Source organism: Pholcus phalangioides, unplaced genomic scaffold (assembly GCF_987345545.1).
Source record: "Pholcus phalangioides strain wild (caught in Gottingen) unplaced genomic scaffold, Ppha-v1.0 ptg000042l_1, whole genome shotgun sequence".
In the NCBI taxonomy this organism is placed as follows: Eukaryota; Metazoa; Arthropoda; class Arachnida; order Araneae; family Pholcidae; genus Pholcus; species Pholcus phalangioides.
Genome location: NW_028301628.1, coordinates 20,910,938 through 21,347,001, shown reverse-complemented (window position 1 = coordinate 21,347,001; position 436,064 = coordinate 20,910,938). Strand labels below are relative to the sequence as shown.

General features: G+C 37.2%; 7 protein-coding genes and 1 non-coding gene across 14 annotated transcripts; 5 read left to right on the top strand and 3 right to left on the bottom strand.

Annotated features, from left to right (window-relative positions):
- The first annotated feature begins 30,648 nt into the window (after positions 1-30,648).
- On the top strand, positions 30,649-119,914 carry LOC149064644 (protein Wnt-16-like). Of its 2 annotated transcripts, none has more exons than XM_089255007.1 (5): positions 30,649-31,065; positions 70,906-71,156; positions 99,096-99,373; positions 114,012-114,368; positions 116,717-119,914. In XM_089255007.1, exons 1-5 carry the CDS (start codon positions 30,995-30,997, stop codon positions 116,816-116,818), a joined length of 1,059 nt encoding a protein of 352 aa, XP_089111133.1. In that variant the 5' UTR covers positions 30,649-30,994; the 3' UTR covers positions 116,819-119,914. The 2 variants fall into 2 exon arrangements, with proteins under 2 accessions (XP_089111133.1, XP_089111134.1); XM_089255008.1 differs by lacking the exon at positions 30,649-31,065 and adding an exon at positions 34,181-34,199.
- Positions 119,915-134,128: 14,214 nt separating this feature from the next.
- Positions 134,129-134,202, bottom strand: TRNAT-AGU (transfer RNA threonine (anticodon AGU)). Its single transcript has one exon. It is a non-coding gene; the product is annotated as a tRNA-Thr (tRNA).
- A 17,191-nt stretch (positions 134,203-151,393) lies between these two features.
- LOC149064642 (uncharacterized) lies at positions 151,394-152,827 on the top strand. Its single transcript, XM_089254936.1, has one exon. It carries the CDS (start codon positions 152,082-152,084, stop codon positions 152,484-152,486), a length of 405 nt encoding a protein of 134 aa, XP_089111062.1. The 5' UTR covers positions 151,394-152,081; the 3' UTR covers positions 152,487-152,827.
- A 2,219-nt stretch (positions 152,828-155,046) lies between these two features.
- Positions 155,047-219,835, bottom strand: LOC149064641 (hepatocyte growth factor receptor-like). Its single transcript, XM_089254724.1, has 21 exons — positions 219,688-219,835; positions 195,855-196,638; positions 194,703-195,158; positions 193,082-193,264; positions 181,321-181,458; positions 180,377-180,547; positions 178,547-178,698; positions 177,106-177,241; positions 176,484-176,620; positions 174,142-174,354; positions 172,103-172,214; positions 171,741-172,004; positions 170,266-170,415; positions 168,407-168,665; positions 166,490-166,681; positions 165,397-165,483; positions 164,903-165,087; positions 163,315-163,424; positions 162,093-162,252; positions 160,231-160,367; positions 155,047-158,549 (listed from the first exon to the last, which is right to left on the bottom strand). Exons 2-21 carry the CDS (start codon positions 196,557-196,559, stop codon positions 158,372-158,374), a joined length of 4,125 nt encoding a protein of 1,374 aa, XP_089110850.1. The 5' UTR covers positions 196,560-196,638; positions 219,688-219,835; the 3' UTR covers positions 155,047-158,371.
- A 25,878-nt stretch (positions 219,836-245,713) lies between these two features.
- On the bottom strand, positions 245,714-266,227 carry Ifrd1 (Interferon-related developmental regulator 1). Of its 2 annotated transcripts, none has more exons than XM_089255381.1 (12): positions 266,000-266,227; positions 263,775-263,897; positions 260,599-260,683; positions 257,834-257,914; positions 254,811-255,012; positions 254,622-254,672; positions 254,285-254,463; positions 252,182-252,290; positions 251,929-252,063; positions 251,365-251,493; positions 250,757-250,846; positions 245,714-248,603 (listed from the first exon to the last, which is right to left on the bottom strand). In XM_089255381.1, exons 1-12 carry the CDS (start codon positions 266,028-266,030, stop codon positions 248,517-248,519), a joined length of 1,302 nt encoding a protein of 433 aa, XP_089111507.1. In that variant the 5' UTR covers positions 266,031-266,227; the 3' UTR covers positions 245,714-248,516. The 2 variants fall into 2 exon arrangements, with proteins under 2 accessions (XP_089111507.1, XP_089111506.1); XM_089255380.1 differs by having other exon boundaries at positions 260,599-260,686; positions 266,000-266,215.
- A 228-nt stretch (positions 266,228-266,455) lies between these two features.
- On the top strand, positions 266,456-268,419 carry LOC149064639 (uncharacterized). The gene has a single exon (XM_089255110.1). The coding sequence runs from the start codon at positions 266,579-266,581 to the stop codon at positions 268,112-268,114; it is 1,536 nt and encodes a 511-aa protein (XP_089111236.1). The 5' UTR covers positions 266,456-266,578; the 3' UTR covers positions 268,115-268,419.
- A 12,592-nt stretch (positions 268,420-281,011) lies between these two features.
- cher (filamin A protein cher) lies at positions 281,012-385,838 on the top strand. Of its 4 annotated transcripts, none has more exons than XM_089255502.1 (38): positions 281,012-281,165; positions 297,247-297,726; positions 315,881-316,141; positions 317,486-317,583; positions 318,477-318,743; positions 318,842-318,919; positions 319,019-319,181; positions 319,410-319,610; positions 319,742-319,879; positions 320,092-320,349; positions 321,103-321,293; positions 327,012-327,272; positions 328,820-328,940; positions 329,552-329,670; positions 329,890-329,995; positions 339,305-339,478; positions 339,926-340,062; positions 340,257-340,443; positions 341,910-342,080; positions 343,221-343,350; positions 344,143-344,299; positions 344,402-344,591; positions 345,025-345,278; positions 378,793-378,919; positions 379,339-379,479; positions 379,799-379,927; positions 380,047-380,220; positions 380,392-380,550; positions 380,692-380,895; positions 381,007-381,159; positions 381,253-381,381; positions 381,489-381,755; positions 382,932-383,069; positions 383,220-383,465; positions 383,583-383,753; positions 383,865-384,080; positions 384,316-384,513; positions 384,885-385,838. In XM_089255502.1, exons 2-38 carry the CDS (start codon positions 297,381-297,383, stop codon positions 385,070-385,072), a joined length of 6,648 nt encoding a protein of 2,215 aa, XP_089111628.1. In that variant the 5' UTR covers positions 281,012-281,165; positions 297,247-297,380; the 3' UTR covers positions 385,073-385,838. The 4 variants fall into 4 exon arrangements, with proteins under 4 accessions (XP_089111628.1, XP_089111627.1, XP_089111630.1 ...); XM_089255501.1 differs by lacking the exon at positions 281,012-281,165 and adding an exon at positions 336,706-337,278 and having other exon boundaries at positions 297,251-297,726; XM_089255504.1 differs by lacking the exons at positions 281,012-281,165; positions 297,247-297,726; positions 315,881-316,141; ... (18 more) ...; positions 344,402-344,591; positions 345,025-345,278 and adding an exon at positions 365,681-365,821.
- Positions 385,839-392,977: 7,139 nt separating this feature from the next.
- LOC149064637 (uncharacterized) lies at positions 392,978-424,592 on the top strand. 2 transcript variants are annotated; one of them, XM_089254648.1, is made up of 17 exons: positions 392,978-393,186; positions 401,487-401,537; positions 402,098-402,148; positions 402,987-403,066; positions 404,164-404,321; positions 404,995-405,033; positions 406,665-406,825; positions 408,375-408,433; positions 409,809-409,895; positions 411,480-411,661; positions 413,913-414,018; positions 414,421-414,486; positions 416,688-416,795; positions 417,475-417,590; positions 419,411-419,534; positions 420,328-420,453; positions 421,975-424,592. In XM_089254648.1, the coding sequence occupies exons 2-17, from the start codon at positions 401,495-401,497 to the stop codon at positions 424,447-424,449; spliced, it is 3,981 nt and encodes a 1,326-aa protein (XP_089110774.1). In that variant the 5' UTR covers positions 392,978-393,186; positions 401,487-401,494; the 3' UTR covers positions 424,450-424,592. The 2 variants fall into 2 exon arrangements, with proteins under 2 accessions (XP_089110774.1, XP_089110775.1); XM_089254649.1 differs by lacking the exon at positions 392,978-393,186 and adding an exon at positions 394,928-395,085.
- The last annotated feature ends 11,472 nt before the right edge of the window (positions 424,593-436,064 follow it).

Sequence of the window (436,064 nt, the reverse complement as noted above, 5' to 3'; positions counted from 1 at the left end):
CATGACTATTCTAGGTTAAAATTATGTCAGGCTTATTTGTCAAAGGGGGGGAAAGTGTCCTACTTTTCCCACCGTGACAGAACCTCTTATTTGTATGTGTGGAGGAGTTGGCCAGTTCACAAAGGAAGGTTGTAACCAGTGTGAAATTGATGTATTATTTAATATCAGAGTGAAAAGTCATGGGGCAAGATTAGGGGGGACAATGGGATTCGAGACCCCCCTATTAATTTTTGAGAGCTAGCTCAATTCCCCCCCCCCCCCCAAAAAAAAATCGCATGGATATGTTTTCCACACCTAGACTGAATAGTCACGTCAGTACAGTGTGTTTCGGCCTTTAAGCCGGGTTTTCCTAGAATTAAAATTTCTGTGCAGCGTGTAAACGCTGATTGGTTAAAAACCTGAAATTCAGGGTTTTTGACCAATCAGTTTTCACGCTGGACGCGCAGCAGAAAGCCTGCACTTTTTTTCCCGGCCATTTTTCAGGACGCGACTCATTTATCGGAAATTACTGTAATTTTTTTTTTGTTCCATTGTAAATTAAATTGGGGAATTTTTCTAAAGGATGTATTTCTTATGTTATTCAAAATTGTGTTTATTTCAAAATGAAGAATTATTCTCAAGGTTTTAATAGATTCAACTCCTTTCCCGGTCAATTCTCTTTTACGGACGAATTTCTTTTTTGTCCCGCCGGTGACCGCAAAGAGGCTGTTAAATTTCAAACAGCACTGTTAGAAATTTTAAATATCTTGCGGCATCTCAGTCGATCTCGAGGAGGCATTTCGATGCTTTCCCCCCCCGTCCCCACCGACAATAGAATTGTCTTCATTCCTAGTTACAGCCCGTCCGTGGCATCTAGTGGCGTGTTTACCGTGGGGGGGGGGGGCACTCAGCGGGTTATAAGCAAGGCCATGGACTCCCACATACTGGGGAACGGCTTCTAGCCTGGGATGTTTGGCGGGCCCCCGAAGCCAGACTTTTCAGTTAATGGGTTCACTATAATGGATTCATAGCACGAAAAACTAAAAATTATGGTAACTGTCCTAAGCTCGAAACTAGCCTGGGGCAACCGGGATAATGCTCCAGGAACGTGAGCCAAATGGGTGGCCCCCAACAAAAAAATATTTACTTATTTTGCACATTTCTTAAAATCTTTGACAGTTTCTTATTCTGCAAAATGAGAAGAGAAGATGAACCTACCTTTTGCGTATAACCCTTTCAAGGGAGGCCCCCATGAAAAACTATGCACCGGGGCCCCGAGAAGGCTCGCTACGGGCTGGAGCCCTGCCAATTCCGGCGTATGAGGGAATTTTTGAGAGAAAGTGGGAAGAGAAACCAGTTTCTGAAATGCTTCCAAACATTTGAATTTTTTTTTTTTTATTTCATGTATTTTTTTTCTTTTCATGATAAAGGGGGCACTCGCAGCTGACAAAGAGCATTTCAATTGGGTTCAGTTTCAGCTGCTTCAACGCAGGTTTTCTGAATACAAGCACCATTTCCTATTTAGAAGGACGGGGAGTGTATAGTGTGTCGCTTATGTGGGAAATATGTCACATGGAGGCATCCGTCCATATGGGGACCCCTGCTGATTCCGAAAACTACATTCTTCTTGACGCTGCCGGTCAAGTCTTTAAAAGCTTTTGTGCTTTTAAGAATAGCTTTGTTTAGAGCCACTTGAAGTAAACTCCTTGTTTTTCCCTGAAAAACCCCACAAATGTTGAGATAGGCAGTTCCACAGACCACAGTATTTTATGGTTTGTGTGGACCACATTCGGTTGTGCATGTACAGTATAACCTTCTGTTAGTAGAACATATTGCATTACAAGAAAAAACGGAAAAGTTCAATTTCCTCGTGATTCCGCAGTTTCCTGACAGAAAAAGTAAGCGATATATTAAATATAGTTACACATTTTTGATAAATTCATCTATTTTAAGCATTTTCTTCAATGATAATTTATTGAGAATCTTCAAAAACAATCAAGATATAGTATTTTGCATCCCTCTAATACTTATACTCAATAAAGCGTGGTAAAATAATTTTTTTTTTCGGTTAGACATATCAATAAATTAATAAAACTTACCATATGTTTCCAGTCCTCAACAGTCCAATGTCGGTGTTGTCGGGCCCAGGCGAGGCGTAAAGCTTTGTGTCGTGCAGTCATCAAGGGTACACGAGTGGGCCTTCGGCTGCGAAAGCCCATATCGATGATGTTTCGTTGAATGGTTCGCCCGCTGACACTTGTTGATGGCCCAGCATTGAAATCTGCAGCAATTTGCGGAAGGGTTGCACGTCTGTCACATTTAATGATTCTCGTCAGTCGTCCCGTTCTTGCATGATCTTTTTCGGGCCGCAGCGATGTCGTAGATTTAATTTTTTACCGGATTCCCGATATTCACGGTACACTCGTGAAAATCCAAATTTCATCGCTACCTCGAATATGCTATGTCCCATCTCTCGTGCGCCGACTATAACACCACGTTCAAACTCACTTAAATCTCGATAACCTGCCATTGTAGCAGCAGTAACCGATCTAACAACTATGCCACACTTGTTCTTATATAGGCGTTACCGACCGCAGTGCCGTACTCTGATTGGTTCCATATCTCTTTATTTGCATACGCATGCCTGTACCAGTTTTTTTGGCTCTTCAGTTTATGAGAGTAAAATAAATCTTAAACAAGTGAAATGTAATTTGATTTTGAGGGAAATATACACTGTATCATAAAATATAAATAAATACAGGGCTTGACTAAAAAAAAAAATCAGAAAAAAATTTAATCACCAGCCAAATTCCGTAGGAGTCAAGCATGGTTTTTCACGAGAAAAGTGTCTTAAATAATCTTTTTTCAACCTTTCTGGCAATTGATGACCCCCTTCCCAGTGCCGCAACTAGATACTTTGTCACCAGGGGCAAGCCGGAATTTCGGCGCTCCCTGCATGTAGAAGAAGCAGTTAAAGGGTGAATTCGACTCCCATTCTGGTCCAGCGTCCGGAGCACCAGACCCACTGCTCTCTCTCTAGTCGCTGCTCTGCTCCTTTCCATGTTGGAAGACAATTATGAAATCGGAAAATTTTTAGCCATCACTAGATTCTGATTTAGCAATCACATATATAAAATTTTAGTCGCCAATACAGATTTCCCAGTCGCCATGAGATTTGTCGCCTGGGATTTGTCCAACCCTTGAATAAATAAAGATGTATATGCTGTTCTGTATATATTTTTTGTATATAATCATATTCATGATCCCGCCCAGGGATTTCGGGATTCATGAGATCTGGGAGGATATACTCAGATTTACATGACTAGATCTGAATAAATTGACTATGGCGATAGACCGGAGTTGTGCTCGTTTCAGTGAGAGAGAGAGAATAAAAGTATATTTTTACTTGGACCTTGATCAAACTAGACTGGGGCTCAAGGGTAAAGGCCCCCAACAATCAAATAAATTTTTGTTAATTAAATGCTTTTGGAAAGTTGGCACCAACTCAAGAATTCTCTGGAAGAAATTCCGTGTCCCCTCCCACATAGATCAGTTTTCTTGGGTACGCTCCTGCTCAGGGGCAGTCCCATTCCAAGGGTGTAGCGAGGGGGAAGACTTGGGGGTCTGCCCCCCCCCCCCGAAATGTGAGAAAATAACTGCGAAAAAAGATGACCAAATCTATTGTTCTATCACTTTGGCCCTCCCCCGAACGAAATTTCTAGCTACGCCCCCTGTCCCATTCACTTTGGTAACAATACATGAAATGTGAGATAGATGGCTTTTTTTTCTCAGCCCGAGATATCAAGGAAACAGTTATTTTCCGGATATTTTTGCTGAGGTGAACTCGGAAAGAAAAGTCACCACGTCTCCGCCGGGACTCGAACCCAGGCCCTCTTGCATACCGGGCAAGCATGCTACCATCTACACCACTGGAGACATGACCCTGCCTTCCTTATTTCACGCACTGTGGCTTGCCCGGTATGCAAGGGGGCCTGGGTTCGAGTCCCGGCGGAGACGTGGTGATTTTTCTTTCCGAGTTCACCTCAGCAAAAATATCCGAAAAATAACTGTTTCCTTAATACATGAAATGATTGTTATAATTAGAGTCCGAATTTTCCACTTAAAAAATGGCAAAATATGAACTAAAACTGAGAAAATATGTGCTAAAGAACAAATAACCACGCAATGCATCTTTTCTATTTGTCTCATTGCATATTCATTTGCAAAAACATATTCTCATGCAAATGACTTGTACATGTATTTTATTTAGGAATCTCTAGTTACTAGTACTGTAGCTGCTCACTAATAGAAAGTCAATCAACCACTATCCCTTTCCTATTGATGAGTGCATGAACGTGGGAAACAAACTGACTGTTAAACGAGTTAAACCATGGAAATTTATAGATTTAAGTAAATTGAGCATTTTGCCCTGTGTTTGTATTTGTTTATTAATTTTACATTATTCATCTTAATTGTATTCCATTCACTCCAAGACCGTTAAATTTCGCGAAAGCCCTAGATCGGGTCATTTTGACATGCGAGGTGTAGTTCACTCTATAATTTTTATTCTTCACCGAAATCAAGGATGAGAATTACTTTTCATAATTTGCATTATGTACTGACATCATATGTAGAATATTCATCTCATTCGTATGTTTAACTTTGAAATACATAAACAATTTTTTGGCGACGTACCATACTTTTCTCGATGAAACATGGCCAGAGCCAAAGCAGTGCCGTCTTACCATGGGCCCGGGAGCCTCAAGCGAAGAAAGGGCCTCTCAAAATGAGATCTGGTTGAAATTTTCGAGAATTTAATAGGTAGGGCCTCGCAAAAATCACTTGGTCCGGGGGGATGGTCTTGAGACGGCCAAGGGGTCAACTCCCATCTCATTCAAGAAATAAGTGGAAACGATTAAAATAATAATTCCACTGGCAAATAAAATGGCACCGTCCTAGCGTTAACACGTACTCATCCCGTTAATTAGTTTTTTTTTATTTCTGCACTTGTAAGAGTCGAGTCAGCTTTGCTTGGATGTTCCGGCTTGAACATGAAATTTATCGTCTATCATCAGACGCTATTTTTCACTTTGCCATCTGCACATAGACGGACAGCACACTTATGTTATTACAGTAATAACACACTATTGGCTCACCTGAAGCCGTCAGGAGAGCACAGCACACGGCATCGCGAAGTAACGTACGCCAGGACGACACCGTTCGCAATGTTGCACTATTTGCTCATATAGTAGTCAAAAATTAACTTTAAGCAACTAGTGACTGTTATTTACTTTCATTAAGTAGAATTAATATTTTGATTTAATATAATATTTAGTCGAAAAAATCGTAATAACAGTGAAAAAGTTTATTAAAAATAGGGATATAAAGATATTTCTTTTTCAAAATTCTGAACTATTTAGTACAAATTAATTACCATAGGTGGCAGCACGTACAATGTCTTTTCAGTGCATTTACCTATTGATTCTTGAATACTATAAAAAAATAATATTATTAAAAAATAATAAATTTTTATAAATATAATTGGAGCCAGGATTATATGCACTAAAAAGGGGAAACGAGTTTAAAAAAATTGCAAAAAAAAAAAAAAAAGTTTTCAAGATGCATATTTTTTCCATCTCTTAATGCATTATTCATTTTCAAAAAAATAATTTCCCACACGTGTGCATAACACATTATTATTATTGTGCAAATAACTTCTGCATATTTTTTATTTAGACATTTCTAATTTCTAGTCACTCGTAGGTGCTCAGAGTAACGAAATACCAGTAACAAAAAGAGGATTTATGTTACTGGTATTTCTAAAAATAGCGTCAAGAAGTGGTCGATTTTTGTTTACCTCATTTAACATTTGACTCAAAAAATATGACTAACAAAGAAATCACCCCGCTTCCAGTATCGTAGCCAGAAATTTCGTTCGGGGGGGGGGATAACCACTTTTATTTCGGGGGGGGGGGACCAAAGTGACAGAACAATGGATTTGGCCATCTTTTTCCCTTTTTTCGGTCATTTTCTCACATTTCGGGGGGTGGGGGACCAGACCTCCAAGTCCCCCCCCCCCCCCCGCTACGCCCTTGATCGTAGCTAAGTGGTCCAGCCGGGCAATCCTTCAGACGGCTCATAAGAACATTCATTAAAATGTTAAAAACTGCCGAATTTCTTGTGCTTATAATATAAAAAATTCAACCTCGTAATGATAATAATATTTTAATTATGATTGCGCTGTGCTATGACAGAGAAGCGAATCGCTAAATCCCCCTGTGTCAGGGCCGTCATTGGGGACGGGGGTCCCTGGCTTTTGAAAATACACTAAAAATTATGTATATATATACAAACAAATATATATATACAAACAAATATATATATATATATACAAACAAATATATATATATATATACATACAAATATATATATATACATACAAATATATATATATACAAACAAATATATATATATACATACAAATATATATATATACATACAAATATATATATATACAAACAAATATATATATATACAAACAAATATATATATATATATATATATACATACAAATATATATACATACAAATATATATATATACATACAAATATATATATATACAAACAAATATATATATATATATATGTACATACAAATACAAATATATATATATATACATACATTGAGTATATGTTCTTTGTCCCCCCCCCCCCCCCACCCCGGAAAAAGTTGAAATGACGTTCCTGCCCCGTGTGAAAAAAAAAAAATGTTACGAAAATGTTTTTTTTGAAAAATTGTAAAAAAGAACGTGACAGATTTGGTATAAAATTCCAAAATATGCCCTTAATCCTGGAAATTATTTGATTTTATGCATTTATATGCATTAATGTTAAAATAGGCCAAAATACGCATATGCATATAATCCGGACTTATAAAGCTGGGTTTTTCCAGTAGCAGGTGTTTTTTTTTTTGCACCGCGTGAACCGAATAGGTCCCTCTCGCGTCGGCAGAAACGTGTAACTGTATCACGCTGTAAGCGTTTGCATTTTCCTCGCGTGGCGCATCATCAGTTCTTTTGTCTGCATATACATGCATTTTTGCCATTTTGCACAATAAAATAAGGGGGGGGGGGAGGACCGAAAGGAAGGGAAAGGAAACACAACAAAAGTGAAGAGAAGATCGGCAAAACGCGCGACGCAGTCCAGTCAATCACGCCCAACGTAAAGGGCAGGCGTGTTGCGCTCTGTGGGAAAACAGTCGTACCGCTTTTCCTATTGATGAGTGGACGGCGTGTCGCCCTGGGCGATGCCCGTTGCACGCGGCATAGAAAACGTGCTCCTAGGAAAACTCGGCTTTAATTTAACCAGAGGTTCTTCACTTTTTTTTCCCAGCCCCGACCCAAAATTAACAACACGATCAACTTCGACCCACCCGGGCACGGCCCGTGAGCCCTCAAGAAAAGGGTGGGGGTTCTTCACAAAAAGGGATCTGGTTGAAATATTGCGCGAAAGTGCCAGCAGGTAGGGCCTCAGAAAAAATCACTTAGTCCGGGTACCCATGATGCTATTTTAAGATGGCCTTGCCCATTGGCCTACTTTGAGTCATACAAAAACACGGGCACCAAATTATTGGAAGCTTTCACTAATTAGCTGAAATTTTTTCATTCATAAATTTTGTATTTTCATTTTATAGTTCTAGAATTATTTCTCTCCTTAATTTTCAATTATGTCTTTCATTTATTCTCAACGATTCTGGAAATGGTTTTCATTTATTCTGAAAAACTACGTGCTTCTGCCGTTTTAATTTCAAATTTTCATCAATTTTCAGAAACTTCATTAATTTTTGTTTTATTCATATTTCTGTACAGATATTTCTGAGCATTCCAGTGCATTCTGTAAAACTTTTATGTCTTTTTGGAGATGCCGACTTCTTGCTAAAAATGTATGAAATCATGGCTGAAGAGAGCCACGGGAAATGTCTGGGTCTCAGCCCCAGGTTACCGAAATTCATAACATGCTCCTGAAACCAGTAACTGACGAGTTCGGGGGGGGGGGGAAGGGCTGCACTAATAATGGGAATCATGGGCGCTGGAACTTGGGAGTTCAGCTCTTCGAGGCCCCCCCAATAAATTTTTGTGAGAAGGCTAGCCATGCCCCCCCCCCATGGAGTAGGGGCCCCTACTCTGGAATCCTTTGCGGGGTCCCACACCAGACTTTCACGGGCCCCTTTACAGTGAATTTATAGCTTAAAAAAAAATCAAAAAAAGATAAGAATCGTCTCGGGGTCCCCCCCCCCCCAGCTGCGGCCCTGGCAACAGGGCTCCAGCCTAAGGGCCCACCCCACAGTAGTGGTCGGCTGAAGTTGATTTTCTGTGGTTCCCACCTTCGAGTCGCGAATGCGAGCCGATCTCCCTGTTAAAAGGTCTCGCCACAGACAGCAGCAGGCCTATATGCATATATATCGGTATATTTTCAAAAAAAATCACATGATTCTTCATTCATAGTTCGAAAAATTGGTAACAGATGGCAGCACTATAACAAACATTACACAAATATACGAGCTTTACGTTTAGGTTCACACCAAGGACACACACATTCCAACATGTACCAATTTGTTAGAAGTTCCACAGAGGAACATGGGCCGATGACCCCGGCCAATTCTTCTCATTTTGTTTGTTTTTTCGCACTATAAACTCACTTTGGGGGGGGGGCATGCAAAAATTGGACCTGGGGCAGGCCCGTAGCCAGAAATTTTGTTCGGGGAGGACCATTTTCATTTCGGGGGGGGGCAAAGGGATAGACCAATAGATTTGACCCCCTTTTTTCGGTCAGACCCCCCCTCGCTACAGCCTTATGTAGCGAGAGGGGGAGAACAGAGGGAATGTTTGTCCCACCACCCTCACTTTGCCCCCCTCCTAAACACTAGTTGTTCCACTACTAAGATATTTCTGTCTACTCCCTAATTGCCAATGATGGAGCGGCCACACACTAATCGCCCTCGAAAAGCGTTGGAACGCATTGGGCCACGCTGGAGAAGAGTATGGCCTTGGCATAATTCAAAAGGTATCGTTGTTGCGAGCAGGAACTCTGCCTTTTCCAGGAAACACCAGCTATTGCAGATGAAGCTCTGCCTATAGCCGGTGTCGCCTTTTCACAATTGCCACACCGTCAACACCCCCGGTCCAGGGGGGTTGGACACAGTCCGGCAGTAGCGATTCGCTTAACCCATTCGTGAACCCGCTACTGCCAGCGCTTGGAACTTACCTCAGGGTACGTCCATAGTGCACCGCTTCCCGCTTCTCGCTTTATTGCTTAAACCGCGGCAGTTGTAGAAGGCGAGATGAACTCGCGCGATTCTAGCCGGTGGTGGTTATAGTGCACCGCTCGCGGGAGCGTCTGCTTGCATGAGCAGTTGGCATCATGGAGCTATCACGTGGGGATATATTGTGTTTTTGTTGACAACAAAAAATATGTACATGAAATGAATAGGACTCACCTTAAAGTTGCAATAGGTTTAGTGTAATCGCTAATTATAGTTAATTAATTAATTGATGATAAATCAGCGATTTCGCTTTTAGTGCCACAACAAATTTTCGATTAGAAAAACGAGAATTAATCGTTACAAAATTTCGTTTGATTTAGTTTTATCGTCAATTAGTTTATATTAATGATAAAACTAAATCATGATCGATAATTAACTAATCAACTAATAACGATAAAACTAAACTGGCCGATAACTAGTTAATTAACGGCAAAATCCGTTGGATTTCGTTTTATCGTTAATTAGTTAATCAACTTAATTAGTTAATTAACGAATTAACGCTAAAATGAAATCCAACGGTATTTTGATTAATTAACGATATCGTTTTTATTACGTCAACTAATTAACGATTAGTATTAACAATAATTAGGCGTCATAAAAACTCCGTTGGATTTAGTATGATCATTAATGATTCTTAATTAATTAACGATTTCGCTTATTATGTCATAACTAATTAATGATTAGTATTAGCAACAATTATCCGTCACAAAAACTCCGTTGGATTCAGTATAATCGTTAATTAACCTTAATTAATGATTAATCACCGATATCACTTTTAGTGTCATATCTAGTTAACGATTAGTATTAACAATAATTATTCGTCATAAAAACTCCGTTAGATTCAGTATTACCATTGATGATCCTTAATTAATAACCGATTTCGCTTATATTATGCCATAACTAGTTAACGATTAGTATTGACAATAATTAATTCTCACAATAGGATTCACTATAATTGTTAATTTTCCTTAATTACTTGATGATTAACGATTTTGCTTTTATTATGTCATAATTAATCAACGATTAGTCAATCAACTCCGTCGATTTACTATTCCACTATAAAACGAACACTTACAGGAAAGTATCCGTTTTAAAGTGCAAGCGGTGAGCCGGTCAAGCGAGAAAAAGAAATAACAATTCATTCCGGTTAAAGCGGGTAAAAGCAGTTTCAGCCGGTAAAAGCAGGTAGGCGGGCGCACTATGGCCGCCCCAATGAGTGTTCACGATCTTTTTTCAGCCGCGATGAAGCGAGTAGCGAGAAGCGGTTCACTATGGACGTACCCTAATCCACTAAATCGTTACGTAATTATTGCCGCCCGCCACACAGCTGGCGGCTCAAGGACATTGGCTCAAACTTATGAGCGCTACACACACTAGGCTTTAATGAACCACGCTCACCCCAACGACACCAACAACATGATGGCTATATTGTTTATATAGTATTGATAAAATCCCTTATTAATCTATTGACTGTTACTGCAATTATACAAATGTGAAATAAAAATCCAAATTTAATAAAAAATTTGAAAATTTATGTTGAAAAACTTCATTTTAAAGTACCGCCAGGTATTGGTATAATGCTCGTAAATACCGTGCAAAAATGTTTTGTTTGAGTTTTATTTGACAGATGGCAGCACAGATAGGTCAGTCATGGACATCATTTTATATAAATTGGTTGACTAAATTTCTTCTTTAAAAAACAAAACAAATAGAAGTTTCTCCTATTTTTTTAATTTATTTCAAGGCTTTATGTAACTAACAGACCATTCCTTGTATATTTGACTAATACTTCTAAACAATATTGATAAATTCTTATAGAGGAATTCATAAAATAGAACAATAACAGTGATAGTGAAAAAAATAACTAAGACTGGGTTAGAACAAAGACAAGGGGGAGGCCACGAGGAACCTACTACCAACCTACAACCCAAAAAACAGAAGTTTAGGATTCCAAATACGGAAAATTGCCAGTTACCTTAATGTGCGGGGCTAACAAGAAAGAAAGCTCTTTCTCGTTTGCCCCGCGTAATGTGTAAAAAATTCCAAAGGTCGATGAATTGCTTATCTACATGGGGTGACCATGCGTCCCGTATTTACCTGATATTCCCGTTTTTTTCTGTTTTGCTGCCCGACTTTGGGATTATTCAAGTATTACGTCAGCATCGATGGAGGGAGGGGGTTTCCGATTTGTTGACTTCTTATGACAAGGAAGGAGGGGCGTTGGATAATACTTACGTCATCAGCCACTCTTTATGAAAATATGAAATATTCTTAATGGCTTCTTACTCGGTGCGTCAAACACGACAAAAATCTTTCGCTAGCTTGTGGGCACCTGAATGAATGAACGCCAGGGGCTCTGCCACCGGACTTATCCCGTTGCCTAGATCTCTTCCAGCCCAGCTTCGTGGCAGAGTCTGGGAAAAGGTGAGTGCACCTAAAAGTTGAGTGTGTAGCTAGTGTTGTGCTTGATATTTCAGTGATGCCATCTATACTTCAAATTGCGAGTGAAGCGTAATGGTTGAATATTTGTAACGTTGTAGGTCTGTTGCTCTCTGTGGCGAGACTTTTTTTAACGGGGTAATCGGCTCGCATTCGAGCCTTGAAGTTGGATTCCAACTTCAGCCGACCACCACTGCGGCACCGGTGGGATTCGAACCCGGATCCTCACGATGGGAGTCCGTCACTATGACCACTCGACCACCACTGTGGGGACCTGAACTAACATTCTCCCTAATGATAAATCACTTATAGAGCCACTTTATCGATCTCTAAGTGTTTCACGGATCCTTCAAGTGCTCTGGAAATGTTTCCGGACCGCTTAAGTGTTCTGGAGTGATCCGTTCTTAAGTGATCCGTAATTATGCCAGGAGTCACTTAAGTAATCTGGGAATGTTCCGCAGGTAACATGAGTGATGTAACATGAGTGAGGTAACCACACTGGGGGGGGGGGCACTGAAGTGCTCTAAAATTGTGCCACATGTCACTAAAGGGATCTCTAAATGTGCCACGTTTAAGTGTTCTGGAACTGTGTCGCGGGTTATTTAAGTGATCTTTGAATGTGCCACGGGCCTACTTCAATGATCTGAAAATGTGCCACGGGCCACTTGAATGCTCTGGAGTTGTGCCACGGGTCATTTAAGCGATCTGTAAATGTGCCGCTTAGTTCAGTTTTACAAAATTGGGTTGGAGGGGGGCAAGCCACATCACATAACCCTCAGGGCCATATTTGGTCTGCGGGTCAAGGGTTAAGGGTGGCTTAAGCTGGCTTAAAGGGTGGGTCGTAATGAATTTCTTAAAGAGAAATTTTGAGTTCTTCAAATAGTATTGAAATTAACAGAAATCGACTATAATTACATATAAAGGTATTTTCTTTCGAAATTTTAATTTTTTTAAAATGTTTTTAACATTAAAAAAATATTTTTTTCGTCTGGGGGGAGGCACTCGAGCCCCCTCCCTATGCCCCCCTCCCGCGTACGTTTCTGATCCCACCAATATGTGTTAGGAGGTAGGGGGCAGTGCTGACGAAATTTTGCTGATAAGGGGGGGGGAGAGGGTCAGAGTTTATTTAAAAATTTGCTTACGTAATACTTGGACGGCCCCTTTTTGCAAAAATGTCCCGATTTCCCCTTTTTTAAACGAAGCCGCGAAAGCTAGTGAAGCTATTGGGGGAGGGGGGGGGGGTGCCGCGAAAGCTAGTGAAGCTAATGGGGGGTAATCGGGAATCAAAGCGATAGGGAGTTGCTCCAGACCAACTTAAATAGGATTGCAGCTTGGGCAAATGAATGGAGCATGACGTTTAGCGTTGATAAGTGCATGGTCGCTCATTTTGGTTCGAACACCCCACGGTTCTCTTACGAGTTGAATGGTGTCACTATCCCGGATGCAACTAGGGTCACCGATTTGGGAATTCTCATTGATAAGCGGCTTAGGTTTTCTAAACATTGTTTAGCGGTGGTCAAAAAAGCGAATAGAATGCTTGGTCTCATTTTCAAAAAGGTCTCTTCGCGTTCTCCTAAAGTCATTCTTCCGCTTTTTCGAAGTTTAGTTCGTGCTGGACTGGAGTATGCTGTAAGGTTTTGGAGACCATACCTACAGAGGGACATAGACTTGGTTGAAGGGGTGCAGAGAAGAGCTACGCGTGTCCTTATTGGCACACGGGGCTTGAGTTATGAAGAGAGACTTCATCTTTTGAATATGTTTACATTGGATGAACGCAGGTGTCGAGGAGATATGATCGAAGTGTTAAAAATTTTCAATGGGATGGATAGGATGGACCATGAATTGTACACCGCCAATCGACTGCTTTTACAAGGGGACACCAGTATCGATTGGTGAGGGACAATGCGAGGTTATGGTGTCGCAGGGAATTTTTCTCCAATAGGGTTGTTAATAAATGGAATAGCTTACCCCCGGAGGTAGTAAATTGTAACACAATTGACACGTTTAAAAAGAAATACGATAAACATGTTGGGGTAAATCGAGAAGCTACCCATTCTTAGAATAAGACAACCATAAGTATTTTTTATGGGCGTTGTATAATATTTTATCATGTGTATATATTGTTAACAATTTTTGTTAATTGCATTTTTATTGGGTTGCTGTATTTTTGAAATATATGACATCCATATTTTTATGAGCATCTTTTTCTCAGCCACCTCGTTGGGCATTTTGCCTGTTGTGGCGTTGTATTTGTATTAGTTTCGGGGGATATATTCACTTATTTATAGTTCTATACTATTAAAAAAACACTTCAAAGCATAAATAGGTACACAAATGAATATATCCAGCTCGCCGCGACTCCTTTGGCAAAGATTGACGCGCCCCCTACTAGCCGCGACGCACACTTTGAGGAACACTGTCGTAGGGAAAAGCCTTTTTGTTACTAATAGCCCGATTAATTTTTTAAGATTGAGATAGTGTTCCAGAGAAATTTTTCAACAGTCCGAAAATGTAAAAAACAAACCCCGTATATGCAGTTTCAAGGATGTGCTCCATCACTGATTTCATTAAACTGGACAGCACAAAAAAAATAAAGTGGGAATCGATTTTTAATTAACAAAATATACGGAATTCTCGAATCACCATAAACGAACTTATTTTGGAAGTCTTTTCAAACTTCGGGGGGGGGGGGGGGGAGGGTGTCCGAAACATCTATTTGGGATGTTTGGAAATTTTATTTATTTATTTAGTATACAAACCTGTTAAAGGCCAATGGGCTCTGACTTCACTAGCTGCATAATAACAAACAATCAAAGAAAATGGAAAGGAAAAGCAGGGGTATATCAGTAAAAACAATGAATGAATCAGAGACACAGGAACATACGTAGAGGAGAAAATGCATAAAAGATGATACTAATAAATACATATGCTTAAAAAAAAAAAATCCCCGAATACATAACAAACAATCAAATACACATGTGTATGCAAATAAAATTCAACATGTGGTAATATAAAAACTTAAAAAAATTAAACAAAAAAAAAAAACATTTTTCATGTGAGGGGGAGTCCAAGTATTACGTCATCATCGATGGGGGGGGGGGGAGAGGGGGTTTCCAATTTGCTGACTTTTGATGACAAGGGGGGAGGGGGGTTTGGATAATGCTTACGTCATCAACCACCCTTTATGAAAATATGAGTTAGGATTCAGAGGGGCAGAGCTGATGACGAAATTTTGCTGACAAGGGGGGGGGGGTCAAAAATGGCTAAAAATTTGCTTACGTAATACTTGAACGACCCTAATTTCAAATCAAAAAAATATCACTCGTGAGAAAAAGCGACAATATCAGTAAAAACAATAAAACGGTTACAATCAAGAAACGCAAACGAGAGGGAATAAGTACATAAGAAGATGACACCTATATGAATAGGTTAAAAATATAAATAAATGAAAAAACGAACACCCCACACACATACAATAAAATAAGCATAAACACATCAATAAAACTCAATATGATGAACTAAAATGCACAGCACGTTAAAAATGATGAGAGATCAGAAGCGCTGAGAGAGTGACAAAATCTGCGATACGTGGATGAACATACGAGATCTGGTGTGGCAATCTGTTCCATATTTTTCCAATTCTACATCTCGGAAGCTATAAAAATTTTAGCTTTATCCCTGGCAGTTGTTGCCATAAATTGCCAGACTGTTTGGCAGTAATTGGTGACGTCCTGTATTTTCTCGTGTTTGCGAACCGAATTTCCCGTATTTTTCTCGAGGAAAATATGGTCAGCCTGAATCTACATATATATATGGATCGCCGCCAGACTTACTGTATGTACCAAACAGGAACCGACTGGAACGATAGGTTATTCTAAAAACTCACCAGAGCTGGGCAAATGCCCGAAATTGGCCAAAAACTGTCAGGCAACATTGGTTAGTGAGCCTCGACAACCTATTATAGCTAGTTATATATAAAATCACTAAAAATAGCCAAATGGCGAGAAATGAAGCGCCACAGCAGTGGTGCAAATCGCAGTGGATTACATTGTAATTCATGACAACAATGATAAAATGAATATTTTTAGTCATAATTATCATAAAAATTTATAAGTTGAGAGAATAATTTTAATTCTGGAATTGAGGAAATAATTAAAATTCGAGTTGGTTTCAAAGAAAACCTGTCGGGATTATGAACGGAATCGGCCTACAACGCTATAAATATTCAATCATTACAATCGCTCATAATTTGAAATATATATGTCAGCACCGAAAGTACTCGACTTGGACGCTCGAGAATTGTTGAACAATCACATTCGTAAAGGATGGGGCGCGGTAGCCCGGTCGATAAGATGCTCGCCTAAAGTACCAAAGGATGTTTAGAGGTATCGCGAGTTCGATACCCGGTTCGTCCTTGTCAGAAAACTTTCCTGACACAGGGGTACAACAAAAAACGGCGACTTGACCGCAGCAAAAAATTGCTACCGCAGGGAGTCCCCCATCGAGGGGTTAGCGCACCAGCCTCTCGATGAGTATAAAAAACAAGCCTGCCGTTCGGAATCGGCAATAAATTGTAGGTCCCGGTCTAATTAGCCCTCGTGTGCAGAAAAATGACCGTGGTGTGACTCAAATGATCAATGATCGTAAAGGATGGATCGGCCGTACTGGACCTGACGATTCAGTTAAACATCACTAGCCTCCAAGATCGCCGAACCTCACAGTGTGCGATTTCTTCTTGTGGGAGTTTATAAAAGACTACGTTTATATGTGCCTTCCGTTCCAGCTACATTAACCGAACTGAAGATACGCATAACAGCAGCTGTAAAATCAGACACAACACTAGGTACGCACTCAGACTGTATACATACACTTTGTTCCACAGACTCTGCCACGTAGGCTGGCAGATCTCAACAACGGGTTAAGTGCAGTGTCAGAGTCTTGGCGTTCATTCATTCAGCACTAAAGGTTGGAACCACCTGCTAGAACCGCATCACAAGAAAACGGCCTCACACACAAAAAAAATAATATGTGCAGGATGATAAATGACAATCAAATGGGATAGAAACGGATGAAATAAATTGCGCGCATTTGGACAGGAAATGGGACATAATAAAACATTTTAAAGAAGTGCGAAAGACGGAAGCGATGATACGTATCATCATCGTCATTATTATCATCATCACCATCATGAGCCTCAGTATGTGTGTGTTCACTTTTCAACAGGAAGCTGCAATTTATGTGATACGGGAAAAAAAGAAACTGTAATATAATAAAAAAAAAAAAAAAAACATGGCCGCACGCGCTTGCTTCTGAGTTCACAGAAGGGTCAATTTTGTCGAATTGCGTCTAATGGCTACCTAATACGCAGCTCGTGCCCACAAATATCATCCATCTTTTCCCATGTATCTCACCCGCGCGTATGTGCTCTTCCTTCTTCCTCATTCACTAAGAAATGACTAAAACATGAATTAAGACAACCTTGAAGACAAAAGTAACTACTTGATGAAAGTATTCATACTTGCGCTAATTGTTTTTTCTTAATTGCAGGGTGTTTCAAAAAGAATCATCCGATTAAAAAAAAAATCATAACTATTCAGCTTTTAATCCGTTTTGATCGAATAATGTATAGGTAGAAAGAGGAAAATCTAGTTTAACGCAGTTGCCGATAGGTAGCGCTAACGTTCGGCTGCCACTTCAGTCTTTGTCAAGATTGGCTTTTCTCACAGTTGGAAACCGATTCGGATGACTTCATTTTCTAGCAGGACGGAGCACCACCACACTGGAGCTTGAACGTTCGAGAATTTTTGAACAATCTCATTCCTAAACGATGGATCGGCCGTACGAGACCTGACGATTCAGTTAAACATCACTGGCCTCCAAAATCACTGGACCTCACAGTGTGCGATTTCTTCTTGTGTGGGGATTATAAAAGACTACGTTTATGTGCCTCCCCTTCCAGCTACATTAGCCAAACTGAAGATACGAAGTTTGGAATGAATTGTTTGACTACCGTGATAGACATATGCTGTGCCTGTGCATCCCAAGGTGGACATATTGAGCGTCTTTAATTTGGTTTGTAAAAAAACTTTATGATTAACCATGTAATATAAAATTAATCTTAAGTGTCTATGTTCAATATTTTTCGCAATATACGCATTATTTCAAATCAGGTGATTCTTTTTGAAACACCCTGTACTTTAGTGCGTTTATATAGCTACGCATGTCTTCTACGCATTTCTAGGGGCTACTCACATATCAGCATTTCAAGTATTACGTCAGCAGATTTTAAGCCATTTTTAACCCCCCCCCTATCCCGTCAGCAAAAGTAAGCACGCTCTTTCCCCCCCCCCCCACCATCTACCGCATATTGGAATCATCCTACGCTGGGAGGGGAGCGCAGTGGGCTCGTGTCTTTCCCCAAAATAAAAAGTTTATTTTTGATACAAAAAAAATACAGGGTGTTTCAAAAAAGAATCACCCGATTTGAAATGCGTGTATTCAAACGAAAAATATTGAACAAAGACACTTAAGATTAATTTTATATATTACATGGCCAATCATAAAGTTTTTCACACACCAAATTAAAGGTGCTCAATATGTTCACCTTGGGGTGCATGGCATATGTCTGTACGGTAGTCAAAATCGTCCCAAACTTTTGCGAGCATGTTTGCATCCACTGCAAACATGCGTGTGCGTATCTTCAGTTCGGCTAATGTAGCTGGAAGGAGAGGCACATAAGAGTAGTCTTTTATAAACCCCCAAAAGAAGAAGTCGCACACTGTGAGGTCCGGTGGTCTTTGAGGCCAGTGATGTTTAACTGAATCGTCAGGTCCCGTACTGCCGATCCATCGTTTAGGAATGTGATTGTTCAAAAATTCTCGACCGTCCAAGCTGCAGTGCTGTGGTGCCCCGTCCTACTGAAAAATGAAGTCCTCCGAATCGGTTTCTAACTGTGGGAAAAGCCAATCTTGACAAACACTGAAGTGGTGGCCGAGGGAAGAGCGTTAACGCTACCTGTCGGCACCTGCGTGAAACTCGAGATTTCCCTCTTTCTACCTATACATTATTCGATCAAAACGGATTAAAAGCTGAATAGTTATGATTTTTATTTAATCTGATGATTCTTTTTTGAAACACCCTGTAGTTCGTACTGTCTGAAACAGACGCAAAGCTTTCGTAAGCCCAGAAATAATTGAAAGATCTAAGTGCTACTGCATACGATTAGGAGCCTTGTGCTTGTGTTAAGACAGAAACATTTTTGACGTCATCCTGCTTATAACGTCAGTCTCTACGTCCCACTAAAATAATTAGCTGTTGGGCTTACTCATTGTTACATTCCCCCGGTTATGAAAGTGTTTTTCCACCATTGCTACAGACCAATGTGAGTGAGCACCATTGCCAAATGCACGTCGAATTTGATCGTCTCTTACGGCCCAGAGAGAACAGCTAATAGACCATCGACAATTAAAAGTATGTAACAAGAAGCGATGTGTCCCGTTTCCAACTATATCCCACTCATGGGAGTCTGATAATGCCAGCAGCTGAAAATATCCAGCAGGCCATAGAGGAACAACTATACAACTTCAAGGTTCCTCAATACCAATTTAGAATCTTTGGCACTTGTACCAATCACTCTCAATTCATATCGGTGCGCAAAGCTGCTGGCCAATCATCCGCATTTATCTATGTCTGCCATCCATTCTCTATGTACTTGGAATCTACCAGCAAAACAACTCCAACAGCCACATTTTTTTTTTCTAACTTACATGACTCGTTGAATCCATACCTCGATGTGTGGTAGCCGTTATCAAGGCTAGAGGTTGTGCACATCGTAAAAGGTATCCCTTATTTTAGGGTTCCTAACCTTTTTCAGCCGCAACCCAAAATCAACAACAAGATCAGTTTCGCGACCCAAAGGACTGTTTTTTTTTCTTTTCTTCAAATTAGTGAAACCAGTGACGTGATAAAAGTGCATTTATAACAGGACTGTAAGTGGATTTGTACAACTCATCTCACCAGAAGCCCCAGTGACCCAAGTTTGGATAGCGACGACTTATAGGATAAGAACCTTATTCAGTGACACTTGAAAGTACATTCTATCAAAATCCACAATAAAAAAAAACACAAAAAATTCATCAAAATCCATTTAAAAGTCCCATTTCACGTCAGTGTGTATTGTATTAAACACGAAAAGAAAAAAAAAAAATCCGTATTTGGAAATCCCTTGATATAAGTATTTCCACGTCATCGATTTTAATCCCGCAAAAAAAAAGAAAATATCGATATCCAAAGAAAAAAAAAGTAAAATATTCATTTTTATCATTCAAAATATTCATGAAAGCGTGAAAACGAAGATAAAAACTATTTCATCACGCTCAAATTCCAATTCCACATCTCTCGCTCCCCCCCCCCCCCTATGGGAAAATGATTAAAATTTAAATATTTTTTTTTCTTGGATATAAGAAATTCATTTTATTCAAAATTATTCAATCAAATAAAATCCAAAAAAGATAAATTTCCCGTTTAAATAACATCATTTTTCTTCCAAAAAAGAAGCCGTTAAGACCCGATTGAGAATTTTACGAAAATTCTCGTAATTTCATAGGAGAGAAATCTTTTTCCATAGCAAAAGCGAGAATGTTTTCCACAGAAAGAGACACAAGAATATATTATACATATACATACATATATGGAGGCTGCATTTTGACAAATACTCCGTTGGAAAAATAATTTATCGCTAGCGTTATAGCTCGCCGCAGACCTAATAACCGATGAGCGAGGCGCTAGCGAGAGAATTAGCGAGAGCCTCATTTCTCAAACTGTTACAGAAATTTAAAACCGCGCGCATATTTTGCATTTTGTATCTCCTTCTCTCCGTGTAGCTCCCGATTCCCTGCGCTCCCTAAATATATGTATTTTCTTCGGGACAAATACCGAAATATATGTATCCAAACGCGACTGTCAACCGGGATATTATACACACGAGCGCAAATAAACAATTTATAGAAAACATATTTCGCAGCTGGTGCGTGCATCTATTATACTCTATCTTTCTCTGTGTTCGTTGATAATTCAGGAGAAGATAGAATCGAATGCACAGTTCGAGTTACGGTTGTTTCATTCCGCGAAATCCGGTATATTCTCTCTCTGCCTTATGACTGGGAAATTTTACTGATGAACGGGATTGGGGGAATATCTAACAAACTAATAAAAGGAGCGCAATGAATAATTATGGGATTTAAATATACTGTAATAGGATTTTTTTTCCCCCACATAAATGTTAATTTTGTTTTTAGCTAAAAGTCAATGATGTCATTTCGTCTGTAAATGGGCGCGAATGAATTTTATTGATGACCGTGACACGATGGCACTTAGTTTTAAAGATCTTATTTTTAGTTTTTTTATCTCTCTTATTCTATCTTATCTTAGTTTTAAAGAAAGGGAATATTTCCAATTTTTTTCCGAAATGCACTTTTCAATAATTTCTGAATCTTTGGGATGAGATCTGTCGGATCTGTCGGATTATGCAAGTTTGTCGTTTCTACCAAAAGGGGGCCGTTCAAGTATTACGTTAGCAAATTTTTAACCATTTTAATCCCCTTCCTCCCTCGTCAGTACTGCCCCCACCTCCTAACACATATTGGTGGAATCAGAAACGCACGCGGGAGGGGGGGGGGGTGTACGAACCCCCTATGGAAAGGGGGCTCGCGTGCCTCCCCCAGAAGAAAAATAACCATTTTTTTTAAATTTAAATTTCGAAAGAAAATTTATATGTTATTATAATTGATTTCTGTTAATTTCAATGCTATTTGAAGGGTAAGAACTCAAAAAATTTTTTTAAGAAATTTATTGCGACCCACCCTTTAAACCATGTATGGTAAACCCGCTTGACCCGCGGACCACATGTGGCCCTGAAGGTTATGTGATGTGGCTTGCCCTCCTCAAACCCAATTTTGTAAAAATGAACTAATCGGCACATTAACAGATCGTTTAAATGACCCGTGGCACAACTCCAGAGCATTCAAGTGGCCCCGTGGCACATTTTCAGATCACTTAAGTTACCCACGACACAGTTCCAGAACACTTAAACGATCCGTGGAACATTTAGAGATCCCTTGAGTGACATGTGGCACAATTTTAGAGCACATAAGCGGCGCCCAGTGGGTTCTACATCACTCAAGTGTTACCCGCGAACATTCCCAGATTACTTAAGTGATCCGTGGCATAATTAAGGATCACTTGAGTGATGAGTAGCACAGTTCCAGAGCTCTTAAGCGGCCCGGACACATCTCCTGAGCACTTGAAGGAAAGGATCCGTGAAGCATTTAGAGATCGCTGAAGTGGCTCTGTAAGGGAGAATCAGGGAGAATGTTAGTTCAGCTGAGTAAAAACTAGCGAAAGATTTTTGTCGTGTTTGGCGCACTGAGTAAGATGCCATTAAGAATATTTCATATTTTCATAAAGGGTGGTTGATAACGTAAGCATTATCCAACCCTCCCCCTCCCCCTTGTCATCCAAAGTCAGCAAATCGGAACCCCCTCCCCCTCCATCAATGCTGACGTAATATTTGAATGACCCCACAAGGTTTAAGCCAATTTGCTCACCATCGATTGATAATTTTTAGATATAAGTCGAGTGGGAAATTGCGCAGGGAGATTTGCAGCTGCATTTATATTTTTAGTTATAACTCAAATTTGATTACAGTACTGACAGGATAAGCATTCTGTGTAAGTTAACTTGCTTGGTGCAGCAATTTTCCTCTCGAAATAAATCTATAGATGTCTTGAATCCTCTTATTAAAAGAAGCCAGAACTACCAGCAGGGCCGTATTAAAAAAGCCACGGTCCTCCGGTCACAATGTTGTCCAGGGGCTACTACCTAGCTGGAAGTTCCTACCTACCACAACACTTCACATCATAGTACCAAATTTCATCATCAAGAGTCCACTATGTCTTTGAGTCCTTACCTCGGGCCCTACCCGGCTGACTCACGCCTACCCTATGGCTACACCTACCTATGGCAATGCCTACCCGTAGCCCAAAACAGAGAGACATGAATGCCATCCTAGTCCGCTTATAGAATCGATTCAAATTTCAATTCTACAAATGTCAGCAGCATATCTTTACTGTCACAACATGAAAACATTTTTTACATACAAGACAAGACATATTCTGAGAGACCAATCGGAGTAGCTGGAGCCACGATTCCCGTCTTGGCCACTCAACATCCGGGAAATCTTCCCGAATGAACCAAAGGCATGAATAATTCAGAAGAATAAATGCATTCTCTCCCTTTATTCGATGAATTTAATTGAGACACTCTGTATATAGATCGAGTCTTAACTTGAAGACAAGCCGAGTCTCGAGACGCCATCTTTATTATCTTATCTCTTGCTTTCAGTCTGAATAATAGTGATCCTATCTTTAGTATTATTATTATTATTATGGATATATCAGATGCTGTTTTTATATGAATATTTCGTATTTGAATTTCCAAGGAAGGACTAAAGCCTGATATCGGCGGCTCTTAAAAAGCCTTCCGGAAATGGTTTTGCATATATGTTTTACGACAGGGTTGCCGTAAATTTCTTTGAATGTTGTTATTCTTCTACCTCAAGGGGGTTCAACCTTTAGGACAGTGCGGGCCACTTCACTTCTTCGGAAACGTGTCGCGGGCCATGTGGAAATGTGGTGCGGGCTGCTTGAGCGATGTGGAAATGTGCTGTGGGTCACTTAAGTGATGCGGAATGGTGTCTTGAGTAACTTAAGTGATTTGGGAATGTGCTGGGGGCTATTTAAGTCATGTGAAAATATGGCGTGTTCCGTTTGGGTGATGTGGAACTCGGGGCCGTCATTTCGACTTTTTTCAGGGGTGTATGTTCTAGCTGGTCTGTTTGGTAATGACTGTCGGTATTGTTGGATGCAGCACTGTTGCTGAAAGACAGACGCACGCACATGATTTATGAGGATTGTCATCGAAACGATTGTTATGTTTTCGAGGTGTCTAATAAAGTCATCCCAAACAGACCAGCTAGAACATACATGCTCACCCATGGCCCGCGGGTCAAATGTGGCCTGTGACCTCAAACCTAAATTTAAAAAAAAAACCACGAAGCACAGTTGAAGATCCCTTAAGTTGTCCGTGACACATTTACGGATCACTCAAGTGGCCCGCGGCACAGTTGCACATCACTCAAGTGACCCCACACCACATTTCTGCATTTCCACTTGAGTGGCCCACGGCACATTCCCAGAGCACTTAAGTGACTCGTGGTACAGTTCCACATCACTTAAGTTAAAATGAACGGTTATTCTACATGATGTCACCTGGTTTGCGTTATTCGGTATAGGAGCTGGATACTTTTTTTTTAGCCGAGGAAAGCTGAATTATGTCTCTGAAGGCAGTATAACAGCTGAATTTTTTCGAGCAATAGAAACGGTAGAAAAAACCGGTATAGAAATCTTTCAAGAATCGTATAAAAAAAGCTGCATAACTTCCTGTAGAATCACATAAAAAGCTGTAAAAGGAAGTGTAAATCTAATTAACACTTCTTCCAAGGTGGTTTGAAAACTGAAGGACTTGTTTTTGAGGGTCGTGTAAAACTGTATAACCTCCTCCTGTAGCAAAATATAAAAACTGAGTAACTCTATGTCTGTACGATTGTATATAAAAGCTGAATAACTTCCACTTCTGGTCTATATAAAAACTGAATTCGAGGGTCTTTTTAACACGGTACAACTTCCTGTAGAACCAAAAAAAAAAAGCTGAATAACTTCTTGGAGGGTCGTATTAAAACAATATAACTTCTCCGAGAGTCGTCCTAACCAGGGATGCGGGAGAGCAATTTTTTTGGTGGGTGCGAGATGAAAATGAAAATTACTACATATTGAAACTGATAATTCAGGAAAATTAAAATTCTGATAAAAATTGAATTTTTCAATTCCTAAAAAAAAATATATATATGAATCATACCAATATTTTGACGCTTCAACTTCTGCTCGTAGAAATGTGTCATCGGAATTTTGCATTGTAAAAGGTTCTTTTTCGATTATCGATCTTACTTATTTTCCATTTCGGTTGAGAAAAGATACCATTACTTGCCTAAACTATTTCGTGGTTTGTTTACATCGGTACCTTGTGTTATTAGCATGTACTTAGATTTGATAGTCGCCAACACACGACTCGGGAAAAACGTCAAGAAATTCAGTTAAGTGTCAAAGAAATATTAATTTGTAGTTGCGGCTGAAATCAATAAGTGAAGAACTATTCAATGAATCTGTTTTTCTCTCTCTCTCTTAAGGGGCCGTTCAAGTACTACGTAAGCAAATTTTTAGCTATTTTTGACCCCCTCCCCCCCTTGTCAGCAAAAGTCAGTAAAACGCTGACCCCCCCCCCCCGCCCCTTGTCAGCAAAATTTCGTCATCAGCTCTGCCCCTCTGAATCCAACTCATATGTTCATAAAGGGTGGTTGATGACGTAAGCATAATCCAAACCACCCTCCCCCCCTTGTCATCAAAAGTCAGCAAATCGGAAACCCCTTCCCCCCCCCCCATCGATGATGACGTAATACTTAAACGACCCCTAATCAACAAAATTTGCATTAAAAATTATTATTTTTTGGTTTCGTTTTTTAATTAATTTAAAAAAATGAATTGGAAATTAAATATTAGTTACAGTCGAAAAGACATTAAACAATAAGTAAAAGAATACATAGAAATTAATTGACGGATAACTAATGTTAGTAGAAAAAGAAAACCTCAATTTTCTAACGTATAATGCAAAGAAAGGGGAAAAGGTCTGGAACCGCTGGTATAAACGCTCAATAACTTCTTCGATGATGGTATTAGAAGCTAAATTATTTCCTCTACGAGTTCAAAATAGAAATATGAAACACTGATTATAAGAATCATTTGGAAACTGGGCTTGATTTGACGTTACTCTGATTCCAGTTCTGTTTAATATGGCTTCGAGGAGGAGGGACTGGATGTGAAAAATCTCGAATGGGAAAAAAGATTTTCCCCACCCCTCTACTCCGGGGCAAATCCCAAACTTATTCGTTCCCTACCCCTCCTGTTGTCACAAAACAGTTTCTCAGTGCCTCTTAAGCAAACTCATGATTACATTGATCTGTTTCAAACTCCCCTATTCCCAAGGGGCGATATCACCCACTTCGTGGAGAACAGTCTTGTAGCAAAAAAACTATCTTGATATTTCTACTATCTCATTTGCGAATGGTCCCCTTTGTAGCTGTGAAAAAAAAAAAAAATTAAAGAAAAAATTCCTATTGAGTTCTAAAGAGAGAGAGCAATAGAGGAGACTATTAGTGACCGAGGGTCATGATTCCGTCGGTGGGTGGGGGGGGGGGGGACAACTTAAGACGTAGGAAAGAAGACTAGTAAGAATTTCTTCTACTCCCCCCCCCCCACCTTTCTCTTCATCATTTTTTACCTTTGCAAGACCCTTCCCCCCCATATATTTAAGTTTTTTTTTGTTTGGTAAGGGGTCCCCGCCCGTTTCCAGCTGTTGTTATTGAAAATGATGGTTTTGGAATATTTTTCGAGGGTCGACGTAATTGCCTCTCTCTCTCTCATCAGCATCATCATCACTTTTATTCTTTGGTTTACCGTGATTGCCCCTTTCGAGGCGCGAAACCTGTAGCCTCTGAACCCCCTAATCAACACCCAAAGGAATGAAAAAGAAAACCTTTATATTGAAGTAGTTTTTTTTTTCTTTTCTTTTTGCAACGATGGAGGGAGCCATGGGCGGTTCCTTATTTCCATGAACGGCGCCATGTTCATGTGCGAGAGAAAGAGGGAGAGGAAAAAAATCAACACCTTTTTTTTTTTCCGCCATGATAATAATATCCCAGAGACTATACAGTAAATACTGGACGGATTGAAAAAAAAAAGAAATGGTTGAATATTATTATCTCTCAATGTCTGTTCCAATACGTGATATAGACATTTTTGTTTGGGTTGGAGACATGATGCGATATATATATTTTTTTAATCGTGGCATTCAAGTTTACTATCGCATATTTTTGGCTTTTTTTTCCATGTTGAGTATGTGATCAAAATAAGGACTTGAATGAATATTTTTGCTTTTCAGTTTACTTGTTCCCCAATAATCGTCGAGATAATGGCTGTGCATCCGCTTGGGTAACCGCGTGGTTAGCCGAACCGCTCGACGGGTTTGCTTCTTGTGGCCGTTCTACATAACATTCTGGTCTGGTCTGGACATAACAAGGCCGTTGCCAGTGAGGAGGTAGACCGGGGGAGGGGCATTAGGTAACCCCCTCCGAAAGAAATTTCTGGTATAGAAAGTCAATTTGAAATAACACTCTCCATCCATGCTACCGGCACTATTGAGACGTTAAATTGCTGATCTGACATTAAATTGCTGATACAGTCGATCCCGATTGTAACGTTCCCACTTTAACGTTTTCCCGTTCGTTTCAGGGTCTCACTTCCAAGTAATTCTCATTAAGATTTCCCGTTTAAAACGTTTTTCAAAAACATTATAAGAAGGATTATAAGGAATTATTAGGCCGTCTTGGCAGCATCATGAGGGGTCACGGCACGGATCCAGAACGGCCTCCAAGAGCCAAATAATATGTTAAAAATTGATCTGTCCTGACTATCTCGCGAACCAGCACAATAAGTCAGGGCCGTAACTATAATTTTTGCTACCCGGGGCAAACATGATTCATCCGTCCGGGAAAAACATTTTGCCTTCCCTCTACAACTTGAAAATTCGATAATTTTGTAATGGTGTTCTTTGTTTCCACCATTTTGGTTTCACTGCCACCCCCTAAATTTTTCCGCCCGGGGCAGTTGCTCACTTCACCCCTCTAGTTACGGCCCTGCAATGAGTCACCCCCTTCCTATCAGGGAGCAACTAGATGCTTGGTTAGCCTGAGCAAGCACGCATTTTGGCATCCCCTTGCAATGTTGAAGGCTGAAATCTACGCCCCCCCCCCTGGTCCGGCACCTGTTCCACCAGACCCCGCCTCCTCATCCCTCGCTCCCAGTTTACGGCTCTGCTCGCGATACATCGCTCTCGATCCGCGCCTACATGGATCCTCGGGCAAAGTGATGCTCTCTCTGATCTCCTACCTGGCTAGAAAGACCAATTCACAAACTTACTCTCGAAAGAAGGTAAATAATCAACAAGCCATGAAAGCCCCTGGTCAATGATCGCTAAGCAATTGGAGCAGCCGAGCGCGTGAACGCGCACGCATGCTCAAACTCGGAGATAAATTCTTATTTGTCCAAGAGGCCGTATAGATGAGTTCTGATTGAACCAAGAGCACCGCAGAAAAATTCTCATTAGTCCAAAAGAAACAATAATTAGGTCAAGGAAGCCGCAGTGAAATGACGAATAAGTCAGAAGAACTGTGAGTAAATGATCTCTAGGCTAAGGGGAGCATCCCCCTGTGAGGCAGTTGAGAGACCATCGACCGCTGATACGAAGGCTTTAAGGGAAGAGCAGCAGTTAAATAACAGCGTTACAAAATGTCTGGAATTAATTTGCTGATTTTGGCTATATTCGGTGGTGTTGGTTCCAAATATGAAAACAGTTTTTCTCTATCAGCTCTAGTTTTTGAGATTCGGCTAAATTATTAAATATTTCAACATTGAGTAGGAAAGTTTTTCTCCTCCGCTTTTTTTGCTCCTTCTTCTCTATAGTGTTATCAGCTGATTGAAGCCGTATTTATTGACATAACCTTGTATTTACATCTAACATAACTACTGTTTATACTAGTTGGAAGGGTGCTCATACATGACAGTTTGTTCGCGTTTTCTGTTTTATATTTTATTTCACTTTCTGTTCGGATCTTGTTGCTCGGTGTGTCGTCCGGTTTTCATAGAGCATGGTCGTGGACCGTGGGGGGGGGGGGCAGCTGCCCCGGGTAGCGAAATTTAGGTCGGGTGGCAAATTGTAGGTAGGAACAAAGAACACCGTTACAAAATTATTGAATTTTTAAGTGGTTAGAGGGCGACAAAATCATGTTTTTTCCCGAGCCACAAACGAACACAATAATCCTAGTTACGGCCCTGGGTCGTGGGACAATCCGGATCTAAATACAGTTTTAAGTGATTTTTTTAAATCTGTTCCAAGATTCTCATTTCGCAAATCGCCAACAACTCCATAACTTATAAAAGTTCTTTGTTTTGCGGACTGATGAAAAGAATGACATCCAGTCGAAGAAGTTGTAATAATTATCCTGATATATTTTGCTTACATACGTGGTGAGTACACCCTAAAAGAGAACAGAGAAGCCATTTCTGATTTTTTTTTTAAAAAGATCTTACCTTGGCTACTTTGGTGTTAAGCTTGGTGACTAAGACAAAGTTTGCAATCTTTAGGAGAGTGCGGGCCACTTCATTGATTTTGGAAACATGTCTCGAACCACTTAATTAAATGATCTGAAAATGTGCCGTGACAGCTTAATGATCTGGGCTGTATCGCGGGTCATTTGAGCAAGCTGAAAATGTACCACGGGTTACTTAAGTGATCTGAAACTGTGCCGCGATGATCTGTTAATGTGCCGCGGGCAAAAAAATCCTCTGAGAATTGTGCCGCGGGGTCACTCAACTGCTCTAGATGTGCTGCGGTGACATGTAAATGAACCGCTAGTCACTTAAGTGGCCTTTAAATGTCCCGCGGGTCTCGGAAGTGCTCTGGAACTGTGCCCGGTGATTTGTTAATATGCCGCGGGTCACATAAATGATCTAGGAATGTGCCGCAGGTCCCTTAAGTGATCTGGAAGTGCACTGCGGGTCATTTAAATGATCTGGAAATGTGTCGCTTTTTATTTTTACAAAATTAGGTCCAAGATCGCCGGCACATCGATTGACTCCGAGGGCCACATTCGGACCGCGACCCATGGGTGGAGTATGTATGCTCTATGGCTGACATCCACGTATATTGTGGAATTGTAGAGGGCAGGGTGGACAAATCCCAGGTGCCAGGTCGCCATGCCGACTAGAAAAATCGTAATTGGTGCCTAATATTTTTATGATAACTTAATTGAAGTTCGAAGGACAGCACAAAATCATAGGAAATTATGCAAGCATGCCTGCTAGCATGTGAAAGGGCAGGGCCGTCTTAAGAGTATCATATTCCCCCGGGCCAAGTGGTTTTTCGGAGGCCCTACATGGTTAATCCTAGAAAATTTCAACCGGATCTCAGTTTTGTAAGGATCCCTCTTCTCTTGAGGGCCCCGGGCCGTGCCCGGGTGGGCCCATGCGTTAAGACGGCACTGTAAAAGTGTCGCCCTAAGTTCTGGACAAGTAGAAAAATACACTATTTTCGACCTATTTTTTCGGGGAAAAAAATTGCTTGACACCTAAATTTTTTTTTCGATTTGTCAAGTCCTGGTAGAGGGCCACAAAATGTTTACCCGCGCACCACACAGGCAGTCAAATGCTTAAAAAACTGTCCTCTCGATCTTTTCTTCATCAACCATCTGATTTTCAGGAAAAATATCGCCGGAAATTGAACGGAAAAAAAAAAAAATTTAGTCAATTACCCACGCCAATCACAAAATACACACCATCGAAATTGTCGGAAGTCCTTATACTCATCGGAATACAGTAGCCGAAGTAAGTATCACTAATCAAATTAGAAGAGGGATAATTAGTAATTATGGGAATTTGGAATGGATTGGGTTTTCTGGGAATTATACAAGTAGTAGGAAATCTTCAATTGAATCATTTCTAAGAACTCTGAGGAAAAATTCTCAGAGAGAAGAGTCAGGAGGTGAAATTTTCCCGCTAAAAATACCGGATTAAATAGAGAAGAAATTCTCAAAGATATATTTTTTCTTTCAGTTTGGCGACGTAAGCGAGATTCATTTGGCGATTTATTCGCCAAAAAGCGATTCAAAGTATCCGAGAATATTCAGTAGCATTCGAGACAAACTACGAGAAGGAGCTTAAATCTTATAAATAATTATTTCGTTATTTTCGGTCGCGCGGCGAGATGTCCGCTCATTCTTTTCTTTGATGTTGTGCGTGCGTGTGTTTTTTGTGTATTATTCGGCGTGTATTTTAAATGTGTGTTGTTTGTGAAATTTATTTAATTTTTTAAATTTTTCGCGGGGAAAAATTTTACTGAAGAAATCGGGACTTTTATTTATAAAAAGGGAAATATTTTTTTTCCTTCCCTTTCTTGGGGGGATAAGAGAGGGGAAAAAAAGTTTTTTTCCTGTTTGACAGTGTTGAGAAGTGATATTATTGTGCATATATAATGATTATGAGGACTACAGTTTGTGTAGTTCTTTGGAGTTCTTTGTTACCTATAGCTTGGACAAACTGGTTGTAAGTATTAATTATAATTTATTAATTTTCTTTTTTTTTTGTATACCTGTTCTTGAGCTTGTTTTGACGTTTTTACAGACTCTGAAGGGTCTGCAGAACATGTTCGATCATGCCTATTTATTTTTCCTTTTTACTTCAAAAACAAAGTTCTGTAGCGAATACCTTTTAAGCGGGGAATTATGAAAATTAGGGATTATAATCGAGCGTGATTATAATACTTCTCCCCCACCTCCTTGAATTTTCGGTGGACTCCCACCCCCGTGCCCCCTCATAAAATTCTGAATTTGAAATCGCAATTGAGAGTGGTTATTACAATGGTTTTCTAACTTCTCAGGAGATTTTTGGTGGACCCTCTACAAAAATGTTCTGGTCAATTTACAGCAGAACCTGAGAAATCACAAAAATAAATCTAGGCACTAGAAATTTTTTTTGGCTGCCAGACATTTTTTTTCCCGAGGAAAATAGATTGAAAATAACTTTTCTTTCGAATTTCCCTGGACACGGTGACCCTAATTCTATGTTGGTGGATTTGCATTCCAAAACTTTTATGGAATCGTCAGACTGGAATTTAGCAAGTACACATGAAAAAAATTTAGGCACCCAAACCAATTTTTAGTCGACCCGGTGCCTGGGTTCTGTCATGCTCTGATTAATAAGTGTAAAAATTAAGAAAAATAATAATTGAAATAATAATATCCATGGGCTAGAGCCATGGATAGCCTCCTTGTCGGGAAGGGTGGGAGGCATGGAGACTATACTCTACGTAATATAGACATACAGGACTTATTCCTCACTTATGTAATGTTTATTGTCCAGGAAAAACTTTCTGGCCGGTTCTCATAAGTTAAAGCCAAATACCTGATTCCTCTTGAATTTTCCCATCAAAACTCCAGACCTGTTGAATCATGAACGGCCTTGAGCCCAATTTATACATTGTAGATGTTTTATATGCATTAATAAAAAATTTTAAATAATTTTGGCCGGGACCTCTTTAGGCTAACCGTCAAGGTACCTCTGCTGATCTAATAGAAACTTCAAATAATTATATGGACAAAATTTACGTGTTTGGAACCACACAAAACGTCCTCAAGTGCACGGAGGGCTGGACAAGGAGACGGGAAACGGGTTGAAAATACAGTCCATCGAATACGAGAATATGCGAAAAGGGCTTGAAATTTTAATAATTTATGGATATGTCATTATCAACAAGTCTCGGTAAATACACATATATGTACAAATATTTTAAAGGGGCCGCAATTTTTTTTCCCGCAAAAAACGCCAATCTTTATTGCATAAATATTAGAGGAAATAAGTATCATATCTGTAATCCAGTGTTTTCCAAAGTGTGCGTCGCAGCTTCTATGATCGTTGCCAACCTTTGTCGGGGTGATGAGCTTAAAATATTGATGTGCATTGGCGTACACAAAGGGGGGGGGGGTTCTAACCCCCCCCCCCTTTGTGTACGCAGGGATGTACACAGAATTTTTTCGAGGGGGTTTTCAGATTTTTTCCTTCTGAAGGATGGGGGGTTACTTTTTTCCCTGCAAAATAACACTATAATCTTGGCTCGGGGGGGGGGGGGTTGAACCCCCCCCCTTCCATCCTTCAGAAGGAAAAAATCTGAAAACCCCCTCGAAAAAATTCTGTGTACGCCTATGTTGATGTGTGTACTTATTTTATGAATGCGCGCGGGCGCACGCACAATATTCACTAAACTAGTCTGGAGAGTCGCAGAAGAATCATGAAGAAGCAAGAGAGCCGCGAGCGACAAGTTTGAGAACCACTGTCGTAATCTTAACGACTCAAGTTGCCGTAAGGTAGGTATACTTTTGATACACTGGGGTACAGCCTCCGACTTTGTGGTTCTCACACTTTTGCGACACGCGACCCCCCTACCTGTCATCATTTATTCGTGATTTCGTGGCTCTCCAGAATAGTCCAGATAGGAACCACCTCAAAGCACTGAATATGTTCACTTCAATATATTAACAAGTCATTGTGATGCCCCTGACAGTGGTTGGTAACGCCCCTAGGTCGTGCCTAGGAGTCGTGATGCACACTCAGAAACATTGTATTAAAGAGATATCGATACTTATTTGTGGTCCGTGGAACATTCTAACCATCAAGGCTTTAAACTAGAACTTTGGAAGCCTCAACAAAACGGTACTTTTTTTAATTAGCATTTATGGTCAAACACCGAGCGAGTCTAAGGCTCTTCTTGGCTCTTTTTCCTTTCATTCTAATTTCTGCTCCGAAAACATTCCGTTGGTCAAACAACCGACTCAACACGTCCTGCGCCACGGGGCTGACATGGCTCCAGCCCGGACTATTCTTATCTTTTTTTTTTGTCTTTCACACTATAAATTGCCTGTAGTCGGAGGGCAGCCAAAGTTCCTATCTTAGAGAGCCTTCCTGCAGTATGTGGGGGTCCATGCCCCGAGCGTAGTGGCATTTTTGGTCACACTCTTACTTTTCTGGAAAAGCCGGCCTATAATTTCAAATACTTAAAAATAAAACCATCGCACCAACTTTCAGTATCCTGGAGGTCCTCGGACCGTACCTGGACTCTGCTGTAGAGTAATTAAGAGCCGGTAAAAAATATTCTCCCTCTGTGCATTTTCCTATTCTCGTAAAAGAATAAACATCGTATTGAAGCGAATTCACCAAAAAATCTAATAAAAACGTCCATATTATGAACGAACTTTTTACGCTATCTATGAACATATACTATCGATATAACACTCGAAGCTTCTTTTTTCTCCTTCGTTTTGCTCAACACTTGAATGAAACAATCGGAGATGGTGTTCTGTCACCTTTCCCTGCTGAAACACTAAGAAAATCACTGAACCCACGAAGTCCCAATTGTCTTTGAGTAAGATAAGTGCTTACAGAGAGGAAAGAAAGTAGATTACGGGACGGGACGTAGAGATATCGTGTCTCTGAGATTGGGCACTTACGACAATAACAACCAAAAGAAAAAAAAAATGAATATTCAGTGATTATTTTTAAAAAAATAATTTCTTTTAGCATGGGAAAAAAACACTTATTCTTTTTCGTGTTTATACGCAAACGCACGCTTCTTTCAACCTATGGCAATGGAAATTTACCTTTTCGTAGCCATTCGACACATTAAGGTGAGTTTTAAACTTGGCAGTATATTGACGAATATGCACTGTGCTCGTACAAAATATTTGTAGTCGTATCCAAGCCCATATTTAGAGATGCTGCTGCGCAGGGCTTGACGAATCCCAGGTGCCAGGTCACCACGGTGACAAAACAATTGGTAGTGCCCTTTAAAATTTTCTTTGTGTAGTTACTAAATTGGAGTGATAATAGCACAAAATGTTAGGAATTATTTCAGCATATCTGGCAACACAAAAGAGAGTCACTATGTCCTGGAAAAGTCAAAGGAAACATAATTTTAGACCTGTTTTTCTCTGGTAAAACGTTTTTTGAACTCATAAAAATTGGTCTGACTCTTAGATTTTTCAGCGGTATATCAAGCCTCGTATTAGAGGCCGTAAAATAATTCATTGGCTACGTATGTATAACTTCAACTGTTTAACAAATCCCCAGCTTTACCTTTAAAAATGCTTGTCATATAAACATATGCGACTTTTTCGTATTATACTGGATATTTCAGATCGGCCGGCGACAACAATTTTTTTTTTTCCCTTGGGCCGTGATATGTATAAGCCGGGGCACTGGATGGAGATTCCTGTAAACAAGGTTGAAGTTCTTTTTATGATTGCACGTGATTCATCACCAATGAATTACAGCCAAAAAAGCCGCATTGGGTCGACTGTGAAGCGGGATTGAAAAAATACGTATTGATAATGTATGTATTTCATTTTATCATTATAGCTATTCGACATATCGTCTCCCTCATGCCAGAAACATGAATGTGCTAATTTTAAAAACTTGGGAAATTACTTCACTGGTGAAAACAAAACTTAGATAGCAACATAAGTGATCCAACCAGCTGATAATTCAAAAAAGTCGAAACGGCACCTTAATTTTATCTTGACCATATGTTGATGGTTGGTGGCAGGTGCGAAGGATGCGGCTGTGAGATGGGTTTGAGCCGTGCCTTGAACAAAGCTTCCTCAAAACAGCAGTAGAGATTTTTTGCTTTTTATTGCACGTGTGATATCCTTACCTATAGGAATAAACCAGATTCGGGCAGATAGGGGCTACAAAATATTAAGGTTTCCGCGTAAGACGCGATTAAATATCATTGACTACGTTATTTCATTTCGATTTTGACTGGTTAATAAAATTTCTATCTTAAAACACTATCCATTTAAAAGAAATGCAACTTCAAAAATATGAGTCCGCATCGAGGGCCGCAAAATTCTCACCGGTTCATGAAATGCCCAAGCCCGGGTCTAGCCATGCTCTTTTTCAGAAGTATCGAGTTCAAACTTTTTACGTGTGCGTGTGTATATTCCTTCAGCAGGTGTTGTCATTTAGACACAACACGTCAAAAATAAAAAGGAAGAAAAGAACCATCATTCTGTTTGGGGCTCCGCCTCGGAACCCCCCGCTGGTCACGTGTTGGAACGAAAGGGTTTTTCTGCAAGGAAACAGACAAACAAAACAAAATGTGGCTGGAATGACAGTTTGCTGAAGAAGTGATAACAAACTACACCGTACAAATAGGAGTGTGTGTCTTTTTTTTTTTCGTTTCGGACAATGGTAAAGCCACGTGGGTGTTTATGCGCGTGTGTCTATCTGTCTGTCTGTCCGGAACCGTGCACTAATCTCATTTGTGACCGTCTCCACACTGAATTCAAGCTAAACATAATAATATCAGTCCACTGATAACATCGTGTCGACGAATTATTTTGACGTCAAAAGTTTTGGGTATTTTAATGTTGATATTTTTATATTATATGATATTAGATGCATTCCAATTTTTTGTGCCAGAGGTTGTCGGTTCGCAAAAATGCTAAGGAGATTCGCAGGCACGTATTTGGAAAGAAAGCAGGTATTAGTAAATTGTATAAATCTGATGTATTTGCACAAGTACACTCCTGTCCCTTCTCAGAAGCGATTATGGCAGCATTTCTCAATGTTTTTACCCTCGCGGATCCCTTGAAATATTCCTGGGGGCAGCGGAACTCTTTATAGTTATGTGACTTTTCCACGGAGCTCTTGATGATCATGATAAGAGCCATGAAGTTCTCGAAATGCAGTAATTGACTATTTTCGAACTTTTTTTTTTTTTGAAAAAACGCCTTTTTTGACTATTCCTGTCATAATTGCCTATTTTAACATTGTTTTAAGTTTGTTCGTGAGTTTTAGAGTCCATATATTCTGTAGAACCATATATATTTGAGCATGTCCACATTCGAGCATGAAGAACTTAAAAAAAAACTTGATCTTTTGAAATCTTTAGCTCTTATTATTAATTATTATCAGAAAGCCCCCCCCCCCGCCACTCACTTCCAGCCCTATTTAAATGCGAATAGGTGCAAGTGTGAGGGAGATGAAAAACTTGTTGTTGCTTCCTGCATTAACTTCGCTTTCGACAGGTGCAGCCACACTGGGCCCTGCCCTTCAAGTATAAATGAAAAAAAGTATTTTTTTTAAATAGTAAAACGGGTCACTCTGTTTCAATTATGAAAATGATATTGAGTTTTCCAAATAATGCAACCAATTCCAAAGAAAGGAGAATTATTCGTAACTCGAAGGAGTCCGTCCCACAATCATTTTCCTCTAGGGATTCCGCGTCTGGTAATTAGGCCTTGAATCGGCCTAATTCCGTGGGAGAACTAAAAAAGTAAGAGCAAATACGAATAATTTAGGTCCAAAGAAAAATAAGAATATTTTCATTTGATAAGAATACGTACGAACTAGCCCGGTAGCCTGAGGATAAACCTTGTGCTTTTTTAATTTTCTACCACACGCTATATACGATATATTTACCATAAAATACAGAGTAGGCTTATACTGTAAATGAAGAGATGTTCCCCTTCCCCCGAAAGTTTTTTTTTTTTTTTTTTGGTGTTTTTCGGATAATTCGAGTTTTCAGTAGTCCGACGTTTTGGTCCCGTTCACCTCAGAATTATCGAGCCCCCCACCGCAGGGATCATCAACTTTTCAGACGTTGGGGCCCAATTAATATTTTTTTATGAAGTAGTGGTATTAAACAGGGTTCCCCTAATTATATTGAACACTTTTATTCACTATGAAATTATTTATCATTAAATTTGAATTTTTATATATTTTTAAATACAGTGAAACCTCACTAAACGATACTCGATACAACGGTGAATCCCTCTACAACGATATTTTTCTTGGTCCGCCGAGTATCGTTATATCGAGGTTCCACTAATTTCTTTCACCGATTCTGATTTTTTTTTTCATCAATTATTTCTTTTGTTAATTCTGAAATTTGTCCATATAATTCTGTAATTATTTTTTCATTAATTCCGAAATTTGTGACAATAATTCTGAAATAATTCTTTCATTAATTTTTAATTTACATTAATTCTTATGGAATTAATTCTTTCCCATATTCTTTAATTTTTTCATGAATTATTTTATTTGCAACAATTCTGAAAAAAAATTACTATCTGAAATTATTTCAATTAGTAGTTTTGCAACTATTTCTTTCAGTAATTCTGTAGGTATTTTTTCCATGAATTATCTATTTCCATCGATTTGGAAATTATTATTCTTTCAATAATGCTAAAATTATTTCTTTGATTAAGATGTTTCAGCGTTTCTGTAAATTCTGTTACTGATCATAACTGGTGACTTTCGAATACCGAATTTTGCCTTTCGAAATGTATGAAATCATAGGTCTCAAGAAGTTTTTGGCTCTATTCGTTACGCGACGGCCCATAAGATATCTCAAGGTTATAAATACAGTTGTGCAGATTTCAATTCGAGAGAGAGAGAGAGAGATTTAACTTATTTTTTTTTGTAATGTAATCGTTTATCTATCTTAAATAGCTGTTTTCTCAAAATGGTCAGCGGACTACGGCCAAAAACTGAGAGGACCATTTGACCCTCCCCCCCCCCCATCTGCTCTACTGTATTTAGGACCATTTTTCTTTAGGGGGGGGGGACGTGTGTTTCATTCATTACTATAACCAAAGTATTTGCATTGGCATTCATTAATATTTCTCGCGAGCTTCTCCTTGCGATTTCTCAGAAAACCACGCCAGTTGCGAGAAAAGCCGGACCTTGGTACCACCCTTGATATACCAAGCAGGTCCTCGAGTATTATGCTTATCGAAAAACACACTTTATATCCAATGATAAATGGCTTTCTTGGTTTTTAACGGCCTCAAAATGACATCTCAGAGATTCCCATTTTTATATATTTGTGGCATTTTATTTTTTCATGTGTTTTGACACTAGGATTAGAGTTTCGAATACCCAGAGGCAAAACAGTCGGGAAACATTTGCCAGAATTAGCGATGTTTTTCCGGGTAGGCCGAAGGGCTCTTAATCTAACATAGCCCCCCCCCCCACCACAAAACCAGTAAAGGGATCTTAATTTATTCACGTCACAAGACTTTTAAAATATGAAGTTACAGTCAACGGGCCTCAAGAAAAAACGTGGCTTCAAAGAAAATTCATAACGTACAGAAAAATGCATAAATATGTTGATCCTGAGCTAGAGCTCTATCAGCTCTTTAATGGAGGCGGGAGGGGGGGGGGGAAGCTTTGTTATGCACATTAATGAGAGAATGGGCATAAGAAAATAATGCTGCCATCAATATTTCGATTAATTAGTTAATTAAAAATATCCGTCCCAACCCCGTAGCTGACGAAATTGGATTAATAGATTAATCGATAACCAGCGATAATTTTTACCGATAAAATCCCATTTTTGTGTGATGTAAAAAGAAAATAATAAAACGTAAGAAAATCCAATTAATTTGATCATGAATAAAAATTTATCGATATTTTAACTAATTAGCCTATACGCACCTGTTATCGATATGTGAATATCGTTAGCAAGTATCAATTTACTGTAACTACTTTTTTTGGAATAAACATTTATGTAGCTGAATTATTATTATTGGGTTTTTTTTCCCTTCCAATTTTCTTGTTACGGGTTTTACACAACTTATGGGCCCCACATCCTGCAGTAGGACCCTTGGACTGAAATTTTCGGTGTGGTCCCAAGCCACTTCTCACGGGCCCCCTATTTACAATACAAATACAACGCCACAACAGGCGAAATGCCCAACGAGGTGGCTGATAAAAATGTAATTTTCTGGAGGTGGTTGGGTTTGAACCCATGTACCCTGAACTCTTCACATCTCTAGCTCCGTATCTTACCAACCCATCACTACAGCACTTTTAATCAAGTAGGCTTTCTTCCAATTTTCAGAAGGTACAGACTAAGGGGGTATAGGTGTACTCCATTGAGAAACTTAACCAATTCACTTTACAAAATACAGTCGAGTCCCGTTTTAACGAATACCGTTATAGCGAAAATCTCGTTTTAACGAACACGTTTTTAATTCCCCCCCAAATAAGTTTACATAGGAACAATGCTAGGTAACCTGGAATTCCTTTATAACGAAATTTCGTTTTAACAAAGTGATTTCTCCGGTTTCTTGGAGTTCGTTATAACGGGATTCGACTGTATCTGTGTACAGTAAGAGCAGAGAGATCGACGAGATATCAATGTCGCTTTAAGGGGTTAAATATACTACAGTCGAATCCCGTTATAACGAACGCCAAGAGACCGGAGGAATCACTTCGTTATATAGAAATTCCAGGTTACCTAGCATTGTTCCTATGTAAACTTATTTGGGGGATAAGAAAAGTGTTCGTTAAAACAAGATTTTCGCTATAATGGTATTCGTTAAAACGGGATTCGACTGCACTACTATTTACTTAACCGAACATGCACCTCTCCTCTACGGCAGCGGTTCTCAACCTTTTTTGACCCACGGAGCCCTTTCTATGGTGGAGCCCCCCGTAGGTCTATTTTTTCGATTTATCACGTCCTGCGTTAATACCTTGGTACCCAGTATTTATATAAAGACTCAAGCCTCCTACGCATTTCAAGGAAAAGCCACGCGTGATTTTCTACAAGGTACGCAAGCTTTCTACCATCTATAGGGGGGGGGGTGGTACGCGAGTTTCCTATGCATTTCCATGCAATGTTTTACAAAAATTATAAAACGGCATCGCTGGCCGATGTCATAGCCCTATAGATAGCTTCGTAATCCCTCTCTTAGCTCCCAGAAACTTCATTTGGAATTCCTTATGTTCATATTATTACCCCTTCTCTTAGCTGGTTAACCTTGGACATTGATTAGGTGCTGAAATCGTATATACTGTGTTTGAAAATTTAGAAAAGTTTAATTTTAATAAAATCTAATATGCAAGAAATAAATTGCGGGGCCTCCTACATCCCGCGTACCTCTTTTTGTATTGAAAAAACATTGATTTCTTTTTTCTATAGTATCACTGGAATTTTGAATGTTTTTTTGGTTTCTTTTAAGAGCTCGATTTAAGGCGGTTGTGACAAAGACATGCCAGCCTTTCGTCAGAGCAGGGCAAAAAGCCCCGAATGGGCAAAAAACTTTCGGGCAACAATGGTTTTCGGGCCTCAACAATCACTTTCGGAACGTTTACTTTGGTTACCGTGGTTCCCTAGCAATGCGTTACAGACGTGTATATGACTTTACAATGGTTTGTCACTTCTTTAACGTTGTACGTATATGTATAATAGTTTATGCCTTTATAATGGTTTGCAACTTTTTTCAATCCTCCCAGTAATGAGAGCTTTTTGAATCACATCATCAGCATCACTTTGAGGGCAAAGCAAAGGATGATCCCCATAGAAATCAGTGTTAGAATGGGCGATTTTACTGTCCCTCAAAGAAAGAGGGAGATATCACGTGATCCAAAAAGCCTCATTGAAGAAAACCCAGGAAACGCCGGGTATTATAGCTAGTGTTTAATAAAACAAAAAAGATTTTAAATTGATATGTAATATTTCAGGTTTGGTGGAGGCCGAGGCTCATAATGATGTTAAGATGGGCCTATGTGTCCACCTACTTCATAGTGGAAAGGGAATGAATGGGAGCCGACCTCCCCGTTAAAGTCTCACCATAGAGTGGAACAGAACAGACCCACAACGGCACACATATTCATTTGCACTTCACTCATAGTTTGAAAACAGATGGCAGAACTAAAATTCAAGCACAACACTAGTTGCATTCTCTACTCAGATTATTAGGTATACATGCACACTTTCGGTACTACTCATTCTGTAGTAACATTACTGATGCCGATAGACCAGAGCCGTGAATGGAAAATTTCCGGATTTGAAGGCTAGAAAATAGAAGGGGAAAATGTTATGTGCAGGGCTGGAACTAAAGGGTGGTAGGAGAGGGCAACTGCTACGGGCGGCAATTTTAGGAGGGAAAAAAAGAACACCGTTATAAAATTATCGAATTTTTAAGTTGTGGGGGCGGCAAAAATTCTAGTTCCGGCCCCGGCTGTGTGTGTGACATTACTAGATTTGAAGGTAATTTCCATAGTTTCATGATAACAAAATCGTTGCCATTTTCCGGAAGAAAATTTCAATGAAATTTTGAAAAATTGCCAAATCTGACTGACGTTTACTAGAAAATAACACAACAGGTTTTTTTTTATGTCAAGTGCTTGCTATTATGAAATATGTATTCCAAAATAAAAAGATAACTCATCGACTTTTCTGATCTTTTTTTTTATTATTAATAGTGTTATTATTATTATTATTATCTGTCTTTCGTAAGAAAACGTGGGTTTTGTTCCTGTAAGGATAGAAAATAAAAGAACATAAAAAAAGAAAGAAAGGAAAAGACATTTTCTTTTTCGTCAGCACGTCTTGAAAATGCAGGACCTTTATTCATTCATGTGTCTCCGTGTTCTGAGATTAGATTATAGCATTTAACCTGATAAAGCACGTGGGTCAAGAAGTTGCATGTTTTGACATCATCATCACCATCTTCTTCTACTTTTTTTTTGTCTCCATTCATTTCACAGTGTGTGATGATTTCCTTCTATTATTCCAGGAAGGAGCACGAAATCATTTTTTACGCCTGTAATGGATCTTGATTTATGTCTTAGTGTAATATTGAGTCTACAACAGGGTTTCTCAACCTATGGTCCGCGGACCAGAGGTGTTCCACATGCAGACTTGATAAAAATTATTCACAACTGATATTAGTAATATCCATATGAGTTCAAGTAAAATCATACTTTCATACTTAGGTAAGAACACCATAAGAATCGAAAATTAAGCATATAAATAATAAGCATTCGAAAAGAATGCAGGAAATTGCGATACTAAATACGGGATGTCGCTATACTTTGCAACAACAAAAACATGCAATTCATTGCTTTAAATGCAATTTGCTAATTAGTGCTAAAATTGCTGAAGGTATGGAAGTAAAGGATTGTTACATCGCAGAAAACAAAAATGTATTGCACGAAAAAATATTCAAATACTTTGATGATCATATTTCATTGCGAAAAATGAAATTCGGTCAAATGGGATCTTGAATAGTAATCAGTAAAACACGGGACATCGCCAATTGTCATCAAAAACATTATCATAAGTAGGCACAAGCACCAATCGTAATTAAAATAAAACGGATAAAACGTTAACCTCTGACAAATATGTGAGACGAGTATCTATAATGTTTGCCATAATTATCACAAAAATAATTTATATTATGAAAACACTGTGTATTCACGACTTTAGTAAATATTACAATTGCAAATACTGTAAATATCATTGAAAAAACAGGAAATATATATATATATATATATATACAAATTCGGAACAACGAAAATTACAGGAATGTCCCATAATACGGGACACAAGTGGTCCGTCAATTTGTTTCAAACATTTTACTGGTCCTTCAATAACTTATAGTCTTAATACTACTAGTAGAGATACTGCAATTTCGCAAAAAAGAATTTCCAATTCGGAAATTTCATATTTACAGTCGATCCCGCTTATAGCGTTCTCATTTAGAACGTTTTTCTGCTTAGTACGACTTAGAGTAAAACTTGGTTATAACAAACTTGGTTGTAACGACATCTCGGCTATAACGTTAATAATTGCCTGTCCAGACTAATTCCATAGAGAATAATGGTAATGAGCATTGCTTATAACGTCGATAAAACGCAACGACCTTGAATATAACGACATTTTTCGAATCGTTTAATGGCATTACATTAAAATGAAAAAAAAAAAAGCAGCTGTTTTTTCTTAACTTTTCTCCGGTTTTTGAATCCAGATATCTCAGCGAATTGCACTTAGAAAAGTGGATTTTTTTTGGCCTCAGGAGACACAGGGCAACAACTTTCTAATTGGGTTTTTACCACAAGGAGACTTCATAAAAAGTCGATGTTCTTATTTTTTTATGTGTACGATCCTCAAAAAAAAAAAAAAAAGAGTCATTCAAAGAAACCGCATATCATTTGGCATAGGCATTCACGGGATTTTCTCGGGGAGAGGGTGGGGAGGTTGAATTATAATTTTTGTTTCTGTTTTGTTTATTCTGAAAGGGAAGTTACGTTTTTTCCTGCCAAATAACGCCATAATCTTGGCTCAAGAGGGGGGTTTCAAATGAAAACTTTTATGTAACTGGAACTGCACTTCTAAAGTCAACGGTTATACTCCTACGGATACACAATTTGATTCACCCTGTATGTAAATGCATATGGTTTTTCCCTCCCCGAATTTTCTGGAGCTTATTGAAACCCCTTCCAACGTTGGAATAAAATTTATGAGAGAAATCGGAAATATATATATATATATATATATATATATATATTTTGTGTCATCGTTAAACTTATTCAACAATTATAAAATACGTACCGTAATTTCCCGGTGTAAAGCCGTGACCTACATCCAGCAACTTTGAGGGATTCTAATGAATTTTATGATCAACTACAGTATTCCAGGATATTTTTAATGTTCAGTCAGTTATTTCAAATTGTCGAAGAAAATACAGTATAGCTGTATTTCTCAAAAGTGTGCGTCGCAGTTCCTAGGGCCGTCACCAACCTTTCTCAGGGAAGCCGCAAATGAAACATGAATTGGGCGAGGAAGTTGCGAGCGACAAAATTTGAGAGAAACTGCAGCACGTAGGATAAGTTAAACGTGTAAAACTGAGTTCACAACCAAAATTTTCGTTTTTTACTTTTTTTGAATGAAAATTGCGTGCGGCTTATACGAAGACGTGGGGCGGAAAAAGCTGCTGCGTTTCTACGAAAACAAATTTCTTTTTCTCCGGTCATTTTTCTGAATGCTGCTTATCTAACGGAAATTACTGTGAAGTAAGTCACTCGGCTTAAGTGATTTTCTGTAAAAAAATGCCTAGGTGACTTTAAGTATTCATGAGTGAGGCGGGTTGTTGTTGAGCTGAACAAACGATTGTATAATACAAGATATACAGTTGACTGGATGTTGTGAAGATATTTATTATTTTAGATGTTAATTTTTTAAGGAAGGAAAAAACTCATCTCTGCCTCTACCGGGAGTCGAACCCGGGTCCCTCGATTGCCGGACGAGTGCTCTGACCACTAAGCTACAGAGGAGATAGAGATTTTCCTTCGCTAGAGCGTACATATGCCGAACGGAACCGTGCAATGGACGGTGAAACCGATCAGCTAATAGCTCATGGACGACGAGCCACCAGATGGCTATATATATGACATGAATGTCGCTCTCCACTTGATAAGAGAGAGAAGAATTTCCTTCCAGTGTTTCCCGAATTGTGTGTGACATGGATTCTACAAAGGGGCAGTAGAAATTACACATACTCAACATGAGATCCTATGGGCAGGAGTACCAAGGCTGACAATTGGGAAATGTTTTTTTCCGATGGGACGATGAGGAGGATAATTTTGAAAAGCTCTACCAATATAAGCTGATTTCTGAGAATACAAAAGTACATACAGTACAATTTTCGTATCAAAAGGGAAAAGGCCCCTGAAAATTTCGAAAATTCTCGAAATTACAACATGAAAGGAAGAATTTTCATAATAATAATAATAATAATAATTTGATAGTTTTAATAATAAATTTTAAATAACAGGTAAGAATAACTGCAGTTCGATTAAAAGTTTTTCCCCAAAAGACTGGATTTTTTCCTTTTTTTCTGAATTAATTAATATTTAACTTATTCGTATCCAAAATTGTACCCCCTGACTTTGGGTTCATTCTTCTGAAACTTCGAGGTACTTCCATTTAGAGCAGTGGTTCTTAGCCAGGGGTTCACAGACCCTTTGGGGGAGGGGGTCCTTGGTGTGATTTTAGGGGGACCGTGGGACCGTGAGCTTGGATGAGAAAACAAACAATTGTTTTTATCTTTGTATGCGTAGAATGTTATTCTGTAAAGGGGATATGTGGCGTTTATCTTATAGGCAAAGGGGTACCTGGCCTCTTGGCGCAAAAGGGTCCACCCGTGGCCCCTTTGTAATATCCCAGGACCGCAGGTGGGAGTGGGGGGAGTGCATATGACCTCGGGTTAACCCACAGAATAATAATATATCTTTTGTCTATGGGTTAACCACTGCTTTAAATAATGTAGATTTTACCATGCAAAAATTCCTCAAACAACAATAAACATTCTCCCGTATAGGTTAGATTCAGGAGAAAAGTTCTAGTCAAATGTATTGTCAAAAAATGGTGAATAATAGATACTTACTTATCTGTTTCTTTTTGAGGAATTTTGAAACTTTCTCCTCTTCTAAATTCATCTTTTAAATGTTCTGAATTAGATGAGTGGCTGTTACATTGTATGCGGAAGAAAAAAAAAATGCAAAGAGGGGCATCGTGCTATATCATTGCAATCGAACCAGGGAGCAGCCCTCCCCCCCTTATCTAAAGCTCTTTTGAATTCAAAAAGAAGACCGAGAGGGAGTCGGCACTCTCTTATTACACTGCATGCTAAGCACAGCGGAAGTGGATACCCACCGTATCCGGTTTCACTTCAATTCAGAAAAGATGACGTCATCGCAAATTCAGGAATATCCCCCTTCACTTTTCTATAAAAAAAAACCGCTTAAGATGATAAGATCATTCCATTTTTTCAAAATTAAAAAGTTAGGATTTTTGTGCTTCCACGTGAAAAGAAAGAAAAACATTAAAAATATTATATATAGTAAATCATTTTTAAAATAATTCAAGTATTTTACACCAAACTGACAATAGTCTGAATTTTCATGATGAAATTTATTTTTCAAATTTCTGTTAGTATGATTTAACCTATTTTTAACTGACGTTGCTTTTGCTATTTTTTTTTTAAATTTGCAATTAATTTCAATACAGGTTGTTTTGTGAAAATAACATTTTTGGAAGTTAAAAAGGTCTAAGTATTTTTTTAAATTTATTAACAAGGAAATTTAAATTTTTTTACTTTTAAAAAATGAAATTTTTGGAAATTTTATGTTTTCGACCCGGAAATTTTTTCCATGACCTTGAACAGAATTTTAAAAATAATTTTTCTTAATCTTTTTTTTTTTCACATGACACATGCTGTTCCCAAAATTATAATTACCAGTTATTTTAATTAAACCAAGTTAATTGGTTTAATTAAAATAACTTGTTGGTTTTTTAGAAAATTCAGTCATTTTGGGTTAGTCACTGATTTCGAAACTATTATCGATCTTCATAACGTTACTATTATTATAATTGCTCCCAAATGGTACTGGAGGAGAAGGGGGGGTGGGGTCTGATGTTTTCCGAACACGAAAACAGTTTTGATCTTGAGTTCCGAAACTTCTATCGAACCCGATTCAAAACTAAAATCATTAATTAAATTAATGAACTTTTAATAAAAATTTTAATCAGATTGATCGAGTTGATTAACTCAACTAAAATCTTTAACTGTGATTAACATTTGATCGATTAACCGGCCCGATTAATCGGACCAGCTTTACTTAATTTCCAGCGTATAATCCGCTGATACGAATTTCACTACTTGGAGAGAAGAGATCAAGTCTGCACACAGTGATGCATAATTCACGTGAAAATTTTATTCATCGGTAATGACATCCTAAAGAACGAAATGAGTCTTTGGTCAAGTTTTGTGAAAAAAATGTCGGTTTTTTTTCTAATTACATAATTTTTTCTGCGCCATCTATGAATATTAAAAAATTGTTTTTTACAAATTAATATTTTTTTAAATGACGGTATTCATTTTGATTCCTATGTCTAAGAAAACGTGGAAGATCACAGACATTATAATTATTCATAATTATTTCATAATCCGTGGGTTTTATACTAAAGAAAACACGGTAGTCAGAAATAATAAAATGTGAACATCAGCTCTGCCCCCTCTGAATCCTAAATCATATTTTCATAAAGGGTGGTTGATGACGTAAGCATTATACAAACCCCCCCCTCTCTCCCCTTGTCATCAAATGTCAGCAAATCGGAACACCCCCCCCCCCCATCGATGATGACGTAATACTTGAACGGCCCCTATAAAACGTGATGCAATATTTATTATAATTTTGTTTCACGTTTTTCTTAAATTTTCAGAAGAAAAAAAACGAACTGCGATCGCCATAGTTTTTGATTCTAAATAAAAATAGAGTTTTAATGAAATTTATAAAAAAATCATTTTTTTTGTATTTTTTGAAGATTGCAAAAAGAACAAATGCAGTTAACCGGTCAGTCCCCCCCCCCCCCCCACCCCCTGAAATTAAAAGAAATATATAGAAGTGCAAATATATGCAAGAAATAAACTTTCAACGCAATTTTCTGAGATTAGCGTTTTTGAATCTTGACCGTAAGATTTAAAAACTAACTACAGAAAAGAAAATTAGCAATTTGGTACGAATGTTTAAACAAAATCTGCTGGTCAAATAAACGACCGCTGTTCACGTCCAACCACGTGAACAGCGGAAATCTGGAGTAATTTTATGAAATTTAAAATTAAAAAAAAAATGCAAAAAAAAATCAAAGTAAAAAAAAAGTTTGAAGTAAATTTTTTTTTTAAATTTTCGATTGATCAATTGCTCAAGTGACTATAAAATCGTCATCGAGCAGTACTTATCTATATCTATTTCATGCCATAAAATCAATTTTACCTGCTCCATTTCTCTAGTAATCTTACGTATAGCAGGGAAGAGAGACACACACACGTGAAATTTCAGAAATATTATAATAGGTTTTGGTTTTTTTAAATCATCACTGATAAACGGCATTGGATATCAAATTATTGTCAACAAAATTTCGCTAGAACAAGAAAGCAAGTTAAAAGCAAGGCCGTTAAAAAGACAACGAAAATGAGTTAACAAAAAAGAATCCTCCCTCGATAAAAGTGAAACTTTCAAGTGAAATTTAGAACGCAAGTAGGGAATACGATAGTCACGAATTATAATTAAACATGTAATGTAGTTACAAAATATGTGTATAATATATTCTCATTATGTATTTGCAATGATTTACAACACTTACGAGGTGAATGATATTACTCTCACGGATGTGACTACGGTTACCGATTTGGGAATTCTTATTGACCAACAGCTTAGGTTTTCTGAACATTGTTCAGCGGTGGTCAAAAAAAGCAAATAGAATGCACGGTTTTCATTTTCAAAAGTTGTCTTCGCGTTCTCCTAAAGTCATTCTTTTTCTTTTCCGGGACCTATTCATCATGGATTGGAGTACGCCGTAGGTTTTGGAGGCCATACCTACAGAGAGACATAGACTTGGGAAGGTGCAGAGAAGAGCTACACGTGCTCTTGTTGGCACACGAGGCTTGAGCAATCAAGAAAGACTGGGATTCGTGAATATGTTCACATTGGGAAAACGCATGTGTCGGGGGATATGATCGAAGTGTTTAAAATTTTTAACGGTATAGATGGGATGGACCACGAGTTATTATACCAGCTGTTTCGAGAAGGCGACACCAGTATCTTTTAGTAGTCGAACCCCACTGTCGCCACAGTGGTGGTCGGCTGAAGTTGGTCAAATGCGAGCCGATCTCCCCGTTAAAAAGTCTCGCCGCAGAGAGCAACAGGCCTACACAACGGTATATTATTCAATCATTACACTTCACACATAGTTAGGAAAATGGATGGCAGATGGCAGCACTACACATAACAAGCATTACACAGAAACAAGCGTCATGCTAGGTTCACAACACGTACATTCCAACATGTACTAATTCGTTAGAAGTTCCGCAGTGAAATATGGTCGAGGTGCATGTCTGGTTTAGTAGTATCTTTCAGTAAGGGGCTATTGCAGGCTGTGGTGTCGCAGGGAGTATTTTTTTAATAGGGTTGTGAATAAATATAATGGCTTATCTCCGGGGGTCGTGAATTCTAAACACAATTGACACGTCTAAAAAAGAAATACGATAAACATGTTAGGTTTATCGTTTACATATTAGATGGAAACGAAAAGCTATTCTTAGAAATAAGATAACCATAATCTTTTTGTATGGGCAGTGTATTACCTAGTTATACTAAAAGTGTAGTTGAACTTATCATAGTTAATTGGCTTTATTGCTCTTATCGGGTTGCTGTATGTTTGATCTAGTTTAGATATATCTACCATCCAATTTTTTTTATGGGCAGTGTATTACACGGTATAGGTAACAGGACGTATGGGGGCGCGGTAATCCAGGTCGATGAGATACTCGCCTAAAGTAGCAAGGGATGTTTAGAGGTGTTGCGAGTTCGATACCCCGTTCATTTTTGTCAGACACTTTCCTGACACTAGGGCAGTGGTAAGATGCTCGTCTTCCATTGTCAAGGTTACTATCGATGTTCGTGGGTTCGAATCCTTACATCGAACGTCAGGAGCAAGTTCTTTACCTACCGAGACTGGGGCGACCACCGATGGATGGAACCTTTATTTCCTATCCAACTCCAGTGGTTGGAAATTGCCGTATGGCGATATTATATGACCGGAGTTGGTTGCGCGGTAAAGTTGACATCGGGGTACAACAGAAACGGCGACATGTGCCCACAGGAAAAGATTGTTACCCCATGGAGTCCCACATTGAGGGGTTAGCGAACCAACCTTTCGGTGAGTGTATAAAAAAAAGAGGCAAAATTTTCGAACGCTGCAGTTCAAAATCAGCAATAAATTGTAGGTCCCGCTCTAATTAGCTCTCGTGTGCCAAAAATGACCGGGGTGCGACAAAAACGATCAAATGAGCAGAGCGTATAGTACTTTACTGGTGAACTGCTGATCCTATAAGCATACTTCCAATGAGAAAAGTATCCAAGTTACGCGAAGTACTCAAATATTTCGTTCGTGTTGCAAGTGGTTGTATCGTTATTGACATGAAAAAATTAAATTTTTTTATTTTATGGCACACGGTCGTAATATAAAAGGTCCCCTTGCCCTCTAGCTTCCAATCACACAGTTGTTGCCCCGTCCCTCTTGAGGCCAACAAAAAAAATTATTTTCTAAATGCAATGTTCTTTCCCCCTCACTTATGCTGTTCCTTCCCAACTTTTTCTCGATTTTGAATTCAAATATCTCGGCGAATATTTCACTAGAAGCGTGGATTTTTTATTTGCCCTCAGGGGACACAGGGCAGCAACATCATTCTAATTGTAGCATGGGCGGAGATAGACTTGGAAGTCTGGGGGGGGGGAGCACGGTCATTATTGCTGTATACATATATGCATTAGATCAGCAGACTTCACCTTTGATGCCCCCCCCCCCCCCCGTATCTTCGCCCATGAATTGCAGACGAACGAAAAAAATTTGAGATATATTTTCACTCTCGAAACTGGTACAGATCGATTTCTGAATATATTTTGAGCATTTTTCAAACTAGAACAATACCTCTACGACGAACGGTTGATGAGATAAAGGCCGAATTACGACGTGCAAGACATCCTGTATCACCCTGTACAGATTTGATCTGTTTATAGATAACATTAAAATCAAGGCAAACTCTATATTATATCCTTGATTAACATGTTATCTGATTAAAATAAAATCCACTTTAATCAACTAAATTGCTATGTTGATGTTAGTATTTTTCAACTATAAATACGCTAATAGCATCGTTTTACGTCCGTTTTTGTAAAAAAAAAGAAAAGAAAAATTCAATACGTTTTTATGGGGGTAACCCATAGAGGGTTAAAATGATTCGCGCGCGCCATCAGAAACGTGTGTTGTAGATGGAGTGATGGAAGCGTTTCATTTTTTCGTGACGCTGATTTCCCATATAACGAATTCACTCCACAGTGACTAAAGAAGTTTCACTTCAGAAATAGATGATACTGATTTTGGGGTGGAAAAAAATACATAGTCCGGCAAACGTGTCTGGATTATGGAGTTTCTGCTATACGTAAAAAACAATATTTACTTTACTCAGTTTCTCCTAGGAGTAGAAGCCACGAGACCCCCCTTAAAATCAATTCCTAACTAAAAAAAAAAGTTGCTTATTTATATCGAGATCAGAGAATGTGGAGAGACGTCATCGCACAATCTCGATATCCAATCAAGTATTTTGCCCTTCTTAAATCAGCCATGATCATCATATGGCATGGTTCTCATATCACTCATATGACAATAGGAAAGGATTTACTACAACCCCGGGGAGAGAGAGAGAGAGAGATAGGGATTTATATACTTTAGGGATCATCGAAAAAAGGGCGAAAACTGGGAAAACAAGCGAAATAAGTATCGGACCTTATGACAAAGACCAATACATGTCCGAACTCCAAAATTGAAAGGAAAAAAAAAAAAAAAATTCAGCCAGCTGTTGTTTTCGTTCCCGTAACTGGAAAAGGCGGACATTTTATTAAAAAATAAATCCAAACTCCTTCCCATCATCCCCTATTCTCCTCGTGTCTCCATATTTATGACAAAGCCCCGAAGCCAAGAGAACATAAACGTTTTCAAAGATACCTTCTTCAAGAAAATGCCCTCTCCCCACCTTCTTTTTTTATTTTTCTATGCCATAGAATGGGTCGTTAGCCCAAAGGCATTTTTATGAGGGCCCTTTTTTTTTGGAAATATCGAGGGGGGAAGGCACAGTACTTTACTCTCTTGGTATGGGATACAGTTTCTCTTATTATATATATATCCATATACACACACTCATATAAAGAACAGTACAATACAGTGATTTGTTTCTTGAAGGAGGCTCGAGGAAGGGCCTCAAAAATGTCTTGGAAGGTGGTGGCTTTTTATGAGTTGGACACTAAATCTTGTGGGTCCCTCCTTTTTTTTATATTATTATACTCTTTTTATTTTAGTATTATTTTTTCTTCTTCTTTTTCTTCTCAGTTTGGATATTAGGAGAAATGCCACATTTATTTATTTATTATTATTATTATTATATTTTTTTTTTGGTGGCGCAGTTGGAATTTATACATTACGGGAAAATATAATATACCACCGGCTTTAAAAACGAATGGGAGGGACGCGAAAAATGTAATTTAAGAAAAAATTTGGGATGTGTTGGTGAGAATTTTGTGCCGCGATCTGTGTGAGAAGATTTCATCCATTTTTAAGAAGTTGGATTTTTTTTTTTCTTAATAACTTAATTTGTTTGAAAACATTGGGGAGAAGAAATCGAGGTGAAGTTATTCTGAGATTTCTTATGGGATAAAAATAAGTGAAGAAGGGGTTAAAATGAAGCCATCCCTTACCTCAACTTTATGGAAAGTGCGGGCCACTTCATAAGTATGACAACTTGTTTCGGGTTACTTAAGTTATCTGGGAACATGCGGCGGGCCACTTATATAAATTATTTGGGAACGTGCGGCGGGTCAATTAAATGACGAAACTGCACCGTGAGTCACTTCATTCAACTGAAAATGTGTCGCGAGCGGCTTCATTGATCTGAAAATGTGTCGCGAGCCACTTAAGTGATCTGGAAATATGCCGCGGGGCTACTTAAGTGTTCTGGAATTGTGTGCTGCGGGCCACCTGAGCAGGGACGTCGGAAGTGTTTCAGACCTGTGGGTGCTTGACTTTAGATTGTTGCGGTAAATTTTGTTTTCTAAATCAACTCTGGGGGTGCTCGGGCTCGTGCTACAAAATACTGTGCAATCACCCGCAGCACCCTCGACGTCACTGCACCACGTATCACCTAAGTGATTTGGTAACGTGCCACAGAGTTAATTTTCTGAAAAATTAGGTTTGAGGTCACAGGCCATATCGGATGACTCCGAGGGCCACATTTGACCCGCGGGCCCAGTATGTATACCATACCTCTAAAAAGCTGTTTCGGTTTTTATTTTTGATGGGGGGGCCAACTATAATCAACAAAAAGAGTTTCTGGGTGATTTCATCGTCGAAAACGTCCTTTTTTCTCCTCATCCAGCGGCTGAATCCTTTCTTCATATTAAAAATTTTTGAGAAATTTATAGTGAACAAAGAGTTTATATAAATGAGGTTGATCTTTGGACCCCTGGGATTTAGGAGTTTAGAATCTAGAAGGATTTCGATCCAAGGCCGTCTCAACATTATTAGTCCCCGGATTAAGTGATGTTCTGGGCAGGATCGTAACTAGATAGAAAACTTTATTCTGTCGCCGGAGCCAATGTCTCTTGCAATTCCACCCCCCCCCCCGAATATTTTGAACAGAAAAACCGTAAACTCAGAGCACTTCCTGATCTATCACTCGGGGCACCAGACCCGTCTGCCCTTCCTTGGGTTGCAGTCCTGGTTCTGGGGTTAAACTGGGCTGAAAGTAACAGCCAACAAATTCGGGTAATAATATTTATTCGTAAATATACCATGTTTCTTTTGTATCTCTCGATGGCATCCTTAACCACCAGTCACAAAAATCCCCCATATGCTTCATTTTCACTGTCCCTCCCCCTTAGAATATCCCAGGACCTCAAGGGCACCCTACTATCCCCAGATTGAGAATCATTAGCGCAAATGATCACATCGTGTGATAATTATTATCATACCGATTACATTGCCACTATGGATATTTCAAATATGTCTTCAAACATTGTTTTAAATCAAATCTCGTTGTATGGCTACCGATAGCTTTACGGACCAGCCCGGTGGCATCTTCCACAACTGTCTAGGTCTGGTCCTCGCCCTGAGGCCAGGGTCATTGACAGAGGTTCTCTACATTGGAACTTCTACATAGATTTTTTTTTGTTGGAGTAAATATATAGAAGAAAAAATTAAGATAAAATATACAGGGTGCACAGAGCTCTCTCTCTAACAGCTGGCACCGCAATTTACTAGCAAATCGTTGGGCTAGAGAATCAGAAAAATAAACCATATAACTGGGGGGGGGGGGGGGGGAGAACCTCAGATACGCCATTCTTATTGCAAGGGGTTGTACAGTTATTAAAATAAAAAATTGACTTTTTATATGGACTCCCTATGCTTAACAACCAAATTAGAAAGTTGTTGCCCAATTTTTCCTATGGCCAACAAAGATAATTCCACGTTTCTAAGCGCAATATTCACTGAGATATTTGAATTAAAAAAAATGAAGAAAACTGTGGGGGGGGGGGGACTAACGGAAAACGCTTTTTACTTTAATTTTATGCTTCCCCCCCCCCTTTTCTCAGTTTTTTTTTTAAATTGAAAAATATCTCCTTGAATATTACACATAGAAACGTGGAATCTTTGTATTTTGTTGGCCTCAGGAGAGACAGGACAACAACTTTCTAATTGGGTTTTTGGGCACAGGACTTGCAATATGAATGACATAAATGAGGTCCACACGTTATTTGGGCACTTTTCAACTCGAAAATCGCATCTTTCTCATTCCCGCTTGAAGATTTTACGCAATGTTTACGAGCATCCAAAGGGAAAATAAATTGAAAATTACAAATTTGCAAAGGGGTCATTCAAGTATTACGTCAGCATCGAGGGGGGGAGGGGGTTTCGGATTTGCTGAGTTTTGGTGACAAGGGGGGAAGGGGGTTTGAAGGTTGCTTACGTCATCAACCACTCTTTTTAAAGATATGAAATATTCTAAGGTGCTGACGAAATTTTGCTGACAAGGGGGGTGGGGAGAGGGGTCAGTGTTTTGCTGACTTTTGCTGACAAGGGGGGGGGGGAGAGGGTCAAAAATGGCTAAAAATCTGCTTACGTAATACTTGATTGGCCCAAATGAAACACTTGGAGTCGTGATCGTTTTACGTTTTTTACAAACACTAATCACAACAATGAGGAAAGAGGCACAGTAAGTGACACTACAACTCCTATTTGATTTTTTGTGAAAGTATAGTTAGGCCGGTATTACACTATAAAAGTTTTGTAAAAATTCCTTTATAAAATTTGAAAAAATTCAACCAATAAGATTATGGGTTGCATTTGCTCGAATAAAACCTATGAGCTTTATTCGTTAGAATTTTCAAGTTTTATAAAAGGGATTTTATCAAACTTTTATAGTGTAATCCCGACCTAATTCTGTGTTGATGAATTGGATAATTCGAACTTCTTTGATGTCTCTTTGGGATTTGACTGAACCCCCCCCCCTCCCCCACCCAAACATTTTCTTCTGGATATTACAATGCTTCCCAATTAAAGGGTTATCGGCCAATGTTTTGAATTGGGAACATCGGTTTTATTAATTAAAAGACATTTTTTTTTCTTACATGAAAGCTCTTGATTTTTTTCCCTTGAACGTGTGAAATCGCCTATTTTGATGGAAGAATAAGATTTAATTTGTTTTTGTTTTTAATTTTAATGTTTTTATGGACATGGGCAAGTCCAAAAATTTTTTTTCCCATTAATTTTATGGTTAATATCTCTTAATTATAGGATCATATGAAAGTAAAATATGTAAAATATGAAAGTAAAAACTATAAAAATCAGTTTGAAACATAATTCGGCCGGTAATAGGTTAATAAAAACGATGTTTCCAATCGGGAACATTCACCGTTTAAAGGTTAAGGCTGGGATTTTCTTTTACACTATAGAATTTTTATGGCAGTTCTTTTATAAAATTTGAAAAATGTGACCAATAAACTTATCGATTTCATTAAAGCGAATGTAACCAATGTTGGTTGCATTTTTCAAGTTTTGTAAAAGATCTTTCATCAAAGCTTTATTGTGTAATATCCCGACCTAAGGCAGAGGCGCACGTAACTATTCGCTTTTGTTGCTGTATAGGTAGAGCGTAGAACTTTCATTCCGAAGATCGCTTTATTTGAATATCGCTCATGAAGATAAGAATCTGTAGGCGACAGACAGGTGTGCTTGGTTTGGAGATATAAAGTTTCATGTAACTACTTTTTATGTATTAATGGGGGGAAAAATCGATGAAGTTTGAGTTATAAACTGGTCGAAACTGATATTGGCCAGGGCAGTCAAAACCAGCTCTAATCAAAACTTGGTTGAAGTAGCGCTAAGTATAAATGAAATATTTCAACTTTAAAAATTTATAGAAATGAATTCCTACCTAACTTGAAAGCCGTATAATTGGGAAGCATTCACTGCGCATCAACAATTACTACGTAGTACCATACAGATGGTGAAATACCAAAAACAACGATTTCAATCTTGGGAAAAAATGAATAACTTTTTTCTTTTTGGTACATCTGACATGACTTAAAAATAAAATGGAATATGTATTTGGAGAATAGAAGCGGCTTCCACTTCCGTAAAAAAAAAAATAGATTTATGGCCGAGAAAATATCAAATACTGACGTCCGCAATCTTTTCTATTATTATTTTTTTTTTCTTTCAAGAGCTGATTGATCTGATATCGAATTTTTATCTTTGATAAGCCATAAGCCCCTCCATTCCTTTCTTGAGAAAATCGAGGCTAAAAAAATTGAATTTTCTCTCTCTTTCCTATACTTTTGTATCCTTCCGTTTCACGGGGGGGAGAAAAAATCGTACGATTTTTATTTTCCTTGTATCAGAAATTGTGTTTTCGGTCGGAAAACTAAATAAATTCTTTTGTATTATAATTTTTTTTTTTTTTTTAGCTTGGGACGAGAGAGAGGCCATTTTTTTTTCTTCCTTTTTTTGAGAGAGAGAGCAAAAATTTTCTATTATTGGTAATAGAAAATGTCGAAAGATCATTATTCTCTGAAGACGGTATTGTAATGTTTCGACGTTTGTGTGAGAAATGTTCTCTAGGAAAAATTGTGGAATTTTTTTGTCGAAGGAAGAATCGAAGACGCATCCCGTTGTTGGGTGTTGAGCGTAAAATAATTTAAATTTCCTTATTTTTTTTCAAAGGAGTTGTGAAAAAATATCCGTCATATACGTCTGGCATATATGGTTTCATACAGTTCTTTTTTAGAAAGTTAAGTTCACAAACCACTACTTATCCTCAACACGGTAATTTCCAAATAGCTAGCGTTTAGGCCTTTCTGGTTTGACTAGCATTTTAGGGGTGCCGTGAGATCGGTTGAATGTATTGCGTTATATATGTATAGGCATTTTTTGGGAATTTAATTATCGTAATTTCCTGCGTCTTACGCAGATGAAAATTTCTCTACTCTGAAAATAAAATGCAATGGTTCGCTGCAGTGTATAATCCGCACAAGCTGACCATATTTTAGAGGAAGAAAACGGTATATCGGGAACGTAAATATTGGACGTCACTAATTTTCGCTAAAAACGTTGCCGATCATCGGTGAAATTGACTATTATCGCTAATTGAAATGTATTACACAAACAAAAAAATTAGCATTTCTTCAAGATGAATATTTATACTCATAAAAACATAATTTATTAATTATGCATATAATCCTAAATGTCCCGTATTTGGGCATATGATCACCCTAATTACGACGAATAAGTGACGCAAAATAAATTAAGCATTTCCCCATGAATAAAACATCTTCAGAATGACTTCATTAATATCCTGTCTTACAGGCATATGATTTTTTTCTAAGTTTGATCCATTCTTATGAAACGCATTGATAATTTTCTCTATAGTTTTTCAAATTCCGCGATGCGTGAAATTTGAAATACGGACTCGGGAATTGACCAGGCTGAATATTTCCGCATACGTCCACTTTTTGTCTTCCTTCATTTAACTCCATTCATGAAATTAAATTTAATCTTCTTAGCAGGACTTGTTACAGACAAAGCAATATCAGGTGATTTGAGTTGCACTTGATTTCCGCAAACACCATGAAAATGTCTCGAGGTCCACAAGAATAAACAAAGACGAATCCTCGTTGAGGACGAGCAGGTGGTACAGCCCCAGACAAACCAATATGTATCTAGTGATTGAGTTGCACTTGATTTCTACAAATACCCGAAAATGTCTAGAGAACCACATGTCTAAACAAAGACGGGAATTTTTATTAAGGACGTATGAAGCTATATCTAGTGTGTCATGTGTAACACTTGATTTGGACAAATACCATGAAAATGTCCAGAGGTCCGCAAGACTAAACAAAAAGAGGATTCTCGTTGAGGACGAACAGGTGATAGAGTCCCAGACAAAGCAAATATGTATCTGATGATTTGAATTGCACTTGTACTCCACAAATACCACGAAAATGTCTGGAAGTGTTTTCATTGCTCTTCCCCTCCCTTTTTTTTAATATTAGCAATGTCTGTGGAAACCCTTCAAGAGAAAAAGGTTCTCACAATCCTTTTTACACCCTGAATAAGATTCGACGGCTGATTTGATGCTGTGAAGATAAGAATGATTTGGGAGTGCGGATGCGAATCATGCTCGAACTTGTATTATGAGACACAGAGAGAGAGGGTTTTCTTTTTTTCTTCTACTTATTTAAAGCTATTATTATTTATGTGCCTCCCTTTCATGATCGTGGCGTGTTAAACGTGATGACCCTCAGTGATTGCCCCTCACCTCGGTGATTAATCGAGGAATCGTGTCCGTCCCATCTTATGCATATACTGTATGTGAGAAACTGACTCCACCACTGATCACGTGGATACATTTTAAGCGTATTATACTGCTTCTCTCTTTTTTTTTTCCATGTCTCGGATCTGTTATTACACCTTGTGGTTACTTGATTTATATTGTACTAAAAAAGAACCCGTACGTTTATTTTTTATATATCACTAGTACAGGATGCGCCATTTTGTTTCGCGTTGGAAACTTTGTGTTGTTAGTTTTAGTGTGGATTATCAAGTTGAGAGAAAAATTTGCGACGAATATTCGTTTTGGAGCCGCTATTGCAAAAAAAAAAGTTTGAAGACCCCTGGCCTACAGTTTCCTGAAGTCCTAAAGCAATAGTCTTCAACCTATTGCTCACGAGCACAGTGATGTTCATTCACTTATGTACCCAAGAGTGTTCGGTGCTTGTACCTTACGTCTCCATTGAGACGATTCTAAAATTTTGTAATTTTCTGAATAGTATTTGATAGGGGTAAAAATTAGGAAATTTCCCTACTGGCCAGTGACGACTGGACCCGCTAAATCCAGTGGCCACTCACGCACGCGAGCAAATAATAATAATAATAATTTCAACGTTAAAACTGAACCCCACACAGGTATTACTTTCATATTAAACACATCCAACAAAGTGTAAATGAAAATAGTTTCACTCATCTATTTTTTTATCTTTTATCATCTTGGTATCATCATCTTTTATCATCTTGGTATCAAGTACTGTATATATGTTACGGTAAATGTGATAAATCCGCGGTGTTAAGCATTTTGGTAAGTTTGATTAACTTCACTAAATTTATTACTTTTACCGGTGATAATGAATAGTACTCAAGGGTTGTTGGTAAATTTGATAAATTTTTCTCCAAATTAATCACTTTCACAGGAGATTATGCATCATACCCAAACGTCGTGATGTTGGTAAACATGGTAAATCGTACCATGTAACTATACATGATAATACATTCATGCATCATTATACCGGGGTACGACCGTAATATTTGTTATCATTATACCGAGGTCCGACTATATTCATCCCACATACTAGACTCATTTGAACATTTTTTTCATATTTATTAAATTCACCAACGACGCTTGGTTATCGTAAATAATTCCCTGCAAAAGTTATATATATTTTTTTTCGTATTTATGAAATTTGCCGACAAGGCTTGAGTATTCTGCATATTTTCATGTAAAAATGATAAATTCATCACTTACCAAAACGATTGGTTAGTATGCATAATAACCGGTTGTTGTGTATAATATTTTATTACATTTACCGTAACTACCGCGATTTATCACATTTACCGTAACATATGAATTCAATTACATTAACTGAAATGCACTGCACAATGATATCTTTAAGGTTCACATACGCCTGCTTCGAATGGAATCCTGCTACAACCCCACCGCTGCCACAGTGATGGTCGGCTGAAGTTGGTTTTCTGTGGTTCCCAACTTCGATACGCAATAGTCAGAAAGTCTCGCCACAGACAGCAACAGGCCTACACACAACGTTACAGTTATTCAATCATTACACTTCACTCATACTTAGAAAAAAATTATAGCAGTTGGCAGCACACACTACACGTAACGAGCATTACAACATTACGTTAGGTTCACAACACGTACAGACACATTCCGACATGTACCAATTCTATTAGAAATTTCGCAGAGGAATGTGTATATGAGGTGCATTTACGGTTAAGTAGTAGTAGTACTACAAGCGAACGCTTTCTTCAGGATTCAAGTCCTCTAATGATAATTTAGTATTTGTTATGAAAACCCTGTTTTCTACTGTATCTTTTTCCATTGAGCTTGAACTATCGCTGATCTTTTACTTTGTTCTGAGTTTCCCAAACTTTTTGTTCCATCGCCCCCTTCTTCAGAAATGTTTTTCTCTCATCGCCCCCCAACTCAAGCGAACCCATAGGATCCTATGTTATACCCGTAGCTTCTATCGCCCCCTGGACCTTTCCATCGCCCACCAGGGGGCGATATTGCCCACTTTGGGAAACACTGCTCTAACACGTCATTACTTGGAGGAATCGTCAGTACAATTTTTGCAATATCATTCTCATCGTCTCAGTCTTAGTTTATTTTGGAGAAGTCATCTTCTCTAACAGCGATTTCAAATATATTTCTGGTTTAAAAATTTTTACATACATTTTTGTAAATTTTTTGCTATGTTTCTGAGCATTTCCTACTCGGAATGTGCTCTTTCTTTAGGGAGACGAAATAATTTGTGCATTTCTTTCAGCTTACTGTCTCCATATTGTAGTAACAATTCGTCTGACACAGAGCGAACATGACAATATATAATTTCTGAGCCATACGAACGCATGTTGATTTTCCAGGGCCACCTCCACAAAATAAAATTTCTCTATTTTTTCCCCACTAATCAAGTGGAAATGATTCCGTCTCATGTGATGACACTGTGGAAAATTTGGAGGGACTGGAGCAAAAAATCTCGGTCTTCACTCTCACAAATGTTTAGTCATCTTTTAATTTTCATCTTTAGTATTTCAAGCTGTAGACCAGTGATGTGGGCGTTAACGCCCCCTGGGGGTGATGGAATGTTACAGGGGGGGGGGCGGTAGAAGCTACGGGCATAACACAAGATCCTATGGGTTGGATTGCGAGGGGGGGGGGGAAACATTTCTGAAGAAGGGAGCGATTGGGAAAAAAGGTTGGGAAACTATGCTGTAGACAGCTAACTTTAATTATAGACGCCATGTATTTTATTCAAATAAGGAGACCTAACGGAAGTAGAGCTACACACGTGGGAATGTCACACATCAAACATCTTCGACCTACTGCTCGCGAGCACCGCAGTGCTGAGTGAAGCAAGCGAAATTGCTTGATTTTGTGCTCGCGAGGTCTTGACCAATACCCTAATTAGACCATACAATTGCAATCAAGAATTTACATTACTCTCGTCTTTTGCATCAAACACGTGACAGACCAGTGTTTCTTAACGTTTTCTTGCCCATTGTCCCCTTCAGACCCTATTTTCTTCCCGTGTCTGCTTCCCCCCCCCCGGATCCACATCCATAAACTTTTTTTTAGTGATTTTTTAAAAATTAAATTTATAGTCAACAAAAATTTTATGAATTAAGTCGATCTGTAGACCCCTGAGGTGAGCCAGTGAGTTTCCGTCTTGTAGGGGATCCATGCTGGGCCATCTCACCCATCATGAGCCCACGGGCAAAGTAATGTTGGCTGGACAAATCTACTGCCTGAGCATGTGAAAATTTCGACCGGGCATGTAGATTTTAAAACAGTCATACTTTTTTTCCTCTTAACCCATATTCTACCTAAAATCTTTTTTTCTTCTCATCCGAATTTTTTTCACAACTCACTGTTGCCCCTTTAACCACCTGTGATTGTTCTACTTCTATTTGATTTTCACTTGTGGCCCTCTTAGAATATCACAGCACCGCAAAGCGGCATATGGTCTCAGGTTGACAGTTACTGCAGCCTATTCCCAACTTCCAGGCGCGAATGTGTTATCCGATCTTCCTTATAAAGAAGCCTATCGCTCCACAGACTGCAACACAGGCTCGTACATACAACGGTCCATATCTCCAACCATTACACTTCACTCATAGTTCGAAAAATAGATGGCAGATGGTAGCACTGTGGCAAGCATTACACAGAAACAACCTTAACGTTAGGTTCACAACACGTACATGCACATTCCAACATATACCAGGTGGTTAGAAGTTCCACAGAGGAATATGGACGAGGTGTATGTGTGGTTTAGTAAAGACTACTGAAGGCTGTGGGTGCTGATCTGATGCTGGGCTGATCAGAAATAGTGCTCGTGATTCGAAACACGTGGAAGCCCCAAAGCAGAATGTTTATCATTGTTCTGCGACGAGCCCTCAGCTGACTGGAGATGTTCTGAGGTAAAAATCCCCATACATATAATAGTGGTTTTTTTTTTCACTTTTTCTTAAAATTCTTCCAAATTGTTCTGCAGCAGCGCTAGCTAATTGTTCTATGCTTTGGGGCGTGGAAGATTCTTGCTGTAAAGTTTCGACATAGCTTGTTATTGGTCGAGATACGCAAGGTCGCAACTAAAAAAGAGCCAGGAGGTCTGGTGGACAAAAAAAAGTTCCGTTAAAAATTACGGGGAGCGGGGGTGCCAAAATGGGTACTGCCCCCGGACGTCAGAGTAAATTTTTTTTTTCCGGCCGTGCAGATACATATACCATGGCAGTAACTCCAATACCGAGACACCACAGCAGAGAGTGACATGATTCCGAAGATAATATTGAAAATTTTTCATGCGTCCTTGAATGTGTGGTGGCCTTAATGAAATTCAACAAGATAGATAAAAAAATAAAATAACACTAATTACATAGAAGAAAATTCATGGATAACATCTTGTCACAGATAATGAGGGTTTCGAGTGACACTCTCGCAATATATCTGTCACTCCAAAGATGTCAAAAGACATTTATTTATTTATTTATTAATCCAGAATTGAGTTACGCACACCACGCAAAAATTTTAAGACACAGTTTCAATCGCGATTTCTAGAACATGACAACGTGACAGAGCGTCGCACCGCAAAGCATTATTAAATAACACCGCTCTCATCCGTAGCTTAGTCATTCATTATATGCCTTTAAAGCATCATTAAAAAAAAAAAAATCTATAAATGCCTGAGATTTTAAAAGGCGTTTTAGCGTCACACAGGAGACATCTTCAAGATATTAACGCTAGGCGTGTGACACTTTGAAGCGTGTCTTGACGACTAGGCGTGTAGAAAATAGAGAAAGGTGTGCGTGTCTGTGATCTGGTAATTTAGTTAGGTTAATGGACGTTCTCGTGCTGATGAGAGCGAAAATGCATTTACTTTTAAAGGAATTATTTTTTTTCTTTTCTTCTCCTGTTTTATCGGCTGGACGTGTAACGTCAGATTAATAGCATTTTTGTGACAAGATCGTGCTATTCTCGAACAACGTGTTCTTAAAAAAAAAGAGCGCTTTTCTTTCTTTTTCCTATTTATTCTGCTATCACTTTTATTTTATTATTACGACATAGTAAAGGGAGAAAATCTTCTAGCGAGGAGCCATTAATTTTTTTTTTTTTTTGAAGCTTTCTTTAGCTAGCTAGATACATGGATGTAGAACGGGTTATACGTGCTCGTGCATCTTTTCAGAGACGGATATCGGTTTGTTTTCGGTTGAAAACCGCAAACACACATATCATTGATGTTTACTGACAACACGCTGTTGTTTAAACGTTAATAAAGCCCCCTTTTTTTCAGATTTTATTCCTTAAATTAATAATTTTTCTAATGATGTATGGCAAGGCTGGACTAATCCTAGGTACCAGGTCGCCATCGCGACTAAAAAAAATTAGTACTGGTGCCTAAAATTTTCTTTGTGTAGTTACTAAATTCCAGGCTGAAAGCAGCACAAAATGTTTGGAATTGTCTGCCAACATGAAAGAGGGTCACCATGCCTTGAAAAAAGTCGAAAGAAGCATTATTTTTGATCATTTTCTTCTTGTCTAGATTTTTTTTGTGATTTGTCCAGCCCTGATGTATGGTAGGGATTGTGAGGCTGGATACGGACCTTAGTATAAAGCGGTGTTTTCCAAAGTGGGCAATATCGCTCCCTGGTGGGCGATGGAATGGTCCAGGGGAGGGGGGGGAGGTGATAGAAGCTACAGATTTGCATAGGATTCTATGGGTTGACTTGAGTTGGGGGGGGGGATGATAGAAAAGAATTTCTGAAGAAGGAGGCGATGGAATACAGAGGTTCGGAAACTATAGTATAAAGCTTCGCACTGAGAAAACGGTTTTGTGGTGTAGTTGACCAAAAAAAAAAACCTTCATGCAGTTGAATTCGGTTTTAAAAACCTTGATTATAACGACACCTCGATTGAACGTCAATAATTTTTGGTTAAAAAGTAAAAGATCTAGATAAAGATAAGTTCCGACGTTTAACAGGAGTAAAACGTAGCACATTTGACCAAATGATATTGATTTTATTATAATATGTCTGATCTTTTTCCACATTATTAGATAAGTTAAATAAAAAAGATTCCAAGGAAAAACCCTTTTTGAAAGGTTTCCTTGGAATCTTTGCTAATTCCCGTGCAGAATAATGTTAATGGACCTTGCTTATAACGTCAATGAAAACGCAACGACCTCGAATATTAACGGCACATTTTTTCGTTGTCATTCTGTTTTTTTAGTGAAACCTCTCTTTTGCGGACACCGGTGGGACAAAAAAAAACAGGGATGACCGTTAATCTTTTATTATACATGGGGAAACTATTATTTGGCCGTAGAAGAAGGGTGTCCGTTAAGAGGGGGGCCGATCTCCTCATTTAAAAAGTTTCGCCACAGAGAGTAACAGGCCTACAACGATAAATTATTCAATCATTACACTTCACTCATAGTTAGAAAAACTGGTGGCAAATGGCCGCACTACACATAGCAAGCATTACACAGAAACGCTTCACGCCAGGTTTCACTACACGTACACGCACAGTCCAACATGTACCAATTCGGTTTTTTTTTCCCATCTTCAAATTATTTCTCACATTTCCGTTGGTTTGCGAAATTTCTCAACTGATTTCACTGGTCCGCGACTGTAAAAGAAGGTTAAAGAACACTGATCCAACTTTTCTTTATGTTCACCCTGTATTTGCTTTCAACTCGTGCATTAAAGTAATGAAGGGCCATTGTCCGATGAATTTCACTCTTTTGGGTGTAATATCAATGCAACAAAGTGTTTTTTTGCCAACTCGAAGATGGGAGAAACGTCACAGGTTTTTATTATTCTCGTGATTTGCTTGGTATTTTTCCCCCCCCCACCTGTTAATATACAAATGGAGCACCTGCGTGGATTCATCACAGGTGTTTCATCACGGAAAATAAAAACACTCTCATGAAAACCATAACGTTTATTTGTTGTTTCTAATTCGGTGAATAACTCTCATTAGTGAATACCCCTCTCTCCGTTTGCCTACACGGTGCTTTTTAGAATTTATTGTCAAACTGAACTTGTTCAGCTCAATTCAGTAACATACTATAATGTCCTCAATATTCCTACCCACTAAGGTAGCGGAACGTCCCGTATTCGAAAAAATATCCCAATGACTCGAGAAATTTTTCCGGGATGCTTGTTTGTCCCGTATTTTAATTTTCAGTGATAGAAGAAATATTTCATTAAAAATTGCCAATTGTTTTCTAGGATATTTTCAAAAATGGCATCGTGATGGATGAGGTAAAAATTTTGGTGGGAAATGCGAGTTAACCTTTTGTTGTCCAACGTCGAGGTGAGTTAAAATCGACATCAGGAAAAACCGCCATTTCATTGTTATAACAACCCCAACGATCACGGGAAGGTCCCTGTGAATTTTGCTTCCTAGCAGAGCTAATAAGCTATACAAAAAAGCGTGATAGCTATCATTTCCTTATTGCGGAAGAAGAGATTTGCTAACTATACCAACAAAGTACCGAAAAACCTCTGGACCGCAAAGGGTTGAACCGGGGTAACTTTGAAACTAGCTGATAGCTGATAAAACGCATGAAATTGGCTGGAAATTCGAAAGCCGAAAATAATTCACTGTCCCAAAATTAACCCGGTTCATGGTATTTAATGTAGTGCAACTTTTTTACACCTACGTCCAGTGAAAATACGATGGTTTAGAAATTTCGCAGGCTGGCGGGAATGACAAAAATAATTTGCGGTCCGGCAAAGAAATGAGGGGGTAGGGAATTATAATACATTCCTAGACCTTCTTACTGGCTGAGACATTTCATTTCATACCATACCACCGCCCAGGCTCTATCGAAAATTGTAAATTTTAGCCATTGCCCGGATAACGGACCGGACAGTGTCGGGTACTTTTTTTTTTATGCTTGTGTAATTATGAATGTGTTACGCACGACAGTAAAACATATTCAAAAAAATAGTTACAAATAAAAAATTCCCAATAACAATAAATTTAACAGCTCTCGGATACCGCCGCCACGTGACCAGATGCCTCATTCAGCGCGGTTGTGTTGTTGCGGACTCCCAACTCCTTCATACTGGCTAAGACAGAAATAAAAACCAATATAGGGGACGATATAATATTCAATAAAATCCAAAATCATATAGCTGCTATGTGATTCGGCGGAAGGTTTCGCGAACCGACACGAAATCCTTACGGAATGGCAGCGGTTGAAAAATACTGATTTAATGCAAGATTTCTCAACCAGAGTAAAATTTCCAAAGCCATTAAAAATTGAATTAAAAAAAAAAAAAATCCCTGCCACCCAAAAAAATAGAGACCCCGAAGTTTCCAAAAGCCTTGATTCGATTAAGATCCGGGAATTTCTATCACCCGATCTATTGATAAAGATGACGTAAGATTTTTGCTTCTTCCTATTGAATCTTCTTGAAGGAAAGAAATTTCCTATAAAATCAGCGTTCATTGGATTTCAAAGAAATTGGCGGCCGCAAAGAAAGACAAGAAATAATAAGGAATATTCTTTTTCCTTCGAAATCACATGGGGAAAAAAAGGGCTGTAGGGATATTCCATCTACTATTCTACACGAAGGATCATTTTCTTGGAAGAAGGCGAATGATTTCATTATTATTATCACGAACGTAAAAAGAACGTCCTCTTTTTTCTTTTCTGAAGATGATGCTACTGGTAGTACTACACAGGACCTTTTATTTTCTTATAAGGATAAGGAGCGGTATTTTTGAAAGGCGGTGACGTCGCTTCCGGGGTGGGGGGGGGGGATCCCTCGTCCCCCCCCCCAGGTCTTAAGACACAATATGTTATAAATAATCGACGTATACGTATTAATAGACATACGATAGAAATTGAGTCATTATCCTTGAAGAATAAAAAAACTATCCTTATAAGAAACCCTCGAGATGCCGACAGAGGGTGATGAAGATGGTGGCCTCCGTTGATTTCAATCTAAATATTCATTAAGTGAAGAGAAAGAAAAGATGTGCAATAATGAGAGCGGTATTTCGGATACGCCTACGGACTGATATATATCGTATATATTTTTTTCGATGGTTCTATAATTATTCGGATTCTAGGGGGTGCGCTATTTCCTCGTACCCGAAAATTAAAAAAAAAAAGATGTACGCCGCTTCCGTACTTAACGAAAATTACGGGGATGTAACCAGATACCGTGCTTAACGAAAAAAATTCCAGATACAGTCGAATCCCGTTATAACGAACTCCAAGAGACCATTAAAAAAATAAAACCTATCTGTGTACAGTAAGAGGAGAGAGATCGACGAGATATCAATGTCGCTTTAAGGGGTTAAATATACTACAGTCGAATCCCGTTATAACGAACGCCAAGAGACCGGAGGAATGAAAAATTTCGTTATAAAGTAATTCCAGCTGTTTGCATTTTTCCTACCGAAACTTATTTGGAGGATTAGATAAAGTGTTCGTTAAAACGAGATTTTCGCTATAACGGTATTCGTTAAAACGGGATTCTACTTTATATAACCTTCTCCTCCTAACCAGATCATGGCCCGCAGCTCTCTCTCAAAGAAGAGATTGTAGCAGGTGGTCGAAGAAGACCAGGGGCCCTGCTGGAAAATGTGCGTGCATGTGCTGTGTGAACCTAACGTGAAGTGGGTTTCTGTGTACTGCTTGTTGCAGTGCTGCTATCTCCTATCAATTTTTCAAACTATGAGTGAAGTGTAATGATTAAATAATTGTATTGTTGTCCCGCCTTTGAGGCGCCGCCTTAAAGTTGGGAACCACAGAAAATCAACTTCAGCCGACCAATTGTGGCGATCGGGGTAGGGGACTCGCGATGCGAGTCCGTCCCAGATATACATTTATAACCCCCATCATCCTGATCCGTCATCGTGATCCCCCGTCATCGTCCTTATCAAAAATTAAAAGAATGTGCTCCATCCTTAACGAAAATTCTGGGAATATCATCGTTCTTAACAAAAACTGCAGGGATTTACCACCTCTTCGTCCTTAACGAGAAACAGTCCTTAGCTACGGAATAAAGTCAATTTCACACACGCACGAGGAATTTCAATTACCTCATGCATCTGTTTTTACTTCGGACCAAGTCAACGCCATCTATAGCTAGATGTGCTTTAGAAGGTGTTGACCAAGTGCTCTGAAGCAGTGGATACATATGGTCCTCTTGTGGGTCCTAGGATATTACAAGGGGGCCACGGGTGGAAATCAGGTGGGAAAGGGAACCATGGGCAGGTGGTTAACGGGGTACATACAGCTGCGAAAATAACTAATAAATAAATACAGATTTGAAGATATCAATCTTTTTAAAAGAAATATAAAAAGTGTGGCTACTTTTTTTAGAATCCTTTAGAATTGCCCATAGAGCTATGGCCAACTTCACGAATAGGCCTCACCCAGGCATTACCCCGCGGTCTCGTATCCATAAGGAGCCAACATGATAAGATTTGGCGCTACGATTTTATGAGTAAGTATGTAAACATGCAAGTTGTTACTTTCAGCCTAGTATTGTTCCCCTCCCCCCATAACATCATTTTGACCGGAGCCCTGCACAGAGCCTCCGCAAGAGAAAAGATGGATATCAACTTTATAAAGTTCTTATTCAATACACATTTATTCAGAAAATCAATTCGGTTAATGGAAGTTGTTTCATTTCTTAATTAAAAGGGGGTGACAAAAAAATGTTCTCTCTATTTTTTTTATACTATTGCAGATCTGATTCTTCTGTGCGCATCAAGGCTTTGTGCCATGTTCACCAAGGTAGATTTTTGGATTTTTATAGGGAATATTGGAGGGGAGGCCCTGATACAACAGGTGACCACAAAGATGTGGTCTGAGTGGGACCATAAATGAAACACTTTCCTGATCAGTGGTTCTCCTTAAGGGAATACTTTTTCGAAATGATTCGGATAGTCGCGGAAGCTGTAGATCAGGGATGCACATGCTTGCTGGCGAAATGAAGCCCGCCAAGGGTTTCCCTCCGGGTTCGCGAAAGTCGTTCTTATAAAAAAGTATCAATGCACACAACACGATAAATACCTATGCTGACCATATTCCGTTGATAAAAATACGGTGTATTGCCAAAAACGTTATGAAATGCAAGTAAAGTTGTCAATAACAACAGTGATAATTGTCAAAGGTGAGTGAAGTTGTCGATTACCATTAAAAAAAATTGTCAGAGGCAAGTGCCACCTATCACTGAAGTAGCTCAAAAATCGTCTACCACGCAAAATGATGGGTACACTGACAGTCAAAATAAAAACGTCACGAAAAAAAATATGTTTCACCAATATATGAGATGAATGCATTTATTTGACTATAGTTAATTATAATATAGTCATAATCATCATTTTATAATTTATAATTCATGAAAATAATCTTAATTCTTGATTTCAAAAATTCAACTAAGCCTAGTTGAAAATAAGGGAAAAACAGGAACGTTTTTTTTCATAAAAACAGTTAAGACGGCCGAAATTACGTGAATATCCCGTAAAATACGGCTCATTTGACTACAGTTTATATATAAATTTCTTGCCCGCAAGTGTGGGGCAGAAATACCGGGCTGAATAGGTTGTACATCCCCTGCAGTAGCTGGAAGTTTAAATTTCGGAAGTGGGGGGTGGAGGGGATATGTACTATCTCCTCGTTCTTGTTGGTACTTGGTGCATGTGTTTCATTCTTAGCTGAAGACTAAAACAGGATTCAAGGATATTGTAGGCGCAACATAATTAAAAGCTGAAAGTTGTGAGTCGCCTCTTATACACGGGGCTCACGCCCATGTGCAGGAGGAGAGGTGCATTGCATTTTATATTCATTAATTATTGGCGCGGGGGATGGGGGGGGGGGTGGCTCCCTTACAAAATTTACTGGGATGGGGGGCTCAAATAGCTTCATTTCTCAGCGTAAATCTTGAAAGCATTGCTAAATTTTCGTCTTATGTCCTTAATAATGAACATTTTCAATGGTAGCCCACAGATGAACTGATCATTTTTTTATGTAATTTGAGAGTATTGACATTTGCAAAAACTTACTTTTTTTAATGTATAATGTTATGTTTTCCTTTACTTTTAGGTACCTGGGTATGGTGGGCGTATCAGTGCCGTCGACTGAAATGGCCAACGAGCAAGTGTCCCTCTGCTCAGCAGTTCCCGGGCTAGTCGTCCAACAGCAGCGCGTCTGTCAGGCCCATCCAGCCGTCATAAGGGCCGTAAGCAGCGGAGCCCGTAGGGGTATACAAGAATGCCAGGCTCAGTTTCGGCACGACAGGTGGAATTGCACAGTCGAGGGCGGTGACAGTGTCTTCGATCACACCTTGAGAAGAGGCAAGTCCCTTTACCACTATTTCATTCGTGGCAAAATATTCTTACTACTGAAGTATTCTTACCTGCAACTGCTTTATGAAATATCAATTCGATGGCTCAATCCATAGCACTCCTCGGTCATCTTCTTCGATGACCAAAGACTGCTACTGCTTAAACCTTTAAGTGACGTAGCATAAATCACTGAACCCCATCCCTTGTAAAATGACATCTTTTTCAATTAAGTAGTGTTTCTTTCGATTTTCAGCAGGTGTAATGCAAGAACCATTGGAAAGAGTGTTGCATTGAGAAATCCACTCTCCAAAACATCAGGACTTCTCAATGCTAAAGTAAGAGACCTGTAGGGAGGCGAGATATTTCGTCAATGCCCCCCCCCCCCCATTTAAAGGATTAGTTACCATATATGTACCTCGTACACGTTTCTGTGCGGAATTTATGACGAATCAGCACATGCAGGAACGTGGTGTGTGCGTGCGTGCGTGCGGCCCTAATGTATTTATGTTGTCAGTTATCCTTGTGTGTGTTTAGTGTTATACTGGTGCTGTCATCTGCCTTCCACGTTTTAAAGTGAAGATGGTAAATGCTTGAATTTTTTCATGTTATGTAAGTATCGTGTTGTGGGTCTGCCTGTTCTCTGCGGAGAGACTTTTTCAAATGGGGGAGACTTTATTGATAGGACCAAGCTGAAGCTGTGATAGTGAACATGAAAAAAAAAATGCTTTATTTCAGCTGCACACAGAACACCCTCCGTAAATTATCTAGATTCAGTGGAAAGAGAGTATGTTAAGGACTTTCGACAAGCAGGGCCGTCTTAACAGCATCATGGGGGGCCCCCGGCCAAAGTGATTTTTCTGAGGTCGTACTTGGCAAATTCTCGAAAAATTCACCTACTTCTCGTTTTTCTGAGGCCCTTGTGCCCGGGTGGGTCTAAGCGTTAAGACGGCATTATCGACAAGGGTCTTGCAGGTCTGCTTCCGGGTACATTAAATTTATTGAGTGATACAATCATATTAGGTGTGATCAAATGAGAAGGTGACGAGTGCTGCTAAAACAAAATGCACCGCACCTTTTCAAAAGCTAGATGCGGTGTTTTGCATAGTGCGATGTACAAATTACAGCTGAATCCCGTTTTTAACGAATACCGTTATAGCGAAAATTTAGTTTTAACGAACACTTTTCTAATCTCCCAGATAAGTTTACATAGGAATAATGCTAAAACCTGGAATTCCCTTATAACGAAATTTCGTTGTAACGAAGTGATATTTCTCCGGTCTCCTGGAGTTCGTTAAAACGGGATTCGACTGTATATCAGCCTCACATTTATGTCCGGATTTACGGACGAATTTTTTTGTCCCACCGGTGTCCGTAAAAGAGAGGTTTCACAGAATAATCAATTTACTATTACATATTTGGCTATTATTATATTTTTAATTATTCATAAACATGTATCATATTAGTATAAAACTATGTTGATTTTAAATTTTGGAAACATTACCAAGTAAAAATAAGGTGAAGTTATTTATTGTAACTTCAAGAATATATGAATTACTACTGAGAATTTTGCATCTCTATTGTAAATATTCTCCAAGTTAGAATATTCTCAAGCTAACAAAGATATTTTTATTATTATAATATCATATCATTGGCGTACGCAGGAGGGGGGGGGGCGAGATTGTAGTGTTAGTTTGCAGGAAAAAATGTAAACCGAGAAAAAAAATTGAAACCCCCATTCCCCTGAGAAAATTCTGCGCGTATGCCTATGTATTGTATTATTATAACATTCTTGAAGAAGTCTCTAGATTCAATGTTTTCTTCATGTCCCTGTATAACCGGGAAGTCCCTTTCTCTCGTCTATAATGAATTTTTCTTTATTTTAAACTGAGCACAACTCAGGTCTATCACCATCTATGGGCGATTTACTACCTAGTGAGCTGTGCCGGAAGTGTAACTGTGTGTGTGTGTATGTACTCAACAGTCTGAGTGCTTATGTATGTTGTGTTTGATTTTTCAGTGCTGCCATCTATATTTCAGAAGTGAAGTGAGTGGTGTGCGGTATTTAGTGGCATTTATGCACAGGGTTGGTAAGTTTTTGCCGCAGTGGAAAAAAAACCATGGTAAAAACCGCTCCGGCAAAAATAGTTTTTGCCACATTTTTGCCAGTAGCGAAAATTCATAGAATTAAAAAATTAGATTTATCTGTTTAAAATTTTACGAATAGATAATTGTAAGGAATTTGTTATAGATAATTGTAAGTCCTTACAATTATCTATAACAAATCTGAATGATGCATATTTTATTTGGATATGTTTTCATATTTTTTTTGGTTCCCGAATATTCATTTTTATACCATGCAATTTGATGTTTCACACGTTTTTTTAACTTTCTATGTTGAAAAGAGTATTTCGTAGCTGAAAAACTAAGCTTGGTATGTCTTGAGTAAAAAGAATAATTTTTACCAATTTTTGCCTGATTTTTCCACTTTTTTTTGCCACCGTCCCGGCAAAAACCCAACCCTGTTTATGTGCAACATATGGTACCACAAACACGCATATGGAAACATACAGGAGAACGTATTTGTTGTTTCGCGAATAAGTGCCGTATGTGTCGAAATTATAACCCTGTGCTTATAATCTCTGGGAATTCCCATCACTTTCCAACAACTTGACACACCATTACAACATTATGGTGGAACGTTGAAGGCGGAGGTTGCATCGCCGAACCGACGATAGAGAGAACCGACATCCTGTTTCCGTGGTACCACCCGTTCCTGGAATATAAATTCCTATAAACCTGCCCTCGCGATGGATATAAACATGCGTCAATCAACTCTTTAACATGCTCCCCCCTCCCTCCTCAATCCGAGTACAGTATCGATATTCATCCAGAGGCCGAACTCGTGAGTATGCTGCGCATCACGCGTGTGTGTGTGAGCAATAAAATAGATAAGCGAAGAGAGGGCAATAAAATTCCTAAAAATATATTCCACGGACGAGAAAAAGCGTCTATAAAACAAAAACAAAAAAAATTCCCGTGAACACGTGTGTGAAACACACACACACACACACACGGCGAACTTGTGTTTAACGCGATGGGGGGGGGGGGTGGTATACCGATATATCATACAACGCTCATGTGGTCCCATTTGAGAGGTTAAGTGAGACCCTATTGGGAGAAGATTGTGCAGTGTATTTCAAAAAACCCTTATTTTAAGTTTATCAGGAAAAAAAACACACACAGTATAGTTAACTAGGCTGATAATAGCTTGATGAAGCCTTCCCAAACTCTACTGTGTATTCGATAAAGCTTTTACGGTTTTTATTGTCTACTTGTCTTTTCCGGCAATAGAAGTGATAAAAGAGCCCGTTAAATTCTGAAGTAGCCCACAAGCCATATCGAAGGATAGATTTTCAAGGGGAAAGTGCCTCTAGTAAGTGAGCATTTTCTGAATTGAGTGGTGGGTGATATCGCCCATCGATTTATGACTCTGGCATCAAGAACAAAAGCTATTCGCCACATGATGATGATGATGTGGGACACTTTTCTTTTTTTATTGTCCTGGTACTTAAGTGCGCCTTCCAGTATTCCTAAGGAAAACCTATCACATGCAGTATTCGTTCTTAATGATATGAATCTCTCTACACAACAAGGGTGCTTCAGCCTTTAGAAGAGTGCTGGTCCACTTCAGTAGTTTGGGAACGTGTCGCGGGCCACTTTATTAAATGGTCTGGAACATCACATCTCAGGTCACTTATGTAATCTGTAAACGTGCGTCGGGTCGCTTGAGTGATTTGGAACTGTACCACGAGTCACTTGAGCGATCTGCAAATGCAACGAGGTACGCATGAATAATCTGTAAATGTGCCACAGGTCATTTAAGTGATCTGTAAATGTGCCACGGACAACTTGAATGATATGGGATTGTGCCGCAAGTCACTTAAATGATCTGTTGATGAGTCACGTTTCCGCTTGGGTTACGTGCCGCATATTACTTAATGGATCTATAAATGCACCGCGGGCCACTTATGTGCCCCGAGACTGTGCCGCATGTTACTCAAGTAATATGTAAATGTGCCACGGGTCACTTGAATGATGTTGAATCACTTAAGTGATCTATGAATGCACTGCGTGTCACTCTTGTGCTCTAGAACTGTGCGTTCACTGGCCACTTAAGACGAGTGTAACTGTACAGCGGGTCACTTAAGTGATCTGTTAATGTGCCGCTTTAGTTCATTTTTACAGAATTAGATTTGAGGTCACGGGGCCACATCAGGTGATGCCGAGGGCCACGTTTGGCCCGCGAGCCATGTGGTGAGCATATATGCTGTACAATCTCAGGAAAAAAAATACTGATGTCAGCAAAAATGAGAAATCTTGAGAATAACGTTCCATATTGAAGTAAATACGACAGTAACACTTTCAAGTGGTACTTTATCGTGTTTTACTTTAGGATGTGCCGCGAGAGATATCGGGATATTTCGCAACGGAGAGTCGTCAGTTACATCTTGATATTCAAAATTAAATTAAGTGCCCTGCAATAAAGTTCTGCTTTTGATACGGGAGAAGGGGAGGTTAATGTAAAAGAGAGAAAGTCCCGAGTGTTGCCACTCACACAAATCTCTCACGAAAAGATTTCTCTATTTACGAAGACGCTTCTCAAGAACATTTTTCTATAAGTGAAGAAAATGGAGAAGGATTTGTTGTGGTGGTACAGAGTACGACTAGATTTATCTTGAAGGCTGTGTGTGCACGACGCCGCTTTTCACGGCTCCGATAGGGGAACCATTCCGTCGGACGGTTTTACACCATGCATGCTGCTGAACACATGACCCGAGGGCTGGCTAAATGACGCCCGCGACCTGAAACAAACTTTTATTAAAATGAACTATATGACATACTTTTCCAGATCACTCAAGGGATGCATTCACAGATCACTTGAGTGACATGCGGCACGCTTTCCTATCACTCAAGAGACCGGCGACGCGACACATTTCCATATCACTCAAGTGGCTTTGCGGTACATTTATAGATCAACTGAGTGACCCGCAGCATATTTAAAGATCACTTGAGTGCACAGCGGCACATTTACAGGTCAGAGGCACCGCCATGAAGAAAACATTTGGGGGCTGAAAGTAGCTGGTTGTCCCGTATATATATATATATATGGGACTCAAGCACCTGCGCAGGAGAGTGAGGGTGTACGTGACGTTGTTTTTCCAGAAATTATTGGGGGGGGGGGAGGGTCAGCATCTCTTTTTAAAAAATTTATTGGAGGAGGGGCTCAAATGGTCTCCGCCCTGAGGTTACGGGGTGGTATACCGATATATCATACAACGCTCATGTGGTCCCATTTGAGAGGTTAAGTGAGACCCTATTGGTTACAGATCACTTACGTGACCTGTGACGCTGTTGTTCCAGATCACTGGAGTGGCGCGCGACACGTTTTCAAACCAAAGAAGTGGCCCGCACCCTTGGGTTATAGGTCTATATCTTCAAAAAAGATTCGAACCAGGGATTTCTTGTCTGTCACATCGGCACAGCTGGTTATCTTGATCAGATCTTCTTTTACGTGTTTGTTAGCTTAAAATACTCTGCAAAGTTGTTTACCTCTCAAGACGTTATACGTAATAATAATAATAATAATAAAAAGACTGATTTTTCTTAACAAGCTTCTCTCTTTGACTCTTCATCTGTCTGTTGAAGTGTGTTATCCAATATGGTGGCAATAGTTCCAGGGAGGTGTGATGTGTGAGGAGGAATCGTGCACTTAACAGTGTGTGTGTGTGTGTGTGCATGTGACGGCTCTCTTCAAAAAGCCCCGTTTGATGACGTTCGAGTGGAAATCGAGATCGTGTTTAAAGGACAAATACACACGCATAAAAAACGAAAGTTCCTCTCACTATAACAGCTGTTCAAACATCAACTTAACCCTTTTTTTTCTTTTTAAAACAAAAGGGCTTCATGTCACTCAAACACCCGGGCAGTCTCCTCTGAGGAGAAAAAGGCCCATTCTCTCAACCAGAGGCGGATTCATGGTTTTGCCGCCGCCCTTTATCCATTCTGTTCTACTTTTCTTTACCCGATTCCTCAAATTTGCCCGACTTATAGATCGTTTAATATATGCCCCCCCCCCCAAATATTCCCGTGTCTCTAAGTCACTCGTTTGGTAACTCACATACTTTTACACCCATTTCGTCCCTCGCTCATTAGGTCACTTTTTGTCACTCCCATGCTTACACATTCTCTGGGTCTCTCGCTGACCCGACCCGTCGTTCTCTAGTTCACAGTTTTGATCACTCACAGACTTGACTCCTTGCTCCATAGCTTCCAGTTTCGGTGACTTACGTGCTTTCCGATACTTTAGGTCACTCTTATGTTCGCTCCTAAGCTTACGAACTCTCTAGGTCATTCTTTTTGGTCATTCCCACCATGGCCTCCACAAGGGGGGGGGGGGGCCGACAGGTCTCTAGCCCTGGGGTCCAGGACATTTCTCATAATTTTTTGCTTTTTCACACAATAAATTAATTACAGAAAGGGCCCGTGAAAAGTCTGACCTGGGGCCCCGCAAAAGATCCCAGCGTAGAAGCCCCACTCTAGGATGTGGGGGCCATGATTCCCACACTCTATAAGTCAATCTGTTGGTCATTCACATACTTGTACACGCTATAGGTCAATCTTTTGGTCAATCTATTATTTACATGCTGCATACTCTCTAGATTATTCTTCCGGTCATTCACATGCTTATACACTTTTGTACCTTCAGACCAACCGTGGCTCCTCGCTCTGTCAACTACACTTTTGTACCAATAGATTTCACCTTGTACCGACAAGTTTTGACCATCGGCACCCAGGTTCATAGTGGAAGCTGCAAAAATAATTCACATGCTTTCACACTTTTTGGTCATTCACATGCTTTCACACTTTTTGGTCATTCACATACTTTCACACTTTTGGTCATTCACATGCTTTCCACTCTCTAGGTCCCTCTTCTGGTGGCTCATTCACATGCTTTCCGCTCTCTAGGTCCCTCTTCTGGTGGCTCATTCACATCCTTTCCACTCTCTAGGTCCCTCTTCTGGTATCTCATTCACATGCTTTCCACTCTCTAGGTCCCTCTTCTGGTACCTCATTCACTCGAATCCTCACTGTCTAGACGAAGGCGTATTTATGGTTGTGCGCAAAGGGGGGGGGGGTTAAGGGTTCTAACCCCCCCCCCCTCAAGCCGAGATTATAGTGTTATTTTGCAGGAAAAAACGTAACCCTCCCCCCATGAGAAAAAAAAAAATTGAAACCCCCTGAAAATTCTGCGTACGCCTACGGTTGAGCGCATCCTGCCCTATTTTTTTCTTGACCACTCATTCCTCAAATCCCCCCCCCCCCTTCCCTATGAAACTGCTCAATCTGTTCTCAATCCGTCTAATGGTTTCTGACGCAACCTCTGCCCTCTAGCGGTTATTTTCAATTAATTTTTTTTTCCCACGCCGTTTCCAGCTGCTAATTACCGTATTTTCACACCTAGATAAAGTGCGCTTCATTTAAATCGACTCGGTTGTATTGTATCTCTTCAGGTAATGGCGGTGGTGATGGATATGCTAAGCGAGTATCATTACACAGATCGGTATTCCGCTCAATATCCACCCATTTTTTCTCTCTCTCTCCCGTGAGTGCGTGAAAAGGTCAAGTTGGAGAAGTCTCCTTTTAATTATGCCCAGAATGCGACCTTGAAAGATATAATATCCTAACAGGATCTCTCGTTGATTTGTCTATGAGGAGGGGAGTGATGGCTATTACGGCTATGTATCCATGTGCGGAGGTAGGGAACGTAGATGAAGAAATGGTGACGAAGTCTTCGCTCGCTGTCAGCGTGATGATGGTGGATGATAAAGAGAAAGGTAGAAAAAAACATAAATATATGTATAAGAAAATCTGTTGCTGCTGACCTCCTTGGCCCTTCGATGAGATACCTGGCCTTCTGCCACCGGGCTTTTATGGAAGCCCCGCCCCGCGAGCGACTGTCAAAATCCATCAAGTTCTTATAGGGATTTTGCGGGAAAGAGAGAACATGCTGGCCATGTGAAACACGATTATTTTTATTCTCTCGCTTATGGTAGACAGGTACGAATCGGTTCGTGGCTCATAACCGACATGATAAAGGTTCAGATAGATGATAGGCTGATTCAACCGCATCTTTATTTCTCGGTGACGTTGGCAGTTGCTTCGTTTCCCCTCAAGATCCATCTTCATATTTCTTCGACTTATAATATTGTAAATCCCTTCACTTTCTTATATTTATTCTGAAATTGATGGCCGTTGTCGAGGGTCGAGAATGAATGGTGCAGAGATTCTATGAAATAATTGGACCTGAACCCAATCTCGACCAGGAAATATTAATCTTTCACAGTTTTCCGCCGTTAGAGAGAGAAATAGAAAAGGGACTTTTTCTTTGTTCTTAATGTCTAGGGTCTTTTTCATTCATCGGAACAAGGTCTTGGCTTTTCGTGATTTGGTTTGAAAGAAATTGAAGCAGAAATTTTGTTCTGATTTCTCGAAGAAAATTTCAAAATTGTGACGAACAACTTTGGTTTTCATTTCTCGATGAAATTCGAGTTTTTCACCATTTTTCACTTTCATTTCAGCAAAAGTGAATATATATATATATATAGTCAAACACCTCGTTAATGAGTCACTCTTGGGAGAGCAAAAATATGACTTAGTAAGCGCAGAGACTCGTTAAACGGAGTAAGCCCTAGCTGTGCCAATTCCTGCCTGAGGACAATTGGGACTTCCAAAAAGTGACCCGGTAAGCGGAGTGACGTATTAACCGGGTGACGCACTAACGAGGTTTGACTGTATATATATATATATATATATATATATATATATATATATATATATATATATATTTATTTATTTATTTTTTTTTTTTTTTTTTTTTTTTGTGAATATAAAGAGATTTTTAACATCTAACTGTTGTGAAGATGAATTTTTGGAAAGAGAGAAAATTCACCTGCCTTTGAGGGGGAATCGAACCCACATCCTTTCACTCTCCGGGTGAACGCACTAGACTACAAAGGCAAGGAAGCCCCATCTTTCTTTGGATCTTGTGTGCACTGAAAGGGACCATACATGGACGGCCGGACCTGACTCAGGTCAACCTCATAACTGCTGACGCTGCTACCAGATGGCGACTTATGGAAGGATGACGTCACTCTCCGCTTATCCATAGGAAGGTTTTTAACAAGTGGCTGTTATTGATTCCCCGCAAAAAGGCAGTTCAATTTTCTCTCTTTCCAAAAATTCATCTTCGCAACAACCAGTTGTTAAAAACCTTTGTATGGATAAGTGGAAAGTGACGTCATCCTTTCATAAGTCGCCATCTGGTGACAGCGTCAGCAGTTGTGAGCCCTTCAAGTGCAGGGCCTTCTTAAGAGTATCATGGGGCCCCGGGCCAAGCGATTTTTCTGAGGCCCTACTTAGTAAGTTCTAGAAAATTTCAACCAGATCTCTCTTTTTTTGTTGGGAGGTTTTTTGTTGCCCTACCAGGCCGTGCCTGGGTGGGTCCATGCGTTAAGGCGGCACTGTTTCAGTGCAAACGAGCTCCAAGGAAAGATTGAGAGATTCGTTGCCTTTGTAGTCTAGTTGTCTACTCTAGAGCGTTGGTTCAATTTACCGCAAAGGCAGTTGAATTTTCTCTGTTTCCATAAGTTCATCTTCGCAACAGCCAGTTGTTAAAAACCTTCGTATGGATAAGCGGAGAGTGACGTCATCCTTTCATTTAATAAAAAGAGAGCCTTTGCAAACAATTATCAGAAATACTTTCTGTTGCCCGTTGTTTTTGTTTACAATGTTCATTTATCGGAAACACCATTTCGTTGACAGTTTTTTTTTTGTTTACAATGTTTCGTTATTAGAAACTCGTTTGTGGCGGAGCGTTGTTTTCTTCACGTGTGCATTATCGTAAACATCTTTGTGTTGATTGTTTCTCGTTTACATGGTCGTTATTGGAAACGCCCTTTTTTGTGACAGTTTTTTTTGTTTACAATGTTCGTTATTGGAAACATGCTTGGGGTGAGCGTTTTTTGTTTGTATTGTTCGGTATCGGACCCTTGTTGAGTGGTTTATTTTTACAATGTTAGTTATCGGAAAAACGTTTGGGGTGAGTGTTATTTTTGTTTGTAATGTTTGGTATCAGAAACATGCTTGGGGTGAGCGTTGGTTTTTTTAATGTTCGTTATCGGAAACACGTTTGTAGTGAGTGTTGTTTTTTGTTTGCAATATATTTTGTTGCAATGTTTTCGTTATGAAAACATCCTTTTGTATGTTGAGCGTTGTTTTTGTTTACAACGTTCGTTTTCAGAATCACCCTTGTGTTTAGCTTTGGTTTTTTTTGTTTACATTGCTCGTTATCGGAAATAGCTTTCTGTTGAATGTTATTTTTGTTTAAAATATTGTTAGCAAAAAAGAAATGCTGAACTTATTGTTTGCACTGTTGGTTAACGGAAGTATCATTCGGCTGGATGAGCGTTCGCACTCGCAAATAGGTAAGAATAATGTAGTTCGGACACATTCAATAAGACGCCCACGTACTCAAGCGACTCCAAATATGGTGCTAGATATGCCCATGTAGGCTCAATATGAGGCCAATGCGGAGTTGTTTTTTTTTGTCCGTTAGCCGCCAGTGTGGATTTATTCAGTTCCGTCAGTTCCTAAATTCAGATTGACGATTGCTGACGACGTTTCATGATGATTTTATCAGTTTATCTTTTTTTTGAATTCGTAAGATGCAACTATGTTTTCCTTTGGTATGAAATAAATTTCCTGATACACCCATCCTTCGTGAACTCTTCGATATCTCTCTGAGATGTGAAGCGGGGTGTGTCTGATCTCTCAATAGTCCCATTCACATGGGGAATAGAAAAAGCGGGTTTTAAACCCGCTTCAAGAATTTTCACCAATGATTGCTCTCCATTCCTTTTCTTACGAAGGAAAAAAGTCACCAAGCGGGTGCTAGAACTCCCAATGCTACCGCAATATTTGCACATGTGAATGGGGCTTATATGTGAGCTTTGCTTACAATGCTGTTGACGAAAGTATCGCTGGACTATGTGAGCATTGTTTACAATGTTGTAGTCGAAAACGGTGTGCTGAACGTTATTTGCACTGTCAAGTTACCGAAAGCATCGTTACGGAGAGGGAACGGTGTTTCGATGTTACCGAAAGAATCTTTTACGAGGAGAAAATTAATTTTTTGGTGCTGTTACTGAAATTATCGCTGTGTGTAGAGTGTTGTTTATAACGGCGTGTGAAGCATTGTACGTTATCGCATGTATTGTTGCAGGAAAGTTTGAAGCATTGTCATCTTAAACGCTGTTCGCAAATTTGTTATTATCGAAAGCCCCAAAGCAGAATGTGCCAAAATGTGCGACGTACGTTGCAGAACAATCTGGAAGAATTTTAAGAATAGTGTAGAAAACGCTATTATGTATATGCAAATTTTTACCGCAGAACATTTTCAGTCAGCTGAGAGCTCGTTGCAGAACATCGCAAAACATTCTGCTTTGGGGATCGAAAGTATCGTTGTGTTAACAGAGTTTTCAGAACGCTCTCTAATAACTTGGACAGTGTTGTTCATGATGTTGCATTCTTGAAAGCATCGTATTAGGAAGCGTTATATATTATTCGAAACATCGGTGCGTTGAGTGTTGTTTATAAAGTTGTAGTGCCGTTACGGAAGTATTTGTTTATAATGTTATTATCGAAAATATTCTGACAGAAAGCGCAGTTCCTAACACTCTTATCAAAGCCATTGTTTTGTTTCGACTTTTTTTTTTTCAACACCACTTTCTGTTCCTTATCTTTCACTATTATTATCGAGATGGTGTTTATAATAAGAGTGATTAAAAGGCTCAAATATATGACCTGAGACTTTTGCTGATCCAAAGATAGATCACAGCCTTAACCAGCATTCCATTCAGAAAAGAATTTCTTCTAAAAAAATGACAAAGTAAGCATGACAAAGCCTTTCGGAATTTAAGGTCAATCCCCGATGTATCATCCTTGCCATAGGAGGGGTCACGTAAAAAGTCTTTTCGCCCACTATCTCGTATCAGTATAAAGTCCGGATTATGCTCGTATTCTTCATTGTGTGAACGCAGCTCGTGACATTTCTCTCTCTCTCTCTCTCTTCGAAGCTGTCCTGACAATTTATTCAAGTTGAATAATGAGACATGATCATTCTTTCTGATTCGCTACGGCCGGGGGAAAAAGCCAAGCCTGAAACGGACGAGGATTAAATCACTATGGGCGTAGAGATTGGGAAAACCCAGTTTACAGTAGAGAAATTCCATAATTATCCAACACTGAATACAAATTTTTTTTTTACTTGTCAAACTGTGACAAGACATAGTGGGTGTAAACCGAAACATGGTACTGTACGCGCGCATGTACCGGGAAATATCCGACCATTCTTTCCTTCCTTCTCCCTTGTGGATGACGTATGCCACCCAGTTTGAGCTCTTCCATTTTGGGCCAATTGGTCACACTTCACTTCTTTTTTTGATCTCCTAGTTATTTTTCTTTTGGTTCCTCTGTGGGTGGTATTTGGACCATGGCACCATAAAAAAAACTCCTCCCCCCCCATTTTCTCATGTTCTGCAATGTTTCTTTTGTGTTGTTCCCCCCCCCCCTTTTTTTTATTCTTCCGTAGCTTTAGAAATTTGGTGTAGGTACATGTTCAGATTAGTTAAATTTTAGGGGAGTGGGGGAATAAGATCATTTCCATGATACGAATGTCTTTTAATGTCATTGCTGTATGAGAAATAGTCCTTTATACGTACGTGTTTCAAGAATATTACAGTACAGTAAGTGATTTTATGGCTGTTTAGTGATATATTGAGTAAGCTCTATTCTGTGGAGATTTTCTCATGTTTGTCATGTTGGCGAAAAAAAAAATACTGATCGTAAACGTTAATATCATTCGTAATGCAAAAAAGGATAAATGTTTCAGGCAACATTGGTTTTGAAATATCGATAAAACTTGATGTCTGTTGGACCCAAGATCCTCACATCTTGAAGAGGGCTTCTAGGCTGGAATCTTTTGTTGGTCACCATGCCAAGATTTTTCACGGACCCCTTTCGAATAAATAAATCTATCGCGTGAAAAATAATGAGGGCAATCCCTCCCTGTGTGGAAATGAATCATGTTTTGTGTGTGCGTGTGCTCTGGGGGGAGTATTTCCGGACCATTCTCCAATGATTTCACACAAACTTTTAGCAGCTGTTGTTTCACATTTTTGGTGACAATGACTTTCGATAAAGCCTCTTACTGACAATGATTTTCCGGCAATGTTCATTTCATCATTTTTGTCGCACCACGGTCATTTCCTGCATACGAGGGCTAATTAGACAGAGACCTACAATTCATTGACGATTCCGAACGGCAGCGTTCGGCATTTTGCCCTATTAAATGGTCGCCTGGCAGTCGAGTGGTTAGGGAACTAGCTTCTCACTGTGCAGGTCTGGGTTCGAATCCCGGTTCGGGCATGGATGTTTACTAACACTAACAAATTCCCTGGACGGATCATGCTGATCCCTTGGGAATACGTGTGGATCACGTTGTTATTTTTTATTAATTAAAAAAAAAAATTCACGTGAGGTTAATGCGTGACTCTTGGTGTGGGACTCCGTGCGGCAGCAATCGTTTTCTGTGGTCATGTTGTTGCCGTTGCTGTTGGAACCCCGTGTCAGGAAAGTTTTTGTCAAGGGTGGATCGGGTATCGAACTCGCGGCACCTCTAAAAATGTTCTCAACACCAACAACTCTCGATAACTCTCAAATATCCTTTGGTACTTTAGGCGAGTATCTTATCGACCTGGGCTACCGCGCCCTCCGGCAGTGTTTCGGGTAACAATGATTTTCGATTGAAGTGTTGGCAGCAGTGACTGTCCAACAGTGATTTTTGTTTAATCTTAGCACACACACAGGACTGATTTTCATACATTTTTAGAGTAATTTTAACAGCTATAACTTTCGATTGCTCATAGTCATGGCCAAAAAACTTGGCGGATGGGGGGGAGGGGGGAGTGCAGAAATAGAAAGTTGCCCCAATCTTTAGGGAGCGACACATTTTAGAGGGAAAACAAAACAATCCCGTCGTGAAGTCATCCACTTTTACATTGAGGGGTGGTGTCAAAATTATGTTTGCTCCTCCCTGAATCCTAGTTAAGACCCTTCTCTGTTTATTTGCAATGATTTTCTACAATATTTCTGATTATCTTATATGAAAGTGATTTTCCAAGAGTAATTTTCAATCAATGGAAATCCAAAAATTTTCATGACAAGATTAATTTTTAAACAATGCTTTTCACAACAGCAGTTTTCCAACAATGTTCTTCACAACAACAGTTTTCCAACAATGTTCTTAACAACAGCAGTTTTCCTTCAATGATCTTCACAACAGCAGTTTTCCAACAATGTTCTTCACAACAGCAGTCATTAGACGTGTTTCTAATGTCCTTCCCAGCCCCTATTTTCAAATAATAATAATAATAATCGTAGCATTTATATTTTGAACCCGTCATATTCGCTCGTACATTGATGTCTTAAATTGAGAGCCTCCATTTTCTTAACCAGGCCAAAAGACGGGATTTTTTGTGAGTCCTCCCCCCCCCCCCTGCTTGTTAAACTCTTATTTTCAAGCGGGGGGGGGGGGGGTTCTGGTAGATGCACTGTTTAAACAGTAAAAAAAAAAATGAGGGAACCATATCAGCCTATCCATTAGTGAGGCCGTGATTAAATCAAGCTCGCTAATTAGTATCTTTGGCACGCCTCATGCCAAAATAACAGAGAAGACAGGAAGACAGCATCTGTGAATTTCAATCTTCATCCGCCGGCACACCAATTAGAAATCATTAGCACGTACCATTTGTTTCAAATTTCACATCGATGACATAAAGTCAAGGTTTCTTTTAAGAATAGTGAAGGAGTACAGCTGGACAATAAGCTATGAAGATAATCCCTCAGCCGGCGGCGGGAAAACAATTAAAAATTTTGATAGACCAATCCAAGAGAAATCTTGTATTGTTTGTTAGACTCACGAAAGCAAAATAAACGGCAAAGTTGGATTGGCCTTTGCTTTCTATCAACAAGGGATTGTAATTTACCATAATCAATTTCGAATTTGTGATGACTGCTCGGTTTTACAAGCGGAACTCCTTCGCCTTAATCTTTGCTCTGAAAAGAAATTATTGATTTTCTTGGCTCTAATTATGTTATTTGCAGTGATTCTCTCTTTTTTTTCTTGCCCTTTAAGACATAACCAGCAGTGAAAAATTAATTGTCGACGTACAGTGCCTTTTTAAAAAGCTGTTTGAATAACAATATAGTAATAGATTTTTCATTTGTGAGAAGTCACTGCGGCACCATCGGAAACGGGACAGTTGATGAACTGGCTAAATCCTCCACTACTCTCCGGAATATCACTAAAGTGTGTAAACCACCATATTCGTTCCGGAAACGCCTCTACTGAGGGTAAATCGAGAAAAGTTGGAACACCGAATATTTAAAATCCAATACTGCGAAATGGACTAAATGTTTTATTCCAACCGTCCAATATCGATTGAAACGACCTTACTTTTCTTCTGATTTCTATCTCACGCAACTTTTAACTGGACACGGCCACTTCAAATCCTACCTTAAGATATTCAACCTGGCAGAGAGCGACTTATGCAGTTGTGGAAAGGGAAAAGAGAATCCCGAACATCTGATCTTTGAGTGTTCAAATGTGAGAATTCAGAGAACTGAATCGCACGCGATCTGCGAGAGCTGTCAATCCAATGGCCACCAACCATCAAAATTGGTGTACTCAAAACAAGACTGTGCCTTTCGTAGATTTGTACACACTATGAAGGACTAAGGCTTCTGTTCTCGTTCTTTCGCACTGTTTCTATCATATATATTATTGCGTTTTCTTCTTTTTAAGTATTTATATTCCATTTTTTCCTAAGTAGTCATATGTACCTACAACTTTTTTTTTACACCTTCCACTATTTTTCTTTCCTTTCTCTTTTTATTATTTTTTCAGTCGTTTTGTTAAAAAAATAATTATTGTTTTTTCCTTATTATTATTTCCATTACTTTATATTATTATTATTTTATATTATTATTATTTTACATTATTATTATTTTAGTATTATTATATTTTTTCTTTAAAACTATCATATTTTTCTTGTATAAAGTATGTATTATAATTTCTCTTTTGTATATTTTCCACGGCAAATGTTTATATGCGAATGCTGATTGTTCCATTACATATGGCCCTATATTATACTGTGTGATGCATAGGGAGATGTTTTTGTGACGGAAATTAAAAAAAAATGTTTTTCAAGGAGAATAAATGCATGATAACATCCCAAATGAAAAAAATTATTAAATGTTTCTCAAGGAATAAAAAAATGATACCATGGGAAAAATTATCGATGTTTTTCAAGAAAAATAGACGCATGATAACACCTTAACTGAAATTTTTTTTTATCAAATTATAACTCAAGGAATAGACGCATAATAACATCTCGAATGAAAAAAGTTATCGGATTTTCCTCACTGAATAGACGCATGATAACATTTCAAACAGAAAAAATTTGCCAAACGTAAAAATCTAAAATCTAAAACGCAAAAACATATCAAATGAGCATCCCGTGAAACGAACCGGATGATAGCTGTAAAAACTTCTCAGATCTTAGAAGATGAGGCACCATCTCCACAGGTGGCACATTATTAAGCTCCTAGTCATTCCTCTCCTCATGTTATATAGGGCGGAGAAGAGCATCAAGTTCTTTGGGATCTCACTCAGAAAACATCTAGTTCAACAAGTTGTTTCTATTGTGCGTGTGGGTTGATCCGGGGCATTTACTTCGCTTGAAGTACCTCGGATCAATGGGAACAATAAAATCCCCTGAGGATCAGGGGGAGGGAATAATCCTTCTGAACAACAACCACTTTTCTTCCATACTCTTCCCCCACCAACTTTTTTTTTACTTCTCCATGCTTCTTTTCAGGGATTCCTACAACAGCCAAATGAACATTGGATCGTGTCGGACATGTTCATTAGTTCCCTTGGACACATGGACAAGTCCTCGATGTCTCGCAGAGCTTCAAGAGTTTTCAGCCGTTGCCTCGTGTCCACAACTTCTGTATTGAAGATGAAATACAGTAAAATGTTTCCAAGAAAACCACCCAAGTTCTTCAATATATCCTTTTGTTCGGATAGGTTCGCCCTACTATTCAGGTGTGGGGGAAAAAATTGTGGACTACAAAAAATTCGGCCATATAGAGAGAGGGGGGTCCGACGGAGTTTTCGCTGTATATGTCTCAAAGAAGAATACCAGTTATTATCAATCAAAAAAAAAAAAAATTAGGCTATTAGAGTTCACAATTGGTAAGATGTTTTGTTACCAAAGACCGCACAGGGCTGGTCAGCTGAAGTTGCTTTGCTGATTTTTCCTCAAAATCAAAGCGTAAAAGCTAGCTTTCTTCGCCGTAAAAAAAAACCTCATAACAGCGAATGATTTTCCTCCATGGGTCTATGGCCTGTGATGAATCAAAAACTTCATTTTTTTTGCACTTAGAATTTACTGTAGAAATAAGTGCTAAAGGTATATAATTGTTTCATTGCTCTAAGCTCTAACCTAGTGACTCTCAAACTGTGCAGCCGTTGCTCGTCAAAAAGTCCTGCCTGGCTTAGTGATTGGACTACATCATGCCCCTCTCCGCAAGGGTGAGGCTGACAAGAATCCAGCCTCGGATATTGCCGCTATGGTGGTCGAGTGGTCAGAATGTGCGAGACCATTGGCTACATGGTGTGGGTCCCACAACCATGTCCCGCAACTCATATATTTTGACGCACCGGCTATTCAATGCTGATTCAAAAAGTAGCTGGGAGCACCTTCTAGCACATGCCTCTTAAGTGCTAGCGCAGGCCTGTCATTTGGTGGGGGGGGGGGGGGAAAGAAGGGAATTTCCCCTCCCTAGCTTTTACAAAAATTTTAAAAGTAAACAAGGCGAAATAATATACAGGGTGGTAACTATCGACCGCCCAATAATTACACACGTGATTCCTTGTGAAAAGCTAATACATAAAAGTTGCCACTTCATCAAAATGAACTAAAATATTCAATATCCCGATAAAAGCCAAGTTCGGTCTTTTTTTTTCACGATTGGCGCTTTTTCTCTCAATATAATGTGGTATTATAACCTCGTTATTACGTGTACTGACGTGATAGCTTTGTCCACTATATTAGTAGATTTATTACCAGATTTTTAAAGTGCTAGCCAAATGAGATCTATTTGAAATTTTTTTATCAAATCAACACTTATGGCCAAAATGTGGCAATTTGCTCTCCGTCAATGTTTAGTGAAAATTTTGGAGGGGAGGTGCATACAATGCATAGTGTTTACTGCGCGATCGTTTTCCCTATCCTGTCTTTCGAATTAGATCACATGTTGGCCAATGAAACACAGCAAGGTTCTTTTTGAGTTATTTTAAAATTTCTTCGAAACTGTTACACGTAAAAAGTTTCAACGTAGTAACTTGGCGAAGGTGACTGGTGGGAACAGTAAAATAATAACAATGATTCAGTCAGCAATTCGTTTAATCAAAGTAGTTATTTTATTAATTGGCGCATTCAATATAATTAGGGGTTTCGAATTTTTTCTATTGGTTATTCATCTTAGTCACGCGTTTTCATGCCAAGTTCTACAAGTTGCAACGAAGATTTTTCATTTCTTTGTGAATGCAGTTGATTTTTATCGCGCTGAAATGTTAATAAATTTACTTTTGATAGCACTTCAAAATTTATTGCAGCCTGTATGATTCGCATGGATGTTGGTAATTTTTTCAGATGAAGCTTTAATTTTGGGGCATATTTATAAGGAGGTGGTTACCCCGGTCCCCTCTTAACATGACGTCACCGCCCTAGGCATTACTAATTTTGCCGCCCCTTTGAGATGCTCTTATATATTTCGTGTCTTAATTTTTTTCCGAAATATCATGCCCCCCCCCCCCTCAATTTTCGAAATGAAAGCCATCTTTTTACTGTTTTGTTGTCTAAATGTGGTTTTGAGTATTGTTTCATACACACTCATAACATAAAATGAGAGGTCGTGAAAATTTTTAACTGTAATTGTTGGAATTCGTCGTGACAATTTGTAACCGCGATCGATTTCGTTCAACATGCTTATTGTGTTAATCTGGCTGATTGTGTTGCAGAATTATAATCAAAAGTTGTGATGTCTCATGTAAATGTTTCCAAACTTCTGAATTGGAACTGGGAAAAAAATCTCGTCTCGAAATTGTTCGTGATACTTTATTCATATGAGGGGGTGTCACGACTGCTGAAGACAATTTTTCAAAAAAACATGATTCTAAAAAATATTTCATTTAGTTGTGAAAATCAAATGCAAAAAATTTCGTATCAATCAATTAATTTGTTTTTTCAAAATAAAATTAAAAATTAATAAATTGTAGTGTAAAGGTGAAAAAGAAAAAACGCTTTGAACGCGCGATTTTCCCAAATTGCAGTTTTTGAGCTCATCAGAAAGATTAAAAGAAAACTAACTACACCGAAAATTCTAAAGTTTTACAGAAATAATTATACATGTGTTAGTAAAATCAGTGTCGTCTTAACGTATGGGTCCAACCGGGCACGGCCCGGGGCCTCAAGAGAAGAGGGACCTCACAAAAATGGGAACTGGTTGAAATTTTCTAGAATTTTCCAGGTAGGGCTTCAGAAAAATCACTTGGCCCGGGGGCCCACGATTCTCTTAGGACAGCCCTGAGTAAAATGAATATCGAACTTCGATTTTTCTGGTCATTCGTTGGAATTTTATTAATTTTAAAGTTAAAAAAATATATATAAATTTCAAAAATCTGAATTCATTTTTAGAAAAAATACCTAATTCCCATGGGTTAATTTCTAAATCTGAGGTTCATTTTACTAACACATGGTGAGAATTTCTGAAAAATTTCAGAATTTTTGGGGTGGCAGTAGTTTTTTTTTAATCTCTAAATATTTGGCACACACACACACACACACACACACACACACACAAAACACTTGTTTTCTTTTTCGATTTTTTATTTTTAGGATTATATTACTTTTCAGTTTAAAAAAAACGCCAAGTTATAAGTTTGGTCTACTTTCAGTGAATTTGGCAGGATTTTGAAGTGACGTATCAATTTTTAAAGCGTTGTAACTCATTAATTATGGGTCAAATCAAAAACAAACTAAAAACACTTTTCCATATTAGTTTTTCACAAAGAATCACGTGTGTAATTATTGGGCGGTCGATAGTTACCATCCTATATATACATGTATTGAGTATATGTTCTTTGCCCCTCCCCCCTGAAAAAAAGTTGGAATGTCGGGCCTGTGCTAGCGGTATTAAATTATCCCCATTACTCTAACCCAGTGATTCTCAAACTGTGCATCGTGATTCCTAGGGGCGTCGCGGTAAGCTGCCGACATTGATGTGTGCATATTAGCTGTTCTGAAGCGGTTCCTTTTACCTAGGAACCACGCGGATAGATGGGAGGCCTGGGAGCCGCGTGTGACAAAAGTTTGAGACCCACTGCTTTAACCCCCCTATAGCTCATCAGCGTAATTTTAGGCTATGGCTTTGCTACTATGCGCTTGAAATTGACTTGAAATACGAAATCAATGCATTTCATTCCCGTTTTGCGGCATACAACTTTCGCACCTGCTCAAGTCCAGCCTTGTCCGTTGGGTAAATACCCAACTAATAGCGTTCCAACGAACAATGATTTTAATGTTATTTAAAAAAATTCGAGAACAACAACATTTTTTCAACGTGCTGTTGCCATTGTTGGACAACGTCCAAAACACATTTTTCTATTGGTCAAATGATCATTTCTCTTTCCAAAAAATTTTTAAAAAACGTGGATGGTCTTTACACCTGTGATCACGTCCTACTTAGTGCTTTTTTCTAGCAGGCAACAGAAACATGCAGGAACATCAATTGAGTCCTCACTCAACGTGTATTTCTTCCCCCCCAACCTTACAACGTATATGTTAAGCTATTCATTACCTTGCGCGCAAGGACCCGATTGTTCGCAGGGGGTCCCGGGTCAGCTCTCGGGGGGTCCTCTTTTTTTCACGAACAGGGCGGTCCTTTTTTTCTCGCCGTGTTTATTACCTTTTCTTTCCTACGGAGAAGAGCCAACAAGGTATATTTCCGAGCATTTCTCTCTTTTTCTTTGCTTGTGTATTTATTTCTCCCCGTCTATAGAGTTTCTTTGGAGGCATTCATTCAAATATGGATGGTGGAGAGGGCAACTGTTGCTTGTAATACGATGAGAAGGGCTACCTTTTTACAAGAAATGGCTACCAGTTCTATCTCACTCTGTAGTCGAGAGAAGTATAGCTATATAGTTAGAGCTTGTCGCAGTAGGGGAGGATGATCGCATGTTAAAAACATGGGAAAGAGAGAGAGAGAGAGAGAGGAACATTCTTGTTGAATGCTCTTTTAAATGAGGATAAAAGAAGGGACCGCGTGGCTTCCGTCTTTGGCTGATGGTCCTCCAAGAAAGTGAAGTAGGCAGAGAAAACTTCAAAGCGGAACCGAGATCCGATCAAGTTGATGATTCACTATCATCCTTCATCCGATAAAACCCGACTAAGAAACAAATGGCTGCTGAATTCGTGCGCCAAGTATTGGTTGCGACGTTTCGTCGAGATTGTTTTTGCACGGAATTTTTTTTTTCTTGCCTTTCCCTTTGTTTTTATTCTTAAATAGCATATATATATGACTCGAGTCATGACTAATTGAAGTTTCAGAGATAAACTGGGCCTAACTGACTCAATGATGACGGTAGCCGAAAAGGAAGGGGGGCAGAAAAAGACAAAGGGAGGGAAAATTTCACAAATTATGCATGAACAGAATAGAAATTCAGAAACGACGATGGAGGCAGATACTCAAAAGATGGTTAGAAAAGAGACAGAAATTCGGAAAAAGTGAAAGATGGACAGAAATTCAGAAAAAAAAAAGCAAACGGAGCAGAATTTCGAAAAAAGGACCAGGAAGGACACAGAAATTCAGAATAGGGCTAGGTGAGCAGACATTATTGGTAATAGAAGGGTGCAAAGACAGACAGAAATTCTGGAAAAGGAATGAAGAGTCGAAAGTCGGAAAAGAAAAGGATGGCAGAAGTTAAAACAATCGGTAGGAAGGCAACAGAGCTTCCGACAAAGGCAGAAGTACCAGAAATTAAAAAAAAAAAAAAAAAAGACAATGAAGGCAGAAATTCTGAAAAAATGAGACTGAAATTTGGGAAAAGAAAGTAGACAAATTCAGAAAAAAGGTGGAAAGAGCAGAATTTCAGAAAAAGGAAGCAGAAATTCGGGAAAAAAACACAAAGAGTATAGAATTTAACGGGGAAACATTTTGGAGCAGTCAAAATTTGTTGAATGAGTTCTAATGAATGACTTCAACATATTGTCATGTTTCTGTTGACCAAATCCCAAAACACGAACTCGAGGTATAGAATGTATTTCAAGATGGCACGTACAAATTCGGTAGTTGGCAAATGTGTAATCGAAACCACAAGAGCAATTTTGCGGCCCGCTTCTAACTTGATAACGAAGCTGTTTGACAAACTCATGAAACATTAATGGAACAGAAAAGTTATCCCTTTTCTGTGCTAATGTATTTTCAATAAAAGCGAATTTTTTAAACCTGTATTGTAACCATTAGATTTGTTTCTTTTTCATTGGGATAGAAAATCATCAGTGTTAGTTCCAATCGACTAGGCTAGTAGTGAAAATAGAATGTCGACTTTTGCCGCAGTAATCATGCCAGTTTGAAGCAACAATTGCTATCAAAAATACTTGAGCGTAGCAGTGAAAAGATTACCAGTTGTGAAAAAAATTGTTTAGGGACCTACACATTATGAGTTTTTGTTTTTATGTACGTACTAGGTGAGATGGTTGCATTGAAGGAAGCTTTCAACAATATTATTTTTGAGTAATGCTGTCAGTAACAATGATTATTTCCAACAAAACTGTTGTTGATTAAAGCAACGTCATTGTTTGCATCAATGATTTTGAACAGCGTGAACAACAACCAATTTTTAACCGTAAACAATTTTGTGGTAAGGGTATGTGATTCGTTGTGTGTTTTTTATTAACGCCCCTGACAACAATCAATTTAAACAATGCTGGAGATAACAATGCCTTTTATTTAACAATTCCAGCACCAAAAAGAACTTTCACAGCGGCAGTGACAACAATGACTTTTAACAATGCCGTCGGGCAACAATGATTATTTCCAACTAAACTGCTGTTGATTCAAACAAAGCTTGCATCAATGATTTTGAACAGTGTTCAACAACCAATTTTTTTCCCCTAAAATATTGATGATAACGACGGTTCGTGGTAGTTTTTTTTTTCAAAGAATGCCCATGACAACAATGACTTTTAACAATGCTGTCTACAACAATGACTTGGAACAGACAAATACGTCATCGAGTTGGCAATGTGTATGACAGCGCTCACAATCGCAACCACTAGTTTTTCATCATTCTTATGTTTCACGTTTTTTTAACAACAATGACTTCGAGCACAGTTGTTGTCAATTTATACAAATCATTGTTAGATGATGACTTCGAATGTTGGATGATGACAACAATTACTTTAAACAGAGCTCTTAACACCTAATTTTTTCTCCAAAGATTTTGATAACCTTTTCTGTGAAGAATACTATTTAATAATGACTTCGAGTGCAAAGCTGTAAACAAAATGATTTTTGGCAACAATGGATTTTAACAACCAATTTTTTTCTCTGAAGAATTCTGTTGATAACAGTGACATTGAGCAAGGCAGTGACAACTATAATTTTAAAAAAAAAGAAAGAAAAAGTAGTGTAGATTCGAACAAGGCCATGATTAAAAACGATATTTTCATTGAGTGTTTTTCTCAACCAATTTCTAGATAACGATATTTTTCGAACTTAATGATGTGTGTGCTTGCACTTTTTTTTTTTTTTTTTTTTTTTTTTAAGAATTCTATTGACAACGATGACTTTGAACAACAATGCATACGGCATCAAGGGTTTGTTTATTCAAAGAAATTCATTATTGACAAGAATAACTTTGGTCATTGCTATCAACAAATTTTCTCTGTAAAAAAAGTTGTTGACCCCGATATGCTTCACGATGTTTTCTTCGAAGAATGCTCTTGACAACAATGATTTTGAATGATGATTCCGAGAACAATTACTTCAAACAATATCCATTGATTCAAACAAGGTTATTGTTATCACCTTTAAAAAATTCTGAATGAAAAAAAGGGTCATCAATCGCATCAATACATGTCCATCAAAATCATCCCAATATCCACAAAATCTAATCGCCCCACGATGACAGGAAATTGTCGACGGTAACACCATCTAGTTTCGTGCCAAACAATTTAAAAAGTGATAAAAGTAATTGTTTTCTATACTTATATATTTGGCGCAAATTTTGGCGATGGATAGAAAAAAAAACAAAAACAAATAAAACAACCCTAAAATTCTTATACGATTGGCCGATATAGCTCCTTAAAAGACATAATAGTCAAGAGGATGGTAGCAAGCATTATATATAAAGGTAAGAAAAAGAGATGAAAAGAAGGCGCCCTGAAACTCAATAGGCTTTCGGAAGCTGCCATCTCTTCTTCACAAAGTATTTTGCAAAGTACTATTTATTTATTTTTCTTTTTGCAACTTCTACTTTAACATTTTGGCAGAGTCAAGATGGCGAAGAGGAGGCTTCCTTTTTTCTTGTGCAGCAGCATCATCGTCTTTTGTTCTACGTTTCCCAAAAGAGAGAGATAAAAATTCTTAACGTCATATCTTCTTACTTACCACGGTGAATCGTTTGTGCCATTGTCTAAGCTAAGGTTTTTGGGGGATTTTTTTTTGTAAATTTTTAAGGGGAAGGGCGGAGGGGGGGGGGGGAGGCTTTTGCTTGTTCACAAAATTCCACTCCCGGGGTTCCCTTTGTTCCCAACCTTAAAAGAAAGGCATTCCATCATAGAGGAACTACGCGATAAAGAAGAGGAATTTAGACATATTTATATGGATGTCTTGTGCTTTTATCTCTATGATATGATTCATCTGTCTTCTTTAACCATGAATATTTAGTTCAGTAGCGATAATGCGGATCAGTGCTCCCCTCTCGGTATCTGGAGTGGGGGGGGGGGGATTCATTGAGAGTTATACAGTCAACGCCGCTTAATGTGATCACATCGGGATTCGGTGTTTCCAATAACAATGACCAAATGATAACTATATCCGATGAAAGTTTCGTTTGCAAATGGCCGTACGTCCCGTTTGGTCGAGTGGGACGTATGGTGAACTGATGTTGGTAAAACGTCACCAACGACCAACGTTGCTTCTCTTCCCTACGCAATGGGTTGCAAAATGCTCAATCATATTTCGTTTTTGTTTTTAAATTACAAAAAAGGACGTCTTTTTCCATTTTTTTTTTAAATTCAGCCATTGTGAGGGGCTAGAATGAAACTGTCAAATGTATATTATGAATTACTTTTTTTAATGTACAATAAGTTTTGTTGGTCCCTTGAGAAAAAGCCTCACGGAAAAAGAAATTTGAATCTGGTCAACTGAAAGAAACTGATGAAGAACTGAAGGAAAGGGTTTGTTTTTGTCATACATTTGCCTTCACTACAGGAAGGCCATTGCAAAAAGCAGCTTCACAAGTATATGGATCACAGTAAATACTATTGACTGGTTACGACAGTCGATAACTATAAACGAATTTTTTGCCATGTTATGATATTGGTCCGTTCCGCTCTTTGGAAAAAGTGAAAACAACACCCGGATGGCTACATTATCCGTGATTTTAATAGGCGTCGTCGACTGTATTGGCGAGACCACGATGTAACCGCAAGATGAAAAAACAATCGAGTGGCGGGTACTTCTCGGGTGTGCTTTCGTGTAATCTGTCTCTTAATTTTCCCGAATATATTAGCATTTAGAAGAGTAATATACCATCGGGTTCTGCAAAAAGCCATAAAAATTGTATCATCAGAGGGGAAGGGGCGAAGTTTTCCGCTATTGGTCCCGCGGACCACCACAATATTTTTCTTGTTGGTCCGATTGTTTAATCAGTGGTCTCGGACCAGCGGACCACTAATGAATTCGAACGCTGCCATTTATATCTAAATTAGACATTTATATCAGAAGCGGGTCATATCAGCACTTCCTAGAGATAGAAGGCCTTCGTACGGGTTGCCAAGTTCATCTGTAACGTCATTAAGACTACCTAATAAGTTTGCCACATTTTGAACCACAGCATCCTATTTCGTTTCTCCTTATTTTGGCTAAGAATCTTCCTGGTTTGGCTCACAAATACCGCATGGTGATTGGATGTGGGGCATAGAAATCACCCATTCTTAGCCCGATCATTTCTTTTCCGCACAACGATGATATTGGTACGAGCAGTGGAATTTTTTTTTTTTGCTGAATATTCTGAGGGAAAACGGACTACTTGCGGACGTCACGAGCAGCGTGTGGAGGCCATCTATCTCTAGGAGGTGCTGGTTGTATTCGAAACTGTTTGAACTAGTACGGAGAACAGCATTGATGGTAACTCGAGGGAAATTTCCCATATTCCCGGGAAACATTGGCCAACGTGGAGAATTTCCGAGTATTTGTGGGAATTTTTGAGAGTTTATCAAACAAAAAAATCATAAATGTGTGTGTGCAGTGCATTACTTTTTCTGAAATCTTACTCGTTAAACTGAATTTGCATAATTGGTTTGATCACGCATTGTTTGTGCCTCCAGTTTCATAGGCGGTGACACCAAGAACAAAATCTGAAAAACAAATTTCAATTAAAATATTAAATTAGAGTGGGTGGTGTACTTCTTGCCTGTTAAGACGGGTCTGAAAGTGTCTGTGCCCAGAGCGGACGACTATGATTCTCTTGAGACGAGACAATCGTGGTAGGAAATCTTCTAGTTATTATCATCCGTATGTGGGCATCGTTTTTCAGCCACCTCGTTGGACAATTTGTCTATCGTGGCCTTTGTATTTGTATTTGCATTCATTCATCCTTATCAGCGCGGTGGCAACGGGAAACGAAAATATACTCTGTCGACTGGAGCCAGTGTTCATTTTGGCACCTTCCCCGTAATTTTAAACACTACTACTACTTAACCGTACAATGCAACACATTCCTCTACGGAATTTCTAAAGAATAGGTACATGCCGGAATTTGTGTTCTCAGTGTATGGGTGGGCCTAACGTATTTATGTTGTCAGAATTGCGATTGTTTCGTGGTCTCGCTGGTGATACCATCATTTTCTTCTTATTTTGAAGTAAAGCTGGTAAATGAAAGGATGATGTCACTCTCCGCTACCATACGAAGGTTTTTAACAACTGGCTGTCGAGATAGTTTTGGAAAGAGAAAATTATCTGCACACGAGCTCCAAGGAAAGAGGGCGAGAGTCGTTGCCTTTGTAGTCCAGTGGTCACCCGGAAAGTGAAACGAAGTTGGTTCGATTTCCCGCCGAGGCAGTTGAATTTTCTCTCTTTCCATAAATTCATTTTCGCAACAGCTAGTTGTTAAAAACCTTCGTAAGCTGGTAAATGCTTGCTTGAATTTTCCACGTTATGTTAGTATCGTGTTGTAGGTCTGACTGCTCTCTGCGGAGAGTCTTTTTTAAAATAAGGCTATATTTTTTTAAATGGGAGACCGGCCGAGTGTCCGGGATATTATCCCCCCCCCCTTCCCCGTCCTCTCTTGGCGGTGGCCCTGCTTATCAGATATTGAATGGCGTGATTCTATGGAATGGAATTGCTATGCTGATATCTACTGATTGCTTGTTCTGCTATGATGACGTTTTTTTTGTTTTTGATTTGTTTCCGCAGGTAGCCGAGAAACGGCTTTCATTTATGCGATAACGAGCGCCGGGGCTATGCACGCGGTGACGCAGGCGTGCAGCGCCGGGAATCTGACCGACTGCTCGTGCGACACGTCCAGGCAAGGGCAGAGCACGCCGGACGGATGGAAGTGGGGCGGATGCTCGGACAACGTCCGCTACGGCATGGTGTTCGCCCGACAGTTCGTCGATGCACCCGAGAAGGCTGTTCGTAAGAGAGACGTTAGGGCCCTCATGAACCTGCACAACAACAACGCCGGCAGGCTGGTACGAAAAATGTTTTTGTTATTGTAGTAATGTATTTCATTATCCCACGGCTCTTCCGTGGTGTCAGTCAAATAATTTTTAATACTCATATGGAGCGATTTTTCCGTTCATCCCGAAAAATTATTTCCTTCATCAATTTCGAATTTCGATTTCATTAAGGGCTCCTCAAATTATTGAGAATGAAAGGTAAGAAAAAAAGTTTAATACCAAGTATAACAAATTTTAAATTGTGGAAGGTGGTATATTTCCTGTCTATCAAGAGTGGCCCTGGAGCTTCTCTTCTTCCAAGTTTCCATGATTCTGGTAAGACTTCCTTGCTGGAAAGACATCTAGCTTTGCATGGGAGTGAACCCCATACAGTTCCCCGTCCCCATCCAGCCAATGAAAGATCCCTTTTCTCCCAATGAAGATCAAAAATTGTTTTCTCAAACACTATGCCCCATTATTTTTGGCCGTCGTTACAGAGTCAAATACGGAATTCTAGCAATAAGGAAAGGAGGGGGGGGGGGAAGCCTCTTGAAAAATGGTTCTTAATATCATCTATCACTTTTAATTTCACTCCCTCGAATGAATAACCAATTCGGCTGCCTAAGACCATTGACTTTCAAAAATCATCAGAAAACACAAACCCTAACATTGACAGATTTCATTACTTATTCACCTTTATAACAACAGGCGGCGTGAGGAGCGGGTGGGGGAGCCCTCTTCGTGATTTCTTCCGTAGAAAATAACAGTAATTATTTCATCAACCCCTTTAACATTTTTTTTTTTTTTTTTTTGGTCCGTCATGTGAATGTATCGATCATGTTCCTGTCGGAAAGAAGTTCGCACATTGATTATTGCGATCGCCATAAATTTCCCAGAGACAATTGTAGCGGCAAAAGATTTACGGGTTCGAACCACTTAATGGATGGTTTCCTGGGGTGGCGAAGGGACCCCCCCCCCTCTCCCTCCCATCCCTACCTTATCCTTCTTGGAGGCCTAAAACACAGGGTTTTGTTCGTCGAAATGTTTGCGACCCTTCAATTTTCGTGTGTGTTTGTGTTGAAATACGGCGAAGAAAAGTTCAGCGTAATTACACATTCCGCGGCGAAAATTAATTTGTGATGTGAAGACAGGCTAATTGGACGGTGATTTTGAGGCTTTTGTTGAGGCCCGTTGGTCGAAATACAATGTACCCGCGAGTGTGTATTTGACGTGTATTAATGTTCTTTCAGCCTTATGAAACTTTGTATTTGTACACTATATTTATTCGCATTTTAAGCTTCCTTGTTTTTTTTTTCAATTCTCCTACATTTTAAAATTTATTTTGCCATGGATTTTATGAATGTGAAAGGTCATTTTATAAGTTGTGAAATTATGAATGAGGATGGTCAGACGACTCGATCATTTAGCTACAAGATATATGTAGCATAGCTACCTTGCCCAACCACCCCCCCCCCGCTCCTCAAAGGACGCGACCCATTATTCAACAGCTAATTAGTGGACCGGGGGAGGTCCACAAAGCATTTCGATCAATTGATATACTGTAGCTGCAAATTTTAGAGATTTAATAAATATTATACCGTCTTATCTTTTTACCGGTTTTTGTTTTTATATTGACCGTCAGCAGGTCTGTGAATTGTTTCTCCCATTTATTTAGTTTTTTAGAGTTTTTGCTGGTTCTCAAATTATTTCCCCTCTTCATTTATTTTCTGCCAATCCTCTGCCAAATTATTTCTCCTATTCTCAATCGTTTTTTGTTGGTCCGCAAATTGTTTCTCCGATTAAACTTTTTATCTTTGGTTCGCAAATTAAATCTCCCATCTATTTATTACTTGTCCCACTTTTTTTTTTTTACTTACCCTCTGATAACACCCCTCTTTCAATTATTTGCTGGTCCGCAAATTATTCCTCTCCCATTCATTTTTTTTTTACCGGTCCTCAAATTATTTGTCGTGTTGTTGTTGTTTTTTTTCCGCACCACAAATTGTTTCTACAATTTATTCACCTTTTGCCGGTCCGCACATTGTTTTTTCCTATTTCCGCCGGTCCGTGAAATTGTTTCGCTGATTTCACCTGTGACTCACTTACACAACCTTCTCCGCATGTTATGAGCAAAAACATGCGATGAAAATTGGAATTTTTATAAGAAACATTTTTTTTTGAGTCTTCGTGAATACGCGTGCTGTTTTCACGAAAATGCACACAAGTATTGCGCACAAAACTAGTAAAATACTCTGTGATAGTTAATCATTTGCAGCTTTTTTTATGATACGGTGTTGGTCAAAAACCTTTTATTCTTTTTTGGTTTTTATCGATCCCAAATCTGAGCTGGAAAGCGTAAAGTATCGTGTTTACATGCCCAAAATTGCGGAACGGCATCATATATTTACATGCCCAAAATTACAGAACGGCGTGACCTCCGAAACTTATCTGCTTAAAACTGTCAGGTGGTCATAATTAGAGCCTGGAAGTTCGGTAAAAATATTATAAATGCCTATTTTCGACCTCTTTTTGCAAAAATTCCCTTTTCGAATTTTTCCTGCCGTAAAAATGCCTATTTCGACATTGTTTTATGTTTATTCGTGTTTTAGAGGCCATGTTCTGCAGCGCTTGGATATTTTTAGTATTGAGAACTTTCAGAAGGATTTTCAACCCTTAATATTTATTCTTATCAGCACCCCTGCCCTATTTAAACGCATATACAGGATGATCCAGAAAAGATGGGAAAAACTTTAAGAGGTGGTAGTACACACAAAAACAAACAAATTTCATCAAAGAATGCATGATCTAAAATGAAATTCGAACGTGCTACAGGGCGCTATTATTCCGTACGTTACAACTGTTAGAACGGTTGCACGCTGGAATAACTCCACAGGGCTACTTCACCAAACACCAACTCTGGCCATATCGCTATATTGCAATTTACTGCCATTAGTGAGATGGGTTGGAAGTGAAGGCGCTGTCTATCGGTGGTCGCCTCGAGTTCTTTAGGGAAAATATCTTATCTATATCCTCCCTTGGGTTCGAACCCGGGACCCTGACAACAACCTTCTCGGTGGTAGACGAGCATCTTACCACCCTGCCACTCGGGCGCACTCCACAGGGCTGGCGTCCGCGCATATTATTCACTGTAACGCAGATTTGCATACGGTTTCTTCTTCTTCCCCAGGTTACATTTGAATGCATGTGGTGTTCTTTTTCTTCCGATGAACTTCAACAGGAATGCCGTTTTAACTTCAGCGGAGCGGCCGTTTCGGAACGCGCTAGCGAGTTTGCGTTTCATGTTAGACCATGCATTCTTCAATGATAATTGTTTGTATTGGCATGCACTATCATCTCTTTAAGTTTTCCCCATCTTTTCCGAATCACCCTGTCGGCCTAAGTGCCTGAAAGACAGGAAAATTGATGTTTAGCAAAAAAGTGACAAAGCCTTTTCATCTATGGTATGCATAGTTTTCAGATCATAACATGCCCTCGAATTCGAACCAAGGTATACTACTTCACACAAACACCAACTCTGGTCATATTGTTATAATTTACTGCCATTAATGAGATGGGTAGGAAATGAAAGTGCTGTCTGTTGGCTGTCGCCTCAAGTCGGTTAGGGAAAATATTTTATTTTTTATTTCCTCCCTCGAAACCAAGACATTCGGATCCAGGACCGTGACAGCAACCTTCACGGTGGTAGACGGTCATCTTACCACCACGCCACTCGGGCGCGATCAAGATGTACTGGTTCTTATAAGATTTTTAGATGATAAAGCATGTGACCGTTCAAGTATCCCGTCATCATCGATGGGAGGGGGTTTCCCGATTTGCTAACTTTTGATGACAAGGGGAAGGGGGGTTTTGGGGTTTTGGATAATGCTTACGTCATCAACCACCCTTTATGAAAATATGAGTTGGATTCAGAGGGGCAGAACTGATGACGGAATTTTGCTGACGGTGGGGGGAGGTTAAAAATGGCTAAAAATTTGCTTACATAATACTTGAACGGCCGCCAACCATTTTGTATAAGAAAAGATGAGAATAAATTAGAAGTTTGTTTCTCCACATGCTTCACATAGTATAGCATAGACCGTGACTTGCTACAGAAAAGAAACCAGACACCCCCTCCTCCCCCCCCCCCCCCCCACGTTCGTGACTGCTACAACGGGACGATTGGAAGCTGTCAGATCCCTGGAGCTCATTTTATTCTGATTTTATTTTCTTACACCATGCATTGCAAAAAAAAAAAAAAAATGGCAAGTTGTCATAGGGTATACATAAATCATCTCCACAGAATTTTAGAGATTTTTTTTTTTCTAATCGATGCAAACAATAGAATGCAAAGCTGAATATTTGAAAATTTTGGGGGAAAAAATATCGTTTTTATGCACATGTTTTAAATAATTCCACGTGAATAATAGTGTATAATGTAGTTTTTGTATAATTATTTCTTTTATTTCAGCTAGTACTATTGCATGTCAGCTAATTGCATGTCATATCAAGTATTCGATTGAATCGAACTTGGACCTAACCATGAAGGACCATTAACACTGTTTTTAGGCTTAATAACATCAACTTGGCTTATAATGTATTTATTTATAATCTATTATTGAAACAGTAAATTCAGTGAGTGCAGCCAATTTCTTACACAGTTTGTGGTTCCCTTAATATCGTAGTTTTCAATCATTCTTTCCTTCTTCCATTAATTATAAATGCTTTTTTTAGTGACTGTTTTAGACATTCTTAGAGCCTTTTGCCTGTCTATTTTGACCATTTTTAGTGCCTAAACTTCCGGGCTCTAGTCATAATAAAGTGGCCACTCAGAGTATATATACGAGGCATATTCCTTCGATATCATCGAAGACCTTATATGTACGGTCAATTATATAAAGATAGACATAGAGGGCTTCTTTCAAGCCCACTTCTGTCTAGCCCTGCTCTCTATCTAGTTTTACAAGTTTTTCTTCTTCTTGGTAAAGGCGAAGAAAATATAATAATAACACTAATGTAATAATAATAATAAAAAGATAAACGAACGAGTTATGTACGTAGAAATTGAATGGAGTTCTTTTTGGGAGAAAATTAACCACATACACATACACTTGAGAGGTGGTCAGACGTTCAGACGTTAAAAGACGTCTCTCTTTCTCCCCCGCCCCCGGGCCACCATTACGCGAACGGCGATAAATTTCGATGGCTACCAACACCTGTGGTAATGACCGTAATTGATTAATTAACGTTAATTGACTCTGATGCGTTGCAGACAGTTTTTTGATACGGTCGGGGGCCCATTTTTTTTAACGATGGCCTTTTCTTTTTTTCGGTTCAGCCTGGCTTGTTTGGATTTTTCTTACTTCTGACAAGAAGTGATGAAAGATATTTTTCGTCAGGCTTGCGGTAAAGCGAGGGGTCTTTGACGCGAGGCCCACGGGCCACATCTGGCCCACAATTTTTTTTTTTTTTTTGCTGTGGCTTACATACTTAGTTACAGCATTTATGGAAACATTGTGAAAATTCTGATTCCAGAATTGGTGAAAAAAAGAATTTTAAGAATTTACTTTTAGAAAAAATTTCGGAACTAATGAGAGAAATAATTTCAAAGCTATTGAAGAAATTAATTTTAAAATTAATCAGGAAAATGATTTCTTAATTATTGAAAGAAATCATTTCAGAATTATTAAAGGACACATTTTCATAATTAATGAAAAATATTTTCAGAATTAATGAAAAATATTTTTGAACTCTGCTAACAAATATTTCCATTCATAAAATAAACATTTCAGAATAAATGAAAAATACTTTCGGAATTAATGAGAAACATTTTCAGAATTAATGAGAAATATTTTCAGAATAAATGAAAAATACTTTCGGAATTAATGAGAAATATTTTCAGAATAAATGAGAAACATTTTCAGAATTAATGAGAAACATTTGCAGAATTAATGAGAAGCATTTACAGAATTAATGAGAAACATTTGCAGAATTAATGAGAAACATTTGCAGAATTGATGAAGATTCACATTTAGTGAAGAAATACTTCAGAATTGACGAAGATTCACATTTAGTGAAGAAATATTTCAGAATTGATGAAGATTCACATTTAGTGAAGAAATATTTCAGAATTGATGAAGATTCACATTTAGTGAAGAAATATTTCAGAATTGACGAAGATTCACATTTAGTGAAGAAATATTTCAGAATTGACGAAGATTCACATTTAGTGAAGAAATATTTCAGAATTGACGAAGATTCACATTTAGTGAAGAAATATTTCAGAATTGATGAAGATTCACATTTAGTGAAGAAATATTTCAGAATTGACGAAGATTCACATTTAGTGAAGAAATATTTCAGAATTGACGAAGATTCACATTTAGTGAAGAAATATTTCAGAATTGATGAAGATTCACATTTAGTGAAGAAATATTTCAGAATTGACGAAGATTCACATTTAGTGAAGAAATATTTCAGAATTGACGAAGATTCACATTTAGTGAAGAAATATTTCAGAATTGACGAAGATTCACATTTAGTGAAGAAATATTTCAGAATTGACGAAGATTCACATTTAGTGAAAAAATATTTCAGGATTAATTCATATTTAATGGGAAAATAATTTCAGAATTAATGAAAATTAATATTCACACAAAGAAAAATGCATATATTTAGTGGGAAAATAATCTCGGAATATGCAGAGTGTCCTGTAAGTCCTAATTCGGCCTTTATCTCTCATCAACCGTTCGTCGTAGAGGTATGGTTCCAAGTTCAAAAACGCTCAAAATGAGTTCAGAAATCACTCTGAACTAGTTTCAACAGTGAAACAGTGCGTCATAAAATAAAAAAAGTGACTTTTTAACGGACACCCTGTGTTCTTACTTTTAATTAGAAACTTGTCGCGTTGTCTCTCCTGAAGAATATAGATAAACAAAAGAAAGAAACAAAAAATAATTCAGATATTCTCGGATTTAAAAAACGGAGAAAAGTTGGGAAAGAAGCGATGTTCATTAGTTCAATGTTGTTGGTTCTCAACTTTTCTCTGATTTTTTAATTTAAATATATTAGCAAATATTTCATTTAGAAACATGGAATTTTCTTTGTTGGCCTCGGGAGAGACCAGACCCGTAGCCAGAAATTTTGTTCGGGTGGGGAGACCAGTCTCTCAAACTGCTCCCTCGCTACGGCCTTGGGAGAGACAGGGCAACACTTTTTTTTACTGGAAGTTGGACGGGGGACCATATAAAAGTTTAAATTTCTTTTTATATTTTTATGACACACTGTATTTTTTACTCTTGAAACTAGTTCAGAGTGATTTCTGAACACATTTTGAGCATTTCTGAAATTGGAACCATACCTCTACGACGAACGGTTGATAAGATAAAAGCCGCAATAGGACTTACAGGATACCCTGTACATAAAATTCCTCAAATAATATAAGGGCCCCCTGTATAACTCGGAGTCCTGTTCCCCCCCCCCCCGTGCCAGATAGAGACACAGATGTCTGTATCTGTCGGTTGTTTAAAATCAGCGCATTTCTTAGGACCGGGCCTTCCACTTAGGGCTTGTAAAAAGAAAAACATACCGGGTCGCGGAATGAAGAAGGTTAAGAACTAATACTACTACCACCATTACCTAACCGTACATGGACCTCGCACACATTCCTGGGAAATTTTTAACGAATCAGTACATGCCGGAATATGTTCTGACTGTATTTGCCTCCTAACTGCCGTTTCATGTTCTCTTGCATCTGCCATCTGACTTCCACATTTCGAAGTAAAGGTGGTAAATGTCAAAATTTTCGTGTGATGATCATTCTATTAAATGTCTGTCTGATCTCTGCCGAGAGACTTTTTTCAAATGGAAGACCGGCTCGCATTCGTGCCTCGAAGTTGGAAAACCGCAGAAAACCAACTTCAGCCGAGCGCTAGTATGCCACCAACGGCCGCTGTGGTGGTCGAGTGGTCATAGTGACGGTCTCGTCCGTCATATGTTCCCGTGTACTCTTAGTAGTTTTTCTAAAAAAAGTACTCGTCCAAATAACAACAAAAATTTTCAGGATATCTTAATGAGACCACGGGAGAGAGATTTCTGAAATAGAAAAAAAATAGTTTGATTCTCGACCACCAGGTGAAAAAGTGGTGCTTTTTTTCCCATGGTTCCATTATCGTATATATACCAAGTTTCAATGGAATACGTCCACCAGAACGGGCGCTACTAGAGTATACAAATGAATTCGAGATTAAACTGTATAGTGGTCGTAGGAAGGGAAATAAGGGAATTCGGTCACAACGCACCAAAGCTGGACAAATCTATTGCCCGACGTGCTTGGGTCATGTAAAAATATCTACCGGGCATCCATTTTTTCCGACCACTCTTGACGCAGTCGTATAAATAAATACAGTAAATAAAAAACTTAAATTTTTTTTCGTCGACGATGATGCAAGTTTTCCTTTTTTTACATGCATAAAATTCCCCAGAAATGGGAATTTAATGCAAGCAATTTGGCATTTTGGCCAGCATTTCATGGCAAGCAATTTGTCAGCCATGATACAAATGTGTACTCAACGTATTTTGATCTATTTTCACAGTCCTAATATTTAGCAGCAAGGTGCATACTGCAGCAAGGTCGTATACTGCAGCCGGGCTGTTCTGGGAAAACGGAAAATCTTACTTCTAACGAAATCATACATCCTAATGGTATTCATGGAAGAAAAAAAAAGACTTCTTAGTTTTTGCATGAAAATGTAAAAATATATTCATGTTAATGAATTGTTGGAGTCAGTCGCGCAGATTTACAGGAGTAGTGTTGCTGAGGGTATCGTCCCAAGGGATTGGAAACTTGCTAATGTTGTTCCGATATTTAAAAAGGGCAGTAGAGAGGCTGTGTCCAATTATCGTCCAGTGAGTTTGACGAGCTCCCTCTCGAAAATTTTGGAAATTATTAACAAAAATCAATTGGTGAAGAGGCTAGACGATAATAGTGTATTGTCGGATAATCAGCATGGGTTCAGGAAGGGGCAGTCATGTGTGATTAACCTCCTTTGCTTCTATGATCACGTGACGAAGGCTTAGGGTAAGGGCAAAAATGTAGATGTTGTTTACCTTGATTTCCAGAAGGCATTCGATCGGGTCCAACATGGTAAACTCTTGAATCGTTTACATGAGATTGGGATTGGAGGCAACTTGCTGAATTGGGCAGAATCGTGGTTGAGAGATAGATCACAACGGGTTATGGTGAACGGGGAATTCTTTGTTTGGACAGGCGTCACGCTTGGAGTTCCCCAAGTAAGTGTCCTGCGCCCCATACTTTTTCACTTTTTATCGATAAACTCGATCAGGGGGTATCGATGGGATTGTTAGCAAATTTGCAGGTAACGTGAAGCTGATGGAGGTAGTTGGGAATCAAAGTGATAGGGAGTTACTCCAGAACCACTTGAACAGGATAGAAACATGGGCAAATGAATGGAGCATGAAGTTTAGCGTTGACAAGTACATGATCGCTCATTTTGGTTTGAACAACTTACGTTTCTTTTACGAGTTGAATGATGTCACTATCCCGGATGCAACTAAGGTGACCGATTTGGGAATTCTCATTGACGAGCGGCTTAGGTTTTCTGAACATTGTTCAGCGGTAATAAAAAAGCGAATAGAATGTTCGGTTTTATTTTCAAAAGGTGTCTTCGCGTTCTCCTAAAGTCATTCTTCCACTTTTCCGAGGCTTCTGGACTGGAATATGCTGTAAGGGTTTGGAGAACATACCTACGGAGGGGGATACACTTGGTTGAAGGGGTGCAGAGAAGAGCTACGCGTGTCCTCGTTGACACATGCGGCTTGAGTTATGAAGAAAGACTTCATTTTTTTGAATATGTTTACATTGGATGAACGCAGATGTCGGGGAGATATGATAGAAGTTTTAAAATTTTTCAACGGTATGGATAAGATGGACCATGATTTATTAATTCGCCGTCAATCAGCTGCTTTTACGAGGGGACACCAGTATCCTTTGTTAAGGGACAATTCTAGGTTATGGTGTCGCAGGGAATTTTTCTTTAATGGGGTTGAGTTGATAAATGGAATAGCTTACCTCCGGAGGTAGTAAATTCTAATACAATTGATACGTTTAAAAAGAAATAAGATAAACATGTTGGGGTAAATCGAGAAGCTATTCATACTTAGAATAAGACAACCATAAATACATTTTATGGGCATTGTGTAATATTTCATCATGTATATATACTGTTTATAATTTTTGTGATTGCATTTTTATTGGGTTGCTGTACTTTAGTAATATATGACATCCATACTTGTTATGGGAATCTTTTTCTCAGCCATCTCGTTGGGCATTTTGCTTGTTGTGGCCTTGCATCTGTATTTTGTCATATGATCTTTTATAGCGCATGAGGTGTCCAAAAGGGATAAAATTCTGCGATTAATTCTAAAACTGTAAAAAATACAGTATTTATATACTGTATACTCTGCACAAAAACATCGGGAAAAATATCCATCACTAAAATATAGAATATCTGCTGCCACCTATCCAATAAAAACTAAACTATCGGTTGTACATTTTTAACTAAAGTTAGTTGTTAGTTTTAAACCGGTATGCAGCATGAAAACGACAAAATGTGCCATATTACCAGATATTTATGCAACATAGTATGCGACATGAAAACGATTCTATGCAGCATAGAATGCAGCATGAAAACAATTACATAATTGTGTAAATTTTATGTGCCAAAATACCGGTTAGCATGCTTTTTATTTTTGCTGCTAAATCGCTGTTGTGAATATAGTTACCGGTATTTTGGCGCAACATAAAAATAAAAAAAATTATATGTTTTACAGCACATGTTGCTCCCTTTCATTCGGCACATCCGTACAATACCAACAATCATTTTTAATTTCAAGAATTATAGCGAATAGTTTTTGTTCAATAGATAGCAGTAGCGCTCTTATCTTATATAATTAGTCATATTTGTAATAGCAAGGTATAAATATGCAGTATAAAAGGTCAGAGGGTTAGGAAGTTTTCGCACATATAAAATATCGATTCAGCATCTATTACTCGAAGTCACATGCCCGACCGAGCATGTGAATTTTTGTAGATGCGTCCAGCCTTGCAACACGCACGATCGGTGCCCGGGATGCCAGACGCACTCAATCTCTACCCCCGTACGGCTTTGCTTTTTGAGTGATGATGCTTTCATGATGGTTCCTATTTTAAATCACGCCCCTTCTGCAACATTCCACCATACAATCATACTTTGTGTTAATGTTTCTCGGGAGCACCCTATGTTTACAGGGGCTCGCACCGTGGTGAGAGTTCGCTGGGGGGGGGGGGGGAAAGGGAGACTTGTCCCGCATTTTTCTCGACACCACCCTGTCTTTCGGGATGCTATGCTGGAACCACTTCGGTGACAGAGCCCGGTTGTGTTAGGCTGACCCCGCTTTCATGATGGAATTTCTAGAAAAACTTACGAAAAAAATCTACGCGTGTTGCAGACGAAATAAAAGCTCTTTTCTTAAATTGTAAATACCGACGACACGATCGGCCACCACCACTATGTCATTCATGGCATCGAATGTACATGTATACCCGGCACGTTTCGATTCAAGTAAACCCGGAAATAGATTCTTATAATAAAACAAGGACGTCTCTATTTAATAGAAATGTCTTCATCCATAGAATCAGCATTATGAAAGAAACGTCTTAAGCAGGTTTTTTCAAACCAATATATACGTACGTATAAGAGATTCCTTGATGTTAAGAAATGTCAATAAGACACATACGCCGTGTTGGAGAGAAAAAAAGATAAAATGCCGTATTATTATTATTATTATTTTCGTGATTCTTGGTGAAAGCTGTCAGGTGCAGAACTCCTTAAGAAGAAGAAAAGACGTCTTAAGTGGTGCTCTTATCACCTCTTCTTCTTCTTGTCTTGGTTGTCCCTTTGTATTATTATTAGTTGCTGCTGTCATCTTTTCGAGACATTTTTTTTTTCATTATTATATATATATTCGCCATCGTCTAACATCTTAATGCATTTATCAAAGAAAATATTTTTGAGAATTTTTTCTTTTTTCCTTAGTATTTACATTGTTCTTACAATAATGGATAGTTCTTATACAAGATGACGTCGGTGAGGTCAGTGTAGGTCCTTGTTAGGTAATCCATATTCCTTAAGAAACTTGACATACGCTGCATGTAAGGATTCTCTTGCATAGCTGCCATATACTCTGTGATAGCTGCCAAGTCTCCGGAAAAATCTCTCTCGAAATTTCAACGTAATTTTTAAAAGAATCGTCTCTCGTATATAGAGACATATTATTGTTACACTAGAACTCCTGCAACCATCTAAAAGAAAAAAAAATATATATTGCACACTGTTGTGGATTATTCGCCTTCTAATTCTATTACCGGAATTCTGCGGCAAGTATGACAACGTAACTGGTATAATGGCGCATAAAATTTATATCAGAGTATTATACCATTTACTGTTCATTTTCATGCTGTGTATACCGGTTTTAAACAAACCACCAATTTTACTTCGAGAATTCCGATAGATAGTTTTGTTTTTTAAACCATGATATCAATAGGCTTTCTTTTTATATTATGCCGAGGTAAAAAAAGTGCCGTTCTCTCCATCGGGAATCGAACCCAAGACTTCTTGCATACCGGGCCAGCTCACTGACAAGTATACCACCACCGAAAGACGATTCTTTTTTTCCTCAAAACACGCACAGCAGCGCGAGTAGAGACAGCAGCCTCTCTTAAAAGTCAGCTCTACTGAGCAAATCACGCTGCTGTGCGTGTTTTAAGGAGAAAAGGGTAATGCTCTATGATAAAATGAACAGTGTACTTTTTTCCCGGTAAGCAGGAGGTTCTGGGTTTGATTCCCGGTGGAGAGAACGACCCTTTTTTTGTAAGTTCACCTCTGCATACTATCCAGGAAAAAACCTATTGATTTCATATATCTTAACCGAGTAAGAAAACCATCATTCAGTTTTGTTTTCATTTGATAAGTGATAGCAGGGATCCCAGCTCAACGCTATTTCTCGCATATGTTAAAAGAGTACAAATGTAAAATATAATAAGTAGGACTGGTCCGAATAACCGATCAGTTGTTAATCGCAGTTGAAAAATTTAGTTCAGTTAATCGCCTCGACCAATCCGATCAAATTTCCACTAAAATTTTTATTAAAAGTTTATAATTTAACATGACTTATTCGAAAACCGATTAGATGTCTCAAATTATGTTCCTACGCAAATAAGTGATGATATTCATTTGAGATATAAGTGGCCGTATTTAAAAATATTTGCACCAATATTTTGATCACATTTTTCAACATGGCAAATTTCTGGGAGCAGTCTTAAGCGTTAATTTTTTTCCCCTTTTTTGTAATGTAGAAAATCTCTACCGGCTGCAGGGAGAGGGCCTTGCTGTAGCCAAATACCCTGCTAAAACAAAGACATTGATTGATTGAAAATAAAACGACAAGATCTTTAACTAACAAGGATTCCAGTGTTTCTTAACTACAACTTGAGAAACTCCAGGATATGACAAGCATATTGAATGTGCAAATTTTGGCTTTATCAGCTGGTTGGAGCACTATTTTGCTATCTAAGTTTTGTCAGAAACATGAATGTGTATCCCTATTGAAACACATTTTACAAAACATTTTAGAACAACTGCCGTAGGGTAACACGGGTAGAGTAAGCATTCACACAAACGCCGTTTTCCATGCTCTTGAAATTCGCATATTCATGTTTCTGGCATAAAGGGAGCCATGTTAAATCGCTTCAAATGCGCGGCCTTCATTCCTTAAGCTATTTTTATATTTGTTTACATCCATTCCGTGGATGATGTATGGAAATGAATGAAAGATATTTTAGCATTTGAAAATATTCGATTAATCATTTAAATTTTTTTGATTGACGAGTTGAAAATTTTAATCGATTCCCAGCCCTAATAATAAGTCTTAAGATTATAGGGAATTTTGCTACAATTGTTCACTCATTCTCACCAGTCCGCAAGTAAAAAAGGGTGAAGGACATTGGTCTAGACCTGAGGTTTGTTACGTTTCAGTCCAGTGTTCTTTAACCGCTAGTCCACGGACCGATGCCGGTCCATGGGGATTTCTAGCCGGTCTGAAACATTTCACTCAATTCCTGTAGCCCTTACATAATTTCAGATTTAAAAAAAAAGTCATATACCGTTTATTTATTTTTCGCTGGTCCGCAAATCATTCTCTTATTTATTTATTCTTTGGTGGCTCGCAAATTATTTTTGTTATTCCTACATTATTTTGCCATTTCTCAAATTATTTCTCCTGTGCAAGTTTTTTTTTTTTGCTGGTTTTCGCATTAACGTAGTTGTCCTTTTTGTGTATTTTTTGCCGGTCCGCAAACTATTTTTCTCATTTCCGAATGTCCGCAGTTGTAAAATGGTTGAAGAACAATGTTTTAGTCCACGTTAAACCCTTGGTTGGTACAAGACAGTTTCATAAAACCAAAACAAATATATAAATGAATACGGTATAGGTTTTAACGACAACATTTATCGTTCCCTTGATTGTCGGTATAACTGAATTTTATTGTACTTTTGCGTAGATATGTATTTACTCTGTTCTTGAAAACTATATTTCTTTTTAATTCTAATCGGCGTAGGCGATAGCCAGGCAGATGGAATTGAAGTGCCGCTGCCACGGTGTTTCGGGTTCGTGCGAGCTGAAAACCTGCTGGAACAAGTTGCCGACTTTCGAGCAGGTCGGAACCTACCTGAAGAAGAAATACGAACGCAGCGTCCAGGTCTCCCTGAAAGCGAAGAGGCGGTTGAGACGAAGGGGTAAGCGAAAAGTCCCGGTACAGAAGGAGGACCTCGTCCACATCAACAGGTCCCCGAACTTCTGTGTCGAGGATCCCAAGCGAGGGATCCTCGGCACTAGTGGACGCCAGTGTAACAGGACGGCACCGGGACCCGAGTCCTGCAGCTTACTGTGCTGCGACAGAGGATACAACACGCAGGTGAGTTCGTAGCCACACCCCCCTCCTTTTCTTTGTTGGTTAGGTTCATGAACTGATTAGAATTAAGTACATAATATATAATATACAAGATATACAATCGCAAAAAAATTACATTAAGCAGCTGCATCAAGGCCACCAGATGGCGACATCTTGAGAAAGATTTTCTCTCAACTTATTAATACAACAGAAAATTTGTTATATATGCTATACATATACAGAAAACATGTAGTACATTCGGGTATTATGGAATAGTAGGGTAAATATGAAATACCGGGTTTTCTCCGTTTTTTCAGGTATGACCGCCAATTGGAATAGTGATAAAATACTTGAAAAAAAAAATGACCCCATATATATAATGCTATAGAGTCAATGTCGCTCAGTTGCCACCATCACTACTGCTGCAATAAGAGAACATTTGTTTTTCTACTTTCTGAAATTTTCTCAGACAAGTTTCCAATTAGTTAATGGAAATGCGTCCATTAATTTGAAACTAAGTACATCACAAGTGTTTTATTGTATTGTGCTGTGCTAATTTTTAGCTTGCCATTCTCTCCGATTTAGATGGAACGCTATTTTTTCCCAGATGGTGTCGGATAATATGGAAAACTATAAGTATTATCTGAGTTGGGCTAGACTATTCCTTAAAAAGGAAAGTTTAGTAAGATAAAAGCGGGAAGGGGTCTAGAAATACTGTATGTCATATTCTCTAATGGGCCCACCCTGACGATTTTGGGGCAGATTATGAATATTGCATTTGCGAATATTGCACTCTTGTAAATAGACTGACACCACACCGTATCATCAACTACACGAAACATACAATGAAATTTTTATTTTTCATTGTCATAGACTCGTTAAATCTTGTTTTTGTTCAATTCGAATTAGTGTTTTTTCCCTTTTGAACTTCCCTCTTCTTTATTAAAGGACTCTATTCCATATTAGCCCACGAAAATGACTATTTTGATGGTTATAAAATTCGATATAATAAATGAATAATATAATTATGAAAAATCCTTTTTTCATGGTTATGATATTCCTTTTTAAATACGACATACTTGCCAATGCAAAAACAAGAAACCAATTTTTATAGAAATACAGGTTTCAGGTTTGTATATGTTTCGAATTGGAATAATCGAAAAAACAAGAGTGGTATTCCATATTACCAGAATGTACTCTATAAATCGCCATCTGGTGGGCTTGATGATATTTGCGAACCTTTCTGATTGCTGTCGCTGTCTATCGCATTGTTGTTCAGCATATGTACACTCCAAAGAAGAAATATTTTACCTGTTTCGTTAGCGTAAGTGTAGCGCACTCGTCTGGCGTAGAATTCCCGTACAGGCAGAGATAAATTTTTCTGTTCAAAAAAAAAATCAACATATCTACATATTGTAAATTTTCTGTGTATCTTGCATGAATCTGGTCCGATTTATCGATTAATCGGGTCGGTTAATCGATCAATTGTTGTTAATCGCTGTTCGAAATATTAGTTGAGTTAATCGATGAATCCGATAAGAACTCGATTGAAATTTGCGCAAAAGTTTGTAGTTTAACTTGATATGTTTAGCGAAATCGATGAGAAGTCTTAAATCAATGTACCTATGTATAGCATTTTTGAAAAGTGATCATGCTTTAAAAACATGTGAATCATTCTGATCAAATTTTCCTTCGCAAGGAAATACAAGTCGATTCAACGAAAACTGATGATTTCAGTTTCAAATCGAATTCGATGAGAGTTTAAAAAGGCAAGACCAAAATTTATGGACTCCACCATGTAGAAGCATCAGTTCCTCTCCTCATCAGTATCATTTGGGAGGAGTTTCTAAGAAAACAACCTATAGTATATGATCGAAAGTAGTTTTGGAATCAGTGACTAACCTGAAAATTAACCGATTTTTTTTTTACAAGAAAAAAGGAAAGGTCCAAGTGAAGAAATTCCAGGTTTTGACAAAATAAATTCAGCACATTAAATTATTTCCCAAGGACATAGTTACGAAAAATATTCGATTAAAATTCGATTAATCAGCCGATTGATCGATTAAAAATTTTTGAACAAGTTAAAAATTTTAATCGATTCTCTGCCGTAATCTTTCACAGTAAAACCTTTCTAAGTTAGACATCCACGGTTCCATTAAAATCTGTCCAAGTTAAGGAAGTGTCCAGGTTATAGAGGTACAATATTGTGGACATCCTGTGTTATAGGATTATGATTGGTTCTGTTTAATAATGCCCAATGTAGAGAGGTGTCCAAAAATTGACAGGTTTTACTGTATTAACAAGTGTGGGGAGGTCATCTTTATCTACATAAGCGCATAATTTTTTTTTTTTTTTGTTCTAATTTGATGTAGGTGATTCAGAGGTTCGAGCGCTGCAACTGCAAGTTCCACTGGTGTTGCTACGTGACCTGTAAGACTTGCGAAAGAATAGAAGAGCTCTACACGTGTAAGTGACAGCAGGTCCCATGATTGGATTCAATCGACATCCCTCCCCAATTACCTTGAGATTTCCTTTATATCAAAATAAGAACTTCCAACCTTATTACAATGACGTTCCAAACCAAGAAGGAAAAATACCGGAGAATACCAAGTGATATCCCCATCAATATCACCGGTACTAATCATCTAAAGATTGGAGGTATCCAAAAACTATAAAATTTCCAAAATAAATACATCAAGGAATGTGCATTTTAAACCTCGAGTTTGGGTGGAATCCAACGCTACCAAAAAAATAAAAATATAAACGATGGTAATCTAGGTAAATATAGATTATACGGACACCTCTATATTGTATTCGGTACACAAATTGTAGGTTTCATGTACATCCGTGTACTTTTTTCTTTCCCCTCTTCCCTTTATGAGTGTATGTGTGTGTGTGTGTATCACGAGCACTATCAGTAGTATTATTGCACGAGAAGTGATTTCAGTTATGTTTGTACAGTCATTATTTGGAGTACTGGTTCGATACTTATACTATAAAAAAAAAAGAGGGATGGACAGAAACGACGAGCTTTTTTTTTTTAATTATTTATAGTGTGTACATAGATTAGTTCATACCCGGTAAAGAGACATGATGATGATTATGATGTGCAGTATTACATTCTCTTTTGCGAGAATGGACTTGAAAAGTATCGCGATGGTGTTATACAGTATTTGGACTTTTGTGATGACGATGTAATACTCTGTAATACCTCTCTCTTCTTTTCTAAATTTTCTAGCATTTTTTCCCCAATTTTTAAGTGTACTTTTCCGTATTGATTGTCGTGACTGTGTGATTTGTCTTTTTAACTCGTAAGTATTTCTTACTTGAAATACTGACTGCACTTGTTATTCGTGTGAAATCGAGCGAGTTTACACTTAGCTTTATTGGGCTCAGTTTCGTTACGACTGATAAATATTGTTACCATTTATCGTAATTGTATCTGGTTTTGAAATTTTGTCAAAATTTTCCAAACTAGTGGAAAAAAATTAGAAAACCATACAAAAATAGATCACATAGATAAGTAAATTAACGTGGTAATTTTATAATAACGGAAATCGCGTTCTTATATACAGGATGTTGCTAAATGTTGCCAAAACATAGTTTACAATGAAATTGCTAATTACTAGTGAAATTTACGGCTATTGTAAATCGCTGTAAAAAAATTTATTTCACGAAAAAAATACGTTAAAACCACTGGTGATCACATTCCATTGAGAACAAATACGGAAAATTGAAATCGGGAATGCGACAAAATGAAGGTCATCGCCAATTATAGCCAAAAACTCTGTCGTAACACGGTGAAATCACCAATTACTGCTAAAATAGCTGAAAAATCACCAACGGGAGGTAAATGGGGGTGGGGGGGGGGGGGTTCTGCAAATTGCAGTGATATGTCGTTGAAATGTAATTCTTGGAGAAAAAAAGATGTTGAATATAACAAATATGAGATGAGTATTTATGGAAAATTAATCATTAATTATCACTAACACTATTCAGTGGTCCTTCGAAATTTTGAGAAACGCGGTATTAGCTTTAATTGGAAAGAAAATAAATTTTATTGCAGAAAATCGCGATAGATTTGGAAAAGAAATGTTGATCTTTTTTGTTCACGAAATGTAATAAAATTTACAAATTTCAACGAATAAGTTGTATGATTTCGGTGATAAAATTGGGAAAAAAAATGAAAAATTTTGAAAAAAAAAAATCACAAAAAAAAGACATTTGAAAAAGGAGATATTTTGGAAACAAAATTTTAAATTTCAAGTTAAAACAAAAAGTTTAAACTATTAAACAAAGATATCGATCCTATAAAATTTCTTTAAAGTATTAGTTGTAATAAATTTTGGATAAAAAAAAAGCAAAATTCGGCAAGAAAAAAAAGGAAATCAAACTCTTTTGGAAGCAAAATTAAAAGTTATTCGGAAAAAATAGTCAAAAACTTCTAGAGGGAATAAATAACCATACAAATAAGTTCTTAAGAACAAAATATTTTTCCTTGAACACAAAATTTTCATCTTTGAAACAATACTTTTCCTGACGGGAAAGGCAATGATGGAGAAGATAAGGGCCTTGTACTCGATACTTCGAATCAACGAGCAACGGCAACAAAATTTTTCCTAAAAAAAAGAGAAAATGTGTATAGAGAAAAATACTGCAATTAATTTCGTTTCGAAAACTGAGCTCGTAGTTTCTCTAGTTGCATTTCATTTTTCTGTATTCAATGTCTTGTACATAGCGTCTAAGATTTATTTATTTTATATTTTGTATAATTTTTTTTTTTTTATCTGTTGGAAAATTGATTTTTTTCAGTTTTCATTTTTTGCATTTTTTTTTCTTCTTCTACTTCAAAAACGATTGTGTTGTCATGCGTTTCCCTCATGCAAATATAACTATAATTCTTTTCTCAAACGCACCATTATCGGCACAAAATTACCGAAAAATCAACAGAAATGGCCGATTAAATTTCAAATTATTGCAGACAATCCACCTCGGGAAGAATCTCGACCACGTATTTTCTCATTTCTATCCTATTCTCCAACAGAGAAATGCAAGAAATTTCTCAAGAGTTGCTGTACTCTTTTTTTTGGATTTTATCGCCGATTCTTCCCCTCGCTAACGTTTCCGAAGATGTCAAAAGGGCGCTAAATATCACCAAACGGGAGTGCGTGTAATCGTTTTTCCTTTTCATTAACACCCACTAGGCGCGGCCAAGTTTCTTCTCGTGGTAGACAGACTATGATTGCATTGAATAAAAAGTTTATGTAATAGAGGCATTATATTGATGTTTGTCCGACATTTTTTAGTGTGTATGTGTGTTTTTAGATGTGTATTTACGTGTGTGTGTTTGTGTGTGCATTGTAAATTTCCATTGGAGAGATTTGTTCACCTCTCCCCTCATTTCTTACTCTTTTTTTTTTTTTTTTGTTTCGTTTTTTTCGTAGTCAGATGTGTTTAGGCCTACGTAGCAGTCTCTTACAAAACCTAGAATTTAAAAGAAAAAAAAAATAAGAGAGAGAGAGAGACTCATTGTGAAAAGTTTTTAAAAAAATAATAAAATATTGTTTATGTGTGGAAATTCTTTTTATTCTTTGAGCTATATATTTCTTCAAGAGTGAAAATAGAAACAAATTGCAAGAAAGTATGGGTAAGTTTAGAATAGTATTTGTCAATTATAAGGAATTTACGAGACTGCATATTGCAATAAAATAAATACATTAAAAAACTATAATCATAACTGTCAGCTACTTATTAATGAAACTATTCGGAATATTTTGTTTTAAAGTTTTAACATTAACTTCGAATCTGATTAAACAGTATAATATATATATATAATTTATTCTTTTTAAATTTCATTTAATTATTAACTTTATAAGTAATCTATGAAGAAATAGAATTATTTTTGAAAAGTTGCGGTATTTATACTCTGTGTGAAATTATCTTATGAAAAATTTATTCTTTTTCTTAACTTATAAGTCTTATATTTTCCAAAAAATCCTTTTTTATTAAATTAAGTTCAAATTATTTATTTTTATTCTAGTAAAAATGGAGGAATTTTTTTTCTAAGATGTAAAATGTTTCTCAAAGCTTTCAATTTAGGGAAAATGTAAAATTTGATAATTTTATTTCTTATTTTATTTTTTTAGAAAACATTTAAAAAACAAATTCAAAGATTATCTCCACTACACTATTATACAAATTACTCTATTATTGCAATAAATATATTCAAAAAAAAATTCCGATATCTTTCCAACAACTCTAAGACCTTAAATTTTCGATTTTCTGTTAACTAATCGAAATTTAATGAATGTTCAAGCCTGAAGTATTTACCGCATTGTATGCACTGAATTTGTAAATGTTTCTCTAATTTTATGAAATTGGGGACTACTTTATGATTTTTTTTTTTTTATTAGAGTGAACACAACACATAAAACATACATTCAGAACTGCTAAAAAAACGCAAAATGAGACATATATAACGATAACACAGACACTCTGTTTAAAAGGTGTTTTAGAAATTTATGAAACCAATTTCTTAAATTTACAAATCTGCAGTTATATATTCATACATAATTTATGAATTTTTAATTTTTGTATGTGATATCTTAAATCTAAATTTTTTTATAACGAGTATAACAATATCAAATTCCAAGATTTATTTTAATTTTTTTCTTAAATTGAAATTAAAAAAATAACTTTCTATTGAACAAATTTTTTTTTTCGAAAAAATTAATTCAATTACAATTTTTTCAACTTTTTACTTCATTAACATTTATTTTAAAAATAAATTGCGTTATTTCTATTTTTTGTTCTATTTTATTATTTCAATTTTTATTCTTTTGAATTTAAAAAAATACCAACTTTTTTTTTTTAATTTTATACGACAAAAACTAATTTTTAGTTATTTAAATAATTTCTCCAATAATAATTAGCTACAGTAATAAATTCGTAATTTATTGTCTTAAATTGAATAAATTTAAGAAATATAATTGAAAATGAAATTTGTGAAGCAAATATTGGTTTCTTTTTGAACTTTTTAATGCGAAAGCTTTTGAAAACACAAAAGTTTTGACATCTGGCTGGGCCGATACGAAAAGATAAATCCCGAAAATAAAACTTAACTGGCCTTGTGGGGGAATCGAACCCACGTCCTGTCATTTGCCGTGGGAATGCTCTTATCAGAAGACAATGTCACTCTCTCCGCATCTTATCTATTCTCATCTTCGCATCAGCTAGCTGTCGAAACATTCGTAGTAATAGCAGAGAGTGACATCAACTTCGGACAAAAACTTTTGGTTTGCACTAAATGTCGTTAGTAAAAAATATACGAAAATTTTGGATATTACATTTGTTTCAAAAAAATTTTAAAAGTGACAGAAAATTTTTCTTTTATGATAACTCTCATATATATATATATATATTATAGTAAATGTGAGAAATGCGATTATTATACATAGTAACCGGTTATTATGCATACTTACTAAGCATTTTGGTGATTCCTAGAGTTACCATTTTTACAGGCGATTATGCATAATACCCAAGCATCGTGTCGTTGGTGAAACATACTAAAACTACTATATGATATACTGTGTAGCCTACATGATAATTCATACATGTATTTTATCAATATATCGAGTACGATCATAAAATTTGTTATCATTGTATCGGGGTCCGACTAGATTCATCCCACATAGGCCTACTACATTTGGAATGTTTTTCATATTTATAAAATTCATCAATTACACTAGGGTATTATGCATAAGCGCAGATAAAGGCAGTAAATTTCGAGTATTTATCACCGATACTAGGTTTAGTCGCCGGTAAAAGAGATTTCAGTTTCTATCAAATTTACCAACGACGCTTGGGTATTATGCATAATCTCCGGTGAAAGTGAAAATTTATCAAACTTACCAAGACGATTTGCATATCAGAACTGCTGCGGTCCTCCACCAGCGTTTCCTCTAGCCTCGACCTGCCGATACCACGACGATTGGTACATATGCATAATAACCGGTTATGTATACACTCTAGCCAATTTATCACACCGTAACATATATAGTTTCAATTAAAATAATTTAATCATTCATTGTTTAATTATATTTATTTATAATTTTTATTCATACTTCTAATATAAATTCTTAGAAAAAGGTCTAATTATAAAGACTTCAGATCTAAATTTGTAGACATCTAAGAAATACATTTTTGATAACCATCTGGCACAATATTATTCCCAATATTTGCAGTTTTTACCGATAATCTACGTGAATACCGTGAACTCACCCTTTCATAGTCAGTACATGATGCATATGCATAAATACGAACACCAAGTTTCTGGAAAACATGTTGCATTCCAGCTCCAATTTTAAGAGAGAGACTTGTTTGCTAGATAATGAAATCAATACGGAACCGGAACCGACCAATGAGAAAGCAGCACTGAGGGACTTGATTAATTTTAATTACGACAAGAACTTGTCCCAAAAATATCTGACATTACAATAATAAAAAAAATTCATGTGTTGTTTTTTTTTTCAGTTTTCGTCCCCTTTAATCATAAGTCCTTGTTACGGGATATGGACAAGGAGTCAATTTTGGCTCGAAGCGTTTTCCCGTTTATAATAAATACTGTCGTCGATGATATCGAGTGGAGGAGCGAGGCTGCAACAGCTGTCGGGGATTAATTCCAGTCTTTTGGCCACTTTATTGGGAACTTTTAGACCAGCTGTTACTGGCGCTGTCTTTCGTCAGCGGACATGAGAGTGCAATATGCTGTGATACCATTTGGATGAATTGGCACAAGAGAGGGTCTTGTGTTGTCTCTCTCTTCTCTCGCTTACTTTTTTAATTATTATTATTTCATTTTATGAAATTCTCTGACAGCTCGATGATGTCACATTTGTCCGTTGTGTTTCTTGGTATGAAAATCCAAAAAAATACATATATACCGTGATACCGATTTCGAACAGGATGAAATACAATTCGAAGCATCACTTGACGGCATATATAAGGGGAGTCTTCAACGCATGGCGGCTCGCTGGCTATATTTGGGCATCGGCTTTTTTCCTCTCGTGGCCAACCGACAATTTTCAGAAAATTGTTGTAAACATTGAAAGACAATTAATTCTAAAAGATTAATTAATAAACAATGTAATTACGAAATCAAAGAAAAAAATAATTGTAGAATTAATGAAGGGAGAATAATTTCAGAATAACTCAAAGAAATAATTTTAGATACTTTTGAAACAAATGATTCTTGGATTTTTGCAACAAGTAATTTCGAAATTAATGAAAAAAATAACTTATAAATCAATCAGAGAAATAATTTCGTAATTTGTGGTGGAAATTATTTCACAATTACTAAAAGCATAATGCATAATTATTTTTAAGAAATGATTTCAAGATATATTGAAAAAGGAAATAGCTTCATAATTACCGAAATAAATAGTTACAGAATCATTCAAATAGATTTCAGATTAAAATTAATCAGAAACTTTTTCAGAATGGGTGAAATATTATTTAAAGAATTATTTCAGAATTAATAAAAATTAATAATTAATGAAATAAATAATTTCAGCGAACAAATAAAACTCTTCAATTATTTTTGCCCCCGATTGACTCGGGCTTTTCAATGGCCCTTCTAAGAGAAGCCACTATAAATTTTTGAATAAGCCCTTGTAAATTCTTCTTATATAATTTTTTTACCTCAGTGTGAGTTGATGGACCGCAGGATTCATGACCAATTTCAATTTTGCCCGCAGTGTCTAAAACGTTTAAGACCAGTGCCGTCTTAAATCATGGGCCCACCCACGACCACCTAGATAACCGGTTATAATAGGTTATATAGGAGGTCGTGGCCCACCCCAGGGACCTCAAGAGAAAAGGGGCCTCACAAAAATAATATCTGGTTGAAATTTCCGAGAATTTACCTAGTAGGGCCTCAGAAAAATCACTTGGCCCGGGGACCCATGATGCTCTAAGACGGCCCTGTTTAAGACCCCTGGCATATACAGTCAGTATTGTATTTTTCAAGGACGTGTTTTGTAGTGCCGTATGTTAAACGTAGATGGCATCAAATGCAAAGTGGCGATAATTGAACCTGGCCAATGCAGAACACCCTGTTGATAAAACCACTCATCGGATTGACATTAAAATTGTTTTATAGACAAAGGGCTGCGTGAAAAAGGAGTGTATCAAAAAAAAAAGCGTGGGAATCACTCGATAAAAAAATTAAACTTGCAAGTGAAATTTGCAACAGGCGTAAATGACACGATATTCGGCGATTTTAAATATGCATTGTTCAGTGGCGTATTTACAGGAGGGCTTAGCGGACCATAGCCCAGGGCTGCAAATTAGAGGATTGAGTTGCCAAGAAAATTATTATAATGGGAGAAGGGCCGCAAAATTTTCATAGACTACCATAAATCCACCTCTGCCCAGCCAACGAGTGACCTAAAGAGTTTGTAACTATTGTAAGTGAACACGTGCTAGCACGTGAATGATCAAATGGGTGACCTATGGGGAGTGTCAGTCTGTGAATGAACAAAAAAGTAACCCAGAGAGAGAAGGAAAGTCAGTGAGGGATCTAAAGCGTTTGCAGGCATGTGAATGGCCGAAAGTAATCTAGAGCGTGTGTGAGCACAAGATAGGCGCCAAGCATGAGGTGACGAGGCGGAATTTTTTATGAGATTTATTATGACGGTGCTTTCACTCTCGGAAATTTTTACACATCAAAATTATTTTGACGGGAAAGTGCGAGTGGATTAATAAGCGCAGGTAAGTGCAATACTTTTCAGTGTTGAAATGCTCTATTCAACTCTGCTATTCAGAGCTTAATTCATCTCAACACACCTCCTTCCTTGCACTTCCAAAAAGTGTCACTTATCTCTAGAGAAGCTGGTTTCTGGAAAAAATTCTCTTCTCTTTTTTTCCTCCAAAGTCTTCCTCTAAACTCTTATATCAACATTTTTCCGAATGACTTTCCTTTCTTTAGTCGATTATAGAATAGAAGAATCTCTAGTTTGGCTCCGGAATGTTCTGACTGCTCATTTCTGTATACCTATATCTGTTCTTTATACCAGGGATTTCCAACGTAAAGATTCTTGCGGAACACTTGGTGATAATGAATCTGTTCTACAGAACTCAAACAAATTTTTGAATATTTAATCCAGAAAAAAAGTGTTTCCCTACTGCTGCCCCAACAACGTCATAGCCCCGGGGCAAAATGAGAGTTTAGGCAGCACCACTTGATTTAATTGTCATAAATCATTGTGCCAGACTTATTGTGGAAGCTTCTATTCAACATAGATCCCTTCATCACCCCCACAAAAGGAGTGGATCTCTCCGTTCTCCTGCCCGGGGGCCCGTGAAGAGTCTGAAATCGGGGGTTTCACCAAAGATCTCAGCCTAGGGCCCTACAAACATCTGATTGAAATATATATTTTGATTTTATCAGAAATTTGGATATTTGAAAATGAGATTAATGTATATTACATTGAAAACTTTGATAAATCTTATTGTTGTAGAGGTCATTCTAGATCAGCAGGTGTATCAGTTTTTCATAGGAAATGGATACATTTTAACAAGATTGAAATGCGTTTATTGCAAACTGCCGAATACGTATTGTTACGTAGTAATCATTTCAATCTCTCTATTTTGGCTGTTTATCGTTCGCATGCTTATACAATCGACTATTTCAATAATGAATTTATGAGTTTGATCCAACACATTACTGCTGATAATCTAATACTAATAGGTGACCTGAATATTGATGTTTTATCGGATTAACCCAACATCATTGATTATCTAACCAATTTTAAAATGGATTGGGAACATTTATTCCTAATAAAATAAAATTTCCTAATGTTGGGATTTAATTCTACTCTCAAATAATTAATATGTGTTTTCCAGGATAGTTTTGAATCTAAAAAAATCCGTAAATACTTAAAAGGTGTCTACTCTATTTACAACTGTGCACATACAATCTGAGATACAACCATCTCTCATACTATGATATTTTAGGATACCGAAATCATTGAAAGTACCAGAACCAAATAACATATATTTAGTTTTACCTATATTTAATTTTAAATTATTGTTCCCAAACCAGATATTTATTGAATTAAGATCATTTTGCATGTTATTGCTCAAGTTAATTGAAGAGCTTTCAGAGTAACAAAGAGCTAAATCATCAGCAAAAGCAGTGATTTTTCCTTTCAAATTAAAGTTACACAGGTTATTTATGTCTATTAGGAATAAAATTGGCCCAAGTACAGATCCTTGAGGTACACCAAATTTAATTTGTTTTTTAGAACTCAAAACGGAATTTACTTTCACACTTTGAACTCTGTTGGTAAGATATGTTTTGAAAAATTTAAGTGGCAAACCCCGAATTCCTGTATATTCTAGTTTAGTTAGAAGAATACTATGATTCACGGTATCAAAAGCTTTGCTGATGTCGAAAAATAATGATATAACTTTACAATTATTGTTATCTGCTATTTGAAAGGAAATTAACAAGAGCATCCTCAGTACATTTTGCTTTTTTGAACCCAAATTGATTCTCACTAAAAAAAATTAATGCTGTCAAGAAATTTAATTATTCTGGATTTAATTATTTTTTCTATGACCTTTGAGAAGACAGATAGTAAAGTAATCGGTCTGTAATTACTAACACGCTTTTTGTCCCCCTTTTTGTGTATTGAAGAAACGATTGCAAGTTTCAGGCACTCTGGAAATTTACCAGCGATAAAACTTAAATTAAAAATAAACGATAAAACATCACTTACATATGGTGCAATGCATCATATTAATTAATTTTGTCAAATCCTGACGACTTTTTGGAATGTAAAGACTTTATTATGCTCAATACTTCATGACCATCCGTAAGGTATATAAAAATATTTCTCAAAAATTTTTTAATTTGAACAATTTAATGAATTACAATTACTAGGAAGATAATCATTTTTACAAAAATTAAAAAAAGTCATTAAAACATTCAGCAATATCAATTGAATTCGTTATTTCACCAGTTGTAAAAACTATGTCATTGCTGCTACATTTATTCTCACCAATTAATTTGTTAATTAAATTCCATTGAAATTTGAGTCAAAGTTAGCTTGAATAAATGCTGCAGTATAATAATCATTCTTATTTTTGTTTTATCTCATTGTTTAACGTATTTCTAAAAGTCTTGAAATTATATTGCAGCTCAATATCAAACGGTTTCTTTTTAATTTCTTTCAATAATCTGTGCTTAATTTTAGTTTTTTCATAAATTTTTTTTGCAATCCAGGGTTTTCTTATTCTTTTATTATACGTTACTCTAGTAGAAGCATCAACACAATTCTTAATTAAATCCGAGAAAGTATTCATTCCCGAGTTTGCAGATTCACAACTGTAAACAGTATCCCACGAAACGATTTCTACAAGATCAGTCAATTTATTTTCATCAAGATAGGTAGAGCACCTTGTTTCACAATTTGAATCATTGCTGTCATGATCTGTTTCTAAATATAATAAAGCCATTTTGTGATCAGTTATGCACAAATCGAGAAGTACCGCTTTTTTTAAAATTTAAATTCCTTTATCTACAAAAAATATGATTTATGCAAGTTGATGTTTCATCGGTTTCCCTAGTTGGAGAATTGATTAACGATTGAAATCCAGATCTTGACATCAAATTCACATAAAGAAAAATATTCAAGTCTTCACATCTTAAAATATCAATGTTTAAGTCACCGATTATATATACATATATATATATATAAATATCTTTATCTCGTTTGGCAGCAAGCAAATAATTAATTTCGCTTATCAATGTATCACTAGAATACATCATTATTATCGTGTAATAGATTATCTCGGTAATCTATGTAACAGATTATCGAGACTGTACTGTAGTCACCGTCAAGATTCGACTGTTTAAGGTCATACAGAATATTGTAACCACACATCTGCAAACAAATGCGAACAGAGTCGGGTCACATGTCGAAATTTACATGGTAAATGCGTGTACGTATATGCACGGCAAAAGAGAGGCTGGATAAAAGAGGACCATGTACTGAGGTGAATTATACAATTGTAGTCCATTGACTATACCGCGTGACGAACTTTTTGCGTAATGATATCCAATTCACTCTAACGAAGTATGTCTCACAGAACAATGGAAAGGTATTGTTACAAGGGAAAAAGAACTTGAAATTGAGGGTATTTTTCTTACTCGTGGCTCTCGGTTTACTGTGGAGAAGTCGCGTAAAATAACACCACTGTTCTCTACCCCCTCCTCCCCACTTTTTCAAGATGAGTAACCGTATCCGAAGAAATGGACCATAAATCCGAATTAAGACCTATGAAATCTTTCTCTTTCCCCATTTTACAATCAAAACTTTGTTAAATCTCAAAAAAAGTTTTGTCCTCACGCCATTTGGAAAAACCTGGCCACTTCACGTGATATTTAATGATTCCATTCGATAGAATTATGTAAAGCCACCTGAGAGAGGAGAAACAGTATAACCGTGACACTGCAAACTTTTTGATTCATAAACATCATTTATGCCCAGCTTTGGAAGAAGAGCACCCATATAACAATACCAGCTTTTGCTCAGAGAAGTGTTCAGTCAAACTTGGTTATAACGACACCTCGGTCGCTATAACCAAGGTAATAATGACTCGATGGTCATAACATCAATATTTAACCGTCTGGGATGATTCCCATAGAGAATTATGTTAAGGAACCTTGCTCATAACGTTGATGAAAATGTAACGCACTCGGATGTAACGTCACATTTTGCATTGTTTTGGCGTTTTTGCTACCTAACGATGAAAAAATGGATTTTTAAGAAGTTTGGCTCTCCGAAGTGCTTAGTATTAACATGGGAGATGACTGTGCTCAAGGCCGCAACTACGGGGGGGGGGGGGGGTGTAGGCGGGTCTGGTGCCCCGGGCGCCGAACTAGAAGGGGCGTAAATTTCACTCTAACCTCTCCTTCGACATTATGAGGGGGCGCCAAAATGTGTGCTTGTCCCGGCTGACCAAGCATCTAGTTGCGGCCCTGACTGTGCTTTCCCGTAATTTCGCTCTTTCTGACTTTTTCGAGCAGAAATGTCATTTTCTCCGGTTTTTTGGACAAAACTTATTAAAATTATTTACCTTAACTAGAATTATAGATATGAAGGTATTTTGCATAATTTACAAATTGTGTAAAAATTAATATGTGCGTAAACATTCATCTCACTTATTTGTCAAGTTTTTTTCTCCCGTGAAATACATCTTAAATCACTGCATATTTCTAATACTATATTTCTCGGCAAGGGTTATCCGTTTAGCATATTTGGCGCTTTCTCTGAGAGTGGGTAATATTTTTGGTTAGAATTGGTCATATCTCGCATTCATGACCTCAATTTACTGTTTTCTCTCGATCAAATATGTTTACCCTTATCATAATAAAATAGAACCTTCTTGCACAGCATCTGATTACTTTTTTTTTTGTCAAAAATGGTCTCGGAAAATGGCACCCTTGGTTGTAACGACACCTCGGTTATAATGGCAAAAATTCACGGAATCTTCGACGTCATTATAACCAAGTTTGACTATGTATGATAGCTACAGAAATGAGTGGTTCAGTTGACACACCAATCAAGTCCATAAGAGTATGAGAATTGGGACAAGCACCGAGCACTCTTTGGTGCAGTAATGGGTGTGCTGCATATCAAAGATAAAATTATATTTGAATTAATATAATGGTGCTACAGAGGTTTTTTTTAAATGCATGGAGTACCGCGGTGCTCTTAAGAAACAGGTTGAAGATGTCTGGTGCAACCCATGCACCATAGATTTAAATGCTGTTTGGCGTGCTGAACATTTTCATGACTATTTCAAAATCGCTTCGGAAATTCGAGGTTAGCATAGAGAATTATCACCAAATTAACGATAAACTTCCAAACTTGTCGGTAGCTTTCCCCTGATGTTAGCAGCAGACCACCAAACAAAACAGGCGTGGCCTAGTGGTCTTCTCCAAGTGAATTAGTGTAACAGCCGGTATATGAGTGTCTCAGTGCCAAGGTCTCAAATCAAACAGGGGTGCCCCAAATTACTGAGATTTATTTATTTATTTATTTTTATTGAGATTATTTTATAAACGAATTTATTAATTTTTTTTTTTACATTCTCAAGGTGCTCTAAAAATCATCGAGTCCCCACCACTAACTTGTTATCATTGTCTTGTTCACGACGCAATTTCATTGCGCAACTCGAATCCGAGTATAAAATGAATACGGGAAAATTTGAATTGTCAAAACGGGAAAATATGGAACAACGCCAATTGTCGCTAAAAAAAACGTTGCCAATTTATTGCTGAAATCGCTAAAAAATATTACGGGAAATAAAGGTCTGTAAATTTGCAGTGGTCTAAAATGTATTTCACGAAGGAAAAAACCTTGATTATGCCAGTTACGCGAGAAGAGTGAAGTGTATTTACAATTATGACTGTAAATATATTGCGATAATTATGACTGCCATAATTGGTTTGACTGATTACATGATACGGGATATTAGGATTCCAAATGCGGTGAAATACGAAAAATAAATACGAATAAACATTGCCAATTATCGTCATAAATGATGCCAAAAATATTGGTACTGTATGAAATTAATTATTAAATATTAATATTTAATACATTAAATTATTAAATTATATATTTAATACATTAAATTATTAAATTATATATTTATATATATATTATTATATATATTATATATTTATTATAAAATAATTTAATAAATTAATATTTAATAATTATTGAATATTGGTACTGCTGTGAAAATGAAAATGGGGGTGGGAGGAAAATCTGTTTTTAACAAAGGTCAGGACAGTCAAAAATACTACGTGAAAAAATGTGAAAATGTGAATTATTCTGTAGTGTTCTTATCCGTACACATGGTGCACGCTCCTGGTGATTGTAAAAAAGAAAAAAGTCAGTTGGAAAATTGTACCACCGATTTGTATAAATACACGCGTGTCTTCCTTCTCGTTACATTTCTTTCTTATATACTATTAATCGTTAAGTTTTGGTTGTGTTTTAGCTTGTCACTACAAGCATTGGATCAATCCCGTAAAATAAGTGTATGATCACAATACACATAACCACGTAGCTGGAAGTCTCAACAAGCCAGAAATCTAAAACAGTTTTTTTTCCTTCCCGTATATTTTGAACTGATAATTTTGTTTCATTCCCTCCCTCCCCAAGACAAATTATTCGAAAGGGTAATCCGAATTTACAGAGAGAAGCATGTATTTTCAGGGAATTTCGGCAGTCCCAATTTTCGCTACATAAAAATCTCTTTTTTTTTCCCCGCATTTTCGATGAAAACTGTTTTAATTTTCAATCTTCAATGAAATAGAAGATTAAAACTATTTTCCCAACTTTTAAATTATATTTTGATAAGTTGAATTGCATATTCATCCCACATATATTTCTTGTCATTTTTTTTGTGTTATTTTTTCGAAAAATTCATTCAAATCCATTGCGACTTTACAAATGTGCTTCATCTCCTGACATTAGTGAATTTTAGCTATAATTGGCTTTTGTGTTTTAGCTTGTCACTACAAGCATTGAGTGAATCCCGTAAAATATGTGTATGATCACAATACACATAACCACGTAGCTGGAAGTCTCATCAAGCCAGAAATCTAAACCATGGTTTTTCTCCGTCCTGTATATTTTGAACTGATAATAAACAACTATATATAATTGGCAACTTTGTTTACCTTCAGCGTCATTTTTATCAACAGCTGGTGATTTTTGTATTTAGCATCTCAATTTCCCTCATTTGTTTAGAGAAATATGGTCAGAGTAGTATCCAACAAGTACGTAATACCTTTTTTGATATCTCGAGCATACTCTGCCATCTATTGATGTAAAAACAAAACAATACTTTGTACATACTATTGTATATGGAAATGTTTTGTTTCGTTTTTACATCAATAGATGGCAGAGTTATTTCAATGATCAAAAATGAAGGATCGAGTTTTGTGTTGCCATCTATGGTTTAACTTGCATTAAATTACCGATCATAGTTTTAATTAACACAAATTACTGTAAAACTCAAAAAAATATTAAAATTATATTTAATGAGATTAAAAATTTATAAATTTTTTAATAATAATCAAATTTGATGATTATTATTAACAGTCACTTGAAATTTAAAGTGCATTCCTGAGATGTATATGATGAGTTGAAGGAACGAAGCTGTTGGTGTCATCCACGTGTAGGTGTCTCAATATGGCCCGTGTGTGGTGCTCATTCGACGGCTTCGATGAGCCAATTGTGGCTAGGTATAGGTACACTGTGCTGTCCGTGATATTTATCAACGGCAAAAGGGAGTCATTCTCCGATTATAAGTAAAACATTTATGTTCAAGCCGGAACATCCAGCGTCTGCTAACATGATTCATAGTAGTTGCAGTGTTAACACTTGAGAATAAAAAAAATTTTAACTGACTGGCCGAGTTCATCGACACGAGGATGATACCATTTTGCTGTAATTAATGTTATGATTACTTTTCGATTGATGGGTCAGAGCAGAGTTTAGACGTGAATCGCACGATTTGAGCGTCACGAAAATAATTAAGGTTCTGAATTAGTCGTCTTAACGCATGGGCCGACGCGAACAGGGGCCTCGAGAGAAGAAGGGCGTCACAATGGAGCATGACATCTGGTTGAAAATTTCGGGAGTAAGCAAGTAAATTTGCTAGATAGGCCCTCAGAAAAATAACTTGGCCCGGAGGCCCTTGATACTCATAAGACTTTGAATCTTAATGACGTTCATACAGCACATGCGAAGTTGCATAACACCTCGTTGGAAAGCTGAAGATTCAATGTTTCTCTCTCTCTCTAGTGATAAGAGTTCGATCTCATTATGACCTCATCAGAGATAACACGTGCTACAAACTCATGTTTGTGACACGTAAATATAGTTTTTGTACTCATGAACAGGTGCGGATCCGGGGAGGGGGGGCGATGGAGGTTGACAGACCCAAGACTCGAATAGTACGGCAAAAAAATGGTGCATCCCGTAAAATACGGGACGATCCAACGAACCTACAGATCTGATGTAGCCCGAGACCTCAAACTTCATTTTGTAGAAATGAACTGAGCAGCACATAAACAGGCTCCTTAAATGTCTTGGTAACATTTCCAGCCCGCTCAAGTGACCCGCGGCGCATTTACCATTTAATATTTTACCATGAATAATGTTTTGCTTCCCTTTGAATACGTCTGTCTGAAAAGAGTTTTCTTTCCTCACGTCCATTATTCTAATGTAGTGGTTCACAAAGTGGGAGTCATGACACATTAAGGAGGAGCGGGTCACACTACTACTACAAAACCACACATGCGCCTCGTCCATATTCCTCTGTGGAACTTTTAACGAATCGGTATATGTTGGAATGTGTGTGTATGTATAGTGAACCTTGAAGTTTGTTTGTTTCTGTGTTTGTTTTTATGTGTAGTGCTGTGCTAGCATCTGCCATCAATTTTTCTAACTATGAGTGAAGAGTAATGATTGAATAATTGTACCGTTGTACGCCTGTTGCTCTCTATGGCGAGACTTAACGGATATCGGTTCGCATTTGTACTTCGAAGTTGGGAACCACAGAAAACCAACTTCGGCCGACCACCACTACGGCGACGGTGGGGTGCGAACCCGGATCTTCGCGATGTGAGTACGTCATTATGACCACTCGACCACCACAGCGGCAAATAAATAACCAGGAAAAAAGTTTTCCCCACGAGGCACCGGTGGGATTCGAACCCACGATCTCCTGTTTACTAGACAGGCGCTTTAACCAACTAAGCCACGGCGCCACGCAGCAGGTTAATCAATATCAAGGGCTCGCCGCGACGCCCCTAAGACCCGTGGCGCAAACTTGGAGAAACGCTGGTCCAATCCCATAGCAGACATAGAAAATAAATAAGTCAAAAATTTAAGGCGTTTTTGTCGGAGACAAACTTGGCACTAATATAATGTCGACGTTTCTGGTGATATTTTGCAACTTGAGGGGGAGGTGGGTCTGATGCCCCCAGGCGCTGTCTCAGAGGGGCCGCAAATTTCCCCTTCAACATTACAAGGGAGCACCGAAATGCGTGTTTGCCCCGGCTGACCAAACATTCAGTAACGGCCCTGAATCGGGTCTCAAAACATAATATTATTTCTGAAGAATCGGGAAAACCGCTGCAGAAAAATGACGTAGAGCTAGCGGCTTTCTATATGGCACCTTGCTTGCGTGTGTGTGTATCACAGACAATTCCGATAACAGACTGGTGGTGTACAGCAGTGATTCTCAAACTTTCCTAACCCGCGGCTTCCTAGTCAACGTGTACCAGTGTTTCCCTTGACGCATCCAAATTCGATTTTACTGCAAATTTCATTGAAGAGTAAAGAGAATACTCCTCCAGATTTTAGGTTTTTCTTTGAATAGAGAGTTATTTCTCTGTTTTTCTTTAAAAAAAATAACCCTATTTTTACAAAACTACATGGAATTATTGCTACATGGCAGCGACCTATCGCTGTTTCATTAAAAGAATTGTAACTTATTCTATGTATTGAGGGGAAAATAACATGTTTAAATTACAAATATGCTTATTTTATTGTTTTTAAGTAACACATCAAAGTGAATTCAAGTTAATTTAAAATCAGCTCAAGAATGGTGTTTGATTATTTCTTTAACGAGTTTTGCTGATTTGGCGACTTATCGCTTGTAGATTAGGAGTAATTGCATCCTCATTAAAAATCAAATTTAGTGGGATCAAAAATCAGTACAATAAACGTATAATTAAATTTTTTTTATTTCTGTCCTTTCCCTTAATTTATTTTACAACAGGTAACAAAATTGTGTTCGTTAATGATCATTAATTTGTGTTGCTAGCCAAATTTAATACTAACCTTTTTATTTCCAATGTTCCTAATTGGGAACATCAGTTTGAATAGAAGAAAAAAATTTTTTTTTGTTCATGAAAGTACTTGATTTTTTCCCCCGAGGGTGTGAAATTGCAAACTCAATTTAGAAAACAAAAATTTCATACATTTCAGCACTTAATGCCATAAATTTGACTTTTCAAAATTGCCAATTTTCGAGAAAGAATGTAAAATTTTTTTTTCTTTGTTTTCTAATGCTTAGGGATTTGATTCCTTCATTATTCCGTAAATTTCGTATTTACGAAATAACCTGAAAATAAATGCAAAATTTATTTGAATTTTTACTACCTTTCTGCGAAATCTCGATAATTTAAATTTTATCGTTAGTTCTTCCGTGTGTTTGTTTCCAAGCTAAAATTGACACTTTAAAAGAATACGAAAATAAAGTATCAGACTCCGCACGTTAGATGACTGTATGCTTCAAATTATTTAAAACACTTCTTGGTCACAACATTTTGCGCTACCAATGAAGGGTGCATAAAGTGAATCTTGAGGGTGACGAATTCATTAAAGAATTCAAAGAATTTAATTCTGTTGTGGCCAAGACGAAAATAACTTTTTTTGCGTATTTAAGTTACCAAATAGAAAAAAAAAAGTATCACTGTATAAGTCATGGTTCAAAGGTGTCATTCATCTGAGCGAATATCATATATTGCTACTTTTCTCAATCAATATGAAGACGATTGCTCCAGCATAAGTTTCTTAAAAATACGTTTTGACAGTGAAATTCTAGCTCCTAAAATACGGGTTCAGTTGACTTTCGTTTCCGAGTTATGTAGGAAAATTATGCTAATCGACAATTTGAAAGGATCAAACTTTCCATTCGCACATGTTTTGTGGAGTAAATTAGTAGATTTGAAATTTTTTTGGGCTCAAAATTTCAAGGGCATTTTTACGAGAAAAAAAACAATTGACAAATGACTAGAGTCTCGCTTATCCGACATAAACGGGCCGGCAGAAAGGTTGGATAATACGGAGGTGTGTTAAGGAAAAGCCTATTAAACATCAAACTATGTTATAATTTTGCGCAACCTAATAATCATGTTTACAGCAAAACAACAGAAAAAATTAAGTGAAGTGTATTTAATTGCAGTTTCTAGAGCTTTAACTCCGTCGTTATGTGAAATTCTGAAAGCTCAACAGTTGGTACTTGATCATTTTATTTTTATGTATGTATATACACTGAAGAGCCAAAAAAACTGGTCCACCTCCCTAATATCGTGTAGAGCCCCCGCGAGCCCGCAGAAGTGCCGCAACACGACGTGGCATGGACTCGACTAATGTCTGAAGTAGTGCTGGAGGTAATTGACACCATGAATCCTGCAGGGCTGTCCATAAATCCGTAGGAGTAAGAGGGGGTGGAGATCTCTTCTGAACAGCACGTTGCAAGGCATCCCAGATATGTTCAATAATGTTCATGTCTGGGGATTTTGGTGGCCAGCGGAAGTGTCTAAAGTGTGTTCCTGGAGCCACTTTGTAGCAATTCTGGACGTGTGGGGTGACGCATTGTCCTGCTGAAATTGTCCAAGTCCGTCGGAATGCACAATGGACATGAATGGGTGCAGGTGATCAGACAGGATGCTTACGTACCTGTCACCTGTCAGAGTCGTATCTAGATGTATCAGGGGTCCCATATCACGCCAACTGCACACGCCCCATACCATCACAGAGCCTCCACCAGCTTGAACAGTCCCCTGTTGACATGTAGGGTTCATGGATTCATGAGGTTGTCTCCGTACCCGTCCATCAGCTCGAAGCAATTGGAATCGAGACTCGTCAGACCAGGCAACGTGTTTCCAGTCCTCAACAGTCAAAGAGCGGTGTTGTCGGGCCCAGGCGAGGCGTAAAGCTTTGTGTCGTGCAGTCATCAAGGGCACACGAGTGGGCCTTCGGCTCCGAAAGCCCATATCGATGATGTTTCGTTGAATGGTTCGCACGCTGACACTTGTTGATGGCCCAGCATTGAAATCTGCAGCAATTTCCGGAAGGGTTGCACGTCTGTCACGTTTAATGATTCTCGTCAGTCGTCGTTGGTCCCGTTCTTGCATGATATTTTTCCGGCCGCAGCGATGTCGTAGATTTAATTTTTTTACCGGATTCCCGATATTCACGGTACACTCGTGAAATGGTCGTACGTGAAAATCCAGATTTCATCGCTACCGCGGAGATGCTATGTCCCATCTCTCGTGCGCCGACTATAAAACCACGTTCAAACTCACTTAAATCTCGATAACCTGCCATTGTAGCAGCAGTAACCGATCTAACAACTCTGCCAGACACTTGTTGTGTTATATAGGCGTTGCCGACCGCATAATGTCGGATAAACAAGACTCTACAGTATTTTGGATTGCTGCTGTCTTAAGACACAGCAGCAGAAAAGAGTTAAAATAAATTGATTTTACATGACATCCAACCAGTGCCGTCTTAATGCATGGGTCCGACCGAGCACAGCCAGAGCTGGCACAGCCCAGAAACCTCAAGTGCAGAGGGGCCTCATGAAAATCTGGTTCAAATTATCGAGAGTAAACATTTCTAGCAAGGTGGGGGAGGGGGGCCTCAGAAAAATCATTTTAGCCGAGGGCCTACGATATGCTATTTTTTTTTAAAATATATTTTATTTATGTTTTTACATTTTTTTTTGTGAAAAAATAAGTTTTTTAGTGAACAAATATACGAAATTTCTCACCTGATTTTTTTTTTTTTTTTGCAAATAAATGCGAAATTTATAATTTTTTTTTCTTTGGGAAATTTACGTATACCTACTAATGCTCTATCTATGGACATGGATGGGTCCAGAAAACATGCAGGATTTTTTTTTCATGCATTTTTTATTGGTATTTTTAAACTGAAGGATCAGGAAAGGAAATAGAACGAAAAAATAATAATAATCAATCTAAATCTCTGAATTCAGCCGCTAAAAGGTTAATTGAATCTCGGGTGGAATCTTTTCGAAAGACGAGGTTTCTCTCAAAAAGAAAAATGGCAGTGATTTACAGATCAGTATCTTATGAATGTATTACTTAAAAATATGTACCATCATATACTGTATATTCATTCGTAAATTTCAAGCAATATGAACTTGCCTGACATTATTTTTGAATTAAGATAAACAAAAAAAGGTTATGTGCTTTATTTTTATTATATCTTCAAATTGGGTGTATGTAATATTCACACCATTCCTTTCTCCCTAAAGAAAACAGTCAGTTAACCAACCTCTTCGGAGGATGTCTGATCCTTGAAGATTTCTTCGAACAGGTGCTGACGTTTTCACCTTTGCACATCGGTTGTCTTCGTTCTTCTTCAATCCACTCTCAGCATCTGCATGCTCTGTAGCTGAAGGAACACCGATAGAAGTCGTCCCACTGTCTTCTTTATTGCCTCCTTATTTTGTGACATCTGATGATGGCATGGCTTCACCACGGTGTAGCTGATCCACGTGCCTGAAGAGAGAACCCGAAGGTGTTTCAAGACGCACCATGGATCTACTCATAGTACCCACAACAGTTCCTTTAATCCAACGCGGTCCTCTGCCGAAGTTCCTGGCCCACAACTCATCTCCAGGATGAAAACATTTTGCAGGACTAGGATCATCTGGAACTGGAATATAGCTTTCCTCTGGTCTAATCAAGTCCAAACGAGATCTCAACTGCCTTCCATACATGATCATCGCTAGAGCAACACCTGAAGAAGCAAGAGGCGTTCTGCGTAAGTCGAAAAGTACTCTTTCCAACCTCTCTTTGAAAGAACCAAACTTATTCATTGCTAATCCAGCCTTCACAGTTCTCACTGCTCGTTCAGCCAATCCATTTGAGTTTGGATGGTAGGGGGCTGTTCAAATATGTACAATACCACGACTATGTAAAAACGAAGAAAACTCTTCACTAGTGAATGACGGTCCATTGTCAGACACTATGCTTTTTGGAAGCCCAAAACGAGAAAACAAGTTATGCAATACAGAAACAGTAGCAGCTGAAGAAGTTGAGGGCACAGTAATCGCTTCTACCCACTTCGAAGCTGCATCTATGACAATGAGAAGTGTATAGCCTTCCACTGGACCAGCATGATCGATATGTATTCTGTCCCATGGAAATGAAACTGTGGTCACTGGCCAAAGAATATGCTTGGCAGGAGGCATGGATGCATTTTCTTGCCATGACACGCACGAGCGAACAAGAGACTCTATGTCATTATCAACATTATCAATTCTCGGCCACCACACACTTGAACGTGACATAGTTTTCACCGCTGACATTCCTTGGTGGCTACCATGAAGTTCATCTATAAGATGAATCGCAGAGGTATAAACACTCTAGTTCCTCGTAATATCACACCTCGGCCTACGGAGAGTTCAAATGAATGTAACTCTTCTCTGACAGCCTTTGGCCAGCCATGCTGGATGTATTTCTTGACTTCCACCAGAATAGGATTTTCATCTACAGCAGCAGCAATTCGGTGAGAAGTTAACGGACTGTCATTAAACTGTCTCAATAGCAATACCACATCCGTTGGCACAGGTTCTTCATTACCCTTTATATGACCCAGTCCAAGAGAGAACATGTCACTATGTTTCCGCTGCAACATTTCCAATGTGCTAGGTACTGACTTAACTTGGTTTACACTTCCAGCTGACTGTGCAAGAAAAGACGATAAACCTAAAGGCCCGATCCAATTTCGACCTACAAGGCTTACTGCCCCGGCCTGTACCACTAGTAGAGGTAGCTATCACCCACAATATTTTGATTGGATGTTTTGTAAATGACTGCAGTCAGATTTCAGTTTTTTTTAGATTCGGAAAAACGTTCTTGTACTTACGGTACACTGCCGCAGGAACTAATGAAAACAGTGCTCCCGACTCGACATTCATGGTACTTGCAACTTGTTAACTTCCGGGGTATTATTTTTCGATTTCGATCGACATATCCGTATGAAATGCCCGATTTTCTTGCAACCGAAGCAAGTTGAACCTTTTGACGTTAGACAAATGTCGCGGATCCCCACAACGATAACAGCTTTTGCTCTCCGGTGAAATACGTTTCGATGCCGAAACTCTGGGTGCTTTGCTCATTGGTTTCTTTACACGAGTCGATGACGAAACCTCGGATCCATTGTCCGGTTTCTTCTTGGGATGCCTTCGCGCCTGAATTTCATAGGCCTATCTGGGCCCGTTGGATTTCCCACTATCAGCCCATATGGCGCTGGGAATGGGGGTAAAATTCTAACGCTGCTCTGGTCTGGTTCGCGCCTGAATTTTGTGAACATTTTCCATCGCTGGTTTATTCAAGTCTACCGCATCTCTCTCCACAGCTTCCATCGAAACTATTTCCGTTGAGCGAGCGAACGTTAAATTAATCTCGCACAGCAACCTCCGCTATATAGACTCATCTTGTATGCCGCAAACGATACGGTCGCGGAGCATGACGTCCAACATTGTGCCAAAATTGCAAAATTCTGCTAGACGTCGTAATTCGGCAATGTAAATGGAAACCGTCTCACCCGCCTGTTGAACTTGTACCTTTCGACGATCTCGGACGGTACTGGATCGAAGTGCTGATTCAATGCTTGAATCAGTTCATTCAACGTCTTCGATGTCGGCGAATCCGGAGAAATTAAGTTCCGCAACAGTCCGTACGTCGACGCACCGATGACTGTCAGGAATATAGCGCGTTTCCGACCATCGTTTTTGACATTGTTCGCAATGAAAAATTTCTGCAAACGTTCTGTATAGTGTTCCAATTGCTGTAAATGTTCCATGACTCCAGCGCAGGATCGAAACTAGTCACGTTGCCGAAACTCATCATCACATCATCAGGAGAGAAACCTAGGCAGTTCGGCAAGTCACTGGACGAGAGAGAGCAAAAAAGCAACACGGAGAAACACATCCCATCCTCGTCACCAATGCAAAATAATCACTTTGAACTGGTAATTACACCATTTAATAAACACAAAAATATGGACAGTTATACAACACAACGGACACCATTGCTATCCCGACATCGACTGCGATCCTTGTAATACACACAAATATTCTCCTTGGACATGAAGCCCGTGCTGCTATCTGTCAGTCACTTTTTCAGTTAGTAATATTTACAACATATCCAAAAAAAAAACTTTGCATTAAATTGGCATTTTCACAATTATGCAGTTGAAGCTCAAGGGAGACCAAGGGGTTTACTTCTCCCAAGGGGAGAAGCTTATAGCGATGCCACGAGACGTAAGATATATAGAGTGCATGTATAATAATCCGATGTAAACATCGTACAGTATATAACATATGCGTAATATACATGAAATGAGATAAAATATAATTATGCGTACAGACAACATCCACAAACTATGCATGATTCAATAAACAATTGCGCTCAGCCCATCAAAGCAGAGTAGCAAAATTCAAACAAGATATTATTAAACATTGAATCTGAAGTATATGCTTTGGATAAATAATATATCATATATGAACATGGAAAGAATACAATATTGACATCACTGACAATCGCAAATAATCGGGGAATTTCACCAAAATATCACTATATATTTTATTGCACATGGGGTTCGGAAAGACATGGCCATTAAGGTACATAGTCTGAGTCCGAATCAGAGTCCAAAGGGATCTTCTCTGTCTTGATATGCCATTGGTCTCGGGAAGATGTGCAATTCTTGATTGTTTTCTTATTATAGCTCCGTGGAGACAACATGCGTTGTTTTGTCGTTCCTAGTGTGTGAACATGTGTGGAATAAACAACATACACAAAAACACTCATGTCAATGAAGAGAGATATGTGTTTGAGAGAGTGAAAAAAAATTTCCCCCTGCGCGCAAAAAAGAAAAGTAAAAAAAAACATGCGCTTCTGAAAAGGATGACAAAAGGGCAAATTTTCTAAACCGTGAGAACCAGGGCCGCAACTAGGGAGGAGCAGGCGGGTCTCGTGCCCCGAGCGCTAGACCCGAGGGGGCGCAAAATTCATCTGAAACCTCCCCTTCAACATTACAGGGGGGGGGGCGTCAAAATGCACGCTTGCCCAGGGTGACCAAGCATCTAGTTCCAGCCCTGGTGATGACGCTTGAAATGATAACATAGAAGAGGATATGTCCACCTAAAGAACGACGTCTGGTAACCCTATAGTTAACCCGAAAGAAAGAGAGACCTCTCTGCTGCCCCCTTATTTTTCCGCAATAGTAATGTAGTTATGAACTTTTGAAAAAAGTAAAAGTGCTGCCATCTATGTATTCATACGTATACTAACTTATTAACGATTCATCTGCAATTCATTTCTATCACTTTCAAAAAATAGTAAAAAGTACTATCTAAATCGAACGCGTGTACTATTATTCAAATAAAATATAGTTAAATTTAATATTTGGTTGATAATAATAACAGTCACTAAAACTTTAAAGAAATCTTTTGAATAGTACATAAAGGTATAATACCATCAATAAGATCGGTATCACCTTCTCTATGGCATCTCTACGTTGCCAGTGTGCTGTGCTCATTCAACGGCTTCGTTTGAGCCAATCGTGTAGTATTGGAAAAATCAATTTGTGATGTCCTCCGACAAGTCGTGGTAATAGAGGAGGTATCTATATACAGTATATCTCCGTCTTAACTAAATCACTCATGTTCGAGCCGGAACATCAAGTCAAGCTTGTGTTGACACCATGGAAAATTTGACCGGCATAAAAAAAAAATTCAATTAACTGGGCAGAGTTGACCGATGAGAAGGTGATGCCATTTTTGTCATTAGAAAAAAAAAAAGTTTTAAAATCAGAAATTTTGCATTTATTCGCAGTAAATGATTTCCAAATGACAAATTTCGCTTTAAAAAAAAAATTGGCCGTATTACTGGAAAGTGTTTACTTTTTTTTTTTATTAGGCTGTAATTGGCAACCTTACTTGCCTTTGACAATTTTGTTTCGCTATAATTGACAACTTTACTTCGATAATTTCTTTGGCTATTGCTACGATCAAAAAGGGTGACCTAGAGATAGTGGGCCAAGCGGGTTAAAATTCGAGGAATGAGTATTCAAAAAATAGCCCACATACGCGCGGCGAAACCCTAAATACACTTCTGATTAAATGAACTGCTGCAGAGAGATACATACTCTGTTTCAAGTACACGGCAGGCGTCAAAATGCGCGCTTGCCCCGGGTGACCAAGCATCTAGTTCCAGCCCTGGTGAGGACGCTTCAAATGATGACATAGAAGAGGATATGTCCGCCTAAAGAACGACGTCTGGTAACCCGAAAGAGAGAGAGACCTCTCTGCTGCCCCCTTATTTTTCTCGCCACAGAGAGCAACAGGCCTACAACGATAAATTATTCAATCATTACACTTCACTCATAGTTAGAGAAAATGGTGACAGATGGCAGCACTACACATAACAAGCATTACACAGAAACAGACTTCACGTCAGGTTTCACTACACGCACATTCCCGCATGTACCAATTCGTTAGAGGTTCCGCAGAGGAATATGGACGAGGTGCATGTGTGGTTTAGTAGTAGTAGTTCGTACACGGCAGGGGCCTCAGAAGTGTTTAAGACTTGTGGGTGTTCGATTCGAGTTTTACGTAGGAAATTTTGATTTCTAAAGTAATGATGTTGGTGCTCGGGCCCATGCTGCGAAATACTGTGGGTGCTCGCTACTTTTCCGGTCATTCCCATGATCACACTCTAGATCAGCGTTTTTCAACCTTTGTGAACCCAAGGACCAGTAAAAAGTCTGAAACAGTTCGACGGACCACTTGTGCCCCGTATTACGGGACATTCTTGTGGCTATTATTTTATACATTTGTCCCGTTTTTTTCAACGATAATTATTTTAATTCGTAATTTTTACTAAAATCGTAAATAAACAGCATTTTAATATAAATTATTATTACTACAGCTGTAACTACAAATATTCAGCTCACACATATTTGTCAGGTTCAACGACTTTTGCTCAATTTTTCAATGATTTTAACAAATGGGAATTTCGCCGACTTATGGGAACGTTCTCTTTGACCATTCGGCTACGTCCCGTATTTAAAAGATCCCAGTTCCCCTTATTTTTCTCAATGAAATATGGCCATTCAGTCATTTGAATGTTTTTTCGTCGAATTACATTTTTATTCACTGCGATTTGTAGTAGTCCTTCATTTCACCCCCCCCCCCCGATCTATTTTAGCAGAAATTATCAGATTTGTAATAAATGGCATTTCTTAGCTACAATTAGGGATATCCCGTGTTTAGGATCGCAATGTCTCGCATTTTGCTTGATGAGGAATGGTAAAGCAGATTATGGATATGTACAATTTTTATCTGAACCCAAAAGATTATCAAGTTTTGCAGTTCCATAATTTTTCATTTATGCCTGCGAACCACCTATTCAAACGTCACGAACCACCCCTGGTCCATAGGTTGGAAAACGCTGCTCTAGGTCACTGTTTTCGTCGCTCACTAACCTGTTCCCTTGCTATCTAAAAAATATACAGTGCACAACAAATTAATTTACCTGACACTAGGGAGTTTCGTCTCGCTCAACATTTATGCTTACAATAAATAAAAATCCAAGTATGTTGAATCTGTACACAGGGTGTCCCGAAGTCTTTATTTGGGCTTAAACATCATTCAACCATTCTTCGTAGAGTTATGATCCTGATGTTAAAAAAATGTTCGAAATGAGTTCAGAAATCTTTCTGTAAAACGTCGAAGAGTGAAAATACAGGGTGTCTATAATTAAAAGATGCTATTTTAAAGTAGCCTACAGGCGAAACCAGTCATCAGAAAATTGTGAAATTTTGTAGAGGACTTCGTGAAGTGGGGATGGAAATTTGTTTCGGGGGAAAACAATTAGTTGAACATGTCGCCACCAGAGGGTGTTCCCCTTTGAATACCTGTAGCAAACATGTGATGTCACGCAGCAACTCTTATAACGTTTAAAACCTGAAAACATTCGCGGAAATTTTGTTTCTCAATGTTTTTGCTGCTCTCAATAACGATGAGTTTACGCGATCGCGCTTTCTTGGTCAAATTGTTTTACCAAACAGAAATTCCGCAGTAACTGCTCTACGGAAATATTGGACTTTTAAGAGGATTCAAAAAGGTCCAATGAGTGTTAAAACCTTCGGAGTATGATAACGAAATTTTAAACCACAGGATCGTTGACTGTTCGCGTCCTGGAACAGGAGAAAAACCCGTTTGTGTATAGCCGCAGTGTAGGAAAGCACTAGTGTCAAGCATGTAGCACAAGTTACACAAATTTTTTAAGGCTTTAATTAGACTTAAAACCGAGTTATTAAAAATTTACAGGAAGTTACTTCATTTTTTTCATAATGTGGGGATGAAAGGACTAAATACAGGATGTCAAAGTGTTGACGTAAGGAATAGGGTCAAGATTACACAAGGTAGGTCCGGTCTTCATTACCTCGAATAATCGGGTATCCTATTGTAATTAAAGGTCACTAACACGCGGTCATCTGGAACATAGGAGCGTGTGCGTGCACTACTTTATTTCAGTTAAATAAGGAAAGTTCTCGCCGGGCAGACAGAATACAGTATCTCTAAGAGATACGCAGAACACTATTGCTCAACAATAAATCTTGACGACAATAAATACAGACAATATAGATATTTTTGGCACAGTGCAAGCAGACCGACAAAACGGTGCATAGAAAAAACAAAAAAAAATTCTGCAATCTGTCACTTTCATTTCGAATATGGAAGCCAAATGATAGCACCTCTCCTACATGAAACGCGCATAACGCTGAAGTCGTAAATACGTCAGGACCACGCACAATACACGCTAAACACTTCCCCACCTGCCCCGAACAGGTGCATGTCGGGAAGAGTTCCGTTAAAAGTTCGCCGAAGGATTATTTAAGAGGTTCATGCATGAGGTTTCTTTTCATGTAAGAGGTTTCAGAACAAGCTATTGCTGGGAGAGACAACAGTGTATCAAAAAATTTCTGATTGGTCCAAATTTCCATTCTTGTCTGTCAACAATCGATCGAAAACAGTACATATACACATATATATGCGGTATAGTACATGAGCTAGGTTTGTAAATTTTAAATTGAACAGGGAGGATTTAGAAGGGCGGGAATCTTTAGGTAGATTGACGAGATTCTTCCTTTGGTTTCTGGTTAATCAGTTTGATTTCAAATAAATCGAACACTAGAGCTGGTGCAGAATTACCGCGTGCGGCGGGTGTTGGAGAGGTTGAGCGAGATCCGTGGGAAAATGCACCGACACTATAGTGGGTAGAGGATAACAGAGAAGGGATTTCAAGCGCCACTTTTTACATGTTAAATGCGGCAGCAGAGGTGTAGGGGGCTGTGGTTGGGAATAATGTAGACAAAGACCTTCAAGGTCTTGTCTCATTCTGCGTTTGACTGCCAGTTCTCAAAGACTCAGTACGAACAGCATTACACGGGAATCTGCGAGTGTGGAAGATGGCGAGGGCGATGTGGCCGAGGATTTACTCCTCGGAGGTTACCGTGCGATTAATCGACGCTTGAAAGGATTTAATAGTGTCATGATGCAGATGAGGTGGACGAGAGGTTTGTCCTGGGAAAACAATATTTCGATTCAGTGGAATTCCGTTCCTCGAGTGGAGACTTTTATCCCAGGTCATCGCATCGAAATCACACTCGTGTGATCTCGATCACGCGATGAGTGTGATCTGTATTCAGAGATCTATGGTGTTAATTTTTTTTTTTTCAACTTATATTTTAGAACACGTTTGGTTGTTATTAATTCCAACTGACTGACTGACTGAGGTATATGTCAAATTAATTGAGATCATTTTAGAAAATATGAATTCGATAAGTTGTGGCTTACCATAAAAATTTGGAATTCATAGAGCTATGTCCGAAGGAGGTGAAGTATCAAAATTCAAGAACGCATTTCATAATTACAGTATCTAACTGCCAATTATCTGTGCAAATAATTGACAAATAAGTGTGGAATCCTCCAACTTATGGTTACAACAGAGTTTATATATTTTCGTTCTAATGAATTGCGTGATCCCCTCCTTGTTGCTAGAAAGAAAAGAGAGAAGCTGACCTGCCCTATCGAGAACCCAATGATTACGGAAGAACTTTTCGAGGTGGACTAAAGATTACCGCCGGCATTATCACTAAAAGGTTTTGGCCCAAATTTACGCGTAATTGTCGCATAAACCGCAAAATAGGTGTTCTAGTGATACAGCAGCCGGTGCCATTTCATTGCATACTTCTCCTATTTTGGGGGTAAACGAACATAGCGTCTAAGGAATTAAAATAGGACGGCTAAAATAACCAAAGTAACTAGGCTCCTTTGGCAAAACGCCCAAAATATAGATGATTTCTTAAACGAAGGATCAACTAGCGGTAAAAGTCGATTTTGGGATAGCTTAGAAGCAGCATTAATTGATGCAGATAAATACTTAGCAGAAAGAACGCTAAACGAAAACCCAAAATGCCTAACTTTCATGGGCTTATATCAAGCATACCAAAATTATTGTGAAATGCATCCGGTTGGGGCTGAAATTGTTCAAAAACTTTTGCACGCATACGCCAACTGCTCAAAAGAAAAGCAAAACAAAATCCACTTCAACAAGAGCTTAGAAGTGCAATAAAGCAAACAAATAATTTGGTGAGTGCTAGCTAAACAAGCGCTGTCGAGGCAGGTTACGATACTGCTTACACCGCTGACGTGCCAGTCGAGGATAATTTTAATGATACGCAACCTTCTACAAGTTATGCTAATATTAATGCACGTCAAAAAAATAATAGAGAAACTAAAACAGGAAAAATAAAATTGTTGAAACAAAAAAATGTCAAACTGACCAACAACCAATCAGAAACCTTGGAACAAGATGTTAATCCTTCAAGTGAATCTGATATAAATAATGGATGTAAACACAGGGAAATTTTTTCAATATTGTCATCAACAAAAAGACGAAATCAAAATATTAAACAAATTTCAAAAATCCCCCCCCCCTTCCCACTCATTTAACTAACATAGAAAACTGGACACAATTGAACCACCAATTCGAGGCACTTTGCTCGAATGAATTTTTGCTCGTAAGGGCAAAATATGAATGAAAATTTTAAATTACAACTCAATAGTAAAAAACTATGTAATTGTCACTTGATATGTGAAAGAAAATAAAATTGAATATCACACATTCGAAATAAACCCCAGAGACTCAATTAAAGTAGTAATTACAAACTTACATGCCTCCTGTAAACCCGAAAACATAAAACGACTAGAAGAAGTTGGTTTAGAGAGAATATCAGTTAGAGTCCCCTGACTAGCTTCAAGATAAAAAAAAACCACTTCCTATGGTTTATTGTTAAAACACCCAAGACTGAAGGGATAAATCAAATCCAGATAATTTAACGCACATAAGAACCACAGTTGTAACATAGAAACGTAGGCGCAAAATCATTCAATGTTTTAAATGCCAGAGATATTTTCCTGGTCAAAAATTATGCTTTAATACAGAACGCTGTATGAAATGTGCGCAAAAACGCTGGGCGAAAGCAGATGGACCTCCAGTGTGCGTTCTATGCCATGGAAGTCACATTGCTAGCTGGGCAGAATGTCCACAAAATCCCAGAAATAAAAATAAAACCTTTTTCAAAAAAAAAAATCAACCACAAAAATAATAGAGGAAATAACATTAACAGACAACAAATAACACAGAAATGATAAACAATCCACACCATATCTAGGAGAACAGAAAAACACAAACTTTAATGAACAGGCACGATTGGTCAGAAATGATGCAATAATATAGAAACATACGATCTATCTAGGATTAACAAACTTAAATAACATTAAAGAAAAACGAAACTAGGCATAGAGTTAATCAATGCGTGTGTATTACAATTATATTGAATGGTTATTTGTTTTGTATTGTATCAATGTATGTACACATCAAATTTCATTAAAATCGGTTATAGTAGTTCTAGAGATAATCGACCAAGTCTGCAAATTCTCTTAATTTCTTACACCAGTGTAGAACTAAGGATTGCAGTTGCTTACAAGCCACCAAACATAATTTTAACACAATACAAGAAATTTTTAACTGCACAATGCTCGAAACACATAATTCTAGAATAATACTTATTTCTATAACACCTACACATTATCCCAGACCAGATGTATTAGATCGCTGATAAAATATACACTCCAATTGTACCAACGTAACTGAATATATAAAACTCTGAGACCTCTAGAAATAGAGCATGTATAGGGAAAATATCATAGAACCCATTAAAATTATCGACTGGGAACCAAAGAAACCTAATATAGTTAGAGGCGGGAACCGAAAAAGCAGGCTATATAGCTAGGAAAAAAATTTTATTTTTTTATCAAAAATTATGAAACACGCAAAATATGCCTTAAAATCTTGAAAATATGCGCGTAAAAATAGCGAAATATGCAGACATAGAAATCCGAGATCTCTAGTGATAACAATATCCGAATCATTACATTGCCCGGGCGGGATTCTAATAAGCAGCGTCTACTGCATTTAACGGCAAAAGGTACCATCCTCGCATTAGTGAACTCAGCCAGTTAATTGAACTTTTTATTTTATTTCTTGCGGTTGAAAATTTACCATCGTGTCAGCTTACGCCTCATTGGATGTTCCGGCTTGAACATAGGGTTTTTTTGTTGTTGAGAGAATGGAGGAATATCTCCCATCTTTGCCGTAATTGAACGGACAACACAATATCACTTTGTTGGATAATATCACAATTGGCTCATTCGAAGCCGTCGAGCGAGCTCAGCACACTGGCTACGGCGAGCTACTGAAGCTAAGATGATACCGAATAGTTCATCGTAACCAACTCTTCATATACCTGTTCACAAGAATCTTTCAATTTCTAGTGACTGTTATCAATAATGATTGAAAATTAAGTAAAGTAATGTTTTATTAAATATAATTGCATCGATTTCAAATTTAATAAGGTTTTTTGTCCCTTTTTGAGAAATCACGTGACATTTTTTTATTTACTTGGGAAAAAAGAAAATCTTTAATGAGTTAGGATATGTTCTAGTCGATAGATGGCAGCATATTCCAATACGTATTCTCAATATTTTTTTTTTTCTAACAGTTGTGGGGGCTCGGTCACGACCACCTAAATTACTTATTATTATCTAGGTTATCTAGGTGGTCGTGTCTGTGTGCGGGTGTGTGATTTCCTTTCGGCTATGAATATAAAAATATACTGCATATATATGTTACGTTGAATGTGATAAATTAGGCATGATGGCAGAGCATTTTTGTAAGTTTGATGAATTTGCCGGCGATTATGCATAGTACCCAAGCGTCGTTGGTAAATTTAATAAATACTAAAGAAAATTAACATTTTTACCTACTATTATGCTTAATACCCAAGCGGTTAAATCGTACTATCATAGGCGGAGATTGACTTGGAAGTCTGGGGGGCGGGGGCACGATGATGATGATGTCAATTCATATATACATATACACATTAGATCAGTCGACTCCAACTTTGACTTTGGAGGGGCAATGCCCCCCCCCCCCCCCGTATCTCTGCCCATGCGTACTATATGATACACTACACATGATAATTCATACATGTATTGTATTATTATATCGGAGTACATAATAAAATTTTTTATCATTATCCAACTGCATTCATCACACATATGTGAGAGCAGGGCCGCAACTAGATGCTTGGTCAGCCGGGGCAAGCACGCATTTTGGCGCCCCTTCATAATGTTAAAGGAGACGTTAAAAAGTGAAATTTGTGCCCCTTCAGTCCGGCGCCCGGGAGACCAGATTCGCCTGTACCCCCCCCCCTTAGTTGCGACCCTGTGTGTGTGTGTGTGCGCGAGAGAGAGAGTTTTTTTTATAGATATCCGATAAGAGAAGCACGAGCGAGCGATGAATAGCCATCTGTTGTCATTTTTAATAATTTTTTGTGGCTTTAATAATTGCACTGCTCCGCTAATTTATTTTTTGTTTTTATATGTTTCTGGGCGAGATGAAGATACTTGAATTTTTTCATAATCTTTTGAGGACGACACCTCGGGATTCTTTCACTGTTAGGCAGCTCCGATGATGCCAACCATTAGAGATGGGGAAACTGAGAAAAAAATCTACTCACACCGAAGACGATAAGCTCGGTGTCTACCGAGCACAACGCCGGTCTATCGCCATGGGCGATTTACTACCGAGTGAGTTGTACCGGAAATGTGAGTGTGTGTGTACTTAACAGTCTGAGTGCATATATATATATATATATAGTGTTGTATCTGACTTTTCTGTGCTGCCATCTACGTTTCAGAAGTGAAATGTAATGATTGAATATTTGTACCATTGTAGGCCTGTTGCTGTGTGGTGAGACTTTTCAATGGAGAAATCGGCTTGCATTCGCGCCTCGAAGTTAGGAACTACAGAAAATCATCTTCAGCTCACCAGCTAGGTTACTAGCATATTGCATGCCATAAGAATGAATTAACGTTACAATCACGCACGTCATCTTCGCTGAAGTGAGCCCTAAATCAGTTAGCATTTCGTACGTTTCTGTTGTTTTCAACAATATTTTCAAATCACTGATCATGCGATTTTGTGGGGGGCGGGGAAGGAAAAAGGCAGCTTTTAAAATAACATGATAAAGATTAAAATCGATTGGACAATCGGAAACATGGCACACGACGAATCCCCTTCGAGCTCCCCACACCATTACGTGGAGCGAAGAATCCATTCGGGAAATCGTGAACGATGCTGGAAGCACTGACGAAACAGCAATAAAACTCGAACTGATTCGTAAAATGGGTGATTTGTCGGAGGAAGAATCGCTGATGCAGCTCTTAATCGATTGTGGTGCGCTGCCGGTACTCGTCGACTGTTTGCGATACGATGCAGAACCGGACCTACAGTACGAATCGTTGAGGATACTGATCGACGTATCCTCAGAAAATAGCGAGTGGGTTGAGGCCGTCATAAGCGCTGGTGCATTACCGCTACTGTCAAGATTCCTGCTGGACTCTCGGAGCGAAGATTTGTGCAATGAAGCCCTTTCGGTGATGGGCAACATCGTAACAGACAGCGTTCAGTTTAGGGACCAAGTCATCGATCTCGGTGTTTTACATTGCCTCGAGAATTTGATTGAACCGGATAAGTCACTGCAATTCTACCGTACACTGTCCTGGTTCATTTCTAACGTCTGCAACTAAAAGGAATCTCAAATCTCTGTGAGAACCATCAACCAGTTGCTACCGATGATACGGCGACTCGTACCCTTTTCGGATCCAGATATTTTGATCAACATATTGCCAGCAGTGTCGGATCTGTCTCCAGTTGAATCAGGATCCCAGTTCTTCGTGGATTCTGGCATCATTACCAGTATGATACAGTTTCTCGAACACGAAGATGAGAACGTTCTTGCAGCCGTTCTATTCACGTTCATAAATCTCACTGCCGGTGCATACGACCAAACCCAGGTCATTCTGAAGTACCGCTTGCTGGAAATTTTTTTTCACCTAAAGAAGATATGCAGCAGTGGCACGAAGAAGAAAATGACGTTTGTATTGGTTAACATCTGCTGTAGACCCGCTGGAATACAAGCCATCATTAGCGCTGATTTGATGCGCCACATAATAAATTACTCATGGAAACAAAGAGGCAGTTTATGCCATTTCTAATATCATGCATGCTGGGACACAGAAACAAATCGCATTATTGACATCTCAAGGAGCTATCCCGCCTCTATTCAGGTTTCTAGGAAGCGATGGTTTACCGACCATGGACATAAGGCTGACAACATCAGCACTGAACAGAGTTCTTGAATCGGACGGACAGTTCTTTGTGCATCTCGATGTTTAACGAATATTGAACGGGAGAGAAATCATACCTCACAAAATTATTCTTATAACGAGCAATAAAGAATATATATTCTTTATATGTTTATGTTTACATTTGATGAACGCAGGTGTCGAGGAGATATGATCGAAGTGTTCAAAATTTTCAATAGGATGGATAGGATGGACCATGAACTTTTAGTACACCGCCAATCGACTGCTTTTACAAGGGGACACCAGTATCGATTGGTGAGGGACAATGCAAGGTTACGGTGTCGCAGGGAATTTTTCTCTAATAGGGTTGTTAATAAATGGAATAGCTTACCCCCGAAGGTAGTAAATTGTAGCAGAATTGACACGTTTAAAAAGAAATACGATAAACATGTTGGGGTAAATCGAGAAGCTATCCATACTTAGAATAAGACAACCGTAAGTATTCTTTATGGGCATTGTATAATATTTTATCACGTGTATATATTGTTTATAATTTGTGTTAATTGCATTTTTAATGGGGTTGCTGTATTTTTGAAATATATGACATCCATATTTGTTATGGGCATCTTTTTATCAGCCACCTTGTTGGGCAGTTTGCCTGTTGTGGCGTTGTATTTGTATATTCAATTTTGTAGGACTTTCAGCCAGAAAACTAAATGCGACAACAAACACTCCACGGCCAAGGGTATAAAGTAGTGTCTCTCAAAGTGCGCGTCGCTAACCTTTGTAAGTGGCGTTGTGACGAGTTGGATATATTGTTTGTGTGCCTATTTACGTATGTTTTGAGGTGGCTCTTTCATATGCTAAAATATCTACCAAACTATTGTAGAGCCGCAGTGAATCATGAATTTGGTGATGGAGCCGCTGGTGACTAAAGTTTGAGAACCACCGGTATAAATGCCCCTATTTCCATGCCTTTTTTGCATCTCCTCATGTGGTTTCGATTATCTGTCACCTACCTGAAAAATACGTATCGCTTTTAGATATACAGGGTGTCCCATAAATTCGTAAATAATTTTAAAAAATCATAGAAGTTGAAGGAATTGGGATATTGAAATGCAGTTTGGGGAAAAGGTTATTCTCACGAAGGGGGGATTTTTTTTGTAAAATTGTTCAAATTTTTGTCGATAAAGGGCGCTGCACGGAAGCAAATTACTGGAAATATGCAAATTATAGTCTTGTAGAACGCGGGGTGTACGATAAACAGCTCATTTCTGAATTTTCCCGGTTGCTGGTGCTTACATAAGATTTTCATTGATGTTGACATGGGGGGGGGGGGGGGTTTAATGGAGCTCTATTGGTAAAGTTGTTTTACCTCAGCGAGAAGAATCGCCGGCTGAAGTTTTACCAACGTGTCGGACATAGAAGAAATTGAAGAAAGGTTCGGGACCTAGACACTACCTGACTCATGAATTGCTCTCTATCGACAAAAAATTTTAACCAATTTTTTCGCTGTACCAAAAAAAAAATAGGATAGAATGTGTAGCTTTAAAAATCCCCCATATTGCCTCCCCATTCTGTAGCAGGCCTCCAACCAGTGAATGTAAAAAAAAAACCAAGAAGCGGCAAGAATTGCCTCGGGGCTCCCGGGTTGGAGCTGTCAGCTCCCCCAATGGGATCGGAGTGGGGGGAAAGCTCGAGCACCTTCATTATTTTGTGGCACCGGTCTGATATCATCCCAGAATTAATTTAGAAATCAAAATCTCTCTCCTCTATAAAGATCAAATTAACACCCACAGATCTAAAAAACGGCTCTGGTCCCATCTCGATGTGAGGGGTGGGCAGGAAATACCCAACAGGCTTTGCGTATCTATTTGAAACCGTAGGAGGTTTACGTATGTCTTTTCGAAGGTTTACCGATTATCGATTAAATTGTATGACCATTGTAATTTTTTTTTTTTTTTTTGCTTATTTCAAGAATTAATATCAAATAATTGCAATTTACAAATTTATTATACAAATTTCGATGACCAGAGACAGATACATGTTAACCGATATTCACAGAAAAGTTTGTTCGTAAAATAGCTCTTGAATCGATCAAATAATATTTTGATAACGTGGCATTTCTCATGGAATTGCCATTTTTTTAAAAGACGTGTGCATGGAAGCTTGATGTCATTGTAAATTAAAACTGGAGAATTTCATTCAATATGCTGACATTTTATTCTAGAATAATGATACGCCTATACCAAGGAGGACGAACCTTTAGGAGAGAGCGGACTTCTTCATTGCCTCGCAAACGTGTCGTATGCCACTTCATCAGCTCGAAAATGTATGGCGGGTCACTTAAGTCATGAGTCATGTTTAAATGCGCCGTAGGTAACTCAAGTGATCTGTTGACCATATGTCGTGGGTCACTCGAATGGTCTGGAAATGTGCCACGGATCACTTGAATGATCTGGGAACGTGCCACGGGTCGCTTAGTTCAGTCAGTTGGTTAGTCAGTTACAGTTCAGCAAAAGGATGTTTAAATGTATCACTTGAGTGATTTGTAAATGTGCCGCTTAGTTCATTTTTACAAAATTAGGTTGAGGTCGCATGTCATGGGTTGAGCATATATGGCTTATACCGAAAGCCACTTCTTATGGTGAACGAACATTTACACGCAACTGCAGATCAAAGAGGGAATAGCAGTACCATTGTGCAACGTTCTTCATGAAAATATTTACAAAATTTTTCAGATCCTCATGATCAAACTTTCACAAAATACATCTACTTTTTTTAAGGACACACAAGCTTCCCCTAGTATATATAATTAATTAGAGACAATGAACATGGATATTACAAAAAATTTTCAATCAACAGATTGAAATGTGAATCATGGCAAGATTTTGGCACAAAATAACACTCGTAGTAGTTTTATTACTCAAAATGCAGACAAACTCAGTTATAACGACATAGGAGATTCTACGAAATTTCATCGTTATAACCGAGGTTGACGTTAGCAAGACTTTTTTTTTTTGACGAGAAATATTATCAGAGGCAATCAAGAACTTTGTATGAAGTTTTTATTTATTTATTTATGATTGGGGTGACCAATTTGATCGAGAAAAATACGCTAAGGTAATTAATACGGGACAATAGCTGATTCTCGCAAAAAAAATGTCATCAAATGCCGATAAAATTACAAAAAAAATTGTAATTAATTGTAAAAATTACAAATAATCTTTGGTGGGGAAAAAAAGAACAGGAAGTCTGCTGAGAAATGTACTTCATGGGAAAAAAATGAACTTGGCAAATATGTGAGATGAAAATTCATAGTCATATTCCTGATACCCACTTTGTAAATCATGCAAATTACATTCATTCCTGATTTTAGTGAAGATGGTTTTTCAACGAAGCTTGCTGTAATTCCAAACGGGATATTTTATGAAAAATAGTCGGAAAGGTTAAAATACGAAAATGTTTCATAAAGTGCGCATGTCAATGAGCAAGTCAGGACGTCTAACATGTAATAAACCTGCTATTCAACTTATTACAACATTATTAGGTGTTAATAGAACAATAGACGAACGTTCCCTGGAAGTGATCAGATCTATTCATAGGAATTTCTTGGGAAAACGTCATTGAAACGGAAATAAGAGTGACGGAAAATTTGGCGTCATATCCGAGGTGGTTGCTTCATATCGAGGTTATAAGCAAGATTAATCAACATTATTCTTATGGGAATCAGTCCGTACCGCCAATTATTGACGTTATAGTCGAGGTGTCGTTATAACCGAGTTTGACTGCACTTGTAAATTTTCTTTTTACAAATTTGCATTGTGGAAACATTTCATAACACATTCTTGAATGCGAACTTGAATCATAAAAACAGTAGCTCAAATTTAAACATTCAAACATAAAAAAAAAAGACTAAAAGCCATCAAATATCACGCAAGCTGTAACATTGACTTACGAAAAGCTTCTTGGGCAAAATATGGAAAAACAGAATTAAAGTTTCATTCACAATAAAAAAAATACTGCTACAAAAAGGAGGATTCAAAATGGTGTCATGGTTGACATATTGAAGTTTTGACATTCAATGAATTAATAGCAACGTAGTTATTTCGCATCAGTATCCCTCAATACAACGTTCACTGATACGGCAAACTGTTCTTCAATAAGTGACTAGGTCCAATCAATGGAATCCGAATGATCACACCACTTGAAACAAATACTTAAAACACTATAGCGCATGGCTTCAACGTTAAAAAGTCTCACACGTGAAAGGCACAAAATGGTATCACACTGATAATGACATGTGGTTTTTTGACTTTATAACTGGGGTGCACAACCTCCAGTCCACGAGCCAGATTCGGCCCGCAAAGGGGGTTTCCATCTGACCAACTAAAGTTGTTCCGGTAGAAAAGTATCAATATATGTACAACACTATGAATACCCAGACTGCCCATATTTCTTTCATAAAAAGAAAGGTATCACCAAAAAAATTCTCAAAGGCAAGTAAAGTTGCCATTCAAAGCGAAAAAGTTTGGCAAAGGCAAGTAAAGTTGCCAACTATAGAAAATTGCTGCAAAAGTTGCCAACTATAGAAAATTGCTGCAAAAGTTGCCAACTATAGAAAATTGCTGCAAAAGTTGCCAACTATAGAAAATTGCTGCAAAAGTTTCCAACTATAGCGAATTTCTGCAAAAGTTGCCAACTATAGCGAATTTCTGCAAAAGTTGCTAACTTGTATGTTTGACAAATACGAGAGATAAATGTATTCATATCACTATAATTAATCGTGATAATTAGAGCCATAATTATCATGACATAATCTATAAGTCATGAAAATAATCTTAACTCTTGTTTTCAAAAATTCAACTTGCCTCGTTGAAAATAAGGGGGGAAAACGGGACGTTTTTTTTATGAAAAAAAGTTGGGACGGTCAAAATTATACGGGAATGGCCCGAGTCCTATGGTCACACCTATATATATACAAATTTCTGGCCCGCGGACTAAAAGGCAGGGCCGTCTTAAGAGCATCATGGGCCCCCAGAGCCAAGTGATTTTTTACCTGGAAAATTCTTGAAATATCAACCAGTTCTTACTTTTGTGAGGCCCCTCTTTTCCTGACCCCCCTCCCCCCCAGGCCGTGCTCGGGTGAGCCAATGCGTTAAGACGGCACTGCTAAAAGGTTGTGTGCATGCACCTTTGCTTTATAATGTTCAGATCATAGTTCACTAGCGTTACCTCACAGAGGTTGACAGCACATTCCTCCATCATAACGTTCGAAAATTGATGGAAAAATAAATAAGTTGCAATATGTTCTTGTTTTTTTTTTTTCAAACATCTTGGGTTGAAATTTGAGGGCAATTGACGTACGTGACGTCTAATCCAACTTTCCTCTGTTTATGCCTGATCTCTAGTTTCGTTATTATTCCCTGGACTTCAGCTTCCAGTTCAGCAAAAGTTGGTCTTTTTGTCGGGTTTACGTTCCAACACTTCAACATAATCATGAACCTAGAAATAAATACCAGGAAAAATTTGAAATGAAAGAAAATTAGATTTTTTTTTTGTGAATACATTATGTTGTTATATTTCAATTTAAAATTGAACCGCGCTTTTCCATTTTGGGGTAATTGAAATATAATCTTTCAACCTAAAAACAAGTAACTAATGCAAGACGTGAATTCCATTAATTTAACCCACCATTTTAAGCTATAGGTAATTTGCTTATCACAAAAATGCCGGGTTTTTTGCAAATCGAAAAAATATTTAAGCGCCAGCCCAATTTCTTAGAAGCCAAGCATGACGTTTTGCCCGAGGAAAACGGTCTTAACCCCTCCTCTTACAAGCGAATTGATAAGAAATTCGGATGATCTCTATTTGATGAATCGGCAATAAATATAATAACGTTGTCTCAACTTAACTGCCACGTTAGAAAAGGGAGGGGGGGGGGAACAAATGAAAGAGTAAGACAGTATAAAAGATAACGTGATACGAATGTGTAGGTACAAAAAGTTAGATTTCTTTTCACCCTCACCCTACCCCTGTGCTCTTTTACTCTTTTACAAGAAAGATGCATCATATGTGAGGAAAAAAATCCCCTCCAGGGTATAAAAAATAACCAAAGGAATAAAACTGTAAGGGGCTGCAAAACAAACCTTCGGGATGATCAGGAGAGAGGAAAGAAAACAGCGAACTCTCTCTCTTTCTTTCTCTTGTTCGAATTCCTTCCACTGGCGTTTGGACGCAATATTACGTCTTTTGATCGTAAATTGGTTAAATAACGTTTCCTTTTACTTTCTCACATATTAAAAGACATAGAATAATGGTATCAGAAAATTTTGTGCCACTCCCAGACTCTAATTTAGAAAATTTTAGGAGCCGATTTCTGTTTGCCATGGTGACCTGGTGCCTAGGATTTGTTCAGCCCTGCAAAAATATTTTCAGGAAAATCAACATCGATCATCACAATTATTTTTTTTTCCGTAACACCGTCTCTTACGTCATCTTATATGTAGCTTCACGTCAGTCCGCTATACTCTTTGTGATTCTTTTCCCGTGGGTACAAATTTAAATGGAATGCTTAGGGTGTTAATACAGGGTGTTCCATAAATTCCTAAATAGTTTAAAAATTTACAAAACCTGATGGAATTTAAAAATTTGAATGTGGTAAGTGAGAAAAGTTGTTCTCACGATTAGGTTTTTTTTTTTTTTTGGGTACAGAAAAAGTTACGTGTAATTTTGTCGATAGATGGCGCTGCACAAAACAATTCACTATAAATACGTGAATCAGAATCCTTAATAAAATGCGTGGTTTACCACCAACAAACAGCTCATCTCTGAATTTGCCGGTTACTGGCGCTTTCTTAAAATTTTCAACATGATGATATTAGTGGATGAAGCACTATTGGTAAAGTTGTTTAACCTCGGCCACAAATCACCGCATAAAGCTTCACGAACGTTTCGGACAATGAAGAGATCGCAGAAAGACTCTGTGAAGGAATTACGTGGTTTGCTTACGTGAAGCAGCCTCTATCGACAAAAATTGGAACTATTTTTTTTTTCCTGTAAAAAAAATCGTACTTTGTGAGAACAATTTTTTTTGCAAACTGCATTCAATTTTTATAAATTTTGAAACTATTTACGAATTTATGGGACGCCCAGTATATATATATACTTAATTCCATACACTTACAATATATCAGGACAATAAGATGGCTGAGGAAGTCTCCTTCCACTTTTCATGTATGGCAAAATATCCCAGTTGTCGACATCTGGGTATGGGGTTACCCCTCTGGTAAGTAGTTCCCACATGACAATACCGTATGACCACTGCAAAAAAACAAAAACAAAAAACATATACTTTGCTTAGACTGAAACCATAAAACAATTGAATGAATATATCTTGAGAAATCCCCAAAGTCACTAGAACAAACATCACATAAATCCTCATGTGACTGGCTAAAGCCGTTTCTTAAATGAAGTGTCAAGGAACATCGCTGAATTCCCATACGAAATACTGTAGTTATGAATAACACAATGACAAATAGGAAGCGTTACAAGAGATTAAAGATTACTAGAAGTTTTGATTATTATTTCAAGTGTTTCCATAAACATAAAGGTTTAGGGACCTTGGATAGAAGAATTCTAGATTTTGAGAATTCTCTTACTCTGTCTTCAGTATTCCATACAATGCACATCGACCAGGTCCGTTTAAACGCGGAACAACAGCACATCAGAAGGTCCTCATAATGAATGCCTTGCAATTAATACAACCGCTGACAATAAAGTTCAGTGAATGAAGTCAGAACGGCCGATCTGGCAACACTGGCGAAGCAAAACGCTGCACATGCGTAGCGGCAGGTGTTGATCAGCTGCCACCACCGTTGTTCAGTTGAGCGTCGTTTGTGTTCCGTGAAAGACTTGTTTTACAAAGTGCTTGTTTAGTGCGTTGGTTCTTAACTGAGGAAAAATGAACGAACAAAAGATCAATTTAAACTTTTGTTTTAAGCTTGGCAAGAGACCGAAAGAAACTCACGCGATGCTGGTACGTGTTTATGAAGATCAAGCGCTGCCCATGAAGGTCAGAGCAGAAAAATCACGCATCAAAACGATGCTAATCACTTTTTTTGATAGTCAAAGAATTATCCACAAGGAATTTCTACCTGAGGGAACGACGATGAATGCTGCAAGGTACATTGAAATTTTGACCCGTTTCTTGAAACGTCTACGCAGGGTACGACCTCAGTACGCACAACAAGGTTCATGGTTTCTTGTTGACGACAATGCTCGCCCTCACACAGCCAATATCGTCAAACAGTCCCTGGCAAAAAAGGGGGTGGTGCAAATTGAACATCCACCATACTCGCCAGATCTCAATCCTCCAGACTTCTTCCTATTCCCACGACTCAAACTCGCTTTGAAAGGAAAGAGATTTGACGATATTCCTGACATCCAACGAAACGTGACGAGGCTTTTGAACTCCATCCCAAAAGAAGACTTCTTGCAAAGTTTCCAGGACATGTATAGGAGATCTCAGCGGTGCATAGTAATGGGAGGTGACTATTTCGAAGGACAGTAAGGTAACTTTCGTTAACATTAACGTAGTTAATGTTACAGGACCATTCACCGAACTTTATTGTCAGAGGTTGTATAAATCGTAGTAGGTAATGTAGGTACCTGTATATTTGGAAAGCATTTATAATTCTGTTAATGGACACCCAACCACATTTTCCGGCACCATGGAGAGATGAACACTTTTAATATGCAGCAGCACTTCTTCAATACAGATACAAAAGCCACAACAGGCAAATTGCCCAAAGAGGTGGCTGAAACAATTATGCCCATAAAAACTATGGATGTCAAATATAACCGAAAAAAAATACAGCAACCCAATATAAAAGCATATATCACCAAAAAAAATCAACAATGTATAATATATACTACCCTTTAAAGCGATTATGGCTATCTTATTATGGATGTATGGATAGCTTCTAGATTTACCCCACTATGTCTATCAAACTCACTTCAATCAATAAAATCATTGTTGAAACTTACAACATCGGATTTGGTAGTATAGGTACCCTTCTCAATACTTTCTATGGCCATCCATTTGACAGGAAGTTTCTTCTTATTATCACTACTATAATATTCTCTCTCGTAAATGTCCCTCGATAAACCAAAATCGGCTACTTTTACGGTGAGATCAGAGTCTAACCTGTAGTTGATGAAAGTATTATAATTTTAATAAAATATTAATAGTGATTGATTTAACATGTGAATAAGATAGAAGTGATGGAAAACAAAAATCTGAATAAAAAGTAAACCTGTAAAAAAGAATTAATCTTAAAAAATTCATTTTAAAAAAAATATATTTGGTTTTAAAATAGGGATGAAAGAGCTATTGGATTTTCAAAAAACGGTAAGAAGTATTTGTTTAAACAAAGACAAAATATATTAAAATAAATATTCAGATGCAGAGAATATGTATGAAGAAACAAATTGCTAATGCAAAATATCATATGTTGAGTATTAAAAACAAATAGCATATTCAAAAAACCATGAATCTGGGGTTTAAATAAAACGATAAGATGAACACATAAATATATATGAAATTAATTTCAACTACAGTCGAATCCCATTATAACGAACTCCAAGAGACCGGAGAAATGCCTTCGTGATAAACAAATTTCGTTATAGAGGAATTCTAGGTTTTTTCATATTAGATAGGCATTGTTCCTATGTAAACCTATGTGGAGGATTCAGAAAAGTTTTCGTGAAAACGAGATTTTCGCTATAACGATATTCGTTAAAACGGGATTCAACTGTACTATATAAAAAAATAAAAAGATAAATTACTAAATTGAGCTAAAGTGGAATTTTTCCCATGAAATAAATATGTTATTTACAATTCTTTGACAATAATTTTTGATAATAACTAATAAATTTTTAATAATAAAATATATTTTCCAAAATTTTATAAATATACTTTAAAAAATAAATAAATATACAAAAAAAATAAATAAATATACAAAAAAAATTTATATAAATATACAAAAAAAATTTATATAAATATGGAAATAATATAAAATTCAGTAAGTCTAGTCGAAAATTTTGATGTAGAACAAACGTCAATCAACTCGACATCAATAGAGTTTTATGCATTAATTAATGTAATAAATGTATTATGTTGGGTAGCTTAAAAAATGAATTTCCATCACATTTTCAAACTTTCTTATGAAATAAAGTAAAAAAAAAAGTTTCAAATAAGAGCTCTTACATGCAATTTCTCGCTGCAAGGTCTCGATGAACAAATTTAAGCTCTGCTAAATAATTCATCCCAGATGCAATTTGAACGCCGAATGTTAAAAGGTCTTTCAATGTAGGCATCTAAAATAAGTATTGAAAAGAAATAATGAAACGTATTTCCAGATGTTTCAGAAACCAGTGTTTTATTCATAACTGTAACTATAATCTTTTTCTAAATCTTCATTTCTTCTGCTAACTATTGTACTTATGATTTTGTTCATAACTATAGAATTGTCTACAGAGCAGTGTCTCTAAACCATTTTCAGCCTATGGTCTCCTTAGCACAGGCATCTTCAACCCGTTACTCGCGAGCATCATGGTGCTCCCTGACGCACCCAGAGTGCTCGATGCTTGCGTCCGATTTAGTGCTCACGAGCACTTTCTAATTAAGCACCTTGTACAAATAGCATTAAAGGATTGAAATAATCCTGATTTCATGCATTCATAAGTCAAAAGGTGCCGTAAGGGTGCTCTTCTTTTGATGATAGGTACAGGCAGTGCTCGCGACTAGGAAAAGGGTTGAAGACCTCTGCCTTAGCATCATATTTTCTTCTCGTTGTCCCCCCGTCTTATCCAGGGCCCTCTACCCCATTCCAAGAACAAGATCCTTTCTACTTATCGAATTCAGTTTAAATGAAAACTAAATTTATGATGAACAAGAATTTCCTACATAAAATCTATATTTGGAACCCTGGACCAGGTGAGGTTCGAGAAGATAGGTGGATCATTCCTCCCAAGAATCGGAGGGTAAAATAGGTCTGTGTAAAATACTGGAAGAACCACGCCACAAACAAGCAACTTACACAATAAATCGACCCTCCCGACCAATCCTCCTGTATTCGCGTCTACCTTGGGGGGTAGAGTTCAGTGAGCTTCCTTCTTGTGTGGGTCTTAGGGGCCATTCAAGTATTACGTAAGCAGATTTTCAGCCATTTTTGACCCCCCCCCCCCCCCCCGTCAGCAAAATTTCGTCAGCAGCTTAGAATATTTGATATCTTCAAAAAGGGATGGTTACTGACGTAAGCAACCTTCAAACCCCCCCCCCCTTTGTCATCAAAAGTCAGCGAATCCGAAACCCCCCCTCTCCCTCGATGCTGCCGTAATACTTGAATGACCCCTTATGCATGACCGTCTCAACGCCATTGATCCTCGGGTAAAGTGAGATTCTGGGGTCACCCACGTAGCTGAAAGCAGCAGCTTACATATTTACATACTAACATTCGAAAATCCCAATACCAGATCACATCGCGAAGACCCCCCTCCCTCACATATGAGGTCATGGCCCAAGGTTAAAGATGGCCCTGGTTCTATGGACAGCTCTGCCGGATTCTGGAAGTAGTGATATCCCCCCGCCCTCAACACATTTCACTTAAAAGCTTCATTTTCTCACATTTCTCTGTGACCCCCACCCCTTGAATATCCCAGGACCACGGGACCTGGGATAAGGGGAAGGGACATACGGCCCAGGGTAAAAACCACCGGTCTACAGTGTACTACTCACTCTAAACCAAAGCGAAAACATATTCATACGCAATAAAGGTAAATCAATGCACACAAACCTGATCTTCACTACGGATGTAAGATAAGAGATCCCCATGTTTCATGTGAGGAATAATCACCATCGGTTTTCCTCCTGTTTCAAAACAGACTCCGATGAGAGTTAAAACATTATGGTGGTGGAAATCTTTCATCATGAGCCCTTCTTGCAAGAAATCTTCAACGCTCTCTTGGATGGCTGCAAAACCTATAGATAAATATATAATTGATTTTTCTTCTCGGTTTCTTATTCGAAATACTAAGATCATTTTTATTAGCATTATAAGATCTATTTTTCATGTAATACAACACCTTTACAACTCCATCTATCTAAGTTTGTTAGAAACATCATCCAATAAATACGAATAAAAAATGTATAATTTCGCAATTAATTAAATTATCGATGGAATTAATATGTTTTATGAACTAATTTTTCTAATCTAAAAAAAAATTAATAAATCGATTCGAAAATACATGGCAAAATTGATATCACGAAAGAATCATATGATGCACTTACTGTTGTGCAGGGTTTTTACGGCTACTTCAATCGTTTCTTCTTTTTCAGGGAGGGTCAACTGCCCCACGTAGACGCATCCGAAGTGACCTGCAAAAAATGTAGTCAACTGATAAATTGAAATAGCAGGAATAAACTGCACCTTTTTAGTAATTTTTGTTGCGTAATTTGTAAAAGTTCAGTCATTCGCCGATCAATCAATGTTTCTGGGATTCATCATCGAGTTTTTTGTCATTAATGATTTATGATTGACTGTATTAGTGATTATGATTGACTGTATTAGTGATTATGATTGGCAATAGTGATTATGATTGGCATTAGTGATTATGATTGGCATTAGTGATTATGATTGACTGTATTAGTGATTATGATTGGCATTAGTGATTATGATTGGCATTAGTGTTTATGATTGGCATTAGTGATTATGATTGGCATTAGTGATTATGATTGGCATTAGTGATTATGATCTTTCCGTGATTTATCTTTGACTTATATTTTTTTGTGATTTTAACTCATATTTCTACGATTTTTAACTCATCTTTTGATGATCATTCCACTTATCTGAGATTTTTTTAACTTATGTTTCTGTGATTTTTTTAACTTATCTTTCTGTGATTTTGACCAACCATTCTGTGATTTTGACTCATTATACCGTGATTAATCTTATTATATTTTTGAGATTTATCTCTGACTTATTTTTCTGTGATATATCTTTGACTCATCTTTCGGTGATTTCGACCTATCTTCCTGTGTTGAATCACCGTTCTACGATTTATATTTGACTCATCTTCTGTGATTTATCTTTGACTTATCTTTCTGTGAGTAAAAGATTAAATGACCTTAAAACACTAAGTAAAATGAAATAAATCCCGAAGAGACAATAACCACTGTTGTAGACTCTTGTTATAAGTTATATTCTTGTAATATTGTTCACCTACGTACTGGTCATGAACATTAAAAGCTCAAGCAGTAATGTTTAATATATATTTATGTTTCAAAAACTCAATTTATGAGTTTGAAATTTGAATATTTTGCTGGGGCTTCGTTGACATAAGTCCCATCGAACGGAATATTATATCAAACACGTATTATTTACCTTCACCGATGACCTCACCAAGAGTGAGGAAATCTCTCTGGACTAGGATATTCTCAGATTGTAACAAACTCGCAGTCTCATCATCAACACCAAGAACAGACTCCTCTGGCAATGCCGTAGCAGCTCTGCAATAAGGTTGGGGCGTTACACTGGGGCGTCTCGGTCTTCCATTCGAAGCTACGTCTCCATAATCTGCAAAAGAAAAAAAAATTATACTGTATATATCGAGGGTATTTTAACGGAGCTGATTATACAGGGTGTCCCATAAATAGAGGTACATACTTTAAGGGGGAGGCAGAGAACATCAGAAGAATTGATAATTGCATTGGAACCCATGACCAGAACCCTCATTGTACGTCGCTAGGCGGTACTGTTCGTGACAGCGCTGGAGGAGAAATATGTGATTTTCGTCATTTTTGTTCTGCCAGCTCCCTGTTCGTATACGTTGCATGCTCCTCCTCCTCCAGGCCGAACACATACTGCAGCGAAGAGGTAGGAGATAGAGGTGAGCGTCGAAAACAATTGAACTATTTTGTTCTACGCCTCGCATACTTGAGCAGCGAGACAAGAAACCACTCAAAGAGGTACGGAAGTCGAACAAAAACGCTTGTTTTCTCCGCGAGGTAAGGACTTCCACTATCTACTGATTGGTTCGTTTCTCCCTTTTTTTTCTCTTTCTCTTCTGCGGTGGCAACATCATTATCACACCCTTTATTACATTTCAGAACCCCTCCGGCCATTTTCACTCTTCTCCGCCTCGTTTACTATGTGCGGGCACCTTTTCCTCCAACCCGATGCATTTTCTCCTTCCGAGTCGCCCTCTTATCTCTTCGCTCTATTCTGTAATCACAGCCTAACCAGATCGTGCCCCGCCGCTCTGTCTCTGTGAACGAACAGATTTTAGCAGGTAGTCGAGGACGACCCGGGCTACGCTGGAATCTGTGCGTGTGTGAACTCTATGTGTTGTGAACCTAACGTGAAGTTTGTTTCTGTGTAACGCTTGTTGTGTGTAGTGCTGCCACCTGTCAATTTTTCTAACTACTATTGAATTGCAATGTGAAGGAAAATTAACCTAAAAAAATTTCCCTTTTGAGTAAAATTTTCACACATTTCGAAAAATGTGCTGCCAGTTATCTGTGAAAATATGTATTCAAGTACGCTCGGTAAAATATTGAATTGCATGTATAATTCTTCTAAAAATTGTTTTATGAACTTACATTCCAACAAATATGAAGATAATTCCTACGTGGATCAATTTTTAAGTCGATTTTTCCCACGGATATGGGAAATTTATCACTAGTTATCATCAGTGGGGTGCGGTCTCTAACGCACCGGGGGGGGGGGGGGACATAACGAACTGCGTGGGACTTTTCTTTTCCTCTCTACTGCTACATCCTTACTTACTTACAGAATACTCAGGACCAAGCCGCTACTCCGCCAGCACCGAACATATGAACTGAACGTGTCGTTTAGTTAAATATCTTGCTACAACTTCTAAATAATTCTCCTGCGAATGGGGAAACACATTTCCCTACAGAATATTTTTTTTCCATCAAACAATTATAATATCCACGGGATATATATCAGTTTTGAAACATTAAATCTCAACATTCAGACAACTTAGGGCATCAGACTAATGTTTAGAAACTCTCTTGGGGGAAGGGGCGCCTTCGCACCTTTATTTAGAGACGCCCCTACTACCTCCCCCCCCTCAAAGTTAGTACCTCTATTTATGAGACACCTAGTATAAACATTGAAGGACCGGACATACCCAGCTTCCCATCTCAGAGAGATATCGAAGCTTTCCCGGGGGTTGGGGGATGGGTGTATCTGGAAATCACCCTGTATAAACAAGTTCGTCAAGCTGAAAAGCATGACATCTAGTGTCAAAAATTAAAAAAAAAAATGATATCTTACCATTAGTATCGGATCTCACTGACAATTGGGTGGTGCCGTTTTCAGCTCTCCGACTGTATGCAGCGAGAAATCGCAGTCGTTTTCGATGACTCTTATATCTCTTAATAACATATCTCGAGATGCCATATATGATGAAAGTAAGTGGAACTATGACACCAAATATGTAGCCCAAAATAGCGATTACAGATTGCTGCGCATCAGTGGCTTTCGGTTGGAATATCGCACTTCCAAGTTTATAATGCAAAGATCCGACAAAAACCTTAAAAATAAAAAGATAAATAAATAAAAATTCATGAATTCTCGAACTGGTAACGTACCGATTCATACAGCTGTAAAGTAATCAAAAATATGTCAATAATGTTGTTAAAATATTCTATGAAAGTACGTATTATACGTAATTCCACTACGTTTTCGAAAACCTCCGCGATGCTGTCTACAGTCTCTTTCTGAAGGACGAAGAGTCCATCCTCTTGAAAACTTGTCTAGAAGTGTCATGAGAATGACAAATTTAAAAATGCGTAAAGAATTTTTTTCGTGCAATAAACTCGAGGTTCAAAGAAACACTTATACTAGTGGCGAAACAGCAGATATGACTTGGTGACGAAAACCGATTTACGCCAAGACAGCGTACTAGCAAAAAACCCGGGAGAAACTTTTCTTTTTCCACCTCCGCACGAAACTTGTGACGTCACTGAGGTAGGCCAGCTCACCACACTCTCCAGAGAGGTATTAGCCAATGGGGATATGCTACAAAAAGGCTCAAGATGGCTCATGCGTTGGCCTGCTTTATCGAATGGCTGTACGTGAGATGGTCTACTTCAGCGACGTCACAAGATTCTTGCGGAATCCTTGTTTTCTATAGGTGGTGTTGAATGAACACTCTCCAGAGAGGGGTGTTCCGAAACCACTTCACGTGGTAGTACCATTATATAGGTTGAGATAGACTTGAAAATCTGAGGGGGAGGGCACGGTGATGATTGCTGTGTGGGGGGGGGGGGGTTACAGGCCCGTCATTTAGGGGGGCAGGGGGTCGTTGCCCCCCCCCCCCCCCCCCGATTTTTGAAAATACGCTAAAAATGGTATATATATACAAATATATATATATATATATATATATATATATATATACATACATACATTGAGTACATGTGCTTTGCCCCCCCCCGGAAAAAGTTGAAATGACGGCCCTGGGGGGGGGGGGTATGATAATGATGTCAATTCATTCATACACATCATATTCAGAAAAATCACAAACGAAAAAGGTAAATATAAGGAAAGTACAAAATTCCTAATGCATTTTGACACGTTAATGGATGACGTCTTCAGAGGATATCCCACCCGATACTAATTTCGTTGGTGATTTTTCTGAGGCAAAGTTTACCTACTCTTCTATAAACAAATATATGCATTAGATCAGTCGGCTAAGCCTTTGACGCTGGGAAGGGGGGCATCTCCACCCATGGCGCCAAGTTGTTAAGTTGATAAGTCGTCAAGTACTAAAATCCGTTTCAAAGTTAGTAACCAAGTAGTAAATGCTCATTTGATAATACGAAACTATGCCCACAGGCGCATGAGCATAGAGCCTACTTAACTGAAGAGTAAACCAGATTCCATCTTTCTCGAAAGTTACTTTTAATGCAGCTTTGATCCTACTCGACAACTTAACCCGCCTTAGGAATGTCGGGGCCCCTTAACGTCTGAATACATTTTAGAGTGCTTGACGACTTTAGTTAAATACTACCTATATATATACGTGACACGTATAAACGGGCCTTTAGTTGCGGCCCTGAGTCAAGGTTAAATACTATCATTAACAGCAATGATGATGTATAAATAAACGGATATTATTTTCTGCTCACCTCTATAGAATGTTCCTTGTCATTCACCACTTCAGGAGGTAATGTGCACCATAAGGATTTCGTCTCTATCCGATTAACGTCACAGAATATTTTCCCATCGATCAACACTTTGACATCAGGTGGAATATGAGCAAGATTCAAATACCTTCCCTTGATTTAAAAAAAATAATCTCTATATGAAATATCTTCTCAAACTCTCTCCTGAAAATTACTACATTTTCTACATTTATTTCCTATGCCAATTTCCATTTCATTTAAATGTGTATTTCATTACAAGGCAGTTCAATATTTCTTCCCCAATATAACCACGGCGCTTCTCGATATTTTTGCTATTCTGTTGAAGGACTCGTATAGTTTGTGTACCAGGACCGTTTCAACGCATTTGGGGGCCTCAAGTGTATAGTGGCCCTTCTGATAGAGATTTAGTGCTATCATTTTCAAGAGAAAGTATGTAAATTAGTGGGCAAGAAATACGACTTCCATGAAGATAAACAGTCCCCAGAACATCACTTTGACCGAACGGCCCCCCCATGATGCTATTCATTCGGACCTGTAGGGTAGCCTCTCTAAAAAACTCAAGATGGAAAACCGGTACTCGCGCATAGGATGTTTCAACTTGGGTAATAAGTTGGCGATCATATGACCCGTTATTTTGCCTTTGCTCACTTTTTTCATAAAAATGCCCCAGTTTTACCCCCTTTTTATAGACAAACTGACCGAGATTCCTGCTCTGTCTCCACGGGGACTTTTGCCATGGCGGAGGAGACAAGCTATTACAGTGATTTGCTTGATCTTCAAACACGCGTATCACCTAAAATGTATAGAAAACTTGTGTATACCACCAGAAGCACGAAGAAGACTTTTACCGGTCCCTAGAAATACATAACAGGAGTGCGCACTTCTCAAAATATCTAGAGATTCACTGATCCTCCGACACATGCACGGGCCTTCAAATGTGTAGGAAGCCTAAGTATCACTAGAAATGCGTGAAAGGTTTGCGTATGAATAGAAATTCGTAGTACGATTGAATATATTGAGAAATTGAATGAATTGAGAAATTTGTAGGTTTGCTCACCCCATCTTAAACATGTGTACCATTTGAAACACACAGAAGGCTTGTCTGCCTTCCACCTGTAATGCGAGGGATACTAGCTTACGTAACCTTAGAAATGGATCAGAGGTTTGCTGACCCCTAGAAACACGTCCGAGGCTTTCGATCCCTAGAAACACGTATGAGACTTTTGTGCTTACAGTATATTGTGCCAAGCATTTTCGCCAATTGAGAATTTGCATCTTTTTTTTTTATTACTTTACTTATTTTCAGAGCCATTGCTGATAATTTTTCACCTACCCCTGAATGGCTCATCACGTATGCCCCCCCAGGTTAAGCATGCAAGTTGGGAACCACCGCCTCATAATGGCATGAATATTTATAATGTTATAATGTCTTTTGATTGATGAAAATAGACATTTACCTCTATTTCAAGCTGATACGGATCGGCTTCAACCATCACAGTGTCTTCCGTGAAAGGTAGGTACACTGGATCCGGATAGTATAACAGTACAGATAGGTTCCTGTTTCGGATAGGAAGTTCTCGAAGTTCAGCGTTACCGTCCATGATGAATGCTAGATGTGAAATCAAAGGTGCTTTATCCGAAGGCTCGTGCAACCCGGAATGTTTTATAGATGGAGTTGGGCAAACCATTTGCGTACCAGTGTTATCAATGATGTCGCAATTCTAGAGAAATTAAAAGGTTTTCGAATGGCTGTAGCATTATAAAGATTTAAAGATAAATATATATGAGAATTTATACTGAACTTATTGGACATAATCACCTTTTGTATCTCCATTTTCTGCCCAGTGAGCGGTGACGTCACAATGACCATTATCTTGGGCTGAACGACGCTGTTCAGGTGACTTCCTTTCACTGTGATGTTCACGGTACCACTACACAGAATATAATCGCAATAATTATAGAAAATAATAGCACAGTGTGTGTGAAAAAATCAAGGTCACGTATTAACCCATGAAAAAGCCTGTCTCAATTCTTTGTTCGTGAGGATTTATAGGATCTCCCTATATTTATTTATTTATGTATTTCTAAAATTCATGGAGCTCTTAAACAAATCTCACAAGTTTTAGATCCGGATTCAGACTGACTGCGCAGAGCCATGGCATACCAACCGAAAACCAATATGGTTGTAGTTCAGCGTATGGTATTCAGCTATGCGCACAAATGAGCCAAATTCTTTTAAGTACTGACACGGAGTGAATCTTGTTCGTCGCGGCGAGATGCACAATGTCGTGCGATTTGCCGTCGGTATCACAAACAGTGCCATTTTAACGCATGCCCGATGGGACGGTGGGCAGAGGTCCTATGGGGGGGGGGGCACGGGTGAAAGTCAGATGAACGGGAAGCAACGACAAATGGTGAATTGGCCTTCAAAGAACTGTAAAGAAATAAAGCTTTCAAGCGAAATGTGGGGGGGGGGGGGGGATTACTTTTAGAATCCAGCAGAGCTGTCCGTAGAATCAGGGCCATCTTAACCAGCTCGAATGGGAATGCCATGAACCCCCACCCCAAGGATGAGGCTGACAGGGCTCTAATCCGGGGGCTCAGGATGATGAGATGATTATCACTTCTTGTTCTTTTACACTATAAATTCACTGGGGGGGGGGGGGTTGCTGCAGGATGTGAGAAGGGGGCATGGGTCGGAGCCTCATATCCATAGGGGACCTAACATACATGGTGAGATCTGGTACTATGATTTTGGAATGTCAGTATGCAAATGTATAAGCCCTTTCAGCTAAGTATTGGGATTCAGAATATCACTTTGCCAGGAGGCCAATGATGTTGAGACGACCATGAATATCCCCATCCGACCAAGAAGGAAGATTGATATTGAACTCTTGTCTAGGGTACTTGTGTACCTAGGGTGATGTGCCGAGAAGAGTCCATTTATTCTGTAGATTCGTTGGATCGTCCCTTATTTTGCGGAGACCTATTTCTTCCGTATAAATCGATTCTTGGGAAGGATGATTATCCACTTTCTCTGGATTCATGCGTAGCCGAGGGTTCCAGAGATTAATCTTATTTATAAAATAGTTGTTTCATAAATTAAATTTCGATTAAATTCGGTAACTAACGTAGTCCCGCTCTTGGTAGGAGGCTCTACACAAGACTGGAAGCCGCGAGAAGAAAATTTGGTTCGAAGGGAACCATGGGCTGAAAAAGATTGAGAAGCTCTGCTCAATATATATACAGTCAAACCTCGTTAGTGCGTCACCCGGTTAACACGTCACTCCGCTTACCGGGTCGTTTTTTAGAAGTCCCAATTGTCCTCAGGCAGGAAATAGCACAGCTATGGCTTACTCCGTTTAACGAGTCACTCCGCTTAATAAGTCATATTTTTGCTCTCCCGAAAGTGACTCATTAACGAGGTTTGACTGTATATATTGAAGCCCGAAGACTTAGAACCTAGGTTTTACCAGTCTTCGGGCTTTTACCGTAACATATACAACATTATCTTTATTTTTCACTCTGCTGTTTATTACTACAGTCGAATCCCGTTATAACTAACTCCAGTAGGCCGAAGAAATCGCTTCGTTATAAAGGAATTTCAGGTTGTTTTGCATTGTTCTTATGTAAACCTATTTGAGGGATTAGAATAGTGTTCGTTAAAACGAAATTTTCGCTACTACGGTATTCGTTAAAACGGGACTCGACTGTATATTTATTGGCATTGCTATTTTACACCGTTTTCTAGCGGAACCCCCACTCCAGTGATGCATCAGATGTTAAGGTACCGCTGGTTAAGGGTACGCTGTATGAGAGAGAGAGATATCTTATAAGATAGTATATATCAATACAAACCTAACAGTGGTCGCATGCGGTGAAATCGCTACAACGTCAGGATCATGCCGATACTCGAAAGTTTTCTTCGCCAGATCCATGATGGCTCGGTCTTCCACCGAAGCCTCTGGTTCGACAACAGTTCCATCGATGATGACTTCGATTGGACCGCTCGGCAGATCAGTTTTCCTCGGCAAACCTGAGGTCAGGCACCAGGATTCATTAGCGGACAATCTAGATGGAATCACATTTGTTTATAAAAACATGATAGTTAATTCATTATTTATAATGAATTGTTCAAGCACTAGTACCGCATGCGCTAGTGATTACGTGCATTAATACGTTGAATTTATCTCAGTTCCAAATGTGTCAAGAATATATAAAATTTGAGAAACCTTGTTCTAACCCAGCGGTTTCCAAATTCTATGGTGCATGTACTTCTGGAATTTCGTGGGGGGAGGCTCGCGTATTCACTAGCAACGCTGTCTTAAGAGAATCATGAGATCCCGGGCGGAATTATTTTCCTGGGCCCCCTATTATGGTTAGAAATGGTTACCTACCAATTCGCATTAATTATTCTTATTCGCATTAGTTTCGAAATTTTAAGTTCCGGGGGTTGTGGGTGGGGTGCATGTGTGGTGTAGCATTCATTCATTCAAACCGAGCACAACTCCGGTCTATCGCCATAGGCAATTTACTACCGATTGAGTTGTGCCGGAAGTATGAGTGTGTGTGTCCCCCCCAAATAACCCGGGCCACGAAAGCGACTGTATGCATTCATCTGCCTGACACCCTTATTTAATTAAATACTAATTCGTGACTTCCTACTTCTTCGCCTCGTCCTCATTGGAAGTCGGAGTCGGAGCCTGGATCGTCTGCCTCTTGATCTTCGTTTTCCTCCTCAGTCCATTCTTCTTCTCCCTGTCGTCCCGTCTCCTGTTGCCTTCTGATTCTCTCACTCCTTCTCCTGGGTGCAGGTGGGCTCGTCGCTCGATCTGCTGCTCCCGTCCGCTTATTATGGAGCCACTCCATACTCTCTTCCAGAAAGCCGACCAGTTCCTTGATTTTCCCGAGTGCCTCATCATCCTTGGCCATTCTTTTAAACCACTCGTTCTCCAATTGCGGCCGTGGCTTAACTAAGTGGAAACGACTGGTGTGGACACATTCCGTAGCAAAGTGAATTGGACTTCCCACTCCTCCGCATATACATTGCTCGTTGTCGGAAATTTTGAAACGCTTGAAGTTGGTCGGAAACGGTCCATGGCCCGAGAAGAAGATTGTCTTTTCCCTACTCCAGTAACGTTCTTTCCACTGGACTTTTGGGATGACTCTATGAATAAGCCGTCCGTTTGTTTTTGGATCATTCCATTGCTTCTGCCATTCCACTATTGTCTGCCCCTTAATTATTCTTTTGACCGTTGCCGCAGTGATCTTCTTCTCCTGGGACGTTGTCTCCAGTTTCGTCGCTTCCCGCGCCAACTGATCTGCCTCCTCGTTTCCACGTTCGCCCACATGGCCTGTGTGGTGTAGCAGTAGTAGGTAGGGCCTCCAAAAAATGGCTCGGGGATCCATGATGTTCTTAAGTCAGCCACCTCGTTGGGCAATTTGCCTGTTGTGGCGTTGTATTTGTATTTAAATCAGGTCTCATTTTCATAAGCGTTCCACTTAAAGCCCGCGAGCCGTACTCGGGTGAACTCCATGCATTAAGACGGCACTGTCCCCCTAAGAATGCTTAAGAGAAGTGCGTGTTACGAAACCCTAGATATACGTAGAAGGAGTGCATATTCCTAGAAATACAGTGATACCTCGGCTAACGAATGACTTACCAATTTTTCGGCAACGAAGACTTCTCTGCCTCGGATAACGAACATTTTCGTTGATATAGATGCACATGCTAAACTAAAACAGCCATGTTGTGAACTGTAATGCCTTAATATTGCAATGGCCATGCTGAGTATATGTTAAGAGCTTACCAAACTTCCCTAAAAAAAGTCTTATTTTCCAGATTTTGACAATTATTTTTTCTATCCTCCCCGCCCCAGATATTCAGGTATAACTATGTCTAAACCAGCGGTTCTCAGGTGGTGCACCTTTCAGGGGCTTCGCGGGCGACTCGAGGAAAATAAAAGGAATCAGTAAATTTGATAGATAAGTAAATAAGAGAGGCCTACAAAATTCTGCCATAAAAATTATGTACAAAAAAGAGCTCCTCGAGTCAAACAGGGCTCCGCCATCGAAATTATATACTGGAAAGGGCTCCGCGAGTCAAAAAAGGTTGAGAACCGCCGCTGGTCTAAACTATGGGGGTCAAACTATGTTTCACATTATTATCATATATTGAGGATATAGGCATTGATTCTCACCCGAAACTTTGACACGAAACGCCAGCGATCAAAATCGTCCGATTCGATCCTATGTCCATGTTTTCGCCAAACAATGTGATATTAGTTCCTCCTGAAGATGGGCCATATGATGGATGGATGCCGTAGAGTTTCGGTACCTGTGGAAGTAAGAAAAAAAATCATGTAAATCATTCATGAAAAAGAGTCACGAATCTCTTTTCCTTCATTATGTCAATATCACGTGACTTGTTTCATATAAATCTAGTGTCTGACATATGGCTCTCTCTATGTCCCTATATTTTCTAATTTATCCTTATTTAATCACCAAACTCAGCATAGTCACATTACTCTCAGGGGCTTTACGTAGAATCAAAGACTCCAAAATACTATTTAAAGTTCTGTATAAAACATATAAAGACGGGAAAGAAATGATTCGCAATTAATTACCTCTTCAATCGCGTGATCCTTCCAGAAGAAATCAAGATAACTTACACTTGAAGTTTAGCTTTAACTACAATATTTTTTAATACTGAAGATATTTTTATTGTAAGCTATTTCATTCATTATTTTTTGCACTATTTCATTGCATGTGGACTTGGCGCTACCATTATTGTCACCGATCTATAATCATGAGGAAACTCACCACGTAACTGTAACGTTCAGCGCTTGCCGTCGTTCCGTTCATATCGTACTGTACGCCAGACCAAGAAAAGTCCTGAACTTTCACCAAGACTGGGCCTGATACCGGTTTCTTGACGGGAGGGACCAGGCACTGCAAACTTATAATATAAGAAATTCATATACACATGTATTATCTAGTTGGAATAAACACACACAATATACATGCAGATCTATTATGTACATAGTTCTTTAATTCCCTCTTTTCTTAATTAAGTCTGTTCCACGGATCTTCACATCCCGCAGCAAGGACCCTAAAACTGTCTCTCCGCAGAGAGCAGCAGACCTACAACCCGATACTGACATAACATGAAAATTCAAGCAATTCCATCTTTACTTCAGAAAATGGAAAACAGATGACAGCACGAACATGAAACAAGCTCAACTCGACAATATAAATACGTCGACCCCACACATATACTCAGAACATATATTCCGGAATGTGCCGATTCGTTAGAAATTCCGTAGAGGAATGTGTACGACGTGCATGTACGGTTACGTAGTAATAGTAGTAGCAGAGCCCCCTAGACTGGACTCACAAAAAATTGATGAAATGAAAAAAACGGGTTGCAAAAAAAAACAAAACCAGACGGAAAAGATAAGAGAGTATACAGTAGATTTCTCCTTCGCTCTTACTTACAGTAAAAAGATACATTATACATTGGGGGAAATCACCAAGGAGTATAAAAAAAAAACGGGAAGAAAAACGGGATGAACGCAGGTGTCGAGGAGATATGATCGAAGTGTTCAAAATTTTCAATGGGATGGATAGGATGGACCATGAACTTTTAGTACACCGCCAATCAACTGCTTTTACAAGGGGACACCAGTATCGATTGGTGAGGGACAATGCAAGGTTATGGTGTCGCAGGGAATTTTTCTCTAATAGGGTTGTTAATAAATGGAATAGCTTACCCCCGGAGGTAGTAAATTGTAACACAATTGACACGTTTAAAAAGAAATACGATAAACATGTTGGGGTAAATCGAGAAGCTATCCATTCTTAGAATAAGACAACCATAAGTATTCTTTATGAGCATTGTATAATATTTTATCATGTGTATATATTGTTTATAATTTGTGTTAATTGCATTTTTAATGGGGTTGCTGTATTTTTGAAACATATGACATCCATATTTTTATGGGCATCTTTTTATCAGCCACCTCGTTGGGCATTTTGCCTGTTGTGGCGTTGTATTTGTATTTGTATAAAAAAAATCGTTTCATATGGTTACAATAAAGCTTCGATGGTTAGGAGAGAGGAAACAAAACACAGAGAACTGGATTGAATTTATTCCATTGGAGTTTAGATGGAATATTTCGTCCATGATCGTAAAGGGAGCTGAAGTATAATTATGTGCGATTCGAATCAGAAATCCTAATAATATCAACTGAAGGACACTTACTGGAGCTTCTCCCATCTTAAAACTTCGCATGGCTGGCCTGCAACTGATATCTCTATCTTAGAATCCGTTTCACCACTCTGTGAAGATCCAAAATTATCGCCCTTGATATTCATAATGGTCCCTCCATCTATGGGTCCTTTCAAAGGACTTATCTAAATCAGCACACAGGGGAAAAAAGAAGAATTTTTAGGTACAAAGATATAAAAAATCACATAGTCTGCTTATCCTATTGTCTGATCCCGTCTTTTTTTTAAGCTCACAACCCCACGTGACGAGTTGAGTTGAATAACAGGAGCTTGGTCTTCATAATTTGGCGCGCTATCTCGGTACTTGGCGACACCTTTCTTGTAATGCACGAAAGGTGGTGGAAAATTTAGATTCGTTATTCGTTATTTAAAATTAGATATAAAGCGCATTAACATGTATAGTCAGGTGGCAGAACGGGAAATGCAAATGCTATTATTTTACGGTGTCTAACTTCTGATAAGATTTAAGATTTCTACTCAAAATTTGTGAAGTAAGTATTTTTGCTTGATAAACTTCTTATTTACCCTTTTATTCCGAGGTTGAATAGTCAAGAGATCAAAATACAGGATTTCATAATATGATTTCCTCTTTCTAAAACGTCTCCTTCACAGCTCACACACACACAACAGAACTTTTCATACAAAAAATACTCCTATCATAACCTGTTTTTGAGAATCGAAGCTTAGTTTATAGATTCCAAAAAATAAAACAAATAAATAAAACTACTACTACAGTCGAATACCGTTATAGCGAAAATCTCGTTTTAACGAACACGTTTTTAATCCACCGAATAAGTTTACATAAGAACAATGCTAGGTAACTTGAAATTCCTTTATAACGAAATTTCGTTTTAACGAAGTGATTCCTCCGGTCTCTTGGCGTTCGTTATAACGGGATTCGACTGAAATAAGTTTAAAGTGTTCTATGCTCAGAATTTGATGCTCATTTAATTTAATAAGCATAATTTTTGTGGGAAGAGGTCGTCTGTTTTTGCGCAAGAGTATTCGTTCCTATGAACACTTTTCACAAAATTTTTAAATAATTTAAAATTATTTGAAATAAATTGGTTTGAAAAATCAAAAATTCACAGCACACGCATATATAAATTGTACAAATTGGATAGTTGCAAAACTAATTTCTCATCGAAGTAATTTTTGAAAGTTCATGAGTGTATTTTTCATTCTGAAAACAAAAGACGTAAAAAAAAAAGAAAAATCACCAAATGATGCCAAAATCATATTTAGTCGAAGAATTCCAAATTATCAATTTTAATCGTAATTATATTCATTGGAAATGAAGCACGATGATGGTGAACATTCTAATTTACATGAATGATGAATTTCTGGCAATTAAAAGGCAAGGAACATACTCTTTTTTTCACTCAAAATATCGAGAGAAGAGCGTAATAAAGAAGCATTTAATTGACTAGAAATGAATATATATTCGTTGAAAAAACACAAAATGGGGCTTTCACATGACATGAAGGTATTGTTGCCACCTTTGATAAATCATTAATTGCTTTCAACAACATATTTCTATTTTGGGTGATTTTTTTTCTTCGCATTCAAGCGATCCACCCAATGAGTGGCCATTGGAATAACAACGAATTTCTTCTTTCCACTCGTTAAAGTACCCACTCGTCACGTGGTTGGGTGCAGGAAACAAAAAGCAACCCTGCATACGCAATCTAGTAGTATTATATCTATGATTTTGTTCTAATTAAATTTTTATTTCGATCATAGACGTCCTTGTTTAAAAAACAAAAATTAATGATGGATGAGACTTCTTCACTGAAATACTCACAGTGTCGATAACAGGAGCACATGATGCCGTTTCGAAAAGAGCCGGTGTCTCACATTCATTGCGATGAGCACAGTAAGACCCGCACCAACCGCAAACGAGAGGATCGTTGGACTCGAGGCAAGTTCCGCAACGGGTATAAACTGAACATGATCCTACCGGAAACTTCACCAGCTGGAAAAAGAAAACTAATTAAGCAATCAGTTATACAGCAGAATATTCTGTATCGATCAGTAAATGTGGTCTGTATTGATTTCGGGAATTGAGCGTTAAGCTAAGGCAACACTTGAGTCCAGCCTGGCCCAATATCTTCCAAGATTGGTCATGGGCGAGTAGCGTGGTCGCTCCATCATTGGCCACGATCGTTAAATGTTCAAGGCTGGAAGGCTGGTCAAAGAGAACGACCAGGACCTTCCAGCTCCCACCCGAATCAAAGGAGCCGCTTCCCTTCTCGATCTTCTAGTCCAGTGGTTCCCAACCTTGTCAAGCCCACGGCCCGGTTTTATTCATTTTTGTGAGTCGAAGGCCCGGTCAAACACACAACCAACGGAAAATGAATGAGGAAAAATGAAACGGCTAATCAATCGCGGCCCGGTATGACTGATATCAGGGCCCGGCGGTTGAGAAATACTGTTCCAGTCTGTCTGGCCACACATTGGTCGAAGAACGCCAACAACCACAACACAGAAAGTGGACTGGAAGCAAATATTCGTCAGGGAACATTGATCTAGGCTGAACCAGTGCGTAGCCACTCTATGCCGCTGGCATAGACTAAACTATTATTACTCTATGGCCGCTGGTGTCTCATTGCGGCAGGGGAAGGCAAGACATTGGAAGTAAACATTTTGCGAATGACTATTGGGCCAGGCTGGGCACGAATAGCTTAAATGTGGCTTATTTTTATTTAAGGAACTAATTAATGCTTCATTATACAGGTTTCGACGCACCTTCCTACCAGTGAGCAAGTATATGTTGTCTTTCGGCAAATCGAAAGATGTCGAACTCTCTATCTTGAAGGATTCTTTCTTCTCGTCGTCCCAACCGACTGGAATCGAATAAAGCGATTTCTTTGCGACCAGATCCACCTAATTTATTGAAAACAAAAGAAATGTCAATTATTCATCAGCAATTCAGAATTTGTATGTTAAATAAAGATATAGAGGGTAGATTTTTAAGTCACGGACACACCTGGGCTGACCAAAATGGGACATTCAGCCAATCATCTCTAATTGACGCTCACAACGCAGGACCAACCTTTGGAGGATGGGAGAGCCTCCAAAAAGCATTTGAGCTGAAGACAGCGATTAAAAGAACATGCACAAAAAGTATTTCATTTTTATTATTATTTTTTTTTTGGTCCACTTTTGGGAAGGGGGCACGGGATCACCGTATGCCCCTTTTCCGTCACGTACTCCTCTGCTCACAAATAGGTTGGTTGAATCACCCGTGAGTCCAAAAAAAGAACTGACGTTGCTAACAAGCAGGACGGATGCTATCATAGACCAAAGCTTTGCCAGACCTTACCCTAAATGCTCCATAGACTAGTGTGAGAAATACAGAGTCCAAACTACATTGTTCACTGAACTGTGCAGTGTACTGCTTATGAGTAGCATGGAATATTGTAGTTCTCTGACAATTTGAATGGTTCGTCCTCATTTTTATCACTAATAATACTGTATCTGCAACATCCCGACAATGTCCAGATATCGAGGAAGATGGCGAACACAGCTGATGGAAGATGTTTCTCTGAATAACGATGATGTTACATTGAATACCTCATCCTCCTAACCAGATCATGACCCGTCGCTGTCTCTCAACGAAGAGATATGAGCAGGTGATCGATCGCATGGGCCAGGAATTACATTGAATACCGAGCATGAAGTAATCGACGATGAATGATAACTCACCATGACCGATTAATGATGGGTGAAGACGTGAAGTGATGAATTCAATCGATAGAAACGATTAACTTATATATAGACACTTTTATAATGGTGATTCGACCATAATTTATGATTCACGATTTATAATTTATACTTACATAAAGACACGCTGTGTATATACAGGGTGCATAGGCAACAGCACGCACGGCGTTTTACTGGTGAATCATTGATTCTAGAGGCATATTTCTAATTAGAGGACGTATCCAAATAACGTGAGAACTCAGATGCATCATTCATATTGTAAGGGGTTGTATAATTATTAAAATTAAAAAAAAAAAAATTTTTATACGGTCACTCTGTGCCCAAAAACCCAATTATAAAGTGGTTGTCTCACCTGATGCAAACGAGAGAAAAAAATTCCGCGTTTATAAGTTTTAACATTTATAACATTTCAACCGATCTAATTTTTGTGAGGCTCCCTCTTCTCTTGAGGCCCCCGGACCGTGAGATATTCGAATTCGATAAACAGATGAAAGTTGGGAAAAATGCTGATAAACCGTTGAACCCGCAAAAATATTTTGTTGGCATCAGGAGAGACAGAGCAACAACTTTCTTATTAGGTTTTTGAACACAGGGTGTCCGCATAAAAAATTAAACTTTTTTAGTTTAATAACTGTACTGACGTAAACTATACTATAAACGTATTATAAAATTATACTTCAATAACTATACTGGCCTTAACAATGGCGTATCTGAGGTCTACACGCTATTTGGATGATGTTACCTATGCACCCTGTATAACCTTGGGTTGCGGCTAATTTTTTTAAAGTGTTTTTTATTGTTTAACATACTTCCGGATACACCCATTTTTATCGGGAACTCTTCAATGCATCTACATCCACTTGAACACAAGATTGATCGGTTTGGATGATAAAGGTTCATAATTGTCAGAAATAAGAGATGAACATCGTTAATGCAATTAGGATGTTTGTTCCTGTGTGTTATGAGGGCATAATATATAATATCATACACTTCAGCTCTGGTCTGATCAATACCATACTAGAAATATCTCTAGTGTGGCATTGGTCTGAAAATAGACAAGGCAGTTCTGTTTCCGTCGAAAAACCAGAGTTGAATTTTTTTTTCCAGTAATGTACCGCCATCCATCGCACACAGATATAAGTAGTATTGTTGACAGAGTGCACTAGTGCGCCCTCATTGAAAAGACTCGTAATTTGTAAACTCAAAAATTTATGAAAAGCCATTTTTTGTTTCAAATTTTTCGTCGTTTGGAGTCGATCACACAATAACTATTACACTCTAAAAAATACAGATGGTTTTGACTATCATTTCACATTAGAATAGGATTCGAATTCACTTGTAAAACATTCCTCTCCTCTAATAGGAGAGACAATGTTGGAGATGATGGCAATACTGTGCTCGGTGATTTGAACAAGTAAAGGTAAAACTAAAAGTGCTTCACTGACAGTGGGGCAAAATCTTCATAATACAAACGTCTGGTACAGGGCCGTCTTAAGAGTATCATTGGCTCCCGGGCCGAGTGGTTTTTCGGAGGCCTTACCTGGTAAATCCTAGAACATTTCAACCGATCTCATTTTTGTGAGGCCCCTCTTCTCTTGAGGCCCCCGGGCCGTGCCCAGCTAGGCCCATGCGTTAAGACGGCACTGGTCTGGTACACATAGAAAGGATACAGCGACCGTGAAAAAAAGCGACAATCATCTTTAAGATCCACAGACAAATTAATAACAAAAGTTGATTTAAATGTCTTACGATAAGGGACTGGAAACTGTCTCGTTTTCAAGACAAGACAAGACGACATCCCGTGGGATTATTATTAATAATTTTCTCTTTTTTCTTTTTAATAATCATACTTAGAAAAGGCTAGAGAAATGAGATTCCATTCTTCAAGAGCGACCTTAAATTGCTTCTGACAGTTTCACGTCCCACAAACAACTTAAATGCACAATACGAGTTAAATGAAACGTGAAACCACGAGCATACGGAAACATATCAATTTCACGCCTTGTTTCTTTGTTACTTTATTCTGAGGTTTCCGAATGGCTTTTGATTTACGTGGTCGCGTTTCTTGAGGATTGCGGAATCATACGTTATAAATATATACCGAACCCAACACTTGCCATGAACCCGAACGCTCGAATTAATTGAGAAACATCACCACCCCGCAGCTCTGATGTAACTTCTTTCCGCTGCGTGAGAAATCATATAGGATAGTGATGAAGCCCGTTATAAATGTTACAGACCCGTATGGGTGTCACACTCTGGTCATTATAAGTTCGCAATGGGTTATTGGATCAAGACGTTTGAGTTTCAACCCTTTAGATGGCGCAAATAGATAGACATGCTTCTGTGTCGAAAAGTGGAAAAAAATTCCCCTTTATTTCAGTTTTCTTTTTTGAAAGATAGATGGCAATCAAACTCGCACGTTGCACAGATTGAATAAAATCGAATAAAAAAAGGGGGAAGAATACAATACAAACAAGTCGGTTTTATTCTAGAATTTGTAGCTCTATCTAGGACAGTTTCCCTTACTTCTTGTTCCATCGTCTCCTTTTTCAGAAGTTTTTTTCTCTCATCGCCCCCTGACTTAACCGAACACATAGGATCGTAGCTCCTATCGGTCTCCCTCCCTGGACCAATCCATCACCCACCAGGGGGCAATATTGCTCACTTTTGGAAACACTGCTCTAGAACTATATGTTTAATATAAAAATTGTACACATTCATTTCTGCATTATACTGACTCCTGATTTGAGAAACAGGTGGCAGCACAGAGTAGACAACATTCCGCACTTTTTCTAGACACGTGACGTTTCCAGGAGGTTTCGGGTATGGTAAAATAGATTTTAATAAAATTCTTCACATCAGAGAAATATCGAGTAGGGTTAAAATTTTGCAAAATTTAAATTACTTCGTTTCGTTTATCAAATTACTACAGAATGACTAATATTCAAAGACGAGGTCATCGCGTCGCACGGTCTGAAGCGATCTGTCTGCCTTCGATCTCTCGCTGATATCAGTTCTGTTCCTTCAAGAACAAGGGTTTACGCATGGCCCGTCGAGCTCTTTAACAAGTGTGTAGTATGGTGTAGTGGCCGGTGGGTCTCATTAAAATGTCAAATAAGACCCACGCTGTGTCAAAAGCATGGTCTAAGAACTTGTTCGCTTCTACGTCATTTTAGTTGTTGCACTATCGCGAGAAGTGAGCCATGGACCTGAGCAAACAATAATCCGAGGGAGCGAGATCTGCATTACATATGAGATGTGGCATCATCTGTGGATTGTCTCTGATGTGGCAATCAGTTGGATTCCTTTATTTTTCTGAAGTTTATTCAGAATCATCATAGGAGAACGAGGCGTCGCATTATATTTCCATTTATCAATGCCTGACATTTTTGCAATACGGCAGAGTGCGTCGACTCTGGTTGCCAGGACTGTTCTCGAAGGTGAGGTAGACTGGCCTTTTTGTGCCGAGATTGTATAGGTGACGAACTTCACTCGACTCTTAAATGAAAAGCAGCTTGCTTGACAACCTCCGACAACTAATTGTAGAATTTGCCACCATGGCTTGGCTCAAGAGCTCAGAACCCACAGTTTCCCACCTGTTTGTTCTTAGCTGATGACCGAGGTTCTTGCAGCCTAACCGAAATTTCAGGTTGCTGTATTATGATTAACTGCATCTTTATCCTTTGTAAGACAAACATTTCGGGCTACTCTCGATACGCTATAGTCCAATTTCTTCTCGAATTTAGCGGCGTTACGCTACTGAAATCTCATATAGAATTAAGCAGTGCATAATCTACAGTATACTATAATCTACATATCCAACTTAACCCCGAAAGAAGCAGGGACGAGACATCTCGTCCTGACGCAAGCGGAAGAAATCTATTTTAGACCTCCCTGGTTTTATTTAACCTCTTTTCTCAACATCGCGAAGCTTCATTGTAATCCTATGAAAGGAAGGTGTTTTTTCCCTCTCCGTGCTTTCTAAGCTCCTGTTTAGTGGTTCCCCTCATACATAATATATATTTCTACTACGTACTATATGCTATATAAGAGAGAGAGAGAGAAAAAAAAAGATACTGAGAGGGTGCGGGAGAAAAAGAAATCTACTGCACACTTTGTCCCCCATTTTTAACATGAGATCAAGAAAACCGACACGACCACAGAAAAAGATTGCTACCTCAGGGAGTCCCACACCGAGGGGTTAAGCGCACTTAACCTCTCGGTGAGTATAAAAAAGGCTGCCGTGCGGAATCGGCAATAAACTGTAGGTCTCGGTTTAATTCGCCCTCGTGTGCAGAAAATGGCCGTGGTGCGACAAAAATTATCTAAATATGTTGCAAAAAAGTCTGTACGGAAGGAGATAATACTCTTTCTGGTGATTAATTTTTCGGAGGTTGCAAGATCACGTACCTTAAACCGTGCTCCTATACGCAAATATTGCAAAACATATAATTTTCTTCAATAGGCTCTTCAGAATTTAACGGATTCTCTAGACGTTAGTGACTAACACTAGGATGGCGATGAATAGGAAAAATTTGCTGACACCAAAGGCGCGCTCAGTGATGCCCAAAAAAAAAGCAAATCATTGAAAATCATTCCGCAAAAATTAATTAAAAAGAAAAGAGCGTTAAATGGGTATCGGGAGCAGAAAGAGCTTTACAGAAACACGATATCCGCGCGATGCTGTAAAATACATACATAAAGTCTTTCATCACAAGAGCTTCTTATTATGTTCGTACTCTTTGCATGAGGCTTATATCTCCGTTGATTTTGAAGAAGATAAACTCGGTGAGATTTATGAGACAACCAAAGGAGAGTTGGAGAAAAAATAATCAAAATAAATAGTTCTTTCTATGATTTATGATCGACTATCGGTAGAAAGAAATGAAAATATTTGTAGGAACGCGGTCAAGTGTTTGCTCGCGCCAAATCCTTCGACAGTATTCCGCAGTTCCCCCCCCCCCCCCCATCTGTTATACGTCGATTCCACCAGCCACTGAACTTCCGATTTCATTGAAAAAAACTAACAACTTGAGGTTTAAGTCGGTTTCGAATGGTTGTGAAATATTGGCTATCAGAAAATGTTTTGAATGGTGTCAGAAATTAGGAGCTTTCTTGTTGTATCAGGCGCGAATCCGAAAGGGGGGGGGGAGCTCGTTCCTTCTGAGGGCCTGAAAATGTGTGAAAAATTTACGTATCCCGTAAAATAACGGGATCAACTAACGATTCTACACGATCCGTGGCCCCTCCCGACACATTTCCCTGGATCAGCACGTGCTGTATACCCACATAGAGTCATGGAAATTTCAAAGTTGTCTAACATTGGTGGGGGGGGGGGGTGTCCCTTAACATTTTGTATGTGTATAAATATATGTATAAAAATAAATGAACTCCACGCAGAGGCGTATTCACGAAATCGGGGGGAGAGGGGGCAGGTCCTGTTCCTCATAAGTTTGGGCCCTGGGCAAAAATGAATTTTTGGGGTCTCGGTATTTTTTGAGGCAGAAACGTACGTAGGGGGAAGCGGACATGTGAGCCATCCCTAAAATACAAAATGCAGTTAATTTTGGGGGTCCTGAAAAATTTTAAGGGGGGCGGGTACGATGCCGGCTGTAGCCAGGGTATGAAAGAATCCATGACTATTTTTTTATTAAATCGGATTTTTTTAAATTAAAATTAACTGACTGCTTACTAATTGAAACAAATCTTGTTAATCATTTAAGAATGTATATTTTCATATTACCTAACTGCTTTTTTCTCCTAATCGCTCAGATTTAATTAAACATTCATGAATAATCTACAAACGAACTACAAGCAAAAAATGAGAACACCAAAAATCTGTATTTATGTGACATGAAAGGTCATTGAGCCTGAATTAACTTCATGGATTAAAATTTTTTGTAGAGGGAAAAGGCTTTCATTCTTGAGCCTACCCCCCAACCCCCCCATCAAAGTGAATGGGTGGTGGCAACTCAGTATCACACACACATATATGGTGCGGACATCTTAATTCACACGATGTACAACGAAAGAGTCATTCAGCATCAACCAAAGAAAACAAATTATATTGACAAGATTGTTTCTTGCTCAATTTGTGAATGTGTTTCCGACTTGCATGATGTTGCTGAATACTTAGTGTTGCCAAAAAAAAAGGAGCGAACTCAAAATTTCAATATGAAAAGTAAAGCCGAAAGCCCAACGATATTGATGTTGGTACAACCATAGGCGTACGCTGAATTTTCGCTAGGAGAGATTTTCAATTTTTTTTTTTTTCTTCTGAAGGCGGGAAGCGGGAGTTTACGGTTTTTTCTGCAAAATAACATTATAATCTCGGCTTGGGGGGGGGGCCCTTCCTGCGTACTACAATGGGCACAACATCTAGCAATTAGGGCATAGAAATCAAGGCTTTATACAAAAAATAATTCCTCTGTTTTTTAATCAGGGAAATTTTAGTGCCACATTGCAATGCATTGGAAATACTTAGTTCAGTTTAGATAAATTCAACTCCCTATATTTTTCTACAACTTTTTCCATGTATACGAAATCTAGAAATAGAGAGAGAGAGCACAGCTTTCTTCATTATATCTAAGGATCAAGTTTATATTTCCCTCAAAGATCTTCTACATTTTTTTAATCACGAATTTTGCCACATATCAGTAACATGCCTACCATACCAGGTTACTTTTACTTCATTGAATATCAATGAAGTAATCGTTGAAGATATCTAAAGATAAAACAAAATTTAAATTTTGTGATTTTAATCATGATTTAAATCAAGCTGATTTAAACTCGGCGTCACCTGGCTGTAACAGGTTCGTTGGGGTGGAAATGCTTTTTAACTGGTGGTCAAGAACATCGAATTAGAACTGGAAATCTTATTTTATGCCCATCTCGGATATGTATTGTTTTTTCTATCGATAATACAAGTGATAATATTTTTGTAAATGCTACATCCCGTCTCGGTCTACCGAAAGTAGCTCGTTAAAGAAAGCATGAGCATAATATCTTGGTCAAACAGAAAATCAAATTCGCTTCCTGTCCACTTGAAACAATGACGATGGACACACGCGCGCGGAGGATGTTCGTCCTTGATATAAAAATCGTGCGTGTGCTGTGAGTCGTCGTCCTCCAAGTCAAGGACAAGGATGACTCATTACATTCTTTGGCCATTTTTTTCTTCGTTAAAATATTTTATTTTGGCCGTATGCGTTCAATTAGGACCATGATTCCCTACCCCCATTTGTGCTAAAACTACTACCTAGAAGCGCATAGGATGTTCGCGTACACCCCTTAGAAATGCGTTCAAGGCAAGCGTATTTCTTGACATGACCGCATGGGGGAGGGTCCGTAACTCCGCATGCTCCGGAATATAGAAGTCAGGGGTTCTTCAACACCCACCTTAATAATTCATGGATATACATTGAATGTAAAATGCAACGCATGCCCATCCCTCAAATCGTACGCCAGTGGTTCTCAAACTTTACCCCCCGCCATCATTTATCCGCGGCTTTCTAGAATTATATCGAAAACAACCACGTCACACTACTAAATAGGCCCATATCAATATCGACAGCTCACTGCGATGCCCCTGACAATGGTTGGCCCCCTCGGAGCCACGACAAGCAATTTGAGAAACACTGGCTTAACGCTTTTGAATCTTGTATGTACTTGTATGTCTGGTAAACTGGTTCTCTCGTGTTGGCACCATTGAGCAGGGCCGTCTTAAGAGCATCATGGGCCCCGGGCCAAGTCATCTTTCTGAGGCCCTACCAGGCAAATTCCCGTAAATTTCAACCGGATCTCATTTTTGTGAGGCCTCTTTTCTCTTGAGGCCCCCGGGCCGTGCCCGGGTGGGCCCATGCCTTAAGACGGCATAGCCATTGAGGCGTGGGTAGCTTGCTTACTCCTAGAAATGCATAAGTGTGCTTCCCTTTGAAATTTGTAAGAATCTTGCATAACTTAAGAATGGGGGGGGGGGGACCCTAGAAATGCACGAGTCCTGCTAACTCATAGACAATAAATCTCTTTAAATACTCTTACTCATTCATTTTTTCCCATCTTTGTTGCGTACCACAGTTAGAGAACCACTGAATTGGGGGCATCACTTGGACCAGTGTTTCTTAACCTTTTCTAGCCCATTGTTACTTCTCTTCCCCCCCCCCCCACGTTTTATGCAGTCCCCCCCCCTCAATCATCCATGAAGGAAATCCCTCTCAATAAATTGAATTAAGTTAAAAATAAGTTTATAATTGAACAGAAATTTTATAAATTTGGTTGACCCTAGGCAAGGATCCAGAGGGACAGAACACTAAACACTAACAACAAAACACTAAAAAGAGCCGAATTATATTCAGGAAAAATTGGTCTTTGCCGACGATTCACCGAACCTGTACAATAAATCGCCCCTTTCTGCAGATCACCTTGGATTCGCGACTACAATGAGGTAAAGGTCAGTGTGAGCTTCTTCTCTTCACCATTGATGCCCGAGAAAAGTGATGTTCTGCCCCCCCCCCCCATACATTGCTGGGAGTACTAGCAACTCATTTGTATGCTTACTCTCATGTAGGTCTCCAATGGGCACGAGCAAGCCCCTTTCCCTCCCGAATAGGCCCATGCGTTAAGATGGCCCAGGTTCTTAAGCAAGGGTGTTGAACCTTTAGGAGATTGCGGGCACTTAATTGAGGAATCTGTAACATCGACGCTAGTTACAATCTGTAAATGTTCATGGGTCACTAAAGTGATCTGGGAATGTGCCCCAAGCCAATTAAGTGAAACTGCACCCTACGTCACTTAAGTGTTTTGAAAATGTGCCGCGGGCCGATTGAGTGATGTAATCTAGAACTGCGTCACGGACCTTTTGGATGAGCAGGAATTATGCCACGGTTCTTTAAGTGATCTGTAGGTTTGCCGTGGGACGTCCAAGTACTCTAGAACTGTCCCACGGATCACTCAAGTGATCTGTATATGCACCGTGGGTCACTTGAGTAATCTGTAAAAATGTGCCGTTTCGTTCATTTTTATAACATTAGGTTTTTAGGCCAAATCAGGTGACTTCGACGGCCACATTTGGTCAGCGGGACATGGGTTTAGCATGTATTTGGTCTAAGAGCTCTGAAAGTAGTCAAATCCCCCCCCCTCCCCCACTGTATTTCACTAGGAAGCTTCATATTTTTTGACATATACATTTTTTCGGAAGTGTCTGTGGGCCACCTGTCACATGACTCTCCTCAGGCCCGTCATTTAGGGGCTGGCTTTTGAAAATACACTACAAATGGTATATATATACAGGGTGATTATAAAAAAACTATCCCGACATATGGGCCCCTAACTATCATACCATTCACAGAAACTGAATGAAATTTTGGCATAAGGTATTTTGATGTATGCGCTCAGGAATGATATGGAAAACAACAGTGTCACTCTAACAGTTACGGTTACAGTGAGAAAATTTCGAAAATATCAAACGGCAACACCAAGTTTTTTGTATTGGAATGTGATCTCCATTGTGAAAAACCCTAAATAGCGTTCGAACGGAAACTGTAGCATGAAAATCACCGGCGGTAGATAGGCTAAAAGTGAGGACAACCAATAAGGACAGAGAAGCAGCATAAAATAAAGCATTTTATTGTGTTTCACAAATTTTCCACATGACCTTGTGGAGGACTAATCAGGCTGGGATCTCAGCCGAAGAAACGGTGTGACGAATGAAACGAACATTAATGCTCTAATTACTTTTTCCTTGCCTAGCTTCGGGGATTTTCGTGCTACAGGTGCCATTCCAACGCTATTTAGTGTTTTTCAGTATGGAGATCGCATTCCAATACAAAAAACTTGGTGTTGCCATTTGATATTTTCGAAATTTTCTCACTGTAACCGTAACTGTTAGAGTGACACTGTTGTTTTCCATATCATTCTTGAGCACATACCTCAAAATACCTTATGCCAAAATTTCATTCAGTTTCTGTGAATGGTATGATAGTTAGGGGCCCATACGTCGGGACAGTTTTTTTTATAATCACCCCGTATATATATACACACAAATATATACATTTATAGATATGCGTACCTTTAGTACATGCTCTTTGCCCCCCCCCCCCTCCTGGAAAAAGTTGAAATGACGGCCCTGGGGCTCTCCTCCTAGTTAATTTTCTTTCGTGGCCCTTTAAAATATCTCGGTACCACAAAGAGGGGAAAGGGAAAACATACAGCCCCCAGGTTGTGAGCCATTCACTGACTGAGACGATCTGCATCGTCGCGACAGTGAATTAAAGGTGAACTAATATCGGCAGTAATGATCATCCGAATCTAATTTTCAGCAAAGCTATCAAGAACCCACTATCGCCCATTCACCTCTGGAAAACGAACGAGCTGGCCGTGTGTGACAGGCCATGTGGACCTCGTCGAAAATCGTGTCTCCGTTATCTTCTGCTCGCGACAGCTCGGCTAATGTCAGCCATGATAGAAGAAAAAGTTCTTACAGCTTCTGCATAAGAGAAGGCAAAATATTCCACGGAGCTCGTGAGAATCATTAGCTCAGTGATTTATTTGCCGAGCTTGGTTCATAGCTCGCACATCAACCCAATGGGGAACTCGATTATTCTCTCGCATATTAATGAGGGCTTCTTCAAAGATGGAAGATCCCCGTCGATGTAGATTATACATCTGGATCGCGGACATTCCCCATAAAAAAAACTGGTTTTTCCCCCAGTTCGAGCGCCATTGCTCGTAGAATCAAAAATAAGGAGCGAGAATTTTACCGTATTATTACTATTTGACTCACCTTTACAACGTTGCCGCTCTCGGTACCAACGACGGCGACGGTCGTGTTCCTCTGCAGCAGCACTGCGAGTGACGTCACCTGGTCCTGAACTTGAAACCTGACGCCACCGAGGATGACTGACCTTCCCTCGATGTATGCGTTGAATCCGTCACCGCAAAAGTTATGATCGATGACCACATCCGTCTAGTTAGGGAAAGGGCCCCAGAAAAAGAAACACAAATATTGTTAGTATTGTTTATACATAACACTAGTGGTTAGCTAGTTTTGTAATGACAGGAAATAGCTTCAGAAAACGAGTTGAATAACAATCAAGCAACCAGGCGAGTTGACACAAACGATTATCTACCTCATTGATTATTCCCTGCCTAATGATTATAGCGATCACGGTGAACATGAGTTAACCCCCTGGATGATCAGCGACGAGATATCTCATCCAATGGCAAATGGAGGAAATTCATTCCTGCTCTCCCTGGTTTTTTTACCCCCTTTCCCATCATCGCGAAGCTCCGTTGTGACCCCCTGAACGGAAACTGCTTTTTTTTCTCCCCGCTCTTTCTATACTCCATGCATCTTTCTATTTCTACTATACATACATATCTCGATTGTATATTGTGTATATATACAACATATATATATACACACGTAAGAGAGAGAGAGAGAGAGAAAGAGACAAGTAGGGGGAGGGGGAGGACGAAAAAAAAAATCTACCCTATGTTTTTCCCTTCTATTTCTCTCTTTCCAACATGCTAACAAGGACACCAGTTTTTTAGAATTATCGCCGATACTCCAACTATAGATCGCTCAAATTTGGCAGAGGTTAACATAACACCCGATTACAAAAAAGCAATTGTTATTGAGAGAAGATTTGGATGGATAGTAATTTCCGCAATGATTCAAAAATGGACAATTTATTATCAAAACCGGCCGAAAAAGTGGTAATTGCCCGATGAAGGTTTAAAAATAGCATAGTATACATATATACATATAGTTTATTTTTAAAATAAGTAGGGGTTTTTCTTTTCAATTTTAAGTTTTCAGCAGTCCTGCATCAAATGGCAGCATCAACACAATAATGGTCATTATGCATGCAAAACATTCATGGCATTTCAAGCAGGACTCGCCTATGGAACTTTGCAATTAAAGCATTTGATGACACTACATTTTTCAAGCAAACCGGTATCACGGATACAAACACGGATGCAATCACACAAGTGACAGAGTCTGGAAGTCACGTCCTGCCCGAGATCATCATCATAGTACCCGAAAGTATGAAAAGTGTGTGTTTATCAACGAAAATCCAAATGAAATCCCCCAAGAGATTTCAGTGTGTCAGGTGAGGGGGATTGCGAAGAAACATTGGGGAAGGACTAGGATGTCTTCACTCACTTCTCCTCTGAAATATAGATGACAGCACTGAAAACATCGGACACAACACTATACATGCATTCAAACTGTTATATACACACACTCGGTTATAAATTATACATGACGATGAAACGCAGTTGTGATCGGCTTGAAAGTGATCGGCTTTTGATGCTAGGAGGGGGGAATTTGAGGGGGGAAAATGACGTTTCTCGGCCTTGTAACTTGTATTTCTAATTATACGATTTGTCACACTCACCCGTTTAATGCAGTCCGCTTTGGTGCCAGCAATGTGTTGAAGAATGCGAGTCTGTGGCTCCCCGTTGTAGCAATCCTTGGTTTCGTTCGTGAACGAGCTCATCACTTGGGACATCGGGAACGAACAGATAACCGAACCTTTGGTCCTGTCCGGAGTGTAACCTTGGTCCCGTATCGTCATGGAAAACGTCACGTACAGCACGTCCAAGTATTCGTCTAGGTTGAGCCTCCTCTTAAGGATCGGACCTACTTCTGAGAGGTAAGCGGCCGTGGCTACGTTGTAGCTGTCGACGCCCCTGTGGCACCTCACGGGAACCTCCATGTAGGAGAAGAAGCTGTCGTCGTCTTTGCAGAACCTGGCTATCCGGGTTTCAACTGCATCCGATTGGACGCTGAGTCTCTGGGTGGTGACGAAGTAGACGAAATTCCCGTGCTCGAAGCCGTAGATATATTTCACCTGCGAACAAGAGAATTAATTAGATGATGAGTTTTTCATGCTTCATAAGACGCGGATATAGAGTGGAGACAATCGCCCCTCCCATTCGTGCAGCATTCTCTATCGACAAAAATTCTAACTATTTTTTTAATCTAAACCAAAAAAAATCCTCTTTGTGAGAATAAGTTTTTGGCAAACTGCATTTTGCATTCAAAATTGACAATTTCTTTAACTTTTATAAATTTTCTAACTATTTAGGAATTTATGAAACACCATTCACTATCTGATGGACTTTCTTTCTGTATAAATTTTTTTTGTAATAAAATATAACTGAGTAGTATTAAATGAAAAATAATGTAGTGTTCAAATGGGGTCGCGAATTTTATGCCTTCACCTTTACGCCTATGTCAAAAACCTAATATTATGGGGGAAGCGCCGGTTTCCCCTACCGTTCCACTCGAAAATGCTTAACATCTTTATCACTTCCCATCGTTTTACAAGCAGAAATCCCCCCAGTGAAAATTTCATATGATTTCTCTTTAAAAAAAAATCCATTGCACCTAAAATACAATTCACACAAAATTCAAAATATTTTGACCGGTGATGCTTATGTTCAGACCATATAGAAGAATCGGAACATGGATTATAATCACCCTGCGTACATGAGAAACACAGATTTTATGTCAGAGAGAGTTGTTATAAATTGAAATCATATACCTTATACGACTTCTTGAAATGATTATAGAAGTGGAGTTGACTATTTTCTCTGGAAATCTTGGCGGTTTTGTCGGAATCGAGAATAGTTCTAGTGACTGCTCCAGCAAAATAGGGCACTGGCCTGTCGTCGTAGGTTCTAGCAGAAAACAACGCCAAGTTCCTTCTATCGAGTCTTGTTATAAAAGCGACGACGGATCCACGACTGGCAATGTAGTTCGAAGTGCTATTGAACTGCCCGATCCACATGTTCATCATGTTGATGTTATTCGCTGGGTGACGGCGACACATACCCTGGTACAAAGTCCCGCAAGTTAGGACGTAAGGTATAAGTCTAAGATTCGGTCCCTCCACTTGAAACGTGAGCAGAACCTTCATGTCGTTATCGGCCATCTCTAATGGCTGGTTGCAGTTCAACGAACGGGGTTCGCACTCCTTGTTGTCGAGGAACGGTCCAGTAGAAGCCTTGTTTATCAGAGTCAAATTGAAATGGAATCGATAGAGCTTGTTGCGGCCACCTACGTATAGTTCCCTCGACGTGAAGTCGTCGACGGCAACCAGTTGCATCGCGGCATTTTCTTCCGTTTCCGTGTAAATTTTCAAGTTCCTTATCGACGATAGATCCTTGTCAGTGGCGTAGGCCGTCGCCGAGATCACGATAAGCATCAACAACGGGATAACAAATATAAGTGACGGTGATGATTTCATGATTGTCCGAGAGCACTGGCATCCAATGGTATATATTTCAACTTTTTTCTATGAAATGAAGTTTGTTTGGTCACGTGCTCTGCAAAAAATAAGAAGAAATCAATATAATTCATTAATCGAGACCGAATTAATCCGCAACTTCTCGAAGTCACTATTTCGGATACGAACATAACTGCGGTCAGAAACCAACAGGCATTTTGACATACAGTATAAGAGAACATAAATATATATAAATAAAATAAATGACGTACGTTGTCACCGTCACTGAAAGTGGGCGTGGCTAATACCATTCTGAAAAAGTGACAGTTTTTTTTTTCAATTTTTTTGCTAATCGCGTGGGAAAAACTGTCTCTCGTTGGTTTTCTTTTCTTTCTTCTTTATTTTACAGCAGCATCAAGAACAAAATGAACATCTACTAGAAGAGAAGACGATGAAGAAAAGCTTTCTTCAATGGTTCTCAAGTGGCTTTTGTCACAAACATGAACGTTCATGCAAAAAAAAATCTCAACACAAAACAACTGCAGAAGTTTAGAACTGGGAGCTTTTTTTTCAACCCTTTCCTTATTTCTCGTAATAATAATAATAAAAAGAAGAAAAAATTAATTAAATACAAATACAACGCCACAACAGGCAAAATGCCCAACGAGGTGGCTGATAAAAAGATGCCCATACGTTATTTAGACTGTTAACATGCCAAAATTTAAAGGAAATATTAACAGATCGGAAACTGAAAAATGTTACACAAAGTGCTCTCCATGAGAACTTAAGAGTAAAATCAAGGAATACAGGTACGTCAAATGATAAATAACTTGGCCTTTTTCAAAGTATCTTCTCTCAGATGATATGCACCGCTCAATTCACTTTTCAAAGCAAGTAGAGCGGGATTTTTCTGGAAGCTTCCCCGGTGACCACTACACAGCTGAAATATCTATCAGCTCACAATGCTTTCTCGATATGTGTTGTCACAAACTTTTCGAAACCGAAACACGAGTAAATGCGATATTAAAATCGTCCACAACCCCCTAACTGTCCCGATCACTCGATTTCTGGCTGTTTCCAATATTGAAGAAGCTTTCCATTAGAGAATTACTTGTTATTTCAGCTGTATAAGGTTCCATGAGGCAGATCAAGAAAAAAGCCTTCTCTACTTGATTTGAAAAGTGGAATTGAATGATTGGACCATTGCATATCATCCGAGGGAAGACATTTTGAAAAATAATAAATTACTTTTTGTGTTTTCTTGATTTTTTATGATTTTATCAAAAGTTCTTATGGAACGCAGGTTATTATATAAGCTACATTACTTTTTTGCATAAACTATTATGTGAGCAAATTAACAGACATTAACGGTCACATATTATTCAGGTAGAAATAATTTACACGGTCTGATTTATTTTTCATCGGATCAAGGTACTTCTGAATACCAGGTCTCCTCAACTAAAACAAATTCTGTCAGTCGAACCTCACTATAGTGAGCCCGGGATATAGTGAACTCTCGGTTATAGTGAACGTTTTCAGTGGTCCCAACTGAACACCTATTTATATAACTAATGTTATTTTAAACGCTTTTAGTGAACTGAAATTTCCCTCCGGCAATTTTTTTTTTCAGTTTTTCAAAGATATGCTTAAACATTTAGGATCCCAAAAGATAGTATTTCTTGACTTCCGTGTCAAATCCCATTATTTCACACTCCCCGCCGTTTCTAGGAATCCACGGGTCCACTACAAGACCCCACTCTTTTCCAACCGCTCCTTGAAAAATCGTAACAATAGTGGAACAGACCTAAAGTCCAAGGTTTCTAGAATAGCTTAGAGCAGCGTTTCTCAACCTATGGTCCGGGGACCACGTCTAGTCAGCGACGATGGCGTAGATGGTCGGCAGGCAGACTTGATAATTTAATTCTAACTGAAGGAGAAATTATTCAACCATTGTGGTTGCTAGGCCTATTAGTAATAACGATATGGAGTTTTACAAAAATTATACCTTCCATACGTTACATATATGTAGGTTCTACATGAATGCTATTTATAATGTATGTAGGTTCACCATTATCATCTAGGAAAATGCAATCTTAATTTTAATATCTCTAAAATTGGCCAAAAAAATGTATTTCATCACTTCAAATGCAAATTGCTGAAGTGTGGGGGAAATAAACGGCTGCTACAAATCACGGTGAAACAATCTGCACAAAAAAATTATTCAAATGGACAGATCACGTTATTTCATGGAGTAAAATACGGGACATCGAAAACTGTCACCAAAAACCGTGCCACAAATGGACAAAATCACCAATTGTTATTAAAATTGCTGAAAACTTTTTATCGAGTCCGCAGATGGTTCACTATAACGGGGTTCGACTGTATATATTACTTCTCAAATGTATTGAAAAAATAATAATCGAGAACTGGATTTTTAAGAAATTAAAATTTGCCCTCATTAAGTAATCCCCATTAAAATACTCTCAAGTGTTAGCTGAGAAAATTGTTATTAATTTCGATGACCACAAGGAAAAATAAACGGGGGAAAAAGATTTAATAGAACAATAAATTATTTCATGTAAACAAAGAAACAACTTTGAAATAAGGTGATTCTAATTATAAGTTTGTTTCAGGTTAACTTTGCAGTGAAGAGAAAGGTAGAGAGTGCATTCCTTCGCCGCAAAATATAGTTTCCATACATCGGAGGTTTCTGACGATCATTTATATAGAACATTTCAATTTTTTTTATGATTTCGAAAAGGATACTGAAAAAATACCGTTTTGAACCAATGTATATTCGTTTAAAATTTTTAAATTAGAAAAAATATTGGTTACCATTATCAAAAATCCATGGCGAGCTCAAGAACATTTTGGCGCGATTTCCTAGAAATTTTCCCCGCCAATATCACTGTCGTGCTGCTTTTTTTTTGGTTGCACAATTATATATATATATTATATCGTCATTTTGTTGAATTTTCCAATAGATACAACTTTTCATTCAGTTTTGCATGTAGTTATAGGCCTACACACCCAGACGAATATTCAATCAGTTTTTTTTCTCCCGAAAATAGCCTCCAACGAATTCAGATATTCACTCATAGATTACAGGAAGTGTCCCTCTTTCACGATACCGTTGTGAGAGGTTCTCTTTATGGGTGTAGGTTACGGTTCCAGCCCCTCCCCCCCCCCCTTTTTTTTAAATTATCTATTTCTTGCCGTGTTCGTGGGATAGGGGTGGTTTCTGAATTCCAATAGCCGATAGCGAGGGTGTTGACATAAGTAATGCCTCTTTTGCACCCACACCAACACGCCATCTTCACCCCCACAGCAGAAGCTGTTCCTCCAGATGCCCCTTCGGTGTCTCTCCAGATAAATATAAATAAGCAAGAGAGAGAGAGAGAGACCCACAATGGTTTAGGCTTGCAGTGTATTTTTTCCTTCTGTGACAGTTGTATCTTTCTTTTCACCAGAGATAGAAACACATTAAAACGTTCTCCATTCTTTTTGGCAATAATGCATAAAGCACGTTATTGAAAAGGAAAGAATTTTGGATTGCAGATGGCCTGATAGAACACATGTTGGAGCAACAATTAATGAGTAATAGAGAATCCGATAGTTCTACAACTTCAAGTGAGGATTCCATAGAATGGGAATCCGTAAAAAATGACTAAAACTGTAGTGATAACAAGTGGCATCGACGTATATGCGTTCGGGTGGGTGAGCGACGGAAATTTCGGCAAGAAAAGTGAGTAAAAGAATTCTAAATTTTACCTTATCATTTTTATTATTATTATTTGGGGCTATTCCCAAATTCAAACGTGAAAACCGGGTTAATAGAAGTTACTGAGATACTTTTCAATAAAAAAACCGCACTTTAATTTTTGAAAGTATCGACAGTGATTTTTTTTTTTCATTAGCTAATTTTTTGTTACTAACTGACTGCAATTTTTTCTACAAGCATTACGTTATACGTAAAAAATATTTTTTTCTGCGAGATTGGCGAGAATCATCCATACCTTACCGAGGCCGCGCATCGATACATAGGTTAAGAGGCTTTCGTTGTCATAGCAACGAGTGATGCGGTTCCCTCGTAGCTTCCTCTTCACTGCAAAGTTAACCTGAAACGAACTATAGGTGAAATATCCCTATTCATGAACCTCTGGTTAGGGAACCGAGGAGCGAAACTACACCAGATCATAGGTAAATAATTTCTGCCAAAAAAAAAAAAAAACTTATCGGTAAAATGACCGATAAGATAAATAGATACGCTCTCTGCTCTCTCTGACAACACAAATTATTACCATGAACATTGTAAGGAGTGGGACGTGTAATGATACAATTTGAGTAACATATTTGGGGTTAGGATAACAAGCCATTAGGGAACGATTGAGTATAGTATTATTCGATGATCATTATGGTGCTACTTTTCGCATGCTGCATCTCTCCCAGTAATTGTTTTAATTAATTATTTTCTCAGAAATTATTTTTTTCGATGGTGTGAAGTGCACATCAATCAAGTTTGAAGCTGTTTCCTTCAGTTGGTTTCCTACCCAGATGACTCTGAATGGGTATATGTTTTGATTAGAATCACCCTGTATATTTAAAAATTGCGAGGAAAAAATAGCCGAGAACAACTTCAACTGAACGCATAGCTTTTTTTTATTGTTCAGCACAAGAAGATTGATGCTGAAAATGATGAGGGTGTATACGAAAATGAAGATAAGATCACAAGTGCAAACATTCTCTGATATCTTCATCAAGTTCACGTCAAATAACGATCAATCTGAGAAGAAGGCGCCAATATATTTTTTTACATTGGTGAAATGGTGATAACTAGGTTTTCCCAAATACACACCGACATGCTTCAATCACAGTAGTTCCAATAGAAAACATTTATGATTATGTTTGAGTATCAAACACTTAATAAATTTAAGACGTTTCGTATTTTGAAGATATTGGCGAGAATCTCTTTGGTATAGAGCTGTCCAAAAAAAACCAACTGTACTCTATCAAAAGAGGAGATTCTTATACATTTATTTCCGTGCTTCTAAATGTCCCAATATTTTTTGTAATGTACTGAAAATGGGAAAGCCAAACCTTTCAGAACTCACCTTTATCTCGTTAGAAGGATATCGATGCAAAATAGAAGTTTCGTACACTTATCCCATATACGGTATGATGGTATATAGAGATCCCCATCTTGTTTGCACAGTCGCATGCCAAAGAGTATACAGGAAAGAGTTTTAGAATAAACAGATTTGTGCGTTCAGGAAATGATACGCTTGAAAATGCATGTTGGAGAGCTTACTGAAAAAAAAAAGATTGACTGTATGCTGGCATAGTGGCTTTGCGTGGTTCAGCGTACGCCGACCGGTTGCGAGAAAAAGATCGTTCACAAATTACATACGATCGTAGATTCAGATCCAATATGTCAGTGGCGTATTTAGGAAAGGGGCCGTTCAAGTATTACGTAAGCAAATTTTAGCCATTTTTGACCCCCCCCCCCTTGTCAGCAAAAATCAGCAAAACGCTGCCCCCCCCCCCCCCCACCGTCAGCAAAATTTCGTCGTCAGCTCTGTGAATCCTAACTCATATTTTCATAAAGGGTGGTTGATGACGTAAGCATCATCCAAACCCCCCTCCCCCTTGTCATCAAAAGTCAGCAAATCGGAACCCCCCCCCCCCATCGATAATGACGTAATACTTGAACGGCCCCAAAGGTGAAAAGAAAAGAACGCAAGGTTTGGGACATAAAATTCAGCGCAACTGCTTTTCTGTTCCAAACAATTTTAGTCAGCTGTAGTCCAAGTTATGTTGGATATGGGGGGGGGGGGGGGGGGAGAGAATCATCGGACATCCAAAATGATGTGTGTGACGTGGCCAGAAAGACAAAAACAATATTCCCCGAAATAAGCGTAGACCTATAGCTAATTTCAAAAGTTTTTGTCTTGTGCGTGTTTTTTAATGATAAGATTCAAAAAATCCATTTTTTGAATCTAATGATTTGTAGTCATTTTGACCAAAGATTTTATAGTTTTTTTTTTACTAAAAAATTCCACTACTGATAAAAGAGAAGCAAGTATAAGAAAATCCACATTCATTAGAATTATAAAAATTGATCTCATGAATTTTTGTACTAATATTTATGAACAATTAAAATTACAATCAAAACAACTAACCTAGTTTGATGACACCAAAAAATGAAAATAAAGTGTTGAAAGTGATTTGCGCTCATTTTTCAAAGATTTTATATTAATAAATGAATTTTGAATGAAAAATTAATTTTTGAATTAAAATTTTGAATTAATTAAATCTCTGTTTTTATACTGACAGATACAATAATATACCGTAATCCGGGCAACTTTGCACCAAGAGGGGTGATAATTTTGTACCAATCCCGTGAAAAAAGATTCAACGTTGCCTAGCGCGTAGAACTTAACGAAACTTGTGAACATTCCCCTAAATAAATTCACCACACAATCGTAACCTGTTGAGTTCCAAAAAGGTTTCGGATTTCAGAAAGGAAAAAAAACCATGCAACGCGTCATAATGTTTTTGGTTTGACTCACACGCGACGAGAGTATCCGTAACACAATGCGTCCGTCGCGAAACTCATTGAAAAGAGAACCTTCTCTAAAACGTAACACAAATGGCCTCACAAACCTCAAATTACTCCCGGCGAAGGTCAAAATTTCACTTCATTTTAACCTTAACCTAAAATATCTTCATTTTCAGATTCTTTCTTGTACTTAATTAGTTCGTTACCTCTCATTGCACCATAATTATTCTCTCAACAGGGCTGGCAAATTTTCTTTAACAAAATTTACATGCAAGGTTGTGCATGCGGCTTGAAATAATGCCCGAATCAATTTTACATGCAAGAAAAATATATTGCTAAATATTACTACTGGACTTGTATCATTGCAAAAAAATTTTCTAACTTAAAAAGAAAGCGCAAAATAGCTTCTTGTATTCATAAAAAAGAAATTCCATATAGAATGTACTCAAATCTTTAGTATGAGTCATCATATGAATCTGCCTTGTTGCTACTGTGACTGTTGATATGATCAAAACCAGCACAGAGATTCCCAATTTTATTCCCCCCCGTCCGAGTTTTTTTTTTATACTCCCTCCCCATCATGGCATCTAATTAATCATTATTAATTTAATCAGAGTCAAATTTATCAATTTTCGACGTATCGATGCTGATCCCCATAAAATTAATTCTTTCACTAATTGAAAATCGAGATCATTCAGTTATAATAATTCTCTGAGCTGTTGTTGTCTGAAAAGAAATCGGAAAGTTACTGTTCACTTCGCTCACGGAATCATAGCCTATTTACGTCACAGGACCGGACTTGAGCATGTGAGCGACGCAGCAGCACCAGGCTGCAAAATATTGAGGGACCGTAAGAATAAAAATAGGTATAAAATGCATTGATTACGTAATTCCATTGCAAGTGCCTGACAAAGTCCGAGTTGGAAATTAAATAATAATAACTAAAGCCCGGAAGGAGAGTTTAAGCAGAATGCCATAAATGCCTCTTTTTGCCTATTTTCAAACTTCTTTGGTAAAACTGGCTTTTTTGAAATTTTCGTGCCATAAATGATTATTTTAGTAGTTTTAAGTTTATTAGTGAACTCCAGAGGCCATAATCTGTAAAGGGGCCCCGCGCTTGAAGGAGTCCCGCGTACGTGGTAATATAAAGAAAGAGTTAATTTTTTTTTTACGAAAATAGATCAAGAGAGAGAGAGAGATAGTCCTGTTTCAACTACAGAAATTATTTTATAATGATTATTCCAAATAATACAACAAATAAACGAGAATTATTCGCAACTCGAAGGAACCCGACAGACCATTTTCTCTACCGGCTCCGCGTCTGGTAATGGTGGTCTTGGCATTGGCCTAATCCTGAGTATCTATTAACATTTCATTTTGGACTTGAAATAAATTTAACTTGGATAATAATGCAGTAATTATATAAACTATAACTAAAATAATAGACGATATTAAGAGCAGCCAATTTTTCAGCTAGTTTTTGAACCCTTAATACCTTTGCTTTTAGTTATTTTTTCTTCCTTCCAAAATTTATAAATGTTTTTTTAGTGCCTATTTTAGGCATTTTAATGCTTTTTTTGCCTGCCTATTTCAGTTATTTTTAGTGCCCAAACTTCCGGACTCTAATAATAACTAATAACTTGTAAATAACGATTAGGAACCCCCTGGTAAGTGGTACAAGTAGTAGGGGCCCTTTAGTAATATTTTGAATACGCTGTATTTATAGAAACCGATATTTGACTTATTACGTATCCATGCAGTTATTGTAGTGAGCCGCAAAATGATTGATCCCAGCCTTAAGGTAATTTCAGGTAATTTACATCCAACAATACAAAAATAAGTACAGGGTGTCTCATGAATTCGTAAATAGTTAAAAATTCATAAACACATTGAAGGCATTGTTTGAATTCGGTTTGCGGAAGAATTATTCTCACGAAGGAGGATTTTTTTTTTATAGAAAAAGAATTAGTTCAAACTTTTGTCAACAGGGGACACTGCACAAAAGCAAATCACTGAAAATATGCAAATAAGAGGTATTCCTAGAAAATGCAGGGTGTACCATTAAAACATCTCATTTCTGAATTTTCCTGTTACTGGCACACTGTGTGGGATCATTATGGTGATGACATTGGTGGATAAAGCACTATTGGTGAGATTGTTTTACCTCAGCCACGACTCACTGGCTGAAACTATACGAACGTTTCGGACACAAAGAGGTTCAGGTCAGAAATTCTGTCATTTGCTTTCGCGCAGCGCCTTCTATCGAGAAAAATTTGAATTTTTCGAATCGCATTCAAATATACCAATTCCTCAAAATTTTATAAATTTTTATGACATCCTGTATGTTTTGTCCGGCCGAGTTTGACAAGTCAAAGAGAGACTGATCTCTTTACTACACTTTTTTTTTCAGTTGATATTCTAATGAGCGACAAGCAGTCTGATGTGGTCAGTCCTTTTTTGTTGTCAAAACATTCGTTTGACAAGGAAGCATTCGCTTGCCGGACGGAGGTCAAATTCGTGAAACATGGGAAGTACATGCCTCCACTTTGTATGATAGTGTACTTCCTTTCTACAGCCAAACACTGTTTTTGCTGAGAAAGGAAAAGGAAGAATATGAGGTACGAAAAAAAAATCGAATTTCCGGTTCCGCATCACATCCGACCAGTTTCTTATTAGTCATAACGAGAGCATTTTTCGTTTCATTAATTAACAGTTACACAATGACATTTCATCTAAGAACAAGGGTGCAGAACCTCCGGCCTGCGAACCAAATGCACAACCGTCAAGGTGTTCCGGTAGAAAAGTATCAATACACACATCATGATAAATATACCTATAGGCTGGTCATATTTCTTTCATAAAAATACAGAATATCGCCAAATTTCTATCAAGGCAAGAAAAGTCGCCAGTTACACCCAAAAAAAATTATCAAAAGCACGAAAGTAACGTTCAATATTTTACAGCCGAAATTTTTTTCTAAAGCAAGGCAAGTGAAGTTGCCATTTACAGCCGAAAAAATTATCAAAGGCATGGCAAGTGAAGTTACAGTTTACAACAGAGGAAATTGTCAAAAGCACGAATGTAACGTTGCAATTTACAGCCGAAAACAACACAGGGACGTAAGAAAAATCAACCTTTGTAGGGGGCACAAAAGGCTTGGGGGGGAGGGGGGGGGGAAGGCACGAAAATTTTCTTCTCAAGAAATTTTGAGCTACTACACTTCAAAAATCATTTAAATTAACTGAAATTGTTTGATATAGCATATAAAGGGTTTTTTCTTTTGATATTTCAATTTTTTCACACAAATATTATTTTTCTCCAAGTTTTGGTCTACTTGGGGAGGCGCGGTCTCCCTGAGCACCCCCCGCGTACTCCTCTGCTGCTGCTGCAATGGGTAAATATGTAATTCATAAAAAAAAACATAGATGTTTGACAAATATGTGAGATGAATGTATATTATTTATATGACTATAACTGATTATGATAGCCATAATTATCATAATATGATTTATAAATCGTGAAAATAATCTTAATTCTTGATTTCAAAAACTCAACTAAGACTCGTTGAAAATAAATTAAAAAATGAGAAATTATAAGGAAGAGAGTTGGGAACGCCAAATTCACGGAATATTTCGTAAAAGACAAGTTACAGTCAATCCCGCTAATAACGTTCCCCCTTAGAACGTTTTCCCGCTTAGTACGACTTATTTTCATGGTCTCGACTATCACTCTAACACTTCCCGTTTAAAGCATTTTCCCGCATACAACGTTTTTTCAGGACGCTTTTTTGTAAAACGTTATAAGCGGGATTCACTGTATATGGTCCATAGATTAAAGATATATACTATTATCAGGACCTACTAAAGATAATACTATTATTACTCTATGATATGGTCAGAGCCTATACCCAAGTCTGTGGCCCGCGAGTGGCTTATAAATACATTATCTAGTCCGCGGATTGAAAAAGTTGTGCATCCTTGTCCAATAATATTTCAGAATTTTGGCTTTCTTTTCTCAGAATCATCACTGCGTTGACCAGAGAAATGCAAATCTTTGGTTGTATTTCGAGTGACAAGGCCTAACACGCAAGGCAAGAAACAAATTTTTCAAGGTCTAATAGAGGTGATATTAATGTACATAATAAGGCACCATTGAGGACATTTCACTTAAACTTGGGCGTGTGTCTTTCTTCTTATTTTTGATGAATGCGAACAAGGAGACGAAAGACATCAACATAGAAAAGAACTCATTAAATGTCTCTTGCAGTCAAGCTGCTTATCACGAGACTGACTAACAAGAGCAGAGATAGATCGTATGCATAAAATACATTTATATCGCCTTATACCGGCGGTTCTTAACCAAGGTCCTTGAAGAGATTTCAGGGGTTCCGCGAGCTTGAATGAGAAAACAATTAACGTTTTTTTGGCATTATTATGTGCGGAAAATTATTTTCAAAGGGGTTTTTTAGGATTTCATCTCATTGGCAGGGAGTCCCTGGCCCTTACTTATTGGCACAATAGGTCCGTGAAATACATAAAAGTTGAAAAAATCCGTGTCATTCTACCAAAAATATTCCTCATTATTTGTCCTACTATATATACTACAGTATAATGCGGCGAATTTTTATACTTAAAATTTTGAAACAAATTTGTCAAAATTATTTATCTACGTCACAATTATTATTCTACGTGTATTACTGTATATGTGAATTGAACGTCGTCGATATGAATATAAATTTTGGCTTTTGATTTTTTTCATGGCATATTTTGACGCTGCTTCGTGCGTCTATTATACGGAAATATAATGTATAAAAAAAACGAGATTCCACAATATATTTTTAGAAATTCTACTTTTTAATTTTTTAAATCCATCAAAAATTTCTAGTTTTTTTTTTCAGTTTTAAATATTAAAATTTAAAATGTTTTTTTTATTTTTCATCTGTTGGATCTTGTTTTCTCCATCTTTTATATGAACGAATTCTGTTCTTTTTTCTTTTATAATTTCTATATTTTCTGTGCTTTTTCCATTTATTAAAACAATTTTTTTCCCCTGCAGATTTTTCGATATTTTTTAGCACTTATTGTCAGATTCTTTTTTCCACGAAATCATTTTTTCTCCGCATTTTCATACCCTTTTTTTTAAATTCTATATCTAATGTTTTTGTTCTCCAAGGATTATTGTTTTTTAAACATGAATGTACTTTTCCCTTTCTTGTGTTAAACAACAGTGCGTTTCGCGATTCTTTGGGGCCGTTCAAGTATTACACGTCATCATCGATGGGGGGGGGGGGGGGTTCGATTTGCTGACTTTTGATGACAGGGGGGGGGTTTGGATAATGCTTACGTCATCAACCACCCTTTATGAAAATATGAAATATTCTTAATGGCATCTTACTCGGTGATCCAAAAACGAGAAAGAAAACCTTTCGATAGTTTGTGGGCACTTGAAGTAACATTCCCCCCCCCCCCACTATTGATAAGTGCCCTACAGAGCTACTTTAGTGATCTCTAAATTTTTCGCGCTCTAGAACTGTGCCACGCATCACTCAAGTGATCCGTAGTTATATGCCGCGGATCACTTAAATAATCTGAGAATGTGCCGCGGGTAACATGAGTGATGTAGAACCGCACTGGGGGTGGTCACTTAAGTGCTCTAAAACTACGTCACATGCCACTCAAGGGATCTCTAAATATGTCCCGGATCGCTTAAGTGTTCTGGAACTGTGTCGCGGGTCATTTAAGTGATCTGAAAATGTGCCACGGGCCACTTAAAAGTTCTTGAATTGTAAAACGGGACACAAGCGATCCGTAAATGTGCCACTTAGTTCATTTTTACAAAATTTGGTTTCAGGAGGGCAGGCTGCATCAGATAACCCCCAGGGCCATATTTGCTTCGCGGGCCAAGGGCCTTTATGAGATTTGTCATTATATGGCTTAGAGGGTGAGTCGCAAGGAATTTATTAAAGATAAATTTTGAGTTCATAGCCTTTTTAAATAACATTGAAATTAACAGAAATTCATTATAATAACAATAAAGGCATTTTCTTCCGAAAGTATTTTCTTCAATTAAAAAAATAAATTTTTGATCGTGGGAGGGGACACGAGCCCCCTATATCCCCTTCCCCCTATGTACGTCTCTGATTCCCACCAATATGCGTTAAAATTCAGACTGGCAGAGCTGATGACGAAATTTTGCTGACAAGGGTGGGGGGTCCAGAATGGCTAAAAATTTGCTTACGTAATACTTGAACGGCCCCTTTTTTTAATATTCATTCATCTCCAATTCCGACGTTTCTTTATCCTCCTCAGTCCTGAAGGAAACTTCAAATTTTGCGTTTCTTACGTTTATTTTTAACTGCTAAACAGCTGAAAATTAGTTTAAGTTGACAGATGAATATGAATAAGTTTCTATCAAATGTTTGCAAGATCTGGAAATATATTTGTGGTTTGCATGAGAATTCCATTTAGAGAGAGAGCCAGGTGGAATTTTTTTAAATGTGTCCCAGGCAACACCAGGACTGAGGAGGTTAAAACATCATTACTTATACGCATAAATAGCTAATCAGTTAATAATTAAACGGAAAAATTGCAATCTCATTTGTCACTTTTAACAGACTTTTTTGTGGGCTATTTTTCATTCAAGTATAGCCAAGTCAGCAATTGAATCTGCAATCTTGCATGTTTGTAATGAACATTTATTATTTGAGTGATTATTATGCTCGAATTTTTACGGCTAACAAAAATTATAAAACTATGCTTCTTAAGAGTAAATTTTACGAGATCGGTGGTAGAGTGACCATACGTCTTGTATTTCCTGGGACATTCCCGTCATTTTAGCCATTCCGACTTCTTTGCAAAAATGTCCCTTTTTTCCCGTATTTTCAACGAAGAATACTTGAACTTTTATTTGTTATTGAAATGAAGGAATGAAATTATTTCTCAACTCGTGAATTATATTATGAAAATTACAACTGTAAATTAGAATATTCATCTAGGGCCATTCAAGTATTACGTAAGCAGATTTTCAGCCATTTTTGACCCCCTCCCTCCTTGTCAGCAAAACACTGACCCCCCCCCCCCCCCCCCCGTCAGCAGCTTAGAATATTTCATATCTTCAAAAAGGGGTGGTTGATGACGTAAGCAACCTTCAAGCACAAAACTGTCATCAAAAGTCAGTAAATCTGAAAACCCCTCCCCGCTCGATGATGACGTCGTAATAATTGAATGACCCCTCTCACATATTAATCATATTTAAACGTTTTATTTCGTGGAATTTAGTCCACTGCAATTTGCAGTAGGTAGTGCTTCGTTTCCCCATAGTGGTACTTCTTTGGTGATCAGCAATTTTACTAATAGTTGGTAACTTTGATAACCTTTAGCATCATTTTTGGCGAAAATTAGGGATATCCAGACCTTTTCCGTATTTCGAATCCCAATTTCCGGCATTTTTCTCGAGGAACTATGGTCAGCCCATTAATGGGCGACTTCAGGAAGATTTAGAAATAGATGCCACTTCTAATTAAAAGAAAAACTTCCATCCGGACAATATAACTTAGGCGTGGACAAAGTGTCGGGTCGAGAGAAGTTCACATACAATTAAAGGATTGTTACATCGTATCGCACGATGCAATGCCACAACGGGAGTCAATCCAGTCGAGCGGCCGCCATCTTGGTCCCGAGGAACACGAGTCTCGCCAATATGACACCAACACCGTATTGAAGCAATAAATAAGAGTGATATGAACACCAACGGGCGTTGGTTCTCCTTGATTAGAAACACCAGGCGATTATAAAACTTTAAGACTAGACAATAATTGAGGTCGAGACCGGCGTGTCAAAACGTTCATTTCGAACCATGCGTTATGTAGAGCCCAGCAGTGAGAAGTAACATAGGCTATTATTTAATTTTTTTTTACTGTGTTTCCGGTGTATTAATAATGTGTGTTGTTTTCCAGCACTCTTGCGTGGCCATCGCATTTGTGAACGGATCTGTACATGGATAACTCGTTTCCGGATACCGGCTTATTATCATAGAAACTCGATTTCAACTTCTTTTTTTTGTCATGCGCTTCCATTTGGACCAGACCTCCTCATAATTACCGTAAATTTTCTACGCATAATCCGCACATGCGAATTTCATTCATCAATAATAATGAAATCTCAAGGAATGGAAGGTATTTTCTGTCGTGTTTTTGAAGGAAAAAAATTTAGATTTTTCTACTCTCATCTATTCGTCATTTATAAACCTCTGAGAAATTTACTGTTTGTAAATTTATTTTCAAAATACAGTGAAACGTCGATATAACTGGATATTCTGGGGACCAAGGAAGAAAAATATCGCGTGCACCGTGGTGCTCTTTGAAGCACTCTGAGTGCTCGATGCTGCTCATGTCCGACTTCGCGCTCGCAAGCACTCGATAAACCCCAATTAAACACCTTGTTAATTGTATTCCAATAGGGCTGGCCCGATTAATCGGGTCGGTTAGTTGATCAATTGTTAATTGCTGTTAAAAGTTAGCTGAGTTAATCGACAAGATCTCTGACATAGAGATACGTTGGAAGTGTGTATCTTTTAGATGCACAAAGGGTACCCATATTGAAATGTGGTAGTTTTTATTTAGCGAAATGAAATTTATGCACTATATTTGTGCCACTTTAGATGTGTAAGGTCGAACTGATATAAAGTTACTTTGGTCACGTGTTCTGCAAAAAATAAGAAGACATCAATGTAATACATTAATTGAGACCGAATTAATCCGCAACTCCTCGAAGTCACTATTTCAGATACGTACATAACTGCGGTCAGAAACCAACAGGCATTTTGGCATACAGTATAAGAGAAAAAATATATATAAATAAAATACACTCATGTCCATAAATTAAGGATAATTCAGAAGCACACGGAAATCGAAATCTAGGGTAAAAATTTCACCTGTAGAATTATCACACACATCTGCAAGAATGATATGCAAATTTCAGGAAGCCACCAGATGATGCCGATAGTACGTCACAATGACGAGAGTGTAAGAGGGGGGTATATAAGGAATGGTGGCAAAGAAGTAAAATTGTTCACAAGAGTTCTGTAAGGCGCTCAGTGCCATAAGCGAATAGTTATGACACAGAGGACGCATGTGGATGATTTTTTACGTGGTAGAATTATCGGCCGCCTGGAATGTGGGCGTACTCAGATGGAAGTATCCGAGGAACTTGGAATTGCCCAAAGTGTCATCTTTAATCTTCGGCAACAATTCCAAGGTAACGGAAATGTCAGTAGACGTTTCAGTACAGGTCGCCCCCGAGTTACAACGCCGAAAGAAGACCGGTATTTGGCAGTAACTGCCACAAGAAGCAGACGGAGCACAGCATCCGACCTGTCTCGTCAGCTATCTGCAGCCACGGGTACCACAGTTTCAAGGCAAGGCAAACCGTTTACAGACGTTTGGGAGATATTGGTCTATATGCTCGCAGGCCTGTCAGATGTGTTCCGCTCACGGCAACTCACTGTCGGCAGCGATTAGCCTGGAGTAGAGAACATGCAATGTGGACATCGTCACAGTGGGCTTGTGTGATGTTTTTCGATGAGTCCAGGTTTAGCTTGCAGTCTGATTCACGTCGGACTTTCATATGGAGAATGCCAGGTACCCGTTACCACCAAGATAACATCATTGAACGACACCGTTACGGTGGTGCAGCATTGCTCGTTTGGGGTGGAATTATACTGGGTTCCAGAACAGATCTGCATGTTCAAACCGGAACCACGAAAGCCCAAATTTATCGGGACATCATTCTGGAACAACATGTACGTTTGTTTAGGGGTGCCATAGGCGCAGAATTTGTGTTTATGAATGACAACGCCCGACCTCACCGAGCAAACATCGTAAACTTGATGATCGTAAATATCGGTGCCTTGAATCTGAGGATATAACCCGTATGGAATGGCCAGCATTCTCACCTGACTTGAATCCGATAGAGCATGTGTGGGACATGCTTGGCCGACGAGTTGCAGCCCGTCAACCACCTCCTACATGTGTACCGGAACTTCGGAGAGCATTGCTTGCTGAGTGGAGTGATCTTCCCCAAGATTAGATCGATAATTTGATACTCAGCATGCCTAGGCGTTGTACGGACTGTATTTCATCGCATGGGAGACATACAATGCATGTTGGTTCTTCATACCACCCATGTAATAGTAAGTTTTTGTAAAGGAGATATTTTTTACAATTGCTCCAGGGAGCGAAAATCGTAGTTTTTATGAATGGTATCATACATACACCATCGTTTTTGTTCTTTATCTTTTGTTTAATAAATGGGCTTTATAAATAAGTAACGTTTGTTTTGTTTCTGAACCTTTATTTGCCGGAGCTGGCATTATCCTTAATTTATGGACATGAGTGTAAATGACGTACGTTGTCACCGTCACTGAAAGTGGGCGTGGTCTGAAAAAGTGACGGTTTTTTTTTCAATTTTTTTGCTAGTCGCGTGGGAAAAACTGTCTCTCGTTGGTTTTCTTTTTCTTTCTTTATTTTACAGCAGCATCAAGAACAAAATTAACATCTAGGCCTTGTCATCAATACTATGAGGGCAACGTCTGACTCGCGGACCATGGGTTGAACATGCATGCCATAAGGCAGTGTGTCTCAATATTTGAATGTCGTGGACCCTCCTGTAGCAAAAGTGAATTCTCTCTTTTTTTTTTGGCCTCAGGAGAGGCAACCACTTTCTAATTGAATTCTGTGGCACATGGTGGAATGTATAAAAAGTTATTTTTTAATAACTATACAACCCCTTGAAACATGAGTGACATATCTGAGTACTGCACGTTATTTGGAAACTTTTTCTAATTGGAAAAGTACTGAATACCTCTAGGATCAACAGTTGGCCAGTAAAATGCCATGTCCCCCCCCCCCCCTGTTTGATACGCACCCTATATATTCTTCTCCCCTTCTAGTATATAAAGTGATCGAAGACTTAACATAAATTCAAAATTTCAAGAAGTTTAAACGTCACCAGGGGAAACCAAAACTTAAATCACTCACAATTCTGTCTTTTGTGCATTTTTCAAACATAAACTTTCACAGAAAAACTTACAGCCATTTAACGGTATAATCGGAACGATCCTTTTGCTTACTCAGTAAATTATTCATCGCATAATAACAAATATGTATATAATTATATACATCTCAAATCACGTGAATGTCATAAGAAAGCCTATCAGGTCAACAACAAAAAATTGCATTTGTCTTCTTTGAGAATTTCCCCAGATATCCAAGAAAAACTTTTCTTATTCATACGACAATCAAATAGAATAGACGTCGGCATGCTTTTTCCTGTCCCCAAAAGAAAAAAAAAGTTAATAAGTCGTAATCTTCTTTATTATACACAATGACGTGCTTCCTTCCCTTATAGAACTTGACGTCGACTTGGAAAAGATGTAATATAAATTGAATGATTCGTCATCGAATACAAAAAAAAACAGCTATTCTTCGAAGCGTCATCTCTGCTTTTTTTCACAGAGAAACAAAAACATCAGATTTTTTCGAAAACAAACGACGACTTTCCGGTGACTCTGCATCAATGATCTTTTCCATATTGACGACACGTGTGAAAGTTCTGAGCGATCAGAAAAGTTTTCAGACCCCCATCTTTATTGTTTGAAGTAAATTTCATATTTTTATTTTAACTTCAAGCTATCTTCTGGATATTTTCGAAATTCCGTTTTGTTAGAGCTCGGATAGTTTGAATGCAAAAAGTTTATTTTTGCAAGCAACTATTAGAAATTGAGAATTTTGGAGGGGGCAAAACAAAAGAAAGCGGGATGGTTGGAACAGGATCAGGAAAATTCGCCTCCGGCATTTTGTTCCCAGGACGTTTTACGCCTAGCACATATAGTCGTGCTAGAGGAGAGACAGAACAACAATTTCCTAATTGGGTTTGGAGCACAGGGTGTTCATATAAAAAGTTAGTTTTTCTTTTATTTTGATAACTATATAATCCCTTGCCAATATGAATGACGGCAGGTCCACGTGTTATTTTGACGCTTTTTCTAATTGGAAGTAAGGCGACAGAAATAAAGATATATCTAGTCGCTATAATTGGAAGCATTTCCCCAGGTAATTGCAAAATATGTCAGGATCAACGGTTGGGCAGTAATTTGTGTTGTGCACTGTTAACTATGCACCCTGTATAATGTAACGCACTGCCCCCTTCATGGCAAAAGCCTTCAATCTTGTATATCCGGGACGTCTGACAACCGTAGCCCCATCCCTATATTTTACTCGTTTTGGCACCTCTGTAGAAAAGGTGTGATATTTTCATATTACATTGTAAGTTTGCAATTTTACACTGTAAGGCAGGCATCTTCAACCAGTTGCTCGCGAGCGCCACAGTGCTCCCTGAAGCCCCCACCCACCAGAGTGCTCGATACTCGCGTACAATTTCGTGCTCGCGAGCACTTGAACAACGTTCCAATCAAATAAGGATTGAAATCATCCTGATTTCATGCATTCGCATGCCAAAATTGCCGTGAGGGTGCTCTTCTTTTGATGATGGGCACGGGCAGTGCTCGCAACTAGAAAAAGGGCGAAGACCTCTGCCTGTAAGGCCAATCAAATCAGGGTTTTGAAAATTTCCCGGTTTTTATTAATGGATTTCGTATGTCCTGGCTTTGCAACGAATTCCGGGATTTGACCCGGTTTCTCGGGTACCTGATCTAGTCACCTTATCTATGATATAACTCGTAGAAAGACCTAGAAAAGATATTGAATTTTCGTTAAAAAGTCATAGAAGCTACAGGGAAAAGAACCAACCGCATTGTCAAAGAAATTTTTTTCCAACGATGTAGACTATAGTAATACTTTCGTATAATATTGCGCAACAGGGAGAGGGAATATCAAAGGCATAGCCAAGTCTGGCTGTCCTTGACCTCATCCTATTACTCATAGTGGACTTAACAGCTTTAAAGATAGAGGAAACTGGTTGTTTGAAGAGAGAGAATATCATTATCATAAATAGACGAAATGAAAAAGAAAAACATTCAATGGCAGTCGAAGATTTATGCTCCGATTTTAAAATTTGTTGATATTCTAACGATACCAAAAACTGAGCCAAATCAAAATCTTTTTTTGGACACACGTACATTCAGATTAAATGAATACTCTCATGGGTAAAGACTCTTCCGAAATAAAATAAATAAATAAAGAGTAAAAACGAGAAGCTCGGCGAGAGAAAAGAAGCAAAACACTTGACAGAAACACACATAACACGGCGAATGCAAGGAATAATGTTATAAATAATAATAATAATAAGACGTGGTAGCAAGCAGCTATTTTCAAGTCGGAAAGGCAATGGCCAACGTCTAAACTTGAAGTGGACGGCAGCTTTTAGTAAGTGTAAAACGGCTTCTTTAGCAGGAGAAAAATAAAGGACATACAAAGGAATATCCACCTACGCCTATAATGGAGGAAACAAGCATATAATAAACTTCAAGTCTTTTGAGAAAACTCGCCCCAGATAACTATAATGTAAACTTCTCGAATTGTTTTTTTTTTTAATGACGTGTTTACCCACCACAAAATTTTTCAATTTTCAAGTTCATATTGACCTTACAAAAGTCCTATTCAGCTTCCAACACTCGCATGTTCTCTCTAGTTTAAATTCTAGAAACGAGGTGAATCGACCTCAAAGCATCATGACACATATCAGCGCTGAATACATTCGAGACTAATATTTAATGACGGTCAACCTCATAAATTAAACCGTGTCATCTGAGCGGGGTCGACATCATGGTATTTTAATATTCTTGTTCGTCCCAGAAGCCTTCAACTGCGGGAAGTTATTTCACTATTGTTTTTTTTTTAGAACAATTGATAGGAAATCATAACCGTAACATGAGAATACGAGGTACGCAAGGCTAGGCTTACACATTTTGCGTCCCAAAACCGCAACTTCAAAATACGGAAGACAGGTCGCAGCGCAAGCAGGACACGAAACCACCATAACTCTGAGAACTAGGCTTGGCTTTAGAGGCCGAGGCGTGGATTCATGGGGGAGGGGGGGGTGTAAATTACCCAAGAGTCGGATAATATGGGAAAAATCAGTCTGTCCTGTAAAGTACGGGAAGTTCCTACAAACCTCACCAATCACGACACATCGCTTTCGAACCGTCTGTGGGGCCTACTCTCCTGTCCATGTGTGTTCGTTAATAAGGCATAATACAGTCAAACCTCGTTAATGAGTCACTCTTGGGAGAGAAAAAATATGACTTAGTAAGCGGAGTGACTCGTTAAACGGAGTAAGCCATAGCTGTGCCAATTCCTGCATGAGGACAATTGGGACTTCCAAAAAATGACCCAGTAAGCGGAGTGACGTGTTACCGGGTGACGCACTAACGAGGTTTGGCTGTATACATATTTTGCACATGACATATTCATAAATTGCTAGAAGACCTTAAGTTCAGTCCTGGAAGTGCGTTATAGTTTTTATAGAAAATTAATGCGAAATGAGAGAAAATGACATTATTTCATCACTACGCCAATACTGAATGCCACCATAAAAAAAAAAATATGAGTAATAAAATACTTTTTATAAGAACGATGACCATTCACACGAAACTACTTCTTTTATGTGTTGAAAAACAAAGCATGTTTTTATGTATTTATTATGTAAGTAAAATCGAATTCACTCATAACATACCCTCCTTAATGATTCGAGAAGTGTGTAATAACCGACGTGAATGTTATAACCGAGGTTTCGAAATTAGCTTATATAGCAATTGCACACATGCATAAAGTGCATTATTGAAATTGCCGCGGACAAAATAAGCTCATGCAATACGTAATTGAATTTTGCATGGAAATAGTTTTTGGAATCTTTTAAGGAATTTTTATATGATGTACGATCATGCAAAATTTTTTGCTTAATTTAATCTATTTCACTGACATTATTTGAGTTTATGCTAATAGTTTTCCCCCAAAGTTGTCAGCATCTGTACAATTAATTCAAAAAAAAGGCAACTAATGCTCATAAAATTTCACTTGTCATCAATCAACATACTTTTGCATAGTCTTTGACCAGGTAGAGAGTCGGTGCTTTTAAAATAGTTCAGAGCACAACAGGTATTTGTTTATCACTGCCATCTACCAGGTGATCCAAAAGTATCAGAAAAAGTAAATATTCTCGATGATTTGAAAAGCATCAACGATGTGCAGTTTTCACAGAAATAGAGGGAAGAGAAGTTTTTTTAAATAACAAGAAACTTTATCGTCCTAATAATTATATTTGACACCAACAGGGAGCACTTTCTAAGTATTCACCTCAGGCGTGGATATAGAGCAATGTTAGAGAGGGCAAATTAGTGGGAGTAAAGTGAATTACACCTCATATTTTACTGAACAAAACCATTATTTTCTCAATTCGATATCTGGATCTTGAGAGGGAGGGTTATCAATCCCCTCCCCGGAGTCTCTCTATCAGTAGTGGATGTAACTATTTCGACTAAATTTTCCTTTATTAAGGAAATTTCCACTTCTTTCTATGAAAGAATACATCCACATGTAAACCGAATACAATGAAATACTGCACAAATAAGTAATTTTTTGTCTTCATTTTTCAAGATTTTTGTTTGCAGTATGTTATATCCGAATTATTTTCTAAGTTACGAGAGTGTTTTTCGTATGTTATATCTATAGTGTGTTTTAGCGGGGTATGTAATAACAGGTAAAAATATATAGAAGTGAATGAGCCAAAAATCGGGGGATTACAAGACCGTTATGTTATATCCACGGTGTATGTGTTATCCAGGGTATGTTATAACTGCATTCGGCCGTATGTAACTTTGTACATCCAAAAACATTTTTTTTGTATGGAGGCCATAATTACAAAGTCTGAATTAATTGAATTTTATTGTTAAATGAACTTTTTCCTTAAATGTGGGGGGAAAAAATGCTTCTTTTTTTTAAATCTCTACTTCAGTTTTTATCAAAATATAAATTCTCAAAGCGTGCCACATACTAGGATGCTACGAAATCGGTCATCGGTGAAACAAAATATTTTTGGGAATTAGTATATTGAACTTATTAGGACCATGCTTCCCAATCAGCACGTCGCAGCACTTCAGTCTTACTAAATATCATTTATGTTTCTGCGAAAAAAAAAGTCTCGAGATATTTAAGCTCTTCTCACGGGTGCCGGGAAAGTAAAAAGTTCTGGGAAAATCCCAACATTATTACGCAATAATATTTGTGTAAACTAATCAAATAAAATAACAAGGATTATATGCGTCATGATTAAACATATACAAATGTTTCACCGGAAAAAATATTTTAAGAAAATTCATTTTCAGCACTTTTAAAAAGAAAAAATTCCAAAAAAATACACTATTCTCATTAAGAAAAATGTAATTTCTATCATTTTAACAACTTAAAATTAATAATTATACCGGCATGTGATTTAGATTTCTTTAAATACCTCATGGTCATTAAATTTCGTAATTTTCAAGAATATTTCTCGGAGAAATTTAATTTCTTTCCTCCGCCCATACCTTACTAGCATGCAATATCTACCTGTAATTAATTACAAAAATCATTCAACTTACATTTTAAAACATCCTCAACACTGGCGATGGCCATGTCCTACGTGTATGTCCACTAACAAAAATAAAATAATTGAAAAATAAATTGAATTTATATAAATAATAATAAAATATACGTCTACGTTATAATCCGCACAACCATCGCGGTTAAGATTTTTCTCTCGTATGACCTGTAGATTCGATTGCATAAATTTGAGTCATTCGGAGGAGAGCGACGCCTGGCGGATGTGTATTTACGCTACAAAAACAGGTCTCGTCTCAGCGCGATGCGTAGAAACTTCCGTGAGTGACGAATCACGATGTTTTTTTACCATCTTTATTCTTGATCTGAGAAATATGAAGAGAGTTTTGGCAGTTTGCAAAAAAAACTCTCTCTCTCTCTCTCTCCCTTTCCTAACATATTTTCGCAAAACCTATGTGTATGTAAAAGTATGACCTATCAAACACTATAAGGACCCTTTCTCACGGAGCGGACGCGGACGTGGGTCCGCATGCCCTTTCAAACGAGCACTGAAGCTGCGGACGAATCGGCCGCATCTTTAGTTCGAAATTCGTGCATAAAAACTGTTTTTTCGCAATTTTTGTAATTATTTTTCTCCTTCATCCCTGATTCAGTGCCCATAGGCAGCCTAGAGGCATTCTTTGGTGGTTTAATCTAGAGCCACATAGAATATGGGAATAAAGATGTCTTCATTCCGATCCTCACAAGTAGTCGATGGGAGAAAATGTCTTCAAATATTTTCAAAATATTTTGAAAAAAAAAAAATCCGTCTTTTCGGAAAAATATGGAAGAAAAATTCCAAAAACATCCAATGTTCGAAAAATCAAATCCAAAAACATTCGATGTTCCAAAAAAAAAAAAAAAATTCAGGAGATATCAAAGAATTTGCAACTAGTAAAAAAGGGGAGGGGTGGAGACTTTCAAAATGCCTGTGCTTAGAAATATTCACATCACGATTCTGTCTTAGGCCGGGATTACACGCGGGTCCGGAAGAAGTTTTAACAATTGGAATATACTGCGCCTTTCAGACGAGCCGAAAAATCTCTGCACCTAGGAAATGTTCATGCGTGTCCGGACGTCGTCCGCATGTGTCAAAACCTAAGTGCGGGCTCCGCATCCGCACATAGAAGTTTTGACAATAGGTTTATTCGGAGCTATTCAGACGATGCGGATGCGGAGCGAATTCGTCCGCATCTTTGGCTACTTTTTGAAGGTGATTTTTCACGGAATTTTTTTAATTATTTGCCATAAATACCCTTAAAAACACCATATGATGGTCCCTGCTCATTAATATTATGTACCTACATACGTGTATCCCTTCGTTTCCTTCTGAGATTGAGATATAGCAACTTCAACTGCCTTTTGTCCATATTTCACAATTTTATACAATGAAACCTGTCAACAACGGCCACTGACGGGACCAAAATTATAAGCCGTTCTGTTCATTATGAATATTTAATTGACTACATACTTTAATAACTTTCAAATTTAATTTAAAAATAATAATTTTTTTCTTTTTAAATTTTTAAAATTATTTAAAAATATCTGAAATATTATTTTAAATATTTGTTATTTTTTTAAATTTTTAATCTGTTAATTTTTTTAAACTTTAAAAAAAATACTTTTATTAAACAACGTTATCCACGTACGGTGTTCACTCAGGGCCGGATTAAGACGTTTGAAGACCCTAGCGCTTGAATAGTTTTGGTGGTTCCCCTCGAATACCTACAAGTATATTTTACTCAATATTTAGCCCGTAAACTTAAAAAAATGAAATTTTATATTTCAGAAGTGACTAATCTAAGGATGGGATTTCACTCCAAAAGGTTTATGAAAGTTATTTTATAAAACTTGAAAAAAAGCAACTAATAAATTGCAAGTGCAACCGATAAATATATTAGTTGCTTTTTTAAAAGAATTAGTATAAAATTTTTATAGTGTAATCCATACTTGAGGCCGGGATTATACTATAAGGTTTTGTAAAAGATCTTTTATAAAAGTTGAAAAATTCAACCAATAGGCGCATCGGTTGCATTCAAGCAAATGCAACCGGTGATCTTAATGGTTGAATTTTTCACGTTTTATCAAAGAGCTTTTACAAAACTTTTATAGTGTAATCCCGGCCTAAGACAGAATTGTGATGTGAATATTTCTAAGCACAGACATTTTGAAAGTCTCAACCCCTCCCTTTTTTTATACTTGCAAATTCTTTGATATTTGCTGAATTTTTTTTTTTTTTTTTTGGAACATCGAATGTTTTGGATGTTTTTGGATTGGATTTTTCGAACATTGGATGTGTTTTTGGAATTTTCTTTCATATTTTTCCGAAAAGACAGATTTTTTTTCAAAATTTTTTGAAAATATTTTAAGATATTTTCTCCCATCGACTACTTGTGAGGATCGGAATGGAGGCATCTTTAGGCTCAATGATAAAAACCACCAAAGAATGCCTCTAGGCTGCCTATGGGCACTGAATCAGGGGTGAAGGAGAAAAATAATTACAAAAATTGCGAAAAAACAGTTTTTATGCACGAATTTCGAACTAAAGATGCGGGCGATTCGTCCGCATCTTCAGTGCTCGTTTGAAAGGGTATGCGGACCCGCGTCCGCATCCGCTCCGTGTGAAAGGGGCCTAAGTGCGGAGATTTTTCGGCTCGTCTGAAAGGTGCAGTATATTCCAATTGTTAAAACTTCTTCCGGACCCGCATCCGCTCCATGTGAAAGGGGCCTAACCCAGAGGTGTTCAACTCAATTGAACCTTGGGCCATTTGCTTCAAAATAATCTCTCAAGTAAGCCACCAACTATTAAAAATCTGTTAATTTATAACAAAAATTTGTTAACTAGCAATTAAAATTGATATAAACATTTACAAAAATGCTCAATTGAAAGAAGTTTTTTAACAATAAAATTAATTCAACCTCTACCGAATAGCTCTACCAAAATACTAGGTAGATTAAGTAAGTTGAACGAATATACACTGCTCAAAACAATTAGGGGAGCCAGCAAAAAAGTGAAGAAAACCGTGCGAGACAGCCACGTATTGGCATACAATGGATAGTACACGCGTATCAATGCCCAATACAGAAAAAAGACGTAAAAAAATTTGGAATTAAGCTTTAATTCTTTGAAAATATGGAAAAAACATGAAAAAATGATTTAGGGCAACAATTTGGTTACATGTAAACGATAAAAAAAAGTACTGTTTAGACATGATGCATGAGTTTTAATAGGGCGTGTGGTCTCCTCGAACAGCTAAGACTGCTGCACACCTGTTTGCCATGGATGCGATGAGGTTATCGATCAGACTTTGGGGAATACTGTTCCACTCCTCAAGAAGTGCAATCTGCAAGTCTCGGACAGTAACAGGCGGCCTTGGTCGCGCAGCAATGCGTCGTCCAGGTCAGGAGAGCACGCTGGCCATTCCATACGCTGTATTGTTTCAGCTTCAAGCATGTTCTCCACCAGACGAGTTCTATGCGGTCGGGCATTATCATCCTGGAAAACAAAGGAATCTCCAATGGCTCCAGCGTAAGGGATGACATGAGGTCGCAGTATCTCGTCTGCATACCTTCGGGCCGTCAAAGTGCCATTCCGAATGATATGCAGGTCCGTACGTCCGCCTATGCTGATTCCACCCCATACCATCCAACCAGCTCGTCTGTATTGTGACCTTTCACGAACGAATGCGGGGTTATTTCGAGTGTTCCTGTCCCTCCATACCAGAACACGTCGGGTGTCACACTCCAGACTGAATCGGGACTCGTCTGTAAACAGCACTTGGCTCCAATCATGTTGCTCCCAATCTCGATGTTCAGCAGCCCATCTTCTTCGGGCCACACGGTGGCGTGGGATCAACGGAATGCAGACCATTGGCCTACGTGCATAGAGCCCTCCCTCATGAAGCCGATTACGTACTGTTTGGCTGAACACCCTTCGTCCTGTTGCCAAGAGCAACCGTCTTTGCAGCTGCGTAGCATTCTCTGTTCTGTTTCGACGGGCTGTTAACCGTATATACCGGTCATCAGTTGCTGTAGTGGCGCGTGGCCGACCTTGCCCTGGTCGACGTCTAACATCTCCTGTTTCTTGGAATCGATTCCACAGCCTTGCAACAACACTTCTGGCGACTCCAACAGCGTCCGCGACAATACGTTGTGTTTGCCCGGATTCCAGTCTGCCTATAACACGCCATGCCATGGATTCCGCTAAATCACGTTGTTGAGACATCCTCAAGTCAGCTTGTCTCAAAAAAAAAATACTGCGCAATCGAATTTCACAGTTACGGCAGTAAAACAGACGTTTCTGCAACATCCCGATTTCTGCTGCCCTTATCTCCTTTTTCTGGTTTTTGACGTCATTTGCATATGAAGTTTTCTTCTTCCGTTTCCTGCTAGGCTTTAAATTATGGATGATTCATTTTATGTTACTTATCGGTATACATCTTTGCGTAATTTTGTTAAAACCATGTGCTCCCCTAATTGTTTTGAGCAGTGTAGTTATTTAGACCCGTGTTTCTCAACCTTTTTCAACCCGTAGCCCCTTTGGTTCATATTTTCTTCTCGTGGGCCCCCCTTAGTCTTATCTACTATCCCCCCATACTTTTATCTGAGACTTTTTCAACTAATTGGATTGAATTCCGTCAGAACTAAATTTATAATGAAAATTTTTTTTTGTAAAAAGAGTCTATCTCTGGAACCCTAGGCCAAGCACGGATCCCCTTTTCATCCCATCCAATAAGCTAATTGTATGGGAAAAATAGGCATCTGTAAAATACGGATCGATCCAACGAACCTACGCAATAAATCAATCCTCCCGACCCGTTGGCGTCCTTAGCCTGGATCCGTGCCTACCCTGGTCTAGATTTCAGCGAGCATCCTACATGTGGGGTTCTATGCATGGCAGTCTCAATATCATGGGTGCCCAGGTAGAGTGTTGTTCTTGTGGCCCATACTTAGCTGGGTAAAAGCTTACATATTTGCATACTTCACTCGAAAATCATAACAACAGATTTTATCATGTAGACTATAGTTCCCAAACTTTTCATTCCATCGGGGCGATGGGGGGGGGGGGGTTTACTCTCATCACCCCTCCCCTATCTCGAGTTAACCCATAGGATTCTATATTATTCTATATAACTTCTATCTCCCCCCCTTCCCCGATCCATTCCATCACCCACTAGAGGGGCGATGTTGCCCACTTTGGGAAACAGTGATGTAGAAACAAACTGATGTAGGCCCGATGTACACAAAGCTCCGAACTATGGTCACATGGATTAAGGTTGCTCTGGTACCGAAGACAACGCTGCTAGATTCTGAAAGAAGTCACATTTCTATCCACTATATTTCACATGGAAGCTTTATTTTTTCACACTGCTTTGTGGCCACTTCAGGACTTGTCGTGGCTCCCTTCTCATCTGATTTTCACCCGTGGCCCTCTTAGAACATCCCGGGATCACAACGGAGGCCATATGGCCCCAGGTTGAGAAATACCGATTTAGACGACAATATTCTTGTCTAAATGGCTTTTGAGCTAAATTCAATTTACACATAATATTTCCTTCAATTTTACTGTAAATCTAGAAACAAAACTTACATTTTTGTTAGCCATTGCTGACGTACTCACTGCTACGAGTTTGCTCATAGAGATTGGTGTTTTTTCTAAGAGCATAATTGGATAATTTGCCATGACATCGGAAATATCTTCCCCCTTTTGGGATTTCGTGAACAGTAAAAAATTTCTAAAATTTCTTCAGTAATATTCACACACATATTAGCTGGAATAAACAGTCAATTGGGTACGTCCATGAACACCCGAAGTTTCGTCGAGCACTAATGTAAAAGCAATGTGCATTTGAAGGTATTACAGTAAAACCTCCCATAACGGTCACCTTTGAAAAAAAACCACGTTTTCTTGGAACATAACGCATCGCATTGAATAAACATTAAGGTTAACCTCCGAACACCGATTTCCGAATAAGGTCCACTTTTGGAAATTAAAATGGAAGAAAAATTATGCACTTTTTATCACAACAACCTTAAAGATTTGCTTTGAACAAGCTTTTCCTTTCTTTGAGCCCTTCGAACATAAAATAACTATGGTTTTTTCTTACTTCAGTGGTTTCCAAAACGTTGTCCGTGGACCCCAGGCCCCAGGGGTTCCTCAAATAGATGCTTACGGGTGCGCTAGACGCGTTTCAGAAGGAACAAAGCAAAAATTAGGGTTAGAATCTGTCTAGTGGCTATGTCATAGACCAAAGAGCCAGGTAAGCACTAATTGAAAATACTACCCTAAATAACAACAAATAGCTCATTGCATCGGAGGGTGAATCTGATCTGATGAATCGGTCCTAGGAAACAAGAATTAAGCGCAGTTGTGAGCATTTTTCTCCATGAAATTTTTCAATGAAATTAACTGTAGAAAACCTCAGATAAAGTCTTTCATGAAAGTTCACGCATCTTAATGGGCGGAAATAGACTTGAAAGTCTGAAAGGGCATCATGAAGGTGACAATTCATATACAGTAAAACCTCCTCTAACAGCCACCTCCGATCAACAGCCACATTTTGTTGGAGGCGAACGCATCCCGTAGACTTAACATTACAGGTAACCTCCGAAAACAACGGCCACTTTGGACATGGAGTCGGGGGAAAAAATACGCATATCGCCAAGAGAAAAATAATTTTCAAAAGCTGATTTTCAAAGAAGTTTTTTTTTCTCCGAACTCTGTGTGGGGGAGGGGAAATATGTATGCTTTCAAGGAAACAGATATTTTGTCGATATTATGCTGAGGTGAACTCGGAAAGAAAAGTCATCTTTTCTTCGCCGGGACTCTCGGACCCAAGCCCTCTTTCATACCAAACAAGCAGGGTACCATGTACACCACTAGAGACACTAGGGCCTGCAAGAGTGGCCCGAGTTCGAGTCCCGGCGGAGAAAAGATGACTTTTCTTTCCAAGTTCACCTCAGCATAATATCCAGAAAATATCTGTTTCTTTGATACTTTTTGTTGAGAAAAAGCCATCTATATCTCTCTCTACTGTCTCACCTGGGGGCCATTTCCTGAAGTTAAGAGAGGCTATTAATGCTTCTAATTCAGCTCCTCACGTGTCAAGAGCGTGAAGTAAGGAAGGCAGAGGACCGTGTCTCCAGTGGTGTAGATGGTACTATCATGCTTGCCTGGTATGCAAGAGGGAGTGGGTTAGAGTTCCGGTGGAGACGAGATGACATTGCTTTCCGAGTCCATTTCAGAATAATATCCAGAAAATATGTTTCCTTTCGAGCTGCCCCTGTGACCCAGACTTTCCAGACCTCCACCCAACGTCGAAGAGCTGCTGCCTTCCTTCCCGATTTTCAATCCGTCTGGCCACACATTGGCCGAAGAACGCCAACAGTCACAACACGGAGAGCGTTCTGGAAGCAAATATTCGCCAAGAAACATTGGGCCAGTGTGTAGCGCCAGCCTATGCCGCAATAGTGCCCGAGTGGCATGGTGGTAAGATGCTCGTGTCTACCACCTCACGCTTCTTAATGGGCGGAGATAGACCTGACTACCACCGTGAAAGTTGCTGTGACGGTCCCGGGTTCGAACCCGAGGGAGAATATAGATATTTCCCTAACGAACTTGAGGCGACAACATGGACAGCAACATTTCCAACCCATCTCATTTAATGGCACCCCTCTCATTAATGGCAGTAAATTGCGATATGACCAGAGTTGGTGTTTGGTAAAGTAGCCTATGCCGCAAGGTGCTCGCTTCCTTGCAGCAGGGGTAGGCAAACATTGGAAGCAAATGTGTGACTATTGGACCCGGCTGAATAAGAGTGTAACCCCAGCTTCAATCCATTGCCATGCAGCCTACTACAGGAGTGTTTGAATTTTTGTCGTAGAGGCTATCACGAAAATCTGGCTGGCGCTTCCTCATACCCTATTTTTATCACGATAACGCAGCACAAAGACAAATTTGTTATTGAGTAGTTTCGAAAGTCTTCGCACCCTCCTCCTCCAAAGAAAAATTCATCTCCTCTCAATGTTTTAAAACCCCTTGCCTAATAGGCAGTCAGGCTGGTAGCTCCCATTGAAAGCTACCACGAGTGAAAACAAGTCGCGTGTTATGCGCAAGACCGCTGTAGCAGTTTTGCGCACACGTGCGACTTGTTTTCACTCGTCCTAATAGCTTCCAGTGGACGACCGGCTTTATAGCTAGAGCCGAGCACCACCAGGCTCTGTCTCGAACGCAATTTAAGCTCATTGCCCCCAAGGGGTGTGGTCGTGCCGCAGATAACTCAAACGTCACATATGATATAGGACATTTGCGGTGCTTCACAAGGACAGAAAAAAAGAGAAAAGTATTTGTACTTTTTTCACTTTGGGGCATTTAGTATATGTATTTAGTATAAAAGTATTTTTTTCACTTGGGGGGGGGGCCCTGTCGCGACGGGTACAATTGGGGGAACCTAATGACAAGTATGTGCATTACCAAAATATGATGCAGTGCATTTACAGTGCTTCATAATGAAGGGAAAGACAGAAAGAAAAATCCGTACATGTCACGAGGAGCATCTTAGAGAGGGGTACATGGGAACCTGGTAACGCGGAGTAAGCCGGATACATAAAAATATGCGTGAAGCAAGTGCCCTAGCTAAAGTAACCGGACAGTGATTGGTAAAGGTAAATATCACACCATACGTCATATAGTATATCATGTGGTAAAATATAATTTCGTGTTTTTTTTGGTTTTTTTTTAGATAAGTGTTCTATGTTGCAGCTCTCAGCAAGTTTCTTTACGAAACTTCCCAGGACTCACCACGAGGAGGCGGCTGCGCGAGTCCCAACATATAGCACGCGGACAAACGAATAAAGACGTACATATATACAAACGATCACATGAAAAAAATAGAAAAAAAAAAGAAAATCAATCCCCCCGACAGCATGATAACCGACGAAGACAACGACGTACAGTAAGGCAACCCCTACGTACCCGACGACGGCACCGAGCCCTTTGGAGCTTGAGCCACTCGCCGAGGCGGTAGCTCAAAGGCTCCGGAATGATCTCGATATCCGTGCCATAGCGGAGACCTGAGAAGAGTGGACCCCCAGCCAGCTCTGGCTGTTGCTGAGTTGGTTCGCCTGCAAATAGATGTAACAAATACATAGGATGATTGAATGAATATTGAAATGGGTTGAAGCTGTTTTTTTTTTCTCTAAGAGATGGGATGTCTACATTGTACATAAAAGTTATTGACCGTTAATTATATTTATAATTACTATTATTGAACGAGCAAAAAGAACATAAAAACTGAATGTAATGTTTACTTACTCGACATGAAGATAGCTTCGATGTCGAGAGTCGCGAGGCTGCTCGGAGGTTGAGACACTTCCTGGGAAATGAAAAAAATCACATATACATACATATTCATATAATAAAAACATTTTTGACTTGTGTGTGAATGACTGTCGATGAACTAAACAGTACCGAAGAAATACTAAAGTAGTTAAATTGAGATGACGAAAATACGCATCGCCAGTCGTGACCCTTGATTCATTTAACCATGGTTCTTTGGGTCGAGTCAGTGTTAAGGTATCTTTGGGAGAACGCATGGCCTCGCCAAGGGTAAGACCGACAGCCCTTTGGCCGAAGATAATTTCTATCTTCTTTTTTTTCACGCCATAAATTCACTATAGAAGGGGAAAGATCCATGAAAAGTCTGGCTTGGGGCCCCGCCAAAGATCCCAGCTTATGCGCCCTGCTCCAGGATGTGAGGATCATGGAAGTACGTGATGAGCCATCCAGGAAGTTCGAGAAAGATGAGCAGCAATGGTAGGAAAAACCAAGTGAATTGTTAAAAAAATGCAAAATATTGCGGTATGACATACATGGGGGCATACGTGAGCCTCCTATTTATTTTTGTAGCAGTGCTTCTCAAACTCTTTCGGCCCATGATTCCCTCGGCCTTTCATCGTTAATCCGCGGCTCTCCAGACTAGTCTAAATAAGAATCACTTCAAAATAAACCCGTTTCACACATCTCACTTGAACGGGTACACATAAATAAATACAACTGTTCGCGACGCCTTAAATCGAAAATCTACGGTGAAATCCCTAGCAGTGGCGACATATACTTTGAGAACCACTGATTTTTAGGGATGCTTCCGAGTCTCCAGCTGTTTCTAGAAGTGCTCATCCACCACACATTTCTAGTGGGTGATCCTTCTAGATATTTCTAGGAATACGCGTTTAAACGCACTTTAGAAAGAAGGTGTGCGTTAAAGAGGTGTGTGTGTGTGCGTGCGTGCGCATATTATCATGGTGGCTAGTTTGAGTGCATATCATAATTGTAGTATGACTGCTATTCCTCTAGTAATGGGAAATAAAGGATGCTCGCGCGACTCAAGAATGTCGTTTTTTCTTTAAGATTCAATGATATAGTAAAGATGTGTGACTCCCCGTAAATCTTCATGCAACCTGAATGTCATCGTTAAAATGTCGGGATGTTTAAGTACCTTATTAAACACTATAAAATGCTTTGTGAGCATGCCTTCCCTATTCAACTATGGCTACTCAAAATGTAGAATCTGTATGTGCATAACGAGTAGGGACCACTAAATATTGCCTATTTGCATATGTCCTTCAGGCAGGCGCGGATCCAGACGGGAGCGAGGGGGAGGGGTGATCATCCCTCCCAAGAGCCGCAAATAATAAGGGAAAAATTTGTCTGTCCCATAAAATACGGGACTATCCAACGAACCAACACAATAAATCGCCCCTCCCGACACATTACCCCGGAGTAACCTTAGTTACCTTAGTATGAGTAACCTGAGTTTACCTTAGTATAATTAACCGTCCCGCAACTTGTCTGAGAATGTGTGGTTGTGTTGGATAGTTTGTAACACCTTGTTCTTAATTGTTTGGAGAGACATTCTAATACATGATAATAGAACATTGCCAACCAGGTTAGATTCCAATTGTTGATCATAAATAGTAACGATTTTATGGGTTACATGAGTCTGACCTAGAATTAACAGGGAATTTTATCAACTTGGAACCAATCATAATTTTTGATAGTGAAAATGATTGTATCACTGTTTTAACATAGTCCCACTGATGAGTTGGTTCTCTGGGACGATGTTTATTTATTGCCTACTGAGATATGTTGTTTATAGGCGATTAAGGACCAGTATTGGCTGATTTGTGGCTTGGCGCCTGGGGAATATCACCCCGCACTAACACGTTTTACCAATTTGAGCCAAAAAAAAGAAAAAGAAAAAAAAAAAGGAATTTTATTGATTCCATTCGCTCAGTTAATCCGCTAAGGATTGCTCTCTCGACGTCTGATCTACAGTGACCGTATATCCTAATGGATGGGTCGGGCGTATGATGTTTGTATGTATTGGCAATTAAACATTACCCCGGACCCATGTCTGCCTCCAAGGAACTGGTCTTTCAAACCGGGATGTCTGGTCATACCCACTCCCCACCAGTCATGGTTATTGCTTAATGAATCTCTAGAGCGAGCGACAGAGATTGCTCATAAATGTATAAATGCTTATTTAGTTACGAAGTAGCAGATGCTAAGACTATCGCTGAACCTGACACTTCCGACCGACTGCAATGTAAAGCATAAAACGTACCATTTTAATCACATGTAATTTACTTAAATTTCTTTAATGGTGTCATTTTACCCTTTAAGTGGCATTGACGAAATATCTCGTCCCCTTAAAAGGCCCAGATATTTTGTAAAGTTGATTTCTCAATGTGAAATACTTTTCCTTACACTTTTTTTTCACACCTCACCAATCTTTAATTTGCACCTGCTTAAAATCAGAAGAAAGTCTACTCAAATAAAGACGATATTACATTTTTGAAGAAAGGTTAAAGAATTCTTCCTAAAGGTTTAAAACAGCGGTTTCCAACCTGTGGCATGTGAAGGGCAGTTTAATGGTACCCGAGGAAATAATCAGCAATGGCCGAAAAATGAGCAATTTAATAATTAATTCGAATGCATAAGTTATGACACAGCATACCAGGGGGTATGCAAGTAATACATTATATGCATTTCTAGGGAGGGGGGTGATACAGAAAGGTTAGGAATCGCTGATTTGGAAGATAAATTTTGATTTCTCTTACACCGATTACAACATTATTATTCTAGGCGTCATTGAAGATAATATTGTCTGTTAGAAATCGACACACAGATTCATACCCTAGCATCTGAGGACTCTGTGCTTGCATCCTCCAAGCGCCCCGCGGCTTCCGTCTCCTCTACTGACTCAGAGGAATCCACGTCCTCCTCGTTCTCGACGCTATCGATGATGATGTCGTCGGGTACACTCTGCTGGTTCACCAGCCTATCGAGCTCCTTGAGCACCCCCTGCAACGGCAAGAAGATATGACTATTGCATGTTTTGATCTCGGGTTTATATGGATGTTGCGACTTGGTGGCATGGTGGTAAGATGCACGTCTATCGGTCACAGGTTCAAACCCGAGGGAGGATATAGAAAGATATTTTCCCTAAGGAGCTTCGGGCGACCACCGATAGACAGCGCCTTCATTTCCAACCCATCTCATTAATGGCAGTAAATTGTAATATTTGGTGAAGTATTCGAGATTATATGAAAACGATGGACATAGCTAAAGTAATCAGTATTAGTAGTAGTACAGTAAACGAGGTTATTCACGTTTATACGACGTTTGTCTTTAGTCGCAATTGGTTCCTATACATTTTAATGTTAAAATAATTCACTTATTCGACGCAAAATCTCATTATTCGACGTTTCGACTTTGACTCTAGCTCCGAATCTTGGCGCTGATCACACTGATCTCTCCGGCACTGATCATTCTCTCCGACCAGCCATCCACTACCTTCCAACTTCAAATATTTGACGATCATTGCCAATGGTGAAGCGACCACACTACTTGCCTATAACCAACCTTGGAATGTATTGGGCCAGGCTTTGCACGAGAATGTGGCCGTAGCTTAACCGATGTGGAAATACAGTCGGATACGAGTAAAGACTAATGAGGACGTGGTATAGCTCAGGTAGATTAGATACTCGCCTAAAGTATCAAAGGATGTTTAGAGGTATCTCGAGTTCAATACCCGATTCGACCTGGTCAGAAACTTTCCTGATGCGGAGGTGCAACAGAAACGGTGTGACAAAATAACCTCAGATTGCTACGGCAGGGATTCCCACACCGAGACGTTAGTGCACCAACCTCTCGGTGAGTATAAAAGGCAAAAATGTCGAACGCTGCCATTCGGAATCGGCAATAAATTGTAGGTGCCGGGCGTCCAGAAAATGACCCCGTGGTGGAAAAAAAAAATTGATCAAATGATCGAAGTACTAATCACTATATACGTGCACATCATTGGGTTCGTGTAGGGATGTCAGTTGTTCCGGGGAAACTGGGATTTTTTGCTAATAAATGCAGTCTCGTAAAGTCATAGGAGGAGATAGACTTGAAAGTCTGTGGGGGAGGGGGGGGGGTACATGACAATGATGTAGTTAATTCATATAAAGTATATGCATATGCATTAGATCAGTCATCTCTACCATTGACATTGAGGGAGGGGCAATGACCGCCATGCTTACCCCCCGTATATCCGCCCATGCGAAAAGTACTTTCGGACTTCCTGTTTGCCTCGGTTTTAAGTTTACGTAATCAAAGGTTAATGAAATCAAAATATTTTCAATATTTAAATGGCTGAACTGTTTTATTAGGAAATTTCGAAGTGCTCACATGTGACTACCTTCAGAATCCAGCAGAGCTGCCCATATAACCTGGACCATCTCAACGCATGTAGCCCGTCAAGGAGCTCATACCCATAGAAGGCTTAGATGATGAGACCTGATATTATGATCTTCGCAAGTAGGCAATATACACACAAGTGTATTGACTGTTACTTCCTGCTAAAAGTATGTGATTCCCAGAACACCATTTTACCTGGAGATTTCAAATGTTCAGACGGTCCTGCATAGAGCCTCCACAAGAAGGAAGCTCACTGAACTTGGGGTAGTTAACGGATACAAGTCGGGAACGGCGATTTATTGTGTAAGCTCGTTGGGTCGCTCTGTATTTCGTAATAAAAAGGATTTCACTCCTGTGGGTGAGGGGCTGAATAAGACGGGGGGGGGCACGAGAACAAAATATAGTTCAAAGTGGGCTGATACAGGGTTCTATGGGCAGAATCAGGTTAAGAATACCTGGATAGATTACGACCAGATTGAAAAATCATAAGAAACGAGTATTTAAAAAAAGTTGAGAGAAGCATGTAACACCAAAAAGAAAACTTACGGCTCGCTCGATCAAATCCAACACCGCCGTCACGGTATTTACCAGTGACTCGAGCACCTGCTCAACCTCCTAATCAGAAAAATTCACAAACATAAGTTTAGTATTTTTAATACTACTATTTAGAGTAAATTTACAAGGTAATATCATTCCAGAAATTACTATTGTCCTAATATAAAAAACTGTTACTATCGGAGAAAGCGCACACACTTACCTCTAACATCTCAACTCCCATGAACATCTTACCACAAAAAATCGCAACAAAATGTCGCAAGAGAATCACTTAGATAGCGCCGCAATTCTCTCAAATATGAGTAACAATGGCTGGCGTAAGCCTTTTATACCCTGTCAACAATGGGTGGAAGTAAATCATTTGTTAGAGTTCAATCTCGACCAATAAGTCAAAATCACAACAAAGGTATATGGCTATCTGTTGAGATATCTTTGATTGATCCTGTTCACTGGAGAATTTTAATGATATTTTTTTAATATCCAAATTTTTAACACATATATAATTCTCTATCAATAAATATTTTTAAACCTGAACGTTCTAGAGAAGGCCCACCTTTGACGTGAGGGTGTCCAGGGCAAAGCAGGAGAAGGGTTACACCCCCCCCCAACCAATTACTAAAATTTTCCGCCTCTCCGAACTTGACGCCCTGGGCATATAGGCGGAGACAGACTTGAAAGTCTGGGGGGGGGGCATGATGATGATGATGTCAGTTCATAATATGAACTACACGCATATATATTAGATCAGTCGGTGTCACTTTTGACGCTAGTAGAGGGGGACGCCCCTTACTCCCCGTACCTTTGCCCATGTGCATCTTCAATGCAAAATAAAAGTCTTGTGCTAACAAAACAGCTTTTCTAATTAGTTATAGCGTGGGTAGTTATAAATTTTAGAAACAACCAAAAAATTTCATCCATGTTTCAGAAATACTTAACTTCTTAACATCGGTAACCTCCCAATAACATTTGCTCGGTCCCGTTAGTGTCCGTTGTTGGGAGGTTTCACTGTACTTCTAACTGGTCACACGAATTATCAGATATTGCTGTTATTCTTTCGACCTCAATAAGTTTTGATACAAAAATATCATGAAATGCTTGCACATATTTTAAAACACATTTTCTGCAGCATTCATCATCAATCCCTCCAGCGCAGAGAGATTTCCATTCTCATTTCTTTACTAAATTTAGCAATCTCAAGCGCATGACACTTAGTTTACAAGAACGCAGTTTTCTGGTGAAAAATTATTCCGCACCGAATGCTATATAGAGAATTTAGGCACTAATTCTCCTCGTGCTTTCATAGTTCGTAGAGAATCATAATTTTCTGATATCATGGTCCCCAAAAGGGCGGGGCTAACAGAGCTCCATCCCAGGAGAACCCGAGATGATTTTTAGGATTTTTTTTGTTTTCTCAAACTATACAGGATATGGGGTCATAGTCCTGAGTTAAGGCCGTACGCAGTGCCGTCTTAACGCATGGGCCCACCCGGGCACCGCCCGGGGGCCTCAAGAGGAGAGGGGCCTCACAAAAATGAGAAGTGGGTGAAATTTTCGAAAATTTTCCAGGTAAGGTCTCAAAAATATCACTTGGCCCGGGGGGTCCATGACACTCTTAAGACGGCCCTGGCCGTACGCAGCTCAGAACAAGCCAACTTTAATTATAGACACTCTATACGCGTACATTGAAAGTCATTTTGTATTACATATTTGTCTAATAGTGAAAGTTTTTGAAAACTCGTTTAGAAAAATGATTCTTTCGTGGAAGAAAGTCTCGGCAGTCTAGTGTGCAAACTAGTGTGTCACCAGATATTGTATACCCATGCTGAGTTGGCCTCTGGTGAACGTCACGATGGGTGATTCTATTTATCTTCTTTCGGTAAAAAGGTCGCAGTGAAAAGGAGCAGGTTGGTATTTTCCGCTCCGAGTGCCATAGCCCTCTCTTTCTCGTTAGCCCCGTGAATGATCCCAAAACATGTCGTATAAATATTCCAACAAAATTTCAAAATTTTCGGTAGAAAATAGTTTTTTGCTTTTTTTTTTTTCATCCTCACGGATGAGCTTACATTAAGCTCAATTTGTGAAAATCGCGCTTAAATCGCGCTGTTTTTCGTTCCCGTTTACACTATAATTCAGCAACTTTTATAATTTTATTTTCAAAGAAACAAATTAACCCGATCGACACGAAATTTTTTGCATTTCATTTTCAATTGAATGAAATATTTTTTAATGTTTGAAAATCGACTTCAGCAGTCATGACACCCCTTAAATGAATAAAGTAACGTCAACAATTTTGAGATGAGATTTTGTTTTCGAGTTCCGATTCAAAGTTTTGGAAGATTTACATGTTCCATAACAGTTTTGATTGTAATTCTGCAACACAATTCAATTAACTTGATTAACACAATAAACTTGTTGAATGAAATCGATCGCAGTTACAAATTATCATGAAGTCTAATGATTACAGTTTGAAATTTTTGCGGCATCTCAAAATTTTATGAATATGTGTGTATGAAACAGTAGGCCACTACCCGAAACCACATTTCGAAGAACAAACATTAAAGGCATGGCTTTCATTTTGAAAATTGACAGCTGGGAGGGGGGGGGGGGAAAGCCGGGTTTTCCTAGGAGCAGGTTTCTACAGCGTGCGCAGCTTAAAAACGCTGATTGGTCGAAAAAACCTGACTTTCAGGTTTTTAACCAATCAGCGTTTTCACGCTGCACACCGTGCAAAAGTTCTACACCTAAGAAAACCCGGCTTTAGCATGATTTTTCGGAAAAACAAAAATCAAGAAACCAAATACATATAAGAGCATCTCAAAAGGGTGACAAAATGAGTATTGCCTAAGGTGGTGACACCCTGAAGTCGGTCTCTTCTAAGAGGGGCCAGCCCATAGACTAAAGATATACTATTATAACTCCGTGGCCCAGCCCAACTGTTTCCTAATAAATAAGCCCCATTATAAAACTTCATCTGAAAAATGACCAAGTTCTGTCCGAATCATGCAGCTGCAGAAAATCTTTCTCGTAAAAAAATGAAGTAAAAATTTATTAAAATATTTCAGCGCGGTAAAAATCAATTGCAGTCCAAAGGAAATAAAAAAATATTCATTGCAACATGCAGAAATCGGTATAAAAATGTGACTCGATGGTCAATAGAAAAAATAAAAAACCACTAATAATTTCGAATACGTCAGTTCATAAAATAATTTGGTTAAATGCTTCTGATTGAATCGTTGCTATTATTTTACTGTTTCCACAAGTCACATTCGTCAAGCTACCATTTTCACCAGGGGCGTAGCCAGAAATTTCGTTCGGGGGGGGGGGACCACTTTCATTTTGGGGGGGGACCAAAGTGACAGAACAATGGATTTGGCCATCTTTTTCCCTTTTTTCGGTCATTTTCTCACATTTCGGGGGGGGGGGGGGGGACCAGACCCCCCAAGTCCCCCCCCCCCCCTCGCTACGCCCTTGATTTTCACAATCTTCGTTGAAGCTTTTCACACGTAACTGTTTCGATGATATTTTGAAATTACTCAAAAAATATTGCCGTTTTATTGATCAATATGTAATCTGATGATCCAGCCTCAAAAAATTTGACTTGATAGTGAAGGAGAACAAATTACAACATTTTGGGCAAAAAAAGTGTTGATTTGGTTAAAAAAAAATTTCAAATAGATCTCACATTTGGCTGACACTCTACAAATGTGGTGATATATTTGCCAATATAGTGGATGAAGCTAATACGTATTTCCTCGTAAAGGGTCATTCAAGTATTACGTCATCATCGATGGGGGCGGGGGTTTCCCGATTTGCTGACTTTTGATGATAAGGGGGGGGAGGGGGGTTTGGATAATGCTTACGTCATCAACCACCCTTTATGAAAATATGAGTTAGGAATCAGAGGGGCAGAGCTGATGACGAAATTTTGCTGACAAGGGGGGGGGGGAGGAGGTAGGGGGTCAAAAATGGCTAAAAATTTGCTTACGTAATACTTGAACGGCCCCTAAGCACAAGACGTAATACCAAGGTTATAATATCACACTACATTGAGATAAAAAGTGCCAATCATGAAAGAAGAAGGCCGAACTTGGCTTCTAATGGGACTAAATATTGTAGCTCATAAATGAATTTTCAATTTTCAAGAAGTGGCAAGCCGCTGCTGGCAGACAAATTTACCGCACCGTCGCCATAGTGGTGGTCGGCTGAAGTTGGCTTTCTGTGGTTCCCAACTTCAAGGCTCGAATGCGAGCCGATCTCCCCGTTAAAAAGTCTCGCCACAGAGAGCAACAGACCTACAAAGAGCACAAATGTAATTCAATCATAACACATCAGTCATCACTCACTTCCCTTCTGAAATATAGATGGCAGCACTGAAAAATTAAACACAATACTATATATGCACTCAGACTGTTAGGTTACGCACACAGTTACACCTCCGGCACAACTCACTAGGTTGTAAATCGCCCATAAATGGTGATAGACCTGAGTTGTGCTCAGTTTGAAAGAGAGAAAGGCGGACAAATTTACTTTCGGTTGTGTTTTTGGCACATAACTGACCGTTAGAAAAATGACACGTCACAAAAATTAAAAGCGTTATAACTCATTAAATACTTTTCGGATCCAAAAACGGAGAAAACTCTTTTCTATATTAGTTTCTCACAAGGAATCACGTGTATAATTATTGGGCGGTCGGTAGTTACCACCCTGTATATTTGTGTTATAGGTCTGCTAATTGCCATGGCAACATTTATTTTTTCCTAAAGGAATAGTGAACGTGAAATTTAAAAACTACAGGAAGTCGTATCTAGCCAACCAACTGCTGGGAAATGTGCAGTGTCAAGTCGCATCTTAAAAAGTCCTGGAAATGCTACCGATATTTTCACCCACTCTGAACATATTTTATATATCCTATATTTTATTCTGTTAGATTTATATTATAGAATCATTACATTTTAAATTAGAACTGTAAAGATAGTTTTTTTCTCATAATTTTTGGCAATTATTTTCTATACTCACCCGAGACTCTCGGGGTCACTTATAGAGTGGTGCTGCCCCAAGCAGAGGATGGTTCTTGAACAACCCCTGTCGACAAGGAGTTAATGAGTATGATTTTGAAATAATAAAAAACTCCCCCTTAAATGTTCTTCGGTAAATTAGGCAGTGTTTTATGTGCTCAGGAGGTGCTACCTTTTATGTTCCAAAGCGAAAGTGAGAAACTGATGATTGGATGAATATAAACAATTGATTTCTTTTTTTTTCAATTTTATGGGCATGATTCCTGCTAGCTTCTGGTTAGTTATTTTCAGAAAGAAATTTTTGCAAAATAGAAAAAAATTTCGGGAGAATAAGCACGACGTTTAGCGATTTAGCACTCGTTGTTTGGCAACATTGGCGATTTAACACTTTTTTATTTTGCGAAGTTGACAAATTAGCATTCGTAATTTGGCGGACTAGCTCTCTTTTACTCGCGGAATGAAAACTTTTTTTTAAGAAATTGGGGATTTCACCGGGGGAAATATGGCACAATGACGATTGACCATGATAATTTCTGCTGCTTATACAGTGTGGAGAATTATTTTCTTTCTTATTTTGAGAATGGAAACTGACACATTTGTGCTTCAAAGTTGTAAACCATCTTTATAGCTACACGATTGTTAGGGGCCGTTCAAGTATTACGTCATCATCGATGGGGTTGGGGGGGGGGGGGTTTGCTGACTTTTTATGACAAGGGGGGGGGGGGTTTGGATAATGCTTACGTCATCAACCACCCTTTATGAAAATGAGTTAGGACTCAGAGGGACAGAGCTGATGGCGAAATTTTGCTGACAAGGGGGTGGGGGAGAGGGAGTCAAAAATGGCTAAAAAATTGCTTACGTAATACTTGAACGACCCCTTACACAAACTTTTTGTTCCATCGCTTCCTACATCAGAAATGTTGTTTCCCTCATTTCCGCCCCAACTCAAGTGAGCCCATAGGATCCTGTGTTAAATCTGTGGCTTCTATCCCCCCCCCCCCCCCCCCGATCGTTTTTGGGAACACTGAGATACACGATCGTGGATATTATCGGGGTTTCACGAATGGAAAGCCCAATGAGCCGTTGTTATCCCAATCCGATTTTCGGGGACAAAATCAAGCACGTAAACTTATCCGAAAAATTCGAAAATCGGTTCGAAAATAAAAATTAATCCGTTACTACCTAAATTTTTAGTAACTCTTTCAAGGAAAGACCAGATCAGAGCCACAACCGGGGCACTGTCCCAGGGCCCGAACCAAATAGGGACCCCAAAAAAAATTTAAACCCATTTTGCATAACAGCCCTTTCAAGAAGCACTTCTTAAAAAAAAGCCCGTCTGGGGTTAAAATTGCAAAGGATACGTTAAAATTAAATATTTTTAGATTAAAAATTTTCATTCGAATGAAAAAAATATCTTTGTAGTGCTTATTAAGCAAGAAAAGCCCACACTGTTAGCCCGCAAGCATGGGTGGAGATACGGGGGAGACAAAGGTGGAGTCGACAGATCTAATGTATGCGTGTATATATGAATTGACATCGTGCCCCACCCGGACTTTCAAGTCTATCTCCGCCTATGCCCGAAAATGTCCTCCATAGTTTTGCCACGAATGCGCACTGCCAACACCATTAGTTGCTATTTTGTGCGCATGCGCACTACTTGGTGCATTACTTCAACTTGCGTTTTTCTGGCTACTATTGGTTGGCGCCAACATATTTCCCGGCGACGTGCAACAATAGATATACTTAATACTACGGGAAAACGTTAATAATCGTTCTGCCATCTACCGGAGAAAATACCTAGTCAAGTATTTTTACATTAGAAAAGTATTGCGCTGCATTTATATTTTTCAAAAAGGTTATTTTGTTTAATGAACTCTCAAAATTTCCCCCAGGAACAAATTTCGGTCAAATTTCCCCCCGAGTTACCATCACTTCGACTGGCTGATGGGAAGTTGTGCTGAAGTACGGAGGAATACGCACTCAGAAAGAATCGTTTTCCAGGACGCGGGAATGAAATGTTTTGGTGTCCTTTTTTGAAATTCCAGAATTTGACGTGCTGAGCGTCATTAGCGACACATACGTACAAAAGTATTTCGAGGAGCTCCAAGTACACAAAAAAAAAAAAAAAAATTACAAACGTGCACTATTTGGCGCAAAATAATAAAAAAATACACTATTGGAGCAGGATGTTAATTTAACCATTCCATTACACCAACCAGTAGGATTATAGTCCCAAATGTTTTCATATAACGATCTATCTATATGATTTCCTCTAACGCAACGTCGATTTCGACAGAGGGGAGGTCGTTACAACGAGCGTCCACTGCATTACTCATTAAGGTTTCTCTAAAGCCACGGAGAACATTGCTGAGTGAGTTCAACCAACAAGTGTATCAAAGAACTAAATAATTTGCCTCACAAGAGTATGTATCAGATTTCTGAGCTCGCCACATACGGACACGAGAAGACCAAATCAATGAGATACACAGGTCAATAGCTCCATACAAACTTGAGAAATCCCTTAAAACAAAGAAATCCCTTAGCCGCCTGGCAGTCGAGTGGTTAGGGAACTAGCTTCTCACTGTGGAGGTCTGGGTTCGAATCCCGGTTCGGGCATGGATGTTTACTAACACTAACGAATTCCCTGGACGGATCATGCTGATTCCTTGGGAATACGTGTGGATCACGTTATTTTAAAAAAAAAAAAAAAAACACACGAATCTGCGTTTTTTTTTATATTACCATATTTATATTTACTGTTATAAAAATACATATTTTAACTTCTATCAATCGATAGCCTGCCAAAGTTTCAAAGGGAATCAAATTGTGATGCCTTGAAAAACTGTATCGTCAGATCTCAAGTAGACCGGCTGGTAAAAAAACTTAGCTTTATTTGTTAATTAAAATAATATGCCTGCCCTGTATCGTGGAAGGTTTTAAAGCCATGGCAAAACTTAAGTAGATATCCGACTCATTAAAAATAAGTACAGGCTGTGTTCCATAAGAACTTAAGAGTAAAATCATTAAAAAAAAATCAAGAAATATAGGTATAGCAAAAATAATTCATTTCATTATTTTTTAAAGTATCATTACTCAGATGATATGCAATGGTCCACTTTTCAAAGCAAGTAGAGAAAGGCTTTTCTAGAAGCTGTTTCAGTGACCCCCCCCCCCCCCCCCCCACCACACACACACACAGTTGAAATAACTAATATAAGTACTTTTTCCACGGTGCTTCTTCAGTGTAGGAAACAGCCCGAAATCACATGGTACGAGATCCCGACTGCAAGGAAGTTGTTACATGATTTTAATATTGCATACATTTTACATATTATGTTTCAGTTTTGAAAAATCTGTGGCAACACATCAAGAAATTTCCGTTGTGCTCGGTTCGCTGTAGCAGCTTTCAGAAAAAGATTTCTCTATTTGCTTTGAAAAGTGGATTGAATAATGGGACCATCGCATATTTGAGGGAAGATAAATTGACAAAATAATGAATTTTTTCCCCAGTACATTACATTGTAAGTTTCTTGATTTTTTATGATTTTACCTGTATATCAATGTTTCACCGATAATCTAAAATAGGACAGCCTAAAGATAAAGAACTAGTTAATCCAGCATAAAATCATCTAACACATAAAAACCTAGGATAAAACAAAAGAATTCTAAAAAAAAAATTGAGCACAAATGAGAATATATAATCATGAATATAGAATATTTATTGCTTCACAATAAAAAGCTATATATATATATATTACACAATTTTCAATAATGCAAAACTTAACTAAAGCAATTAATTAATATAAGTCTCTACTAACATTTTTTTACCCTCCTACTATACACAATAAATATTATATATATGTTTTTAGTTTAAAAATGATCTCATGCATCTCCTTTTCAAATAAAAAGAAAAAAAAAATTCAACAAAAAAATTTCATTAAAAATTTAAAAAATGAAACTAATTTTTGAAAGAAAACAGAAAAATTGGGAACTATAAATACAATGATGATTCAGACAAAAAAATGCCCATACCACTAAAAAGTTACATGAAATAGCATACAGCATACAACTCTGGTCTCGGTTAATGAATTAGTCAGTAAAAAAAAAAAAAAAAATCAAAGACGAAACTTAAATAATGCGACATAATTTCCAATACCAATGAAGTATGGATGTGGAAAAAATTTAACATTTTTTCATCATTGTAGTTTTTATAATGTACTATTGGCATAGTATATCGTGCATACGCGTTTTTCAATGTTTTGATAAAGTGCTCAAATTTTATAACAGAACTTGAAAACTGAAATATACTTATATTTGAAAAAAATTTATAGAAAATAATGTTTCCCACTAATGACAAGAATGTAAATTCATAAGAAAACTGAATTTGTAAAAATTTTATTATAAAATTTTGTTAATATCTCCCTAAATGTATGATAGCAATCATCATTAACGAAAGAAAAAAATATTTAAATGATATTTAATCCTCATGTATGAAATATATAATCAAAATTCATGAAGTTCAACTTGGGAGTAATTGGAAAAAGTTACAAGCAAAAAATATTATAGTTACTATTATTTCTATTATTATAGTTAATATTATTATTACTAGCTATGTTTCGAGTTGCTAGCATAAAATGTTGGAGGAACAAACTGTTTCGGTACATGAAAGATCTCATGCTTTGAACAGGTAATAGCCAACTGTATTGAACTGTATTGTATTTATTTTGTGTACACAGAATGCATTTTACTGCACAATTGCTTTCAATAAGAGCATTACAATATCCTGGGAGATGTAGGAGGAATCTCAGATCATATTTTATATGGAAAAAATTACTTCCAAGGTTTCCGCACAAGACCAGTTACTTTCAAGATTGAGTTAAAACTGAAATTTTTAATTAAACTTTTAATTAAATTAAAAGTAGCGGTACCATTGTACTTGAATTGACAACTCTAAGAAATGATCAGCTGGAAAAAACTGCAAAATGACAATGAATTAGAAGTATAACAGATGTGAAAAATAATGGTGTTTACTTCATCAATAGGAATATAGAGTAATTGGTTATGTTCTAACATTTGGAAAGTAAGTTTTGCATGAAGATAGCTGAAAAATGATCACGAGTCTAAAATGAAAGATGATCATTTCTGAACTGTCATCTCTATAAAATGTGGAAATTAACACTTTAAAACCTACACAGGAAAATTTTGTCTTGTTACACCTGCAGACACACTATGAAATTTTCCCTACTTATCTCATGATTTTAGACAAAATATCCATTAAATCACAAAGAAAAAAATGCCACAAAACCCTTTTCTTTAAAAAGAAAAAAAAACATCATTTGAGAATATTCCATGAGTGCATGTATCACAACCTAAAACGTTCATATATGAGCGATGAGGATGCATTTAGTTTTGTTAGATTCATAGGAAATAAAACCATCTTGTAACTACACTGAGGAGCTTGTAAACAGCAATATACAGCCATACCTTGATACTTGACTGTTTCAGAACACCAAATTCTGTTACTCATCACACTATCATGAGCAGAGAAGTTCGAACATTTGGAACCTGTCTTTTAGAGCTTTCTTAGCTTAATTACTGTCTACGCATTTCATTAAAAAAAATTCTAATTGGTTTCCGGACTAATTATTAGTTTTCAAACAAAATTACAGAAAAAAAATTACCGAAGTATGACTACTGTGTGTGTGTGTGGGGGGAGTTTATTGATACTTCTGCTTCACTGTATATAAGTTCCATAAATTTTTATTTGACACTTGGAAATACTGTTTCTTGACTAGGAGCGAAATAAAAACATTTTGCTTTAAATTGGGCTAATTGAATCAAATCAAAGGGCAGCCATTACAATACTGACACAAGAAGTAATGGAAGCTTCAGAACTTTTTTTTCTTTTTGTGAATACTATTAAACTGTTATGAACATCAAGAACAGCAACTGATGTAAATCCCATGTAATTTTTTAATTTGGGAAACAAATCTAAACAAATTTTTAATTGGGAAGAAAACGCCTGCAATACACTGCCCATCACTGTTATGGAATGCAATTTCAAACACCTAATGATTGCATCAATTGGCAATGGGATTTCATGATTTTCAGATCACATAATTTAACCAACTACATTAAAATTTATTGTATGGAAACTTCCCTAATGGATTTCTACAGAATTTGTTCGCCTTAGAAAAAGTTTCATCCGATTTTGTTGATAACAAAAATTACAAATGTATGTGCACACGGAAGCTTACAATTCCAAAACCATGAGTACGAAAAATATTAATACTTTTTTGTTATAAAAACACCTTTCCAATTTAAATTTGAGCATTATTTACATTTTTTTCCACTGTTTTTTTCTTTTTACAATTAAATCTACACATACCTCCCCCTTCTAAATAATTTTTCTTAATAAATTTTAGAAATGACTAGCACAGCTACATACGGGACTAAAAAATTCAATGAATTTCTAGTTTCAACACTTATAATGTAAATAAAATACCCAAAGAGAAAATGTTCCAAAAACCTCATATTGAAAATAGCACTCACATTCCGTAATATGTACAGTGAAGCATGTTAAAGTAATTTTTTTTTAATGACGAACATACTATTTTCTTTTTTTGTCTAAAATTTGTGTTTGGAAATTTTTGCACAGCATTGGAAAATGAATAATCTCCATAAGCACAAAAAATGACAAAACCAAGGAAGGTGTATGGAGGAAAATATTGTTCACTTTAATACGAGAAGATCCAGTTTCACACATCTCGAACGAATGTAAAATATAGGGGCAAAATAACAACATTACATTAAAAGAAAAAAACTAAAATTTGTTATATCAAATCAAACTTAAAGGAATCCAAAGGCATGAAACCAAGTGGATGCCTCATATCACTTTTGAATGATATTTCAAATACGGCAATTTCCTGCACATAACCCACACATAAAAATTTCATTTATGATGAAATATTAAGAAATGAGAGGAGGGATAGATTGATTACTTGTCTTGTTTTTGTAAAGAAAACATCAATTTTCCTATAGATCTTTAAAAAACATTTTACAAAATTTTTGAATATTTCTATTCCAACAGCTCAGGGGAAAAAAAAAACCAATTATAAATAAGATGCAGCAGTATATAATCTACACAAAGACTAAGTTTTTTAAACGTATAAAACACAGATTATATGCAGGAAAATATGGTATGTACATGGTGCTCATGTGTCTATTTCAACTTACCAAAATGTTTCTAAGCTAAATACAGTTGACGCTAAATTTTTTACCAACCTCTAATTTACGAACTATAATCTTATGGTTTCAAACAATATACCATTAAATACCTTTCCTATTCACAAACTTTTGATTTTATGAACTAATTGTTCAAGTTCGTATGGATTCATAAAAACAAGCGTCAACTGTATATATATTTTTAAAAACTTTGAGCAGACCATGATGATGGACCATGCAATCAAATAATAAAAAAGGAACTGAAAAAATATTTTTACAAAAAAAAGACTAATGTATAATAACAGCTTTTTCCATGAGGTACATCCCCATTACCTAAGCACTCATTACTAGAGCCCAGAAGTTCAGGCATAATGCCATAGATATTTTTTTTGCCTATTTCAAACTTTTTTTTGTAAAAAATGCCTTTTTATTCCCTACCGTAAATGCCCATTTCGACATGGGTTTGATGTTTATTTGTGAATTTTAGAGACCCTATTCTGTAGAACTTGGATATTGTTAGCATTGAGAACGTCAAATAAACAATTTTCAATAAAATGTTCAACCCTTAGCATTAGGTCTTATATCAAAGACCCTTGCTCCTCCCGGACCCATTTTCACGCAAACAGGCACAAGTGCCTAAGAGATAGGGAAATTAGTATTAGGCATAGAAGTGACACAAAAACTTTTAATCTTTGCTATATGTAACTTTATATTGTAAAATTTGCATCAAGGATGTAAGAGTTCCAGACAAAAGCAACTCATGCATAAGAAAAGCTACGAATAAGTGAGAAGTTTGTTTCTCCACGTCTTGCTCATGCACTGCATAGCATTGTAATTTAATAGCTGACCGGTGACATAATAGTCCATTGGTTGATATTACGTTACAACCGGGCAAGATGGGAGTTGACAGAGCTCCAGCCCTAGAGCCCATGTTATTTTGATTTAATTTTACACCATAGATAAATAGCACTGCAAACAATCAGCAAGTTATTTTAGGTATGTAAAAATCATCTACAGAATTGGAGAAATCTTATCTTTTTTCAAATCCATACAGACCGACCGAATACAAAGCTTAATATTTGAAAATTTAAAGAAAAATATACTGTTATGTTTTTTTAAATAGTTCCATATGTTGTGTTATAGTTTTGACATAATTATTCTTTAATTTCAGAGTGCACTATTTCCCGTGTTGGCTGATTGCACACTATGTATTCGATTGAATTGAACTCCCACCTAATCTTGAGGAACCACAAACACCTACTATGGCATGATATCAAATTAACTGAGATAATGCAGTTATTACAGTAGATGAATGAGTGCAGCCAAGATTTTAGCCAGTTTTTCAAACCCTCAATATCATAGCTTTTAGTTACTTTCACTTTTTTTCATTAATTATAAATACCTTTTCTAGTTCCTATTTAAGGTATTTTTAGTGCCCTTTTGCCTGCCTAATTTGACCATTTCTAGTGCCTAAACTTCTGGGCTCTAATCAGAATACGCAGTAGCATGAAATATTTTTGGGCATTTACCAGCCAACATTTTACAATTCAATCCCTGTATAAACTGTAGGGAAACAATGATTTTTCCATGATTACCAGAAACGTTCATATAGCAGTTAAACACCAACAATCTCACAAAACTTAAAATATATGTAAATATATTTATCTAAACATCATTCCAATTAAACACCTAATAGCTAAACATATTTACACATAAATACACACACACACATATATATATAATGCCAAATGTAACTTTTTTGGCGCATAAACATTTGGTATTACTTATCACATATCCAATTAAAAATAACAATTAATAGCGAAATTAAAAATATATAACAAGAAACATTTTATTTTAGGTCGATTTGTTAATTTATTCAGAAGGAGAATTCATTTCTGTTTGCAATTTATATACACCAATGATTATGATAAAGGGGGGAAAAAATGGAATTTTAGGTTTTAAATTATCTTAATTCGGAAATCTTTTAAAAATTAATATGATATCATGAATCTGATTTCATTGGTGGGTGTGTATTCACGTTTTGTGACGAAAAATAATAAATACTCAAAACACTTGGAAGGAAAAAACAGACATAATATCAATTTTGATACTTCATTCGGAACTTTTTCTTTTACAATGAATAGAATACTTATATTTCTAGTTGAAAGGAGATCCAGAATACAGGAAAGTGATGGAAACAGTTCTTAGCCGGCGAAAACAATTTCTCAGGTGATTTTAGTAAGATATGGCCATTTCCGTACAACCTATATGACACAAAGTATTGGTATTTTCATCAATAGATGTCGACATCTGCTCTCTTGTCTCTGCACCTGTTCCGGGTTTTAGTCCTAGCTTTTCTAGCAGCTGAATTTGCCATATGCTGCAAAAATAAACATATATTAATTTAAAAAATTTCTAATAAGACCACATTAATATTAATATAAAACATGTGATAGATAAATGTGTTAATTTTATCATATCAGGTTTAAGAGAAAAAAGGGATAAAAGGAAATTAGCAGGAAAACACAAAATTCTGATGCATTTTGGACACAACATGGAGGGGAAATGGGTAACCAATCCCTCTAATCAATGTGGTAGTGTTTTTGATAAAGTTTTGCAAGTTATTTTCCCGTGATTTCAACACTTCATTTTTTAATCTCTTTTTCTTCTTTTCATTTGCTCATTGGACTTTGATTTCTTTCAAATTTCTCTGAGAGAAAACTTGCATTACAGTTGTATGCCTACTCTTAGCTGCCTATGTATTGCTTTTCTAATCCTAAATCACTTATAAGCCTGATTTACATGAGAAATGGAAAAAGCGGGTTTAAAACCTGCTTCAATAATTTTTACAAATTCCTGATTCCCATTTTGTTCCTTACAAGGGGGAAATAGTCGTTAAGCTGGTGCTATAACTTCCAATGCCACCACAATATTTGCACGTATAAACAGGGCTATAGATAACAACACCCTATGATAAGGTTAAATTTTAACGTCACCATGTTGTTCAGTAAGTTCCTGCAGAAATCCATATATTTCATCGCTATGCCATTTTAAACAGATGCAATCGCGATTTCTATAATTGGAACGACAGTCTGTGTTACCATTGCATCTCAATTACCTTCCCAGGTGGGAAAAAAGTCTATGTTACTCTCAGGTAAAAAAAAAATCTCTTTTCAGTGATAACTTTCATCACATCTACTGTAAAGTTTGACAAAAAAAACACAGTTATTTGTCCGAATCCTTCAATTTGAAAATTTTGTCAATTTCAGCACACTATGAATCCTGTTTTTTCTATCTTGTTAGATCTTCTATTTAGAACTGAATGCTAACATTGTCTGCTGAGCAACATGAAAAGAAAACAACCCTCAAACCCAACATTTTCCCCCTCTGATTGTGTGATTAAGGTCAACACCCCCTACAGATAAGATTATCTATAGGGGGGTGTTGTGAAGGTCTGAAAAAGCAGATGCATTGCAGTGTTGGTGGGGGATTCCAATAAAGGTTTGGTGATGTAAGAAAATATACTTGGATGGAGGGGGTGTATGTGGTGTGGTTTGGACAGTTTGTTCCCCCCCCCCCCCGGTCACACAAGAGTATATTGCGCTAACACAAGTTTTGTGACCTCACAGTGCCAGCTCCTAATTGGTTGCACTGTCACAACGCAATTTCTTTTATTTTGAATACATTTTTATTGAATTACATCGATGTCTGGTTACTTTATCGTGTGCAAGCCGTTTTTGATGCATTCTTAAACTTTATTTCACATCATTTATATTATATTGACATATTTATAGTAATTACAAATATGCAAAAATTCATGAATCTAGTCATATCAAATCTAGAAGCTCCACTTCTATCGTGTGAGATTTTCATGCAGATTTTTTTCAGAGTAAGGAAAATATCAGTAAGGAAAGTACAAATTACAGTTATCAATTAATAAAATTTGGGAAACAATTTTGTAACTGATGATCAAATTTTAATTGATAATTATTTTATGTGAACATTGATGCTTAAGTTGGCACAGACACACAATTTGTATCATTTAACAAATAGATCCAGGATAGATTAATTGGATTTTTCGATAATTTGACCTTTTTTTCAGTGACTTCAGACTTTGAATCAACCAAGTTTCACTGTACAGGACTGCCAATACACGCTAAAAATGTTGGCAATTGTCGGCAAAATGGGCAATTATTCTTTATAATAACTTATTGCGAGAAATGCAGTGGTACCAGCAAGACTGAGTGATTTGAAATGTATTTCCACAGAAAAAAACAACAGCATCACAGGCCTTTCCAAGCAGTGATTTTTCTGGGACCCCCACATGGCTATAGAAATACTTTATTAAATTCATATGGGTATAATTAGCTTGTAACGAATATAGGGATCTCCCTTTTCATTAAAGAATTGTGTTATTGGCATAGGTGGACAATATCCTCAAATATTACATTAGAATAATTCCAGTCTATAAATATATGTAAACTTATATTTCTTCAGTTATATAATAAAAAAATTTTGATTCTAAATACTCACCCGTTCCAATTTGGATGATTTTCCTGATAACTGATCTTCATAGGTCAGAGGTAGACCAAGTTCAAAAACATCTCTAAGTAATTCGTTTTCCTAGAGTAGAAAGATTTATAATTGATGAATGAATTGTCATGCATTATTTTGCTCAAAACACCACAGCACTCCACTAGAAAGTAATAGAGTAAAATCCCTCTATCTCAAAATTGACCAGAGAAAAAAAATTGAGATACTCTATTGAGAGAACTGAAATGAATTTTAAAACTTCATCATTTCTGATTTTGAAACAATGTTTCAATTCCAATTTAATCTATTAATATGGATATTAGCCATGAATGACAGATTAATAGAAATATGGAAAAACCTGTTTAAAACAACTGACTTTAAGGATGGCTCTCCTTTACATAGCTGTCCATTCAAGAATCGCCAAGGTCCAAATTATCAAGTTTCTACTATATTTGGCAAGCCATTGCAGAAATTTTAGGCAGATGCTTTCATTGCATAAGTAGCCACTTTACCGAGTTTCACAATACACAGCTATTATTCTTTCATGTAGTTTGAATTATTCATACAAAATGTGATAAGTCAATATCACATTTTGCACTAATACTCACTGTAAGATGCAAATTCGTTCCAGAACCTAGAATCTGACAGAAAGCGTCATACTGCCTTTTGTGACACCAGCTTTCAATATACAGGACCTCTTTCCCAAATTTGATGCGCAGATCTGGAGGCTCACCATCCTGAGAGAAAGGGGTGAAAAGTATAACTGTACAATACTCTTCGAAACTTCCATATTCAACAATTTTAATTAAACATCTTATGGTTTTAAGGAAAATTATTTTAAAAAATTCAAGTATAAATGTAAACTTTTATTAATAATACAGTAGAAGTCCATTATAATGACAGCTCACAATCATGGGAAAAATTGTTGCTATAACAGACTTCTCGTTATATATAAGCAGATATTTTCTATAACATTAGCTCTTTGACAATCGCCTACAAATCACTCATTATACCAAAGTTGTTATAAGATACGCTCATTATAATGAACTTTTACAGTATTATCACTATCAGTTAAAACAAATAGTGATAATGAAGAGAAGATAAAGCAGTGAAAGAAATTTCATTAACATTTGATTTTAACTCAGAAGGGGGAAAAAAACAAAAATGCACACCTCAACCGCTTTCAAAATATCCCGAAAACTTGAACGCTGCTGCCGTCTGTCTTTCTTGGCGCGGAACTTCTGACAGTCAGTAGCCAACTCTCGAAGTTTGTCACATACAAGTGTTCGTTTGTCAAATAGAAAATTCTAATTTATAAAATAAAAAAGTTTCATACAATAAATGAGAGACAAATTATAGATCAGAGCGAAAATCCTCTTACATGTAATGAAGATGCCACAATGAAATGTTTCAAGTTTCACTTACTTTCATACATTGCCTAGCTAACTCGCTAAAAACGGCTATAGATTCTCCAGCTGCTATCCTGATATCTAAATCAACACTTTCCAATAACTCAGGGAACTTTTTGAAATGACTATTGATGAAATATTAAAAGTAAAAAATAAAAAAAATTCCATTAAAAAAAATGTATAAAAATAATACAAAGTATATATTTTATTAATTTTATCTAACCAAGAAAGTGAATAATGATAAACTGGTGTATGATCAGCAACAGTCTCTGAAAATTGAAGAAATTTTGCCATTTATTAGTTTTACCTGTGATTATGCATAATTAAATTAGGAAGTTGGCAAGTTTTATAAATATAGAAAAAATTTATCAGTTCTCAACCTTCGAAAAATCACAGCCCAGTTTTTTTTTTTTTGCGAGTGGAAGGAGCAGTCATACATACGACTAATGGGAAATCAATAAGTAAAAATGAAACAGTGAACCCCTCACAGCCGGTTTGAATGTCAGGGGCCACTGCTCTAAACTAACCAGACAAAAAATTTTGCCCACGTCATACATACTAGAAATGGGATGAATATTCAGCTGTTATGCCGAATATTCAGTTTGGCAGAATATCTATGTAAATATAAATTTATATCAGGAATTTTTACAATAAATTAAAAATTCATTACATTTTATATGGTGCATATCCCATTGTGAAAAAGGTTATGTCCAGGGTTGACAAAAACCTGGGTTTTTTCAGGTTTATGATACTGGAGCATGAGAAAAGCAAGTTATGTATGCTGTAACCTACGAAAAATAATAGACCTCGTAATACGTGTCATTTATGTAATTATATATATATCATGGTTTCTTTTCATCAAAGAACCTTGTACAAGTGCTTCACATCACTCCCAACTAAATATTTTGTTGACTGCATGGGAGGAGATACGGGGGAAGGGGGCCCCCCCCCCGAGACTTCCAAGTCAATCTCCGCCTATGGTTGACAGTAATCAGAGAGGAAGCTTCGCTCACTTACGGACCGAAAGGCTGAAAAGCGTGCTTTAAATCCAATTATCCAGGGTTATTGGCTGCTAAGGCTTTTCCCCCTGTGCTTTGCACTTTTTTAAGGACCTCACTCATGGAGTAAAAAAAAAAGGCAAAAACTATTTCGGAAAACACAAATTTTTCAAGGACTCACAGAATTCTTAAAAAAAATTTCTTTTTCCAAGGACTCATGGATTTTCAAGGCATTGAAAATGAACTTTTTTTTTCTCAAGGACTTTTCAAGGACCGTATGAACCATGATATTCTATATTAACATCTTAAGATAGCTAAATTATAACACTAAACATTCAGTTCTTATCAAATTCCTGGGCAAAGCATTCAAAAAGGTCAAAGCAGTAATTCATCTATTCTCTACTTATAAATATTAACTCATACTAGTCTTCTGAATGTAGTCAGTAACCTTGGATAGGCATTACTTTTCCTGACCAGGGCCGAAAATGACCAGGCTTTACTTTTTGAAAATCTGGTGTACATTTTACTGTTAATGAGAGCTACAGTTAGTGGATTTGTTTATGATATGGTTATCTCTTTCTCTTAACCTTTTTACCAAACTCCAGCATCCCCAAATTTCCAATCTTAGCACATGAATGTAACACTTCAATTTATATTTTTGCACTCAATGTTTTCTCCAAGCTGCATGTACATGTGAGGCCAACCACGATGAGTGCTTCAGTATGTGCAAAATCTTGAAATTTTCACCATTGCAGCACACACAAAAAAAAAAAAAAAAAGTTCACATAGGTGAATTTTTTTTGTGAATAATTGATGCATGTGGAGTCAATAACTGGCATGATGGAACATTTTCAAACTTGAACCTACATGCTTTTTCCACAACTGGTTTATGAAATAAATATATTTTGATGATATATGAACAAAATTCTGAAGTCTTGACTTGAACCAACTTGAAGTCTTGAATCAAGTATTCTGGATTTAATTGAACAGTTTCTGTATTAATATTGAATCATGTCTATCCCCCTCAAAAAAAATATTTAAACAACATAGCACGATTTGTATACTAATTAATAACTAGAAAATGTTCGAGTGTAACAATAAAAGCCCCGAAAAATGCTTACGATTTTGCCAGATCCATGATATATGGAGGCGTTAAGAGAGTCAAAAGAAGACTCCAAGCTAAAATAGCACTGCTGTGTAATGCACATATATCAGGCTTATGAACAGGAGGGACACCATTTCCCTTGAAAAAGGAAGCACTGAATACAGACAGTAAGGAATCCATAGTTGACTGAACAACCTTAAAAGAGGGAAAATATCAATAATCAGGCATCATAGAAACTTTGATACACTCTTGTCTATATATATACATTTGAACTAAATGAATGTAAGCATTTAAAATTTGTTACAAACAGGCATTTACATAGACCAACTGAAACAAATGAAAAAATAACTTACCTCAGGTCCAGAGCATGCAATGAAGCAGCAAAGGCCCAAAGACGATGCACACTGGAAAAAAAAAATTACTCTCAGTAACATCAATTTGTTATAGTGGAGCTATTTTATAACAAGTAATAGTTTGTTTGGTTCAGTATAATAGTCATTCATTCAAATAAAATATCAAGATATAAAAAAAAATCAAAGAACCTGTGCACGGACTGAAGGCACAGCAGTAGGATCAGTGAGAATGACTACAAGAAGAGGATGGATCCCCCTGAAAATCATTTCGCTGCTTTCAGCGGAACCTAGCTGGATACAGACCAATGCAGCAACAACTGCAGCAATGGCCTGCTCTTCACCTTTGCCTCGCTTCAAGCTACGTTCTATCACGTCACCCATCGTTACCTGCCTGATAAGAAAAGGCGATCAAATATGAAAATAAACAAGCAAAAAAATATAAAAAACTGTAATCCACACCAAAATAACATTGAGATCTCAAAAGGTTAAAAAAAGTATTTCATAAATATGTAAAAAAAATAGGGATTTCATATAAATAAAAATGAAATAACTTTTTCTATTTTGGAAAAACATGAGACAACACTAGCCATCAAAAATTAGTGCAAAGTCATCAACTATTGTCCAACAGTACTGAACCAGTCATTACTGAACATTTCTTTGAGGAATTTACCCGTCATTACTTTACTAAAAATTGAAATCACCGTAACAAAAAAATTTGTATAGGGCCCAACAATGATATGACATATATTCAGTCATTCCATCAATTGGACAAACTGATGCTGGCTGTTTGGTAAATTGTCTTTTCCTCGCCAAAATGATTTATTCCTTTGTGATTCGACACAATGGTGACAATTTATGCATGTCACAACTTTTTTGAGGAAAAAACAGACAATGTGTGTGCATGTGTGCCAGGGATGTTTGGTGTAAACCACATTGGTTTTAACTAAGGGGGTTTTTTAAAAAAAAACCAGTTTGATTTTTTTTCAAAAAATCATTTATTTGACTTTAATTGGCCTAAATATTTTTTCCTTGAAAAATATCATATTGGTTTATTATTAGCCAAAATTTTTCCTTTTTACCACATTTTATATTCTTGGGGTACATGCTGATGGTATATCTTTAAATGGCATAAGATGGTATAAGTGGTTTTTTTCAAAAAGTCTCATAAAAAAATGGGTCCTGAATATATATATTTTTTTTTTCATATGAAGTATCGTAGTTATTTAAAGTTATTTACAAAAGTCAAAATTTGTCATTCTTACCACATTTCTTAACCTTTGGATACATTCTGATGATCTATATCTTAAGCAAATTCGTGAATAAGGATTGCATCACACATCTAAATGTAGTGGTGTATTATCTCACAGGGTTTCTTTTTCCCTTCACAAAGAAGCAGCAACAGTAGTGACACCATCATGCTAGGGGCAGGTGGTCCTATAATCCAATAAAGACACCAACTGTGCCTGGTGTCCCAGGACAAAGACTAGTGTACTAGTAGTTACATTACCTTCACAGACATTTTCATTTTCTTTCCTATAAGTAACACATCTTCTGTATATCTCCCAGTCTTAATATTTTCTCTCTCTCTCTCAATAGTTGTTTTTTTCATACCTTCACCGTTAAGCCCAGTTAATCAAGGTTCAAGTAGTAACAGATTTATGAAAACTAATCAACTATATACAGGGTGATTATAATTAAAGTTTTGATTCCAAAACTATACAATAAGTACTGGTCAGAATGACGAAAATTTGCATGGATATTTCTGAAGCAATGGAAATTTCTTTGGCAAAAGAAAAAGTGAAAGTAGATGATGCTGTACTTGGCCAGCAGTATAATCTATTTTGTGCTACCACATGATTTCAGCACTTCCACAACATCGGTGTGTAGATAGAACAATGTCTATCAAGATGCACATTGAAATACCAGCAAAGCAGCTGCCCATTTGATAATAAAGACCCATTTTGATAATAACAGGATGCAACTTAACTCTTGCAACTTCTGGCTGTGTGGGGGTACCTCAAAATGTTATGAACAGTGGTTGGATTGCAAACTTTGGTGAATTGCAAGCTTCAGCACATCCCCTATATGTTAGAAGTTCCTCAACAACATTGCATAAACGTGTGGGCGCGTTTAGTTTAATAAAGGTGAATTGCAAGCACATCCCCATCATGACATTGGCATACTCTGATCTGTTGTTGAACAAGAATTTTTGTGCTTTCACCTCATAGCCAGAACATGATGGACAACATATTTAACATTTCTTGAGTAAGTTGCAGTTATTTGTTCATTTACTTTGTTTTTTGTGATGTTTCCATGAATTATGAAATCATGCAATGCTATAATTAAGTGCATGTTGGATGATGTCATTAATTTTAAATTTCTATAAGTATTTTTTCCCCTTTACCAAATAAAATTCCATTTCTTCAGGAATAATCATGTGAATTTTCAAGTCATTCTGACAGTCGTTTTTTTACAGTGTTTTGAAATCAGAACCTTACTTATAATCACCCAGCATATCGTAAATCATCGCTAATTAATCTACATTATTTATGCTTAATTAAATACATTATATTCACCTAATTTTTATTATATAGTTTTTGCAAAATAGCTTTCTAATTAAGCATACTGAAAGAAACTGGAAAAAACATCTTTATATTAACTATATAATTAATAATAACATTAAAAGAATTTTGAAACATGCGCGAAGTAATCCATTGAGTTGAGCAAAAAATAATTAAATAGCAAAAGTTGGTTTTTGTTAAAATGTAAGAAATATTTATTGATTAATTAACATGGGAGTAGTGTTAATTACATTAATAAACATTTTATTTTAATTAATTGTTAGAAGTTTGAATGATTTTTCAGAAATTTTATTGTTTTTAATTAATGTTAATACTATTTAAAACAAAAAACTGGTTTGAACCAAAAAACCCAGTATTTGGTTTTTAAAAAAAAAAAGGTTTTTTTACCAACCCTGGTGTGTGCATTTTTTTGGGGTAAATTGTTTGCAAATAATCCCTCAAAAAATTAAGGAATTTTTTTCAATCATTGCCAAAATTCAAGAACTTTTCAGGAGTCTGAGAATCTTCCGGAAAATCTGGGACTCTGCAGCTATATGCATTACACAATACAACTTGTAACGAGTTGGATGGTCACTTCAAATGTGAAAGTAAATGGCAGTGTAAACAGAAATAAATACTATTTATAATTACCTTTCAGCCATGAAATCAAAGATATACTTAGAGCATAACACCTTGCGTATGGTTTCCAAGGAAGTCTGCCGACCTTTTGCACTGAAATGCACAAAATCAATAAATATCTTCATATATTTTTTCTTAATTGGTTACAAATTACACATAAAAAATAAATATGTATCTTTTTAATTTTTTTTTTGTCTCAATTTAGGGAAGTTTTAGCAGAAACTGCTGCAATCCTATAACAGTGAAGCCTTGGACTACAAGCTTTAGCACAGAATGTTTTGCATTATTCCGCGACGAGCCCTCAGCTGACTGGAAATGTTCTGTGGTGAAAGTTCTCATAATAGTATTTTCTGAAAATTTCTTTAAATTCTTCCTGAACTTGAAGCATCACTTTTACAAAGGGAATAAAGATCAAAAATGGCAAAATTACTTTTTGTATTCAGAAGTATCCCCAAGCTTTGCTCTACATGTGAGTGGTAAGAAAAAAATTAAAACCGGTCCCTAGAGGTAGATATAGGAGGAGCATGAAAAAGCATGTTTAAGAACTCAATGTAGCATTCAGTTTTCTTTTAAATTTGTCAAAAAACTTGATTTTTGGACTTATTCCCTTCTTAGGCAATGCACATAGTGGAGCAACTAAAAGGTACAGGTGTATAATAGAGATTAGCGACAAAAACAATTGTATTGTTTTGTTCTACACTGCACATACTTGAGAAACGAGACAAAAGAGAGATATAGTCCACTCAACGTTGTGCATGACATGCACTTGAACAAATGTTTGCTTTCACCTCGATCTTCTAATTTTTGCTATCTGCTGATTGGCTCATTTTTCACCCTTTTTTTCTTTCCCTTGTTAAAAAAGAGCTTCTATGGAGGGATCATCATCACACTTTTACATTTCAGATCCCCTCCCCGGTCACATTTTCTCTATCCTCCTCCTTTATTATATATGGGCATCTTCTCCTATGTGATTGTTTCTTCCTAGTAGCAATTCTTGTATCACGTACCTCTTTGTGCTGCCTTAGAACGGACAATTCAGTTGTTATGCAGCAGCACTGATTGTATGTGTATGTATTTCTGACAATGTATGTCACTTTTCAAAATATTCTGCTTTAGGAACTGTGACCAACTTAGTTACTGTAAAAAGCAACATCTGCAGCACCAGCACATGGCTGCTTCAGCCTCTGGTGTGTTAATTCAAGTGGGTATTTCAAAGTTAAGCCCTAGTTCTCTTCAATAGTTAAAATAAGTAAAAGTACAATTTATAAAACAGCTTAATCTGAACTTAGTGAACTTTTAGCTAGAGACTGTTGTGAAACATATGATTTTAAATTCCCTTACATATTATGGAGAAGTTATTACAAACACATTTACAGAATGAATTATGATCACAAACTAAAGAGCAGCTTCATTCCTACTATATTTCTGCCACGAGCTGTGAAAAGTTTTGATTAAAATAACACTAATTTCCCACCTAAAAATATAGGACACTGGCAAAAAATGTACATTCCACATTTTTTAATTGAAAATTTCAAAGTTGAATTTTCAAAATAAAACTGATCTAAAATTATAGCCAATGACTTGAAGTTTAATATTTCATAAATATTTTTTACTTTTATTTTGTAAAAATATATATATATTTTTGGTTTTATGACAAAGTCATGCATTGACCACTGTTACAAAAACAAATATCATTGTAAGAAAATAAATATTTTTGCTGTTTTTACCCCTTAAAATAATGAAGTCAACTTATGCTGAAAAAAAAAGGCTGTTTAAAAAGAAAATTCTGTTGCTTTCATGGTTTTCATTTTTTCAAGATAAGTATATGTAAAAAATAAACTTTTCTATATTCTAACTACTCAAAATCAAAACTTTTTATTTCTGACAGATAATGGGTTGGTATTTATAATTTAATATCTTAGTTTGAAGTGTGCTTTAATTTTTTACCTGTGTGAACTGCAAAAATGCTTCCCATACAATTATATAAAAAATGTGACAGGTTTTAGAGGAGTCTCTGTTATACCTTTGAAAAACGCTGACGCCACAAGGAAATTCAAAAAACATGTGCCCCTCTTCCTTCTAACCAGAACATGGCCCGCCACTGTCTCAACGAGATATGAGCAGGTGTCCAAAGACCTGGACCATGCTGGAAAAGCCCCCCGTCGTAGTTTCAATGTTGGTTCTGGTAAAAAAATTAAAATCTGATTAAAGCGGACACTGAACTTGCTCAACTTTATATTATATCATGAGAATGATTTTTTTACTTCAAATTTTTTTTGTCCAAATTGAACAGTAATTTCATGTTAGTATAAATCGTGTATTTATGCATCTTACATTAGGGGTCATTCAAGTATTACGTCAGCATTGAGGGGCAGAGGGGGTTTCGGATTTGCTGACTTTTCATGACGGGGGGGGGGGGGGGGGTTTGAAGGTTGCTTACGTCATCAACCACTCCTTTTTGAAGATATGAAATATTCTAAGCTACTGACAAGATTTTGCTGACAAGGGGGGGGGGGGGTCAAAAATGGCTGAAAATCTGCTCACGTAATACTTGAATAACCCCTTATTAATCCAGAGTGGAGTAGAGCTTGGAAACAAAAATAATAAAGTAAAATAATGGCTCTGTTCCATAAAATACAGAATGTAATGTCATATAACGACCTTTACTCATAACATTCTAATAAATTAGTAAATAATAAACAACGAATAACAATGCATGATGGTAGAGAGATAGATGTCAAAAACAAAGCATTATTATTTTTTAAAGTGATGATCACCTTTTCTGGAAAGTTCCATCGATAGCTTCCTTCAGCTTATCTTCGAAACCATACAGGGTTAATGCATCTTCGTCATGTTCCACAACTACTTTGATATAAATTTAAAAAAACACGTGACACTCAGACTACATGAATTAAATATTATGTAAGTGAAATGAAAGAAAAAATTACACTGATAGAATCAATTGAAATAATGGAATCTTTTGAAACCAAAATTTCAGAAAGCGAAGCAAGTAATCTAGATAATACAGGGCTCCCACTCAAAAAATGAGAAAAGTAGGAAAACGCAGGACTAAAAAATAGGATGGGGGAGGGTAATCCCCTTAGAAAACATAATCATAGCACAATGGAGAAGAAATCCCTAAAAAAATTTTTTTTTTAAATTTTGAATTAACTTTTTTTTTCATAGTACTATTTCAGTTTTCTCTAAGATTGGCTCAAGCCAAAGCAAAATGACAAATGAGTTAAAAAACAAATTTTTGGCCAAAACAGTGCACTAGCAACCACAGATAATTTTTTGCTGTCTCTCCTCATGTATATTACATTCTTTTTTGGAGTCTTCCAAAGTGCAGAGCTTGTCAACAATGCACAGTAAATTTTGAAGACACGTTTTTTAAGAATGACATTAATTGTTCAATTCCTTCGAGACCACTTTCAAAAGCACAGTGAAAATGTGTAGATTACAAGATCCGATGTAAATAAGGCAAGGTGAACCAGATTGTTTTACTGCGTTGTCCATTATTTTTAAAGGGATTTGTTCACATTTTACTCTTCAACGCCAGTGTAATCATTTTTGACAAATGAAGCACTTCCATTTGTTCATCCATTACTTCCATTACTTCCATTGTTTTTTTCTTTGCTCAGCAATGTAAATATTGTTTATGCCACTTTTCATGCCTTAAAAATACAGAAGACAACTAACTGAATGCTATTGGGTAGCATCAGAATCACCCACCAAACCTATAATAAGCCTATGTATCCAACTGCTTTGAAATGCACTGTTATTTCACCTATTTGCACCATAATTTTAAATGATGAATGTTAGTTACTGTCCAAGACCATGAAGTAATAAATACAAAATTATTTTTCCATCCAGGCAGAAGTTTTTAATGACTGCTATACTTGCTGAACCCTCAAACTACGCAAATCAAAAATTAATCAACCAAATGGTCCACCCCCCCCCCCAAATAACCTTAAAAATGATACAATTTCTGCTTTGGCAGAATCATTAATTACATTCTTCAACATTTGTAATATTTGATAATATATCAATGATTTCCTGCTCAATTAAAATCAAGTACACAAATTTTGTCGATAAGATTTGATGAAAAAAAAGTAGGAAAACTAGGACAAAAGTAGGATATTTTACCGAAAAGTAGGACGAGTAGCAGCCCTGATATCAAAATTCTGGCACAAAATATGCTTGGAAGTGCTACAAAAAATATCAGGAATTTTACTACTTTAAATTTTCATTGTTCTTTTATCAAATATCCTCTTTACATCGATAATATATATTATAATTTAGCTGAAAAATATGTTTTAAGGACTCTCTACAAGATCCCTTCATGATTCTTGCATTTAGTTTTGAGTCTGATGACACATCGTGTGCGAACTTTCCATATAAATTCCACCATCTCCGTAATTTTCTTTACTTACCAGATGACTGTTAAGAAAATTAAAATTTATTGAGGGTTTGTTCTGTTGTAACAGTTTCTACATTAGTTGCATTAGAATTCGCGCAAGGGTCACATGAAATCAAAATGTGTATTTATCCCTGATATTCTGGGCGTCAAATTACAATGAAATCATGTTTGTGAATGCAGTGATAATAAAATCCTGTTTGTGAATGCAGTGATAATGAAATCATATTTGTGAATGCAGTGATAATGAAATCATGTTCGTGAATGCAGTGATGATGACACAACCATCACATACTTTAATACTACAGTGAGATTGCCTTATCGGGGGAAATTCGTTCCAGTCAATCCCTATTGCAAAGGGCCAAGTAATCTATGGGACCACACCCCTTCTCTTATCTTGGCCATACAAAGACACGGGTCACACAGAATGGCAGCATTGCAGGTACCAGGAACTGCTGGTAGTAAAGAATTTTGGCCAAAATCCAATTTTCAGAAATGATTCTGGCCTTGACCACAAAATTCGTGAAGTGGCCGGAGAACCCTGGACAAAGTTCAATCTGCTGATGTAAGACAGTCCGGTAGGTGCCAAATCTATTTTTTTATCGCCATGTGATACATGGCTATACAGTCAAACTTCGTTAGTACGTCACGCGGTTAACACGTCACTCCGCTTACCGGATCACTTTTGGGAAGTCCCAATTGTCCTTAGGCAGGAATTGGCATAGCTATGGCTTACTCCGTTTAACAAGTCATTCCGCTTACTGAGTCATATTTTTGTTCTCACAATAGTGACTCATTAACGAGGTTTGGCTATATATCATCCGGCAGTTGAGTGGTATGGATATTTATTAACACTAACAAATTCCCTGGACAGATCATACTGATGTCTTGGGAATACATGAGGATCAAGTTTTATATAGAAGCTGAATTGGATTAGCTCTATGTGACAAGAGGGGGGGGGGGGGGGAAAGAGAAATTTAAGATAAACATTCATATAACGATACAGATAGTTTTTGTCAAATTTTGAAGGAAAAAAGAGTACAGCATCATGACTGTGGGCATAATTATCACAAAAAATATAGCAACTTAGCAATGACCCTGAATCAAGTCTTTTGTTTTCTGACTTTTGCCAGAGATCTCTGGCCACTTTACAAACTGAATGGCCAAAGCCCAAAATTCCAACATTGGCCTGGTCAATACATATTCAACGAAATTGACCACATTTCATGAACTGGAATGGTAAGCAAAAAATTAACGATCACAGTAGTGCTTAAAATTTTCTACAATTACTAAATTTCAGCCTAAGACACAGCTAAATTTTCTGAATTTATGTGAGCATGCATGCCAACCAACATAGAAAAAAATTCACCAAGTCCTGGAGAAGGCTTGAAGAAATATTTCGCTCTTAGAAAATTTGGCACATACCCAATTTCCTTGATTTGTTAAGCCCCAACAGAGAGCATGGATATTTATAGAGTATCTTTATATCCAGATTTTACTATAGTTTGTTTACGAAAAGAGAGCATGTGTGCTTACCCGTGTCGTCATCGCTATCGATATGCAATTCAGAAAGTTCACTGATGACACTGCGGTTGTCTACTACAGATTCCTCTTCACTGGTTGGCACTCTGTGGTCAAGTTTGGAATGCAAGTTAGCTCCTTTAAGAAAACAAAAATGATGGAATAAGAGTTTGAATGAAATGTTTTAACCTGTAAAATGTAGTAACACAAATCGAAAAAATATTCAAGCACCAGACAAATTTTCTAGATGCCAAGCATGGTTTTTGTTCTTAGTCTCAGGTAACTTACTGTTTGAATTGTCATGTCACTGTACATTTATTCAATATACAGCAGATTTGATTCACTGGCTTGCTGTATCTTTAGAAAATAATAAAACAAATAATTATCTCATCTGTATTGTAATTATCACAATGTGATTCTGCTTTTATTTTGTCCTCATCAGTTCCTTCATCAGTAGCAGAAACAAAGAAGAAAGAAAATATTGAAAAACTCCTTATAGCAGGAGTTACCCGCTGTTGTAGACAAGAGTCAAATTCAAAATGAACCGGCAACAAAAGAGTAGATCAAGAGGACGGAGACCTAGAGGACCTGCCGAGCTTTGCTTGCTGATCCACCAACTCACACAGTATGTGCATGATGACCCTTCATCCCCGAATATGAATAAAAAATAATCAATTGTCATGACAACCCCTGCCGAGGCAACCCTCTGGAGATGACGGATGTTTAATATCAGCTTTGAATACAAGTTTAAAACAAAAAATAATAAATCGGTAATCATCCAAAAAATCAAAGATGAAAGTAAGAGGAAGAAAAAATATTGAAGTTATGTATTCGAACCATCAACCTTCATACTGCCAGTTTTAAACTTCAAACTGGGCTAACAGTGGATGAGGTCCTAATTTAATTTATCATTCTTCAACATCCACCTGCCACTAATGCGCATGCTGTCTCAGAATGGACAGAGGAGTGACATGTTGTTCTGCTATACACCGAATAAGCATCCAGCTCTGTGCACATATCCACAGCGGGGAAAAAAACTACCATTACAAGCACGATTCGGACTGCCAGTTCAGAACAGCTTTGATATAAGGGGCAACTTAGTCGCCAAGGCCGTCAGGCAGTAGGGATGTCAAAAAAAATTGCCGGAGTAGAAAACATAACTACTGCGGACAATCCGTAGCAGTTGGCAACTCTGTTGTTGGAACCTAAAATTTTCTATATGTGATTACTAACAGACTCTAAGAATGACAAAATTTTCTGATTTCAAAATCACTTGTGTAATTCTTTAAATCATGGTTGTACCTTCTAAGGGGTCATTCAAGTATTATGTCAGCATCGATGGGTTTTCAAATTTGCTGACTTTTGATGACAAGGGAGGAAAGTTTGAAGGTTGCTTACGTCATCAACCACCTCTTTTTGAGGATATTAAATATTCTAAGCTGCTGACAAAATTTTGTTGACAAGGGGGGGAGGGGGGGGGGGTAAAAAAATGGCTGAAAATATGCTTATGTAATACTTGAATGGCCCCTAACATGTAAAAAGAGCCGATCTGAAAAAGTTTAAAATACAATATTTAGTTAGTTTTTTCTAGAAAAAAAACTATACTTGGCTCCTAGGGAATTTGCTTGATGCCTAAATGTTTTTCGACTTGTCTAGCACCACAATGAAACTATATACGTAATTAACCCATTAAGCGGCAGAGACAATATATCTTGCTTCCATAAAAGCCTTTTATTTCTGTACTGACAAGCCCAGACATTTTGTAAAGTTGATTTTTCAATGATAAACTTTTCTCTATAGCTATTAGTTTACACCTGTTGAAAATCGGAAGAAAACCTACTTCACTAAAAAAAAAAAGGCATTTTGAAGGGGGAGGGGGTTATAATTTTACATTGCCGCTTAAAGGGTTAAATTTTAATACATGGGGGAGAAGTGGTAGATATTTCCCAAACTACATAATAGGTGAATTAGGGGGTTTTTTTGAGATAAATTAAAAAAAAATCAACTTGGCGCGTCATGAAAACATATTGTACAGTTACGTCATAATATACAACGGTTACTCGATTTTAAAATTTACTCATGAATAATCGGTAATTACTCATAACAACGGTAACCACAGAGCGGTGAATAACAAATGTATAATTAACGCTAAATCGCGATGACGGAAGTGTATTTGATGACACATCAGCCACATAAACAATGGGAAAAAAAGGGTCTAAGCCTATTTTTAGTTCACCTACCAGACTTGTACTTCCTTTTTCCTTTAGGCATTCGTGTACTATTTTCCCCTACTTTACTAAAATTTATTTCGAAAACAATCAAGAAGGACAACACGATGAAATAAACTTCCTAAAACTCTGTATTCTAAAAGTATGAATTTTATAAACAATATTGCATATCGCCATCCACATGTTGCTCTGATCCTGGTACCACTTGGTTAGTGTATGTGTGTGTGTTTTTTTTTACCTCTTCTTTATCGTTGCCACAAAACAAACGAAAACTCTTGAAAAATTTAAAAGTAATTGGGATGGTCTTTCGTTTCTGTCTTTTAATCAAATTCTGCGAATAAATTTATTTTTGTTTTTTTATATAAAACATATTAATTATCTCATTTGATGGATTTATAAGCACATATAAAAAAATATCCTTGTTGATTAGTAAGAAAGATGATTTGTAAGTCAAAGTCGTTCCCATATTCACATCACGTATTCTCTTTCACGCAGGGAGCAAGCTGGAAGTGCTCGTGCGTTTTTCTGGGAGATATTGTTGAGCTCTGGAATTTCACTTCGTTTCAAGTGATATCATCGTGAAAGTGAAGGATGAGCGAGTTGCCGGATGATCAGCAGCCACCTTTGAAGCGACCAAACGAGTCGAAGGATGAGCCAGCGTGCGCCAAACCGAAGAAGTGCAGACGGGGCAAAAAGAAAAAGTTCCGGAAACGAGTCGGTGATCAACAGAATCCGGATGAGAGCGTCGATTCTGATGGTTTCAAGATACCGTTGCTACCCGTGAACGCCGAGAGCAAGCCGTCGGTGAGTCATCCGAACCGAAAACGTAATAAGAAAGTTCTGATTCGGCCTGTTGATGTCCCGAAAGCTCCGGAAAACTCGACTCAGTTCATCATCGATGATCACGACGAATGCCATCTGTATTTCAATTTCGAGAAACCGAATCCTTTCAACTCCAGCACCGACAGTGCCAAGTCAGATAACTATGAGGATGATGCGGCTTTCCAGGACATTGATTATCAGTACGAGTCGTTACAAGATTTGGACAATAGTGCTTACTACATACAAGACTTTGAGACAAACTATTTCAATATGAGGTACGAAGAGATGCTGGGAATGCCTCGCCAGGAAATCATGGACACCATCGAGAGCATGGAGACTAGAATCTTAGAACTAGAAGAGAAGTTGTACGAGCAAGACCCAAATTTAGCCCTTGAAAGGTTACAGCATAAGCTGTTGCAGCTTCAAGAAGAACATTCTCTTTTAAGTGAGCATAATGCTGTTTTGAGGAAAGCCTTAGAGAATAAGGAGACTTGCGTGGAAACGAGTGGTGATGTCTCGTTGGATGAAGGTGACGATGGCGATGTGAATAATCATTCTTGCGAAGAATGTGATTCTTCTCCTGGCTCTAGTCAGCACTCGGATGAAGATGAAGAAGAATATGCATCTGGAGAAATGTGCTCGCAGGAAGATGCTAATGACTTGCCCGAGTACAATGCTCAGTTACATATTACTCACGAACATACTCCTGACTTGAGCGATGATGAAGACTTAGGCGCAGAGGATGGTGTTGAATATGTTGATGATATTCATATGCTTCAAAATAATTATCGTGCTCATCATATATCTGATCAGTTGGTTTCTAATTCTGAAGACGATAACCATAGAGGTCATAGAGAAGATAATAATGGTCATAATGTGCAAGAAGATGAATCACTTTGCACTTCTACTGTAGAAGGTTATGATAATGTTGAGGTGGGTGAAGATTCTGATGATGATGAGGGGAGTAGAAGGGATGTTGAAATGCAGGATTCGCAAGAAACTGGATCAGCTGGACAGTTTAATGCTGACTCGAATGAATGTGGCGACATTGGTCAAAGCAGCCACTGTGACGATCAAAAGAGTGAACCGTTTCCTGTCGCTGGAGACCTGATTAACTCTGATGGTGAGGACGAAGCTATCGTTAGTTCATCTGGTATCACATTTCAAGAAATGCCCGATAATCCATCAGAAGTCACTGATGTATCGAAATCTGCCGCCGATGAACTGGAAGATGACTCTGACGAAGACTGTCGCTTTGTGGGAAATGCACAAACAGTTTGTGATGATTATATACCTTCATCCTGATCGGTTAACGTCCCTTGAAAAGCATTCTTTGTTATGTATATCGGCAAATTTACAAAAGTCTAAATAACTGTGTGCAAGCATTGTACAATATGTGACTGAGTATTTATTGTTAAAATGGCATTGTAATTATTATGTAAAAGTAAAGGGACTTTCCCATATATCTGAAATTATTGGCATCAAATCAGTGTTTAATTTTAATTGTCTTATCTCACACTGGTGATATTAGGTATGCACTCAAATGAAATATTTCAAGGCATTTAATCAATGTTGAACAAATAAATTTTAAAACTCAAACAAATGGAAGTCTGTTGAAAATAACCACATATTGTTTAATAAAAAGAAATCCTCTCGTGACATATTGATGCAAGAATCTTAGTTTTTGGGGAGATGAGTTCTGTCAGAGGAAACAGAAATCTCCTGCTACAGTCTTTTAGACAAAATGTTAAGCGTTCACTGTATATCAACAAACTTTTCTTCTAGCTCTATCTCAAATGAGAAATGCAGTGTTTGGTCTCTTGTCCTCAGCGTTCATTGCTAAAAGTGCATTAAATAATGCAAATTATGAACCATTCAATTTCTGATGTTTGATCAGCATCCATGGACTATAGTTATAGCTGCTATTTTAGATCATTGAGGACAAAGTTTTGTGAAGTTCGAAGAAAATGTAAAACTTGCTAAAGGATGGTGGTTCAGTTAACTGAATTGTCAGTTTTTGTAATTCAAATATTTATCTAATTTATACTTGATGTAGTTAGGGTTACCAGATGTCCTCTTGCGTTTTAGAAAAAAAAAATTCTATCTCTGAAACATGTACTTCCTCATTGATAAAAGTTTTTTTTTTTTCCCCACACATTTTTACATGCTTTGACCAATCGCTGTTGAAATTCCCAAAATAAAAACCCAAGCAGGGCACAGATACTTCTTTAACCATGGGCCAGCTTACTCCAGGATAGTATGAAAAAGACAGTCCGAAAAACAGGTTTGGAAGTAGAAAACTGCAACATTCATTTTAAGAATACCATTTTGTTTGCTCTCTAATAGTTAATGCTGTATTCTGAATTCTGAAGGGGGGGGGGGAAGGAATACCTCTTCCATTCATAAATGAATAAAATAGAATGCAAACAACACTCAATGCTGATTCCTACAGCAAAATGGCCTTTGATACAAAGACAATGATCCCGAAAGAGAAAAAACCTGAGGGTAGAGAAGGAAACTCTCGCCTTACTCCAGGGGGGGGGGGCTACATGTAAAAAAGTGATTGTTTTTTTGGGGGAAAAGTATTTTAGTGGTAATTTCTCTCTCCTACAATAGAAATGATTTTTTTTGTGTGAGTATAGTGGCATCATCTATTGTGGAAATTGGTAAAAGTTGCATCAATGAAAGGGTGTGTGCTTGCAGGCGTCCTCCTTTCTCAGTTTTTGAATTTGGTCACACTCTATAGTTCGTTTCAGGTTAACTTTGCAGTGAAAGGGAAGCTACGAGGGAACCGCATCACACGTTTCTATGACAACGAAAGCCTTTCAACCAATGTATCGATGCGCAGTCGCGGTAAGGTATAGCTGATTCTCGCCAATCTCACTGAGAAAAATCTTTTTTTTACGCATAATGGTGATCATTTTTTTTTTTTTTTTAAATTCTTAAACGAATAAAGATCGATTCAGAACACTATTTTTTCAGTATTCATTTTCAATCATTCAAAAAATTGAAATATTCTGCATAAATGATCATCGTAAGCCTCCGATATATGGGAACTATATTTTGCGGCGAAGGAATACACTCTCTACCTTTCTCTGCACTGCAAAGTTAACCTGAAACGGACTATAGATGTGAATATCAAACTTGATATCAGTGATTGAAAGTATCTATGAATTCTGCAAACAGACTCCGTGTTTGTTGACATCTGAAATCAAGACGGCCTTGACCATCAAAATAGTTTTTTTTCCCCTCACCACTATCATCGGGTATATTTTGGCACTTATACATTGATCCATGTAGCAAGCGCACAGGGTGAGGGAGGGTTGTATCCAAACTAGAATGCGGCGAGATGGGAAGTACAGGGAGCCGACCCATTTCTTGGTTATTGGTTCATAATGAAAATAGATTCATTTGGAAACAAAATGTATAATTTGCATTGCAGTAAGCCGCTTCATTTACATGACAATACCATTATTTACAAGAAGGTGGTGATATTGCACATATTACCAAGCAATAAATAAATCAGCTTACTGCAACTCAAATTTTATATTTCATTTCCAAGTGAATCTATTTTCATTATGAACCATTAACCAAAAAATGTATTGACTCTGTACCCGTCTTGCCACATTCATGGTTTGGCAACAAATCCCCATATCCTTGTGGACCTCGTATGTAACGGTGAAATATTGGTATATATTCAAGTTTAAAATTAAAAACAACTTATAATTCTTTTGAGTGATGTCACATAGAGCTATTCTGATACAGTACTTGGCATGTACCCCAATAATGGAAATCTGCCGTCAAATAGGCAATGCTTGGCAAAAAAGGCTAAATATCCCTATTTCGTCATTTAGATATTTGGCTGTCGTAAGCTTGGGCATCCAGACAGGTATATCCATGATAATCTATATCCTCCTTGAGGGCATTTTAAATCTTTTTTTCTAATGGTTATTTTCAACTGTGAAATTACCTAAAAATAGATAGTCTCTGCGGAAAGATTAGTATGAATATTTTAATTCCAAGTATTTAAAACATCTAAAACTAATTTTGAGGTATGTGTAAACATTTCATTTGTTTATGCAGTCTTTTTTAAAGTGCTATTTAGTGTGTCTCAGGGACTGAAGGTTATGGGGGGGGGGGGGGTCCAATATACTCAGGGTTTGACAAATCCCAGGCACCAGGTCGCCTTGGCAACTAGAAAATCTGTATTGGTGCCTTAAATTTTCTTTATGTTATTGTTAAATTGGAGTCTATTAATGACGCAAAATTTTCTGATTTCATGACAGTGTGTCTTTTAACGCAAGAAAGATGTATGTATGAATTCCCGTAGAAGTCAAGAAAACATTTTTAGGACAGTTTCTCTTGATATTAAAATCATTCTTGCCTTCTACGAAATTTGGTTGGTGCCTAAAATTTTTTTTGATTTGTCCAACCCTGCCAATACCATTGATGAATATCGATTTTGATTGGTCCAGTGCATCGTACAAGCTGCACAGAGCCATCATGATTAAGCCAATTAGAATGTTTTCTGGCAAAGTGATTTAGTTGTACGCAAGATGCTTTAGCATGAAAATAGGGAGTTTTGTACGACCCTACCCTTCTTATAATCTTGGATTTGTCTATGCCTAATCTACATGGCAGTACCTGCTTTTTAAAGTGGTGGTTGTGGTGAGTAAGAGGGACTTGGCACTTTTCTGTCAGAACCATTATTATTAAGATGACCACATAGCCTGTTACTACTGCAGGAAATTCAGTTAGCACACTATGAGAGACATGGAAAAAAATGGAATTCAATTCAAAGTCATGATTTAATTAGCCTTCCTGTACATAAAATAACCAGGTATAATGAAAATGGTTAAAATGATTTTTAACTGATTATATTTTCCCAAGCTATCCTTGGCTACTTAAGGTTGCCATTTGAGAAATCACAGTGTCACTGCTTTGAAAGCACATACTGATAGATAATTTCATTGTGATCAAATTTCAGTCTCTATAGAGCAGGTTATTTTTCACAGCCACGTCCCTTATATACTTTTACAAAAAATTTGTACATGTAATAACACAGTCATGACAGATCATCAAGTTGCCGTGTGATCTACGTTTGAAAAATGGTGAGAATGAAAGATGTGTTGTCATAAGTGTCCGTCCCTCCATAGAGTTTTCTTATGTAGTAGGCTGAGTTTTGAGTCCAATTTTTCTATTCCTTTGTTTAAAAATATTAATTTTGTAAATGAAATATGTGTAAAATGAATCAGCTACTATGTATATTTGATAATTTGAATGAATTTCCCAAATTCATTTTAATTACTTTCTTGTTCTTAAGTTACAGTGGATTGCAATCGTGAAACAGAGCCATTGTTAGGATCACACAAGAATTATTTTCCTACAAAAACTCCAATTTCAGCAATGCGAGAAATTGGTACTCTACCGAAAGTAGGCCTATGTTTTTTAGAAAAGCTATTGGATACAACATGCAAGTTTTATATTCATGTATAACCAGAATTTATTGTCTATTTCATTATAGAAAAGACTTTAAATTACATATAATTAATACAAATTTCTTCTTTCATTGTATCTTTTACCTTTTGAATTGATTTTTGCTTCGTACCTGTATAGACTATTGGAATTTTTTGTCAATATTGAGCTGAGGATAATATCTATTTAGTGTCATGGCAAAATCCCAATCAACAAATAAAGAGCATCACTTCTGGGATAGATGCTTTTATAAGTTATAAACAAAGCCATTCCATTGTAGGCTTCAAAATGTTTGTACTTTTACAGGCTTATGGTGGTGCACATTCAAATCTGATAGGGAGTACTGCGATGTTGAAAAATTGTTTGAATCACGATTCATTATTTGGTAATTAGACTAAAAATGGCAATAGCAAACAAAAATATTTTTATAATACTTCATGATAATATCCAAATGTTCTGATTTTTCAGAAAGGGAAGAAAAACAGAAGAGCGCACAAACTGGAATCAGTCAAGTGGATCGGACACAAGGCTTCTTCAAGAGAGGGCGAGGTGAAAAGAATGTTTTTATCCAAGTACAAGCAAAACCATACTCAAGAACATGATCCAGTATGTAGTCTCCATTAATAAAACACTATATACGTTTAAATATCGTACATATTCTGATTGTGACATCAACATCATCAAAATATTTACATTTTATTCAAATGTAAAAATGTAACTAAATTCTGTCATATATATCTACTAAAAACCTCCTCATAAATGCAGTTACTAAACATGTATTTTAAAGGTTCTGTTCGCAATTTATGATATAAGAGAAATGTCCATATTTTTTGGAACATTACACAGGCCTACCTACATCAATTAAAACTTTAGTTTCATTGTAAATTGTAATAGATGTGAAGGGTTTAGTTGCTGAAAGATTTTTTACTGAAATTAAAATGTCCCTAACATTTTTAGGCCTCAGGTCCTCGAACTCATTAAATCAGCTCTGGTTAAATGGAATTATGTTTATAACTCTTGTCTTGCATGTAGGAATACATCCTCTATCATGAAATGCCAAACAAAATTATGTTTAAAAAATGAATCCTGTTCATCTTAATTTTTCACTAATCTGAACAGGTGTCCCATCCCAATTAGTCTGGAATGATGGGGTTCTACCACATTCATGAATTTACCCAGCAATCTGACATCAATAAGATGATCTGCTATATTTTTTCATGCAAAAAATATTACTTTTCATCTTTTGATGATTTTAATTTTTTTTCATCCTTAGCAAACTATTTTCCAACGAAATTTCCAAAGCAACAAAACATGATAAAAACAGTAGATTGTTCTGAGAATGCTTCAGATAAAAATGCTCATTTAGGTGAGTTGCATTTTTTGATATTTTTCATAAATTAAATTTATAGCTCTTATATTTTTGCATTATTATTTGATACATTACTGACAGTCCTATGCATATGCAGGGTGATTCAGAAAAGATGGGAAAAACTTTAAGAGGTGGTAATATAGAGGTACACACCAATACAAACAATTGCCATCAAAGAATGCATAGTCTAACATGAAATGCGCTGACACATTTTGAAATGGCTGCTCCGCAAACGTTAAAACAGCATTCCTGTTGAAATTTATTGGGAGAAAAAGAACACCATTCATGCAAATGTAATCTGGGGAAGAAGAAGAAACCGTATGCTGTGGTACAGAGATATCTGAACCTACGAGTGTCTCAGCTTTTAAATAATCTAAGTTATGCGCATAAAAATATTCACTGAAAATGCTCCAATTTTCAACACTGGATCCTGCTCAAAAGTGTCAGAATTATTTCGGACCCATGGATGCTCACCTTGAGCGAATGAGCAAACCATTATTTTCCATTGTCTTTCAGGTTCTTGGAAGGGGCACTCGTTCTTTTTGCGCCCCCACGGGTCCGAAATAATTCTGACAGGTTGTTGTTGGTGATTACAATATAAGATGTATCAAGTGGAAAATTTTCTTGTACTAGAAATAGAAATACAGAAGTAGTGTTGCTGAGGGTATCGTCCCAGAAGATTGGAAGTTTGGTAATGTTGGAAAAACGGTATTTAAAAACGGTGGTAGAGAAACTGTGTCGAATTGCCATCCAGTGAGTTTGGCAAGCTCTCTCTCGAAAATTTTGGAAATTATCATCAAAAGGCGAAAACAATGCCATGTCAGAAAACCAGCATGGTTTAAGGACGGGGAAGTCATGTGTAACCAAGCTCCTTTGTCTCTATGATCACATGACTGAAGTTTTGGGAAAAGGTAAAAACATCTGCATTGTTTATCTCTATTTCCAGAAAGCATTCAATCGGGTACAACACAGTTAACTCTTGAAACATTTACATGAGATTGGGATTGTGGGCAACTTGTTGAATTGGGGAGAATCGAGGTTGCTAGATAGGTCACAACGAGTTATGTTGAATGGGGAATTCTCTAATTGGACAGGCGGAGTTCCTCAGTGTCCACATAAAGTCCAACAACAGGTCCGGTGGCAACATCATGTTTGGTCCAGAGAAAAGATAATAGTGGTTACAGAGCACGGCCCATTTCCAGTATACTTAGAACGGGTTAAGCGTTCAACTCACTCTGCTTTTAATTATGGAGCTTCTGGATCCCTATGGCATTATGCAACTCAGTGTCCAAAGACGGCCCAGTTCCACTTTAGTAAGATGCCAGTCTCATACCTTAGCCTGGAAGATGCGAGGCCTTCCGCATCCTCTTGTATAGGCCTCGGCCAATCAATATTGTATAAATAAATAAAGATAAGGACCCTCCATAGTCCTATGAACTTCCGCCACCTGATAGGTCTTGTCAGGTTTCCCTGAAGCAGAACTTGCATAAAATGCACGACAAAACCAGAGGGGCACGCGAACCGAGAGGGGGCACCGACCTGATGTATGTACCATCGAGGGAGTGCTGCAGTCAGGTGAGGGAATAAGACTTACGGCCAAGACTGAGAGGAGTTACTGACACTGACGTCACACACCCGCCCCCGCAAGAGTGCAGCAATCAGGCGTGGCCATACAACTTGCAGCCTAGACGACGGCGGACCTATGACTACTGAAGGCCGATGCCAACAATTGAACTGATGTCGAAGCCGGACAATGTAAAAACATGGATGACTGTGATTAGCTGATCCACTGCGATTCAAAATTTTATATTCATTATTGACAATCATTAGATTTAGATTATTGACAATCATTAGATTTAGATTATTGACAATCATTAGATTTAGATTATTGACAATCATTAGATTTAGATTATTGACAATCATTAGATTTAGATTATTGACAATCATTAGATTTAGATTATTGACAATCATTAGATTTAGATTATTGACAATCATTAGATTTAGATTATTGACAATCATTAGATTTAGATTATTGACAATCATTAGATTTAGATTATTGACAATCATTAGATTTAGATTATTGACAATCATTCAATTGACTGATGATTACTAGATTCTTTATGAGAATGCCATTATATGATGCCATCATCGTATAATACTGTTTATGATTTTGATTGCCTATTGTCATTTGTTGTTTCGATTTTAATTATCTGTTATAATGATCTCAGATTGACGATCGTTTTTATATATGTTTTATTTTTTGTTGCCATCGTCTGAGACGACAATGTTTTGTTGTTTATAATCCTTTCCGGATACACCCATCCTTTATAAACGCTTTGATATCTCTCTGAGATGGGAAGCGGGGTGTGCCTGGTCTTCAAAGGTCAAGTACTTGGGTTTTCTGAGCATTGTTCAGCAGTGGTCAAAAAATCAAATAGAATGCTCAGTTCGATTCTCAAAAAGGTCTCCTAAAGTGATCCTTCCACTTTTCTGGAGCTCATTTCATTTAAATTAGGGACTAGAGGGAGATTGTTTTGGTCAAGGGGAAGCCGAGCATGCTCTTGATGGCACACAGGGCTTGCACTACGAAGAAAGACTTTTTTGAAAATGTTTAAATTGGAAGAGCGCAGGTGACGGAGGATATGATAAAGTGTTTAGATTAAAATTTTCAATGGAATAGATAAAATCGACCATGAGTTATTAACCCTTTCCCCATCTTTCATTATCGTGCCCCCCCCCCTCCATCCCTTCATATCTATCTTTGCCTATGGGCCCCCCGTTGCTGTTTTGAGAGCAAACACATCTAGGCTGAATGAATGAATGAACGCTAGAACTCTTTCATCAGACTAATCCAGTTGCAGAGATTGCTTCCAACCTAAATTTGGGACAGAGTCTAGAATCTAGGCTGTATTGAGTAAGGTTTTTGATCACATTTTCTGTCAGCCGAAACATTTCATTTTATATATATATATATATATATATATATATATATATATATATATATATATATATATATATTTTTTTTTTATTTTATTTTTTTTTTTTTGAGAGAGAGAGAGATAAAAAATCACTAAGAATAGGTGCTAATGTAGGCAAAATGTTGATTGGGGAGCCATCGCTCCCTCAGCTATGCCACTGTTTGTATGTGCTATTAAATCTCTTTTTATCTTTTATGTAGTTGAAGGATGGGGCTTCATTGTCCATACTGTCCAAAAGCATATGTAAGTCAAAAATGATTCCAGAAACACGTGACCATGCACAGGATTGAAATTGCTCAAAGTCAACAGATGCCTCACTTCAGTTTATGTTCAACAAATCTAACGAGAAATCTGATTAACCATATACAAATATATAGCTATGAGATTCCACAGGTTTCAAGTATTTTCTCTGTGACATAAAGATTGACAATAAATAAAACCAAGATAATCACTCTAGGATGAAATAGTATGATGGATCGGAAACTTTCTATGAGAGCCCTACTATTTCAAGTTTTATGAAACATCTTGCCTTCTATATTCTTGCAAAAAATTTTCCTCATTGGTGCTCAGTGTGTGTGAGAAAAGATTCTTATACTTGATAAAAGTGAAGAAACGTTATATGAAGAATCATTTTGTTATAAAAGAGAAGGTTTTATTTTTCCTCAGTCAAGAAAAGCACCTTTGGGGAAAAGAACGGGTAATTTTGATTCATGTTTACTTTTGACACTATTCAGTTTAGAAAGGCTGTAGTGCATGTGTATGTAGAATGTGTATATAGTGCATGTGTACTTGAATTTAAAAGTAAAACATTTTTAAAAAACTGTCAGAAAAAAGTGTGAAGATTTTTTTTCACAACAGCCTTGTGATTAAATAGTTGACCCTATTTTGAAAATAAATTTGAATGTTCTATCAGGCATTTTACATGTTCTAGGTTGATATCAAACCAACTTCGTTTGATTTGACCCATCAGTTCTGACATCCTTGAAAACTGTAGCCTAATTTAGTAGGCATCTGATGCTAAGATTTTGTTCATGCTTTCCATTGATAACAGTTAGAACCAATTACTAGTCATCCCATACTAGCTTCATAATTTTTCTTGAATCACTTTCTTTTTAGAGGTATGTAAAGTCTTTGTAGAGCACCTGTACCTGTTTAACTGTGCAAGGCAATGCAAGGTGGTTTTAAAAACATCCTGATAGCTTTTTAAAGGGATATAGCATCCCCTTGAATGCAAAGCCTTTCCATTCCATAGCAGATGTTCTCTCATTCTGTAGGTACTGCTAGGTTAACAGCATTATCAAAGGTTAGTAACAAATCATACATGCGAGTTCTATCCATCTGGGCTATCCAAGTTAAACCTCATCATCATAAACTCTCATCAGAGAAAACACTTGACACCCGCATAATTTTTTCTTCCAAAGCTTGAGAGAGATATAGCTTGCATTAAAGCTTATTTGGGGCTTTCATGTAGTCTTTGCATCAAACACATTTTAGAACACATAGTGAAGCACTTTACATGCTAATTTAATTAACTATTGCTTAGGTAGTATAATTCATATGAGTTTAGGAACTTCACATAGTGAAAACTGGTTATGAATACAAACCAAAAATAGCACCATAATCTTTATCTAATATATATATATATATATATATATATATATATATATATATATATATATATTTTATTTATTTATTTTTTTTTTTTGCTATTCTTTGCTTTGCAGTAAGCTTGCAGTTTTTATATTGTAATTTTGTAGATCACAGAAACCAAGATTTATGGTAGCGAAAGCAGACACATAAAATTGAACCAATCTCCAACATCGATTGTAATACACAAAGAATCCTAAAACCCAGAGAACAGACAAGGTTTAAATAAGCCAGTTCAATCAATTCTTTTGAGTCCAGAAATTAAAGAATTTTTCTTAATCTGTGACTCACAAATTTCTTGGTATGCTACTCTTCCTTGCTATTTTCCAGCATATTGGCTAATGTGGGTGGGGGGGGGGGGGTATGCGGTATATTTTAAATATTTGTTCGACCCCCCTTGAGATATGGGAGGGGAGACCACATTGTATTGTACTTATAAATACTCAAAATATTCCTTTATATTTTCTTTAAATTAATATAAATCTGTTCATTTATTTGTATTTCAACAACATTGAAACCTAAATATGCCATATCCCCTGTTGGTGGTATTTTTAAAAAAAATCAATCTGTAATACAAGCTGGTACTTCCAGTATTTTAATGTTATTAACTTGGTAAAACAAAATATTTGTCTTTGCAACTGTAATCTAATTCAAATATGTAATTAAATTCAACTGTAATTAAATTCTAAAACAGGGTGGTTTTTTTTTGTTTGATTAGCATGATATAGCATATTTTGTCTAATTGAATCATTATTATTCATTTGCAGGGTTTCACTTTTCTGTTATTCTAATGAAAAACCTTTTGCTCTTTGCATAATCATTATAATTAGTGATTTATAATTTTTTTGAGATAGATTTTTCTAAAAAGAGCTCAGCAGAAAATTGGTCATTGAGAAAAAGTAATAGCGGTGTGGTGCCTTCAGCGGGAAATCATAATAACTACCATATATAGGGTGTGTAAGTAACAGGGTGTATGGCATTTTACTGGCGAACTGTTGATCCTAAAGGCGTACTTAAAATTAGAAAAAGTATCTAAATAAGGTATAGTACTCAGATATGTCATTCATGTTGCAAGAGGTTGTATAATTATTAAAATTAAGAAAATTAACTTTCTGTATAGTCCTGCTTTTCAAAAACGCATTTAGAATGTTGTTGCCCTGTATCTCCTGATGCCAACTAAAAAAAATTCACATTTCTAATTGTAAGTGCAATATTCACTGAGATGTTCTTTTTTGAATTCAAATATCTCTGAGAATATTTTGCACTTGGAAACGTGGAATTTTTTTAGTTGGCATCAGAAGAGACAGGGTAACAACTTTCTAATTGAATTTTTTGGCATACGGGGAATGTAAAAAATTACTTTTTTATTTTAATAGCTTTACAATCCCTTGCAACATGATTTACATATCTGAGTACTATACGCCATTTGGATATTTTTTCTAATTGGAAGTATCCCTCTAGGATCCATCGTTCACCAGTAAAATGTCATATGCCCTGCTACCTATGCATCCTGTTTATATAGTACATCTGACATATTCAAAATCAATTAGGAATTATTTCGAAATTAATAAAAATTCAAAATTAATGAAAGAAGTAATTTCAGAATTATTGAAAATTACATTATTTCTAACGATCAATTCGAAAACGATCGAATTCTTCTGTAATAAAGTTCTACTCTGTGATGAGAGGAGGTCCACTCTGAGGGTGCATTTCAATGCAACTCATCTCTCCTGGAGTGAAACAATATTGAAAAATTGCCTGAGAAAATTAGTGATTGACCATCTCTGCTGGTTCGAAACCAGACAAAATGGGGAAGAAATTTTAGAATTAGAAATAACCGGTTTCTTAAACAAAATGAATAGGAAAAAATTTGTGGGTGGGAATTTCTTTTTTTTGTAATACCCTGTCCTTAAAAATAGTGGAGGAAACATCATTGTTCAAGGCATCACTTTTGCTGATTTTATGCCTTCAAAACAGATGCGTTTTCTCACTAGTATTTTCTTTTTCTTTGAATGGGTATTACAAACATTGCGAATAGCAAATTACGACCCATGCATTAGTATCAATTTACCGAGATGAACGGGACCAAGACCAATTTGGATTAACTGAAAAACAATAAAAAACACGCATTAAATGTTTTACTTATTTTCCATTTATTTTAGACCTGGTTGTGAAACTATACTTCTATATAGTATATAGATCGCACTTGCATCTCAGAAACATTTCTCTGTGGAATTTCCAGTAAATGGGTGCGTGCCGGAAAGTGTTGTGAGTTTTGTATTCTTCCACATAATTTACTAGTTTGTTTATTTTTCCTGATTGCATAGGGGTGAATCAGGCAAAGTCGTCTCAAGAGCATCATAGACCCACCCGGGCCGAGTGATTTTTCTGAGCTCTCCTACCTGCGTAGAGACACGTGCCTTCCAATTTACATAAATTTTTCTCGAAAATTGATACAGATCTGAATATTTTGAGGTCCCTCTTTATTTTAGGTGCCCGGATGGTACCATGCGTTTAGACGGTCTGGGGAAGATGGTGTGTTAGAGATCATCCCAGCCTAACAAGAATTCCAGAGTAGGGGAGGGGTAAAATTGACTCTGTGCAACTAACTTGACAGTCTTTTTTTTTTCGTCAATTTTAGGAGTCGTCATCCTCCCACACCTGCGCGTGACCAAAATATCTCTTCCCCGCTCACGCGCTTGCACTTTTTACAATTCTCAGGAAGACATCCACAGCAGAGTAGCGGCATCGTTCACTGAAGTTCGACTGGTGACAAGACCGATAGGTGACTGGTTAGAAGAATACACCGCACACACGCGACGTAACTCGTTGCGTGTACCAACAGGCTGCCTGGATAATTCGTCTATAGAAATCTTATTGATTCGAGGTAAGTTTATTGGCCTGTCTATAAGTAGGTTTCGGTCTCTGTGTGTTGCGAGTGTATGCAGCAACCGCAGGCAGGAGTGCGGGAGAAGCGAGAGGAGAAAAAAAAAAGAAATAAATAAATAAGAAAAGAAGCTAAGCTCAGCTTCCATCATCCATATTTGGGAACCCCCCGTTAGTTAGAAATTCGCCCCAGAGACTTATTGCACGGAAACCTCGTTTGCTTCAGTCCTGCTGACTGGGTCGCTGGATCTTTTCCTCTGTGTACATTTAATAACAAGAAGAAGAAAAAAAGAGCGTGATCGTTTTTTTTTTGGTCGCGTTTCTAAACCCTTTCAAGTATCAAACCACGCGTGTATGTGTGCGGGCGGACGTTTTTTTAATTCCTTGGGTCCCAAAAGAGCCCTGATTTGAATAGTGCTAGTGTTCGAGTCTGGATTTAAAAGGAACTCTTTGTTCTTTGTCTAATTAAATTGGTGTTGGCTCTAGAAAAGTGTGTAAGTAGAATTTTTCAGTGATGTACGCGTGATATGATCATTTTTTGCCTTATTATATAACAATTATGGCATTTTTTGTTAAATTTCTAAAAATAGTTAGCATGTTTAGGTAAAGTCTTATCCATTTTTCAATCGGTATTTGCGGTCGATGCGTTTTTGTCATTGATATTGCCGTAGTATTTACCAAGTTTTTTTTTGTTTTTCTTTGGAGGAAATTATCCATAATTTAAAATATTAATTAAAATTATCAATATGTCACTTACGGATATCGCAAGATTAGTATTCTAATCTCACTATAAGGACATGTAGAATGTTCGGAAAAACCCTGGTCTGAACGAACCGTTTACGGAATTATAATCAGTCGTAAGGAAAAAGAAGGAAAATCGAAAAAAGAAGAAAAATTGTAACGGAAAAAGGTTGGGGGGAATCAGTGAATTTATAAAAAAAAATTTAAATGAAATTTTTCCCATCAAACTGAGACTGGGTAGAAATTTATTACTGCACATTAGTAGATATCTTGAAATTTCATAGAAATACATTTTTCAGTGATCTTACATGTACTGTATATTATAATCCTAAAAATATGATTATTGCTGTTCAGATTCAGTACTGTTTTCAGAGATATAGAGAGATATAGAATGTTAACTTTCGCAATTAAACACATTTTTTTGTTCTAAGTTTCTGATTCATGCCACGCCCTTTATAAGCGAGGTTGTTCCTACATATTTACTGTATAGTAGTCCTACGGCACATGCTTCCCTAAATATGCACGTATATACCGTTGATCGGATTATTATATTTTTGTCATAAATCATATGAATAAGTTCGCATTCTAAAACATTCCAAGTGAATTTAAATTTTTTTTTTTATTTGTGAGATGGTTAGAGATCTAGGAAAAAGATTCTGTTCAAAATTAACCCGTCAAAACGATCATAAAGTGTCATTCAACATTTAACATTGGCATAAATCCTCTCTTAAGCAATACATTGAATGGTACCTTCACATAACATACTTCTTGAGATCCATTCTTTATAGCAATTTGTTTGAAAGTTATTCCCATATTAGGACCGGAAGTATGGGGGCAGAGACGGATTTAACGGCGGATGCACCGGGCCTTCTAACTTCTAAAGGACCCCGAAAAACGTAAACTTCACACTTTTTTTAATTTAGGAGGCCCAATATTTTCTTTTGCGCCCGGGGCCCCCGACAGACTTTAAAATTCCCTCGGGTGTCAAATTTTAGGGGGGGGGGGTTTATAAAATAATAGAATTTACAGTGATGGGGAGGGGCAACGAAATCATGTTCGCTCCTCTCACAGAAATCCTAGTTACGGCCCTGCCTTTATTTATTTATTTGATTTATTCATTTTTTAAAAGCAATCAGTGTTTAAAAAATTTGTTGTCAAAGAATGTATTTTTTTAACTTTTTTGTTCATTTAGAATTATTATACATACAAACGCATCCCCAAAAACTTTAAATTCAATTTTTGGACAAATGCACATGCTATGAAATAAATATTTCTCTCCCTGAACTAGCCTTCTGGACATTTTTATTCAGTTTGGAAATTCACTTATAGTGCCTGAATTTATTGATAGCTGAAATTTCGGGACAACTAAATGCATATGAGAGCCGTATATTCAAGTGAAATTTTCATACTAACGACTATTGTTACGATGTGCAATATCGACAAGTCCCCATTTTAGATCTATATTTTCTTATTCTCATTGACTCTACCCAATGCTGCGTGGCTCAAGATTTATTTATAGATGACGTAATCCGCTGGTGTATGTGTATGCGTGTGTCATTTGGATTTTAAGCCGTGTGTCGGTGTCAATATTCTCAGCGTCTGATGCTTTATGTTCATAAAATACATCCGGAAACATTATTTTAGTCTAGAAACGAGAGTTTCTTGTCAAGCGTGTTAACCTGTTCAAAATCTCAATACGGCAGCTGAGCACACAATATAGAGGACGCTTCTAAGAAAATAGCGTCATTCTATCGCATTTCTTGCGGTTTATATGTGGAAGCTTCATATTTCATAATTATTATTATTATTTGGGCTCGAATACTGAGTCAGCATATCAGCGAATCTTGAATGTGTGAGAATCTCACGTTAGTTTTAATTTTGTAAGAGATTTGCATGTTATATATACATATATATAGTGAAAACTTTAACAACTTTACAAGCAGAACCTGTCTAAGCGCTGATTTTAGAGTGTGCAAAACTTCGACTCGAATCCCCTCCTTGGTCTGTACCGTACGTTACGGAGGGCTAAGGGGCGGATGAAGTTTCCCCCGAATACTAGTGTTTGTGTACCTTATTGACTCTGGTAAGGTTCCTCGGACTCTAGAAACTTTTATTCGCTGAATTTCATTAAGTGAAGATATTGTGATCTAATTAATAATTTTGTATCTGCTCAGCTAGGGTGAGCAGATGTCCCAGTTTGAAAGAACTGCCCTGGTGTCAGCCGATTTTTGCGAGTTTTCCCCCCCCCCCCCCGCTCTTTGGGTAATATCAATCAATGGAAGAAGGAAAAAAATTCTATTCATTCATTGTTTAGAATCGACTTCAAATTATAGGTGTCGGTTCGGTAGGGACCAAAGCTGCATTAAGAGTTAAACCCTTCAAGCTGCTTTGGTAGCGTCTGATAGCGGAAGATACAGTGCTGCAACTAGGTATTTTATCAGCCAAGACAAGCATGCATGCATTAAACTCGTAATGTTAAATGAGTGATCAAAGACGGGGGAAATTGTAAAATTCGTCTCCCACCTGTCTGGTGCCTGGGCCATGAAACTCACCTGCTCTGCCCTAGTTACAACCCCGGGAAGATGACCGTGGAGTGATAGTCATAGGAAATAACATAAGCTAGTGACACGTCTTTTCATTATCGCTTTTCTGGAGAAATGGGAACTCCATTGTCAATTTCATTCTCAAACTACTGTACTACTATTTCCGTCGGACTCCAGGGGTGTTGTGAACTGACTCTCTACTCTCAACTCTTCCGCCAATTCTCTTACTTTTAGTGTCACCCGTAGGTGTAAACTTGTATCTTGATCATGCGGCCAATCCCTTCCCCCAATATTTGCCAATAATCTCCATAATACCTTTAGAAATATTGGGTTTAACCTCCCAATATTATTTCCAATAACATTTTACACGTATGGTGTTACCTCCGTGTAATCTGTGTCATCTACCACTGTTCGGAACCGTGGTATTAAGTCAAAGAGAAGAAAAAAATTTTGTGCAGTTTTCATATTATTTGTCTGAATTTTTTTTAATTCGTGATCACTTTTTCTTTCCTTGAATAATTTTATTGCGTTGCAACTTGTCGTGTACGTCCTGAATCCATGCAGCTAAAAAACGTCTTAAGGACATCCAATAAAATAACTATAAGTGATAAGAATTAACTTGTTCGTAGAATTCATTCAGATTCGTCCATTGCTATAAATTGGTGCAGTGATATACAACGAAGTAGATTATCTGAGTGCTCTCCTCCCCTCCCTTTCATCATTCACAGAATTTAAATCTGAATATGGATTGATTTCTGGATGGTCAAAATTAGAATAATCCGAATCGTAGGTGTCGTTCTCACATTTAAAGCAGCCGATGCGTTCAAAATTAAAGAAATTTATTCATCGGTCTTTATTAGACCATGATTGCAAGACTGCTTTCTTACTCTTAATTGCACGAGCATTCAAATGACTGGCATTCCTTGAGTGAATGAGGCCAGAAATGCAATACAAGTCGGAACTCCTACGCGTTGATTCGAAACTGATACTTTTAATGGAATATACATTACACTGCTTAGACCTTAAACTCGTTATACGGTTATAATCGTAAATGGACACGAAATCATCGTATACATGACAGAATCGCGTTCTTCGGCAATAACTCCCCTACTTCTTGAGCTTTACCTTATGGTAGCTGCTGATGCCGCCGCCGTTGTCTGTTGTCTCCCACACACACATATACACGCACACGAGAAAAGAATTAAGTTCTAAATTTAGTTGAAGCCCTCCTCTCTGTAAACCAGACAAAAATAATATCTCTGATTCACGTGAGGCCCTTTTCCTATCATCCACTCTTCCTAGTCGACGCTTCTTCCCCAAGACTTAGTGAGGAAGATAAATAAGAATTGCCAAGATAACTTGAAATCTGTTGCTAGAATGCCTTCGAAAAAAAAAAAAAAGAGTAAAATATACGACTTTTCAATTTACATCTTTAAAGTGTAGTTTTGTTGTCCAATGAAAATATTATCTCTGTCCGTTATGGGAGAGTAGTTCACGTCGTAACCATGTTTTTTTTTCGTATGACAGTATTGATAAAGTTGAGGGTTCGAAGCAGTTTTTGAGAATGCTTATCTAAGCATTGGTACAGGAAAATATAGTAATTTATTTTACTAGAATGAGACATCTCGCATTATTTGCGTTACGGGTAAAAATAGTGATAGATTTAAAATGATGAAGAGGATGGAAAACACATTAAAGTTTGAAAATGAGAGTTGTATATGTCGAAACAAATGATGAAAGAGATGGGGAATAATTCGTTATTAAAAATATAATTAATTTTATAGATTAAAATGTCGAAGTATCAATATTAAAAAAAAAAATTAGAAAAGTTAAATAAATATATATAAACTAAAAGAAAATAAAAAGGGGGAAAAGATCAAATTAAAAAGTAATTAAGTTGGAAAAAGAGAAAAAACTAAATAGCATTGCAACGTTGCCATGTATTTATTGTGTCGAGCTGCAACAAATGTTTCGAAGGGTATAAAAATGAGTTCTACGCTCAAAGGTTCTCCTCTCAATGACTACAACATCCATCACCTGCTTCTTTTGAAAGTTACATTCGAAACCGTGTTCCCATTTTTTACCGCTTAAGTTTTCTAATTTTCTCAGAGGAAACCGTAGCCAACAGCTTAAACAGTGCGCCATTTAATGCTTGCCAAGATTTTTCCTCATGGTTGAGTGCATGAAAAAGAATTTCTTAGTCAGTTATAAACATTGACTTTTTGTATACAGTATTTTCAAAAAATAGCGTTTCTTTCCCTCAATTAAGTTCGGAACCGCGATAAATAGCGAAATTCATTTTTTTTTTTTTTTTTGGTTTTTCACTGTCGGTTTTGATTAGATGATGCTTGTCTATTCCTGCTATTGTATCTCTTTATTAGGGAGAGATCCTGAAATGCAATCTTCTCAAACCGGTTAATTGAGTTTATAATTTCCGATTTATGTCATTTCTACAATTCTTAGAATTTTAGATCTAAAATAGTTATAAAATTTTGATGCTGTCTATAGCTATTCAAGAAAACGGGAAAGACTCAGCAACAAAGAGACCATTGATTTTCCTTTTTCAGTTTATGTTTCGGTTAAAAGGAATGTTTTGGCCCACAACTGATTTGCCATTAATAAATAGTTTGTTCATTGATCTGCTGTTCTCTTGACTTTATCATCGTTTATCCACGGTGCTCTGGAATAGTCTTAAAGAACTGGCTATAAAAAAATGCACCCAACAGGCACATGTATGAGCAACGTTGTCAATCTTTTTTTTTTCACCTGCATAGAGTTGTTTCGTCTGTTAGCGGCAGGGTCGTACGTAGGATCGGTTTTGGCGGGGTGATCCACAAAGAGTTTCTTCCGGAGAAATTTTGAGTCACTGTCCTTTAAAAAGCATTTAAATTAACAGAAATAGACTAAAATAGCAAAGAACGTATTTTTTTCCGCTGTTTTTTTAAATTTTTTTTACGAAAATATTATTTTTTAATTTTTTCGGTCACCGTGCCCCCTTCCCTAGTGTAGGCAATTTTTTTTTTTTGTCCTGTACAGAAATGGTGAATTTCGGGATATTTTGCGTGCGCGGACGCAATTTCATCGTGCGGACGTAGGCAGAGATATCGTTCCTCGTAAATGACGAAGCCGAGTGATCTAATGTATATGCATATACACGAATTGACATCATCATTCACCCCCCCCCCCCCTTCCAGACTTTTAAATCTATCTCTGCCTATGCGTGCGTTGGCGATGCACACAGACTTTGAGAACCTCTCCCGTGACGTATAAAACGTTATATACCGGTTTTTGTTCCGATATGAGCTGCGTTAGATCTTGGACTTGGTCTCAAAGTTGTTCCTTCTTTTAAGTTTCTTGTGTCAGATTTTATTCAGCTTGATTTTTTTTAATGAATTCAAAAGGCTTGCCTACAGTCAAAGCGGTTTAATTATGGTGTAAAAAACGTATTTGGAAGCCCATTCATTACCGTATTTTTCTGAATTATGTCAGAAAATTGTTCTAAAAACAAGAAAAATCAATGACAGAGGCATGGTATTGGTTAATATTTCACAAGCAATTGCATTAGTTGAATTATCGAGTTTGCGTCGAAATTTTAACAGTTGTTAATGGTGTAGGGCAAAACAACGTTAGTAAAACTTGCAAATACGTCTAAGGTATATTCTTTTTGATTACAATTACAAAAAGCCAAGGACGGCTTCACTTAGCGAGTTGTACTAATGTTATTTTACCGCACACAATTAACAACTGTTAAAATTTCGGGACAAACTTGACAATTCAATTGATATTATCACTTTTAAAATATTAACCAATACCATATCATATTATTTTTTTCATGGGGTACGTCAGTCAGGAACCGGTCGCTAATTTCAATCGAAGAATAATAATAGTTTTATTTAATAGATGGCGGAATGGGTTTCAGTGCATTAATGTGTTTCTAACATATAATATAATACTGTACTGTATAATTGTTCGCAATATTTTCTAGAAGGCATATTTTTTGCTGATAAAACTTTTACCCGTTTATTGGTTATGGACAAATTAAGTAAGGAAGGTATTGGTAACTAAGAAAGATACCATTTTTTTTCACGGTGAATAAGTTTACAAAACATTGACGCTTAGAGTCTGAGAATGCTTTCGTGCACCCAGTGTTTTCTGCTTCGCGGAAAAAAAAGAATTTCCCATAAAGCAGTATCTTATTTTGTCATTTCGCACATATCGAAATTCAGTTCAGAGAGAGAAACAGGTCTGTGCAGGTGAAATAAAGGACAATATGCCCCCTATCTGGAGAAAAATGTTAAAGGGTACATTCTGTGTAGGAATGAAATTTTTCCTCTCCTTCGCGAACATCTCGGTGCTCATCATGCCTCCCTCTTTCCTGAAGCTAGGCGCCCCCAAGACCAAGATTGAGTCTCCTCACTATAGAGGAGCCTTCTATATAGTGAATTTATAGAGTTAAAAAAACAAAAGCCATGAGATTTGTCCCGGATCTAGTGCGAGAGCCCTGCCAGCCTTACGCTTGCGGCGGGGGGGGGGGGGGTCATGGTGCTCACGCAAACCATTGAAAATAGATGCTTGATTTCGTACTCAGGAGATATTCGCCGCACTGACAACTCAATGAAACGAAACCCTACGATTCAATGATTAACATCATGATTATTTCAGTTAAAGCCATATGTCAGAGTTCTTGCTTGGTACTTTTCTTCTGGTGATGGTTATAATCAAAGCTCTTGATTTGTGAATATTCCTCCCAATAGGATGACAGGGCTCCAAGCTCGTGAGTCCCAACCATGAGTTCAACCGGACATGCCACGGGAACCCATCGCCCACCATCCCTCAGTAGGGCCCCAAGGCTGAGATCTTTTGTGGGCCCTCAGGTCAGACTCTTCACGGGCCCCTTTAATATGAATTTGTAGTGTGTAAATCAAAAATAGAATTCCATCTGATGAGAACCACCTTGATCCCTCAGGCAGGAGCCCTGCCAGACCCACTCCCTTTGTGTGGGCCATGCAAGTTGAATAGGAGCTTCCACGATAATAAGTATGTAAAAATTAAGAGGTGCTGCCTAGACTCTTTCATTTTGCCATGGGGCTGTGATGTTTTCGGGACGGGTGTAGAGACACACTTTTTTTTTAGATTAAATATTCAAAAAATGTTCGAGTTCTGTAGAATAGCCACATTATTATCAAGGGTACCACGGAGCAGAATTATAACTATCAAGGGTTCCTCGAGAAACTTTACGTTGGAAAATCCTGATATAAAAAGAACAGGTATACAGAAATGAGTAGTCAGAACATTCCCGTAGTATGGTGTTGGCTGTAAAAGAGGCATTCGTCGGAAGATGAACAAGGAATCCAAACTTGTGAAACTACTTCTACTTAATCGTACACGCACCTCGTACACATTCCTCAACGGGATTTCTCTAACGAATTGGTACATGCCGGAATGCGTGTTCTAAGTGTACGTGCGGCTTTAAAGTATTTATGTACCAGAATTGTTCTTGTTGGCGTTGCCATCCAGCTTCCATATTTTGAAGTAAAGACGGTAAATGCGTTAATTTTTCGTGTCACGTCAGTATCGTGTTGTATGTCTGTCTGCTCTTTTTTTTAATGAGAGACCGGCTCGTATTCATGTCTCGAAGTTGGAAAACCGGTCGCTCTGGTGGGATTCGACTAAAGAAAGGAAAGCAAGTCGGAAAAAATGTTGATAGAGAGTGAAAAGAGCCGCTTATTTATCCGCTAGTGCTTTACCCTTTAAAATTATTTCGATGGGGGAAAAATATGCGAGAGTGAAAACACGCGGTCATAATAAATCTGTCGTAAAAAATGCTGCCCCTGCAATCATGCCGAGCTAGGCAGTTGCCTCATGCCTGGCGCCGACCCTGCCCCTGACGGAATGCGAGAATTTTATGCCGACCCCCCTGACCCTGAGATATATGAAAATCGAAACCCTTGGTATGGATCGGTTTGAAGTGAACCGAAACTCTATGGATTCCACTTGTGCTGCCATCTGTTTTCGCAGTTAAAAACTAAGACGAATGATTAAGCATTTACGACAGATGTAAAAAAACGCAGCGCTGTGCGTTTTTGTATGACCCGATCGATACACGTATATTTTAGAAACTTAAAAAAAATATCTCCAAAAACCTATTTTTTTTTTATTTGGGTCCTACAGAAACAACTCCTCGTGTTCCACAGAGTATGCCACGAGGCTCGCAAACGTAAGTAATCATCAACAACAAACATACACGATTCAAGAAACTCAAAAATTGCAATACAGCCTAATACAAAAGAAAGGATAAATCAGATCAGTATGTTCAATAACAACATACGGATGCAATTCGAAAGCGCAATATAGCACCAGTGGATGCCGTATGGTTAAAAAAAAAATTTACAATATACATACATGAATAGAAAAATATACGACCACACATAAATATATATATATATATATATATATATATGAAAATTGTGAGAAAAGATAAAATTCAAAAAGAAATTAGAGTAATTAAAATGAAAATTTGATTAATTATTCAAAAACCGCACTTGCAAAGAAAATAAGAATGTACACTTGTACACACTGTATATACAAATAATAAAATATAAACCAATTATTTTTTCGCAAAGATATTTTGTACATATATTTTTAAAATGCGAAGGATCAGACAATGCAGGGGGCCAAGAAATGCAGTTTCTTAAGTTCTTTTCTGAAATGAACCTTCTCCTTCGTCAGATTTTTGCATGACAGAAGAAGATGCGTAGGATCTGTAGGATCTTCTTCATCGGTTCCACATGAACACAGCGAACTACCGGCACAGCCTATTTTAAAAATTAAATTTATATTTCTATTCTATTCCTCACTAATATAATAAGACTCCATTTTCTAGTATTTTGTCTATTTACTCATCCTTTTTCAAGAACTTGCCGATTGTACAGACGCTTTCTTCACGTCTTTAAAAGCTAACAAGACTAACCAAGTTGGCTGTGGCATTTCTGATCCAAAACACTCCAATTTTTTCGACATTCGCTCAATTTAGACAGCCCCCCCCCCCCTTTAGCCCTTTATAGAATCTTAGACTCGTTAGATTTTTTCTCCATTCTTGCGTGGTTGTATAGACATCATTTAAATTTTATAACCATTTTCAGATTTAAAATTCAGAAATGTAGTAGATCAAAAATTATAAATTCGATTGTAACATACGCTTCCGTTTGTTTTTCGAAGCTTTGGGGGGGATTTGTCTGGACTGCTACTTCGCGACTTCTGATCATGGTCCCTTTCTCCAACAGGGCAGCAACTAGATGCTTGTCGAACCAAGGCAAGCACGCCACTTGAGTGATCTGTAAATGTGCCGTGGGTCATTCAAGCGATGCGAAAACTGCACCGCGGGCCACTTAAGTGATCTGTAAATGTGCTACTTAGTTTAGCGGCCATATTTGGCCCGCGGATCATGAGTTGAGCATGCATGCTGTAAATGGTGTCGCGGCAGTTCAGAATCCCAACTATAAACCCCCTTCATAAGCTTTTTATTTCTGCTACCAACCGTCAAATAGCTTGATCATTTCGAACTTGGGCCGGGTATGGATCGCAGTCGGAAATTTTTACGTCACACTCTTTTCGTTCCAATGGCCCATTTTCGCCTCTAGGTCGAGATCTCTCGTGATTCTATCTATGTATGGCGGCTTCTTGACCAACACTTTCGTAACTTGGAGCCAGTTTTGTCATGTCTGGTGTATTATAATAATTAATGTTACGCTTTTCGATCATCTTGTTTATTTTTCAAGAGCGGAGGGGGGAAAACTCTTATCTTTAGCCTGTAGTAAGAAAACCCATGCGTGCCAGTGACCTCAAAACGGAGAAGAAAAATTCCAAAAGTGGTGTTTTTCAAGTCGAGCGATTCAAGTGTCCGTTTCACGAACTGGCCAAAAGTGGCGATAAAATCCTCGCCATGAAAGAATTGAGGGAGGGAGAAATTTTAAAATAAAATAAAAAGGGGGGGGGAAGGGGGAACCTCATCGTCATCATTAGCGTCGTCCACTTTTACAAAAAAAAAAGTGGCGTCATTCTCTATTACTGTATTCCGTTGAGATCATCAGTGAGTGTTTACGCCCTTGACAATGACGTTGTCAAACCACAATTGCCTCCTTCACACAAAAACAATTCTTTTAAGGCAGCGTTTCCTAAAGGGGGCAGTCGAAGCTACAGATGCTACATGGGATCCTATGGCAAAATGGGGTGTGGGGCGATAGGGATTTTTTTTAGAAGTGGGAGGGGGGTGAGTTAAATGATTTTTCGGAAGACCGTTTTTAGGCGAATGATTAAGGATTTAAAAAAAGCAATTATGCAATTGATCTATTCTGTTCAATGACAAGTTTAATTTGCTTTGAAAATCTACCTTGAGTCTGTGGCGCACAGTCTAAGAAAGCGTTTCGTATATTTTCTGGATCCATTTCGCAAAAAAAATTCAGTTTTTTAAATAATTTAGTTTCCAGTTCAGTTTTTCAATAATTCAATTTTTTGTCAAAATTATTAACGGACGCGCATGAAGAGCAGTCGCGAACTTGATAGTGTGCAAGGGTACGAACATAGTGCACGCTGATTTCTGATTATGCTTGTCGGCGCCGTTACGAATTGGTTAAAAAACTTGAAATTCAGGTTTTTTTTTAACCAATCAGAGCGGATTACGGCACCAACTCGCAGAATCAGAAACAGGAGTACACTGTGTTCGTACCCTAAAGCCGGTCTACTAGAAGCGACAACACGCGGCAAGCAACCGCGAGCGATACTAAGTGACATCGAGTCAGACGATTAGGAGCGTCCGACGTCGTCCACTGAAAGCGTGGAAAAAAAGTAAACAGCAACCTTACTGCTCCTGCGTAGATAAGGCAAGACGCGTATGATCCAATTCGATTCGAATTTTGTCGTCTGCTGCTGTCTCCGGAAAAGAGAGTTTTTTGTGGACGACGATCTCCACCTTTCTGTACAATGGGATCAGTCGCGAATACAGGCAACAGCGCGCGACTTTGTTTATCTCTTTAAGCCTTGTTTTCCTAGAAGCAGGTTTTTACAGGGCGTGCAGCGTGAAAACTCTGATTGGTCAAAAAACCTGAATTTCAAGTTTTCAACCAATCAGCGTTTTCACGCTGCACCCGGCGCAGAAATTCTACTCCTAGGAAAACCCGGCTTTAAGTCGCTTTCAGGGAACAACCGACATAAGCCATTCCAGTTTTTCTATAGGATTGGAGCTGCAAGTAGGGTATTAACAGACTATTCAGAAATATCTATTATCGAACCATCATCATCATCCCCCAATTGATCCTATGGATCAAGTATGTGTTTTGCAAACCCCACCTGCATAAAATGAAATGCAAGATGCTGACTGCTCAAAGACAATAGTTAGTTTTTTTGTAACGCGTATAATGCTTGTGAGGTAATAAAAAATCGGTACACACACACATTTCCTCACTATATTTGGTCATGCCCTAGCAACGTCAAGTAATACGAACTAAAAACTGGGCTGACATCATCATCAGCCTTATCAACTTTCTGGAGGAAAATCTGTCGTTACTGCACTGAAAAAATTAAGATCTCTTTGAATCTGATGAAAGTTGTGAAGACCTCGCTGCCTTCCACATGGTGACTAGATCGATGACCAGATCAGATCAGCATCATTAGTTCAAATTTAATGACCGCTGAAATTGTAAAAAAATGTGCGCATTTTTTTTTTCCTTCTTCATATTTTTTTCTTTCTCTCTCTTGGACTGTGACGTGCACTGGGATTACCCAGCACCCCACAGACGTTTAATTTTTATATTGTTTTGTGTTTACTTTGTATTTTCGTTTTTCTTTCCCCCCGTATGCTTTGAAAAAGTGTTTTCTGTTTTGGTCAGGTGGAGTGAATAGATTGATGATGATGGAGGGTGTTGCTGCTTTTCCAAGATACCCTTTACGTTAGAGGTTCCGTAAGGAATATTAACGTGGGTATCCGTCTGGTATTTCAAGTTCAAGTGGACGACCGGCACAATACTCGCTTTCAGTGGACGCTATCAGACTCAATGTTAGCTGTTGCGTTGCTTGCAAGCCGGTCGTCCATTGGAAGCTACTAGGAGCGACATAGGTGGATACGAGGGAGGTGTAAGTCAGTAAAAAATTGTTCGACGTATTATTGACATTTTCGCTTCCAGTGGACGACTGGCCTATTATATGACGAGCTTGAGCGGTAACATGTGACGTGCATTCACAAGACTGGTACTCTTGCTACCTGTTATCGCTCGTAGTAGTTTCTAGTGGAAGACCAGCCTTAAGGTGCCTACATACATAACTCCAAGCTTGACACGCATGCACGTGCTACCTTTTTGTACAAGCAATGCTTGAGCGTCTGTATGGAAATTTTTCGCAAAAATCGTGATTGCATGCGCGGCTTGAGCGAATTTGATACTGCGTGCTTGTTCAAACCCGGCGTTTGCACAAGCATAACCATACGGATACCTGTATCGGTCTTCGCACTTCAGTGAGCTCTGCTTGTGAGTGAATGAGCAATCAGCACGTCAATGAGTAAATGAGTGAAAGAATGAGGACGTCAGTGACCAAGTGAGCGAATGAGTGAAAGAATGAGGACATCAGTGACCAAGTGAGCGAATGAGTGAGAAAATGAGAAAGTGAATGAGCAAGTAGGTGAGCAAGTGGGTCACTCAGTGTCTATAGAGGTCACTATAGGTCAGTGAGTGACCTATAGACAAGAGCGCAAACCATCCCAAGATGGTCTCTCTGGGTGGTCAGCGGTCATGTCTGTCTGTCTATAGGTCACCCACTCAGTCGCTCATTATTACCCCACTTTGCCATATGGTCTCTCGCGTGCTCACTGACTCACCCACTCATTCATTTTCTCAATTGCTCACCGATTTGTTCATTCACTCACTTACTCTCGCTCATTAGCTCCCTCATTTTCTCATACATTCACGTGGTCACTTGCTCATTTACTTACTCATTGGGTCACTGACTTGCTCATTCACTTACTTGCCCACTCAATTGCTCATTCATTCACTCATTTGCTCACTTAGTGGAGTATGGTCCCTCATTTGATCGTTCACTCATTTTCTCACTTGTTCACTGCCTCGGTCAAGCGCTCAATCACTTGTGCCAAACAGGTGAAAAGGAAATTGTGCATGCTTTTGCAGTGGCGTATTCACAGGGCGGCAAATTTGAGAAATGCGTATGTCAAGAAAATTGGAGGGATGGAAGAAGGGTGACATTCTACCTAGAGAGCGAGTAACTAGGTCAATGAGTGACAAAACGGGTGAACTAGTCCACCCCCCCCCCCAGATAGTTTAAAAGCATGTGAGTGACTAAAAGAGTGACCTATAGCTTGTGCAAGGATTGAATAACCAAAAGAGTGACCTATAGCTTGTGCAAGGATTGAATAACCAAAAGAGTGACCTATAGCTTGTGCAAGGATTGAATAACCAAAAGAGTGACCTAGAGTGTGTGAGAGCATGTGAATGACCAAAAGAGTGACCTAGAGTGTGTGAGAGCATGTGAATGACCAACAGAGTGACCTAGAGTGTGTGAGAGCATGTGAATGACCAAAAGAGTGACCTAGAGTGTGTGAGAGCATGTGAATGACCAAAAGAGTGACTAGGTCGGTGAAGGACCAAAAAAAGTGACCTAATGTGCAAGCATGTGATTGCCAATGGCCCCCACATCCTGGAGCAGTGTCCCTAGGTTGAAATCTTTGACGGACCCCTGAAGCTATACTTTCTCGAGTGAATATAGCATGGGAAAAAACAAAAAAAGTATGGTAATTCTCCCGGGGCCCCAGGACAGCCTCACCCTTGCGGAGGCCATGTGAGATCCCAAAACAGGAAGCAAGAACACATGTTCACCCCCACGAGGGTAGGGTTGACAGGACTCCAGCCATGGGGCCCGGGACTATTACCGTAGCCACAATTAGGTTTGTGGTCAAGCTTGGGTGAAAGGTCAGGTTGGGGAGGAATCACCTAAAATTCCAACCGAGGGGGTCTGCTGTAGGATTGGGAGGGGGGGGGGGGTCATGCAAGTATGTGATTGACAAAAGAGTGATTTAGAGATACAGGCGTCGTAACAAGTGTTTAAGACCTGTGGAAAGTCAGAGTGAGATTTAAACAAGAAATTGTCATTTGTGATTCAACACTCCCGGTTCTGACGCCACTGGTTATTCCACAGGGAGGCGCATTCGAGGAATAAGTGGGTCAAGAAAATCAGACTGGAATGAGAGAAGGGCGGCTAAACCATAAATGCGGTTCTTGTGCAAAATGATTGAACATGCATGCTTCTTTTCAAGCTTGCAGTTTACGTCTTTAGGCACCTTAACGAGACTCGCACTACGTTAGTAAATAAAAAAAAAATCACGACTCGTGTGGATAGCCCGTAACCCTCGCAATATATATTGAAGCAGTTTGTGAATAAATCAAGAGACGACAATCAGCTCAAATAGCTTAACGGCTGTCCGTTTTATCATGACAAACATTATTTCTGGGCACATGTTAATGTCAACGCCGTCTTTCTTCATAATTGGAGTTATACGCGTTCGCCATCACGCTTCCTATGATAAGGCAAACATAAATTTTCAGTGAGTAATTAAATTAATGCCTCTCGTATCGGATTCTTGGTAGGCATTCGAGTCTGATTTACAGTTCCTCGCACGAGTCACAAGTAGTTTTGTCTACACCATTGATATTTAAAAGAAAAACCAAACTTTTGTGGTATTTCTCTTCTGATATTTGTTTTTGTCTATTAAAATATATTTTTTTTTCTATCATTTCGCAGACTAAACACCCACAAGGAATCGGAGGAAAAATAGTTTAAAAAAAAAAGGGAAAAAATTATCCATTCACAGCCGTCGTATCTTGAGTGACGTCATTATCTTGGGGAAAAAGATTTTTTCCCTTTCCGCCGTCAACATGCAAGACCCGCAACAGGATGGTGGTCAACAGCAGACGACCGAAGGAGATCAGGACGACCAGATGGAGCGAGACCTGGCCGAAGACGCCGTTTGGAAGAGGATCCAACAGAACACTTTCACGAGATGGGCCAACGAGCACCTGAAGACCGTGAACAAGACCGTAACCAACCTCGAAACGGATTTATCCGATGGACTGAGGCTGATTGCACTCGTGGAAGTTCTATCTGGACGCCGGGTGCCCAAGCACAACAAGAGGCCGAGCTTCCGTACCCAGAAATTGGAAAACGTGACGGTGGCACTGAAGTTCTTGGAGGAGGACGAAGGTATCAAGATTGTAAATATCGGTAAGTGGCAGCGTTTTACCTATAAAGCAGGCATCTTTCTTTGACCCGTTGCACCACGGTGCTCCCTGAATCATATCGCCCCGAGATACTGTGCTCGCGAGCGGTTGATCAACGTTCCAATTAAACGCTTTAAGCGAAATTTCATTCCAGGATTAAAATCACCCTGATTTCATGCATTCATATGTTAAACGTGCTGTAAGGGATGATGGGTCCTGGCAGGGCCGTCTTAAGGGCATCGTGGGCCCCCGGGCTAAGTGATTTTTTGTGATGCCCTAGCTATCAAATTCTCAAAAAATTCACCTCATTTTACTGAGGCCCCCGGGTTATGCGTTAAGACGGCACTGGAAAAAGGGTGCCTTGAAGGCGAGCATCGTTTATGGGTGGCATTCCAGAGAACACTCGTACGGCAACTCTTGACGTATATGCTAAAACGAAGATTAGCATATAAATATTGTGGCCAGAGTTCTCAACCTGTGGGTCGCGGCGCATAAACTCCCGAGAAGGCTGTTCAAATCCACGAACATCCGGGGGCTGTTGAGCTATGAATCCTCAGCCGAATTTGATTCTCCGATCTTTCGAGAAGGGTCGTACCAATCCTTTTAAAGCCAGGGATTCTGTAGGTATGGGTCACGACCCAAAATTGATTCGCAGGGGCTTCCGAGAAGGGTCATACAAATCCAAATGCAGCCGGGGATTCTTGAGCCCAAACTTGATTCGCACGGGTTCCTAGATGAATCGTAAGAATCCACTCACACAGTCCTTTCATAAATGTTCTTATTGCGTTCGACTAATTTCGAAAATAAAGTCCCATGGGTCAAGGGGGTGGGCTGGCAGGGTTCAAGTCCGGAGACCCCAAGCCCCCACCCCTCAAGAATGAATTTTTGACGTGAAAAAACAAAAGATAAGAATCGTCTCCGGGCTTGAACCCGGCGTGGAGACCCGCCAAATTGCCCCGTATGGAGACAGGCGGAATTTGACCGTCCATTAGCCTGGACTTGTATATTTGTATGAATGAATGGAATTTTTTAAATTATCAAGCGGTTAAATGAAATTGTTTTATTTTGGTTACGATTTTTGCGGCGCGGTGCCAACGAACCTTACGTATTAAAATGTACCCGCAAGAAACGATAAATTAAGTATGCTTTTTTTGTTTAAAACTTGCCCGAGTATGTACCAGTCATTTGTGACTCGAGCATCACTTGCCCACTCGATACCGAAAGTTGATTATACGTCATGGAAGCATATAAATTCCATTTATGTGCTATTTCGATCGAAATAGATTTTTATGAGGAATTCCATTAGTATAATGTACGGATCATGTCAAAGCCGTGCCCTATTCTGTAGGGGCACTGCAGATAAACACCAGCAGCTACGATGTTAGCCTTTCTCATCTATAATCATATTTGGGCCCCAGGGTCTGTTTCTCACATGGGCAAACGAGGACCCAGAACCCAAAATTGGCTGCCTTTTGTATTTTAGGCATAGCCCATATGCTCCCTTCCCCTGCGTATGCCTTTGCCTCAAAGCTACATATAAGGGTCAACTTATGAGGAACAGGTTACGGAACTACGTTTCAAAGCTTCCGGCTAAGGCAGTTTTCCAACCTTTTTGATTTCGCGGACCCCCTTTAGTGAAATTCAATGCAGTGCAAACCCCCTGCTATAGTAAAGACTAATTCTCCGCGGACCCCTTCCCCTACAGCGAAGGACAATTCGGAGCAACGCAAACACCCCCCCCCCCCCATACAATCCTAAATGAATTATTTTGTGTAATATGCATATCATGAAAAAAAAATGATGTAATAAATTATAAATTCACAGCACTAAATGTGTCATTCAAAAGTAGTGAATGAAAACGATGCTGCGGACCCCTTATAAAGTACTCGCTAACCTCCGGTGAAACACTGCGCTAGGATGTACATGCTCAACCCATGGAATCATTGGGGGCCTGCGACTTCATCCCTAGTTTTTTAAAAACGTTAGAGGCACATTACCAGATCACCTAACCGGCCCACGGCATATTACCAGATCTTTTGAGCTTCCTGCGGCACAGTTCCAGATCAAGTAAGTCGCATCACATTTGAGATCACTTAAGTGAACTGGGGCGTTGTCCGCGACACATTCCCAGATCACGCATCACATTTGCAGATCATTCAAGTGGCCCGGGGCGCGTTTGAAGACCCACGGTTTTTAACGAATGAGTGGCCTACTCTTCAAAAGCACCATTGCGCTAAGGCAGAGCTTCTCAACTGTTCTTCTGTCGGGGCCGCCCAAATCTGTATTAAGAAATAATACAGCTTTGGCGACGCCCCCGACAAAGGTTTTTCGAAATTTCGTTGTTAAACTGCTCTGGGGGAGCCGCAGGTGGAAAAAGTTTGAAAACTGCGCTAAAGTGAAGGGGTTGAGAAACGTTGTCTCTTATGGGGGGGGGGGGGAAGAGAGGAGTTTAAGGGGTGGTGATGACCCCTGAAGTCAAATTTTCAAAAATGACTTAAAAGAAATATTTCATTCAATTGCAAATAAAATACTAAAAATTTCGTGTCAATCGGTCAATTTGTATTTTCGTAACAAAAGAAAGAATGAATTATAGTGTAACTGTAAACGTATACAAGAAAAAAAACTTTGAACGCGATTTTCTCAGACTAGTTTTTGAGCTCATCTATAAGATTTGAAAAAAAAAAAAGCTAATGCCCCAAAAATTCTGAAGTTTTTCAAAAGTGTTTATTCGATATGTGTTAGTAAAATGGACCTCGAACTTGGATATCGGATCATTCGTTAGAATTTTATGAATTTTTAAAGTTTGAAAAAATATATAAATTTCAAAAATCTGAAATTCAACATTTTTTTAAAAAATACTTCACACATTAGGCAATTGCTAAATCCGAGGTTCATTTTATACAAATACAACGCCACAACAGGCAAAATGCCCAACGAGGTGGCTGAGAAAAAGATGCCCATAAAAATATGGATGTCATATATTTCAAAAATATAGCAACCCAATTAAAAATGCAATTAACAAAAATTGTAAACAATATATACACATGATAAAATATTATAAAATGCCCCATAAATAATACTTATGGTTGTCTTATTCTAAGTATGGATAGCTTCTCGATTTACCCCAACATGTTTATCGTATTTCTTTTTAAACGTGTCAATTCTGCTACAATTTACTACCTCCGGGTGTAAGCTATTCCATTTATTGACAACCCTATTAGAGAAAAATTCCCTGCGACACCATAGCCTTGCATTTTCCCTCACCAATCGATACTGGTGTCCCCTTGTAAAAGCAGTCGATTGGCGGTGTACTAAAAGTTCATTGTCCATCCTGTCCACCCCATTGAAAATTTTGAACACTTCGATCATATCTCCTCGACACCTGCGTTCATCCAATGTAAGCATATTCAAAAAATGAAGTATCTTCATAACTCAAGCCCCGTGTGCCAATAAGGACATGCGTAGCTCTTCTCTGCACCCCTTCAACCGAGTCTGTCCCTCTGTAGGTATACTAACACATGTGGAATAAATATTTCTGCAAAATTTAAGAATATTAGGTTTTTTTTTAAATCTTACGGATGAGCTCAAAAACTTCAATCTGAGAAAATCGCGTTGAAAGTGTTTTTTTTTCCAGCATACATGTACATTCATTACACTATAATTCATTATTTCTTTTTATTATGAAAAAACAAATTAACCGATGGATCAAGTCATTTTTGAAAGTTCGACCTCGGGGGTAATGACACCCCTTAATTTGATCTTAGTATATGCTGAAGTTTTTAATTTCGCATTTCAGTCTACTAGCCGATAAAAGGGTATCGTACAGGATATGTATTTCTTTTTTATGATTAAATGTGGCGTATTCTTTGGTGGATTGTATAGAAACTCGATTGTATGCCAATCAAATTCAAGTTTAGCGCTTTGGTGACGTAGGGAAAAAAAGCCATTTGTTAGAGTGGATCAAAGTGACAAGTGATAATCCCACGCACGTTTCACAGATGGAATAATTCTTTGGACGTCTCAAGCGTAGGCGTGCGAATCGAGATCCGATTATAACACACAATAACGAGCCGTCAACCCGGGTGTTTTGACGTTTCCATTCCATGTTCAGTGGCGTCAGTGAAGTATCTAATGCAGAGCCGTAACTGGGATTCTTGCCGCCCGGGGCTAACATTTTCCCGCTCCCACAACTTTTAAATCCGATCAGTTAAAAACGGTGTTCTTTGTTATTCACATAAAACTGCCGCGCAGGGAAGTTGCCCCCCAGTTCCGGCCGTGCTTGCCTACGCTTGATTTTTAATACGGATCGTACACGTTTCTTGCGTTGTGTATTAAAGGTAACTTTCATTTAAAAGTTGACAAATTGAAAGTATTCTCAAGTCTAGGGTTAGGGGCCATTCAAGTGTTACGTAAGCAGATCTTCAGCCATTCCCCCCCCCCCCTTTCAGCAAAATTTCGTCAGCAGCTTAAAATATTTAATATCTTCAAAAAGGGGTGGTTGATGACGTAAGCAACCTTCAAACCCCCGCCCCTGTCATCAAAAGCCAGCAAATCCGAAACCCTCACCCCTCGACGCTGACGTAATATTTGAATAACCCCCGATTGGTGAATCTTCACTAAAATGATCAAGTTCATAGATGACTGTATAGAAAGGTTCATCCATCAACACTAATAGATTGAAGGTGAGCAATGACTATTTCCTGATACGTACTATGACATAATCTTCCGTTTTTGGAGAAGGTAATGTAGGGAATTTTTATTACACAAATGATTTTTCAAGTACAGGGTGATTATGAAAAAACTATCCCGACATATGGGCCCCTAACTATCATACCATTCACGGAAACTGAATGAAATTTTGGCATAAGGTATTTTGATGTATGCGCTCAAGAATGATATGGAAAACAAGTGTCACTCTAACAGTTACGGTTACAGTGAGAAAATTTCGAAAATATCAAATGGCAACACCAAGTTTTTTGTATTGGAATGCGATCTCCATACTGAAAAACACTAAATAGCGTTCGAACGGCAACTGTAGCATGAAAATCACCGGCGGTAGATAGGCTAAAAGTGAGGACAACCAATAAGGACAGAGAAGCAGCATGAAATAAAGCATTCTATTGTGTTTCACAAATTTTCCACATGACCTTGTGGAGGACTAATCAGGCTGGGATCTCAGCCGAAGAAACGGTGTGACGAATGAAAAGAACATTAATGCTGTGGTGCACGGCAAAGTCCTTTTTACTTTTTCCTTGCCTAGCTCCGGGGATTTTCGTGCTACAGGTGCCATTCCAACGCTATTTAGTGTTTTTCAGTATGGAGATCGCATTCCAATACAAAAAACTTGGTGTTACCATTTGATATTTTCGAAATTTTCTCACTGTAACCGTAACTGTTAGAGTGACACTGTTGTTTTCCATATCATTCTTGAGCTCATACATCAAAATACCTTGTGCCAAAATTTCATTCAGTTTCTGTGAATGGTATGATAGTTAGGGGCCCATATGTCGGGACAGTTTTTTTATAATCACCCCGTATTTTTGCCGTATTAGTGGTACGTATGCCATAAGCTGATAGTCTTTTCGGGTGGGATCACCACACCGAGGGTGGGGAAAATAGGCTGGGACGAATGTCTTCCTTCCGCCAATACTAATACTTTTTTTTTCTGAACGGCGGAGGGGGGGGGGGGTGATTGCCCCTTCGCCCTCTACCTGTATCTATCTCTGACGCATACACTTTATCATTTTTGTTATTGACCCCTTCATCGTATTCGAATATTCGCTGGAACTTACGGCTCATGTCAATTAAGCCCCCTCAAAAATTCCCCCCTCAACGTTTTGGGAAGGGGGTCTCAAAAGCCAATCAGTGTAAGTCATGGTTTCCCAAAATTTTTGTTCCATTGCCCTGTTCAGAAATTTTCCCTCATTGCCCCCGAACTCAAGCGTACCCATAGGATCCTATGCTATACCTGTAGCTTCTATCGCCCCTCGGACAATTCCATCGCCCACTTTGGGAAATACTGGTGTAAGTCAATAAACAATAAAACGATCCTTTTCTTTTTTTTTTTTTTAAAGAAAAGGATTTTTTTTATTCCGTAGTTGTAGAAAAATAGTGGCTTGAATACTTTTTCGCAACAAAGTTTTAACAATGAAGAGGCACCTGCAATACGGAAATCATTTTCAGGTTATACTGATTGGCTTTTGAGCTCTTCATTTCATGAATCCACCAAAAGTACCTCTTCCTCCATGTGTACTATATGAAACTTGTTTTTACGGGACGTTTGGTAACCCCCCCCCCCCCGATGTTTACTTCGTATCGGAAACTCAGATTGCAAAAGTACGAAATTTTCCAACTGGGGCCATTCAAGTATTACGTAAGCAGATTTTCAGCCGTTTTTGACACACACCCCCCCCCCCTCACTTGTCAGCAAAATTTCGTCAGCAGCTTAGAATATTTCATATCTTCAAACGGGTGGTTGATGACGTTAGCAACGTTCACCCCCCCCCCCCCGTCATCAAGTCAGCAAATCCGAAACCCCTCTCCCCTATCGATGCTGACGTAATACTTGAATGGCCCCCTACGTTAAATAGCATTAGAGAACGAACTCATTTTTTAACAATTTCAAATTCCACTTCCCATCTGTGTGTGCCCCCTTTATCCACTAAAGATAGGTCCTATGCGAACAACATATCACTTATAACGTGCGAAATATGACGTTTAAATACATACACGATTTGAAATTTTTCAATCATTGCTCTGTTATCGATCATTCGTTATCATTCACGTCGTTACACTTAAAAGTATTTTTATTCAGCATAAATATGTAGCGAGCTATAACTAGTCGCCCCAAAAAAGGATGAAATATATTTACTTCAGATACATGAAGCTATCAATAGAAAAGAGGCGGGGCAAAACACGATGCATGAGTGATTCGTCAGTTGCGAAATAATGAGATTTTATTCAATACATATGATATGAGGGTCACAGAATCGAGTGAGAAAAGATAACTCGATGGTTATCTTTATAAGTTTGTGATCTTCCACGGTCTCGTGATCTCTATTGGTTTTGTGACTGTATGATGAGGCCTTCCGAGAAAAATGTATCTTACGGGATGATCAGTTGACGCCTGAATTGAACAATAAAGTAAAACGTGCACACTATCCGCTGGTGCGTGAAGTCACCAGTGTGCTGCGATAATCGAAATGCGGATCTGCAAACGTAATTATGCTTGTAATAAAAGAATTGGGCTCCTGATAACCATTACTTTTTGTTTATTCGAATAACTTTAGCGATGGAGGTTCCAAGTCCTTATCAGGACTTTTCCTTAAAGTTCAACCACGATTTTTTTATCTTGGCCTTTTCCCTTTGAACTGTAAAACACATTTTGAAATTTTATTAACTCGTCAGAATTTTTCGCTTGCTGATAGAATTTGTACGTCATTTTTGCGACGACTTCGGGCATACAGTGGTGATCACGGTCCTAGCATTTAGAAGGGTTTCAGCACGTACCCAAGATCATCAGATTTTGCATTGGAGTAAAAATAATTTTCCTAATTTTAACTTCCAAGTATGGAAAAGATACACTTTGCTGACACTAAAGCAGAACCATGAATCCCCCCACCCTTTCAGTAAAAAAAACCTAATTTTTCCATGGGCGAGAAGGCAGAAGTCGACACTCCCCCCCCCCCTCCACTATACACACTTAGGGATTCGATTTTTCCCGTATCCTCTTATGAGCAGAACAAATCACTCCGCGGAGAGCAAGCAGACCTTCAACACGATATACTCAACACTTCATGTAAATTCAGGCATTTACAATATTCACTTCAAAATATGGAATACAGATAACACCACCTGTATAACACGAAACAATCACAATTCTGACAATATAAATACGTTAGGGCCACGCAGACATACACGTTCCGGCTTGTACTAGTTCGTTAGAAATTCAGCAGAGGAATGTTTACGAAATTCATGTAGGCCTACTGTTGATTCGTCAACTTAGCGTCTATTATTACAAAAAATTAACAAATATTGTCAAGAAAAAATTCGTTAAATGAAACCTGAAATGGAACTATAGACCATCTTGTTTGTTTTTTTCCTCTTGAACTTTTGCATAGATTCATAAAATGAAATTGCACGTGTTGTATTTGTGATCAGCAATATAGATAAAATTACCAGTCTATCACAATCCAAGGGGGAAAAAATGCATCTAACAAAAATCGATTCGGTATCACAAACGGGCTGACTGAGGCAATACATGTTTCTCTTGTTTTAATTAGTCATACAACAAAACTTGCATCATGCAACAAAATTGAAGGTTTTCCCTGTTTGAAATCTATTGAATGTCCTTCGTGTTTAAAAAATAAAAAGACATCACTTGAAAAAAAAAAAGTAAAGTACGGTATGTGGACGCACACGGACATCTCTGGTAACCCTGTGTATACTTATTAAACTTGGTTCAAGAACTGGCAGACAGTCTTCCCAAACATTGAACAAAATCACCGAAACCATGAGTGGCTTTGTGAGAGAGTGATTCTGCATCGAAAAATGACAGTGTGAACAAGATCAACGAAAAAATCCTAAAAATTATTCCAGGAGACTCCACATCTTACAAATCGGTTGACACTGTCAGACAGTTCTGTATCCTGCAGAATTTCTGAACTCTTTGGATGTTCAGGGTGTGCCACCACACAACTTGACCCTCAAAGTCGGAGCACCTATAATACTTTTAAAAACTTTGGAGGCACCAGACTCTGAGTGAAGAAATTTCACAATTACATCATTGAAGCACCAATTCTAACTGGATGTGCCAAAGAAGACATCTTCATTCCAGGTATCCCAATCACAAGAAATGGCATTCACTTTCAAGCGATTGCAGTTCCCGATTCGTTTAGCTTTTGCCATGACAATCAACAAAGCGCAAGGCCAGTCGTTAGCAGTGGCAGGTATCAACCTATTTGAGCTCTGTTTTTCACACGGACAGATTTTCGTCGCCTGTTCGCGTGTTGGAAATCCCAAAAATTTTTACATCTACACACCAGATGGAAAAAAAAATATTGTGTATCCACAAGCGATTGCTTGAAGTTTTTAATTAAAATATTTAAAAAAAATAAAAGTAATTTTTTCTTTACTTGATGCAGACATTTTTTTGATTAAGAAATTAATAAGCCATACATATATAAATTTTTTTACGAGGCGAGCAACATCACCGGGTATCAGCTAGTTTTAATATATTTGTGAATTTCGAAAAAAAATGGTATGCATGAATTTTTTCACAAATGCAGTGTTTCAATTTCCATGTATGTAGTTGCATAAAAAATTGAACATAAAAAGCAAAAAAAAATTTTTATAAGCTAATTTTTTTAAACAAGCATTCACTGTGAAATTTAAGCCTCGCAATCTGAAGAGAACTTTGTCTTGAGCGTTTTCTTAGAATTATTTTTTAAAAACATTGTTAAATTTGTTTTTTTCTGTGTATGTACTGTATTCAGTTATCGCATACTTGCTGTACCAATGATGCGACGAAATTGCATAGCGCAATTGTTCCTCTTAGCATTATTGGAAAATAAGTGTTCCTTTGAACAACCATGTTTTTCTAAAACCTACAGGGTGGTCCACAAAAGTCCTGATCTGTTTTGAAAAAATATTTAAAAAAAGATGTTAACGATAGAAACAAACTGCGTTTTTAAAGAATTTTAAGAATTCCAAGTTTTTCCTTACTACAAAAATTCCGCATGAGCACACCTTTAGTGACGCGGAGGATGTTGAGCCTATGTAGCATTTCTTGCCATGCCATTTGTAGCATGGGTGTTACAAAGAATGGAAGTAAAATGGTTGGGGAAGTAAACAAATGGTTTTTTTAATAATTTATTTTTTATTTCTGGTGGGCTGTTTCCATTAAACTTGAAATTGAAAATTTGTGGATTTTTTTAAACTGTACTTCATTAAGTTCTGAATTCTGATTTTAAAATATATATAAAAAGCTCCTAAAGATAGACAAATGGCTTTAAGCATTTTGAAAGAAAAGGTTTCAAAGTTTTTATTTTCATCCATTTTACTTCCATTCTTTGTATCCCCCATGCAAAAAATAACACGGCAAGAAATGCTATATAGACTCGACATCCTCCGCGTCACTAAAGGTGCGCAAGCAGACATTTGTTTTAGTAAGTGAAAAACACTTTCATCCTTTTTTATAAATAATTTTTAGAAACGGGTCTGGACTACCATGTAATTTAATAAGGTTCAAACTAAAATTCTGGTGGTTCACGGGCAACATGCAACCATATATGTATTTAACACTTTCCGCGAAAACGCCCATTATAAGTGCTACATTATAAATATCGTGACTATTAAAATTTATTTTCGGGCGATAACGTCACTGACTGAATAATTCGATTAGATCTGATCCCTCGCCCTTGACCCTTCGAAAACACAAGAACCGATATGCTCTGGTTTATGAAACAAGTCCGAGACTCCGACCTATTTCGTGTTAAAATTCATTTTTGATAAATACGATGTGTGCCCCGTCAGGAATGATATCCATTTCTGTTTTTTTTTTAGTTTTTTTCAAGGGTTTCTGAAAACCGGAAGTGTTGAAACAGTAAAAGGTTGGATTCCAGTCACTTCGATTTTTTTTTTTCCATCGACACTAATAAAACACGCCTGACGTGAATATTTTTCCCTTTTTCTAAAACACGATACTCAGCTAAATGTTATCATTCATTCCACAAAAATGTGAAACAAAACTTTCTTTCCCTCTTCTCATTCCACTTTTTTTTTCAGACAAACGATATCTGGTACCACTCGAACACGTGGGGTGAAGAGAAACATGGCGTCTGTCTGGACGAAACCTATTGCGAGTTTTTCGATATTCATTCGTTTTTCCGCATCTAATTTTCATAGTAATCCACTGTCTGTGGAGACTAAATATTGCCGCGATGGCTCCATCTTTTCTTAGTATCCGCCATCTTCCGGCTATTACAGCTAAGCATTTTTTTTACCAAGTGTAGGTGGTTTTTTATTTCCCGAAGTGAGCTAAAGATTTTTTTTTTTGACGTATTTTGTTAAGAAATTCCAAGCGTCGATTGTCTGCGGCATCACTCAGCATTAGGCTGTGATTCGGCCCCAGTGTCAAGGCCATGTTTCATAGTGTGTGTGTGTGGGATGGTTGATGGTGTGATGCAAGAGCTGCGGGAGGATAAAAGATATTCGTAAAGCATGTTTTTCTTTTTCCCCTTGTCTTACCTGTTCGGGGCGAGACTTGCGCACGTGGTTTGAATTCACAGGTGCGGCTCTTGAGGCAAGACATGATGCTCGTTCGAAAGCATATAGTAGCCTAACTGGTTATACGTTCGTGTGTGTTTTACGTATCGGGCTAGATTATTTCCCGCTTTAGTGGGTGGGTGGTGAAAGAATAGCTATCTTTTCGATGTTTGATGTCGTCTGGCAAGAAACTAAATTCTTCCTTTAGGAAAGATTTTTTTTGGTTATTATGCCGATACAAACCTCGCATGGGCATAACATCCAGAAAATCTTCCTAATGGATTGTGAGCCGAGAAAATAACATCTGATTTTGGTTTTCTTTCGATACATTGACTGTTATTGCTTTTCCCCCGCCTCCGTCAAAGGTGTGTGTGTGTGCAATTAACTTCATATATTAAGTCGACGCTCGTTATAACGATCCCCATTGTTCCATTGGAAACAGACGTTATATTGGGTGGTTATAAAAGAAAACACATGGGATAATCGAAAACATTAGGGACTTATCTTACTGGTCGCGCGTTGTAATTGAATGGGTGTTACAACGAGCGTCGACTGTATTTATGTATATATGTATTGATATCATATACCCCCAGACCAGTATTCCTCCACTTTTGGCTGTGGCTCATAACGGTTTCTCTCAATTCGAGACGCTCGTAACTCGAGGTTCTAATGATATGCTAATCTTTGTATAGTTTATCTTGAGGAAAGTTATGCTGTTATTTAACGGCCAGCAGACCGTTAAAAAGCCATAAATCATATTTTCTTAATTTTCTGTACACGTCCTAATGAATGAGAAGAGTGAATCAGTTTGTATTTATCCATCAATGATATGGATTGCAGTATTTAGCTGTAGAAAAATTTGTCACGAAATGGAAATAACTCTTGAGACAATAACTTAAGATCAACTCTAATATTAATATGAAGGTCTGTTTCTTGATTTGTCTTGACGTTGTAATCGTGGCATCTCTTCGAATAGGGGATCATGTTGCCAACTACGAACTGGCCGAGCTGAAAATAGATGCACTCGAGAGACCAGTGTCCGAGTATTTGAGTTTTGGTGACGCTCCGACTCCAGAGTCCGAGAGGCAGAACGAGGTTGTAAGGATTCGATTCTATTCCCATGGCCGGAATTTCGATTTCCTTGCACACAGATGTATGGATCCTGTTAATTCTTCGATCAAATTGGAAATCCGGGGACCGAACAAAGTGCAAAATCGCGATTTTCACCCGAATTTCTACGAGGTGAATGACGAGCATGTATTGGCTTACGGATACTTAGCAGCATCCAGTATGTTCATTGGGATAGTCATTTCCGGAAACTCTACTTACTACTTGGAACCAGCCGGATCTGTACTTCGAGGTGATTCCACGAAACTCGCTGCTCTCGTTTATAAGGAAGTGGACGTTGACTACTCCCCCATATTTAGGCTCAGCGAGAACAGCAAAAACTATACTTGGGCTTCAAAGCTTAAGGCTGGGAATTTTAGAGTTATGCATTCAGAATACACTGATAACGAAAAAATCTTAAGTTTTAATGTTGATCGCGCAAATCAGACAGGGTTGTCAACGGAAGAATTGGGTTGTCAAATGGAGGTCATCAGTGACAGCACCTTTTACGAATTGCAGAATAATGATTATAACGCCACTGCGTCTTGGTTATATCTTCACGTGAAGATAGCTGATTGGATATTTAGAAGTACGGAGGGTTTGCTTCCGGGTACCGGCAAGATTAGAATCTTGGTTGAAAAAATCGTGATCTTTACAGCATTGAACGACTCGGGTAATCCTTTCTCGGCAACTCGTAATATGAGTCAAATGCTAGATGAATTTTCCACAAGAGTTACTAATCACTGCTTGTCCGCATGCATCTGTGCGAGGATTATCAGTGGTGAAACCAGAGTCGTGGGGCTATCTTACACAGCGATACTTAATAGGCCTTCAGATGGCGGCATTTGTGCGCTTCCATTTACGCGTATGAATAAGGATGTGTTGAGAAATAAGTTTATAGTGACAATCAAAGACTGGACGGGCGGTCGCCTTCCACTCGCCATCACTCTGCTGAGTTTCGCTCACGAGCTCGGACACAGCTTCGGTAGCGACCACGATCCTTTGGGAGACTCCTCATGTTCACCAGGTGGTCGCTTGGGCTATCACTTGATGTCCAACATGACCCGGTTCAGAGGACATTTAATAGCAAAATTCTCGTCCTGCAGTCGGTTCTCGATGAAGAAGTTGATCGCTGAGAGACGTTCGTATTGCCTGCATCCGGTCGTTCAAGTCTGCGGGAACGCTATACGGGAAGGCCAAGAGGAGTGCGACTGCGGCTCATCTTCTGTCTGCGAACTCGTGGATAAATGCTGTACTCCGCCGGGTGGTTTGGCTGGAAATCTTGGTTGCACTTTCCGCCGGGATCTCAACTATTCGTGCAGTTTTAGAGACGACCCATGTTGCACCAAAGAATGTCAGGTGCTTGATGCGTTGCCTCGCAAGCAGTGTTACTGTCATCACGATTGTTGCGTCGTAGGTTTCTGTGATGGGAAGTCCAGACATTGTTCCGCACCGAAGCAAGTTGCTGATGGTACGCCCTGCATAGGTGGTGGTCTGACTTGCAAGAATGGGCGTTGTTCCAGTTCTCATTGCCAAGACAACGGCTACCTTGATTGCACATGCAATGAACAGCACCTCCGATGCCGACCATGCTGTGTGAGGGACGGCCTTTGCATCTCTGCTTACGATCTATTGAACGTCAAAACTGAGGCACATCTTCCTCCTGGTACATGGTGTGCTAAAAACATGCAATGCGACAACAACGGACATTGCCTTAATCCTCTGGAACCTGTAGTGACAAGACATTTTCACTACTGGGGAGCTTTCGCCATCGCAGCCATCATCCTATCGATTGGGATCGTATTTTACGGTTTCACCAGAAGACGCAAGATGCAAAATTCTAATGTGGGAGTCGCAACTTCCACTGTATGAAACAGGCTGCCTTTGTATGTAATGTAGTTATAACGACTCCCATCGTTCAACAGAAAACGACATTATATTGCGGTAATTATATAACGAAAGGTAGAACACAAATTAGCTTCTTAATAACACTCATATTTGAATGAAAAAATATTTTGTGATAATGTAAGCAGTTGCAGTGAGAATTCACCATGTTAGAATATAGTAATTTATTGTATTCGCTCACCGTAACTAAGATTATGGGAAGGGGGAGAGGCAAACGTGATTTTGCCGCCCCCCGCCACTTAGAAATTCGATGACTCATTATTGTATAGGTCGTTATAATGGAAGCTCTCAATAAAGCAGTCAACTGTTTTATGAATGGTAGTTATTCGAGGGTTCATTCACTAATAAAATTGCTTACTATGGGCAGAACCATTTATGTACTCATTCGTTGAATTTCTGGTGTATTACGAAACGCTTGTGACTGCTTTGCCTACAATCTGTATTGGTCATTAATTTTCGACGTGAATTTGTTGATGTACTAACATTTCTCCAGAAATAGGTTTTCATTCAAAATAAATGTCACTGTCTGTATTGCAAGCTTTATGAAGTATTTTCTGTAAAATAATTGAAATATAATTGAAAAATAATTGAATTGAATGTCCGTTTGACCTTTTTAACACTAGGTTTACCGACATTTCTTATACCCCCTTCTACCGACACGGGTCAATTTGAGCCATGAACAAAATCAACTTTTTTAAAAAAAACTTAAAAAAAAGACGTACATATAATCTCAGTTCCATTTATAATAAATAGTATGTGTACATAAAATTTATATTTAACATATCATCTATTCCGCTCATGTTTGACAGACGTACTTAATTTCGCTTATACTTTTCCCGCAAACAGTCCTTTTTGCATTCTGTACAGGTATTGTTGGTTTTGTTTCCATTGCAATATCCGATTTGGCAAGCTTTTCGTCCTTGTGGAGTATTTGGCGACGGACGATCAATGTTTTGTTTGATCAATCTTTTTCTTTGCCGGCAAGTTCTTCGGCCGGCTGAATAAGGAAATTATTTCTGGATAAATTTGATCCAGTACGTTCTTTGTACGGGATCCACCCAGGAAAAAAATCTAAATGGTTTATAATTTCACTCATAAAAGTTCGAAATGGGCCAAAATTACCCACCCGCTAAACCTTGTGTTAAGCATGTTAACCCGTTTTTATTCCATTCATTCGTAAAAAAATTGATTGCTGCTGAACATTTTTTTTTAATTTCCGATTCAGACGTGGGTTTACCCGTCAAAATTTGGTGGTTGAGATTTTTTATCCCTCAGTAGGTTTTTGATTTCACCCGATGGAAGATTCAGTTCAGAAATTACTCCTGATGAGATGAATCCAATAATTTTAATGTTTTGATAGGTTAAAACTTGAAACGAGCCCGTTAAAAAATTGAATAAGATTTTATATTTTTTTTCTTCAACACCTGGACGCACGTGTCCATTTGCATTTTCTTGTCTTGGGAAATAATTCCTTAGCCGTTTTGCCTCTTGGTAGTCTCGCCTGATCCAAGGGTACACTAGGTTCTTATTTTAAAGATAATATCTTCTAATCATTTTCTTTTATTGTCTAGGATCCTTGACCAACTTTTGAACGTTAAATGTTTGAACCGACGCATAAATTTCAATATCTGTTGGTCGTGCGTAATTGAATGCTGCTGGGAAATTTCTTCGACCACAACTTCCGATTGACGTGTTATTTATATTTACTTCATAAATTCTGGCGTGTTAACTATTTACTTCATAGCCCATATTTGGCTACTAAGCTTTTTTATTTTTGCCGGTTTTCCGGAAAGTGAAGCTTAAACATTTTGCTGATTATTCTTCTGGCTGATGTGCCCTGCCTTGAACAGCGCATTTCTTTTTCTTTTCACCGTGTTGAAGTTGAGCGTTTGGAGTCACGGTAACCCTTCTCTCGGGGTCACTGGGTCACCATCATCGCCGCCACCGTTGCTGCAATGTCTCGTTTCCAACCAGAACTGTCAATGAGAAAAAGGAAATGCTTAGGCCTTAAAAGGAAGTACATCAAATGCATTGTAATTTATTGCGTCATTTCACGCGGAGTTTTTCGGCTTCTTATGTCAGTGATGCAAGAGTTCACGCCCTCTACTATTCACAATCAGAAAGACCATTTTTTTAAAAATATTGGTTTTTTTCAGCGCATTCAGTTTTTTTTTGTGTGTATAGTGTTTTTTAGAGTGGCTCTGTTCTCGCAAGCGGCACGGTTCTGACAGGAAGCTGGATTGATTTAACTGAAAAATGCGCAATTTTTCGAATTTTTTCCTCTAAAGGTGCGAGGAGTGTACAATTAGAAAAGAGCAGGTGCCGGGGCGCTGAGTTTACTGTTTTACAGTAAACGGAGAGGTGCGCTAAGGTGCGCTAGAGAGGGCAGAGGGATCTGCTGCTTTGGATGCCTGCCCAGGAAGGATGCAGAGTTCACTATTTTTCCTTTCAAAATAATAAGGGGGGGGGGGGAGAATGTCGAAATGAATATTGCTCTGAGCGACAGATTAAAATTTTTGTTTCTGGTTGCGGTTCTTCATAGTACTAATGGGTCAAAATTTCGATATTCACCACTTGCTGATTCTGTTGAGTTGCTATAAAGGTATACTTCCAATTGCTGTAATTACCATGAAATTTTGGTTCTGGGTGGTCATTTTGAAACATGACTAAAAGTATCTAACTATACCTTTTCATTCTAATCAAACAAAAAACACTTTTAATTTTAATGAGCGTGCGTGTCTTGGAGAAAAAAAAACGTTTCTGGAATCATCTTTGTTATGGCTTGAAAGATTTTCTTATAAATGGCCTTTGATAAGCGCTTCATGCAGGTATTAACTGAACCAGGTACAAAGCTGTAGTTTGTGGGATTGACAAAGAGAATAAAACCAACACGGATTAGGATGTTATATTAGTCTAATATTCAATTTCCTAACTTTCAACCCTTAATATTGGTTTTTAAATCAATTTCTGATAACAGCCTAAATATTTCTCTTAAAAATGTACTTCAAGAAAAATTATAGATTTTTTTTTAAACCTTTCTATATAATTATAGCAAATTAATATAATCAGTACTTCCTGACTGGCTGGCATTTAATTGCCTATGAAATTTCATATTTTTCATAGGAAAACATTTGGAGCAATTTTTTTCATTCAAGCATAAAAGTAAATTTCGAATGGGACAAACTTTAATTTTTTGTTTCTGCTCATTTGCCATGCCTTTTTCATACGGAAGACTCGTGGGTGACATGACGCTTCAAGTTCAAGACACATCTTTTCCCAAATTTTAAGGAATGCATGATAATTAGGGTTGGGAATCAATTAAAATTTTTAACTGGTTAATTAGTTTTGGTTGATTAATCGACTGTAATCAAATTTTAATCGAATATTTTTGAACGCTAACCGTACATAATAAACGTAGGTAAAAATGCATTTCATTCATTTCAAGCACCTATTTTCTGCATGTGAACAAATATAAGAATAGATTAAGAAATTGTGGCCATCTGCATGAAACAATTTATATGTTGAACATATTTTGTCATATCCTGGAATTTCTTAACTTGGATCTGTTTATATATGGCATGTAGTAAAATAAATTTTAAAAAATGTGCCCGATCAAAATTTTTGAACCCCATGAGCAATATGTCCAGCCCTGGTTCATAAGCCTATGTATTTAACTTAATCAAATTTTGAGAAACCTGATTGAATTGCCGATAAGACAGTTTGACCCCAGTTTTAAAAAAAAAATTTTATAATAAATTCTATAATGTGAAAAATATTTTGGTAAACTATTTTCTGTTCGATTTTGTTTTTATTCCATTGAAGTTAATGTTTTTCTCCATAATTCAGAGTATTGAACTCTCGTCAATTTTCAATTTCTGCAGATAGCTCTGATATTGTTGACAGCAAGTTGAAGTTGATTCTTGGTTTGATATGGACTCTCATCTTGCATTACTCCATCTCTTTACCCATGTGGGAGGGCGAGGAAGGCGATGCTGCTTTCGACAAGAAAGGTGGTCCAACACCAAAGCAGAGGTTACTCGGATGGATCCAGAGCAAGTTACCTGATGTGCCAATTTCTAATTTCAATAAAGACTGGAATGATGGCAGAGCTCTTGCTGCCCTCATTGACGCTCTTGCTCCAGGTACGATGCAAAATAGCTTAGTATTCATTTTACCATTAAAATGATCAATGATAAGCAATTGACACTAAATTTTTTGTCTTGATAGAAAATTTTCAAATTATTAGTGCAAATTTATTATGTACCGCAACTTGCCTAGATATGATTCCTTAGTTACAATGTTTCAAACGGTTTTAATCTCTTTTTTCTAAATTTAAATAATCTTAATTAAATCTAAGTTTTTTTTTTTTGTTTTTTTTTTAAACATGAAATGACATTTCATACTAGATAATGTTTTCTTAGACATGAGGAAAAAGCTACCTGTTGCATTTTTTATTTTTTTTCGTAAACATATTTAACTAATTTTCTTTACATGGAATATTTATCTTCAAATCATTTATAAAATCAAAAATATACATATATTCAATTCTGAATACAAGTTTCTTATTTGCTTACTTTCGGAAAATATCATAGGGAAATAATAAATAACTATGAAGAACTTGAATTTTATCCAGTACTTTTTTTTTTTGTTCATTCATTAACACTTTCGGGTCTGAGCTATTTCGACTGTCCCTGTGGACTGAGGGTTTTTGGCACCTCTCATGATTTTTTTAAAAATTACTTAGAATATATACATACAGAATATATACATTAGAATATAATACATACTCAACAGTTTTTTAACTAGAAATTTCAAACTTTTTTTCTTTTATAATATAGCAGTTATTTATAGGTACTAATAATTAATTAATATTTAATGAGAAATAATTAAAAAAGTAAGTTTTAATTTTTTTAAAAAAATTTCCACATAAGAAAACATTTTTTAACATAAAATTTCAAACAATTCTGAATAAAAACTTATCCGAATGTTGTAAAAATATCTAAAAATGGTTTTTATTTAAAAAAATCATCTTATATATCAACAAACATGGCTACCTTACATAGGAAGACGAATGTGTTTCAACTGTACTTCTACATCATTTCATAAAGTTACATCCGTTGGCTGCTGCCATCTATAAGTATATATATCTATATATGTTTTTTTTGGAACTAGAAGATTTATAGATTAGGTTTAAAAACACTGGGAACATATATTCAGCCATTTTATAGCTACTAGAGTTAAAAGTTTAGCCAGAGTTAGACTCTGGCTTAGTTCCCTTGAACAAAAACGGCATCCCGAGTCGGGCTCAGGCTTAGACCCGAAAGTGTTAATGAAGTCACGAACCTTACTAATGAGTCCGGGTTTTGCTCCTAGAAAGAGTATAGTGAATGCTAAGCAACTTTTAAATGCTGTATTTAAAAATGATACAATACGAAAAATGCAAACTGTCTTTTTTTTTTTTTTTCAATAAAAATTTATTTCCAAAGGTTTGTGTCCTGACTGGCCTGATATGAAGCCTGATAATGCCCTGCAGAATGCTAAGGAAGCCATGCATCTTGCTGATAATTGGCTTGGTGTACCTCAGGTGATCAAAGCTTACTGATCTCTCATATCTTTTATAATTTTGTCTTGAAAGTGCTATTCAATAAATTGTTAACATAAAAAAAATTAATATTGAAACAATGTTTTGGAGTAGGCTGTTTCTCAAGGATGAGATGACCAAACATTTGGTCTCAAATGCACCAGGCACATTCAATGGACAGCAGTAATCATGGATTTAAAGAAGAACACAAGGTTCTGTTGTGAATTGTCGTCCTTGTTAGAATTACTCAAACAAAATTTCTTTGGCCTTCTGGTTCAAGTGATTTGAACAGCAGCAACTTGTGCTGCGTCAGCTAATAGACATAGTTGAGACATTCATCATAAATCTATGAAAAGTAATTCTTGATACAAGTTTTTTTTTAACTAAAGATATCCATGATAGGTCATCTAACCATTTAACTCTAGCTGAAACAGCCTAGCTTTTGTGTTATTATGATTTCCACAGTGACAGCTGTTAACATATTCTTGCTGCTGTTCTAATGCAAAAATATGCTTTAGTCAATCAAACCTTCATTTACAGCCTGAATTTCCATGTTTATTTAGCAATATTCTATTTTTTTAAATTAGAACAAAAGTGATGTATATTTATTTTCTATGTATCATACTTGACTTGTTTAAAATTATAAAAATCCCTAATCTCAATCTTATTTTCTGAGCTCTACTCTTAATTTTTTTTTCTTGCTGATCGAACCAAATCCCAGCCTCTCACTGATATCTTTTCTTATGGACCAATATATTTCTCCGTATCATTGTAAATAAGTATTATTTGTTGAACGCTGAACTAGCTTTAAGAATTTTCTTTAATGGCTGCATCAGCTTGTAATTGAATAAGTTATTAGCCTTTTTTTGAAGTTATTAATATATTTTCTTAATCAGCTCGTCAAACCAGAAGAGATGGTCAATCCAAATGTGGATGAGCTTTCCATGATGACTTACTTGTCACAATATCCGAAAGCGGAGCTGAAGCCTGGTGCTCCACTGAGGCCAAGAACAAATCCAAATAGAGTACGTTGTTATGGACCTGGTATTGAACCTACGGGTGTCAATGTTGGAGCGCCTACAATGTTCACAATTGAAACATTCAGTGCTGGTAAAGGTGACGTTCAAGTCTTCATAGAAAACCCTAAAGGAAAACTGGAACCAGTAAGTTTCCATATTTTAATTTCCACAATTTTAATGTTCAGCAAAACTGAATATGTACAAAGCTTATTAAAACTAACTACATACCACTTTTTTTCAAGGTGGAAATCAAGTTCAATGATGACCGTAGCAAGACCTACACTGTGAAATATACTGCCAAAATGGAAGGTCTGCACAAGGTACCCACATTTTTTGTTCATTTTGTTTGCACTTTTTTCAGAATTTTATTGGAATTCAAATATTTTTTCATTCTATTCAAAAAAAAATTTCCATCATAGGTTAAGGTTACCTTTGCTGGTAAAGAAGTTCCTAAGAGCCCATTTTCGGTAATGGTAGAAGGTCATGCTGGAGATTCATCGAAAGTAACTGCCTCAGGACCAGGTCTGGAGCCAGTGGGTGTTATGGCTGGAAAGCCCACTTACTTTGATATCTTCACCAAAGGTAATTTTGCTCAACAATATGAATTGCATTTTTTAAATCGAAATTAATGACCTCTTTTTATGTTAATGAATGATGTACACTGTGCATTCGAGCGAAATTAAGAAATACCTTTTAATCAATAATATTCATAGTAAACTGATCAAATAATAGTTGATCCATTGTACAAGGACTTCAAACTGTACTAATTTACTTTCTTCATTTAATTGTTTTGTTATATTTTACTTCCAGATGCTGGTAAAGGTCAAGTAGAAGTCATTATTCTTGATCCAAAAGGAAACAGGAATACTGTCCCGTGCAGGTTAAGGAAAACAGCTGATGATGTTTACCGTTGCGAGTATGTAGCGCAAACAACAGGAATGCATTCTGTCAATGTTTTCTTTGCTGGACAACAGATTCCTAAGAGCCCATTTGGTGTAAAAGTTACTCCAGGTACTAATATTTGAAATGTTATGAATTTCTCATCTATTTTGTTTCATTATGTAGAAAGTATTGTATGGAATGAAAACAAAACACTGCATGGAAGTTATGTTAATTAATTATTTTTAACAAAATTTTCTTAGTTTGTGATGCAAGAAAAGTCAAAGCAAGTGGAAGAGGCCTCCAGGCAAATGGGGTGCGTGTAAAAGATGTGGCGGATTTCAAAGTTTTCACAGAAAATGCTGGTGATGGGCAATTAGAGATCAAAGTCATTGGTCCAGGTATCAGACTCTATTATAACTGATCCCTTAATTAAATAATTACAAATTTTAATTTCTATATTGAACTTCTGTCTTAAAAATAATTTGAGATTCAAAATATTTTTAACAACAATATGAAATGTTTTATGGTATGACCGAAATGTACATTACTGTGTAATTTGTAAGAAATAAGATCTTAATTTTTTTTTACTGACAATACTATTGTATTTTAGGTGGAACACCAGAGAAAGTTGAGGTGCGTAAAATTGATGACAACTCCTATGATTGTGCTTACCATCCAAATAAAGAGGGTCGCTATGTTGTCATGATATCTTATGGTGGCAAAGAAATTCCTCATAGTCCATATGAAGTGAATGTTGGTCCATATAAAGAAACTAAAATTAGAGCCTATGGTCCTGGACTTGCTGGAGGCGTTGTTGGATTTCCAGCTTGCTTTACTGTAGATACAAATGGGGAAACAGGAGCCATTGGTAAATAACGTTTTGTTCAGTTAGCTTTGTTTTAGCATCATTAATTCATAAGTATTTTAAATAACTGGAAGTATTTCATCAAGAATACTGGCATATTGACTCTTTGCTGTCCTATATGAAGGCAGAATCTACATCATTAAAAAATGGTTCTTCATTGTTGTATCAGCCTTCTATGTGATTGCAGTAAACCACTTAGATGTTAGATTTTATGTTTTATAAGGTATTGTACCTAGGGGTCTTCTTGCAAGCGTGATTTGGGGGGGGGGGGCGCCTGCTAGAAAGTATGAGCTATAAAATGCCGAAAATACCTTTAGACTGCAAAGGATTAAAGTAATTTTTTTTTATACTTTGCTTCAGAAGTTTAGTATAAATCAAATTTTTACCAATGATTAAGCTGTCTTATTTTGCAAATTAATCTGTTTAATTAAGAATTACTGTACTCATTACTGTGCTCAGGAGTCCATGATTCTCTTAGGATAGTCCTGTATATTGGTTGGTTGCGTACAGTACTATAGGTTTTGTGATAACTGTATAGAGAGAGAACATATTTTTTAAAGAATTACAAGTGGCATTTTTCGCACTCTTATAAAAAGACCAAGATCAATGTTTTTCTTCCTGAAAACCTCTTTTAAGCTGAAAGAATTGATAATTCCTCATGTAGACCGAATATACTTGAAAATAATCATTCTGCTTATAAATGTTTTATGTATGACTTAATAACAATATTTTAAATTTCATTTTTTTTTACCTCAGGATTCTCCATAGAAGGTCCTTCACAGGCACGTATTGAATGTGTTGATCAGGGAGGTGGATCAGCTGATGTCAAGTATTACCCTACTGCTCCAGGAGAATATGCTGTACATATCTTGTGTGGCGATGAAGATATCCCAAAATCTCCATATGTTGCTCACATATTACCACAGACAGATTATTATCCAGATAAGGTACAATGCTTTCATATATAATCCATGTATTTTCCCTGTGGATTTCGAATTTAATTTTTCTTGTCATAAAGTTGACTTATTTGAATGTAAATGCAAAAAAACTTACTTATACTTGTGTATAAATTAACTCCTTTGCTTTTTCAAAAGCACCAAAACGACAAAAAATTTGAAATTTATTTTTTATACCCCAACCCCCAAACATTTTAGAGAGAAAAAAATTTTCATTGCAACTTCATTTCAGAAACAGAAAGGTCACAACAGACAAAATGCCCAATGAGGTGGTTGAAAAAAGTTCCCATCAAAATATGGGGGGGTGGGGGGTGTGTGTTCAGATATGCATCTAAACTATATCAAAAATACAGCAACCCAATAAGAGCAATAAAAAAAACAATTATGATATATACTGCCCATAAAAAAAATGATTTTAGGCAAGATTCAATCAATCTTGATTTCAAACAATCAAGTCTCTCTTCATAGCATAAGTCCCATGTGCCATCAAGAGCACGCATGGCTCTTTTCTGCACCCCCTGAACCAACTTGGGTTTTGGAGACCATACTTATAGGGACACTAACTGCATACTCAATCCCGGACAAACTAAGCCCCAGAAAAGTAGGATGACTTCTGGAGAATTCGAAGAGACCTTTTTAAGAACGAAACAGAGCGTTCCTTGTTTTTTTTTTACCACCCAGGTGGTCTGCTGCACCTCCGAGGGGGCGGGGGCTCTGCTACAGGCTGTGGAGGGCATGGTCATGATAGCTGGTCAATAAAAGCTGGTCAATAAAAGCTATAATGTGGATCACGTTATCGAGCATAATTGAAAACGACAGACATAATAATCTAGAACCAAAATAGTTTCTTTATAGTTATGGACATTTTATTCGGTAAATAAAAGTGGCTTTGTATAAAAAAAACTGGCTTGTTTTAGAGTCGTCACCTAAGCTAAAGCCCTGTCAGTCACCTGCCAGGGTCTTCAGGGGCGCACAGGGCTTTGCAGCAGGTAAGCGTGAGGACTCAATATTTCTAGACAAGTCTTATTACCTCTAAAATACATTGAAATCTCAGTAAGTCACAATCCGAACAGTATAGAAATTCCACACAGGTTTGAACCAAACTGTCGCCACAGTGGTGGTCAGCTGAAGTTGGATTTCTGTGGTTCCTAACCTCAAGTCACAAATGCGAGCCGATCTCCCCCTTTAAAAAGTCTCGCCCGTGAGAGCAATCGGCCTTTAAACGGTGCAAATATTCAATCATTACACTTCACTTCTGAAACATAGATGGTAGCACTGAAAAATTAGACACAACACTAGATACGCACTCAGACTGTTAGGTACATAAACTCGCACTCCCATCACAACTCAATAGGTTGTAAATTCCTTGAACCAATGCCCATGGCGATAGACCTAAGTTGTGCTCGGTTTGAAAGAAAAAAAAGGTAAGCTTGTGCTGCTCCTGGGACCAAGGACACTTCCTTGAGGGACTCCATTTTTTACACCTGCCCAATCAGGAAATTCCCTGTTCATCATAACCTACTGAGACTTATCTCACAACCATGACTATCTAATTCAACAAGTTCCCCCAATCTCATGTAAATGTTTCAAGAGTTTACCATGTTGGACCCAATCGAATGCCTTCTGGAAATATAGGTAATATCGACGTTTATTTTTTTCCAAAAGAATTGGTCACGTGATCATAGAAGCAGAGGAGTTTGGTTACAAATTACTTTTCCTTCCTAAACCCATGATGGTTTTCTGACATCACATTATTTTGTCCATATTCTTAACCAATTACCTTATGATGATTTCCATAATTTTTGAAAAAAGCTTGTCCAACTCACTGGGTGATAATTTGACACGGTTTATCTGTTACCGTTTTTAAGAATTGGTATGACATTAGTAAGCTTCCAATCCCCTGGGGACTATACCCTCAGTAACACTACTCTTCTAAATAGATCTCGGCAACTGGCTGACAGTTCATTAGCACATTCCGTAAGGACCAATAGCCATCTGGTTCTGGTGCCTTGCTTGCACATATATTTTGTAGAAGTTTTAATGTTTCCACATTTTCTACTTCAATACCGTTGAGGACTTCGTCACCCTATGACATATCTGTATTTTGAATACCACCTTCATTATTTAACATCTATCATATTAGAGGGTTCCTACTTTTCTTACTTTTTGGTAAAATGCTCTACTTTCTAGATTTTTTCCTACCAAAACCTATCAACAAAATTTGTATAATTAGTTTTAATTCAAGGAATCATCGATATAATGCCAAATAATGCAAATGCAGTAGATAGCAATGATTTTGCCAAAGCAGGAATTGCATGGTTTTGAATTTGGGGGGGGGGAGGGGATATGTGGCTCATTTGTAGTTTATTAATTTTTCTTTTGCTTAATTTGAGGGTTTAACAAGTATAGTAGTGATTTAAAAACTTCTGCCTGGTTGGGAAAAAAAAAAAAAAAGAGTAATTTTGTATTTACTGCTTTACTGTCTTGGACAGTAACATTCATCATTCAAAATTATGGTGCACATTTTATGTATAGGTGACAACAGTTTGCATAACAAAGCAGTTGGGTACATAGACCTATTCTAGGTTTTGTGACTCTGATACCCAATAACATTCAATTGTGTTCTGTATTTTTAGGGCATGCAGAGACATAAACAATATTTACAATGCTTAGCAAAGAGCTATAAATGAAAGTGCTTCATTTGTCGAAAATAATTACACTGGCATTGAACACTGAAATTTAAACAAATCCTTTTAAAAAAGGGATGGACATCGGAGTAAAACCATCTGGTTCACCTTGACTTATTTACATTGAATTCATTTCATTCCGTGCACTGCCTAGGCTCTATCGATCATTGTCAATTTTAGCCATTGCCACGGATGAGGGGGCTGGGCGATGTTGGGTGCTTTATTATGCATATAAAAATATAAAATACAACTTAATAAACTCTTTTAGCTTTATTGAGCTTGAGCGCTTTGTTTTTCTCTGTGGCCAAGCGCCAGGTCCTGAACCACGTTTTCCCTCATTGGCTCGGGTGAGCCCTCCTCCATGGCCAGGTCCTGGACCACATATCTTTTCTTGTTGGCTCGGGCGAGCCCTCCGCCGTGGCCAGGCCAGGTCCTGGACCACACTTCTTCCCTCGTTGGCTTGAGTGAGCCCTCCGCTGTGGCCAGACCAGGTCCTGGACCACGTTTATTTACATTGAACTGTAATTTGCACATTTTGCACTGTGCTCTTAGAAGTGGTCTCGAAAGAGCGTCATTTTTGAACTTGCTGATATATATTGAAGCTTTGCAATTTACTGTTTGGTCCACTAACTATCGCGATGGATATAGATTATTACAATCAGTTAGCATGGCATCCAGAGCATGACTGCCCTTCTTTATTACCATCACCATCTTACAAGGCAGGACGGTGCTGCCATCTATAAATTGTATTAAGTAGTAGATACATTACACTTGCATGTCTTCATAATTTGCTGTGTGGATTATCCAAGAGAGTTGACAGACTGGACTGTGGAAGACTCCAAAAAAAAATGTAATATATATATTGTGAAGGCAGACTGAAAAAATTAGCTGTGGTTTCTATTGCACTGTTTTGGCCAAAAATTATGTTTGTAACCAAGTCATTTCTGTTATTTTGTTTTGGCTCGAGTCAGGGGAAAAGTGAAGGGGAAAAAAGTTTTACAACTTTTCAAAAATTTTTTAGGGATTTTTTTATTATGCTATGATTTATGCTATGGATTTTTTGTTGTCTAAGAGGGACACCCTCCCCCGTCCTACTCTTTTTAATTTTAAGTGGGAGCCCTGTTAAAAGCACTACAGATGTAGAACACTGTTGTGTACCCTAGACCCTCCTATCAGGGGGGGGGGGACTGTCCCTTTACATCCATTGCCATACCTGTGTTATGAAAATGATTGTACCAGTGTTATCTGAAAACCTTGATTCACAACATCTTGTTTGCTATCCCTTATTGCTTTTTTCGATAAATGGTGAGTGGTCATCTCTTTCACTTTAGTATTCTGTGGATGCCCTTCTGTTTTTTAAGATGATTATGCACGTATTTACGTGAACCAGAGGGGGAGCGATGAACAAACCCGCTTTTTACGAGCAAAGGGTATTGCATCATGCAAAACAGTTTTGTTTTGAAATCAAGTCTTTATTACCCAAGCTCCTGGCATTTTAATTTGCCCTGTAATTTTGTCAATGGAGAAGCTATCCAAGTCAGAATTTTATAATTTCTCGTCTACACTGTTATTAGTATCATTAACTAATCCACATTCTCGTCTACCTGGTCTGGGAGTAAATAACCCGAACTAAGCCTAATTTTAAACCTCCCAGACACCCTTCCTATTCAGGTGAATCCTATTCCAATGAAGCCCCTAATTAATGAAACCAGAAAGCTCCAAAAACATGACCCTAAGAGAGGGACAAATGTCTTTCAGGCTGAATTGAAATACTGGATTGTACTCCCCCTAAATGTTCTGCTACTTCTTGGCAGTACTAGAATCATTGTGACATCTGAAGGCCCCTTCTTAGCAGATAATAGTAAGTCTTGGTACTCTGACAAACACACTTATATTCGTTCCTACCGGATTTGTTCCCATCCACATGACTACCTGCCTAGGGAGCTTTCCCCTATGAAAACGTCTTGAGCAGTGCTAATCTTCCCCAAATGAAGACAACTCAAAACCCCACAAATCCCTGCATACCCAGTTTTCCTGTTTCACAATTATAGAATCCTCGATAATGAAACTCCTACCACTATCGCCCTCTACATCATTCTCAACCACCCATTCCCCCTTTACACTGTCATTGCTCATAGAGATTGCTTCTTTAACGACAAGTGGCTCTGTCATACCCGGGCCCTCCAAGACCCTAACACTTTTGTAACGTTTCAACCATGAACTTCAACCTTTCTCTCCAAACAACCCTTACACTTGAATCTATCGGCTACTATATCCCTAGTTCAGGGAAACCTCCCCTTCGCAACCCCTACTTAACACTCATTGAGGTCGAGGCAAACCAATGTTAAAGCTAGATAAGAAGTGAAATAATAACGCTTATAAAAATAAGAGAATCGTTTACAAATTGAAATAATATAAAATATGTTACAATACAAATCTGAGAACATCAAAAGAAAAAATTAAAATATAATGCCCAACACTATTACGAGAGAAAGAAAACAACTTTGAACTATGTCCCAAAAAGTATCAAGATTACATCGCGATCATTACAAACTATCTTATCTGCTAAAGCAATAGTATTAGGCTTAAAGAAATAAATACCAATTACCATACCAAAAAAACTATTCCAATTTTCGTATTACACCGAAAAAACCCAAAATAAAAATATACAGAAGGTTCCCCCCACCCCAACTCCTCAAATATAAGAACGATTTTTTTTAAACAAAAACAAACTATATACAAAATATATATAAGTGAGTACATATGGTATGAAACAGAATATAGAGGAAATGAAAATTGTGCATGAATTACAATTTTTTGAAATTAAATTTATCCACATGAAATTTTAAGTTAAACTTATACAAATACAACACAACAGGCAAAATGCCCAACGAGGTGGCTGAGAAAAAGATTCCCATGACGAATATGGATGCCATATTTCAAAAACTTGTACACAATTGAATGGATATACAGTGAATTTTTTATTAATGCACGATTAAAATTATTCAATTGAAATTCTTAGGTTGAAGCTTATGGTCCAGGTTTGCAAAAGAGTGGTGTCGTCCAAGGTAAGCCTACAGAATTCACAGTTGACAGCAGAAAAGCTGGTGGACGTGCTCCATTGGATGTCAAAATTATGGATGAACAATATAAACCAGTTGAGGTCAAAGCTGAAGGAAACATGGATGGTACAGTCAAATGCACTTACATTCCCATGACCAGCAACAAGCACAATGTTCAAGTTAATTATGGTGGAGTTGCCATTCCTAAAAGTCCTTTCAGGGTGAGCTTTTATGAAAAACATGTATTTAATAAAGTTCATGAATTTGTATCACTAACACAAAATGATTCACTCATTCTTTATTTTGTTGTGAAAAAAATCAGTTTTTTGACGGTTCAATTACATAAAATATGCTCAATATTTTTAGCATATCGTGTATAGATGGGGACAGACATGAAAGGCTGGTGGGAGGGGTACATTGGCGTACGTCAATGTATGTGGATCGGAGGGGGGGGGGGGTTAGGGGTTCCAAACCCCCCCTTCAAGCCAAGATTATAGTGTTATTTTGCAGGAAAAAATTTAACCCCCCCATTGTGTGAGAAAATTCTGCGTTCCTATGGAGGGGCATGATACCAATTGATATATGAACTCTCATGCAACTGCACTTGGTAACAAAATAAAATACATGAATGTTCGTTTATATTGCTTAAAAAATATTATATCTCCTCAATTTATTCATACACTTTATTTTGCTTGGTTCTACTCACTTATTCAGTATGCTATATGTGTTTGGGGAGGTGATTACGAGTCCAATTTAAATGTTTTAATAAGTGCTCTGAAAAAAACTATAAATATTATTTCCTCTCGTAACCCTACACCATCTGCCTATAATTATAAATCGGACTATAGATTTAATATTGAAAAATTGTATATATACCGAAGTCTAATGTTTATTTATAAAAATCCTACTTGGTTTGAAATCAAGCAATGCCCAACAAACACACGTCTCCGTCGAGGTTTTCAATATAATATTATACAACCTAAAAAAACATTAACCCAAAAGCAATTTATATATTTGGCTCCATTATATTTTAATAACTTGCCAAATGAAATAAAATATGAAAATAAATTAAGAGCTTTCAAACAATTAATTATCAATTATATTAATATTTTACTACAATAGGAAGGTACTTCTCGGCCCCCAGTATACAGTGTTGTCACCTAGGCCTTTGAAATATTTGTCTATTTCTATACTTGTATTTTGCTTAGTACTTGTTAGTAGCCTATATGAAAGTGTTTGCCACCACAGAAAAATTTATGTTTGTATACTCTGGACGGATCAAGCGATCCCTTGAGTAGAATACTGTATTTATATATTTATATATATTGTTTTTTTTTTCTTAATAAACTATTTCATATATATGCATACACTAGCTCCATCATTGATGGAGGGGTAAGGGGGCAGTATCTCCTTCCATGATATTGCCTTAGAATGAAAACTTCGTTCACAAATTTTTTACGAAAATCGCTGACAGTTTTAGATCAAGAATATCATCTCATCAATTGCAGCTATTAAAAAAACCCGGCACAATTGCCATATGTGTCCTATGGTAGTGGCATATGGTATGTTGTTCTTAAAGTAAGAAATACAAAATGTTTCAAACTTTATGCAATAACGTATTTTCAAGTTTTACACATTTGACTCATAATTTGTATTGCACTTATACAGGTTGTACTAATAAAAATTTAATTCAGTTATACAGTAAGAGTTTGAGTAAATATCATTAGTGAAAATATTTGAGATATTTCATTCTGGTTACATTTTTAAGGTTGATGTTGGAAAGCCTGCAGACTCCAATAAAGTATCAGTCTTTGGTCCTGGTGTGGAGAAAGGTGTCAAAGCTCAAATTCCAACACATTTTAATATTGATAGCACAGCAGCTGGTACTGGTGAGCAAAGTTTTCAAGTTTAACTCTTTGTAATCCATTTAGTGTGAAGAAAAACTAATGTTTACATGTGTACTGTGTATGTATAGAGCTCTTGAGTTATGAATGGCCCATAAAATGATAAAATCAGAAAATTACTGAGCACAAGTAATACATTTGTAGCCTATGACTTTTATATAACATTTTACAAACTGCGAATCTTTTCTACTTTCAAGCTTTATTCTTGATTTTGTGAATGTGGGGGGGGAATTTATAAAACTATTAACATTATTTTAATGCTCGTGTCAGTTTCAAATGAATTTACTTTATCCCAGTTTGATAACTGCCTGATCGTGTGAACCAGACAAGTTAGTAATCATTGAAAATGATAAATTAGAATGGTCAACTTGACTTCATTTAAAAAGAGATCTTGTTTTGAAATTTTTCATAAAAGTTTGTATGGTGATATGTAAAATGATCCCACTCTTAAAGGGATATTGGCCTCCTGAAATTTCCTCAAATTCAACCCCAAATAGTGTGCTATTGGTTTTATGTGCATGGAATTTTCAAATATAAATGTCAATAGTCATGTAGATTGATTTTTAACATCTACATTTTCCTATCCATTCTTGAAGGAAAAGCTCAAGTGAAGATCACAGATGGCAAAGGAAAACCAATTCCTATCCAAGTGCTGGATAATGATGATGGAACTTACACCGTAGATTATGTTGCTCCAACTCCTGGCAATTACAAGGTAATCACATATTTCCATCGCAACGATGACAAAACTAAAAATATTTCATTTAAATACATTTATATTAGAGTTCTTTTGTTTATTTAAAAAAAAGACAGATGTTGGATTTTAATTTTCTCCCATGAAATATATTATGTTAACCAAGTTTCTGAATAATTTATAATTACAACTAGAGAAATAGTTGCATAACAAACTAGTGTTAATCTCAAATTTTTATAGGTTTCTGTGCAGTTTGCTGGTAAAGAAATACCCAACAGTCCAATAAATGTTGAGGTGGAGCCACAAGTAGATGTCAGCAAAGTGAAAGTTGAAGGATTAGAGCCAAGTATGTCAAATTATATTATTTTATATATATAATTGTCATAATACATTTATGTCACAATTGCATATACCATCATGTTAGGTTCTAAGCAGAAATTGTCAGTTTTTCAAGTAAAAAACTTAGTTTTTTTTTCTCATAAGTGTCTTGCATTCAAATGTAAGAAAACAATGATTACATTGAAGTTATTTGAGCATAACTCTTGAGCCAAATCACAGTTGGGACTCTCAAATATAATTCTAGCACAATATCAAACTTGGTTAGAATTGTTTAAGGAATATATATAAATATGTAACGAACACTTCTTATGCACGCAAATTTTAACCTCAATGGTAAAAGTATTTTATCCTTTCTTTTTGGCACAACACTGGTGTGTATATATTGCAATAGAGGATAAGATTTCTAAAAGCACACACACCCTCATCCCGTTCTTGCGTTTTTCTCGCATAAGCACAAAGTGTATATGTCGCTATATGCAACATTTTATGAGACACTTTATACCTCTGTGCTTGTAAGATACAATATATTTCTGTTTGGATATGTATATTAGATTAAAAATTTAGTACACAAAATAAAATGCGTAATAACATGCCAATATTAGTGCCTAAGGCAACTGGAATACATAGTATGCTATATATAAATCCAGAGGAGAAATACTTATACAACCAGATCAAAATTTTTTCACTGTCTCAAATTAGACAAAGGGAGGGAGAAAAAACTATTTGAAACATAATCTATTTTTTTTCCTGTTTTCAAAATTTGTAAACCAAGTGTAGGTGTTTTCCGTATTTGTATTTGGTAACTTTCTGCATCTGTTAAGTTAACATTCTAGTCAGACAAGATCAGATCCACATCTCGGTCTTGTGTTAGCAATGTGTTGATAATTCAGACGTTAAGCGTACAGCTTTGTGTTCGAATGAATGAATATTTTTTGCGTAGTTTCTGAAGCAAAAATGTCATAACTATTAGTAAAGACTAGAAACAGCTTGAACGTAGTCACATCTTTTCATTTTTATGTATTTAATACTGAAGTTAGTTTTTATTTTACGAGGAGCAATGTTGCTAAACTTTTCCTTTCATTATGGTTTACCTTAACTTGCAAGCAAGTACTGAACTTATGCAAACAAAGTTGCCATTTAATGTACAAAAGCTTGTTCAAGTTGAACAAGTCAAAGCAGGCATATTTGGATTAGTTCAAACTGGGTCTTTCATTTAAGCAATATTAATTTTTGAAACAAAGTACATATTGTGGCACAGCATAAATTATTGTAATTGATTTTATGCAACTATTAGTATTTTCAGGGTAGGGAAATCTTTTATTTTGCATGACAATTTTGCTTCAGAATGTTTTTCAAGATGCAAGATTTATTTATCTCTTAGTTACTTGCAGTCAAGGCATCCTTATACAGTAAAACCAGTCTATAACGATACTGCAGGGACCTAGAAAAATTATTTTTATGGACAGATTATCGTTGTAGGTTTTAATATTTCCGCTATTCACGGAGGAATATAGGAATTCCATCAAGAGCAGAGAAAATATCATTATAGGCAGTATTGTTATACACAAGTTTCACTGTGTATTTTTGAAACGTTAAAACCTTTTAATTCATATTCATTAAATATTTTAATTTATAAAAAAATGAATTTCTAGTTTTTACTTTCATGCAATTATTTGAAGTGAATTTCTCATATGGCTAATGAGTGTTTTCTGCTTTAGTAGGTTAGTAGGGTTTCTCTTTCTACATAGTCTTTTTTATTTTCTTTTTGATAAACCTGAATGCTGATTGCATGTGAAGCTTTATATTTAAGGCATGCAATAAGTTTAACGTGGGAATAATTTCCATATTCCATAATAGTATGTTATCATGATCTTGTGAGAATGCTTTCTAATTACTTTGAGGATCCAAGTAATATGCATTATATAAAACAACAAACACTGTGACCAAGGCATTGCAAATTTGATACCAAACTGCTATTTATTACAAAAATAACTTGATTTAAATATGGGATTTTAAGATAGCATGTCAATTACGTCTTGTCATGTCATTTTTTGAGTGGGATAAATATTTTTAAACGCAGGACTTTCTGAGTCATTCTTCCACTAGTAGCTTTTGTTACATGACATTTACCCAATTTCTCTGAATAAGCGCTTCATGAATCTATGAACAAAGATGAAAAATCTATCTAATATTCATAATCTCAGCAACATCAATGGCACATTGATATATATATATATATGTACTATACTTAGAGTGGCCATCTCGTTTGGTCTCATTCTTTTCCACCACCTCATTTCGCAAATTGCTTATGTTACCAAAATAATTGCAGAAAATTTTTGAAATGTTTCATCTGTAAAATTTAAACGATGAATGTATTAGGAGTAGTAATTTCAGGGGCGTAGCCATAAACTTTGTTCGGGGGGGGGGGAGAGGAGGACCAAAGTGACAGAACAATGGATTTGGCCATCTTTTTCCCCTTTTTTCTGTCATTTTCTCACATTTCGGGGGGGGGGGGCAGACCCCCAAGTCCCCCCCCCCTCGCTACGCCCTTGAGTAATTTGCTGGGAAAAACTCTAATTTGTGATGCATCACATCTGGCTGGTAACACAACCAGATGAACAGCAAATATGTGCTAGTTTATAAAGAAGTAGAGGAATACAATACCTAGTGTAAATGTTCAACGGCGGCCAAATTCGCCCATGCTTATAAGTTTAGAAATCTGAGGTGTCTGGGTCATTTTACTGATGCTGCTTATACACCGGAATAGCATCTCTAATGTGGCTCATGACACAGTAGCTGAAAGTTTAAGGATGGGTCCTTGTTGAGCCCTATTGATGGACCCTATGTGTTAGCGCTTGAAGAGAAAGAAGTTGGCCACCTTTGCATTATACTTTCCCACAATTTAAATTACATGTTTCTTTTTTATTTCAATGTTTGTAGAAAGTATTTGCAAATAACCAGTACCAATTCTAAGTATGAAAATTTATCAGTTAATTAAAAAAATATATCAAATGGATACAGAAATCCCTGAAATTTTGTTTTCTGTCATTTTTAAAAATTATTTTCCAGGATTAAAATGCATCATGTGTGTACACCAGGGGCTCCAAACCTATGGGTTGCAACCCAAAGTTGGGTCGCCAAGGGTTCCAAGATGGGTCGCTGAGGCTTCTCAGAAAACCTCCAAATTTTTTTTCTTGTTTAGTGTTTTCTGTGTTTAACATGTGACAAAACATGGAAATGTAAACATATTGAAGAGCATGAATGTAGGTAGCAATTTCTGAGATGAACAAAAAGACAAAAAGGCACATCTGTCAATCCTTTCCCCGGCCTGGTCGTCCCACTTCCTCTCTTTGTGGAGACAATCTGTACAATACTCCCATATTATTATACTCCCATAACATCTAGGCTCTGGGTCTCGAACAAAAGACTGGAGAATTTCTGGGAATGATGTTGCGCAGTGACAACCTGTGTTAGTTACAGTCATTATGATTTTCAACTTTTTTTTAAATGTGTTTTGCACAAGTCTCCAGATATGTCCAAGCATCAATATAAAGATGATTTCCTAGACTTTGAATTCACATCCATGTTCAAGGTATTGTTAAGCCTCAATGCATCATATGTAATGAAGTACTGAGCAACGAATCACCGTAACAAAATAAGTTAGGCACCTTGAAAGTAAACACAGTGCTTTAGTGACTGAATAACGAAGTTTCTTCAAAAGAAAAGAACAGCAACTGAAGGGGCAACACCTTGGTAATCGAAAAAATAGTTTTTCTGTTTAGCAAGCCACTCTCGCTTCTTATTACATTACTTGGCGAATTACGAAGGAAAATAAGCTACACACTATTGGAGAGGATTTGGTTAAACCAGCAGAGAGACGGTCTCAGTGTCTGTATTGATGGTGCGCCATGTATTCTTGGGGCACACCAGGGATTCTGTGCAAAAGTGAAAGAAATAAATTCACAAGTTATGGCGCTTCATTGTCTTCTGCACAGAGAAAATCTTGCATCCGGGAGGCCATCAGAATATTTTAGTGCTGTTATGCAAGACATCATTCAAATTATCAATTTCATAAAAGCAAGGTCACTTAATAATAGAATATTTAGCCAAATCTTCTTGGAAATTAGCTCTGAATATACCTACTTATTGTATTATTTTGTGAGATGACTATCTCAAGGAAATGTTCTTCAGAGAGCTGTTGCCCTGCGCAAGGAAATTGAGATCTTTTTGTCAGAGAAAAATCATTCTTTGACATCTCTATTTTGGATGGATAAAAAATGGATGTTGAAACTATCCTACCTTGCTGATATATTTTGGAACTTAATGAGTTAAGTACCTCTATGCAAGGCCATGATCACACCGTAATTGATTTTGTGGAGAAATTGACAGCTTTCAAAGGAAAGTTGAAATTGTGGGAAAATAAAATAGAAGAAAATAGCTTCCTTCCTAAATATGAGGCTATTTTTACAAGATGAAAACACTGAGATCGAGGTGAAAGCAAAAATGTGATAATTGAATACATGTATAATTTATATAGTGAGCTTGATCACTACATTCCAAAAGATGTGGTAAAATAGTTGTGTGCGCAATCCATTTGACATTGATTGACTTACTTGAATGCTTTTCAGTTATTATAGGTGTCCAAGAAAAACTCATCAAGGTTTAAAGTGATGAAGCTTTATATCTCAGTTTTCGGAAACAAATACTATGTTTGTTTTGGATAAATTTGAAAGAAGAGGAAACACATTCTCTTCAATGAAGTTATGAAAGTTTTGCTCCCATTTCATAGTACATACCTATGTGAAGCTGGCTTCTCTACACTTGCTGTTATGAAAACTAAAAATAGAAGCAGGTTACAAAACCAGACATGATATGAGATGCGGTCTTTCAGAAATACATCCACGTTTTGAAGTGCTCTCAACAGTTATGCAAGGTCAATGATCACACTGATGTAAAGCAACCATTTTTTAAAGATTACGAAATATTTTACGAAATATTTTGATTTTATCTTTATTATTCTATTAATTTTTATTTATTCGTATTATTTGTTTCTAGAACTTTATTTTGCATACCTTCCTATTGCATAAATCATGGAGACAGAGGCCCAATATATTAAATTTTTGAGTCAAGCCCTCGGTCTTGAAGTCGTACATAAGACATAATGGAAGATTCTTTATTTTACAGACGACGTGACCAGTGCTGTCTTTATGCATGGGTCTGTCCAGGCACAGCCCGAGACCTCAGAAAAATGAGAAGTAGTTGAATTTTCCATGTAGGGCCTCAGAAAAAATCACTTGGCCTGGGGGCCATGATGTTCTTAAGACAGCCCTGGGTGTGACTGATGGCCTGTCTCGACCGTTGAGAAACACTGGTGTAAATAACTTCCGTGTATATCCACTTGTGCCACAGGCAATATTAGTTTCTAAAATTAAACGTTTCGTTAATAAGTAGGGTGATGACCCGTATTTTAATGTGTTTATGGCAGTGTGGAATAATTTTTGGAATAAATCTGGCCCATTTCGCAACCAAAGCTTACTGAATTTTTTCTTTCCTAAAATCACGGGTGGGGAATATTTTCATAACTTAGCACATTATATATAGCATAATTTATACCTCCCATGGCCCTCTCCAAGCCGGCCAAAAATTTGAAAAAAGTATTTCGGTAAATTAATATATTGAAGAAAATATCTTTTATATGCTGTTTTTAACCGATTCTGTTGATTTAAAGGGTTTTTGAAATGTAGCAACTGAAAATTTCTCGAAGAACATTTTTGTGCCCTCTTTGAAGGTCGATTCTGCGTACGCCCCTGTGAGGATTATCACTATATATGATCAATATTTTTACTTGTCATTTTTTTTTTATCAATTTGAATTCCATTTTATTCCAGTGATTTGAGGCAGCTCTTTAATTTTTATCCATTTGTAATGTTTTTCAATATTTGGCTATGTCTCGTATTTTCCCTGTGAAATATGGTCAGCCGATTAATAAGAAAAATTAGAGCATTGTAATTTCAAAATTGGTCCATGGGTCACGAACTTGATTGTACTGTTGATTTTTGTCATAAAGCTGAGAAAGGTTAAGAACCCTTGATGTACACTATTCAAGTGCTTTAAAATTTTCTTAAAAACATGAATGACTTGAAAGTACAGTCAAGCTTGTTATAACGACCGCACGTTACAGCAACCATTCCATTACAACAACCATTAGGGTAAGTCCCAAATGTTTTCATAGAACGAGTATCATGTGTCTTACTTTTGATTTTACAATTCTCCCAATATAATGTAAGATTTTGATGGGACGGGTGGGCTCGTTATATCGGGTGTCGACTGTAAAATGATCATGCAGAATTCATTGAACTTTCCTTTTCAATGATAAGTTTTATAAGTAGGTATTTTTAAAGATCACAAGTTTTTTTTTTCTTTTTGCAATGAAACTGGGAATGCTGATTATTTTTAACATTCATACATTTTCTTTTCTACTTGAGAACTTTACCTTGCTTGAATTTCTACTACGTTGCGCAAAACTTGTTTCCTTTGTTGATCATTTTATTGCATGACTCATCCTGATTTGACCTTGCATACTTCATACTGTGTTTTGCAATGCATGAAAGGCTTTGAAATTTTATCTAAAACAGTGTCCCAGCGTGTTGCTTTTTTTTTACATGCTGCAGTATGATGGGCTTAGGGCTGAAATGGATATCCTTTCCATCTACTCAGCTGTTCCCATTAACTCTCTGCAACAGTTCAGAGTGATAACCAAAGATGCTGGGTTCAGGCAAGCAGAATTTTCTGTGTCCATTACAAGCCCATCTGGTCGACGTATCAAAGCCCATATCATCTCTACAGCTGAAGGGTTTCTAGTTAACTTCACTCCATCTGAGCTCGGACAGTACCTCTTAAGCATATCTATTGGTGGTACTCCTTTAACTCCTGCACCCTTCTGTCTCACATGCATGCCTAGCTCTGATTCCAGTAAGGTTGTGGCCTATGGACCTGGACTGGAGGATGGTCTGGTGGGCTGGCCAGCAGAGTTTCTTATCGACACTAGAGGTGCTGGTCATGGGAAACTTGGCATCACTATAGAAGGTCCTTGCGAAGCTGCCATCACTTGCAAGGATAATGGAGATGGCACCTGCAATGTTGCATATTTACCCACAGAAGTTGGACAATATACTATTAATGTCACATATGATGGATGCCACATCCAGAGCTCGCCCTTTGCAGTTCCTATCACTTCTGATGCCGACGTGTGGAACATCAGAGTTACTGGAAGCGGCATACAGCCTCAGGGTATGATTAAAACCCCTAGGTTCTATTTTACATTTTCTAGTTCTAGTAGCTTTTATTCTATCTTTGCTAACATTAGTTTTTTGGGCTCATAGATTCTCAGCATAAACTTTTTAACATGGTGTGCGCTTATAACAAAATAAAACGGCTTATACTAATTCAGGCTTCATATTTTTTCTTGAGGCATTGAAGACAGAAGAATTTGTCTGGGGAATGGAATATCACTAATCATTTATCACACAAACTCTAACAAAGTGCAGAGTATTATTTTGAGCAATAGTTTTGCCAAACTTACTATCTTGGTCCATGAGAATTTTCTGAAATTGTTTATGAAACCATGGAAAATTTCTTAAAATCATATTTGAGACCGCTTATTAAACTAGTTACTGTGTTGTCCTCCTGAAAGTGATTGTAATAAATAACACATCTCTGAACAAAAATATTTTGAAGAATTTCTGCTTGATAATATTTCAAGAAAACACAAATTATTGGGAGTGTTTTAAATGTATAAAGAGTATTGGATTTTTTGTAAGGTTGGTTTTTTTCTAGCTGTATTTGAACTAATCAAAACTGTAATGAAAAAACAAAACAAATTAAGAGTTTTGAAAATGAACATTCGAAGATCACAGTGTCTTTTTTGTAACATTTAAAAATGTTTAACCATATACTATTTGTGAGTAACATATGTAAATATTACTAAAACAAATACATGAAATTCAACTTCAGTGAAATTTCATGTTGCTTATTTTCATTCTAATTAATATATTTCCCCCAAATAAGTGCCCCCCATTCTGCAATTGTTTCCCACACTACAATTGTATAATATTTTTCCACACAGTGTTTTGTCTAAATCATTTTGTATGCATATTTTGTCTCTTGTGTGAAACTTGTGAATCTGTAAAACAGCAATACCCTAAAGTTACATAATAGATGGGATAGATGATATTTGATAATCATAAGTCTACATTTATTCATGTTAGTCAGGATAAAATTTTGCAGCTCAGTATGAATACATATGAATGAATTGGTAACAAAATTTGGGATAGGTAAAATTTTTGTCATGGTAAGATGAGTATTGGTAAGTCACATGCTTATATGACACCTATTAAGAAAAATTGTGCGAATTGTTACATTATAGAAATTACAAGAGTATAATTCATAACCATCTAGCATTTTGAAATGAATCTGCTAACGAATCTGTCTTTTTGTAAAAATTACAATCGAAACTCCAATTAATCCTTTTTAAATGAAAAATATTTCAATACAAATTGTGCTTTTCATAAATTGAATTTTCCATCTGATTGTAACCCGGTCATTTATAAAAGGCTTCTTTGAAAAAAGCATTCTTTGAAATCTGAATGATCATGTGTAGTATGCTCTGAATGGTTAGAAAACTTTGTCTATGAAAAAAATTAGATGCTTGTGTTTGGACGCAGAAAACCTTTTGGCTATGAGCTGTTGACTATGTGAATGAGCATCACATGAAACAATTTTTCAAGACATTAGACCTCTGGTATGAAACAGTGACAGGTCTGCAAGAAGGTGGATGCGTCATACCAGCCTTTTCTATTTCTCGTGGCAAAGTTTTAATTTTTAACAGTTCCACTCTCAGTTTATGCTGTGGGTATATGGTTATTTACAGGGCCAGCTAGTTTTTAAAATATACCGGGATCCAGGTCGGTCAGTTTATATGCTAGCCTCTCAAAAATAAGCCTGGTTTTTTGTTACAGCATTCTTGTCAACAAAGTGATTCTTACACAACTAACAATTAATAATCAGTACTAAATTAGCAACAACCCTGTGATTACACTTGAATTTTAGGATGTATATTTTTCCCAGATAATAGTGCAGATTTTATTCCTATAAGTCTGGGTATTGCTGCAAATGTGGCTAAGTGATAAGACTTTTTTTTTACATTTATATATATCTGTTGAATCATTATAAAAACAGATATTCAATTTATGTTTGAGTTACTTTTTCTACTGCAAGTATTTTCCAATATATTTTTGTTATATTTTCCCTTTTGCAGGTGTATTCCTTGGGACCCCGACAGATTTCACTATTGATGCCAGAGCAGTGACGAAACGAACAGATGCTAAAGTTCAGTGTATAGTGACCAATCCAAGAGGTGTAAAAAGTCAAGCTTTCGTGCAAAATCTAAATGATGGTACATACAAGGTGTGTTACAGTCCTCTTGAAGAAGGTATGGTATTAAGGAATGTCATAATTTTCTTAAGAACTGTTTTTACTTCTTATCTTATCAGGAACAAAATGAAAATTTATGTGCATTTCTGTTAAGACAATGATAGGCAAACTTTTTTAGGAGCTGGCCAAAAAAAAGAAAAGTTTTGGTGGGTCAATATAAGTTATTATAAAGTTTCAAAGATTCAAGTTTTTAGCTTATAAGTTTTTATCAATTTTTATTAAAATTCTCACAATTGCATTTTTCATATGCAAAAACTGAAACTCTTTTTAAATGAATTTTTCTAAAACACAAATTCAAAATTTCTATACTTTTATTTTAAAATCTGCAGCAGTTGGGATAGAAGCTCTAATCGGGCCAAACTTTGCCCATCACTAACTTAAGAGATGAATATAGAAGAAAATCTTGATGCAGTCATCTCTTTTATTAAATGCTTCATTTTTTCAGGCCCTCATACAATTGATATTTCTTATGATGGTTTGCCAGTGCCCGGAAGTCCATATAAAGTAAATGTAATAAAGGGATGCGATCCAAAAAAATGCAAAGCTTATGGTCCTGGTCTAGAACATGGTATTGTTCATCACGTAAGTGAAACTGGCTGAAGTTATTAAAAATTTAACTATGCTCTTGTTTATACCATAATAATGGCCATGTGTAACTATTGGTCAAGGAAAATTTTTGTAGATGTTTTTTAAACTTATGTGATCAAAATGTTGCAAAAATTTTTTTGATATAGTTCATATTTGATTTTAATGTTCATGTAAATCAATTTCCTCAGGTGAATCCTTTTACTGTTGAAATGAGAGGAGCTGGCACTGGACGCCTTGGTCTATCTATCGAAGGTCCTACAGAGGCTAAAATGACTTGTCGTGATAATGGCAATGGCACATGCACTGTTGAATATACACCTTTCGAGCCTGGCCAGTATGACATTGGTGTTAAATATGCAGATCAGCATATTCCAGGTAACATTAATCAGCATTAAATTGGTGCAACTAATATTTGTGCTCTTTGTAGTTAAAAAATGTCATCTTCGGTTTTTAATAATTCAGTCAACCCAGTTGGATGAAATGAATTAGAAAATATATAAAACCCTTTTCTAGTGGCAATTATACATAAATCACTAAGTAACTGAAAATAGAGAGACTTTTCTTTCCAACTTTTCCTTTGACTTTTTCTAGCATGCTACCATCCGTGTAGATGGTAACAGGCTTGCCCGGTATGCAAGAGGGCCTGGGTTCGTGTCCCAGCAGAGACATGATGACTTTTCTTTCCGAGTTCACCTCAGCATGATATCCGGAAAAATAACTGTTTCCTTGATAACTGAAAATAGTTTGTATTTTGAGGTGGTTTCAGTATTTGAATAGAATGCATTAAATTATATTAAAATTTTTTTTTCAAAAGAAATATTTTTGCTTGTCTCCTTTTATATAAAATTTTGGTTAGTATTTTGATGCTATATTTTTATCCTAGCCATTTAACACTACTGAGTGGTAATTTTGGCCCCCACTTGCAAATTTCGTTTATCTAGATTTTAAATATACTATGAATACATTTTTTAGGAAATAAAATTATTTTTCTCTTCTAAAAATGGAGTATAGAATCACCTATGCTTTGTTACATTTCAGGCTTAAGTAAACATACATGGTGTTTCAAAAAAGATGGGCTAATTTCTAAATGGCAGAATTCATTCAAATAATCTGTCCTTACATGTATATAACACAACTATTTTGACATTATGCAATTATATGAGAAATAATAAACTATTCTGATGGGGATGGGACATAGGTGGCGGAATCCTAAAGATTTAGGTCATTTTATCCCCCAAGAAGTTTTTGTGAAGTGTGCCCTCAATAATTATTATTGAGGGCACGTGTGTGTGTGCTTGATAAAAAAATTCTTGTGGGATCAAGTGACCTTAATCATGAATTATTCATGAACATACAAAGCAATGCCCGTTCCCCCTCCCCCATGTTTCATCGAATTCCTTATATACAAAAAGTCTGTCAGACCTAGATTGTTTTGCCTTATTGGATGGAGGGGTGTCACTTGATTTTTTCGTGGAGCAACTTGCATTGATTTCAAAGTTTCGAAGTGCCAATTCCAAAATATATGAACATAAATTTTTTAATGGAGTCTGGTCCCCATTTCCTTAAGTACCTTTGTATGGCAATATTTCAAACCAGGCAACCCTAGTTCTTATGGCACTTTTTTTAATCTAAAAATATATCAACATTTACAGCAGAATCATGAATTTGTGCAATAGCGGTAAAAAAGATTGCTCTGGTAATTCGTTCTAGTGTTGACATTTAAAATGTATATGCCGCTCATACAGAGCCGCATCTATCAGGGAAACATAAGGCATGTCCAGCTTATTTGCTACCTGAGATAACATCATTTAAAATGAGCGTTTTTCATTTCTTTTCTGCAGGAAGTCCTTTTAAAGTAATGACTTCAGTTGCTGTGGATGCAAACAAAGTTAAAGCTCATGGACCAGGAGTTGAACCTAACCAGTGTCGTGCTGGTGCACCTTTGCCATTTACAGTTGATGCCACCAAATCGGGCAAAGCACCTCTAAATGTGGAAGTATCATCTGACAAAGGTACCATTAACAAACAACTGCATTGCATATTTTTCATGCTTGTGGAAATTGGTGCTAGTGAATTAAAAAAAAATACTATTTTGTACAGCAAAACTATTTTTCATCAAGATACATTAAGAGTTTACTTTTAAGAGTTAAATGAATATATTTTGAGAGCTTTTATATAATCAATATGCAGATCTTGCACTAAGAATGCAATAACTGTTACCCACGGTTTCGCTCGTGGGGATTTGGTAATCTGAAAATTTTCCTTTTAAGGCTTTAATTTTGAAAAATCCCTTCTTAATCTCTACAGAATAAAATAAAATAACTGACCAAATTTCATATAGCTTTACCCTTTTATGACCTTTTTAGAGGGTTGAATTTTTGAAAAATCCCTTTTTAGTGAGTCTCATTATGAAATGAAACTGACCAAATTTCATGTTTATAAACTTCAGTGGTTTCTGCTCAGCGGTGATGAGTCTGTCGGTACACGTTATTTTATACAGTGAAACCTGTCTAAGATGGAAATTTAATGAGGAAACGTGTCTTAAACGGAATCAAAATAGATTCTGTTCAATTATTAGAGCTTCTATTTGCACCTTTATAAAACAGAATTCTGTCTAAAGTGGAGGAATGTAGAACATACAAAAAAGCTACGATAAAGTTTATTAAATTTTGCATGAAAGTTTAATTTTAATCCTGGAAATTGCATTGCTTCAATTAGAAAAAAAAATTCTGCGTACAATATCTTACTCCCATAAGGCATTATTTCCAAGAAATATGTGTGTGTGTGGTGAAACGAAAGTTTTTTTCTTTAGACTTGTGAACATTACAAAATATGTAAACCATTTATCTCTTTTGTAATAAAATTTGACCAACCCTATTATATAACTAAATGTGTAAAATGTAATAAATCCGCTCAAAATGTGAATTTTCATAAGAAAGTGTCTTTTAGGGTTTTTTTTTTTTGCAAGGCTGCTTGACCACTATTATTTATTGATTTTGACTTGAAGAATTTGGTTGTTTATTGAGTGAAAAAAATATTTGTAAACAGTATACAGAGAAATTAGGTACAAATTAAAATAATGTACAAATGAGAAGTGATAAAAAATGGTTTACTACCTTTAATAATAATTTAGAATATTTTTTTATTGCCAGGACCCATACCCACAAAACCAGAAATTCAGGACAACCAGGATGGGACTTACAAAGTATCATATGTGCCTCCTGCGGAAGGTAGTCCATGTAATGTGAAGGTTGCTTATGGAGGAAAAGATATTCCTGGAAGGTAAATGTTATAGCTGTCTTAACTTCTACCATAATTTTCTAAAGAATACCTGGAATGTTTGATTACACTTCAATGAAATTTACAAAAAAAGAAAATTATTAAATCGTAGAGAACATATCTTGTTAAGAATTGGCCTTGCCATGGGTAAAGAGACATCTAGTTGATGTAAATTTCATTCTAGTACTTTATATCTCTACTACAGTAGAGTATTGAAAATTCTGGGGAGAAGTCGCTGAGAAAAAAGAACAAGTTTGACTGTTTTCTTTGTTATGGGGGCTGATATTGTTCTCTAATTGATTAATAATCTAAGCTATCAGTGTCCCGAAAATCGCCATCAATCTCATCCTCAACTCTTCTCAATCACTCCCTCATCTTTGCTCTTTTTTCACTTTTTTTGTTTTAAATGCATCCTATGACATCTAGCTTATTCAAGCCAACATTTAAAGCCTTTTGTTTTTCGGAAAATTTTTCGATAATCCGAGGTGACCTTAGTTCCATCTTAGTTTTGGATTATTTGAGACTCTACTATATTACATGCAGTTTTTTTTTCTATGCAAATATTAAGTCATCCAATCACCTGTGAGACTATTTTAAAAAAGAGTCTGAAAATGAGAGATTGAAACACAACTTAGAATAACAATTTATCAAAGAAATACTTTAAGGATATTTTAGTATTTGCTTTAATGCTGGAAGAAAAATTTTTAATTATAAAACAGTGTCACACATTTCATAATTTAACTGTATACTCCTGGGACCGGGAAGAGATTCTAATACTTGTTCCCTTCTGTTCAGTCCCTTCCAGATGAAAGTGAAGCCAGCTGTTGAGCCTAAAAATGTGAAGCTCTCTGGGCCAGGTATTAGCAACAAAGGAGTTCCAGCAAGTGTCCCTGTTGATTTCACCATCGATGCCAAACAAGCTGGAAATATTGAACCTGAAGTAGCCATCAAGGTATAGTTTTCATGTCTTAATATACTTTAAATGATTTCCAACCACTTAATTCTGAGTCTGACGTAATTCATTTGTGACACTATGTAAAATTTCATTTCCCAGAAACCTGATGGCAAGCCATGCAAAGCTAAAATGGTTAACAATAACGATGGAACTTTCAAAGTCACATATGTCCCTGAAGATGTCGGTCCATACAAAGTGTCAGTCAAATATGGAGGTGAAGAAGTCCCTAATTCTCCCATCACAGTTAATAGTTATGCAGTGGGACAAGCTGACAAATGCAAAATCACTCGTAAGCATTTTTATGGAATACTTTACTATTTGTTTGCAATCATTTTTGTAAACTTGATTGATAGATAATTTTTATAGATCAGCAGAATAAATTTAAGCAGTGAATTTTACTGTGAGCAGAATTTTGCTAGACAATTTTCTATCTTCATTCATGTGCATTTGCTGTTGCTGAAATGTCATCAATCGGGTGCTATTGGTGTTTCTTGCATTAAGGCTTTTTGCTATTTTACATATCTTTTCTTTTGATCGCCTTAGAAAAAGGCACTATATTTGAAATTGTTTTGAGCACAAGATGTTAAGTTAAATAAGGTTTACAAAATACTTGTATTAGACAATTGTACTAAGATTTTGTTTTTGATAGTATTTGTTTTTTGAGAATACTTTTGTCTTTATTTTTAATAATAGAAGTAAAAATTTGAATTTGTGCATTTCAGAAGGCAAAGAAGACAAATTAGCTGTTGGTGAGGAATATTGTATCACTGTCAATGCTGAACAGGCTGGTAATGGAGCAGTAACTTGTCAAGTAACAAGCAAAAAGACAGAATCTGAACAAAATGTTGACATCCGTGTTGTAGACAACAGAAATGGTACTTTCAACATTTACTACAGTGTCAAAGAGGTTGGCGATTATACTATAAACGTAAAGTTTGGTGGCAACCCCATTCCTGGTGGATCGTTCACAGTAAATGTAAGTACATATTTTACATTCAGAAGAGAAAATAAAGAAATATATCCCCTTAATTTCTAACAAATTTTTTCATGTAATTTGTGAAATTTACGAATGTGTAGGTAAAACATCTTTATAAAATAGGTTGTTTCAAAGTGTTTATTTTTTCACTTAAGGTTTCACAATGGAGAATAAGCATTAACCAAATCCAAATGTAAATGATATAAAATTCTTACTATTAATATTAGTGTACTTGCTGCTAATGCTAGTTTTACAGAATCGTTTAGATGCACATAATGTTTTTGAATTTCAGAATTTTTTTTGGAAAATTACTTTTTAAAAAAAACTTTTTTGTTTTAACATTCAAGAGGTTCATAACCTGTGAATATAGAAAATCTGAAAAATATATTTTAAAAAACAATAGATGTATGGCTTTGCTGAGGATATGCAGAACTAATTTCAAAATCTGTTCTTTGATATCTGAAATTTTGGTTGATGTGAAATTTGAAACTAAACTTTTTTAGAATATATATGTATTGCTGTGTACCCAGGAGCTTGAGTTTTATTCTTAAGTACAAAGTTGTTTTTATGTTTCAATGTAAACCAATTCTAAATTTAAATTGCTTCGAAAGAATCTAAATACTTATGGTAATGCAATTTGGGAAGTTCTGAAATTTTGATTTTACTTTCAAGTGAAAGATTGTTTTCAAATACTTTCCTTTAATAGCTGAGCATTTGAATCTGTCCTTTTGAGGAGTATTTTGAAATTCTGTTCATGAGTATGAAAGTCTTATTTTCATAGTCCAAGAAACATTAAGAGATTTGTAGTTTTTATAGGAAATATACTTTATATAAATCTGAATGCTGGAGTGCTGGTGGAGGGCTAAATAACAGATGTTCCTTTTTATAAAACAACCAAGTTCCAAAGAAAGACGTACTAAAAATCTTCGAACAGTTTTCTTGTAAAATTTCCCATTTGTGACATAGTGCCCTTTATCTCCGACATACAGAAATATGCTGTTGTAACACAAGGTTTTTTTTTTTTTTTTTTCCGACTTCTCCCATCTTATGACAAACAATAAGAGAAGTTTACCAAGAATTCGTAAGAGTGCAAGCAGATTCGTTTGAAAGCTTTTTATTTTTATTTCAAAACTTATATATTTCATAAGTTAAAAGCAGAAAGGGTTATAAATTTGGAAATTCCCGTTATATCCCTTCAAATTTATCATCTGTCCCGCAAAACTACACATCCAAGAGGAAATGAAGTTGAATGTGCTGTACGAATCAGTTATTCCATACGTGGTAATAAGGTACTCCCACCATTCTCAGATTAACCTGCTTACAGATGCAAATGATTTGTGATTTTGTCAAAAATCAGAATTTTTTGAAGAGAATAGAATTTGGGGGGTGGGGGGGGGGGAAAGGGTTGCCTCGTGTTTTTCAGGAACATTACAGGGAATGAACATTAAATTTTTAATTTAAATGAACATTCACATTTTTATTAAAATCTAAAAATGCATTTGAATTTTTGAAATCTTAGCACAATGTTGTCTATTGTGTTTGTTTGAAAAATTGTTTGCTTGAATTAAAATATAATTTGACACATGAACATATTTTAACGTTATAATTAACAATGTACAGTTGGACCTGCTTATGACAAAGTCAGAAAAAATAAATTTGTTCGTTATATGTGAACTCCCTTATATCCATACTGGTTTGGAAAATGGTACAATTAAGCAGAATAAAACATGATTTACAAGCACATACCCATTTTTTAATAAGTGTTTTAAAAATATTGTTATAAAAATTCTCTATGCTTAAAAAAAATTAATTTGATTGAAATTTTCCATAATTAAATACATGAACAAAAATATGTTCGTCGTTACTAGTTTATTTTTCCTTGATATGATTTTGGACGTTGAATGTTGTGTGTTAAAAACACATTTGCCTGATAAGCATGCCAAATGTGAAGCTTTTTCTTTTAGTAGGGTCCTGGTCAGTGGAACGAACATACAGTAGTTCCTTCTCACTTTTATTCAAGCAATGCAAGAGCTTTCTCTGTATCAGTGTGAGCCCGTTTTTTGAATCTTATCTTACAGATGTTCATATCACCATTGGATTCTTCTCTCTCAATTAGAATTTCTCTTCAATTTTTGTTTGCTCTTCAAAATCATGAATAACGAACTTCGTGTAATCCTGAATTTCTTTGATACCTAATTTCTTGTCCATGTTTTGGCTTTAAATCAAATGTATAGCTTTAATTTTGAAAGCGCTTTGCACTTGGACATTCTCAGAATTTACTCGCATGATAACACCACCACAACCAACGTTCGAATCTAGCTAAAAAAAAATGTGGTAAACGAGGACATTGGAAGTGTTTTAGACGTGTAGGTGCTCAAATTAAGTTTTATGTAGGAAACTTTGATTTCTAAATCAATTCTGGGTCTGCTCTGACACGAGGTAAAAAAATACTGTGGGGAGCCCCCACAGCACCCCGGCTCTCACGTGTGGTACATTTTCCACTATTGGCGTAAGCCACTAGTGGAAAATGTTGACCTTTTGGAAAAATAAGTGGAAAAAATAAAGACCTTTTAAAATGCCTGTTAATTTTCCACTAGTGGCTTACTCCAATAGTGGAAAATGTAACAGGCATTTCAAAGGTCTTTATTTGATCTTAAGAATAAAATAACCTTTCGCTTTTTTCAAGCAAAATAGTACTCATTGAAAAACTGGGAAAAAAAATTGAAGATTTTATAATAAATACCAAAAAATGCACCAATCGAATGTCTTCCAGGAAAAACATTTTCAGCTGTAGCTAAGCATTGTAGAAAGGTAAATTTTCACATAAGATTTAGATAAGAATACAAAGAAATTCTAGAAATTTTAGAAAATTGTTTGAAAACCAGTTGTTTATAGGCGTACTTTGCTGAAATTGGTGTTTGTTACAAGTAATCAAACTAACAGACAAGCAGTACAAAATTCACGGGATATCAAAAAACTTTGTTATTTGGTTTGTGCTGGTGAAATTATTTTTATAATGCCACACAATTTTGTTTAATGCGACCCAAAAGATATTTCTTGAATTGTGCTCTCGAATATTGAAGCCAAGCATAGAGTTAGCCCTAGTCAGACTTATTGAATCATTGTTCTCAAAATAATTTAATCTAATGTTTGAGGGTTGCTGTAGTGTTCTTACTATTTACTTACAAAAACACTTGGTTTTCTCAAGAGTTTTTGTCTAGAAACATTTGAAAAATTACAATATACTAAAATCAAAACTTTCTAAAAGTAATTTCCTGAAGCAAGAAAAGATACCAGAACTGCATTTTTTAAAAAATATTTACATCTGCCAACATTATAGACTGTTGTTTAAGCTTGTCCTGTATATACGTGCCTTTTCAACTGTTTGCCTGTTCATCATATGATTTGACAGATGAGCAGGATTTTTTATTGAATTTTTTTTATGAACAATCTTATGAATCATTGCACACTTTCTCCTCCTCAAACAGGGTCATAACTATTCAGGGGGAGGCAATGTATCTAAAGCTTCCAATGTTCTCAGAGAAGGGGACAATTTGAGCATTTTTGTTGCACCACAGTCATTTTCTGCACCCAAGAGCTAATTAGACCAGGACCTACAGTTTATTGCCGATTCCGAACGGCAGTTTTTTAGATACTCACTGAGGGGCTGATGCGCTAACCCCTCGATGTGGGACTCCCTGCAATGTTTTTCTGTGGTTACGTCGCAGTTTCTGTTGTACCCTTGCGAAAGAGGGGGGGGTGCAGGAAAAGGAAATTAGATGAAAGAATTTTCTCATCTGAGATTATAATTATAACCCTTTATCTGCTAATGGTGCTTTGAAGGTTGGATCATTTGTTATGAACCAATTGTTTGAAAGCAGTTTTATTTTAAACTAAACTGACCACACACACACACACACAAGTAATTTACATATCATATTTTTGTTATTGTTTTATTATACTTTTCCTAATGTGGTAGATAAAGTAGGGCTCCTGCTTATCCTACTTTTTGGTAGAATGTCCTATTTTCTAGGTTTTGTTCTACTTTTTCCAAATCTTAACAAAATTTGTGTAACTTTGTTTTAAAATGAAAAGGGAATCATACATATCAACACATTGCTAAATAATACGAATGATTCTTTTATAATTTTTCAGGTTATTTGAGGGGTATATGTGAACCAGTTTTTTTATTTCTCTTTTGCGTAGTTTGAGGGTCAAAAACTCATTTTGTGTCAATGTTTTGGGTAGTCAATAAAAACTTCTATCTGGATAGAAAAAATGATTTTGTATTTACTACTTCATGGTCTTGGACTATTCATTATACAGGGTGTCCTGTAAGTGTTTTCATCTCGTTAACTGTCTGGGGTATAGGTCTATACGACACAGTTAACGACGCCTGTTGAGCATTTTTTAAATTGAAATCATACCTGTATGATTGCAATTTAAAAAAATGCTCAACAGGCGTTCAAAAATTACCTAGGACCATACCAGTTTTGGGAGTAAAAATACAGTAACAAATTAAAATCTAAACTTTTATACGGTCCTACTGTTCTCTAACTTCCAATTAAAAGTCGTTGTCCGGTCTCTCCTGATGCCAACAAAAAAAGAATATTTCTAAGTGCAATATTCGAAAAACTGAAGAAATTTCGGAAAGAACAGTGTTAAATGTGAGTGAAATGATTTTTCCGTATATTTTTAACTCTGTTCTTCAAAATTTTCTTCCGTTTTTCGAATTCGAATATCTGTGAATATTGCTCTCAGAAATATTGAATTTTTTTCTTGGCATCAGGAGATGGCAACAACTTGCTAATTGGAAATTTGAGTGGGACTATATAAAAATTTAGGGTTTTCTATTGTGTTAAACACTTTTCACTCTCAAAACTGGTAGTGTAATTTTTGAATGCTTGTTAAGCATTTTTCAAATAAAAAAAACATACCTCTATGATGGACAGTTGAAGAGATAAAGGCTGTGCTTGCACTTCCAGGAAACCCTGTATAGTAACTAGCATTCATCATTCAATATTATGGTGCACATTTTGTGTATAGGTGAAACAACAGTTTAACAAAGCAGTTGGGTACATAGACCTATTCTAGGTTTTGTGACTCTGATACCCAATAGCATTCAATTGTCTTCTGTATATTTTTAAGACATGCAGAGGCGTAAACAATGTTTACAAAGCTCTGCAAAGAGCTAGAAATGAAAATGCTTCTATTGTCAAAAATGATGAACTGAGCATTGAACTGTAAAATGTAAACAAATCCCTTTTTAAAAAAGGATGGATAGCTGAATAAAACCATCTGGTTCACCTTGACTTATTTACATTGGATCTTTTAATTTACAAATTTTGCACTGTGCTTTTTGGAAGCCATCTCAAAGGAGTGTTATTTTTGAAAAACTTGTCTACATAATTGCTGTGCAATTAGGGACTTACATGGACTACATATTGGACTTGGGAAGACTCCTCGGCAAAAAAAAATTTAACACACAGGCAGAGACGGGCTTATATATTTTACGAACTTCTAAAATGGGGTTTCTCCGATGTCCATGAACACGGCCGCAACTAGATACTTGGTCAACAGGGACAAGCACACATTTAAACGCTCCTATTTAATGTTTGGGGAGGTTGAAGGGTGAAATTTTCATGCCCTGGACATTAGACCCACCTGCTTCTACCTGGTTTCGGCCCTATATATTCCTTTTTTTTTTTTTCAAACCGAGCACAACTCTTGTCTACCGTCATGGGCAATTTACTATCGAGTTGTGGCGGAAGTGTGTGTACCTGTCTGATTGCCTATCTAATATCTGAATTTTCAGTGTTGCCGTCTATATTTTAGAAGTGAATATTGTAACGTATCGGAACAATAGTGATTGATATTTGTAACGTTTGTAGGCCCGTTGCTCTCTTTGAGACTCTTTAACTAAGAGATTGGCTCTCGTATTCACGCCCGGAAGATGGGAACTACAGAAAACCAACTTCAGCTGACCACAACTGTGGCATGCACAACCTGGTGCACGTCAGGTTTACATTGCCACCTGAGAATGACTAACAAACTACTGTTTCATGGTCATAAAAAAAACATGTGACGATAAATTTCGCCGACAGTTTCCGCTGCCGAGCGAAAAAATTACAAGTTTGCTTCTAGGCACTTGAAGATTGGGGGGTGTCAAGGCTAGAGAACCGATTCTAGGACCAACCCAGGGCCGCAAAAAGCGGCTCAGCGCAGGGGCAAGCATGCATTATACCTCCTCGTGTAATTTTGGAGAGAATAATTTTAAATGAATAATTTAGCAGCCCCCTCTGGTCCAGCTTCCGGGGAACAGATCCACCTGCACCGTTCTTTTATCTTGGGTGGGGAGGGGGGCCTTTTTAAGCTGTGTGTCCGTGTACTTTGGTTACATTTTGACTTTCAAAACAAAGTATTTTTATTGTTTTTAGTCTCTTAAAATTTAGCGGCCCGGTGCAGCCGAACCCTTTGCTCCTGTCAAAGTTCGGCCCAGGGTGATTCGAAAATAATCATAGGATTTCAAAGTGATATAAATATTTCAAAAGGAATTACAGATAGCAAGATGGACAGTAGCTCGTAAGCAGCAGAGACATTTCAATTTTTTTTCCTACTACTTACAAGTGTTCTATTTGTTGTCCTTTCATTATACGGCACACACTACTTGGTAGTCTAATTCATCCCTGATACAGCATGTCAGTAGCCTATTGATATTCGTAAAAGCGGTAGTAATTCGATTAAATGAGCTCAAAAACTCAAGAAAGTGGCTGACTGTGGAGTTACTGGCAGCGTCTTTAATGAAACCCTTAAGGAAAAAGTCACAAGCAGTAAAAGATCAGGTGACCTTAAAGGCTCGTCCGATGAGACGGTGCCTGTGCTTCATATTTTCTTCAGTGCGCTCGTTGCACTGAAACAAGCAGTGAAGCTGTCGCATATTTCAAAACACTTCTGCAATATTGAATGTATGGGAATAAAAATTTAACCGTTTCTTCATACCGTTTACTATTAAACAGCACAATTTATGTTTCAAGTTATATTTTTTTAAAACCTGATTATTTTTGAATCCAATTCTACATTGTGAGAGGAAAGGGAAAGGAATTATCTGTGGTTGCATGTACTGTTTTGGATCAAAATTGTTTACCAAGTCAATTTCTGTCATTTTGCGTTGGCTCGAGTGAATCTTATAGGACTGTTTCTCAACCTTTTTGAAAACAAGGATAGATAAAATGTCTAAAACAATTTGACGGACCATGTGTGTCCCGTAATACGGGACATACCTGTAATTTTCATTGTTCCAATTTTTTTCATTTGTCCCGTTTTTTCTGCGATACTTATTTGAATTTGTAACTCGTACTAAAGTCGTGATACACACAGCGTTTTCATAATCTGATGACGATTGCCTGCCTTGGTTTGTTGAGGTACCACAGCACGGCTGTCGCGCTGCATACCCTCCCTATCCTCAATTGCACCATTTACAAGTGCTTTATGCAATTTAGCCATGGCTGGTGTGTAGATTAATAATTTTTCATAATCTATATTATATGATAATTATTTCAAAAATTATAAGCATTCGTATCGCATATTTGTCAGGTTTTAAAGTTTTTTCCCGCAATTTTTAATTATGATCAGTGATTGTGTCTATTTTTTGGCAATGTTTTTTGATGACAATTGGCGGTGCCCATATTTTAAGGGTTATTTAAGATCCCGATTTACCTTATTTTTCTCAATGAAATGAAGGGTCCAGGAATAAAATGACTGCAGCAAAAATTAGATTGTGTGGAATATAATGGTTTTCCCCAGTATGCCGAAACTTTATCGCTATTCTTTACGGCTTTAAAGTCGTTCTTCCCCAAAAATGAATACTATCTAATTTTCGAAAAATTTGCTGTAAAGTCGTTTTTTCCCAGGACCCTTCAAATATGGGCATCAGATCATTTGAATATTTTTTTTCGTGAAATACTGTTCAATTTGTTAACTGCCCTTTATTTTTATACCCTTCAGCAATTTTAGCAGTAATTAGCAAAGGACATTTGAAGCAATAAATTACAAGTTTTAGGCAAAATTTAGTGATATCCCGTATTTAAGATCACCATTTCCTGCATTCTTCTCAATGTACGGTGAACCTAAGTATGAAGATATAATTTTATTTGTACCCACATATGGATATTACTAGACTAATATCAATTGCGGAATTAAATTTCATAAATTCTGCAGGCGGACTACCTATGCCATCATCGTAGACCATAGGTTGAGAAACATACTGAAATAGTGCTGTGTGAAAAAAAAAATTATTTTTTTAAAAATGTAATTTTTCCCCCCTATAAGGATGTATGTTGTCTTTGGGGATACCCCCCCCCCCCCTCATCGTTTGTCCTTTTTCTAATTTATAGAGTAAGAGCCGTGGTAAAGGGCCCCTTCGAAGGTGGTAGGAAAGTATCAATACACACAAAACAATGAATACCTAGGCTGACCATAATATCCTCTATAAAAATATGTGAAACAGAAAATCGGGACCCATGTGATATATCACAAATTATCGCCAAAAAAATTGTCAAATGCAAGTAAAGTTGCCAACTATCGCTAAAAATGCTGAAAAATTGTCAATGGCGGGAAGTGAGAGCTTCCACAAGACGTAATGGGTGAAAATTTATAACTCGCCAAACAAAACATATGTTCGACGAATGTTTATATGACTAGGCCATGAAAAAAATCTTGATTTTGGATTTTAAAAGTTCAATTAAGCCTCTTTGGAAATAAAGGAACAAGAAATTTTATTGAAAAGTTGGTACGTCAAAAATTAGGAAATGTCCTGTAAAATACGGGCCATGGTGTCACAAATACATGTTTCTGGCCCGCGAGTGACTGAAATACCTCATATCCGGCCCTCGGACTGAAAAGTTTGCGCACCCCTTGCACTAAGCTAAGTACAAGTTCTAGAATCACTGAAAATGTTGAAAGCAGCTGAAAAATTTTCAGTGGAAAATTCATTTTCACAACTGAGAAAGAAAGCGCGCATTAAATTTGAATAAATACGGTATTCGAATTTTTGTACGAATATATTTGGTTTAAAAATGTACGTCTCTTACGTTCCTAGTAATTAGGTGTGTTGAAAATCTGACATTATTCCTTTTTAATAAGTAGTAGCAGCGTACACATGCAGTGAACACTATTGGAAATGCAGAAGAAACGATATCACTCTCCGTCCCTCCAAGCAGAATATACCAAAAATTACGATGCACGTCGCATAGCAATCTTGGGAAGAAATTCAAGAAATTATGTGGAAAACTCTTCTGTGCAGAAAATACGGAAACATTTTCAGTCAGCTGAGGACTCGTTGCAGAACAATGCAAAACATTCTGCTTTAGGGCTCTCCACCGTTCAAACAAAGTACAATTGACCGGATGCCAAGCGGAAATGAATTTCGGAAAGAGAATTCAGTTCTCCGTAGAATCATGTGAATTTTCTTTCCGAAATTCATTGTCTCGGTATCCAGTTGTTTGTACTTTGCACCACTGGAAATTCTCTTTGAAGAAACGGTAATGCATAGAGTTATTTTAAATGACGCCCCTGAACAGTTGCTATAAATATTTTTACAACCCAATCAATTAATTCGTGTTTTTACTTTTATTTGGTGGAACTATTAGAAATAGTGTTCTGGCACTCCCTTCATCGAATTCCAGATTAAGATATCGCTTCCGCCATTCGGATGCTAGTGTCTGAACTAAATCGGGAGCAGACGTGATTGCTCTGTTTGCCGTGAAATGTTAGCACTCCTAAGTGAGACCTAAATCTATTAAATGCTCAATCTAGTGGTGATAAAAAGTAAATAGTGCTTTCTCCGACTGCCGTGTTGTTTATGTGAGCAGTTTGCGCCAAGATTCCTCTATCCATTATCTACTATTTGTTACACCTTACACATCTGTTTTTAATGAGCTTTGGAGAACAATGAACCAAATTTATGAATGACTGCCTTTGTTTTGTACGGGTTTTGTGTTGGAATTGTAGCAATCGTAATCGCAACTGTTTTTATTGTTTTTCTAAGTCAATTCGAGTGGCTCAATTCGAAAAAAACTTGGTCATGAAAGTCTGCAGTTGGAATGACCATTAAGCATGACCTTTTTGCAGCATATTTTCGGTTAAACAAATTCAAGTACTATCTATAATTTTAACCTCCTTAAATTTGTGTTGGGGATGGGGGGGGGGGGGGGGGGCGAAAGATCCTAAAAATTGTCATGTCTTTGGATAGCAGTGGGATTGGCGTTGTTTCCCCCCTTTTTTTATAACCTTTATATTTTGTGCTGCCCTTCGAATTGTCAAAGCTAAGGTAGGTAACCGTTATCCATTGGAATGAGATTTCAAGGATCAAACGAGACACCCACCCATCCATCCAAACAGGGCCGTCTTAAGAGCATCATGGCCCCCGGGCGTGCTCATTCGTTAAGACTGCACTGCATCCAAACAACCATCATCGATTATTTCCCAGTAGTGTGTATGCAAGGCCGGGCTTAGGAATTTCACGGCCTGGTGCAAAAAAATTTTATTTAGTCGCTCCTCGACTTACAAACTTTTTGAGTTAAGAACATAAATCTTGAAGGGGAAAATTTTTTTCAGAAAAAACGCATTTTATTACTCATTTTTTCATTTCAGGAACGCGTTGATAGTTGGGATCGTAATCAAACGCGATCCATTGAGAGGGAATGGCATTTTGATTAATTTGGCAAAATTCATAAACGACTAATAATAATTAGCGGGTTCCACCTGCTGGCATTTCATCGTGGCTCGAATCGTATTGAACATACATTTTTGTCATACTTTTAAAGATTTTCATCTCTTTATCAAATATACATTTCAATTTTATAACTTCGATCATTTTTCGAATTTTTTATTGCTGTTTTTACTTAATTAATTTAAATTAATAGAAGTAAAGGAATCAAGTACTGGAATTCCGTAACCCCCACAAGGGGGAGGTGACAGGACTCTAGCCCGCCTGGGACCCGGAACAATTACCATCTTGTTTTTTTCATGCAATAAATTCATTATAGAAGGTGAACCCGTGAACAGTCTGGCTTAGGGCCCGCTAAAGATCTCTGCCTAGGGGCACTGCTCCAAGATGTGGGGGGCCATGTGGATTTCACAGAAATAAACATTCTGAAACACGTTAGAACTGTATTTGAAAATGTAGGTTTGTTTAAAATTACTACAGCATATATTCCGTTCAACGTTCCCACTTGGAAAGTTTTCTCGCTTAGTACGACTTTTTTTCGTGATCCTAACTTTTACTTATCGAAATTTCCCGTTTAAACGTTTTCCATGACGAGTTTTTGGAAAAAACTAAGTGAGGTTCATTGTATATGAGCTGAAGTTTCCTTAAACTGAAAGCCTCCTTTCACGATCAATAAGTTAATTGGGGGGGGGGGGAGAATTTAAATTTTGATAAAATTTCCAAAACATCTTCCCAGAAAGGAAAGGGTTTCTTTTGGAAAATTGCTGCCCGTTGCTACCGGGACTTTCGCACCCCCCCCCCCCCCAGAAGTCCGGCCCTGTGTGTATGGGTTAAGCTCTACTTTAACTGACACTTGCTGACGGAAAAACTATGAAAGATTTTAATGCACTTTCTATATCTACTTTCATTTTTATTATTTCAGCACTCTTCGACTTTATGCAGAGAATTGAATGTTTTTTAAAAAATAATTCCGTTTTCTTCAGCAGAGCGTATTTCTAAATAGATATTCAGTCAACTATCTGTCAATCATTTGTATCTTCACGTTTATTCAACATATTGTTAACGTCGTTTCAACAGAACCTTGCTATAGTAAAAATATGTAGAACAGAATTTTTCATTGGATAACTCATGTTAAATTTAAATACTGTAATACGGAATCCAACAATATCCACGATACTGTTACGAAATTGCAGTAAAGAAACGTGATAACGAATTCCGTATCATTAACTTGCCGCTCAAAAGTAAACGCCAGGGACATAACCACCGGGACAATAACCTGGGTTCGGGGGGGGGGGCGGTTGAGCTATACTAACACTACCTTTAGAAAGTTTGTTGGCTATGTAGATGTAAAGTCCGGAGCTCATAGAAGTCGGTAATAGGTTCTGTATCATTGTTTTGGTGTTCCTGCCAATGATAGGGGTTTGACTATCAGGAGTGACCTGTCATTACCCAACCTTTAAACTGTTTCTGATGACATTTTTTACTACCTTGCATCACTTAACCGAGTGGAATTAGTGAGTTGAAGACCATTTCCAGATGACCGTTTGTAAATTTTAAATCATTGATCCAATTTTACAATCCCACCATAGTTTTTTCGCATTACATGCATCGAAGCCGCATTGAAATCCAAAAATTGGTCCAATGTCTTTAAAAAAAGTTTTATTGACGTGTTCATAGAAAACATTGGAAGAAAAATTTCTCCTTGTCAATGCTCATACCTTTATCCTTCATAGTGCCGGAGTGGTTGCGTTTAATGTCCATTTACAGTGTATCAAAGATGTGCAACTGAAAGGCGCCTTTGTACGTATTAACGCTCCTTTATTCCGATCTGTCTACATGACCTTGTCTTGCGGTCCATCAATCATTGCAGTTTCTTTAATTAGTCACACTACCGTCACCCGTTTGTCACAATACAGCTTTTTGAAGAGAGTGTTATGGTCAGAATAGAGGGTGATGTCGCGTGATATCAATACCCATGAATGAATTCACCTCTTTGTTTGCTTATCTTTTGTGAGACAGTTGCTTTTTGCTTTTTTCTCCTGTTAGAATGGGATCGCAAGCGATGGCACTGGCTTTCATTATTCTCTTGTTTCTCTGATTTGCTTTCTCCAACATCAAGAACCTCCCCCCCCCTTCCTTACCTTGAAATTCTTCACGGTAGCTTACCATCGGATCCTGATGCTTTCACTGCTTGTATTTTTTAATTTCTCGAAGCCCTTCTGACATTAAGTGTTTCTTCTACTTGGCCTTGTTTGTTTGGCAAGCTCTTCAGTCTTCCGTGTTTAATTAATGCTGGCGTTAACGGCGTTTACTCTTCTGAATTATCAGCGTTCGAATGCCGCTGGAAATTTGGTATCAGTCCATTTGTTAGGTTCAATGTGGGTGCCACTGAGTCTTATTGTCTTTTTGCGCTGATATTTTGGCGAGATGGACTTCATGCATCGAAAAAACCTAGATATGTGTTAATAATACTCGTAGATCAATACGGTATTACTGGTTTCATTTTTTTGGAAGCGAGAAAAGCACGATTCGTAGGATTTAAACGAAAATTGCATGTGCTATAAATTAAGATGGGGAAACACCGATACAGATATGTGGGTGCCAAATAGAATGAAATTCTGCGTGTCAAATTTATACTTCAGAAAGCTTTAGGTATTCATTTTCGCTATCAATGATCATACGGATTAATCCATGATTTGTCAAAGGATAATTATGTATTATTGACCCTTTAAGTGGCATTGACGAGATATCTCGCCGCCTCAGACCTGTTACTTGAGCATCGATAAGCCCAGATATTTTGTAAAGTTTATTTCTCAATAAAAGACTTTTCCATCCCTTACTTTGCACCTATTGAAAGTCTACTTGATTAGGAAAGATATAGCATTTTATAAGTTAGCTTCCCAACTTTTCAAAGCCAACGGCCCGGTTGATTCCTTTTTTGTGAGTGGAAGGCCCAGTCATACACACGACTAATTAGAAATAAATGAGGGAAAATGAAAAGTGAATCGCTCACTGCCCGGTTTGACTAATGTCAGGGCCCGGCGGTTGAGAGAAACTGTTAGATGTTTAGTGATTTCTGCTGTACCGCTTAAAGAGTCAAGGCTATTAATGCAATGTCAAACTACAAGCATTTCATGCTTGTCGAAAATAAGTAACGGAGAGATCGTGTTTCCTCCCCCATCACATCGGTATTAAAGATTTTCTTAATTTCTAGCCGAATTGTCAAACTACTATTAAGTTATAGCATCAATAGAAATTAAAATGTAATATAAATGTTAGATATTGGTGAGTCTGTCTCCCCATCGAAAAGTCTCGCCAGAGCAACAGGCCTACAACGATACAATTGTTAGGCATTGCACTTCATTCATAGTTTGAAAAATTGATGACAGATGGCAGCACTCCACAAGCATTACACCGAAGCGAACTTCACGTAAGGTTCACAACACACACATGCACATTTCCCAGTGGCCCAAGTCGTCTTCGACCACCAGCTTATTCATTGAGACAGCGACGGGCCATGATCTGGTTAGGAGGTATGGAAATTTACAACTCCATTATTCGAAAGGAAGTGACATTACTCGAGTTGAAAATATTCGGAATTTTTTTTTTCAAGAACATTTTTTATTCTTCTGTTATATAATTGGAATTATTGTAGATACGAAATATCGCTGCTCGGTATCTGTACCTGTTGAAGTCTGAAACAATCACGCCATTTCGAATATAATTACAAATGTCGCATTTCAATACAGTGAAACCTCGATATAATGTTACTCTGCGGACCAAGAAAAATATTGAGGGGTTATCGTTATATATCGTGAGGTGGTATTATCTTAAGGTGCCGCCAAATTTATGCTCTTGGCATCTCTCCTGAATTGGCGTTGGTAGTACCCTCATAAAATACATTCCTAAGTATTTATTCGCAACAAAAAATTAATTGACGAATGAAATTCAGTTAGTTAATTGACCCTGCAAAGTAGTTTACCGTATAACACTTTTGTGTAAGTACGCAGAAAATATCTTCACAGAAACTAGACACTTTCGGAGGGTAGATAGTGCGAAATACTGATTTTGTTAAACGCCCTTGAAAGAACAAACTAGTAAGGAGTTTAAAACTATAAGTATTGAAAGTGATTTTGAGCGAGGTATCATAGAGCAGTTTCGAAATATTCTCAAAAAAAAAAAAATCGTAGAAGGATTTATCGTTATATCGTTGTAGCGATTTTTCGATTTATTATCCTATAAAGGTTATAGTACATCCAACTAATGTATTTAAAATTTATTTTACTTTGGAGGTCGCTGTGGTGGTCGAGTGGTTATAGTGCCGGACTCGTGATGCGAGGATCCGGGTTCGAACCCCACAGTGGTGGTCGGCTGAAGTTGGTTTTCTGTGGTTCCCAACTTCAAGGCGCAAATGCGAGCCGATCTCCCCGTTAAAAAGTCTCGCCACAGAGAGCAACAGTCCTACAACGGTAAATCATTCAACCACAACACTTCACTCATAGTTTGTAAAACTGGGGGCAGATGACAGCACTACACATAACGAGCATTACACAGAAACAAACTTTACGTCAGGTTGCACTACACGTACACGCACATTCCCGCATGTACCGATTCGTTGGGGGGGGGTTCCGCCGGGGGGGGGGGGTGCATGTGTGGTGTAGCAGTAGTAGGTAGGGGCTCGGGGATCCATGATGTTCTTAAGTCAGCCACCTCGTTGGGCAATTTGCCTGTTGTGGCGTTGTATTTGTATTTTATGTCTGACTCAACCCAGCGGCCGTTTGTCTCATTTGATTTTCAAAACGTTCGGAGGTTTATGGCTCATTATTTGCTCATTGTTGTCTTGAACAACTAGAAACTTTCGATATTTTTCATTAGTCCCAGCTTATTTACATGTTCAGTCAAGGCTTTGATGCGCGCCATTTAAACATTGTGAAAATTTTTGTTTTCGTTTCGGTAAAGTAGTTTTTACCAACTAAGGTTACTAAGGCATGCGCTCATTTTATGAACTAAAAGCATCTTTTTTTCTACACATTTCACGAGTATGAAAGAATATTTCATAGCCACTTTCTTCCAGGAGGGTCTTCAAATTTTACAGACGTCTGTCTCCAACGTTATGGCCAGCCCTTTATCCTCTGTGGTAGGGCTTCATATGGCGAGCTCATTCATTTCATTTAGTAGTTCTGACCTGTTTTGACACGGGTTTTTGTGCGCGAATGTGGTAACGATCGTCTAGTCGCTCTCTTTCAACGTCGTAATAAACGTTGTGTGTTTTTTGGCATAGATACAGATTTTCCTCAAACTTTTCCGAGTTCAAGCTCAGGGATAAAAGAAAGCTCTACTGGAGTAAAAATATTTGTGTATTTTCTCTATTTTTCCCCCTGTCAACATTACTTTATATCATGTCAAAACTTTTTGACGGAGAAGTTCCACGCTCATTCAAGAATATTCGACAGGAAGTTGCCCTTTTCATTTTCATATTTGTGTTCCGCGAATAACTAAATTTAAAACTGTTCAAAACATCCTTCCAACATTACTGTTCATCCTATGTGAATAAAGAACGGAAAATTTTCTTCAGTTATTTTCAGATTGATAAAAATAAAAATGTTAATTTTTCTTATGAATTATCAGTTCAGACCCTCGCTAGTTTCTTATATAAATTTCTAATATAAACAAAAGATAAACGCAACGGTAGATTATTTTCGGGTTATTCAATTTAGAATTTCTCAATCTCATGTTTTCAAAGTCAACGTTTCAACTTAATCAATCCAATCTTTGTTACTTTGTACAATACAAAGGTGTTCGTATATATGAGTAATTTCGCTGCCAGAGAACTGAAGTTTCATCTTAAGTTTGCTAAAACTGAGCTGGATTTTATTCTACGCTTGTAATTTGACCACCTTGAACAATCCATCAAATTCTCTCTTTTCGTCTCTTGCATATTCATTTCTCCTCACGAACCGGGAGTCTCAAATTCTAAGAATAGAATCCGTTATTAGGGTCTTGGAATAAGCAGGTGAAATAATTTAAGAGGTAGTGCAACTAATTTAGGATTTCTATGTGGATTTTTTTTCTTTGTGTTCCTGTTCGGGAAAGTATTCTTGCCATTGATATTAAGCTTCTTTCGGAGGAGGTCTTCGTGATCACGATAAGAATTATTTCTCTGTCGTGTCGAGCGAAAATATCTCTAAGTTGTGGCCTTGGAGCTCTAAAATATTTTGCAACAGCTTGAAGACGATTGATGGAACGTTTTTTTTAGCTTTTATAAAAACCTTATGGCGGAACAGAGGAAAAATTATTTCAGCGATTACTCTCAAAAACGTTCGGCTCAACAGGCTTGCATTCGAATCCTGCTTCGATTTTGATTGCAGTGCTTTCAAGTTTTTGTTCCATCGTCCCCTTTTAGAATTTTTTTTCCTCTCATCGCCCTCCAAATCAAGCGAACACCATAGGATCCTATGTTATATCCGTAGCTTCTATCGCCCCCCCTTCTACCATTCCATCGCCCACCAGGGAGTGATATTGCCCACTTTGGGAAACACTGAACTAAACAAACGTTTCAAGTTTGCAGTATTCTTAAAAATAGAATTGGGGGCTCCCTGTTTTTGAATTTGTTTCATATAGTTTTTTTTAATCAGAATTCATTCCTATCTGAAGCACAGGAGTTGAATTAAATTTCTATCAAATACTTGGTTATACAAATCGAGTCCCCATATAACAAAGTTGGTTTGTTGCATCTAAAGTTCTTTGTACAGCAAAACGCACACCCCCTCAGATGCTGTTACCCCCTTTTTACTGCCAAATAACAATTTCCGCTTGTACAATGAAAGAATACATTTTAATCCCCTCATGAATGCTCACCTTTCTTTTACGGACAAATTTTTTTGTCCCATGGCTGTCCTCAAAAGAGAGGTTTTACTGTGTAGCCATTTTTCTGTTTGGAGTAAATGAGTGAAAATGTAAGCGTTCCGGTAAAAATTTTATTGTACTGAAGTTCATATCTATACAGTGGCTACTCAGGTAATTTCAAACTTGGAAATTTTGGGATGATAAAAACTTCTGGAACTATAACTTCGTACTCAAAAAATATTGCAGCAACCTCGAACAATCTGCTGGAACACTCCCTGTGATGCATAAAACCATTGGTTTTTAGTTCATAACAATGCCTTATTACAATTAGTTTAGGCCCCTTTCAATCCTCTTTACATGAACCGTGCCCATTACATAAAACATTCCGATTTCGGTGTCAAATGAATGGATTGCGCTCTCACCTCTCCAACTGGTGAAAATCCCAGCTTAAATGTTTATTTAAACTTTGTTTTGGGAGGCGATTATAATTAGGGTGCATAATATTGTTTTCGTACATGTAATAAACCGACTGTTTGGTGCAAGTTTTTTCATTGTCCGTTTCTAAACTTCATGTGTATTTGAAAATTTATCTGTCCATACCACGGGAAGATTCACAAACATTTCGTCTCACCTTAGAGGCTTTCACACGGAGCGGATGCGGATCCGGAAGAAGTTTTAACAATTGGAATATACTGAGCCTTTCAGACGAGCCGAAATTTCTCCGCAACTAGGAAATGTTCATGCGGGTCTGGACGTCGTCCTCCGCATGTGTCAAAACCTAAATGCGGGCTCCGCATCCGCACATAGAAGTTTTGACAGTTGGGTTATTCGGGGCTATTCACACGATGTGGATGCGGAACGAATTCGTCCGCATCTTTGGCTACTTTTTAAAGATTTTGCACGAAATTTTTTTAATTATTTGCCATAAATACCCTTAAAAACACCATATGATGGTCCCTGCTCATTAATATAATGTACCTACATACGAATATCCCTCCGTTTCCTTCTGAAATGGAGATATAGCAACTTTAACTGCTTTTTGTCCATACTTTACAATTTTATACAGTAAAACTTGTCAAAAACGGCCACTGACGGGACCAAAATTATAAGCTGTCCTGTTCATTACGAATATTTAATTAACTATATACTTTCAAACTACAAAACTTTTAAATTTAATTAAAACAATTTTAATTTTTTTTCTTTTTAAATATTTGAAATTAAAATAATGTTAAATATTTATATTTTAAATAATCTTTTAATTTTTTTAAACTTAAAAAAAAATACTTTTATTAAATAACGTTATTCACGTACGGTGTTCACTCAGGGCCGGATTAAGACGTTTGAAGGCCCAAAGCACTTGAATATTTTTGGTGGTTCCCTCGATACCTACAAGTATATTTTACTCGATATTCAGTCCATAAACTGAAGAAAAAAAATGAAATTTTATGTTTCAGAAGTGACTAATCTAAGCATGGGATTTCACTGTAAAAGGTTTATGAAAGTTATTTTATAAAACTTGAAACCAATAAATTTATCGATTGCATTCGAGCAAATGCAACCGATCAGCTTATTGGTTGCATTTTTAAAATAATTATTATAAAATTTCAATAGTGTAATGTGGGCCGGGATCGCACTATAAAGTTTTATAAAATATATTTTATAAAAATTGAAAATTCAACTATTAGGCGCATCGGTTGCATTCAAGCAAATGCAACAGGTGATCTTATTGGTTGTATTTTTCACGTTTTATCAAAGAGCGTTTACAAAACTTTTATAGTGTAATTGCGGCCTAAGGCTGGTATTACCCTATAAAACTTTGATTAAAAATTATTTTATAAAAACTTGAAAAATGTAACCAATAAACACATCTGTTACATTCGTGCGAACTTAACTGATCGGCCTATTGGTTGCATTTTTCAAGTTTTATAAACGAACTTTTATCAAACTTTTATAGTGTAATCCCGGCCTAAGACAGAATTGTGATGTGAATATTTCTAAGCACAGACATTTTGAGTCTCCACCCCTCCCCTTTTTTTCTACTTGCAAATTCTTCATCTCCCGAATTTTTTTTTTTTTTTTTTGGAACATCTAATGTTTTTGGATTGGATTTTTCGAACATTGGATGTTTTTGGAATTTTTCTTTCATATTTTTCCGAAAAGACAGATTTTTGTTCAAAATCTTTTGAAAATATTTTAAGACATTTTCTCCCACCGACTACTTGTGAGGATCGGAATGAAGATATCTTTATACCCATATTCTATGATGCTCTAGATTAAATTACCAAAGAATGCCTCTAGGCACTGAATCAGGGGTAAAGGAAGAAAATAATTACAAAAATTGCAAAAAAATAGTTTTTATGCACGAATTTCAAACTAAAGACGCCCGCATCTTTAGTGCTCGTGTGAAAGGGTATGCGGACCCGCATCCGCTCCGTGTGAAAGGGGCCTTAACCGTTTTGACCAAGGTTTAAAACCTAAACTGAGACAAGATGAGATTGGGAACATAATGTATGCATGCAATAAAATACTGTCTTGTGTGTGTTTGGGTCTGTGATAGACATCGCCGTTAGAGAATCATTACCTTGTTCCACTTTCTTTCCCCCGATATCCGATCTTCGCGATCGTCGAGTGAAACAATCTAGCTTTTTTTCCCTGTCATTCTTTCGAAGGTGAAAAGTTTTTTTTTTTCGTTTTTCGAGAAAGAAGCAGCACCCACACACAAATCATCTCCCCATTCTTGAAAAGCTGAGGAAATCTCTTTATGTGTGATGTTGGTTCGTTCTCGCGTCTTGGCATTCTTGGCTTTGGCGGCAGGAGTGACTTTTCCCGTATGACTACCCATCAAATGAGTCGTTTGTAAGTTGGGACGGGGGGGAGGAACCCCTTCGAGAATCGGTGGTATCTTCAGTCAGTCGGGTAGCACCGCTAGAGGATACAGTTGGATACAGACCCTGAGCGTGTATGTTTGAAGGTGAGTCACGACTTCGTATCTGCCCGTCTCTCTTATTCTGCTTCTGCACGCCAGCGAACGTCGGAGTTTGAGCAGCGTCACCGCCACTGTGTGGCGGTACGCCTTATGGTTTTTTGAAACGAAGGGAAAAGGGGGAGGAGAATGTATGTGGGGAAATTGGTATCTATTTTTTGATCCTCCACCACAGTTTTTCCAACTGGAACAAAAGAAAAAGGCAACAAGGTCTCTTTGCCCCGGCAGTGCCCATTTTCGGCCCTTGCGTGTGCGACAACAGGAGGGGAAAGAGACAAGTTGGCGGGTGTCGACTATCGCTTTTTGGGTAACAACCCCTGTTAAGATTTCGTATCTGTGACTTTTTTGTTTTTGTTCTCGCAACAACAATTTCTTAGTGATCCAAGGATTAAAATCTGTATAAAAGTGGTTGTTTTTTTAATTTTTATAGTGTAACAAGTAAGTGTTTCTTTTTTGAATCGCTGTTTTTTTTAGTGGGTCTGAGAAATGTTCGAATCTACGTTAATTTCACAACCATGTTTTGTTGATAATTCGAAATTCATTTGATTAGTTAATTTATTTTCATCCCGAAACTCAACGTGCTCAGTACTTGAATTAAATGCTTTCATCCCTTCATATTATGGTTGAATATCATTTCAATAGTTTCATATTAAAATTATAATTTCTGAGGAGGACCTTTTATTGAAGTGATTGTGGGGTAATGTTTGCATTGTGTAATTTCGTTTTGATAAGTTTTATTTGATGTGCAACAACCATTGAGAGAAATCTACTTTGTAATGAGGCCCAGATTAAAGCTAGTATGGTTAACATTAGCAAAAGTAAGATTAGCTTTAAAAGTAAGATTAGCTTTAAAAGTAAGATTAGCTTTAAAAGTAAGATTAGCTTTAAAAGTAAGATTAGCTTCAAAACAAATGACATTTCATCTGCTTATTACAAAAATGCTAATCGAAGATAGCAGTTGGAAAGGAAAATAATATTCAAGGGAATCGAATTTTACATGCAGATGAATTTTCGCACCGAAACGTGTGTGAAGATACGTGGAGATATTGATGCGAGGATAACTGAAGAGAGCACAGTGTTGTGTGAGAAACGTGATAAGATTCCGATATACAGTGAAATCTCGATATAATGGTATTCTGCTGACAAAAAAATATTGTTGTATAGGAACTATCGTTTTATCGAGAGATAGCATAAATTTGGTGTCTGATAATGCTGCTGTTTGCACTACGATAAAATGCATTTAAAAGTATTTATTCACAGCAAAAAATTCTGATTGATGAATAAAATTCAGATAATTTCACCCTGTAAATTGGTTTCTCCGTCTAATTGTATGTATCGCACAGAAAGTAGCTTCACGGTGGGGAAGTTATTTTAGTTAAGTTACATTTTCGGGTCCGAAATACCGATGTTACTAAACACCATGTTCTAAAGAACGAACACTAGTGAGGAATTTCAAAATACATTGGAGGTGGTTTTTAGTGAAATATGAAAAATATCGTTATAGCGATCGCGAAACATCCTAAAAAAGCATTATAGAAGTTCATCGTAGTAAAGGATATCATTGTATCGAGTGGAATTTAACATTGGATCATAGGCTAAATATTAGCAAACATTTATTTTTTCAAACAATATTCGAAAAAATATCGTTTAGAGAGATTCATCGTTAGATCGCGTATCGTTGTAGCGAGGTTTCACTAATCCAATTGATTTATAGATTTGAATATTTTTTGTTAATTACGTTGTGTGTAGGAAATTTGTCTCGTTTTGTATATTTCTGTGAAAATTTTTTTAGGGTTTGTTAGGGTATAAAAGAGTAAACTGTGTGCGCTTTCCCCTTAAGTAGGAGTATACATACATGTAATTATAGTCTTCCGACCACGAGATGAATTTTCGCTGCGTCATGTCACGTCGGATGATTTTTTTCAATTTTTTTTTGGTAAAACGATTGCACATCGAGAAAAGTTCATCAGTGACTGAGCTTTCACGATTGGCATGTCCTTCTAGGATAAAATAGAATCGTTTGACGTGACATGACGTGCCGTAGACAAATCTCATCTCGTGGTAGGAGGACTATAGTCGACGCTCGTGACCATTCCATTATAATGACCGGTACGCAAGTCCATATTTTTCATATTAGTCACACGTTATTTCGACGCAAGATAACTACTTGTAAAAACCATTCAATCTAACGCACCGTCCAAAATCACTTCTGTCCCGTCTCTTTTTTTACAAAGAAATTAACAAAGTCCGTGGTTTTTTCGTTTGCTAAAAGTATTTGACTTATAGCCACTGATATTGGACAATTCGCTACATGGGTGCGTGCATGTAGTTATTACAATTTTATTATTTTCTATTTGATGCATTTACACTGTAACTGCTTGAATTATAATAAAATTAATAGTATAACTTTAATTGTCCAAAAATATGGATTCTCTAAAGCTAAGTTTTTCAAACTTCGATTATATGTGACATCCCAATATAACACGTTTTTCATGGCACGGGGGAGGAGAGTCGTTATGATGAACGTCCACTGTATATTTATAATATTTACAAAGGCACGCGTATTTGATTTTTATTTTTGAAAAAATGCTCAATGGTTTTTTAAAATAGAAAATTCAGATAGTTTCTAAATTTTATTACATGGAGTTTAAATTCTTGTAGTAATTTCGAGACGATCAACATTCCTTTGAAATCAAATTATCATTACTTCATCAAATATCTCTCATGAACACCCACCGCATCTTAAAAGTACACGTAGTTTCTAAACGAATCATTTTTTAATGCTAAATCACTTTATGTAATTGTTCGGGAAGTAGAGTAAGAAGTGCCTTAAGCTTTCGCGCATGCGAGTTATACATTCGTACTAGAGTGGATGCTTTCCATTCATGTCGCTTTTTAAAGTCAAAGATTCGGCAAATTATAGGCAGTTTGACGCGTAGGCCCTCGAGTCATATATCTAATACGAAGTGTCGAGCGTTTTTATGATTCCTTTATATAATTTTTTGGCTGCCCGATAAAAGGTCTTACAATTCTCGAGATGCTCTGGGAAAAGATTTCATTGTTTAAGCGTGAAGTGATTCATATGTTAGTACTCGATCAACCCCCGACTCATCTTTATTAGTTTTGGGTCTGAAACCTTTTCCCTGAGAAGCAGTTAGTGTTTCTAAATTTGTAGTTTCGATGTTTGCCTACGTGAAGCACTGACTGTTCGGAGAAGACGCATTGTCATTGTTTGGCACAACATCGAATAAATTGGTTGAGATGTCATCGGGGAAGAAAGCGTGCGGAATGCCACGAACGTGTTCTCGTTTATCTGAGGAGGGACTGGTGGAGAAAAATAAGTGATTTACTTTGTCCTCAGATTAACAGGCCTTTGTTTTGTAGGATACTTAGGCACGAGTTATGGCAGAATTCATACTACTGAAGTCCCCATTCAAATGACTTTCGCACTAGATGGTGCTGTGCCTTAGATAAAGCCAACAGCTTACTTCATTCTAATGACCTCATGTCTATGCCAAGCTCATACATAATTTAGATCAAACTGTTTTTGTTGAGCATTATTAAGGTTTTTTAAATTCCGTTCTAATAACTTCATTTAGGATCTACTAAAAATGTTTACCTTAGAAATTTCAGCCAACACTGTACTTCTCTCCACTTGAGTGAAGATGAATCTTATTGTGAAAATGTTGATTTTTATTTACGTGAATGTTGAGAAAAATATCCAAGTTATTAATTTATTGTTTTCCTGTAAAGTGAATAAGTGAACTCCGTAAGTAGGAAAAATTGAAATGTTGGTTCGCAGCTAAATATATATATAAATAGCTAACGTAAATTTATCGGGTAATATAATTTAACTTCATTCACATATTATACAAGAAATAGTACGTAGTTTCTTTGCCTGGTTGACTTCTGGGATAGAAATTTTGAAAAGAGGCATCCACATTGTTACAATGTGTAGGTAGAGTAATTTGTTCTCTTATTTGTGGAACAAACAGCACTTTCTTTTCAGAATCAGATTTTTCATAGTTTTATCGCAGAACTCCCTGAAGATGTAGACAACGTCGTTTTAAATATTTCTGGGTAAGAGAAGAGGGTCGCAATTTTTTAAAATGATTTTTCCCTTAAGGTGTATTTTTGGCTGTCAACTCTAACAGGTTTTGCTACCAGCGCCATTTTACTTTTTTTTTTCACGAACTCTATCTCTGCCAATCCCATTCTTTCATTCCTCCTAAGTTACAACCCTGAAGTAAATATACTTTTTTGTGTGTGTATCAGTCGCGCATTGTTGGCAGATGTTCTCTACACACCATGCCGGTGATCTAATTTTTTTTCTTCGTGATTCATTTGATCTTTTTGAGTTGGGTGCAGAGAAGTTACTTTTGCTGATTCTGTGACTTTTATCTTGAATACAATGAAAGGAGGAAAAACTCCATAGGTCCCACATCACACTTGAGGAAAGAATCAAACCAATCTCAGCATTCTAAAACCTTCAACCTGAAACTTCCACTATATAACTTTTTTTCATCCCTTGTGTTTTTCCAGTACAGTATTTTGACCTCCTGTAGATAAATGTCACGGCAGTTAACGCACCATTTTGTTTTCCTGTTCGGTAAATACGTTGGTTCGTAGTTCTGTCGTTTCAGCGAAGTAGTCTTTGAAGGAGAAAGAAAAACTTCCTGCTGAAATGTAATGTTTCTGGTTTATTTTAGTCACTCGTATTCGATTATTGTATAAGTTACTTGCTATAAAATCAACTCAATTGTATTTACGCTTTTTGCCTGGCAAAAAAAGAAAGTGATAGATGTACATACAGACTTGGCAGGTCAATGATTGTTTAGTTGTATTAAGGCTACGCTTTTGGAAATTTTGGGTTATTACTTTATAAAATTATTGAAATTTCAACGGCTTTTCAACTTACGTATTCTTTCTCGCGTATATAATAGATTCTAAGACGAATATAATTCCGTATGAATAAACAGATAATCTAACCAAACTGTTTGTCAAATCCTGTTGTCAAGGCTAATCTAAAACAAGGTTTTCATCATTTTCATACAGGGAGCATCTTTGTTCTTCCGAACTTAATTCTTAAAGGATCGTAAATATAGAATTTTCATATCTAATTTTCGAATTTTTTACTAATGATGATTTGGTCTGAATTTCTGGTATTCCATCACTTCAAACATCGTTACGTTGTTTTTAATTTTTCCAGACTTAATTTATGCCGAGTTTGAGTGTCAAAAGAGGAAGACCGTTTTTAATGCTTATTTTGTGAGTTAAACTGGTAATTAAGTCAAATGCTGCTTTTACCCTCTCTTAAATGTCTTTGTCCGAGCTACAATTAGGAAGGGCCAGAATGTCGCATGTGTCCTTGGTCTCATCTCCCATTACCCCAGGAAGATATTAAGGTTACAGATTATTCTGAGAAATTTTGATGTCAAAAGCTTCAATACAATCGGGATTTTTAAACCTAGCAAATCGTGTTTGGATTTCATTCTGCCGCCGTGGCAACGTTCCAAAAGTTGAGTTTCTCTGCAATGACCTTACTCGGACGGAAAAACCTGAACACAATTATACTGGACAACTAAATCATATCAACCACGAAAATATATAATTATGAATTTACCTAATGAACACTGATATCACCATGAAAAAAAATTTATTGGCTCTTGTTTCAAGAATCTTGCTATGTAATATCGTTGTAAAAGTAGTGTGTGTGTGCATATATATGTGTGTGTATATATTTCAAAGGGTCGGGCTTATGAAATCTATGTTTGGCACACTGAATTGCCAGAATCGAAGAAAAGCCCATTCCCATATTCTCATATTACGCTGGATTTTATTAATACTTGGTTAAAGCTAATGAATAAAGAGTATTCACCTTAAAATCGCTGTGATGGTAGAAATTGTGTTTTGAAGGGAAAAAAATTCGTGTGAATTCGAAACTCATTACGAATTACCTATGCAAAGTAATAAATGTTTCAGTGAAACCCCATGCCTATCTCGTGCTGATGCGTCTCAAGAATCTTTGAGTTTTATTATTTGGGAAGATCTCGCAGAATTCGCTAAGCTCGAAAACAGTCTTTTTCTGCTCTGCGGCTGTTTCGAGCCATTAGACGCGCCACTTTTTCTTATTTTTAATTGGCTGTGAAGTTTATTGCCACTATTCGTTTCAGGGTTTTCTTTTATATACGTGATGACACTTTTTTTTTCATTTATTGTAAGGGAACTTGTGCCGAAAATACTTGATGGTACAATCGCTCGTCTCTTCCAGTTTTTTTCTTACCATCCCTTCGACGCACGCAGTCACTCCTCTGTTTAGTTCTTATTACTATTCGAGCTTCCGAACCCGTCCTCCATATACTATTCCAGTATCGAAAATGAGGCAGTTATAAAAACGCGAGTTTGTCGTGCATGCTCTATGTTGGAAAAATAAGAGAAATGACGAAAATAAGTCGTGGATTTTGAGTCCTTGCCAAACGACTCGTCGTCCCTTTTCACGCTGTTTTCATTTTTATACCATCGTTAGGATAATTTTCATTTCCTTCGATTTCTTATGTTGCAAATAAAAAAAAATATTGCTGATGCATAAGGGGAATTTTTGTCATCGGTACCGCTGTGAACGGAAGAAAGAAGATAAATTGCTATTTAATAGCGTTTAATGTATTTTTTTCTTGCATTAGTGAAGTTTTTTGAAAAGAGAGTCATGTGTTTTTTTTTCATTGCCGCAACACCTTATGATAGAGCATCATTCAGAAGTTCTTTAAAATATTCAGTGCTATTCGACAAACTGGCAAACATTTACCAGTTTCATTTAAAGCATTCCAGTTATTATTCGTATTTAACAAGCTCCGACTGTGTCCTGCCTCACCGCAACCTACATCGTTAAAATTCAATGAGAAAAAGTCATCCGGCTGATTTCGGGATTTACCTTGGGCCTACTCACGTAGCAATGATTTTTCGCTAAACTTTTAATTTCCGTGACTACCCCTTTTATGATGAAGATTTTAGATCATTGTTTTAATCTTTAGACAGCGATTTTTTTTCTTGAATTTAATCCATGAAATTTTCATTGATTGTTAAATTGAAATAAATGACGCGTTTTTCGTGTTTTTAATTATTTTGTAGAATTGTAATTAGCTCTTTTGTGGCAAAATAGTCTTTATGTTGGTAAGTACAAAATGAGAAAAACAAGATTTTCAAATTCAACTTGTTATACTCGCAGTTGTTTTCTTCGTTCTTGTTTTTCGCCCTTGATTCAATTTGGCATTAGTTCCGTAGATTTCCCGTCTAGTTTAAGGCTCCTTTGAATCTCTTCCGGTTTGGCTCAGGTTAGTTTCGAAGTCTGTTTTTGGCGGAGGTAAGAGTTCTTTTAACCGCGTATTCTATGCTTAATACCACCGAGGAAGTGTTTTGAAGCCAAAAGTGTTGTCGCGGAGATACTATCTCAATGTATCGGGCTGAAAGTTTTCAAATTTGAAATGGCCTAATACATAACTGTCACTATTCGTTCTTAAATCGTAATGATTAAACTGGCTGGTATTAAGTCGAGGCGACCTTACACTGTCACTTTTCATGAAAAAATCAATTGAAAAGGTTTGACATGATATACACATTCAAATTTCTTTTATGCACCCATCATGGCAATTTCTTGCACACCTGCAAAAACAATCGGCAGAACAATGATAAGAAAGTATATTTTGCCGCAAGGGTACCTCGGAAAGATTAATTACGCTTTGGCATTCCATTTATTTTTTACGTTTAGGGGATTCGACGTAGTGTTTTCTTAATGTTTACCTTCCTCTAGTCACAAATTTGAAGTCTCTTTTTATGGATTTAATTTATTTAATGACTTCAAATAAAATTCGGAAAAGTCGCATGAATGTTCAAGACCGCTATATATATTGCGCATAATAGAGATTTGTTTCAGTTGACGTTGAAGCTCGAAATATTCGAATACTAAATTTTTTGTTAGTTTCGGTTTTTCAAGTTAGGAAAATCTGGAATAATTCAATATTTTTAGATCTCCATGAATCGTTTCATCAAGTATACGTATTCCAAATTAGCAAAACTGTGTAAGTTTCAGACAAGTTATTGTTATTTCTTGCTATTATGAGTATCGTGATAGCAAGGAATGACATGAATGTCAATAGTGTTACGTAGTGATTTTATGTATCTATTCAGTTTCGAATGACCCTTCAACCTGAAAATGCATTGAGCCAATTTCAAATGACTTCCAAACGCTAGATCAGTGTTTCCCAAAGTGGGCAATATCTCCCCGTGTGGGGCGATTTGAAGTTCTGTAGGGGCGGTAGAAGCTCAGGGTTTAGTATAGGATCCTATGGGTTGACTGAGTTAGCGGACGATGAGAACAAAAAAAAATTTGAAGAAGGGAGCAATGGAACGAAAAGTTTGGGAAACTGCGCTAGATAGATAACTTCATTTATGTTCGCTACTAGGGTGAATGGGAGAGATGATTTTTATATCACGTGAATAAAAATTGTAAACACTCGGTGTGTAAAATCCAAGATATTTATTATGCTATGAAGTCGCTAAGTGATCAAGGCCAAGGTCAAGCTTACGACAAAATGTTTACGCTAGCATAAACATGTTTCTAATAATTTTTTGCATCACGAAGTTGTGGATTATTTTTGAATGAAAATATCTTTTAAACGCGAAAAATTTTGCAAATTAAACACGCGGCTTCTTTTCACGCTCTTGAAAGTGGGACAAGACAACGTACCCATTCGCGTGAACCTCGTGATGATAGTCCCAAAATAAAATGGGTCCGTGCCCAGCGTTGCACCCACACGCCGGTTGCTGCCGTTATGTATCATTTAGTGAGTTTTTCAGAAAAGAAATAAAAAAAAAAAAAAAAAAGATGAATTTGCAAAAGCATTCCCAGACGGTACACCACGTTCCGTATAATATGGCTGTGAGCAGCCTTTTTTCCTGCTCTAGACATTGATGCTGGTGACACTATCTAAAATTAAATATAGGAATCGTATTTTGAAGATGCGCCAGTGCTTCCCAATCTTGTGGCATTAGCCACCTAAGGCTTCTTTTTCTTAATTGAACGCTCACGCCCGGTCGTACTTTGTTTAATATTCCGGAAGATACTCGATTTTATTTATTCGACATTAGAAACTGAAAACGTACGCTATTTATATTCCCCTGTCCATTAAATAAATGATTAACTCTCACCAGAAAAGACACAACGTACATTTACTGGATTAAAAGTCATTGATAATTATCCCTGATGCATTGTTTAGTGTGAGGTAATTTACTTTCTTAAGGAACCTGTACTGTAGAGATATAGGTAGAAATGATCATGAAAGAAAATTGAAATCAATGCTTTACCTGTGATTTATCAGTTGCTTATTAAAATTTTTGAAAGATTGAATTTATTATAGAAGGTAAACTTCTGAAATTCTTATATACTGTATTAAAAATTTCAAATAAAATGAATTTTATATGAACACCTAGCCTGCTGGATCGCTTCTCTGTAAGGATAATATATTTGCAAAGAAGTTTAAATGATCTGATCCATTATTTCTGAAGTTTGGTTTTTGTGAAGAGATTTCTTAAATTACTAATATTTTATGTTTAGTACCATCATGAAATCGCTTTATATCGAAATATCTTCGTCACACGATTTAAAAAATCGCCAGTATTTTGGTATTTCAAGCAATATTAATTATAATTTCTCAAAGTCATGTCTTGTATAGCTTTAAAAGTTAGTTTTTTAAGCTCTTGAGACTAATTTAAAGCCGTGACTTATCCAGTAATTTTTTTCATGATTTTCTTACTTATATCTGAGATATCTTATAATTGTTTTTTATGCACTTTTAAATACTATATAAATATTGAAAATTCTCAAAAAAAAAACTTAGGGCGATAGACTCTTCTTTCAAGCCAAACACAGTCCATGCTTTATCACCGTCGAGTAATTTAAGCGATGTCCCCAATGGGGCTGGACCGTGGTGGACTTGATTAATTAATTTTTTTTGTTTAATAAATTGAATAAACAAATCAAGTGGACAAATATATAAATAATCGGAGACAAATAACCAAAGAAACAAATAACCAAAGAAACAAATAACCAAAGAAACAAATAACCGAGTAAACAAATCGAATACGAATCGTACATGATTCCATCGCATCAAGTAACTATAAACAGTAAAATAAGACTATATATTTATACTTGTAAAGAACGTGTAAGTAAACCCAGCAGGATCACAAGGGAAGGACCATAGACTATGGGAACAATTTTTTTACTTTCATTTGAGAAAAAACACATCTTGCTTCCTAGCAGTGAGCTTTGGCTTTGTTCCCATGGGCTGATTATGGGAACAAAGCTCACGGCTGGGGAGCAAGATATGTTTCTTTAAAAAATAATAAAATTAAAAACTAGTATATTTTTCATAACCATATAATATCCCCCATGATTTTTCGATGAAATTACAGCAGGAAGTAAATTTTTATAGCTCGTAATGAATAATGATATCGCCTTTTTTTCCAGGGAAATTTTTATATCGCAGCAATATTTCCCAAAATAGTTTTGTATTGGACAGAAATAGTTTACTGGATTAAGAAAAATATTGTTCCAAAATTAAAGTATATTAGGTGTATATTATTCATCCTATTTGATGTAACAGGGTGTTTAAAAAAAATCACCCGATTTGAAATGTGTGTATTACAAAAAATATTGAACATAGACACTTAAAATTAATTTATATTATATGGCTAATCAGTTTTTATTACAAACCAAATTAAAGGTGCTCAATATGTCCACCTTGGGATGCACGGCATATGTCTATACGGTAGTCAAATTCGTCCCAAACTTTTGCGAGCATGTTTGCTTCACGGCTGCTGTAACGCTTATCTTCGGCTAATGTATCTGGGAGGCACATAAACGTAGTCTTTTATAAACCCCCACAAGAAGAAATCTCACACTGTCAGGTCCAGCGATCTTGAAGGCCAGTCATGTTTAACTGAATATATAATCGGGTCCCTTACGGCCGATCCATCGGTTAGGAATGAGATTGTTCAAAAATTCTCGAACGTCAAAGCTCCAGTGTGGTGGTGCCCCGTCCTGCTAGAAAATGAAGTCGTCCGAATTGGTTTCTAGCTGTGGGAAAAGCCAATCTTGAAAAACACTGAAGTGGCGGCCGAAGGAAGAGCGTTAGCGCTACCTGTCGGCAACTGCGTGAAACCAATTTCCCTCTTTCTACCTATACATTATTCGATCAGAACGGATTAAAAGCTAAATAGTTATGATTTTTTTTTAATCGGATGATTCTTTTTGAAACATCCTGTATTATAGAGCAGTGCTTTTCAACTTTTTTACACATACGGGCTGGTTAAAATACATGTAGTTGAACAATGTCGCGGACCAGCTTAAATAAAAGAAACAATTTGCTGACCGAAAAAAAATAAATGGGAAAAATAATCATCTATAGACCAGCTGACGGAAAAAACAAAGTAAGAGGCAGTGTTTTGTTTTAAATATGAAATTATGTAGCGGCTGCGTAGATTAGGAGAAATTTTTTTGCGGTACCGGCAGAAAATGCCTATGAACTACTTGAACTACCAGATACCCACGTTCATATTCCATATGGAATAACGTAAAAAGTATCTGTTGGAAAAGTAGCAACACCCTTCTCAGCCCATCAAATCCATCCACCCCACCCGATCAGTGCCTATGGACTGGCACTTGAATACAGTTATAGAGCAGTATTCAACCCTACACTGCTTTAATGCACTTGTACGATATGCATTTTATAACAGTACAATAGAAATTTAAGAAACCTGTGCGTAAAACGAAATTTTAAGTCTTATAATTGCTAGTTAGAACATTCATACTTGCAATTTTGTTTGGACATTTGATACAAAAGGAGCAAAATAAATTGAGATCTTGGTCTATATTATCAGCATGAAAACATTATAAACCAGTAATCTTAGAAATTAGCATACACAAACATGCCTATTCTAACCTTTTCCATCTTTGTAATAGAAATCATAATTCCCCTTAACACTTGAATCCAATTCAAATCTTGTTAAATTTCTAAAAAAAATCTTTAGAATGTGTTGTTCACACAAAAAAAAAAAAAATTAACACAGATATACAGGGTGCACAGGTACGTAACAGGTCGTATGACATTTTACTGGCGAACCGTTGGTCTTAGATGCACACTTCCAATTAGAAAAAGTGTTCAAATAACGTGTAGTACTCAGATACGTCATTCATGTAACAAGGGGTGTTGTATAGCTATTAAAATAAGAATGCTGCCTTTTTAAATGGACACCCCGTGTTCAAGAACCCTATTATAAAGTTGTTTCCCTGTCTCTCATGATGCTAACAAAAAAAAAATCCATGTTTCTTAGTGCAATATTTACTGAGATATTCCCATTTTTCGAATGCAAAGTTGCGAAAAACAGCACTAAATGCGTGAAAATATTTTTACTCGCATTTAATGCTGTTTTTTCCCAACTTTCATCCGTTTTTTGAATTTGAATATCTCTGTGAATATTGCTCTTGAAAACATGGAATTTTTTTTTTTTGTTAGCATCAAAAGAGACAGGGAAACAACTTTATAATAGGATTCTTGAACACTGGGTGTCCATTTAAAAGGTAAAATTTTTATTTTAATAACTATACAACACCCCTTGTTACATGAATGACGTATCTGAGTACTACACGTTATTTGAACACTTTTTCTAATTGGAAGTGCATCTAAGACCAACTGTTCGCCAGTAAAATGCCATACACCCTATTACCTATGGAACCTGTATAAAGTAGTGATACTAGAGAAAATCTTTCTTTTTTTTTTCGAAATGAAACATTGATTGCATGTTATCAACTTCATGAGCCTGATTTCCATCAAGTTATGGTATTGAATTAAAAACAGTTATTTCCTAGTTACGAACGTTTGATTTTAAAATTCACTTTTTTTTCTCAGGCTTCTGAAGAAGTTCAGAGGAAAACTGTTCAAAGGTATCAGCAGACCACTACTACAACATCAAGGACTCAGTTCAGATCTGTTGAACTTCAGCGTATAGTAGTACCATCTGCATCTAACGTAACAGGTACTTTATTATTTGTATATAAACTTGTCTCATAAGTATTGTACTCTTCAATGAGAGTATTTATTATACACGTGTAATCCTCTTGACTCAAACATGTGTACCTGTTGATCTTCCTCTCCAAAACATACTCGGTTTTATTGTTTAATAAAGTGATGTGTGGTTTAAACATAAACTGTAGGAATTCAAGCTACTCATCGGTATGAACATAGTTTGAGTCGAAATAGAAAAATATTGAGTCAGAAGTAAACCCAAAATACTCAGACTTTATTGAATTTTTATTGCATACTATTGACAAGATTATTGAAGATTTTACTTTATTTGCTATTACATACTATGAGAATATTATTTCTTACTGTGTGTGTGTTGAATAGACATGATTTTCAAAACAATGACTCGTGGTTCTTTTTCCCCCCTCTTAGCTGAAGTCAAAATGCCTTCGGGAAAATTTGATAAGCCAGAGATAATTGATAATCAGGATGGTACAATAAGTATTAAATATGATCCTAAGGAAGAAGGCTTACATGAGCTGCATGTTAAGTACAATCAAGAACACATACCTGGTAAAAAGTTTTGCTTTTTTTAAAATTATTTCCTATTTTATTAGGTTTTATATATTTCTACACTGTTCTAAACCAGAAAACAGTTGACATTAAAATGTTTTTAGAACAAGTTGTATAGTTTCTCTCTTTTAACCAAAAAAACACTAATTTGTTTCAATAAAGGTAAAATATTTGGCTGTATTTTCCCTTAAATTAAAAACATTTCTTTTTAATGAATACACATGATTATTTTGAGCTGTGAGGGCTCTATATTTTATTCTTACTCAAATTAAGTCTTGGAGACTTCCACACCTAAAAATGAACAACTTTTTTCTTTCAGGAAGTCCATTCAAAATCCATGTAGACACAGTCAGCAGTGGATATGTTACTGCGTATGGACCAGGTCTTACTAGAGGTATTGCTGGTGAACCTGCAAACTTCACAATTTACACCAAAGATGCTGGTGCTGGTATGTTCTTTTTTAAAAGATAAACATTAAAGCATATAACATTGTTCTCAAATTAATCGTAATTTCTTGTTCAAAATGAGCATGCTCAAAATTTTTTTTTAATGTTCTCAATCACCTAGGAGGATTGGCTGTTGCAGTCGAAGGTCCGTCAAAAGCAGAGATAAGTTGCCATGATAACAAAGATGGTACAGTTGGAGTGAATTATTTACCTGCAGCCCCGGGTGAATACAAAATAACAGTAAAGTTTGCTGACAGACACATCAAGGGTAGTCCTTTCACAGCAAAAATCACTGGTAATTTTTTCGTCAAATTCCACTGTTTCAAAAATTTCAAATTGCTATTTGAAATTTTTTGAATGGGTTTAATATATTTTCTTTTTGCTGAAAAAATTATTCGTATTTACTTCTTAATTTAAAGTTGAGAGTTCTTCCGAATTGGTATGATTAATATTGTATTACTATCAGGTGAAGGCCGAAAGAGGAACCAGATATCTGTTGGACATTCCAGTGAGGTTTCCCTGAAAGTGCAGGAGAAAGATTACAAAAACCTCAATGCCAGTATTATTTCACCATCTGGGCTTGAAGAACCATGCTTCTTGAAAGTTCTTCCAAATGGCCACTTGGGTATGTATAAACTGCCATCATATAAGTTTTAATTAACAGATCAAGATATACAATGAATTTTGAATATTTTTAAGTGATGATAATTACTAAAAATATTCAGTATTATTTTATCTTATATTTTTACTTTGGCTTTCATCATAGGCATATCTTTCACTCCTCGTGAATCTGGAGAACACTTGGTGAATGTTAAGAGGGTTGGAAAGCATATACAAGGCAGCCCGTTCAAGATCAATGTTTTGGACCAAGAAATCGGTGATTCCTCAAAAGTGAAGGTCACTGGAAATGCTCTGAAAGAAGGCAAGACACACACCGCTAATGAATTCAAGATTGACACTAAAGAAGCTGGTGGGTCACATTCATGGCTATTATTACTTGATTTCTAATGTGGATATTGGTAATTTCATGTTCATCTTCATATTCCGGCAGTCTGTTGAGTTCAAATATTCATTCTGACAGGTTTCGGAGGTCTCAGTCTTTCTGTTGAGGGCCCTAGCAAAGCTGACATTGAATGCAAAGACAATGAGGATGGTACATTGACAGTCAGTTACAAGCCCACGGAACCTGGATACTATATAATAAACTTAAAATTTGCTGATCACCACGTCCTTGGTAATGAACAATTCTTTTTAATAATTTCATTCTGAAAAGAATGTCAATGGGTTTGATTTTATTTTTGCTGAAAAATTGATTCTTATTCAACAGGCAGTCCATTCACTGTGAAAGTTTTGGGTGAAGGATCAAACATTCAAAGAGAATTTATCAAGAAGCAGAGAGAATCTGCACCTGTCACTGACGTCGGTTCTGAATGCAAGCTTACATTTAATCTCCCAGGTAATTTTTTTTTACTCCTGTATCTAATACACATGTAAATATTAATGAAACACACCAAAATCTTGAATGAAATCACTGTCATCAAATTTTATTCCTTTCGTTTTCAGGTTCCAGTGCTTTTGACTTGTCTGCAAAAGTAACTTCACCCTCAGGAGTTACAGAAGATGCAATCATCAGCGATGTAGACAACTTCCTCTATTGTGTTCAGTTCGTGCCAAAAGAAGTTGGAGTTCACACAGTGAGCGTACGCCACAAAGACATGCACATCTTGGGATCTCCTTTCCAGTTCACTGTTGGTCCATTCAGAGACCACGGTGCTCACAAGGTGCATGCTGGTGGTCCTGGTTTGTTGAGGGGGCAAGTGAAAGAGAAATGTAAGTCATAGTAAATTATGCTGTGTAAAAACAAACTTTGACACTGAACGTTTTGTTATTATACATGCAATGCACTTTGCCTTTTTTATTACTTTTCACTTGGTGAGGACATAGATAATTCACCCCCAACTCTCATCTAACTTGGGTGTCTATGCATTCTTGACTACTTGCCTTTTTTTGTCTATTCATATAAAAGAAGATAGCAAGTAAGCAATGTTGAATCCACATATTCAGTAATCCCTTGTTATATCGCACATTGAGAGACAGAAAAAGTGTGATCAAGCTGACTTTAACTGTGTTCAGGTGTTGACTACTTCAGAGCATTTTAATATCTAAATATCTGAGCACATGTCATTAGGAGGGGGCTACTGCTGTTTAACTGCACATGAACCTTGTAAACATTTCTGAAGAATTTCCAACAAATTAGTACAATGTCTGAATATGTGTTCTGACTATATCTGTAGGTGTAGCTCTAACATATTTATCTTGTGTTGGTCGCAATATTGACTGTTTTTGCATATATTTTGGTTCTTAACCATTGTGTGTATTAATCGTAATCGAATGTTCATGTGTTGTGTGGCTACGCCCACAACGAGTATAAATAGCTTGATGTACAGCATATGTTGCTTTTCCTTTTCATCGATTTTAACTTTGTTTATTTTCCCCTTTGTAAGAGTTTACACTAATGTTTTTGTTGAGTTTAATATAATAAATAAATTGTTGGCATTCTCTGTACTTGTTTGATGTCATTTCTGAAGTTAAACGACATCTCCAAAGCCAAAAGTTATAAATTTTATAATAGTGCTGCCATCTGTCATCTATATTTTGAAGTGAAAATGGCAGATTCCTGAATATTCTATTACTTAAAAGCTTAGTGAACAGTTATACAGCCAGACAATGAAACATCTGCAACTGTCATTATAAATACATTAGATACAGACGACTTTTCCATTATACATCAATTCATTTGAAATTCTCCAGAGGAATGTTTGACTTGCATGTGTTTGGTTTAGTGATAGCAATAGCCATATATGTGATATCTGTACTTCTCTTTTGAAGTACAATTATTCTCCAAATTTTTATTTGGCTGCTGAATGGCTCAAACTGATGAAGTCTGCTCATAAAAATTTAGAAATCAAAATAGCATTACATTAAATATCTTGCTTTTTTTTTCAGGTGAATTTGACGTATGGACCAGAGAAGCTGGTGCTGGAAGCTTGGCTATTTCCGTTGAAGGGCCGTCTAAAGCTGACATAGACTTCAAAGATCGCAAGGATGGCTCTTGCTATGTTTCTTACTCTGTAACAGAACCAGGTAAAATATAGGGCCATTGCCTAGTCTATTCATTGATTTTTATTTTTCATTGAAACCAGGCAAGAATGTGATAAATTTTATTTAAAAAGTTTTATAAAAAAAAAGTTGTTTTTAAATAACATTGAAGTTTTGTTATTCATATTGTTACAGGTGATTACAGAGTTGGTATAAAGTTTAATGAGCAGCACATCCCAGACAGCCCGTTCCATGTTTTCATCATGCCCCAAATGGGTGATGTAGCTAAAATTGAGTTGGGCCAAATTCCAGATAATGTAAAGGTTAACAAACCAGTGACTCTAGCAATTTTAATGAATGGCTGCAAAGGGAACCTTGATGGTAAAGTCATATCACCATCTGGTAATGAGGACGATTGTTTTGTGGCACCTCTTGATGAAGGTAATTATTCATTTCGATTTGATTTTTATATATATATAAAAATAATTTTTTTTTTTTTAAATTGTAGGTCATTTGACACATTTCTGTCATTGATTTTCTTTTACCATTTTTTTCCAGACCAATGGGCTTTGCGGTTTATTCCACGTGAAAATGGAGTGCACATGATTCACTTGCGTTGCAATGGCATCCACATACCTGAATCTCCTTTCCGACTACGTATTGGACAAGATGAAGCTGATCCAGCAGCTGTGCAAGCCTATGGTCCAGGTCTAAAGGAGACAAAAACAGGTAATGAAAAGTGGCCTTTTTTTTCAGTAACTGCTTTTTCTTTCTTTATGTTTAATTTTTTTCCTTACTGAATTTCATGAGAATAATGTTTTGTTTCTTGAATATTTGCAGGTCAGAAAACAGACTTCATTGTTGACACATGCAGCGCCGGTGCTGGAACATTAGCCGTGACGATCGATGGACCATCAAAAGTGGCAATGGATTGTTCTGAGGTCGAAGAAGGTTACAAAGTGCGCTATACACCTCTAGCGCCAGGAGACTACTTAGCAACAGTGAAATACAATGGTTACCATATTAGTGGAAGCCCATTTAGAGTGCCATGTTCTGGTAATTAATTTCATAGTTCACTGAAATTAAGCATCCATTGATTTTTTTTTTTTTTTTTTTTTTTTTTTTTTTTATGGTAACTTATGGAAATTATATTTAGTTTGTGAAAAATCAATTTTTTTCTGGTTTTTAATGAGTTCAATGTAGTCTGAGGTTGAGTTAAAGTCCATGCATGATAACTGATACTGAGAATAGTCATTGCAATAGATGCTAATGTTCTGAAATTTGTATTTAGGTCATGCCGTCACCGAGATAAGCTCCCACGAGCAGTCATCAGTTGTCCTGGAGACTGTAACAAAGCAAGCCAAACAAAAAGCTGACCATCTGCCAAGATTCAAGTCCAATCCGCTTAAAGTAACGAGCAAAGGAATGGGTTTGAAGAGAGCCCACCCACACAAAGCCAGTCAGTTCACTGTCAATTGTGGTGATGCAGGTAAGGCCTTTTTTTGATCAGGGCCATAGTCAAAGTGAGCTATTGTCACAAGCATGGTCCTCCCACATCAGACTTTCACTGGGCCTTTTTATAGTAAATTTGTAGTGTGAAAAAACAGTGAGAATCATCCAAAGCCCCCCCCCCTCAGGGCTGGAGCCCTACCCTTGTGGGGAGGAGGGCATGGCCAAGGGCAGTAAATTTTAGGAACGATAAAAAAATACATTATAGAATCATAGAATTTTGCAGTGGCGAGGAGGGGGTAAATCTTTATTTGAAATTTTAAATGACAACCTGCAAATTATTAGCTCTATATTATTGTTATTTCAGTTATAAGATTAACACATGCTGTATCCTGATTTGCCTCATTTCAGGAAACAATGTACTGTATTGTGCTGTCTACGGTCCAAAAGGTCCATGCGATGAGGTTTATGTGAAACATCTAGGTCGCAACATGTATCAAGTAAGCTACACGGTTAAAGAAACTGGTGACCATATTGTAATTGTTAAATGGGGTGAAGACAATATCCCTGGCAGTCCATTCAAAGTTGTGGCATCTTGAAGTAATTGATCAATATTTTTCTATTCCCAAAATGGACTTGAAGGAGAATTAAAAAAAAAAAGACTGACGATTTTTTTGATGGATCAAAATGTTTATTTGCCCATTTTTACCCTCCCTGTGAGTTTGTTGCCAAAATTTGTGTAATGTTTTCTCATTTTTGTGTCTTTGTCGGAAAATAATTTGTGCTTCCTCGAGAGGTGTTAAATGATACCATTGCGTACGACATGAGATATTCAGTTATCGTTTACCTTTTTTTTTCCCCCTTTGTATTAAGTGTGTTGTAAAATTGCATGTCAAAGTGTGTATTTAATCTTATTTTCCATTTCCATATAGTAATTTGTAAGTTATTGCTTATTTCTTTGTCAGTTTGCCAAATTTAGATTCATTTAAAGTGAATAAAACTCTAAAAAATGCCATTTTTGAACCATAAATTTTTATGCCAATGAGCGTTCCTTTTTTGGGAAAGGTTTTCTAGTTTTTTACAGCTGAAGGAATTTCCTTTCCAGCAGAACTATTGGTATAAACCATTGTATTTGACTGTATTTTCTGTATTTCTCTGCAAGCTCAACGGCTACCTATGTTCTTTATCATGGCATTATTGATCAGAGACGTCCTTTACCAGCCTGTCAGTGCCTTAACATTGTTTATTAAAATAACATTACAATTGTTAAAGTTTATGAAAAAGTATACTGTTTCTCTCACCAGATATTGTTCATTGTTTTTTTTTTCAAATTAGAAAAATAAATATTGCTTTGTTATTGATATATTTTACTGATCATATGCAATTTATTTTGAATTTGTGGTAGAGAAATGTTTTTCACAATGGGTTGTCAAACTAAGACTAATTTCCTTTGGCCCAAAAGTTTCTTAAGACCGGTATTACTCAATAAATAAAAGTTCTTTGACAAAATTTTTTTATAAAACTTCTATTCAAGTTTATTTTTACTTAGTGTAATGGTCAACCTTGATAAACAATCATATTTCTCTGTCAAACTTATTTTATAAAAGATCTTTGTCAAGGAACTTTTATAGTGTGATACCAGCGTTAAAAGGCATAAATTTTTGAAATTGCTTAGAAATAACTTTTTTTTTTTGTCTGGTGTCTTTATTACTTTTCAACTGTACACAATTGCGGACAGGTAAAGATGTGAATAATTTGCGAACCGGTGAAAAATATACATTTCCTAACCTTCTGCGACTTGTATTTCATATTTTTCCGATGTATTATAATGCAGTGTGAACAGCGATCTCTGCTGCTACCTGTCAAATAGAAAGAAAATTAACTGTTGAAAGTTTTGAAGATGAATAGGTTGTTGGTTTGAAAGCAATGAGCAACACACAAATTAACCATGTGTGGTCAGGGCCGTCTTAAGAGCATCATGGAGCCCTTGGGCCGCGATTTTTTTTTTCTGAGACCCTACCAGGCAAGTTTACATGCTCAGAGTTGCCAACTGCTACGGATTCTCCATAGTTTCTACGGGCGGCCGCAATAAACTGCGCAGCTACGGGAGATACTTAATATTTCGGAAATCGGTTTAAAAAAATCAGGTCTGAGTTTTTTTTTGCGGTGTTTTACTTATTTTTTTTTTTATTTGCATCGATCTTTACCATAACGATGAATCCGCATATGCATGTGGAAGAGTTCGAGAGAAGACAAACTCGGAGCCGATCTGTGTAAAACCGGGTCTAAACCACCTCTCTACTCCCATGTCCGACTCAGTTTCGGTTTCAACATAGTTGTGGCGGTCACACTGTGGGCTATAAATAGGTTTATGAGTGGTACAGCGCGGGTGAAGGACAATACCTATAGCAGAAAACCTCCGCGCGAAGCTTTGACGTCGCTAGTTGTCTATTTCACCTGTAGCCATTGGATATAGCAGTCCAACATATGCGAAATCTTTACCTGTTTTTTTGCAGTATGTCCAATGACTATAGGTGAAATTATAGCCATTAGAATAAGGGCTCCTTATCAAGTCGCCTTAGGTGAAATTAGAACTCCTTAATACACAGTAATATGAAGGCGTCTTAGGTGAAATGGGCGACTTCAGTGACGTCACGAGCTTCGCGTGGAGGCTTTCTGCTGTAGGTGTTGGTCTGGACCCGGCTTAATTTGCATAGTGCATGGCTGAGCTCGCGGAACTTGTGAACTTGTGTCGGAATGTTTCGTCGTAAGAGCTGATACGGAAAAAACGAGAATGGAGGGGTGTCTAGGGTCGCTACATGTCCGTATATATCGGTGGTTCTCTACCTTTTGGAAGGCCGCGGCCCGGTAAATGTCTTGTGTGTGGGCCTTTCATTTACACAAACTAACGAGAAATTAATGGGAAAACTGGAACTCCGATCACTCACGGCCCGGTGCGGCGGTTGAGGAAACACTGGTATATACGACACACACAATGTCTCGTATGCAGGTTGGGATTGCATTGAATATTCATGAATTCAGAGACTGCGACTTCGGAAAGTTGCATCGTGTGTGGTGGGGGAGCGTGGTCTGAGCCCTCCAGATTCCAGTGCTTCTGTATTTAATGAAATTTCAATCAAAACAATTTTTTTTTGTTTTTTATTGTGTAGTATTACGTCTTGAGGGATGCCCCCATTCCATGGCAAAACAACATTCATCGTTACTGACAAGCTTCAAGCCAATGTTGGCATGCTTACTTTCGGAAATTTTAACCAGATCTCAGCTTTCAACATCAAATGTGTGCACTTGACCTACACATGCATTATGTGTAAGAAAGGTTTCGACATCGATCATCATCATGCCCCACCTTTTCAGACCAAGTCCATTTAATGCTTATGAGCAGGGCCTGTTTCTCGCATGGGCAATCGGGAGCAGGTGCCCATGGCCCGAAATTGACTACCTTTTGTATTTCGGACACCAAGTTATAAGGTATAATTCAGGTAGTCTACATCGTAATATCCCAACTTTTTTCCTCCATCGTCCCCCACACGCAATCTAACCTATAGGATCTTGTTATACCCGTAGTTTTTACCACCCTCTTGGAACATTCCATCGCCTCCAGGCGGCGTTCACACCCACGTTGGGAATCACTGGTTTACACGCTTTCCCCTCACCAGCTTGTCTCTCTGCCTTATAAAAGACTACATACAATGACGCCTCCCAAAAAAAAAATTCATATTTTTTTCAGGCCGTGAATAAGCCCTGCCTATGAAGGCTTCATTTCAAAACCATTTGGTAATTTGTTAAGAGGTTTCTGCGGAAGGAACTTAACGTTAATTTCACCTTTGGAAATATTTTTGGTGACGATTGGCAATTACCCATGTGTGTCTTCCTGTATTTGAGATCCCAAAGTCTTGTGTGTTTCCCGGAATTTAAAGTTAATTTCAAAATACTGCAGCTTTTGCTGCTGTCTAACCATTAATGTTATTTATCAATACATCATAAAACAGGGTGATCATACGTACCGTATTTTCCAGGACAGTCCTGGTTTTTTGTTTTTGGCTGTCAGGACATTAACGAAGCAAACTTGACTTCAACGATTAAAATTCTCTTCCTCAGAAATTACAGTAATTACGACTACAAATAAGAATATTTATTTGGACAGCTTTTATATAAAAGAGTAACCAAGTGCCATTAAATCAAAACTGAAGAAAAGCTATTTAAAGTTATCTTCGATTCAGTTTGGTAGTTGGTTCAAATGCACACAGATGGCATCACAGCCTATATGCCACTTGGTTTTTTTTTTGGATAAAAAAATTCCACCTCTTTCAATCTTAGAGGAGGAAATAAATAACTTTTATTTCTTCTCAATGCTTTCAATAGTTCAGATGTCGGTCTATCTCAAGATTGTTAAAAGTGGCGCTTAGTTCATTTTTTTATATAAAAGCGTCCATTTCACATGTTTGTCATGTTTATTTTTAATTCACCGCAATTTGAAGACGACTCGCTGCAGTGTTGAGCAGATTTGACATTGTCAAAACACTCATGCGCAATATGAGAGGAGGCAATTTTTTCCAGTAAAGTGTCTGCCCGGCTGTTAGGGGTCGTTCAAGTATTACGTCAGCATCGTGAGGAGGGGGGGTGTGTGTTGGGATTTGCTGACTTTGGATGACAGGAGGGGGGGGGGGTTGAAGGTTGCTTACGTCATCAACCATTCTTTTTGAAGATATGAAATATTCTAAGCTGCTGACAAGGGTGGGGGGGTCAAAAATCAAAAATTGCTAAAAATCTGCTTACGTAATACTTGAATGGCCACTTATGTTTGGCAACTTCGTATTTCGAAGCCCGTGTTTCACGTATTTTTCTCGAGCAAATATGGGCATCTCAACAAAACAGAAAAATGGGACTACTGCTGCTATCTAATATTTAGGAAGCAAACGAAAAACTGAACATTAGTTCTTTTTTTAAACTCTAGATGGCTGGCTATTTCTTGTAACATTGGTTAAAGCCGTCCTAATTTTCTTTTGTCAACAAACATTTCTTCCCGCATTTGAAGCTGAAGCCAGGCCCTGATGGGATGTTCCTGACGATATTGCTGATGCCGGCTATCACCAATGCACAAACTATCCCTAAAAGGGGTATTGAAAAAAAAAAACCACTCCAATGGTTGTCGATAACCGAAAAAAAACAATCTATAAACATTCAATTTTTTGCCTTCAGGATGTAAATATGGTCGGTTTTGACTTCCTGTGAGTTCTCGGGGAAGTCGTACAGTTTTGACGAAAAAAGAGTTTTCATGGTGTAAAAAAATATTTCCTTGATATTAAGTGTTTCTGTCATATCTATTTTTCAAAGATGATATTATATATATGTGAGTTTTATTTATTTCTATAAATAGTAGATGGCAGCAGCTATAATTGGTTTCATTTCGCTGAAGATGTTTCCCAGTATGTAGGTAGACTCACCAAAGGTCCCAATGTTAAAATTTTAAATTAATATTATATCAGAATATTAGAAATTAGTGCAGGCAGTGCCGTCCTAAAAGCATCGTGGGCCCTTGGGCCAAGGGATTTTTCTGAGACCCTACCAGGCACATTCTTGAAAATTTTAATTCAGATCGCATTTTTGTGAGGCCCACCTTCTTCCCGGGCCATACCTGGGTGGGCCCATGCGTTAAGACGGCACAGTGTGTGGTATGATACTAGTAGAAATTTTACGCCCTATAATATTGATTACTGTTTGTTTTTCGCAGAATTTAACCAATTTTAATTTTGTTGTGCCGAACATGAATATATACTGAAATCTCGATAGAACGGTAGTCTATGGACCAAGAAAAAAAATCGTAATGAAAAATTGGGGGGAAAGGGGGCTATCGGTGTATCAAGAGATAGCATTTTCATCAGGGGCCACCAAATTTACGCTATTTGCGTTGTTAGTAACATAGTAAAATGCAAAAATTAGGATTTATTCGCAGCACAAAATTCGACAAAATTTCACTGTAAAGTAGTTTCCCGCACTACACTTATGTGCTACAAAGAAGTTAGCTTTACGGCAACTTCATTAATGCTTTAGGAACGGGGATAGTGAAAAATAACAATGCTATTGAACATAGGCGCTGAGATCATTTACCTCCCCCACCAATAAATTTTCTAAGAGGGCTGAGCCCCCCCCCCCCATCAATTTCATAAGAAAGCAATCCAATGCACCCGGGACGACCAGCAACTTTCAGCCCCTTCAATGTTTTCATCATGTCGGCGCCTCTGCTATAGAACACCCTCGAAATGAAAAAAACACTGGTGAGGAATTTAAAAATTATTCGCGCCAATACGCATCGAAATTTGATTTCACCCCTCCAAATTTCGTTGAGTGAAAATACTTCAAATTTCAGGTAATTTTTTTTAAGAGTTATTTCTCACTGAATAAAATACAATTTTTTTAAATTCTAACAGTGAAATTACTTTTTCAAAATTATATTTTATTGTTGTAATATCGAGAGGAATTTAACATTAGACTATACGTCATTCCAAACGAGATCCGTTGTAGATAGATTATTATTATATCGAGTGCTGTTGAAGCAGGGCCGTAGCGTGCCTTTCTCCGGGCTCCGGGCCAAACATTTTCCTGGAGGTCCCCTAAAAGAAAAAAAAATTATGCAAAATAAATGTCCTTAATTTGTGTGCCCCCCCCCCCCATTCGGCTCGGGGCTCCGGGCATAGGCGGAGGTAGACTTGGAAGTCTGGAGGGGGGGGCACGATAATGATGATGTCAATTCATATATACATTTATACATTAGATCAGTCGACTCCACCTTTGACGCGGGGGGGGGCAATGCCCCCCTGCATCTCCGCCCATGGCTCCGGGGCAGTGATCCGGTTGTCCCAGCCTAATTACGGCCCTGCGTTGAAGTGAGGTTGACTGTACTTAAAGGTGCGTATACACTAGTGCGCCGATCTTGCAACGCACAACCTCCTGCAGCGGTTCTAATCCTCTCGTGGGTGCACAAACCTCCTTTGTGTTCGTTGAAAAAACCGATGGTCCGTTGAAAAATCCAGGTGGGTCCAGTGAAAACAGCTCAAGAATTGTTCACAACACCGTACAAATTACTGAACGACCAATTGTGAATTCTTTCATTGCATGATCCGCGCACTAGTGTATGCGGGCCTTGGTGAGTGAATCCACGAACGCATGCAGCGATCAACTGACATCCACCTTTCGTCTCCTCTGGACTCAGAGCTTGCATGCGTTTTTCGCAATTTACTCCCGCTCATCGCGGTTTGCGATTCCATTGCAATTTTTGTTCCTCTTGATGCCTACTAACAACCCTCTTGAGTTTATCGGCCCATTAACAGAACACCATGTATAACAGAAGGATTAGTTCTGAGAAAGAAACATTATATATGTGTGAGTGTGGGGAGGGGGGGGGGGGGCATCACTAACACAACACAGAAGTATAGAAAGATAAAAAAAAAATTGCTAAATATTTTTTTTCTATGAACGTGAATTATCTCAGTTTGAAATGGACTTGCAGATCCCATTTCGTAATAGGAAAAAAATCGGTATGATCATAAAAATCAAATTAAATTATTGCTTTATACAGAGTTGCTCCGTACGGCTGAATGTCCGTAGTGTGTGAAAGCATGCGTTTAGTCACATAGGCCACTGTGTTCTTGAAAACGGCACAGCAGCTATCTGTTGTGGTGACAGCGGACGGTGGCTTCACCGTAGGGTGACTCGTCCGTATCACGTGAAAGCTACCACTCACAATTGCTCACGCCACCAATGGAATGTCTTCGTACGGCATATCCTCCGTACGGACGAATCCGTAGCGTGTGAATGGGGCGTTAAGGCAACACCTTCTGTAACAGAAAGCCTCCGTGTGAAGCTCGTGACATCACTGAAGAAGTTATTTCACCTGTAGTCATTGGATATACTGCAAAAAAGGTAAAGATATTGTATGCTTTGACCATATCCAATAGCTACAGGTAAAATAACTTCTTTAGTGTTGTCACGAGCTTCGCGCGGAGGCCTCCTGCTATAGATGATGTTGGTAAAGGTCGCTTTCAGTAGATGACGCTACCTAGTCAAGTCATCGGGCTCAATGTTGTCGGCCACGTTACTTGCCCGTGTTGCCACTTCCAGTGGGCGATCTGCCCATTATTAACACAAATTACGCAAGGAAGCCACGGAGGAAAGAGAATAACAATGTATTCGGAAGCAGATCGCACTTCCGAGAGTCTATATGGTAAACGCATATTTGCCAGCCACTGATTCCACATGACGTCATACTTCGGAGCTTCACAAGATGGAGTCCACAAAGAGAATCAAAAATTTTTCCCCCGTTTCAGAAAAAGATTTATTTCCACGAAACAATTTAGATTTTTTAAATATGTTTGTAACATTGGACGACGTAACAATAATTTCGATTGATTTAAAAAAAAAGAAAAAAATCTGATGAAAAAGTTGATAAATTATTGCGAGAAGGAGCGTTGGCAACGGGTTTGGTCGAGACGGCATCGTGATGAGTGTCTCGCAACAAATAGGACACGACGGACAGTTTTTTTTAAAAACATGTTGTTGTTGTTTTGCATCGAAATGCGTCTCGACTGATTCGCACCTTGAGATGGCACCTATCGAATGAGGCTCCTTCTATTCACCCCCTCTTCGCCGACATATCATGCGCTGGACGGAAAATCGGGCTCCTAATTGAAAACAGGTACACATTTCCCGTCGTTGTTTATGTATGTATGTATGAGGTTTAGGGGATTATGTATTGCACAACGTCCTGGTACCCTACCAACTGCAACATCCAATAACGCCGTCCTAAGCGTTATTTCAATCAATCACGTGGTGAAAATATTCGTCGTATTTTCTTTATCGAGCAGTTGATTTGAAGCATGATCTTTTGTTTGATGGATGTGCCAATGATCATGCTCATAATTTGTTTCTATGATCTATTTGTTATTTCCTAAGATTTCACTTCATTTCGAGAATTCATGTGATAATCACAGTAAACCCTTCTCAATAAGGGTGCAGAAGTCTTTTTTTTGTCCTTTAAATAAAGGTGTCATTTACAGTTAGGAAGACAGGGATCACAGCATCTGTCCCTTAAATGGAGGCGTCTTAGATTAGGTGTGTCCCTTAAACAGATGTTTTACTGTATTTGTTCTTACTATGAAGCTAATTTTTATTAAATCTTGCACTTTTATTGAAGGTAGAGTATACATATATACAGAGCCATATACAAAAATTCATATACAGAGCTGGATGTTTATTCAGTGTATGGCATAAGAGACGTCACACTGCTGGATCTCTTTACGATATAAGATCCCGCCACATTTTTGTTAAGTACAACACATATACTCTCGCCCTCTTTCTCTCTCTGTCTCTTGCCGCTCTAGTTTTATTCAGGTGGTCGGTTGAAATTGGTTTCCTGTGGTTCCCAACGTCAAGGCGCGAATGTGAGCCGATCTCCCCCTTTAAAAAGTCTCGCAACAGACCTACAAACGGTACAGATTCAATTATAACACATCACTTCACTTCGGAAATATAGATGACGGCACTGAAAAATCAAACACAACACTACATGCACACTCAGACTGATAGGTACACACACAGTTACACTTCCGGCACAACTCGCTAGCTAGTAAATCGCCCATAGATAGACCTGAGTTGTGCTCAGTTTGAAAGAAAGATATATATAATCTTATGTACAAGGGATCTTATAAGTTTTACAGGTTTTTTCAAGGGGATTTACTTAGATGGCACTGGACGGCAGATTTTATTATGTCATCACCAGGTTGCTGTATGTTTTGAGACAAGTATCACACCTAAAACTATATTTATTTTTATTGTAATTAGCATGATGCAATTTTGCTTTTATTTTGTCATGAGGCCAGTGGGCATGCTTCCCTCGCCCCTACCATTCCACACAGCAGGAGGGTACGCACGATAGATCTTTAGAGGGGTCGCAAAAGGCTTGGAATAGGGGACACAAATTTTACTTCCACAAAAATTTTGCGTGACCACCCTTTAAAAAACATTTAATTTAACAGAAATTAGTTAATATAGAGATCATTTTCTTTCGATTCCCCCCAAAGCAGAATATGCTAAAATCTCCGACGTGTGTCAGTGAACAATCAGCAAGAATTTTAAGAGAAAATATGGAAAATACTGTTACTTCAATTTTTACTACTACTACTTAACCGTATGTGCACCTCATATACATTCCTTTTCGGAATTTCTAACAAATCCGCATGTCAGAATGTGTGTTCTGAGTGAATGTGTGCAACTCCACAACATATATATATATATATATGTTGTGGAGTTGCACTTATTTCATGTTCATGCTGCCATCTGTCTTCCATTTTCTGAAGTAAAGATGGAAATGCTTGAATTTTCATATTATGTCAGTATCGTGTTGTAGAGGTCTTTACTGCTCTCTGCAGGACGAGACTTTTTAAATGGGGAGACCGGCTCACATTCGCCCCTCGAAGCTGGAAAACTGCAGAAAATCAAGGGAATTTTGACTGCAGAACATTTCCAGTCAGCCAAGGGTTCGTTGGAATGGGGGGAAAGCCCCCCTCCCCGAGCACCAATCCACCTCTGTCACACAGTAAGTGCATTATGACTCCTCATAGTTTGATATTTATGCTTGATCCTTGCAACATGTTCTGTCTATTTTGGTAGATCATTTTCTCAACGTGGACAAGCACTGATAGGCTTACTCTGAATAACTTTTTTCGTCAATTGCATTTTTATTTGTTTATGGGGGGGGGGGGAAGGAACAGATTTCTGATTCGTCCCTGTTTTGCTAGGGTGCAAGAGTTGCATTCTGAAAGTAAAATCTTTAGATGAAACATTACTGCAGCTTGAATGCAGCAACCAATTATTTTTATCCCTCTCCCTAACTTACAATCAAACCTTCCTTCTAGTTAACATGCTTTTTGGAAATAATAGATGTCTCCGAACTGAAACACGTGGTAAAGTGAAAATATATATATAAATAATTTTCAATTATGTATTTCTCTCACACACAAAATAAATGAATAGCAAGGAGAAAAAAAGACGTTTAATAAAAACACTCGCCTCTTTTTTTTTCCTGGATAAACCTGAATTGTGAATTAATTTGCAATTTTAATTGATTTGAAAGGAGAGATTCAAGCGATGGCCACTACTAAACCAGCCATGCACCTCGTCTTCTAATGAATTGGTACATGTTGGAATGTGGGTGCATGTATAGTGAACCTTCTGTGAAGTTTGTTTCTGTGTAATGCTACCATCTGTGTAAACTATGAGTTTTTTCTCAACTCGTAGTGAATGAAGTGTAATAAATGAATAATTGTAACGTTGTAGGCCTGTTGCTCTCTGCGGAGAGACTTTTTAAACAGGGAGATTGGTGCTCGCATTTGTGCCTCAAAGTTGGGTACCGCAGAAAACCAACTTCAGTCGACCACCACTGCGGCGACGGTGGGTTTTCAAGTGATGGCTACATTCTTCATAACCTGCTCGACACAAAATTTGATAGAGGTGTTGAAGTACTTGAACCAATATTTTTCAAAAATTTTCATTTTTGATATAAATTATCGATAAAAAAGAACATAAAAATATATATTATTGAATTTTTAAATTCTTTTGAATAGAAAGTTAACAGGTAAATTCCCAATGTAAGGTATATGGCGAGTTTTTTATAGCCAAATCGCAGTATACCTTACATTGGGCGCAGTATACCTTTACTGCTTTGGCGACTGTTTTATCGCCAAAACCGCTTTGGTACTAGGGTTACTGCCGAATACCCAAAAATGATTAAAAACATGTGGAAATAAAAAAATATATATTAATAATAACAATTGTTATTTAATCAATAAACACCTGTAGACCGTATTTTTGTACAGCACATGCCTGTGGCACGCAAACAACTTTGCCATGGTGGCAAACGGTTGCATGTAGACCCTCGCTATGCTCAAACATCACTTTGCTCCTCGCTCCGATAAGGGGGGGGGGAAAGCTGTCCCCGAACCTGAAAATATCGACCTCAGACCACAAATGCTATGGCAAGGCAGCTAGTGTTACTGCCTAAACACAGTCCCATCTTCACACAGAAGTCGATAACGCTTCTCTACCCTTCGAGTTATAGCAGTTGCAGATACTTTAAATCTACGTTATCATCCATAATGTCCAAAAAAACAAGAAATAGCATGAAAAAACAGTGCAGAAAAAGCAAAACCAGCTTTGAGCAAACCGGATAAGCAAAATGAAATGGCAACAATGAGCTGGAAAAGAAAATCGGGTGCAGTGGTGCCATCTACATTTTAGGATCTGGAAGAATTATGTTTGTGACATATATCACTGTTTTGGCATATATGAAAATTTGGCGACAAAACGGTATACCTTATATTGGGAATCAGCCAGTTATCATTTTCAAATTTGAAAAATGGGCCATAGATACCCAGGAGAAGGACGTTTCCTTAACAAATGAGAATTTGTTGGAGCAAATTTTAAAAATCTTCTCTTTAAAATTTTAAAACAAGCAGAGTGGCGAATTTTCAGAAACTGGAATGCAAATAGGAAGTGACTGAAAAAAAAGTTCTGTGTCAAATATATGAAACACAAACTGCTGGGGACGTAATTCAGGCCAATTTCGTAAGAATCACACAAATAAAAACCCAGACTTAGTGGTCAGGACAAAAAAAAAAAAAAACTCTGGGTTCAGTTAAGAACACTCTCTGGGGCTTAGTGAAAACACAATTGCGAAATTCGAAATTATAAAAGCTTCAAAAATGTGCTGATTTCCAGGGCTGGACACAGCTACGTAATTCAATGACTTGCGGTGATGTTAAATATCAATTAAAATTTGCCAAAATTTAAATGTTAAAATTCTGTCAATTAAAATTAATATTTTTGAGTTTTGTCTCCACTCTTACTGTGTTGGATTGTTTCCTGTGATTCTCATTTAGATCCCGGTTGTGACAACGTTCATCGCAACGCTTCTCCATATACACGACTTGCATTAGACGAAAAATTTTACTTGCCGTCACGTTTTTTTTGCACAAAAATTAAATATCACCATACTTGCTTTGATGTATCCATCACACCTCTGCTGTTAGAAATGGTTGCTATACGTAATGAAGTTGTCTCTTTAAATTCACACTTTCTGCGCAGTTTTGCTACATCAGCAGCTTGCCTATGCTGCCATCTTGAAGCCACATGACAAATATTCGTGACGTTACAGGCTTTTTATATGTTTTGCTTGAACGACCCTTACAGACTTGAATCTAATCCCTAGATACAATGCTGATAGCTGTTCTATTATTTATAGATTGTCATGGAAAAAAATAGAACTTAATAGGGAGCTGCTGATGAAATTGCACTAAATATTTGCAGTAAATTACAATGGGCCACTAGGGTTACCCCGATTGTTCTGCAATGAACCCTTGGCTGACTGGTAATATTCTGTGGTAAAAATACCCGTAATATATAGGATTTTCTACACTTTTCTTAAAATTCTTCCAGATTGTGTTCTGCTGTAGCACATATTGTTCTGTTTCGGCATATTCTGCTTTGATGGCCCCCTGCTCTAAAAAAATGCCATAATTATATCAGGAATGAAGATTCAGGAAGAACCAAAACCAACGTTCTTCTCGGAATTCAGAATCAAATTACTTGGATATCTGTTATCTATTATTAGAAACTTGATGATCCATGAGTTCCTAACTACCCCTCAAAGTAAGCTCACGTCTCTTTGCTGGATCAGCCGATTGGTTGACCCAGATTCTGTAAAAATTTTAGGTTCAATTAGTATACAAAATGACATACATCACTTCGACCTGGTCTTGACAAGCTTCATGAAACAATGTTCTGAGTCAGGCACACAGGACTGGAGACATTCGAAGCACATCACTACTCCCAATAGAAACCTGTGCTTTGGTCGGCCAAAGTCTTTACCCTTTGAAAACAAGCTATAAAGGAGTTGAGGTCATGAGCCAAAACTCCTCAAGGCTTGGACGATGGCCAATGAACGCATCTAGTCCACCACTTTCATCGCTGAGTGTAAACAGTTGCCTTGTAAAACCCACTACTTTCACCGTTCAAAGTACCTTGTTGCAATTTAGCCCAGTTCAACCAAACAGAGAATCATCTCCCAAAATTAATCATATAATAACTTTTGGAATTAGAGAGAGTCAATTTACCAGCTATCGAAGGCAAAGACATTGCTCCTTATATTATAGATTATTATATTGAAAGATTTGCATGGCATTATTTAGTACAGCAATGAATGGCCACCACAAAGGGAGAAGTTTAATTCCTCACAAAGACAAAATCTTCAAGTTACGCAGCAATGAAAATGAAATGGAATACAGTCTCTAAATTTTTTTTCACTGAATTTAATACCGTAAAATCGCTCTACAATGAGAAATCCCTCTATAATGATATTTTTTCCAATCATATTTTGAATCGCCTATAGTCTTCAAAGCAGAATGTTTCGCATTGTTCTGCAATGTTTCCTCAGTTGACCGGAAATGCTCTAAAATGGGTAAAAATTCCCATTTTTTCAGCACAGAGAGCAACAGGCCCGCAACAGTACAATTCTTCAATTATTACACTACTCAAGATTCGAAAAATAGATGGCAGCACTTTTACAATATACAATTATTACAAAAAAAAAACTTCTCGCATCAGGTTCACAACATGTACATGCACATTCCAACATATACCAATTTGTGAGAAGTTCAGCAGAAGAAGAATATGGACGAGTTGCATGTTTAGTGGTAAAAAATTCCTATAATAGTGTTTCTTCAGTACACTTTTGTTGAAATTCATCTAGAATGTTCTGTGGTCATACTTTTTCGTGATTTGTCGAGCTCTGAATTAATGTAAGTAAGTAAAGAAATTAGAAAAAATTGGTTTTTCATCTTAAATTTCATAAATTAGCATAATCAATCATTATTAATTCTCGCTATAGTTTCACTCACACATCACACTTTTTTTGCATTTCTAAATATCTTTATTACACATATTTCTTATAGCATAGGTGCCGAAGTTTCTGATTTACCCGAAAGCCTTCCAATCTTTTAACCTTATCAAAATTTTCCGGCGAGAAACCAGATTCTTCAGATTTTTTGTATCTTTGTAGGGAAATCTGTAAAAATCGTTAAAAATTTAGCTTTACACAAATGAAAAATTCCTAAATAATTTCCCTCTCGCTTCCAATCCTTGCAACTCCAAGCTGACCATATTTTCTCAGAAAAGGTATGGGAAATTAGGATTTCAAGTACGGGAAATCTGCCATTGTTGTCAAATATGATGCTGCACGTAAGAAAGATTGCGAATTATTTTACTAAATTTGTCAAAAAATCACCAATGGCAGGAAATGGGGAGCTAAATTACAGTGGATTAAAATGAATTTTACAAAAACTTATTTAATATGACAAATATGCGAGATAAAATATTCATATTTACAGGGTGATTCATAATTTCCTCCAGGGTTTTGGAATGCTACAGTGCCAGAGCTATAACGAGTGCAGCTGAGGGGAGCCTTGCACTGAATGCAGAAACAAGTTGTTTTTTATAACAGCAGTCACCGGTAGATAGCAGTACACATTCGACTGAAAGCAGTCAGTGGATTAAAATGGCATTCATGGGCAAACAGAAAGCTTTCTGTGTGTTAGAATTTGCTAAATTGCAGTCAGGCCCACGTGTGTATGGGCCATTTTTTTGCGGAGTGAACTGTTATCATTGTAGTGTAGCTGAATAGGCTGCAGTTACAGGAACATCGTGATGACGTGGCATTGTCAACAACATGGAGCCCCCCCCCCCCATCACCCATTTCCTGTGAAATGTGTGTGAGTACCTTAATGCTGAATCGCCTCATTTTTGGATTGGACGAGCTTCCAAAGATGTTCCTCTTCTCTGTTCACCGGACTGAACACCATGCACCTTTTTCTCGTGGGGCTATGTCAAAGATCTTGTATTCGTAGCCCCTTTGGTGTGTGATTTAGCAGAACTGCGTGAACGGATCACACATGCTGTCTATACAGTGGATCCTGCCATGTTGGAAAGTGTATGGCAAGAACTGGATTATCGAACATGTCGAGCACCTGTAAGGTCTGTAAATAAACTTGAAAATTGTTTCTGTATTCAGTGCGGCAAGACTCCCCTCCCTCTGCACTCATCATAGTTTCCCCACTATAGCATTTTTGAAACCCAGAGGAAATTATGAATCACCATGTATAATCATAATTTATAGGTTGACAAAATAATTTTAATCATTGATTTCAGTGAAGGATAAAAAAATTTGATGGAAGTACTGAAAACAATGGGACATTTTTATTTAAAACTGAAAAAAATGAGACTGCAAAAAATACGGGAATGTCCCAGCAAAACAGGTCACATGGTCACTCTACGTCATCTCAAAAAATTTCCCAGTTATCCTTCTATTTGTGATGTGTTATTCTTTTGCGTGAAATAATCCATCACGTAATAGACTAATAAACTAAAGATTTTTCCTGTCTGGGCATTGGCACATACCATAGATACAAATGCTTCCGATTTTTCTGCCTTATTAAAATCTTCGGATTGGAAATCTAATTCTTCTGATTTTTCGTATCTTCATAGAAAAATCCCTGAAAGTCCTCAAATTGAGCTTTGTTTGAATAGAAAATCCCTAAAGAAAATAATCTTCCAGTCCTTGCAATTTCAGGCTCACTCTGTTTTCTCCGGAAAAATATGAGGAATCAGGATTTCAAGTAAGAAAAATCGGTAATTGTCACCAAATATGATGGTTAAACTAAGCAAAGTGGGTAGTTATTGCAAAAAAAATTAGGACGGAAAAAATATGTCCCGGAAAATTGGGATTTCCCTTTTATTTCTTTGACATGTTTTCTTTGATGTGGAATGTGTCATCATGGGATAAACTACAGATTTGTCTAGTCTGTGAATTGGCACCTATGCACATACGTTATATGATTTATGCCTACATGAAATGATTATGATTTTTTTTTGTGTTTGTTTTTGCAGTAAAGATCATGGAGTCATCTTCGAAAAGTAGATCCAAGAGCAAGTGTAAAGGTTCGCTTTTTCTTCTGTTTACATAGCAAATTAGGATGATTTCAATCATTTTTATGGACATTTCCCAGTATTTCATTGAAAATTAAAACTGTTAAGCGATTAAAAAAGATTTCTTATAGGGTGTGAAAGTTGGGGGGGGTGGGGAAGAGGATCACATTTTTCCTGGTTGAAATATGGAGAAGAAAATTCTTTAAGGAAAAGGTGGCAGAAAATATTCTAAATAACGATCTTGTTAAACATTTTCTGTGTACAAAATGTTGTTTATAAAAACTTAGATCAATGTTTCGTATTGCCCATGAGCAAAACTATCGTATTAATTATCGTAAAAGTTAATAGATGCCACTAGATTCTTGATAAATCTTCAAATGTCCCGAGTTGAAGCAATAAACGGCTTACAAAAATTAATTTGATTAACATTCTTCGGGAATTTTTTTAAAGCCAACTAAAAGATATTTAATGTTGATAAAAATGCCAAGACAATTTTTCTGTGGCATCAAGTGTAAATAAAATTCATTTACTGGATATGTAAATTTGAATGTGTTTTTTCTTTTTCCCGAAAGGAAAAAGCAAAAGAAAAAGAAAATTGAGCCAAAGTGATGAGGAAGAACCAGGTGAATATATTTACATATATATTTTTTCTTTTTAACCTGTCATTTCAAACTAACTACATGAGTTCTATGTCACAAAAAAGCCTTTCAATTTTTATCCTCTGAGGTTTTCTGCATATCATTTTAATTGTGTCTCTGAAAAATGTTCAATTACTTAATGCTTATTGCATTGAAAAAGTTGTTATAGATTGCAATAATTTCTGGGTGCACAGTTAGACATAAATTATGTGAGCCAGTTGAATCGAGCTGATTAAACAGGCACAGTTTGTGACTTCAAACAATTCTCCACATAACAATTAGTAACACTGCTCACTGATTTCAGAAACTTAGTGTTGTAACTTTAAGATGTTGTAATCTATTATTCATTTTAAAATTGATTTGTGGATTAACACTACTGTGCCAGCCAACTCGTCTTATAGCCATATGGCAATTTTCTGCCGATTCAGTTGGGTCACAAATCTTTCTCTCTAGAGAAAGTGATGTTATACTTTCGGCATTGTCTTCGACAGAGGGGACTTTTGACAAGAGCATATTGAGGTGGTCGCATCTATTTGTGGTCACTCCACGTTCGATAGGGAAAGAACTTTTCGTTGCTGTTCCCTGAGATTGAACCCATGGACCTGACAGTCTTCATGGTAGTAAAGAATGAGCATCTTACCACCGCACCACTCTCACCCTTGATTAACACCACACACAGGATGTCTTTTTTTTTAAAAAAAACAATGCATGTTTGTTTCACAGTAATTTTTTACTATGCTCCTTAGGTTCTGAAAAACAGGTTAATCCATCCTTCCTTCACGAATTTACATTTATATTTTACATATATTTTTTTCTATTTTAGCATTTCTATCGTCAAAGTATGCAAAACCACCAAGCTCAAAAATTTATAACAGCCGGTTCAAGAAGAACACTCCAGCTGAAGTAAGCATGGATATTTAACACTTATCTGGAAGGATATTTAACACTTACTAATAGTCTTTATTACTACTGCTACTAAACCAGACATGCACCTCGTCCATATTCCTTTGCGGAATTTCTAACAAAATGGTACATGTTGAAATGTATGTGCATGTATTTGTACTTCTGTGAAGTTTGTTTCTGTGTTTTAGTCTTTATTACTCATTTTTGGAGGATTCCCCTACATTAAGAAAGGGATAAGACAACTGCAAAATTAAAAATAAAATAAATAGGCAGAAATATAGTGTTTTTGTTAGTAATTTAACAGCCTTATTTGTTACTGATGGAAATTTATAAGTCCCCGTCAAACTGTAATCAATTGTTTGACTATTGGTCCAGTTGGCACTTAATATTTTGTTCAGTGAACTCTGAAGGAACCCTCTTATAAAACTTCTTGACCAGATCTTGACAAATCTCAGTCACCAGGTCAACAGACATTTGTATTAGCAGCTAAAATTTTGTGTGTGGGGTTACTAAACTTGAGTTTGAAGACAACACAGAGTTTTTGAAATTCATATCAGCATGTCTACCTGATGTCACAACATGTAAGGGAGTCATCTTGATTCCTTTGAAAGTTTGAAGAAACATTATTTTTTCACCTGGTTTCCTTAAAACAAGAAATGTGTGGCTTCTAAAAACGTTTCTGGCTCTTATATCTTTTGCTGTTTGCAAGCACTGTTCTTGACTTTACCAAGTGCTTGCAAATGACACTAACTGTCAATTGGCAGAAAAATTATATGTCTACTTTGTACCCTTACATTTTGGCTAATGCTATTTCATGTGTAGCAACCTGTACTTAAGTAATAACAGTAGTTTATTCACACACACTCACAGTCCAAAGTAGCAATACAATAATCTTTGATTCAATAATAATTTTTAATTGTGGAATCACAGCTATGAATGATTATCATTATGAGTCTGCATTTTCACTACTATGAATCAGTAGGCTGTGAAACAACTATGGCTTAAGAGTTTACTTTGAAGTAAGCTCTAAAACGGTATTACAAATTCTATTCTCCTTGGTATTGTTCTCGTTGTTTAATTTTGTGAAATATTTTCAGCTATTTCGAAAAGATCTCATAAGTGCTATGAAGCTGCCTGACAGCGAGCCATTAGATCCAGAAGATTATTGGGTCATAGATGATCAGTGGAGACCAGAATGGGAGAAAGGAGTTCAGGTGCCGGTTGAACCTGATGCTCTTCCAGAACCAAATGCTGTGTATGTGTGAAATACTTTATAGGAAATTTATACTTTATAGGATTTTTAGGAAAGAAGTTATTCTTTTCCTAAGGTTATTGAATGCTTTGTGTGAATTACATAGAACTGTGTTTCTCAGCTGGGTTTCCACGAGTTTTTTAATGAATAGCTAGTCAGTTCTACCCATGCTCTACGGCTAATAGGGGTTCTCTAGAGCAATGGTTTTTAAGTACCACTTACCTGAGGATCACTTGGCCAAGCACCAAGGGAATCAAGAACCTTGTTTTGTCATCGCTATTTGATTTATTTCCAATATAATTTCTTTGTGCTCAAAAATATCCTACACAAACCCCTCCCTTCTGAAAATTACTGTTCTAAAACTTTGTTGTTTCAGGGGTTTTGTTAAGACGAAACAATTGAGAAATACTAAGAGATGACAAAAAAATATATTTAGTGTAAGAATAAGGGAAAGCGCTCTTCAATTATTTTGAGACAGTTATATTTGTTTTTCATAGTAATGTTGCCTTTTTCTTTTGTTTTCATTCACTTCATTTGACCTTTATTGTGAAAAAGGAGGTATTTTCCTAATTTTATTGAGCTGATTGTTTCAGAACAGGCAAATATAGTTTTCATACATTGTAGAATAGAAGAATTTATTTTGCTTATGTATTTATCTTTTTTTTTGTTTTTTCAGTGAAATTCGTAAAAAAGACAAGAACACTCATATCCGATTGTAAGTAGAACATTATTTCCACAATTGAAAAAAATATTGAATGATGTTTCACTGTTTTTTTGAAATTCAATTACAAAATTAGTAATGTTTTTGATCAGATTTGGGTAATTAAGATTTTTACAGGGGTTTGACGAATAATAATTAAAGACATTAGGCATCAGTCAAATTTCGTAGAGGCCAAGCATTTTTTTTCCACAACAAGCAGTTTTACCCTTTTGTATGCGCACTGACATTACTTCTGAAAATTTTGTGTTGCCCTCAGGTTCTAATTTAATCACACATAAAATACTAGCTGTTACCCACAACTTTACTTGATGGATTTCATAATCTAAAAATTCCACCTTATGCCCCTTTAAGAGTTGGATTTAGAAAAATCCCTTTTTAGTGAGTCTATGAGGGTGGATCTGAAATTAAAACGGTACAGGAGCCACAGAATGAAATGAAATAGTTTATTTTAAACATAATCTCCAAAGCTGCATAAACACTTGTCCCACTGTTTCCCAAAAGCAGTGAATACCCTGCTAACTTGTAGAAGTCCTTTGGCTGAGATCAGAACCAGTTTTGAACATTGTCCATGACTTTGTGTTGTGGTCACCCTTCAATGCTTTTTTCAGTAAAAAGTAGCATTGCGATAGATAAGGGATATACGGTGGGTGTTTCAACAATGTTCATCGAAACATTGCAAACATGCTCCACGTTTCTGTAAGAGCAACCATATGTAGCCACACATTCTCATGCAACAAAACCACTCCAGAGGACAACATTACAGGTCATTTGGCCTTGATTACTGCACACACACACAATCCAGGGTATTGCAGTTCTGAGTAGCATTGATTTTTTGACCACGGTCTAGCCATGTTAGCATGATTTCGCCAATACTCTGCTCTATCTTGGACTTCTTTGGTGGTGGGGAGCTCAAATTTTTCCACTGTTGCTGGATGTTTGCACTCAGACAGCAAAGTTCAAAACTGGTTCCAATCTCATATACATTGTAAAATAAAACTACTGACCAAATATCATATTTATAGCTTCATCGGTATCAGCTCGGTTATCCGCTAGCATGTCCTGGCTGATTCATATCAGTCAGGACATGCTATTTTATATGTATAGATTTTAGGTGCTAATTCCTTTTCTTTAGTTTCCATGGTGACTTGGCACTCGTCAAGCACTGATTTTTACCCCTTTGATTTCTTAATGAAACTAGATTTCCATGGTCAGGGTATTCATTTTTGATTTTTAAATCCCAAAACGAATAGTTTTTATATGAAATTTATTTTATTATAATAGAGACTCTTGCTAATCCATCCCATATGAGACCAGGGTGTGCCAAATTACCAAAATCGTCAGATTATGGATGTTAAGGGAAAAAGCTAATTTAATGATACAAACAGATGGGCAGTGATGTGTTTTTCTCTTCTATGTTAGAAGAAAACCTGCCTAAAAATGGAGGATTACTGGACGGGCCGGAGTAGTGCATGCCTGGATTATCAAGAGTCTATTGTATTAATACCAGTTAACTAAGAAAATCATTTTCACAATTTCTAAATATATTCTTATCCTGATTATTTCTAAACTTCTGACAGCTATGTCCGAGTCAATTAGCTCATCAATTTTGTCTGCTTATCTTTCAGGCCCAAGAAACTTTTGCATTTCACAAGAGATAACACATATAATCCAGAGATCCATTTCTTGTGCTATACTGACAAGATTGCAGAAGAAACATGTCGTTATGATCTTGATGATGTAGACATTCAGTGGCTGAATGTTGTTAATGAAGATCGAGAAAACTTTGGTATGTTTCATAATATTACTGTGTTATAATTCAGTATCTAACAACATATTAATACAATGTTTTCTAGTAACAGAAAATACTCGCTGTTTTTATATATTTGTTTTCCCAGTCATCTAATGGATTAAAACCAGAAAAAATAGAATAACAGATGCATAAAGTTTTCTATAATAATTTATTTATAGCTTGTACAAAGTTGCCTAATGTTTTATACTTTTCGTACCCCTGGTAATATCTGTCAGACCAAACAAGGCCTGGACTCTGTCCCTTCCGGGATATAAGCCCTTTACCCACATGGGTTCCCTGGAAATATCTAACACATACACATCCAGTTGAAACAGCTATTAATAAAAGTCGAATGTCCTTTGTGAGTGATGCCATTGCAATAACCAGTGTTCTTCATAAAGCTGTAAAAGTTCAAACCAGAAATGTTAATTCTGTAAATTTGAAGACTTTGATCATGCCCATATTCACATGATTAGAATAAATGAATTTAAATGAATAATAAAGAAATACAGCAAACTTTTTCAAGATGGCCCATTGATGTTCTGTTAACCCTTTAAGCGGTTTCTAAAATTTTCCAGATCCGTATTATAACTGCCACATTGGAAATAAAAATGTGTTAAAAACCTGTGATATTTTGGGCTGACCAAAATAAAGCAGATCAAGTTTGACAACATATCTTGAGATTGCCACTGCAAGAGTTAAGTCATAGCCATCTGCAAAGGTGACAGTCGAATGATGGGAACATGATTGTGCTGGATGGGGCGGGGAAGGAAAGAATGTTTGAAATAGGGGAATATAAACCTCTCACAGTGTCTGGCTTTGGATAGTTTGGTCCTCAGTCATGGTTACCTAGATCAAAATAACATAATTTTACAGAAAATATGAACATCCCCCAACTTACACACTTTTTCTGATTACAAACCAAAATATTTAGCACTTATGGTAAATCACAGATTGACCTTGGCAATATTTGCCGAAAACCAAAATATTTGAACCAGTTCCCCCTCCTCTTCCTCCCTCTTTAGTTGTGGTCCTGATTGTAGAATTATATGAATATAATCAAATAATACAAAAGTTATTTGTATACCATGTATCAGATGTATATCATATTACTGTATATATACTAGTGTATGAGCCGACCCTTCCCAATATTGCATTACATTTGTGAACAAAAAAACTTATATATGAGTATATACAGTTTGTACAATGTTAGTGATGTACATTTATGCACAAATTTTAATGCATGCCATCAAAAACACTTCAAAAAACTCCATGAGGGCTATAGCAGCAAGGTAAAATGGTAAACAAGCATTACAGCAAAGTGGATGTACTGGTCTCATTCATGACTTAAAATCTGGATGAGTTCAATTGTATGCTTAGAAACTTAAATGTCATAGTCCAAAGATTTAAATTTCGCCAAAATATTTTTAATGCACATTTCACATATTTATTACATTTCATAACATGTTTTGATAAGAATAAAGATATTGGAAGATGCATTTTGTTTGTTCTCCCAATTTAAAATTTTGAATTTATTTCTTTGTAGGTCTTCAACCCATAGAAGAATATACAGTAGAGAAGATTTTGGAGACATTGGAAGACATGGTCAGTTTGAGAGAGGATTAGAGATTAGAACTTTACTTAATATTATAGAATAGTAACTTTTTATGTGCAACCATATATACTTAAAGTAATATTTATCAAAGTCACACACACACATGATAGTTGGAACCAACAAGGAGTGCTCAAGTCTAATATGAGTTGGTCTGTTATAACTCTGCATGAAAATACATTTGAATATTAGTTAATTGGGACCAAATGTCTAGAAAATATATTTTTCTTGAAAAAATACAATAAAAATTACAGCCATTTCTGCACGTAAGCGAAATAATAATTTCAATGATGATGGCTTCATGAAATTGTAACACAGACTTCTTACAGCACAATATCTTTCTCTTTTTTCCCCACACAGAATTTCTTTGTAACAAGCTGATGTCTTTTTATCCTTTACCTTGTGATTACAATCCAGTCTTTATTAGAATCTGGGTTCTCAAAAATCTGTGCAAACAATTGTCATGCATTCCACCAGGGACTCCTAGATGTACATACTGGTCTAAGAAACTTTTGTCTTACACTTTGAATGTTTTTAAAAAATTTTTGGTGTATCAGAAGAAATAAGAACCTTGTGTTTGGAGGCAAAAAAAATAACTTTCGCCTGTGACAAAATTAGTTATAATGGTAGACTCGGTGCATTGTCAAATTCACCTAACTGAATTTTTTTTGACATGTGAACTTTCAGGTATCAAGTGGTGATGAAAACAGTTTTCAAAACTGTAAGTTATCACCAAAGCCTTAGGATTTCATTTCTAAATCACTGGCAAAGTTGCTATCTTTATCTGATTCCTCAGCTTCTACTTTTGCCTCTCAAAAATCAGCTTCGCGTGGCTACATTTGAATGTTCTGATCTACTGGATTAATTCTTCACTTGTATTGGATTATAGTATCTTCATTCAAGCATAGTCTCCATCTCAGAATAATACCAAGTAGCTTGAATTCAATTGCACGCATTTTTCACAGAAAATCTTATAAATCTGAATTGGTGTTAGTCGAGTTGTGTTATTGTATTTTACTTGTTATGGTTAATATTACTAAAAAAAAAATTAATTGCTCTGAATGTGCTGTCAGTGGTTCTTAAATGGAGATTGTGAGCTAGAAAGTAATACATTGTATATTGTTCTACTATATTTTATTCAAATGTGTTTGATGTTCTTCATCATAGCTTTCTTTTTTTTGTTCTTTCAAATTCTTTTGAAAATTCCGTGAATTCAATAACATTTTTTCCTTAGCTAAAGGTATAAAAATTGCTTTTTCAAAACTTTTGGTAGCTGTGTTCCGTTATATGGATGTATTTTTAAATTTAGTCAACAAATGTAGAAAGGTATTACTTGATGCTGGAGAAAAATTACTTTTTTTCTTTTAGTGTTACGATAACATGCAAGAGGCTGTTCAGAATGAAACTGGCCTGAACATATCAGATGAAGATGCTATCTGTGATGTCTGTCGTTCGGTAAGTTTTCCTTATTTATATTTTTTGTATAAGAGCAGCATATAAAATATAAACCATAATTATGATATTTCTAATCCTTCAACTCTTTAGCAATCGATGAACTTAGTCTTAATATAAATCAGCAGAATACTAGAAAACCTTTTGTGTGAGACTATACTAGGGAAAGATCAACGCGTGTAGACCCAAAATTACAAAAAAGAACCACGGTTAGCCGTGGTTCCTTTTTGCAATTTTTGGGTCTACACACATTTGTCTTTCCCTAGTATCAGCAAAATAGTGTTTTTGTTCCATGCACAAAAGCATCTTCATTAATTTCTATTTTGCTGCTTTGTATAAATGACAGACTATTATTTTTAACTTCTGGTCTGACGTCTCATCTTTAAATTTTTATTTTTTTGGTAGTATAATTTTTTAACTCCTTCACATACAGACTTTTTGCAGCGAATTAGAAGAAACTGTATCTGAAGACGATAAATACATAAAAAAAACTTTTTTTGTTCACAAGCTAGAAATTGGGGGGTGGAGAGAAGATGAGTGGCAGTAGATTTCTCTTTCATGATCAATCACATCCTTCACGCTTCCTTATGCGTTCTATTTCTCTTTCATATACAGGGTGATTAGCGAATAAGCCCTTATTTCAAAATTAAATATCTCTACAACAAAGATCAATAGAATTATGCGGTAAACGGTACGTTTATTAGCAAAACTGTAAGAATGTTGTACAGAAATTTCGAAAATTTAGTTTTTTTTTTAATTTTTTAAAATTAAAAAAAAACAAAAACACTGGAGATTTTGGGGTTTTGAAAATCCTTATTTGTGTAAAGAGTATGCTGACAAATTGTTCCAAAATTGTAACGTAACGTTCAGTAGTAATTGTTTCTCGCACGAAGAAGGGGCCGATAATGCCTCTGGCGCATACCGCAGCCCATGCAGTAACTTCAGGCGAATCCAGTGATTTCTCTTCACACAAATGAGGATTTTCGGAACCCCAAAATCTCCAGTTTTTTTTGTTTCTTTTTTTAAATTTTAAAAAATTAAAAAAACAACTAAATTTTCAAAATTTCTGTACAACATTCTTACAATTTTGCTAATAAATGTACCGTTTACAACATAATTCTATTGATCTTTGTTGTAGAGATATTTAATTTTGAAATAAGGGCTTATTCGCTGATCACCCTGTATATGCATGTTCGTAGTAGAAAGACACATTAAAACAGGAATATAGAAAGAATAGGGAAAGAAGAAAACTTTCATTCGTAGGGTTACAATGGAGCTTCATAATGATGAGAAAATAAGTAAAAACACAGTGAGCTGGAATGTATTTCTTCCACTTGTGTTGTGACAAGATATCTCATCTCTGATGGTTAAGGGGTTAAATCAATAGAAACAGACTTGTAGCTGATGATTTTCTTTTATAATTTGAATGGCAGAATTTGCTTGTCTTATCAAAACAATGGGAGGTCAAATTATGAGTCTAAAACTTGTTTAAAATGACAAAAATAAGTTATTATGGATACTAGTATGTGTGAGCTATCTCCTTCTTCGCAAATCCTTAATTTAGCGTTAATATTATTTTATGTGTAGCCAGACTCTGAAGAGGGCAATGAGATTGTTTTTTGTGATGCCTGCAACGTGTCAGTACACCAGTCTTGTTATGGAATAACCCAAATACCTGAAGGCAGCTGGATATGTCGAACATGTGCTTTGGATATTCAACCACCTTGTGAGCTTTGTCCTACTAAGGGAGGTGCTATGAAGCCAACCAGGTACAGGTTGTTTCTTGCATTATCAGAGTTTATTTCTTTCCATCTGCATAAAGTGTCTTGATTTGGTGGTTCTGTTTATTATTCATGCTGACGAATATAATTTAATTCAATTCAATTTTATTCATAAATACACACAGAAAATACAAGCGGAATAAAAATTGCTAAGAAGCTGAGACATAGTTCTTACTAGCAATCACATTTGTTTTGGGTTTTAGGCATTAGTTGTAAAGATTTGATTCAGAATTAGATAAGATTAATAATAAATGAGAAAAGACAAAAAAAAAAATACCCAAAAAGAAAACAAAAAAGGGAAGACTCGAAAACAACAACAAAAAAAAAACTTAGTGGTGGCAGTTGCGGTGCAGCAACAATAATAATTGGAAAGAAATTATTTGATGTTTTTCCCTTTAATTTATTCAGACATTTTATTGAATTGAACTTCATTAAAAAGTCAAAAGAAAAATAGACAATAGATTTAAAAAAAGTTGAAAGAGTTGTGTTAAGAAGGTAGTCAGGAAAAATTAAGGAGAGGTAACCTGTGGCAAATGGAAAGTAACATGATTTAGAAAAATGGTTGGTGAATGCAAAATTTAAAAAAAAAAGTTCAATGTTGGTGATAGTAAAAAGATGTTTTTTCAAGATTTTCTTAAGAGTGGGTATATATGCTGTACTGTTAATAATTTCATTTGGTAAATTATTGTAAAAATTTGGAATCAGATAGGTGAAATGAATGACATATTTTTAAAAAAATTGATAAAATATGATTACAATTTAATATGATTTACATATTCACTTGATAAATATGAAAACAGTTAAATAAATTTAACTGTATATATTCTTCAGATTATGCCAGGGTATGAAGAAATCAATTTAAAAAAAACCAAAAAATATTTTTTTTATTTTAACTAACTAACTGCTTATTAGTTGATAAGGTTTTCGCGGCCATCATTTGATAAAAATTGTTTTTTCGGGTTCGAAGACCGTCGTCCGTTTGGAACTCAAACGGACGACGGTCTTCGAACCCGAAAAAACAATTTTTAACTGCTTATTAATTAAAAAAATCTTGTTAATCATTAATAATGCATATTTCATATCGCCTAACTGCTTTTTTTCTCCTAATCTCTCAAATTTAATTCAGCATTAATGAATAAACCACAAAGGAACTGCAAGTAAAAAATGTGAACACCAAAAATCTGTGCTTATGTAACATGAAAGGTTGTTGAGCCTTAATTAACTTCATGGATTAACATTTTTCCTCGTTGAGAAAAACACTTTTATTCATGCCCCTCCCTCTCATTAAAGTGAATGCATGGGTGGCAACTTAGTATCACACATATGGTGCAGGTATCACCATACATGTGATTTCACTCGTTTTACAACCAAAGAGCCATTCAGTATCAACAAAATAAAAACATTCTATTGACAAAATTGTTTCTTGTGTAATTGATGGATGTGTTTCCAATTTGCATGATGTTGCTTAATAGTATACACAGTTTTATTCTTTCACAGATTTAACAAGTTTTGGTAAAAAAAATGAGCAAACTCAAAATTTTAATACACAAAGTAAAGTTGAAAGCCCAGCTATATATATACACACACACACACACTTATGTTTGCACAACATCTAGCAGTTCAGGGCACAGAATTCAAGACTATACAAAAAATAATTCCTCTTTTTTTCAATCAGGTGAACTCTTGTGCCATATTGTAATGCATTTAAAATACTTAGTGCAGTTTAGCTAAGTGCTAAGCTTCAATTCCCTATATTTTCTATGATTTTTCCCATGCACAAAATCTAGAAGCAGTTTTCTTTTTTGCATTATATCAAGAGATTAAATTCAAGTCTATCTACTCCAAAGATCTTCTACACTTCTTTTAATCATGAACTTTACGACTTATCAATAACATGCCAGGTTATATCAGGTTACTTTTACTTCAATATCATTGAAGTTATGTAAAGAAAAGAAATGTAAATTTTGGGATTTGAATCAATGACTTAAAAAAAAAATCAAGTGATTTAAATCGTGACTGTAATTATGATTTAAATCGGCGTGTCCTGGGGATCATGCTATAAAAATTAAATAGATCAGTTCAGTTCTCTTCCCCCCCCCCCCCTTCATGAAAAATGAAGGAAGGAAGGAAATGACAAAATTGGGAGGACAAAAGCCAAGCCTGTGAGTTAAATGCAAAGCCAAGTTAGTAAGTTGTACCTGAGCTATTACCCATATCTTACTTATCATTTTTATGATAGGACTGGAGAAAAATGGTGTCACGTTAGTTGTGCAATCTGGATTCCTGAAGTCTCTATTGGATGTGTTGAGAAAATGGAACCGATTACGAAATTGTCTCAGATTCCAGTAAGTTTCTACTTCTTAATTTAATAACTAATTATAATTGCAGTTCATTTTAATATTCTGTAAGTATCGGAGCAGTCTGTCATACTTTATAGATATTCCTATTTTAGTGTTTTTCTGTTCTATTTTCCTGATTCATAAACTAGTAAGAAACTCATTAAGTTGCTTCGTGAATTGAAACTGTGCAAATAGTTGGAGACGTATTTCTCCATATGTTTCCCTTTTTCACCATCAGATATCACCACTGAGCTCATCATCTGAAAAAGATGAGAGCAGGTTAAGGGTGAAACAAACAAACAATTTTGATCAAATTAAAATTTAGAATTCTACCACAAACAGTTAATCTTTCATGTGGATAATATTCCTGTTTGCTTACTAATTTATTTTTTCTCCTACGACCAACAGGCTTTTCGATCGTCATTGTTATGCATTTTATGTGAAGACAAATATGGAGTGTGCATACAGTGCTCAGTAAGTTATCTCATTTTGACCTTAGTGCTTTCAAAGCTTAAGTAAAATAAACTGTTATCAAACTTATGTATAAAGTAATTATTCCAAATCATAAAAACATTAATCATGTCCAACATTCCATATAACTAATATGTGTTATGGATACAAGTTTAATGAGACATCATTGTAAGTGATACCTCGGCTAACAAAGATTTTGTTAGCCAGAAAAGTTGCTAGAAAATTTCCTAGCCAAACACGATTTACCGTGGGTTGCTATGGAAATTGTTTAATTTGTTTCAGGTACTGGCCAAAATGTAAAGATAAGTCTTGAAATACCAAGGAGTGCAAAAGAAGACAAAAACTGATTGGAGGTTGAAATGAACGGCTACAAAATAGGATAAATAAGAATTTACAGATACTGAAAATCTTTATTTTATGCTATGTATACAACCAACTCCAGCTTTTGTCTACTAAAGGCTGGTGTTGACACTACCCAGTCGAGTTCATAGGTGTCTCCATCCATTTGCATTTTGGTCAGCTCATTTCTCTGTCTTTTGGATGGAAAAAATAAGCTCCTAAAACATCCAGACCATTCACTTTGACGCTAAGAGTCTTGTATGGAAAGAATGCAAGCTCTGCAAACATAGGCTTTTTTCTTTTTTTATGTATATAAATGCATTTTCTATTTTCAATAAATCTTTCATTTCGCATGAAATGGTGCAGAAAGGGATTCAAGGTGAACATGAGTTAATCAGGTTCGAGTTGTAGTAATTTTGATGATGATTGGGGTGCTAAAATTCAGCTCACGACACAGCTGTTTTATGTTAGCATATGCATCCATATCAATGAAAATGTTCATTAGTGTAGGCAGAAAAATCATGGAAAAATCTTTGTTAACCAAAAAATTCATCAGTCGAGCTGTTGATTAGCCAAGATATCACTGCATTACTCGTATGTCAACTTGGTATTTGTGGTTTGTGTTCATTACAGATTTCATAAAAACTATTGCGTACTCTATTCCTCACCATTGTATTATTCATTGTACCTGCACATAAATTTACAATATTATGTCAGTAAGTTTCTTTTTTGGCTGCCCTTGCTTTTAAATAGATATTTTCTGTTTTCCTTTGTTTTTTTTGTCTTCTGCCAGTTTTTCAAAAACCAAATGTATCATTAGGAACAAAATAAAAATGATTGAAACCTTCAAATTAAAAGTAAAAAGTGCTAAAATAAATTCTGTTATTAGTCTTTTGGTAAGTTATTTAACTAGAATTGTGTTTATTTGCGAATTGTCGTCTTTCTAAAACTAATGTTGATTGAATATCTATAAACTCCTTGATTCACAACTATTGTTTTAGTTTCTGCAAATTCAGATTTTTCATGGTATTTAGCAGAAAATATAGAAGGAGCGGAAATGTGCTCCATTAACTCATAATAATCAGTTTTTCATTGGTTAAAAAAATTATTTAATGATTCTGTTAACTATTTCCGCATACCTGTTTCGGACCGATTCCCTTCATCAGCCCCAAAGCTGAATGTTTTGCATTTTTCAGAAACGAGCCCTCAACTGACTAGAAATGTTCTGCGTTAAAAATCCCCATAACAGTGTTTTCTACACTTTTTCTTAAAATTCTTCCAGATTGTTTTGCGACGTACGTATATATATATATATATATACCCAAAGAGAGAGCATATTCTGCTTTGGGGTTCATCAGGTTGTCCTCTTTCACCCATCTATGATTAGCACAGGTAATGAAAAGCTGATCGTATTGTATCATGATCATCTTAAGAAGTTCTGGTAGGGAGAGCTAGAAAAAAAAAAACAAAAAAACACCTGCCTACTTTTACAGTAATTGTGATCATTTCTTGTCTTTCAAATGCTTGACGTGAAGATCTAATCTAGAATAATTTCATTGAAAATTCATAAATTGCGTGAAATCTAGAATCAATCAAGGAAAGGTATGCACGGGAAGGTTATGTCTTCAGACCGTTAATATGATTGAATTTTTGGAGGCAACTTTATTTTTTAAATAGGTCTTATTGGACTAACAATTCTGTAGAATTCAAAGCTACTCAAAATTTTACTTTGAAATTAAATTGAAAGAGCAAAAAAGTATTCATACAACTTGTAATTACTTCTGTTAATTATTGTTTGTTCTCTGTATAAATCTTTGTAGGTACAGACTTTTATTGTGCGAAATATTTTCATTTGCGTATTGCAGGCTAAATCATGCAAAGTATCATATCATGTCACTTGCGCTTTCAAGTCTAGATTAAGAATGAGAGCCATTATGGGCAGTGATGAAGATGATGACGCGCTGAAGTTGAAGGTAATTGATTTCACATTAATTTTAATAACACTTACAGAATTCTGAAACATGAACTACTTGATCAAAGCAGAGTAAATATTTTATTAAATGAAATATGAATTAAAAATTGGTTGGTACAGTTATCAATGCTGCTAATAAATATTTTTAGTGGGGTAATTATGGAAACGCATTGTCCCTTGTGCAGAGGTACTAAGCAGAATTCACAAATATATATTATGTCTCACTTCATTTTTTATGTGCAGCACAACTTTTTATTTTTTTTATGATATTGTGAGGAAAAAAAAATCACTATTATCCGAACTGTTTCTACTGTCATTAGCAGTCCCAACATCACGTGGTACGGCGAAAAACATATTTGTGAAAATGTCTTTGCCATATTCTTCTTGTTAATGCATCATTTTCTATTCATTGTTCAAAACTACGTTTAAGCTGTTTCACTACAAATGAAATCAACTGCGTATTGTGATTAATGTTTAATGCATGTCAAATGTTGCGGTACCCATGTGAAAAGAGTGTGATGTAACACTTCTTATCTTAAATGAATGAATACTGGAAAAAAGAAAAAAAGCTTCCTTGGACAATGTGCTAAGATGCACAAAAAGCCAGACTAATGTCTTATTATTTTGATATGTACTGAAACATATGTTTTATCATTTTTAATTTATTCAATATGTTGCAGTCCTATTGCCCGAAGCATACAGTGAAGTCTGAACCAGCAGATTCTGATTCTGAAGAAGTGAACAGGAAAGAATTGGAATTAAATGATGAAAAATTTGATTCACAGGAAAATAAAAAGTAATTCCTCCTCCCCTTATGATTTTATCTTTCATTTTCTTGGTTTCCTATAGAATAACTAGATCAGGAATAATATTTAGTAGCGAATTCTAATGCTTACAGTTAAATTACAGTGATATATTATACAGAAATGCAATCTAACCCTGCTACAGTAAACCCAGATCATAACAAACCTTCCAATATCACAAACAAAATTTCTGGTCTCGAACCATAGTGTATTATTAGATCCTATATTACAGTAACCTCAAAGTTACACGGTAGGTAGGAATGATGATAACTGCTTAAGAAATATTGCATCAGGCGAATAATACTTTTACTTACACATACATGACTGACGATAATGTTGAACTTCAGGTATGAAAATGTAACCGGTCTGCAAAAATGAAAGATGCCATGAAAGCTTTGGTATCCCATTTCTGAATCATGACAAAGTTTTATCTAATTTGTTGAATCATGTTTAACAGGATTTCCGTCACCAGCCACTCTGAGTTCAAAATGTGGAAAACAGATTACATCGCCAGTTATCACAAAACAAGCATAACTCAGACAACATAAATACATTAGGGCCATGCATACACACAACATGTTCCTGCGTGTACAAATTCATTGAAAATTCCACAGCGGAATTATGAGTTGTATGTACAATTAAGTAGTTGCAGTATCCCCAGCTTATACTGTAGCCTCTAAAACAGTGGTTCTTAACCGCACCCCTATGGGCGTGGGAGAGTATTTTTGGGGGTGCAAGATGAGAAAAAAATTACAACATTTTGACTAATTATTCAGAAAAATTTAAATTATGATAAAAATTGAATTTTTTTCCATTTTTAAAAATATATGAATCTTAAGTATTTTACACCTCATCTTTTGGCTTTTGCTTGCAGAAATGTGTCATGTAAAATTTGCATTGCAAAAGTTTTTTTTTCGATTAGCAATCCTACTTGTTTATAATTATTGGGAAAAAATAACGTTAATATCTAAAATATGTTTGTTTACATTTGTACTTCGTGTTATTAGCATGCTGCTCTTAGATTTGATCCTGTTTTGAGCATGAATCAAGAAAAACAAAAAAAAATTTAATCGAGTGCCAAACAAACATTTATATACCATTGTTCCTGCTGAAATCAATAAAGGGTAAGAACATTTAATAATAATGCGCTAGTAATCAGAGAACTCTTAAATCTTTTTTTTTCTTCCAAATTTTGAAAAATAGTAATTTTTTTTTCAGTTTAGCTTTTGAATTAATTTAAAAGAATAAAGCCAAAATTAAATATTAACTGCGGCCCAAAAATGAAATTAAATAAAAAGGATGTGTTTTTTATGGAAATTTTAATTAATGGATATGTATGACTAATGTAATCAATGGGTACCTAATGTAATTAATTACAGAAATACAAAATTTTCTAACAGGTAGAAAATGGGGGAAAACAGGTAGAAAATCCAAGGGGGGTGCGGGAAGATAAATAGTATTGCACTTGCGGTGCAAGATGGAAAAAAGGTTAAGAACTTCTGCTCTAAAAAAAATCAGCATTTCACAGTAATGAATAGGGAAACAATAGTTTGCCTATTTCTTGACAATTTGACTGTTCCAAAAAATAAATAAATAAGATTAATAATAATAATTAAAATAGCATTAAAATAATTTTTTTAGTACATATAAAAAATTACATTACTTTTTTTTAACACTTCATGCTTTTTGTTGCATGCTTATTTTCAAGTCAAGTGAACATTATATTTAGATGTATAACATTTTCTTATCATGAAAGAAATTATAAGAATTACTTGTTTCTTTCGCAATTAACACTGATTTATATTATGTACAGGGCACTTGAGAGGGAAGCAAACTTCAATCAGTATGTCAGTATTGATGAATTAGCTGCTAATTCACATGACTATGATAGAGACATTTTGGAAGCTGTTTTCTATTACTGGGTGTTGAAAAGAAGGGTAAATTTGAATCTTATTTCTATTTGTGATGCTTGTGAAAAGGATTTTAAAATGTATTAATTTTATTTAATAAATGATCTGGCTACCATAACCACATTCATAACAGTGGTGCCTATGACGGCATATGCCATCATGCAGGTTTTTTGGTCTTTATCACATGGATATGACGTAATAATTTGTCATACTGTTGCTGCCACCTGCACAGGCATCTTTCTATTTTATCATCTCCCAACTAGATGGAGTTGAACAATTATATTTTAAGGTCTGGGGTTATTATTACTATTATCTTTGCCATGCTTTGCATGGCTGCATCCTCAAGTTTTTTTTGTTTTTGTTTTTTTTGTATGTATTCTATCTTATAATTAGTAACATACAAGGAAAAAATATGATTTACATGCCATTTTATAAATTTTAATACATTATTTTTAATATTAATTACTGAGAAACATTTTCCTGCATTCATTTTGAACATGAACAACCCATGCTATCATTGCATTTAATTAAGAACTCAACATTTCTATTTAGAAAACTAATTGGTTTTACTCATTGACTTTTATTATTATTTTTATGATTTTAAATATACAGCAAAGAAAATCAGTTATGTTTTTTTTAAATCAAACAATCAAAAAATATATTTCAATAGCTCCATACTCTGTGAAAAAGGAAAAAGCATGTGCATCTTTATAAAAATAGAGAATCGTGGGTGGCACACGAAGAAATTGATTAGCCAGATGACTGTATAAAAACTGATATGTAAGCTAAGCAAGATTCAATTTTTTTCTTTGATTTTTAGGCAAATTTTAATCAACCCTTGTTGCGTCCCAGAGAAATAAGGAAAACTGAGGATGAAGCAGCAAATGGAAACTGTGAATATAGTGTTGTTAAGAAAGTTGTTAAATTCCGACGTGACCTAGAAAGGGTAACAATTTTATTTTTATATGCTTATTATTTTTGTTACCTTAGGATGTAAAAATTTTGCAGGAGTTTTCATATTAAGCTTTTGTTGAAAAGTGGGATTAGAAAAACCTAGATCTGAAAAATATGGTTAGTATTACTTAGACCAATGATGGACAAATTTTTTTAGGAGCACGCCAAAGAAGAAAGAGGAAAAATTTGGTTTGACTGAACGTATCCGTGGTGTTTGGCCAGAACATAACTCCAAAATCACATTTTTTGAGATATAATCATTTTCATTGTCATTTAAAAATCAAAAATAAAGCATGCACCCAAATACAAATGAAAATATCATACATCAGCATGTTGTTTAGCCATATGCACGTATATGTGCATTTATCTCGCTTTTAATTAGTTATAATTAGCAAGACTTACTTTTTAGGTCACAAAGCTATTTTTTGAAGATTCATGTTCTGACCAAACACCACAGATATTTGGGCATTGGTTTATAATTGGAATTTTTATGCTCAGAAGTGAAGTGCCACAGATTCTGCGGAGGGGCGAATAGAACCTCTAAGTGGGTCGCATTTTACCTGTAGGACATAGTTTGCCCATCACTAACTTGGGGGTGGGGGGAAGATTATGTTTTCTGCAAAGTAACACTATAATCTTGTCTGGGGGGTACCCCCCAACTCAGATGCAGTATTTGTCAATATGTATCTAGATGCACGTTTCAAGCATTAAAATTCAATTTTACTCTTTCAAATTTCATTGAGGAGTATTTTCACTCAATGAAATTTCAAAATTTTTTAAAATTTTGGGTACATTTTTAAGGAATATTTATTTCTGTTTTTAATTAGAAAAATCCTTAAAATTTTGAACAGGAGGGAAATTACTTTTAAAAATTATTTTTTCCTGCTCAGGCGCGTAGTTTTTCAGATTAGGCCGAGGCCCCCCAGGCATGGCTTGTTGTGCCTTAACGGATGAGGAGCCTCCCAAAAATGAGAATTTTTTACAAAGATTGAGAGCTTTTATAAAAAAATTGGTGCTCTTCCGCATGTGCTCCTTTTGTTTCCCGGATGAAAAATGGTCTGATGACCACACATTGATTTGAGACAGTTTTTTCTACTATAAAAATTGGATGGAAATTTTTGGAGCCCCAAATCTTGCAATTGTGGTTATTTATGGAATGTTGCTTCGTCTGGAAAGATGATCTGATAGAGAAAATCGTTATAACCGTTGGTGAGAGCTATTTGCACAGAACAATTTGAGCCTTCTCAAATGCTGACACAATTGTTCTCTTTGTTTGCTATTAACAATGGCAGTGTATGTAATGATGCTTTCAAAAAATTTGTCATGAAACTTGGAGTTGGGCAGCCACATTCTTCTAATATCGGCACCCTATGTGACATTACTGATTTTTAATATAATTTGAAAATTAGGGACATTTGATTCCGACACTCAGAGTAATTATTATATTTGTCACCATTATACCATTTTTTTCTATTCATTTTCATTTATGCTGTGCTCTTTTTCATATTTCAAGGCAAGAAATTTATGTTATATGGTGAACAAGCGCGAGAAGTTGAATAGAAGTTGGCTGAAATTCAAACAAGATATCTTTATGAAGCAACACGAGATATTGACAGATGAATCTCTAAGATTATCAAAGGAAGAGCGCTCTGCTGTCTTGATGGCTAACCATGGAGATATGGTCTATGACAAGATTCATACGGGTGCAAACAGTCCATCACCAGTGATGTTGAAGGTACTAAATACCCTAATTGGTGAAGAAAGAACTAAAATTCAGTTGAACGGCATTCTGAAAATGAGGAAAAAACGGGAGGCAAATTCTTTGAAGAAAAACTCCCCTAATCCGTATGCAAAGCATTACTTAAACGGTCTCTTGAAAAGGTCGGAGAGGTGGCTGGCAACAGTGGATCGACAGAAGTGGGAAAACGGTGCGTCTAGTCAACAAATGGAAGAAAACAAAAGCAGGGAAAGATATTCCAGTTACACCAGCACCTCTGAACATGTGAGTGACGATAGGTGTGATAGAAGTGAATGTGATGTGAATGATTTGTCATGTATAAATTTGTTGAATTCATCTGAAAATGTTGAAAAGTTTGTCAAGAAAGATATTTATGCAAGTGAGTCAGTGCCTGCCACATTGGCAGCATCAGGCGTAAGCTTGGATTGTGATGATGTTGGCCCGAATCCTGAATTAGATAATCCTAATGTCGCTGATGTTATAGTTTCCAACATTTGTAATAATGACAGGTCTTCTAATAAAGATTTTACTGTGATAACTGATAACAATTTGACAAGCAATCTAAATGTATCGGTGAATAACTCAAAAATGCACAAGATGCTTGGGGGGGAAGTTGTTGCGTTGAATGATTCTGAGAAGAGAATTTGTATTGACAATCGCTTTAATTTTAGTTGTGCTATGCTAGAGAGAAAGAAAAGGTTGCGAAAAAGTAAGTGGAAGCATGTTACTCGAACTTTGTTTGACGAGGAATTAAGCTCCAGTGAAGAATCGCAATCACTTCAGAAAGTTGTTTCAACTGGTAATTGCTCACAAAATTCATTAAAAGAACAAATAATAAATTATGATAAATGTTCAAGACCCAGTCCTCATTTACAGGCTTCAAATGAAGACGAAGATTATGTACAGTCATCTTCCCAAAATGAATTGAGTGAAGAACCGTTATCCGAGCAATCAGATACTGACATTTACCAGCAGGTTGCTAAGGAATTGATGCCTAACCATTCTCATACTAAAAAAGGGAGGAAGCTGGATGCTTGTGAGAGTGTCAAGGAAAATTTTTCAAGGTACAATAAGTCTGGGCTCAGTAAGGTTGGGAAAAGAGGTCGTTTTCCAATGGTAGTACAATCGCAAAAAATTATTTCTCCTGAAAGCATGGTAAATGAACTTGAAAAGAAAGTTAAGGAGAAAACTGATCAGGTAGATGGATTCAACAGGTTTAAACATGGGAGACCCACAGATAATAGAAAACTATGCAATGGTGAGAAAAAAGGTAGACTTGCTAGCACCTTGACTGCCTATGCTGCTAGAAGGGCTGCCAGACGTGACGAAAAGATGCAGGTCGTTTGTGCAATAAATGATACAGTCGATGGTGACACAAATGTAAATAACTCTAAATCATATTTTTTTTCTTCACCACAATATTCATCAGCTGATAGGTGTCAGACTACATGTGACAGTCAGAGTGAACTGCCTAAAAGTGACAATAAAACTGAAAAGCTACCACCAGTTAAAAATATCGCTGTATCGGAAGCGTCACCATCCTCAATGCACTCTGAAAAAATGAATTCTTCTGCAATAGCTGTACCCAAGAAAGGATCACTTACTGGGTATAAGATTCCTAAGAAAATTAAAAGTGAGTTTATAGAAGACGAATCATCATCATCGTCATCCTCCGGGCTCAAACGGGGTCATTCGCCATTATCTCCTCTGATCGAACCTTCCACAAGTTCATCTATGGCAGTGACTTCTTCATATTCCTCAAGCAACAACAGATACCAAAGGTTCGATCACAACAGGAGCCAAGATCGTTCAAAAGTCACTGATGACTCAAAATCATATGAAAAAAGAAATGATCATAACTTTACTTCTGTACCAAATCATCCAAATAATCATCCATCGCATCATCAAGCTGTGTCACCCCATAAAGTACATCTTGCTCATCAATATGGTATCCCAAGTAGCGTTGAATCTCATATGCCAGTTTGTCCACAAAATAAAGGTTTACGACCCCAGTCATCACCCATTCCACTAAATGGTCATTGGAATAATCAACGGTCATATCACAATGAGCATAAAAAAGAAATGCATGGGGTGCATTGGAGACACATGAGCCCACCTAGGCCACCCACATACTATCATGGTAGGTTCACCGGATCTGATTCGAGACCATGGACACGCTTGAGACAACCTCCAAGCCAGAATAGTCACATGAACTCCTCACATTATGTTCCAGGCCCTCCTCTCATATGAAATCCTTCATAATCGTGCTTTCAAAAGCTTTGTGATAATAATAGAAAAAAATTGTGTGAGATCACGCCATAACGGGTGGATCAAATTGACAGTAAAGTTAGTTTCAGTATATTTTTCATCAGAGATGAGCGAAAAAAAAACTTGTTTACTATTTTTCTGATGTAAAGCCTGTGTATGTGTGTGTGTATTTGTTTTAAATGAGAGCCATTTCGCCATACTTTGTAGCACAGATATTTTAAGTTTTCATTTTTATGTGTTGTGTGTATATTTTTAAGGATTGTGTCTGTATATAAGACAACACTTGTTTGATTTGAAGAGAGAAAGGTAAACACGATGCGAATGAAAGAGGAAATATTGTAATATAAAAACTTTCTCTTCGTAATTTCTTTTTTCGTGGCCTAGCCAGTTTGAATCTAAATTATCAATATAAGGAAATTTTTGTTTTTAATTAGATATTTTTTGATGGAAAAGAAATAGAGATTTGATAGTACAGTGAAACCTCGTAACAATGATACTCAATATAACAATAAATCCCTCTTCAACAGGGGTGCACAGATAACCTTTTCATATGCAACCTTTTAAATATGCAGAATTTCAGCCGCTTGTGGGCCAGAAACTTAAGGTATAGGGTTACCATATGACTGCCTGGTATTTTGCTGGACATTCCTGTAATTTTAGCCATCCTGACTTTTCTACAAAATATCCCGTTTTCCCCTTATTTTCAAATAGGCTCACTTGAATTTTTATTGTTTACTGGAATTAAGATTATTTTCATCACTTAAAATTAGCTATATTATGGTAATATTATGACTAATTTTGCACAATTAATTATTAGTCATTCATCTATATTTCCTGCTATTGGCAATATTTCAACAATTTTAGTGATAGTCAGCCACTTTACTTGCCTTGGACAATTTAATTTGTTTGTCTGTGATTGGTAACTTGCCTTTACAACTCTTTTTGGCCATAATTGGCAACTATACTTGTCTTTCACAAGTTTTTTTGACTGTAAATGGCAACCTCTTTTGCCCTGGACCTCTTTTTGGCTATGATTGGCAACCATACTTGCATTTGACAACTTTTTTACAGATGATTGGCAATATTCTATATTTATCCCAGTTTCCTGTATTTTTTAGTAAGAAATGTGGTCAAGTTCCTCTCGATACAGTATTTCCTCTACTTCGATAAATCCCTCAATGATGGTATTTTTTAAGAGATTTTGAAATTTGAAACTGCTGCAATGATATTTCACTATATTTCACTAAAAATCATTTCCAATATATTTTTAAATTTTTAACCAGTTTTAGTTTTCTGAGAGCATCTAACAACGTCAGTGTTACGCACCACTTGATCCACAAAAAGTGTTGATGAAATTTTTGATGTTGCCACTTTCTGTGTAAGACATCAAAGTGGAATATAGTAAACTTCTTTATAGAAGCAATGTATCTAAATGAATTTTAATACTAAACTATTTGATTACAGTTTTTTGCGGCGAATAAATAGTTTGAAACAGTTTTTCAATAGATAATAACACAGATAAAAAAAAAGATATCTATAATCCAAAAATCTGTCCATCCAAAATTTGAGTCCGTTTTCTAGACCCTTCACAAAATTCTGAATCCGAAAAACGTACCCTTCCCAAAATACAAATTAACAAAACAAATTTGAAATTCCATTTCTTTTGTATAGAATTAACTAGACTGTTTTAGCTTCTCACAAAATTATTTACTTTTTTTAAAACTTATTTCTGTTTTACAACATTAATTACTTACTTTATTACTTAAATAATTAAATATTTAATAATTACATAAAAATGTAGAACATTCTCGCAAAAACAGGGCCGTATAAAAATGCTGGACAGACACATGGAGCTAAGACTTCATTTTACCTCTAGTTTGATTTGGGAATGGGATATTATTAATTAACATACAATATATTACCAATAATTCGCAAACATCCCAAAACCAGAAGGATCTCTCCAGCCAAAATTTGAGTCCATTTTCTAGACATTTCGAAAAATTCTGTACCTGAAATACCAGACTTTTCACAAAATAAAAATTAACAAAACCATAAATTTGATATTTCTTTTTTCACAAGATTAACTAGATTGTTTTGCCTCCCTTGAAATTATTCATTATGCACAAAATTATGGATCTTTTCACAAAAATAAAGAACATTTTCACAAAAACAGGACATAATACATTTCTGCACAAACCCCTGATAACAGCATAAAGTTTGGGGTGTGATTAAATGTGTTGCTTTTCTATATAACGATAATCCCTCTACAACAATATTTTTTCTTGGTCCATAGAGTATCGTTATATCGAGGTTTCAATGTATATTCATTCATGTGCTAGTATTCTTTAACCATCATTGAAAGCACATGATGTTAATACATTTCGAGTAACGGATGCATCAATGATTTGTACCTCAAAGTTTTAATATCCCCAGGAAGAATTCAATATTTTCATATTATATCAGTGTGATAGCTGCTTATTCGACTGTTGTATGATTTCTCAACCGTTTTGTGTTTCGATTCATGAGCACCATTATTGCTTGCTTGTATGTTGATGAGTGCAGTTATGCATCAGAGTCAGGGGAACATACTTCATATCCCGGTATAATCAGAGTTTTTAGAATGAGTTGGGGAAAAAGACAATAAATCAATAAAGACAGTTCTCCGTAATATTCTGTAGGAATCTCCATAAGGTACTCAAAGAAAAAAGTAATAACTATAAAATATAGTTGCTTGTGAGCTGGAAAGTAATGTTATAATTATTTTTTGGCTTGATGCCAAATACTAGCTCTTGCTCAAAATAAAATTATTTTCTACCCTCGTACAATACCAACTCTCTTCACGATAAATTAAAATGCTCTAATGAAGAAAATATGACTAATTAATCAAGTTTTGATACGATTGAAATTCCTGTGTTTTCATTAGATCTTACCTTTCTCACTTATGATGTCTGTGTCATTTTAAATACATTTTGTTTTGTCCATGCCATTGCTTTTGTGTTGTTTTCACACAGTTAAGATTACAAGCAGACCTGAAGTTCTAAAACAAAACCGTATACAGGGAGGAGGGGGAGATCTGCACCCCTCCCTCATCTAGTGAAAAAGTTGCATGATTGATATAGGTGAATCATTTGTCCTTTTCCTTTCATTATACACACCCTCTGTGATTCATGCCCGCTTCACGTTCAAGGAGTCTGTATCCGCTTATGTTCTGAAAATATATGCATTATAAAAAAACAAAGATCATTTGTGAATTTTGGTTTGTAAATGTGAAAAAAAAATATTTTGGAAACATATAAAACATGTTTTGAATCATTTAAAATTGGAAACAAAGTTTGTAGAAAACTTACCAAAAAAAAGGAGCGTGACTAAACGTCTATAGGGATGTTAAAAAAAACTTAATTTTGAATAATGTATTAAATACAGGGTGCATATAAGAAAGTTCCTTTATCTTGAAATAACTTGTGAACCATTGATCGTAGAAGCCTACTTCCAATTGGGAAAAGTATCCAAATGATGTGTAGACCTCGGGTATGCCACTCATATTGCAAGGGGTTATAACGTTATTAAAATAAATAAGTTACCTTTTTATTTGGTCACCCTGTCATGAATACCCCATATGGAAAGTTGTTGCCCTGTCTCTCTGCGCCCAACAAAAGAATTACACATTTCCAAGTGCAATATTCGCTGAGATATTTGAATTAGAAAAAATCGCTGAAAATCAGGGCTGGACGAATCACAAAATAATCTAGGTGGAAAAACTGCTTTACCCGCATTTAACACTGTTTTACCCCCAAATTTTCTCTGTTTCACAAATTCTAATATCACAGTCAATATTGTGCTTACAAATGTGGAATTTTTTTGGCCTCAAAAGAGACATGGTGGTAACTTTCTAATCAGGTTTGTAAGCACACAGGGACTGTATAAAAAGTCAATTTCTTTATTTCTTCATATGTACGATCCCTGAAACAAATTTTGTAGTTTTAAGTAACTCCATGCCATTTGAAAACTTTTTGTAGTTCAAAGTATGTTTTGAAAGTCTGCTGTGCAAACAATTTGGGACAGCCTGTATAGGAAGAAAACAATTTCTTTATGCTTCATTCTATGCTAAAATTTCATGGAGCAAAAATAGAACATGACATAGTATAATGTTCTATTCATCTACCTCATTGAGCTTTCAGTTTATCAAATATTTGATATTTATTTATATAAATTCTGCATCTCAAAGCCAGAAGAACGCAACCCCAAAACCCTGATTTCACAGGAGAGCAAATTTTCAACTTAATGCTCATTTCTGTGTGTGAACCCTTCTGTGTCAAGAAATACTGATATATGGGCATTTATAAATCACCAAACTAAATAATCAGTTATGGAAACACGAAAGTTTTAAAATATTGGAGTTATGTTCTTCTGGCAATTAGTGAAATAACAGGATTATATGTTTGAACATTTGACTTGATCAATCTGATATACTCTTATTTGTTTTGATCAATCATTATTGAGTGAAAGATAGAAAATATGAATGATGAATTTTTTTTATCGTAAAAAAGTTGACGTGAAGACTGTTTAAGGAGAGTGATTATTCAGATTTGAATTCGTTGATCAAATTCTACTTTGCGTTTCTGTGTTCATATGACAAGAGTTAATTCTGGAAATTCACAGCTGTTGTTAATATGTATTCTATTCCTAATGAAAAATCTATTCATAATGGAAACTTTCTCTTTTTTTTAAAATTGAAAATATGTACAATACTGGCAGCGAAATTGGGTTAGATATTTTGCATTACAAAAGAATCATTCGTTGAACCTTTACGAGAGGAATCATCGTTAATGACAGGCATTTTAAACTAATGTATTTTTCTTTTCTTCGATATTGCTTCACTTTAGAAACACACAGTAGTCAGTGACTCAGTTTGAAGCATTTCATCATTTTATTTATTTGCTATTTATTAATGTATAGGTATATGCTAATGACAAACTTAATTTTAACGCCAAAACTGACGATAAGTTTTTTTTTGTATTATATGATGTTTAAACTCAGACAGATTGCCTCTCCCCCTCTTGAAGATGGAGCTTTTCAGAACTGAAAGATTTTCTAGTTTGCTGTACAAATTATGTGAAGCAAAATTGTGATTTCTTTTTTCACACATAAAAATTGCAGAACTTACAAATTACAGAGTATATCTAGAGATACTATATTGGAGTAATAAAATCAGGGTTAGACTTCTTTCATGAAGCTGAGTGACTATGTATGTGTAACAGTAGCATCTACAGCTACAGGGGGTGCACACCTTTTTCAGTCCGCAGGCCAGATATGCTGCATTTCTTTCATTCACGGGCCGGATTCTTATATATATATAAAGGGTAGCCATATGGCCCGTATTTTACATGATATTCCTGCAATTTTGGCTGTCCCAACTTTTTTTATAAAATGTCCCATCTTTCCCCCCTATTTTCAACAAGGCTTAATTGAATTTTCAACATCAAGAATTAAGATTTTCATTACTTATAAATTATGACAGTTATGACTATCATAATTAATATAGTCAAATAAATTCATCTCACATTTGTAAAAAAAAATTTTTTTTTGGTAACATTTTCATTTGTAGTACCCATCATTTTCTGCAATTGGCAATTTTTCAGCAATTTTAGCTATAGGTGGCAACTTCACTTACCTTTGACAATTTTTTGGCTGTAAATTGAAACTTTATTTGCTTTTGAGAATTATTTCGGTTGTAATTGGCAACTTTATCACACATTTGCCTTACTTTTTTGGTGATATCCCATATTTTTTTATGAAGGAAATGTCTGCTTAGATATTCATCTAACAGTACTTTCTTGGGCCGCAAGTTGTGCACCCCGTAGAATATGCTTTTTCGCATGGGTTTTGGTTGGCATAATACATATATATAGCAATTTCACATGACAGCAAAAAAGTGGTTGGCACATAAGTTTATTTTTCAACAAACCTAAGTCAGAATCCCAGTTGGGACGAATAACTGGAGTGCAAAATCATTGTAAACGGAGTGATATAATTAGGGTGTTTGTGAAGACCTGACTAGTACAAAATCGGGCACTGGTAATTAACATTACAGCGCTCATGAGGAACAGGTTGAAGATGCCTACACTGTAGCTTATCATATCTCTTTTCCTCCCTGCCACAAGTTGAATTTTATAATCTATGGTTTATATATTATGCTATCTTGGGCACAATTTGCAGATGTGATAGTGAAGGAAGTGGATATTTTAAGGTCACGCCAGAAATCTTGGGGGTTCTCCTTCAGCTGATATCCCGCCCCCTGGAATTTTGCTTTCATATATGTATTTTATGGCTTGTGGTCAGGTGAGGAACAAAGCTGTCATCACTAAATTCTCGGGGTTATGGTTTCTTCAAATGAGCGAATCACTCAAACAAAATGAAGAGGGAAAAAAAATAGAGAGGCATAAAACTTGCATCGCTCTTAGTTCTGTATTTTATCGTTTTTTCGAACCGAAGTGAGTGGAAATTCCCTTTAAGGGATTTGAAATTTTCAGAAAATCGAGGGTTACCCGAATTCAAATGCCTCTGATATCGGATGTGCTGCGTTTTAAAATTGCCAGCTGAGAGTGTTTCTCATTTCTTACGAAGTGAATTTGGCGGGGGAAAGTAACTTTCGTAAAGTTATTTACTTCCCGGAAGAGAACAATCGATCCAGTAAGCGATCGAACCAACGACGTTGTACATATATGGGGGTGTAATATAGCAGACAAATGCCAAAATTCAACGATTATTTTGACGGTTTTTAAAGCCAAATGGAATTTCATTTGTATTGATAGAAGATGGAAACAAAATCCACTGCGCTGATGCCGTTATTTTGTGCTATTTTGGCAATTATGATTTTAACAGGCTTAAAATAGTGAAATGAAATGTTTATATAGATTTATGTGTACATTTCTATTGACAAATTTCATAAATATATATATATATATACTGTACAATAAGAATTTAAAAAAACAATTGTTTTCTCTAGCATTGTGATTTCTTTCTTTGTGTCTCAATATTCATTCATCATTGTACATACGGGGTGATTATAAAAAAACTATCCCGACATATGGGCCCCTAACTATCATACCATTCACAGAAACTGAATGAAATTTTGGCATAAGGTATTTTGAGGTATGCGCTCAAGAATGGTATGGAAAACAACAGTGTCACTCTAACAGTTACGGTTACAGTGAGAAAATTTCGAAAATATCAAATGGCAACACCAAGTTTTTTGTATTGGAATGCGATCTCCATACTGAAAAACACTAAATAGCGTTGGAATGGCACCTGTAGCACGAAAATCCCCGGAGCTAGGCAAGGAAAAAGTAATTAGAGCATTAATGTTCGTTTCATTCGTCACACCGTTTCTTCGGCTGAAATCCCAGCCTGATTAGTCCTCCACAAGGTCATGTGGAAAATTTGTGAAACACAATAAAATGCTTTATTTTATGCTGCTTCTCTGTCCTTATTGGTTGTCCTCACTTTTAGCCTATCTATCGGCGGTGATTTTCATGCTACAGTTGCCGTTCGAACGCTATTTAGGGTTTTTCACAATGGAGATCACATTCCAATACAAAAATCTTGGTGTTGCCATTTGATATTTTCGAAATTTTCTCACTGTAACCGTAACTATTAGTGACACTGTTGTTTTCCATATCATTCTTGAGTGTATACATCAAAATAACTTATGCCAAAATTTCATTCAGTTTCTGTGAATGGTATGATAGTTAGGGGCCCATATGTCGGGATAGTTTTTTTATAATCACCCTGTATGTTATACTCTGGGAATTTCAATAGTAGACAATGGTAACTTCATCTTGTACTTATCTTACTTCAGCCAAACCAATGGAAGATTTTTGGGGAAATTTATAAATTCGCAACACAGTTCTCTTTGAATGAAACAATTTTTAGCTCGAATTTCCTGTTTAAAATGAGAACAATTAATTATCAGCATTTCAAACTGGTTGAAATATCTCTCCACGGCAAACAGCAGACATACCCTGTGTGGAGATAGATGGTGTCCCCTTCTCTGGTCAAAGAAAGGTCCTGGGTTCGATTCCCGGTTGAGACAAACTTTTCTTTCCTAAGTTCACCGCGGCATAAAATACAGAAAATCTATCGGTATTTGATACCGCGTGCGGTAGGAAACAAAAAAAAATTCTTACCAATGTTTTCTTGTACAAGCTTCAGAAGCGTGTTGTATTGTTTATGTTTAGCTAATTTAAGGTCAGCAATAGGCCTTTCTACTATGCCACCTGTCTACTTCAAAATATTTTATGAATTTGATTATAATTTCATCCATCAATGGATATCTTCTCTAAGAACGATTTACGTGTTCAAAAAGTACAGGTTATCCCATCAATTCGTAAATAGTTTAAAAATTGAAAGGGTTGTTATATGTGAATGCGGTTCGCGAGAAAGTTATCCACTCGAGGGGGATTTTTTTTTTTCGATACAGAATAATGTTTAGTTCAAATTTTTGTCGATAGAGAAGCAAATCACTGAAAATATGTAAATCACAGTCAAATCCAGATTGTACGATTAATAGCTTTATTTCCTGTTACTAGTGCTTACATAAGGTTTTAAATGTAATGTTGACACTGGTGGATGAAGCACTGTTGAAGAAACTTTAGCCACGAATCGCCAGCTGAAGCTTTTCGAACGTTCTGGTCACAGAAGAGATTAAAGAACGGTTCAGATCCAGAATTCTGTGATCTGCTTTCGTGCAGCGTCCTCTGTCAACAAAAATTTGAACTAAATTTTATTCTGCGCCAAAAAAAAACCCAACTCGTTTGTGTGTGAGAATAATCTTTTCGCAAACCCATTCAAATATACCAATTTCTACGTTTTCCAATGAAGTTTTAAATTATTTACAAATTTATAAGATACCCTGTAGGCCTACATCACACAATATGCAAAAATCACACATATATGCAATGGTGAGCCTATAAACCATTTTTGAATTTTGCCTTGAACCAAAACATCATTCGTGCGACATTAACACAAATTTCGTAAGTGGAGATATTGCATGACGAATATGCAAGTTTTACTCCGTGTTGAAAGCGGATCTAACAATGTATTATTATAAACGCGACCTATATATAATTTTTTTGACCAAACACTATACACTCTGTCATTACGAACGGTTTGTGAGCAGTAATAATCTACGAAGTATGAGTGTGCCCTTAGCATCGAACGCGGAATAATCCGCTTGTACAGTTGGTTATAAATATGTCTCCCTATTTCAAATCAGGTATTCGCGCATCCGAAATATTCAACTTTTCAGCGTGGACTTTTGATCCTTGGGGTACGGAGGATTTATCGGTATTCCATTTGGCACTTTATAGTTCGTACTTCCTAGCAGCTTCTCGCAATCACGATTACAGGAAGTCCCGTAGATGTTGACGACTTTGTTGTTTTATAAGCTATCCAAAAAAAAAACACACACACACAAAAGCTAATATCTAAGGGCCTTTATAACAATGAAATACGTTATTTCCTGATGTCGATTCCACTATAGGACCGCAAAGTGTTAAAATAGTTCTTGTTTTAATGAGCTCTTACAGTCAATCGAAAATGCATTAAACCAGACTTTCTGTATTTGAGCTTTTTACATCGGCCGAACGGCAAACGCAGGTATGCGATTTTTAGATAAGCCACCTTAATAGATAAAGCAGAAATAAAAAATGTTTATTGTATTTCATTAATTCTTAATTGTTTAATAGTTTAATAATTGTTTTTACATCCTCCGAAATGATTTGTGTTCGCATCGAAAAAGACACAATTCTGCGCTTGTCATTTGTCTTTCTTTTTCCTGAAAAATAAGTATTTTTTTTATAAATTATTTTCTATTTCAATAAAATTTACGAAGACCCAAAAATTAAGAAAAGCGAGGGGGGGGGGGAAATCTGCCCGTAAGTTTTCATGAAGTTTAAACATTCTTTGTGGAGATCTAGACCAGAGAAATGTGTGCAATGAATTCGAGTTCGCTACGAGGAAAATGGAGGTGAAAAGATGGGTGCTGCTGTAATCAGCTTTCCCAACAGCTGCTGTAATAAGATTTCGGCTGCTCCAGCTTCGGGCTTGCGATAGCATTCTTAGGCATTCACTCCTTCATTTTTGCTTCTGTTATTTTTCGATATCGTGCACTCAGTTAGTTGAACGACGACCGAGAAGAATAAATTGTCGAATATATTGCATTTGAATGGCCGAGTCGAGTACTTCGCGGCGCATGTAATTGCCATTTCTTATTCAAGCATTACAAGATGAAAAATTCACTCACGTTAGATGTAAGTACTTAACTTACGCCCGGCGACATAAATAATACATTTATTTTTTTTCCCTTTGGTTTTATTCCCGCGCGAAAATGCTTTTTTCTCTCACGAGTCGCCTTAATTTAGACGCCATTTGCTCGTTGTCTAATCTGTTAATGGTTTCACGCTGTGGCACGAAAGGAGAGGCACTCGCACAGTGGCAGCCCATTGAAACTTGAACCTCTGTTCGATTGTGTTATGGAGGGAGCAGCAGGGATCGAGTTCCCCCCATATCGTAAATTTTTCTATTCAAAGTGAGGTCGGAATTGAAGTTTTCGCAAAGAATTATGGAATTCACATGCGGCCATTATTATTTTTTTCACGCTGCTTCCTTTACATTATGAGCGGAATATTTCTGGAATCGGAATAAGGCTTACATAAAAATTGCTTCGTGATCATGAAATAAATCAAATTTAATCAAAAAAAATAACGCAAAGAAATCTAGAATATATAGTGTTTTTTGGGGGGGGGGGGGGACCAAACTTTTCTTGTCTTTCTCTTATCGAATTGGCTCCACTCCCCGAGTCCGATTTTGCATAAAAAATCTCATACGCATATAATAGTAAAAATCTTTTATATATTTTAGGGTCGGAAGAGCATGGCAACATAGTTCTCCTCGTAGGAACATTTTGACCATGGCCCTGTTTGATCCGGGGCCTGGGGCTCTAGTACCGTCTTGATCCATGTGCACACCCGGGCACGGCCCGTGGGCCTCTATTGCTGAGGAGGAATATTGATAGTGAAATCTAGTTACAATTTAAGTATGTAAATTGGTAAGCAAGTAGCTTCAAGCCAGTAGGGTGCCCGAAAAAAAAACAGTAGCCCAGGGGGGGGGGGCCTATGACGACCCTGCCTTGCAAGAAATAACAATAACTAAACAAATAAACGCATAAAATAAAATAAAACAACAAAAATGAATGAAGTGAACAAACAAAAGAAGAAAAAAACTAATTGCATGGTACTGTAAGAGTGTGATTAAAATACATGCATAAATTCTGTTTCAAAAACTTCCTCCGGCCTTCAAAGCTATGCAAAAAAACTTTTGCTATTTTAAAATGACAAACGATAATTATAAATGGTAATTATGAACACAGAAAAAGAACTGCTCCAATAGCAACAAGTATGTCGGTCTAAATTGATTTATTTCATGAGTGTTTTCGTTCGTATTCGGCCCCTGAAAAAATACTTCGGCTCTTGTACGGTCCGTAAAAGCAATCTCGGTTGAAATATGGCCTATAGAAGTAACGCTTGGCGAAATATAGT

Excerpts from the sequence above, each read along its gene's own strand:
- LOC149064644 (XM_089255007.1), top strand. The coding sequence starts at position 30,995 with ATGATTATGAGGACTACAGTTTGTGTAGTTCTTTGGAGTTCTTTGTTA. Across the intron at positions 31,066-70,905 it reads ATAGCTTGGACAAACTGGTT|GTACCTGGGTATGGTGGGCG; the intron begins GTAAGTATTAAT and ends CTTTACTTTTAG. Across the intron at positions 99,374-114,011 it reads ACAACAACGCCGGCAGGCTG|GCGATAGCCAGGCAGATGGA; the intron begins GTACGAAAAATG and ends TAATCGGCGTAG.
- LOC149064642 (XM_089254936.1), top strand. The coding sequence starts at position 152,082 with ATGGGTGATTTGTCGGAGGAAGAATCGCTGATGCAGCTCTTAATCGAT.
- LOC149064641 (XM_089254724.1), bottom strand. The coding sequence starts at position 196,559 with ATGAAATCATCACCGTCACTTATATTTGTTATCCCGTTGTTGATGCTT. Across the intron at positions 172,215-174,141 it reads CCGCATGCGACCACTGTTAG|TGGTACCGTGAACATCACAG; the intron begins GTTTGTATTGAT and ends TATTCTGTGTAG. Across the intron at positions 168,666-170,265 it reads ACAAGGAACATTCTATAGAG|GTTTTTGTCGGATCTTTGCA; the intron begins GTGAGCAGAAAA and ends TTTATTTTTAAG.
- Ifrd1 (XM_089255380.1), bottom strand. The coding sequence starts at position 266,030 with ATGCCTAAAGGAAAAAGGAAGTACAAGTCTG. Across the intron at positions 254,464-254,621 it reads TTGCATGCTCTGGACCTGAG|GTTGTTCAGTCAACTATGGA; the intron begins GTAAGTTATTTT and ends CCCTCTTTTAAG. Across the intron at positions 251,494-251,928 it reads ATATTTTGAAAGCGGTTGAG|GATGGTGAGCCTCCAGATCT; the intron begins GTGTGCATTTTT and ends CCTTTCTCTCAG.
- LOC149064639 (XM_089255110.1), top strand. The coding sequence starts at position 266,579 with ATGAGCGAGTTGCCGGATGATCAGCAGCCACCTTTGAAGCGACCAAAC.
- cher (XM_089255501.1), top strand. The coding sequence starts at position 297,381 with ATGCAAGACCCGCAACAGGATGGTGGTCAACAGCAGACGACCGAAGGA. Across the intron at positions 318,744-318,841 it reads CTAAAGGAAAACTGGAACCA|GTGGAAATCAAGTTCAATGA; the intron begins GTAAGTTTCCAT and ends CTTTTTTTCAAG. Across the intron at positions 383,466-383,582 it reads TGTGGCACCTCTTGATGAAG|ACCAATGGGCTTTGCGGTTT; the intron begins GTAATTATTCAT and ends ATTTTTTTCCAG.
- LOC149064637 (XM_089254649.1), top strand. The coding sequence starts at position 395,037 with ATGGGGGGAAAGCCCCCCTCCCCGAGCACCAATCCACCTCTGTCACAC. Across the intron at positions 411,662-413,912 it reads GGTGCTATGAAGCCAACCAG|GACTGGAGAAAAATGGTGTC; the intron begins GTACAGGTTGTT and ends TTTTTATGATAG. Across the intron at positions 416,796-417,474 it reads ATGACGCGCTGAAGTTGAAG|TCCTATTGCCCGAAGCATAC; the intron begins GTAATTGATTTC and ends AATATGTTGCAG.